Consider the following 557,654-nt stretch of genomic DNA (forward strand, 5'->3'; position numbering starts at 1 on the left):
TCTTCTTTGAGTTTTTAAAACTGCACATTTTCACAACACAATTCTCATCACATATATCCATAAATATGACGTTTTAACCAAAGTTTTTGTAAAAATTTACATTTAAAAATTAAAGTTTAGGGTTTTTTTGTGTCACAGCTGCATATATATTTATAATTTATTTATACTATTGAATAAATTTCAAGACATTAATTAAAAAAACAAAAACTAATGTATCTATATCTACATTTTTCTACGACAGTCCGAACCGACTCAAATGTCTTCATTTGAACATAAAACACAGCATCGGATCAACTGGAATTCTTGCATTCAAATATAGATAGAGATTTCCTCCACTGAGACCCCTGATGTAATCTGGAACAACAAGGCTGTCAAATGAAGACTGGCTGGGTGGAGAAATAAGATTTCATCCTTCTATTCACTTTCCTTTTTTTTCGGACGGCAGGATGAAACAAATCGAAGACTGCGAGCAAAAAGCCAAGAGAGTGATGGGCAACTACATGGAGTTTTTCTCAATGTTTGTTTTTAAATAATTCATTTTATTTACTGCACTGACAGGCCTAAAATCTAAACACACATAAGAGATATTAAGCTCACACTGGGCCAAAATGTCCTTTGATAACAAACTGACAAAAATGGTCAATGCAGATTTTTGCTGATGATTGTCTTTGTGGCCTATGCCTATGCAGTGAATTTCTATCAGTAATTTGTATTTAATAATTTCAATGCAATAGGATCTTCCAGGACTTTTTCCAGACTATCCATGAATATTGGATCAATGCCAAAAATCTCAGGTTTAAATCCCAGCTGGGTCCTTTATCCAGGCACTCCGGCTTCCTTACACATTCTAAAAACATGCTTCATTGGTGACTCCATATTCTCCCTAGGTGTGTGAGTCTGGGGCAGGCGGCTCGGGCCAGGAGTCTGGGGCAGTGGGTCGGGACAGGAGACTGGAACCGGAAGCTCAGAACAGGGTGTGTACGGCATCCCCCAGGGAGCAGGACCTGTTCTAATCTGTAATTATGCAGTAACCTGCCAATGCTTTAGTAATTGCACATACTCTCAGCGGCCACTTTATGAGGTACACCTTACTAGTACTGGGTTGGACCCCTGCATTCCAAATTGTTTTTCTTTTTTTATATAACTTCTCCTGTGCAGCTGAGCACACAGATAGGAGCTGAAGGCATTTTGTGTTGGACAGATTTTACTATTACAACAAGGGGTTCTGGATCTTCTAACACACTAAGTGTGTATTTGTAAAAACCCCTTTTGTAATTTAGGCTAATTGTCATGACTAACGTGGAAAACAGACCCAGATGCTGGAACCCGGGAGAATAAACAGGTGAGTATGATGGTAAGTCAAGAGTTTATTTTTCAGTTCTTGGTTTTGTAGACGGTTGACGGAGCTGTAACGTCCGAGGGGAACCCACGACGATGATGGAATGTATCTGCGGCCCGTGGTGTCACTGGTGAATATAACCTTAAATCGGTAGCGGCTCGTGGTGTGGTTAGAATCTGCAGAGTGTGACCAGAGGAATTCTGAGGCTTGGTTCCAGAAACGAAGATGACTAAGGCGACCACTCATAGTAATGGAATCCTGAGGACAGATGGAGAGCAAAGACTTAGGCAAGAGCTTAACAACAGTGGCTGTGAAAGAGGCGACCATACTATGCACCATAGAGGAGCAACGAACTGGCGCTGGATACTCGTCCTGGATCTCCTTATGAAGGCAGGTGGGTGATGAGGTGAATGGACGCAGCTGAATAAAGACAGGAGCCAAGCAGAGAGGGGAGGGGGAGGAGAACTGACAGAGGCACCATGACACTATCTTAATTTATAGTGATTACATTTGTCTTTTTTTTTTTTTGGCGGACCGGACAGAAAGGAAGAAGAGGAAAGGAGGGACGGATGTTGGAGACATGGGTAAGGGCACAGAAGAAAGGGGGGAAAAGGGAGTTAAGAAAATCTGGACGATGATTGCAGAGGTTGTGGTGGTACGAACATAACTGTTTGCTCCAAAAATCTTTACATACAATCATGTCAACATGTACTCAACACAACTACACTTCACACACACACATGGGGACAAACCAACACATGTAAAGAATTTCATTCTGTCACACATACGGTTTGTGCAAGGTGAGCTGACACCTGTACTCAGGCTGGTGTTTATGCTCAACTGAGGTGGATGATGGAATGCCAAAAGAGGCCCAAGACCCCTGCCGAAGCTGTAGCGGTAGCCAAGGCCCCCCCCAACACCAGCATGGTATAGCAGACAGAGGGAATCCGCCTTCCGGGCAGTCCAGCCATACACCCAGACCAGGGCTAGCAGAACTGCCCCACGGTCTCCCAGGTTGGACCCCCTTTTGTCTTCAGAACTGCCTTAATCTTTGGTGGTATAGATTCAACAAGGAACTGGAAACATTCCTCAGAGAATTTGGTCCATATTGACATGACAGCATCAAATTCAAATTAATTTTATTTACAAAGCAACTTTCATGTCAAACAGACAGCTCAAGGTGCTTTCCATGAAAAACAAACAAGAATACAACAAAACCAATCCCAACACATGTAATTAAATAATTAAATAAGCCCCTCATAATAAAATACACAAAAACAAGCACAAGTAAAAGAGAAATGACAGAGCTAAAGAAAAGAGAACCCAGAAGGCGCCATCCGCCCTGTCCTCCTGTTGGCCGGGGTGTCAGCATCTATGCAGCACAAGCACAACTCATCCCCAGCAGCCCCCGCCCCAGAGACCCCCAACCCCGAGGCCCAATGCACCCAACATGGGCACACCAGGCCCGGCAGCCCGGAGAGCCGGAACAAGAGATGCCAGAGGACATGCATGGCCAAAATCTCTTGGAGCCCGAACATTAACACCCCAGCCAAGGGTGAGAAAACACTCGTAAACAGTCTGAAATGTAAAAGTAATAAAATAAGAAAGTTAAAATATAAATACAGGTATAATATGAAAATATTAATTAAAATAAAATAAGATAAGATAATTTAGTGCATAAAAAAGTCTAAAATATAAATTAGAATAGCATCACACAGGTGCTGCAATTTTGTCGGCTCCTCATCCATAATGCTAATCTCCCGTTCTACCACATCACAAAGGTGCTCTACTGGTTGAGATGTGGTGATCGTGGAGGCCATTTAAGTCCAGTGAACTCATTGTCATGTTCAAGAAACCAGTCTGAGATGATTCCAGCTTTGTGACATGGCGCCTTATTCTGCTGGAAGTAGCCATCAGCGGAATCGTACACTATGGTCATAAAGGGATGGATATTGTCAGCATCAATACTCAAGTAGGTTGTGGTGTGGTAACCATGCTCAGTTGATTCTAAGGGGCCCAAAGTATGCCAAGAAAATTTCCCCCAAATCATTACACCACCACCACCAGCCGGAACCGTTGATACAAGCCAACTGACCCCATCAACCGAATGTTGCAGCAAAAATCGAGACTCATCAGACCATGAAAGGTTTTCTACTCTTTCATTGTCCCATTCTGACCATCGTCTTCACCATGTATACATGCCTCAATATATTGAGTTGCTTCCATGTGATGGGCTAATTGGAAATTTGCATTAATTAGCAGTTGGACAGGTGTGCTTAATCAAGTGGCCAGTGATTGTGTATCTTCTTTTTATGGATAAGAAAAATATTAAATCTTAAAGATTTACTACCACTCTGTGGTCTCTACACCCTCATGTGAATATGTAATATTTCAATTATTATAATGACTTTTTGCTTGTGCTTTTAAGTGTTAGCGCTGTTTCATCTTTAAAAAGAAGCTATACAAAACAGAAGTCTGTGCATTTTTCTTTTCTTTTTTTTGTGAGAGAATAAGGATAAAACACTTTTTTGTTTTTTCATTATAAACTCAGCTTTATCCAAGCAACCCAGGCTTGTTAAGACTGTGTATGTCCTAAGAAAAGCAGCCATTAATGGGAGGTTTGGGCACAGAAGTTTGAGTCTTGATCTTCTGAGTTAGAAAACAGGCTACAGCAGACTTTACTTTGCCAAAAACTTTTTTATGATCTAACCATTTAGCATATATTCAGCAAACTTCTCTCAATTTTAATGGTTTGTCTCCCAGCAGCTCATTTATTGAAATCAGGCATTTAGTGTCTCATATTTCAAAGTGTCATTTTAAGGAATTATTTAGGGACACTTTACAAAAACAATTCTTCCCAGATGTTTAATGTTATTCATAATAAGAAGAGGCTGCAAAAAATCTTAGAATAGCACGTGAGACAACACTAAATTATCAAGACCAAGCTTTATATTTTTATAGTTCTTTATCCACAACAAGGCCAAATTAAATAATGTCTGAAATGCACATGACATAGAATTGAAGTAAGTTGCCTAAAACTAGAGTGGTGCTAAAGTGGGGTGGCTCTGAACTGCAAATCACACTAACAAATCACTAAACCCAAAAACATATGATGACAATTAACGAAGCAGAACAAATAATATAAAAAAAAACATGACATTTTAAAAATCAAAACACAATTCCAAAAAAATAGAGTACTTTCCAGAAATGAAAGTGAAATCTTAAAATACAATAAGAGACTGGAAAATGTAGGTACTATGGGACATCGCTGATTGGACGATGACGTTTGAGATTTTTCAAATGTATTTTCATTGATGGCACACCTATAAAACGTCTATGATGAGTACTGAGGTCTCGCTCCATGCTAAATAAATTTCGGTTGAAATGATGGAAAACGTCCTTTTCAATAGTGAGCAGTAAGTCTGTCATGTTTAAAAAAAAATAAAAATCACAATAAAAAACATATTTTAAAAGTTTTCTTTTTACTATTCAAAAATGTCAAACATTTAAATAAAGATACTTCAAAATAAGCTAGATTAAAAATAGATTTATTAGATTTATTAATTACATGTCAAGATTAATTAATCACACAAAAAAATGATTTGCAGCACTAGTCAAAAAGTGTAAACACTGGAGCTAAAGCTTATGGTGTTTAAGGGTTAAAACATCTATAAATCTACTTTGCAGATTTCGCCAATTTGAGGTTATTACTCCTGCAATTAAAGAGGGACCATTGAATACTAAATTTAACTTAAGTTACTTAAAACTGGTATCTCTTTTGGTCACAACAGCTTGCCATATTTAGGAAAAAGTTCAATTCCGATGATAAAAACTGCTCACACTCATGGTGCTGCATGACTGTCAGAAGGGGGAATGGAGAGCGTGAGAAATGAATTCTAAACTGATCAATACTCAGTAGAAGGCCTGATGCTGGTCTCAATAGGATCATGAACTAAAAAGGAATGGAATATGGACTTTTGCATATTAACTTTACTGTATAAATCCTAAATTTGTTATTATGGCATATTTTAGCTTTCATTTGAATGTTTTTTGTTTGTTTGTTGCTGTTTTCCCCCCAAAAAACTATGCCAACCCAATTTTTATTTTGGTTCATTAATTTTACTTCGCTGCTCTGTGCCTGTATGGGGTCTTTTTCATGAGGATGTAAATAATTGCATTGCCATGCTACTCTTGTGCAGTTGTGATGTATAAAATCAGATTTTACTACACATATCAAGGCATGTCACACATGCTTTGGTATTTGTGGAAATAAAGTCTGAAATATCAATAATGGCAATTAATACATTATTTTTATTTGAAAAAATGTGTATTTTTACTGTATATACTTATGATAAAACATATTATAAAAAACACTATACATGCATAAATGCTACAAAATATTTAAAATATTTAACATTTTCTACCGATCTCTAAAGCTTTGGACCATCTTTGGGCGACAGTGGCTCAGGCGGTTGAGCGGGTCGTCCAATGATCAAAGGGTTGGCGGTTCGATCCCCGCTCCCACCTGCCAAATTTCGTTGTGTCCTTGGGCAAGACACTTCACCCTCCTTGCCTCCAGTGTGGCTCCACTGGTGTGTGAATGTGCATGAATGTCCCGGTGATGGTCAGAGGGGCCATAGGCGCGAACTGGCAGCCACGCCTCTGTCAGTCTGCCCCAGGGCAGCTGTGGCTACATCAGTGGTTTACATCACCAAGTATGAATGAGGAGTGAATGAATAATGGACACAATGTAAGCGCTTTGGGTGTCTTGAAAAGCGCAGATAAATCCAATCCATTATTATTATTATTATCTTAAAACGAAAAAAATGTTTGCTTGATGATTTTACGAGAAAATAATTTGTTTTCAACCTATACGGGATTATTGGTTTGACACTATTTCCGCAGCAAAAATTGTTTTACTAATTTACTGCTTTGGTTAGGGAGGTGGACATCCCTGTTTTTGGGATGTTTCCTTTTGGTTTTACTCTCAATAGACATTTTCTTATTAACTTTTGAATGTCTTTGGATTTAAAAGTTGGTAAGTAATACCTTAAAAGTCAGCACATATGCAACAAACCTTTGGCACACACTCCCAAAGACAGTGTGAGAGTACCAGATCAGGAGAGGGTTAGAGAGTAATAGTGAGAGAAAGTCGGGTAAAGACATAGATAAGTGAAAAGGGGAAGGAGTGAGCTGGTAAGAGGTTAAGCACTCACACTTATACCTGCAGTGAAAGACTTCACCCTGCGATATTATCCATGGCCTTGCCTCCAATGCTCACGGATGCCAAGAAATCCGATTTGCCAACTTTGGGAAGCTGTGTGTGACAGCCAATTACTGGGGAGAGGAGTCCCAGTGGAGTCACCTCCTCACCTCGCAACTCAAACATCTGCCTGTCAGACAGTCAAGGGAGGCAGGTAGACAGAACAGCATAGACAGGCTGGCAAGCCCATGTGGTCAAAAACTCATTCCACTGTTGACTATCTGAGTTGTTCACTGTCAAGTGTCGAAAGTAGAATCATCAATCATCATCCTTCAGTTACTGTAGCTATACCGTAAAATAAACCAGATAATTGACACAGAAGAACAACCTGCATGCCACTTATTATAAAAACACATTTTGTCAAAATTTCTAAACAAATATTTTAGTAGAACAGAGTATTGTGTCATTTGCAGTGTAGGGGTCACAATTTGTTGCTAAAATTAATAAAAGTAGTGTCATTTAAACTCCCAACATCTTTTATCAGTTTCAGATTTTAGCAAATTGACAATTTTCATATTTATCTACCTCTGCTTTCTATGGAGTTTTAAGAATGCCCAAATGATCAATCCAGAGTGCTTAGTAAGAGGCGGGACAGACTATTTCTGACATCGGTGGAGCACTGATTTATTTATTTTTTTCTAAAACTGCAGACACACTCCAATGAAAATCCTGTTTTGACATGTTTTTGTGGCGTTTTTCTAATGGCAGAGGACAAATGTAAAGACAATTTAGATAAAATTTGCATTTCTAAGTATTTCTTTATTCAACTTGTTGTGAATCAGGAGCAGATGCAAAAATGTAATTGAATAAAGCTTGTAGCTGTGACATAGAATCTACAATGGTAGGCCATAAGCTCCCTGCTCTGCTCCATTCTGATGCATCCACTTGTAGACAAATAGATCCATGTATGTCTTTGTTTTTCCTGTATCTGACTCTTATAACGTCCAGTTGGACTTTGCAATATTTTTGTAATCTAATTTTTAAAGTTTTTCATATAATTGTTAAAATTAAAAGCAATTTATGCACCTTTGCACTTGGACCACTTACAGGACAAGAGGGTTTCACTGTCAAAAATGTTAAGTAGAAGTTGTTCTATGGGTTAACAAGTATTAAAATTTAATTGCAATTATTTTAAATAACTATTGAATGTTTTTCCAAGGTTCACGAAATTATTACAACATTTTTTTCTCTTTTTTGGGGGGCTTACAAGCTGACATCTGGATGACGTTTTGTCAATAAGTTCACTTTAACTGAGCAATGTCTTAAAAATTATTTTTATTAAATATCTAAATCAATTGGGCCAGATAGATATTTGCTGCAAGAGCTGTCACCTAAACATTCAGACTAAATCAGGGCAAAAACCTTATTCTTGTCCATCACAAAACTGACATCCATAAATAGGGTGAAAGTACAAAAGAGAAGACTTTGTAGTTTTGATAGTTGTTCTTCTGTTAGATATTTTCTATTGATGTTCAATAGGCACCTCATTCTTTAAAATTATTTACCGGTAGTTTGTACAAAGGTGTTTAAAAAATGTTTTGGTCTGTTGGGAAGTAAATGTCTTTGTTTTTCTCTGTAACTAAGTAATTGTTGAACAATTATAAACAATAAACAGTTAATTTAGCAAAATTATTAGAAAGGCTGAATACACCAACAGCTATAAAATATCAGTCTGAATTTGCAAGCACTGCAAGTGCTTCCAAGTCCAATAGAAATCAGATTAAAAGCTTATAAATGTATTTGATGATGTGGCCAAAGCAGAGCAATCTTAAGTTTAACTTGGAAAATTAGATCGCTTGACTTTTTTCTCACTGGTCAAGCAGTGCAACATCAGTTGGTGGAGATTAATCTCACTGCATCTTCTCGTCGCCACCTTTCTCCCCTGCCGTCCCCTTGGTAGTGTTGCAGCTCAATTTTATAGTACAAAGGACAGCCAATAAACGAATAAAATGTGGTAATTGGAAGGTGCGGTGCAATATGTACGGCTGCTCTGGCCTCCAACCTGCAGCGCATTACGACAGCAAGATAAGGACAAAAGGTGAGAAGAGGAAATTTGTGGAGAAAGTATGTCCAACCGTCTTTGCCGAGCAGTGAAATTGAAGGCAAAATAATATGAAGCGTGTCAAAATGCAATATCACCTCCCATACCCTCACGTTTGAGCCCTTTCCCCGTCTCTGTTGCTGCCCTAGAGAAGCGGCAAATTACAAGCGGAGACCTATATGTTGTGAAGAGGGAGGGCATATGAAAGCAAAATGAATATATGGCAGGGGAAGAGGCTGAGAAAGCTGGTAATAGGGATAAAAAGAGGGTAATCTCAGACTTGAGCAATAACATTTAGCTATGGAGGCGTCTGTTTGGAACACACACACATTCACAGCAATCCAATAAAGAGATTTGACCCGAAAAGTTTCACAGCCTTTTCTTCAGAGGAGAAAACTCCTTCTTTCAAACACACTTTACTGCACTGATTTCCACTGATATAGGCTGCCTAATGGTCGGTGTGTGGTTCCTTGTTTGGTACATCTTCAATAATCAACGCTAATCTTTTAAAATGTTTTACTATATATTATGATTGTTGCAGTTTATCAGTGTCACCCCTAGGGGGCAGGACTTTCTGTCACAGAGTAAGGCCAACAGATGCATCCAAATTAGTCCTGACCTTCATTGTTGAAATGAAAGAAATGTACGTTTTATGGAGTTGACCAGAGGTGGGAACAAGTTGCTGTTTTGCTCTTAAGTCTTTGTCCTTAAGTCAAACATCAAGTACCAAGTAAAAAAAATCAAGTCCCCAGTCAAGTCCAAAATCAAGACCAACAAGTTCCAATTCACCTCCAAGTCCTACCATTGAAGGTTTCAAGTCCTTTCAACAACAGTTTTGGACGTTGGGGAAACTGGCAAGTCTTTCCAAGTAAAAAGGCTAAATTGCGAGTCAAGCAATGAGTTTTAGATGTTAAACTCTAGTCCACACTTCTTCTGGAGTTGACTAGTGTAGAATGAAGTAGACCTCTTAAATTAAAACAGAAGATGCGGAATCTGAAGAACTGCTTTTAAATTCTGTAAAAGATTTGGCGATGACGCCATGGAACTCAAACTCATTGGTGACTTCTGAGGTGGTAGCTCAAGTTAAGAGAATGTCCAGGGGCGTCATTTATAAAACTTTGCGTAGGATTTGCGTCAGAAGTGGCGTACGGATGAAACATAGGACATGCGTACGCACAGAAATATTCGGATTTATAAAACCGTGCGCACGCACATCCTACGGATCTTTCCCTTAATAAATCACAATCAATTCTAAATGTAACGCAGCTTTTGCGGCCTCATGACACGCCCATAGTTGCCCATAATTGGTCCGTGAAACGCCCACAAGTTAATATTCATTGATTTAGAAACCATGGCAAACACAGAGGGGAAAAATGTAACTTTACTCATTGTGAAGTAGAAGTTATTGTTGGCGAGGTGGAAAAGAGGAGAAAAATGTTGTTTGGAGGGCACAGTGTGGGCATTACTAACTAATGCCAAAAAGGCACTTGAGTGGCAAATGGTGGCAGACGCCGTAAATGCTGTAGCCTCACAACCTCGGACTGTGGCCGAAATAAAAAAGAAATGGTCGGACATCAAAGTCGAGGCGAAAAAACGTCTAGTGTCCATCGCCAGAGTGTGTCTGCCACGGGGGGGGGGGACACCGGAGCTGACCCCTCTTGATGAGAAACTGGCGGCAATTATTGGGGAATCCCTTTTAAGTGGAGTAGTGACTGAGGCGGGGGGGGGGGGGGGGGCACCGACGCGCCAGATGCACCGGGTGACACAGGTAAGAGAAATAATTAAAATGAATTCAGTCAAGTCACATGTATGCAGGCTACACAATTACAGTTTATTGATGTAGAACAATTTTATTTTAGTTGCTGGGTGTTCCAGTGGGGCCAGCGGTTACCATGCTGCAGCTGAGCAGCCGTCTGGACCCAGCATCTCCACGGCACGTGGCTCTCAACCCTCCAGCAGTGGACGTGTCCTCACCGATGCAGTCCTTGAAATGCAGAGGGAAGTCATTAGTTCAATCAGAGAGGTGGCCAAGGAGTTGGGCGAAATCAAGACTGCCCTGACTGAAATGAACTGCACGATGAGGGAATTCTTAAATAAATAATATTTTCCACACCTTTTGTTGTTCTTTACAAGCGACACATCACTCCCAAACGCTGGCGCACAGCAGCAGCATTTGGCTCAAATGCATGGGGATGGGGTTCAGGGTCGGGGCCAACACAGCAATAACTATATTATTTATGAGGATGAATAGCACAACATGCCAATATTGAAGAACATATTTCACTTTTCTTTTTGCAAATATGTGTTCATTTGAATTTCTGTTTTGATTTTTTTTTTGTTTGTTTCACTGATGATCGATCAAACGGGTGTTCGAGTAGGCTGTTAATTGTAAGACTTGCCTTGTGAAGTCTTCATGTCATTTGTGAGAGGCAGTATTGTCATTTTCACTTTAACTTTCACGTGTTTCTTCCATCTGCCGACGGTGTCGCCATTTCTCATTTCACCTGTTTTTTGTGCGTACGCCTGGGTCAGAGCTTGCGTGAAGGACCGCACATTTTCATATATTTTCCATATGTATAACACCCCTGGGGGACCCTCGCTCCTCTTGGGCGTCGTCCTCCTGGGCGCGGGGGGGGGGGGGGGGGGCAACCCTGCCTTGCTCTCTCCTGGACTAACCGTGGCCTGAGGGGGTGGTGCCTGGAGCGTGGGTGCGGGTCTTCCCTGGGGGGCCCTGACTCATGCCTGGGCTGGGGCGGGGGGATGCTCAGGACTCCTGGGTGGTGGTGGGCTGCCTGCCTGTCTGGCGGGGCCCCTCGTTGGGCCCCCTGGGCGCGGTGGGGAGGCTGCTCTACGGGTTGGGCTGGGGTTTGCACTCTCTGCCCCCTGCTCCCCCCTGCTCTGGCGTTTGGCAAGCCCTGCCCGGGGTGGGGGATGAAGTTGCCCGGCAGACAGTCTTTCTCTGCTGTACTGTGCGGGTGTTGGGGGGCCCTGGCTGCCCCTGCTGCTGGGGTGGGGGCCTTGGTTTGGGGACAGCTGGGTTCTCTCCCTCTTTTTACATTCCACCATCCACCCCAGAAGCACAGGTCACCTAGTTTGGGTGACTCAAAGAAATGTTTCACATGTGTTAGTCTGAATGCATGAGTAGGCGTGTGTGAATGTTAGTGGTAGTATGTCCATGTAGACTTGTTTGTCTGTTATCACTTTTGGAGTCAACAGGTATGTTTGTAACGTATGAGTAAGTGTGTGTGGACAGGCCCCGCTCATTTTAGATTTTTCATGCATCTTAACCTGTCAGTTGTGATTATAAAGCCCCAGCAACTTGTTGTTTGTTGCTTTCTGACGCTTCATGATCTTACCCTCGCTACTATAATCACCCTTTTACCCCCCCCCCCCCCAATCTTTCATCCCTTTCTCTTCCTTTCTCCTTTTCTTTTCTGTCTGGTCCAACAAAAAAATATTTACAAATATAATTAACATGAATAAAGTTTAGCTAAAATAACAAAAGGGGTTTATTTAAATATACATCTGGTGTATCATAAGATTCATAACCCCCTATAGTAAAAGGCTTTCAGCTCTCATCTGTTTGCTTAGCTGTTGGCAGGACAAATTAAAAATAAATAAATACATAAAATAAATAAAATAAAAAAGCCATTGCCAACCAATAATAATAAATTTGCTGTTTTTAGTTAAAAATCTGAAAACCTGTGTTGTTTTCCAGGACTAGTACGTAGTTTCAGCAGAGCAGCAAAAGTTCATTAAAAATTCACCAGAGTTGTAAGCGAGACAATGAGCATGGAGTAAGCCCCCCTCCATATCCCATCATCCATCTTTTTACACGCTCTCCAGCTGGCTTACAGCCCCTCACACTCTAACCTAATACTACTGGTGCAACAAAAATGGCGAGCAATACAGGAACTATCCAGACGTAGAGTTTTGAGTCAGATAGCAGTTCAGACGAGAAAAACAAAGACATACATGGATCTAGTCGTCTACAGGTGGAAGCATCAGAATGGAGCGGAGCAGGGAGCGTGGGACCTGCCGAATGTAGCTTTTACACCAAGGCCACAAGCTTTTTCAAACAATTTTTTTCGTCTGCTACTGATTCACAAAAACTTGAATAAAGAAATACTCAGAGATGCAAAATGAAGCTTAATTTTCCTTTATATGTGTCATCCATTATGAGAAAAATGCTACAAGAACATGTTAAAAACACACAACATTCACCAGAGTCGGTCTTCATGGAAAACGTCTATGAGTCAACTTGCAAAAACAATGAGTGAACCTGGAGCACCACATTCAAAGGAAAGGCTATTCTGAACTGGAAATTGGTAAAGGAGCAATACGAGCTTTAATGACTGAGAGATATTAAGAGACTGTCATGCTGAGAAAGCCGCAACTATGCTTTATAATCAGCTGACAAAAGGATGTAGCAAGACACTACTCGACTTCCTTCTTCATGTGCATAATCTGCGTCTAGCCGTGCACAATCTAGTCTGAAGTATAACAAAGAGCTAATCCAGAGTTTGAGCTTTCAGTCCATCGTGACAGGTTTATCAAACGACTGCAGCAGAGCAGAACTGAGGCTGTATGTACAGTATGAAATGAGTGGAGGTGAACTGTTGCTGGAAAAGATGCAAGTTGCTCTATGTGTTGAAAGTGCAAGAGTTAAAAAAAAACAATGACCACAAACAAGGGAGTGTATCTCTATGATTGTAAGAGCAAGAAGGGGTCAAAACGCAGATCTACATCTGGCTGGTAAGAAATTTTACTGTCCTGGATTACAAACAGACATTTCATTTTTCATTTTCCAGGTCTGAAATGCATCGTTCAAAAGAAACCAAAGGTGCAGAGCAGAGCCTAAATGTGTCATGTACTCACAAATGCACCATTTGAATCCGTTTCAATAGACTTTCCCCATTTTGACAAAAGCATATTTTAGTGAGTTTTAGACAAGGTCATCAAGTTTTCCCAGGCTTTTTCCAAATTGCAGCAAATCAGGCAAAAGGGTGAAAGGGTTAATGGAACCTGTTACTAAGCCAAACAGCAATTGGCAATTGGCCACAGTAACGATGAATCCAAGCACTTCAAACTTGTTTTTTTTCTTCCACTACCTCTCCAAAAGTAGAGGCATTTAGATTTCATTTACAAGTAAAAGAGCAGTGTGTGAATCATGTGTGTGTCCGCTGTGTTGCTGTGTCTCTTGTCATAGTCTGTCTCTAGCATTCCCCTTGGTGGTTTCTAGGAGTCATACGGAAGCGCTACCGATTTTCAATTCTTCCTTGGCCCAAGATGTATCTGCTATGAGTATGGAACGAATGCTGATATTAGATATAATGCAAAAGTTGAAAAATATTCTTGGTTCACATTTATTTGTAAATCTGACTGTCTCACCAGCCACACGCCTCACCACACGGCACTGCAATGACACATTTTTATGGTCAAAAACAAATATTCTGGTTTAACCTTTAAATTTTGATCTAAGCAATTGTTACATTTTTAGGATTATTTAAATGAATTGATGAATAAAATAACAAATATTATACTGCCTTAGTTTCATTACTTTTACAGAAAAATGTGAATGGTAGTTGTATTTTATGTAAAGATGCTAGACGAACCTTATGAACTTGTCTTCACTGCCTGCCGTCTAGGAGAGCAACGATTGTGCATTAAATGGATTGATTACAGGACTGTATGGTGGTGCAGTGGTTTGCGCTCTTGCTTTGAACTGAAAGGGCTCTTGTTCAAATCCCATTCATGCTGAGTTTGCATATTCTCCCTGTACTTGCTCGGCACTTTGGTTTTTGTCTAAAAACGCGCTTCGTTGTCTAAATTATCCCTTGGTTTGCAACAGACGGTGACCTGTCCTGAGTTTACCCTGTCTTTGCCCAACAATAGCAGGGACAGGCTCTGACTCCAAAAAGCACACAACAGGTCAAGAAAATGAATGGAATGGTACAGTACACGGTTTAAGTCTTTAAATTCCATTCCTCTGCATTAGAGCTTGTCGCTACTCCCTTAAAGGACTGCTGATCCCAACCATGTATCTAAATCTATATAGTCATGCTCCGTACAAGGTATCAGATGTATTTTTTCTTGCACTCAAATGCAACTACACAAAAAAAATCCCTTCCAAACCCCTTTCTTTTGGCTGAGTTGAAAGCCTGTTACCATGGCTTCAGGGACATCAGAACGAGCATGGGGTGCCAGCAGCACATTGAGCTTCCTGCCACTGGAGTCTGAAAGAGAAGATTTATCACTACATGTAAAAAAAAATGTTTCACAAATCTAAGCAAACTCTGAAGTGGGAAAGGAAAAAAAAGATGCAGTTTTGTTGACCTGATAAGAAAACACACACACACACACACACACACACAAACCAGCAGCAAACATATTTTATCCCTGGAGAAAACTTGGGTGCAACCACAAACACAAATTTCTTTATCCCCAGCTTATCTCCAGATTCCTTTCTGTTTGCCCCAGCTTATAGTGACTTGTATTGTTGAACCATCATTCAGTATTCCAGACATACAAAAATAAAATGACACACAGTTCCCACTGCTCATATGCTCACAAATATACACACACAAACAGTCCCTCGGCTCCGTCAGGAGACGGTAAAGGTCGTACTGTGGCCTCGGGCACCAGGATCTCAGCTTAATAACTCGCCCAGGGCATCAACCTGACAACACTGTGGTCCTAAACAAACAAACATGCAATCACACAAACATAACAACACAAAGCTCAGGCTGACTGTGCGTCTGACTGTCAGCCGGTTTATGCGTCTCTGTCCTTTATTTCCCCTCAAGTCCTGAGCAGGAGATTTCTGTGCTCTCATGGGAAGAGCTGCAACCTAAAAAGGCACATTGATTGGAAATATCAAATGCTTGAGGAGTCACGCTTGTAACAGAATAGATGTTTCAAAGTTTGTTTTTGCTCTGAAGATGTGTCCTGAAGAACTGGGTTATACCTCTCAATAGGAGGGAGTGTTGCCTTTTCTTGCTTTTCTACACAGATAACCAAAGTTTTCTGCCATTGCTAAAATGTTTTCTCTTCTTATTACAAACCTACAAGCACAAGTGGGCTGTAGCCTTTATAACAACCTGAGGTTAACAAAGCATAGCTCTGAAAAAAAATGTTTTCAAGTCACCATAATGCATCTTGGGATTAAAAAAAACTAATTTTTGGGGCTACAAATCACTGTCAAGGATAAGTTGCAGATGCCAAAAAACATAATGAAGAAGAAAAAAATTGCGCTGGAGTATAAGTTTGACTTTTGGGAGTAATTTATTTAAGAAAATACGGGACCAAGAACAGATATTTTATATTGAAGAGCCTATATCAAGCCGACTGGCCGGCATGCTCTTCATCTCCACTCCCCTCCTGCACCTCCTTCGGACACAAAAATCTCATAGAAGAGTCTTGAGCGGAGTTTTTTGTGAGGAACCGGAGGAGTCACATAACTAGAAAAAAAAAAATCAGCGAATACATAAAACCGCGAACACGCGGGGAAACACTGTAAGGCTATACAGTATGTGAGAAGGTGAACTTGCACTGATACCAAAGCATACAGACCTGGTGCTTCGAAGGACAGCTTATCAGCTTCACAATCCAACTCACAATTAAACGGAAAAGAAAATAATTTATGATCCAAAATGGTCTGAAGAACAGTCCCTGCATTAAAGTTGAACTTAAATCTTCTTCAGTTTTGCCCTCTTGATATAATCAGATTTTAACCTTACTTATTGAAAAAGAAACTATGAAAAAGAAATACAAGGCGGAGAACTGCATGACTTTTCCTCGTGCGATAAAATATAAATGACACTCCACAGAATATTTTCAAATCTAGAAAGACTTTGAAGCGTTGAATGAGGGTTTTATTACACTGAACTGCTGGCATTTATGCGATTCAGTTTTTACTGTTGGAGCTGTTACTGCTCCACACCAATAATAACAGTTTATAGCTGATTGGATACAAAGTCACAAAATCTTTTACTCGTGGCTTGCAAAGCAGATTTCTGAGTGTAATTTCAAAATCCGCCTAAATGTTTGCCTATTTAAATTTACAGACCCGGATCACTGAAGTGTTTACAGATGTTCAAACTCCACCTGAGCTCTTGATTGAGCTGAACACTTCTTGTTCAAAGCACCTTTAAAGTAAATACTTTGATCATTTTTTTAAAGCATTTTAACTATTAAGGAATATGGGCGATTACAGCAAATTTTCTATCTACCTTGTTTTCAGTTCCCAATTCCCCATCTGCCGCCCTATTCAGGGATACAATTCAGCGAACCCCATTAAGGCACAAGATAGTTTCTGGCTGCTCAGACTGAACCAAATTACACTTGAATAGGGAACATTCAGATGAAAATAATGAAATTCCAGAGAAAACGGGAAACATATATTGTCCTAATGAAAGAATTTGACAAAATTGAAACCAAAAACGGCGAACCAAAATTATTATAAGGGACCAACGCTAGCCTGAGTACCCCTTCATTATTCTGAGGCTTCATCTGGTCAGAAAAATAGAACTTGAATGCGCTTGAAGGACATTTCCCTTTACAGTTATCTGCAATCTGTTGCTCCAGAGAATAAATTGTACTCAGATATATATATTTTTTTTTTGGACAAAAAATTTCAATATCTACTGAGATTTCAAACAATTAACTTTTTTCTTTTGCACTTTTGACTGACAAGAATTAGTGCCTGCCTGCATCACCCACGTCTGCCTGAACAGTCGCAAACACAGACGCTTCCTATGTTTCTTATATACAACAATACGAGGAAAAAGCCACAGGAGGGATTTTAAAAAGGGAGGAATAAAGATGACAAAGGATGCTTGTAAGGTATAAAGACTTGCACGCACAATCCCTTGACACTTTGGAAGAACCCAGTCCATACTTGCTTTCATTTCTAGTTCAAAAGTTGTCAGAAAAAAACTATGAAAAAAATAGTTGAGAAAAACTTTTCCAAAAGCCTAAGGCAAAAGATCTACTATACGTAAGCTACATTGGATGAACCTTTTAAATGAGGATAAACTCAGCAACGCAATGTTCTCTGCAATAAACGAAATATGAATTACCAATTTATCTATGGGATACATGTGATTTTATTTCCTGCATAAGAATTCAGGATAATATTAATTTAAAGATCCATTCAGAATTTTTTAAATCTACTTTAAAAGTGTTTCAAGTAGTCAAATAATTAGGATTATGCAGTTGTTGTTTTTTTCAATCTAATTAAAAAAAACTGTCATTTTTTTGGACAGTTCTAAGAGGACCTTCGGTGCAGAGCAACCCCGCACCCTTTTTCACTTCACCCACACTATCTTTTTACACGCTTTCCTGCTGTTACAGCCCCTCACACCCCCAACCTAACATTACAGGTGCAACAAAAATGGCGAGCAATGTCGGAGCAACATCCAACCGGAAAATGAAAATGTACATGGACCTATTTGTCTAAAAGTGTATGCATGAAAATGGAAATCGATGATTATAAAGCAACTTTTTAATTCAGGTAATAAGAATTGGAACAGAATGCAAGAGAAGACAAAGGATGGTAAGCTTAAAAAAATGTGCTCTAGTGATTATTTTTAAGGTAAATACATCTGTGTGTGAACAACATATATTTCTGCTTCTCCCACACATGTCAGATTTTAATGGGTCCATGGGGTTTTCCACATAAACAAAATAGAAATCTAACAGTAAAATTTACATAACCAGCAGAATTAACTTGTGTTGTGATGTAAACCAAAATGGGACGTCCACGTGCGAAGACGCCAGGTCTGGAGAGGTTAAAGACCCAGTTTGGTCATCTTTTGATCCAACACATTCTCACCCCAAGTTGTTAGATATGGATGCATGGTAGGGACCCCCCTCCACATCACATATTGACTCTTTGGCTGAGCCCAACTCATTGTTTTTTGATGTGCTGCCCGCTGCACACTCCCAACCCAACATTACCATTGAAACAAAATTGGTGAGCAATATTGTAACTATCCAGCCGTACAGTTTTGATCCAGATGCCAGATCAGACGAGTAAAACAAAGCCGTGCATGGATCTATTTTTCTACAAGGGGATCTATTAGAATGGGGCGGAGCTTATATATTACATGACATATGACACATGACAGAAACATGTTAGAAACACCAAAAACCAAGATTTTAATCGGTGTGGGCCTTTACTGAAGTTAGTGTCAAAAGAAGTTCTGGTTAATAAGCAGCACTGGCATAATCGTCTCAGAGACCCTCAGCGGTCCTTTTAAAAGAAGAGAAGATATCACTTTCTCCAGTTTATTATATACCCCACACATTGATAGAAAAACTGTGGGAAAATGTCTGAGAGGATGTCAAAGTCACTACTCTGTTTTGTTCCCTTCTCATTATATGTGAGTGACACATGAGGGATCCCATGAGTGTAAAATCACCTCTCAACCACTCTGTCTCAATAAATGTTGAGGCACTCGTCACACTCTTCCCCGGTGTCTCGGAATAAAACGAAAGGCGTTGGTGCTGGAAGGTCGATGGTTCGTGCTGAGGCCAACTGGGGTTTGTCACATTCATTCTTCTCTTGCGTTTGTTTCATCTGACACGAGAGTGCAGCAAGGAAAAGTGGTGAGGATGACACCTGTATCTGTTGTATGTGACTGGTAAGTCAACCTATTCTCCCTCCCAGGGGGACAAGACACACACAAGCTACGCTGTGATGTTGGTGCCATGATGCAGCAGCTGCCGCGGTATTTCACTCTGTAGGCAACAGCTGCCTCATGAATGAGTAACTGAGTCTGCATAAGAAATCTGATGGGCAGCACTTGGGAAAGTTGTGGGATAATCACTTTGGAGGCCCAAGTTGGAATCCAAGACCAAGTTTAGCCGAGTTTAACGCAAGGATTACAGTTTGTGTTTGGGCCCTTTATAATTGGAAAGACACCCCCCCCCCCCCCCCCCCCATACACACCAATTCAAATGTCACAGAACCAATCATAACAATTCCACTCTCACCTGTGACACTAGACTGGCGTGACATACGTTTAACCTAGGAAGGCAGAGACAAGACTTAAATACAGACAGGGCAGACAAGACATAGGTGAAAACGATCAGGGCAGATGGGGACCAAAGGAAGTAAAACTCAAGAAACAAGACAAGACAGAAAACCTTTCAAAATAAAACAGGAAACAGAACCAAACAAGACAGAACAAGAACCAAGACGAAAAACAAGACACAACAAACTCAAAACATGACAATTAAATTACTATCAATTGCTATTTACAGAGAAAGCCAACTTATTCTCTCTGATGCAAAAAGCCCATTTCGATTACTTTTTTCCTAAATGAGTCTTGTACAACCCTGCAACGGACTGGCAAAGTCACCAGGGTGAACCCTGCCTTTCCCAGACAGTGGCTAGGATAGGCTCAAGCAGCTCCAAAGCTTTTTAAGCAGGTCTGGAAAAAGGATAGATGGAAAAAATAAATATGGCTTGGGATGACTGATAACAATGCAGTGATGCAAACTTCTAGACCACAAAATTCAACGCAAATACTCTGAAGTTGAGTTTATCTTTGTTTTTGAGGTCACCTTAAGCTCTTTCATGGAGCTTAAGGTGACCTTAAGCTCCATGAAAGGCAACAACCAAAAAATGTATTGTTGTTGTAAATATTAGTGCTCTTGAAGTAAAAACAAATGTAATTTAGCTCTTTTCTTGATCAGACTGATTAAAACTAGTATGTAAGTGCGTTCAATTCCTTCGAGACACACTTGGATGAAAACTGTGTCTTTGTGTAGCTTTTTTCTAATGACATATTTGAAGAAAATTAAGCCTAAAATTGCATTTCTACGTATTTCTTAATTTAAATTGTGGTGAATAAGGAGTGGACGAAAAAATGTAGTTGGAAAAAGCTTACAGGTGTGATGTAGAATACTCTACGGCGAGCCACAAGCTCCCTGCTCTGCTCCATGCCGATGCATCAGCTCTAGGACGACTAGATCCAAGTACGTCTTTGTTGTCCTTGTCTGGGCTACCACTGTACTGCTGGATGGCTCTGATTTTGCCTGCCATTTTAGTTGCACGGTTAATGTTAGGTTGGGGCTGTGAGGGGCTGTAAGATTGTGGATGATAGGAAGGGAGGCAGGCTTACTCTGTGCAAAAAGTCTTCTACTTACAACTCGGATGCGAACTTCTTGCAAACTGTTCTTGAAAACGACACAAGTTTTTAGATTTGGGCTAAAAACAGCGTAATTATATAACAGATCAAAAGATGGTTCGAGTGAGAATTTAAAAACAACAAAAATACCCAACACCCCACTGAAAGACCTGTTAAACATTACAGTCTCATCTTTACAGGCTTTAACAGTTAATGTTCAGAGGTGTTTAAGTAGGAATAAATATATTAACATAATTACACACACTTCGTCCAACACACATGAAAACACACACAGAACATATTCATGAGTGGCAGTTTTAAAAACCTATTTTCCTCTTGGTTAAGCAAGCAGCAACAGCACTTGACTAATGGAAAAACCCTTCTTGTGAATGAGGTCGGAGGAATTCTATCTCCCACAGAAAGGCTGTTGTGAATTCTAATAAAGATGCATTTTCATCTCTTCTGGCCTTGAATTATTATGAAAAGGTACTTTTTGGTCCTACAGCTATTCTGTACTGAATATCTGATCACAGTGTGAGATACATTATGTATGATTCTTTTTAAAGGAATCAGAGAGAGAAAAAGGTGCAACAGAAAGGATTTCAATAAATAAAATTAAGACAGCTAAATGTAGTTTTTATTGTAATAAGTCAGCATCGTCCTATACGTAGTCTCAAGATGTACTCTTTGTAAGGTAAGTCTAAAAGTTTAGTTTATTTCTGAAGTACTAAACAATTTCCAATGACTAATTTAGCTGGAGAAAAAGCTACGTCTTGATCATATCAGGGACCTCTGTCAAAGTGACAATGCATCATCTTGTCCTTTGGAGACAATCTTTTCTAACCTACATCCCTGGTGAAAGAGTGAACTTTGAAACACTTTTGTATTCCCCTTCATGTTATTTCTCTCTGTTCTATTCCTGATCTTTATCTGACAACAATTCCCAGAGACTTGGAGTCGGTAGATGTGCAAAATGTGTGTGTTCTCCATGCTTGTTGCTCGAGGCACAGCTTCTCTTAACTGGCCCCACCCATCTGTCAATATGGCTCCCATTGCAGCTGCCAGTGTCATCTCTCTGTTGTCAGTCTGGGTTTGGTCATATATGCCAGAGCCCTGCTGCTCTGCCTGCAGGTGTCAGGTGGGATTTTGTCATGACAATGTTCACATGTTAAAGCAATAGCTCCTGTACAGCAGGGCAACAAAAGTAGTCAGCCACCAATTGGGCAAGTTCTTCCATTTGAAAAGATGAGAGAGGCCTGTAATTTTCATCATAGATATACCTCAACTATAACTATGAAAGACAAAATGAGAAAAACAAAATCAGAAAATCCCAGTGTCTGATTTTTAAAGAATTTGTTTTTAAATTATGGTGGAAAATACGGATTTTGTCAATAAAAAAATTTCAGCATTTGTTGGCAATGACAGCAGTCAAACATTTTCTGTAAGTCTTCACAAGGTTTTCATAAACTGTTGCTGGCATTTTGGCCCATTCTTCCTGCAGATCTTCTCTGGAGCAGTGATGTTTTGGGGCTGTTGCTTGGCAAGACGGACTTTCAACGCCCTCCAAAGATTAACTATAGGGGTTGAGATCTGGAGACTGGCTAGGCCATTCCAGGACCTTGAAATGCTTCTTACGAAGCCACTCCTTTGTCACCCGTGTGTTTGTGTTTGGGATCGTTGTCATGCTGAAAGACCCAGCCACCTTTCATTTGCAATGCCCTTGCTGATGGAAGGAGGTTTTTTACTCAAAATCTGATGATACATGGCCCCATTTGTTCTTTCCTTTACATGGATTTCTGTACATTTAGCCTCTTGATGCCTGACAAAACTAATGTGTCTGCCTTCAAGTAGATGTTAATTTAAAATAAATTTCAGATAGTGGATTGATGCATATTTGTAACAATAGGCATCAATTAAAAAAAAAAAGGAAGAAACAAGGTATTGATCTGAATTATAAAATGATTGTGTTAATTTCATGGCTAAATGCATTAATAGGAGCAAACTTCAAGGACGCTGAAATTGTTTTAAAACCTAAATATGATTTCAAATCCGCGATCCATCCATTTTCTATACACGCTATATCCCTTTCGGGGTCACTGGATCCTGCCCAGGCTACTGTTGAGCGAAGGCGGGGTACACTCTAAACAGATCGCCAGTCAGTCGCAGGGCACACAAGCACTCCCACACACACTCACACCTACGGACACTTTAAAGTAAACAAGGATGGATGATTACAATAAAAAAAACACAGTCCAACTAACAACCAAGAGCAATTCATGTCAAAGCAGAAATCTAATATAGAAACCAGGAAATCCCAGACAATTATCAGTTGATTTGATTTAAGAAATGATTAGGTTGAGTTGAATGTTGTACATTATACAGGTAAAATCTATTGAAGATGGTCAAGACATCTCTTATTTTTCAGTAGCTTACTTATTAGCCATGCTATCTTCCTGCAGCCAGCCCCCTCCTTCCAACTCGTTTTGCCTCTCTCTATCTGTCAGTAAAGAAATAAAATCCGTTTCTCCTGCAAGCTTAGCAGAGATTATCCAATGTTCCCAGGGGAGGGTGGATTGTGTGATGAAATTCCACAGTCCAGAAGCAGTAAATGTTAAAGTGAATTTAATGTGCTTTGGGTTGAGGAAAAGCAGTGAAAACTTCACAAAATCGGAAAATGGCTATTTTCTTTGATTTCCTTCAGAAATACTATCTTAATTATTTTACTGTCACTGCTGATGTTAACTTTGTTTTAAAGCCACATTTTTTCTTCATCTCCTTCTTTACTTCCATATTTATTACAACCGGTATCCTCAAGCGCTGTAAACCATTTTTTTAAATCACAATTTTATTTATTTTATTTCAAGTAGAGTTGTGCCTTTCTGCATTGCGTTTGAATATGTGACAAATTCAAAATGTCATCCACCCACAACTGTCTGTCACCAGGCATTTCTCCTGTGATCCCTGCCCTATCCACCCCCATTTTTTTGTAACTTGAGACCAACAACCCTGAGAGAAAAGTTGTTATTTAAAAAAAAGAACAAAAAGAAACAAATGTCTTTAAAACTCATGATTTCAGTGGGACTATCAATCAAAATGGACTCAAGGAAGGACAGAAATGCTATTGGCCGCCTATTAAACACATCTTTGAAAATGTCGGAAAGAGCTGGTCTGGTGACTCGCAGCCTGCGGTAATCCAATGTGAAGTTGTTGTCGCAACCCAACACCTATAATTTACTCAACGCACACTAATAACGTAATGCTTTAAACGTTTTAAATATTCGTTACATTTTTATTACCTCCCCCCTTTTTCCATTTAATAGTTAAATTATTTTAACATTTATCTGTCGTTTATTTAATGTTCAAATCTTCAATCTTAATTGAGTTGAAAAGACAGAATGAGGCAAACGGGGCAAAACGACTGTGCTTTTATATTATATTATTATGAAAATAATTAGACAAGTTGTTTATAAAGCTCAATAGGAGTCTGTTATCCGACAGTAATAATGGCGGATGTGTTATCTTTTAAAAAAGTTTTAAAGTGTAACTTTCAATCAAATTGGGAAGTAATAAATAATGGTTTTGGTAATTACTGCTAACTAATCACTGATTCATTTTTTTTTTAAATTTCTTATTTGATCTCGCGGTTTTTAGATGACTTTTGGACCAGAAAACCGTAACTCTATCTGGTAACACTGGCAGACATGAAGTGGGGCTGTAAAAAGAAGAACAGGCAAAGAGAAAATAAGAAAAAACAGGAAAAGGAACAGAATCAAAGGAACTCAGAAAGAAAGCCAAGACTGAGAAAAGGTACAGAAAAGGAGAGGAAAGGCAAAGGGAGGGGCAAAAAATGGTCATTTTGAAAAGATTTCTCTATTTTTTTATTGATGTCAGTCTATATAGACTGTTTTGTTATTTCACTCAGTATTTTTGTTTCTTTTGCTTCTTTATTAAAACCTGAAAATGTAAAGAAATGACAGAAGATTGTCATTTTTTTCCTTTGAGACAGTGAGTGGCCAACAAAGATCATGCATTCAAATAATTTAATGTAAGTTAAAATGATGTATATAATATAACACACTTTTTTAAAATATTTGGTAACACTTTATATTAAGATTCCTTAACAAGCTCTGTTAACACATTAACAAGCATTATAAATGAATTTATAGGGTGTTAGTAAGACATTTATTAGTACAATAAGTCTAATAAGGTTTATTAAATTACTTAGTTAACACATTTACAAGCATTATTATTAGGATGTTTTTAAGATGCTAATGATGCATTTACTGATATTATAGGTGCCTAACAAATGTGTCAGTGTTAATAAGCTTAATAAGATTTATTAACAACCTTTGTTAACAAATTAAGAAGTATTATTATTGTTTGGGGTTCTAGTAAGATATTTGTTAGCATTATAGACGCCTGACACAAGCCTAAGTGTTCATAAGCTTAATAAGTTTTATTAACTAACTTAACAAATTATTGGGCTTTATTAATGTGTCAGATGCTAGTAAGATATTTATTAGCATTATAGATGTCTTGCAAATACCTGAAAGTGTTAATAAGATTTATTAACATCTAAAGTCAGACCATTGTCTTCTAAATCCATATTACTAAACTGCTTATAAGCTTTACAAATGTATTAATTAACTTTGTTAATAGTCTATTAATTGTTTTGCAGCACCTCATCTAAAGTGTGGACGTTTTTTAGCACAAACAACCATAAAGCATAAAGATTGTAAAAAGAACTTTATGACATTAAAACAGACTAAAAATACACAAATCGTTCTGTAAAAGATATATAATAACTTAATTCAGACAAATAATTAAAAAAAAAAAAACATATATACTAGTGTTGGATGACTAGCATCATAGCTAATAAGGATAAAGTATTAGCATCTATCCTGAGTGAAACATTCATTGCAAATCCCATCACCAGGAGACAATTCTCTGCATTCCATGCCAACTGCATTCAACCACTGTTGCCTTGCTTCAAAGTCCACAAGAAAGTTGCACAAACCAGTCATTTTTGAAGACCGAAAGCAAAAAACCTACAGGAGCCATGCTAAAGCTAACACGCTAACCTGCCCAGGTTAACTAATGTCACCATTGGCTAATGAATCTGTCAATCAAACTCATCAGCAAAACAGGCGTGCTCACTTTCAGCCAATTGAATGGCCTTTTAGACTTTGCTTTCACACAGGTGACGAAAAAAGCCCCGCCCATCTTTGATTCTGTACCGGTCGGTCGTTAGCGTGTTAGCTTTAGCATGGCTCCTGTGGGTTTATTGTCTTCGTTCTTCAAAAATGACTGGCTTGTGCAACTTTCTTGTGGACTTTGAAGCAACGCAACAGTGGTTGAATGCAGTTGGCATTGAATGCAGAGAACTGTCTCCTGGTGATGGGATTTGCAATGAATGTTTTACTCAGGATAGATGCTAATACTTATCCTTATATTAGCTATGATGCTAGTCATCAAACGCCAGTATATATGTTTTTAACAAAAAAAAATCATTTGTCTGAATTAAGTTATTATATATCTTTTACAGAACGATTTGTGTATGTTTAGTCTGTTTTAATGTCATAAAGTTCTTTTTACAATCTTTATGCTTTGTGGTTGTTTGTGCTAAAAAACATCCACACTTTAGATGGGGTGCTGCAAAACAATTAATAAACTATTAACAAAGTTAATTAATACATTTGTAAAGCTTATAAGCAGTTTAGTAATATGGATTTAGAAGACAATGGTCTGACTTTAGATGTTAATAAATCTTATTAACACTTTCAGGTATTTGCAAGACATCTATAATGCTAATAAATATCTTACAAGCATCTGACACATTAATAAAGCCTATTAATTTGTTAAGTTAGTCAATAAAACTTATTAAGCTTATGAACACTTAGGCTTGTGTGAGACATCTATAATGCTAATAAATATCTTACTAGAACCCCAAACAATAATAATACTTCTTAATTTGTTAACAAAGGTTGTTAATAAATCTTCTTAAGCTTATTAACACTGACACATTTGTTAGGCACCTATAATATCAGTAAATGTATCATTAGCATCTTAAAAACATCCTAACAATAATGCTTGTAAATGTGTTAACTAAGTAATTTAATAAACCTTATTAGACTTATTGTACTAATAAATGTCTTACTAAGACCCTATAAATTCATTTATAATGCTTGTTAATGTGTTAACAAAGCTTGTTAAGGAATCTTAATATAAAGTGTTACCATTTTTGAATGTGATTTCAGCTTTCATAAGTTGATCAAAACATTTAGAATCTTTACAGCGATTAAGTCTACTAGTGGACCAATGAAGAAGTTATTCAATGTTTCAACCAATTAAAGTTTTTTTTTTTTTTTTTTAATGATTAATATAGCTTTCTTTTTATTTTTTGCCTATAGGGCTCCCAAACTGCTAAGTCTGCCATTGATTGTGAAATTATTAAGAGGAAAGGAAAAACTAAATCTCAAAAACAGACAACCTGTAACACTTTTGACAAATGTATGAGATTTATTACCAACATCTCACATTTTCGTCTTAGTATGAAAATAGTAAATATACCCACCTCCTTGAAAGCACGGTAAAATATTGACCGTCACATTTACCGTGATTTTACTCTTTTGGAGCCACCTAAGAATTACCCCCTGTCTCCAATAGACAGACAATTTGTCAAGATAATTTGATAGGATGTTTAGGTAAGGGAAAAGAGCTGCAGGTGCAATTCCTGCTCAAAATGAGATGCATTTAGGATTAGAAATGCCACGCTCTATATCAGTGATAGTAAATGAAAAGATGACAATGCAAATTGATTCAAACAAATGAAAAACAAATTAGCATTTCCTCTAGTTTTGTTTTACAGAAAAAAAAGAAAAAACATTATTTTCCCAAAACTGTGATAGACAACATAGAGTGATTCTGATATTACACAAGGACATCAGTTGAATAAAATGAGCTGCATTCAAAGGACATGTGCGAGATTTCCATTGAATTGGTGACTTAGGGAAAACTTTCTTTAAAAGTTGAAATTGCATAAAATTCATATTCATGAGGGACTGTGTCAAGGTAGTGCGCAGGAAAAACATAGCATCAGCTCCCCAGTGGCAGCTGGAGTAGGCTTTTGCTGACAATGCTTGACTAAAACACACACTCTGTCTTGTCATATGATTATGTGGGCCTCAGGTGACAGTTGTTGTCTCCTAACAAGCTTGAAATAACATGTTTTTTTATGTTTTAACAGTATCCACAGGAATCCTCTATACCATTAACTAAGTAGGGAGGATAATAATAATAATAATAATAATAATAATAATAATAATAATAATAATGGATTGGATTTATCTGCGCTTTTCAAGACACCCAAAGCGCTTACATTGTGTCCATTATTCATTCACTCCTCATTCATACTTGGTGATGGTAAGCTACGGTTGTAGCCACAGCTGCCCTGGGGCAGACTGACAGAGGCGTGGCTGCCAGTTCGCGCCTACGGCCCCTCTGACCATCACCGGGAGCATTCATGCACATTCACACACCAGTGGAGCCACACTGGAGTAAAGAGCAAAGAAAGACTACTAGAGTTAGGAATTTATTCAATCTGTCTAAAAATCCTATCTGTAGTATTCCTGAAGCTCATCTCCAAATTCTTTGTGGTAGTTTGCTATTTGCTGAATTTCAAATTCAAGTATGTTGGTTGACTCCTTGTTTTGTTTTTTTAAGTGTTAATCTTAAACATTGTTGTGCACAAAAGTAATATAAACGACGTTACAACAGTTTACTGTTTTAACCATTTTGGAACTAAAGGGCACTGATCATTGGCATATAATAAAGACGACATTGTACGGTTTTAGAGCTTCAGTGATGCCCTCATAGACATGTCACTTGTGCCAAGTGCCCAAAAATATGTCGGAGTTATTTTTTTTAAGCACTTCTACGTTTTCTTATTCCATTGCCTCTCATTGGGGACGTTTGTGTAATTTTCAATTCAAAAGAAGCCCAGTCAAAAATTGCCAGGGACACTTTCAGGAAGCTCAGGATGTCTTCTGCACCTTCTACATTTACATGAATATTTACATTAGTTAAAACACTCACGTAAAATGTTGACCCATTGTCTTGACTTATCAAGTGTCTCCCCTTCCCTGACACAAGAGGTTTTAGGGAATCCTCCCCCTTATTGTCGTCGGGTCTCTTCTATTTGGTTCCTTGTAAACTATTCCAGCTGACAAGTGATAAGACAATCAATGCATTTGACAAATCTGTCAGTATTTTGTAGTCAAAGTGTAAGAAATAACCACAGCTCTTGTTACATAGGACAGAGAGCTTACTTAGTTTACTGATCAGCAGTGGGGAGTGAATGTAAATAAACATTTTGCTCTTCCTTCACATGCGATTTGCATGGCAGGGGCGTCCAGTTTCAATGTTACGTCACTGTAAGGACGCGTTGAGAGGTCCTGTGACAGGTTTTGAGCTCCGGACGCAGTGCGGCGGTCTAGTGGCAGTGTGTTTGCGACGTTGTGGCACTGTATGATGCAACACAACCCAATGTTTCCAGAGTTTTAATATCTAAACTTTGGTAAGGAATTTGCATTGTGTCATTCAATAAGGACCTCTGTTCTGACCTGTCCCATGACTAAAGTCCAAAACCAACTTGGGGAGAAGCTGATTGTGCCTTTTGTCTGAACTTTTAGATATACTTTTTATTTGTATCGAGACAATAACAAAAAAGTCTTGTGATACCTGAATCACATAAAAGTGATAAAAAAGGTTTTATTGAGTATTATCTATAATAAAAGCATGCTGCACTAAACAATCTTTAGTTTTCTGATTATATACTCCCGACTTAAAAGATGGAGCCTAAAAAATAGTTGGACATCCTCCTAATTATCTGGGATGGACAGCAAGATGAAAAATGCTGCACAATCTAAAACACAGAGAGATATATGTCTTAAATGTCACTGTGTCCTGTATGTCTTTACCAAATAATTATTTTTTACAGAAATATCGAATTGCATGTTTCATCCATCCAAAAAAATAATAGCAAGTTTTTTATTTCCAGAAATTTCCCCGAATTAAATGTGTTCCTCTTTTTTTTCTTGCCACTTATTCGTTGTTCTTCAAGGGCATGCACATTATTATTTTATTGCTCCCTAAAAGTAAAATAGAAGATAAAAACCATTGTTTATAAAGTGAAAGTAAAACATTTGTTTACGATCTGACAGAAAAAATGATAAGACAAAAGAAATCTGACAATAGCATCACTTAACTTCAGAAACTCCTTTAGTTCAATGGTCTAAAAATGATTTCAGCTTTCCACGTGGGTCCACCAAACTTTTATTTCAGTAAAGCAAAGGGAAAAATCTTCCCAGAAATAACCTTAACTCTCAGCTTTGCAATGTGGCAAACATCAAGGCAGTGGCTGATGAATGATCCTATATTAAAACTACTCCAAACAAGAGGTGCTTAAGCAGCCAAATGGCAATTTCCCTCCAAACATGCAGATTTATGCAGAGAGCTACTCCAGAACCTCAACTGCTCTTTACATGTAAACTTATGTAAGACCTTTAATGTGTTGTTATTGAATTTTAGCATTTATATATAAGTGAAACCACATCTTCAAAGGCACAAAATAACAGAAAGGCCTATGTTCTTAAAAAAAAAAAAAAGCAGCAACTTTATGCAATATACTCTTTGCAGGATAGTTTAAGTCACATAGTTAGGTCACATTAACATGTCAGATTCTTCCTCAAGTTCTTTTGTTTTCTTTTCATTACTGAAACACCAGCCATGAGGAAAAACCATGAAAATGCAAATCTGACTTAACATCAATAAAGATTGTCTGACAGGATTTAACCAATAAAAAAGGAGAAACAAATCTGGCAACGCAACAAGTAAAACATTTGCAAAATGTAAGATGGATGCTCAAAATTTGTGGACAAAAATAATTACTTATAAGGTCTCTTCTGATCGACCAGACTCCCTCTGACCCCAGTTCTGTAGAGTTGATGTCTGGATGTCCTGAAGATTAATGTTCTCAGCCTCCTTTCTGTCTGCTGGGGGGAATTTTGAACACCTGTGCCCAAGTGTGTTGTGTGGTAGAACTTTTTATCTTCTCTTCTAAACTCAGTGGCAAGATTTTAACATCAAATAAACAGTCACCAAGACACACGTCTGCATGACTAACCTTTTTTATTATTAACGCATTTGGAGCTTTACTGCACCATATTCTGTATGAGAGTGCAGTTTGAAACACGAAAGGGTTTAAAAAAATAAACAAACATCCATCAAAACTTTTCAAACATTATATTTCTATAACCTCTGTTATGAAAAAAAGAAATAAAATAAACTAGGATTTTAAGTTTTTACTTAGAGATAGGTTGATATAAATACATAAAGAAAATGCTGTTAAATGTTGCAAACATATGGCAACTGGACTGAGTGGGTGTGACATCGCCCTTAAAAAATGTATTGCTTCCAGCTCCAACCAAATGATGTCACTTCAGTTGACATTTCTTTACGATACAGACGCCGCCATGTTGGAGCCAGACGACGTCAGTGAACGCTGACTGGTTCGAGTTGGTCTGAGTCATAGTTTCTGTAGCAAACACACTCTCCAATCAGGAGTGAGCTTGTTGGAAGTCCACACCCCTAACTTTTGAAAACGGGCTTGGGAGAATCTGTCAAATGTATCAAATGTGGGGGTCAAAAGGCACTGCATTCTTTCTTTTTTTTTTTTTTGAGGCATTTGATGGGTCAGTTTATAACTTGACTAACTTGCGCACACAAAATTTTTTTTTTTTTAAACGTTTGAAAAAGGTAGCAGAGCAGAAATGGTTATTCTGACAAATAGATTGAGTAATAGCTGTTCATGTCAGGATCTAGGGGCTTTTTGGTCTTCATGGCTTGCCATACCTACTCAGCCTCCTGACTCCACTGATTGATCATTCTGAGCAGATGGATCCTGGTGAACCAGTATTTAAGCTCCATGCCTTCACTTACACTCTGCAGTTTGTTGTGTTCTCTACCCTTGAGCAATTCATGTCAAGTTCATTGGTTTTTGCCTGCTTAGGATGTCGAGTTGAGTTTTGTTGAGTTGAGTTGAGTTGAGTCTGCCCCTTGTTGGTTTACCTGTCTATTTTACTATCTCGAGTTCTTAAAAACCTTTATCAAGCACTGCATTTGACCCAATCAAGTAAAAGTATAAATATTTCAAATTAAAAGATCGATGGAGGCCATCTTCATGATATGTAAATTGTTCAGTAAAATCTCCTTTTCCTCACTGTGACCTATGCAAAAAAGAATATAAAACACAGATCACTGAGTCTACACTTTGTGATAATATGCCTGACTTAACCTTATTAAACTGACTCAGCCAAGGGATAAGAAACTGGTGAGAATCCAACCTTTAAACTGGCACTTTGATGTTTTATTGATATGCTACAAGCAATGATATACTGTCAGAGTGTGGGAGGCTCTGAAACACACTGATCTGAATTGCTATGCAAAGTCATAGTGGACCATGTTTAGCTTCTTAAGTACTTCACACTCCATTGGCCCCTGTCTGGCCTCAGAAAATTGTAAGGACTTAGCTTTCTTCCCTGCCAATGGCTTTCTTAAAAGCCAGGCTGTGATTTAGTTCATCTGTCACTCCAGACCTAATGGGATATTATTCATGCAGCAAGAAAGGGTCAAGGGCAATAAAAGTTGCAAGGCTTTCAACGCTACTGTGCGGAAAACGGGTTATGTGGTCAACGCAGAGAAATGTGTTCGCATTGGGGGTTTGTGGCACTAAATTGAAATGCTTTAATTTCAGCGGAAGTGGAAGTTGATCAGATCAGCAGCTTTAAACCAGCTGAGATTTTAATATCTCAAAAATGTTCCATCAGTTATCTTCATTTTTAATGTCACAAATCAATCAATCAAATCAAGTCAAGTCTTTGATTTGATTGATTTGGGAAAATGGGAAAACAACCAAACTAAACAGTGTAATCACAGTGTGAATAAAGTTAATGCAAGTAAATGCTTTTCAAAAAGTGCAAAAAATCACCAATATGTCACACATTTCGGCAATACTCATAGATTTTACATATTTACTGGCAATAGTAACCAAACAGACTTCTTTTCCAATTTCTTGTAAAACAGTTTTGTTTTTGCTCTAGAACTTAAATAATAATAAAAAAGAACATTTTTTGTGCTTTAGGAGCCATTAAGAAAAATGTTAGAAGGAATATGGTCTTTCATGTTCTTCTATCCCTCCCTTTTATGTGATCAGAGGAAGGAAACACTGTATTCTCTTTCTTCACTACTCTCAAAATAATAATTAGTATATGCTAATTGTTAACCCTCTTTGTAAGGATGGATGCCTTTTTTGTAGTTTAGTTTTCTTGGTTTTGTCATTGAGGTCATAATTTGTGTTCAGGTTAAATATGGCAGGATGGTTTTCTGTTCCTTTTTGTGTTCACACTGGGTTTTCCTTCAATAAACTACAAGATAATTTCCATAAAGTCTACTTAAGAGTTTTGTTTTCATTTTCTCAATGGCAGATGCTCGGGTTTTTACTCTTTTACAATTCCTTAGTCATCATTTGATTCATTCAAGACTTGAATGAATATTTTATCTACACTTTCTTTGTCATGTAGATGGGCTCCATCTATATTCCAGACTATTTGCATGAGTCTTGTTTTGGTTCCTACAAACCACTATTCCTTACACTGATAAAGTAACACTGGTAAGATACATTTTTATGTTTTCCATATCTTTGCGTTTACCTGTTAACTAATCTTTGATTAAACTGGCAATTTTTTGTTTACATTGAATTACTTTTAAAACAATGAAACATTTAAGATGTGCAATTTTCCTCATCTGTCTTTCTTTATTCAATTTTGAGTTTTCTTTTCTTTTTTTTGTACGAAATTAATAATTATGGCTCTGTTTTATGTTGAGTTCACCTGGAACATGGTATAGGCATAGTTACTTTAAAAAAAAAACAGATTCCGCAACATGGAAACTTTAGCCATGTTAGAATATTCATAATACCTGTAACTCCAAACCTTGTTTCTAACATAAAAAAACTGACTGCTAGCAAAAAAACGAAAGTTACAGAGACTACGCTAACTCCCAACTTTGTTAGAAACATAACAAAGACAGTCCGACACCGCTACACAACAGCCGCGTTAAAATATTCACAATTACACCCAGAATTAATCCATATAAAAAGCGCTCTCTATAGCACACTGTAGTTTTTCGAAGAAAAAAAAAGTTTTTTTTTTAAGTGGGCATCATAGAGCGGAAAATACCGTACTTTTTTTTTTTTTTTTTACGTACTTTAAATGACTGAAGAGTATTTCTGCAGGAGTAGGGAGGGAAAAGCAGCTGCTCCACTATCTGATAGGGAAACAAAACCATCTGAGGTTGTCTTCCTCCTCACACACACACACACACTCACACACGCACACACATATGCACACACACCACATGCTACATCTGCAAGTCAACAAAGCTTTTCCAGGTAAATCTCTTCCCACCTGTCTGTGTTTGTTTGCACAGACACAACAGTAGATCCAACTTCTAAACAGTAAAACAATGAGAGACGGATGTGATTTCCTGAAATCTTAACCTTATTAGAAAATATACAGGAGGAGCAAATAAAGAACAGTTTGCATTTCTAATTAACTCTCTAAACAAGATGAATATTAATAGTGGCCAACTGGTATGCATGATTAAATCAACTGTCGAACAAAGACGATTAAAGAAGCATATTGATTGATTCCAGTGGTTCAAATCTTTCAAAATAATCTCAAATTGAAAAAGTCTATCAGTCAGTGATTTCTTAACTGTGACCTACCTCAGAGTCAGTTGACCATGAAGATGTTCTCTGGAAAATTGTTTCATATTTTTGTGATTTCAATTTCACCAAATGGAATCCCTCAGAGTAGAGCCAGGATTCCTGGTAAAACTCCTTAACTGGGTTTGTTTTCAATTAAAATTGTCTTTACCCCATGGTTACTGTCAGTGCATCTGGATGAAGTCTACAGTTTTAAAGTTTTGCAATGAAAATCACGTGTATGGGTGCCTGTTTTTGGCGAGATCCATCATTTAAAGGAGCCATTCTCATGTGCAGCTCAGACTGGCAGATAATGAATGAGTCCTCATTAAAATCCTGAACAGCTGCATGGAATAGGGGAAAGAGTTTTGACAGCTCATTGTATATGCAAGACAGAAGTTGGTGCAAGATGCTCCAAATAAAGACAAAATAACCTTACTCGTTTAATAGTTTCTCAGAAATTCTTAGCAATAACGAGTTTTGAAAAAAGACAATGACAATGAGTGTTCAATGCAAATCCACAATTTTGAGCTTGGATTCCAAGTTTTTTATTTTTGTCATTTAGAAATCTATTTGGTGATTATTCTCTTTAAAAAGCTGAAGAAAAGATTTGAAGAAATAGTTTAACTCTGTAACTTTAGCGTTTCACCTCCTGTATTTAAATTCTTTCAAATACCGTAACTCTTCAACCATTTATCCAATTATTCAAGAAAAGCAACTGTGCGCTGATATGCAACACTTTACAGCAGTGAAGCGCCTACACAATCCACGTAACGACGCAAAGCCGATTTTTTTTTTTTTTCAATTGTCATTGAGACAATAATTATAGATCAGGTTCCCTGGTTTTCTTTTTTCCCTCTCGTGTTAATGTGGGACAGCAAGCTTTTAATCTCAGTCAGAGAGAGATGGAAACATCGCCGAAGCCGCCGTCATAAGGGAGCAGAAGTAGAGACTCTCTAGCATGATCTCATGAACCCAAAGATGGAAACATGATTACCATGCAGAACTCTTCAAAATAAATAAACCTGATTTCTCAATATTTGTCATGTCTTCCATGCATTGTAATTGAGATAAACACAGACACCGCTCCATGTAGCGATCAGGCTAAAAACATTAGCTGATAACTCTTCCCACATGCGCCCTGGTGCGTTCACGGAGCTCCAGTACATAGAAGATTAGCAGAACTCTAACGGCCCCCCAGCCTAACTTAGTTTGCTACTATATTTTCGTGAGAAAATAAAAACCACTGAACAGACCCTTATACTGCCGAAATTCTGCGAAATTTTTATGCTCCAATTTACAACCAAAACCGCCCAATCTGGCAACACTGTTTGCTGGTAGGGCTAACAACGCAGTAAAAGGGTGAGCACTGACGTCATTGCCTTGCCTACCTCCAGGAAATGCTGTCTGGAATTGAATTTTGCTACACTTTTTGCAGGGTGGATGTGAAAAGGTAAATACCTTTCCCTCTTTGCATTTTCGCTTTAATTACATCACAGAATAAGCTGTGTTGAAGTACAAAATGAAAAAGCATTTTGAAGGATTAACTTTATTTTATTTTTGAGTCAATTGATCCAGTTACTTTGTGAAAATGAAAAAAAAAAAACACTTCTGTTAATCCGTTTTAATTGTCACATGAGATATTTCTGATTGAATTTTGCTACACATTTACCAGAGAACTTTTTGAAAATGAAATGTCAAATATCATTTTCTTTATCATTTTAATTAAGTACCAGAATGTTGCAGAAGAAAAAGACAAAGCTGTTTGGCGGATTGCTTTATCATATACATTTTGAGTCAACAAATGCAGCTTCATTTTGAAATGAAAAAGCATATCTGGTATTGACTTTTATTTTAATTATTCTACAGAAATTCTTCCACACAACAAGGACATGTACAAAAGTCATCTTTCTAAATCTAATTACTACACTGTATTAATTACTTCAAATGAAGTGAATTCCAAGACTGTATTCTCTTTGTTAAAGCACATAACCGAACCTCCTGACTCTTTGCCACCTCATTTTCATTCAGATACTTTTGCCTTCATGTCCTTCTTCAGTGATGAAATCCGGAAGATTCACCAGCAGCTTGGTTCAAATCCCCTCCCCAGCACTCTTGCTGGCTCTCCTCCACCTGCATCTGTCCTTTCCAGATTCCAACAGTCTCTGAAATTTCAAACATTATCCATGAGTCCAAGCCACCTGTCAGTTTGACCTCTCCCGCAGCTCTTGTCAATGCAAACCTTTGATCCGACTCATCTATGCCATTATTCACTCTTATTTCTGTTACCGTTGGTCATGAAAGACCCAGGAGCAGGAAGACTCGAACACGTCAGTCAGGTTACACAGATTTACTCAAGACAAGTGGCCAAACAAATAACCCAGAACAGAAGACTCTCCAACACAAAACACAGAAAGGACAGAACTTAAATAGTAAGCTAGATAATTGCAGGCAGCTGTGATCAATCAGGGAGAAACCACAGCGAACTTGCCAAAAACATAACCAAAAACAACACTAGAGGGCATCCATAACATGAACCCCCTCACAAAGTCGGCTCCTAGACGGACGACTAGGTTGGTCAGGGTGGTTTCGGTGAAAGCGTTTGATCAGATCTTGATCCAGAATATGACGTTCCAGAACCCATCGTCGATCTGCGGGACCTTATCCCTCCCAATCCTGGACACCACGACCAACCCCTCCTGGAGGCAAGAAGATGGCTGATGGTATAGACCTGACCTCCATCCACACAACGGGGTGCAGGAGGGAACGGAACAGTGGCGTGGAGGGGACTGTCTTTCAACAGGTTCAGCTTGGACACATGGAAGACTGGGTGGATCCGCAAGCTGCTTGGGAGGTCCAGCTTGACAGCAACGGGGTTGATAATCCGGGTGATGGGGAATGGCCCAATGTACCGGGTTGCATCTTCCTAGCGCCCCCTTTCAGTGGCACATCGGAGGAAGAAAGCCACACTCTATCCCCCACCTTGTAATCTGAAGCAGCGGATCTGCGACGGTTTGCCACTGCAGTAAATCGTTCCTGGTTTTGCAGAAGTTGTTGTCGGTATCTGCTCCACGTACGTCGACAATGCCTTACAAAAGCAGCTGGACCAGAGGTAGAAGCTGACTGTTCCTGGTGAGGAAAAAGAGGAGGCTGATAGCCGTAAGCAGCTTGAAAGGGAGAATAACCAGAAGAATTTTGGAGGGTGTTGTGAGAATAATCGGCCCAGGGCATCTGAGAAGACCAAGTGCTCGGGTTTGTGGCACACATGGTTCAGAGGGTTGTCTGCAAATTCTGGTTGAAATGATGTTTGGCAACTTCCGCAGAGGCACCGCGTGAACCAGTTTAGAGAACCTGTCTATGATGGTTAAGATGACAGTGTTACCTTTAGAGTTGGGCAATGAAGTCCGTAGCGATATGGGACCAAGGTCTGGAGGGCACAGGTAGAGGTTGCAGGAAACCGGCGGGTGGTTTTCTGGGTACCTTGATACTGGCACATACAGGACATGAAGACACGAAAGTTCTGATGTCCAAGGACACTGTGGGCCACCAAACCAGCTGGGCTTCCAGGAACGCAGTCATTGTCACTCCAGGATGACAGGCCAACCGAGAGGAGTGACCCCACTTGAGAACTGCAGGGCGAAGAGAGGGAGGAACATACAGGCAGTTAACAGGGCATCCAGCAGGAATAACAGCCACATAAGGAACTAAAGATTTGATCCTGCGCTCCAAGGCCCATCAAAAAGCTCCAAGCACCACTTAGGGAGGAATAATCGTGGTGGTTGCCGTAGAACCCTCAGACTCCTCCTTTGCTGAAACTGGCGTGAAAGAGCATCAGGCTTGATATTTTTACTGCCCGGCCGGTAGGAAAGAGAGAAATTAAACCTGTCGAATAACAGGGCCCATCTGGCCTGGCCATCATAACAGCCGTAAAGAAATCCCTCTCATAAACCTCTAACTCAGGGGTGGGCAAGCAAATTTCTAAAAGTGTTTTGTTAATCCACCTTATAAGAGAAAGAAATACCATGGAATGTAAAGAAAACGTTCTTTAGTTTGGATTGAAAGAAAAAAATATATATGTTTAGAAGCACTGTATTTTGGAGCTTTATTTAAAAAACCTGTCGATGTCCCAAAGAAAAAATAGTAAACTTTGAGAAATGCTTCGTTCAGGTGATGTTGGGTTATTTGGGAATTTGAGTGTCTGACTTATTAAACACCCCATGAATGAAGAATATATTTGTGCACCAACGCAAAGGTCAATGTATTTATGGTGCACCAACTATAGGGAGAAACTAAAATTACAGGAAAAAGAAAACAATTAAAAAGCATTATCTATATAATTTATTCCAGTTTGGCAGGCTAGGTTAAACATCTTAATGGGCCACATTTGGCTTCACGCCGTCGTTTGCCCACCTTGCTCTAACTTCTATAACTTATTTCCTATTTCAATTCTACCCTTTATTTCCAAAATTCTAAAAATAAATACAGTTTTAGCTCAACTATTCCCATTTGTCTTTAAACAAACTCCAGTATGGTTTTCGTTCCATCCACAGCGCTAAAGCTACACTGGTAAAAATCACAAACAACCTCCTCATGGCAGCTGAAATTGGATTCCTTGCTATTCTCACTGTCCTTGGCCCCTCTGTAAGCCTTTGAGACTAAATGTCACACTTTTGGTCTGATCATGTCTTCGTTAGTAAAAATCATACTTGATTAGACTGGTTTAGATTGTACTTCACAATTCAATTAGTTGAAATCTTCTAAATCTCACTCTTCAGCTGTAACCTCAGGTGTTCCCAGGGCTCAGTCCTGGACCCTTTCTATTTATTATCTTTCTACCTCCTCTCTGCAATATTTTTGGTAACTATAACATGCACAAACCCATCTCCAATCTTCATCCGCCTTTGCCATTGACTATTTGGCCAGAGGCAAGTCCTTGTTTCACCTAGATTATTTTTCAGTTAAACAATAATAAAACTTAGATTCTTGTTCTTGGCTCAAAATTAACACTATCCAAAATCAATAACTTTTCCTGTTCTCTCTATTCCTTTCTCGGTTTCTACCTTTAATTATTTTAAAAGTCTTGGGGTTATTTTTGACCGTAAACTATTCTGATTTTTCAGTCTCACATCAAAAACTATGCCTAATCTTCAATAGTAATCTCGCTTGTTGATTCTTTAAGCTATGGACACACCGGACACGTGACACAAAAGCCAATGGTATTTATACTGACAAGCAGGGAGCGGCTTCTTCTTCTTTTTCTACTGTTTACTAGTGCATGTCCTCCATCTGCAGTTGGAAGAGACTTGGTACAAACTGTCAAAGCGGTGCAAATCTTGCTCCAGGCTTTTTCTGTTATAGGTCTATTCTGATATGTGAAAAACATCCATTGATTACCACCAAATCCGAGTCCCTGATTTGTCCAAGTTTCACCTGGTTTAACTTGTAATGGCTGCGCATTTTGTACTCAGAACCCCAAAATAGTCATAAAAAACTTGCGTAGCTACGCTTAAATTCAGGAGTTTTGAACAAGGAAGCCTTAAAAACGCATTGACGCACGTTTACATAGACCAGGCCTTGAGATCTACCGCTCGGACTGTTTTCCAAATGTCCACGCCCTGCTGGTTGCTGTTTAGCTCAACCAGATGTCTCCAGATTTTGACTGAATGAACACACCTGGTCCAAGTGATCAGCAGCAATCAATCCAGGAAGAGCTGTAAAACAGGAAGGTTGGAAGATCTCGAGGAGCAGGAATGAGCAAGCCTGACATAGATGTTTCATTGGAAGTGGCCACTTAAATGCATATTACTGAGGCCATTGTGAATGTAGCTTATGCTCTACACTACTACAGTCTTTGTCTACAGTCTTGTCACCTCTTATTTACATACTGCAATTTGTTTCTTTATGGTCTCCCTCACCAATGCCTCCATAAACTTCAGTTTATGCCACATGGACATACTTTCATCAAAATAGAGATATATAACAAAATATCAAAATATATATAAGAAATATAATTATGTGCCAAACATTTATTTCAAAATTATAAAGGGTGCTTAAAATAATATGGATACTGTTTATATTTTTTAGAGTAATATTTTTTTTTTAGAGTAATTATTTCTAAGAATCTAGCCACAGGGGTTGCAAGCCAGTAACTTCTGTGCCGGTCCCAAGCCCGGATAAATAGAGAGGGTTGCGTCAGGAAGGGCATCCGGCGTAAAAATTGCCAAATAACCATGCGAATCATCCACAATAGTTTAGACATACCGGATCGGTCGAGGCCCGGGTTAACAACGACCGCCACCGATGCTGTTAACCTACAGGGTGTCGGTGGAAATTTGACTACTGTTGGTCGAAGAAAGAGGGGAGGCAGAAGGGTCCGTTGCCAGAGAGAGAAGGGAAAAGGCAGGAACATAGGTTTGAGAATAGGGACTCTTAACGTTGGCACAATGACAGGGAAAGGCAGAGAGCTGGCAGACATGATGGAGAGAAGGAAGGTAGATGTACTGTGTGTGCAGGAGACAAGGTGGAAGGGCAGCAAGGCACGTAGTATTGGAGGAGGATACAAACTTTTCTATCATGGTGTTGATAGGAAGAGAAACGGGGTAGGAGTGATTCTGAAGGGGGAGTTTGTAAACAGTGTTCTAGAGGTGAAAAGAGTCTCAGACAGGATGATGAGCCTAAAGTTAGAAATTGAAGGGGTGATGGTGAATGTAGTCAGTGGGTATGCGCCACAGGTTGGCTGTGAGTTAGAAGTGAAGGAGAGATTCTGGAGTGAGTTGGATGAGGTCATAGAGAGTTTTCCCAGAGGAGAGAGAGTTGTTATTGGAGCAGACTTTAATGGGCATGTTGGTGAGGGCAACAGAGGTGATGAGGAGGTGATGGGCAGGTTTGGTGTGAAGGAAAGGAATCTGGAGGGACAGATGGTGGTGGACTTTGCGAAGAGGATGGAAATGGCGGTAGTCAACACTTACTTCCAGAAGAGAGAGGAACATAGAGTGACATACAGAAGTGGAGGTAGGAGTACTCAGGTGGACTACATCCTATGTAGACGAGGTCATTTGAGAGAGGTTAATGACTGCAAAGTGGTGGTAGGAGAGAGTGTTGCCAGACAGCACCGCATGGTGGTGTGTAAGATGACTCTGGAGGTCAGGAAGAAGAAGATAGGGAAAACAGAAAAGAAGACCAAGTGGTGGAAGCTACAGAATGAAGAAACTTGTGAGGAATTTAGGCAGAAGTTGAGGCAGGTCCTGGGTGGTCAGGATGAACTTCCAGATGACTGGGAAACTACAGCAGAGATTATCAGGGAAACAGGTAGGAAGGTGCTAGGTGTGTCATCTGGAAAGAGGAAAGACGGTAAAGAGACTTGGTGGTGGAATGAGGAAGTACAGGAATGCGTCCAGAGGAAGAGGTTGGCTAAAAGGAAGTGGGATGTAGAAAGGACTGAGGAAGGTAGACAGGAGTACAAGGAAGTGCAGCGTAGAGTGAAGAGAGAGGTGGCAAAGGCCAAACAGAAAGCTTACGATGAGCTTTATGACAGGTTAGACACAAAGGAAGGAGAGAAGGACTTGTACAGGCTAGCCAGACAGAGAGACAGAGATGGGAAGGACGTGCAACAGATAAGGGCGATTAAGGACAGAGATGGAAAGGTGCTAACAACCCAAGAGAGTGTACAGAAAAGATGGAAGGAGTATTTTGAGGAGCTGATGAACGAGGAAAATGACAGGGAAAGAAGGGAGGAAGATGTGGTTGTTGTGGAGCAGGAAGTAGCAGAGATTGGAAAGGATGAGGTTAGGAAGGCTCTGAAAAGGATGAAGAGCGGAAAGGCCGTTGGTCCTGATGACGTACCTGTGGAGGTATGGAAGTGCTTAGGAGAGACAGCAGTGGAATTTCTAACAAGGTTGTTCAATAGGATTTTAGAGAGTGAGAAGATGCCTGAGGAATGGAGGAGAAGCGTTCTGGTCCCGATCTTTAAGAACAAGGGTGACACGCAGAACTGCAGCAACTATAGAGGAATAAAGTTGATGAGCCACACAATGAAGCTGTGGGAAAGAGTAGTGGAAGCCAGGCTTAGGAAGAAGGTGGAGATTTGTGAGCAGCAGTATGGTTTCATGCCCCGTAAGAGCACCACTGATGCCATTTTTGCTTTGAGAATGTTGATGGAAAAGTACAGAGATGGTCAGAAGGAGCTGCATTGTGTGTTCGTAGATTTAGAGAAGGCGTATGACAGGGTGCCGAGGGAGGAGCTGTGGTACTGTATGAGGTCGTCTGGAGTGGCAGAGAAGTATGTCAGAGTAGTTCAGGACATGTATGAGAGAAGTATGACGGTGGTGAGATGTGCTGTAGGTCAGACAGAGGAGTTCAAGGTGGAGGTGGGACTACACCAAGGATCAGCTTTGAGTCCTTTTTTGTTTGCTATGCTGATGGACAGGCTGACAGACGAGGTAAGACAGGAATCTCCCTGGACAATGATGTTTGCGGATGACATTGTAATTTGCAGTGAGAGTAGAGAGCAGGTGGAGGAACAGCTAGAGAGGTGGAGGTTTGCTCTGGAAAGAAGAGGTATGAAGGTCAGTCGTAGTAAGACAGAATACATGTGTCTGAACGACAGGGATCAAGGTAGAAGCGTTAGGTTACAGGGGACTGAGGTGAAGAAGGTGCAGGAGTTTAAGTACTTGGGGTCAACAGTTCAGTGTGATGGGGATTGTGGAAAAGAGGTGAAGAGGCGAGTGCAGGCAGGTTGGAGCGGTTGGAGGAAAGTGTCAGGAGTGTTGTGTGACAGAAGAGTGCCAGCAAGACTCAAAGGAAAGGTGTACAAGACAGTGGTGAGACCAGCTCTGCTCTATGGGTTAGAGACGGTAGCAGTGAGACAGAGACAAGAGGCTGAGATGGAGGTAGCGGAGATGAAGATGTTGAGGTTCTCCTTAGGAGTGACCAGGTTAGACAGGATAAGGAACGAGTACATCAGAGGGACGGCTCACGTTGCCTGTGTTAGCGACAAAGTCAGAGAAGCCAGACTGAGATGGTTTGGACATGTTCAGAGGAGGGATAGTGGATATATTGGTAGAAGGATGTTGGAGATGGAGCTGCCTGGCCGGAGGGCAAGAGGACGGCCAAAGAGGAGATATATGGATGTCTTAACAGAGGACATGAAGTTGGCTAACGTTAGGGTAGAAGATGTTCATGATAGAGTGAGGTGGAAAAGGATGATTCGCTGTGGCGACCCCTGATGGGAAAAGCCGAAAGAGAAAGAAGAGAGTAATTATTTCTAAGACTGATCATTCTTGACCACATGTGTCAAACTCAAGGCCCCCTGGGGCCACATGTGGCCCGCCATGTCATTTTATGTGGCCCGCGAGAGCATAAAAGCTTTTAATTTCTTAAAATTGTCAGGTTAGGGGGACTGGTGAGCAGGAAGGACCTAGAATGCAGAGACGGGAGCACAAGGTTCCAGGGCAAGGGGTTTATTAAACAAAAAGCATTGCAGAGCAGGAAAACAAAACTAAAACTCAATGTGGGCGTAAACATGGAAACATGGCAGAAGACAGTCAGGGAAGAGACGTTAAAGATGTTACATGAGAGACATTAATGACGTTAATGGACCAGCACAAGAGGAAGGCAGAGATGAGACTTAAATACAGACAGGGCAGACAAGACACAGGTGAACATGATCAGGACAGATTGGGACAAAGGAAGTCAAACTCAAAAACATGACAAAACAGGAAACCTTTCAAAATAAAACAGGAAACAGAACTCAACCATGACAGAACAAGACAGAAACCAAAAACCAATACAAAGAAACCCAAACCATGACAAAAATAAAATGTTTCGTTAGTTGATTACATATTATTTACATGTAGCTCCTGTTGTAATTATTCAATGTTTGCAGCTCTTATGTGTGTGGGCAGGCAAATTGTTGTCATCAAACCACCAGTTGGATGCAAGGCTGCGTGCAGCCTTTTTTTGTAAAATGTTACACGTGTAATACAAGTTCTTTCTAGCTCAGTTTTATGTTATTTTGCTTTATTCAGTTTGATCCTTCATTAATGGAGTTATGGGGGTTTTAATAAGCTGACAAAATTTAAAAGGATTTACGCTAAAGTAACAAGCAAACATGTTTTCTATGCAACTGTAATTGTCACTATAAAAAGTCACAATAGATAAATGATGAGTTTTTTAACATTAAGGAGTAGTTAGATTTATTTTTCATTACATTTAGTTACATGTATAAGTTGTATCTTGCCCTTTGAGGACAGCCACTTTGCTAATGTGGCCCTCGGTAAAAATGAGTTTGACCGCCTGTTCTAGACACTGTTTTTACATTTTGGCATGTATTGATGTTCACCGATGTTGCTTATACCAAATTTAAAGACCTTATAAAGAATATGTTTTCATTTAAATCTTGTTTTAATATATAATAGCAAAAAATTGATAACAGAGTGTACTTTCTTTTTCACACATTTGTGTTAGCAAGCATGTCTAATAACAGTACTTCTCTGGGTCTTGCCAAAAAAAAACATAATATACAAGTGTGCTCACCTACACACTTCTAAAAACTGTAATGGGTACAAGCCTGAAAAGAAGTGAAAAGTAGCCTTCTTGAGGGCTGTAATTTAATGCTGGTGAGGGACAGAAGGTGAATAAACGTTAAATAGGGCATCCATGCCTCTTTTGAAAAACTGATGTTGCTCTTGTTTGATTCTTTCTTTTTTTAATTAGCTAAGAGACGTGTCACACAGCCACTGGGTGCATTTTACGCTTTTTCTACATATGAAATTTTGGTCGTTCGTGATTAATGCATGATATACGTAGAGTAATTCACAAGTGTTTCTTGCGTTTGTCATTTGTCGATGTGTGCAGACGTCCGTCAAGGGTTTCAGCCGAGTAAAAATTACGTGAATTTGGTTTTAAGCTTTTGATCGGTTGAGAGTAACGCAGTCTATGTGTGTTTTATGTAGTTTATATGTTATTATTAAGGAAGTCTTGCACAGTTGTGCGTGATTTTTGCTAGATGCATACGCAAACTTGTGGCTTTCCACAACAGTTCCACGTATGTCTAACACTTTTCCTGCACGGACCACCGATGTGTAACTTTAATACCGCGTATACGGCGCACATATCACATTAGAATTATGTAATTGACACACTAATCACTATTTAATTGCATTTAAAAATCACCGTAGTCAAGCAGAATTCAAATTCTATGATGATTTGTGTTCTTTGCGTGGTATATTCGTACTTGTTCCGTTGTTTTAACGTGGTTCATTCTTAGTACATCTGTGAACATTTCACGTACAGTCGACAACTTTTCTCACTTTTTCCACGTATATTCATGTATGACCAATTTTCATCTGTGCAATATGCACAAAATGTATGTAGTGGTTGCATGCCATGGCCTTAGGTTTGGTTGCACAGGTATCACCTGATCACACATGCAATCCCCGGCACAGATTATAACATCTGCTTGGGAATGGGACCCATGTGTTAAGGTAGAGTGACCCTCATTCCCCCTTAACAAGATGATTCAATCTAGCATGAAACCAGCTGTTTTAACAGTAAGGACTACTCAAGATTTCCTCCTTAAGTCAGCCTGTATGATATCTCTCAGATAATCATGCAACCTCTCCTACACTTGTGCTGTTTTCAAAAGCTCTTCCTCATTGTGTTTAGATGTGTACACGAGTGGGCAAGCACTTGTAAAGCAGCTCTCAGTTCAGGAAATAACTATGCAGGGGTTTAACCCAGGCACATTATTATTCCCTGGCTCTAGCTAGAGGGCAAAATGTTACAGTTGCCCTCCGGGACAAGTAGAGGGAACCATGTGAAAACTATCTTCTATTCCTATCGGTACTGTCTCAGTATTGTGTTGTGGTTTATATAAGCATTTCTGGATGTTTGCTGAGGAGAGAATAAATAGATTTGTTTTAATTGATAAAAAAAGTGTAATCATTTCATTGTACAATTTTTAGAGAAACATTTTCTAATATTGCATTCATTTAAACAGAATTGTTAACATTAGCATATGACTCATACTATTATAGGTATAATGATAAAATGCATGTTGCAAAATGTCTTTTTGTTTCTGCTGCAGGGGAAAGTCAAGAAAACTCAGTTATTTATTTATCTATTTTTTGGCTAACTAGGATGCTGGGAAAGGTTTTTTATTGCACAAGTGGGATGTTGTTATATAACATTGAATAGATTAACGAAGAGACGGTCTGCTGCTGAAACTTGAACATCTGCAATCTGCCCATGTTCACTTTAGAATGCAGGGCACAGTAGACAGAAAAAAGCTCCTGACAATCAGACAACAAGATTTTTTGTGCAGTTCAAACCAACTAAATACAAAAATTACACAACAACAGGCAACACATCAAGTTCCCATTTGAGGACGATTTGATAACAGAAACTAACTGGAACCAGTTTTCTATACAGCCACTAGATGGCTTGTTGCACAAACAATAAAGAAATAGCCCAATTTCATGGCAGAAACAGCATTCTTAAAATTCTGAAAAGTTTTACATGTGGGTCAGCTGGCCCTCAGATCACACATTCCTAATGTTTGATTGATAGAAACTACCAAGCCTGCTTTCATGTGATAAGGGGTGTGGACTTCCAACAAGCTCACTCCTGATTGGCAAGAGGGCCTGCCATAAAAAACGTTGACTCAGACCAATCACTGCTAACCAATGAACTTTGGCTCCAACATGGCGGCATCCGTATAGCAAAAAAAAGTGGCAATGGAATTGATTCAATGACGCTGGAGCAAGAACTAATTCAAATTTAAATGGGTGATGTCACACACACTCAGTCCATTTCTCATGAACAGTCAATGCTTTTTCCACTGACTTATAAATCGGTTTGTCCACATTCTGGCCTGTGCACCCTCTGTTGATTTTTGGTTTATTCAAGGCTTCTCCTATGTCAGTTGTGGAGTTTTGATTAATATGCTTTATTAAAATGCTTGCATCCCACATGCTTATACCAAATGATCTCAAAGGCCAAATTAGATAGCTAAATGGTCTGTTTTTGTTTCCATTTGTTGCATTCTCTTGTTAAAATTAGGACACCGAAACAAAAATGTAATTTTCCACTTTTTTGTCCTTTTGGTTCCTGACACACTAAGTCTACAGTCTTTGTCCTTGGGAAAGAGTATCTCTGCATTTTTACAGTGCATTCCCATTCCTTTAGAGAAATATTGACTTAAACAAAAGCTTAGGACTGAGAGGATTTTATCCAAGAAGTGCCATTCCTCTGCTTAAAGAACAGCTTAGGAGTGTAAGTAGAAAAGGGCTGAGATGGAGTTTAAAGGGTGTATTTCAAGGAGATGTTTGTTTTCTCCATTTTGAAATGTAAGGCAGTATAGCGGCGCATTACAACTCGCTGAGCCCCTTGGTGGGTTACATTCTGTAGTAAGAAAGTCGAGGATCTTCGCATTGTCGAGGCTCTGCTTATTGTCGGAGGGAATCTGCAAGGTTGTTCAGCTTCAAAGAACTTTTCAACAATGTATTAATAAATTAGCAGGTAAACAAGCAAACATTGATCTCAGAGTGTATTCTATTCCTTTATAAATAAAGGGAATAGCACGTTTGTGCCAAAACAAAAGAATCCCACACAAGAGTTCAAGTGTGCAAAAGTAGCACCCACCACTTAAACCTGGAAGTCCTCATGGTGGATTTGAGACTTGGGGTATTTGCAGCGTAATTCAAGAGTCAAATTTTTTATATTAAAAGTTTATTTTACCACTTAATGAATGGCAACAAGTTAATCTTCTTAAATTAAATATTTTAAAGACTAAGATTCACAGGTTTTAATGTTAAATTATTGTTTCATATAAAAATCAAGTTTTCGGAATATTTTTCCCTCAACATTTCCTCATATTTTTTTTTTTTTTTATGTTTGCAGCAAGAGAGGTTGGGTTGGGACCAGAGCACTTAATATTAACCCTGTAGGGCTCACCACCACAATCAGACTTTTATAACAGGATATCAAGCTGCTATATATATATATATATATATATATATATATATATATATATATATATATATATATATATTATATGTTATATCAAATTCAGAAACAAACTTAAATCCACATCCTCATCGACTTTTTGGTCTTGATGAAAAGTCATTTGAAGAACTTCTGAGAAACTGAATTCTAAAGGGGGCAAACATTCAAGCACCACTGTCTCTCACAGACCTCTTTGTACAGGAAAAAGTAAAAACTCAGCAAGGAGATGTTTTGCTTTTGTTTTCTTCTTCTTCAGTATTCATGTGAAACTCATGCAGTTTTAACCATCCCATGTAAATCTTTGACTTAAACATTTGCAGGCCAAGGCCACCGGTTTTTGCTTGCTCAAATCTTTACAGTGACCTACCAAAGGATTTACATGGAAATAAATAGAAGCTTAAGGTTGATAAAACTGACATACATCTAGAAATTGATAAGGAGTGATTGGCAAGAGCGGAACCAGTGATTGATTGGCGATACAAATGTAACTGAAGGCTGTGACAGCTTGCTGGTGAAGAGGGGATGGTGGGGTGAATGTATACTGGTGGAGGGAATGAGCAGAGGAACAGCAAGTCACTGGAGAAAATGTCAGAAATACAGCACAACTCTGGCTTGTTGCTCATCTCCCCATTGAACCATTTATACAGACTCAAACTCTTCTCCCCCCACTTATTTGATGCGTATTTCTCTGCTCCAGCTCCTCCCCTCTTTGTGGCGCTGACCGGCTACAGTGGTCCAGCTTTTCCTTTGCGGCTAGAAATAGACAGCGGCCTCCCATTTGTAATCAATAGAAACCCTCTTATCAATTAGCAAATCCAAAGAAAGCCCAGAGAAAGCAAAAGAGTGCTCAAACACAAACAGGGATTGAAGCAGTCATTGTTTCCTATCAGTGGGATTTCATGTTCACCACTCTGACCATTTTCTCATTAGGTGCTTGCGAGATGCTTTATGTACAGTTGTTATGGTTCCTTATTTACTGTAATCTTACATTTGCACCCAAAATTGTCTAAAAAGTTGCCATGTGAAATAACATTTATTTTCAGAAGTAAAATTCATGCATAATGGCCGAAATATGAATTTTGAATTACCACCCAAGTTGGCCAGCACATTAAAAAATCTGTTTGGATTCATGTTTGTTATGCTATTTAGAAAAAATACATTTTTTATGAATGTCACATTAATTTTGCCACACCTTAAACCTTCTGACAATAAACCAAACCGTGGTCACATACTGGCAACATTAGAGTCATAATCAAGGACATAGTGTCATCACTTTGACACCTCTATCTTCAAAATCGACTTTTTTTCATTAAACTTTTCAGTTGCCGCTGTTAACATAAGTGATATAGGGGGTGGCATTCTCGTGTTGTGTACGCTTGTCAACTTTGCGTGCAGATGGCAGAGGAGGAGCATGAAAAGTACAACACCAAAACAAGAGGGCATAAAAATGACGTAAACATTTGCTTGACATGTGGCAAGTAGTGTCACGGTGCCTCCGTCAGCTGCCTCCCCCTCCCTGCTCCCTGATTGGAACCAGCTGCACCTCATCACCTCATCACCGGAAGACCTTCATAAGTTGTTCCATCCCAACATTCTACGCCAGTCCGTTACAATCTCTCCGGTGCCTACGCCTGGTCTCAAATTAAGTCTCGTTTTTGCCAAGTCACGTCACGCACTTACCTTGCCTTGTTCTACGCCTTCAGGTCTGTTCCTCCTCCACGGGTACCGCTGGTTCCTCCATGCCTCAAGCCGCTCAAGCCACGGAGTCCTCCTCGCTGCGCTCGGGATCGCTCGCCACTGCGCATCCTCGCGCTCACTGACGTCCCGGAGCAGATCAACAGACGCTCTTCCGGATTCTCCACTGGAGTTTTCATGCCAGACTCTCTTGCTTCCAAGCTCTACGCTTATTTCTTGGATATGTAATAGTGATTAAATTTACAACCAAGTTCCTGAGTCTGAGTTTACTTCCGGGTTTCAGCAACTGGGTCTGTTACGTCATTGACACCATGACAAGTAGCCCTCTAACTTTTACTTGCTTGTAATTGGCGAATGGCGAGCTTCAACTTCAGACTCTGCTTATATAGCGCTTTTCTACCTTGCTTCAAGGTCCAAAGCGCTTTGCGGTCACAGTCCCATTCCACCACGCGCACGCACACACACATTTATACACCAATGACACCTCTGCTCTTTTACACTGGTGCCAACCTCAACCTCCAGGAGCATTGTGGAGTTCAGTGTCTTGCACAAGCACACAACAACACATGGGAAGGCAAGACAGGAACCGAGCCTGCGATTCTTCGATCAAGGATCAACAGCTCTACCTCTGCCCCACAGCCATCCTGATATATGAAAAAGAAGTATGTTCTTATTGAAATATGCAGCACAGAACCTATTTTCATACACCTTTTTGCAAAAAAATTGTGAAAAGCTGGATTCCTGTTGGCATGAGTGTGTGGTTTTTCTTTGATTTTTTTTTTTTCATAGTGTGTGCACCTCTGAATGTATTTCTGTCAGAATACTTCTCCATCCCAGTAAACCTCTGTAATTACATCCCAACAGAAGGAGGAATTAACGCCAGTTTCATCTATTGGAATGATGAATACGACAATACACAGTTAAACAGACTTCATATCGGCTGACAAACACACATAAATCTCTGTCCGTGACTGTGCTGCTCTGAAAGCTGTGTAATTAAACACTGTAATATGAGAAAGAGAATTAATCTGTAGTCTATGAATGTGCCATCAGGATCCGGCTGATGGCAGGGTATGTTAGAGAGTAGATGATTTATCTGACAATCCTGGTGACATAAAAGCTGGAAGGACTCAGGCAACGGTATGTAGAAACAGAGTTCTTAAATGACTGCACCTTTTATTTATTTATATTTTTTTTTTATTAGGGATGCTTGTCTTAATGATCGAGCCACATAATTCATAAAGTACACGAGTACAGACAAAAGTCAAAGACACAAATGTGAACGGGGGGCAAAACAGGGTTTTTATATTCTAAGATCTAAATCTGATGCTTGTTTTGGATTCACATCATCCTTTTTTTTTTAGAAAATAATTTTGTGACACAGTTTTGGCTTCTTTAACTAATGTGGAAACAAATGTATAACAGTCCAAATAATCTATAAATACACAAACCTAAAAATAATATATGCCTTGTGATGTAAAAAGGTAATAAATAAAATGGTTTCTAACAGCAATTGATGATGAAAAGACAAGTTTGCATTTTTAACTTATGCAATTTTCATTAGTGTACACTTTCAAAGATCTTAATAACTTCATAATTTGTCTTTGTGCTGAACTGCAAAATTCATTTAGGCACAAGCCTCCGCTCTAAAAGATAAAAAGGAAAAGAGCAAAAAAATGGCTAACATTAAAAAACTGGTTAAAAAAAAACACAAGGACAACATAAAAATAAAAACTGTAAAACAGTAAGAAAATACAAAAACTCAAACACAGATATGACATGGGTTGCGCTGAGTTGTCCGTGAGACGCAAGTATGGCACCCCCTGTGGGAATTGTCAAGTTCTCAATCGATTAAAGTAGACGGCAGTTCACACACCTTTGATGTGTCACTATTGTTAGGAACTGCAACTGCTTTGATAAAAATTAAGGGTTAGTTAAACAAACCGTTGGAACCAAACGACCCATTAAGGTGTGCGAATGGTACTGTTGCAGACTGAACTTGAGCAGGTTAGCTGCTACTAAATGTTCTATGTTCCAGAGCTACACTGAACGCACCAGGCAGAAACATTGAACTGCCCTGAAGTCTGTAATTTAGCTCTGTTGTCCTGATTTGGACTATAGAGTTAGGTATTGCCTGAATGCAAACAATGGGCAGAGACTGGTACTTGTTTTGGAGAATAAAGACTTTTTATGCTGTTCTATTGCTGTGTGTTTGTGTACAGTACAGTAATAAGTGTACAGTAACCATAAAATTAACCCGGCACTACTGGAGCTTTAGCTCCAGTGTTGATACCCTTACGGTTTTGTTACTCTTCAGCCGTTTGCGCAATTAACTTGAGCTAGTTTCACTAATTTCAATTAATTTCAGTTAATTCTAGTGTGGAGTAAAGCAGCCTTGCACTCATGTGCAACACTTTATAGTAGGGAAATACTTGCGTAAATCGACTGATCCTGTGTTGGCGCGATCATGCTACACGTTAGAAAAGTTTTGCAAAGCCGACAGACAAAGCTGCTTTTTTCCACGTCAGAAAACTACTGATTTACATTGATCGCGTTAAAATTCAAATAGTTACAATAGGTCAAAGAGGGTGTTTTTTATGTAGATTTCAATGGTTTACTGCCAGCAAAAAAAAAAACAAGTTCCTTTAAAAAGAATAATGTTAAAATTGCAAAAGCAATGATGTTAACTAAGCACATGTCAAACCATTTTCTCCGAACTCAAAAGTTGGGAGAGGATGGTTTGACATGTAGATAGTTTGTTCAGTCCTTCCAAGTCCCTCCTCTTCATTTCCTCTGAAGTTATGAATGCATGTGTGTGTTTCCCCGTTTGTGTGCACAATTTTCTTCCAGCAGTCCTAAGACCTTTGGGAGCCAATTAGAGTGTAATGGTGGAAATGACAAAAGAGACCCAGCTTGGTCCAGCCCACCAATTCACCCTGCCTCCCCTTTTCCCCAAACAGCTTGATGGCCAAAAGAGGTTTAATAAGAGAGGTGTCCTGTGCTCTCATCTCTTATCCGACAGACAGGAAGCCCTGTGGTCACAGAGTTTCGGTTTAGATGAGGTCACTGCCCCTGTTGGCTCAGCTGGAAGGAAAGAGTGGAATAAATGGACAAGAGACTAGAGAGCTAGGGAACCTGCTACTGAACCAAAGGTTTGCATCCACCTTATAAAATGATTTATGACAGAATCCTGGAGGAGACTGCAGATGAAAATGAATCCCGAACAGTCAGAAAACACACTTATCTTTCATGCAAAGAAGGAAAAATGTTCAATTGCTTTCAATCAAGTTTGGAATCAAGTTTTGACAATGTTCCTCAGCAGTGTTGGGTTCATTATTGTCGGAATCTGTAGGCTACTGTTGACAAAGCTTTGAGTTGTCATTTTTGTGTGGGATTGGCCAGAAACAAGACTTTAAATCAGACATTGTTTTTTCCATCCACGCGTTCTCACACTGAATTGGACTCCTTCATTGACTTAAATGTTGTCCTTTTTGCCCTCTGAGGGATGCACGCTGACATAAGATGAATAAACACAACAGGAAGAGAAGAAAAAGAAGGGACTGTCTTTCTGTTACAACATAAGTGTAGAATTAGTACATTGTGTATAGGTGCAGGACTAAAGCAAACAAAAATAGTAAAAAAAAAAACAATTAAAATAATACCTCAGCATTTGTAACCAACAAAAGGATAATGACGTATTTAAACATGTTAACACTAAATTAGTCTGCAAATATTAGAGTTACAGAAATTATGTCTATTCAAAACTGTTAACTACCTTAATTTTGAACAAGCACAGTGATGGACTGGCAACCCATCCAGGGTCTACCCTACCTTTGTCCAACAGTGACTGAGATAGGCTCCAGCAATCCTGTGACCCATCATTGTTTGAACTACCGTAACTCTTCAAACAGTCACGCAATTAACATAATTCAAGAGGATTCTGAAATGGAGAGAAGCAGCTTTGCACTGATGTGCAACACTTTACAGTAGTGAAGTGCTCACAGAATCAATGTAAAAGAGCTGGTTCTGTCGTGGAGAAGAGCATCTTTGCGCCGTTAGCAGGATGTCCAGGCCTGTAGAAGGTTATAGACAGGAGGGACAGCATCTTAAAAGGGATTGCAGGGTCCAGTGCAGATGAGGGTGGTTGTTCCCAGGTCTTTTTCTGCACCTAGTTGCCTGGATCAGCTGCGCTGGCTCTGGGCTGTGGGGTGCTGGGATTTCTGCCTTTGCTGGAGCACTCGATGGGGCCAAGGTACGATCTAAGAAGCACACATTTGTTCAACCCACCTGCTTATTTAGGTTTGCACAATTTGGACATGGGTAAGGTTTTTTACACCCCTCTCCCAGAATATTGGTAATGTAAAACTTGTGTGTACTTGCCTGTGTGCATAAATTAATATCAGTTGGTGCACCTTGTGAGATAAGTCTTCTATGTATAAATACAATTAGAAACCTGTAAATAGTTGTGTGTATGGTATTTTTTGGTGTCTATTCAATTCAATTCCATTTTATTTATGTATCCCAAGATTACAACAATAGTCATTTCAATGGGCTTCAAACCGGTAGTTTGTGTTATTAACATGAATCATGAAGAAAATAGTCATAGAATTCAATAGGTATTGGCTAAATTAAACTAAAAAGGCCAAAATAAAGTGGGCATCCCTGCCCTTGGAGCCTCCTTCTCGGTCAGGAAAAACTCCTAAAAAACCAGATTCCGGAAAAAAAAGAAGAAACCTCAAGGATGACCACATGAAGGAGGGATCCACCCCCAGGAGGGACAGGCGATGTACCAGAAGAATTAACTTATCCAACTCTACAACTACATGTTTCAATAGTCAAGCTGATGGGCTTCATCAAGATGGGTGGGGGAACGGCTGGGGGCGCGTCATGCAAGTCATGCAAAACTCCTATGTTACGACTCTGTATTATTGACTGCCCCCCCACCCCTCTATCTCCCCCATCTTAACCCATTATCCCCCATCAATAACATCACACTCTCCTCTACTCTTCTTTTTTTTCTGTCCGGTCCAACAAGGAATCAGATAAACACAATTATTATAAATAAAGTTTAGCCTCAAATACAAAAGGGGTTTATTCAAATATACACATTGCTTGTCTAAAGATTCATAAACCCCTATTGTAATAGGAAAATCTGTCCAAAATCTGTCCAAGTGGCCTTCAGCTCGGATCTGCTGGCTCAGCTGTTGGACAGGACAAGTTTTAAAAAAATAAATACATAAAATAACAAAAGGGATTGCAGGTGTGTCTTGCAATTTCCTTGAGGCTTTTGCGGCCCTCTTAATAATTGTCATGAAAATGGAACCTATCATTGCCGTGTTTGTAGTAAGTGAATCATGAAGAATGCAAATGCAAATGCTTTCATCCCATACGGGATGTTCAGGTGATACGCAAGTACCCACAGGATGAGCCACACAAACTACACTCTGATTGTCTAATTTCCTCATTTAAACAGGCTCCCTTCACAGTGCACAGGGTTTAGTTCAGGTGAAAAAATAAAAATCTGAATAACATGCTTGCGTCTCATCTACTCCACCCTTTCTTACTCTTGCATGTTGTTTAATCGTTTCTAATGACCTGTCGCCTGCAACATGCCTGTAGAAAAAAAAAGTGCATGAACATTTTACCCCCTCAGGCTTTACAAAGCGGTCTACAACCTTGATTTTTCATACAGGCATCTGTTAAGATTTGCACATTTTTCGCCAAGAGACAGCCTGTATCCACCCATAAGGGCAGTTGTGACTAGGACATTACTATTCAAGGGTGGAACCCACAATCTTCTTCATCCACAGGGACACAGACACAGAGAGGAGATTCATACCTGCTTGGCTAATCCCAATCCATGTTTTTCTGACATCAGAGGTTCAGATGCGTTTCTGAAACAAAGCTGACAAGATCATGTTTATAGCATGTTTCAACCTATCGAATGTGGAACCGTGAAAACATCAACGATGGATCAAAATCAAAAGAAGCAGCATATAAATACTTCTGTTTTTGCTACTTTCCAAAAGGATGTGCAGAGTCTCTCAATGTATGCAGCCTCTGTTTTGGTATTGAGTTGCAGCCACCTTTCAGACGCTCGTTTCTTCCTCCATTTTCATTTTTGTAAGTCTGTTGTAACGTCTGGAATTCAGGTCTGCATTCCCCTGAAACATGGCTTCACATCTCTTCGCATTCTAACTGCTGCGGGCGCCGCAAGCCTCTCTCTTCCCCGGCTGCCTTTCTGGCAGCGGAGACAGCTGGGAAACATCTAAAACTTTCTCTGTCACTGTGTAAATCACAGCAGGTTCTGTCTGTGTCACCCTGAGCCTGCTCAACTTGGATTTCCTTTTGTTTCTTTCAGGTTGTCTTACAAAGCTCAAACCCTTCACTAAGGGGCTTTCCGTTCGTCTCATACGATGCGCTTCTGCAATTGACTCACATGAAGCTTTTACATCTATAGAAGCTGAGAGTTTGAATGCATAGGAAGACATGCAAGAGCCAATCATCTTAACTCAAAGCATAAAATCCGTCTAATTGAAAGATTTGGAAATCTAATTGGGGTAGTTTGTGCAATAAAGGGTCTAAGGGTCAGCTAGATGACTGGCTTTTCGTAAAAGGCCAACATTTTGTTTAGAGAGAAGCTGTCTCAGGGGAAATTAAATGAATGCACAACAAGAACAGCAATAGCAGCTATGAAGTCAAAGTGTCATTTTTTCTTGTTTCAGTCATGATTCTGGGGTTTTTGCACAGAGAGAATTGAAGGCACCTGTCCCCCAACTGATGCCTAAGTCTATATGACAGCTTTCCACTGGACAAATTTCACACAGAACAGCTTCAAACAGACATTTCCCTCGTCTTGCTGACAGTCACCAGCCAACTTACTGTCTCTGTGACAGCGCCGCCTTTCACACAGGAGAATGTGACAGGTTTTTTTAGGCATGCTTGCAGCGCGGCTTTGCTGTTTCTCTGTTGGCCTTTTGCTGAGGCAATATTTGGACAATAGTTTGGAGGAAGTTGCCAGAAAATGTTGATTTTCTGAAACAAGGAGCAGCAAAAACTTACTTTGCATCTTCATCTTGCTGTTGTTGGATAAATAAAGCATGGATACTGTTTTGGGAATGGTTATGTTGCTAAATCATTTAATGCTGTCCTATAGAATACTATAGATTATGCAATATGGTCCCCTGCTTACAGAGATTCATTATTAAAACTACAAATTTGTTTGCCTTTAAACAAGTGCTGAGGGCTGACTGGTCTCTGTATGACCAGAGCAGGAGCTTAGTTTGCACACCCGGCAGTGAGTTTCCGGTGCATGTTGGACTCCGGCAGGGCTGCCCTTTAGAGACTGTGAGAGGCTCGATCACTTGGAGAGAATTCAGAGTAGAGTTGCTGCTCCTTCACATCGAGAGGAGCCAGTTGAGGTGGCTTGGGTATTTGGTCCAGATTACTTTTGGACGCCTCTCTGGGGAGGTGTTCCTGGCATGTCCCACTGGACGACACGCTGGAGAGACTACGTCTCTTGGTTGGTCTGGGACCGTCTCGGGGTCCCCCAAGAACATCTTTGCTTGGACTGCTGCCCCGCTGACCCAGTCCCCGGATGAGTGGAACAAGATGGTGCTGGATAGTGCCATCATGCCATAATTTCTTTGCACAATTAATTAACCGTGACCTATAATTAATAAATCTATTTTTATATTCCGGTGATATGCAAGTGGCTCACACAAAATTATAAGATCGTAGAGAACTCATTGACCACATTTCTTTATACAGCCATGTTGCAGGTGACAAATTACAGTGAACAACCAGTGTGTTCAAGCAACCACCTTTAATAAAACGTCTATGTAAGTCCACATAAATGCACATCCCAGGCTATTGCGTTCAAACTGTTGCGTTCACGCCTGTGGACATTTTTAAGACTATTCAGGCTTTGAGTACAAAACATGAAGTCATAGATTGCAAGTTGAAATTCAAACCAGTTGAACTTTCATCAATCAGGAAACCAGATTTATAGACTTATAAATGTGCGTCCATTTTAATTCATGGAAGAGCCAACCGTTTGAAAATTGATTATGAAGTAGAAATTGATAATTGTGGTTTATGGCTCACCAATGTACCCCGAAACCAAGTCTTTCATATTTTGGAATAGAGCTACAAAAGAAAAAGCCTGGAGCAAGATTCGCACAGCTTCTACTGTACATTCAAGCCTCTTCCAACTGTAGATGGTGGACATGTGCTAGTTTCAAATAGCAAGTTTGCATTCTTGACGCTGGCACATTGTAGGGATTTTTTTTTCTCTCAGCCCCCTCAAACTCTATGCACTGCGCAAGTGGATGTTAGTGCTGTTCAAGTGATAAATGTGCGCTCCACCCTTGAGGCCTTACTGTCAGAATTTAGGAAATTAGACAGTAAGTCAGTAAGGGCCAGTTCTCCCAACTTACTAACAACTAAAGGTGGCGTAAGGGCACTGTACCACAGCATCAACCATGCGTTATAAGTCTGTGTAACTTATATTATCTTCATGAATACTTCCTAAAACACTTACCACATTGACAAGTATCTGTTCCATTTTCATGACATAAGTTAAGGTGACCCCATGAGGGAACTGCAAGAAACACCAGCATCTTTTTAAGACGCGGTTGTTCTTGTCTAATACTCTCCATGGGCCTGGACAACCCGAAAGCTCACAGCGCCCATATGGGGTGACTAAAGCATAAATTGGGAATTACCTTATTCCATCCTTCTTACTTGACATACCTTTCTTTATTTTATCAAAAACATACTCAAAAAGCTGGTGGAGATTTAAGAGCCTCGGCTTTTGTTATGTGCTTCCCAAACTATTCCTATTATCTGAAGGTCAGGGCCTGGCTTTGCCTGCTAGCTGCAATATTTATCAATCAAATGGACCTGAGGAAAACAGAGAAAAGTGGGGTGGCACAGCAAAGAGCACTTACCCTGGATAAACAGGCGCGCAGCACCATGGATCACTGCACTGCTAAGCCCATCACTTGAGGAGGGACTGGAGGGAGACAAAGAGAGGAGAAACTCTGGACAGAGTTTACACTGGAGTGTTGGCGTGTGCACTGATTAAAAAAAAAAAAAACGAGCACGCGCGTGTGACCTAGAGTTAGGCTTTGGGGAGAAAAACAAGTCTGGTCAAATGTCATCAGCATGCCAGCTTATGGTGGCTTGAAAGGGCTTAGAGTTGTGATATTTATCCTGTGGGCTTTGGCAGGGAAGTGAACTGGGAGAGAAAATATCTGTAATTTCATGGTGTCTTCAGGGGAAATTTGATTTCAGATGGCTGACAGTCTGATAAATAGGAACTACTGCCTCCAATCCATTCCTTAAGGTGTAAAAGCGGACAAGACCTCTGACGTCCAAGTGGGTAGAAGTACACCTGCCCAAGTGTAAAAATGAAGCGTTTATCTTCTGTATTATTGAAAAAGAAAATTCAATATGCATGACTAAGCTTGTTTTGCCATTTAATGGCACTAGAACAGACTTTCACTGGTTTCGGTAGTGCTCAACTCATTTTAATTATCCCTGAAGAGCTTTTTACAACCAAAATAAGGTCAATATTTATTTATTTATTTATTTGAAAGTCTTTTAGTCGTGCTTTTTTTTTTTTTTTTCCGTTTCTTTGAGGGGCCTTGCTTGTCTGGACTTTCTCAGCTCTCAGGATTAAAGCTAACATCCAGACAATCTCCCCATGCATTTTTAATGATGATATCATAGCCTATTAATTCAATAAAGGCATCTGAAATTCAATATGGTGTCTAAACAATTAGATTTCTCTGCCCATCATTTCTTGCTATTTATTCTTAATGTGATTCTTCGCACAGACTGCGAAAAAAGATCAGGACAAGGCAAAGCAGTTAAAAGGATATGAAAGGAGGAGGATGAGAAAGTCCCCGTTTGATACGCCTCAATACTTCATTAACAAGGGGTCATTGCAGTAAATACATTAATAGCTAAGGACGGATAAAAGCTTCTGTTATTTCCTTTATGGCTGCATGTCTGCAGCTTTTGTGCAGGTTCTGCGTCACGCACGACTTTTTTTACTCTGCAAAATCCGTGATGACAAAAAGAGGTTAAATGTCTCTGAAGTCCCTGGCACGACTCCGGTTAGATGAGACATCTTCAAAACGGTAAATTCTGGGAGATATTAGTGTGGTCTTAAAGCAGAGGTAAAGTGTGGATGTGAGGCAGAAAGAGGGAGGATGTAACAGCTCTAAGGTGGAAACAGCTGACTGCGGTGCCTATAACAACAGCTCTATTTTGTTCATCTGCCAACAGCTCCAAATGCTGCTGATGCTTATGAGGAGTCAAGCCTTTGGCTGTCAGACTGTATCTGTGTGAGCACTAGTGGAAAAGACAGGCTTTTAGCATGCCTTAATGGTCTTTTCCATACTGTTTTATGCCATCCTCTTCGTGCAGCAGCAATGGCTGGGAAGCAAGAGGAGGTACAAATCAGATAAATGGTATTCATAACCACTACATGCCAGGTATTGTAAAAATAATGGATTTTCCCTTACATTTCCTTAAACCTTTCTTCATCCATTTGAATTCTTTTGAACCTTTAATGCAATTAGCCTAATTCCAGCAGATTCTGAAGCGTAGAAATGTCGCCTTGCACTTATTTGCAACGGTTCATTGTTTGTCATGTTGCAAAACTAAACAATATGCTCTATGTCCCACAAAGTTTTTGTATTTATTCTCAAGCATGAAAAACACTCAAATAAAAAGGTCATGTGCTTTATTGATACATAAGGTTTCTTTTTTTTTGTTTTTTTTTTTTTTAACTTGTCCTGTCCAACAGCTGGGCAGTCAGATGAGAGCTGAGGGCCTCTTGTGTTGGACATATTTTACTTTAACAAGAGGGGTTATTAATCTTCAGACAAACCAAAGGTATGTCTGAATAAACCCCTTTTGTAATTGAGGCCAAACTTTATTAATTTCAAACATGTCTGAAAATCTTTGGTGTTGGACCGGACGGAAAAGGAAAGAGGGAAAGAAGAGAGAGGGACGTTAGAGAGAGGGGGGGTAGGGGGTGATAATAGGAGGGGAAGGGGGATAAGACCATGAAGCAGCATAAAGCAACAAGTTTACTGGTTGTTAATCATTATGGTAAGGTTTAAATGTAAAAAAAAAAAAAAAAAAAGGGCGGAGCCTGTCTACACACACACTCAAATGTTATAAACACACCTGTTAGTTGCGAAAATGTCCACCTGTCGACATGTACACAAAACAGATAGTGTTCACACGCATACTTATGCCTTAAAACCAACTAGTGTGAAATATTTCAGTCATTCAGTCTGTTGAGCTAACACCTGTGCTCAGGTGAGTGTTTATGTTCTTCTAAAATGGATGGTGGAACGTGAAAAGAAGGAGGGAGAGTGCCCAGCCATCCCCACCCCAAGACCCCCACCGCACCAGCAGCGGCAGCCGGAATCCCCCCAACGCCACACGGGAACCGGCAGGGAACAACCGCCGCCCGGGCGACCAAGCCCGACACCCAGGCCCGGGCCAGCAGGGCCGCCGCAAGGCCCCCAGAGCCAGAGAGCAGGGAGGCACGGAGGGAAAGAGGACGCCGCCCCAGCCCAACCAGAAGAGCAGCCCCCCCGCCGCGCCGGGAGAACCCAACGCAGGGCCCCACCGGAGAAGGACGCCCACAGCCCCAGACGAGCACCCCACCACCACCCAGGAGTTCCGGGCATCCCCCCGCCCCAACCCCAGGTACGAGCCAGGACCCCCCAAGGGAGACCCACTCCGCACTCCAGGCAGCCATCCGCCCGGCCGACGGTTGGTCCAGGGAGGAGCGAGGCAGGGGCCCGCCGCCCCCGCCCAGGAGGGGGGAACCCCGGGGAAAAAAGAGGGCCCACAAGGGGTGTTGTAAATATGGCCCGACCAGGCTCGGCCACAGTTGGAAATTTGGCGGGGCCCAGCACTCAGGAGCAAGGACCAGAACCCACCCCCCAGGGACACGAACACCCCCGGCTCAGATGTAATGTGAACCCCCCCACCGCGCGGAGAGAGCACCGCCGGGCCCAGGAAGCCGGCACCCCGGGGACACAGCCGCCGTTGCAAAGGGGCCCGTACCCCCCACCAGGGAAGAGGCAGGGGACAGATGGTCCTAGGTCCCACCTTCCTTGCAAAATGTGTGTGCGTGTATGTGTGTTTGAGAGAGTGTGTGTGTGCATGTGTGTGTGTTTATGTTGGGATGTATATATTGAGGGGGGAGGGGTGTGTGTACTAAGGGGGGTGCGGTTAAAATTGGCGGGTAGGGCACTAAGGGGACATCTCCTGATTACTCACAGTGACGTCCCCTCACCCTCCCCACCAAGGGGCCCTAAATGTCTAAGGTGCGGTTAAAATTGGCGGGTAGGGTGCTAGGAGGACATCCGCTGCTTGCTGGCAGTGATGTCCAAGCACCCCCCCTACCAAGGGCCCTACATGTCTAAGGTGCAAATAAAACCGAAAGAGGGGGGCCCACTCCATACGGCAACCACAGGAGGGGGGCCACTGCCTAGTAAACCCCCCCCCCCAAGGGATACATAAGGTTTCTTAATTCTGTCTGACAAAAGTGAGGAACCAGATAATGATAAATCATGTAATAAAATGGTTACGGTGGAACAGGGATGGGATTATATAAGTTCGGTTCCTTCCACTCCCTTTCAAGCAATATTTAATTTCTTGTTTAATTATCCTAAGTTTGATAGGTCATTGTATGAATGTATAACTGATGATTGTAATGTTTTTTGTGTATTATTCTTATTTGATTGCTCGAAATAAACCATTTCATATAAAAAATCCACTCAAAAATCAAATGTTACACCAATACACCAATTTTTATTTTTATTTTAAGAAATTAAATGGTACAGTTTGCTCCAAATTAATGGGTCCATTTTATAATGGAAACGCTTAAAATACCAGACCGAACGGTGAAACAAGGCTTCAGAAAGCCAGAATCAAATATTCTTGTGATGGGGGAACATGAATAACCTTGTGAAGTATTATGTCTTGATATTAAAACAACACAAATTCATACCAACAGCTAAGTGTTTTCAAAAATCCTGTGATTTTTGTGTTTGTGTATCATGACTAAATGAAATATAAACTTTTTCAGTTTAAAAGGCTTAAGCTAGGATCCTGTTTTCATTCTACGGAACAAACCAAGCATTTCAAAGGTTTAACAGACACACACGTGTCTCTCCCTGTATTATCATCAGCTGCATTCAGTCCAAAGATATCATTTTCCTCACAGTGCACCGCGGGTCAATCACTCGCCAAGACCGCAAAGGCAGAGTGTGAATTTGCAAAGTCACTCACTCATAGGCACACATTAAAAGGCTTTGATGTAAGCCATCCCTGTAATGATCAGGGCTTAGCTCATCTCATTTCCTTGATTGAAGCTGTACGGCCACATAAATAATTCATTCTCATGTATATTGCAGTGTTTTGAATCATGTTTCTGGGATTCGGTTTGATCAATCAATTCTGAACACATGTACACCTTTGCCAGGCTGTCTGTCCTGAGTTCTGTTTTAGTCATCTTTCTGTGACACAGGTTCTCTCTTAAAGACCTCGTAATAAACTGCTGGTAGGGGACGATAACAACACAAGTTATTTATGAAATGGTTTGTGCATGTAGCCTGGAGATCTTTTGCAAAACCGCATTCAGCTTAAGGCTTTAAGCAACAGACTTACATTGATTTTTACCGCAAAACAATCCAACAAGGTGACATTCAACGTTTTCTTCCAGTCACAAAGCCGGGAAAGCAATTAACCAATTACAGTTTGACCGTAACAGCTGGTTGTCGATATTTGTTGAGAAAATAAAGGTTTGACTCTTTTTTTGCGATGCAAAGGTTATAGTTGCATGTTTCCAACGGGAGGGAAGCAAGAACTCCAATGTTTGTTTTGTTAAAATAAAATAAGCAATTATAAGACATAAATACCACAGCAACAAATGTTACATATGTTTTTCCTGCATCCATTTAATTAGCTATGAAAAAAAAAAACATTTATTAAAGAGAAACAGCAACTATAAGGAAATACAATGTTTGTTCAACATTTATTTATATATTTTTAGAAATTGTTATGATAATTTGCTTATCTTTAGATTTCAGAATTATGCCTGTAGTGTTGTATTTTACAAAAATGATTCAAAAAATATTCACACATTTGCGTCAGAAACGATAATTTTAACACTTTAATGTGTTTAGACATTTTTGGCGCAATAAAAACATTGACTATATAGAACAAATTATGGAAAGATAAATACTTAACGAGGTTAAAGAGGTCTAGATGTTTACTATTACCTTATCTAATTTAAAGTCCTACTCCAACCATATTTTGTCAAAGCGTTCCCAGTGGTCTTTTAATCATGATAAGCCTACGTCATTTTTAGGCAACATCAGAAAAACCTGTGTCATTTTGTAGGACTCTTGGAAATTTGGCTCTCAACAGAGGGCGGGACCCTTGGCACTGGAGTAACCCTGAGATGATCAAACTTTATTTCTGTGGCATTTTCCAACTTTTATATTTCTATCAGAGTGGGACTTTGTTGTTTTTTGTGTATCTTGTTTCTGTAACAGAGTGGGACTTCTGTGTTCTTGTGCATCTTTGTGTGTCTGTTTGTCTGTGATTATTTTCAGGTGTGGTGCATGAAGGTGTGTCTTCCATTTGGACCTCCAGCCTGTGAGAAGGGAGCTTGGCTGCAACCGGTCTCCACTGCAGCTTGGCCCTACCCTCCACTTGTTTTAGTTTGTGTTGCACTTTGTAGTTTTTTAATTTTGTGATTTTTTTGGTTTTCTGTGCAGGCCCACTCTGTGTAGTCTTTTTGTATGTAGTTATGTTTTAAGTGAACTGGCTTTAGTACTCATCTTCTCCTATTTATGTTAGTCCAGACAGGTTAGAGTTTCTTTGTTTTCCCTTTTCTTTTGGTTCAGTAAGAAAAGAGATTTCAGAGGTGGGGTTTTGTTTGTTATTTTGGCCTTGGTTCACCCTGAAGTCTTTTTTGCTTCACTTTTAGCTATTTGTTTGTGTTATTTATTAATTCGTAAATAAATTTGTCTGATTTTAATGGAGACAATTCTTTGGTCTTTTGTTATGTTTAAACGGGCAAAAACATTTACTTTTTATGTTATGCCCCTCTAGGTATCCCTGGACCTAAAAAGGGGCGTAACAATCTGACCTATCAAGCAAAAAATGATCAATCCATCATTCCAGTCCAGTGTATGGAAACACTTAAAGTTTAGTAAAGACGTGACCATCCAGTGTGGTAGAATGTTCTAATAATGTTCCCTATGCATTATTTTGATGTGGAAAAACTACAATAGTGAAAAATGTGAATGGATTTGCCATGAATTCTTGTGTACTTGTTTGACATATGCCATTATCTTGCAAAATAATCACAAGGAATCTGAAAAACCTCACCTGCACTGTTCAGTACCCAGGTATTTATCTCTGAGTCACTCTGGTTTAATTTTTGACTAAAGATGTCCTGGATCCATTTTAGGTCAGTAAATCGGATCGTTCAAAATGAACCAATAAAGACAACGAATCGTATCGGCAACCACAAATTATAATATTCAATTTTATTTGTGTAGCCCAAATTCACAACAACAGTCATCTCAATGGGCTTCGTACCTGTGATTTGTAAGGTAAACATACAATCAAAAAGGATCATAGATACATAGAATTCAATAGGATAATACTAAACTTTAACTAGACAGACTAAACTAAACTGGGCATCTGCACCCTTAGACCCTCCTTCGCGGTAAGGAAAAACTCCTAAAAAAAACAACAACAACAAAGGATTCCGGAAAAAACGAAGAAACCTCAGGGGGGTCCACATGAAGGAGGGATCCTCCCCCAGAACGGACAGGCGATGTGCCAGAACTCATGGAGAAGAATTAACTTATCTAACCCTACAACTACATATTTAAAGTCCAGCAAATGATTTTGATGCAGATGAATTTGGGGGACGGCTGGGGGTGCGAGACGAGCCGGACGCAGGATCCACAGCCATCTGTAGGAGCAGTAGTAGAGGCAGAGCCAGAGACGAGGTATGAGGTCAGGTACAGGAGCACGGATGAGCCAACTGGAATCTGCCAAACAGAGGCATGGAGAATTAAATGATGAATAATGATCAAGAATAGCGGAGAGAAGGAGAGGATGAGAAAAGAGGACAAAACCCCAGTACACCATAGTTTCCCCAGCTTCAAACTTCTAGCAGCCTACTAACAACTGTATTGTTATTGTTAAGTTCAATTTAAACAAATTAAAAGTAAGGTAAATATTCTCTGAACACTAGCTAGTCTGACAATAAGCCTGTCCAAAGAGGAATGTTTGAAGTCTAACTTTGAATGTAGAAACTGTGTCGGCCTCTCTTACATGAGCTGGGAGCTTATTCCATAAAACAGGGACTTGATGACTAAACGCTCTACCTCCAACTGTGCTTTTTATAAATTTTGGAATCCACAAGCAGTCCTGCATTTTGCAAACGAAGTGCTCTGTCTGGTTGGTAAACCACCATGAGGTCTTTAACATAGGACGGGGCCGTACCATGTAAGTGGGTTTTGAACTTGATTCTAGAATCAACTGGGAGCCAATGAAGTGAAACTAACACAGGAGTGATGTGATCTCTTCTGCTAGTTCCTGCTAACAATGTAGCTGCTGCGTTCTGAACAACCTGAAGACTTCTTAAGGAACTCTTAGGACACGCTGCTAACAAAGAATTTCAGTAATCCAGCCTCGATGATATGAGTCGAATCATTGTTAAAATGAATCATTACACCCCTACATTTTAATCTTGTTTTTGTTTCCTTGTGAGAAATGAAGGTTTTTCTATATTTCATTAGGATCTTTCATCTTGTCTTATATTTTTATAATCAATTTTATTTCTGTCATCACTGACATAAATAGCAACATTTTTGCTGATTTTCGTATTCACGTCACCGACAACAGAACTAAACTTCTGAATTATTTTATAATAGAAAGCTAATAAGCATTAGTAGTCATATACTGCAATTAGCCTTTAACAGGTTGTTTACGTTTATTTAGAAGAAAAAAAAAAGCCTATTTGTGCTCAGACTTTTTCTTTAAGGGTGTGTGGCAGTAGACAGCTCTGCTTGAGTAGTAGGGTGGAGGGAGTGTGTGGTGGGGGCAGAGTGGTCATTCTGTCACCACAGATGGGCAGGAAAAATCCCCGGGGGTGACTGACAGTCCACAGGCCAGTGTCATTTGTATCCTCCGTGTGGATTTATGTTATGCGAGTGCAACATTTGTGGGGGGGTTTTCCCAGCATCTCTATGAATGTGAATTCACGCCACATGGCAGGAGGCTGATAGGCGCAGCCCACCCCCCAGTTGTGCAACAAACACCGCCCGTTTCCGCTCCAAACCATCAGATCAGCTGCACTTCGACACCAACTTACCCACACACACAATCTGGCCTTGCTTCTGGCATCATATGAACTAATGTTCCTTTTTTGTGTGACATAGGTGACAGTAGCTGCTCTTCTTTGGAGCTTAAACATTCAGTCAGTAGCAGAAATAATACAGTGAGCAAAGTTAAATATTAATGGCAGATCTTGTGGAGATAAAAGCAACGGGGGCTCTAATCCTGACACAGGCAAAACAAATGCATTCCCTCCTATAATTAGTCACCCGCAGATTTTTGTTCTCTCCGTATTTAAAAGAACAAAATAAATCTCCAATATTCTGATTTCCCTGATTTGCATGTTGTCATCTCTCAGCCAGCTTTTCAGAGCAACATACAGCATCTGCCAGCTCACTGTGCATGCCTGTTTGTAGACTTTCCAAATGCAGTAGTTAGAATTATCGTCAATTGGGTGCCTGAGCCAGTGAATTCAAAAAAAATAAAAAAAGGTAAAATGTATGCACGCTGACATCCTCAGGAATCCCTAAACAGACTGGCAGATTCAAAGAGTCATGAAAACATATAAAAAAAAGACTCTTCACATCCACGGAAATACACATTTACAGGGCAATTACAGCGGCCTCCCACCAACTGCAAGATACAGAACACGGAATCAGAAAACTGGTTAACACCGGAGGCCTTTTTTCAATCCAAAAAGAGCGACATGTCTGGCACATTCAGAGCTGTGTGTTTGTGTGTGTGTGTGTGTGTAGGCGGTAAGTCAAGGTGACCTGCTCTTTCAAAAGTTAGAAATGCCCACAGTTTTAAAGTTGCCATCATGGAATGAATGCCACACTAGAAAAGGGTCACTCTTTTGTTTTCTTTTATAAATTTTATTAATTTATTCAATATTTGAAGGACCTTCGTGGGTTTTCCTGAGCGCCAACTCATGTGACGACATGCTGACGGTCCGAGCTGGTAAAAGGTGTCAAAAATGAGAGAAGCTTTTACCTTCTTTAGTGGAGAATCTGCCTTTAAATTGCCGCTCCAATCATCTTTTGATCTATTTAAAGTGTTCCCACTGGTCTTTTTATCATGATTATGTTTTTCTTAAGCAAAATCCAGCCTGTGATGTTTCTAGAACATAGCTTCTGCAGAGTGGCAGTGGTTTAGTTGCCTGCTCTTGATTCCCACCATCCATATGTTTACACTCTCCCCCGCTAGCTTACAGCCCCTCACACCCCCAACCTAACATTACAGGTGCAACAAAAATGGTGAACAATATTGGAGCTTTCCAGTCAAAACTATACAGTTTTGAGCCAGATGTCAGCTGACATGAAGATGTACATGAATCTATTTGTCTGCAAGTGGATTCATCTAAATACAGCGGAGCAGGAAGCTTGTGGCCCGCCATAGGAGTTTCTACATCACAGCTACAAGCTTTTTCAAATGGCATTTTTTGTTTGCGCCTCATTTATAGCAATTTTAATAAAGAAATACGCAGAAATGCAAATTTAAGCTTAATTTTCTTTATATATGTCTTCCATCATGAAAAAAAGCCACAAGAGCATGTTAAAAAACATTATCGAAGTGGGTTTTCAAATGATGCTGTGACTTGTTAACCCGTTCATGCTAACAGATGCAGATCGAACCGCTTCTGTGCAAAATGCACTCAAAATACTACCGGATTATAAAAAAAAAAAAAAGTTTGTTAGGGTTATGTAATTACCATTTGCTTACACACTTTAATTACCTTAATATGATTGTCTCAGTTCTACCTTTCAGTAGAAAACAATGACCTGAAAAGTTCTGATTATACAAGAATATGATGTTCCTGTACTGCTTGATTGAATGACCCACTTTTATGTTATCAACCCTGGCCACCAATAAAACCAGACTGGATACACTGAGTAGGCAGAACTCCTCTGTGACAGTTGGCGCTGTCACAGACAAATTCTCCTTCTGCAGAAGTCTAGCAAAAGTCCTCATCTCCTGTGTGGTTCTTCTCTTTATTAAGGAAAAAGTCAGAACCCTGACAAAGTTATTGATAATTGGACACAAATTCAGGGGTAAAGGGGTTGACTCTTTAACAATATAGCTTTAGCTCCAGCGTTTCTACGCACATTAGTTCTTCCTCCGCTTGTGCAGTCAACACAATTTCAGTGGATTCTGAAAAACAGCCTGGTGCTGATATGCAACACAGTAGAAAAGTGTTTATGCAATATAAATTAGCTGGTTATGTAGTAGTAGTAGCCATGCATCCTTTACATTAGCCGATATGAAACGTCACTTTTCTCTCTGTCAGAATTAGCTGATTTACGTCGATCGCGTAAACAGTCATAGATTTACGATATTTCATAAAACCTGTGCTACATACATGTCCCTGGCGACATCCCTGGTGTTAAAGGATCAAGAAATTCTTCAAAACGGAACTTAAAAATCTTTTATAAAAAGCTTTGCCCCCATGCACACACACATGCCCCCCAATTTTTGAGTCAATATTAGTTAAATAAGATCTGGAAATTATCAATTGAAACTTCTTTAAGTATTTCTCAAATAAAAATAAATTAATTTAAATGTAATAAAAATTGTCTTATTTGCCACTCTTCCAAAGTCTTCTGCCCTTCCCTCTAAATAAAATGCTCTTGCTCCACCGCTGACTGTATATTGTAGACTAATTTATTATATTGAAATTTGTTTCATATGTTAACTATGCACATATCCTACTTTCCAAAGACAAATACTGAAAAAGTCAAAGCTATGCAGAAAATAAACAGCTTTATTATTATTATCATTTACCATGAAGCACTGACTCAGCAGCCATCAATAAGTTGGGACTAAAACCAAACAATCAAAGCTTCTGTATGTTTACGCTGTATCCTGAGTCTACATGAAATGACTCGTAAGTAGGTTGTTGAGACAAACGGGCAGCCGAAGGAAAGTAGATTCCACCGTTCCAGCGTTCTTTTCTTTGTTTTCCTCCTCTCTCTTAAAGACTGACAGCGGAGCTCTCCTGCCATCTCTCCGCCTTTCTTCCTCGGATCCCAGAGGAACACAGGAGTCACCAAAGCCCCCAGGGAGCATTTCTCATGACTTTGCAAACACTCTGTTTTGATGTGTCTGTTCTTTTTTTTTATTTTTATTTTTTTTTTGATGACAAAGTACGTTTCAGTGATCAAGGGCAGTTCAAAAGGAGGACAGTAAAGGTGAGCAGATAACCACACACACACACAAACACACACACACTTTGAGTCGCTTGCCAGCGCACCTGTGCGTTTGAAAGGCAAAACATCATAAAGCTTCTCTCTTTTTCATGCTGCAGCTATGAGGTGACGCACCATTGTTTTCCCACTGTGTTCCCTTGTGCATTCTGATTCCTGCCAGAGTAAAGATGGGCCTATTGAAGTGCTCTGTGAGAGAGGTCATTGGATTCTGAGCAGGTCAATGCTCTTCTGCATAAGGCTTTCTTTTCGTCCTTCACACAAGAAAACTTTTGATACATACATATTTTATATGCAGTGTGTATAGCTCTATACTTTATTGATTCATGGAGAAAATGTATATGTATATGTACTTTTTTCAGGAAAAGCTCTGTCTAGCTCTTTTTTTTCAGCTTTCCCACGGAGTCCTAACGTTGTGGTATTTTTTGAACATAAAGAATTTTCTGGAATCCAAGGCGATACCTAAAAGCCATGATTTTTTTCCAAAAACTACATTGATCCAGACCGCCTTATATATGGATTACTTCTGGCTATGTTTACTGATGTTGGAGCGATTTGGAGACGTACACAGTGCTCTGTCAAAATGGCAGTTGGCCATTTATGTGGTCAACGTGAATCAGCTTATTCTGAAGCAGAGAAATGTGGCTTTACACATCAACTTTTGCAGCACTTAATTAATAACGTAAGGTGCTGGATGATGATACAAAAGCTGCTTCGCTCTGCAACTGAATCAGCTGATATGTGTTGGTTGGGTAAGCACTTAACCACTGTAGTGAAAATCCACTTGCTGCTACATGGAGTCTGGGTCTTTGCAATATTTTTTCCCAACAACTGGATGTTTTTTATTTATTGTTTTGCGTGTGTGTGGTGTGTGTCTGAGCGGGTATATTTGTGTGTTCGTTTATCAGAAGTGTGAATAAGCACATGTATGAGATCATGTCCATCGGTGTAAACATATTGACCTGTCAGTGGGATGTTGGGTTCAGTGCGCCGTGTTGCCAACGGTCCTCTGTTCCAAATTAATCACATGTGATGAGATGATTAATGTGGTTTATGTCCCGCCATAAGCATACTGCGCTCATCCATCTGTCCACTTCTCTATTGCTGTGCTCCTCATCGAAGGCTAGATGTTGTATACACCAACACAGCATAAAAAACCGCAGCTAAACTCTTTTAAACATAATGTATGGGAGTTTGTTTGTGTTTGTTATTTTGATTTTACAGAAGGTTCTAAGCAGGAAGTCAAGACGTTTTTAGTTTTGGTTCTATAATGAACAAAATTTACATCTATGTCAAAAATAACTTCAACTGTTATATTGAATGTAGTTTATGTTGTTGTAGCTTAACTTGTGTACCACGGAGTACAGTCTTAGTAAAAAGGACGTGGGGAACATCCCATCCTCATACAAACCCATTCATCCATCCTTCTATTTTCCCGGGTCTCATGGGGAACAACTTCAGCAAAGATCCCCAGACTTCCACCTGGTCACTTCCTCCAGCTTCTCTAAGGGGTCCCAAGGTGTTTCCAGGCCAATTGAGATACTTGCGGCTGGTTAAACCTGGTCTGTCTGCGGTCCAGCTGCGGTCCTTCTCCATGAATTGACACAAAATAGAACGTTCATTAATCAGTCGGAATGTTAACATTGCCTCCGTCAAATCTGCGACCAACGTCCGTTCCTCTACACCGCAACCTAAGCTTTACGCAGGAGTTCTATTTCTAGTCTTACGAAGCGTCAATGTCGCTGCAAAAAGCTGGAGGAACGGGAAAAAGTTTTGGGTTTCAAAATAAAAACTTCCGTTGTACTTTCAGAGTAAAACTTAAAATTTCATTCATATATTTAAGTTAACATGATCCCGCAATAACGCACGTTAACACTACATATAACACTAGCGTCCATTTTTGCCATGGGCGACAAAAGCGTTCAATTTTGGCAGTAAAAAATGATAACATTATTAATGACTTAAAACATGCATTTTACAAGGTCTCAGTGAGGAAGGAGGGGCCATGGGTATGGCGTTTCATATCTGCCTTAAAGTGAAAGGGCGTAAAGACAACTGAGTGGGCGTATTTAGGAACTGAGTGAGGAACCTTACAACCGCGCAAGGCGCAATTCTAACCGAGCGACCCCGCATTTTACAGCTGCACGGCTGCAATCCTCCTTTGCGCCCTCACCAGGATTTGCGCTCACTGTTAAGGGGGCATTTTTGTCACTTGGGGGGCAGTGTTCAGGGGTGTGTTTGTCACGTGGAAACCTTTCTGGTTGATCAGATTGGCCAAAATTTGCTGCTCAATTTTGGCGAGGCAGCGGGGCCCGCCACCTAAATGGTAGTAGAAGTTTACCTCTGAGTTGTGGGTGGGACTGTCGGCGTGGAGTAACCCTACCCCCTCTGCTACTCCCTGTTGCTGAGCTTGTGGTCCGCCCAGTGAATTTTCGTCGTCTGTTTTTCAAACTGCTTTTTCGTCTACAGCTGATTCTACGTAATGTGACCAAAGAAATACTCAGAAGTGCAATTTTTAGCCTAAATGTCCTAATATATGTCCTCCATGATCAGAAAAATGCCACAAGTAAATGTTAAAAACATTTTTTTCATCAAAGTGGGTCTTTATTAATTTTAATCTGTTGGTTCAGCTTTTACATAAAAGGGGGATAAACAGAGTTGTAGCAACTATTGAGACATAAAGTTAATCATCCACCTCATGCAGCACAAGCAGTAAGTAGTGCAAACTAGACAGAGAGGAGAAAAGAAGACAAAGAAAGCCATGGTAGTGAATTTGGAAGAGAGGAGGAGTTTAGAGTAGTAAAGGAAATGAGTGAGGACAGCGTGACAGCAGGGAGGTGTGCAGGTGGAACGACCAAGGACTTGAAGTGAAGGTTGGCTTCTCTCAAGGATCAACTCCAAGTTTATTGCAGCGGCGATGGACAGGATGAAGGATGAGAGCGAGCAGGATTGGATCTTTACGTCTGCAGACAACATTGAGCTGTAGTGGAACTGACCAAAGGCCGAGATGTTGACACTGTGGTTGGGTGGTGACAAAGAAGGATCAGGGATAAGAACATTAGAGTGACAGTTCAAGTAGGACAATTTGGAGACAAGGTGAGAGTCAAGACTTATAGTCGTGTTGTAAAACAAAAGCCTGGAGGGTAAGAAACGATAAGTATGGTGATATGCTTAGCTCAGCCAAGAACAGACTGAAAATGTTTTTATATTTGTAGTCAATTTAAGGTTATGTTGTAAACTTTTGTCCTGCAAAAGATTATCTAACAGAATAAGATATAATTTGGTTTTCCATAACCTGTTAACATTCAAGAATTACAAGAGCTTGCAGAAAAGGGGAAAAAAAAACACTTCTACCTTTGCAGTCAGTGTTGTTCGCTGTGATGTCACGTGATCATTTCTACGTTGTAGTAAAATAAACCTATGTAAACCTCAGTCCAAATGGTATTTTCCAATATTGATTATAATCGATGTATTTTCTTTTGAAATGATTTTATAATGGTATAGTTCTATCCGTTTAACAATCAGTCTGGTTGGATCGTAGGAATAGAAGTTGCTTCATCAATGAAGTCAATTATTCGTTACACCCCTAGTGAATTTGTTGGTTTTTTAAAGAAGATTTCACTCTGCCAAGAACACCCATAAATGTTTTTTCGTAACCTCTTTTCGTTTGTTCATAGTTGCTGAATTCCCTAAAGAAACAACAAGGGGGTCAAACCCCGACCGCGTCACATCAAAATATAAATCCTACCTGCTCACATTCATTTCTGCAAAACTGCAAAATTTGAATTTATTTAGCATTTTCTCTAAATTAAACACATTAGTTCTAAAAAACGAAACTTTATACACAATACATAAAATATTAAAAGAACTTCTCTCTTTTTAATGATTCCAGTTTTTTACACTATCTTAAAGTTTACAAACACTGCATTCATATTTGGTTGAACAGCACTTAATAAATTTTACTCGTGTCAAACAAAAACTCACGGTTTTCTCTTGGTCACACTCCGGATTTTGACTCTTATTTTGACATGACCAATACCGAGCAGTTTAGCTCTTCGTGCTCGATTTACCTCTTCCGTGAACATCAACACAATTTTTCTTACTAGCAACTTTTTTTTTCGGGGGGGGGGGATTTACAGAAAACTTCTGGCCCACATCATGATGCTGCCGCCCCCATGCTTCGTTGTTTAAATGGGCTCCAATTTGCCTCTGTTCTTTAAATAAAACCATGAATATTATACAAATTCTGTAAAACAAAAAAAAGTAAAAAAAAACAGCAGTAATGTGTTGTGTCTTTAAAGTTCCTTGGTCAACAAAATGTATCCAGAAAAAGTTACGTTTCAAATTAGTAATTTTCAGTTTCATTCATATATCATTAATTGAAAACATGACTTTTTGTCGGTGATGAAATTTTTTTTTAAATTATTCCTCAGAAATCTGAGCTAGCAGCTATTTTATCTGAAAATAAATGTTAAAAGTCGTTTTAAAGGAAATTTGATTCTTAGATTTGACTAATTGAAGTTGAATTTTCTAAGTGAGCATTTGATTACCCTTTTTTTTTTTTTTAAATGTAGCCTCGTTCTCACAGATATTTTTCTTTACCGCTGACTTTCTCAGTGAGGTTGAAAGTATCAATCATCAAGGCTGAGCCAAAATTACAGATCAAAATGAAATGAACAGTTGGAACATAAGAGCCCCACGTTTATGTGAAGCGTATATGTCGTCAGGAAGACGGATGCATTAAAGAAGTAGCTGATTGCTCTGGCTGTGCGCGAGGTACTGACAACTGAAATCTCAGATGGTTCTGTGAGAACCATCCGTGGTCGTTCCATCCGCACACCACCCCGTGTCATGCTGTTCAGGGAAATCACCCGCAGATGACTGCTGTTCTTGCTTTTATTCTTGCATGAATTTCTCATTAGAAGGATCATGGCAAATTAACTGCGCTCCAAAGCCCAGAATAACTTTGTGTAAAGACAGGTGGTAGATTATATGGAGAGTGAGGAACCCTTCTGAAGACAGAAAAACTCAATATGTGGTAATTCTGGAGAATCCAACAGACATTTGTGGAGCCCAGCGCCTCACACTGGCTTTTCAGAACAACTGGTTAAACAGTGATGGGATTCTCTTACTGGTTTCACACAGTTTTTTATTTTTATTTTTTACTGTTCGGATCAAACTCCTCAGTTCTAATACTTCTCTTGCTATGGGTATGGAAGGGATGGATGCACCAGACACACTCTAGGAATATCCAGATCCAATCACGTGATCGCAAAAACAAGGCCTGATCATGTAGTTTCAGACTCGATTGATATTGGCTATTTAATTTATTATCATTATTATGAACAGCACTTCTTATTTCAAGCTTATTATTACTGGAAAATACTCTATTAGAATTCTGTCCATCATTAACGGATCCCATTTTATTTCCGTAAAACACAGCAGAATACAGCACTGGTTTACTGCGACTCCTGGGCTCAATAATTATTTTATAAACGTTTGTAGACCTATAGAGGCACTTGCTGTCAGTTTTAAAGACTTACAATAGCATTTCAAAAGAAAAAATTTTTTTTATTTTTTTTTTAAATTAAACAAATGGCTGCCAAGGGACCGTCCACAAAGTGCAAACTCAGGGAAAACTTGGTCCCAAAAAAACAACCAAAACTAATGAACGGTTACATTGCTAGTCATGATTACGCGACAATGATTTTGCAAGGGTTACAGAATAAAAAAAGGTGAATAAAATAAAAATCAGGGAAAAAAGGGATCTGCTTATTTTGAATTTTTTTTTCTACTGTGTTACAAAAGCATTGGATCATGACTCATTGTCACCAGTGTGAATGGGAAAAACCGGATTGGGACATCCCTAACAGAATCGCAACTCCATTCCAAAGACTCATTCTCTTGTGTTGCAGACAACCAAAACGTTTGCACCATTGACCTTTGCACCATGTGTTTTAAGTTTGCACATCATTGTTATGTAAATCTTATGTATGTGTGCGTGATTTTTGTAGTTGCATTTGCAAATTTGTGGCTTTTCACGACTTGTACAACTTTGATATCTTGTATACTCACGAATCACTAATTAATTACATACAAACAGCTCAACAATCAAACACGGTTCATATACACTGATTTATTCATTGCGTGATTTATTCGTACTTCTTCTGTAGTTTTAACGTGGTTCATTCGTCATAGATCTGTGAAAATTTCACCTGAAAGACCACTAATTTTTTTCCCCACTTTTTCCATGTATATTCACGTATGACCAACTTTCATCCGTGCAATATGCTCAGATTGCATGTAGCAGCTGTGTGACACGGCCTCAAAGCACATTCTGCATGTACATGCAGAACTTCCTCACTTTTCAGATACGCAGACACCATCGAGATTAATATGTAACGGTCTCAATATCAGAAAAATGACTCTGTGTGGAACCCGAGACAAAGCAATTAAAAGTGTCTGGTATCAGGGGGCTGGAGGATACTTTTCTGACCCTTTATTATTTTTTTGCTATTGTCAAAGTACATATATTAAAATGCCTACTTCTGATGTAATTAACTTTTCTATAAGCGCGCCGGCCTCAGAGGCAGTCGGTGCCACTTTCCGAAGCCGCGTTTCTCATTCAGCTCGCGCCGTTTCCAATGAATCACTAATGATGTGGTCAAAATTCAGATGCAGGGGGATGCAGGGGGACTTAATCGGCATGCTGATGCTTACAAAACTCTAATGTTGTAAAAAATGAAATAAATTAAAGCATGTTTAAATGCTTAGCTGCTGCCATTTTCTGCTTTAAAAAACCACGTCTGATCACACAATATTATCCGGGATGGCTTTATGTTATTTATGCTTTTATGCAAATCCTCCAGCTTTATTTATTCTCATCCCTCTTAATGTGACATGATTAACATTATGAAGTAGATGAAAGAAATAAATTCTTTTTTTTTTAAAGCAGCATAAACATTGGGCATTAGATGCACGTTCAAAAACGCGCATTTAAGAACACGCATTTGGCCCATGGTGTTCACACTGGTCAAGCAGGGAGGGGCTTCTTCTACTTTTTCTATTGTTTACTAGAGCTTTTTGGAAGTTGGAAGAGAATGGTGAAATGTTGATATGTATAAAAGACTTGATGTCATATAAATCTGTCTGGAATCAATTTCTGGCCGGAATTAATTTCTCCTCCGTCATCAATTTTCAAATGGTTGGCGGTTCTGTTAGTTAAAAGTGACAGCATCCGTGTGTCACTAACAAATCCGAGTTCAATTGGTTAAAGTACGACCTTTCTGCACATGTTCAATGGCCATGTGATGCGTTCGTAGATCGTGAAAACGATTGTAAAAAGTCGAGTAGCTACGCTTGAATGCGAGAGTTTGTATAAAAGGGTATTGTGTATTGGCATGGGCGAGGATTTAGGAAGCAGCACCATAGGTTAATCTGCAGAGATGCTGAGATCCGCGCTTCACATTTTTATGGATTCACCACAACTTTACGTGTTTACTGTAAACATGCGTGCTGCTCATTGGCACTTCAGCGCAGACACCGATTCCTTATCCGCTTAGCAAAATTCATTAAAATAAAATGAACTTTGATTTGTGAACTCCTGTGAATCAACTGCTTCACTCACCTTGTTCTCCATTGTGTTCAGGTCTTCTCTTACCCAACAGCTTCTACCCACTTGAGCTGTAATCACCCATCCAAGGATGCTCCCATCTGCTGCTTTTTACCTCCTCTGACCTAAAATCACACATTTCTCAGGAAATAAAAAAATGACTTAGCTACAGTAAAGTCATTCAACCTTCATTTGAGATTGAAATGCTGTTTTTTCTTTTCATCCAGCCACAAAAGTCTGCTTTGAGGTGAAATCAGAGACAAGGTTGGGCCTTCTCTCTCAACAGCTTCTCTTAATTAGCAGCATTAGTCTCATCCTTGCCCTGCTCTTTCATAATACCCAAGGACCGTGCTTTTTTGCTGCTTTATCTAATTCTCCTGAGTTATTCAGCCTGACTCACCTGACCCGTCTCCTGTACCTGCTGTGAGACGGATTTTCGGTTTGCTTCTCCTGGCTGCCGTCAGGTACCTTCTCTGCTTCTCTGATCAGAGTTGACTTTCTGGTGTTTGGAAAAGGTTTCCTTTCTGTGATTGGATTCCACATGTTAGGGATTGTGGGCAATAGTGGATAAAAATGAGTTTTTAATTTATAAACTATTACAAATTTACCACTAGTGTTTGTGTCAAACACTAGAGTTTCTAAAATATAAACATTAATTTATTTATTGGACATTTTTCTGGATAAATAGGAATTTTCTGTCTCAGATCACAAACTCCAGTGAAATATCACCTGAGAAGTTGGAGTCACATATAAAAGACACGACCAGCGACAAGCAACATAACCGCGGAGGATCCTTTCCAAAGGTGAATTCGATTGTGAGTCAAAGGGAAGGAGAGCAGCCAGGACGCAGAACACACAAAAGTGAGGCACCTGCACTCTGCTCCTCCTGACATTTACACATCTGAGCCAAAAGGAACCACAGAGACGAGTTCCAGCCAGGATGAAAACCTTAAAACGAAGAGTTGATCTCTCCGCGGATCATATTTTAACTGTCTGACACAACGGCTTTTCGTGGAGTCAGTCATGTCAGCATTTATTATTTTCACACACTAGACCAGATAATTACTGCGAGGCCTCGGAAAAAAGCTTTTTAACTTGCCGATGGTGTGAGGCTCAGAGACACAAAAAAAAAAAAAACACATTTCCCTTATTCTCTTACAGTTTAAGCCTTAGTTACAATTGCCTTTACGGGTAGATACAGGTGTTAGCAGGGGAAAAATTAGCAAACCTTTATGGGGGACACAGGTGGCCTGTATGAAAAATCAAGATCATAGAGCACTTGGCGAGCCTGTACAGCAAAAATGTCCATGCACATTTTTCTATGTTTATGATGTGGGCAACAAGTTGTAGTCAATAAGTATACAACAGGTAGGCAACAGTAGGCAAGATGCAGGTACATCCTATGGAAGTTTCATTTTTTTTTAACCCACCAAACCCTGAAGACTGCCCACTCATGTGATAAATGTGCCCTCTTTGTACGCAGTTGACTGTTAGTACTGAGGAAATTAGACAATCAGAGCGTAGTTGGTGTGGCCATCCTACAGGGAGTCCTTCAGGCACTTACAAATTACCTGCACACTCCATGGGTGCATCATTTGGGCGTGGTCAGTAAGGGGCCAGTGCACGCACCTCGACTAGAATGTGGCATAAGAGCGGTGTGCAACGGCATCACAAGGTCATAATCCGTATGCATCATCTGTACGTCATGAGTGCAAGCAACTTACGTTTTGTCCCCACATACACGACGATCATACGTCAATTGTCATGATGTCCATATGAGCCACAAGAGGAACCGAAAGACACACTTGTGCTTCTTTAAGATGCAGCTGCCCTCGTCTACAGCCCTCCACAGACCCGGACGACCCAAAAAACCTGCAGTACCCGTGCGAGTCAATCCTGTGAGGGTCTATGTGACTAAAGCTTTAACCCTTTAGCACCAGAGCTTTTAGTACCTGTGTTGACCTTTGTTTAACTACCGTAAATCTTTAAACATTTATGCAATTAACGTAATTCCAGTGGGTTCTGAAGCGAAGAAAAGCAGCTCTACTATTGTCAAGTTCTTACAAAATCGTCTGATTCCGACTCTATATGATCCGTATCACAATACATGTCATGATATGATGCATATCCCAGTACAGTACATCCCAAGACAGGACCAGTGACAATATTACTTTTTGTTTTGTTTTTAAGGTTATGACTTCGAAAAAACTTTATTCTCAATATTTATACACTTTTCACATGTGTAAAATGGTCAAATACATTGTATTTAATGATCAGAGCATTAAGTACTACAGCTGTATCTCATATAGTTGCTTTTACCCAAACAAATTCATGGTGCTTTTCTATTGGTAAATTAAACATTTGTTTAATACTCAGCATTGCTTGACTTTCACAACAAAATAGTTTCCAGTATGTGAAAAAAATAATAATAATGAATGTGCCTTTTCCAATAAGGTTCTATGCTGTCGTTCACCTTTCTGCACATCCCGTCGGCACAGCTTTTACTGATTCGCCCCAGTGGTTTTGCAGTGACTTTTACGCCGGATGCCCTTCCTGGCAACCCTTTATTTTATCCGGGCTGGGGACCGGCACAGCGAGACCCAGCCTTGTGCAAATAAAGTGCTGTTTGTTTCCAACACTGCCAAATGTTGCCAAACCGGTACTTTTAAAACAGTTCAGGTGCTTGAACAGGTGCTTAATAAAAATTAAAAACGGGCTAAACTTTTCTAGAAACATTTTATTGTGATGAAGTAGAATGACAGAGTGAAGGAGAGCGCTTGATTCAAGCTAAGATGTTTTATTTCCTTCATCGTCTGTACCACACCACTGCATCTCCGATTACACACCCGCAGAAGTGAATGAGGATTTCACAGCTCATCGCCTCAATTAATGTCTTTTTTTCAGAGCATTGTACCTGTATGTCACTCTTATTTATCAGGTCGCTGAATTTGAGTCTTTTGCTGTGAGATACAGCAGAACCTTCACTCGCTTCACCTTCAGCTTTGACTGAATCTATACGCATCGTCACGGCCTGACTCGCTACTACATGAGCTCCCACAAAGCACCAAAATCCCTATTTTAACTGGTACCCGTAGCAACTTGGCACAGAGTTTTGGTTCAGTACCCATGCCAAGGTAAAACTAGGTTTTACATGTCTCTTTGAGCTCTGCAACAACAAAACCCATGAGTTAAATGAGTAAACATCTAACACAAGAGGGTTTTGGCAAGATCTTGTGTGCTGCTACGTAGCGGTAAGTAAGACGCTAAACTATATCTTTGCTTATAAATGATCAATTAAATATTGTCTTGGCAGAATTTTCAAATCGATACAAGTATCGCCAAATTAAATATAGTGATATTTCACTGTGTCGATTTCTTTTTTCCATTACCCCTACTTCCACAAGCTTTAAAGTAGACACTCCACTGCCTGCTCTCCTTCTTGTGCATCACAGCACCACCGATTAAATGGGCTTCTTTGTGTTGGGATTTGCGAAGGTGCTGGTGAGGAGAAGTTATTGTGTTCCCTTTGACATTTCCTCTGCGCTCTCAAAAGCATCCGCCGCCTGTTTGTGTTTGTGTTCGCTTTGTCAGTCTAAACACAATCCATATGTTCGGCTATTGATGTCCTCAAGTCATCATATTTTTCCTTTTGTCACTTTTATCCCTAATCACATGTCTTCCTCCTCTTTTATACGGTTGGCGATCGGACCATTGTTGTTGGAATCCTGTTTGTATTTTCAGCATAATTAGGTGAAACGCTGCTGTCTAGACAGGACTGACACATCGATTGTTAGCGATCCTTTTTACCAGACGACTTTACAGAATTTGACAAGTGAAGAAAAGCTCCTTAAGGAAAAAAACACAGGTATAGAGTCTGGAAATTATTAAAGAGAGTGTTAATAATGGCTTAGCTGTTTGTTGCAGAATCATTAGGAGGATGAGACATCTTCAGATGTGTTTTCTTAATTTTTATGTTCTCTCATTTTGTATAAACATTTTATTTTTACAAAAAATATTTAGTTGGAAAATGTTTTTGGACCATATCCAAATAAACCTATATAACCCCTAATTCATTGAGATATCCAAAGTATCAAAGGTATAAAAACTAAACACTGAGCTTGCATACATGTATGCAAGCTCATACATTGTTGCAGTGCAGTTTCTTTTTGTCAGTGCTGTTCACTTTTATTTTTTTCACTTTGAGTGCTTGTTGCCTTTATGGAGCTCGCTAAACACAAAGCAGAAAGGAGTAACAAAACCTCATCATGTTTGAAGCCCGAGGCGCAGTCTGAGCCACTGGGTGGTGCAGCACTGATAGTAAGCCATTAGCTGCCAAAAGAAAGACCTCGGTGATCCAACATATTTATCACTAAAGCAAAAAAAAAAAGACTTTTTATAAATTTTCAGGAACATCAGGGGTGAGTTAGAGACCTATTTGTCAGTCATCTTCTTTTACTTTATTGTTTCCCTTTTTGCTTATAGTAAAAATAAGTAGCAATAACCAAAAGTAGTGCATGAATAATAATAAACATGGTAAAGTGAGAGGATGTCCTGACCGCAGCAGCAGCAATAGAACAATAGGGACAAAGCAAATTCACCAGTTATTTTATATTTGATTGGGTTGACAGATAAGAACTGCAATAGGATGGAGAACGTGGTTTAAAAATAATTCTTCTGGTAAACCAGAATATTTGTAATACCAGTATTATCTGAGCTTGTGAGGAGCGGTTAGCTAAAGGGAGAGCGTGTAAACAAAGGCATGATGGGAAATCAGTGAAGGCTTCACACACGGATATAACTCCTGCCGCTCTGCAGAAACTATGTCTGTTAAAACGAAACAGGTTTTAATTTAGCCTAAAAATGGCATCATCAAAAGTAAAGAGCACTGGTGAAGATTTTGACACTGCTTTTTCTATATTTTTTCTCCTAGCACACAAATTTGAACACACTTAAATTCAAACTTTTAGACCTATCAAATGCTTTCCAGGTTTTACTATAGAGATAAATATTACTGTAATTTCCAAGCTATTGAGCGCACCTGATTACAAGCCACACTCATTACATTTTCAAAGGATAAACCACTTTGTACATTCACAATCCACATTTATCAATGAGCCCCCCTTCCCCACATGTCCGTCAACATAGCAGGCAGCCAATTTGCTGTTGATGACTCCAGACAGTCACAGAGAGGGAGAAACTCATGGTATTTAAACTTATTTGAACATACCAACAAACAGCCGAACACCATTGAGCTCACTTCTGCTCACAGTCCCCTCACTCATGGTGAGTAACTTTGCACCCACAATTCACTACTTCCCATGAGCCTTAGGGGCTGAAGGCGGGGCTAACCCCCAGGTCCCCACATTGTGTTGTAGATTGAGGGTATGTGCTGAAACCGCGCGCGTGTGTAAGAAGGAGCAGGTAGCGGAATGAGGGGAGAGCTCGAGTGCAGCGAAAGAGAGAGTAACAGCAAGAGCAGCGAAAGTGTGTTGGGGGTGTGTGTTAATGTTTTTTATACAGAGTGAAAGAGAACTGTAATAAAAAAAGGTTTCCCCCAGAAGAAGATGAATGATTCTTTATTAACCCACTCTGGAGGCTCTGAGGGACCGAACGGGGAAGTGAACAACCAAAGGAAGATCTGCCTTTGGCGGAGAGGAAAGAAAGAAAAAAGCAATCGCAGGAAAAGTTCAACACATGATATATTTACAAAGGAAGACGGTGCACAGAAAGAGTTTTCAAAGTTTTAATAATATACCTGAGCTTTTGTTTCCAAATAGTGCCTGTGACACGGCAGCAATATGATAGGAACAGGGCTGGTTAAAAAAACATACCCGTAAAAGTCACTGAGAGCAGCAGTAACTTATAGGTTCGCGCAACTCTGTGCGGCACCCGCCTCTGCGCAGAGGCAAGGGCTCCGCAGCGGGTGCGTGGAAGTTTTCTTCCACTACAGTGACACACCGTAACACCGTTAACAGGGCTGGTTTAAAAGCCATGGACATAAAAGTCACTGAGAGCTTTCCTCTTCTTCCACCTCTGCACTGAAACCATGGAAGTCTTCCTCCTCAGTGTTGGATTGGAATAGCGTCAGACATTCTTCGCCACACACTCTCTCTGTCTCTCCTTCGTTGTCATCAGTGTCACTCAGGCAAATTCACTCCTGAGCTTGCGCTGTCTTCTCAGTCAGCAGACTGGCTTTTCCAAACCCTTTGGTGATGGTGGATTTATTCACACTGCTTTTAAGGATTGCTTTTAACTTGAAAGCTGCGTCATATTGTAGTGGCGGTTACGTGCAAGTTGCAAATGAGATTATGCATTCAACTTCTGTCATTGCCTCCTCCTCTGTAAGGCAGGTAAGAGTTAAACTGATGAATGGGAAATGAAAACTTCTTAGTGCAGTTAGTTGGTTGATTAACGGCTAAGATGACTGACAATTTGAACCATCTGCTTGACATCTTGCACTTACCGTGTCTCACGCTTACCTTTTCTGCACACGAGCGCCCCTAGCGGCCGTTAGAAAAAAATGCATAAATTGGCCGCATCAATGAATAAGCCGCAGTGTTGAAAGTGTGAGACAAAAGTAACGGTTTATAATCCGGAAATTACGGTACTAAAGAATTTCTTTATCTATTTATTGAGACACAATGAAGTCTGTTTTTAAATACCAAAAACTGAGAAAAGACATAAGACTCAGTAAAACACAGAGACATGTTGCTTTACTGTAATTTTAACTTTATTCAACAAAACAATTTAGCAAAAATAAATAAATAACTACTCCTAAATGTTACAGATGATATGTGCACAATTCACATCAGTGATTGTGATTTTTTTTTCTTTTAAAAAGGGTGAAATATTATGGCACAAATCACTAAAGAATTTCATATAAACCACACAATAATCACACACGCTTCATGTTCTACGGTGATTTATGTGTTCTTTGCTTGGTTTATATGTACTTCTTCCATGGTTGTAACGTGGTTCATTCATGATACATCTGTGAAAATTTCACATAAAGATCACAACTTGGCTGATTTTTTTTACGTATATTCACATATGACCAGTTTTCATTCCTGCAATGTGTGCAAAGTGAACGTAGTGGCTCTGTGAGACACGTGAAAGCGAAACATATTTTCTTTTTCCTTGCACAAAAATGACAAAGCTTTATTATCTAACATACTCATAACTGGTTTATTCTAGTCACCATCTATGCAATTTGAGTTAGTGTTACATCTATAATCCTGAAGTACATCTATGAAGTTTTTTTATGTTTTTGCGGAAAAGTATAGTTTTTAGCAGTAAAAATGGTCTTTTTAGAGAATTGTGATGTGGATTTTCGCTTTGTTTAGTCTACAACTGATCCAATTTTATATTGTGTCTGTGAACATAACCAGAGCACCAGGCGCCCTCAATAATATGCCATCCTTGTTCTTTATAATTTCTAATAGGAAGCAAACAGAGCATACTAAATAATTTTACTTCTCATTACATTTTGCTATTGATGCAATCTTGGTTTTGAAGCAGCCTTTGTTAAAATTAACCAAGTTGTAATGAGAAGCTTATACATGTAAGAAATTTGGTTTAATTCTGCTACAAATTCTATTTCTGCTCAAATATTGCTTCTACATTTCAAAGCTTAACCAGACACAGGAGTAGTCTTCCTCCACAGCCAAACTGCAGTTGAATTTCTTTTATCCGCCAAAGATTCTTGTCTTTTTGAATCCTTTAATTTAAAGTTCCTGAAAGTATTTTTTTTTTTCCTACAAGAAGAAATCATTAAGTTTTTCATTTGATCCATTTGAACCTGAACCAATAGGGGACAGACCAAATGGTTTCTTGAATGTCATTTAAAATGTCATCTCGCAGCACAAGAAACACTCCACATCTACAGTAATTAGATGAATATTTAACAAGCATGTTATCTGCTCCTGACAGCCAAAAACATCCAAAAAGAAAAGACCAGCTCTCTGACTTTCTGTGCACAAAAGCCAATGCAAGCATTGTTTCAATGTTCATCTTATAGCTCTGCGTTTTGTCTGTCACAAATATCACGCTTCCCTTGGCAAAACACATAATTATTAATGTAGGCGTTAAATGCCATCTCCCACTGTGTTGTCATTTTATTTCTGAATAAATTTCTAAATTAAATACATTACTAAACTCATCCTGTTTACACAAGATTTTACTTTGTAAACTTAAGGATTGGCAGTCCAAAAACATGCTTGTTAGGTTGATCAAGGGTTCTGCAACCTATAATGCTAAAGGACATTTGGTCCAGTTTCTAACAAGGGCCGCAAAGTCCCACCTCACCAATTAAAAAGCACACATAATTTATGTTTTTGTGGCCATTGAGGCATTTATTGATACAATGTAGCCTATAAATAATTACAACTATTGAAATATAACAGTTTTATTAAATTATTTTGACAGCAACATAAACAAGTTTCTTTCAAAATAAATTATATGATGTATCAAATAAGATCCTGATAGTGTAGCCACGAGGGGGCCCAAAAATTATACATTCAAACTTTTCCTCTGAACAGCAACTAGACAAAAGGTAAGAATATGAGATTAAACCTATTCTAATAATAAACTAAAAAAAACTTCTAACAATAGATTGGATCTTTTACCAACATTTGTTTGTTTATCTGACGTGTGTATTTTGGAGGAATGGTGAAGCTCTTAACGCCTCTTGATTTAGTGATATGTCAGCACTGGTCATATAAAACGAAACTTGCATTTTTCTAAAGTAAGATCCCCTCAGTTTAAAAATCTAAAAATAAATGACAAATCTTATCTAACAAATCATTAGTTTATTCAAATATTTAGCTTTTATCTTGAAAGCCAAAAATGGGCCATATTGTGGCTCCAGGTTGCTCTGAAGTCAGACCCCTGCATTAAGCCACAGTCACGTGCAACCATACAGAAGTTGTCCCATGGGTGCTGCAGGTTTTTGGGTTCTCCAGGCTTGTTGAGGGTCGTAGAGAGGAGTGGATCTCGAAGGGAATGCAGGTGTGTCTTGCAGTTCTCAGGTCAAAATGACCCGACCCTTACATTATGACGTACCGGTGATGCTGTTATGTGGTGCCCTCACACCACACGAGTACTGGCTCCTTACTGACCGCACGCAAATGCCACATTCTGAACATAATTTGCAAGTGGCTGTAGGATGGCCACAAAAACTACACTCTGACCATCAAATTTCCTCATTTCAAGCAGTCAGGTTGTGTCCAAAGCGCACACACTTATCACGTGAACAGCCCTCACAAGCCCCTTGTGCACACTGCAAAAAAAAGGAAAATCCATTGAACGTGGTGCGTCTAACCTATTTCATCGTTGCCCATCGTTGCATCCTTGCATGTTCTTTTTTTCAACCTTTATTTTACCAGGAGGATCAGTTGAGAGCAAATTTTCATTAACAACGATGACCTGGTTGTATACGTGTTCACTACGACCTGTAGCACACCCATAGAAAGAAATATGTACTCTATCACCTAGCGGTCTACAATCTTGGCATTTTGTGCAGCCCACCAGTGTGCCCTTTACAGCAGCGCTCCCCAACCCCCGGACCGCGGCCGCAGAGAAAGAATAAATAACTTGCATTACTTCCATTTTATTTATTTCGGAATCTGAAAGATGTTTTACTTTAAAACAATTGCCCGATTCTCTGTTCCATCCATCTATGTCACTCTAGATGCAGGCCAAGGCGCTCTTCTCGGTCACGTATAGTTTACCGCTAAAACAAAACCCAGGATCTAGCAAAATGAGTAAAAAACAATCGTCTTTGGAAAGTTTCTTTGCCAAGGGGAAAATGCCTAGCCAGGAGACAGAAGAGAAGCCTTCCACTTCCAAAAAAAGAAAGCTGCATTTAATAGTCAGTACTTCTTTTTTTGCACCATGAGTGTGGAAAGGGGAGAGGATGATGACACCTGTGCGATGTACAATGGTGCGCGTATCAAAGCAAAAGCTAAGGTTACGTCTTATCACAACCCTGTTCCTCCTTCATTGTAGCGTAGTGACAATAATCATCCGCCTACAAGTAGAAGACAGGTCCGTGAAAACTTTGTGTGACGTCATACCGGTCCGTGGCATTAAAAAGCTTGGGGGCCACTGCTTTACAGGATTGCCCTTTTTTTCACCCTCAGACAGCCCACATCCACCTGCAGGGGCAGTTGTGACTAAACCTTTAGGAGTGTATCTGTTTGTTTGTGTCTTGCTTACCCTGGGATGGGCTTCTGTGACCTTGCACATGGTAAAAGAAAGGACTGGAAATGGACAGCTTGAAAGGAGGTCCAAAATCATTTAGTCTATTTATTTACGAGTGTAAACCATGAAAAAAAAAAAAAAATTTGAGGCAGACCTTCTCCAAGGACATTCTCTGCTCCTCCAATGTTTTGCATACCCCATGTTGAGTAACTGGCACCAGTGTTAGGAGCTCTCAGCCCAGGGTGGCAGCTGCATGTGACAGCCATCAGCTTGTCTTATTCACAGAAAAACACATATGCAAAAGCACAACACACGTGCACACCGCAGGATCAGTCAGGCACACGAACGGTTTTGATCTTGATTCCACTCAAATAATTGCAGCTCAAGGTGATATGATCAAAAGCCTTTTTTTTTAGCTACAAAAAATGTGTATGATTCATCTTATCATGCATGAATTTCTAGAGCTTTTATTCTGAAAGCCGTGTTTAAGATGAGGTCATTAGAACACTATATTGCAGAAGAATAGATTAAACCTGACTTACATGTCAAATAAAGACAAAAGAAAAATAATAACTTCTTCCTGTTCATTTCTGAGCTTTTTCTCTAACCCCAGTCACGGATGGAGGGCAAAAGCGTCGCCCCTGGAATTGGCGTTAATTGCTTCAAAGAGGAAAGTAATTATCTCAGGTAATTATTACTCTGGGTAGAGTAAAAAAACTCGACAAGCCTTCTCTGTCGGTTCCCCACGGAGAAAAGTAAAGAGAATCCTGCCTTTAACATGCTCTAATTGGAGGGGCTGAGCCCTCAGGGCTGTAAGCTCTCATGGCTGAAGGGTTTGTGGCACTGAGGCAGTCCCATGCAGGTTTGCACAGTCATCCTTTTGCATGCACCAGACTAACTTCCATTCAACACGACCTTGGTCTGACCTCTGCCAACCTCCCATGCTAAACCTAACCAGCACTCTTAGAATTGTGTTCCTCTTAATGGGGTCTTCTTGTCCAGACGAGGCCGCTGATTATGTCAGGAAAAAGTCTTAATGAGGTAACTAAAAGAAACACTAATGCACGCTCAAAAACAACACTTCTTTTTTTCAATTTTCCACAAATGAATAACTGCAACACATTTGGTTCCTTCACAGACTCACTCTGATCATCTTTTTATCTTTTTTAAAAGCGTTCTCAGTGGTCTTTTATGCATGACAATGCCCTTTTTAGGCAAAAAAAAAGACAAAAAAACTGTTGGTTTCTAAGACATAGGTTCTGCAGATCGGGAGCAGTTCATTAGAAATTTGCCTCCGAGTTAAGGGCTAGATAATTGGCTTCGGAGCTACCGTTCCCTTCCATTTGCTGTGAGCTCTTTGTTTACATGCTCTCCTGCTAGCTTCAAACCCCTCAAACCCCTGATCTAAACATTATCGCTGGAACAAAAAATGACGTATATAAGGCGCACTTAAAAGGTTTACTTTTTTTTTTAAACAACTGCGTCTTTAAATCTGAAGCGCCCATTACATACATTATTTCTGGTTTACTCATGTAGAAGTGATTCTGAAACGCACTGTAAAAATGTTACTAGCAATGTTTGAGTGTCACGGAAATATGCTAACGCAACTAATGTGAGGCAATGTTGGACTGTGTTGTTTTTTTTTACAAGTTACTAACAAGGTTGGGAGTTGGTGTAGTCACAGTAATGTTTGTTTGAGCTGTATTTGTCTGTTTTTTGTGCGAGTTGCAAACAAGCCTGTGTTGTTTTGTGAATATGCTAAAGGGGCCAACGTGTGTCAGCGTAGGACTTGTTCTTTTTTTTAACGTGTTACTAACAAGATTGGAAGTTAGCGTAGTCACAGTAACATTTGTTTTAGCCGTATCAGTCTGTTTTTTCGCAAACAAGTTCGGCAGTGGGGCTGAAAGTAAGCCGTACGGTCCTGGTACTGGTACTGGTACCGGTATAAGATCTGGCAGAGGTACGCCATACCAAATCTGAATTTAAATTGTTCTGATCCAGAGCTCAGCCTATGAATCCTCCCTGAGATTATTCCCAGGATTTAAAGAGTATATTCCAGGCTGGAATAACGTTTAAAAAAAAAAAATTTTTAATGAACTGATCCAAAAGATTCCCTAAAAAGAGCCATGAATCCCATCACTAAAATAAAGCAAAATCTGAGAATAATTTTAAATTAAAGCAAAATAGAATTTTCTCCAGAAAAGGGCAGATCAATACTAACAGAAGAACCCAGATCAGCTCCTCCAAGCTTAGACAGAGTCAACCTTTACTGTAAATGAAGGTCTTTTTGTTGTTGTTGTTGTTGTTGTTGTTTATTTTGTTTTACACATTTTAATTTGTATTTTTTTATGGTTGTAGTGTTTTGTGTTGCATCACCTCAAATTTGTTTTAAAAGAAAAAAACTAACATTTTACCTACCAGTGGTTAAAAGCTGAATTGTAGTACATCTGGATTTTGTTTTTGTTAATATGAACGTTTTATCTTTATAAGAGAATATACATATACATATTATTTGATTTGTTGTCTAGGGTCACTCAGTTTATTCACAGTAAAGTAGGCATATTTTTGTTGAAGGTTGCTTTGTTCGCAACGTGACAAGCAAAACAAGAAATGCTTCCTACAGTTTTCTGAACACTATTGTGATTGATAGTTCAAAATTAAACCTAATGCTTAAGTAAACGTGAAACATGCAGCAGAAAAATGAATGTATCTCTGAAAAAGTCCTTGAAAAAAGAACAATGCTGGAAGATTGCTTAGGAGGAAGATTTGAAGTGAGAATGAAGATGTACAAGCCGACATTAGTAGAAAAGAAAATGAGAAAGGAGGTGCATTTTCAGCATTTATCAAGCTCTTTAGTACGATAATCAACTAAAATATTTTTTTCCATAAAGCTCCGTCAACATTTTTATTTACAGTCAAGATTTACTTGATTTAACAAAGACTCAATTTATACCATAATTTATGGTTGCTGATCCAATTCTTAGTTCTTTGTTCATTTTGAACGATCTGATTCACTGACCTTACATTGATCCAGAGCATCTTTGGCCATGAATTCAAGTACCATGTAAGTACCCTGAAAGTACCCAGTAGTTACACATTAAGTACCATGTAAATAACACTTAAGTACACTGTAAGTACTGTACTGTAAAAGAAAGCGTTACCCAGAAGTTTTCCAGATTCCTTGTGTTTCTTGCAAGATCATCAAGTGTAACTTAAATGTGTGTACAAATAAATAAACAAGACTGAATGGCTAATCCATTCACATTTTAGTCTCCTAAAGTTCAGCCCACTTCTGTTTTCCACATAAATATAATCCAAAGGGAGCATTATTAGAACATTCTAACACACCGTATGGTCACACAATTTTGCTAAATATAAAGTGTTTCCACACATCTGACTGTTATCCAATTCAATTAAATTTTATTTTATTTATATAGCCCCAAAATCACAACAACAGTCGTCTCAGTGGGCGTCGTACCGGTAATTGTAAAGTAAACATAAATTCATAAGGATCATGAATACATGTTATGAATGCTTGATCATTTGCTGCCTTCAAGTGACAGACTTATCTTTTTGTCTTTCAGTATGCACCTAAATAGTTTGGTGTGCCTTATATATGATATAAGTTCATAAATATCATCGATAGTGTGCTTTACAGCCTGATCTGATACGCACTGTAATGCGGAAAATACAATTCTCAGAAATGCAAATTTGAGCCTATTTTATCAATAAATGTCCTGAATATTCCCAAAGATGTTCAAACACCAAAAACACAACTTTCATCGGAATGTGCAGCCACAAACCCCAATGCATTTTTTGGTCCTATAGTTCTTGCAGACAGTGGCCTCAACCGTCGGGCAAACAATGCCGCTCTAAGTAGTTGAGTGAAAGCGGAGGGAAAAGCAGGGATGTCTTTGGAGATGTGCCCCCTCCCCCGGTACCTGCTGTGCAGCAAACACGCCATTCAAGCACCAGGTGGTCAGCTCCCCGCCAAGACTTCACATCTGTAAACACACACTCGCACATGCAAAGTTAAACATAGTGAGCGACAAGTTAAGAGTTTGCGACCAAGAAGAAAAATATACAGTCTAGACATCCTGATGCTTTTGTCTGCCTGACCTCATTTTTGTCAAAGAAAAAGAAAAAACAGCGACCTGGTAATTTTTTGTATCTGACAAGCCCATCCAGAAAAGTGATTGTCCTTTTTTTTCTTCTCTTCGTACCACATCCAAAACAAAATCTGTCAAATCTATGGACTGAGAATCTTCACAGACCTTTTTTCCCCCCTTATTTTTAGAAGCTTTGATCAACTCAAATTTAAAAATGAAAATGAGTCAAATTAACAAAATAAAAGCCACAAAGAGATTTAAGGGAAGCCTAAAAGCGGCTTCCTGTTTGATAGCTTCTGATCGAGAAATGCGAAGACAGCTGCGATTTAAATGACCCATTCAGCCGCAGTCTGTGGGTGGTTGAAAATACTGGTGTAAACACGACAGAAATGCTGTGAAAAATGTCAGAATGTTCTTCTTTTTTTCTTTCTTTTAATCCATGCTGGGGTATTCGGTTTCTTCTTAATCCCACTGGAATCCATACAATCAAGAATACAAGAGAATTAATCACTTCACACTTATTTCACCGTGCCGTTCTTTGTTGAGATTTTTTTTTTCTTTGGCTTATTAGTTTATTCCATTCCCATGGGGAATTTTGGAAGGTTTGTCTTTAAGTAAATCTTTTGAATGTGGGACTGTTTTGCATCATTTGTGAAAGCACCATTAACTCATCTGCCCGTGTTGCTAAGAAACGTTGGAGACAGAAGCTTCTAAAACTTGAGATTTGTCTTTTTTTTGGGGAGGTAAAATATCAGTAATTGCTCTGGGGTTGTGCAAAAAAAACAGTTTTTGCAGCAGCGTCAGGGCTAAAAACCGCATTTGGTCTCTAATTGTGTTTGTAACAGAGGAGCCACACGCTCATCCTGGCAAAAGCATAAGGGCGCTCCTTGAGGTATGGAAAGAATGTTATTTGAGAAAGGCTGCCTAAAAAGCTGACACGTAAATAAAGAGGGTCCCTAAGGGAAAATTACCTAAAAATGCTGAAAAACTAAAAAATATTCTCACTTACCGTTAAATTTTCCTAAAGATCCACTCCAATCATCTTTGAATCTATTTTAAAAGCGTTCTCATTTGTCATTTCATTAAAATTTTGCTGTTTTTTTTTCCCAAAATAAAAAAATCTGTCTCATTTCTAGGAGATAGTTTCAACACAGTGGCAATGGTTGATTAGAAATTTGCATCTAAGTTGTGGGCCCACCGCCCCTTCCCTTTATTCACAATAATGCATCTGAATGAAATGGAGCAGGGATGCTGTGTCCCGCCCAGTGTATTTTCTACAACCCAAATAAGCTCTTTTTCAAATTGCATTTTTTCGTCTCCTCCTAATTTCCAAAGATTTAAATAAAGAAATACTCGGAAATGCAATATTAAGATTAATTGTCTTCATACACGTCTTCATAAATGCCACAAGAACATGTTACATAAACCAAAAACTTGATTGTCATCAGAGTGGGTCTTTAAAAAAGTTTGTTTGGAAGAAAAAAATTGGATGTGTTGAGCATAACAATGTTTCCTGAGTCATGTCCTCACGTGACCTCCCCGCCACCGCCTCCCTGCATCTTAGACTTATTTTCATGCTCTGATACACCTGATTCAGCTAATCCGCTCCTAGAAGACCATGAGTGAATTGAATCAGATGTAGTGAGGCTGGGGGGAAAAAAAGTGGGGGATTTAACTCAGAACACAACAGTACTGCAGACACCAAGATCCGACGGGGGCAAAAAGATGAGAGGAAGAGCATTTGGTTTACCAAGACAAGCAAAACAGTTACAATATTGATACAACAAAATTCAAAAAAAAAAAATAAGAACTTGGGTTTCCTGTTTTAAAGCTATTTGTAAAACTGTGTGGGTACATTGGGACTTGGTCAATTCTCCATAGTTTGTGTTCATTCTGTTTTTAATTGTTTATTTTCTCAGTTTCTATGAAATATCTCTGCACACTGAGTGTTGCCATTTTTCGCAACAAAAGTTTGTTACAGTTCTTTGGAATTTACCTTTGAGATGTGGGCGTGACTGTTTGTTGGAGCAACCCCGCCCCCCTTTCCGATCCTGAGAGCTCTCTGTTTACATGTTCTCCTGCTAGAATTAAAGTGGGTCTTTAGGAGTGAAGCAGAAATTTCCACCATTATAACACAAAGTTAAAGAAAATCCCACTGTGGATGAACCGATCCATCCAGCAACTGGATGAACTTATATTTTTATACTTTTCTTTTTTTAATTCATTAATCAGAGCAATGACCATAACCTACATTTTAAATAGGGCGATTCATTCCATCATTGAGAGAAACAGAGAGAGCCATTTGTCCAATTCAAGCCCACAAATGACTGGGATAAAAATAAAGCAATCTATATTCTGAGCTGATTAACTTTTTTAACTAGCCTACTTCATGGAGCCGGCTGTTGAAAGTTACAGTCTGCGGTGCAAATGTCTCACAGAGTACCTGCCACCTCATTATCACCTTTAAACATGCATCCGAGCCAAATGTTCTGACTGCCCTTCATGATATGTTGATGCATCTTCCCATCAGATGCACTCCAGCTCGCAATATAATAAAAATGCAAGTTGCTTTTCAAAACAAAATCACAGCTGTCTTTACATACACTGATGAACTTAGAAATTAGTTAACGAATTTTAGGTTATTACAACAGTTTTCTGGCATCCTTCTTTAATAAGTGTCATGATTTATTCATTTATCACCAATTTAGGAGGCGTTTGTGCCTAAGGGCTAATTTTCCCTTTCAAATCAGTTTTTGAAATAAGCTTCTATTTTTTTAGGGGAAATCTGTCTCTGCTTCCTGTTACATCTTGTTAGCTTGTAGGTGTAATTATTTCAGTGGAGGAGACGGAGGAGTGCGTGATTGCTGTCACAGGACAAGCAAGCCCGACAGCCGATGCTGGTTTAGTCATGCTGAAAATGTCTGGGGTCATAAAAGGAGCACTTACCCATTTGGTGTATTTTTTTGGTCAAAGTAAAGTAAACAAATTATAAAGTTTTGAAAAAAATCATTGTCATGGTTTTATTCAGACTGGACAAATCTGGTTTCCTGAAAGTGAACCAGATTTCGTTTCCCCCAATAATCCAGAATATATTTTCAGTCTGAAGACACCCAAGAGAACCCTGGTCCAGGATCAGGAACTGCTATCGGACCCATCTTTCTAGGTGGTCTCGGTTCGTTCCTAACCGGACGGACTCCGGTTTGCTCTGAGATTCCTCAGTCTGAATAGCCTCTGTGATTGGAGCGGAACAACTTGACCAAAATGGCCACTGTAGCCAGGGATTACGGGATGTAAACAAAGTAGAAAATCATTTTAACTTGATTGATACTGTTATACCGACAATCTATATGTCATAAACACATAGAAGAATAACCTCTTAGCCGTCGTCTCCTCAGTAAACGTTGAAACAGATGTTCCAAATTGGTCAGCAAAATATGAAGTTTATCCAGGCAAGGATCGCAAAGCATAAGACTTCCATTATTCTTTCTCTCATTGCTTTGCTCCACCCTCGTAATTCCTGGTTAATGACTGAAGAGACCTTTAGTCACGTGCTTTTGATTACAAGCTTTGGTTCGAATCAGAAATGTCCTGAATACAGTGGGTGGGACAGGCTCCAGCAACCTCTTGACGTAAAGCAGTTGTGGAAGATACGGTAGATAAATGGATGGATTGATGGGCCTACCCTCCAAGCCCTGGTCTAATTTTAAGTCATCAGAGGATTCACATCGATACGGTGGGAGACCCAAGTGAGACTTTGTTTTAAGTAATAGATCAAAGTCTCTGCCTCTGCACTGTTCTGCTAAGTTTTTGAGAAAAATGCCATCTATGGTGTTTTTTTCTACAACTGTACAGTTCCTGTTCATTTGTTTTTGTTTTAAAAAAAACAGTGTGCATACAGGGCGGATTCCTTTCATGACCATTACTCTGCGTCAAAACCGACGTCGTTGCATACTGCTGAGGCAAATCACATTATACACAAAACGGTATGTAGATGAGGCGCCGTTGCGTGCCTAAGGTGGTTAAGTACTGGATGACTAACATAATTACAAAGCGGCGCTCTTCCTCCGCTTAAGGACCAACACGCACACACACAGATACACACACTGATGGGTAAAAATAAACCAGGAAGCCTCCTCACCACGTTGTCGTGATGGCACTTGGATATATACATTCTCTTTTCAACGTTTCTAGAGTAGAGGAGGCTTATTAAAGGTACTGCTTTAAGCTTTCATTTGACAAACCCATTAAACACCTCAAGTGGGTGTCTCATGTGTTTTTACTTCAGCTCCTACTTTTGCTTTTGCTTCAGGGTTTCATACAGATGCTCCCATGGTGCTTCTCTTTCTTAGAGGAGTGATTCAGAATTATCGTGATCTATCCTAGAAGTTTTTTTTAATCATCTCTCTTTGTGAGCCATGACTAATCTTTTAGATTTAAGCGTTTTTGAGGGTAAAAACAGAATCAAAAACATTTTCCATATAAAAATTACAAATGTTATCTGAAGAAAAATTGGTTAAAGTTCAATAAAAGCATCATTTACCAGCATACAGGTTTAGGAGATGCATCAATAGCTCCGTACACACTGGGCATGTGTTAAAGAACCCGCTGAAAGTACGTTTCTATGCGGTCTTCACACATCTCACACTACCCAATACTAGCACAGGTACTCACAGTCGGAATAGGTTTGCTGCAAAATGTCGAAGCTGCGCAAATCTTGCGAATCTGGCTTTTTTTTTTCTCAGCTCCATTCTGATTTATGAAAGACTTGGTGTCAAATAATTCTGTCCAAATTATTACCAAGCGCGATTGTTGATTTCTCCTTCATGATCAATTTCCTACCGGTTGTCACTTCTGTGTTTTGAAAAAGGACACTACCCAAATGTCACAACCAAATCCGAGTCCCTGTTTGTTCAAAGTTCAACTGGTTTAACTGTCGATGGGCCTTCAAAGGCCACGCTTTGTTTGTACATAGCCCAAAAACTGTATACTGGTATAGGGACGTGTGAACGCTAGAGTTTTGAATGCTGAAAACACACAGACATGTTTTTAAAGTAGCCACTTGAACGCCTGTTTCTGAGTCTGATGTGAACACATCATAAGCAGAACTCCCAGGCTAATTTTGCTAATCATGCAAAACTAAGGATACTATTATCCCTTATGCTGTCTTCAATATGGCTTTGGCCAAGCAAATTCAAGTGGGTGCTTCCAATGAAACGTTTATGTAAACGCACATATATGTCATCTTATGTTCACTCTGCGCTGTGCAAGTTTTTAAGTCGATTTTGACTCGACATACTAAATGCATGGTCATGGAAGGTGCGTTGAAAGTTAAACAAAGTGAAATGTGACTAATCAGGGGCTCTGATTTAGTGATGACGTATGGATGGCGTCTTTTAATTCGTTTGAACTTAGGAAGATACAAGTGTTTTAGCTTTTTTTTTTGTTTGTTTTTTTAATGTTCTCTGTTAATTTTTGCTAAATGCTGTTTCACTTTTCGAAGTGCCACGTTCGAACGTTTCACGTTCGAAGGGCCAACCTTTTGAAAACTGATCAAAGAGGAGGGAGGAATAATTGCGGTTTGTGTCTCGCCGGAATTCAATGACACTAAGTCTTTCATACATTGGAATAGAGCTGTGAAAGAAAAAATCTGGAACATCATGTGCGAGATTTGCACCGCTTTGACATTTCACACCGAGAATCTTCCAACTGTTGATGGCAGACAAGCGCTCACATCAGGTAGCAACAGTCTAGTGTAAACACTATGCGTTCAAAAACCCATGTTCAGTGTGTTCTTGAATGCACCACACATGCCCGGTGTGTACGTAGCATAATGCAAAAAGCCGACCAACTCAAAATGTATTTTATTGACAACATAGCAAGCTTTTCCAGCTTTTATAATTTTTTTTAAGAAAACATGAATAAACAGAAAAGCACTTTAAATAGTTTATCAAAACTGTTTACTTCATTTCTAATTGTTAAACAAATGTAATTACTAAAATAAATTGCCAGCTCTAAATTGAAAAAATATTATATTAAGTTTTTCTATCAAAAAAGAGAAAACACAATTTTTGTCGTTTTTTTTTTGCCTTTTTTATTTTCTCTTCTTTAAATGAGGCTCAGGCAACACAAACAAGTCAAATGAAGACATCTTTTTTAAAACATAAATGCCTGTTTGAGTGCAGGAAAAAGATGGAGCCCAGTTTTTTTCTACCTCTAATTTATTCCCAAATCTTACTCTAGGTGGGTTTTTTATTAACATTTTTTAACAACTTCAACTTTCTCTTTTCAATTCAAACCTCTCAAGCGTTCATGGCCGCTCCTAGCTTTTGTTGGACCTTATCATCTGGGGATTTTCATTTTTGATTGCATCGGCAACAGTCCGAGTAAAGCCATTCAAGTCCGGTCATAATTATGCAGCACAGTCTGGTGGGAAAAATAAGTATAATTGACTGCGTAAAAACTAAATTAGAACCAATGCATTAATAAAACAAGCAGTCTTTTGTGGCATCGCCGCAAAGGTTTAACAAAGAATAATGAAGTTGGGTGATATGCAAATTTGACTGTGTCAAACTAACCACTCCACTTTTCTTGGGGAAATTCTCAGGTCAATAATTATGAAGCAACTTTTTATTATCAGGTAATAGGAATTGGATTAGAATACAAGAGAAGACATCAGATTGCAGCCTTGAAAAATGTGCGCTAAAGATTATAGGCAGAAAATATGTGAAGAAAAGCAGGAAACAATGTGTCTGTTGCAAACACCAGTCAGAATCATACTTCACATTCTTTACTTGCAAGACAGAAAGTACGATCATTTTTCTTGAAACAAGGGTTTTTTTACTTTAAGATTCAGTTTTTGCAATGAAACGTTATGCTATTATTCCATAACAATTAGTTATGATTAATGTTTTAAATCTTATTTCATAATTTATTTATTTTTTAAATACTAATTGAATGTTAATGTTGATTAATGTATGTACGGTCACTGCACCTTAACTAGTTGGCTCTTTTTTATTGTACATGAAAATAGTGATAATAAATTATTCTATTCTATTTTTTCAAGCATAGGTTTTCTCTTCTGATCATTTCAGACGAGTCTGAAGGGTGAAAGATGTGACCAAAAAGCTCTTATAACTGCATATTAGGCCACCATTTGCCCCGTTCTGGAACACGGCTGCATCGTTTGGTCTTCAGGCTCCCAGCTCACTATGAAAATGCTAAGAGAAGGCTTAACGCAAATTCTTCGTGTGACTGGCTGGTCGAACCAGAGGCACACATCCAGTTTTGACTTCAGCTTCATCTTCAGATTATCGAGATCTCTTAAACATTTTTAGCGTCCCAAAGTCTCTCTTTTTTTTTGAAGGAACATAATGACCAGCAAAATTGACTCCTCATTCCTGTTAGGCTGCTTTGGACTCCATGTGCCACAGCGAAACACACCACAAACTGTTTTATTTCATGTTCCATTTGCTCATGTTTGAACAGGGGAATTTGGCACATTTAGCCAAATTTGTGTTTCAGCAGATGCTAATATCTCTTCCTGTCCTCACTTCGACATTTTTTACTGCTGACTACTACGCTTTTAAATAGTGTTTTTTAACATCAAAGGTTTGTAAAAATTTGAAATTATGAAGTTCTCCATTTTTTTGTTTTATATTTAAATTAAAAACTGTGATTTAAGTGATTTTAGCCTGAATTTGTCAATAGGCTTTGGCCTCTTGAAGAAAATCTATGAATAAATAAAGAAAGAAAGGAAACTATTCTATTCCATTCTTCTCTTCTTTTTTTTCTGTATGTATTGAAGTATATTATTTTACTCATGTCAAACTCAGGTCAAAGTCCGATGCAACGTTTCTAAACATGATAGCATTGCATTTTTTTCATTTTCCAATTCCCCAATGCTACATGAATATTTATTTAAAGTATTAGAATTGACAAACGTATTAAATCAAAACTGATTTATAAAAAGAATGCATTGTCCAAAGCACACATTTTCCTTATGACTCACTTTTTCTTCCAAACAGAATGACTGAAAAGTGTTTGTTATTTATGTTTATTTTGATTTAATGTGCTTTACAATTTATACAGTGACAGCCAAAGTTTCTCAGCTAATTTTTAGTTATAATTTTTCTAATGTCTATAATTACATGTTTCAAATTAAATGAAACTTTATTTGTATAGTGCTTTTCCAACTATTTTTTCTCAAAGTGCTTTACATAAAAACGTAATCCAATTTTAAAAGCCAAAATTAAGACAACCCATGCTGTGCCCACCACCCTACACACACATACGCACACACAACATAGTAATGCATAAAGTGGTTCACTAATAAGATGTTAAGTAGAAATCTGGCTTTGTGCTTAAGTGAGGAACGATATTTGTATCGTGTGGGGACCAAAAGAAATGACAAAGGGCTGTTTCTGAAAATACGGATTACACAGAAAGATTTGAGAGGAATGGAGATGATCTCTACAGAGTGTTGTCAAGACAAAACGTAGCAGTTTGAAGTAAAAAGGAAAAAGAATGAAACCGTCGTTTTCGGCGTAAAAACCTTCACTGGATAAATCTGCAGAACGAAGTCGCTGAAATCACTCTGTAACATGTCTAATGATCTCAAATAAGTGCATATTAACATTTCATTAAATACAAAATAAAAAGAACAAGTGATTACATTTTTTTTTAAAGATCTCAATCACCAATCCAAATGGGGCCGATGTGTTCAGGAGCGTCTGTCGAAGCACGCCGTATCACGTTTAGTCAAATGTCGAGTAGGCTTTACTGCTCTTCAGCAGGCCCAGTTTCCTTTGGCTTGAGATGATACATGGAAAGAATGACTGTACTTTCTTGTGCAGGCTTAGCGCACCTCTCCTGAGCATGCTTGTCAATTGCACCAAGGCAGCTTAACTCTGAACAATCCAAGCATGTCTGAGGAAGTGCAACACAATGCAGTCTGCCCTGCACAAAACAACAGCTGGAAACTGGCACACGTGCACATAGCGTAGCTACAAAAACACAATCCTTTTTTTGAAAAAATGTCCGCTTTTTTGTGTGGAGGTAGAAAATTGTGAGAGATATGACGCGGGTACACAGGATTTCAATGAAATCTTGCAAACAATTGAATAAAAAAACCTCATTGACATGTGATTCCCGGGGGCGAGGTTGTTGGTTAGGGTTGGTGTGGATTGGGGGATTGGGATATATTTCACCAATAACCTGAAATAATCAATTATAATGAACATATATGTGCCATATGGACATGCTCATGTGAGGTCACTTTTATTGATTCTTTCATAGTATATATATTTTTGGAGATATGAATGCTGATGTCTCAGACCAGTGGTTCTCAAACTTTTTCTCTTGTTCACCCCTCCTTCCACGAAAAAACTGTGAAAAAATAAGCCAAATATGTTCATCTTGAATACATATCCAAGTCATAAACATTCCTGCTGCTAGAGACAAGAAAAAAAATCAAATAAAGGATCATTCACCTTGGAAGAAAAATAACATTGAACTTTTGTGCAAAAAGAAACACAAAGTTGTGTTTATGGCTGCAATGTGCTGTCTTTGTGCTACACATCTTTTCGAAGTAAGGTTGCAGGTTTTTTACTGCAACTCTCAAGTCATGCTCAATATTGAGCGTAGCTCTGTTTAAATAAATCTCTCAGCCAGTCGCATTGAGAGCTGATGTCTGGGAAATGTTTGAGAAAGAATCCTCGCAGGGAAGACATGTTCAACGTGAATGGTCCATTATACAAAGTATAATTAAATTGAATACTGGATCATTCAAAACTTGCTGATACTTAATTCTTTATATTACACCTACACCATGTTAAAATGTGTGGATCAGATATATGACAGTGGCTGAATAAGATGCTTTTCCTTTTCCTTTCCCAAATCCAGCCTCAAGGTTTTCCAATCAACCTGCCAGTAAAGGTCCTCATTGGCTAAACACACCTGATCCAGGTAATCAGCAGCAAATAAGGTGGGATTTATGGAAAACCAGCAGGACACTGGGCCTCGAGGCCTGGATTTGGGCACCTCTGCCTTAAACGCAAGTCAATATTTTTGCTCCTTTAACTAACATTGCTGTGAACTATTAAATCACTTAACACATCATAATTCTTATAAGCTTTCACCTAAAAAAAAAATTGCGAAACTTTTCTGTGGATTTCATCAAAATAAGAAATCCCAGAAAAATTGATTTTTCTGTCAATTCTTGGATATAGTGGACTTAACAGGGTTAAAGTATCTGCAAATTTTGATCCACGATATGTTAATAGTTGTAAAAAGAAGAGACTCTAGTAGTTGGAGTGACAGCAAAAGGCCATTCAGGCAACAATTGGAAATCTGAGCAAGAATCCCCAGAAAACAGACTGCAGAGCCACTTGGGAGCTGAATGTGTTACCTTGAGGTGTGTCCAAGTAATTTGATTTTGATGGAGCTGTTGTAGCACCTCTAACAAGCTGCGATCACACACAGGTGTGTGAGGCGATGAGCTGCCAGCCGAGATTCTCCTGACGTTTCTTTCTATTAGTGCGTGGGTTCTTCTTCGTTTGTGTTCGACGTCCTTGAACGTCAGGGGCATCGGGAATTTGTTAAAGTGTGACACAGTTCTGTTTAACCTCATGGATACGTTTTTAACTGCTCGTTGAGGCAGATGTTGTTTAACAGCAATTATATTAGAAATGTTGAAAGAAAAAAACATTTCAGGCTTTTTTTTTTTGTGGAAAACATCTGATCTTAAGTCGCACAGTAGTGAAGACTTTGGTTAACTACCTCATTATAAAGTCTAATGGGACATAGAACAGTGTCTAACATGAATCGATGGAAATTTGTTCTCATGTTTCCTGAACACTATCATAACATAACTTAAATATCTATATTATTATACAGACATTTGAGTTTGACGTAGCAGTGAATGACCTGTCAGAAGGTCTTTAAATCACTGAGAAAAGCTGAATGCTACCTGAGGAGGTCAAATAGATCTTTTTCTGCACTTTTCTTAATGAATGTTACAAATGTCGACAGTTTGTCAACTGGCTTTAGTCAAAGATTGAGAGTCGCGCCTGTCACTGCATTTGTGCCTGTTTTGGATGAATCTCTGTGACATTTTCTTCATTTTGTTTTTTGTTTTCTGTGGTTTGTCTCTCGATCACAGCCTCCAGTCATTAGTCTGATCATTTCCTATCTGTTCCTCCCAAATTCAAACCATTGACTGTATATGAGAACTGGACTGAGCCTTACCCCTCATGTTCCAAACAGGAAGTACCTGCTAGTTCCAAGAAGCCAAAATCCCATAGACTTCTATAGAGAAATAAACAGCTATTACTCATTCATTCTATTTGTCAGAATAATCATTCTAGCTCTAATTCATTTTTTCACATCGTCTTGCTGATCCTATATTTTTTTTCTCATGATATTTCTTCTTTATTCCAAGTAATTCAGTTAAAAACTTTCCAATCACAAGTCTCTGTAAAAGCATTTGGTGCCTGCTGACCCCCACCTCAATGTTTGATTGACAGAGTCTCTTGAGCCCACTTTCAGGGTGGACTTCCAACATGCTCACTCCTGATTTGCGACAGTAGTTGCCATAGAAACATTGACTCAGACTGACTTGGACCAAACCCTGTCATCTGGTACAAAATGCCAGCGTCCACATTGTGGAAAAAGGGCGGCTGAATTGGTTTCTACAATTCCAAAATCCAGCACCCTGGAAAATTCCCAAAAGTCTGCAAAAACACTAGTGTGCATCGATGCTCACTAGATTGGCAAATGTGGACCGCATGAGTATTTTGTGCACAAAATACTCATTTGTGTGCACAAAATACTAATATGTGTGCATAAAATGTTCATTTGTGCACACAAGAAGCAGCCAGTAGTATTAGGGCTACTATTGTGCCTTCTTCCTTGTGTTTGCTGAAATTTACCTCAATATTCTCACCGTAAGTAAACAGAATACTAGACTTAAGTTAGCAAAGCACACTGGAGGTGGAGGTAAGGCATTTTCTGTGGGTGACTTCACACATGCTCAGTCCAGTTGCTCTTGTACTGTCAATGACCCAAACAGAAGACTAAAGCCGCGTTCAAACTGCAATCTGCGTTGAAAACATCCGGAGAAAGATTTCCATCGCTTATAAATTTTGCACCAAGCCTCATCCAAAAGTGAAAGTACTGTAAATAATTTTTAAAAAAAGTAGAAGAAGCCCCTCCCTGCTTGTCCAGTGTGAACACTAAAGGCTAAATGCACATTTAAGAAACTTGTTTTAGCCCATTTTTGAATGTGCGTCAAATGGCCGGTGTGTGCGTAGCTTTAAAGATTCTTTCAGTGTGAACAGCATACAGAAAGAAGGGTGGACAGAGTCAACAGGAAGAACAAAAAATAAAGAATACTTCAATTTAAGTGAAGGATGAGATCATTGTAATGCAACAAAGGAAAGTGGACAAAGAGAGTAACAACAGGTGCAGAGCGATAAATCGGCGTTGGTCAGTCCTAATAATGAGGTGCTTAAGATGAGAGCACTCGATAAGGAAGTGCATATAATGGAATGACTTTTAAGGAATATAAGGAAAGATCAATGGACAACACTATTACTTAAATTCCCTATTATCCTATGAGAACCTCTTCTTCATTCGCTTCTGTCGCTCCTCCTTTGTCCTTATAGATGCCAGACTTTCACGTGGTTTCCCCTCCATCTTCCGTCTTGCCATCTGACTTTTTCCTATCAGCTGCAGTGTTTTGCCGGACAGGGTCTTATGGCCGCTTGTATCTGTGTTACAGTAACTGCCCGTCCTCTGATAACAGCAATCACCTCAACACATCTTTTTAGGGAGCCACTAAGAATATGGCAGTTTACACAACACACACTCCTGATCTGTGCACTTTTTAAGGTCTGTGGTTCATCCCTTTGTATTATGGTATTATTGCACCCCTTTCCCTCTTTTAATCTTGTTTCTTCTCTCCATCCAGAGTAGGAATCTTTTTGAAAGGTGGATCTCCATCATCTGAATCAGACACAATGCTGTAAAATGCAGCATCTGATTGTAAGATTTCTCAAATCATCATGCCTCTAACATTAAAGAAAATCACTTTTTTACCACACGTCCTCATTTTTTGCGTGCCTACAGACATTGGTTGTGCGTAGTAGGTGCAGGTGTGCATTGATAGCACAGGGAGGGGCTGTAAATGCGGAAAACCGGACGGTGAAGGACACGCATCTGCAACCAGAAACCATAAAATGCAGCCATCATCTGGACTTTTGTCATAAACCTCAGTTTATACGCAATGTTTGGGCCAAGACATTCTCACTTTAATCTTTTTTCAAAAGTAGTACAGTGATAAAAATAAAAAAAAAATAAAAATTGAAGGATCAACCAAGGGCATCACTCAGAATGCAAAGTTTGCCAGAGTCAGAGGTGTTGCCCGATTCTGTTTTTCTGCCATGACACTGCAATGTATTCATTAAAAGGAAGTGTTACTAAAACCACAAAAGACAAATCACAAGTGTGCATTACTTTTTTTAACTGCTCAGAGAGGTATAAATATGAAATTAAATAAGAAAATTAATCCAACTGGGTGGGGCGGGCTGGGGCGCTGCGTGGTCCTCTGGGCTTGGGTGTGGGGGTGCGTGGTGGGGGGGTGGGGGGTGGTCTGGCTTGGCTTGGGGGGGTGGTCCCTTTGCCTGTGCTGGGGGGGGTTGGCGGGGGGCCCTGCTCGGGTGGGGGGGGCCCAGCGGCGCCGGATGGGCTGCCCATCTGCACCTGGGGCTGGGATCGGCCCTTCCCTGGCTCTGGGACGGGACGGGACAACCCTCTCGGGGCCCCCGGTCGCTCTGGGTGTCACCCGCTTCGGCTGCGGGGTCTGGGGTGGGGTGGGGTGGGGGGCTTGTCGGCCCTGTCCTGTGGGGGGGCGTTCTGGGGGGGAGGGGGGGCCCATTATTAGTACGGGTCGGGGGGGCTAGCGGGTCGGGGTCTCCGCTGAGGCAATCAGTGGTTGCCTCGGCCGGTTGGCCTCCTCGGTCCCGTCGAGGCCTGACCAGAGCTCTTCTAGGGCCGGCGTCTGGGGGTGGGGGCCTGGGCTTGCTCCGGGGGGGGGCGACGCTTTCTGGCTCCTCTCTCTCTGTGTGGGGTGGGTGGTGCCGGGCCTGGGGTGTCGGCGCCTCCGGGGGTGGGCCCCTGGGCTGGGTGGCCCTGGCCCCTTTGCTGGGGGTGGGCTGGGGGACGGCTGTTTGACCACCGGGGGACAGTCTACCAGCTGTCCCCAACTTACCCCCTTCCTTATATAACCTCATATTAGGGTGAGGGGGTGGGGGGTCTAGCCTGCGATGCGCCTTGGGGGGGGGCTACTTGGGAGTGGCCCCCCTCCTATGGTTGCCGTATGGAATGGGCCCCCCCTCTTTCGGTTTTATTTGCACCTTAGACATGTAGGGTCCTTGGTAGGGGGGGTGCTTGGACATCACTGCAAGCAAGCAGCAGATGTCCTCCTGGCACCCTACCCGCCAATTTTAACCGCACCTTAGACATTTAGGGCCCCTTGGTGTGGAGGGTGAGGGGACATCACTGTGAGTAATCAGGAGATGTCCCCTTAGTGCCCTACTCGCCAATTTTAACTGCACCCCCCCTTAGTACACACACCCCTCCCCCTTCAATATATACATTCAAACATAAACACACACACATGCACACAAACACCCTCTCAAACACCCATACACGCACACACATTTTACAAGGAAGGTGGGACCTGGGTCCATCTGTCCCCTACCCCTTCCCTGGTGGGGGGTGCGGGCCCCTTGGCGATGGCGGCCGTGTCCCTTGGGTGCCGGCTCCCTGGGCCCGGCGGTGCTCTCTCCGCACGGTGGGGGGGTTCATATTACACCTGAGCCGGGGGTGTTCGTGTCCCTGGGGGGTGGGTCCTGGTCCTTGCCCCTGGGCGCTGGGCCCCGCCAAACTTCCAACATGGCCGAGCCTGGTCGGGCCATATTTATAACATCCCTTGTGGGCCGCCCTTTTTTCCCCGGGGTTCCCCCCTCCTGGGCGGGGGCGGCGGGCCCCTGCCTTGCTCCTACCTGGACCAACCGTGGGCCGGGTGGGTGGCTGCCTGGAGTGCGGAGCGGGTCTCCCTTGGGGGGTCCTGGCTCGTACCTGGGGTCGGGGCGGGGGGATGCCCGGAACTCCTGGGTGGTGGTGGGGTGCTCGTCTGGGGCTGTGGGCGTCCCTCTCCGGTGGGGCCCTGCGTTGGGCTCTTCCGGCGCGGCGGGGGGGCTGCTCTCCTGGCTGGGCTGGGGCGGCGCTCTCTTTCCCCCTGCGCCTCCCTGCTCTCTGGCTCTGGGGGCCTCGCGGCGGTCCGGCTGGCCCTGGCCTGGGTGGCGGTCTTTGTCGCCCGGGGGGCGTTTGTTCCCTGCCTGTTCCCGTGTGGCGTTGGGGGAATTCCGGCTGCCGCTGCTGCTGCGGCGGGGTTATGGGTGTGGGGGTGGCTGGGCGCTCCTCCTCCTTCTTTTCACATTCCACCATCCATTTTAGAAGAACATAAACACTCACCTGAGCACAGGTGTTAGCTCACCTTTGCACTAATAGTTTGCATGATTGAATGAATGAAAGATTTCACACTAGTTGGTTTAAAGGCATAGGTATGCGTTCGTGAACACTATCTGTTTTGTGTGCATGTTGACATGTGGACATTTTTGCGGCTAGCAGGTGTTGATAATATTTGAGTGTGTGTGAACAGGCCCCGCCCTTTTTGTACTACATTTGAACCGTACCGTAACGATAAACAACCAGTAAACCTGTGTGCTCTATGCTGCTTCATGGTCTTACCCCCCTTCCCCTCCTATTATCACCCTTCTACCCCCCCCTCTCTCTAACGTCCCTCTCTCTTCTTCCCCTCTTTCCTTTTCCGTCCGGTCCAACACCAAAGATTTTCAAACATGATTGAAATTAATAAAGTTTGGCCTCAATTACAAAAGGGGTTTATTCAGACATACCTTTGGTTTGTCTGAAGATGAATAACCCCTCTTGTTAAAATAAAATATGTCCAACACAAGAGGCCCTCAGCTCTCATCTGTTTGCCTAGCTGTTGGACAGGACAAGTTAAAAAAAAAAAAAAAAAAAAAAAAGAAAATTAATCCAACATTATTAATAATTTAAGGGAGCTTTGTGTAAGGTACTACATTTCCTTTAAGGCATGAAAGCACAGCAAAAACCTCAAAAACACTAACTCCTGACATCTCTTTGGACACTAAGGTTGTGCCTGAATTCTCACACTGTTCACTTCTTAGTGCACTGTATAGGACATTTACCATTTTGTCGGGATGTCTAAATTTACAATTCCAAAATCCAACACCCTGGAAAATTCCCAAAGGTCTGCAAAAACACTAGTGTGCATCGACGCTCACTAGATTGGCAAATGTAGACCACAATGCACTGCTTTTCACTGGGAAAAATGAATTTAAAATTTTCAATAAAATATGCACAAAATGCTCATTTGTGTGCACAAAATGCTCATTTGTGTGCATAATTTGTGCACACAAGAAGCAGCCAGTAATATTAAATGTGTCTGTATTTGGGCTACCACTTTGCCTTCTTCCTTGTATTTGCCGAGATACACCTCAACATTCTCACCGTAAGTAAACAGAATACTAGACTCATGTTAGCAAAGCCCGCTTTTCTATATTCAGCTATGCTGACTTGGTGTAGTTTCATACGTGAGTCATCAGTATTAAGCTTCAGGGGCATCAAAACGTCAGCTTTTACTAAAGGCTAAGGTCAGACCATTGTGTTTGAAAAGTGATGATAACCTATTTGATTATTAGCTTTTCTAAAAGAGGGTAAAAAAAATCTATCAAAAGTAAAATGAGGTCATTATTTTTCGAGAATATTCCATCTCTGCTAGCAGTTTGACATTCACATTTATATGCATTGGTAAAATCGGATTCATAGACGATTGAAGGGCAGCCTCAGGCAATCATGCGAGATGTTTAAACATTGCCAAGGACCTGCAAAAAAAACATCCCTGCAGCATTGCAAAAAGTTAAAGCCATGTCTACAACAGCTTATCCCAAATTCAGCTCAGGAGTTTGGCTTTCACCAAACCAGTTCTTGATGAAATGTTCATCCATAGAAACGCTACCTTTTTGGATCAACTGATGTTTTTCACACAAATGGATAATTAGGTCATTCATGGTTAACTAAACACAATGGGGCATTGCTGTCTGACCTGCAAGCTAGTTACTCCCTGTTGTTAAGAGATTTAGAAGGATTTGAATTAAGGAAAAAGGGAACGTTTCAAAAACAGCTTATTTGGTTAATGGTGGAGCACAGTCTTTCATGGAGTCAATACCAAAATATCTTCATTGAAAAACATGTTGCTTTTATGACAAAAAAAATTGAAAAAGTAAATACTAGGATGCTCTGTAATGGACCGATGAACCATCCTGGGTGTACCCCCCCTCCACCCGACAGGGGGGTCACAGCAACCCTGTAACCCCAGGTCTAAGCTGGTTTGGAAAAGAGAAGGGTGTAAATACAGAGGGTGTAATAAGTAAAGTGACTGAAAAATTTAGATTCATCCATTTGTCTCTAAAAAATACTAAACTGTTCCTCCAAAATACAAATTTGTGCACACATTTTACGAATCTGTGCTGACAAATTATTATTAGTCTATACAAAATGCTGGTTTGTGTGCACATTTTGCTAATTCGTGGCCACAAAAACCTAATTTGAATTCCTGAAATACTCATTTGTTTACAAAATACCAATCCTGCCCGCAAAATATTAATTCTTGCCCACAAAATGTAAATGTAAATGCAAGTAAAATGCTAATTTGTGTACAAAAAATACTAATTCCTGCTCACAACATACACATACAATGGGGATTTAGGCCAGATCAAACTGGTAAAATGCAATTTAGAGCAAGAAGCAGAAAATCAGACTGAAAATTCACAAGCAGGACAGGAACAAATCAGGAGGTATAAATCCAGACACCAAAAAAGTTGCAAGGGTTAAATGTAAGTATGGCTAAAAAAATAAACATACCGGAGGAAAGATCACAGAAAAAGACCCTGCATTAGGACAACATACTTTGATAATGAAAACATGTAAGTTTAAGTCCTGAAGAGGAAGTATTTCAAATTAGAAATCTTTAAGAGACTGGTCCCACACCTTTTTCAATCCCTGTCAGATGATTTTTTCATGGACCGGCCTGAACGAGGCTGAAGAAACTTTCCAAATACGTTTGTGTTTTTGTAAACTTTGCTAGCTCAAGGGCTTTGGTTTAGCAGTCGGCGCAGCCTCTTTAAAAAAGTAGCAGACAGATTTTCAACATGTGACCAAGCCACTTGACAAGAATGAGTTGGAAAAATCCAGTAGTTTTTCAAAATAAAACTTCTTTCAGAATCGTATTGAAAAAATGTAGGCTGAGTTTTCTCCTTCTCTGTGGCCTGGTGCCAAGTGTCCCATGGACTGGTACCGGGCCACAAGACCACTGCTTTAGTAAATGACAATACCAATAAACAAATCATTGACCTGTAATCTTTTCAATTTTCTTTTCTTTAAATAAATAAAAAATTAGCTGACGTGACAAATAACTTAAAACATAGACACAAAGCAAATATTAAAAATGTCGGTAATTTTTAGTCCTACTCTTATTTATTTCAAATTATCAAAGTATCTCCTATAAATCTAACACTCCTCAACACTCATTTTCCTAATACTGACAGTAAAAATTGGGTGTGGATAAAAACTTTTTTTAAGTCTGACTCAACACAAGTGTTCTAAAACAGGCAATCTGCTTTTTACGTTTGACATTTTACATCTTAACTGTTTAAATCCTTCAAGTCAAATTTGGATAGTTCTGGAAATTTGGGGCATCTTCCCTTAGATCCCTGGGAGGTCAATCAAGAACCTCCCATGAAAACTTCAGAGCATGAACCCATAAGTCATGTTTTACGTTAAAACTCATTTGAAGGATTTAATATGACCAGAAATGCTGAAGCCACGTTCACACCGCCCTCAGCAATGCCCATTCAAGCAACCACTTTCAATAAAAAGTCTACCTGAACGCGCAAATATGTCTGTTTCAGGCCTCCATATTCCAAACTCTCACTCCCATGCGTTGCTATTTTGAGACCATTTTTGAACCATTGAACATTAAAAATGAAAACAGTTGAATTTTGACCAATCAGAGACTAGGATTTGGTGGTGCAGGTTGGCGTCCCTTTTCTGTCACGGAAGTGCCAACCATTTGAAAATTGATCATGGAGGAGAAATTATTAATTGCGGATTGTGCCCGGTTGGATTTATATGAAATCAAGCTTCTCATTTATCAGAAAAGAGTGGAGAAAGAAAAAGCCTTCAGCAAGATTTGCCAGATTTTCACCGCTTCGTTAGTATCGGGTAGCTATAGTCCAGTATTGACACCATAAGATAAACACACATTCACATTCAAGCACCCGCTTTGAGCAGGTTCACACATGCCCAGTATTGTATCACACATTTTTCCTGTCCTCTGGCTATAAGAACATGATCGTTTGAGTGATGGATCAGAACAGGAAAGGGTTCAACAAAAACCAAAAAGTTTGTTTTTAAGTAAAGCGCATAAAACAAACTCCACCCGCGCCCCCATGATTTCACCACCTTCTACGACGGGATCTCCAGACCAGCTGCATCTCCATCTGGTAGAACAGCTGAGGCGTCTTGGACTGGGAGTCCCTGCAGCGTTTGCTGAGGAAAGCTGCAAAGATCATGGGGATCTCACACATCATATGATCCACCAGCTTGAACAGGAACTTCCCCCCTCCACCCTGATGGGCTGTTTACCCTGCTGCCCTCTGGCAGGAGGCATGTCAACATGCACCACATATCCGCAATAGTTAGTAACAGCTTCTTAGAGTCATGCAAACGCTGACTCATACCTAAACATACCCTTTTGACATCATGCTTGTAGATATATCTTCACTTATTTATCACAAATTCTTTTTGCTTTACACCTATTTGTGTGTCAAGAGGGGTCTGGAAGTGTGTTTATTGTGGGACTCTTCCAGACAATCCCCAAATACTTGATGTTAGGAAGTGTGATAAGATTACTGGCAGTTCTCCTCAAAGGAGCGTCCTTTGAAACAACAGCTTTGATTCCAGATAGCCATCACTCTCTCTTGATTTTTTTTTCTCTAAACACTTCTACTCTTTGTCTCGCTGTCATACGCACATGTGCAAAAGCTGTGGCCCACTGGGATGTTTTTCTTTCGGCCCAAGGACCAAAGGGCTGCAAAGCTGTGAACGGTTTGGTTATGCTCTCCTGTGCTCTCGCTCATGCCGCGAGGGGAATTAATGACATCTCTGTGACCCAGTGATGAAAAAAGAGAAATCACAAAAGGATTTTAAGAGTGTCAGAGAGCAATAAGGAGGAAAATATTGTAAGACCTAATTCGGACATGTGATGCACGTTCAACACAATAACCTGGCTGCAGACAACAAGATGGCCATCAGACATCGGAAATCTGGAAACAGAAGTGTACACCCCCTCCCATTCTGTCGAAAAATACTAATTTTCTATTTGCATGGCTTTGAACTGTGGTGTGCCCCAGGCATCAATCCTGGGACCCTTTTTGTTCAACCTCTACGATACTCAGATCTATGTGTCACTGACAGCAGGTGAATATGGGCCAGTGGATCCACTCAGTTATGGCATCCAACAGATCAGTGCTTGGATGCAAAATAACTTTTTCCAGCCAAACTCAGACAAGACTGAAGACATCGTCTTTGGTCCACAGAAACAGAGAAATTGTCAGCAGTCTCTAAAAGCTTCAAATCAAGTCAGAAGCCAAGGGGTAATCATGGACTCAGAACTGAACTTTAACAGCCATATCAAGTCGGTAACATTTTACCATCTAAAAAACAGTGCCAAAGCCAGACCTGGAGATACTAATCCATGCATTTGTCTCCAGAAGGTTAGATTACTGTAACGGCCTGCTCACTAACCTCCCCAAACGAGCTGTAAAACAGCTTCAGTACGTCCAGAACGCTGCTGCTTGAGTCCTGACTAGAACCAGACTAGAACCAGTGTCTATGTGTTTCTCTCCATAATCAATTTTTAAATGCTTGACACTTCTGTGAATTGAAAAGGACACCATCCATACATCACTTACCAAATCGGAGTCTCGCATTTTGTAAGGTTGGTAAGACTGGACTAAGTTCAACTGGTCTAACTTTCAACGCCCATTCAACATCCACACGTTTTGTACGTAGAGTCCGAAAATGGTCGTAAAATCTTGCATAGCTTTGCATGATCGGGCAAGTTTTGATCGCGCACATGGACTTTACATAGACTTAATTGGAAGTGGTCCCTTGAATGCACATTGACGAGGACAGTGTAAACGTAGCATTAGACTTGACATTAGGCTTTTTCACATCAGAGAAGACAGTATCCCAATGCAAAGTAACCTGAGAGCAAACACAATGGGCATACAGCAGAAGAAGAATGAGGCGCTGCTGACTCAGACTGGTGATATTGCAGAAACATGTCTTTTCATTCCAGCTTTTCCCCCAAAGACCAAAGAAAGGCGTTGAAGTTTGACACCTAATCCCCTTCTCTCTCACCTACTCCCATTCATGTTCAGACACATACATACACAGACGCATGTGTTTTTCAGTCACACACATACGCTAGTATCACAATACAAGATATCAAGATGAGGGGGAAAAATGCTTGGCAGGAACTGTCAGTTTAAAGTTTTTATTTCTTTAAATCTTTGAGGTTTTTTTTTTTAAATCAGCACATTGTTTGTCCTTTACTTCCAGAAATAGAAGGATTTGTTTTACTAATTTCACGGAAACTGCAAATTCACATGATTCCGGTGGTACTTCTGCTCAGCAAAAAAATGTACCAATGCACAAATAATAGTCCTTGAAATGTCACAGTCAAATGGCAAGATGACTGTATGCATGCAGACTGTAGGGCTCCAGTTAACAGGGTAAAATCACCTGTGTGTGTCAGAAAATATTTGTGTGCCAGTCTCAGTTCAGCGGCAACAATGAATTAGTTTGGAGTCAGATCAAAAACCCCAAAAAAAAACTTTAAAAAAGCATAATAGATCTCGAATGACTATCTTGCAATGTTAATTAGTAATGTATGTAAAGAAGCCAATCAATGCATCAAGTTGGATAGAAGCCTGGAAAAAAGGGTAAGAAGTGACCAAACAGGGAGTTGTAAGCATGCTGAAAGTCATCCTATTGGCTCATGAATGTAACCAAGTTTACCTCCCACCCTGCACTCATATGTGCTGACAATTAACAGTGGAGGTGGGACATGAACTGCCTCAACGCGTTCCCTTCATCAGTGTTTTATCTCGCTTCTCCATTTGTTGTGGTGGGGAGTCTCTGTCCATAAAAGGGTGTTGACAGTGTGACAGTGGACAGGTCCAACTCAGGTTACATGTACTCAGTGTACGTGTTTTCTCATCTTTGGGGTTCCTACATGACTCCATTCAGGAAAGCTATTGGTAGATGATGGGGATTCCACGATCCTCTGATTAAAACCGAACCGCTATGTTACACCTACGAAGTGGCAGGATGGCTTTGTTGGCTGTGTGTAGAACTGGTGCATGGGAAACCAGGGTTCCATGCCTAAGGGGCGCAATGAGCTTCATCTGTGGCGACCCTCAAATACTAAACGGTGAACAACTGTGGCACACTTGTGAGGCAAATTGTGGGAGAAGTGAATCGTTGTATCACCAGTATGTCATCAAATACCTGTTGTGTTAAACTAAGGAATTATTATTTATTGTTTTATGAAATTACACTAGGCTAAGTACAAGCAAAATGAAAAAAAAAAATTCTTCATTGTCACTTGCCTAAAATGAAAAAAAAAAAGCTCAAATGTTCAATTTTTATTGTGTCATATATTGAACTGAAACAAAACTGGGATACAAATTTTGAGGTTTGAACCAAATCGTGGTGAAAGAGAATCGTTGCATCCCTACTAGATAGGGATACAGTTGTTCACCTTATGGTACATCCCACCAGGGGTCACCGCAGCAAATCAACTTTCACCAATCCGCAGAGGTGGTTTGGTAGATTTTTACGCCGCATGTCCTTCCTGACACAACCCTGTATTTTATCTGGGCTAGGGAGCGGCACAGGGAAACCCAGACCTTGGGCCCCACTGTAGATACACAATCGGGCAGTAGCGTGAAGGGTCTTGCCCAAGGACCCACCCCGGGTGGAAAATCTGCTCAATCATCACGCTTTAGAAATAGACTGATCAAAGCATGTGGATTTTAAATGTTGCAACTCTTCACACCACAGTTCCTCAAACTCTCTCAAACTTCACAGCAGACGTACACTTTCCCCTGATTTAGAACATTGACATACATGGACATGGACATGACTGTTTATTTCTGATTAATTTCAAACTGCCTCAGTTGGCTGTTCTGCATGCTCTGCTGCATGCGGCGTCATGATCAATCATGTGTGCCGCCACGCCCGGCACTGACACTGGCTACACAATAAAAAATATCTGTAACAAAGCCGATAGCAGTCAGGCCAGGTGTGTAGGTTATGCAATGTCATGGGGGTACCTGGATCTGCACCATTTAGAGATGAAAAAAGATTATTTTTTTTCCATCCTCTGATGTGCTGATCATTATGAATAATATGCTGTCTGGGTTTTATTCAAGGGTTTGAATTTTGGTGGTCTTTTGTGATCTCGTCACTCACATAATTAATCCACCTGCATGTATTGCTGGCTGGCACAAAATTACAGTACTTTTTTCCCTAGAAAAAACATTTGTAAGATCCCATTATGAGTAGATAAATGGAAATCTGGAATTGAATTTACTTATTGGTCCTGATCAGTTAAAACAACTTTGATCATGAATTCAATCAAATTGCTGAATTTATAAAAACATAAATCTTCCAGTATATATATCCAGTGTGGTGGAAAGTCTAATTATCAAATCACCAAAAAAAAGAAAGAAAAAAACCCACAACATTTAATAAGTATCATTTGCTACCATGCCGGGTTTTTGTGCCAATTCTAAACTAAAAAAGCAGACTGATCCCGCTAAACCAACCTTACCGTGACTACACTAACTCCCAACTTTGTTAGCAACATGTCAAAAACCAAAGTCCGACACCGCTATATGTTAGCTGTGACGGCATATTGACAATAACAACCAACCAAACATTTTGACAGAGCAGCAGGTACCTCTCAAAATCTCTTCAAAGTCAGTAACCAACCTGAATTAATCCATTAATTAATCCATAATCCAAGAAGGCGGCGTTCAGGTGTGCCATATAGTGCAGAAAGTCTGGTAGTTAAAATACTTAAAACACAGTGATGGGATCCAAGTCGGAAATCTCATTTAAGTTGAAATGCAAGGAGCTGACTTGATTTATTTTTTTCTGTTTGTGCTTTTGCCAGCTTCCTGCATTCATGAGGGGGCAGATAGTAATTTATTACTATTGTTCCTAGTTTGTACAGTCTACCTTTTGAAGGTTTGACTCAGACTTGATGCTTGCAAAATGTGACTTTTGAGCATCTCTGTCAGCGAGCTGCAGGAAAATCTTGGATTAAGCAGAAAATCGGAAAATCTTGAAAAGACGTCAAATAAGAACAATAACTGAGAACTTGCAGCATCTTTTTTCTGCACCTTCAACATTTTTCTAGATCACAGAATTGACCTGGGGTCATCTTAAGTATTAAAGGCTCAAAATCGCAGACTTTGGATTTATGACAGCTTTGGTTGGCCTTTTATGTTTTGTCAGTGCTTCTTCATAAAGTGGAACAAATAGATGTTGTTTCAAATGAACTGATGTTCAGATATTTCAGATATTTGAGGTTCTGTAAGTAAGACTTTATGGAAGTGCATCAAGCAGAACTAATTCAGGAAAAATGCTTCTCATCATTGGAAAAATAAAACATTTTCTGACAAAACCCCCATAATTGCAAAGGATTATGTCAGGAAAGTCATTAATCAAGCAAAGATTCTCACAAATAATTGCCTGTAATATTCATACGCCATTACATTTTACAATGAATGTAATAAAAAGGGTGGGGGAGGGGGTGATCCATAAGCCAGAAGTGACAAAATTCTTCATATGCTTTGTTTTTATGGCATTGATGACAATGAGCCGGGCAAATGAAGTCAGGAACAAATCTGTCACACTAAAGTGATGAAAAAGGCTAAATTCTGCGGAAGAACTTTCGCTGCTAAATCAACAACGTGTTATTAAACGGTGTCATTAGAGCAGCTTTTGTTGGATATGATGAGTTTTGGAACGCAGCAGGGCAGAGATCACTGGTGTATTTACTGTAATGAGACGAGGAAACCCACACAGACAAAGCACTGACATCTTTGGGCGGCAGCTCATGCGGACTGTTTAAGTGCACGCTGGTTGTGACGAGGTGGTGGGACCCGGTTTGGGCACCTCGGTGGGCAGCCTGAATGCTCTGTAGGACGGCCAGTTTGGTGTGGACCAGCTGGCTTTAGTTCACACAGATGGTCTGGGATTGATCCAGTAAGCGTTCCAATCGTTACCAATAGAACAGATTTAATGAATAAGCAAACAGAAGGAAAGATCAAGGTTAAGAAAAAGTGTAAATTAAGCAGAATGCGTTGGTATTATCAGATATCTGTGTAGGTAAAAATGAATCACAAAGGGTGTGAGGATCAAATCTGTCAGCTGTGAGATGTCCAGATTCCTATTAATTCAAAATAAATTAACAATAATTAATAATAACAGAAATATACTCATTCTCAAAAAAAAAATCAATGAATAATTATAAGTAAAACATACTGAAGGCTTACATTTTTGATATCTGGGAAGGTTCTCAGTGATCCAGGTCTCTTTATTATTGCATGACGAGTCTGTTTTTAAGAACTTTTGGACTTTGAAGGTTGATATTTCGCTGCTCATTTAAGTAGCTTCTTCAGTTCTACCTGCTGTTGGGGAATCCTGGGTATTTATGTGCTGACTACTTCAGAGGTGTGGCCAAAATTTAAAATAGATAAGCAAAACTCCTTCTAGATCACTCTTTTTCAAATATGTTTTTTTAGACCATGATTCGGCTACCGGCGTCTCCGGAGCCGCTTGCGGCTCTTTCATCCCTGTGCTGCGGCTCTCTGTGGTTTAGTAAAATAACTATCATGTTCCAAGACTGTGAGCAGGTCTGAACCAGGAGCGGGTTGGAACCAGGGAGTTGCTCGTCCCCTGGAGCGGCTCCCCTGTGCTGACGACTCGGTCGGCAAGCAGTAAACAGGAAAGTTCCTGAAAATCATTTTAAAAAACAAGACAAAAAACTATCGGGCTGATTATTAGGTTTTTTGTTTTTTTAATCTAGATATAGACATTTCCTAGGTAAAGTTCTTTGTGACTATTGACCTGCGTCACCACCACGACTCCTGCTGGCGTGTAATCCCAACAATGTTCCGTGTCAATGTTTGTTGACAAAAATCTATTGGAGAAGCGGAATAACTGCTCATTAACTAACACATATTTTCTATGTCTGTGGCCTCTTGGGAAACAGTTCTCATTGGAACCCATTAAATGACAGAGGATATAAAAAAAAAAAATGAACATCTCTTCAGGAACTTTAAAATGATGCCATTCACTGGAAACACCAGGTTTTCCAAAGGGTGTTGCGGCTCCCTGTGTTTTTCATTTCAGAGATAAACTGATCCAAATGGCTCTTCGAGTGGTAAAGGTTTCCGACCCCTGGTCTAGACTATTTATGGTACATGAGAACTGGACTGAGTGACCCAGCTGCAGACCTAACAGGTTTGGGGCCCCTGTGAACCATAACATGGGACCCTCTGCAGCCGTTGTATTCATTATTTTATTTTTAAATTCTTCCCTGTAGGGTAAAACGTAGAATAACTTCCCACGTCAATGTCAATAATGTCAATGTTTTGATCAGAATTTAAAAACTAAAATCACATTTAATAATTAAAAAAATGTGTTTTAAATTGTGAACATTAGTTTTACTTGGAAAAACGTTACATTTACTACATGCACTAATTTGTTAATCCTGTCTTGTCTTTAATTTGTCAGGCTTTACTAAAGAGGACAAAAGAAACAGAGTTTTTAATTCTGTTCTGGGTTTTTTTCCATTTTATCTGTCTTCCAGCACTTTCGGAAGTTTAGCAACACATTTCTGGCTTTCTCTTTGCATTTTCCTCTTTTCACGGCCCCTTGGATCAATCTGCTTCAATTGACCACTTTTTGAAAAATTGCTTTGAATCATCATTTAATATCTGCCGGTGTTGCCAGATAGAATCATGATTTTCCAGCCTAAAAATCATCTAAAAACTATCAGACCTAACAAGAAACCACCCAAAGTATTCATCAGTGATGAAAAAGCAGTGATTACCCATCCATCGTTCATAAATTCCTTTATTACATAAAATAATTGACTCCTATTGAACTTTATTAACAATCACTGATGTTAAATCAAATATTAATAACAACGAAAAAAAGAGAAGTAAAAAAAAGTACAAATAATTAAACAATAAAGGAGTTCTAGTTGAACTTATTAGCCTTTCATGAACTAAAGTGGAAATTGATATTTTTCATGAAATTAGTTGAGGTAAAATAAAAGCAAATGTCCCTTGGAAACATAATAAAGAGAAGTTTGATTTTTGAAAACCTCTAACATTAACATTATAACCTATAACATTTTCACATGTTTTGCAGTTTACCACAGGTTTTTTACACTTTTGCAGCTGTATTTATTTATTTAATATTTAATATTTATTTATTTATTTAATACGAATCTCATTTTTGATAATAATTTTCATAATAGTTTTAATAATAATTTGTAATAATTTAATATAAATGTCATTTTTGTCCTTTTTTGATGTTATATTATATAGATTATTTCTGAATGTCGTTTTTGCTGCCACAGATGAAATTTCCCCGTTGTGGGATTAATAAAGTCATCTATCTATCTATCTGTCTGTCTGTCTGTCTGTCTGTCTGTCTGTCTGTCTGTCTGTCTGTCTGTCTGTCTGTCTGTCTGTCTGTCTGTCTGTCTGTCTGTCTGTCTGTCTGTCTGTCTGTCTGTCTGTCTGTCTGTCTATCTATCTATCTATCTATCTATCTATCTATCTTATAACAAAGACAAAGGGATGTTGTTTGTGCAAGTTTTTTTTCATTAAGATTTTGCAAGTAGAGTAATGAGTAGTGAATTACTTTTTTTAAATGGATCATGAGTAATGTAATTTCATTACAATTGCATGTAGGAACTTAGGTAAAGTAATCAATTACTCTTTCAAAGTAATTTACACAACACTGCATAGCCACACTTGAATCAGTAGTCAGATGTGCATACTGGCTCCATACTGATCGCATGCGGGTTGTGCAGGTAATGTACGCACAAAAACAATGCTTAGATTAGCAAATATCCTAAATTCTAACAGTCAGGCTGTGTGTAAGGAGCACACTCTCATCGCTTGAACAGCACAAATGGGCGCATTGCACAAGATTTGAGGATATTGAAAAAAGGAACAATTCGTACGACACGCCTATGTGTCACTTACTTCACCCTTACTTACGCTTTGCATCAATCTGTCGCCCAAAGCGTGCCCATTACAAAAACAAACTAACATGTGGTTTTTTTATACGGGCTCATCAAATGGTCTACAATCTTAACATTTTGCATAGGCTACCTGCCCCATGCAGGTTTCCCTTTTTTTTCACCAGAAGACATCTTTGTCCACCCGTAAGGGTAGGTTATCACAGACATAGACTACATAGCACACATCAAAAACTCAAACGTTTGTTGCAATTTTTACATCATATTTTTTGTTTGAACTATTTTTCCTCCCATCTTGCAAAAACATCAATGTGGACTTCCTCAACGCCTGTTGAAACACATTACAGCATTTAACATTTGCATGTTCCAGATGAAATAATCTCATGGAATTGGTTTTAATTCAGCAAAATGGAGTCATGACCTAATGACCATGGATAAATGTGGGTCCCAGGATAAAACCAGCAGAGAACCTCAGTTCCTGTCCTGGGGTTACGTTTTGATTGTTTTCTTTTTCAATTTTGCCTTTTACAATCAGTCAATCATGAAAAACTGTCAAATATCCATCCATCCATCCATTTACTTAATTCGGTATATTTGAGGTCATGGGGTCACTGGAGCCTGTCCTGGATACTGTTGGGGTGAGGGCAGGGTACAAGTCCTGTAAGTTATGTTAAAACCAAACTCTGAAATGTACAGTTTAACAAAAGAAACAATTGTAAACAGAGGGACTGCATTCACAATCTTACTGTGATGCAAACAAGCCCAATATTCTCAATAATATACTGGTAGAAAGAACAACAAGAACTTTTCTGGTATCAATTTATTTAGGCGTCACTTTTCATCCAAATGTCGAAAGAATCTGAATTTGTCCTGCGTAGCCTCTCTCTCATGTTGTTTTGTGTCTCAATTTACTGGGAACACATAATCAAAATGGCAACTGGAGCCATGAGGCTTGTTAGTGCATCATTTATGTCCTAATCCCTCCAGAGAGTTCAGAATAAAGTTCACAGATGCAAACTCCAGACAGAATTTCTGTACTCAAATCAGCCAACTGTCAGCTGCACGACTCCAACAGAAAACTTAGGAAGAACTTTTTCCAATGGAGAATGCTGTTAAAAATGGGGGCTTAACATGATAAAATGCTCTACATCTTACCCCAAACATTAAACTATAGAAGGATAATACTGATGAGCGTGGGAGTAATTATGAAAAGAACCAATAGAATTCCTCCATGGGCTTTTCTTCAGTGAAGAAAAGTTCTGAATTACTGATCCAGGGAACATACCAAAATATCAAAATATCCAGTCTACTGTCCCCAATCCCATGCCAAAGTCTCTCATCATTTTCAAAGTAAAAGTCTTCCCAGAATCCAAACAGAGGTACAAGTAGGGGCCTGGTCCCACACTGGATCTCCAGGGCAGAAACGCAGCTCCAGTGCAGGTTCAGACATGCCAGAGATACAGATACAGACATTTATAGAGACTCTTTGGTGGAGCAAGAAAGAGCTGCTGGGTTCAGTCTGTTTAACCCTTCTACACCTGAGCTTTAGCTCCAGTGGTGACATCCTTTTGATCACCGTAACCCTTCAATTGTTATGTAATTAACATCATTCCGGCGGATTCTGTTGCAGAGAAAAGCAGCCTTAAACTGATATGCAACACTTTCCAGTCGTGAAGTGATTATGTAATCAACATAAATCATCTGATTCTGTTACAGAGAAAAGCGGCTTTAACACTTTACGTTAGGAATGTGTTACATGTTGAGGAAAAGCTGCCATTCTCCGTGTCAGAATCAGCTGCTTCACCTTGATCGAATAAACAATGGAAGAGTGACAGTAGGTCAAAGGGTGTGCCTTATTTAGGTGTCACTGGCAACATCTTTGGTGTACATTCATCTTTTCATTCATTCATCGTCTTCCATTTATTCCCTTTCGTTGTCACGGGGCTGCTGGAGCCTATCCCGGCCACTTGTGGGCAAAGACAGGGGACACCCTGGAGTGTTAGTTGTTTTTTTCATAGTTTGACTAGATTCATACTCAGGAGCGACTTCTTTGATTGTTTTTTTTTAAATGTATAGGCTCATATATTCACTATTTTCCCACTAACAACCTTTTGCCCTTTAGCAGTTGTTTCCCAATTACAACCAGTAGAGAGCACTGCAGGCGTGTTTGCTACTGACAGCAGCACAGAAGAAGACATGCCATTCTAAACAAACAAGGAGGTTGATCATTTTCCTCCTATGAAATATAAAATGTTTTTTTTATTTTATTTGTATCAATACATTATTGTTCTTGTTTTTATTTTTTCCTTCCTTGGACTAACATAGGGACAGTGGGTCATCCAAACCGCCAAAGAACAGCTAAAGGCGCCATCACTACAAAAGGTAATGATCAAGACTAAATGTTCTCTTGAACCAGATCTGGAATTGTACTTAACAACCCTTTTTAAGACAAATAAACTTGATTTTTTTTTAACTCCATCCGTGTCTTCCATGTCTTGTAAATGAGATCTATAGCAAACGTTTCTTTGTACTGATGAGGCTAAAAACTTGACGGTAGTTTCTTTCACACGCAACAGAAGCTCCTAGTCAATGAACACATTTTTGGACAAAGCATTGAGCATTGAACTTGATGTGCGACAAAAGATGAAGCGGATGAAAATTTGAATTGTGTCATAAAAGAGGCATTAGTTCAGTGTGAATGCAGCAATAGACTGGGCATGGCGGATTTCTACACAAACACTGCAATTTTCCTACTAAAAGTGCGACTTTACTTTATTCTTTATAATGCATTTTTTTGGCCCCTGCGACTTATAATCCGGTCCGACTTGTTTTTTCCGGAAAACACTGTCCTTGAAAGCAGCTTCATAGGAAGGGGCAAAACTAGGAGAAAATTGTCTAATTTCATTGAAAGTTAAACAAAGTCATCTTTGACCAATCAGACACTTTAATTTGGTAGTGACGTTTGGGTGGCATCCTTATTGATTCATGGAATTGCCAAACGTTGGAAAATTGATCATGGAGGATAAATTAATATTTGCAGTTTGTGCCCGCCTGGAATTATATGACACCAAGTCTTTCATATATAGAGGTGTGAAAGAAAAAACCTTGGAAGTTCCTAGTAACAGTCCTTCCTAGTAACAGTATTAGTGCATGTGTTAGAATGTGGTAGCGACAGTCCAGTGTGAACACGGTATGCTAAAAAAAACCACGTTCAATGCATTCTTGAATGCACCACACGTGCCCGCTGCATTAAACTGCAGCGTTTCCTTTGCTTTGACAGGAGCCTGATAAAGGTTCACATCATGACTTTTAGTTTCTCGCTCTCCCTTTGTAAATGTCACCGTTGCCAGATCACGGCGCCGCCATTCCACCCCTGAACACCCAAACGGAATTGAGGGGAGCCAAGAGGAACCGGAACAATTTGGCCTGATAGCACACCCTCTGCTCAACACTGCTAAGCGAGCACCGTGAACTCAATTTTGTGAGCCTTCTCCTACCTAGAGGCTGAAGCTGCTGATTGAGAGAGAGTGTCTGGATGTGTGTATGTGATCCAGCTCACAAGTGAAGCTTTCCAAAGTCTGTGTAAGATGTGCTCCGTTAGGTTTTTGTTCTGGGCTCAGTGAATGTTCACGTCTTTGGCTTTCTGCATCACGTGGAGGTCTATGGCCCCTAACTCGGCTGTGGACAGTCACACTCCTAATATGAAAAAATGAAAGATGATGGAGCGTATCACTGGGTATGTGTCTGTGTCTGTTTCTTACATAAAAGATGGAAAATTAAAGCACTAAGAGACTCTTTTCAGCACTTGATCTTTGCTTTCCACCCACTGATTTAGCATCACTGGCACTGTGTAGCTGGATATGGCCATCAAACGCTAAAATGTAACCTAAATGGACTGGCTATTAATTTATCCCCCCCTGCCAAGAGACAGCTGGTATATTCTGCATCTATCTTCAACTAGAATTGTGTTGGATCTGACTGAAGCAGATATTGTATTGCAAAAAAAAAAGAAATTGTCTGAAAAGACACACAGGCAGGCACAAAAAAACACACACATGCACACAAAGGGAACCATGGAGGCAAGCAGAATGCAGAGGATATAGAATAGTATGCTCTCCATGCTGTCTCATCGTCAGACTTTGACCTTCACTGCATGTTCCCTCTAAATACAGAAAAAGCCGGTCTTGCTGACAGAAAAGAAACAAAATGGTGCAAATGGTTTGACTCATTTGAAATGTATTCAAATGATAATATTGAGATGCACTGCAGAGCACTTTAGTCTTCTGCACACAGCTACTATGCGATATGATACTATGAGGTACAGACGTTCAGGTGCATAAGCTACAACCACTGACAGTATGTTTTCTTGTTTTGCTGCTCGTCTCTGGATCAGAATGTACATTTATCTGTCAAACATGTTCAATACTTTTCTGTATTTTGTGTTTTGATCGAAGATGTTCTGCTGACAGAAATGCTATTTTAGTGACCCTTTGCGTTTCGGACATGCTACTGGAAATGAATCACCCAAAGTAAAGTAGCACAAGGCAAAAGAAGACAATATTGTGGAACAGAAGGGACAAAATGAAACGTTTTTGTGAAAACACGTCTAGCAGACAGCTGTCTCATGAATCTTTGAGGTTTTTGCTTGTTCAAAACAAGTTGAAAATCTTCTTAACCCTTTACCATCAGTGTTTACTTTCTTTCAACTAAACTCTTCAACTTTTAACACAATGTGGTTGAGTGGATTCTGGAGAAAAGCAGTCTTGCACTGACATGCAACCTACCGCAGTAGTAGTTTGCTTACGCAATCCACCTAAAGCAGCTGATTCTGTTGTGAAGAAAAGCAGTTTTTGAAGAAAATGTTGATTTCGCTTTACCAGATGAGGGAAACTTCGGCGGGAACCAGCTACTGGATGGTTTGATTCGTTTTTCGCCCCTATACCCAGGTCGATGTGATTTGCACATCAGGACCGCCGCGGAGTTTCCTACGGTATCGCCCTGCCCAGGCATATAGCTCGCCATCTTTTGGGTCCTATCGCACGCTCTCAGGCTCCATCTCCCTGACGGGACGGGCGAGAAAGTAAAATAGATAAGAAAAAGCCACATTTTCTCCTCGTCAGAAACAGCTGATTCACGTTGATGGGGTTTCGATACTCAAATCAATACGCCCACCCCTCCAAAAAAAGACACATTTATGACACTATGTTAGTATTATTTTTATATCTCCAATCATATTTAAACATCAAATCAGTTTGAGGCGACTGGTTGTTTTCCATCTTCGTAGCTAACATTGGTTTCATTTTGTTCATAACTGAGTTTTTATCTAATTTCCTTTCAGCTAAAACCTTTTCCAAATGACTTTCAGCTTTTGAAAAGAGAGAATATTCTCTCACATTCTACATTTTTTTCCTATTTCACATTAAAACTTTGATGAACAAAGGAGAAATCAGCTGCATTGTGAGTTGTCAGTAGATAATTGTGCACAAAGGAACAGGAGTGCACACGGTTCAAGGTAATGGTTAACTGTTGATTATGGTGGCAGTGTGAAAGCAGGTAAGAGCTGCAGCCTTTATGGCTTTAATGATGATGGCGATGTTCCTGTTAACAGGCTGCGGTCAACCATTCGCCAAAGCAAGGCATTAGTGGATTTATTTAGATTAAAGAAAAAAAAGTGAAGAAATAGATGAAAAAATAGAGTAATTATAACTTATTAGTGGTACATCTATTTTATAAATTCTCTAAAGGCACTACATGTAAACTTTTTTTGAAAACATGTTTTTCCTTCGTAACCCATGTGCTTTAACATTGGGAGTTGGGTCATCTAGACCCACTAGACAGTGCTCTGAACCTTTTTTCTTCAATGATTTGTGAACCTCACTGGTGTCCATGGATTACATGAAATCTTTCCACCTTTATCCACCTTTGTCATGGTAGGGAGAACACCACGTCAGTGTAAGGGTGGGGTCATCTAAGATAGCACAAGGGTTAAATGGGGAAAAAAATGCTTAAATCTAAATTAAAACAATATTTATATTGAGTTTATTTAAAATACGTTTCATTCTTTACAATGCAACTATTTCATGCAAAATACATTTAATCAAATGCAAATTTTAGATTAAAGTATTTGTGTTAAAGCCAGAGATACCAGGGGTTTTGCTTATTACCAATGCAGCCTCCACCATATATCCCAAACAATTATCTTAACATATTTTGAACCTTCCTCCTGTGTTAGCTTTCTGTTGGTATGCCTTGTGTAAATGGCTCAGTTTGACCCTCATATTAAATTAGCCATAGAATATAATTAAATTATTATCCATCATCTAATTTTTTTTCCAGCTTTTGGTAATCTTATTTGGCTTCCCTATCCATAAAAAATACATTTGTTTCAATGCTTTTGGTCTGCATCTTTTAGCCTTTTCTTTCAGCCTACCCTTTAAATAAATATTTTTTTAAAAAGTAACATATATTTAATAAATAAATAATAATAATAAATGTTGTCTAGACAACAGCCTTTCATCGTGTTATTGTCCTTCGGTGAAAGTTCAGTAAGCTTACTGAACTTTCACCGAAGGACAATAACACAAACCTCTTTAATAATTGTGTTTAATTTAAGTATTTTCTTGAAATAATACATCCACGGTGTCATGGCTTTGCCTTAGTTTTTCCTTCGTTTTGTTTCTGTCATTGTTGTGTTCTGTTTCCTGTTTTATTTTGGAAGGTTTCCTGTTTTGTCATGCTTTTGAGTTTTACTTCCTTTGTCCCAATCTCTCCTGATCCTTTTCACTTGTGTTGTGTCAGTCCTGTTTTGTATCAAGTCTTGTCTCTTCCTTTCTCTTGTGCTGGTCCATACCGTCTTTTCCCTGTCTGTCGTCTGCCCTGTTTGCCTGTTTTACAACAGTATGTTTAGTTTTGTTTCCCAGGGGGGTATTCAGGGGCCTGTTTCAGAAAGGAGGTTCAACCAACTCTGAGGTTAAACTTGAACTCTGAGTTGGTCAATCGAGAGATTAACAACTCTGAGTTTTCTGTTTCAGAGAAGCTGATCGGAGTTAGATCAATCAATTCTGAGTGGACTGATTCGGAGGTAAGCGTCCCCACCGCGACTATAAGAAGCCATTATCAATGGAGCGCAGATATCACGAGTCACCATGGCAACCGTGGAAAAAAGGAGGTCTGCGTATTTTTCGCCAGCTGAACTTGACGTGCTGCTGCAGAGTTACAGTGAATATGAGCACATATTCCGGAAGACAAGCAACACCGCTGCATCTGCAAAACAGAGACAGTTAGCGTGGGAAAACATAGCTGCTCAAGTTAATGCGTAAGTTTGCATTTAAATCATTGTCATAAAATATTGGCTGTAATAACTTTTTAAATAGCGTAAGGTGTGAAATAAAAATGGTGATATTTAGGTGTACTTTTGAAGTGTTATTCCTGGTGTAATTGCATGAAATGCTGCATAGTGTACAGAACCAATCGGGGGGGGGGAATGCATTTAACGTCGGTAATGTTTAGAGGACTTTTTTGTTAACCTTCCCCTCTTGGTCAGTTTAATATTAATACATGCAATTGTGTTTTTAAAAGTGAACTTTTGTCTATCCTTGTATTGATCAAATGGTATAGGTTTATATGGGATTAAGAAAGTAAGCAGTACTAGCAAATTGTGTTTCCTAAAAGTAATTGTTACATTAATCTAATCCAATGTCCCTGATTTCATTTTCATGTAGATGCAATCCTGCAGGAATTAAAAGAACATGGCAGCAGCTAAAAATGAAGTTTAAAAACCTAATTCAATCAGGTCAAATTTGAGCATGTCATGGATGTAGGCTTTGTTGACAATATTTGACATATGAAACATCTACATAAAAATACATATCTAATGTTGTTTTCATTGTATATATGTAATTGACTGCAACGAAAAACGGTAACGCTCAAACAAAAACGTATGGGGAAATGACAAAAAATCGAGTCTAGGTCTCAAAATCCTCGCACGACGTAAATGTAATTCTCTACGAATTAATGCAGCCTCCTCGTCTATTGGGTCCTCCAAAAAAGCACAAGCCATTCTTGTCACTTGTCTCTGTGTGACGGAAATTTGGGCAATGAAGGTTAAAGCAAAAAATACCGTTTCGTCTTTAAAAAGGGGAGGGGACCGGCAGAAACCTTGAGTTTAGGGAATAAAACCTGCTCCCGACCAGGTTAGGTTCACAGCGTAAGTAACCATGGACACTGACTCCGAGTATAAGTTACCTCTCTTTCAGAAACAGGTTTGACTTACTCTGCTTACTCTGGTTTAACAAACCTCCCATTCTGAAACGGAAAACCCAGGGTTTCCCTGATTTCAGGGTTAATGCACTCAGAGTTTACACTTTACACACCTTCTTTCTGAAACAGGCCCCAGGTTATGTTAGTTACCACGGTAAGTTTGAGGCTAAGGAAGTTGATAACCTCAGCTTTTTTTTCCAAAAACAGAGGTATGTTTCAGGATATGCTTAGTTCCCATAACAACTCATGCTCTGAACAAAACCTGGTCCGGAGCAGGTTTAGTTGAAGGTTAGTTTGTTTTCAGAGAGGTGAAGCAGCATGGCGTTTCCATTTGAAGATGATTTAGTGGATGAAGAGGCTCAGATAATACTTTTTCCACCGTGAGAGGGTGATAAGTATGGATGTTGTAAAGAAACTTTTTTACATTAATCTAATTTAATTATTTGCGTCACTTAAGATAAAGAATTATTATGAGTTTAGCCAACTTAAAAATAACACTTAGTTATCAGACATTTATTTTACTTTTATTCAAATTGAGAGAGGATGATGAGTTTATTTAGCACCACTATTGTGATAACATGGTGTTAGAACTGAAGTTACAGTCAGAGTCATGACACAAAGTATACATGGTAAATCTGCACTTTATAAATTATTTTATTTTTATAAAAATGAGAAAATATGCACCCTCTAACTTAGACATATTAGAGTTCAAGAAGTACAATAAATTAATATGGAAAAACATTTAATTGAATTGGAGTAATATGACATTTAGTTAATAAATATGTAAATCTGAGTTGTTTAAACAATTATTGAGTTGGATAGACATAAGAAGTTAGGTTAAATAAATTTAACTCAATTACTTTTTACCAATTGAATCAATTCATTTAAGTTGTATAAGCTGTGTGTGTGTATATATATATATATATATATATATATATATATATATATATATATATATATATATATATATATATATATATATATATATATATATGTGTATGTATGTATGTATGTATGTATGTATGTATGTATGTATGTATGTATGTATGTGTGTGTGTATCATTATTTAATTGGAAATAAGATCAGAAACTCGTGCGTTTACTTTGTCCGTTCTTTTTCTCTAAGCAGAAACTCTTTCTTTTGCTGATGTAGCCGTATTACTTTTTTGATGGCCGTTTAATTTTCATACACCGTAACTATCATCGCCGTAATAATCTCCATCTCACTGAATTATGGCGCTCTCTTTTTTTATTTTATTTGAATTTTTCTCCACACGTTTCCATGGTGACTCCGGAAATCGGCAATCCATTGACAATGGATCCATTGAGAATGTATTTATGTACTTGAATTAACCCAGGGTTACCAAGTCGAGCGTGATTACACTTACTCATATAGTCAGGGTAGTTTAAACCTGCCTTCTGGAATACCCCCTAGGAACCTACACTGTCATCTGGCTCCAACATGGCGACATTCATATTGCTGAAAAATGGGGACTGAATTGGCTTCATTTCGCCTGAGCCAGAGGTAAGACATTTTCCGTTAGTGACACCACACCACTGGGTGAGATAACAATAAGAAACATGAGAAACAGCTTCTCAAGATACATTCTCTGCTTGTTATTAGTGTGTTCAGGTGCATATGGGTCCACAGCACAACTGCATCAAAAGCAGATCCATCAAGAATGTTGTGAAAAACATCTCCTAGTTCTGCACTGGCAGGTAAAGGTGAACATAAGAAGTGACATTGTTGGTCAAACATTATTTCTGCCCTCCTATGCATCCCAGGGTGTTCCTCATCAGTGTCTTTCCACATGTCAACACAGACTTTTTTCATGGAAGGTTTGTCATTATGAATCAAATATTTTAGTCACTAAGGCAAGAATACTGTAGTTCAAAATATGGACACGCCCAGATTGGTTTGTTTGTTTCGATTAGTTCTGCGCAGGTAAACGCAGGACATGATCGAGAGAGGAGCTGATTTGTCAGTGACTTACACTTAGAATTTTAGTTTTGAAATTTATCATCCTAAAATCAGGTGGAAACTGACTTTGACAAGACGAGCGCTATGATTTCATTAGGAACATTTCATAATCTGGCAAAAATAAAGTATATATTTTTCATTTTGTTGGGATAAAGACCTTACAGCACTATAACATTCTTTTTTAATTTTTTTACCGTTATGCTTTTAAAACTAAAAACACAAGAGGAAGGTTAAAAAAAGATAACAAATAAACATCCCATGTGTTTGTTTTTAACCTAAATGTTAGAATATATATGATTCATCAGGGGCATCTGCAGTTTTTTATTCGTCTCTGAATCAACGTGGAGCCGTTCCATTCTCATTAACAAAAAGGGCAGTCCCTGCCATCTTAGTGTGCAGACTTTGCTTTGTGCAGAGTGAGGGCTACTGAAACAATTGTTGTGCCACTCATCACCGCTCTGCTGCCGAGATTTGGTTCTGGTTGAAGTTGGTTGGCAGTCGTCCTTGGTGGTGTGGCAGCCTGCAACAGCTCTGGTTGTGGTTGAACGGCGTTGCCAAAAGCTGAAGGAAAGGTCACTGATGCAGCCAAACACAGAGGGAGAACTAGACTCAGGTTTCTGCAGCAGGAGCCAGCCGTGTACTTGACTTTTTTTTGGGAGGCTTTGAATTTTCTCCATGCACTTCCTTTTTGGCAGGACTGCAGCAAAAACATTCCAGCTTGCTCTCTGCTGGGCCGGCTCTGATGTCGCAGGGTTTGCTTCCGTAGACGTGGCACAGCGTTAGAGTTGACATGTGTTCCTAGCCGAACGGTACATGAACAAACGCAGCCTTGGCACAGACAATGAAGGCCGTGTCACACAGCCGCTACGTACATTTTGCGCATTTTCCACGTATGAATTTTGGTCTTGCGTGATAATCGTTATACATAAATATTTCTCGCCATTCGTTGATGTGCGCAGAAGTCTGTCGAGGGATTTAAGTGAATTCCGTTTAGAGCTAAATTTTTGGTCAGTTGAAAAGTACGCAGTTTACTCGTGTTTTACGTTGTTTGTTACGTAAATTGTGATTTTTGCAAGATGCATACGAAAAGTTGTGGCTTTCCACAACCATTCCACGCATGTCTAATGGACTTTTAACACATGTACCACCAATCTTTAACTTTTATATCGCAAATATGCCTCCACATGTCACATTAAAACTATGTAATTGACTCACAAATCACTAAACAGTGTAATAATTACACGCGGTTCATGTTCTATGTTGATTTACGTGTCGTTTGCTTGGTTTGTTTGAACTTCTTTTGTGGATTTAATGTGGTGCATTCGTGAAACATCTGTGAAGATTTCACGTAAAGACCACAATTTTTCTCCCCTTTTCCACGTATAATCACGTATGACCAATTATCCTACATTTAGTATCACAAAATGTTCGTGTTGGCTGTGTGACACGGCCTAAAGATGGTTCTCCTCCGTCCTTGCGTCGCTGTGATTTTACACTAATCAGGTCGTCCTTTCATGCGTTCAATTTGATCCCAGATTGCTGGTAAACTTTGCAACTAAGTGAGTGAAAGCCAGCAGCAGGAAAATGAAAAATAGATGGCAAGGAAGAGCTGCAGAGAAGAAGGGGCTTCAAAAAAAAAAAAAGGGCTGCTGGTGCACAATTCATGTGGGCAGTTTGGATTTTGAGCGGAAAAAGTTCTTGCACTTGTTTTGAGTCGGATCTGCCTGAGGGGATTGTGTATTTTGCTCTGACTGGCCGACCTGCTATGATCAGGCCATTTACATTAGGAGGCTAACATCTCAGATGTTTCAAAAAAGCGCTCTTTGCCGTTCTGTCTTCTTACCAGAAGTTAACCGCATGTGTGGGTGTGTGTAGGTGTGAAACCGACTTCTTCTCAGGCTAACAGAATGGTTTTGTTACAAACACAGGTACTAGCCTGGGAGCACTGCTGAGGCACAGAGCTCCCTTTTTTTATTGAGTGTAAAGTACAGCATGCAGTGATGGTATCTCTAAAGCTCAATATCCTATCATCACCAGCTCATACAAATCTGCACCTATCCACTCTCTGTCATACTGTTAGCGCATCGCCTGCCTTGATTAAACGGGGCTGCTCTGTCCTCACACTGAGAGCTCCCGCTCTGTTCAAGTCTGCACAAATTCCTGCATGTTCCTGATGCGCTCCATTCTGGTTAAACGATTCACTTTCTGTCAAACAAGTGAGCCGGTCCACTCAAATTCTAGCCATCTGGGCAATTTGGGGATCAAGGGGAGCCAGCCCAATTATGGTTGGACAAAGGTGGACAGGTCACCATTGGTACATTGTATGGAAAACAAGTATTTTATATATATATTTTTTTTTCTGTAGTATTTTTGTCCACATTAACATGTTTAAAAAAGATGTTTTGTATCAACTTTAACATATTTTCCTCCATCTTCACCACTAAGTTTGTGTTTCACTTTTGGTTTTGCGACTTGTTTAAGGCATCATTTTTCAAAGTAGGGCATTCAGTTGAAGACACAAAAACCAGCTGACAAAAGGCGGCTTCAGAACCAAAAGGTCAGGTGATTTATGTTGTGCCCCGCCTTGTTCCATCTAAGCCGATGTGCCGAGTCCTCAGCTTGGCAACATGTATCAGCCCATATTAGGGGGACCGCTGAACAATGGTCTCAGCCAGGAGCAGGTGGTGGTTACTTGCAACTCTGAGAGGAGGCTGTGCATTAATGGCTGTAGAGCACATATGTGTGTGTGTGAGGGAGAGGCTGGTCTGTCTGCCATCTGGAGCTCTGAGACAATCCCAGGTGAAGCGGAAACTTGAATGTGCTCTTCCCGTCACTTCGCTGACTAGCCTCTCTCCTGGATCCAAACCCTTTCTGGCTTTTTTTTTTTTTTTTAAGAAAAGCAGCTTTCCATGCCTCCGGTGATGCCCCACACCAATTCTGAGAGTGTGAAACGATCTATTTCAAGGTGTTCTCCACAAGACTGCATCCCCTCTTAAAGTGGATTGACCCAAAACGAGATCAGCGAGCCAAAGCGACTCTAATTTATATATAGCACATCCTCAACAAACTGATTCCCATCTTTAACAGTGAATAAAGCCATTATGCGTTGAGGATGCGAGTGACTCCGGAGAGGCAGGAGACTTGAAAGCAGCTTTCAGACCGAACCAAAGGCAATCAAGCCCACGCTCTACTATAACTTCATTTTTGTATTAAACTTTATTTGTCAGACGTGGGCTCTGATCCTTAAATGGAGTGGAGACAGTTTTAACAATGATTACTGATGACGAACAATATTCCCTTTGTGCTGTCTGGAGGGCGTGATTGAGACGGTGTTTAAAGCTAATTTTATAAATTATGCATAAGATGAACTTAGAGTTGACTTACAATCAAGCTAAAGACATGGCCTTACAGCTTTTGTGTACACAAATTGTTGCATAAAGTGTTTTTCAGGCACATTGTCTTTGCAGAGCTTTTGATATGTCTTTTAAAATTAGGTTTATTATATTAGTTATTCATTTATGTGTACATTTATAAGCAAATTTAATGAAGCATGTTGCCCTTTCAACTTTTGTACATTGATTTGCAAATGCAAAGTTGGTCATGATACATAATACAACCAACGTTCACACACTCATACTTATGCATTTAGACTAACACGTGAAACATTTCATTCAGTCATGCAAACTACTTGTGCAAAGGTGAGCTAGCACCTGTGCTCGACTGAGTGTTCATGTTCTTCTGAGGTGGATGACAGAATGTAAAAAAAAAAAAAAAAAAAATTTAAAAAAGTGCCTCGTCATTCCCACCCCAAGACTTGGCAGCGGCAGCCAAGACCCCCCCTCAACACCCGCCCTGTGGCAGAGGGAAAACTGACCGCCGAGCAGTAGCATCGGCCACCCGGGCCATGGCCTGCAGGACCGCCACAGGGGACCCTAATGCCAGAGAGAGGACAAAGTTCAAACTCCAGCCCAACCAGGAGAGCAGCCCCCTGCTCTCTTGGTTGGGCTGGAGCTTGCTCTCCTGGGGCACCCCCAGCCCCATATGAACACCCCACCACTCCACCCAGGAGTTCTGAGCATCTCCCCAACCTAAGCCACGAGCCAGGACCCCTCAAAGGAGACCCGCTCCACGCTCCAGGCAGCCAACCACCAAGCCCACGGTTGGTCCAGGAGAGAGCAAAAGGGGCCGGCCACCCGTGCCCAGGAGGAAGTCGCCTAAGTGCGGTGGGTGCTCACCCATAGTTGGAATTTTGGAGAAGGCGCTCGAGGGCAAGGACCATAACCCCCACCACAGGGACACGGACACCCCCAAACTCAGATGTGATGTGATCCCTGGCTCATGGTGTTGCCAGAGAACTCAGGGATCCCTCTCTCTGCGTGAAGAGAGGGCAGCCAGGCCCAGAAAACCAGCACCCAAGGGACACGGCCGCCATTGGCCAAGGCCCGGTACATCGCCCCACCAAGGATGGGGTAGGGGACAGTAGAAGTTCAGAGGTCCCTCCTTCCTTGTGTAATGTATGTGTGTTTGTGAGCATGTGTGTGTGCGTGTATGTATGTTGGAGTGTATCTTTGTGGGGTAAAGGGTGTGTGTACTAAGGGGTGCAGTTAAAATTGGCGGGTAGTGCACTGAGAGTACATCTTCTGCTTGCTAGCCGTGATGTCCAAGCACCCCACCACCACCACCACCACCACCACCACGGGTCTAACCATTGTCGCTTTTGTTTCCACACTCCAACGTTAAAAGCAATGCAGTATTTAACAAACTGTATTTGTCTCACAAAAATAAACAGAATTCTACGGAGAGGGGGCAGGGAGATTATTTCTCAATGTATCTTCGTCATAATATCACTTCTAAAACCGAACAACAGAAGTTTTATTGGTCTTTGTTAGGTATGGGTCTTTGTTGCTGACCCTTAAAAAAAACAGCAATAGGTAGAGTTCTGTTGTGTTGTTATTTGCTCGTACCAGCATGTGTATACATCACTTCAGTTCGTTTATCCATCCTTGTAAATGGTGTGTGCTTCTCAGAAGTCACCGGCTATTTGTTTGTTTGTAGATTTCAGATTCATGAATTTTACTCTGCTTCAGGCTGTAAGTCACCTTTAGAGGGTGATTTTTTGTTCTTTTTTATTCGTTTTGGTGCTTTTATAAACTGTGTCCTTTCCTGACCTTTTCCTTTTTTGTGCACTTCACTGAATGCAAGTCTTTGACCACAAGTTTGTTCAGTAAAAAATGTTTTGTTTTTTTAAGTTTCCTTGACATAAATGTTCACTGAATTTTGTAAAGCCTTAATCAAAGGCACTCCTTTTGTTGTATCTCTGGGTCAGGGATGTCAGAATCCACACCTCAAGGACCAGCTTTCTGCTGTTTTTTAAGAAATCCTGTCCTATCTGGGGTGTATTCCAGAAAGAAGGTTATGTTAGCTCCCACGGTAAGTTTGAGGCTAAAGAATTGTACAACCACCACTTTCGGTTCCAAAAACAGAGGTATGTTTCAGGATATGCTTAGTTCCCCTGGCAACTCATGCTCTGAACATAACCTGGTCTGGAGCAGGTTTAGATGAAGATTAGTTTGTTTTCAGAGAGGGGAAGCAGCATGCCGTGTCCATTTGAAGATGATTTAGTGGATGAAGAAGCTCAGATAATACTTTTTCCACCATGAGAGGGTGATAAGACCACATATGGATGTTGGAAAGATAAACCTTTTTAATTTGATCTAACTTAATTATTTGCTTTAGTTAAGATAAATCAATTCTTTTTAGTTAAGTCAGCTTAAAAATAACACTTAGTTATCAGACAGTTATTTTACTTTCATTTAAATTAAATTAATTAAGTAGGTGTAACTTTGGTGCTGCTGTTAGATCGGCACTGCAAGGAATTGTGGGATACCATTCCTCAACTCAACTCAACTCAACTTTATTTATAAAGCACTTTAAACAGAACAAGGTTCACCAAAGTGCTGAACAATACAAAAATTAATAAAAGCACATAAAAATATAAAGCATAAAACACATAAAATAGGTCCCAGACAGGCAAATTCCCTTTGCCTGTCTGGACGGATTTGGGTTTAAGTGTGGAATTTTGACCAAATGTGTTTAGTTGTTTAGCTGTTTTACTGTGTATTGCCCAGTTACTTGTCCTGTTATATTTAATTTTTTCTGCACCATGAGTGAGAGGGAGGGAGAGGATGATGAGTTTATTTTCACACCCCTACTGTGTAGTGGTGTAAAGATAAACTCAGAGATATGGTATATGGTTACATGATTCAAATATGTTTTGTTTAATTCATTTTATTGTTATAAAAATGAGTATATCTGCAGGCTCAATTTAAACATATGAGAGTTCAAGAATTACAATAAATTAAGATGAAAAAACATTAATTGAATTGGAGTAATAAGACATTTAGTTAGATAAATATGTAAAGTTAAATTGTAAAAAACGTATTGAGTTTGATAGACATAAGAAATTAGGTTGAATAAATTTAACTCAATTACTTGTTACCAATAGAATTAATTTAGGTTGGATAAGTTACATATATATGCGTCACAAAGAAAATAAGGTCAGAAACTCGTACGTTTACTTTGTCTGTTCTTTTTCTCCAAGCAGAAACTCTTTCTTTTGCTGATGCAGCCTGGTTACTTTTTTGATGGACGTATAATCTTCATTTGCCGTCATTAAAATCTCCGTTTAAACATGCTTTCTGGAATACCCCCCTGGTGCTGATTACCTGGATCAGGTGTGTTTAGCCAGTAGGGGGCTTCAATGGCAGGTAAGTTTGAAAACATGTAGGACACCGGCCCTCGAGACCTGGATGAATGGATAGATGAATAATAGAATGATGGACGGTAGATGGATGAATAAATGATAGATGGGTGAGGAATGGATGGCTGGACAATGGATGATGCGGGGATAAAAGATGGATGAAAGATGAATGACGGATGGATAACTGGATAAAAGATGGATGGATAGATGTATGGATGGATGGATGGCTGGGTGGATGGAGTCTAATATAATAATGATGCTGTACTGCAAAGCACTATGTTTGAGGGAAGTCCTCCAAATTCTGTCAAGCTTCTCAACATAAAGACGACTAACCAAGTGAAAGCCTGACGGAAGTCAGTCACAGAAGCAAGCCTTTCTGAATGTGTTCATTCCACTTATCCGTGTCCCCCCTCCCCATCCATGCATTCATTGTGGATCATGCTCTCTCTCTCACTCTCTATTTCAGCTCTAGCAGTTTTTTCAAAAGGACTCTTGACTGCTTTTCACCCTCATACCCTGCACCCATGAAAACGCTTTGCCCCACCACCACCCCCCTCACCTCTCCACCCCTCTGATTGTCCTCAGAACAGACAATCTTCACAGCCAAGGCAGTTGTCAGCCTTAATACTTCACAGACCCGCAACCGGAATCGTCACTGTTGCAGCAGAAGAAAGCATTGAAACCTTCAGTTTATGGCGTGGCTCTGGCAGAAGGACAGCTTGGTGTCTGCACGCTCCTTCTCACTTTTGAACCTGACCCTGTGCTTTTTGTACACTGTAAAAAAAATAAAAATGAAAAACTTTTGTTCAGCAGGATGAGCAGAAAACTGATTTGAAAAGTTTTAGCTTCTTTCTTTGTATTTGGTGCTGGTGTCAAACAAACAAATCAGCAAGAGATGTTCAAAAATAAATAAGAAAAGCCTAAAACGGACATTGTTTTTGGCTGATAGGCACTCAAACAAAGAAACTTGTCAGACTTTTGAATTCAATTGGTGTATAAATTGTTATTTTAAAGCTGAGGTTGTGTCAAGGTGCAGCACCAAAAGTCATGGTGTCCAAGAGCAAGTTCTAGTAAATGACCAGGGGGAAAATGTGTGTAAAAGTGTTGGTTACAGCAGTGTTTTTCAACCAGTGTACCGTGGCACACTAGTGTGCCGTGGGAGATGGTCAAGTGTGCCGTGAGAAATTGCTCTCATTAACTGATCTAAAAACATTTACCATCTCAAGGATATCAGCTCTTTGTTCATCCAAACATCCAAACAGGCCCTAATAAAACACTGAGGAGTTAGGAATATAAAAGATCATAAAATTATTTTTTCTTTGTGTTTATTTGATTCTATTAAAGACGTTTTGATAAGAACAACGGTACCGCGAGTTAGCTGCAACTAAAGCTCTTTGCGGAAAAGTCCCGCCCCTTTAACTGTCTCCACCAATCATTCTTGTAGGATTAATCACATGTCATCAGTCTGACCAATCAGAAGTGGTTCAAGTCTTAACTTCCTTGTTCAGATTGTGCTCATAAAGTCCCTCAGTTCCAACAAAAATACCAGCTAAATCTCGTCTTTAGCGGTGTAGCTTTCCACAGAATCCGGTATCAGATCGTGGAAAAAGTGAACAAAACAATGAAGCTCAGAGACCCTGGTCTTTCTGCCCTTTTGCGGCAGTTTTCACACTACATCTCCCATGATACATTGGGTTAAAGTGACAGCGCTTCAGCGTACAATGAGTCATCCTTGTTAAACGTCTTGAAACCACAACGAACACACAGTTTGTAAATTTTCTAACTTAACTTTTATGTCATCTTTTAGAAAAAAAAAGCTGCAACTTCCTGCTTTTTCTGCCACAATTATCACAAAAATGCACGTGAGATTGCGGGGGGGGGGGCTGTAGATCAATACAGACTATGATTTTCTGCTTTTTCTTTTTTTTTTTTTAGATGCTGGTGTGCCGCGGGATTTTTGTCAAGGTTAAAGTGTGCCGTGGCTCAAAAAAGGTTGAAAAACACTGGGTCACAGCAACAGTAATAGTGGAAGCTTAGCGTGAAGATTTTTATTTTTTTTGTTGAAAGAGTTAGCTTTTTATATCTTGAAAAATCGGTTCTGAAGACTTATGTTCTGCAGATGATCAGTACATCATTTCTGACAAAACATCAGTTTCCTTCAAAAACGTGAAATACATAGTTTTATGGGATCACAGTAGCGATTTCCTGCACCACATTTTTATATTACTCCATTTATGATTAAAAACTGTGTAAATTTACTGATTTGTTTTGTTGTGTTTTTCTAAACTTCTGATAAAGATATTTTTAATAGTTTGTGCTAAAATGTATCTGGTGACATTGAGCATTGTTTGGACTGATACAGATTTTATTCTACATACTAGAATAAATATGAATTAATGTGCAAATGCTAGAAAGATGAAAAAACTTAAGGATGAAGCTATATTCATATTGCCCTCAGATTCGGGCTTTTGTGTTCAGAACTCTTACGTTCACGCGGCGCTACACACCATTTTCCAGCTCTACTGACTAAATGTGCAGCCGTTGAACATGTACTGCATATTAAACCAAGTTAAACTTGAACCAATCAGGAACTTGGACTTGGTAGGCACATGTGGATGACGTTCCTTGCAATTCACAGAAGTGCCAACCATTTGAAAAGTTATCAAGGAGGAGAAACTTATAACGCCTGGAGAAAGATTCAAAAGGTTTGTATGTTGCTCCAAAAGTCTTCCAACTGTAGGTGGTGGACATGTGCTAGTAAGCAGTAGAAATAGAAAAAAGGAAGAAGAAGCCCCTCCCTCCTTGTCCAGTGTGAATCCTGTGTGCTAAGATTGCTATAAGGTTCTTGAACCCGAGTCACAGACCTGGTCTGTCCATAGATTGAGAGGAGAAAGACGGGCAGTGTGAGGATCCAGAACTTTTTGACTTTGGATTATTTTAAATCCAATTTATTATTTAGCACTAATAGTAACGAAATGTCTGTGTGTGGTAGATCATTTCTTTGGTTATAAAACTGCTGTATATCTCACACTATTCGGAAGGCTAATTTGTTTCTCTATTAAATAGTGTTTGTGAAGAACATGTGTTTGTTGGATGAGCAGTGGAGCTGTGAGCATGAAAAATGTGCCAAATCTTTTCAATGCCAAATAGTTTTTTGCTAAAATGTTCAACTCTATTTTTTTATATGATGGTATATTGATTCGATAAATAAAAAAATTCAATCTAACAAAAGGGAGCTTTTTCTCGTTTTCTGTGCTTTTTAAATATTTTTTGTCCTGTCTAAAAACGAAAAAAATATCTCGATGTTGTGACAAGCACTTAGAAAACAAAACAAACACGGATTTTGTGTCTAAACCCACAGCTTGTGATATTCACACTGAACAAGCAAGGAGGGGTTTCTTCTAGTTGTGCATGTTGGAAGAGGCTTGGTGTGAAATATCAAAGCGGTGCAAATCTCCTGAATCTTTCTCCAGGCTTTTTCTTCCACAGCTCTATCATATCCTATAAAAAAATTTGGTGTCATATAATTCCGGCCAGCCACAAACTGCAATTATTCATTTCCCCTTCATGATCTATTTTCAAATAGTTACTACTTCTGTGAAGGAAAAGGAATGTGTCACAGCCAAATCTGAGTCCCTGATTAGTTGAAGCTCAATTTGCAATTTGCGTTCCATGGCTTTTTGTAAGTAGAGCCTGAAAACGGCCATAGAAACTTGTGTAGTGGTGCGTCAACGCAGAAGCCCAAAACACGCTTTTAGATTGAACTTACATTGCTGAGGGCGTTGTGAACGTAGCTTGATTCTTTATCATTACTTTATTTTTTTGTATTTTGAGTGCTTGCACATTGATTCATATACTTTTGTAAACTTGTATCAGTACAAAACCATGTTCAATAACAATCCAATACACTAGTTTTTCGCACAAACTGGGGAAAAAAAAATGTCATAAACCCGAAAACTAAAGTAGCTCTAATACACGGAAAAAAATTGTACGGGAAAAAAGTGGTAGAATACCACAAAATACCAAAAGAAAACAAAAAATCTGTTCAGAAAACACCAAAAAAGAAGAATAAGCACAGAAAGCGTATTAAAAAAGAATTGCATGAAAAACACACAAAAATTGGTATGAAAAACACAAACAAATTAGTATTTAAGAACAAGGAAAAAAAGTATAAAAAACATTTTAAAAAAGTACAAAAACACCAAATTTTTAAACCAAATTCAATAATCTTTCATAATTTTGTGCATATTTATAAAAAGAAATGGTGAAACTGACATTTTTTACAGTGTCCAATCCGTTGCCCCCCTTCTCCTGTTCTCCCTCTCCATGTTCTCCTAATCTCAGCTGTGATTGGTTCATCTTTGGTGTCAGTCAGGAAGCATTGGGCGGGACTCAAACAATCCACTCGTGCTCGCGGAACGGCTGTCTGTGCGCCACAGCAGAGCAGTATCAGGGCAGGCAGTGGCACAGGAACGTTGATCCGGTTTCTCCTCCTCGGACGGCTGGCCTGAGTCTCCCAGAGGTGCGCGGTGGCTCTCCCAGAGTTTTCCCCGAGCAGTGTGCGCCACGCGCGCGGAGCCTTCCTGTAGCAGCCCACGACTTCTCGCTTCTGTGGAGCAAATCTATCTCCATCCTTCCAGCAGCAGGATCGCCCCTAAAACCGCTGAAGTCGTCAGAGAACCACCTGGATAGCTAAGGAAGCCGGTCCGGTTCGAGGTCCTGCTGGGAGGAGAAGAGGAGCAGAGAAGGAAGCAAAACAGAGAAAAAGGCAGCATGAATCGGATGAGTCGGTTGATTCTCACCCTCTACACCATCCATGGGATTCTTCTGAAAGGTAGGCAAATCTGAGTCCCCCCCCCCCCCCCCCCCCCCCAACCCCCTAGTCGAGCAGTGTGTGGAGTGTGCTTACGTGCGCTCTGCGCGCGCGGAGGGGCGCACGTTCCAGGACGCAGGAGGGACGGGACTTCTCTCCTTCTGTCTGTTTTGTTTTCTTTCCCAGATGCGCCTCTGCGCGCATCCTTTCACCTGTTATACCTGCACGCGCGGCACGGATGCTGGAGCAACTGAACTAGCCTTTCCAGTTGCACTCCTATTCCACAGCACGTGCAGAGTGCTTGCTCAGACGTTATTATGGCGAATGCAAACAGACACACCTCGCAGGCAAATCCCTGAACTCGTGGCTGCGTTTGACTGCGCACCTGCGTGATGCCCTGGAGGAGCGCTTTTACGCACCGATCTGCGGTTTTCGGTTGAAGCTTTTAGCCATTTCCCTCCCCCCCACCCCCCAGGATTAAACATGCGCCTTTTTGTTTTTTTCATTTGCTGATAACTCAGCCCATTAGCTACAGACAACAACCCCCAAGGAGTCTCTTTGGCACTAAACTTTCCATTTTCTTTCTGGAATAATAAAAAAATAAAAATAAAAAATCCGTCATGTATTTTGGATTAACTGTAATCCGTGTTGGCTCAAGTGCTAAAGCAGTGAGAATGATAAATCCTGGTTATTTGTAATTTAAAGCCAGAGGGAACGAGGAGGAAACAATTAGGCTATGAAATACAATAAAATTGTGTTTTGATCTTCCAATCATAGTGGAGCGTCGCCTATATCTGTGGAAGTAAAACATAATCTGGAATAAATAGCTGAACAGTCGTGGAAGTATGTTGTTAGGGTCATGCTGGGCATTTGACCACTTTAAGCCACTTTACTCCATCAAATGACACTAAGATGTTCCATATTTAAGTCCCACGTTTACCAACAGAAAAGACAAAAGAGCATCTTGACTCTGAACAACTGTTTTCCATACGAGGGGGAGAAGCAGCTCCGGATGAGAGATCATTTGTTCTTGATTGCCTTGATCATTTTCTGTTGTAGCCCCTTTGAAGTGTGCTCACAAATGAGACAGAGAACAGCACTTCCTTAATAAGCATGCATGATTAAGGCATTCTTGATTTAATGAATTGGTGTGTAATGAGGTATCTTAGGGTGGATCTGACAGCTTCCACAGCAGCGTTTTTACTGATGTTCAGAGGTCTTCTGCTTTCTTTATTCCTCCTTTATGATCGAACACTCTCGCAAAAAATGTTAGAGGCCAAAGCAAAGGCGCCGTGCTGAAGTCACAGTCACACCTCCAGCTCCCTGAAGAGGATAACACCAGGTTTCCTGATTTGAGGAGCCACCTCTTGGCGGAAGACTAAAAAGTTTGGCGGCTCAGCTGCCTCGTCATAGAAACTTGTGTGGCGACGTGTGAACCCAAGAGTTTTGAACACAGAAGCCGTTCGTATGGAAAACACAAAAACAATAATCCCGAAAAATATTAGCATGAAAGACTCAAAAAACATCAGTACAGAAATCGCACAAATAAATTAGCATGAAAAAAATCAGCACAAAAAAGGAAACAAAAGCCTAATTTGAAAAACACAAAAAAAAATCATGAAAAAAAACCCCAAAAATAGTACAAAAATACACAAAGATGGAGCAAAAAACAAAATAAATTACTACGAAAACCCCTCAAAAAATAACTACAGAAAGAAAAAGAAAAAATTTGAACCAAAACATTAAAATAAATTAATTTAAAAAACAAAAAAATTCATACAAAAAAAACAGGGGGAGAAATGGTACAAAAACACACAAAAATAGACAACTACACAAAATAAAAGCCTGTGAAAAACACAAAAATTATTAGCACCAAAACAATTAACCCGAAAAACATGAAAACAGTTTGTGAGGAGCTCTATTGCGTCGTGGATGATGGAGAGAAGGTGCGCTTCATCCTCGCTCTGTGCAAGGGACAGCTGTTTTGGGCTCCACTGGCCCGGCGCCCAGCCGGCACGGGGAGATCCTGAGAATTTTCTGCATCCCGTATAGCGGGAGTGATGGAGGTCGTTGTTTACCAACAGCCCGAGCTGTTAACATATTATCCAGCGTGCCTCCTGTGCCCATGCCGTAGCCAGAGAAAACATTCTGTTATGCAAATGGGCCTCTTACGTAAGAGCTGAGCGAGGCAGACGGAGGGGAGATGTTCTAGAACAGTAGAGTTAATGCTAGAGTAGTAATGTGGGGGAGCACAGGTGTGGGGAATGAGCAGCCGCCACAGCTGGAGCTGTTGATGGTATGGGACGCTTTCGTCTTTTTCCTACTTTGATCGTGGTCCCCTAAATCCAAACTCCCTCTGAGAGGGCTGTGTTTATCCCCGCAGAGAGACTAAGCCGCTGAAGTCTGACCCCTCCGTCCCTCTGTACTTCCGTCCATTCCTCCCTCTCTCTTCATCCTCCCATCCTGGTGTGAGGCTTTGTACAGCAGCAGCGTGGGAAAGCATCTGATAATAGGCAGCCTTCTGTGTGATTTGCGAAGCTGCTGATTACACGCAAGAAAACAAGATGTTCCTTCTTTTCTTGCTTACTTGCACTTTCCGGCGTGTCTGCTCGCTTTCACACGAGTCGCTCCTTACCCCCTATACCCATGACACCCGACGTCACTGCTTAGAACTCCCAATAGAGCACCGCTGGCTCGATTTGTATCCCAAGACGCTCTAGTGCGCACAAAGCTTCACCGTGTCGGCTTTCGTTGGAGCGTGTCTGCAGAAACAGTCACAGCTATCTTCAACCTGCTCTCACTGTTTGGCACATCGGTGCACCACTGCGTTCTGGCAGGTGTGGTGGCAAGCTTGCGACATAGGGGTAACATAAAGAGAAGAGAAGCATTTTGCGCCTTCGTACACATGTTGATGCAGATGGCGACGGGCGTGGAGACGTGGAGGTGCCAAAACGGGAATGCAGATGTCCTTTTGCGAGCAGAGCATCTGTTTACCAAAGCAGCACGTGGAAATTTCACAGCCCTCTATTAGCCTGTAGAATAATCAACACATGCCCACGCCGGAATGACTCACCGCCTATCCAGCACCTTTTTATGGTTGACATAAACATGAGGATTTCACCAGGAGAATACTACTTAAACACACAGCACATTAGTACAACAAAATGCCTCCAATGTGTTAGTCACATGCACCCGTACGGTTTGTGGGTTGGCTCAAGGGTTGTGGAGAGTAGCAGCTGAATCCTAAAGGTAGCACAGGTGTGTCTTGTGGTTGTGTACGAACCTCTTGAGGTTCGTACAGCCACCTTAGGGGACGTCTTGGAAATCGAACGGGCCATTATCGTGACGTATCGTAGGGCTAATGTCAATTCGCAGTGCACAGGGTTTGCAGGATTGACAAAATATAAAATCCATGCAACGTGCCTCCTTCACCCATACTTACGTACTCATGTATTAAGTATTCACTACGACCTGTTGCCTACGGCATGCCCGTAGAAAAAATGTGCATGATCATTTTCTTCAACGACTTTAATATTTCATGTAGATCTGTATACCTAACCATAATTGCCCGCAGACACCCAGTATCCACCCGTAGGGGCAGTTGTGACTAAGGCCTATCTGAATCTGCTAAATCTTTGGTTTTAACAACTGAATGTGCTGCATAGTTTTGTGCATAAAAGCCCCCTCCCGCCTTTACACTCACTGATAAACCTGCTTAGAACATGACCCTACAGCTGCTGAGGCCTCGTTTGGAACTGAAAGCTTATCTTCTTGTGTGGGAAAACACAGTTCAGCTGAAAGCAGTTTATTAATTAACTGCAAACTGGACTGCAGGGCTCTCACTGATCTACTGAAGGTTTGGGAGGCATCTTGCATTTGATGCTCATTTAGATCTAGTCACATATATTTAATGGTATCTCAGTTGCAGGATAATGAAGGTCCTGGTTAAAAAAAAACATGTTTCTTCTTATAAAATGGGTCAGTTGTTGGTGTAGATGCACTAAGCGACTTTAAAACGAGCTTTAACCCTTTTAACCCTGCTGTAACTCTTCAACTGTTTATGGAATTACTGTGGCTCAAATAGTTTCTGAAGCAGAGAAGAAGAGCTTTGCGTTGCTATGCCACACTTTACGTTAGTAATTCTTCATATATCGAAAGTGTTCAAAGTGTTACATAACGGCAAAAAACTGATGAGAAAAGTCGCTTTTCTCCGCGTCAGAAACCGCTGATTCACCATGATCGCGGAAACGATTGGCGCCAGCTAACTGTACCCAATCAGGGGCTCGGAAGCTCACCAAACACATGGCGTAGCTGGTTTATTTGGTGAACCCAAATAAACCAGCGTTTGTCTCTAAAAATAAAGATAAACATCAAGGCCACTCTCCTACATGATGGAACTCCGCCGCTGCGATTGGAGGGATGCTAGCAATGAACCAAAATATTACCGTTTGTGCCAGATTATCACCACTTTGACATAGCGGACATACGCTAGTACACAGCAAAAAAGAAGAAGAAGCTCCTCCCTGCTTGTCTAGAGTAAACACCATGGGGTACGTAGCTGAAGAGTTCTGGTATGTCAAAGAGTGTGTGTTATTTAGGTGATGCCAGACGCCAGGGACATCTCTGGTTTTAAAGACCCACTCCGATCATCTTTTGATGTATTGTAAAAGCATTCCCAGTGGTCCTTGAATAATGATTATGACGTTTTAGCCAAAACCAAAAAACCTTTTGAATTTCTAGGACATCGTTTCTGCAGAGCGGCAGGAGTTCATTAGAAATTCACCTCTGAGTTGTGGGCGAGGATAGTAGCGCAGAGCAACCCCACCCCCCTTTCCCTTCCCTGTGTACTCAGAAATGAAATTTTAAGCTTAATTTTCTTTATCTATGTCTTCCATCATCAGAAAAATGCTAAAAGAACATGTTAAAAACACCAAAAACACCATTTTCATCGGAGTTGGTATTTAAAGGGTTAAAAACTACCCTTTCCTAGGTATACAGTTTTGTTTCCTACATTTCCTACAAATAAACCTGCAAGAAAAATCAATTTAGTCATGGTCCTACCAGTTCGAAACAGGCTCTTTTCATTCATTTTTAACCCTCAGATTACCAGCAGGTTGCTTTGCATCCCAGGAGAGCATGCTTGAAATTTTTGGATGTTTCCAAAATGCATAGAAGTTGTTTAGATGTTACTCCTCGCGGTGAATGCTTGTAGCAAGAACACAGCAAACATTTTCCTCTGATGACTCTTCAATCAGGGCCAATTTGTACATGCAGCTTATCACAGTAGAACAGTGCGCCGCCACACCAGAGTCAGCTAAAAGCTTCTTATGCCTCCTAATCTTGAAGCTTTCTTGGATTTCCAGACTCAAACTTAATATTTACTGTACAATTAGTCCAGAAATACAGCAATAGAGATGTCGTCATTTCACTTTTTGGTTTTTGTGCTTTTGTTTGACAATTTGCTATATCAGAACGTGTAAAAAAGGAGACAACTCCTATACAACATATGATGAGTGAACTTGTGCTTCTTCCCCTTTGTGAGTACCATCAAAGTGGGGCAGTAATGCAATGACCTTAATGTGAACCACACATGTCAACATGTTTTATTTACTGTGTCAAACATTTGCTGACCCAAATTCCTGGCTCAGTTTTGGTTCTGCATAATGTATGGCCAAAGCAGCTCGTTAATGCAACATTCACTGTCGTCATTTACTCTCCGTGCCGCAGTCAAAAAGGCGCTGGACGCAAACATGGAGGAGCAGCTGAGTGGTTTCAGTAGACAATAATAGCCCATGAACTCTCACTGCTCATTACGAACGCTCTGCCACTTTTTCTTAGTCAGAAAACCTCCCAGACTGCAGCACGAACATCGTCAGTTGATTAAGAGTCTTGTTCATGCGGTACTCTACATCGTTGGAGTTACACACACTGGCGAATGTTATTGTGTTATGTAATGTAGTACAATCGACTGTTATTTGCAGTCTTTCCTCTTTCTTGGTTTGTGGTAAATTTGGAAGTCATCTCGTCAAATATTTGTTGTTTCTTTTGTCATTGTCCTTTGATTTCTATAAAATGACTATACACGAGTGTACAGTACTGTAAGCGCGTTCAAAAGCCCACCTTCAGGTCCTTCTTGAATGCGCGACACATGCCTGGTGTTTTTTACGTAGCATGACTTTTTTTTTTTTTTTCAGAGTTCTCCATAGTTTCATAGGCTCCACAGTTGGTTGGAAATAAGATCTCCAAATCTTGGGCTTTTCTAAAACTCAGAAAACAAGCGGGACAAACAGGTCTATGAAGGCGTGATCTATCATTCAAAAGACCCCACCCATGAATCTATATGAATTAACTTTTTTCTATTAATACGCAGATCAATCATTTTACATGAGTAACTGGTGAATTAAACTTGTGTAACTTGAGTTTTTAATAGAGCATCATTCTGGAAATCAAGTGGTTGCCTCTCGGTTGCATAGCTATTAGCTATGTTTAAAGTGTGGTACTGCCCACACTTGGTGGGCTTTGGTAATGAATCTATATTACTGAAAGTTTTGACACATACACACATATTGAAATGATTCATCAGATGCATTTTGTTCCAACCATAACAGTTATCTTTGATCAACTTTTGACCAGATAGCAACAGCTTTGCTTATGTTCTTTATGGTGTGAGCATGTACGTGCGCATGCATGCATATTTGATGTCTGTATTAGCCTTGGAATTCCAAAGGATTACAGAGTGGCTAATCTGAAGCTCCAGTCTTTGACTAGCCATGTGTCACTAATCTCAAACGCTCGTAAAGAAAGAGACAAACACAGGCAAGGTCTGGATTGAAATACTTTAAAACTGCATACAGTAATCTTGTACATAAACTAAGAAACTAATGCTTTTTGGGAAGAAAGGAAAATGTACTTATATTTCCAAATGGAAAAATTAAAATTCATTTTCTTTTACGTACACCCCTACACAATCTGCATTTAAAAAAGCATAGTCTTATTTGATGCACTTTCAAACGAACTAAATGTTCTCTTAAGAACCTTGCTTTGAACAGCTCTCTTTATGTCATGTACTTTTTCATCGTATTGTCATAGTTTTTTTTTCGTTTCATAGAATTTTTGAAGGCTAGAGTCTGGAAACTCAGCTCTGCCTAGTCAAACAAGGTAAAGACATAAGCAGCAGCCATGTACTTCTTCTATTTCCAGGCTGCTATCGACAGATGGTTTTATTTGATGGTCTTTTTTGATCTCATGTTGTGGGGTTTTTTTGCTGCTTCAAGTTGCCTTAGAAATCAAGTTCTACAATTCCTGCTTTATTTCAAAAACAGTATTTTTTAACTCATTGTCGGAGTGGAGTCAGAGATATGTCTTTCGGTAAGTCAGACTTTATTAACTGCATTCACAGTAATTCTAGAACTTGTTTGTAACACGCTACCAATTAGCCTTTTTCGCTTTTTTACAATATCTGTATCTCCCAACCTTGTTTACAACACTTAACCCTTGTGCTATCTTGTGGGGTCAAAATGACCCCACCCTTACATTGACATGTTCTCCCTACCATGACAAAGGTGGATAAAGGTGGAGAGGATTTCATGTAATCCATGGAGACCAGTGAAGATCACACATCATTGAAGAAGAAAGGTTCAGCGCACTGTTTTGTGGGGTCTAGATGACCCCACTCCCAATCGGTCGCTTTTCAAGTGCCTTGGATAGCACAAGGGTTTGAAAAACAAGCTTATACCACTAAATCACTACACTAACTCCTAACACGTAAAAAAAAAAAAAAAAAAAAAAAAAAAAACCGCATAACTTATATTAGCATATAGTTAGCATATTCACAATACCTCGAATACCTATCTTGTCTGCAACATGTTAAGAAAAAGACTAATACCATTAAGACAAATGTTAATGTGACTATGCTAACTCCCAATCTTGCTATCAACTTGTAAAAAAACAAAACAAAGTCCAACACGCTTAGACGTTAGCCACATTATTGGACCCACAATACCTGTACCTCCCAACCTAGTTTGCGACACGTAAAATAACAGACTGTTACCACTAAAACAAATGTTGCTGCAACTATGCTAACACCCAATCCTGTTAGTAACATAAAAAGAAAAAACAGTGTCCAACACTTTATGTTTGACGGGTTAGCGTATTTACATTAACAACCAACAGAACATTTAGTCATTTTGTGTACCTCTCAAAATCGCTTCAACATCAGTAAACACAACGAGAATTAATTCATATCTACCGTAAATTCCGGACACAAGCCGTGTCAGAGTACAAGCCGCGCATGTGTTAGGCGACATTGTCATCCTGACAGATCACGTCCTGAATCCCAGAGTAAGTGTGATTCATTAGCACACTGTGGGTGGAGTCAGCTTTGCCTCAGGCTCATGTATTTGAGCATGTCAACATCTGTCAAACAGCACGGACCTCTATTCTGTTCACAAGTTCCTCAGTTATGGTGTTTTTATTTCATTTTTTTTTTTTTTACTTATTGACAATCTAGGTATCATACATACAATTACAAACAGTAACCATATAATCAACATTACATCCCTCAGTTATGATGAGGAAATTTACATCCGCGATTCCCCATTTCCCATGAGTATTAGGGGCTAAAGGCGGGGCCAACGCCCGGCTCGCCATACTGTTGTACGTGTTTAAGAATGAGCAAGTATCAGCAGTGCATGGAGGGGTGAACGGGAAAAGCTCTCCTTCCGCTTGTGTCGCGGCAGCGTTATGGGAGTAACAGGGCTGGTTAAAAATACACACCGGTAAAATACAGCAGCGGCGACTGAAAAGCGCGCGCCTCAGCGCGATACGCATGCCTCAGCGCGGCGTGTGCGTCAGAAGTCAGAAGCCTCTGCGCTCCGCGCTCGCCCCGCGCGCTTCTTGTCTCCCCTTCCTATCTACTCCGACAGCTCTGGCCAGGGCGGCTCCAAGAAGGAGCACTTCGTCCCCATTGCGCCGGTGGACGGAGCAAATCGTGTCTGTGCAGAGCAATCGGACTTAATACTGTACGTTTTGTGTATGAGGGGCGGATGCGTTGTTACGTGTGGGAGCCATCAGACTGCCATCGGCCCCGCAGCTCTATAAGAGCAGCAGGAGAAGATTTCTCCAGCTCACACGGAGGCTGTGAGCTGGAAGCAAAATTCCACTCAGTCCTTAGAAACCGTAAAAAGGATCACGTCGATTTGTGTTTCCAGTCGTGTCCCGACAAAATAAAGGCTGATGTTATTCCCACATATTTACGTGCAGCCAGCCGAGTCACTATGACTCAGAGGTAAATTCACTCCTGAGCATGCGCTGTTCTCTCCGTCACGCAGCTAACCGGCTTTTCCAAACCCGATGGTGATGGTGGATTTTTTTACGCTGCTTTTAACGATTGCTTTTAACTTGAAAGCTGCATCGTACCGTAATGGCGATCACGTGCACGTTGGGTCTAATGGCACCAAAGGATTCTGGGATGCGGCCGGGCATGCGTGTTTCGTTTTGTTGAACCATGACTGAAGTGTCTAAGACCTGAAGTCAAGTCCACGCTGTTTGGCTGCTAAGAGGTGTGTAGAAAAATAAAAGCCTTGTGCTTGGTGTTAGATAGAGAATTCAAACCATTCACTGAGATCGAAAGTATGTACATGCCAATTAAATCCATAAATTAGCCGCGTCACTGAATAAGCCGCAGGGCTGTAAGCGCAGGAAAAAAGTAGCGGCTTATAGGCCGGAAATTACGGTAATGCGGTCCAGATGATAAGGCACACGGTCATTTTTAGAAAAAAAAAACAAAAAAAAAAAATTTTTAAGTGCGCCTTGTAGTACCAAAAAAAACAGTACATGCTTTAATGTACATGATTTTTAATGTCAGGAAATTCCGATACTGATTTAGCACTTAACTGTTTAACACCTGCACTTAAAATGTAACAATACACAGTTATAGTTAGGGCAGGAAATTACACTAATTGAAAAGTTGGATTTATTGCAGCCGCAAATACACGCTATGCACTTGGTTTTAGCATAAAGGCCTCAGAAGTAAGGCTAAAGCTAATTGAAAAAAGTAATTCCCTAAAGACACATGTTCATGTTAATTGACTGCGTGTGCATGCCAGCGTTTGTGTGAGTCCTTAAGTGTGTGTGTCTTTTTTTTTGTTCTTCCCACCGCCGGAAGTCACTTTCTAGTCATTTTTCTAATCATCAGCTGGAGGCTTCCAGCTTTATACATCTTAATTTAGTCTTTGAAAGTCATTAGACACTCTTTTTGCATCAACTCTAATAAAATACATCTGATTTGTTAACTGGATGCTGCTGGAATCATCTGATGCGTTCCTAAATTCTGTTTAATGCAGCTTTCGTTGCTGAGTTCTTCTTGTACCTTAGTAATAAGTCATTAGGCCGGTGTGCGCCGTGCGATTTGTTATGTCGAGTGTACAACGGTTGCTGCCTGTGTGAAACCTGAGATCACAATACATCCCAGGGCTGTAAAGAGAGGGATCGCAATTGAGAAGCACGGTGTGAAATTTCATCCGGTTGAAAAAGACTTTACACCTTGAGCCCCGAATACCTGTTAGGAGCAAAAGCAAGAGCGTTGCTGAAATGACAAGGTCTCTCCTTGCACTCGGTGTACTTTCGTGTCAATCTGTGCAAATACAGAGGCCGCTTTATTTATGCATTTATGCGCATACAGTGTGTCAACGATAATGGTCTTACCGTTTAAGCCTCTTAACTCTCCTTATCGCTGAGCTCTCACCAGGTTTCAACTTTTATAACAGTATGATTAAGTTGGGGAGAGAACTTATTTTGGCTCCAAGTTTGGGATGTGGATAGAAATGGCTCCAGGCGTGTTGTAGAGGGGAGGGAAAATGAAGTCAAGTGAGACAATTTATAACAGTTAAAAACCAAATGAACTGAGACCCTTGGCTTGGGTGAACGAGCGGCAGCATACATAATGCGCCTTAGGGATTTCTTCTTCTGTGCAAGGGTGTGCGTCTGCGTGTGGCCAATTTTTGGAAACACATCGCGCGCACACACAGATACACATTTCCCCTTCACCATCTGTCTCTTTTGCCACACTGCAAATCCATTATATGCTACACCACATTATTCCCCCCATGCTAAGTGGCACACACCCCTAAGCTTTACTTCCACCATGCGACTCGGTGGAACGGTGACAATTTGCCACCGCGTACACATCTTTGTCACAGACGCCGTGGCGTGTTTCCAGCTGGATTTGAATGCGCATTTCCATACTCCATTAAAATCGTTTTTTTTTTTTGTAAGTTAGTGTTTGGTATTGTCGCTCTTGTGTTCTACAAGCCTATCTGAGAGGATATTAGAGTCGCAAGATATTTTCATCACATCTAATCGGCGCTAGACTCTTAATCTTAATCTCGCCTCACACTCCCAATTATTAATTTTTGTTGTTGCATTCTGGATGAAAGATTTTAACACAAGAAGGTACACACGAATCTGGCCTAGGCTCGGCTCAGTGGTTTTATAGCAAACTCATTTCCAGTTCTAATCAAAAAAGATTCCCCAGCTCGAAATGTCCTGCTGAGAAAACAAAGAAGTTATTATGTTTTTAAATGCTCTCCAATTACTGCTAATTTCAGTGACTATCTTGGAGCCATTTGTTTTTTTAGTCACTTTGCTCCAGCTGTGTAAAACGTGTTTTACAAAAATCACCTTGGACAAGTGTGAGACCCACAGCAGATGCTTTATTTTGAAAAGCAGAGTGGTCTACGTACTCATTACTTTTTATTTGTTCTAATTAAATACAGTAAACGTTGTCTGACTTTTCTAAGCCTTTATCATTAATTCGCTATAAGTACGTGGTTACCATGGCAATAGGGGTATGGTATTGACAAAAAGGGACCCTTAACCCTGGAGCTGTAGCTCCAGTGTTTATATTCTTCCGAGTACTGTACATCTTCAACCGTTTACACAAAATAATTTCAGTTGATTCTGAAGCAGAGAAATGGAGCCTTGCACTGAAAGCAACTGATTCTGACACAGAGAAAAGCAGGTTTGTGCCGTTATGTAACAATTTACGTTAGAATCAGCTGATTGACGTTGATCGCATCAATGGTTGAGGAGTTATGGTATGTCAAAGAGTGTGTGTTATATAGGCGTCGACAGTGACATCTCCGGTGTATTTTTGAAACTTTTGCATTTTTTCCTATACATTTTTTTTTGAAAAAACCTTTGACATTAATGCAAGACAACTTAAATACATCATTGTTGCTTGGCAGCAATCTCTCTGTATTGCTTCCTTTGACGTTAATGACCAAATGAGAAGCTCAGTTTGGCTCTATGGAGTTAAGGTTGAACGCCTTAGTCAAAAGAATCTTTCACGAACCTAACTTTTCTGGTTGAAAGTTTTCCGAAATCTAAGTGAGTTTAAGACCTTGTGACGGTGTGCGGCCGTCAGCTGGTGGCTGCGCTCGCACACACAAACACACACGTGCATGGACGTGCAAATGCAGACACGCAAATCCGCCATTTGTTTACTGAAACGTACCTTTCTCTCTATTGCTATACCTCTGCAAGTGCCCCTGGACGATTTTCCTCTTTTTTTGTTTTTTTCTTTTCTTTTTTCGACATGTCCTGTCCAACAACTGAGCAAACAGATGAGAGCTGAAGGCATTTTGAGTTGGACAGGTTTTACTATTACAATAAGGGGTTATGTATCTTTGGATAACCAGGGTGTATATTTGTATAAACCCCCTTTTTAAAAATTTTTTATTTATTACATTTTATGTTTTAATTATACATTTTCTTTCTTTCGTTTTTTTTTTTCTTTTACAGAGGGAAAAGGGAGGGGAAAAAGGTGAAAAGGGGGGTAGAAGTTAAAAGGTAGGGGATACAAGTGCCAAGTTGCTAAATTGAGTCTGTTATGATTTTAAGCTTCATAACATTTATCTGCTGGAAAGACAGTAGTAGGGACAAGCTTAGGGCTAGATATCCCTCCACCAGTAGAGCGATCCACGTCGCACATGTGGGGGGAGGAGAAACACATTTTTTTACTTGTTTCACGATGAGCGACAACTTAACATCTCTCCGTTTAGAAGAGTAGCGGAAAAATGTGGAAATCTAATTCCGTCCTGCATTAGTGACACAATAACAGTTAAAATGTGTAACTTTCCCCAACGTCAGCTGCTGCACTAAGCACAAATGGGCTTGTTATGAACACTACAATTAAGTATCGCTGACATGTCTGACTTCTCCAGTTTTGGAGCAGTTGTGGTCAATGAAGACCACAAAAGTGGAAGGCCTGCAAAGTGCAATTTTCCAAAAACAGAGTGGTTCAAAAGTCAATTTTTAAAAGCAGACGGTGATGGGAAAATGAACGAGCAGTTGGCTTGTCCACAGGAACTTCGGGGGAATGCAGTGTTTTATCAGACAACATGAAGTTGAAGAACAGCAGCTGGTGTTGCAGAGACTCAGTTAAAAGCTTACATCAGCCGTAAACGTGTGAGTCGGTTTGGAAAAGTTTATTGGTTTTGTTGAGAAAAGCATAAGCCATAAGTTGGAAGAAATCTGGCTGGTATTTCTGTCCTTCCCCTCCATTCTTTTTGCTTCACGAATTCTAAAGCAATTCCTGAAGTTTGATCGTCCTGCCGCGTCTATTGGGATGATTTGTATTCTGGAATTGTTTTAACTTTGTATGTCCACTTAGAGTGCAGTCTAAAAATGCTGCTCAATGGTGTTCTAGGTGTATTATAATATATACACCATTTAATTCACAAATGCACCATTTAGTCTTGATCATAGCTGGTTTAAGTAACCCTTGTGCTATCCTAGGCACTTTAACATTGGGAGTTGGGTCATCTAGACCCACTAGACAGTGCTCTGAACCTTTTTTCTTCAATGATTTGTGATCTTCACTGGTGTCCATGGATTACATGAAATCTTTACACCTTTATCCACCTTTGTCATGGTAGGAATAACATGTCAATGTAAGGGTGGGGTCATCTAAGACAGCACAAGGGTTAAATATCCATTCATTTTTTAAATTTTGTTTTAAAATAACTTTGTTGAAATCAGCTTTTTCCATAGCTAATGTTTTAAACTAAAAACGGGAGCAATTTTTTTACTAGAACAGAAAGATAAATTTTTTGATGAAAAATTAACCTTAAGCAAATTTTTGCAAAAAACCTCACAAGAACTACTTAAAAAAATGTCAAAGTATTTTGATACAGCAGGTAAGGACTGGTTTGACAAAAAATAATGTTTTTTTTATTTTTTTTATTTGATTCAAGTGTTTAATTTCTTAAAACTATTTGGAGGTTGTAAAATTGTTGAGTCTTACAAAATAGTAGCAGTCCTTTTTTTATTTTATTTTTTTGGCAAATCTGGCCATCCTTTAAATTATAAGTCAAAATTGTTTAGTCCCATCAAAGCATCTTAGAGTTTATCAGAAAAATGAGCAGTTTCTATTAATCACAGACATGATCAAATGTGTGTTTTAATGGGGATTGCCTGAAAAAACTTCAATGAATTCAATGTTTCAACGTTAGAAACTTTTCCTTTCTCAAAATAAAATTGTGTTGATTTGTTGACTTAGATGTCAAATCTACTATATATGAAAAATTTCACTAATCTGCAATAGAGAGAATAATGCACCGAATGCGCTACTGTGACCAGAAGTAAATACATCTTAATGGTAAAGTGTTGGCGATGCTTCTCTTTTTCAAGGTAAAACTGTAAAATGTTTTTCATGGCTAACAAAATGAAACTGAAGTTCTGTTTATTTGGATGGATGGATGGATGGATGGATGGATGGATGGATGGATGGATGGGAAAAACATTTTCAGTATTTGTTGTGACCCTGCGACAGACTGGCGACCTGTCCAGGATGTCCCCTGCCTTCGCCCACAAGTGGCTGGGATAGGCTCCAGCAGCCCCATGACCCCCAAAAGGGAATAAACGGAAGAAGATGAATGAGTAAATGAATGTTGTAAAAGGATACAGAGATACAGTGATGTCTATGTATTGTTTACTGATGAGTTTAACCAGGAAGTTGACAGAAAAACTTTAAAGACTTTGACATTGTTTAAAGTGACAAATATCCTCTCTGTCTTTAAAAATCTTTGTGTTTCTATCTGTCTGTTAAAAATTGTGGTTTGATCTATGAATTGTTGATTTTGAATAATAATAATAATCGTTGATTAGTGAATCAAATCGCCTCCTAAGTAATGATCCACAGCCCTTGAGCGATCAGCCATAAATGCTCTAGAAGATTTGTTCTTCATCATGTGTGTCTCTAGTAAAAAGATGGTGAATATGAAAAGGAGAAAGTATTCAAGCATCTATTTCACTTTCGCCAGTTTCTTACCTTCCACTATGAATTCACACCACATTTCCGAAGCAGTTTGCCAACATGCAAATGCTGCCGCATGTGTATCCAGTTCAAATGGACCAGCTAATGCTAATCTCTGCTAATCCTTTGAGAAGGCCCCTCAGAGCAAGGCGATCATGCCACTCCGAGCTGAGATGGATTGTGGGAGAGAGGAGGCAAAGAAATCCTGAATGGAGACATAAGTACGGCAAATATTAAATCATGACAGTTGGTGCTCGCACAATCCCCTCGCCGGCAAACACCGCCTCCCTTCACAATCGGACACATGCAGATGCATTGTTGCTGCAAAAATACACCTGACATTTCAGGGGAAACCGCTGTTACAGCCGGATAAAAAACGGCAGCCGCGGCGTTCAGGAGTAAATACCCATCCCAAGTCTTCGCCTTGATGCGCAGGTCACCTCTAAACCCGACCTTCTTGAAAAAATGACTCTATAACCAAAGAGAAGCTCTTTCATCCACCAGATCACAGACGAGGCTGTGTGAGAGGAGGAGACATTCACTTTCTGTCCAACTGCAGTCATTTTTATAGTCACAGTCACCGCTATTGATTTTGTACATTTGCCCACTGACAGAGAAATGAGCCGTCTATCATTCTCATTTAACCGTGAGAGACAGAATTATCTCAAAAAGAAAGATGTGTAGATATATAAAACCATACTTAAAGTGCTACTTCTTGAGCTACTCTGATTTTATCTAATTTAAGTTGTCTCATTTGGTGGTGTTTGGACGGTCTCATTGAAATAAAAAGCACTGGAAGCAGAAAGGAGGGTCATGACTCGATGGTCAATGGCTCTTTCCATCCTTTTCTTGTTCTGTACCCATAGCATGACCGTTTCAAAGCCGTGTTTGCCAGTGGGAAAGGTGTTTTAGTGGGCATCGGTATGGAAACGGGCCAACAGGAGTTGGTGAGTGTATATGACAAGTGGAGTGAGTGGCTCCTCCCCGAACGCGTTCCAAGACCCCAAAATCCCATAAAGTTGTCAGAATAATCATTTTTGCTCTGATAACTTTTTTCATATGGTTTTGCCAAAACTAATTTTTTAATGATATTTGTTCTTTATTGCAAGTTATTCAAGTTATAACCTGACCAACTGGATGCCACAATAAAAGTATGTGATCTCACATTAAACACTTGATTGACAGATGTCTTAGCCTACTTCCAAGTGGAAGGGATGTGGCCTCCCAACAAGCTCACTCCTCACTGGCAAGAGTGGTTGCCATAGAAATGTTGACTCAACCTGACTCAGACCGATCACTACTTACTGACGTCATCTGGTTCCAACATGGCAATATATGCATGGTGAGAAAATGACGACAGAATTGACTTTATGCTGCTGGAACTGAAAGTACGTCATTTTCTATGGAGGAACTCACACTCACTCTGTCTAGTTGTCAAGTACGATTCAATTCAAAGGTTCCATCTCCTCTTGAGTTGCCAAAAATTCATCCATCCATCTTCACAACCCGCTGAATCGCTTTCAGGGTCATGGGCTTGCTGGAGCCAACCCAGCTACTGTTGTTACAAAGGGAGTTGTGACCCGGAACACACTTACATGCACACCTAGGGACGATTTAGAGTCACCAATTAAACCATGAAGCATGTTTTTAGGTTGTTAGAGGAACAGGAAGTGCAGCCATGGCTTTTCACATTAAGATGCCACAAATAGCTAACGCAGCTATCAGATTTACCTTCACGTTTCCTCCCATTCCCGTTTAGTGTGGACGCAGCAACATCGCTCTGGGATCACATTGCACAGAGCAGCAAAAAAAAGAAGAAAAAAAAGGTTCAACCACCAGTGTAATAGTGAGAAAGTCTCTGTCAGCAGTTGGTTTCTGTCATTCGTCCACTATGAATATGTGGAAACATGCAAATATAAACTGACATTCAAATCCTATATTTCTTTTGATAAATTCCTCATATTTGCCTCATGCTAATATGCCCCAAATATTTGTATAATTTAGCGGCCTATTTTTTTTTTTTTTGCTTTTGTGCACTAAAGATGCGCCTCCGATTTTATTGGGTTTGTTTTGTCTACTGAGAGATGTTGGCTGAAGGTACAAGTGTGTCCCCTCCCACAGAAAAAGTGACATTTCCGAGAATGATGGTTTCCTCAGTTTGAGGAGATGCTAAAATCACTGACATTAAGCAGTATTGTGAAGAACAGCAAGAGACCATTTCAGACAGCATTATCCCAATGTCGTTCTTTTGAACCAATACAGCAGGAAATATCAGACACTATTGCTCAATTAACGTGAAGAAAGTAGACATTAACTTGCCAATTTGCACCAAATTAGGGCTTTTTAAAATTTGACGCTCAACCAAACTAAATTAGGACTTACTGTATGCTGCTTGTGCTGCTTTTATCCCTTTCCAGCTCGAATTTGCAAGAATTAGCAGCATGCGCTTGTTTTTGTGACATTCACTACTTGTCATTCAGTGAAGACCATCTAGATAAGAGGTAGAAGACAGAAAGAAAAGAAGCTGAAGCAGACGAAGATAGCAGAAAACAGGGGGAAAAAGTGATGGTCTGTGTTGGAGATGGGCAAGTGGATGTTGTTCCTCTGACGTTTCCTAGCATCTGCTATGAAATGTTGCAGGTCTCTGCTTTTATCACTGGTACAGCAAAACACCATCCAGTGGTGTACACAATAAAAAGGGAGTGATGATGAAGAGGGTGGATTCCATGCATGGGTTTTAATTGACAAGGAGAGATAAATGAGGAAGGGTTATTGACACACTGTATTTCTCTTTAAAGACCCACTTCTATGAAAGTAGTGTTTTTAACATGTTCTTGTGGCATTCTTCTCATGATGGAGGACATATATTAGGAAAATTAAGCTTCAAATTACATTTCGCTGTATTTCTTTACTAAAAATCACTGTGAATCAGGAGCATACAGAAAAATGCAGTCTGGTGATCTGGTCATTTTTGCAGTCGCAGAAAACAATGCAGGTTTTTGGATTTTGGCTAAACATGGCATATAAACATCGCTTTTAAAATAGATCAAAAAGATGATCAAAGTTGGTCTCTAAACAAACGGAAGCAAGCTAAATGTGTTTATTCAGAAAATCCGTTTTTTTTTTTTGAGATTAAGTCATAATCCTCGGTTGTTGTTTTTTCCACACAGGAAGAAAAAGTAAGACGAGATGTTCAACAATAATCAACGTTTTGATAGTTTTAATTCCAGCTTTTTCTCTTTGGCCTCTCTAAACGACAGCATACACCAACATCAACAGCTTTTCATACTAAAAGTCTTCTTTTCATAATGTAGCAAAAACAACACACAGCTTGTGAAGTGCTCTGTTTTCTAAAAGGATGTCCTTCTAAGATAAATGACAAAGGAAAGACATTATGAAAAGAATTCACTTTATAACTGGAAATAGTGTTTATTTATTTCCTATTTTTGCAATGTGACAAATGGTCCATTTCCTGTTCCTGGTCAGTTGATTGGTGCAGTTAGATTTTTCACGAAAAATTTAGTACCTATTGAATTCTTTTTGGTAGAAATAAAGTTTTGCTTGTTGTTTTTTTAAACATTTTTTTCTCCAAATAATAGCAACAGTAAATTTTGACTCTAGTATAAACTTTTTTTTTTAAATTGCTTAATGACAATAAAATGATTTTCTTGCAACCTTTTAACTGAACAAGGGTGGAACTTGCATCTTTTAATCTGAAGTACATTCTGTATTTGTGACATATGTTCAAAAGCTACTTCCTCCTGAATGGAATGGCTTGATGATGGAACGATGGTGGAACCACAGACATACCACTGGACAGATAATCTGTGACATCATCGATTGGGCTCTGCACTGGAAAAATGAAGCTTAGTTTGAGTTGGGGACACTAATCTTTACTAACCTCAACAACGGAAAGTAGGTGGGATACGTGGTCCCGCCCAAGTGTCAGAGTATCTTTGGGCAAGACACTGAACCCCACTTTATGTAGAATGTGACATTTACCAAGGAAAGGTTTGAAGCTTTATTTGGTTCACCTATTGGTCAAGCCAATCAAAATGATGGCCCTAAATATAAACAAATTTGGGAACACAATAAAAACAGAGTCTGCTTTTAAGAGGTAGGGGTATGGACTTCCAAAAAGCTTTTTGGCAAAAGTGGTGGTCATAGAATGTCGACTTAATCTGACTTTGACCAATCACTGCTTTCTCACATTATCTGGTTCCATCATGGAGACACCCAAATGGCGACTGAATTGACTTTATTTCATTGGAATCAGAAGTAAACTATTTTCTAGGTGTGATGTCACACTCACTCTGTCCAGTTCTCTTGTACTAGCAGTATACATGGTAAAAAAAATCGTGAAAACACAATAATTGTTGGTGTAAAAGTAAAAGTAAAAAGCAAACCATTCCCTGCCTCTAGTGGTCTTTTAAGGGAACTGCAACATTTGAGACCTAGTTTGTGTCAAATGCAGAATAGAAAGTGGGGACTTGTATGGAACTGCAGTAAGCTACTCTAAAATAAAACCCAAAAACAATTTTTCCCATGAAAATGTTAAAACATCTGATAAAAACATGTTATTTTATGCATCAGAGGGTTGAAATAATTTACGGTTACAAATAGAAATGCGGTCTTCTGCCTCAGAGATGCAACAAACGATTAATGCATTTTATAAACTGATACCCCATCTTGTAAGGAGATCGGTTCAAATCATAAAATGAAGTTTTTCTTTCTAAACCTTGTTCTGTTGGTTAAAATACCTAAAAAATATATTCTGTTCTACATGCTCTTCAGTCTCCTCCCAGCATTCGCCTTGTTTTTTTCCTCCTTCACCTCCATCTCCTTCCTATGTGGATGCTTCATTTCTTCCTTTTGCTGCAGACACCTCATTCTCTAGTGTCACCCTGGTCTTTCATCCCAGCAGGGTGCTTCTCTCATAATAACACCCAAATTGGCAGACAAGCACCCCTGTGAGACACCATTCATTGCACTTGCTTAGATATGAAAAGTCTCTTAACAAGCTCCACTGAGTTTTGCGCCGCTTCAGTGAAAACTGCACACTCCGTCCTGTGACCAAGCCTTGATCTTGGAGGCTCTTGTGTTGACTTTCTTCGAGTTTTCCTGGTGTAGCCCCGAGAGCTTTACAGCTGGTCAGTCTGGAGTTACATTGCAGAAATATGTGGAGAATCTGGACTGCAGACTGCTTTGCTGTGTTTGCTCGGTTGCATCCTGATCTGTGTTTTCAGAGTTGGATATTTTTGTAATAACTTTTGATGGACACAGTCCAACTTTACTCTGCGATGAGTGCATTAGGGTCAAGTTATTTGACAGTAACTTTATGATAAAGTGAGAGATTATTAATTATTAATTTACTTGACTAATTCAGTCTATGCATTTTCTTTTAAAAATGAAAAAAAAATCGGCTCAAAATCATGTTTTAAACGTGTTTTTAACAAATTGTAAAAATTGGAAATATTAAAAGAATATCTAATATAAATAGGATGCCAAAAATAGTTTTCTGAAAGCCGTAGTCACATAATACCCAAATGTGGGGTTGACCAGCACAGGCGCTGCAGGTTTTTTGGTTGTCCGGGCCCGGAGTGACAGGAGCAACCACATCTTAAGTACAAACGTGTCCTTCAGTTCCCTTAAGGCAGTACTTCTCAATTATTTTTTGCCAGGCCCCCCAGGAAAAAGAAAATGTTCTTGAACTCTGAACACAGGACTAGCAGAAAAAGTGAATTTAATGTGTTTTAATGTGTTTATTGTAGTTCCAATCACGCACCATGTGCAGAACTTTAAAAAGAAAAAAAAAAAAGAAAAAAACAACTTCACCCTTACTTACTCGTATGTGTTAATTGTTCGCTATGACCTGACCTACGATCAAATGTGCATGAACATTATTACTTCAAGAGATCATCAAGCAGTCTACAGCTCATATGCACCCATAGCTGCAGTTGTGACTAAAGCACATTTATGGTAGTACCCCTTATACAGTTACTTTTAATCTGCTTTTTTACATATATATACAAAAGAGTTTGACAAAACTGTTCTAAAGCAAAGTAATAATCAGCTCTGAGCTCCTCCATACCCTAAAAGAAGATGAAATCATCAGAACTGGTGTTCTACATCCTCAGAACAATGATTTAAGCCATGAGAGCAGCGTCTCTGAAAATATATGAAGGGCTTGCTTTATTGACCATGACATATCATTTCCTCTCTTCAGAGATTGCACCCAGGCTGGAGTGATGAAACTATTTCACTAGCAGCCTTCTGTTCTTTTTGTTTCATTCTACTCAATACGTCTTGAGTCGACTTTTCTTGTCTGGAACTCTGAGAGCAGTGAGACTTAATACCAGATCGGTTTAACCACATAAAGGTCACGAGCAAAATACAGTTCATGTATGCTATTTATAATACACTTGCTAATTATTTCTGCTTTAAAGTCTTTCCATTTTACTTGTCAGTTAACCTAATATTTTTACCCACAATAACTGCATAATATCTGTAGTTAATCCAATAATAATCCCAAATTATTTCCAAATGTTTAGCTATTAATTAAAGCTTGTTTTGAATTTTTTTCTTCGCATTCCAAGATAAGAGAGAAGGAAACATGTTGCCTTTCACTAAACAGAAGATAAAGTTCAGAAGTTTATCAGCAGCTGTAGTGCTGGTGGAGGATTGTACACCCTGACTGGGAGGTCATGGGTTCAAGTTCACGGTTGGATCATACCAAAGCCGTGCAAGTTTAAACACTCACTAAACTAGAATTAACTCTGATTTTGGTAGTACACTATCTATTTATCCATCCATCTGTCTTCGTCTGCTCACTCAGGATCAGGTCATGGCGGCAGCAATCTTAGTAAAGATGCCCAGACTTCCCTCTCCCTGGAGGTCGTGGCTCGATGAAGCTAAAAGGACAACATCATCTGCAAAGAGGAGAGACAAAATCCTATGGTCCCCTAACTAGACCCCTCCGGGCCCTGGCTGCGCCTAGAAATTCTGTCCATAAAGACAATGAACCCTCTGGGCATTACTCATGTCTTTTAAACAATCCTATACACAGTTAAATACAGGGGTACAAATACGTTTAGTTATTATATTCCATATTTTCTTGCATGTCTAGTTTTACATATTAAATTTTATTTGTCCAGGAACAACAGTGCAGTTTCCGTCCTGGTCGTGGAACAGTGGACCAGCTCTACACCCTCTTTAGGGTGCTGGAGGGTTCTTGGGAGTTTGCTCATCCAATCCATATGTGCTTTGTGGATTTGGAGAAGGCATTCAACTGCGTCCCCCCGTGGTAACCAGTGGGGGGTGCTCTGGGAGTATGGAGGGAGCCTTACTGAGGGCTGTCCGTTCTCTGTATGACCGGAGCAAGAGCTTGGTTCGCATAGCCGGCAGTAAGTCACACTTGTTCCCGGTGCATGTTGGACTCCGGCAGGGCTGCCCTTTATCACCGGTTCTGTTCATAGTTTTTATGGACAGAATTTCTAGGCGCAGCCAGGGGCCGGAGGGGATCTGGTTTGGGGACCACAGGATTTCCTCTCTGCTTTTTGCAGATGATGTTGTCCTGTTGGCTTCATCGAGCCAGGACCTCCAGCATGCATTGGGGCGGTTTGCAGCAGAGTGTGAAGCAGCTAGGATAAGGGTCAGCACAGCTAAATCTGAGGCCATGGTTCTCAACCGGAGAAAGATAGTTTGCCATCTCTCAGTGAGGGGAGTGTCCCTACCACAGGTGGAGAAATTTAAACATATTGGGGTCTTGTTCATGAGACAGGGAAGACCGGAGCGTGAGATTGACAGGCAGATCGGAGCAGCGTCCGTAGTTATGCGGTCGCTGTATTGGTCTGTTGTGGTGAAGAGAGAGCTGAGCCAAAAAGCGAGGCTCTCAATTTACCGGTGGATCTTTGTTTCAATACTCACCTATGGTCATGAGCTTTGGGTCATGACCGAAAAAACGAGGTCCTGAATACAAGCGGCTGAAATGAGCTTCCTCCACTGCCACTTGCTGGATCAATGGAATAATATCTTATCAGTAAATAAGCTTTCAACAGAATGACTGTAAGTATAATTTCATGCATTATGAAATTATACTAATGGGGGAAAAATAAATGCTGCATTATGATTATTGGAGGATGTGAATCTTCAACTAGATGGGGTTAAATGACGACATGTCATTGACTGGGGATCAAAATTAAATGCAAACAAAATAGAATAAATGATTTTTAGGGGCTTCAAAGGACATTCCTTTTTTATTTATTTATTTTTTCCTTTTTTATTTATTTATTTTTTTCTCCAAATTCTGCTTGGAATGGGCTAAAAGACGTTAATGTGAAGAGCAAGGCTTTTACCAGCCAAAATCAGACTTAGCATTGGTGAGATGAAGCAGAATAAGTTCAGTTCACGCAGGCCTCACTGGCATCCAAAAACACATGACCCAAAGGATGTGTTGCCAACAGACTGATGCCATACTCCACAGGACGCCTCTCATGCCCTGTTTCCACGGCCGTATGGGTCAGAGCTGCTCTGGCGGCAGGAAGAAAACCTACTTAGTAGCAGACAGGAAGTTCTTAACTTTGATTTAGTTTCAGATATTTAATAAAAAAAATGACTCTTACTATGCAAGTAATGACCTAAAGAATGAGATTTAAAACACAAATGATGGAAATGACTTTCCTTATGTGAGATGGATGTGCTGACAGCTATTTTTACTGCTCTGTTTTCTTGTGGTTCTTTTTTTGGAATGATTTTTGAGTAAATCTTCTCTTTTGCATACAAACCTGATCGATTGGCGTCTCGTCATCGCAACTTCTAGTGGATACGTTTTGACATAAATAGAGTGCAGGCTTTTTTTTTTTTAATCTCCCATTTCAGGATCATTAGAACAAAGTAGGTAGAGAGACAGAGGTCTGGGAATCTTTCCTTCCTCCTCTTCCCATAAATGACAAAGTAGACGAATAGAGGGTTGAATAGATTTTTCTTTACTGGCTAAAGACACATTTTTAAGCTAAAATATAAAGAAGTCCCTTTCACATAAAGGATAAACAGCCATTAAAAGCTTCAACAGATGAGAATTGTATACATTTTTGGTGATTGTTTATAGTTAAAAAGATTCCTGACAAGTATGCAATTGATTTAACCCTTAAACACCAGAGATTTGGATCCAGTGGTGACATTCTTTTGACTACTGTGATTCTACGTTCAGACCGGGCATGCGATGCGTGTTCAAGAACGGGCTAAACTTAAGCCCCTGGTGTTCAAATTGGATTGTTGCTACCCGATACCATAGAGCATGTCAGCCACTTACAGTTGGGTGCGAAAATGTCAAAGCGGTGCAAATCTCACAAATTTTCCATAGCGCAATCTGAACGTGAACATTTTGAACTCGAAATTCCGAAAATGTGCGTTTACGTGCATGTACATAAACACGTGGTTGCCAAGGGCGGTGTGAACATAGCTTTCAACCGTTGACACAATTAGGGTAATACCAGCAGATTCTTAAGCAGAGAAATGGAGCCCTGAACTGATATAAAACACTTAGTAGAGTTCATTTTTTCGTGGAGAAAAGCGGCCGTTGCATATCGGCTTTTTTCCCAAGCAGAATTGTCTAATTCACTTTGATCACATATATATGGTAGAAAAGTTATTGTATGTCAAAGAACCTGTGTTATTTAAGTGTTGCCAGTGACATCTGGAGTGTTATGGGGTTAAAGTTCAATTCCGATTTTCTTTTAATCTAATTTTAAAGCGTTCAAAAAAGCTTGTCGCTCTGTAGGTCATAGTTTCTGCAGAGCGACAGGAGTTCATTAAAGGTTCGCCTCTCAGTTGTGAGTGGGACCGTTGGGATGGAGCCACTCCGCCCCCTCTTGCCCTCCCCTTTACATAGCGGAGACGGGAGGTTGTGGCCCACCCAGCGTTTTTTTGCTATGTCACAAATATTCTCTTTCATTTTTTTACATCTGCTCCTGATGTACAACGCTTTCAATAAATAAATAAAAACACGATTTTCATCAGAGTGGGTCTTTAAAATGCTAATTACTTAAAGAATGTAAAATTCCTAAAATATAAAATGTAAATTTTAAATGTTTACACTTTTTTATATCTTAAAACTTTAAACATTTTACATTTTTAAAAAGTTTTTATAAATAATAATATTTTCTTTTTAATCTAATTTTTCAAACTTTTTTAAATATACATTTTCTTAGCTGGTACGTTTTGTGCGTCTGTTTTTTCTCATCCGGCGTCCTGAAGGAAAACACGACTTGTTTATGGTCTTTGTAGCGACGAATAAATGAAATCACATTTCCCATCAGTCAGTGGGCTAATTGAGGCTAGGCTAGCTCTTCCATTAGTTGTTTGCTCACATCTGCTTTGTGGGGAGCCAGACGGATCAATGGTCGGTCGGGAGCGGGGACTTGGGCGCGCTCGCTCACACACACGCACACGTCCGCATCCGCAGATTAGTCCACAGCCTTAAGTTTATTACTTGCAGGTGCTTCAATTTGCCGTCATTATCTCTTCTTCCATACACTAATTCACCTTATTTCAACTAACCTCTCTTTAATGCGTGCTTGCGGTTGAAGGAGGAAAGTAATTTGGCCGCTGCGTCAGGTGCGGGAGTGGACGCCGATACTGTCAGGCTTGCTTTCGCCTCCCCGAATGTTTGTGTAGGAGTACAAGGGAGCTAAGCTGCTCTTCCTCCTTCCTTTGTGGTGGGAGAAAGAATCTGGCTGTTCCCACAGTCTTGGCAACGTCTGCCTCCCCGATTCCTTTTCTCAGCGATTCTGTTGTCCTGCCAACGGAGAGTGAAAGCGCAGAAGTGTATTATGGACTGGTCATGCATAAGTAAACGAGGGGCCCTTTCAGCCGTTTCTTCGGCCCCCGCGGAGGCCCGGTTATTCTGCGGTGACCTTTAGTAGCCCTCTTCTCGTTTGAGTTATGATATATATTTTTTTCCCTGCGCCCCACCCCCACACACAAGATCTCACCCCAGCATTGATTAGAAGCGTACTTTTGCCGTAATGCGCACACCCACGTTATCCCTTCAGCATCTTGCCTCTCGTACCACTTCCCACCCCCACCACCTACTACGCCTCAGCAAATAATCCATCTGCAGCAGGTTGTAAACAGGTTGCCTGTGAGCTTCCCTCACTGAAAAACAAATCAAGCCAAAACAGCAAAACTGACTGTTGGGAGAAATCAAACTCCCCCGTTTGAATTCGTCAGCATTATGTTGGGACGTCAGTCAAATCTGTGTTGATCAAGCAGAGCAGGAGATGAGCAAGCCCGTATGTCAGGCCGTCATTTGGATTGCTTTGATTCTGCCGTCGTCCAGCGCCTGCTGGCAAAGGCGTTCAAAAGCTGGAGAGTGTTTGGTTTGCGACGCGTCACGCCTGTGCCAGTAGAGACGACTGTCAATGGCTGAGGCGTACGCTGCCAGCAACATTCATCCGTTTCAACTTACAAGAAATATTGTCTCCCTTTGGGCTTAATTGAATATTCAAATGTGGAGCCTGGAAATTCAATATTTTTGTTTTTCTTTTTTGGTCAAGGAAAAATGTATTTTTTGGGATGCTCCTTAGATTTCTTTTAGAAAACCAGTCAAACATTTTCAGCCTCTCAGAGAAGTAGTCAGATGTAGAAGATTTGATTTGATTTGATAAATCAAACCTGTTTGCCCGAAATAACCAACTGTAATAGTTTCGTTCATTGAAAAAGGCCCTATAGCTTTTCAGACAGGAATCTACTGGAACCAATCTAAAGCGAACCGCAAATCACTAGCGTTATTTCATTTTAATTCACTTATCTAGACTTTAGACCTTTAAAAAGCATATACCCATTTAAAGATTGTGACCATTTTTTTTTTTTTTTGCATTTAGATGAAAAATATTTCCTCTCCTTCTCCCATCAAACCCCGAAATGATTCACCAATATCCAATCTTTTTGAAACCTGCTACCTATTAGCAGCTGTCTCCCCTCATTAGCGATGGGCCATTGACGACGTGCCCTAACTTTGTAAGTGATTTCAAACCTCCACACGTGGTGTCAGCTGCTGATCTTAGTCCATGTTAATGTGTCCGCCTCATGCAGGTCAGATGTAATGACTGTCGCTCGGCCTCAGACAGCCACCCTCAACCAAGGTCAAGCAGAGCCCATTTGGTCTGTGAAGGTGTAGCTGCTGATGCTGCGTTTTGTGTGGCCCACTTACCCCCATTGCCTTGGAGTTTTTTGTTGTTGTTGTTTTTGATGTGAGGGGGTATTACACTGGTACATGTGCTCCTCATGAGTAAACACGGTTTTGACTTGCTGCAGGTGCATTTGCGCTGTGGAACCTGATATTGTTTTTCTTTCTTTGAGTCCCATTAGCATGTGCATTTCAAATTGACTTGTACCCAGTGGCACATTGTAGTGTAAAATTGAAGAGGTTAAAAAAAAAAATTTACTAAAATTTACTATTTTTGCTTCATGCGTCTGTTGCCAATCAATGAAAGCCAACAAAATAGCACAAACACACACACAGGCCGCCCCCTTTTCTAACTGCTTCAAGTAGTGTATTTTCCGCACTCTAAGGCGCCGTCCCAAATCATAAAGGACGTCTACAGTCCTTTATGATTCGTGTTAACTCTGGCTTTGTTTACTGATGTTGAAGCGATTTTGAAAGGCACTGTGTCAAAATATCCGTCTGTTTTTTATACGATTTGCAAACACGTTTGGATGTTATCGTAAATACGCTAACGTGGCTAACGTGTAGCTGCGTTAAACTGTTTTTTTGTAAGTGTTACTAGCATAGTTAGGAGTTAGCTTAGTCACAGTAATGGATTTTTTAGCTGGATCAAACAAACACGATTGTGTAGAACAATTCCAGTCATGGCCCAGGATTGTGCACCAAAGTCACTTTAATTATCTTCAAAGTTTACAACTTCTAATATATCTTCAGTCAAAAGTACAATGTTTATGTTCTAGGCCTGCGCAATCAAATTAAAAATGTTTCGATTTGGATATCAAGCCGTGCAATAAGTTTATCACAAAAGGCGGCGAAAATTGCAGTAAATGGTTAGCTTAATGGTGCTAAAACAATCTTATGGCAGCTTGAAGTATTTGATAAATCCTTTTATGCATTTGACCAACGGATGGACCCGGATAGAGCCCATTTATGTTAGATATTCACCTTCTATGCAGACAAGGGTCATTTGGAGGATAACTTAAGTCATGTTGACTCTGATTCTGCTGCAGTGAAATGGAATTGATGTTTTATGGTTGTTTTGCTATTTGTTCATGTATCGCAAGTGATATCGTCATTGCAATATTGATCACTAATACCACATATCGTGCAGCGCTATTATGTACTAATAACTTAACTTCATAGTAAGAGTAAGAGTACACAAATCTTTTTGCGGATATAGTTTTGTTGTGTGAATTAAATATTTTTGTAGTAATACATAATTAGAACTGATAAGACGTTTTATTGTGAAAACAAAAAGCAGCGACGATCGTGTTTCATGCCCTAATGTAACCGTGTTATGGGGGGAGCGTGGCTGGCTTAACCACGGCTGAGCAAACAGCGGCCCTGGCCTGGTCCGTGGAGAGGGCTGGGATCCCTTTGGGCGGGAACCGCCAACCCAGCAGCAGGCGCCTTGGCAGGACAGCTGGGTCAGATGGGGCGTTTTGGACCCGCTTCTGATCAAGGACACACGCGGGCCGTCCTGGGTCTCAATAAACACTCCTGCTGGCCGGAACGGCATTAGTAAACGGTGGTCCTCCGCCGGGGACCTGGGCATGTTCCATCGGCAGTTCTGCATGTCAATCAAGTGACATATTATACAGTGAGCCTTCACCCACGAGTGGCCAGGATAGGCTCCGGCAGCCCCGTGACCCCGAAAGGGAATAAACGGTAAAGATGAATGAATGAATGAAAGGGATGAGGATTCGCTGACAGATTAAAAAAAAACAACATTTTTTATTGTTTTGTCTATTAATATTTGACGGGCCGCGATCTCCCGCCACATCCTTTATCAACGTCATTATCGCCCCTGGTATAGCGTGTTGCAAATAAAGTCTGACATGCAAACTTATCTGCAACTCTTTTGTCTCACTTAATGCACCTCATAGTTTAGTGCGCCTGATAAATTACATACAGTAAGTTCAACCATTTATTGACGGTGCGCCTTATAACTTAATACAAAATGAATGGGCTCCCCTTAGGAAAATGATGCTAACTGAATGGTATGACGGTTTGAGCGGTTGTGGAAGAGGTGGAATCCTCAAGGCTGTTAGTTTGTTGTTTTTCTCAGCCTCACAGCATGCAGCCTGCCAGAGCTGAAATAGCTCTGCAGGTTCGGCTTTGGCCCCCTGACAGGCTGATGAAGCGAGCGCTGTCTGTCAGGGGCCAGGCCCATTAAATGATCAGACACTACCTTCCCTTGACGCCAATCTGGCTGAGAGGCCTCGACTCCCTCCTGGAAACTGGCCCAGAGGTGTGTGTGTGTGTGTCTCCGTTTTGTGTGCATACATGTAGAAGTAACGCATGCTGCAGCATGTCTTCGCCAGCTTTTGGAAATGTTTTACTGTCCAGATATCCCTTTGCTATTTTCCTAATTATTCAAGGCACTGTTATCCTGTACCTCTCGTTCTTGTCAGACAGAATAGACACTCCACTAATGCTCTGCTGCAGTGTGTGGGCCTTTTTCCCCCGTAGGATCTCATCCTATAGCAGTGGCCCAGAAGATAAATGTATTCCTATAGGAGCCCGACAGGGCCACTTCAAGCAGGCATAATTGCGCAAAATTGTTTTGATGCTGGGAAACGATGAGAAGCAATCCATTTAAACCCAAAAATACTTTAATGTGCTCCGGCTGTTTACCATTTTCCCATGCAGATGCTGTTTGTTGTGAATTGATAAGGAGACAAACACAAGGTTTGCACCATATTGAATAGAGGGATGAAGCGTTCAAGGCCCTGAAAGAATTCTAAATGTGTTGCTTACCCTTCTAAAAGAACAAACCGGAGCTCCGCTGAAGGTTTTACCACTCTGTGGACTAAGTAAAACTGTGATCGGTTGTGACACAATTAGGACAGCACTCATTGGACGCAGAATGGGTCTTGAAAGGGTGAAATGCTTTGTAAACAAAGAGAGGAGGGATAATTAATAGAGGCAATGCTGAAATTGGACTAAAGCATCAGAGATCCCAGTAATCACAGTCTGCCAGAACTTTCAGAATAAAACCAGAAGGAAAACACAATGCAGGGGATTTGTGGGTGGGTCTTTATCCTTGAGTTAATGTGACAGGCTTTGTGGACTAGCAGCCATTTTTCATCTCATTACACAATAACTTCAGCCAAACTCATTCAGGTTTTTGGGGTACTGGATTTGCATGGTACCACAAAAAACCACCACGGGAGCTTTTTTGAGCGTTTCAACAGTCTCCTAAACCGAATCATGTTCTCGGATCCACGGGAATCTTGCCAAGATTTCTATCAATTTTGCTTTTTGAGAATATTCTTAAGAAAAACATGCACACCTTAGCATAACTTGAATCAAAAACGTATATATACAGTATGCAGAAATTTAAACTCGACATAGGATTGACGAGTATTTCTTCAAAAACGCTGTTTAAAAAAAGAAAATATCATATAAAATATAATATACAATATCTATTGTAGAAATAGGTACTCAGCTAAAACAAAGCTAAAATAATAACTGTCCTTAATAGAAATATTTGAAAATGGTCTTTGAGACAAATTGGAAAAAAACATTTGAATCCTAGTATACAGGCTAATGGCACTTAATTTTTGAAATGCGATTGTTTTAATGTGGACTATGATGACGTAATAATGGTTACATTGAAAGATAGTAATGATATTAAAAGGATATATTTTAAATATAAGCCTCCAGGTACATTATATTATATTAATTTATGAATGTGTTAGGGGTGGGAATAAATACATTTTTATTTTACCCCCACTGCCTATTTGAGCTGATGTTAATTAAACTTCTGATAAAGGTTTAAGTTTGCCTAAAAAACACAATCATTGTCATTTTTTACTGGCCAAAGATTAAAACTTCCTTAATGGAAATTGTGTATTTTGCTTGGTTTTTCATCAAAAAGTTTTTTTTATTTTTTTATTCAATGTTACAGATTCCATATTTTTGTGGTTGGAAGCCAAAAGGGGCGTGTTTCAGATCGCCACTTCAGCTATATACATAGCAGGAAAACGTAGGCACATATTTAATGCACAATAAGCCGAAACATCAAAGGGGTTCTTTTGTTTAAGGCTTATATAGGCGCGAAAAGGAAACTCATCATTCAAATATCACATAACTTAAAGGCTGTATTGCTTATGGTGGAATCCTCCTTATCACGTATGAGGATGTGTGGTGTCATTTTCGCACAACAATGCAAACTTGTTTAAAGTCTTCTCAAAGCAAGTATTAATCATGGAGAACTATACACTGAAGTGATTCAATTGCTCCTCATCTCTTCATTGGTCTAATTAGCAGCTTTATGGCATTAGGCACATTGTTTGTTTTCATTTTGTTCGGCTCTTTTGGTGGCTCAAGTGTCCTTGCACAATAGCTTGACAGCTATGGTGTAATCTCAGCAAGAATGCCTGAGATTGAGAGATAAATGAAAACATATCCATTTAATTTAACGCTTGCAAAAAAAAAAAAAAAAAAAAAAAGAAGTCCCTTTTATGCATTTGGGTTGATTCCCATGCATTAAAGTATCATAAATCAAGTGAAGTATTAATTGTTTTCAGCATCTCGCCCAAGTCTACACATTACCATTTTAATGGCATTGCTTTCCTATTAATCTGCTTACCACACAGCCGCGGGTTCAACTTATAAAACTATCAAAGAAGTTCTTTGATTAAAGTAAAAAAGGAAAAGAAAAACAAGGCCATAAAGAGGGAATGAAAAGTAATTAAAAAACCAGTGGAATGAAAAAAATAGAGCTAATAAAGCAAAAATAACAGTAAAAGAAAGGGGAAAAAGTGCAAACGCAGACGTCTTGAATTAGACATGCCACAAATAAATAAATATTCTTTACAGCTCAGAAAGCCATACCCACTTTAATTGGGAACTTGATGGGTTCCCCAGAGTCTAATCAGATAAATAACCTTAGGCTACCATCAGCGTCCCACCATCTGCATTAAGGAGTTTATGAAACGATTTCTAAATAATTTTAAATGTGGTTTAAAACTTTCAGATTTCAAGCTTTTTTATTTAATTCTCTCTGCAGTCTGGAATGTAGATGAGCCCCCTCCCTCCCTTCCATTAGGGGGGATACTAGAAGGCTGTCTTTTACTAAAATATGAGCTGATTAACCTTGGTCCTCAGGTTTAATAAATTTGTGAAATTCATTCGCTTGAGGCCCATGAGAAAGTGCTGCATGTATCTTTAAAAGTGAAGGCCAAGCGAGACCCATTAGCTTCTTGGCCGCAACTCTTCTTAAATTTGAAGCTTTAATTTTAAACGCTTAATATATTAGTTTTGTGTGAGGTGAAAAAAAAAGGAAAGTGCTTTCCATTATTTGAACAATATGCACTCATCCTATTTGTGTTCCCAAAGAAATAAGATATTTTCTGCTTGTGTGCTATGGCCTTAAGCTCTCCTGTTATGTTATCTTGGTGCTGAATTCTGATTCTTTGGTTTCTTTATGGAAGACATACTGCCGATTAGGCCTGCACAATCTATATCTATATCGCAAAAGTTGGCATAATTAGCGATGAATGGTAACCTTAAAAATATTCTTATGGCAGCTTGAATTATTTAACTAATCAGGTGGACCCCTTTACATGGTTGACCAATCGGATTGACTCTTTTGATGTTAGATACCTGGCTCCTATGTAGACGAGGGTCATTCGGAGTATTTTGTAAGTTATGTTGACTTTTATTTAAATTAAACTGTTTCAGTGAAATGGAAATGATGTGTTTAGTTGTTTTGCTATTTGTTCGCAATATTGATCACTACTATCGCAAACCACCAGTTTTGCCGATGTTTGATAAGAATTGGATGCACGGACAATACAACGCTGGACGCGCCATTGTGTCCTTGTGGCTTCGTCTCATTTTTTCCCATCGTGTTGGGATGAATGGTCCACAGTCATTTGTGTATGGCATGCCAAAGGAACATCCATGAACAACCTGCACCAAAAGTTAGACTTGCATTGAATCGCAATGACCTTGGATGTTTTGTCCTTCGATTTTGTCTAGCATAGGCTGCGCGATAGTGTATTGGTTAGCACTCTCACCTCACAGAGAGAAGCCCTGGTTTAAATCCAGGCTGGATCCTCTTTGTGTATGTGTGGGTTTTCTCCCGGGCACTCCGGCTTCCTCCCACAGCCTCCAACAAAAAAAAAACTACATAGGGAACATGGTGACTAAATTGCGTGAATGTTAATATTTATTAGTTTCCTTTAATAAGTTTATTTAAAGCTTGCATATGAACTCCTTTTTGCTGAATCACATTATCTGATGATGTTTTTTGAGAATGTTTTCCTGTTTTTCCACAAACTGGTTAGTTACTCTTCATTGAATTATTTATTCTTTTTTTCTGTAAGCAAGGAATGACTTATCCTGGATTTCGGACTGAAGGGGTCATATAACATGAAACTGTAGATTTTTAAGAATAATTTCTAGGTCTTAGATACATCCACCACAGAACCATATACAGACATATTCCCTATGTTTTAGATTGATTTTTTTTAACACAACTGCAAATTAACAATATTAATTCACACATTAAATAATTAAAGATTGGGTTGAAATTGGCCCTGCGACAGACTGGAGACCTGCTTATGGTGAACCCCACCTTCACCAAACAGTAGCTGGGATAGACTCCAGCAACCCTATGAACCCGAAATGGACTTCTGAAAATGGATAGATGAATAGAAAAGTTGCTGTCAATAAAATACATCTTATTTTTAAGCAGTGGTGGTTAAAGCAAACTAATAATAGTATATTTCATAAAGAAGAATTCAAAGCTGACACAAGTGCTGATAATGTACAAAGAAAATGATATACCAGACTACAAAGCATTCCTACTTCCTGTTTGTCTTGACTTTAAACATATTAGCTTCTACACATAAACAGTTAAACATTTCTATGCATAAATCCTATTTACTAAATGTACACCCACCACCCATACCACCTACGTTTTGCTTCATCACTCTTTTAACTTTTCATTTGCTTCAGCAGAATGAGGATTCTTCAGGAGAAAAATATCCCTGCATCCCACACTCGCTGTCCAAAAAAGACGCCCCATTGTCTCATCTTTGCGTCGAGAGGACTCTTTCATGTAATCCTTAGGCGGCTACAATCCAGAAAACCATCGTTGTCGGCCATTGTTTTGATCCAGGAAAAATGGATAGCATCCGTTCATTACCATAAAAAGCAAAGCCCACGCACACAAACGTGGACGTCTTCCCTTCGTGTGTCATTGTTTGTTGCGCGCTCCTCTTTCTTACTGCTGTAGATGTCGTTACAGTGTGAATGTGTTGTCTTTTTGTTGCTTGAAAAGAATAAAAGTGCTTTGATGTATGGAGATAGGACTTTATTTTGACAGTGCTGGAGAAGAAGAGAATCTCTACATAGTTTTTTTCTTTCTTCCTTTTATTGTCAATTTTAACTAAAAAAGGACTCGGCTTATTGTTGTCTTTAATCCGAAAATTTCCATTTCAAAAGCTCAGCTAAGTGCCTGTGATGGATGCAAAAGCAGCCATTACTTGTAGTTTGGTACTTCAAGCAACACAGGACCTGTATGTCATTGGATACCTCTGCAGTCAAGGGACAAATCCTCATGTTGTGTGGCTTATTGGACTTTTTTAACTGCAGATAACTAGAGTGTACACTTCCAGGTCTCTTTTGTTTCTTGATGCATGGTTTGGGGTGGGGAGCGTTTCCTTGGCGACCTGTTGAGGCTCAATAAGGCGTGCTGTGTTTTTGCTCGAGCGTGCAGTGCTGTTCAAATAAGGTGTGCTTTGAAACCATTGCATAGCATTTGAATGGCATCCGGCTTGCCTTATGCCGGAGGTGGGGCGCGGGCGAAGCTGAACATGCAGAGCAAAGTCACTACTACTCAACCCAAATGTGTCCATCAGAAAACACAGCGGGACAGCACCCTCCTTGCCAATGACTTTGATGCATAGTAGCTATGACATTAGGGGGAACTGATAATGTGTTTTTCACAAGTGCATATATGACATAGACATGTCTCCTCAAACGTTTTATTCAACTTGTTCTCCAGACATCATACAGCCTGTCATTGCTTCATGGATCGCCTCTCATTTTAGTGCTTTTTCATTCCTTTTTTTTTTTTAGAAACTGATTTGAAACAAGGTACACAAGTTGATAAACAATCATGTAACTTGAAAAATAGACTTGAAAACTATCTAATGTCCATTCTGTAACCCAAACCCTTCAACACTGCAGCTAAAGTTGGTATTCTTTGGACTTCTGCAACTCTTCAACCATTTAGTTATGAACTTATATGCAACATTTTACATCAGAAAAGTGCTTTTGGAAGCTGGTTATCTTCGCAAAAAACTATTCTAACTTAAAGTGTTGTATTTTAAGATGCACGGTAGAGCAATAGTTAGTGCCTTTGCCTCACAGTGAGAAGGCTCTGATTTGAATCCCAGCTAGGACCTTTCTGTGTGAATGCGTGGGTTTAGTACCAGGTTTGGTACCGGGTCAGTGGGTTTAGTACAAGGTCAGTGGCCTTCTGGTTAAGTGTCCACCCTGAGTTATGGTATGTCAAGGAGCATGAGTTACTTGTGTGTCACCAGCGATATCTCAGGTATTAAAGGGTTAAACAGTTTCTTAAGTCGGTAAATTTCCTGAACCACATGGACATATTATGAATCCTTTCCAGTATAACTGAGTCACATTTAAAAGTGCCGTGTCAGGATAAATAGACATTTTTCCACAAACACGACGAGGAGCAAGACTCCTGATTCCCCAATCTGGTTCTGTACTCAGAAATGAATAGTTTACACATCTGCATACACTAGGGGGCGGTGTACATTCCTTTTGTTTGGTTTTCCTTCTGCCAATAAATCGAAAGAAGATGGACTGGCTTCTGCTTACACTTCCTACATGACCTTTGCATAAAAACACAAGCAGTCGTAGAGCTAATCAGAGCTGCCCAACTCGAGTCTTCAAGATCTACCACCCTGCCTGTTTTCCAACCCCCCACCACCAGCTACTGATTAGCTGACTCAGACGTTTCCACATCCTGACTGACTGAGCACACCTGATCCATGTAATTGGCAGCAAACAGTGAAGTGAAGCTGGAAAAGCGGTGGGGCTGTAGATCTCCCAGACCAGCATTGGGTAGCCCTGAGCTGAATTCATGTTATATTTACCTCTTCGATCTGTGTTGTAGATCACAAAATGTTTCCTGAACTTTGTGTGCGCTGCGTCACATTCCAGGTTGTTTTACGTGAGCTCTCACCCAAAAGGAAATGCTGCAGATTGATCTTTTAGCTTTAGAAAACCTAAAGCTATAAGTGGTGTAGATGAGGTGCAGACCAACTCTGCACCACACCTTCAATCTGTTGGTTAAGCACTAACAGTGGTATTTTTAAATACAAAAGGGCGTTCGGATAGCTCTTTTAAACACAGTTGTAAATATGATTGACAGATAGTATGAAAAAAAAGGAACCATTTGCAAGTGAAAATGACAAAACATCCTAATTGGCTCAGACTTGCAAAAAGAGGAAAAAGGTGTTTAGTATTCAGAGCTTCAGTGATGCTGTTTGTGTCACAGTGTGTCAGTTTTGTTGAATTTCATTACACACTCATTAATTGGATTTAATTGTAAGTTTTATCAAGACGAAGTACACAAGTTAACATAAAAAAGTGACTTTTTCAGGCGTTACTCTGAAAATTGGTCGAATTATGAGCAAACATTTTGAGCAAAAGGCAGTAAACGTGGTGGGAGGGACTTGTTTTTCTAAAAACAATAAAGAATCCCCTCTCAGTAGTGACAGAAGGGAACCGTATGATAGCATCACCAGTACGTGATGAGTACGAATAACTCCCATTAGCCTTACAGATACTTTGAGATACACTTAACACACATACAACAAAATCAGTTCAAGAATTCTTTCCTGTTTTATTTGGTCGTCTTTACCTGCTGGAGTTGTCAACGCTTTCTGCGGGAGACAAAAAATGGGCAAACCTGTTACGAGGGAAGGTTGAAGCACCCAGGCGCAGAGAGGAGGAGGCTCCAGGTGTAACAGGATCTTTAATAACTTAAACAAACTAAAAAGCAAAAACCACTGCAATGCAGGAAATCCGAAACTCGAAACTTAAAACACTAGAATCTCCATAAACAGCAAACTTGAAAACTCGCAATACTCATGAAGGGTAACAGCAAAACTACAAATTATGGACCAGCACAGGAGGAAAGGAATGACAAGACTTAAATACATGCAGACAAACGAGACACAGGTGGAAACACTCAGGACAGATGGGGACCCAAAGTAAAACTCACTACAACAACGAAACAGGAACCCCTACAAAATAAAACAGGAAGTTACCTCAAAGCAAAACATCACAGAACAAAAAACAACTAGAACACAAAAACAAAGAACCTAAAACTGTGACAAAACCTGTACGGGGTACGCAGGTTGCCCACACAACATTTTAAGGTTGTGGACCGTTTGGTGAGCCCATAAAGCGAAAATGTTCATGCATATTTTACTACGGGCTTGTTTCGGATGAAAGGTTGTAGCGAAGACTTAACATGTTAGGGTGGAAGGGTAAAGTAGTGGAGACGCAGGCATGCCATACAGATTTGACATTTTTTCAACTTCAAACCCTGTGCGTTGTTCGGTCGTTAGTGCCATAGAGTGATAAGTGTGGGTCGTGGCTAGCTTGCCTGACTGTTAGAAATGAGAAAATTGGACAATCAGAGTGTAGTTTGTGTGGGGATCCTACAAGAGTCCTGCAGCATTTACGCATCACCTGCATATCCAATTTGTGCAGCATTTGCATACAGTCAGTAAGGAGCCAGTACACACACCTTACTAATGACTAGAGTGTGGCATAAGAGCCCGGTACCACAGCAACACATGTATGTGAAACTTCCACTTGTCTTATGGACCTTAATATACACTCACCACGCGCATGACAATCGTTCAATATGTTTTTTATGTGGCCATACAAGCCTCAAGGTGAAGTGCAAGACACACCTGCACTCTCTTTAAGATTCGACCCTCCATGGGCCCGGGCAACCCAAAAACCCACAGCACCCGTACGGGTCAACGGGTGAAACAGGTTAAGGCCTTTCTAATCCAGTTGCAAACAGATAGCATAGATAGAAGCCACTCTTTATCTTTTTCATTCACCTTTTGACCCATCCCTTCAGGGGTCTCCGCAGCTAACCAGTTTTTACGCCGGATGCCCTTCGTGACCACCTGTATTTTATACAGTCTGGGGACTAGCGCAGGGGAACTAGGAGTCCCTCTTGATACAGATTCCAAATCCCAGGCCTTGTTCAGAGGTGGGCCCTGTTTTCTTGCGCAAATGCAAATGTGTGGTAGACCGCTTAGAAGAACCCTCCACTCACCTGCTGTGACTCCACAAGCTGCTTCCTCTTTCCGAATGCTCCTTTCTCGCTTGTCTGATTTTCAGAGAGAAATATTAGCCTAAAAGCGATTCCAAAACTCGCTAAATGTATAATTCACAGAAAAGACTCTGCCCGTGTTTGATTAATTTCCGTGGCAAGAGTGAACTGCTGTGAGCAGCAAATCTCTTGATCTGTCCCGTCAGTCTTGGGAGTTAATTTTTATTTTTTTAAAACAGACCTTGTCTCTGATGTTTACTGCTGAGCAACTTCAGAGGAACAAATTCACCCTTTTTTTCTTTTGTCATGATTGTGCTCTGCCCTATTATTATGTATCAGTAGAGTGGAAAAACTGTATGTGAAGACATTCTGATGATGTTTTCTTTAATGTTGTGTGAAATAAACCTGGCTGACTGAGACGCTGTGGGAACCCTAATTTTTTTTCCATGCGCCAAAAAAACGGCAAAACTAAATTTGAACACCTTTAAGGTTTAGTTGTGAATTTTAGGACGTGCAAATCTGTGAATGTGATTAAAATGTAATTTTATCCCAGCCAGCTCCAAAAAAATTGAAACAAAGTGACTGGTTAACTTGACGTCGGGGTAATAAACCTCTTTTAAATGCTAAATGGCGTTTAGCATATTTTTACCACTGTAGGGCCCACCAGATTACAACACAAATAGATGGTGTTCCAATTTTTTGTCAGATTTAGTGCACAGAACTATAAGACGCACTAACCCTTGTGCTATTTTGTGGGGTCAAAATGACCCACCCTTACATTGACTTGTTCTCCCTACCATGACAAAGGTGGATAAAGGTGGAAAGATTTCATGTAATCCATGATTCCACCAGTGAAGATCACAAATCATTGAAGAAAAAATGTTCAACGCACTGTCTAGTGGGTCTAATTGACCCGACTCCCAACGTTAAAGTGCCTTGGATAGCACAAGCGTTAAACGACAACAGTGTCAGTCATCCAGACTTTATTAACTGCATTCACAGTAACTGTAGAACTTGTTTTTGACGCTACATGTTAGCCATGTTAGCATATCCACAATACACGTAACTCCCATTCATATTTACAACACATAAAAAAACAGATTAATTCCCATAAAACAATCGTTTCTGTGACGACGCTAACTCCCAAACTACTGACCAACACTTACAAAAAAAACACAAGTTACATGTTAGCTGTGTTACCGTTTTTACAAAACACCCAAACTTGTTGTTAAAAAACAGATTGATATCGCTAAAACGAATGTTACTGTAACTACGCTATCTCCTAGTCTATTGACTAACACGTAGGAAAAAAACACAATCCACTACATGTTAGCCACGTTGGCATATTCACAACAGCACTTAACCTTGTTTGACAATCATAAAAAACTAGACTGATATTGCTATAAAAAATGTTAAGGTGTCTGCGCTAACTCCTAGTATAGTTAGTAACATGTACAAAAAAAAAGAACACAATCCGACACCACTACATGCTAGCTGCGTTACCAAACACCCAAACTTGTTTGCTAATCATAAAAAAAAAACATTTTGACAGCATGTCGTCAAATTCGATTTTTGGAAACAAAATGAGGCTATAACTTGTGGCCTGTAGTGAGGAAAGAAATGGTACTTATGTAGCACTTTTCTACTTTGATTAATGCCCATGGCTGCTTAACAGTCATAGTCCCATTCACCCTTCCACACAGTGATGGGGGCTTTGCTGCCTAACTCTGGCACCAACCTCAACCACCAAAAGCAATGTGGGGTTCTTGCCCAATGACACTTTGAGACAAGGGCGGGCAAGGGTGGAATGGAACCAAGGATCTTTCGATCGAAGGTATATAAAATTATACCCTTTATAGTTTTAACTTGAGGTTCTGGAAACTGTCCAGATCTTTGAGAACCTTAGGGGGCTGAGTCTCTATCAGGAGGGAGCCTGTATAGAGTGGATAAATGTCTGCTGCTCCCAGGGGTTTGAGTGCAGTTTCTCTCATCAATGGGATGTTGACAGAGGAATCACACTTTGAGCTATAACTGGAGTCATACTTATTTTCCCATGGCCACCATGCAGATCATCAGCATCTGCAGCCTCCTCATTCTCCCACTTTTTCCTGCTCACCTTGCTGTTTCATTCCTTTCCAAACTCATTTCTTTTCTGCACGCTGGAGCCTCGCAGATTGTCTTTATGCAACGGTTTTCGTTTTGAAGCTTCCTCTTTGTTTCCTGTGGCTGAAAGTTGTTTCCCTGAACGTGCCACAGGGGGAAAAAAACAACAGCAGGCAGCGCTTTCCTGTTGCTTCCTCGGGTTCTGCTCATCTGTGCCATCCTTATCTTTTTTTTCCCCTTTCCTTTGTCCTATCACCTCATTTTATTTTTTGACATTGAGCAAATGCCCGCTGTGAAGGCTTATAGATTTCACACAGACCTAACCTATGCTGCGCTTCTTAGAACAATAGGGCAGAGTTCATGGACCAATTTTTACCCATATTGGATGACATGCTTATACAGTGGTCATTTTTGGACGGCCTAACCCGATATTAGGTCAAATTTGCACTCAGCTGAAGGTAAGTTAGGTTTATATAGAGGTTGAATCATTTGGTCTTTATTTTAGATATTGATGTCATCCGTGTCTTTGACTGGAACTGCTCTACAGTAAATTGCCAAAACCAGTTGGATTAGAAGCGAAGCTCCTCCAGATAAAAGGCTCCACTAAGGTGCCACCCAAAGGTGACTGGAGGAACAGGGGGATGTCCCGCCTTCTTTTCTAACTCCCAAACATTCATTCCCATTGTTCGCATCTAGTGCTAGATATAAGGTTCCTGTTCCTTTTGAAGATTCTTTTGTTGGCTTTGTTATTTTTCTGATGAATGACCAATGGAGATTCTTCTGCAACTTTAGAATTGGGGCTTAAAAAATGTCTGTTTTACTGATTAAACTGTAAATGTCTTTTTTTTTTAATAAAATAAAATAAGGATCGCAGTTGTGATTGTGTTGCTATAAAGTGCAAATAAAGTTGCACTCTGTCCAGTTTTTTTTGGAGTTATTCCGATAAATACATTGTAATTACTGAATGAAAACATATTAATTAACAAAATTTTCAAAGCTAAATTGGGGCAAACCCCCCCCCGATAATTTCTTATTTTGGTCAGTTTGTCCGTTCTGTTTTATAGCATCTCAGCAGACATATCTCTGCATTTTAGAGCTGCCACATGTCTGCTCTGCTGCTGCTCAGTGTTTGTTGGAGCTCTCCCTCGTTTCCCCAATGGAAAGCGTAACCCCCCCTCCACCACCACCACCAATTTTCTTTTCTTTGCACTTGCACAAATGTGGCTGTTGGATATTGGAATCTGTGACTGTGCAATAGTTACAGTGATTCAGTTTTGCTCTTCCAAATGGATGTATTGCTTTCTTGCTGCAGGCTGGAAAACAGTTTGTCGCTGCCGCAAATCAAGAGGGAGGAACTGTCTGATCTGAACTTTCAGATCTGACTGTCAATCGAAGAGCGCAATATAACCCACTTACCTGTCTGCCGTTGAGGTGTACGCTCAAATGCTGCAAAGGGGACAACTTGTACCGCTTTTACCGTTTCAGCCCCGCTTGGATGTGTTACCGAGGAAGGCTTTAACGCCACATGCCACGGCGCATATTGTGACAGTGTATTTTTCTCCGCCTACAGCTTTGATTTGCTGAGTGAAAAGATAATTATTTTACTTTGTTTGTGTGTGCCTAAAATTCATTATCAGAGGGAGAGGCAGACAGGTAAATGACAGGCAATTGCTTTTCAGAGTCAACACCATTCTTCCTCCAAATATCACAGAGGAGATGTGAGGAAGCAAGAGAGCAAGCCGGGCAGAGAAGGGAAGGCAGAGACGGAGTGGGATGAATGAGAAGGAAGGGCTAATTTCCATAATGAAAAGGTAATAATTTGTGCTGTTAGTGTTAGTTTCAGCCGAGAGTCTGTGGCATGCCAGCTCTTTGCTTGAGGTCATTGTGCCGGGGCTGCCATGCATACTAATTCATTAACACCCCCACCCCTCTCTGAAGAATGTCACCTTCCTTGCTTTCGCTCTCATATCTCCAATTTCATCAACACTTAAGCCACGTTCACATTGAGCATGTAAACACATTCAACAAAAAGCGCAACCAGATACTGGCGCATGTCCGCCGCCTACAGTTGGAAGAGACTTGGTGCGAAATGTCGAAGACGTGTAAATCTTGCTCCAGTTTTTTTTCTTTCACAGCTCTATTCCGATACATGAACGACTTGATGTGATAGAATTCTGGATCAGGCACAACCTATAATTATATCAATTTTCAAACGGTTGGTAATTCCGTGAATTAAAGATACACCATTTATTCATCAGTACCAAATCTGAGTCTCTGATTGCCTAAACCAGTTTGACCTGGTCTAGGCTCATTTTCACCGCTTCCTTTAATGGCAACATGTTTTGTACGTAGAGTCCGTAAACGGCCGTCAAAACTTGCGTAGTGTTGCATGAATGCAATAGTTTTGAACATAGCAGCCTGAAACGCGTATATGTGTGCATTTACATAAACCTTTCATTGAAAGTGGTCGCTTAAACGTGTGTTGCCGAGGGCGGTGTGAACGTAGCTTAAGGTGAACCAGCTTTCAACCTTTTGTACGTAGAGCCCAAAAAAGTCGTAAAAACGTTGGTAGGGACACATGAACATGAGAGTTTTGAACATGGCAGCCCGAAAATATGCGCTTTTACACAAACCCTTCATCAAATATAGGCACTTGAATGTGCGTCGCAGAGGGCGGTGTTGTGAACGTAGATTAAGTTAAACTTGCTTCCAACTCTTTGCGCTTTTAGTCGAAAAAAATCATAGAAAAGTGCGCAGCGACACACGTACACGAGAGTTTTGAACGCAGGAAGCCCGAAATGCCCCCATGTGCGCGTTGACGTAAACCTTTCACTAAACCTGGTCACCACATGCTTTGGCGAGGCCGGCGTGAACGTAGCCTCATTTGAACCAGCTTTCAACCTTTTGTATGCAGAGCCTGAAAACGTTTGTAGCTTCGTGTGAAGTGTTTTGAACGCAGCAGAAACACGCATGAACACGGGTAGAGTTACATAGAGTCTTCATTTAAAGTGTTTGCTCGAATGCGTGTCGCCGATGTCGGTTTGGACGTGGCTTCACACTCATCAGGCTCGGCTTCATCTTTTCCTTTTATTTCCCCCAAATTCCCGGTCGTAACAAACTCACAAAGGGTACACATGTCCTTTTGGAACTTCACCAAGGCTTTGGGAATGTATTTTTATGGCCCTTGTCATTTTCTTTTTTTCCTCTCGTTCTCTTCCTTGTATTAAAACGTCAATAGAAAAATCCTCCTCTCTCATTGCACACACACACAGAATTCCCCTCAGCCAAGCCACATGAATGATTTAGGAGCGTGCACATTGACTATCTGCCACCTGCCGTAGGCTCCGCTCAGACCCACCTAGCGGCTCCTGGCCCTGCATGTTAATGCCGGCCGAACGGGGACTTGCATGCTAACGCGGGACCCTACAGTGTTTGACAGATTGACGAGAAGGAGACAGCATCCACCTCGGTGAAAGCGGGACATGGAGTTATCTGTCTCCGTCTGCTTTTCGCCTTTTGGGCTCGTGTGTTTTTAGCTGCAGCTTCTCAGTAAATGCAAAGCTGCATCCACCCGAATGGTTGGCAATGCAAAGAAAAAAAAGCTTTAATATATCTATTTTTGTTGAGCTCAGGGAGGCTTTGTCCTTTTTAACAGCAATGCATCATTTTAACAAATGCTTTTGGGGAGGAAAGATTGCTGCTGTTGCTATGTGACTAATGGAAAGACGTTTTAAGTGCACTTCCCTTTTGCTTGCAAGACGGTTGACTGTTTTTTTTCTCTCCCGGAGCCCCTTGTGTTGGATAAAACCCTCATCGCTGTTGGGATTGTGCAGTGTTCCTGCTATTACCAGTTAAAGTTCTTTGTGTTGGGTTTCACGCTGCAGCCTTTAATCACCGAGAAACGCATGGATGGAGAGAAGAGAAAGAAGCTTTTTCTTACACATAGCAGAAAGTTGAACTGTTTGAGTTATGTGTTCAAATAAAACTTTAATGTAGGATAATAGTTTCACTTGTGTGCTTTGTAGATTCTATTATACTGGGAATGCGTTTCCATGCCGACGCTGCGTCTGGCATGAAGTCTTAGATGGCGAAAGGAAGGTAATTGAAATTCATTCTGTGTTTGTGATCACTTTCCCCCCCACCCCTATTAATTTTTGTTTCCAACTCAAAAACATGTGCTTTGGGGAATTCTAATGCATGCCTTTGCACTCCGTTTTTGGAAACCGGGCCAGTGGCGGAGCAAGAACGTTTTATATGGGAGAGGGGGCTGAAGGCTTTGGAAAAGGGGGGCAAATGAGAACAGCAGAGTGGACGGACCCTTTCAAAAGAAAGGATGAAAAATACCTTTTTATCATCGTTATTTATGTTGAAACAGCAGTTGCTTCAAGCTCAGGTGCAATTCCTAATGCTTAAAGATGTTTGTATTGATGATTTCTTGATCTTAAACCCCCTTTCCCCCCCTGTAGCTCTGCCCCTGGACCGAGCACATTGTGGGCTCTTGGGATGCAATGATTCACCACGATGCGGTTCAAACCTGGATTTTTGGGTCACAGATTTGTTTCAGTTTGATATATGTATTGGGTAATACAAAACGACAAAAACAAAATATTCGAACATTTTTCTGATAAATGAGAAACAATAAAAAAAAACTTTCAGTTGACTTATACTAAGCCTGGTGTCATGTAATAAAATAATACATACTAAATCCTTCTTATTCATTGTGCTATCCTATGGGGTCCAGATGACCCGATCCTTACATTGATGTGTTCTCCCTACCATGACAAAGGTGGATAAAGGTGAAGATGATTTCATGTAATCCATGGACACCAGTGAAGATCACAAATCATTGAAGAAAAAAGGTTCAGAGCACTGTCTAGTGGGTCTAGATGACCCAACTCCCAATGTTAAAGTGCCTAGGATAGCACAAGGGTTAAACAACTTTCAACGTAAACATACTGGTAAGCAGTATGATTACAGTGATTAGCCATGATTTGGTTTAACGGTACAACATATGGTTTGGTATGAAACAGAAAAGTATGGCCTCCTGAGTGGGTTTAGTCGACGTTCTTTTTTTTGTAATTTATCTGTATTTATCATTTATTATGGTCTCATTATTTTGAATTTTGCATCACATATCCTAAAATGTCACAGCACAGCAACCTAAGTGCACGTTTTTCAGCAAATCCGGCAGATGGCTGCACAGTGGCATTTGTACAGGGTTCCGGCGGGGTCGTAAAAAGTCTCAAGTATTGAATTTATGAATTGGGAAATTATACCTTAAAAAAGCCTTAATAAAAGTCTTGAATCTTGATATCTGACCCATAAAAAATGTGCAGTCTAAAACTTCTGTTTAACATTTCTTTGTCGAGAAATTTAAATTTTCAACCATGATTATTTTTAGGGATATAATTGTTTTTGCCCGACACGGATATTTCTCCTGACCAATGACCAATCCTCAATAAAAATGTGTGGTCTTGTGTCAAACATTTGATTGACAGATTTCATGTAGCCTGCTTTTTCAGGTGGTAGGGGAGTAGACTTCCAACAAATTCACTCCTGATTGGTGGGAGGGGTTGCCATGGAAATGCTGTCGGGCTCCAACTTGGTGGCGTCCACATTACGAAAAACTGGCAACTTTTTTGATGAAATTTCGTTGACTCAGAAATAAATAGGTCATTTTCTCAGTCAGTCCAGACCTCATAAACAGTCATTAACCATTGTGCTATCTTGTGGGGTCAAAATGACCCCACCCTCACATTGACGTGTTATTCCTACCATGACAAAAGTGGATAAAGGCAAAGAGGATTTCTTGTAATCCATGGACACCAGTGAAAATCACAAATCATTAAAGAAAAAAGGTTCAGAGCACTGTCTAGTGGGGTCTAGATGACCCCACCACCAATGTTAAAGTGCCTAGGATAGCACAAGGGATAACATCTTACAAAGGGATTTATCGCATAAATGCTCATCCACCATAAATAGAAATATGGTTTGTTTAAATAATCAAATCATTGCAACCCCACAGGTTCCAAAATGTCTTCAGTCTGGGTGGAAGCTAACTCTCCCTGCTGTAGATGAGTTGGGCTTTGTGCGTGACAGTGTAGGGGATTAACCCAATGGGGTTGCGTGTATTTTTGCCCTTATCCTGCCTTCATCTCCCACTGGCCATGCGGAGGGTGAAGGGCTGGGAATGCACTCTGTGGGCGGGTGACATGCTCTGCACAACTTGGGGGAGATTTTATAGAGTGTGGCAACTGGCACAAATGAGTCAGGGGGAGGCAGCTCCCCCTTTTCTCCTCTTACCCCTCTCCCTTATGTGCTTTGTCAGGGTAAGTCACCAGGACAAGAGAAGCTACGGTCGGAGCAGTTAGGAGTTGTATTGGAAGTTGCGGTTTTATTGCGTGTTTGTTTAATCATCGTCCACTGCCGCTGAGCAACAAGCACACACTCCAGTGTGCCCACCCCCCCCTCCAGCTGATCAACTACTCCGTACTTCCAGTAGCTAACGGGAGCGAGAAATGCACTGTGTCAGTGATGGCGTGTCCCCCATATCTTAAAGCAGAAAAGGCATGACTGCTAATTCAAGGCCTGACGCAAAACACATCTCCCTCAAATGAATCTGACATCTACTATTGTGTTTGACAAGTCCGCGAGAGTGCAGCGTGCGAGACCATAACATTTTGTGATGGAGTGTACATGACATATAAACTCTGCAAATGACAAATGACTGCAGCAAATACCAGCCATCTGTTTTCAGTTGGATCTGAATCTTTAAATGGTATGTTTGCAGATGGAAATACTCAGCTAATGGACTTATTGGTTTGCCATTTCATGTATATATCTACTTTTTTACATAAGTAAAATATTGCAAAGAGAATATTAATACAAATGCTCTCGAACGCAGCTTATTTGCTGCTAAAAATTCTTATATTTGAAACCAGTGAGCTACAAATTCAACCGTGATAACACCTTTAAGTCCCCTTATGACATTTTATTTAATAAGAACGTTCCAGATGATGTTTTAATTATGATTATGAACCAAAACCCCACAACCTAAAAATCTTAAAGCCACATTTCATGTTTATCTGGAGCCACTGTTTCCAAAATCTCCTCTACAGGGGAGTGGCCATTGCTGAGCAGAGTAGCCCCGCCCCTGATCCGCCCTTTCTGCAAACCGCGTCTTGCATGAGTGAAGAGTTTGAACTTAGTGGAGCACAAATGACGCTAACTGACAGTCTCTATGCTCAAAAGTTTATCTTTAGTGACATATTTAAGGTTCCATAGGGACACATTTTGAACAATGTGTGGAATGACCGAACAAATGTGTTTATTAAACCCCCTGCTGTTTTCATAAAATTACACACAAACATAACTTTGATGAGCCCATGAAAAATACTTTGAACTACATTATAATTGAGGTGACATTGCGGCAGCGAACAGCACTGGCTGTGGCTCAGGACTGATTTGATGCTAGCACCTGCAGGTTGTTAAATTCACTTGCACATTATATAACATTTCCCAAACACTTGCGTCCAGTGCTGAACTTATTTTCTTGGCCGCACGAAACCAGAGGAAAGGTTAAGTTTAGGATTACGGGTTCCGGGTAACCCTTGTGCTATCTTAAGCACTTTAACGTTGGGAGTTGGGTCATCTAGACCCACTAGACAGTGCTCTGAACCTTCTTTCTTCAATGATTTGTGATCTTCACTGGTGTCCATGGATTACATGAAATCTTTCCAACTTTATCCACCTTTGTCATGGTAGAGAGAACACGTCAATGTAAGGGTGGGGTCATCTAAGACAGCTCAAGGGTTAAGACAAAATGTGGTTGGCTCAGCAGAGGCTGCCAGTTTTAATGTTCAAAGTACAGACGCGATCTGAGGTGCAGCGGCGTGATTGGAGCAACAGGTGTGGCGCAAAGGTCTGGCAGCAGGACGATTTCACACAGCGCAGGACGGCTACTGTTGGGCAAAGGTGGGTACATCCTGGACAGTCTGTCGCAGGGCCGATGGAGCTGGAGCCATCACAATGCCAGCTCCCGGGAGGCGAGCTGGCGGGACAGGGAGCCGGCCTGCTGAAAGCATTAACAAGAACCCGCGTTTAGCGTGTTCTTAAACGTGCTGTGGCACGTTTAAGAACACGCTGAACGCGGGTTCTTGAACATGCCCACATAGCGAAAGAGTCACCAATTTACCAATGAAGCATGGTTTGGGATTGTCGGAGAAAACCTACAGATGCAAAAGGGGAACATGCAAACACAGAAAGGTCCCTGCCTGGATTTGGACCAGGACCTTGTTGCTGTGAGGCTGTGGCGCTAACCACTACACCACCATGCATCAGCACCAATAAATCTGCAATCTGCAGACGAGAAAACCGAAAAAGTGGCACCAACGGAAGACCCTGCTAAAATGTGCTGTTAGCAAAGATACAGTAAAAGAGCCCAAATGTTTTTTTACCGGCTTGTGGTTTCTGTAGCAACAGCTGCAGGCATATGCAAATAAACGGCACAATTAAACCGCTTTGATTATTTTTGCATGATTCTGCTGCACTAAGAACACAGTAGTGAATGATCCACTAGACGATCAAGTTTCCATTTTTCCAATCGCATGTTAATGTTTTTTTCTCATCCTGACAAAAATAAATAAATAATAACCGTGCCATGAAAATAAGAGTGAATCTTCGTCGGTTTGTGTGGAGTGGGCCGCCTTCTTTTAAAAAAAAAAAAAAAGAAAGACTTTCAGCGTTTTCTTGTTGGGTAGTGAGGCCTGCATAAATATTCATCTTCTAACATAAGTGGAGGAGACAGAGGTTGTCTGAAAGTATGCATCACCCACTCTCCTTGCCTATCTACTTCCCTCTTGTCCTCTCCTCACCTCTGGGCTTTTTTTGCATTCAGAGAAATGTAAGTTTTATTTGTCGGATGGACAAATAACAATTTTTCTTGGGATTTTGCGGAATTTGACATTCCATAAAGTCTATGTCAAAAAAGAGACGAACGGCACAACTGTTATAGTTGTTGGTCACATCTCCTTACAGACACACTTCAGTGGAAATTGTGTTTTTAACATATTGTGGATTTTTTTCTATTTTAATAAAGGACATAAATAAAGACAGTTTAGCTTTAAGTTGCACTTCTGACAATTTTTTTTTAATTCAAATCCTTGTGAATCAGGAGCAGCAGAAAGAATGGCGTTTGAAAGAAGAGCGTATTTGTGATGCAGACGAAACCTCCCTCGGGGAGGGGAAGTGGGGGCGGGGTTTCTCCACTGCAATGTCCCCGCCCACAACTCAAAGGCGAATTTCTAACGAACTACTGCCGCTTTGCAGAAACTATGTCCTAGCAAACAACACCGATTTCAAGGGATTTTGGCTAAAAAGACTTAAACCATAATAAAAATTAAAACCCTGGGAACACTTTGAAAATCCAAGAAGTGAGTCTCAAAAACTGAATATTCTCTCTCATATTACTAGCCGACTGGGTCATTATACCAGCAAAATCCCAGAGCACTGCGACTTAACACCCCCCCCCCCCCTCTCTCCCCCCCCACCGCCCAACCTCTAGAATATTCAGTCACAGCATGTGCTGATCTGTTTCATCATTGATTTCACAAGTTGCTTGTGTGGAGCGAATACACAGACGCTGACAATTCCCTTTTGACAATTTAAAACTCAGTGCATACATCCTCGCAGAAGTCACAGCAGCATGTTAAGCTATGGTTACAAATTAATAGCTGGCAGCAGTGTGAAAGCAGAGCGGGGGACTCGTGTCGGACATGGGGATTTAAAAATAAAAAAAAATCCTGCATATCCTCTGCAGAAGTGGATGTGTTGGCAGCTTTGAGGCTGAAAGCTGTATTTTAATTTTTTGATAGAAAAATGGCAAAAGTGAATATTGGTAAGGCACATTTCTTGCGCTGTGCATCTTAGATTTAAACACATAGGCTCGGTGTGACGCCTATTTGTGGACAGACAGACGGGGCACTGGGAGGACAGCAGACACGGCCCCTCCCCGGGGGCCGAGGCGAGGCGCAGACACACAGGAGGCTGGCTGACAGATGGGGCGCACAGAGAATCTGCAGCTCATCTGACCTCCGTGTTTCACTTTCCTGCACTTCATGTTTTCTCAAGACGTTTTTATATGCCAGTACTGGTGACTTTAAGAAAATATCGATGTTTTTGTTTGTTTTTACATGAAAAATTAAAAAAAACTCTATGAGATCTAAGTGCACTTTCTCACAGGACTTTATTTTTTAATTTAAATAGTGAATTTCTATTTTGAAAAGACAGAACTCTGGTGTAAACCACACGAAGAACTGGTCTCCATGAAAGCAAGGAGACTGGTTTACTTGCAAGTGAACCCTGGTGCAAAAACTAGAAGAGTGATAGAGACTAACTGGTTTCAGAGTGCAATGACAGAACATGAGAATTGGACTGAGTGACCCTTCCCCCTTTGTGTTCCAAATGGGACAGAAAGCTGGTCCCAAAAAGCCAAAACTCCTTAGACTTCTATATAGAAATAAATAAAACAGATTTTACTCATTGGATTTGCCAAGATAACCATTCTTCCTTTGGTAATTTGTTTTAACATGTTCTTTCTTATCCTTTTTTTTATTATTATTATTAAATGTCATTGTGGTCCAAGTTATTCAACTGATAAACTCACCAATCAGGTGCCTCAACAGAAAGTAGATGCTTGATTGACAGATTCTCCCGATCCTGCTTTTTGGTGTAGACTTCTTACAAGCTCTCTCCCGATTGGAAAGAGTGGTTGTCATAGAAACGTTGTCTTAGACCGACTTAGACCAATCACTGCTTATTGATGCCTTGTGGCTCCATTATTTAAAAAAAAAATAAAAAAAAAGGATGTTATTTGATAAGGGGTGATGTCACACTCACTTCTCAGTTCTCATATTTAACCAATGGGCTTAATCTCCTCCAAACTAACAAATCTTGTAATCATAACATTTCCGGATCATGCATCACATCCAGGTTACCCAGGTACTTTAACCCCCTTTAAGACTGAAGTGTGAAATCAAATCTTTTCTCGTCTATTGTAATGTGTTAACACCCCGTTGTGATGAAAGTCATAAACCTTCTGTTTTTATGCCTTTCTTTTCTGCTTTTGAACCTGTGATGAGTAAAAATATTCCTTTTTATTTCCCATATTTACAGGAGGACATGGTAAATAACAAAGCTCCAGGCAACAGTCTCTTCACATGAAAGTTTAATTCCTTTAGCCTCTCTTGCACGGATGTCAATAGTGCAAGAATAGGGTTTTTATTCCTACGGCACCTTTGTTGTTGTTTTTGTAAACAACTGTAATGCAGAAGAAAAGCTTTTTTTTTACCGTAAATGCCTCGTCTTTAACCCCATAGACCTTGAGAAACAAACCTAAAAAAAGCCAGCCTTCTATGTGTGATGGTTGCATCTCAGCGCGTCAGTAAGATATTTGACTTTTTGGGGGGGGTGACATTTCATCAGCTTCTCTTGACTTCAGGTGTGCTTGCAGCGCTCTCCAGCCTCAGACTTCTCCCCTCGTCTGCAGCACAGACGCTCAAAAGAGATGCGCCTTTGATTGGAGCAGATGTGACATGTTTGTCAAATGACCTACTTCTGTCTCTATTATGAATTAAAATTGTATGAGGGAGACTGGGGCAAGTGATGAATGTTACATGGGGTGGCTGATGGGGTGGGGGGCGGTGGTGCTGAGTGAGTGAAAGATAATGAAAAATAAAAATAAAAAGGTTAGGCAGATAAACGGGATTGTGGATATTTTGTGCGTAGGTACGGTGGCCCTGAAGTCCAAATCATATCAACAAATCACTCAATGGAAAAACATATTAATGTTCACAACGACAATTGAAAAAGCAAAACAAGCGATAGTAAACGTTTCATTTAAGAAAGGAAAAGAAATTTTGAGATCAAAATGAAATGTTAAGGAAGAAAAAAAAGAAACCAGGAAGGGCAGGTATTATGGGATGTCACTGATTGGATGATGTTCACTGAAAAAAAAGATCTGTTGGATTGACATAAAAAAATCATGGACATCGGTTGCGCGCAAAAAAATCATGTTGAACCAATATAATTATTGCACATAATAAAATCATGTTCTACCGTAATGAATGCTTCTTTGTTTCTGCACCTAATAATTTTACAGAAACAAACAAGATTTTATTATGTCATTTACCATAATTTTTTCAAAAATTTAAAAGACAATAAAAATTTAGCAAAACTATTATTTTGAAATTACCTACATAGTTCATTTTAATTTATAAATTATTTTAATAAAATTTAAATTGAAAAATAAAATTGCAATTGCAGATTATTATTTAAAGCAAATACTTTCTTGTGCATTATTACAGTCCAATGAACATATGACACTGAACACAAATTTCAGATTTAACTTTTTTATTATCTAAACTTGAAAAATATGTTTACAGTGTAGCAAAAAGTACAAATCAATATAAATTGGGCTTGCTATTTTTATTAAACAGAAGATAACAGAGCCAAAGCAGACAGCTGGAATCTCTTCTTAGGAAAAACTTTTTAAAGGTCATTTTTATTAAAAGAGTCGGCTCTTTAAGCCTGAAACCTTATACACAACTTTGCCCTACAACTCTATTACAGTTTTTCTTTGAATTACCTCAAAGGTGTTTCTGAGATGAGGATGGTAATCAGATTTGTGCTGTAAATAAGGTCAAAAAAGCCTTGGCAACTGCCACTCTTGACACTTGGTGGGTCGACCACCACAGCCTGGGAGATGTGGACCACGAGAATGTCCTCTTCCTCACCACTGCCAGTTCCCACCGTGGTGTCCTCGATTGCCTCCTGGATTGCTGCATGGTCTTCATTCTAAAGAACACAGAAAATATTTGTGTGCACAGTTTACATTTGAAGTTTAGTTAAAACGTCTAGATTACACAACTCACCTGTACTTTGAATAAACCCCTGAACTTGCTTATATTGGCGAGAAGGTCAGCAGTCTTAAATACAAAGAGACAACAAATTTTAAATTCACATGAAAACTTCAGAAAAATACAATTCTTACCCTTGGCTCATCAATAAATGTTATAGTTACTGGGTTAACAAAATCATTATATCCTTAGTGTCATGTTAACAGAGGTAGTAGGATAACTGATCAATCATCAATTTCATTATTTATTATGTATGTATCTTTCTGCATAAAAGTTGTGTGTAAAGAGTAGGGCTGGCAATCTTGATTACCTCAGGATTCGATGACAATCCAGGAGACAATAATTCCAATAATATATAGTAAATGCATGGTGACCCACCTAACTCAGTGAAGACTGGAGCATGGACCCCAGCATGATCAGGGAGGAGCAGTTGGAAGTGTTGTGTGATGAGCTCTGTAAATTAATCAGGAAATAAATATAGTGACACTTCCACAGCTTTGTTGTATAATTTTACTAACTAAACATGCATTGGTTTGAAATCAATAGCTGCAAAAATATTCTGAAGAAATTAGACCAGAAAGAACATTTGACACCCCCCTCCCACCACAGGATTCAAACCACGCTTAATGAGAACCCGCGAATTTTGAGATGGAAACTGCAAAACTAAACTAGCAGATCGGGAGTAGCTAATCCCCCCACCCATAAAGGATTCCCATATGTGACGGTGTGGCCCCGTCAGATGCCGAGGGGGGGCCACACCGGGTTTTATTGTTTGTATTTTGTATGCTATGATTACCACCTGTGGTGCCGCCTGGCTGGGATTGAGAGCAACGCCCCGTGGGCGTGGCATCCCACTTAAAGGTGAGCACTGCAGGTGGCGAAAAGAGAGGAGTGACAGTGTGTGCTGTATGCTGCGTGGCCCTGCGTGTAGCATCAGTGTCGGCAATAAAGAACAGATCCTCCTCACCTTGGCTCCTCTGCATCCTTTCTCGGCGGGACCCCGTCACACCATATTAATTTATCAAATAGGGGGAATCTGTGAAGTAGTATTACAGACATTATTATAACCAAGGCTGTAAACTTTTTACTACACATTATACACTTGTTCCAAAAGGACATAAATATTTTCACTCCATTTTAAACTCTCAAAGCTAAAATCTCCATAGAAAAATATGTTCAGCATCATAGAATGAAAACAAAGCTCTGATTGAAACCAAAGATCTATGTAAACTGGACAAACCGAACGCATTCTGTGCACGAGACGCGCACGGAGAATGATTGACAGCTGACTGAGACAGAAGTGCGGTGCTGTTTGCTGGTCAAATAATGCCGTCCTTAAGCTAGCTCATGGTGGAACGGTATGGAAAAACGAAATAATGATAGTAATGATAGCTTCTCACATTTTCCTTCAATTTCGGTCTCAACGCAGAATTTAGCAAAAAGAAATCCACTTAGTGACGATGAACCCCCATGGCAAAGGTTTTCGCCTGTGGGAAAAAAATAAACCGCCGTGCCCGCGAGCGCCCACTGCCCCTTTGTCGAAAGCGAATTCCTACGGCATAACTACTCGCCACTCTTCCCCGCACATCGTTTGAAATCACCGTGTTTACCGCTGAATCTGTCTTCGACGTGAAAGAATTTACCGCGCTCACCTCCCCCTACCTGCCGTCAGAGGGCTGCGGCCGCCAGCGACAAAAGTGGCGCGCAGAGCCTTAACTTTGATAACTACGACAAAAGTGGGTTACAAAGCTCTTCCCCGTGAAAAAATAACAGTAATGATAAATGAACGCCGTTCATTTCCTTAAATCAATTTGTTAGATTAAATTAATTTACCTTTTTTAAGCTCCTCCGGCCAGCAGGTGCTTGCAGCTTCTCTAAAATGGCTGACTGCAATGTTTCTCCTCCTGGAATGCTTCTTCACCGATGGGGTTTACTTATCCAAAATTAAGGGGCAAAGGATCAAGCATAACTATTTCATGTTTTGTCAACATGATTTAAATATATAAAAGTAACACAGCAAGAAATTATGTGTGATTTTCAAGATTATATTATGTTTCGAAGGTAAACATAATTTGTTCATATTAAACAAACATGTTTAGTATTTGTAAATTGAACAACCCCACTTTTCCCGTTTTTTCAGTGTTGTTTGAGTTTTGAAGAACAAGGAAAACGGAAATGTTTTGCAAAAGTGAGGTGATTGCTCAATTCAGCAATCACCTCACTTTTGCAGTGGGTGTGGCCAGAAAACCCACTCCAATGAAAATGTGGTTTTTTTGTTGTTGTCTTTTTTAACATGTTCTTGTAGCATTTTTATCATAATTTAAAAAAGAATTTAAGATTAAGATTAAAAGAAATTTTAAGCTTAAATTTCTTCATTTATTTGTCCTCCATCATCAGAAAAATATCCCAAGAACATGTTTAAAAGTTTTTATCAGTGATATGTTGATGTGACTTGCACTTCAGAGCCAGCATATATATAAGTAATCGAACTAGTTGTTGGATCAGGGGCGTAACTAAGGGGGGCCAGCAACCCTTTAAACCCCCCCCCCCCCCATCCCATTTTTGAGTGAATATTAGAAACATTCAATACAAGCTTTTTGAAGTATTGCAGACATGACAAAAGCAACAGTTTAAAATGAAATCTTGAGCCCCTCAAATTCTTTGCTACGCCCCTGTAATGTATGTGATTGCTGTTGGGACCCTCTAAGCAACCAAAATCCTTTGACTTATATTTGGAAAAACACATTCTCAATAATAAAACAGATCATATTAAATGCTCTACCTTTGCCACCGGGTTGTATCAAAAATAAAAAATAAACCCCCCAAAAACGGGCGTTCATCTTTAAAAGAACCCAAACAGGCAAAGTGACCCGCCCAACCACCCGTCAAGCCTGAGCGCTAATGGCTCTTTAATTGGCTGAGTGTTTGCTGGGAGGTAGCTGTTGACAAATGTTATCTGGACCTTCTCTCTGCAGGAGGTGAGAGCGGGGCTCTAATGGCGTGTGAAGCCCTGAACCGGGGACCTGTGGTAGCGACGCAGCCTGCTGATCCGGCCCCCTTTAGCTGCTGAATTAGTCAGCGTGAGAAGAAAGTTGGAGTGAAGGAAGAGTCATCCCTTTGTAGCATAATACGCTAGCATCAGCAGACTGCATGTCCACTGCTTTGTGGTTCCAGTATTTTTGCCCCTGTGGGTAAACTTGGCGTTATAGCGGCTTTGATAGATAGCAGCGTCTTCACTCAGGAAAAGTTGTTTTGTCTGCCTTGGCTTTAATCCTCGTTTCTCTCTCTTGGTGACTCATTTTTTTCACCTGTATCCCTTCTTTTTTTTTATTCCCCCTACTCTTCCTTCCTCCCCTCTCTCCATCTTTTCTCCTCCCCCCAGCTCAGTGAGGCACAACTGCGTGTCGTGAGAGATCATATCCTCTTGACCTTGCTCCAGGAGTTCTGATGTATTTCATCTCCCATCGATTTTCTATCCTTTGTCTTTTTTTTTCTTTTTTATCACCCACTCCCTCCCTTCCTTTGTCATTTTTATTCCCCCTTCCACCAAAAAATTTTCATCTCTCATCCAGTACAAAAATACTAACACAATTTCTATTAATTAAGAAAAAAGTAAATAAGAAAAGAATAAGGGTAAAAAGCATGATTGTAAAAAAAAAAAAAAAAAAATAAGGACAAGACGAGATTGTGTTTTCCATCAGAGTGAACTTTGTGAAAATGTCCACAAACAAACAAAAACACAAAAAAACAGGTATTGCCAGAGCAGCGAAGATGAGAACAGAGGGCAAAAGAGAAATCAATATGTTCATGTTGTGGTGTGTTTGTGTGCACGGAAAGCCAAACGCAAAAGGTCTGCTTCCCTGGACGCCAGCAGAGATTTACCGCCACGTTTAGGGAAGGCAACCTTTGACCCCTACAGCTCCATTCACGGTTTGCGGCAAATGCTATATGTCCCATTAGCATGTGTGTTGTTGCCGTTGTATGTTACAAAAGTGAAGATTCAGGGTTATTGAGACCCCATCGCGTTGCAAACAGGAAGTACCCACTGGTTCCAAAAAAAAACCAAATCACACTAACTACTATTTAAAGTAAACAATTATTACTCAGGCATTCTATTTGTCAGAATAGCCATTTTTGCTCCGCTACCTTTTATTTTTTTTTACATGTTCTTGCTAATCCTATTTTTTTGTGATCTTTTTTTTATTAGTTATTGAAATTATAAATTGACCAATCAGATGAATCGAAAAAATACGTTTGAAACTTTTGATCAAAAGATTTAATATAGACTGCCTTCAAGTGGTAGGGGTGTGGCCTTCCAACAAGCCCACTCCTGATTGGCCAGAGCGGTTGCCATAAAAACATGGACTCAGACCACCTTTGACCAACCACTGTGGTGTCTGCATCACAAGAATATGGAACTGAAATGACTTAATTTGGTTCCAGCCAGAAGTAAACCATTTTGTTTGGGTGATGTCACACACGCTCAGTCCAGGTCTAATATAAAGTCCATGGTAAAAAAAACAAACACAATCTAGACACAAAGAGCAAAAGTTGAATAACAAACAACAGTGTCGATTTGTTGGCTTCATAAAAACAAAACAATGAAACATCTTCCTTTATCTTTCCCACCAAAATAAAATGTATCTTGTTCACTTTCTGATAAACTAAATGTGACAAGTGTAAAAGTGTGTTATCTTTAGAGTCCTGCAAACGTATTCGACTGTCTAGGTGTCATGCTCTCTTCACTTTTCTGCTTGCATTATGTCTGTTTTTTCCTGAAATGGATCACCAAGCTAATAAAATCCTAATTCTTTTGTTGTTCACACAATTTTTCTTCACTCAACTGTTTCTTCCAACAGTTTCCTAAACTTTTACAGCACCTTTTATGCGCCAATAACTTTTTAGCGCCACACAAATTTTATTTAAACCAACTCCGTCGAACTGTTTTGGTCTAAAAGTCTAAAAGTCTTTAACAAAGGTTATCAATCAGATGTTTAGTTCTACATTCTGGCAACCAAAAACACACATTAACAGTGTTACAACAGATTTTCTCAGTAGGTTAAGGTTCCAGTGTCTTCTAATCAAACGATTAAACGGAGAAACAATGCAACTTTAGAGAAATGTGAGCTTCTATTCAAATAAAAATGACATGGTTCACACAGACCTGTGCCTTAAAGGAGAATGAGAGTGCTTTACAGAAGAAGAAAAAACTCTCAAGAAACGTGTTGCAATTTATTTTTTTAATTTCAGAAAAAAATAAAGTATTTATTAGTTAAAACCTCAAACTAAATGTTAAAAATGTGTATTTTTTAAAAGGAAAATGCTTGCTAATCCTAATGAATTTTTACCTATTAATTTTTTGACAGGAAGTAGTAGTAAATGCTGGTTGACCCTGGATATCAAAGTTATGGAGCAAAACTGGAAATTAATGTAAATAAAAAATGTATGCTAAACAAATATGAATGTGTCAGAAAACTCAAAGCTTTGTGCTTTGAAGCTGCTGCAAAACTCTAAAACTTTGGACTTCAAAATGCAAATTTAGCAGGAAACGGTAGATTTGGGCTTAACTCCTCATAAGCATTGATATCATATCTGATACACACATTTCTGAGACCCCTATCTCATTAGCATGATCCAAACTTAAAAACAAACCGAATCAAACTTGCTCCATGTTTTCTGCTTTGTAGTTTATCATCAGTCCACTAGGGGCAGTAGAAGGGCTTTTCCTGCTCATTTCAAAATGTCTGCCTCGGTGAAATCTCAAAAACACTTTTGGCAGGAAAAAGTTTAGCTAATTTTCAAAACTTTATGAGAGAACTCATCCATTGTTATCATTTTTATGAAAAATAACTCCTTTCTGTATTCTAAAAATGTAAAATTTGTTGATCAAAAATTATTTATAAAACAGTTACACCATGTTATACAATGGGTGTATCCAATTTACAGGGTTTATTTTATGGTATTACCTTATAAAATTGTCAATTTTTCTCCCCAAAATAACAACGTTAAAAAAAAAAATACACGCATTTTTTATTTTAGTTTGCGCTAATCTTTGATGTTGCTTCAATCCTCTCTGTTGGATCACTTTTGAACATCTGAAGTCCAACCCATCCTTGTGGTTAGGGTGAGCTGAGGACACAGTACCTTGCCTGACCTTAGACGTTTACCTGGTTGAGTGAAAGAAAGACCCTGACTTTACGGTTCCCCCGTGGAGAAAAGAAATGATGGTGAAGTGCAGGCCATGACAGTCTATTCCCTGAGAAGTCATGGTTTTTTTTGACAGTCGACTCTGGCAGCTTCAACCAAAACGCATTATTTTCCCGAGGGGTAGGGATCAAATATTCACCAACCCATAGAACATGTTTTCATGTTTTAAGGTGTGAAAATCACTTCCCGAATAAAATCATAGAACACCAAATTTTTGTGTCAATGAAATCAAAAGCTGGAAGAATTAAAGGTAACAGTCCTTTAAAAACAATTCCTTTACGTTTCTACTATTGCATATTAGCTTGATTTTTGTCCTACCTTGTGACTCCATAAGTAGGGTTTTTTTATGCAAAAATTTTATGAGACCATATAGTAGATATGTGCACTGGCAGGGGTCATTCATGACCCGCAGGGGTGACAGCAGTGCATGTGATTTTCGTCATGCCAGACACACATCATCCTGTAGGCGAGGTGATGGGGCTCAAGATGGGGTCCAAGCTATTTATATGAATGGATGTGGCTAAAGTTGGTCTGTTTTAAACCAAGAGGGTTTAGCAGACAGGAAGTCTTCTCTAACAGATTGTGCTTGGTTTTCAAAGTAAAGTATCACCTGAGAGCCCTGAAATGTCACTGGAAACGCACACTCTTTGAGCTACCGCCTTTGACCATTTTTGCAATCACTATGGCTATTGCATACTGACATTAGGTGTCGCATATGCCTGGTTTATTCTTAATAGCAAATTCTAATTGCTTGGGTCATATTGGTCCAAAGGCCGTTGGAAGGTATATCCTTTCAGGCGTTACCACAGCGACAACTTTCTCTGACTAGCATGGGTGGTTTGGAAGGGCCGGATGTCCCTCCTTCTACTACCCTGTGTTTTGTACGGGCTGGGGACTGGCACGGGGAGATCCAGACTTTGCCCCTCTTGTGGCTACATAGTTTGGCAGTAATGTGTAGGGTATTGCCCAAGGACCCCCACTAGTTAAGCTCATTGCACACTCTTGGAATTGAACCCTGATTTCTGTGTACACTTAACCAACTGAGCTATGCAGCCACTGCATATCGCGCCATTTAACCTTTACTTATTTTGAGTGATTAGAGTTCATGATGGCGGAGCAAACACGATCCAAGAAAGAGAAAATTGTGTCTTTTTCAACACTGCTGACAGTGCAAACTTAATTGAAGAATTTAAGAAATATATGCATATGTATTTCTTGCTTCTGCTTAGTAGACGAACTTCCTTTGCCTCATCCTGTACCTGCGCTTTCACCAATGTAGCAAATGTATCGGGAAGTTTTCATCCACGTTGAAAATACCAAAGCATTGAAATGCTGGAGACCATCAGGTCTGGCTTGAAAACTATAAACGCAGCTCAGAAGTTCATCACAGTTTTCGTGGACAGTCGCAAGCGAAACCGACCAACCTTGGCATGAACTAGAACACCCGATTGCGGCAGGGACCTGATAGGATTGATGTGATAGCGGATTACTATGAAGCATAAACTGGGCATGACGGCGCAAAGCTACTTTTTTCAGCGACAGAATCAGCTGATTGACGCGGATTCCGTAAGCACTTCACTAGTGTACCAGGCTGCTTTTCTCGACTTCAGAATCAGATGGAATTATGTTAACCAGCTATGATAGCTGAAAGAATGTCTTTGGAGGTTGGAACCTGATTCACCCTAAGGACTAAAACACAAAATTTGGTGTTTGTGGCGACAATATGTAGATTATTAATGCAAGAAATATAAAAATGTGTGTCCTCATCTGGCTATATACTGGTCCATGTTGCAGAGTTAAACAATTCTGACCACCGTTTTTTCTGCCCTTTCCTAGGTGAGTAACAAGGCCGCAGCTGCACGCATGCATCATCTTCATGGGACCTGCAGGTTTGGTCGAAACAGTTTGCCCCGCCCACACACCTACCCACTCTCCTCTTTACTTCCTCAAACTCCTTTTGAAAACTCACTGTCATATTTGAGCACATATACACTTAACTTCCCTGAGTAATGGCTGATTAAAGTTGCTGCCGTCTCCATAGATATCCATTAGCCGTGTACTGGCTTTGCTCAAGATTTAGAGTGCTGTCCATGGTGCTGAAAACAAATCTATTTCTGCCAATACATTTGCGCTCAGTTGTGTAATAGGTCTATTTTGCGTGCAGGAATCTATGGAAGTGTGTGGTTGTGTTTACCTGTCCGTCCTGATGTGTTTGTGTGTGTGTGTGTGTGTTAGCAAGTGTGTTTGTGTGACTCCATTATCTTTGCGTCTGAACAGTTTTCCCGTCCCATGCATCATCCACCCCCGTCTGTCTCCATGTCAGGCCTGATAACAGCTCCTATTGCCCACAGAGATGACTAATCAATAACACACAACCATGGGAACAAGAGCCCGCTGTCCACACACGCACAAAGCGAAATTATTGGCACGCTGTCCGCAAACATTGCATTGGAAGCTGGAAGCTGACAAAGAATCTGTTGTTGGCGATATCGAGGGCTTCCACATCATACCCCCGCCTTTGCATTCGCTGTCAACACTAGTAACTCCTAGCCACGCTGTACCTTCAAATGCAGGAATCTCCCTCACACACCGACCCGTTAACCCCAGATAAACCATTCAAAATACATTTGATAAACACTTTTCGGAGACACTATTCATTAACGTGAATAAAACATTCCTTAAATACCCATTGTAAATAACTTGCTCCATGTTATCTGCTCTGTAGTTTATCATCATTCCACTAGGAGCAGCAGAAGGGCTTTTCCCGCTCATTTCAAAATGCCTGCCTCCATTTACCTTCAAAAACCTTTTGGTGGGAAAAAGTTTAGCTAGTTTTGAAAACGTAATGGTGAGAAAAACTCATCCATTGTTATCCACCTTTAAATGATGAATTGTTGTAGTGTAAGAATCTTAAATTAGTAGATAATTAGTTCTTTAATACAGTTACACAATGTGAAAAATTTGTGGATCAGATTTAAGACAGTGGGTAAATAAATTGTGTTTTTCCTGAACTTTAAAGGCAATAGTTTGTATCTTTAGCTAACATTGTTTGAGCAAATCACCCAACAGATCAGAATTGATACTATCTATATCTCATCGTTCTTTTGAGGATTTCATCAAAGGGTTAACAGAACATCTTGGATTCCAATAAATTCTTTGATTACAGAGCCCTTAAAGGGTCATAGAAGTAAAGAAAGAATGTTGTATTGGCTTCTTGTGCGCACAAGAAAGGGAACACATGCCACGTGATCAAAGCAGGTGTATTCCCTGCACCGAAACAAACTACATGACTTCAGAACTGGTTTTAGATGAGGTTCAGACATGAAGTAATGGTGACGCTGGGCAAGCAAAGCTGCAATGTAAAATAAATCTCAAAGAGCTCTTGTAATTGTGACGGGGTGTGTTCCGGGGACCTTGAACTTCTCGCCGATATAATTGCAGACAGGCAACAGGTGTGCACCTGGTATCTGTCATCTATCAGAGGGAGAGCACCAGAACGAGAAACGAGACCAGGCCGGGAAGGGGGTTACCTGGGAGAGGAGAAAGTCAGGAATGACCCGTCCCCCCGAAGAGAATGAGCCACAGTACTAGTGGCGATGGTGGGCGTAACAAGCTCGTTTTTGATTGAGCGGAGAAGAGCAGAGAACGCGGGGGCCGCACCGCTGGAGGAGAAAGAGACACGCTGCCAGGGCTCAAAGCCAGCAAGGGAAGCGGGATGGACAACAAACAGAGGGGTGTGGACCCAATGCCCCCTCTTTGAGTCTATGGTCATTTTAAATTGTCAAAGGACTCTTCGTGTTTAGTAAAACCTCAGACGAATTGACAAAGCCTTTTGGATAAGAGGTGAAACGTCTTCAACTTTTAAAACCAAGTCCAGATGACGACCTTTAAACCTACTACTATGATGGAATCAACCTGGATGAATGAAAGTCTTCATAGACATCCTCTGACTCAATTCATGATGGATTTTAAGACTTTCTTTGTTGCAAATTGTAAACAAATGGTCCTTTCTTTAAATCCCCACCATCTCACATAATGTCATTTTCAGCTAACCGACTCTGAAAAAGTCTCCTCGTGCACAAATGACTACCAGATACCTTCTCACTTGCGTGTCCCTTTTGGTTCTCTGTGTTTGATATAGTAGGCTTTACAGGGTTAAAAGACCTTCAGTCAGTCACGCTTTATCAGACTGAAGTCATCACTTTGCTGCGCAGGAGATTTTTTTTGTTCGCTCCCCACAAAGCGCCGCCACTTTCTTCTCCCTTTGCATCATTACATCAGCGTCCTGGGCGCTCTTATCTGTGCATGTTCTGCACTTTAATTCTCACCGAGTACAAGGCCTGTCAACTTCTGTGGAAGCTAAATCAGCGCCGCAGCTGAGTGAATCTGCTTACTGATTTCACTTGATTTAATGCCCCTCACCTTCAATCAGTATCACCGTCAGCCTCGGCGGAATAGCGGAGGACAGATGACAATAAATGCATAAAATCCTTTCGGAGGCTCTGATAAAGCACTTCTCCCACCTTCTCTTGTTGCCGTCAGTTCTCCCCCTTCCACCTTTCAGGGAGTTGTAATTCCCACAGACAGACTGGACTGCAGAAAACCTTGTCTGCTGCCCTGACTCCCCCACCCCGAGGTGCCATTCTGACCCAATAACTCCCTCATTCCTCTACCGCGCTTCACTCACTCGTCTCTCGGCTCTCCCTTTCGTCCTCCCTGTCACTTTCCCCCTACTCTCCCTCCAGCGGCCAGAATGCCGTAATTGTGTTTTTTTTTTATTCGAGTCAATTAAAAGTGCAGGCCCAGTCTGAGACAAAACAAGTGTGCAGAGCTGCTTTTGTCCTCCGGCGAACTCATTTTTTATTCACTTCACTCTTTATATCGCTTAGTAGCTAAGAAAGCACGGGCTGTGTACTTTCATTTCATATGTGTCATTAAACTGTTTTGACATTGTTTACAATGTAATTTATCTTTCTGTATGGAGCTCCGCTGCCCCTCCCCCCCAAAAAAGAAATCCTATTTAAATGGTAATTCAAACTTCCATTAAGTGGGGACTTTTGTGAATGCCGTACAGAAGTTGCTCTATTCCTTCTTTCTTGCCTCGGTAACCATCTGAGGCGTCGTTGTTTACTCCCCCAAAAAGCCAAGTATTGATCAAACTGAAATGCCATGGATGCTGTCCGCAGTCTGCGCCGCCTTCCCGTCCGCTGGAGTGACGGGCGATACAGTTCGTGGGGGATCGGGCGGGAGTGTCACGGTGGGTAATGCTTGATGTCACAGACGGAGGTTATGGAGAAATCTCCTGCTTATGTCATTAGAGGGAAGGTTCTTCAAGGTTTCCTCCACTTCATAAATTGAAATGCAGGTGTTGTGCATGCTCAAAAAAAAAGAAGTTTCTCCAGCCCTCATTTCCTGAATTGCGATTCAGTTTGCGCGCTGATACGGTGGAAGCGAAGGTGACGATTTTCAAATGCAAATGAGAAATGAAAGGTAAGATTTGCCGCTTTCATTAAAGCGCAGCTCTGAGATTTATGGTGCCTGTGGGGCTAATTTTCTTTAAATGCTTTAATCAGCAGACTGTTTGGTAAGACGCATTTTCAAAATGGTAGCTCTGCGGCACGGGCGGATGCGCACACAAACATCACATCCGATCTGCTTGAACGGATAAACGTTACCGTGGCGGTCTTGTTTTAACAGCAGGTCTTTCTGCCTCATAATCCCTGCTGTGAATCAAAGTGCATCAAAACACAAGTATATTTATTCCTAACAGCAATAAACAGCTGCATTCACAACTGTAAGAAGATTTCCTGACATTCAAGATTCTCAAACCCTGTAATCGCCAACGACGTTTGACCTTTAAGATCAGTGGTGGGAACTGAGCGAAGTTTGTCATGTCACCACCTTTAGGTCACTGGCTGGAAGATGTGAATGGGCTATGAAAAGTGAGCTTTATATGGACAGCTACGGGATTAGAGGAGTTCCACCGCTCCTCTAACCCTTGTGCGATCTTGTGGGGTTCAGATGACCCGATCCTTACATTGATGTGTTCTCCGTACCATGACAAAGGTGGATAAAGGTGAAGAGGATTTCATGTAATCCATAGACACCAGTGAAGATCACAAATCATTGAAGAGAAAAGGTTCAGAGCACTGTCTAGTGGGTCTAGATGACCCCACTTCCAGCTGGGAGTGGGGTTATCTGGACCCCACAAGACAGCACCAGGGCTAAATCACCAGGAGTCATCTACACTGGTTTGATCGTCTGACTTCAGAGCTTTCATGTACAGTATTTCCCTTCTGTCCCGTCACAGTTCCTGCACGCGATGAGGAGATGACACGTCCTGGCCGGTGTGTAAAACTCTGGATCATTTTTCAGGATCAAAAAGTGTTTTTCTTTTTTAAATAGGAAGGTCTGCGTCTTATTGCTGAGGTTGCAGCTCAGATGACCCGAATAAAGAGAATCCGGAGTGGCAGTTGACCCAATTTTGACTGACTTATCTGATTGTATCTATGTATCAAGATCAATGATTCACAGCTCAAACCACAGTTCATACTATTTAGTATTTTATGTTTGAATACTTTCATTTGTGTCTTTTTACTGGATGGATAAAAACTAAAATATGTATATCAGGGGTTGACATAGCCCAGAAATTTGCACTGGCCCACAGGGCCAGTAGTTTTTGAAACTTACTGGCCCTGCCTGAAAGTTACTGGCCCGACACCGCGCATAGCGGGACCCGCCGCTCCGCAGGTGCTTGCAACTTTAGGGGGGTCTGGGGGCATGCCCCCCCGGAAACTTTTAATATGGTACAATTTGGTGCATTCTGGTGACATCACTTATTTCTACACTTTTCAATGACTGAAAATAGACCATATCAAACTTAAATCTGCTCTAGTCTGTTTCAGATGTTTTGAAGAGAGCACTGCAGTGTAGTAGGTAACACTAGTTCAGAAGTTTTCATGGTGCTTCTAACGGCAAATATCGCAATAAATCATAAACCTTAAATGTGTTAAAACAATCTAATGGCAGCTTGAACCATTTAACGAATCAAATAAATCCCCCAATGCATTTGACCAATCGGATGGACGCCTTCACATTGTTGACCAATCAGATGGAGCCCTGTTATGTTAGATGTTTGTAACCTATGTCAACGTGGGTCATTTGGAGTATAATTTTTAAACTGGGAATGGTTATTTGGTTATTTTGCTGTTTGTTTATATACCGCAAATTATATCGTTATCGCAATTTTAATCTCTGATATCGCATATCGCGAGTTTTCCTCATATTGTGCAGGTCTCACTGAGATCATTCAGCTAACTAGAAATACTTACTGCTTACAGTGTTGTAAAGAAAAACTAAATTAAGTAGTTTAACATTCTACTGCATTTGAGTCTGAGATTCAGGTATTTGGAGTTGCCTTTGATTCTTTGACATTCAGCTTAAAGCTTAGTGCATACAGTTTCATCTTCAATGCATTCATTAAATATCTTGCTGTCCATACTACTAATTATACCCACTACTCCATCCAACATATTCCTATCTATTCCTGCCATGTCTTCCACATCTCTGACATGCTTCAGTCTCTCTTCAGTGACGGTGTCGGATTTATAATCAAATGTAATAATAACCCACTGGCTTGTGCCTTCGTTGTTGCTGTTTAACATTGTTTTGTATTGAATTGTTACATTCAATAAAGTTTGAAAAAAAAAAGTAGTGAGCGCGTGCCGCGTGGTGCTCGGCAGTGAAAGCCGAGCGCGCGCAGGCGGGAGAGAAGGAGAAGTGATCAAAGGTTTCCCATAGAAACCCTTGAAGTCTGAACACAGGACTAGCAGAAAAACTACATTATGAAGACGAGGTAAATCTACACGTTTTCGCAAAATTTACTTTATTGAAAAAGGTGAAGAATATATAAACCGTTAGATATTTTAGTGGCCCGAGCGGACAAGTGAAAAGTAAAGTCTTGTGGTCCGCACTGCTCGAAAAACAGGACCGGGCCAGCGGACAAATGGCTATGTCGAGCCCTGTATATAATCACCATCATTTATTTAATTGAATTGAATATAATTTTATTTATATAGACCAATATTACAGCAATAGTTGTCTTAATAGGCTTCATACCAGTAATTGTATGAGAACATGAAATCAGTCACACAATTCAGTAAGTAATTGCTAAACTAAACTAATCTAAACTAAACTGGGCCTCCCTGCCCTGAGACTCTTCTTCTCAGTACGGAAAAACTCCTATAAAAAAAGTAGATTCCGAAAAATAGAAGAAACCTCAGGGATGTCCACATGAAGGACGGATCAGACAGGCGATGTACTAGAACTCAACGAAAATAATTGGCTTATCTAAATCTACAACTACATGTTTAAATAGTTTACTATTTTTAATATATTAAAGCTTTGAAATTTTTTGGTTTTAACCCTTTTGCTATCCTAGGCACTTTAACATTGGGAGTTGGGTCATCTAGACCCACTAGACAGTGCTCTGAACCTTTTTTCTCCAATGATTTGTGATCTTCACTGGTGTCCACGGATTACATGAAATCTTTCCAGCTTTATCCACCTTTGTCATGGTAGGGAGGACACGTCAATGGAAGGGTGGGGTCATCTAAGATAGCACAAGGGTTGAAGAAATTTTAGAAACTTTAAATGTTACGTTATTCTGTCGTTCTGTTTTCACTCAGGTATGTTGGCAAATCTCGTATAATTATGTTTTCCTCTTCTAAATTTTAGTCTTTATACAACTAAATGAGTTGGTTTATGAATAATATTTTAAAAGGAAGTAAAAGTGCATACATCTAAATTCTACATCAATCCTTGTGTGTCTGAATATCCTCATTGAAAATGAAGCGGTTAGAGGTTGTCTGACACCTGTGTGCGGCGTTATGTTGCATTCAAGACCCCAAGGTCAGACTGCATTCATTCCCTGCAAGTACAGTCTGTAAATCTGCATGAATAAAACATCAAAGTCTGCCTTCACTTGTCAGATGCATTGACAACCCATCATTTGGTTCTGATGTACATTCTCATGGTAATGGTTTGGGATGGGGGCGTGCCATTGTTTTCAAAAAGCAAATGAGCTTTTGATGTGAAAGTCCAAAACTGCTCGTGTCACTGGAGGCTTTTAGTGTACTGTACCTTCTGTTCCATGCTCAGTACAATTACATTCAGTTTGATGGCTCAAAGAAAGGACTACACGCATGAGATCTATTGCCTTTGACATTAAAACCAAACGGAGTTCTAACACAGTCGACAAACATCTGTTAAAACGCATCTTTTACAGTCCGACAAAATACTTTCAGAGCTTTAAAAAGTAACAATTTTTGGGCTAAATGTCCATTTAGCAGATTTTGACATTCATTGGCTAGAGTAAAAATATATTATTTGCTTCAATTTGTCCAAAAATTTGAGACAATTCTTGAAAGAATTCCTTTTCTTTTTTTTTTACGAGCGTACTTTATTGGCTGATGTCTAATTCACACACAGTTAACATCTTTAAATTTGCTTACATCTGTGGTCTGATACGTTTTTGCGATGTTTGAACCCTTATCACCGGCGAATAGCAAACGCTCCTTGACATGATGTACCTCTTCAACAGTTCATGTGATCAATGTGAATCAGCTGATACGGATGTGGAGAAAAGAGGCTTTTTATATCCATTTTCCTAACGTAAAGTGTTGCATAAGGGTGCAAAACTGCTTTCGTCTATGACCGAATTAATGGATTTTGATTGCGTGAACTGTCGCTGCAAATGGCTAACACGTACCACATCACTATTGTAAAGTGTTGCATAACTCCATGACTTAGGGGGTGGGGGGGCCTGGTCGTCGTTGCTCCTTGCCCTTCTGCCGTGAGCTGGGGTGGGGGTCGGGGCCTCCGGTGCCTGGCGGGGGGTGGTGGGGGCTCTGTTGGTCGGGGGGTCGGGTCCGGCGCCCGGGTGGGGCGGGCTGGGGTGCTGCGTTGTCCTCTGGGCTTGGGTGTGGGGGTGCGTGGTGGGGGGGTGGGGTGGTGGTCTGGCTTGGCTTGGGGGGGTGGTCCCTTTGCCTGTGCTGGGAGGGTTGGCGGGGGGCCTTGCTCGGGGGGGGGCCAGCGGCGCCGGATGGGCTGTCCATCTACACCTGGGGCTGGGATCGGCCCTTCCCTGGCTCTGGGGCGGGACGGGACGGCCCTCTTGGGGCCCCCGGTCGCTCTGGGTGTCATCCGCTTCGGCTGCGGGGTCTGGGGTGGGGTGGGGGGGGGGGTGTTGTCGGCCCTGTCCTTTGGGGGGGCATTCTGGGGGAGGGGGGGGGGCACTATTGGTACAGGGCAGGGGGGGTTGACGGGTCGGGGTCTCCGCTGAGGCCATCGGCGGTTTCCCCGGCCGGTTGGCTGCCTCGGTCCCGTCGAGGCCTGACCAGGGCTCTTCTAGGGCCGGCGTTTGGGGGTGGGGGCCTGGGCTTGCTCCGGGGGGGGCGACGCTTTCTGGCTCCTCTCTCTCTCTGTGTGGGGTGGGTGGTGCTGGGCCTGGGGTGTCGGCGCCTCCGGGGGTGGGGCCCCTGGGCTGGGTGGCACTGGCCCCTTTGCTGGGGGGGGGGGGGGCTGGGGGGCTGGGGGACAGCTGTTTGACCACCGGGGGACAGTCTACCAGCTGTCCCCAACTTACCCCCTTCCTCATATAACCTCATATTAGGGTGAGGGGGTGGGGGGTCTAGCCTGCGATGCGCCTTGGGGGGGGGGCTACTTGGCAGTGGCCCCCCTCCTATGGTTGCCGTATGGAGTGGGCCCCCCCTCTTTCGGTTTTATTTGCACCTTAGACATGTAGGGTCCTTGGTAGGGGGGGTGCTTGGACATCACTGCCAGCAAGCAGCAGATGTCCTCCTGGCACCCTACCCGCCAATTTTAACCGCACCTTAGACATTTAGGGCCCCTTGGTGGGGAGGGTGAGGGGACATCACTGTGAGTAATCAGGAGATGTCCCCTTAGTGCCCTACTCGCCAATTTTAACTGCACCCCCCTTAGTACACACACCCTTCCCCCTTCAATATATACATTCCAACATAAACACACACACATGCACACACACACCCTTTCAAACACACATACACGCACACACATTTTGCAAGGAAGGTGGGACCTGGGTCCATCTGTCCCCTACCCCATCCCTGGTGGGGGGTGCGGGCCCCTTGGCCATGGCGGCCGTGTCCCTTGGGTGCTGGCTCCCTGGGCCCGACGGTGCTCTCTCCGCACGGTGGGGGGGCTCATATTACACCTGAGCCGGGGGTGTTCGTGTCCCTGGTGGGTGGGTCCTGGTCCTTGCCCCTGAGCGCTGGGCCCCACCAAACTTCCAACATGGCCGAGCCTGGTCGTGCCATATTTATAACACCCCTTGTGGGCCCTCTTTTTTCCCCGGGGTTCCCCCCTCCTGGGCGGGGGCGGCGGGCCCCTGCCTTGCTCCTCCCTGGACCAACCGTGGGCCGGGCGGATGGCTGCCTGGAGTGCGGAGCGGGTCTCCCTTGGGGGGTCCTGGCTCGTACCTGGGGTAGGGGCGGGGGGATGCCCGGAACTCCTGGGTGGTGGTGGGGTGCTCGTCTGGGGCTGTGGGCGTCCTTCTCCGGTGGGGCCCTGCGTTGGGCGCTCCCGGCGCGGCGGGGGGGCTGCTCTCCTGTTTGGGCTGGGGCGGCGCTCTCTTTCCCTCCGTGCCTCCCTGCTCTCTGGCTCTGGGGGCCTTGCGGCGGTCCTGCTGGCCCTGGCCTGGGTGGCGGGCTTGGTCGCCCGGGCGGCGGTTGTTCCCTGCCGTTTCCCGTGTGGTTTCGGGGGGATTTCGGCTGTCGCTGCTGCTGCGGTGGGGGTCTTGGGGTGGGGATGGCTGGGCACTCTCCCTCCTTCTTTTCACGTTCCACCATTCATTTTAGAAGAAGGTAAACACTCACCTGAGCACAGGTGTTAGCTCACCTTTGCACTAACAGTTTGCATGATTGAATGACTGAAATATTTCACACTAGTTGGTTTTAAGGCATAAGTATGCGTGTGAACACTATCTGTTTTGTGTACATGTCGACAGGTGGACATTTTTGCAGCTAGCAGGTGTGTTTATAACATTTGAGTGTGTGTGTGGATAGGCCCCGCCCTTTTTGTACTACATTTGAACCTTACCATAATGATTAACAACCAGTAAACTTGTTGCTTTATGCTGCTTAATGGTCTTACCCCCCTTCCCCTCCTATTATCACCCTCCTACCCCCCCCCCCTCTCTAACGTCCCTCTCTCTTCTTCCCCTCTTTCCTTTTCCGTCCGGTCCAACACCAAAGATTTTCAAACATGATTGAAATTAATAAAGTTTGGCCTCAATTACAAAAGGGGTTTATTCAGACATACCTTTGGTTTGTCTGAAGATTAATAACCCCTCTTGTTAAAGTAAAATATGTCCAACACAAGAGGCCCTCAGCTATCATCTGTCTGCCTAGCTGTTGGACAGGACAAGTTAAAACAAAAAAAAAAAAAAGTGTTGCATCCCCGCGCATACATTTTCGAACAGCATCTTTTTTAACCCTTGTGCTATCTTGTGGGGTCAAAATGACCCCACTCTTACATTGACGTGTTATTCCTACTATGACAAAGGTGGATAAAGGTGAAGAGGATTTAATGTAATCCATGGACACCAGTGAGGATCACAAATCATTGAAGAAAAAAGGTTTAGCGCCCTGTCTAGTGGGGTCCAGATGACCCCACTCCCAACGTTAAAGTGCCTTGGACGTAAAAGGGGTTAATCAAAATTGACTCCCTGATTGGCCAAAGTTTTAAGTGTTTTGACTTAGAAAGCATGCTCAGTGGCCGTAAAATTTGTGCGTAGAGTCCAAAAAAGGTCAAAGAAACTTGTGTAGTGACACATGAATGCGAGAGTTTTGAACACGGAGTCCCATTTCCACGTATTTTTACATAGACCTATTTATTGAAAGTGGTCGTTTGAACGCACGGTGTCAAAGGCGATGTGTTTTACCGTAGTCGAAATGATGTCAACACTGGAGCTAAAGCTTCTGTGTTAAAGGGTTGAAGTGATTCTGTTGACATCTACATTGTGCTTGGTGATGTTCTTTCTTTACATTTTTGAAATCTGCTTCCATCTTCCATCAGATCTTTCTTCTTCAGATGCCCTTTTTCTATTTAAAAACCTCTGTTTCCGTGGTTATGGAGGTCAGCAAGTCACACAGACCTGCATAAAACCCTCAACCTTTGTGCTCTTTGAACTCAACACTTCTGAGATGGCGAGCTGAAAACCTTCATCACACTTTTTAGTCCATTTGGGAAACTTGAGCGCCGAAAGAGCTGTCGTCTTCTTCTCATCCCTGAAAGTGGCGTTTGTTTTTCCTTTCGGTGTGCACAGCACAAGCTGTTCTGTACACTAAAGACCAGATACATGTCCTAATTTGTTTCCCATTTATATCAGGCTTTGCTTTTGGAAAAAAAAGCTACATCGGAAATGTGACTTTTATCAAATATTTACCAGGTAGCAGCAGCAGTAAAAAGAATCAGTCCAGAAAACGTCTGCTTTTATCACAAGTCATTCGAATCTGTTCATATATATATTTTATACATTACTGTAAAGGCAAGGATTTACTTGGATGAAATATAAAGTTCTTCTGTTGATGTGTTTGTGTTTTGGTGAGTTTTTAATAGCGTTGAGAGATGCTTTCCTTAAATATAAATGCTGCTTTTACAGCATTACAGCAAATTACATCCTGCCTTAAAGCTTTAATAAAAAAAGAAAAAAAGTAATGATGGTACAACTTATTTGCTGGAGTGCCTTATTGTGAACTAGTGCTGGTTGAGCATACTGGTGTTAAAACGATTTTGAGAGGTAAGTGGTGCTCTTTCAAAATATTTGGTCAGATTTTATTGTGAATAGGAGAACACGGCCAACACATAAGTGTCAGACTGTGCGGTCATTGTTTTTTTACGTGTTACTGACAAGGTTGAAAGTTAGCGAAGTCACAGTAACATTTGTTCTAGCAAGATTTGCTTGTGTCAAACAGCATCTTTGTTAACCCTTGTGCTATCTTAGATGACCCCACCCTTACATTGATAGTGTTCTCCCTACCATGACAAAGGTGGATAAAGATGGAAAGATTTCATGTAATCCATGGACACCAGTGAAGATTACAAATCATTGAAGAATAAAGGTTCAGGGCACTGTCTTGAGGGGTCATCTGGACCCCACAAGATAGCACAAGGGTAGTGGTATCATTTTTGGTTTTACTTGTTGCAAACAACCTTGGGGGTTAGAGGTTTTGCAAATACACTAACCCTAGGCTAATACTTAAAACGTGGCTAACATGTAGCGAATTACAAACCAGTTCTAGTGTTACTGTGGAAACGGTTAATAAGGGTTGACTGAGTAACAGATTTGGGAGTTACAGTTATTGTGAATATGCTAGTGCGGCTAACATGTAGCTGTGTTGGACATTATTCTTTTATGTGCTACTTAGAACATTGGGAGCTAGCGTAGTCATAGGCTATGTCCGATTTCCCACCCTACTCCCTAGCTACTAAAAAAACTACATAATGCGGGACTATGTCGTGCCGTGGATTTTAAAAGCAATTTGGACACTAAGCTCACTACTTTTTTTTTTTTTAACGGCGAATATGACGTCATCAATTTCAGGAAGTGAACATCTCATTGACATGAGTGTTTTACGACAATCATTTATAAATCCACTGATGATGAAAAGCTTGATATTTGATTAAAAAATACATTTAAATACATTTTCTGTGCAAAAATTGTTCAAACGCAATGCAATGTGGTCTATATTTGCCAATCTAGTGAGCATCAATGCATACTGGTTTTTTGCAGAGACTTCTGGGAAATTTCTAGGGCACTCAATTTTGGAATTGTAGATTCGGACAACACTACAAAATGGCAAACGAAATATATAATGATTAGTGAAAGATTTTGGACACAACCTTAGAGTTACAGGTAATAAAGTCTGACTGACAGATTTATCTTTGACTCTTAATTCATGCTTAAAGTGCCTTATATTCGGTGTGTCTTATATATGAAATAAATTCAAAAATAGACCATTTATTGATAGTGTGCCATTCAATCTGGTGTGCCCTGTAATGCAGAAAAAATGTTAGCTGGCTTGCTAACTTAGAATTAATTTGCCATTTAACAATGGCACACGATTACACCTTTCCTTGCTCTTAAGGATTTCAAATGAGAGGTAAACAAATTTTAAATGTAATGTATGTCAGCTGATTGATGCAGTGCTGTACCCGTGCAGTTAAAGTGGAAAATGGCATTAAGAGAGGGAGAAAAAAAAAGGTCTGAAGGGAAGCGAAACCCTTCTCATATGTACTTCTAGGTCATTTAATCTAATAACGCATAGAAGAAATCACTATGAATGTCTTCTACTGTAGCCTGTGATTGGTTACAGGGTAATTTTAGACACCTTTAAAAGGTATTCATGATCACAATAATAAGATCCTAAAGAATACTGTGATGTGATAATAACACATTTTTGCTGTTTGTGTTTTGTCTGAAAGAGCCGACAACGCTCTCTGCCTTCAGAGTAGTAATGTTATGAGTCCTGGAGACTGACAGTCTGCGGAAAAAAAAAAAACAACACCTCTGCTGCTGAAGATAATCTATATGTTCTACAGCCGTTATTAGATTTGCCTTTTGTCTGTTAGATTTAAGTCAGTGACTTCCTGTTTCTCATGGGGCATCATTGGATTTAACTGGGTTGAGGTGTTGCAGACTAGAAGCCTCAAAGAAAGCCGTCTGGTTTGCCATTAACTGGATGAGAACCTCCCCCCTCAAGGACAGGAAGTACCTGCTGCCTCCTAGTAGCCAAAATCATTGCTTGAGAAATAAACAGCCATAACTGAGTTATTATATTTGACAGAATAGCCTTCTTGCTCTGCCACACATGCTCTGTAGTGTAAGAGATACAAGTTATAAAGTAGCCAATCAGATGCCTCAATAAAGGTATGTTGTCTCACAGCGAAGGTTTGATTGACCATTTTGCCCAAGTCTGCTTTTAAGTAGTAGCGGTGTGGCCTTAAAACAAGCTAACTCCTGATCGAGAGTGGTTGCCAAAGAAACGTTGACTCAGACTAAATCAGAGCAATCTTTGTTTACTGACGTCACCTGGCTCGTATATGGCGGCGTCCTTATCGAAAAAAAGGCGACTTAATTGACTTCCTTTGGTTGGAATTGGAGTGAAGTCATTTTCTATTAGTGATGTCACACTCACTGAGTCCAGTTCTCTTATACAGCCAATGCTTGCACGGTACATTTTCGCTTTAGATACATTTCAAGTGAAAGGATATAACTGTTGTTCTTCAAAGTATACATTAAAGCAGTGCTATGTGTGTATGACTGACAGTGATGTAGAAGCTTTGTTTTTAGGCCGCACAGTTTGAACAAACCGCTAAATAAAGATGTGTGGTACGGCACTGTAACGGCCACAACGGTTTCATCACTTAAAGTGCTGCACTAAGAATACACCAGAGGGTGAAGTATGAAGTGCAGGTGGTGCGACGCCCTCAAGTATGCAGATTACTTAAATGAGAATTGGCTGAGCGCTCACAAGGACAAGAGGCTGCGTCCAAAATAAAGCTTACTAGGTGCTGGATCATTTTGAAGTCTTAACGCTAATGAAAATCAGAGCATTATAGCAGGAGTAGCTTAATTAGTACACCTAACCAGATATCAGCTGTAGCTCATGTGAAGACCCATAAGTCCTTCTTCAAAATAAAAGCTCTACTTTGTGGCAGAAATTCAAAAATATACCTTTGAATATTCAGCCATACATGCCTCAATATCCTTCAGTAGATTGACTGATATTTCAGACCTCTCCAATGAAATGAGGCCCTTTCAGCCGAGAAACATAAGTTTAATCGAGGCTCAAAACGTTTGGTTTTGAAAATTATTCTTTAATTATAGAAAATTTCCCATTAATTTTCTTAAAGTATTCATTTTGGTATGGATCTATGGCCACTTTAAAAAGGTTTCACGCAGTCAAAAGCAGCCCACTAAAGTTCTAGTGAGTCTAAATCCTGCATTATATTATAAATATAATGAATATATTGTCAAGTTACATTATCTTAAATTTGAAAAATATGTCCAAAGTTTTATTTTTAACAAATACTATACAGAATCAAATGTTTCAGGATGTACAATAGCTTTACGATGCTTTTAAAAGACTCACTACAATTAAAATATTATTTTTGGTGTTCTTAACATGTTCTTGTGGCTTTTTTGATGATGGAGGATTGATATAAGGAAAATTAAGGTAGAAATTGAGTATTTCTTTATTTAAACTGTCGTAAATAGAAAGCAGATGGAAAAAATGGCTTTGAAAACAAGCGTAATTTGCTGGGGAGGCCACTTAAAGCCCTGCAATGGTGAGGATTAGCGTTAGCATATTCCCAACCTAACTCCCAACTCCCAACCTGTTAAATCTCAAAAACAGATTTACACGCTACTTTGACAATGATAACCCCCAAGGTTTTTAGTTACACGTAAAAATTGGATTTTTAAGTAATTTGGACACCATGCTCACTACTATTTTTTTTTTAAATGGCGGATATGATGTCATGGATTTCACGAAGTTAAAATCTCATTGATATGAGCGTTCTGCAACAATCATTTATGAATCCAGTGATGATGAAGATAAAAACATTGATGTTTTAAGGAAAAAAAATACATTTAGATACATTTTTTTTGGGCAAAAAATGTTCAGATGCAATGCATTATGGTCTATATTTGTCAATCTAGTGAGCATCGATGCGCACTTGGAAAAATGGCGAACGCGAGTGAGTAGTGAAGGAATTCGGACACAACCATAGACTGACACCTAAACACGATAGCCACATTAGCCACATTAGCGTAATCACAATAACACCCAATCCTGTTTGCAACACTTAAAAACAACCGACTGATACCACTAAAACAAATGTTACTGTGACTATGCTAACTCCAACCTTGTAATAACACGTAAAAATACATAGTCTGACACCTCAACCCCTTAGCCACGTTAGCCGCGTTAACGTAATCACAATAACATCGATTCTTGTTTACAACACATAAAAACCATACTGATAACCGCTAAAAAAAACGTCGCTGTGACTACGCTTACTGCTAACCGTGTTATAACACGTTAAAAAACACAGTTCAACACCGCTACACGTTAGCCGCGTCAATCTAATTATAATTACAGTCAACCTTGTTTGCAGACTCTGAATTATAAGGCGCACTGTCATTTTTTGAACAAAATGAAGGCTTTTGAGTGTGCCTTATTGTGCGGAAAATAGGGTAATTATAATCAAGAGACCACCGACAACACCTTTAAAGTAGTTTAAAAATGATTGAAGATTAACTTTTTAAAAGAAAAACACCCTTTGGATCTCTGTTTCCTTAACTTGCACGTTAGGTTTCAGTCTTGGAGGGACGCAGACACACACACCTTTGTCAACTCACCATGGCAGGATGCAATAATACTGATGACAGGAAGTGATGACAGAAGACATGTTTCACAGCAGGAAATGTCTTTGGTGAAACATGTTTCTTTTGTACTCATCAATTCTTTAGCAAGTGGCTGTCACCTCGCTCCTCTGAGTACATCAACACATTCCCCACCTTTTGCTCTGCGTGCATTCTACCTCTGTCTTGCTTTCTCACTTTGACACTTGTAAACACACACAAACATGCAAAAATAATAAGATTCTTCCACCTGGTAAAGACGTTACACAGACCTGTATGATTTGCTCATAGGCATGGATTTGAAATTGACAGATACTATTCATTTTGCACACATTTTGATGCCAAACCTGCAAGAAAAACCCAGACAATGTCTGTTCAAGGTTTATTTCAAATGTTTTCTTCAATGGAGGCTAGATAATTCCTATGTTCAACTTAAAAAAAAAAATACATGCACACAGTCCAGTCCACACATCTCCAGGCTGTGACAGCTCTTTAACAGTGAAAGAGACCGTCATAGTCAAACAATGGAAGCAGCCAAAATACAACATCACCTGTAGTCCCAGAGACTGAAATATGACTACTGCACAGCCTGAAAAAAACACCTTCTATCTGTTTTATGGACTGTACTAACACAATGACGGCTCCACTGTTGTTTACGATTCACACCGAAAGAGATAACATCATAAAAAATAAAAAAAAATCTGCAAATGCAAAGTGTGACAGACGCTTTTATTATCTCAACAGGTCAGGATTTAAATCAGATAATCCAACCATAATAAAAACAAAAAAACGTCTTTCTTTAGTACGTTTTGGCAATTTGGGACACATTTACCAAAATAATTTTTTTCATCCCAATCTGAATGAATTAGTAGATGTTTTTAATAGAAATGTCAATAGCTTTACCACTTAAAATCCAATAAAAGTTATAACACAGTACCTATTTTAATATCTGCATTGAAATCAAGGCTTGAAATCTGGGTTGTTTTTTATTTATTTATTTATTTTTCGAACAGGCATGGCAGACTTTAAATGTATTTCTAAAAAAGGGAGCAGAGTTTCCAGATTGTCATGCTGCAGCCGCCCGATAAGCAAGCAGCATGCAGTTTGTTCACAGACAGTAAAAAAAAATCTACTATTCTATGTTGATTTTTCTATCTGGACGTCTGTGTAGCTCATGCCGGCTTGATTGCGCCGCTGATTCATATCGGTGGAAGTTATAACATTGGCATTGCCTGTTGATAAGACTTTGCCATATGCCATGTGTGGGAGGTTACAATACCAAGTAAAGAAAGCATCCAAAACAACCAAAAATTAAATTAAATGTGTTATCATATTTGGGGTTTCAATGTTTATTTTTTATTCTATTCTTTCACCTTTGTGCAGTTTCTGTACAACTCTAAGAAAAATGGCTATTGGTACACCAAGAAGTTGCTAGATGATGTCACTGCCTAATTATCACTTAATTTGTATAAAGTTAATCAGGAAAGAAAAAATCTGGGAAAATCTGTCAAATAAATTATGTCAACCAAGCTTTGGACAGGCATAGCTGTACTGCTCTACAACTCAAAGCAGTAAAACATTAACACTTTTGCTATAACTCACCCAAAACTTCTTTTTTTCCAAGTAGTATCCACGCTGATCACAGAAAATTGGGTCATCTTCTTTTTGACCGTGTGCGTATCAAGTGCAGTAATTTATTTAGGTGGTTTGTATAGAAGAGGACATCGCCTCTTCTATAGAGCCCTATTTTGAAATCCCGTTCTTTTAAATTTAGTGCATCAGTTTAGTGCAGCTGACTGATGCACTTACTGTGAAGACTGGTGCATAACAGATAAATGGACAATGTTGGTGCATAACAAAAAATGGATGATGTTGGAACATGACAAAAAATGGACGATGCTGGTCAATGTCGAAACAAATGGAAGATGTTGGAACATGGTGAAAAATGGATGATGTTGGTGAATGACCAAAAATGGACGCTGCTGGTCAATGTAAAAAATGGACAATGTTGGTGAATGACAAAAAATGTACGATGTTGGTGAATGACAGAAAATGGACAATGTTGGTGAATGAAGAAAAATGGACGATGTTAGAACATGACGAAAAATGGACGATGTTGATGAATGACGAAACAAATGGACGATGATGGTGAATGTCGAAAAATTGGACGATGTTGGTGAATGACGAAAAATAGACGATGTTGGTGAATGACGAAAAATAGATGATGTTGGTGAATGACGAAAAATGGACGATGCTGGTCAATGTCGAAACAAATGGAAGATGTTGGAACATGGTGAAAAATGGATGATGTTGGTGAATGACCAAAAATGGACGCTGCTGGTCAATGTAAAAAAATGGACAAGGTTGGTGAATGACAAAAAATGTACGATGTTGGTGAATGACAAAAAATGGACAATGTTGGTGAATGAAGAAAAATGGACGATGTTAGAACATGACGAAAAATGGACGATGTTGATGAATGACGAAACAAATGGACGATGTTGGTGTATGTCGAAAAATTGGACGATGTTGGTGAATGACGAAAAATAGACGATGTTGGTGAATGACGAAAAATGGACGATTTTGGAACATGACGAAAAATTGACGATGCTGGTCAATGTAGAAAAAATGAACGATGTTGGTGAATGACGCAAAATGGACAATGTTGCTGCATGACGGATAAAAGATAATGCCGGTCAATGTTGCAAAAATGGAAGATGCTGGCGAAGGCCGAAAAATTTGACAATCTTAGAACATGACGGAAAATGGACGATGTTGGTGAAAGTCGCAAAAATGGACGATGTTGGTGAATGACGAAAAATGGACGACGTGGGTTAATGTCGAAACAAATGGACGATGTTGGTGAATGACAAAAAATGGACGATGTGGGTTAATGTCGAAACAAATGGACGATGTTGGTGAATGACAAAAAATGGCGGATTTTGGAACATGACGAAAAATGGACGATGTTGGAACATGTAGAAAAATGGATGATTTCTGAACATGTAGAAAAATGGACGATGCTGGTCAATGTTGAAAAAATGGACAATGCTGGTGAATGACGAAAAATTGGACAATCTTGGAACATGACGAAAAATGGACGATGTTGGTGAAAGTCGCAAAAATGGACGATGTTGGTGAATGACGAAAAATGGACGATGCTGGTCAATGTCGAAACAAATGGAAGATGTTGGAACATGGTGAAAAATGGATGATGTTGGTGAATGACCAAAAATGGACGCTGCTGGTCAATGTAAAAAAATGGACAATGTTGGTGAATGACAAAAAATGTACGATGTTGGTGAATGACAAAAAATGGACAATGTTGGTGAATGAAGAAAAATGGACGATGTTAGAACATGACGAAAAATGGACGATGTTGATGAATGACGAAACAAATGGACGATGTTGGTGTATGTCGAAAAATTGGACGATGTTGGTGAATGACGAAAAATAGACGATGTTGGTGAATGACGAAAAATGGACGATTTTGGAACATGACGAAAAATTGACGATGCTGGTCAATGTAGAAAAAATGAACGATGTTGGTGAATGACGCAAAATGGACAATGTTGCTGCATGACGGATAAAAGATAATGCCGGTCAATGTTGCAAAAATGGAAGATGCTGGCGAAGGCCGAAAAATTTGACAATCTTAGAACATGACGGAAAATGGACGATGTTGGTGAAAGTCGCAAAAATGGACGATGTTGGTGAATGACGAAAAATGGACGACGTGGGTTAATGTCGAAACAAATGGACGATGTTGGTGAATGACAAAAAATGGACGATGTGGGTTAATGTCGAAACAAATGGACGATGTTGGTGAATGACAAAAAATGGCGGATTTTGGAACATGACGAAAAATGGACGATGTTGGAACATGTAGAAAAATGGATGATTTCTGAACATGTAGAAAAATGGACGATGCTGGTCAATGTTGAAAAAATGGACAATGCTGGTGAATGACGAAAAATTGGACAATCTTGGAACATGACGAAAAATGGACGATGTTGGTGAAAGTCGCAAAAATGGACGATGTTGGTGAATGACGAAAAATGGACGACGTGGGTTAATGTCGAAACAAATGGACGATGTTGGTGAATGACAAAAAATGGACGATGTGGGTTAATGTCGAAACAAATGGACGATGTTGGTGAATGACAAAAAATGGCGGATTTTGGAACATGACGAAAAATGGACGATGTTGGAACATGTAGAAAAATGGATGATTTCTGAACATGTAGAAAAATGGACGATGCTGGTCAATGTTGAAAAAATGGACAATGCTGGTGAATGACGAAAAATTGGACAATCTTGGAACATGACGAAAAATGGACGATGTTGGTGAAAGTCGCAAAAATGGACGATGTTGGTGAATGACGAAAAATGGACGATCTGGGTTAATGTTGAAACAAATGGACGATGTTGGTGAATGACGAAAAATGGACGATGTGGGTTAATGTCGAAACAAATGGACGATGTTGGTGAATGACGAAAACTGGCCGATTTTGGAACATGACGAAAAACGGACGATGTTGGAACATGTAGAAAAATGGACGATTTCTGAACATGTATAAAAATGGACGATGGTGGTCAATGTTGAAAAAATGGACAATGCTGGTGAATGACGAAAAATTGGACGATGTTGGTGGATGACAAAAAATGGACGATGTTTGAACATGACGAAAAATGGACGATGTTGATGAATGGCGAAAAATGGAGGATGCTGGTGGATGACACCATTAGGCAGGTCTTATAAGCAAAGACGTGGGCTGAACCATCTGCAAGAATGAGATGTACATTTGCTAAAGAAAAAAACGATGTGTTTGGAATTCCAAAAACTCTTGATAATACAGATGAGTCTATAGTTTTCATTTAACCTCAAAAGCATGCTGGAGATGTAAATAACATAATTACTGTGGAGAACCTGTTAAACATGTTCTCATTAATGATGATGTTAGTCCTGTAGCAGAGGCACTTTCATTTTTTCTTTTGGAGGGGTGGGTGTGTCTGAGGTGGGGTGTAATTATTGCTTTATTATCTCTATTACTATCTAGAAAATTCTACAAATTTCCTCACCCTCTCGGTCTCTGTGTGAGTCTGCGTCCCCCGCTGAGCTGAAGAGAGTGGAGCTGCTCAGCTGAATATACGAGTGAATTAACAGCTCTGCAGCCTGGCAGGTGTCTCATTAGAAATATATTGCAGCTGTTATTAGTAACCCGACGTTCCCTAAATGTCAATCCCAGCCTACCTGCACGAGTCTGAGGCACCGAAATCCAGAGGGGGCTTTAGTGTGTTTTTGCTTTTGAGCGAGGGGGATTCAAATAATTATAGACTTTGTTAATTCTGCTTTTGGACTGTAAAGGAACCTACTGCTTTTCAAATGTAAGCTTTGTTTGTGGTATGAAGTGCTCTTTTTAACCCTTGTGCTATCTTGTGGGGTCCAGATGACCCTACCCTTACATTGACGTGTTCTCCCTACCATGACAAAGGTGGATAAAGGTGAAGAGGATTTCATGTAATCCATGGACACCAGTGAAGATCACAAATCATAGAAGAAAAAAGCTTCAGCGCACTGTCTAGTGGGTCTAGATGACCCAACTCCCAACTTGACGTGCCTTGGATAGCACAAGGGATAAAGGTCTTTGTATATAGAGAAACCTTTTCGATTTTACTTTTTTCAAGTCAGAAAATCATAATACATGTCAACTATGTTCATTTAAAGTTAATATAAAAGACTTCTAGTTAAAACTAACCTTTAAATCCTAAAATTGGGATAACTTGATCCCTATTGTACTGGTAGTTTCTTGTATTTTTGTTAATTGCTGAAATTGTAAGTGTCCCATTTGTGAATTTTGTTGGTCAGGACTACTGTGAATCGGTCAAGGGGAGAAAGAACATAAACAAATCATTTGGATGAAACACAATGGCTTTTGTACACTGGTTTTCCATTCACTTCTGCCACCTGGACTCATTTGTTGTAGTGGTATCTCAACTGCAATTTGTTCCTGCTGTGAATTTTTGTGTGTGGTGTGTCTGTTATGTGAAATACATATTTACTGCTGCCCAAAAAAAAAAGGGGGAAGAAATGAAGACAGATCACTGTTCAAGAGGGGGAATATTAGTAAAAACCCTCACCATAGTGGGGAAATATGCAATTTTTTAACCCTTTAACTCCAAAGCTGTCACTAATGACAGGAAATGACACACGCTGTTCTAACTACCGTAACTCTTTAGCTACGTTCACACCGCTCTCAGCAACGCCTGTTCAAGTGGCCACTTCCTACAAAAAGTCTATGTAAACATTTGTAAATCCCTGTTTTGGGCTTTAGTGTTTAAAGGATTTGCGTTCACTCGTAGCTACACACATTTTTAAGACCGTTTTTGGGCTTTACGGACAAAATCCATTGAACGCGTGTTGAAAGTTAGGCCAGCTTAGACTTACACCTCTCGAATTTTGTAGTGATGTTTGGATGGCGTCCCCTTTAATTCACAGAAGTGCCAACCATCTGAAAATTGATTATGGAGGAGAAATAAATAATTGCGATTTGTGCCCGCCTGGAATTCTACGAAACCAAGTCTTTCATATATCAGAAGAGACCTGGGAAAGAAAAGGCCTGAAGCAAGATTTGTGAGATTTGCACCGCCACAACATTTTGCACCAAGCGTCTTCCAGCTGTAGGCGGCGACATGAGCCATCAAAGAGTAGAAAAAGAAGAAGAAGAAGCCCCTCCCTGCTTGTTCACTGTGAACACCATGGACTAAGAAAACGATCTAGAGCATTCTTGAATGCACGTCACATGCTGTCCGTAGCTTTACGCTATGCATGTTATGTAAGTGACATTTTTTGTGTCTAAGGTTTACGTAAAAAGATATACAGGAGTGACAGAACATATGCCTTCCCACAAAATACCTTTAAATCTAAGAGTTTTATGGAGTGTCTCATCGTTGCAAAAAAAGATCAGATTTTCCTTGTTTTCATTATCGACCAGACAGTGAAGACGTTTGTGCTAAAGATCCAGTTGAATTTCAGTGAATGTGATGCTTCCTAGTCAAATGTCTGAGCTTTGTTTCTATCTGTCGAAAAGACAAAAAACCGAACCTCTCAGCAGATCAAACCCGTGTCCTCCTGCTAAACTCTCAATAATTCTCTTAACTAATTCTCACCATATGTTGACTCCTCTTTTCTGCTGTGGTTGAACTTCTCGCCATGATGTCTGCAATAGGAGCTGCCGCGTTACAGACCGCAGTCAGACGGCTCCAATGAGGGAACGATCACAGCAGACGGGCTCTCGCATGAATGCGTTTTATATCCTGTGATGCATAAAAGTGTCGGAACGCTCCGAAGGAAGGTGTTGGATTTTTCATAAGGGCCGTTTTCTCTCTCTGACTGCGGGAGCTTTTATCAGGCATTGATGTTCTAAGTCCTGGTGATTTGGGTTATTGAAATGGATGTTATGTGCTCTTTCATTTAGAAAATATATTAATTTACTCTTTACACTGGTGCTTCTGGAGCCAATACTGATAGTTTTTAAAGGGAACTGACAGTATAAATATTTTTTTAATCTCTCTTTTACTCTTTTGAGTAATTTTATCATTCCCCTTTACTTGATGAAAATAGTGGACTTCAGCAAATCTACCGGATGTTGGTTTGGAGGGATGCTCAGGTGTTTCCACTTTTAAAATTGACTGAACACACAAGATCCAGGTATTTAACAGAAAGCCAACCAGGTAGAACATCAAAAGAGGAAGTCGTGGGCTATGTCCCGATTCCCGTATTACTCCCTTAACCCCTAAAAGACTATTTTAGTCGGCTAATATGACCGTCACCCATTTGCTGTAGAAAAAACCTCAAACATCTGTGTTGTAATGTAATGACGAAAACTTGGATGAAAAATAATTTAAATGCATGTTTTTCAAATGACAAATTGATCAGACACAATGTGTTGTGGTCTGTAATCGTCAACCTAGTGAGCATCAATACACACTAGTATTCAGACATCTGGGACACTTCTAGGGTCTGGATTTCAGATTTGTAGATAAAGACACCTAGAAAAAATAAGAACACTAAAGCCTCATTTCCACTGCGTGGTCTGGTCTGGTTTAGAATGGTCCAGGTAATTTAGGTGAGCGTTTCCACTTAAAGCGCATGCAGGTTAAAGCTTTCAACAACAATTTTGGTACTTCGTATATACAAAGCATTTAATGTTGTTTGAGAGAAGAGGAGCACAGCTGCTTTCTTGGCGCTTTTATTTTTATTTTTTTGGTCTTACTGACCTTCAGCCAATCAAAGGGGTTTCAGCAATAGATCCGCCCTAACCGGCCCATTCAATTTGTCTATGGACCTAAAACCAACGCTCAAAATATCAGACCAGACCATAAAGGATGCATGCCCTTTGGCGTGTGGTAAAACTTTGACGCGAATACTGCAATCGCGATCATGGACATAGATCTAGTTTTCTGCAAATGGGTGCATGCATGCATGAGAATGAAACAGAGCAAGGAGCTTGTGGCCCACATTTTGTATTTTCTACATCACAATTACAAACTTTTTCAAACTGCATTTTTTTTCCTCTGCTCCTGCTCTTTTTTTATATATGTCCTCCATTACCAGAAAAAAGCCACAAGAACATGTTAAAAACAGCAAAAACATCTTTTTTTTATCGTAGTGGGTCTTTAACCAAACAACCGCAGCAGTTTCTGCACAACAGACCTCAATCATGAGTTTCTCCATTTTATTTCTATTTTATTTTATTTTGCGTGTTTAAAGCCACCTCCACCAAGACTATAGACCCTTACTTGTTACTTGAAACTATTCTCCGCGGAGGACCACTTCACCTTACACCTGTGGAGATTTGAAGGCAGACTCAGCATTGTGAAGCAAACCAAAAGGAGAGCAGGTGCAAACTCTCCAGCATGAGTATTGTGGTGAGAATGTATGAGCCCTTGTGGAAAGAATGACAAAGGAGGACTTAGCTTGCAGGTTTTTCTTTTTTGTCTCATTCATCATTTACTTGCACACTTTGCTCTTGCTCTCTTCCCAGCTTGTATGCCTTTTTCTCTCTCTCTCCGGAATCATTTTAGAGATTTCCAAATGGTCGCAAAGCAACTTGGAGGTCGCGCTCAGACAAAAACACTTAAAAGTATTTTGGTCCTTCTTGAGTGTGTGAGACACTGAGTGTGTTTGACAGCAGCGGCGGAGTACTGGGCTGTCTGGGGCTTCTGTCCTGTCTGGAGTTTTTATCATGCAGTTTTTATGAAAAGCACTGGCGGTTAGAACGGGGTCACGCTTTGAGCGGTTGGCTGATGTTTGAAAAGTTCTTACTTTAAAAAGAAGAGAAGAAAACCACATTTCTGAGGTTCTTTTATGGACATACTTAGTCACAAAGACTCGTACACGCTCAGAGAGGCCATAGGTTTTGGTTCAGCGTGTGTTTCGATGAAGAAAGCGTCGTCCAACGTTCACACCAACCTCGGAAACATGCCTTCAAGTGTCCATTTCCAGCGGCAAGTCTATGTAAACATGCGTAAATATACATTTCTAAAGTTTTGAGCACCTGTGTTGACATGTAGCTACACAAGTTTCCTCAACCATTTTTACACTGCCCTCGGTATTGTATGTTCAAGCGGCCACTTCCAATAAAAAGTGGATGTAAACGCACGTAAATATGCATTTCGAGAGTTTCAAAACTTTTATGTTGAAAAATAGCTACACACATTTCTACAACTGTTTTCACATCGCCCTTGGTAATCCATGTTCAAACAGCCACTTCCAATGAAAACGCATGTAAATATGCATTTTGAGATTTTCTCTCACATTCACATGGAGCTACACAAGTTTCTGCAACTGCGACCGTTGAACGTGGACTGAAAGTTGAACTTTGACCGATCGGGGACTCGGATTTGGTGGTTACGTACGTGTGACGTCTATTTCCATTTATGGAAATGGAAACCCTTAAAAAATTGATGATAGGGGAGAAATTAATATTTGCAGTTTGTGTCTGGCCAAAATTATATGACACTAAGTCTTTCATATGTGGGAAGAAATCTGTGAAGTGGTGATGGGATTTATGGCTCTTCTTGGGGAGCCGAATCTTTTGGATCAGTTCATTTCAAAGAGCCGTTTAAAAGACTGGCTCTTTTGGTCTGTTAATTCCTTTTTACGAAGCCAGTCTGGAGTTTATTTAGTTAATCCTAGAAATAATATCAGGGAGGATTGGGATGAGATCTGGATCCCAATCATAGAAATTAAGAATCAGTAGAAGAAGAAGCCCCTCCCTGCTTGTCCAGTGTGAACATTATTGGTTAACCGCATTTAGCGCTTGCCTAAATGTGCGTCACGAGTGTGGCTCCACACGCAAGGTATAGCGTGTTTTTCATGCAGGAGCAGCAGGAGGAAGAGCTGTGACTGACTGCTTTTTGCTCACTATCAAAGAACCCTTGAACACTTTTGCTATTAAAAGTTACCCCATTTCCAAGATCACCAGGACTCCTTTGCCCCCACTGCAGAGCGTCCACAAACGCAGGGTTGAGGAGAGCTGCCTCCTTCATCAAGGACTCCAACCACCCGCAACGAGGTCTGTTCACTCTCCTCCCCTCGGGACGGAGGTGCAGGAGCGTGAAGTGCAGGACTACCAGACTCAGGAACTCTTTCTTTCCCTCTGCCATCAGACTCCTTAACAGCTGACAGGAGTCTGGAACAACAAACTGCACCTTTGCACATCCTCATTGTTTATTATTGCTGTTCTTGCACATTTAGAATTTGCACGACATTTTTTTGTATAGTTATACTTTTATTATGTTATGTGTGAATTTTCAGTTTCCTGTATAAATCCTACTCCTATCTTTATTCATTCATTGATTCATTGATTCATTGATTCCTTCCTTCCTTCCTTGCTTCCTTCAGTCAATCATCTTCTTCAGTTTATTCCCTTTCGGGGTCACGGGGCTGCCGGAGCCTATCCCAGCCACTTGTGGGCGAAGGCAGAAGAGTGTCCACAATCACACACCCATTCACACTCACATTCACACCTAGGGACAATTTAGAGTAACCAGTTAACAGCATGTTTTTGGACGGTGGGAGGAAGCCGGAGTCCCCCGGAGAAAACCCACTCATGCACGGGGAGAACATGCATGAGTGGCCCCTGCTTCAGGTCCCCAGCCAGGACTTGAACCAGGGGCCTTCCTGCTGTGAGGCAAGAGCGCTAACCACTGCACCACCGTGCAGCCATTTATTTATTTATTTGTTTGTTTGTTTGTTTGTCTTTATTTTGTTTTATTTAATTTAACCTTGGCATTCAGAGCAGACAGCAAAGGAAGAATTTCATTATACAGGGAAACCCGGTTCTTACTGTGCATATGACAATAAACCCTTTAAATTAAGTATTTGTCATAAAAAATAGATAAAAATATGACAACACATGATAAATTAAAGCGGTTTTCTTTTATTTTTTTAACTGTGGTATGTGTAACAAAATGAAAAAGGGAAAGATGGGAAGTTCCCAAAGTCATGCTCAAAAATTACAGAAAAATTAGGAACTTGAGAACAAAAAATCCATAAAAAAGAATAAAATGATACTAGACACGTGGTCTTTGGTCCACCCATTCCTGGGACATGTGAGACGTCCCTGGTGAAGGCACAAACTCCTTAACACGCGACATATTAAAATCCATGTAAACTGTTTTGCTCGGGTAAAAATCCCCCAGCGATAGTGCTCCAGGGTTAAAGACAGATCAGGCAGGACCTAATGTGTTTACCGGCGAAAAGTAACCATCGTTTTAGCCGACTGAAGATCGCTTGCTCACTGAGGTGAGTTTGTCTCTGTAATGTAAGGTTTTATCTCAATGACCCGAGCTAATGTGAAAGCTCCTGGTTGGAACAAAAGCAGCTCCGAGGTTCTCTAAGGCCGTCTTTGTGCCCCATTAGCTCAGCAATCATCTGATTGTGGCAGATGAGCTTCCACGTTACTTTAAACTTCAGACCAGGCCTCATTACCCCTCCGCTTTCACTTCCTGCCCTTGTCTACCTTTGTTTCCAGGTGCACCTTCACGCCGGACATTTATTTAAAAAAATAAAAAACCATCGCTGAGTAAATTTCGGTGAAAGAATTAGTTTTGTAATAATTTGCACCATCGGTTATGACTAGATGCAAATGCTGTGGAGTCCATTGAGGAAATGAGGAACAAAACCTTCATCAGAAGATGGAGCTGCCAGCGGCTGACATTAAACCACACTGCGTTCTACTAGATGCTGGGATCCCATCCGCCCACGAGTCTTTTGAAACACACTTGCAAATCTGCAAACGCCCATCTTCTCCTCTCAGATGAAACACACTCTCCGCCCCCTCTGTAATCTCGCTCAGTCACTCAGCAAGAAAAGGGGAGCAGAAACATCTGGATCTTCCTTTGATAAAGATTGTAGTCCTGGGGTTGGATCTGTGGAGGATCCACAAAGCTTTAGATGAGAGGGCGGCAGGAGGGGGATTGAACCAACAAGCAATACAACAGCTGTTTGGCTTGCATCTGTAAATTATGACGGGAGTATTAGGACCATTTTAAAAATAAAAATAAAACAAAGGATATGAGAATAAAGTCAAAGCTTTGTGAAATAATGCTGTAAAACTATGAGGAAAAAAGTGTATGTTTTTTTCCCCTTGTAAATTCACAAATTCTTTGTCATAATTTACTTATATTTTACGATTTTTCTCTTGTCAAATTTAATTTTTAATTAATTATTTTTTGTTGGACTTTATTCTCTTAAATTACCATGTTTTTCCTCATATTTTTATGACTTTTATAATCCTAAAATTGTGACTTCTTTTTTAAGACTTCATTCTCAAAAAATTAAGACTCTTTTCACATAATTTTATGACTTTATCCTTACGTGTGTTTGTGTGTGTGTTTGTGTGTGTGTGTAATCCAATATTCACTTTTCCCTTTCAAGCAACAAATCAAACCTAACATGAGTTTATTTGATAACCATCAGATTGAATGGCTCTCAGGTGACGTTGTGTGTGTACAGTTTGCATTCCAGCAAAAATGTATATTTATGATGATGATTAATTACACTGTCAACATCTTTTTTTTTCACATTTTTTGCTTTATATATTAATTTATGTCTGAAAATGGGTTTAGTATATCTGAGCACTCTACTTTTTTAATTGCAGTATTTAAAAAAATAATAGTAATCATTCTTGGAATAAAAAAAATTAATTTCAAAGTATTGTTTTGCATTTCATTTTTTAAACCTAAACAGTGTTGAGAGTTATTATCAATAAGGTTATCTGCCTTGATGCTCTCTCCAAAGATTGCTTTTTGCTGATCTAAGAGATGCACATGAACACCAACACAGTTCACTGTTAAAACTTCCCATCGATCCCTCTGACCAATCGCCTGCATCTTGGGTCCTGTAGGCTTTTTGGGTGGTGTAGTCATACTACATTACCTGAATGTTCTGCTTCACCAAATGCCCCATTTATAGCATACAACAACTCATAAAAAAAGAGCTGGGACTGGTCCATAGTATGATTGTTGCATCACATTATCTGGTTTTTATTTTAAAAAATTTTTAAAGCAATGCCGTTCTTAAAATAGTTTTTCATTTTTGTATGTGTTTTCTCTTTCCTCTCTCCACAGGTGAGTTTGTGACGAAATCTTTTCTTTGATGCACAACAGAGCTGTGAGTGATGAGGCACGTATGCTGTTTTTTGTGAGATATTTTTTTATTTTCTATTTTTTACTTTAAAGAGCACATATTTGCATCTCATCTGTTTACTGTGCCTTGAAAACTGCTAAAATTGCAAAGCACTTCCAATATAAAATGGTCTCTAGGTCAGTCCAAAGATGGCCAGACAGTTTCAGGAAGCCTTCTACCTTTAGGGGGTTTTCTCTTCAGGAACTCTCTACTAGGGACTGTGTTCCCACTAGGGGACTTAGTGGGAATCCCCATCCAACTCCTAAAACACCCAGGTGTTCCCAACCGAGCCAAAAAGATATGAAGTCTCCACCAGAACCTCGACTCTGCCCTACGGCAGAAATAGAAGAGTTCAATTTGGATGTTTGAGCATGGGTCAACCAGGGAAAAGCACTATGCAATACATTCCAGCAAACAATTTGACATCTCAGCAGCAAATAAACCTTTGAAAAGCCTCTGAGACACACCATGCATTTTTCTTACATTCTGAGTTTTCTGCCCCAAAGCCAGTCATAAGCAGTAAACTCTTTTCATTTAGGCTTCCTGCACATGGAGGGAAACCTCCTTCCACAATTCTGTGGAAGGAGGCTTAAGCCAAAAACACCCAAGACCTTTCTTTCCATAACATCAACTTTGTCTTCTTCCATTTTTTAAATAGGCAGTACTTAATTTGAAAGTTGGGTATCTAAAAAAAACTTTAGGGAACTTGCAATTGTTTGAGCGTCTGGATTAAGTAAGAAAAAAGAGAAGTGAGAAAAAATTACTTTAGGCTTTGTTTACATCCCTCTTGGTAATGCGCTGTCAATCCCTTTCAATGAAAAGTCCATGTAAATGCACGAAAATGTGTTTTTTTGGGCTTACATGCTCAAAACTCATGTAACGCACGTTTCTACGACTCTACATACAAAATGTACTGCCATTGAACGTGCATAGAAAATTAAACTGGGTCAAACGTTGATCATTTAGAGACTTGAATTTGGTGGTGGCGTAGGGATGGTGTCCCTTTTTATTGACGGAAGAACAAACCGTTTGAAAATTGATCATGGAGGAGATTTGAATAATTGCAGTCTGTGTCCGGCCGCAATCTTTCATATACCGGGGGAAAAAAAATCCATGAAAGTAAAAGCCTTGAACAAGATCTGCACCAAGCCTCTTCCAACTGTAGATGGTTAAGATATTTGAACTTGCATGGCCCAATATTCTCTGTGCGCTGGAAATTTGTCGATGCTTATATCATCGACTTGACTTAACATGGATACTGGCCGTCCATGCCATACCATTCGCTTTCAGTGTGATCGTAGCTTAACAGTTATTTTAAGATTTCAAGGTAAAGTTTCATCATTTTATTGTCTTACTGTCTCATTTTTAACCTTCAGCTTCATGTAAAACTCATTATATTTCCATTTCAAACAGTGATAGCGACACAAGTGCATCACCGCATGCTTATATTAGTCATATCTGTCATTTTACTACCAAAGGCCATGGATGATACTTAAGGGATGTTTTGATGCTCTTAACAAGGACTAATGAACCATTTATTCATCTTAAGGACTATTGAAGCATCCATCCACTCAGATAGAATCACTCATATAGGAGAAGAAAAGACTCCAGTGACGATGACAGAATATCCAAATGTTCTTTTTTTTTTTTCGCAATGACATGACGCTTTATCGCAGAGCCGCAATGCAGGATGGTCAAAGCAGGCTTGCCCTTCACATTGCATTATAAAATGAAGCTCACAATCCCGCCTGGAGAACTGCCTTCTTCTTGTGTCGTGTCCTGCCAGCTGTCATAATATTTCACTGGTGAATTAAAGCATTTAGCCAGCAGTGCCCCTGTGAAATTCTCAATAACATAGGTTAAGTTGAGGAACAAGTGGAAACTAAAAGAACTCCAAAGCCACCCAAGAATTGTTCTGCGCAAAGAAAATCAAAAGACAACAGAGTCGAGGCCAAACCAGAGCATATTTTCAGTAAGTTCTATGGAGTATCTACTATCTACCGATAGTGATATACTCTTTTATTTATACCTGTAAAAAAAATAGATTGACAAACTATAATTGTAAAATTTGTCACTTATGTACATGCTTGTACAAGTACAAGTAGAGACATGGTTTCTATGATCCTGTCTTTACCTTCTTTGTGAAGGTTTATTCATCAAGAATAGATTACCTTAATGCCCTCCTTTTTGGTGTAAAGAAAACCACTCTTAGTCCAGATCTCAGCTGCACGCCTTTCAACAAGAACCAGGAAGAGGGAGCACATTTCACCAATCTTAAAATCTCTACACTGGCTCCCTGTCAGCTTTAAGATTGATTTGAAGATTCTCTTAATAGTTTATTCAATTGTTCATGGTCTTGGTCCTTCTTTTACCCCACACTTGCTTTTAGCTTATGAACCTCCCATCTTGCGGACCTGCTTAAGGTCCCGAGGGTCAGGACAAAAATCCACAGTGGGGCCTCGTTTAGATGCTGTGGACATTGTCTGTGGAACAGCCTGCCTGAGGATGATGAGGGCCTCATCTACTGTTGAGGTTTTTAAAAAGAAACTAAAGACATATCTATTTAATTCAGTTTTTAATTAGATCTCGTATGTGGGATCTAAATTTTACGCTTGTAGTTTATATGATATTTGATAACATATTTATTTGTTTAAGGCATTTTCATCAAGTCGTACGTATTACGTCTTAATTCTTTATAATTTATATTCTAGTTTCTTTATGCAAGTTAATGCACTTTTTTGTGCATTAGCTTTTTTTAACTTATATTTTCATATTTTAGCTTTTTATTATATTTGACCTTTTCTACTCATTACCTCTACATTTTAGATCATATACGAGTGTCTTCACACCCTTTGGCTGGGGTGTTTGTGTTCAGGCTCCCAGAGTTTTGTCCCTGTTTGTCCTCTGGCGTCTCTTTTTGCGGGTCCTGCGAGCTGCCCGGCCTGGTGTGCCCATGTCGGGCACATTGGACCCGGGGGTTGGGGGACTGTGGGGCGGGAGGTGCTGGGGATGAGTTGTGCTCGTGCTGCTTAGATGCTGACACCCCACCCAACACGAGGGCAGGGCTGACAGCGCCTTCTGGGTTCTCTCTTTTTTAGCTTTTTAGAATCATTCCTCTTTTGTGTGTTTTATAATTTTATTGCATGTGTGGGGATTGGTGTTTTTGTGTTCTTGTTTGTTTTTATGTACAGCACTTTGAGCTGTTCTTTTTACATGAAAGGTGCTATAAAAGTCAAATTAATTCGATTCAGATTCGGTCTTGGTTTTCGGCATTTGGATCGTCCATTATGACAGTTACGCCCACCAAATGACTTATAGAACACAGTTACGAAACCAGGTGTCCAAATAAAGTTAAATGCAGATTTATTGATGATCTCGGTGGGAAACACTCAACAGGGGGTTCGTAAAGGGGGTTAAGGAGAGAGAAGAAATGAGTCTAATAATCCAAAACCCTAATCCATTGTCAAATTTAAATCCAGAGATCCACTCTGTAGAATCCATAAGGGAGAGGAAGAAACAGATGAAGTGGGTAGAAAGGAAGAAAGAAGGGCCAAAGGCAGAGGTCAAATAGGGTTCGGTATCAGAGGTTCAAGTAGAGATGATCAGAAGAGTTGATTCAGAGCACTTAATCTGGCAGAGTAGCTGAGAGACAGACAGAAGAAAAAGGAAACAGCAATGCATTTAATAGTTGAGGTAAAACTAAACATTGGGAGTGGTAAAAGGGGAAGTCCTGAGGTCCAGATAGGATCTGGGACAGGAAGTAGTGCCAAAATCACTACCTCCGTCAGTCAAGATGTGTAAAATTCACAAAGAATCTTCAGTCCCCAAGAATCCTCAGTCAAAGGGACTGACAATTGGTGACCTCAAGGTGTCACTTTGACAGTGAAACATTGAGGCGTTGCAGTCGCTACAACGTTGTTGTTTTTCTTGCAAATACAGTAAGTAGACCTGTGAGTCTACTCAATATTCGCTTGCTTAAATGACGAGACAAGAAGTTTAAGGAAGAAAAAGAATCCAGGATAGACCTGTAGGGCAGGTCGATCTAGACTCCTCTTCCCCTGTCACCCTGGAGGTTAGACAGATGGACGACTCAGTGGACAATCTACCAGAGCATGTCTGTTGAGCGGCTATGTGGCACCAGCCTGTAATTTAACATGCCACTCAGGTTAAAAGTCTTCAGAGCAGGACTCCACTGTCTATTATAGAAAAGCAGTTTGTTCAGTGTCCTGTCTGCAGGTGACACCAGCTCACCATCGTGCTGAGTGTCACACACCATGCCGGCTCTGCCAAGCGGCTTCCATCAAGTCAGAATGACAGTATCAGGCTGAAACTAAACAGATTTGATTTGTGCGAGATAAAGACCGCCATATTTGTGTGTCTCTTGACCTGCAGTTGTGCCTTTAGATCCCATTACTCCCAATGGAGCCCCTCGCAGGCACATCTGTAAGATCTGGATTACTGAAACTTAGAGGAATTGGTGTAAAATGTAATAATAAAGTAGTACACACTTTGCTTCAAAGTACTTATGCAAAAATGATTAGACCACATCATAAACTGATGTCTAATATTCGGATGGAAATTCCTTCATTTGACAGAACCTTGTTTGAAAATCTAATTAGTACGTCGTTTTAATATCCATCCAATTTCCGTTTTGGACTTTATCACATCAGATTTTTCTGTCTCTAATAAACCTGCTTTTATTTTGACATCTAATTTTTTTCCTTTTTTTTTTTTTTTTTGCCTAATCACACATGAGTGTAGACTAGAGCAAAAAATGTCTGAATTAGATCTGCTCATGTTTTTGGGGCTTTTTTTCCGAGCATAACAGCCATTTTAAAAGAGAATGCGCTCCGGCAGATTAATGCATTATCATCCTTGTTCTCTGCTGCTGTTTGTTACAGTCTGATAACAAAACAAATGCATAACAGCCCCGTAAAACCAGAGAGATAAAAACAGCAGAAAGAAAAACAATTATAAATCAACACACAAGCGTATCAATGGGGAAACTGTTCGTATTTAGCATGCAGTAGTACAAACACGGCATTGACAAGCCCATTATATCAAGAGTTGGTTGTTGTAGACCCAGAAAATAGTAAATTGGGCTTATGAGGAACTTCAGAAGAATGCATTTTTAAGGCATTGAAGACACATCAGAGCTTAAACATGAACAAACTACAAACAAAAGAAGAAACACCAACCAGGATGAACCAAAAACCAGATAGGCTGTAGGCCAACCTGGATATGGACGGTCTCAGTGTAGTGTGGCAAAAGGTTGTTAGTGTTCTTTTGGTGTATTATTTTAAATATAGCTTAAATTTGTGTATATGTGAGAAAATCAGGGAAGCAATCAGTCAGATAACAGCTTTTAGAAAACAAACATCAAATGAGTTTATCTATGGCAAAAGGATAATGGGTTATAATGTCCGATGCAGTGAGGTTAGAAGGATTTCCTGCAGCGGTTGGTGTGACAGCGAAGCTGTTTTAGCCTCCTAGAAAGTTGCTCAGGATCGAGAGGATGCTTGGTAGATACGAGTTTGTTCAAAGTCCTCCTCTCCATCACAGCTTCGAAGGTTTTCATTTTGCCCCCGATTACAGAGCCAGGCTGTCCAATCAGTTTCTTCTGTCGCTTTGTGCCAAGTTTTTGATTGGCAGGTGGGTGGACCAATGTGCGTACTCAGAAAACCCTCCGTTTGTTCTATTCCACTTAATTGTCCTGGTTTTGGAATCCTTAAGCTGGGTGAAGTAAACTCTAGTCAAAATGAGTTTGGGCTTCACTTGTGTAGTTGTAGCTGTAGCTGGTGGAGCTGTGGTTCAAAGGTTGAGCAGTTGACCTCTGATCAGAAAATCACAGGTTTGTTTCCCGCCTTACCTGTCCATGTGTCAGAGTCTTGGGTAAAAAACCGGACCCCACATTGATCCTGGTGGTTACAGGTCGGCCCATGGATATATCAGAGAATATCGTCCAGTGTATATACTTTAAGTTAACCCTTTAACCTGAAGCTTTAGCTCCAAAGTTAACATTCAACTACTGTAACTCTCCAACTTTTGACTCGATTAAAGTAATTCCACCTGATTCTGAAGCAGAGAAAAGTGGCTTTGGGTTCAAATGCTACACTCAACAGTAGGGAAGTGTTTACACCATCGACGTTAATCAGCTGATTCTGTCACTGAGAAAAGCGCCTTTTGGTCATCATGCAATACTTTAGTAATGTGTTGCATAGCCCATAGTAAAAGCCACTCTTCTCCACGTCAGAATCAAACGATTCAACGGTTGAGGAGTTAAAGTTGGTCAAAAAACCTGTTCTAGATGTCCCCACCAAGTTCTCTGATCTTAAAGCGTTACTACTAAAAGCGTGAAAACACTTAAGTTAAAACAGAAGTCAAAATGTGTTACAATCCCCTAACTTTTGGGTTAACTGGAACCTTTCTAGTATTTCTTTCTAAATCCAGCTATAGCTATCCCATTACTTTTCACATGGGTCAAGGTACACGATGGTTACAGATGGCCCTTTTTATAATGTACAGTTTAAAAACTGAGAACTTTTTGGGTGTTTTTTCATTTTTTGTGTGTTTGTTTTCTTGGCTACATTTTTGAGTATTTGCTCTGTTTTCAGTTTCTTTCACTTTGATCCAAATCTTACTGCCAGTCATGTGCTATTGTGTCAATTAGAGAAACCTAGAAGCAGCAATGCCCTTAGTCTTTTGCTCCATCCAAACACAGTCACCATGAACTGGCACTGGATCATACACACATGCTCTGACACACACAAACACACACACAGTTGGGCTAACAGTGTCCTGTGGTAAAACTTTTAAGCAACCAGTTTTTGATCATCCAATAAGGCCCGGCTACAGAAATAGCAAGCATATAAAACACTCAGAAAGAAGTGAAACTTTTGCCCCCATCTCTGTTTGCTTTGATTGAGTCACATAACAGGCAAACCCACCGTCAGTAACAAGGCTGCGGTGCAGTTAGCTCAGTTCCAAAACACGCATCTGGTCTGCATTAAAAAAGTCTTTACTCATCTGGGACAAATGTCTGCTTCTGCAGTGGAGACCACCCTCATGTTTTCTCTTCCTTTAAGTGGTTAACTGGAGACTTTAAATGCTAGTTTGACTCATGATAAAGTAAAAAAAGGAAAGATATGTAATAATAAAATATGTTAAAACTTAAAATGAAATTAGGTTGAGTCTGTTGTTTTTGTTTTACATGTTCTTTTCTAGAGGTGGTAGATTCTGATATTAGTTTGGGATAGCGCATTCCATTCTGACAGACCAGTGCACAACAAATTCTTTTTAAAAGTAAATTAAAGACTCCAGAACGGAGTTGTACTTTTCTTCGTTTCTTTACAAACCGCAGATATAATCACACAAACAAAGACCCCAGCTCAAAAAAAGCTGTCAGATCTCATCACATTCTCTGCCAGTTCCCCTTCCTTCCTTTCAAGTGTGATGTGTCACATTTTGGGGGTGTAAACAACCTCTACTCTGGCTGGCGACCGGCGTAGCCTTCCCTTTTTGCTGAAGCTGTCACACCGCTTTAGATGCTGCTTTAGATTGTGAACACAATCACACGCGGGAAGACATTTCCCGAGCCCACACAGCCCCCTTTGGTGGTTGGAAAAGCCTAAGCCATGTGGAACACTTGGCACATAGGCTTCACTAAAGCAACAGGACAGATCGGACCAGAATGAAGGCAAACTTTAAGTCACCAGTTGCTCTAAAAATAAAATAAATCTATATCGCTAAAAAAAAAAAAGATGCAGAAATTCCCCTTGGTTTTAGAAAGATTCCGTATTTTCAGCTCCGGAGCACACCAGACTGTAAGGCGCACTGTCAACGACTGGTCAATTTCCAAACATATTTCATATATGGCACACTGACCAATAAGGCGCATCAAATAGGACTAAAAAGTCAGAAATAAGACCATCACTCACACAGAACTTCTTATCTGCATTCACAGTAACTCTAGAAGTTTGAGACATGCTATAGGTTAGCCACGTTACAAGCATTAGCAGGGTTAGCATCTTCACAATAGCTGTAACTTACAACCTTGTTTGCAACATTTAAAGAAGACTGACACCTCTTAAAGAAACGCAACTGTGACTACGGTAACTCCCAATCTCATTAATAACATATATTTTAAAAAAACAGTCAGATACTTCTACACGTGAGCCATGTTAGCATGTTCACAACACTGACCTTGTCTGCAACATGTCCGAAACAGACTGATATCGCTAAAACAAACGTTACTCTGACTATGCTGACTCCTAACCTTGTTAGTAACATGTAAAAAAAAGAACACAGTCCAATTCTCCCACACATTAGCTACGTTAACTTATTAAAAATAACACAGAACCTTGTTCGCTACACGTAAAAAATAAACTGATTCCGCAAAAAAAGAAATTTCTCTGACTATGCTAACTTCCAACTTTATTAATAAAATGTTAAAAAAACAAAACATTGTCAGATACGGCTACACGTTAGCTACGTTAGCATATTCACAATAACTTTCAACCTTGTTTGCTTCACATAAAGAAACTAGACTGATACAGTCAAAAAAGAAGTTACTGTGACTACGCTAGCCCCCGATCTTGTTAATAATATTAAAAAAGAAACATATAAAGTACACCTTACAGTGCAGAAGATTACAAATTTTCAACAGATCAGTTGTGAATTTTTGTGGAACAATCCTAAAAACTATCTAAATTAAGACACTGCAATGCTTTCAAAAATTATGTAATTATTAAAAGCAGATTTCTTCTTCCTGTGACTTGTGCCCTTCAATCACCTGTGCTGGAATCTTTGAGCTTATAGAGAGAAGACTGTGTGTTTACCTTGACAACTGGGAATATGTCTGTGTCGATGCCTTGGACGAAAAAAAAAAAAATGTATTTGGTGGTTTCATTATTGTCTTTCTAAGGTTAACCTCCGGCTTTGAAAGACAGCCAGCTATCGGCGAGTTTATAAAGCTTTAGCTGAACATTTTCTGCTCTAACAGCCGATGCAAACCTACGCACTGTCAGTTTCTGGGTGCACTATAGAGCAAAGATTTCCAGTCATGGCATGTGGTAGGATGGTGCAGCAGCTGAAGTGATTGTCATCTTTCTTAAATGTCAAAGATTTGAACCCTGCAGCAATCAGTGACACATATACAGCGACTCTACACTACCCTGTCCACTAAGCACATCCCGAATCTGTTCCCTTTTTCAGTTTGATACATATTACTTAGACCTTAAGGCATGTGATGCTGGTGTCATGTGATGTACGTCATGCAGGTTTTGTTTGTTTGCCAGCACAGACTCTTGCACATCTTTAGATTTCTAAAATATAATGTTGTTGTTTTTTTATTTGTTTTCTGTTTTTAATTATTGTTGGGATATTAAATGTGTTTGTGTCAACTAATTTGTCGATTTGCACTTCAGGCCACCATAGAAATGAGCTATTAGAAATTTAAAGAAATTAAAACAATTCTTAAATCATTTCAAAACTCATACAAATTGTGCTTGGACTCACCGTAGTCATGCTACAAATTGCCTCCCCTCTTGACCTGTGTTGTCATTGCAACCATAAAATGACTCTACACGCAGTTTAGCGTCTAGGCTTTTACAATCAGACACAATAAAGCCTTTTACATTAGCTCCCAACGCGCTACTAGATCATAAACAAAAGAGGCGTTTATTTATTTCCACTGCAGTTCAAATGGATGATGAAGTGACTAAATTGCAAACAGATGCTTTTATCCTCACAACAATCTCCTTTTTGTAACAGCTCTGAATGGCCCCATATTTGAAATGTATATTGACGAGAAGAGGGGAACACATGGGTGTAGCCCGTTTCTAGGCTTCTGTCTCCAAGATGAGTGGCTGGAGATAAAAGTACAGCCTTTTGGGTGAATGTGAAAGGAGTCGGAATGAGTGGGTGGAAACTGTGGTTTGGGATCTTGGCTCTGGTCCCTCTTAAATATAGGCTTGAGAAACACCACAGACTCTTTATTAGATCATACTGGGGATGGCTGGCAGAGGAGCACACCGACCAGAGAAACACATGAAATACTGCTGATCGTCTGGCATTATCTTCCTCTCTCAAACACACAGAGAGTGTTCAGAGTCGCTATAGAACTCCTGGATAACATCTAACACCATCAAGAACGATGGGAATTGGCTTGGAGCTTTGCAGGAGATGCATAACACCACCTGACTTTACATGTGCTATCTGTCTCAGCTGTGTAATTCCAGCCTGGCGTGTCATTATTTCAAAAATCCTTGTGTGTTCCGAGTCATTTATTTTCTTTTATTTATTTTCTCAAACTTTATGTTTCCAGCAAACTTACTAAGAAAGTTAACCCTGTTCAATAAAATGGGTTATAAAAATATAGATATATAAATATTAAGTCAATGTTAAGATAAAGAGAACCCGAGACAAAAACAGGCACAAACATTGGTTTCTATGGGTTCTAAAAATAGTTTCACATAATTCTGGATCACATGGAGAAGAGTATTGTAAAGCACTAAGTCCTTTTTGTGCTTTCTCTGATTTATTCAGTCTTTTTCCCTAATCTTCTAACATCTGTGTTCTCCTATACAGCGTTTTTTTGTCAATATATTTAAAAAAAAAACATTTGTATACCAGGGAGCGTAGGAGCATGGAACACCAATGGGATAGACACATTTTTATAATTTTTTTATTTAAAGACCTTAGCTAAAAATAAAAGCTTTAGCTCATAATGTAGACTGGATTAATTAAAATATGTCTTACAAGACCATATTTTCCGTTTTCCTAAGCAACAGGTAAATCAGGATAAGTGTGATCTACCTGTGTTGCCATTTACAGTTGGTAAAATCAGCACTTTAATGCTGCTAAATTAAGGTTTAGTCAGAATTTCTCACTATAGAGAAACATCAAAAGCTTTTTTCTAGCCCTGGACAGATTCCAAGAAGACTGTGCCAGGGTATGTCGGTTTAGTCAGCATGGGATGCCATTTTTCCCACATGGATTACCCATTAATCCCAATGAGAATCTTTGTTGAATCCTGGAATAGATTTTAATGCGGCAGACCTTTCAGTGCTCATTTCTTGTTCTCGGACGCAAATTGAAAACAACTCTGCAGAACAAATGATGACGTAAGTCTCTCTTAAAGACCCACTCTGATCATCTTTTGATATATTTTTAAACCAGTGGTCTTTTATTTATGATTATGCCATATTTAGGCAAGATATAAAAAGCAAAGTTGTTTTCTGGGACATAGTTTCTGTAGAGTCCTAGTAATTTATCAGAAATTCACTTGTGAGTTGTGGGCAGGACTGTTCAGGTGGAGCAACCAATAGTCCTCTCCCTGAGAGCTCTCTGTTTACATGCACTCCTGTTAGTTTACACCTCCAACCTAATATTAGAGCTATCCAGATGTATAGTTTTGAGCCAGATGAGGAAAACAAAGACGAACGTGGATCTAGTCGTCAACAAGTGGATGCATCAGAATGGGGCGGAGCTTGAGGCCCACCCATTGTATTTTCTACATCACAAGTACAATCTTATTCTGGGCTCAGGTGGTTGGTGTTATGCAACTTATGTCTGGGGTTGCGGGGCATAATATAAATAAGAAGGAGATGACCCCGAATGCCAAAAACTATGCCAACAAATTCACCAAATTTAATAAAGCTGCCAAGCCCAATGTCTGTACAAATAATAAAAGGGTTTATTGTCCCAAATGTAAATATGACAAAAGAAAAAAAATGTAGCTTCTACCTTCAGGGTGCACCCAAGCCAAAATAATAAACAAAACAGAACTAACTCAAATGTCAAATGCTCTGTCTGACCTTAAGTAAAACAAAAGAAAAAGAACTAACAGAGTCTGTCCTGTCTTCCTAAACCTTAACCAAAACAGGAGAAAACAGTCACAAATCAAATGGCAGTTCACCCCGACTGTTTACAACAAAAACATATCCCGATAAAAGTTGCACAAAGATCCACAAAAAACAACACTCTGATAGAAATAAAATACACAAAACACAGAACAAAAAGAAAGAACCAAATACGGCCACAGCTGTAACATCCCCCTACCCAAGATAAAACTTCTATCCCAAAGAAGTATTAATCCTAAGTGGAGCATCTACAGAAAATGGTCAAAACTAGCGTGCCACACAAGACTCAAGACGCGCCACACAAACTCAGGACCCCATGAGGCACGCGCCCATCAAGGCATGCGCCCATCAACTCAGGACGCACGCCCCTCTAGGTGTGCGCCCATCCAGATTAGTCTAACAAGACTAACTACTCAAAATGAACGAAACAAAACTAATGTGTTTCACCAAACAGAGCTTAGCATAAGTTTGGTTAGCAGTTTCTTTTTCCATCTACAAATTGTTGCAAAGTGCTTCAATTCAATTCAATTCAATCAAATGTCCAATGTTACTACGGTACTTACATTGACAGCTTCCCACGTATGAATGAATGATGGATAGACATTGTAAGCGCTTTCAGCGTTTGGAAAAGCGCAGAAAATCCAATCCATTATTACTATGCGTGAATCGAAAGGGACGCAGTTCATTCGTTACTACGAAATCCGAATCCCTGATTGGTCAAAGTTCAACCTGGTTTAACCTTTAACATGCGTTTAGAACCTGAAACAAGTTTTAAAAACGCGGACCTACACGTCAATATGAGAGTTTTGAACGCAGAAGTCCGAAACTTGCATTTACGTTTGTTGACGCGAACTTTTAATCGAATCAGAGGGCGGCATAAACTTGGCTTCATACTTTTGCTGACGGCTGGAGTTCAGATAATTGGTTCATGTGCTCAAGCATTTACCTGGCAGTACTGCAAGTTGGGAAAAAAAGATGTTTTTCATTATTTACATTGTATTTCATAGATTTTTTTAATGCATTTGAATGCTTCAAGTTGTTGGTTGAGAGGATTAAAAGTTCTGTTTGGGTTGATCTTATCTTTTTGGAATTGTTCGCTGGGGCTGCTACCGCTTTCTGCCCCTTCAGAGGCAATGTTGCCCCTCACCAAAAGTGGCTGAAAGAATAATTCTATTAGTGAGTTATATTTGGATTCATTTGGAAACAAAGTAATGCTTTTTGAACCTTGAGGGTGACCCTCTAATTGGGTGTGTGTTTGGCCCCGCCCCCTTTTCCCATCACTTGTAATGCAGCCTTTTCTAGCCTCTTTTTTTAATTTATTTTTTCCCTCCTTGCTTGACAACAAAAGGCGTCGATTCATTTTGTTCTAAGGCAGCTGGATAACATGTGCCCGTCAAAATAAAAGCATTACCTGCTCATTTATTTTCTTGCACTCCAATGAACCCCGCGCACACCCCCGGGCCACATGCAGGATGAGCTTTTTTTTTTTCCGCGCTCAGTTTAAAGCAGAGCGTAGGTAGCCATGGCGTTCGATGTCGTGGGAGGGACAGCAAAGGAACAATCGAGGCGAGGAAAAATGAGGAGAAGGAAACATGTTGTGTGTTATTTTTTTCATGTCAACCACAGGGAGAGGAAAAAAGGCTTTTGTTCAGAGTCAGACGGGAGCGAAACAGCAAATAAGGACTGAATGTTAAAGTTGAAAACTGTTTTTTTAACAAAAAAAGAATAACGGTTTTTAGGATTTTTAGTAAGTTCAAGACCCACTTTGATGAAAGGTGTGTTTTTAACATGTTTTTGTAGAATTTTTATCATGATGGAGAAGAAAATGAAGCTTAAAATTCCATTTCTGCACATTCCTTTATTCAAACCGTTGTGAATCAGGCGCAGCTGTCGTTTGAAAAAGAGCGCATTTGTGACTTAAAATACTGGCCACAAGTTTCTTCCTCAAAGCTCCCAGCAATGGGGAGGGGAAGGGGGGCGGGGTTGCTCCACGCCATCATCCAGCCTGCAACTCAGAGGCAAATTCCTAATAAGGTACTGCCACGTCTAAGAAAATGACAAAAAGACTGCAACTGTAATTAAAACAACACTGAGAACTATTTAAAACAGATGAAAGGATGATCGGATTTGGACTTTAAAGCTATAACCAAAGAAAAATATTTTTTTTATTTTTTTTAACCATACAGTTTATGTTTGCTGACACTGACATAAGGATTCAGAATTAAACACACATTCGTCTTTTTTGGGCTGTTTCTTGTTTTCTTGAACTCCAGCACAGATGGTCACCGCGTTAGAAGTCAAGGCAAATGAGCGTGTTTTTTTATGGGGGTGACAGCTGCAGTTTGATCAGTTTATTTCAGCCTGCAAACATTTTTGTCCCTTTAAATCATGGTAAATCACAGCAAACTCACACAAAGCAACAAATTAGTATTGTCTTTTAAATTCCTTAAAGCATGTTGTGTTTTTTGTTTGTTTTTCCGGCTGCATTTTTTTCTTTTTTTTTTCTGTGCTTTTCGGCCTTAGTGTGCACTGGTCCTTGTAATTACTTGAGCGTTTTCCACACATTTCCTCTCTTCCAGGCTACAAACACACTCTTAAGTGAGACATGTAAGAAGAAAGGGAAAAAACCAAAAGCCTTGTCTTGGGAATGCTGACCCACATGGCGTTCCGTATCCGCAACCTTCAGCTTTGTTTTTATATAAAAGGGTAGCTTGGATAATCTAGTTAACCCCCCTGGAGGTCAGTGAAAGCAAAAACACAACAAGTCTACCTGTATACACGATATAAAAAAGTTCCCTCAAACGAACAAGTATTTTGTGCGCACGAATTAACATTTTGTGGCCGCAAATTAGCATTTTATTAGCAGTTTGTGAACAGAAGTTGGCATTCTGTGACCATAAGATTGTTTTTTGAGGACACATTAGTATTTGGGTATCAAGTCCTACTACTAATTTGTGGCCAGAAAAAGCTCATTTGTGTTCTCAAAAAACAAATACTAAATGCTACCTTGTGCACACTTAATAGTCATTTGTGTCTAGAAAATACCATTTTGTGTGCACAAAATCCTAATTTGTGCTAACGAAATACTTATTTGTGGTCGCAAATACAACTTTTTGCACACAAAGTGTTAATTTGTGCACACGAAACACTACCTTGTGCCTTCTAAATAATAGCTTGTGTCCAGAAAATACAACTTGTGTGCACAAAATATGCATTTGTGTTCACAAAATACAATTACAAAATGCTACTTTGTGCACACTAAATAGTCATTTGTATCAAGAATAATACCAATACCAATTTTTGTGCACAAAATCCGATTTTGGGCCAACGAAATACTTATTTGGGATCACAAAATACAAGTTTTTGCACAAAAAGTGTTAATTTGTGCCTACGAATTACCTATTTGCCTGTCAGAAATTCTACTTTTTTTACACAAAATAAGAATTTTTGTGCAAAAAATACATATTTGCATACGAAATGCTAGTTTTTGACTACAAATTCTTAATTTCAGGGAACAATTTTTATTTTTTATTTTTTGTATGTCATGTCCAGAGCTCCGTACAACTCTATAGATGTTTATTAGAAAAAAAATGCCTTCAGAGCAGAGGGAATCGATTTAAATTTACTGTTCAGTCACTGGTGGATGCTATTTACATGCATTGTTCTTCTCTCTTCCGCGCCCCCCCTCGTTCCTCTCATCTCCTCTCCTCTGTTTTCTCTTGTGTTTGTGATGGATCGGCTGCTCTATCATATGAGTAATACTAATATAGGCCTGTTTGCATGCACCGGCTCAAGGCCTTGGAAATTGAATTTGTCAGAGCCTCTTTTGTGATTCACTCTCTGCCTTTTCCCCTCTCCTCTGTGAACGCGTAGACTTAAACTGACCAGACTGGACAGCAGCTGTAAGGGTTTTAACTGCTTTTTGCATCTAAACCACTACTTCTGGATAAAATATCCAGTTTAATGCAGTTGAAATTTTTTTTTTAGTGCTGTTGTCTAAGCTGGTAAAGTCTGATTATCAGCTGTTAGTTTTTGTTTAATTTTTCGGCCAATCGTAATTGCATATTCTGTTGCTAACCCTCTTAGTTTCCCCTTCTGACAGAGAGTCGGCGGCTGGCGCTATGTTTGGGTTGCCCAGTTTATTACAGTTGCAAGAAAAAGTATGTGAACCCCATGGGATGATTGCATTTCTGCAGGAATTAAACAGAAAATGTTCAAATGTTTATCCAGGTCATAACAAACTTCATAGATTTTTGTGTGTTTATTGAATAAAATATGTAAAAAAAAAAAAAGAAATCAGTCAAATCAGTGCAGGGTGGAAAACGTAAGTGAACCTTCAGCAAAATTGCTGGTTGACACCCCTTTGGCAGCAATAACCTCAACCTAACGTTTCTTTTAGTTCCAAACGGTTATGGGGAGTTTTGGTCCATCCGTCTTTAAAAAACTGCTTCATTTGAGCAATTTTTGTGGGATTCCTTGTGTGAATCTCTCTTTTAGGTTATGCCACGGCTTCTTGGTTGGGTTGAGGTCCGGACTCTGTCTAGGAGACACAGGTCTACGTCTATGTTGTTGACCTACCGTACTTCTATGTTTTGGGTTGTTGTTCTGTTGTGTCACCCATCCTCTTTTCAGCTTTAGTTAGTGGATCGATGGTCTAAAACTAATTTTTCCATTGATGAAGGCAATCCGTCCAGACTCAGGGGTAAAAAAGCAGTCCCAAACCATGATGCTCCCACCACCACATTTTACATTCAGAATGAGGTTCTAATTTGAAATGTGGTGTGCGTTTCGTTTTTTTTTTTTTTTTTACACATAGATAGAGTTGTGTGTTCTTTCCAAATGTGCTACAACATTTAGTTTCAGTGGTTAACCATAACCTCTATGGTGTCCTCCCATGAACCCCATCCTTGTTTTGTGTTTTATGAAAATGTTAACACGTCGTAGAGATTTCTGACAGTCCTTAGCAGACACTCTTCTTCACCTCATTGAGCATTCCTCACTGTGTAGGACGGCCAAATTTAATCTGGTGGTAACTAATTACTCCTATAAATAGTGTTTTCTAACTGGTCTGGTAACCCTTGATGGTGCCGGTTCCTCCTATTTGTTGAAGTTATCGTTCTTTACTAAAGGTGAATGTGATAAGGACGAGTTTTCAGTTTTCTTCTCCTGTTTTTCCTTCTCCTTCCCCCTCCCTGACCTGCTAGTTTTCCCGCTGCGCTCCAACCTGACTGATTTGACTGATTTGGAGTAAACACATTTGTTAATTTCAACTGTTGTTTTGTCCCCGTCGTGCGAGTGAGTGCTCAGGACCGGGGGCCGCGTTGGGACGTGTGCTTTGCCACGGCGTGGGGTGTGATCCCGCATACACTTGCTGCATTTACCCCATCAGCCTGCTGCTGGGGTTAAAAGTGGTCATCAACTTGTACCAGTTTGCAAGATGAGTCCTGCCTATGCGCAGTAACACATCGCCAATGGGAAAATGCAAAACCAAAGAAAGTCTCTGTAGACATTTACAGAAACTCTGCTGCCAGCTGTGCGGGAGTATTGTCACCAAACCTACATTTTGTACACCTGCATGGGCAGTTTACAAACACTACTGTCGAGGAGTATAGTCTGTGATTGTTTTCAATTCCCTCACTACATAGTGCACTATATAGGGTGTTCGGGGTGTTTCGGGCTATGTCTGAATTCCCTCCCTACTCCCTGTTAAACGATATAGTGCGGGACTATCTTGTGCGCTGAATTTTAAAAGCAATTAGGACTCCAGGCTCACTACTTCTTTTTTTTTTTATTGGAAATATGATGTCACCCATATTCCAAAGTAAAAATCAAATAAATATAGGCATTTTCCGAAGACTGTGTGTGACCCATTGTGTTCTGATGAGGGAAAACGTGGAGGAATTATAGAAGATTACCTAAAATAAGTTTTTTCACACAAAAAATTGTTCAGACACAATGCATTGTGGTCTAAATCAATCTAGGAATCAGGACACAACCTAAAATTCCAAAAATTCAAAAATCCAGTGCCCCAGAAATTTCCCAGAAGTCTTTGTGAAAACTATTGTGCAAAGATGCTCACTAGATTAGCAAATATAGGTCACAATGCATTGATGGGTTTGTTTCGGAAAAAAAGAAAAGTTTTTAAATGTATTTTGTGTAAATCATCCAAGAATACAAATGTAGCCACAAGGAGGGCCTAAGCCAGGGTCTCCCTGTGCTGGTCCCCAGCCCGGATAAATACAGAGGGTTGTGTCAGGAAAAAAGTCTTTGTCAAACCAAATATGGGAATCAAATTTATGATATCCGTAACGGGTTGGTTTAGGACCGGGTTGACAACGTCCGCCATCGGTGCTGTTCACCAAAATTGGACTACTGTTAGTCGAAGAAGGAGAAAGGCGTGTATTTAGGAATAAAAGAGAAGAGGGCAGAAGACAGGGTCAGATGAGAGGAAGCATATTCACTGCGGCGACCCCTGAAGGGAAAAGCTGAAAGAAAATTAAGAACACTGTCTAGTCTTCGTGTAATGTTCATATTTATCAGATTTGTACTTTGGCAAATAGTCTTTTAGGGGTTGTAGGGAGTAGTGAGGGAATTCAGACATGGCCTGAGTCTCCTCTTTAGTTATTACAGCATCATAACTCCTAAATTAATGGTTCTCTACATGTCAGGGATTTTTTTTCTACCATCCTCCTGCTATATTCACTCCAGTCCCATCAACACATTCTTTCCAGACATTTCCTCTAATGTGTTTTCTCACCTTTTCATTTTTTTCACAACCTCATCTGTCAGGTTTTTTTTTTTTTTCCTCTTACCCTTTCCGTGTGACCATGTCGCCATTTCTCTCGTCTTCTGAAGTCAGCCATTAGAAATCGTTAAGGTTTTGTTCCTTCCATGGGGAATGGGGAAGTCACACTGATCTGTGCTCTTGAGAAACGCCCAAACGACACACACTAAAGTTCGGGAATGCAGTCCACTAATGATTGAATCTCAGCTGGTGCGTGTAGCTTTACGACAGGGGTGTCAGAACCCAGGTCTCCTTGTGGACGTCTGCACTGAACACTCTGTCCCATGTATCCATGGAATCGCGATGTGTGCGCAGAGCTGCGTGTGGGACGCCAAAAGAGATCTATCAAAATGACACTTAAAGGCTTGTAGATCTGTGAGTTACTCAGCCAAAGTGAAGTGGAAGTCCCTCGGCTCGGGCCTGGCACTCACACATCTATTTTAATTTTCCTGCTCACTGTCAGTCTTGCCTGACTAACATGTGATCAATATAGGCAGGCATCCATGTAATTATGATAGATTGGATTTCTCTTAGCATGAAACAAATGATTTGAGATGGGAGGGTGACATGTTTAGTTGGACAAAAAGTCTTTTCTCATTAGTTTTTTTTGTTTTTTTCTTGCAGTTTAACATGTGACATGTCTACAGCCCTAAAGTCCCACTCCAGTCCTTCCAAGTGGTCTTTTAATTATGATTATGCTGTTTTGGGCCAAAATCCTGTGTGGATCCTTTTCTGAAGACCATGTCCCACAGCTGCTATGGACATTTCCGTGATACATGTGTCACACACGTCATTCATAAGTGTTTTCTTGCGTTTGTCATTCATCGCTCTGCCGACGAGGCTTTTGGCTGACGGGTCTTTTCATGAATTCGGTTCTGATCTGTTCACAATTTTTGGTTGGTTGAGAGTTACGTAGTTTACACGTATTTTACGTAGTTTATACACAATAATTACATAAATCTTACGCAATTGCGCGTTGACTTTTGTGAGATGACTACACAAATTTGTGGCTTTCCACGACTGTTCCATGTATGTCTAACGGACTAACACGCATGTACCAACGATGTATAACTTTTATATAATGTATAGCACATATCAAGTAAAATTACCGAAGTTACATACGAATTGCTAATAAATTGCTTATAAACAGCGCAATAATCACGCACGGTTCATGTTCTATGATGCTGTTCTTTGCGTGGTTTATTCGTACTTCTTCCGTGGTTTTAATGTGGTTCATTCATAGCGGCTGGGTAGCTCGGTTGGTAAGGTGAGAGGCTACCATGTAGGAATCGTGGGGCAATTACCATATCAATGGCAAGCAATTAACATCACCCAGTGGGGGCCCTTGGGAAAGACCCTGAACGCTACTGCCTCCCGAGCGCGGTTCGGCGGCAGCCAGGGGATGGTTCAAATGCGGAGAAGAATTTCCCCATTGTGGGATAAAGAAAGTCTCAATTATTATTTTTATTATTATTATTATTTGTGATAAATCTACGAAAATTTTACTTAAAGACCACAACTTTCTCACTTTTTCCATTTATGTTCACGTACGACCAATTTTTTTATCTGTGTAATATCCGCAAAATCAATGTAGTGGCTGTGCGACATGGCCTTGAGTTGGGAAGGAGCAACCCCGCCCCCAATTCCCTTCACCTAGTTTATGTCTACATAAAACGATTTTTTTCGAACAGCATTTTTTTTTTAATAAAGAAATACTCTGAAATTTTCAGCAATTTTCCGCTTAATTTTTTTTCCTCTGTCAGAAAATATTTAAAGAACATGTTAAGGACACGGAAAACACCTTTTCATGGAAGTTTCATCCCTGCTCAGGTTTTGAGCCCTAACATTAAGAAACCCACTTTCTGCCTTCTACTTTTAGCCTTTTTCGATTATTCCCGGTTATTCTTTAGCTCCACTACTTATAGCAATGATATCGATTTGTTTGGCTCCCTATAGTAAGATGTACATTTCAGTGGCACCACGCCAGGAGCCCGCCTCACATTTAGATTGGAGGGGGTCAGATTTAGACTTTTGGTGATCTGCACGTCTGGCTCTCCACCAGTCATGCTGCTTTTGATTGGACTCTTCTTTCCAGTGAATTGCTTCATTGAGAGCTTCCAGTCTGCTCAGGTCGCTTGCAATTTTCTTCTATTGTGAGACGCATCTGTCTGTAAAACCCTCTTTGTAAAGCCCCTTTGAGATCCCCCCTTTCCTCTCAGCGGGGCCATAATTTGCACGTGGCGCACTTACAAACGTCGCGGAAGAGTTTGTAACAGGTTAATTGCGAAATGATTGAGACATGCACAACCAGTGGGTAAACATGCAGAATTTGAATGTTTGCTAATAGGAAGATAATCTGTCATTTTGCTCCAATCTGTCTTTCAGGTTGTAATGTTGAATTTCAGATTATGAAATGAATATTGTCTCTGTAGGAAAAGGCCTCTCATTTCTGCACTCTTTACATAAATGGATTCATAAATGCATTTTATGCAACTTTATTTAAAAGTAATCACTGACAATACCGTAGAAACAAAAAGAAGCTGTTCAGCTAATTATTTACATCAGTGTGTGCATTTTTCTACCTCAACGTAGCTGCTTTTTACATTTTGTCTTCATTTTTTTGCCGGTTTGAAAAAAACTAAAAGCAACATTTTAAGGAAACATCACTTGAGAACTCCAGCCAAGTATTTGCCAATCATCACAGTCGTGGCAGTAAAACATGCAGATTACTTCCTGGGTCTGAATGGACTCCAGCAGGGATTTTTTGGGGCGGATGGTTCTGTTTTTTCCTGTGTGGATCAGGAAAAACGAGTCGCGTTCGTTAAGGTGGTGAAAAACAAACAACAAAATTTAAATGTCAATCACCAGTGCAGCTAAAAACAGGGGTATTTTAACCGTTTTTTTTTGTCTTTCTTTAATTATTATTATTATTTTTTTACGATTACAGTTTTTGATTCGTTCATCGAAATATTTTAATAACTGAAAGGTGCACACTAAAATAAAGGTGGGTTGTTTTGAACCCAACTCTGAGGTTAAAAAAGGACTTCTTTTTTTTAATGGCTCTTTTAACTCGTGAAAGAAATCAGGAAAAAAACATGAATAATGTTCAAATGAAACCATTGTAACCTAAAACATCAGTATTGCTCCAAAAAGTAATCCAAAAAAATGAATAATCAAGGTAATAGGTTGAAGAAATAATCCAAGCTAAGTAAACCAAAGGGGTTATATAAATTCGCTTCCTCTCACTTCTTTAAACGCCTTTTGACAAATTTATATTTTATAGTCTCATCTGTTGCGTTTTGTATATAACAGAGTAAATATATCTATTTAGGATTAAGAGCAACCTTTAAATTATTTACTAGTGTGTGTGGATGTATGTAAATGGCCTTACCAATTAATAGCATGAATAATTATCCTAAGTTTGAAAAAAGATTTGCAGAGCTGTATATTTATGTTGTTTATCACCTTGAAGGAGACGTCTAAATGCTTAAAAAAAGAAAATGAACAGTGCTTTTTTTGATCCATACATTTAGTGTTGCCATGGACACTAAAACCTCCCGCATACCTACCGTCATACGTGCTGACTTTGAAATGCATTCTGCTTTTGCAAAGCCTTCCGGAGGCGATGCAGTGACTCCATCGCACACGCTTCTCTGCTCCCACAGATTTCACTCGTGCTATACAGTTTTCCACTCTCGGCCCTGTGCATCGTCCTCTGGCCTTCTATGTTCAGGATTTAGAGTCTTTATCACGTGCTTTACATGATAATCCAGAAAGTTGTCTGTAGAGAGGGTCTACAAACTGGAGGTTTAAAGAAATTATTTAGATGATTGAAAAAGAACTAAGCTGAGATGATGTGTCAGCCATTAGATCATCTTTGAAGTACAGGGTACTGATACATATCAAAAAGTTGATCCAGTACTGAGAGTAACGGCAAGATAGGTTCAAAACTACAGATGCGAACAACATTATGTTGGTAAACACAGTATGAAATCAATTGGGAACTAAATAATCGGTTTCTGGCTCTCTTCTGTCTGCCTTTTATGGACCTTATTTTCTGCACTATAAGGCAAACTTAAAAGCCTTATTGTCTTTCAAAAAACTGCAGTGAGCCTATAGGGGATATAGATAATATAATATAGATTATAATAGACTAACATAGATTAATTCTGGTTGTGTTAACAGATGTCAAAGTGACTTTGAGAGGTACATGTTACTCTGTCAAAATGCTTGTTTTCTTTTTAAAAGTTGCAAACAAGGTTGGGTGTTATAGTGAAGAGGCTAATGTGGCTAACGTTTAGCAGTGTCGGACTGTGTTTTTTTATGTTACCAACAAGACTGGGAGTTAGCATTGTCGGAGTAAAATTTGTTTTATCTGTCAGTCCGTTTTTTTTTACGTGTTGCAAAGAAGGTTAGGGGTTTTATGTATTGTTAATTTGCTAACGCAGCATTCGCTTCTAGTGTAGCTAACATGTTTGACGTAGTCAACATAGCTAACACTTTTAATGTGACTGAGGTTGTGTTCAAATTCCTTCACTACTCACTATATAGTGCACTATATAGTACATTTACCATTTCATAGTGCTGTCCGAATCTACATTTCCAAAATGAAGTTCCCTACAAATTTCCCAGAAGTCTCTGCGAAAAACCAGTGTGCCTCAATGCTCACTAAATTGGTCAGTATAGACCACAACCCATTGCGTTTTAACAGTTTTTGCCCAAAGAACTGTCTTTAAATGTATTTTTTTTAATAAACCTCCAATGTTTTTATCTTCAAAAGACAGTTGATTTATAAAGGATTGTTGCAAAGTGCTCATGTCAATCAGATTTTAACTTCGTGAAATCGATGGCGTCACATTTGCCGTTTAAAAAAAAAAAGTAGTGAGCTTGGTGTCAAAATTGCTTTTAAAATCCAGGGCACTACATAGTCCCGCACTAAATAGTTTTTTTTATCAGTTAGGGGTTAGGGTAAGAATTTTAACATAGCCTAAGGCTTTAACGTGGCTAACGTTTTTAACATGGCTAACGCTTTTAACGTGGCTAACATTTTTAATATGGCTAATGCCTCTAACTCAGCTAATGCTTTTAACGCAACTATTGCTACTAAACGTGTCACAAACAAATCTTGAATTACTGTGAACACAGTTAGTAAAGTCTGTCTGACTGATGGGTTTATCTCTGACTCTTTTGTCTCTTTTGTCTAAATGTTTACCCAGAAAAACAAACACTTTTAAAAAGGTTTTTGGCTTGAAACTGTTATGGTAAAGACCTACTTTGAGGAAAACTGTGTTTTGGGTGTTTTTAATATTTTCTTGTGGCATTTTTCTGATGATGGGGGACGTATATTAAGAAATGTAAGCTCAAAATGTCATTTTTTGACATTTTTTATTCAAATTGTTGTGAATTAGGAGCAGACCAAAAGAAAGCAGTTTAAAAAGAGTGTATTTGTGACATAGAAAATACGCTGGGCGGGCCACAAGCCCCCTGTTCCAAGCCCTCAGTAACAGGGAGAGGAAAGGGGGGCGGGGTTGCTCTTCGCCAAAAACCCTGACCAGACTCAAGTGGATTTTTATTGAACGACTTCCACTCTGCAGAAACCATGTCATAGGAAACAACAACTACTTAATATAATTAGAAGACCACTGGGAACGCTGTTTAAAAGATGAATGGAGGAATCGTGATTTTGTTTCTTATAATATTAAGTGCAATTAAAACACATTTTTCAATTATATTTTTAAATGCCAAATGCATTATATATGTCTAGATTTAACCCATTTAGGTATAATAATTGGACTGTATCGTATCGCCACAAAGTTAATTGAATCTCTTGTGTATCAATGGGTTACACATGAATCGAGATGTGTGTTAAATCATGTGAGAGGAAAAGATGCACAATCTTAATTTTGGAAGTTTTACCATTGGATTTCTGCTTTTGTGGCGCCAGATTGAGTCAGTTATGTGTGCTTAAATCTTCAAAAGCAGAATTTGCTGTTAAACTCATTTGTTCTGTCAATTACCTGCCGAGCCCAAAGCTTTGTTTGCCTCGGGGCTGGAGTGCGCCGGGGCTCCAGGTTTTTTTTAAAGAACTTTAATACAGTTTTGTGTTTTTATTGTTCGCTTTAGTCTGACACAGAGCTCGCTGTGCACGTTAGTCTGCCCAAATCTGTCTGTTGGCAAAGCCCGGGCCACGCCCTGTCAACCCCTGACGGGGTGGATTATTGAAAGGGGAGGGTTGTTTTTTTTTTGGGGTGGGGGCTTACCACTCACGAGTAAATCATATCAGCACGTTTCACATCAGCTCAAACAGCAGATGACTGTCAGACAAGAGAGCAACAAAAAGGAGCATGAAAAATGGATCAGTCCAGATGTGGGCTCGTCTCTCTGCTGCTTCCATTTGCTTTTTACAATGTTGATGTTGAGACTTTGTCACCTCCCAACTGGGATCATATTTCCTCTCTGGTTCAAATATCGTAAAGCTGCGACCTGTTTTCATGTCAATCCCTCTCATGAGTGCTCGTTTTAATTGGAATGGAGCCCGGCTGCTTGCGTATATCGGACAACCCTGTCGCATTTCATCAATGGTACAGAGGTGAAACCATGGGGGGGGGGGAATCGCTACAATTACAACCTTCCATTTTTTGTTTTTTTGTTTTTCTTTGAGTCAGCAAGTCATTTCTCTGAATGATGTCCCAAGTACATTATAAAAAAAAAGCAGAAATGGCAGGGTGAGACGCTGCCAGCCAAATCATAGTTATTAATATCAATTTATTCGCAAGCACTTGTCTTTCCGACTGTTTCTGCATAATCAAGCTGTCATCAGGCAGAAATATTGAGATATGGAGAACCAGGGTGGAGGTTGGGGAAGGAAAGCGAGATAAACATAGTTTAAGCCTCAGGAAAAAGAAATGTCTTTTTTTTTTCTTTTTTAATTGCAGAGTGACTGAATGCTGAGTCTGTCGGGATTTTGGCGAGCATCTTTGCTGAGCGTGAATATTTTTACACTAGAGTGCATTTAACCGAGGACCGACTTTTGTTCTCCTTCACTGATGAAAAGACCTTTTCTCGCATTTTTGTGCATTTGAATGAAAGAGAATGATATTATTTAGCTCACTTTTACCATTAATTGCTGCGTAATTATTATTAATTTTATGTTTTATTTAAAATTTTCAATTTAAACTTTCCGTATTTTCCGCACTAATTACGGTGCAGTGGATGATGAGCACCATCGTCGTTGGTCGTTTTCTGAAATTAGGTCATATATGAAGCACTGAACGTTAAGGCGCATTAAGAGAGACAAAGATAAGTCCATCAGTCAGACTTTATTTTTATTCAAACAGTAAAAAGGTTCATGTACCGTTAAAAAGCTAAATTGGAAAATTCGGAACCAAAACAGAGCAAAAAGAGTCCAAAAAAAGTTTTATATCTATTGGTAAACTTCCCGCTGCTGTCAGAGGTGCTGAATAATTTTTCATAATCCCTGATTATCAAAGCTCTAAATGAGAGGGATCAGTGTGTTAATTGATTGAAGAGCTGTTAATTTACATGATAATGTGGCGGAAAAAATACAACCCCGAGTGACAGATGACGGATGATGATAGGCAACTTAATTGGGGAGTAATTACTAACGTTTGACTGGATGCTCTGGTGAAACTGAGGTTGTGGGGGTTGTGGGGTTGTAGAAGTATTGTTATGATTTCAAGTCTTTGCCTCCTGGTTTAAACCGGGATGAGATTTAATCCCACGTTTTTGGCAGTTTGTTGCAGATATTTTTGTCAAACATCCTTGTTAACGTTTGCGTGGGAATACCTACTATAGAACTACTATATGATGCAGATTGAACTATAAACGATTAGTTTACTTTTATTGTTTACAACAAAATACAAATATTTAGATCAACCTGTGTGCAGTTTTGAATGTCTACCTGCCTGCATTGTATCTGAATCTATTGTAGGAAGAATATAGGAATTCATTAAGGAACAGTTTTTCTCCACTTTAATGGTCTTAATGATTTTTATGTTTTGTTTATTGCAGTTATTTACTTAATAAAAGCCATTAAATAGCTCATTCATACCTAACATACTCATGATTGTGAATAAATCATTTTAATGAATGACATTTTTTTTTTTGGTTAGATCTCATTTTCCCTTTGTTTTTTACACTTTAAGAAAATCTTCTCTTTCTTTGAGTTGATAATGGATTTGTAGTAATTGAATATGTTTGAATTTTCCACTTTCACTTTAAAGAAACACGATCATAATTTAATTAGAAATTACACTGAAAATTATTATTTTTTAAATACATGTTCTTTTTTTCAATTTGAAGATTAATGGGTAAACATTTTTTAATAACTTTAATTTTAAAATTACCCCCATATATATATATTTATATATATATATATATATATGTGTGTGTGTGTGTAAATATATGTAACTTTTCAAATATCCAATCTTGGTTGTTTTTTTGGCAAATTTATCAGAGCAGTGTTATGAACATTATTATCGCATATTTTTTAATCAATTACTGTTTAATAACAAGGTTATTAATAAGGTTACATACAAATGGACTTAAACAAACTGGATAAAATACAGTTGCATTCAAATTCATCCATCCTCTCATCGCCGTTTGTTTAAAATCATTTTTGAGAAATTTAAAAAAAATCTCAACTGTAGGTTTTTTTTGTTCCTCAAAAATCTCAAAAACAGATCCTGCTAGGTCAGAATTGGAAACCTTTTAGGTGAAAGTGTGACCAAAGAATTTGCTTTTTTTTTATTTCTCACATGCGTCTAATGTCCACCATTCCTTGTTTTGGAGTTCTTTTAACAAAACAAAGCTTTATCTCAGCAATAAAGACTGTAAACCTACTTTGGTGGACAGAAACCAAATGATGAGCTAGTAAACGAGCGCATATATTGGCTTTTAACGGAGGATTTGGTGGAGTTTGCTAATAAATCTCTGGTAATCTCAAGTGAACATCCCTGTTTAATCAGAGAGTAGGATAGATTCACCACATTCAGCTCCACCTTGGACTCCCTGGAACAGAGCAGCACAGCCGTAACTGTCTGAAGCTCTGGCCAAGAAAGAATTGATTATTTGGTACTTAAGATGCGGCTTTTGGGCCACTGGAATAATTAGAATGGACGGAACCAAAGTGGACCCGCCTCAATAGTGTCAATCTCCCTTTTGTCAAATTGTTAGTTTGTAAGCAGTTAGTTTGACTTGACCCTTATATTGTCTTTGGGTCAACTTGACCCATTTTTAAGTGTGGAAACGGGTCCATTTAAACAACATAAGGGTTCATTTTTAATGATCATCAAACTGGAGCAGGAGCTTTATGGGGTTTTTTTGGAATTCCCTCATCTTTATCACTCAAAGACAAACATAAATGAAGGTTTTTCATTTTTTATGACGATGGGATTTGTTCAAATTGAGTGCCAGACTTGACATTTTGTGTCAAATTTGACTTTTTTGTGTGTTTTGTGGTTCCAATTAACCTCTGGAAAACACGCTTCCCGCTAACCTTGAGCCAATAAAGGGCTGAAGGTGGTGGCGGTGGCGGCGGTGGAGGGGGGTGGGGGCAGCTGCAAATAGGAGTATTAATCATGAGACCACCTCACCAACACTTCCTACTCCTATCAGCCTCAGCACACACACTCAGACATGGAAATCCCTGGCAGACAGAACCAATCATTCTCACACAGGCAATGGGATCCTTGATGAGCGGCATCAATAGTAATCATAGAATTTGCCACGATGGGGATGGATTTTTATGCCTTTTTGCCCTCATTATGGGTCAGTCTGATAGCTTTGCTGAGCCAGTATTTACCGTTCATCAAGGTTTTCTTGTTTTTCCCTTAATTGTGATTGTGTGTGGGGGAGGGGTTTTATTTTTTGTGTTTATTCGATTTTTTTTTTTTTTTTTTTTTTTTTTAAACTAACAATTCCACCCGGCGGATCAAAACAACACTAAGAGTGGCCATGTTTTTAATATTTCAATGGTAGCTTAATGTCAACTAAAGTTGAATCTTTTTGAACCAAGCGGGCCGTCTTCCTGTCCACAGGCCGTTCCTTTGATCCAAAAAGGTTCTGAAGCCTTATCGGGGGAGGGGAGGTTATAAAAAGATAAATAAATAAAATTCTGTAACTGATGTCTTCATTCCTGGGATGGGAACGTTGCTCTAAAATTGGGTGGTAGTCAAGATTGAAGGAAATAAAAAAAATAATTAAGTATAAAACCCCAGCATCTTTTTTTAAAAGCAGTCGGCTTTGTCATCTCTATTGAGCTCTGTAAAACAAGCAGTCATGCTGGATAAATGAACATGGACTTCCTGCCAAAGAAACCATTTAGAGAAAAGATGAAATGTTGTATCGTGACCCGTCGTTGCTCTGATCTCTTCGGTGATGTGCATTTTTTTTTTCCGTTCCCGCATCTTGTTGAATCCTTGACGCCAGACGATGAGTGCAGGACTATTTAGTGCCCTGGATCTTAAAAGCAACTAGGACACCATGCTAACGGCGTTGATGGCTTACAGTTAAATACATTATTTTCGCAAAACGTGTTTTAACGCATTGCGGTCTATAATTGCTAATCTAGAGAGCATTGATGCACACCGAGACTTCTGGGAATAGCAAACGCATGTACTGCGCTATGTATTAAGTAGTGAAGGAATTTGGACACAAGCTTAGTCACAACTGCTCTTAGGGGTGGGTACCGGCTATCTGTGGGCAAAAAAATGGGCAAACCTGCATGAGGTGTGCATGTGGCTCACATGAAATCTCAAGATCGTGGACCATTTTAGTAAGCCTATAGAGCAAAAGTATTCATGGAAGAATGGTCTTGGCGGCAGGTCGTAGAAGATACTTGTACAACATTTCAGCCTAGGTACAGGGGAAGTAGGTGAAACACATATAGATTTCTCATTTTCTTTAACCCTCCCAGGGCCTGTTAATGCTGATCACGCTCCTCGCAAATATTTTTCATGACAGCAGAGGTAAACTGATTTGTTCTCCTTGTACGGTTTGTGTTGGACAAGCGAAAGTCAAGGATTGACAACAACCTGTTACTGCTGTCCATGCTCCTTGTACACTGTTCGCATGCAACCTGACTGTTAAAAATGAGGATATTAGACAGGCAGAGCATAGCTTGTGTGTGTGTGTTTGTGTGTGTGTGTGTGTGTGTGTGTGTGTGTCTTACAGTTACAGAATGTACACACCCTGTACTTGTGGGATTAGCATGCGGTCAGTAAGCGGTACCGTAATGACGGCGAACAAGTACCGTCCTATAGCGTCACCTACACTTACAGACACTCCACGATGCGAGTCCCACACACGACTATTGTATGTTCCATCTTCATGACGTCCCTTAAGGTAGCCCTTTGACCCTCAAAGGAACTCCAAGACGCACCTTCGCTCCCATCAAGATGTTACACCCTCCAGGGGGGACCGACAACCCAAAAACCCACAGCACCAAATGGGTCAGCCCCCCAGTCTGAGTACATGCGACTACAGCTTAAAGTACATCCATTGCACTTCCTCTTTTGCTACAAACTGTTGATATGTTTGCTTTCATCTGCTCAGTTTGAAGCTCCTGGTCTCTCTACAAGTGGTCGAGTGCTTGTACCTGTACCACGCTGAGCTCATGCTCTGCACATGCTCTGTTCGCTATATTCCACTCCGGCCTCATCGGTGGTCTTTTAATTGTTAGTGGACATATTTTTAGACTTTTGTTAGCTGCGGGTCCTGCTGAGAGAGAGAGGGCCTCTGGATGAGGAAAAATTATGCGCCCTGCACTACTCCTCTGTGATTATGTATATTTTTATGCATTTATGAATTTCTTTGCTCCATGCCCCCCTCTTTTTTTTCTCTGAATACGATTCACACTAAGCAATGGATGCACGCTGCAAATACAAAACTGCAGTGTTGTCAGCTTTTGTTGTTATCTGGATTTCCACTGCGGCTACACGGGTGAGCGATTACATCAGGAATTCCCAAATAAAACAAAAAAAAAAGGAAAAACACCCAAACAGAATTTGTTATTCTCTGTATGACTTATCGCTAACTTCTTTTTTTTTTTTTTGTCTATTGCATACTTAAGTTTGGAGAAAGAGAAACAATAACCACTCATATGGAAAGAGCAGATCAAGATCCCTGATCTGCTCTTTCCAACATCAAGCTTAAAGGAATAATAAAGGCAAACGGAAAGAGTAGAGAGGAAATAAAGTGTTTGTTAGGGCTGGTTCTTATGAAGCGCCTCGCTGTTGTTTCCAAGGGAACAGCTCGTCTGCGTGAGGAGCTTGTTTTATCCTCGGAATTCTCTGGCATTACTTTTGGCTATGGGCAGAAATTGGCAGGGATCTAACAGGATAACATCTAATCTCTTCAATTAGATCCACCAGGGGACTTCCCTATATGTGTGTTTGTGCATTAACTTGTATGTTTGTATCCTTATCAGTGCACTTGTGCGTAAGTCTGTCCTCACGTGTGCAAAGAGAAGGATTTATGGCAGGCAAGGCTTGTCTTTCCCATCCATATGCATCATTCACTAACTGCAGTGCGCCACGGCAGCAAACACAAATTCGTTTTGTGGGTTTTATGGGGAAAGGACTCTTTACCAAATGGCTCCTTCTCCATCCAATATGTCAGCCTTTTGATGTCCTTTCTTCACACTCTTCAGTGGTTATCTAAGTACATACTCAATACTTTTTCCCTTAGCATATACATAGCGTAATTATCTATGCTCAGCGCTCCCTTGGAGTGCCACACTTCAGCCGATTTTCTCTTATATTCTTCTCTATCCTCTTCAGATCTGTCCTCAGGGCAGGAAATGCTTCCATCTCTCCACTGTAATTCTCCTTTTTCTCGTCTCCCACCCTTTTACTTTTTTGTTAAATTTTTTTTGTTGGCATCAAACAATTGCATTTTTCCCTACATTATCTTTATTAAAGTTGAGGCGCAGCGTCAAGTTGTCATTTCATACTTTACTGTAAAATGATTGAAAGTCGGAAGTTGTTTTTCTGGCTGTTTTACAATTAATTACATCATGTTTGCATCACTTAATGTTAATGATGAACCGTCATATTCTCTCTGCACAGGGATTTAAAAAAAAAAAAAGAGGAGTTGGATTACAAGATGTTGTCTGATCACTTATGCAATCACTTTTAACGATAACGGATGCAAGAACGGTCTAAGATCAAAACTGATTTACAGGCATTGAGTCAGAAACCCAGTGTTCTTTTAAAATAACTTAATTTGCTGATTCGATTTGTTTTCAAACAGTTGATGTGCACACAAATAATGAATTTTCATGTACACAATGCCATAAGATTTCAAATTATAATTTTATTAATATATCAATTCAAATGTCAAACTCTTCCTTCAAAACCAATTTTATTGGTTGGAAAACAAACAGTTTTGATATAAAAATCATATACTTGTTTCTTTATAAATAACCACAAAAACATTTTGCCTGAAAATGTTGAAGAAATTGGTAAAATAGAATGTTATCAATAATCAATTGTGGTAATTCGTCAAAATCAATATTGAGTTTTATTGATCAAATTTAAGTCTGAAGGATTCTAAACCCCAGCCCCCTTAAGGCCAACCAAAAAGTACCAAATGTTGCAGTTTCACCAGAAACCACTGAAGGCAGATTTCATAAGGAAGCAATTTCCCACTAAATTCTGTCACCTAAAGTTATTGCACCTGTTTCAGGTTTTTTTTTATCATCTTTGCTTTTTTAAATCATTTTTAAGTTGCATCTTCAATGAATGGTCTATTTTCAAAAATATATCCTATATACAAAAACAATAAAGGGGAATTGAAGTCATGTCGATAGAGAGTTTTATGTTTGATTTGACTTTCTTACTTTTGAAACTCAAGGAAATCTGCTGCAGCAGAAGCATGTTATTTGACACCGGATGGATTTTATTTTGAAAAAAGCAGTGAGTGTTGCTGTCCAAAGTAAAAGAAGTTAAAATGATCATTGTTGTTTATCTTGTTGCATACAATTCAGGGGTCATCACAGTAAATCAAGTCTCGCTTTTCAAACGGGTGGTTTGGCAGAGATGCCGGATGCCTTTCCTGAAACAATTCTGTATTTTATCCGGGCTAGGGACCGGCACATGGGGACCCAGACTTGGGTCGCCTTATTTATTTATTCAGCACATGAATAGTATCATGACATAAGACAAAATAATATTACAGAAGATAAACTGGAAAATTACTTTGAGTAGAACAGTAAAGTGTGCAAGGAGGTGGAAGGAGCCATGAGGGCTCATGTAGAGACCACCCTCGAATACACAAAATGCAATTTTCCCCTTTTTTTTTTTTCTGTTGTGACATGATTTTGTATAACTACGCAATGGTGTGTAATTTTTGTAGGAGCATATATGCAAATTTGTGGCTTTCCACAACCTTTCCACATGTGTCCATGTATGTCTAACTGACTTTTGACGCAAGAACCACCAATGTATGACTTTTATATGACGGCACACATATCACGTTAAAATTACGTACAAATCAGTATTAAATTGCATATTAAAAGCGCAGTGATTAAGCGCGGTTCATTTGTTATGCTGATTTACGTGCTCTTTGTGTGTTTTATTTGTACTTCTTCCTTGGGTTTCAATCATGATACATCTGTGAAGAATTCACATAAAGATCACAACTTTTCTCACTTTTTCCACATATATTGACTTATGATCACTCCTTCATCTATGGTATATGCACAAAGTGTTTGTGGTGACCGTGTGACACGGCCCTTTCTAGCTCATACCTCTGTCGTTTATCTCAGTCTGCATTTACTTAAGTCTTTCAAAATATTCCAAGGTTCTATGGAAGGTTTTACTAAGCCTTAGCTATAAGTTACTTTTGTTTTTATGCCACATATTGTTGTCTATGCATTGATGCTTTCTGCATGGTGTCCATAATGAGACGGTATCATGTTGTGCGCCTGGAGAAAGGGGGTCCTTTGTGTTTCAGAAAGGCACTTTGATACGTGGGCGAGCTGGGAATTAAAGTGCTGACCTTATGGTTGAATGCCGACCACTTAGCAGACAGCAGCATCGTTAACGCGGCTGAAGACCAGGTTGGAACGCGTCGCATACGTTCTACGCTAAATGGAAATAAACTGTTGGTTGTCTGTTTAAAGAACTACCCATCCTCATCTTCACAAAGCGGAATATGTGGCCGGCTTTCCTCGGATCCAGTTATTTTGGCCTTGTAAGGAATTGCTTCCCTCACTCCAGTTAAGCTGTTCGATTCGGCTAATCTGAGCTCGCCTGTCTAACTGCTGGGCCTTAATCCATTGACTTTCTTTATTCTGCCTTCAATCTCCTTATTCCACGTACTGATCTCCTTACCAGCATTTTACTCTTCTTTACTTTTCCTTTTTGCTTCTCAGGCTCACATGGAAACAATTATGTTTTGTTTTATTTCAGGAATGAACTCATATTCCTTAAAGATTCATCTGCACAGCTAGAGAGAAACACAGGCACAAAAGAATGAGAAGACTGCAATTCAATAAAAAGTTTTTTGTCTTTTGATGAAGAAAAAAACTGGAGTTATAGTAAACAACGGCAGCTGGGATATTAAAGGTATTAAAGGTGTCCTTTGGGTCAGGGGGCTGCAGCAGGGACTTCATGGTGGTGCTTTGGAGCTGTAGAACATATTGTTTTTTTCCGCCTGTGTGTGTTTCTGTAAGTCTAACGGTGAAATCAGGTGTGAGGACATCTACTGTGTGTGTGTGTGTTTGTGCATGCTGGGCTGTAAAGCAGCTGTCTGAGACAATGACTCTGACGAAGATGGATGAGATGCCTGCACCGGGCGCCATCGACCAGACGGGGTACACTCCGCCTTAAAGCCAGGAAGCACAGCGACTCATTACGCCTCGCTGTTTCGGTTTTTCATTGTGCCGCCTCGTACGTGTACCTGCAAGTCGCTCCAAGTAACTCTGAAGTGCCACTTCTGGTACATTTGTAGAAGGGGAAAAAAAGGCAAATGGAAACAAGCGACATGGAAATGAGTAGCTAAATCAGAAAATCTGAAAGCTTTGGCGTTGTTTGACACAGGACCACACTCTCGTTGACATAAACCCTGTGTGTTTATGTAAATGTACACACACCTGAAATACTGCATTTATGCCAGATGCCACTGAGCAACGACCTAAATGCAGGTTTTTCAGCAAATTCGGCAGGTGGCAGTGCGCCGGCATTTGTCATGGGGAGGCCAATGGCTCCTGATGTGGACGACTGCCATCCGGGGACATCTACGCATCGTCCAATCAGAGCTGCTGCTGGCCGCCGATCCGGCTGCCAGCGTCCTGAGGGCGGGCACTGGATTTGGTCATGGTGTCATCCCCACCCGACAGACACCTGCCGTCTATATTTGTGACCACGCCAACCATTTTCACTAACAAAACCTAAACCGTGCATCAGTGATATCCAAAGGAAGTGTTGAAATTATTATGGGATGGCCACGGGTCCTACACCTTGGTGGCCATTTTGTGACAAAAATCAGAAAATTGGTGATTTTTGCATTTCTGAACAACATGGAAATAAAACTTCATGTAATTTCACACACATAGTGCCAGCTTGAGTCTACAACCAAAGCCAAAGTTTGGTGGACCTTTGACCTCGGCCCCCATCTTGAAATTTCCAAAATAAAGAACCTTTACCCTACAAATTTAAACTCGAATTCTGATTTATAGCCTCCAAACTGCTCGAGCATCATTGGGAAGCTACTTGGCAAAAACCTTGATATTAGTGCCGTTCTTTTACTGCTCGCACATTTATTTTTTGGAATATTGTGAAAATTTGATAGAAAAATCGTTGCCTTAAGCTGAACAAAATTATATGACATACGATGTGAACATATTAGAAATGTGGGCGTGGTTAACAAAAAAACATCCGTTGCCAAGGAAATCCAAAAGTTTACTTTTGCAAATTCTTCTAAAAGTTACCAGACATGTTCGTCATCCCCTGGTGACCAAAAAATGGTTGCTATGGAGATGAAACCAACAGAAAAGCCAGCATTTTGGAGATAAAAAGGGTTATTTTCATAAATTTGTGACATGCAGCCCTGATTGTGCTGTCAGAAGCAAAAGAAGGGAGTGAAGGGCCTGAAGCAGCCACGCAGCTGGTGATGGTGGAAATGGGGGGCGGGGTCAAGTTGTGCCTGCAGGCCATACAGTGCCACTTGCAGCTTTAATTTTTTTTTTTTTATGAAGTCAGTTGTAGAGTAAAATATGATGACTTGTTTGGTATTTGTTTCCTTTTCGGAAGAGACATGGAAATGTTGGCAGACTGGTAAATGACTAAAAGGCATCATGATATAACAAAAGTGACCCTAAAAAGCTTAAAGTCGTCCCCAACGCTCAACAGAAAGAGTTAGAAAATGTGACTCATTGGCAACACTCACTTGACCACAAAGGCTTAGACGGGAGGGAAGACCTTAAAACACTACCAGGGTGGACGTTGAGACACTCCATTTTGTCAGGTCTTGGAGGTGCAGGTTGAATAGCTTTCCACAGAGAGTTTCTGTTCAGCAACATGTGTTTGTGTTCTGAGAGTGACCGCTCAAAGCACAGAAAAGTACAACTGTGAAAAAAAGAAATGCTACTATCAGAGTTGATTGAGCTCATGTTTCTGAACTGCTGCTGTCGGCAGGAACACGACTAAAGAAAACAATTCCTCAGGTTGAAACTACTGACGGTGAGTCTTTAAAAGCGGCAAGTTGTTATTCCAAGAAATGTATTTCTTTTTATAATTTGTTGTTTTTGCTCAGTTTGCAATAAGCTGTCCAAGCGTCAATCTGTCACTGTGTCACAAGAACAGGCAGACGGCTGGATCCAAATGCAGCAGGTTTATTATCTTAGCTAAAAGTCCAAAAAGCTAAATCAAGGTCAGGCAGGCAGGGGTTAAAAATAGGTTGAGAGTATCGGAGAAGAAACGGGGTAGTCAGGATCCAGGCGAGAGTCAGGGCAGGCGGCAAGAAAACAAAGTCAGAAATGGGGTCAGGAGACAGAAGATCAGTTCCAGATACAACACTCGGTAATGAACGCAGAGTAGCACAAACGATACCTAGCACTGAGTGAGGCTCAGTACCATGCTTAAGCATGCTGGGATTGATTGAGTGAATGAGAGTCAGGTGTGCGGCATGCAGGAAGTGTACGCTGGGGTTGCTGGGAGTTGTAGTGTTGATAGAACCCTGGGGATGGCTCCCGCCGGTGACCTGAGGGGAAGACAGAGTTCTGACATCTGACACACTATTGCTCTGAAATCCTCAGTAGATCCTCACTGGCCAGGACGTCATGTCACTCGATAGTTTAGTTTGCTGGTTCAAGTCCCACTACTAAACCAGGCTGGGATAATTATTTGACAGACACTCAAATGTGTCCATTCACTCTGCATTCATACTTGCTGATGGTAAACTACCGAGTTACGTTAATTGCGTAAACGGTCAAAGCGTTACTGTAGACAAAAGGACAGCAACGCTGGAGCTAAAGCTTAAAGGTTTAAGCCTGTTCAGTTTTGACTGTTCTTTATTTCATCAACAAAAGGATCTGCTGACATCTTTTCTGCCCAAAAGAGCCATCCTTTCTTCTGCTGGCCGGGTCATGGGAGGTCCAAAGCAGCTCTGGCATTTCTGAGAACACAGCTAGGGTCTCTGAAGAGAGTCTAGCCTACAGTTAAAGTTTGCTCTTCAGTGGACTCCGTGCAGATTAGCCGTTAGCTTAGATCCCAATTTCAGAAATCCTCGTCTCCCAACTGATTGAGCCGTGAGCTGCGGGGGAAACCGTCATGGCAACAACTTCCTAATCGTCGTCTTCATCTAGTCCATCTGCTTTTGTTGGTTGTTTTTTAATTCCCTTTGTTTGGTTGTTATTGTATAGCTATAAAGAGCTTGTTTTCATCATATTCACTCCCATATTGTGTGTTTTTGTTTGTGTGTTGCGCCTCCACCGCCTGCAAACCCGTTAGATCCTTTTTTATTGTTGCCTTTCTCCTCTCTTTCACTCAGCAGCTGTTGTGAGGCAAGGCCGCCTCGCAGTGCCTGCTGTCTATTTACTCTCATTCAGGGGATTCACTTGAGAGGCCACAACTCAAATAAATTCGCTCAACAGGCTTCGCTCAGGAGGGACCTCTCACTCGCTTGCTCATTCTCTAGCTGCCTCACAGACTCCCTTGGCATCAATCTGCTTCCAACTCTGTTCTTTCTGTCTTTTTCTGTCTTTGTTCTTTTTTCTTTTTTTACATTGTTGTTTTCCTCTCTGTCCCTTTTTCCCAACTTAGCTGATCGTTAATGGCTTCAATCTGTTTCCCCGTCAACTGGATTTCCCCGTAAACATCTTTGTCCTCCGGGCTTACGAAGCGGTCTACGACGTAACCATTTTGACCTGGTCAATCAACCCAAAAACAGCTTTGTTCGGGAATCACATGTTAGCATGCCAATGTATGGGAGTGGGGGGTTATGGGGGGCGATTTTGCAACAAAACGTTTGATTAAATCTTAGTAGCATCTGCCCTTAAGGATGGATACAAGTTGTCTGTGGGCGAAAATGGGCAAACCCGTACGTGAAATGCTGGTTGGCTAGACAAAATGGGTAAATTGTAGAACACTTGGTAAGCTCGTAGAACAGAAATGTTTGCGCAAACTGTATTTTACTGCCATTGTACGAGCAACAGGTCACAATGAACACTTATACAACACACAAGGGTAAGTAAAGGTGAAGTACGAAGCAAGCATGTCGTATCAAGTTTTCATTTCTGCGGACTAGGGTAAATGTCCGTTAAGTGCTGTTCACGCAGAGTGGGCGCTACTTGCATTCTGCCTTGCTGTTGGAGATAAGTAAATTAAAAAAATCATAGCATAGTTAGGCATCCTACGGGCACTTACATATCACATCTACACGCCATGTATGCGGCATACATGCAAGTTTAGAAAGGAGCCAGTACTCACACTGTTCTAACAATTAGGGTATGACGAAACGGCACTGTACGACAGCATTCCCCACACGTCATGAGTGCATGCAACTTCGCCTCAAGAATACTTAAGCACACACACACAACAGTGGTACATTCCATTTTTATGACGTCCCTTAACCCTTGTGCTATCTTATGGGGTCCAGATGACCCCCCTCCCAATGTTAAAGTGCCTTAGATAGCACAAGGGTTAAGAAGGCCATTCAAGCCTCAAGCGAACTGCAAGACACACCTGGACTCCCTTTAAGATGTGGCCGCTCCTGTCTCTGACTCTCCATGGTCAACCTGTTCAATCCCTGTACGGGCTTTAGATGTCGATTAGATGACATATAAAGAGGTCAAATCTGTTACAACACGCGTGGTTTGAATTTGTTGTTACTCCTTCAAAGCCTTTCGACCATCGATTATTCAGTACGCTGTTCTAGAGCCCGATGTGTTCCAGTGGCGACCGGCGTATTCAAAGAGGCACGTGAGGTTTTAGGCACGTATAACACACGTGCACACAAGTTACTCCCCAATACACACACCAACACACACAGACTGTTGTTTCTCCTCAACAGAAGGAGCATGAATAAATCAGGAGTGCAGAGACTCAGAGAGGCATGGGAGACGAGAGGGAAGTGCTGGTGGATCTCTTTGCAACAGTGGTAGTGTATTCGTGCCACAATCCCTGTGTCTGGATTTATAGGATTAGCTCTCTATGGACTCTGCCAGAGTGCGCTATGAGAATACACTCCGTTTTTATGCTAACCTGTCTATACAAACACCAAAACACACAATCACATGCTTAAAGTTTTACTCACCAGGGCAGAGTCACTAACTGAAGACCTTCAAGCAGTTAAACAGAGGCTTTTTTTTAAATGTCAACATGGCACACCGGATTATAATATGCACTGTCAACGGATGGTCTATTTTCAAACTTTTTTATATATACGGTGCATTACGTGAGAAACGACTTTATTACCAATGTTCACAGTAACCCTAGCACTTGTTTATAACACAGTACAAGTTGGCAACATTAAAAGTGTGAGCAGCATTAGAAGCACTTAGAAGCGTTTGCCGCGTTAGTGTGTTCACTGTACCTGTAGCTCCCAAGCTTGTTTGCAACACATAAAAAAAAAAAAAAAAACTTATACCGCTAAAAACAAACATGATGGTGAGTGAGCATATAGTCAAGAAACACAGTCTGACACCGCTACACGTTAGCTGCGTTAGTGAATTTCAGGGGTTCCCAAAGTGCAGCCCGGTGGCCAATGGAGGCCCAAGGGAAGATTTTTTATGGCCCTCAAAAAAAGAGTGCCAGAGCAGGTTTTTTTGAAGAAAAACATTGTGTTGGCAAGGAGAAAAGGCGCTTTCAAGCTAAGTGGACTAACGGTTACTTTGTTGTACCTCAAGACCTGGATAAAGTCATGTGCCTTATTTCCAAGCTGCTAAATGCAATGCTCAAAGATATCAATATAAATTGTTACAATGATAAAAATCATAAAAACTAAAACAAATTTACCGGTGAGGGGCACAAAAATAAACTCCAACAACTACAATGAGGCTATGCTGCACCGCAGATAATGTTTACAAAAATGGCTAAATCCAGTGAAGCTGAGACAAGCTAGCTACGTTGTGGCTTTAGAAATGGCCTGGTGTGGCAAGCCCTAAAGGATGTATACTGAAAGTAGCTGTTTTGTCCAGCACAGAAGAAAATGTTTGAAGAAATAAGTCTGTCAAATGATACAATTACTAGACAAGTGGAAGATCTGGGCAGCAACCTCCGACCTCAACTGGGAAAAGATCTGGAGGCCTGGCTACGTGTACAAATGACACTTGGTCATTAAAGTTTTTAAAAACAACTTTTTCTGTTTATCAATTTTTTTTCACCAAAATTCTCCCCCAGTCTAATGTAGAGTTCTTAACTTGGCCCTCCACTACCAAAACTTTATGAACCCCTGGTGTATTTACAATAACATCCAACCTTGTTTGCAACTGGCAAAAAAAAAGATATTCACTTATAATGGAATAAGAATTCAATAGGATGTGGTCTGGTCTCAAAATATGCAAATATAATTAATATAATATATATATAATATAAATAAATGCGTTTAAGCCATGGATACAGTAGAGGTTTATACAAATATACTCCAAGTACAACCCCCTAATATAGTCTCATCTTTCCAGTACAAGAGGCTTTCAGCTCTTATCTTTTTGCTTAACTGCTGGCCAGGACAAGTTTATAAATAAATTAAAAAAAAGAGTACCTAATGAAAAATCAATAACTCAGCACTCTATTACTCTTGGATTGAATTTTTAATTTTAGATATTACACATATATGAGTTTGAATGGGTGTTCTCTTCATGCTTCACAATTTTCCGTGTTTCTTTGCCGTCTTGGTGAAACAGTTCTAAATTCTGAAGACTCTGCTGACTGAACCTCTGACCCTGAAAAACACCCACTGAACAGAAATGAATGCTGCCATTATGTTGGTTCAGGCTCCATGAACACACAGAATGTGAATAAAGGCAGTGCCCTCTCGCTGCTTTTAATATTTGTGTCTCTGGAACGACCTCAATTCTCCGAAGGACTGAAAGACTAGTTCTCATTCTTTCAAAATAAAATGTCCTTCTTAGGAGAGATAAAGACACAGAAAGAAAACCTGGTTGATGATTCAAAAAAAGGTTTAAAATCTGTAAAGAAGAAAAAAGGTCACATTTTTACACTTGGATAGACAACTTAATTCACTTTGAACGGGTGGAAGAAAAACAAAAAAATACACATCATCATTGCGTTTGCTTTTACAAAACACTACCAGAAAAAAATTATGGTTGCAACCAATACTCATTGGAGAACAATGATGTATAAAACAATTTTTGAAAATGAGAAGCTAGTGCTTTGTTTCATTGGAAAAAAAGTTTTAAAAAAAAGGTAAAAGGACAGTTTTTTTAATAATAATAAAATTTCCAAAAGGAACTAGTAGAATTAGTCTTGGTAAGATTTTTTAAATATGTTTATGTCTTTAACTCTTTAAAGTAGGAATATTCAGGAGTTTCTCCCCAAAAATGTCCTGTTTTAAGCATTTCAACAGTCTATCCTTATTTCTAAACCATAATTATCTTAAAGAAAGACTAAATTCTCACACAACTTTTCCGTTTCCTCATATGAGGCATGGCTGTTTGTTGAAATAAGACCGCTCAGCATTCACAAAAAAAACTTCTGTTTTCAAGTTCAAATGACTCAATAAGATATTCTAGATTTATAAAAGTTCCTTTTTTACCTGAAAAGGTACTTGTAAGTTAGTTTCGTTTTCACAGTATAGTGTAATCGGATCTTTAAAGACCTATTCCGATCATCTGTTGTTGCTGAGAGCTCTCTGTTTACATGCTTTCCCACTAGCTCACCTAGCATTAGCCAGATGCCAGCTCAGACGAGTGGAAGTATCAGAATGGAGCAAAGCATGGAGCTTGTAGCCTACCCAGCATAGTTATTACTATTACGTAACAAATAAGATTTTTTTCCAACAAATTTTTTTGTCTGCTCCTGATTCACAACGAATGGAAAAGAGAAATACTCACAAATGTTATTTTAGGTTTAGTTTGCTTTATGTATGTCCTCCATCATAAGAAAAACACCACAATAACATGTTGAAAACACCATTTCCTTATCGAAGTTTGTCTTTCTGTTCTTGCACAATACACAATGTTTATTAGGAAGCGCCTCCACGACCCCGTTTAACAGTATTTATCTGCAAAACATCTTTTAGCTTTTTTTTTTGTTGTGTTTTGAGATTTTTGCAGGGCGCTGTTTTATTTTGAATGAAAATGTCACTATTTACTTCACCTGTGCGCTTTGGTTTGATAAATAGTCCATCTGCAGACGTACTGTTGCTGAGCATTCAAACACAATGCACTGTGGTTTATATTCACATGCTGTTTTTTTGCAAAGACCTTCTACTACACTGGATTTTGGAATTAGTGATTCAAAATAGCGAACGTACTATACAGTGCACCATGTAGTGAAAAGTGAAGGGATTCGGACACAACCCTAGTCTTACGTTGCTGCACGTTATCTGTGTTTGCGTTTGCACCAGAATTCATCCATATATAAAGCGCTCTGGATTATGGGGCGGACTGTCGTTTTATGGAACAAATAACGGGTAATGTGTAAAAATATATTCACAACAGCTTCTTTTTTTAAACAAAAGTTTTTCTCCAGGTGTGAAAGAGACTCTTAAATGCACCAAAAGGAGGGTAAGACTCCATTTACAGAAATCTTGGTGACGCTCCTTCATAAGAAATTGTTTTACTAGCTTTAGGAAAATAAGTGTCTGCAAAGTGTGAGATTAGATAAAACACAAAAGACAAGCTGTACTGTACCCCGGCAGTGCGGGCAGTTCGGCTCGACTAGAGTAGCAGTGGGAATCCCATGAAAGCTTAATGTGCAGCTTATTTAAAAGGAAGTGCATTAGGGGGAGGGGGGGGGGGTCCCCATCGGTCCTCTCTCCCAGCATCCCTTTTCTGCTTGCAGCTCCAATGAATTTCCTGTCAAGCCCAGTGACCCGAGTTCCTTCACCTCTGTCAAACAAGTGGAACCCAACCACCAATGGCGGTGCATGTGTTCCATTAGAGATTTCTTTCCATAGGTTAGGATGCAGGGAGTACACTACCAGTGCTGAGTAATTTTGGACAAAAAAAGACAGTGGCAGATCTGCTTGAAGTTCTGGAGACTTTGACTCTTCAGTCTTGTCAAGAGTCTTTAAGGTCTCCCCTGATTGTCTTCTGATCTACTTTAAGCCTTTTTAATTACATTCATTCATTCATTCATCTTCCAATCTGTTTACTCCCTTTCGGGGTCACAGGGCTGCCGGAGCCTATCCCTGCCACTTGTGGGCGAAGGCAGGGGACATCCTGGACATGTCCCACCATGCACACTCACATTCACTCCTATGAAGCATGTTTCTGGACGGTGGGAGGAAGCTGGGGTCCCTGGAGAAAACCCACACATGCACAGGGAGAACATGCGAACGTGACACAGAAAGGTCCCCCAATACTGTTCTGGTTCAGGTCTTCCAGCCGGGACTTGAACCAGGGGCATTCTTGCTGTGAGGAAGGGGTGCTAACCACTGCGCCACCATGCAGCCTTTGATTTTTTTTTTTTATTACAATTATGCCATTTTTAGCCAAAGAGGAGGGAAGAAACTGTGTCTAGGAGATAGTTTTTGCAGAGCGGCTCTCGTCCAGTGGAAATTCGCTTCTGAGTTGTGGGTGAGACCAACCTACCTCCCTTAACATGTAGCGTGTTTCAATAAAAGTTCTAGAATTACTGGGAAAACAGTTAATAAAGTCTGATTGACAGGCCTATCTATATGTCTCTCTTATTGTGCCTTATAGTTCGGTGCGCCTTATTATTGCTCAAATAGACGGTTCATTGACGGTTCCCTAATAAGGCAGAACATACGATACTCAGAAATGCATTTTCAATCTTAATTTTTTCTTTGTCTCTGTCCTCCATCATGAACATGTTAAAAACACAATTTTCATTAGTTTGGGTCTTAAAGTTTCTTTTTTATCCACCCTTGTGGTAAAAAATGACCACATTTGGTGGATTTCTTCTGAATACATTTTGATAATGCATTCCTAACTTGCTGGGTTTTGCAGCCTGTCGTGCCGTCCAAAGGAACAAACAATCAGTTTGATTGTGCGAAATAGTAGGAGCTCCGGCGAAAAAATCCGATAAAATAAAAACAGTGAGAGGTCTCATGTCATTATCGCATTATGACAAGTCTGTGCAGACATTTGTGAGACGTTTCCTTTGGCTGAGACAGAGGAATTTACTTTGAATTTATTAACACCCACAGTGGTGCAACAGTCAGGTAGAAACACATAAAAAAAGCAGGTTTGTGTTTGGATTTTTTATGTTTTTTTTCTCCTCTTCTTGTTGTGCAGTTCGGTGTTTTGCAGAATGCCCCAGCCTTTTTTTTTTTTTCCGATGTTCATTTAACCGTCATCCTTTTGGTGCTGCTCCACTGAACAGTGCAGACCAGAGAGGTGACGGTTGCTTGTTTTTCTCAGCTTCCCTTAAACCTGAACGCTACATTTACCTTTTCTATTTGAGCAACTTGCATTAGTTCATATATTTGTGGATGTTTCCAACCTTTCTTTTTTCTTTTTAACTTTAGGATCCCTAGATGTGACATTAAAAAAGAGAAACGAAAGAATTTGTGACCACAAATTAGTAATTTTTGTGCACAAATAAGCAATTTCGGTGCAAATAAGCATTCTGTGCATACCATTTAGCATTTTGTGTGCTTACAAATTAGCTTTTTATGCACACAAATTGAAATTTTATACATACAAATTAACATTTTGTGTATACAAATTAACATTTTGTGTATAAAAATTAACAATTCACGCATCCAAATTGACATTTTACGCATACAAATTAGCAATTTGTGGAAACAAATATTTTGTGAGCACAGATTAGCATTTTGTGCATAAATGAGCATTCTGTACATTCAAATTAGCATTTTGTAGGCACAAATTAATATTTTGTGGAAACATAAATATTTTGTGGCCACTATTTACTTATTATCTTATGGGTACAAATTGGCCAGAAATTCTTTTTTTGTGAGCACAAAGTAGCATATCTTTTACATAAATTAGTACTTTGTGGCCACAAAATTACTAGTAGGAACTGATGATACTAAGATATTAATTCACACCAACAAATACAAATTTTTTTTTAACAAAATGTTAATAAAATGTTAATTTGTATGCACAAAATGTTGATTTGTGCGGAAAAAAATGCTATTTTATTTACACATTTTGGTGGTTTTTTTGGGCTTAAATTACTATTAGGAACTGATAATACTCAAATACTAATTTTTATGCATTACATACTAATTGTTGACCACACAATTCTCATCTATGCAGTCAAATGAGCATTTCCTGGTTTCAAATGAGCTAATAAAAATGCCCATGAAATACAAAAAATCTACGTATTGTTCCCACGAAATACTAATTTGTGGCCACATAATATTATTTTAAAGAACCAATTTTTTTATGTCATGTTCAGGGCTCTGTAAAAAATAAAAGTTCTATATTATAAAAAAATTATAGCTTGGATGTAACGTTTGGTAGAAAATGCCCTCTAATATGAGCTTTAAAAAGGAAACTTTTTAATTCTGAGGGCCATGGTTAGGGGTTAGGGGTTAGTTTGCACAAGTAATAAACTTGCAAAAAACAAAATAAGCAAATATTTTTAGGATTCATCAATGTCTTGTGAATTCTATGGACCTTTTTTTCTCCATCCAGCCTTAATTCCATAAAAAAATGTTAATTTATTGCTCAAAAATTTACTTAACTTACAAGTTTTTCTGCCTTTTTCCCAAAACTGCTTCTAAGTAGTCAACCTCCTATCAGTTTTTGGAGGACTCATCACCTTTTTAAGTCCATTTTTTTTCCTTTTACTGTTTTTGCTAAAAAACAAGACAAAAAATAGAAAATAAAAATAAAGCAGCTGAAATTCAAAAGTTGTGTACATGTACAGAAGAAAATACAATCAGAATGCTATTTGTTGATGATTTCTACTCACAGGCTTCTATTTTTTTACATTCTTGTTGGTAACGCCAACATCTGTCTTCGATGTTTGCTCTAGAGGTGTCCTCTTAAAGCCAACACAGGCTCTGTTCATGCCACAGATTGCCGCCCTTCTTCCCATTTTTACTCTAGTAGTGGAAAACTAACTGCACTTGTAAAAACACACCCAAAAGTCGTTTTTTTTTTTTCTTTTTAATATGCTTTTACAGCAAATCTGTCTTGGTGGAACACCGACAGTCTGTTTTAATGGTGACAAAGACCCAGAATTAGTGGTTTCTTTTCAGCCTCTCTGTCTCACATGTTCTGTGTAAGCCTCACACTCATCCCTTCCCTCATTCTGCATCACAGTCTCCCAATTACTCCGAGTCAGCGTGGTTCAGAACTGAACAAAGGCTAATTTGAGGCATGTCACTAGCTAATTTGTGACATGTGGGTAGCTCTTTGAAATATCATATGTAGACTGTTGAAGCAGCTCTCCACTTTAATCTCATTAGCAATTTCATGTTGGATTCACTGTTTATCGGCTCCACAGTGGAGGGCATTTATGGAGAAGTCATGGATCCCTCTCTGCTTTTGTAAGCAGTTTACATGGGTTTTTAATACTACTATTACTTTTTTGTTATAGCAGCGATTTCTGTAACCCAACGTGAAAGAAAAAGATCCTGCATGATACAAAGAACAGAAGATGATCGTTGTCCTGCTGTTTTCTTCAAACATTTACCTTGCCTCAAGCAGTTTTCAGACACCTAACATAGACACAGAATTTATCCTTTTTTTCACTATTTGGATACTGATTGTTAAACTTTAACATTTAACCCTAATATTGGGTTTGGGTCAAAATGACCCATTTTCATTTTCAGAGCTACTTATAACAGAAGATATGTTTTTTCTCTCACAATTTTGGTACTGATGGTTAAACTTTAACAATTAACCCTTATATTGTGTTTGGGTCAAAATGACCCATTTTCATTTTCAGAGCTACTCATAACAGAAGTTGTTTTTTCTCTCACAATTATGATATTGATGGTTGAACTTTAACAATTACCCCTTTTATTGGGTTTGGGTCAAAATGACCCATTTTGATTTTCAGAGCTACTTATAACAGAAGATATATTTTTTTCTCTCACAATTTTGATACTGATGGTTAAACTTTAATTAACCCCTTATATTGGGTTTGGGTCAAAATGACCCATTTTCATTTTCTGAGCTACTCATAACAGAAGATATATTTTTTCTCTTACAATTTTGATACTGATGGTTAAACTTTAACAATTAACTTTTATTTTGGGTTTGGGTCAAAATGACCCTTTTTCATTTAATACAATCAGTACAATCTTCAGTTTACTTTCACTCTCTGGTGAATCAGGTTTGTTGTTTACATCTTCAATTTAGTGACGTCCGTGTTGTTTGCTTGCACAAACCAACACCCAGAGCTGAAGTCTTTGGTCCTAGCACAGTTCAGGTAAGCCATAACACCTTTAAAAAAAGACTGTCGGGTTATACTAGTGTGGGCCGAACTTTCCAGTCTGGATACTCCCCAACCTTACTAATCAAGTCCAAAAAATAAACCAATATGAAGTCTTGTTGGTGGCTTTATTGCCTAAATATGTTTCGCAGAAAAAAAGCTGGGTGTTTTTGAGCATTTATCTCAAAGGAAAGAGTGATTATTTTCCTCAGCTCAGTAGGCTCAATAATTAGAGTGTGGCTGAAAAGGGCAAAAGCACAGAGGCATCAAAACAAATACCTTGATGTGGCCATGAAAAACATCCTTTTTTTTTCACTGATCCAAACAATAAATGACCTTGGCGCCTCCATTCTGGTGACCATGATGTATCAACCCAAGGGACATAAGTCTAGATAAGTTCACAATAGTGTTTGGATTTTTTTTAATTTTTAATTTCCACTCACTATTTTTGTATAACCAGAACACACAATCCCCGAACATCTTCAACAGTGGATGTATAATGGAGACAAATGAAGACATCAAAGATTTCTTAATGTAAAATGGTAATAAACGTGCTAGGATATAGGTAATTTAGTGTCATTTTCAGCTGGTGTTTCTTTTTTTGTCCATATCTGGAACCTAAGGGCACATTATAAATGTCAATTGTAAGGACCTGCCTAGAGAAAGAACATTAAAGAAAGTCAACCCCCCCCCCTTCCCCTTGGCTCCTGTTTCCACTTTAAAAGCATTTAGGATGTTCTTTTTTGGAGTTTTAATTTGAAAAATAGAAAAAGTTTCAACGAAATTTAAAAAGCACTACATTAATATACTGTTACTGACAACTGAATACACTTTATGGATCATCAGATATTTAGATTTCAATTTTAAAACATAATGTGTGCATTTTTTCTTCTTGCGGACTCAGTGAAGCGTTTCCATCTTGTTTTTGACTGAGAAAGTAACAAACAAAACACCGCATCAGTCTATCTGAATGAAAGGGTTCGAACAGTCGGATCACAGACGCTTACATGGGGATTTAACACAGACGCAGGTTGAAAGAAGCAAAATCATTATCAGGTGTCTCAGTAAAAGGTCACTTACACAGTGGATAATCCTTCAGAAGGAGTATTCTTTGCCTCTTGGGTGTTCTTTCCTCCACCTGCTGACTTTAGCTTCTCACAGTGAGCTGCAGAGAGTCTGTCTCTCCAGCCATTCAAAGCCCTCTTAAAAGCCACAGATGGTTTTATCTGTCTGTGTATCGCTTCATCAAAATACAGATGACCACTTTTGATAGAAGGAAGGACAATCGTTAAAAAGGAAAATGGTAAGTCTCTTTTTTATGACGAAATAGTTTTGAAGCTTTGATTTTGTTGTGCAATAATAAATCTACCACTTAAATCAAAAAGGATGTTCTTATTTTATTAGTTATCTTTTTCTTTGTGGATGACTGTGCGGTTTAGCTTAGTTACATTTATTTGGAAAATATCAACATGTCTGGATTTTAAAGCATCTAATTAAAGGGCCAGTACATGTAAAACACTGTATACAGTCAGGACCATACATATTTGGACAGAGACACATTCTTTCTAATTTAGTTTCTGTACATTACCACAGTGTATTTTAAAGAAAACAACTCAGATGCCATTGAAGTGCAGACTTTCAGCTTTTATTCCATGGGTTGAACAAAAAGATTGCATAAAAATGTGATAAACTAAAGCAGTTTTTAAACACAATCCCTTCATTTCATGGGCTCCTAAGTAGGTGGACAAATGAAATAACTGAAAACAAAATGGTCATCACTAATATCTGGTTGAAAACCCTTTGTTGGCAATGACAGCCTGAAGTCTTGAACTCATGGACATCACCAGATGCTGGGTTTTCTCCTTCTGAATGCTCTGCCAGGCCTTTACTGCAGCAGCTTTCAGTTGCTGTTTGTTTGTGGGCCTTTCTGTCTGAAGTTTAGTCTTCAACAAGTGAAATGCTGCTCAGTTGGGTTAAGATCGGGTGACTGACTTGGCCATTCAAGAATATTCCACTTCTTTGCTTTAATAAACTCCTGAGTTGCTTTGGCTGTATGTTTTTGATGGTTGTTCTATCTGTATTATGAAACGCCGCCCAATCAGTTTGGCTGCATTCACCTGGATCTGTGCAGACAGTTTGTGTCTGAACACCTCAGAATTCATTCATTCATTCAATGTTTTTGTTCAACCCATGGAATAAAAGCTGAAAGTCTGCACTTCAATGGCACCTGAGTTGGTTTTTTTAAAATTCACTGTGGTAATGTACAGAAACTAAATTAGAAAAAATGTTTATGGTCCTAACTGTATACAGTGTTGTGCATCAGTGCAAGCCTGCTTCAGAATCCGATGCAATTACCGTAATTTCCGGACTACAAGCCGCTACTTTTTTCCTGCGCTTACAGCCTTGCGGCTTATTCAGTGACGCGGCTAATTTATGGATTTAATTGGCGGCCGCCATGTACGTATTTTAGAACTCAGTGAATAGTTTGAATTCTCTAACACCAAGCACGAGCAGGGCTCCAGACTGCGACCAATTGCTCGCATTTTGCGACCAAAATTTGAGAGTGTGCGACAAAATTTTACATCCAGTCGCACATGTGCGACCAGTAAATTTGCCTCCCCCACCCTCCGTATTTTTTTATACATTAAATGTGGAAGGGGCACGTCAATGATCAATGAAATAATCTGAGACGCGAGCGCATACGCACGCAGGCAGACACACAAACTCGCGCACATACTCATGAAACGCGAGCACACACTCTCGCGCGATGCCCGTCTGTGAGGCGGCCACTGCGTGTGAGAAGAATAAGTCACTGTAAGTGGCTAAAATATGTGGAGGGGGCGGGGCCTAGAGATATTCGCGCGCGCGTAAACATCTGTGGGAAGGAAACGGAGACAAATATAGTCACAACCTGATATGTGCGTCTGAACTATGGGTAAGCGAACTATTGATTCGTTCTTCCGACCTGCGGCTAGTGTACCAGTGCCAGAGTGTACAGCAGGGGTCTCAAACTCGCGGCCCGCAGGCTATTTGCGGCCCCAAAGATGATATTTTGCGGCCCCCGCCTTAAATGAAAATTTAATGTTACTGCAGCCCGCCAGTTATAATGAATGACACTTTTTCATTGTCGTGCACGGAGATGACCAACCAATCACAGTGGGGTAAATGACTCTTGGGGGCGGGACAATGACAGGGCTTGAAAGCAGGACACCTGACAGCCCCCTCCCTCCCCGGACCACATTAAGTAGTTCCTTACTTTCCTTTCTAGAACGTATCTATTCGCTCGTAATTTTCTAAATACATGCAGTCCGTGCTGAACTTTTCTCTGGGTCACACAGACCCGGAGGAAGGTTAAGTTTTGGTTACGGTTACGGCGGCGCATCAAACGGTTTATGCACGGTTGTTACGGCAGCACACCGCTCCCGCGGGAGTCGGGTCAGCTGAGGAGAATAAATGTCCCCCACGTACGTGCGTGACAGCTAACGGGGCTTGAAAACGGGGCTACGTGGGGAAAATGCAACGATAGACGTGTTTGAGATGAACCGGCACCTCGCCTGGATCGTTGGGGAGACCAGGCCGGGGGGGGGGGGCGCTGTGGGATAAAGGCGAATCTGCAGCAAGACTAAAGGACAACAGGAAGTTGGAGTTGTCCTAAACATTCAATTTAGTTTTAATATTCCTCTCCCCCTTAGTGTGATCTGTGTTATTATATATTTATTTTACGATTATTTTAATGTTCTGTGATGTATGTAGCCTTTTTTAATGAATTGGTATTTTAAATTATTTTAATTAATCACTCAACTACAAAAACCATCAGGACACGTGTCCCATAATGCATTGTTTTGTAGTCTGTAGGGCAGCTTTCAGTCAGTTCAGTTTCCAGCTGTGTCCGGGTAGGTTTGCCCCTTGCTCCCACCCCTTTCTCGCAATATTTTTGTGATGATTGACAGTTAATGTTGGAGCAAAAATAAAAATATATGTCACACACCAGATGATCTGCGCAGCGTTGAGTCCACCTGGGTGATCTCAAACACGCTTATTGTGCATCTTGGCTGCACCTATTTGGTGTCACAAAGATAAATTTCCATCCGTTTTCTATACTATTTGTACTGTCATGACAGCGATGCTGCTGTCAGTTTACCTGTTGTTGCATTTTCAAAAGTGAAGAATAAAATGTGACACTGAATTAGAAACAGCACATTCTAATTTCTGCATCTATTATTAAAGTATTTATTAGTTATACAGTGGAAATTAGTAGATTTGGTCAGCATGTTGATTTACGGTATGTGCCCCTAAAATTTTCAGTTAGGGGCCACTGTGCTCCTAGTGAAAAAAGTTAGTCTGGAGCCCTGACGAGGCATTTTTATTCAACACACCTCTTAGCAGCCAAACAGCATGGACTTGACTTCAGGTCTTAGACACTTCAGTCATGGTTCAACAAAACGAAACACGCATGCCCGGCCGCATCCCAGAATCCTTTGGGGCCATTAGACCCAACGTGCATGTGATCGCCGCTACATTATGTTGAAGCTTTCAAGTTAAAAGCAATCGTTAAAAGCAGCGTAAAAAAGTCCACCGTCACCAACGGGTTTGGAAAAGCCGGTTTGCTGCGTGACGGAGAGAACAGCGCATGGAGTGAATGTACACTCCATTTACGGTTTCTAAGGAAACCGTAAAAGCGGAATTTTGCTTTGAAAAACTCACAGCCTCCGTGTGAGCTGGAGACATCTTCTCCTGCTGATTGAGCTGCGGGGCCGATGGCAGTCTGATGGCTCCCACACGTAACAACGCACCCGCCCCTCATACACAAAACGTACAGTATTAAGTCCGATTGCTCTGCACAGAAACGATTTGCTCCATCCACCGGCGCAACGGGGACGAAGTGCTCCTCCTTGAAGCTGCCCTGGCCAGAGGTGTCGGAGTAGATAGGAAGGGGAGACAAGGAGCGCGCGGGGCGGGAGCGGAGCGCGGAGGCGTCCGCGGAGTGCAGAGGCTTCTGAATTCTGACGCACGCGCCGCACTGAGGCACGCGTATCGCGCTGAGGCGCGCGCTTTTCAGTCGCCGCTGCTTTATTTTACCGTTGTGTTTTCTAACCAGTCCTGTTACTCCCATAACGCTGCTGCGACACAAGCGGAAGGAGAGCTTTTCCCGTTCACCCCTCCATGCACTGCTGATATTTGCTAATTCTTAAACACGTACAACAGAATGGCGAGCCGGGCGTTGGCCCCGCCTTTAGCCCCTAATACTCATGGGAAATGGGGAATCGCGGATGTAAATTTCCTCATCATAACTGAGGGATGTAATGTTGATTATATGGTTACTGTTTGTAATTTTATGTATGATACCTAGATTGTCAATAAGTAAAAAAAAAAAATGAAATAAAAACACCATAACTGAGGAACTTGTGAACAGAATAGAGCTCCATGCTGTTTGTCAGATGTCGATACACTCAAATACGTGACCCAGAGGCAAAATTGGCCCCCTCCACAATGTGCTAATGAATTGCACTCACTCTGGGATGCTGGGCGTGATCTGTCAGGATGACAATATCGGCTAACACATGCGCGGCTTGTACTCTGACGCGGCTTGTGTATGTATAAAAGCAGTCAAACACGTGAATATGGGTGGGTGCGGCTTGTAATCGGGTGCGCTTTGTAGTCCGGAAATTACGGTACATTAATTGCGCCAACGATTGAAGAGTTACGGTAGTTAAAAGAATGTCAACACTGGAGCTACAGCTTTGGTGTTAAAGAGTTCAGTTTAACCACAGAGGGAGAAAAGCATAGCAGGGTGACTTTAACTGCTATTTTGCATCGGTGAGATCTAACTTCCTTTTGTGGTTACTTTTTGAACTGAAGTTTTTGCTCTAGTTTAGACAAACTACGAACAGGAAGTTCAATTGTTCCCCCTTTTTGTTGAGCCACCTGTCTGACTAAGAGCACAAAGCATTCAACAGTACTGCACAGTCAGCATGCTTACTTTTACAGAAGAAAACAAAAGTAATTTGACAGTCATTACGTAGTTAGCATCGGAGTTGTCTGTTTCACTTTGGCTAACCCTCTTGATGACAGCTCTCCAGCTATATGACACACGTCGTCTGGTCGCCGTAGTCATTAAACGTCCTCCTGCTGCTGGTGAAGTATTGACCAACAAGCTGCTCGCCTTGGATGAGCTGGTAGTGATGTTGGTTGTGGCGTTTCTGGAAAGGCTAAAAAAACCTTGGGGGACTGTAGATGCAACAAAATAGCAAAGCTGTGAGTAAAGGCACATTACTGCGGTAGAAGAAATAGTTTCTAAAGGGATGAGAAGGAAATGGGATCAGGTAATGCTTGTTCAGTTGTCCTGTTGCTTTCTCAATCTTACTTGGGCTTGAACTGAGCCTCAATGTGAAAACAGGAGGGGGGGGGGGGCTTTTTGTGTACCATGTTGGGCTCTTCTTTGTTCTTTCATTAAATTCCTGCGGAGGAACTCTTCAGAAGCTGCATACAACCCCGCGCTATCTCAAACCGCTTGTCACATCAACGCGGCCACATGCCTGTGAGAGCAGCGAGAGTCTCCTTCTATGCTTCGCGCTCGCACATCGAGGGCGGCTGGTGGAAAACAAAAGAGCAGAGGAGGCTTCCTATTGCACTTCAAAAACAACACTTATTGGGGCTTGACAGGAGGGAGCTGTTCAAGGAGCTGCTGTGGATCTTGCCGGGATTTATTGAGAGATTGCAAAAATGTCACTATAAACAGACTCCTCCCACCAGTTCTCGCTGACACCATCCGTTGTTTTGGCTTCTGGATTGACTCCTGTTGTCTCACAAATGAGCAACTAACTTAAAAGTAGATTGTTTGCTTTTCTCATTGTTGACACTTAAGTATTAATATTCTTTGTTAATAAGGTTGTATTCAGACTGGACACATTTGGTTCACTTAAAGTGAACCAGAGTTTTTTCCCCCCAATAATCCTGAACACATGTTCAGTCTGAATACATCAGGTGGACCCTAGTCCCGGACCAGGAAGCGCTCTCTGTTTTCCTGACAATCTACCGGTATATGTCGTAGACACTTAATTAATAAAGAAAAATTAATATATAAAAAATATAGTAATGTTTTCAGATTGTTTTAAAAACTAAATTTTTTGTAGAAGCGTTTTAATTTGAAAAGTACGTTTTTCAGAAACCAGAAGCTTAACGCAAACTTCAGCACCGTTCGGACCGATCCGTGAAAATATCGTCTGATGTTAAACCGGTCAGTGGTCTGAAAAAGGTTGAGGACCATTGCTGACAAGGACTGCAAAAGGACGTCCATTATTCTTTTTCTAGTTACTTTTTTCCCGCCCTCATAATTCCTGGCCAATGACTGAAGAGAACTTTAGTCTACAAGCTTTGGTTCTAAACAGAAATGTCCAGTTGAAAGGCAGCCTGAATACAAACTAAACAACACAAGGTTTAGGACTTAATCCGGACCAAATTAAGCAGACTCGTCCAGACCAACAGACTTTTCCAGCCTTAATACACCTTAGTGTAGATTTAAATTATTAGCATTACCTGAGAGAGTATTTTAATACAAAGACACGCTGGTGTTTTAAGTCTATAATACCATACAGTATATCTTACAATATTAGCAGCGCCATTTAATCTTAAAATTATTTGGACGGCTCAACATTTAAAACTAGGGTCACATCCGGCATCATTCTTGAACGTCGTCTACTTCTTTTTCAACTGTTTACTAGCACATGTTCGCCACCTACAGTTGGAAGAGGCTTAGTGCAAAATGTCAAAGCGGTACAAATCTTGTGAATCTTACCAAAATCGACCTTGTTTAACTTTCAACAAGCCTTCAATAGCTGTGGGTTTTGTATGTAGAGTCCAAAATCAGTAATAGAATCTAGTGTAGTTACGTCTGAACCAAGAGTTTTGAACACAGTAGCACAAAACAGGCATTTACGTACATTTACAAAGACCTTTCATTGAGAGTGGCCACTTGAACATGCATGACCGAGGGCGGTATGATTGTAACTTCAGAGCTGCAGAACACAGGAGTTTATGCAAAACAAGGTCCTTTTATTTAAATGTGTCCATCCTCAGAAAGTTTGGCATTAAGATTCCGAGCTATGCTGATGATACACCGCTTTACAGCACGTCGGCTTTTTAACAGAGTTTAAGCAAAAAATAATTGACAGATTTCACTAGTTTGTTGTTTAGATTTTCTCTTTTTTAAAGGTGTTGCCTTAACAACTCCATGAGAATCCATACAATTGTGATCAGATCTTTTTATGTCTCTAAATTTCGTTAAAATCATCAGTTCTCTTTTGTTTTCCACTTTCTTTATCTAGTGTTCTGGCACAGATTGAAGAGGGAAAAAGCGACTGTAGGAATGTGCATGTGCATGAATGAGTGTGCATTCCTCTCACTTCTATGCTCCAAATAAAATTTCTCTGGAGTAGCGCTTACCTGCTGGGATAAATACAGGTCGTGCGCTGGAATAATGTAGTGCGTTTAGCCTGCTCACACTTTCTTGGCGTTAGCCATGTCAGTCAGCAACCTCCTGTGGACGTTTTCGTGCAACCTGATCATCGCAATCGCTTCTTCCTCCCGGATCAAAGAAGATGAAAGAGATCGAGGAAAAATGAATTCTGACATGCAGAGGAAAATAAAAACAGAGTGTAAAGATTTGATTATTTCAATAATATAGTTTATTTATTACCAAAGAGAATTTCATTTCCATGTTTTAGTTTTTCGTTTTGCTGTAAATAGAATTAGATGGCTGCTATATAGCAGCCATTACCGTCATCATTGGTGGAGATGGGAAGTAATGATGCTGTGTTTGATGCTGGCATGCTGGAGCACGTGAATCATCGGATTAATTGACTTATTCAGACCATTAACCATTTGGAGTAATTAACAGATGTAATGTTCAAAGCTATAGCCTCATCCATAACAAAAGGAAATCACTGTCAGGTTTTATTTTTTTCTTCATCATCTCACAAACTGACAAATGGCAAATGAAAACACGGCTCAGCTGTACAACCTGTACAGAGTTACATTGTTTATCTTGTCTTACTATTCATTAGAATCTTATGAAAAAATTTACAGATTTTCTATTTAATATTCAATTTAGTCAATAGTGACAGCCTAATTGTAAATAAATGTAGCTGTACTGTATCCTAGTGTTTAATACTTTTGTGTTGTGTTGAAGAGTTTACAATTACACAACTTTACAATAGACAGTCAGATGTTGCAGGTGAACTTGTCTCAAAGTGTCATCAGTTGACTTGTTTCAAGATATAGAACTACCGGTAGAGTTTGTGACAGAGCCAGGAGTGGAGCCCCGCCAGTGACAGACCACAATCATGACCAGTATCTAAGGACCTCTGACCTTAGACTGACCTCAAATGCCACACAGCTGCTGGCCCATTCAGCAGATGGGAGGGGTACTAGGGTTTTCAGACCAACCATTCACAACCGACTCCACCGCTTTGACTTGAATGCCAGACAACTGTTGCAGCTGACTCCACTGACACCAAAACATCGCCGTGAACGTTTGCAGAGACCATGTGACCTGGACAATGCTACAATCGTCTACCGACCTGTCCACTGTTGAGCGCAAGGTCACCTTGCACAGAAATGAGTGTTGCTGGAGAAGGTGAGGTGAGCGATACGCTGAGGTCAACTTGGTCTTCAGGGTTCAGTTTGGTGAAGAAGATGGAACAGTCAGGACAGGCATCGCCAGTCAGCGCAAAAACAATTTGGTTCTTACATAGGAGACATCATAGAACCCACCATCATCCCCAAATTCCACCAACTTTCTGTTCATGGATGATAAAGCTCCACCACACGGAGCCACAGCTGGACTTCAGAAAGTCGGAGTGTATACATGTTATATATATGATCCCTGACCTGAACCCCACTTAGCCCGTCTTGGACTATCTAAAGCAGAGACTGGATGATCGTACCCCACACCTTAGTGGCCTGGCAGACCTGCATGATGGGAAGAGGCTAGTGAGGACCACTGACGTAGGGCAAACAGTAGAAATACCCGTTATTGACGTGGTCAGTTGTTGTTATTTGGGGCTATCGTTATTATTGTCTTCATAATGGGGGTTAAAAAATATCAGACTAATGATAATGATTTTTCTTCTCAATCATTATCAGCCATAACTTTAAATCAAATTCAGACCAAATAAGAAAAGCACTCATAAAAAATAACAATATCCCTAACTCATTGTGAGTGATGTATAAGTATGCAGGCTGTTGTGTTCACACGTGCCTTTTCTGACTTGCATATAAAATGGCTTATTTCAGCTTTTGTTTGCTCAGCACAATTGTCTTTATGAAAATCGCCGCTTTAAAATGTCCTCTTGCTTTAGCTCTTTTTTCCTTAGAACTATGTTTTTACCATGAATCCTAAGAACTCTTTTATTGTTTTTTTTATTGTTCCTATGCAGGTTCTGGTGTCTCAAATGACATTTTATAAATCAAAGGATGGAAAATTGATTTAACAAAACAAACCGTAGAAATCCTGAACTTTTTACATTTCTTAGATGAAGTCTCATCTTTAAATTATGAAATCTGCTTCCCATCTGTCTTTCTAAAAATAACACCTTGTTAGCAGCTCTTTACGTTTAAGCTCTCACCTAAATAACGACAAAATGACTACACAATAAAAATAAACAACCATTTCTGATACACATCTAAGGCTTATGTTCTCTAATAAATGCAGGCAGGAGTGAAACATCTGGCTCCTGTAACATATTTCCCTCTTAGGTGGCTAACAGATGTTTGCCAGATGATTTCTAATTACAAAACTATAGATTACATTTAAGTATTGATGAGCAAACAGATGGTTTTAGTAAACACGATGGGCGTTCTAGTTAACCAACGCCATTTTCTCACTAATTTAGTGGCTTTAGAAGCAACACTTCCTGCTCCACATTTTGTTTTTTTTCGTCATGGCGTTTTCAGTTTTGTCTACATTTGATTGTAGATTTGGGTTTGGGTGAGAATTCTTTCCTTTTTTTTGGGGGGTGAGAACTTTTTACTGCACGGCTTACCTGCCTCTGCTCGTGCTCTCACGCATCAACGGTTCAGCATCTTCTTCCAACCTATTTCATCCACACCAAGTCCAGAGCTAAATTGAAGACGGATCTCAAAGAAAACCAGGGACTTATTATTCTTCGTGCTCATGAGCAGCACTTATTAAATCAGTTCTTCAGCGCAAAGCTGAGATCAGCATTTCACTTTTAGCTTCTGCTGACTTCTGAGGCTCTGTGGCTTTTTGTGTTTCCTTTGCAGATTAGGGGAGTTATTAAACCTTTTACATAATATTAATTGAAGTTTGCCATGAAACCTGCTTCAGGTTTTCTGATTGTCAAGAAACTGTGATGCAACATTTGTTTTCTATTTTATTGTGTTATGTAGAAAAATATATTATAGTGTCAGATTTATGTGTTTTCTATGGACATTTGTGTTATATATCTCCACTGTAAGGGTGCAGTTACTGTCCAGTGACCCTTTTAACCCTTGTGCTATCCTAGGCATTTTAATGTTGGGAGTTGGGTCATCTAGACCCACTAGACAGAGCTCTGAACCTTTTTTCTTCAATGATTTGTGATCTTCACTGGTGTCCATGGATTACATGAAATCTTTCCACCTTTATCCGCCTTTGTCATGGTAGGGAGAACACGTCAATGTAAGGGTGGGGTCATCTAAGATAGCACAAGGGTTAATACGGGAGACGTCGACAAAAACACTTAAGCTTTGGTCACATCCAGTTTGGTCTACGACCTTGAGATTTCCTGAGGCTCACTTCAGAATTCGGTAATTGTGCATTAATTGCATGAACAGTTACGGTAGGTCACAAAACGTCAAAACCCAAACTAAAAGTCCACCTTTCAATTAAGACTTTTTGCTTTGTATTATTTATATATTGATGAAGAGTTAAATGCCAAACAGAGTTTATGTCTAAGTGTTGATTTACAGGCTTTGGCTGTGATCAGGAACAAAGTTGTGTTTCTGTCTCGTCTGTCCTCCAGCAGGTCATCCACCTGAAAACCCTTAATGGCATCTTGGGTGTTTTTTTTTTGTTTTGTTTTTCTGTTTGTTTGTTTGTTCTCCCCAATGACCGTCTCTCTGTCAATCCCACCTCCCCTGCGACGGTTTAATGTGCACAAACTCTAGCGGGTGAGTTCACAGCGACGGGAAAGGTTCTCATCAAAGCCTTGGTGGTTTGCGGTTTCTTAGACTTCTCAGCACCAACGTCCGGCTCCGTTTCCGTCAAGCCCTGCTGGTCTTTAATTGGTTCAGCTGATGATGGCTTTTACCTCGACGGACCGTGCTTGACACAAACGCGGCCAGATTTTGACTTCCGTCAGTTTGCTAACCACACGCTGTGTTTCTCCCACTGAGGAAGAGGAGCCCACAAATGAAAACTGCTATGTTCAAGTCGTATATGTAAAGATTTCTAAGTAGGATTAGTTTTTTTCCCAAACAGTTTATGTGACAATTAGGACTCCATCTTTATTGATTTTTTTTTTTTCACTTTATAAATGCTTGTTTTCATGCAAGCGCCCTCCACGTACGTGAGACAGCACACTCAGAGAACTTTCATTAATCCTCTTATCCTTCCTTAGAGGGAGGGGGGTACAGTTGAGTGTAAACAAAGAAGAGGAGGGCAAAGGAAAGGAGAGGCAGAGTGGATTATAGTCAATCTCCTTTTTGAATCCAAAAGAGATCACCAAGTCATTTACACAACATCATTTGTTTATTCTGGAATAAAACAAAAAGACAAAATAGATAAGATTTTTTTTATTTTATTTATTTGTTCCTTTCATGAAAATTGATGTTCAAATGTTTACATGTTTGTCTTACATATTGAACATTTTCATGATTGGAAGGGAGCAGAATTGAAGAACACAATTCTTATAATTATCTGCTCCCTTTTAAACATTACATTTACATTTCTCACACCATCACCTGTACTCAGATTTCACAATGTACAGTTCCACTAAACAGTAAATACATTCCATTCATTTAATACATACATTCCAAAAATTGCATTCAACAGTCAAGTTTGTACAAACTAATTTGTTTAGCTTTATACATGCGTTTAAATTTAATAATATTTTGACAACTTCTTAACTGATTCTCCTGGGAATTCCACATCTTTACCCCTGCTATAGACAAACACTTTTGCTTTAATGTTGTTCGAGCAATCTGTTGTTTGAAATCAAATTTTCTCCTGTGATTTTCTTCTCCTGTGGTAAACATAAAAAGCTTTTGTAGGTCTTCTGGTAAATCTCTGTTTCTGGCTTTAAACATAACTAATAAGGTCTGCAATTCAATTCAATTTTTAAGTTTTAATAAGCCTGACTTAATAAAAAGTTCATTTGTGTGATCTCTAAAATTAGCTTTGTGAATAATTCGAATAGCTCTAGTCTGTAGTAGAATTAAGGGCATTATATTAGTTTCATATGTATTTCCCCACACTTCAATACAAAATGTAAAATAAGGTAAAACCAAAGAGCAATATAACATATGCATAATATGACATGGTAAAACATATTTAGATTTGTTCAGAACAAAAATGCTCTTGGCTACTTTATTTTTTACATAAAATATATGAGATTTCGATGTTAATTTGTCGTCCAACATAACCCCTAAAAATTTAAATTCAGACACCTGTTCTATTTTTATGTTGTCAATGGACAAAGTCACTTCTGTTCTGTTTTTATTACCAAATACCATAGACTTTGTTTTTGTTAGATTCAAAGATAGTTTATTGTAATCAAACCACATTTTGAGTTTTATCATTTCCATTTCAATACTTTTAGCTAAGGTTTTCAGATTATCCCCAGAACAGAAAAAAATAGTATCATCAGCAAATAAAACAAACTGTAACAACTTAGAAATATCACAAATATCATTTATATATAAAATAAAAAGTTTAGGTCCTACAATTGAGCCTTGTGGGAGTCCACAAATAATATTCATAAGATCAGACTTCTTACCTCCAAACTGCACATATTGTTGTCTGTTTTTTAAATAACTGGTGATCCAGTTCAGGGCGATTCCTCTAACCCCATATGCATATAATTTAGAAATCAAGATAGAATGATCTATGGTGTCAAAAGCCTTCTTTAAATCCATGAAAACTCCTTTTGTGTATTTCTTTTTGTCAATTGCTGTTGAAATTTCTTCAACTGTTTTCATTATAGCCAAACCAGTGGACCTATTAGAACGAAACCCAAACTGATTCTCACTTAACAATTTATTTTTTTCAATAAAGCTGTCTAGTTTGTTAACAAACAACTTTTCTAAAACTTTAGAAAATTGAGAAAGTAATGATACTGGTCTGTAATTATTAAAAGTATGTCTGTCTCCATTTTTAAAAAAAGGAATGACTTTAGCTATTTTCATCTTCTCAGGAAAAATTCCTAATTTAAGTGAAAGATTAAAGATATGATGTAGTGGTTTTACAACACAATCTATGGTCATTTTTATTAATTTCATGTCAATCCCGTCACTGTCCTTTGAGGTCTTGTTTTTTAGTTTGTATACTGTAGTCAAAATGTCATTTTCAGTCACATCAGATAAATACATAGATTGGGAAATCCAATTTTTATTTTTAATAATATCTTTTGATTGTATATTGCATGTAATATTTTCTGCTAAATTTGGTCCTATATTTACAAAAAATGAATTAAATTCATTTGCCATGTCCTCTTGCTTTTTGATTACCACATTGTCTTTAAGGAAGAAGTGAGGTAGTTCTATTGATCCTGACTTATTTCCTATGACCTTATTCAGAATATTCCACGTAGCCTTTAAGTTATGTTTATTTTCATACAGAATCCTATGATAATATTTCTTTTCAGCTTGTCTCAATACATTTGTTAACTTGTTTTTGTAAACCTTATAACGTTTTTCAGCTGCTGCTGTTCTTAAGTTTAAAAATTCCTTTTAGAGTTTGTTTTTCTTTTTACAAGCATTCTGTAGGCCCTTTGTTATCCAGGGTTTTCTTTTATTTTTAGATTTAGGTATACTTAGAACTTCTGGACAGTGTCTATTGTAAAGATCTAAATAACATTTCAGAAAAGCCTCATATGCACCATTTACATCATTTGTATAAATTTCATTCCAGTCTTGATTTATGAGATTATTTCTGAAAGCGTTCAGAGTTTCATCATTCCTTATTCTTTTGTATATTTGGTGGATTTCTGCTGACTTTTTTTGCAACCTGAAGTCAAATATAGCAAAGACAGGCAAGTGATGGCTTATGTCATAGAGTGTCAGAGTTTCCAAAATATTGGTAAAAATGTTGTCTATTAAAGTTGCACTAGTTGTTGTTATTCTGCTAGGCTTTGTAATCAAAGGATACAGTCCTTTACTGTATAATGAATCAAAAAAATCAGATGTTTGTAAATGTGAATCTAGCTTTATGAGATCTATATTGAAGTCTCCACAAATTATTATTTGTGTATAATGGTTTAGATTACTTAACATGTCTTCTAAATTTTCCTTAAAAGTTTCAATTTTTGATCCTGGTTTCCTATATACACATCCAACAGTCATATTTTTGTTTTTTTGTAACTCTATTTCCACAGCAACACTTTCCATTAAATCATCAATAGTAGATGTCATGCATTTTACCGGTTTCCATTTTAAACCGTTGTCAATATAAAGGGCAACTCCCCCTCCAATCCTATTTGTTCTGCTATTGAAATACAAATCATAACCTTAAACTTTCAAATTATTTTCCTTCCCTTTAATTATCCAAGTCTCTGACAGAGCAATTACTTTAAATTTTCCTTTAAATGTTTCCAAAAAAGATTTAATTTTATCAAAATTTCTTGGTAGACTTCTACTATTCAAATGAATAACAGAAAATTTTCCCTCAGTTTTAACTTCACTGAGTTGTTCCTCGCAGTAATATCTGCAGGTATCCTTCAACTTATTAAACACATGAGTCTCTAATTTTTATTTTTATTATTTTTTGCTTTGGTACTAGTCTGTGTCACCTGCATATTGTTTTTTCTGGTGGTGATGCTGTCCGTTAGACCTGCACAAGAAATCTGAATTATTTTGTTATCACGATATAAAGCAGTGCAATACACATATTGCAAATGATGGCAAACAATTGCAATAAAAGGTTACCTTAAAATTGCTAAAACAATATTATGGCATTTGTAGAATCAAATAAAAACATTTATGCATTTGAGCAAACCGATGGAGCCCCTTTTATGTTAGATGTTCCCCTCCTATGTAGACAAGGGTCATTTGGAGGATCATTTTTAAACTGTTGCAGTGAAATGGTTGTTTTGCTATTTTTTCATGTACCGCAAGTTATATCGTCATAGCAATATTGATCACTAATATCACAAATCGCGAGTTTTCCTCATATTGTGCAGCCCTACTGTCTGTCATGGCTATAAATGTCGGTCATTCCATTGGAGTCAAACATCTGTAAATGCTTTGTTGATATACCATAGTCTCCACACTATAAGGTGCACTCATAAGCTTAATAATTTTTATATATATTTTTTTTAAAAAGCCTTATAATCCAGAGCTCTTTTTATACCGATTAAGTCTAGTTGTGTTTACTGATGTTGAAGCAATTTTTTACGGTACACAGCACTCTTTCATAATATTTGGTTGGCTATTATTGTTGATACGCTAATGTGGCTAACATTTGGCTATGCTGGGCTGGGATTTTTTTATGCATTTCTAACAAGGTTGGTAGTTAGCATAGTCTCAGTAAAGTTTGTTCTAGTGGTATAAGTCTGTTTTTTACATGTTTCAAACAAAGTTGGGAGTTACACTTATTGTGAACAGGCTAACGCCACAGGCTAACGTGGGCGGCCGTGGTGCAGCGGTAGGGCAGTCGACCCATGATCATAAGATTGCAGGTTCCATTCCCGCCTTGCACGCCCATGTGTCGAAGTGTCCTTGGGCAAGAGACACTGAACCCCACCTTGGGAGGTTGGCGCCAGTGTTCGGCAGCGGAGCCACCGCCAGAGTGTGAATGTGTGTGTGAATGGGTGAATGGGTCTGTGACTGTAAAGCGCTTTGGGCCTTCGTAAGAAGGTAGAAAGCGCTATATATATATATATATATATATATATACATATATACATACATATATATATATATATATATATATATATATATATATATATATATATATATATATATATATATATATATATATATATATATATATATATATATATATATATATACGCCATTTACCATTTACCATTACACGTTAACTTATTCATATATTTTTTTTATTCTTTTTTTTTATGTGCTACTAACAAAGTTGGGAGTTAATTAGTAAGCATAGTCACAATAATATTTGCTTTAGCGTTATCAGTCTGATTTTTTTTATGTGTTGCAAACAATTATGGGTGTCACGGTAATTGTGAATACGCTAACGTAGCGTTGTCGGACTGTGTTTTTTTTTTTTTTTCGTTGTTAACAAAGTTGAGAGTTAGCACAGTCACAGTAGCGTTTGTTCTAGTGGTATCGGTCTGCTTTTTATGTGTTGCTAACAAATTTAAGAGAATTGTGGATATGCTGACGCTGCTAATGTTTTAACGTGTAGCATGTACAAAGTTACTGTGAACGCAGTTAATAAAGTGTAACTGACTGACAGACTAATCCCTGACTCTCTTGTCTCGCTTATTGCGTTTTATAGTTTGTTGCACTTAATATATTTAATTTTTGAAAATAGATGATTCACTGATGATGCAGCTTATTATACGATACGCCTTAAAGTGCAGAAAATACTGTACCAGAATTTAAACATGTTCTAAGGAATTCTACCAAGAAATGGGCTGCATTAATAGGTTATATTTCAGGTTTTTATGAATATTTAGTTGTATATCTTTGTTGTCAGTATCCATTGACTGTATATGAGAACTGTGCCAAGTGAGTGTGATGTTACCCATAGAAAATGGCTTACCTCCAGCTCCAACGAAGTGAAGTCAATTCAGTCGACATTTTTGCTGTTGGAAACACACGACGTCAGTGAGCTGTGATTGGTCCAAACTGGTCTACATTTCTAAGGCGACCACTCTCGCCAATCAGGAGTGAGCTTGTTGGAAGACCACACCCTACCTCTTGAAAGTGGACCACAGGGAATCTGTCAATCATACATTTTGAATGTTTTACGTTAGACTACATACTTTTATTGAGGAATCTCAATTGGTTAGTTTATAATATAAAAAAAGGTAGCAGAACAAGAATGGTTATTCTGCCTCATAGAATGACTCTTACAAACTACAGTTTTGTTTTATCTGGAGGACAAATCTCAGGTTGGAACAGCCTGTTCTGTCATGCAGAATCCCCTGACAGCAGGTGCTAGATTGTTTCCATTTTTCAGAAGATATCACTAATATATGTGTAAATTTGAAACAGCTACCAATGTTCTTCATTTTACAACCCGAGCTGTTAAAAAAAAAAAATCAAACCGTTACTACCATTATCCTCCTCCTGCTTCTTTATGATCACCCCAAACGCCTCCCGGGAATATGTCCAGCTGTGGAAGCAGCTCGCGCTGGCTTCTTTGCTGTAGTCTGATGCGTATGTAAAAGGGCAGCTGCGGATGGTGTTTGATGAGCTACGACGGAGTTTTACGACGGAGGGCCACGGTGAGGAAAAAAAATTCTGGCCAACATGACGAGATTATAGTCGTCATGTCGACTTTAATCTCGTCATGACGAGAAAAAACTCGACACGAAGTTTCGAGAAAAAACTCGTCCTGTCGAGATAAAAGTCGAAATAAAGTTTCGAGATTAAAGCCGCAATGTTGCGAGAGAGAAGTGAAGCTGAGTCTTTCAGGAATATTCAGTGTTATGGCTAACGTTAGTGAGCTAGTGGCTTTGTATTTAAGAGTTTACGACAGAGTTTTATGGCCACCAAAAAAATAAATTTTATTAGGAGATAAAAACTCGTAAATTTACGGGAAAAAAGTCATAGATTAACAAGGAGAAAACCCCGAAGTTGTCTGTTTATCGGAGCATCACTTGAAGATGAAATATGTGGAGCCTTTTGTGAAGCTTTATTTCCGGATTATAGGTTTAAAACAAAGAGATTCTGAACCTTTTGGCAACTCAAAATCAGATTATTTTCCGTGTAGTAGTCTTTCCGGGGTTCGGTGTCGGTAAAGCGGACTTTCATATGTAAAATAAGGAGCTCAGAGACACGTTTGGGTGTAGAGGATCGCTGCAGCCTTTATTCTCCTTTTCATTCACATAACCTGAAGTTCATCTGTCACATTACGTCATGAATCTGTCATCCGATCACCAATGCGGAAGTAAACAGTGTTTTTTTTTTTTCAAACTTTATTGAATGTAAAAAAATCAATACAAAACAATGTTACATACGCCCCCTCCTGCAGATGAAGCGACCCGTTTGATCATTAAAAAACAAAGATGAATGAAAATAGTCTGTTATATTAGCATTACAACGTTGAAAAAGGCAAAAAGTGCTTCTCCTCCTCAGACGGAAGCATCACACAAACATAGAGATCTTGTCTTTGGTGGAGGAAGAAAGGATTCAAGCAAACAGCTGCAGGGACAACCGATGACGGCTTCATCGGGCTGCAGTGATCCTGCAAACCAACCATCAATAAATAAAACTTAATAACTTGTAAATCAAACAAATGAGCTTCCAGACATCTGGGACGTTATCAATTAACATTCAGCTCACCTGTTCAACAAAGTTTAGTCGGTCTGCTCTGCTGCTGCGCGGCGTTCACCTGCTGCTCTGCGTGCTGCTCACTTCCACAATTTATCTCGTAAATTTATGAGTTTTTTTCGCTCGCGCGCAACATTGCGACTTTAATCTCGAAACTTTGTTTCGACTTTAATCTCGACAAGACGAGTTTTTTCTCGAAACTTTGTGTCGAGTTTTTTCTCGTCATGACGAGATTAAAGTCGACATGACAACTTTAATCTCGCCACGTTGGCCAGAATTATTTTTCCTCACCGTGGCCCTAAAACTCCGTCGTAGATGAGCAGAGATAACATTACCAGAAATAGATCCCACGGCATGGCAGAGGATATGCTAGAGGCTTTCAGAAGAAATGATGCTGTGTCCTTATTTAGATTAAAAGTTTCATAATTTTGCACTTTTTTTTTTAGAAATCTGTTCCTGCACTAATTGTGTTTCTCCTTTTTCTCCTTTTTCCGCCCCACATCGATGCTGACCTGTTTCCTGACCTCTGTTATTTCCTGAACAGGTAAGACCCCAGTTCCCTATGCACTAAACGCCCTGATTTGTTGAAAAATTCTTTTCTGTATCCATGTGGACGTTTTAAAGACTGGAACCTTAAGGCCGTGTCACGCAGCTTCTATATGCATTACGCACATATTGCACGGTTGAAAATTGTTCATACGTGAATAAAAGTGGTAAAAGTGAGAAAAATGTTGATCTTTACATGAAATTTTCCCAAATGTATCACAAATGATTCACATTCAAACCATGGAAGAAGTACGAATGAACCACGCAAAGAAAACGTAAATCAATGTACAACGTGAACCGTGTGTGATTTTTGCGCTGTTTATATGCAAGTCATTAGAGATTTGTGCATCATTTTAATGTAATTTTAACGCGATATGTGTTGTATAAGCAATATAAAAGTTATACATCAGAGGTACAATAGTGAAAGGTCCGTCAGACGTGCTTGGAACGGTCGCCGAAAGCCACAAATTTGCGAATACATCTTGCAAAACTCACCGACGTTCGCGAAAAGGATTTACATAATAGTTGTGTATAAACTACGTAAAATACTTGTAAACTGTATCATTCTTAACCGTCCAAAAATTTTGAACAGCTCAAAACTGAATTCATGAAAAGATCCGTTGCCTGAAACCTTCAACAGACATCTGCCCGCATTGATGAATGACCAACGCAAGAAACACGTATGAATTTCGTATATCATGCACACATGCGAAATGCGCAAAATGTATGTAGTGGCTGTGGGATATGGGCTTTACATTTGTGATTAGATGAGTGATAAACGTTTTTCACCCATCCATCTTCCTTGCTGTCATTTTTAGCAACAAACACATAACTGTACACAGTGATCCCTCACTTTTTTGCAGTTCACCTTTTACAGTGCTGAGTTGTGTCTGAATTAATTCACCACTCATTATATAGGGAGTTCGCCATTTTGTAGTGTTGTCCAAATGTACAATTCCAAAATCCAGTGCCCTAGAAATATCCCAGAAGTGTCTGCGAAAAACCAATGTGCATCAATGCTCACTAGATTGGCGACTATAAACCACAATGTACTGTGTCTGAACAATTTTTGTCAAAAAAAGTATTTTTTTAATAAATAGTCAACATTTTTATCTTTAGAAGACAATAAAGGGTTGTTGCAAAACGCTTATATCAATGAGATGTTAGCTTCGTGAAATCGATGTCATGTCCGCTGTTTAAGAAAGAAAAAAAGTAGTGAGCATGGTGTCTGAATTGCTTTTAAAATCCAGGGCACTACAAAGTCCCACGTTATGTAGTTTTCTAGTAGTTAGGGATTAGGGTGGGAATTCAGACGGAGCCTTGAACTTTGACATTTGTATAATTTTGCATGCCACTGTATGTTTGTTTGTTTTTATGTTTTTTATTACTGACTGCCTATTGTGTTTATTGACCGTCGACCATTGTCAATCTTCTCTATGCCATGTCCCCTGTGCAGAATATGTTCAGTTTGCCAAACTGCCATATATCGTCAATTGCGATCAGATCTTTGGTTTCTTTGTGTAATACTGGATTTATTTTTCTATGAAGGTTGAAACTTTGAGAGTTTAAACAAGAGAGAAAAGTGTGAAATCATGTCTGTCTCATTAAAGTGTATAACGTTTGGAGTGAGTAGGTTTACAACATTAAAGCATCTGTAATAATTATGAAAAATAAAGACGACTGCTTCACTGGCTTTATCTATCGCAGGCTATTTTATAACCTAAATTATGCCATACACAAGGGACCACTGTATATCTTAGAATATGAAAAATAAATAGCTACTCTATTACCAAATGCAATTTTTTTATAATAGCTCCACAAGCAGTTGGACGATCCAATCATTGTCCATCTAACAGTTTCCAGTGGTCCAAATTCAGGTTCCACATTTTTACCTGCAACCCTGGGGTTGGGGAGCTAAGTAAATGTCAAACAAGTGTGCAGCCTGGAGCTACAGGTTGCTCGCTGCAGTCCAACCACCTGCCACCTTAATGTTTTATTTGGTAATTTGTCGATATAAGTGGGCTAAATGGTAAATTCTGCACCCTATGTTATATCGCAGCTGTGAACGGATGCCTGTTGGAAAAGAGAGGAGAGCATTTTGCCGGCCGAAAAGCTGAGTTTCTTTTTGGTGATTATCTATAACAAGCAAGTGGATTGGTAGACTACTCAACAGAAAAGGACCTGTTCTTAAACGGATGGTGATGTTTGTCCAAAACTAGAAACAGGAAACTCAAAAAAATACAAGAAAAGGGGAAAAAATACTGTATGTTGTGATTTGGGCCGTGTTATATCTTAACCAATCCTGATTCCAGTAAAAAGTATAAAACAATGATATGTCTGCATTTAATGTGATGTTTTTCTGTTTTTGTGCTTGGATACTTCTCAATAATTGGGAAACAAGCTTTGAGGGATCAATTCACACACCAATCCCTCTTCTAAGAAATACACTCAGTACTCACTTCAGTTTTCGTAGACCGTAATGCAGCTCTCTATAGATTCATCCCCCAAGATCTGATAAGCAAATGAGATCAGCAGGGTGTAAACTGACTTGCCTGTAATTGTCTGCTGGACTGGCGACATACTTGTAGAATGGGGGACCAGCACGCCATCCAGGTTCTGTCTTGGTGAGAACATGGCTCATGGGAATGTCTGCCTATCCCAAACTTTCACTTTGCTCATCCATCACTGCATACCAATGTACAGAACTCACAGAACTAAAGGAAGGCACAGGTCACTAAGGAAACACTGGGTGCTTCTTCCAAAACAGGTCAGTCCGTTGAGTGCACTGAAATTGGAAATAAATGCCGCTGTAGGGATCATTTGGGCCCGACGCCACCAATCCCTGGAAATTAGGACATTTGGGTTCCTTCCCACTAGGATAGTCAGTGGAGGCTGTTTAATTTTCACACTTTTATTTGGTTTGGTTTGGTTTCAAAGATGGCACCTAAAACCTACAGTACCCATCGGGCATTTGACGCCCGTCCAAAACTCAGAAATCGTGTGGTGTTCACACTGGACAAGCAGGGAGGGGCTTCTTCATTTCCCTTTTCTACTGTTTACTAGCACGTGTTTGCCAGCTACAGTTGGAGGAGGCTTTGTGCGAAGTCCTGCCCCAGACTTTTTCTTTCACAGCTCTATTCCAGTCAGTGGGAGTTCTGAGCCGCCCCCTTTAATCTTGCGTCCCGGGTAATTGCCCGTATGGCCCATGCCTAAAACCTCTACTGACTCCAGTATATGAAAGATTTGGTGTCATAGAATTCCAGCCGGACAAAATTAGCCACAATTATTAGTTTCCCCTTTATGATCAATTTTCAAACAATTGACACTTCCAGGAATTAAAGGGGATGCCATCCATATGTCACTATCAAATCCAAGTGCCTGGTTGATCAAAGGTCAACCCGGTTTAACTTTCAACATGCACTCCATAGCGGCAAATTTTGTACACAAAGGGGTAGCTTGAGGGTGACAGTCTGAAATCGGCCAATCATCAGACGATTTGGGGGACCTTGGAGATCTTCCTCTCACTGCTGCCTTTCTGCCACCCACTCTCACTGGACTGCCTCTGCGCAACCTTCAAATGTGCCCAGGGGCTTTTGCCCCATGTCAAAAAATTGTTTGTTCGCTGTAAGATTTTAACTTTTTCTTAAAACCTCTGCAACCGCATCCTACGGATTTCAAATCCACCGTGCAACCACCTGCCATTTTTGCCGAAAAACTTGGATTTCGATCGCATTTTGGCATATGTGACCTAGGTTTCAACAAAAATTTCTCAGCAATGGGGATGGGGAGTGGGGTTGCTCCATGGCAACGGTCCCACGCACAACAACATTTCTAATGAACTACTGCCTATTTGCAGAAACCATGTCGTAGATAAAGACACAAGTTTTTGATTTTTGGTTAAAACCACTAAAATCATAATTAAAATGTAAAATATCTTAAAAGATGACTAATTTAAACTAGAAAAGAGAACAAATGATTGTCAAAGGCTTCTGTGAGAAACCTAAATGACTAAGAGTCCAAGCACATGCGATTAAAACAAAGACCGATCTATCCATACCATTGTAATGCATCTGAAAATGAATGCAGCAGTTGAAACCTCCTTTAAACAGTCATTTCCAACAATGGAGGCTTGCAGCAGAGTCACAACCACAAACAGTTAGGAGTGAGAGGTTAGTCGAGAGCTTTCAGGGGTCAGGCCATTGTTGGTGGCTGCAGTAAATATCCGTAATGGTCTATAATAAACAGAGAGCCCATAAGGCCTGTGCTATTGTCAGCAGAAAGCCAGGCACTACATCATTCTAATGGTATCCCAAATGGACAATGTCTGCCACTGTAAGCACCCAAAGTGAGAACAGCCGGCCCCCTTTATCTTTTTGACTACTCAAGGCGTAGGGGGTAAATAAGGCTTGTGGCGTTCCTCAAGATTTTAAAATCAACCCCTATAAATTTCTGCCAATCGAACGAAAGCTAATGTCAGTCTTTTGCTGCCATTTGAACTTTTTTGTTTGTTTGGGGGCGGATGGGAACATCGAGTGACAATGTTCGATCAGCAGTAAGTCCAGAAGCCTTCTTCAGTTCCCATTAATGTCAGCAGGAGATTCCACTTCTGAAGTTTATTAGTGTGTTTGCTTTTTTAAGGTTAGGGACCACTGAAGCACAATCTGTTAGCCACAGTACTCAACCATGGCTTCAATAGAATAGCATGGGAGTTGAGTACATTGGTAGACTTAAACATATACTCTAAATTGGACCTTTATAGACCCATTCCAATCATCTTTTGGTGTGTTTTCAAAGCATTTCCAGTGGTCTTTTAATTATGATTATGCTGTTTTTAGGGTTAGGGTTAGGGCAAAATCAAAAAACTTGTCATTTTCTATGGTTTCTGGAGAGCAGGAAGAGTTTGTTGGAAATTTGCGTCTGAGTTGTGGGCCCCTTCCTCCTTGCTGAGAGCTCTTTGTTTACACTCTCTCCATACAATAAACATTGTGAGCAATAATGGAGCCTTTCCAGCCGCACACTTTTGAGCCAGATGTCAGCTCAGACGAGGAAAACAAAGACGTTGGTGTGGATGCATCGGATTGGGTGGAGCAGGAAGCTTGCAGCCCCGCCCAGTGTATTTTCAATGTAACAATTTGAAAAAAGACATATTCAGAAATGCAGCTTTGAGCTTAATTTTCTTTGTATGTACTTTCCAGCATTAGTAAAAGGCTACAAGAACACATTAAAAACACCAAAAACATGGTTTTCATTAGAGTGGGTCTTTAAGGAATTTAGCCTTTGTACTTTATTTTGACAAAAAGCTGTATAATTTACTAAATTTGAGCATAATGTAGGGGATACTCACAAGATTAGGGGACGTTTAAAAAGAGTGATTTCAAAGCACTAAATAAAAAATGCAAACCAATGAGATCATTTTCACTTTGAATTGTCCCAACGTTGGAAACCAGGATTTGAACGCGATGAGCTTCCTCTACTGCTTAACTGTGTAGCCACAAGGGGGGCCGAGTCTGAGTTCCCCTGTGGGGGTCCCCAGCCTGGATAAGAGGCAGGGTTTTGTCAGGAAGGACATCCAGCGTAGCAATTTCTGTCAAACCAGCTGTGTAAACCAGTGAAAGCTGATTTGCTTTGCAGCGACCCCTGAAGGGTAATGCCGAAAGGGCATCATTTTCCCAATATTAATAGACACTCTCACACAATTGTGACTCATGTTTTGGTGTGTAGTTGCTAAAACAGCCAAGCCAACAAATAGTAAACCATTTAAAAGAATAATTTGAGGAAAAAAAGTGTCTTATTTAAATTTTTGTCAGTTTTAAATAGAACAGGGAAACTTGTCAAGTTATCGTTAGACTAGAACGACAAACAGCTTTTATGTTGTGAAGTAATCTATTTATAATTATAGTATTTGAGCAGTTGATTGCAATGATCTCAAAGCATCTAGTTTTGTTTGTATCCATTCACACTAATTTATAATATGTGTGTTATTGTTTTTTTTTTAAATAGAGCTTTGTAAATTCTGTCAAAAAATTTTTTGTTAATAACTGATAAAAAAATGTTAAAGCCCCATTAATTACCTAAACAGCACCATTTAAAATGACTGATATTGAAAATTTTTAAATTGATATAAACAGTGTTAAGTTCCTGCACAAGTCAAGTCCTAATGGATACAGCTTTACATAATAAATAAATAAAAATGTAAATACCTTAAATTGTGTTTATAGCAAATTAGTGTGAAATGTTACATATAGGGTTTGAGTTTCATTTTGGGAACATTGTCACCCCGAGAATGGCATATTTGAATGTATACAGCTTTTAGCACATGGTAGATGCCATTTAACTCACTATCTAACTATCAGCTGCCAACATTGGGTCCCTCATTACCCATCAGCCCATTTGCCAGATGCCTCATCATAACCTATTTCCCCTGGCAGCCTCTGTCAATCAAAACGCCTGGAAGAAGCTGGAAAGTCAACTAATGTGTAGAAGCATGTTTGTCTACATGTCAGGTCACCTTATAGTGTGTGTTTTTGTGAAAGATGCATGGGGGGATAGGGGTGGGGGGGGGCGCACGTGACTGCAGATGTGGAGTAAATTGCATCTGGGTCAGTGGAATGCAGAAAGAATAATAAGTGAATCAGTAATTAACTCTTGTCCTTCCATAGTGCCTCGCCATTTAGACAAGGGCAAAACCACAAGCAGACTTACAATTACCTGCAAATGACATGTTCTTTAAAGGCTCCATTGAGATACTGCACTTAAAGAAACAAGTGTGACCTTAACTTCTAAAAACAAGAACCCTCTGGCTGCCTTTTAAAGTTTTTGCCAACTAATGATGTTTCAATTAGTCGATTAGTATTGGCATCTGTTTGTGCTTCCGTTTTTTTTTACTTTTAATTGTAAAACCAGGTGTTTTTCTGTTTATTAAATCAAAGCAGGGAAAGTATGCAGTAGAATGGATCTTTGTCATGATGGCCTTTATTTATAAGGGGGATAAATAAAAAATTGAATCAAGCACCAAGCATTTAAAGCTCGGCATAAAAAGAAACTTAATTAATATAAAGAAGAACAAAAACATACAAAAAAAAAGCAAAATTAGAAGAATAAAAAATAAACAAATAAAAAAGTAAATATAGTTTCCTAAATATATCCTAAACATGATTATGCTTACACGATAAATTTTTGTTTTTTTTTCGTAACTGACTTTCTTTTTTTCTTTTTTTTCCCCGCAAACTTGTAGTAGCATGTTTGCTAGCAGTAGCGCTAACATGCTATGCTTTCGTGAAAAATCTCAGGAAAAATAATTTTAGGGTTTGATTATGATTAAAAAAACTGCATACGTTTATTTTATTGATTACACTGACTAATCTTTAAATATAGAAAAGTTGCTTTAGAAGCATTAGTGGAGCTAGCATAGCTAATACTAGCCGCTATAATACTGCCTTCATTTTAATATTAATTATAGGTTGTTTGAGCGAAAGCTATCTAAAGAAAATAGGAGCAAGTCAATAATGATTTTCTTTTTAGAATAAATTTTTTCACCATGACTACTGCGATTCTTTTTCTTTTCATTTTTCTATTTCCCTTTGTGGTGCCATCTTCGTTAGGATTAGCATGATATAGGCCCTTTAAAAATAGAATAGTTCCTGTAGAGATGGCGTAGCTAGTCAAGCTAGCATAGCTAATGCTAGCTGCTGCGATGTCGCCCTAGTATAATAATATTACCTGTGTTTCCATCGACTTTGATATTGCGCAAATTGGATTTGCGATAATAAATTTGCCCAATGGAAACACTACAATTTTGATTATTGAAAATAAGTCTGTGCGCTTGGAGGAGGTGGGTTTTGAGGCATATTGAAATTTACATATATTGCTAAACTGCACTGGAAACCCTTCCTGAATTAAAAGAGTCACGTGACCAACAACCGGATGGCAATGCTCCAATTTGTAGGAACTGGCTGCAGAATTAGTGCCACAAGAGGTCCCAAAGCTTTACACAGGCCATCAAAAATTGAGCCTATCTGCTGGAAATCAAAGTGTTGTTTACCTTTTTTTGCCATATTTTTGAAGGACTTATCGTGTGAGTTAGTTTGTATTTATTTACATTTATGATTTTATGAAACAGTAACATTTCTAGAATTTCGATACTTTAGCCCACGTGTGTAAAGGAAACACAGCTACTAATTCTAGTCGCTATAGTGTTGCCCTAGGTATAATATTTATAGAGTTAATTTGAGATAAAACTATCTAAAGTAAGTAAAAGTAATATAATGATTGTTTAGAATAAAATGGAATAAAACGTTATTGATTCAACAAAAGGGAATTTCCCCTTGTATTTTATTATGGCCCTAAAGTGCAAATCACAACACATAAACATAATAAAGATCACAACAACAATGAAAAAAGCAAAACAAATAAAAAACATCAACATTAAATTTCGGAAATCAAAGCAAAATTCCAAAAAATGAACTGTTTTAGAAAACAAATGTAGATTTATTTCCAGAAATCAAAATTAAACGTTAAAAAATGAAACACGATACGACGATTGTCCATTATTTTAACTTGAAGTTATTTGGCATGAAGCGACACTGGATGTGATCCGTACTAATCATAAAAATTTTCATGGTATGCAGACATTAGACAGCATTTAAAAAAACTCAAACGCCATCATCCATTTATCAATGATAGTACCTTGTAAATTAGATAAAATAAGAACCACTGCAGAAGATTTAAACGTAAAGAGGTTTATGTTGATTTTTCTCAGATCTGATGTGTTGATTGAAAGGTGAAGTGTGTGGGTAGTCATGCATTCACATCGCTGGGAAATGTCAAAGTAGGTGATGGTGAGGTACAGGCAAATTAACAGCTGATAAGACATGTAGGAGTGAGAAATGGAGGAGGAAGGGCGGAAAGAGAAAGTTTTCTCAATGCCAGATGGAGGAGCAGTTGGCACCGTTCTTATTACTGTGGGGATGGATTTTCTTCTGTGGTGCCAACACACACATGCATGCAATCGCATAAACACACACACATGCAGAGCGACATGCTGTCACTCCGCACCACCTGCCCAGCACCTGGTCATCAAAGACCAAAGAGGGCTCTCATCTTTAGAGAAGGAAGAAGAAATTAGGGCAAAAGAAAAGGAGAGGAAGAGTATGAATTGGCACGTTTCTCATACTTATTTCTTTTCTAAATAAATGTCTCATACTTTTCTCTCTAGTCCAGTACTTTACTTAACCGGACTATCATCTACATCGCGTTTTTCTCTTTTGTGTGCGTGATTACACGGTTCTACCCTTCGCGGTTCGAAAAAGCGAGGTGTGTTGTGCATGTGAGAAAATTAAATGTGACACAGATGGGAGGAGTAGCCTCCCCCTTTGATCCAATTGGTGCAACAGAAGGACAGACTCTGATCAACACATGTCTGACAAAACTGTTGGACACCATCAAAGGTAGCTTTGTGGTTCCACTGGACGCAAGCCAGGGTGTGAAGCCATAGGGTGAGCTGGGCATGCTCTCACTGACCGAATGAGGCCTTGGAAAGAGATAGTTGTACTTGTTTAGGAGGACAGGAAAATGTGTTTGCGACCAAATGTGTGAGTATTATCCAATGTGGCAATACAATGCTCTTAGTGTAATGTGTCAGCTAGCCCCGTTTAGCTGCAAGGTGGCAGTGTAAATCAAAGCCAATCATAATCCACTAAGCCTCATCGTGTGGTGGACGTGTCACTCTTAATTGAGAGTGTTCAGCGTTGCTTGAAATTGCCAAATATCAACATTTATCTATCGATCAACAACTTTCTGCTTTTCCATCTTTTTATAGCGTAGGTAGAACCCTTTGCTTACAGGAATTCACGGCCTGTGTTGACTCCTTTGATATTTATTGGATTAAAGGTGAACAGAAATGACTTATATCTTATACCACATTCATTATTTACCATGTCCTTTGTCTCCGAATGACTTCAACGAAAGCCAACTGAGCCGAACCAGGAATTAGTACAAGGACCGTAGAGACAAGGCAGCTGGAGGCTCGGTCTGTTGCGTGTAGGACTGGTGCATGGAAAACTAGGGTTCATTTACCAAAGACTCAATGAGCTTCATCCAATGTGGGTTGTGGTCCTTAGCCAAGACCCTTTTTGCTAGTGCCTAACTGTGTAGCCACAATGGGGCCCAAATCTGGGTCCTCCTGTGCTGGTCCCCAGCCAGGATAAAATACAGGGTTGTGTCAGAAAGGCCATCCGGTGATAAAATCTCTGCCATAACTACCTGTGCAAATCAACGAAAGCTGATTTGCTGGGGTGACCCCTGTAGGGATATGCCAAAAGGTGAACAACAACAACAACAAGGACTGTAGAGACAGGCACCGGAAGGAAACCAGTGGGAAGTCTTGATTAGGAGGCTTCAGGGGTCCCACGCTAAAAGGTTATTGGGTGTAAGAGATATTTTTGCTACACTTTGATGTTCAGAAAATTTTTAGCTAAAATCTCCCAGTGTGCTCCACCTGATGTTATGTTAACATCAGGAATGCATTGTCATTTAAACTTGGACTAATAGCTCCACTAATGTGGTGAATTAATCCACACAGGAATTTATTAACACATATTATGCAAACCAGACGGCAGGGAAGCAGTTTCTCAATGAATTACTTCACTGACATTTTATTATTGCTGCTTTGATTGTGATGTACTGTAGAGTGTTTCTAAAAAAATGGACTTGAATCATAGGAGCTTTTATTTCCTTTGCAGTTACTGGGAAGATGGAGACTTTATGGAGGAAAATGTTTGCTCGGGTCATGAATGCTAAAGATCACTGACCCAGAGCTTTCATGTGCTGGTCCCAAGTCTGGAAAAATGCTGACATTAGAAAGGGTGTTCGATGTAAAAAGCAAAGACAACAAAAATACCAAAACAAATAAAAACTATTATCTGACAATCCCAAAACGGAACAAAGAATGGGACACCAAAAAAACTTCTTGTGACCTCTGAATCCGTCTTCACGGCATGAGTGCATTTACATCTAACCCTTTTTAAAATCCCTCGGTTGGGGAATTTGGTGGTAACCGTGACCTTGTGTTTCATCTGGGGCAGCTGTGGTGCAGAGGTAGAGTTGTCGACCTCTGATCAGAGGATTACAGGTACAGTTCTCACCTTACCCCAAGTGTCAAAGGGTCCTTGGGCAAAACACAACATTGGTCCGGGTGGTCACGGGAATGGTACGCTGTGTGCGATTGTGTGCTTGGGTAAACAGGAACTTTGATGTGCTTTGAACCTTAACCTTTGACATTTTTTTTCGACTACCGTAACTCTTAAACCGTTGATGCAAATAACATAAACGTACGGCATTGCGCTGATATGCAACACTTTACAGTAGTGAAGTGATTATGCAATCCACGTAAATCCGCTGATTCTGTCGTAGAGAAAAGCGGATTCGCTGTTTTGCAACACATTACAAGTGTTGCATAACAGCGCAAAGCCACTTTTGTCTGCCAAAGAATCACCAGATTCACGGTGATCACATAAATGGTCAAAGATTTACGGCATGTTAGAGTGGAGCGCGTGATATCTTGGTCTAGCTAACAACTTCTCCAATGTTAAAGGGATGACCAAGGTAGAAATTTTGGTTTATAAGAACACAGCATTTACCATGATGGCTGCTATATGTCTACTTTAACGTATTTTGCTACTCTTCCATTGGCCGTTTCGACTTGACTTGCTGTTGGTTCTTGCTTCTTCTTACATGACACTTCAGTACCAGCTCAATGTGTGTCTCGTCAAAAGTCGGCAAAACCCAAACATCTTATTGTCTCCCACTGGTTCAGACGAGGCAGAACCCTGATGCTGAGTTAGCGCTAATGCCGTAAATGCGACAGTGGCTCAGGCGGTTGAGCGGGTCTTCCAATGATCGAAGGGTTGGCGGTTCGATCTCCGCTCCCACCAGCCAAATGTCGTTGTGTCCTTGGACAAGATACTTCACCCTCCTTGCCTCCAGTGTGGCTCCACAGGTGTGTGAATGTGTATGAATGTCCCGGTGATGGTCAGAGGGGCCATAGGCGCGAAATGGCAGCCACGCCTCTGTCAGTCTGCCCCAGGGCAGCTGTGGCTACATCAGTAGTAACCACCACCAAGTATGAATGACGGGTGAATGAATAATGGACACAATGTAAGCGCTTTGAGTGTCTGGAAAAGCGCAGAAAAATCCAATCCATTATTATTATTATTAAATGTCCCCAACACGCTCCGACTTATCTACAGCTTCGAATTCCCTCCTTTCACTACAGGTGTCCAACTTCCTTCCTGTCTTTACTGGTTTATTTCTGTGCCCTCCCCACCCCCCACACATACACACACTCCTGGTCAGGTTGAGGCAGCCCTTCAGCTCTATTTGCATCTCTTTTTGTCTCTCCTTGTCATGTACTCCGCTGGGCTCTGTACAGGCATCCTAAATGCAATTATAGTCCACAGCTGAATGGAGAAGAAGAGTCTGCAGGGATTTCCCAGAAGCAGGAAATGGTCAGGAGGATAGCAGCGAGAGGGGAATGGCAAATCCCTAATTCAATTGCGCCGGATCCGGGCAACAAGCCCCCCGGCGGCTCTTACAGTGGAATCAGTGGAATCAAACAATGCTGCTAAAACAGCAAGAGAGATTTTAATAAACACTTGGGGGGGGGGGGGGGGGGGGGGGGGACACAAAACAAAAGTTCTGAGTCACACACTTCCACAATTGCATCTAATTTTTGCTTCTCTAAGGTTTCCTTAAACTATTAGCTTTGTCTTATTATTATTATCAACAACCACTTTTCTCAGATTTGTAGCAGTCTTGAATGCCTTTAAACTTTGCCATTTCCCCTGATGTGAGGAGCAATCAATCCCTACATGATGTGTCAACCTTGTTGACCACCGCCGCAGACTTTATAGGTTACACCTGATTGCTGTTGAGCAGCTCAGGCAACACGCTCATGTAAAATCCTAAGGGCGGCACTTAATGTAAGGAGAAAATCAATTTGTAACAACACTAAATCTTTTAATTCACACCACGGGTGTCCTTTGGAGAGCAAAGGGGGAAAAGCCACTCAGCAGGCAGACATGCGTAAAGGGACGGGGAGGTTTTTCTGAAAGCTTTTTGCTCTGTAAGATTAAACCCACTGTGAGACTTTGAAGGGGAAAAAAAAATCATTTTGACTTTCATTCTTCTGCTACTATTTTCTGCCAAAACTCTGCTAATGCGGCAATAATCCAACCATCTGCTAAGGTGGCAACATGTGGGGACTGCAGGCTTTCATGAGGATAAAACTAGAAATCGTCAGTGAGCTCATGAAATATTTACACTCTACTGAAACCACATTGGCATTCCAAAAAAAAACTTTTTTGTGTCGTTCACCTGAATGCACCCTAACCCTTAACCCTTTACCCATGCCATCCTGGTCAGAGGTGCAAGTGACCAATTCACTTTTTTCAAAATGGGGATTTTTCGGTTAATTTTATCTCCATAGCAACCATTTTTTTTTTGTTCGCATGAGAGTGACGGATAGGTCTATGTAATTTTTGGAAGCATTGGCAAAATTACATTTTTGGGATCTCCTTTTTAAGCAGAGTGTATTTTTTGTTTTTTTTATTTTAGATTTTTTTTATTAATCACGTTCACAATCCATCCACCCATGCTTTTTGCGATCCCTCTAAAACCCTTTCAGGGTCATGGGCTTGCTGGTGCCTATCCTAGCTACTGTTGGGGTGTGTTACCCCCCCAACAGATCACCAGAACCGTTGACTGTTTATGAGATCCGGACTGAGTGAGTGTGATGTCATCCATAGACTTGCTTCCAGCTCCAAAGAAAATGAGATCAAATTAGTCGCGATTTCTTTTCTGTGATATCGACGTCGCCATGTTGGAATCAGATGACGTCAGTAAGTTGTGATTGGTCCGTGTCAATTTTTTTTTTTTTATCGCAACCACTCTTCACCAATCAGGAGGGAGCTAGTTCGAAGTCGACTCGAAAACAGGCTATATACAAAATCTGCCAAACGCTCACAACTTTCCACGGTAATAATAAGCCCTAGATCCAGTCAACACAGCGGCAGTTATCAACACCACAGATACAGAGACACTCAACCACACCTAATTTGGAAAACTCTTTGTAAAGGACGATATTACTTCTTCAGTATGTGTTTTAAGCCCCCATTGTAATCTCCTCCAACTCCTTTTTCATGCTCCTTCCATGTCCCCTTCTTCTCAAATGTACTTCCCTCTGCTGCTGTAAAGCTTGCGTGAATAGCAGTATTAGGCCCTATAACCTTACTGATAATTGGAACAAAGTGAGGGATCGATGCAATGGTCTCACACACACACACACACACACACACACAGACTAGTATAAACAACCACATATCCATTTACAGTGAAGCGGAACCCCACAATCGATACAGCTCAGAGGAAGGATTTTCTTCAGGGTGCACAGTGGATGCCGGCACCGAGCGTTTGTGTTGCTGTCAGCAAAATTAACAATTTAGCAAAATTGTATGCTCTCATGTGGACATCAATGTTTAAATCCTCTGCCCAGCCCTTACCAGTCTGCCGACTTTGAGACATATCCAATAAACTGCCCGAAACAGGAAAACCGTCCGTTAGTAACGCAAAAAAAAATTCTCCCTGAAAGCCACGGATCCCATTTCCCATTTCTGTTTAAATATATTAGTTAACCTTAAAAAAAAAGGGTTTGCTATCTGTGCACATATTATTAGATATTAAAGTACAATCTTCCTCTGTCTGCTGCAGCGGCTCACGCCCAATTCTGATCAGACTCTTGACTCCGTAGCTTCAGACACTTTTGGCAAAACCGCTAATATTAGATGCGCCTTGTTACCATTTGACAGCTGTTAAAAAAAAAATAATAAAAGTCCTGACGGGTTCTTTATGCTTCAGTCTCGGTTTTAGGGGCTTTTATAGCCTGCGGGGCTAAGAAACAGTAAAAAAAAGCGTTTATTTTCCTCTTAAAATCAAATTGAACGGTAAGACAGCTAGAGAGCGACTTTAACCGTCTTTGATTGTTTTGAAAGTTTCCACCAGCCTGAGTCAGACAGGAATGCTTTCTTGAGTTGTTTTATTTCTTTCTTTCGTTGTCTGCGTGTGCTGGAATGCGTGGATGCACATGAACGGGAAAAGATCTTGTGTTTTTATGGATCCTCTCCTGGGGGAGGAGAGAGCAGCCAGCTGAGACTAATAGGCAGGTCTAAAGAGGAAGTGTGATGATGGGTCTAAATGGTGGAAGGATGCTGATGAAAATAGGGGGGGGGGGTTACTACCTCCTGTTAAAATAGGAAGACGTACGATCATGGCCTCTAGGTGTGTCCTCCTTTTATGACATCAGTGCTGTAAATGTCACAGCAGACACCGTCCTCCACAAATCAGGTTTTTATCCAAGTCTCGCAAAGATCTTCTGTCTCACCCACAAACTTAAGGGGAAAGCAGCTTTTTTTTAAATTTGAGTTTAAATTTAGTCTTCTTCAAATATTTAAAAAAACAACAACAGCAAAGCATCTACTTTGATTAAGGCAAGTATTGTTTTTTAATCACTTGATAAAAAATCCTTTGAGGGATAAAGAACTAAATCTGTAGCTGTGTGCTTTTGCTTTGTTGAATATTTTTACACAAGACAAGTGAAATGAAAGCCCCAAGCGCCCCCCTTAACCCCCTTTTTACATGCCCTCACTCTCACCCCCTTACCCCTGTTATCCTAGTCAGAGGTGCAAGTGACCTATTCCTGTTTTTTAAAATGGCAACTTTTCAGTTGATTTTATCTCCATAGCAACCATTTCATTTTTTGTTTGCCTGTGGGTAATGATTAGGTCATTCTTAGAAGAATTGGCAGAAGTGATTTTTTTGAATTTCCTTGGCAACAGAGGTTTTTCGTTAACCACGACCACATTCCTTACACATTCAGATTTCATGTGATACCATTTCATTCAGATTGATCCATGAATTAATGACCGTTTTTTGGGCTCTATGTTAAAAAACGCGTGGCTGTTGAACGTGCGTTGAAAGTTAAACCAGGTCGAACTTGGACCAATCAGGGACTCGGATGTCGGTAGTGACATGGATGGCCTTGTGAACTGTTTGAAAATTGATCATGAAGGAGAAATTAACGGTTGTCGTACCTTTTCAAATAAATTTTTCACATACATTTGTTTTTTCTCGAATTCTTTTGGTTGTCGAGTTCTTGAATGCACGTCACGCACACGGTGTGTACATAGCTTTAGATTAAAAATGGAATTAAGCTGCTTTATTTCTAGGCTTTAGTAGTGAGGGTCATTTTTGAGTATTTTGTATGTTGAAACATGGATGGATGGATGGATGGATGGATGGATGGATGGATGGATGGATGGATGGATGTTATTATTAAACTTAGTGGTTCTCTTCATCTAGACTAGAGCATCTCCACCAACACAAAGTTCTCTAAAAGATTGCATGAAAAAACCATCCCATAATACCCAGAAAGTTTCCAAAACTCTTAACCCCCTTTTTTATTATTATTTTTGTATCTTTAATCTTTTTAATGGGTTTTCACCCTTTTTTTCATGAAACATAAAATGATGACACAGAGCATTTCTTAATGTACTCGTCTGTTAAGACTCCCATAAAAGCAGCAGCAGCTGTGCTCACAAGTCTCATTCAAACTCTAACATGTAAACTCTCTCTCATCATCTTTGAGTAAAAGGATGTAAAGCATTTTTATGAGGTGTTTTTGAATTTACAAGTGTTGTTTTATCACTGCTGTTTTATATGGGAAGGTACTTTCATCCATTTCATTTTAATAAGCTTTGAAAACCTGCACTCGGTCTGTCTTTACGCTCACTACATCAGTGATGAATGGGAAACAGCAAAAAGACTGTTGTTCTTATAGAAACACAACCGTCTCACCATTACATTTATTCATAAACATTCTCTTTTAACGGCATAACTTTTATCTTTTTTTGTAATGATTCTAATAAGATGAGTGCTGCAAAAGATACAGTTGTTGCATAATGTTGCATAAAAATACAATAAGCCTTTGATTACCAATTTTTTCTGAGTAAAAGTCACTTTTTTTGTCGTTGTTGGGCCGGGGAAGCGAGTTAGATGTATTTTTAAAAAAATATATAGCAAAATCCACTAGAGGGCACTGTAGAGGTGTGTATCAGTATTTTCTACTGACAGCAACGTAGAAGAAGAGGATGAAGAATTTAACAGATTTAAAGTGATTTAGGCTGTGTCCAAATTCCTTCACTACTAAAACTTTCCCAGAAGTCTCTGCTAAAAACCAGTGTGCATCAATGATCACTAGATAGGCGAATATAGGCCATAATGCATTGCGTCAGAAAATTTTTTGCTAAAAAAACGTATTTAAATGTATTTTCTTGATAAACCATCTATCTTTTTATCTCCAGAAGACGGTAGATTCATAAATGCTCTTCACAAAATGCTCATATTGATTTATGAATTCAATGATGTCATATTCGCTGTTTGAAAAATAAATAAGTGAGCATGGTGTCCGAATTGCTTTGAAAATCCAGGGCGCTACATAGTCCCGCACTATGTAGAGTTTAGTTGTTAGCATGTTTTTTACGCTATATAATTGTTCATACCCTGAATTATTCCGTTAATATGATGTACCTATCAAGAGGAAATGTCTCTTCTATTTCCTGTATTTTATTAAATTAATATTTCCCTAAAAGTGCGACTTATGTATGACTTTTTTATTTAGCATGTTTTGCTGCTGTGACACATGTATGGTATATGTTTTTTTTGTTTGTTTTTTTGTTTTTATATGAAGCCCGTAACCTGACGGGTAAAAAGAAAAGAAAAAAAATAATTTGTTCCCATGAAATAGTAATTCGTTCCCCTTAAAATAATAATTAGTTTGAACGAATTATTACTTTGTTCCCTTGCTTTTTTCGTGCAGATTGAAAATTGAAATTCTTAGTTATGAGGGTAGCCGTTAATCAAAATTACGAGGTACCTGAACAATAATACAATGGAAACTGTGATTCAAGTGCGACAGGAAAAGATCTTATCGAGTGAAACAATACAGGTACAGTACGGTTCAGTCAATGTGTCCATTTTCTAAAGGAAACGCTCAAATACTGAACCACTCAGTGGAAACGAGGCAATTGTGACCTTTTGATCAGCCAACGTAAATGCCTCCGGTTACATATTTACTGTAAATAAGATAACTTCTTTGAAGAAATAATATAAATAAAATGGATTTTGCGACTGCATCTATATAAAAGAGTTGTCTACACATTTTACAAAGTGAAACTTGATAACATTTGCCTAATTGAACAACCAACAATTTACGGTTCATGCGGGAAAAAAAGTAATCTTTTAGGATCTTCTTTGTTTTAAATATTTCTTTGTTCAAACAAATAACTATTTTGGGGGAATTGTTTGATTATTACGTGGGAACTAATTACTTTTTCACAAAATCCTTATTTGTTACATCAAAAAAGCAAAATAGCGAGTGAGTGCTGTATCTGCTGTTTTATTAACAGACAATCATCACAAGAATAAAAATATCAGACATCGTGTTTAATGTTCCGAATTGTGAACATTTTAAATACCCTGAGTACTTTGACGTTACACAAATAAAAGTAAAAATTCAAACTTTTAGGATACAGGGTTGCAAATTTACGAGAAAGAAAGTCATAACCGTTAAGTTACGAGATTTTAAGTTGCAAATTTACGAGAAAAAATCTTGTAAATATACAAGATTTTTTTCTCGTAAATTTACGTTCTGATCATATTCCTGTAAATGCGGACACAGACGTTTAAATATTGTTTAGTGTTGAGTCACTACAGGAGACGTTGTCCTCCTTTTGAGCAGTTACTCCTCATCCAATCAGACATCTCAGACCTCCTGGTGTCTCAACACTTAACTGCAGGGTCTGCATGTCTGATAAAGCTTTGCTGATCTTATCGCCTCCATTACTTCCGTCATGATGAACCACTTTCAAGCCTTTATTTGCTGGTGTGCCTGTATAGGCTGTAGCACAACTGAATCACATGCTTTTGAATGAATGGCTTGGTGAGTTAAATAACACTTAAATAGCACCCAATAGAATTGAAATCATTAAATCAATAACAATGCCAAATTAATTGATTTGTTGCATTTGTTGAAACTGATTTTGTTTTGGTTTAAAATGTAAGATTGACTTGTGATTTGTCATATTGAACCCTATGTTGCAAAATGCATTTTCTAATAGGAAGCCTGAATAGGAAATCAGATGGTCAATTGAGAATGAAATAACATTTTGAAATATGGGTAAAAAAACTTCTATACATTACAGAAAGTCTGTTTTTTAAATTGTTTCTAGCTTGGAAAAAGGCTAGGTTGGGCAATTTTTTGTCATAAATTTGGTGATTACAAATTTCGTGTCCAATTCATAGGTCAAAGGTCATCACCGTAGTGATCTTTTCTTTTTTTATATAGTTAAGTTGGTTTGACACTTGGACTCCATGTTTATTTTTGTTTTTTAACAAAGCAGAGCACACATTTGAGATCACTGTGATGTCGTTGCTTGTTGATCTTTTTTACTAGACTGGATGACTTTAGACATTTTGATGTTTTTGCACATGCTCAGGGGATCAAACTTGGGGCGAAAAACTGGAAGAAGAAAAAAAAGAAAGAAAAATTATAAGAAAACGACGATTCGCACGTAATTGGGGGAGGGTTAGGGTAACGCTTTGGGTGAAGGTAGCAATTATGGTCACGGTTAGGGTTCAGGGTTACAGGGCTAAAATACGGGCAGGCACTGCAGCAATGTTTGCCACACAAAATACGTGTGGCAAACATGAATTTGCATCAGTTTTTGTGCTTGGCCACACGTAAATATGTTTAAAAAACATCGTCCAACGATAACTCTTGTAAAAAAGGTAGAGTTGGTTTTTAGTGTACAGAGGGTGTGTGGTTTTGTTTGTGACTGTTGGTCCTTCACCCCGTGTGTGTTTATTCGTGAAATTTTTGGCCATAACTAGGCGAGACATATCTTAATTTCGTACGGTTTGCTTCCTCGCTAACGTGGACTAAACTACGTGGGAAAATAGGGTTCCATTAGAGCAGCTGCTGGTTTGTGGGGTGGCACTAAAACAAACACAAGCTAAAGAGAAATAGAAAAAAAACTGAAAGTAAAACAACCTGGCTGTGTGCAAATATCAACTAATGAAAGAATATTCTGTGAAGAAAAAAACCATTTCAATAAAAAGAATATAAACACATCAAGCTGCTATGAGGGCAGCCGTTAATCAAAATTACGAGGAACCCGAATAATAATATAATGGAAACCGTAAATTCAAGCGGGACAGGAAAATATATTTTTAGACGGCGTTCATTTCATTTTACGATGAAAGACAGGGATTGCCTAGGAGGCCCTTTGGGGGGGGAAGGGGGGTGACAGGCATTGGAGATCTTACGATGGAGGAAGCTGCACTAATAGACGAGAAGAAAATAAAAGCCGTAAAACAGCTCGGAAGTTAATGTATTAAAAAGCGCCATTGAGGGAGAGCCATTAAGTCAAGCGTCAGACCGACGATTGGTTTAGTGTCAGCTTTGCGAGATGAGGTGAAACACACAGAATAGTTTATAGCGTGTTGTCACAGTGATTAAGATAATGCTGCTGCTCATTTTCAGGTGACTTAAAACACAGCAAACACGCAGCCAAACATAAGAACGCATATTAGGTCTTCTCTTGCTGTAAAGTGTGATGTAAAGCATCTGAAGTGACTTTTATTTTGAAGAAAATAAAGGTGACGGTTTTGTAATAACATGATGTAAATGGATCCAAATAACACAATCATAATGTTGAAGGTAAGCACTTTTGTTTAGAGACTTCCTGGGTGACTGGCGCTCTTTAATACACATTTGCCACAAGGTGTTCACACTGGACCATAGCTACTTAATACTAGCCCATGTCTGGCACCTACAGTTGGAAGAGGCTTTTTACGAAATGTTGAAGCGGTGAAAATCCCGTGATTCTCGCCCTTTCACAGCTCTGTTCCACGGGCTGCACGGTGGCGCAGTGGTTAGCGCTCTTGCCTCACAGCAAGAAGACCCTCGGTTCAAGTCCTGGCTGGGGGACCTGGACCAGATCATCTAGGGGGAGACCTTTCAGTGTGGAGTTAGCATGTTCTCCCCGTGTATATGTGGGTTTTCTCCGGGGTCTACGGCTTCATCCCACCGTCCAAATGAAACTTCCAATTCATGTAATTAAGTAAAACAGGTTTTATTTTTAACTAGATTTTTGTGATCTTTGCTACCAACAAACACATTTTTAATTTTCTATTTTATAATTAAAAAAACATAACAAAAATAATTTTAATTTTTCTTTTTTATGGACACTTAAACCCAAAAGTCCACACATAAATGGCAGATAACATAAATATATTTTTCTTAGATCTGACATGAAACATTGAAGCAAAACCCTAAAGTCTGGCAGAGAATTTTTGAGGGAATTCAAAAACAAAAACTCCTTAATCCCTCCTGATTGCCATCCAAGCTGTAGAAGATCAAATACACTGCAGAATCCCAATGATTCTTCCAATTTTGGGCATTGTGGTATTAAACTATCCAGATTCACTGTATTTTTATATATAAAATATTAATATAAAACATTATTTTATCCAAATGGAAAAATTCATACAAGTTGTTATTATGCCATTTCTTTTATATCTATGGTAAAAGTTTGTTTTGTTCCACTGAAAAGTGTGTTTCAAAGGTCACGGTGCCCTCAGCAAGAAGTCTTCCAGCCAGACCAACAACGTTTATTTGTCTTTAGATAATTGAAAGATTTTGAAGATGACCTCACCATCAGCCGCTACCAGTAGGAAAGCAAACAGACTTCTCCCTCTTTTATTTTACTCTATTAACTTTTATCATCTTTTCAAAAGAAAATCCATTACATTTTAAGTAAGTGACTTTAATTTCTAAATTTTAACAATGAAAGTGTATATGAATTTTGACCCATTCAAAAATGATTAAAATGTCTCAGTTCCTTTTGTATCTGTTTTATTTTGTTTCATACATCCCTAAGTGACTCTCTGCCAAGTATACACTGTTGGAAAAATATAATCTGTCGCTTTGAGATTACTTTCCTTTGTTGCATGTCCAATAAAGTCGAGAAGAAGAAAACCACGGGATTCGTCCGGATTAAAGATTAACAAATTTATTCCCTAACAATATTTCTAAAAACATAGTAAAAACAGAGTAAAATAAAAACAGATCGATCTGGGTGTCCAAAATCAAGGCCTGCAATACGCAAGAGGTTACATTCCGAATTCACATGCAGCTTGTCTGGAGACACAGGAAAATTCCTTGAGTTCAGACTTTTAAGCATGTGGGCAGAACATCCTCCCCCGGGAGCAAATGGCCGCCGAATCTCCGCCTCTGGTCGCTAGAGATTGGCTGACAGAGGAGCCCGCCTTCTTCCTTCAGCCCATCCTTAGAATCACAGCATCTGGTCTCTGGGGGCGAACCTCACAGATAGACACGGTACGGAATCCCCATGGGTGGCAGGAACTGTCACCGCAGGAAGTCGATCCTAGAGCTTTGTTCTTCACACGGGAGCAGATGCCTGTGGCGGTTCCCAGGGATTGAGATGATTGATTCATGATCCAAGTCAGACCTACAACCAAATGGCCTCAGAAGATCAAAGACCATTTTCTCCTGAAGGGGGTTGGAGGTTGGAGCTGCATTCCTGAAACCTCTTTACATATGCAATTATCAGGAAGTCCCTTTTAATTGAAATGACTGAAACCCACACACAGTAAACCAGAAAGAAAACCTTCAAAGAAATAAAGATAAGATAAAAACCTAGGAGAAATAAGAACCACAAAAAATAAATTCCTTCAGTTTCCCTCTCTTGACCTCACGAAGTGAGGTCACACAAAAAATAAAAACACATCATCACATCATGCAATCAAAACAGCTGTGGTCTTTCGCCCTCACAATCTTTATCAGAACCAATGTGCCCTTCTAAGGTGTGAATGATTTGTTCATAAGTGTAGGAGCGAAAACCTGTCAGAGCTTGCATTAACCATCTTTAAGAAACGTTCAGTTGGACAGGGAAAATTCTCGCTACGGTCCTGTGCCCCATCAGCGACCATCCCTAAGGATACTTATGCTTCACTAGATATTTGGCACATTGGCATTTACAAAGAACAAGACAAAAAATAGTAAATAAAGAAAATGCACAAATAAAAATTCAAATTATTCTAAAAAGTAAAAGATAAAGACAATAAAAATAGCACTTCCTGTAAGGAAAAGGAACACCTGGAATTAAGGGGGGAATTGAGAAATGTTAAAGCAGAACAAAATCACACAGACGATGAAAAGAAAAAAGAAAATTGTCAAACATAACAGTAAGCAATTTTATAAAATGTAACAAAGTCCAAAAAAGGTCATTCCGGGCCTCGAACACTCGTGTCCTCCTTCTGCATGTCCCACAAGCTCTGGCAAGCTTGGACCTGGCCTCCTATGGACTTCTCAATAAGCCTGTTATTAGAGATGTGACACATAGTGATACAACAGAACGGCTGCAAAAGGACTTTGGTGTCCACTGCTGTGGTACTGTTCTGCCAAGATGATTCTGCTGTGGGTCTAAGTTTTTGTTAGTGTTAGGGTCAGGAAATTAAAAAATAAAAAACAATAAAACACAAAAGACAATGAGACAAGAATCAATTTACGCATGCGCAGTAAGAGAAAATATGATGGAAAAGGTCCACCACATTTCTCTTCTCAAAGGTCTGCTTCCCCTCGTGCTGTTTTATGAAGAACACAAGTGGGGAAAATACAAATTCAAGAAAAAGAAAAAAGTTTATTTTGGGCTGTTGCCTAATGACCCAGTCGTAGAACCTACTCATCCTTGCTGTGGATGAGAGAAAATCAGATGAACAGACACACAAAGCTTTAAAATTTTAAAAATGGTCAATCTGTGTTACTATTTAAACATTCTTTCTAAATGGTCAATCTCTTTCTAGACAAATACATTTAAACGATAATGATAAAATAATGTCCTTCTTTTAATCATTAAGACCTCTTTTGTCTACCTCCCTCTCTTGGCCTGGGGTTAAACCCCAGGACACAAACACAAAACGAATTAAATGTAAAGCAAAATCATGAAAACAATAAACTGTTTGGTGCATCGATAAGGTGAACAGACGTCCTGTCCACGCTCCTGTAAAAGGCAAGGTCACAAGAAGAAATAATACAACTGCAACAGAAGATCTTTCATTAATTGCAGGCAGATGTCATCCACCTGTATTAGCAAAACACAAACCTCTTATAGCATAATGTTCTGTCAGAGAGACTTTAAACAGTGATCAAAAATGCAAGAAGGATTTTATGAACCCCTCTGTACTATAATGCGAACAATGGTCTGCTATTTTTATGTAATGATTCCATTAAAAGAAAACGTGTGCTAAAGCAATAGCAACAAACAACACACCTTGTGAGGTTAAAGGTGACAGCATGCAATATGGATCAGGGACGGATAGGTTTTATAACAATGGTAACGTCATCAACTTAAATTAACATTAGCTTAAATTATATGCCATACGATCCATCAGCTTTTAAAACCGCTTTCCTAAAGTAAACTATGAAGAATACGAATATTCAATGACACTATAGTTCTACAGCCCAGACTGAGTTTCCTTCCTCCCTTCATCTGCATCAGTCACTCAGCTGCACTGAGATCTAAAAACCTGTGCTCCTGCAGTTACCTGAATCACCACCGGGGGGACGATGAAGAATGAACCAACATCAACTGAACCTGTGGACCATGAAGCATCAGAGAGCGTTTTAACATCACCTCTGCATCTTCATGAGCCGTCTCCTCTCTGCTCAGTTGTTGAACGGCAAAATTAACCTGTACATTTTATTTGAGGGAGGAAAGTGAACACCTGAAAAACACAACTCAACCAATGTGTTGTTAATGTCCTGCTTAGTCTAATCCTATGTGAGATACAGCTGTGTCTGACAGCTAGTATCATTGCATTTGTGAGTGTATGAATGCACAATAAGCCGCTCGCCCTCAGGGTTAATATATGTCGGTGTAGTTCAAATGCCATGTGTGGTCTTCTACCTGCTGAAATAATTCTTACTGTTAATCATGCTCTCTGTCGCAATGGAGTGTACAGGTCAGACCATTCGGAGGCTTCAAACACAGGAGTCCAGGCTTCAAACCTGAAATTAACTAAACCACCTGGCGTTTCAGGGCCCTTTACATGTCTGCAGTGGGGGTCGGCTGTGGTGTCCGGCATGGCATCCAGTCTGCTGTCTCCTGTTTTGACAAGACTGTCCCATCCCAACAGAGTCACAGGCGTGTTTGGTGAATGCACGCATGAATGTTCCACCATCTGGTCAAAAGTCAGTCGGATGGTCTTTTGCAGGTTTTGGGGAGTCATTTGTTCATTTGTCAGAGCAGGTAGAGTGTCCAGTAGACTCATCAGTGGTTACCTTTGAGCTTGGAAAAGACAATGGCTCCTGCATCAAGTGGTGTTGTCCGACTTGCCCTGTGGTCCTCGCCACGGTGGAGGAGGGCTTGGAGTGGTCATGGGTACTGTTCATTTTTCCTCCAGACCCTCTGCCTCTTGGTCTGTACATTCTGCTGTTGGGCACCTCGTTGTGGGCTGTCAGGGTTCAGAGCGCCATAGATGCCATTTCCAACTGCTGCTGGGGTCCCCTGGGTGGCCTGCTTCTCCCAGGATTTTTCCACCTGTCATCCTGTTTCGGTCTCCGAATGGCTGAGCATGACACGTCATTACTGCTGTTTCTGAGGGCATCAAAAGTCAAAATTCATGTTAGTTTCCTTTTCTTTTTTAAAACACCTTTTATCCTGTGTGAATTATTTCAGTAAGGTAAAGAATTGTTTTTCTTCAGCTGCTCAACCTCCCCCCCTCTCCTGTCCTGTTTCTTCAAATGTGCTCTGGGGGTCAGTCACTGCTGACTCGGCCCCCTCCTGTGAAGGTAAAGAGCTGCGGAGGATGGTAAACTTATGCGCCTTTGTCACTCACCCACGTAGCAGAGGGGGGTTTTCTGCCTAAAGTTTTATGAGATCTCGGGGGGGGGGGCTGCTCTTCTGCTTGGAAAGAGATTTAGAATGTATTAGTCATGTTCAGTCTTCACCGTCTCCAACACCGTCAGTTGATCAGTAATGAAAACCAGCAAAGGGGAAAATCCCTAAAATTGTCTTTGTCCGAAATGACGGACCTGGGGCAAAATCTTTGAAAAATATATTGTCTTACATGGATTCTGGCAGCTTTTCATTCACTCTTAATCAAGAAACAAAGACAAATTGTTCTTACTTACCATTAAGGACTTGCTGCCCTACAAAAAGAATTTGGAGAAGTACTAAAAGCAACAAAATCCCACAATTTAAGCTTTTCCTTATTTAACCAAAAACACAATTCACACTCTAAAACACAGACAATCAATACAAAGACATTAACTTTTAACCGTTTTTGCAAAAGACATAAAACAAGTAAGGTACCTTACACAAATAAAAATAAACCATTTCACTGAAATGAATCGTTCATAACTAGCGTTTTAACATTCATGTTCCCTCTTCTCCTGTTCTACCATACCCTGCACTTTCATACCACACTTTTCCATGCCCACAGACCCTCCATTTTACTTACAATGCCTTTTAATTTCTCCTTCTTGTCACCTTACATTTCTTGTCTCTACATTGCAACATCCTTCCAAATCCTCAAAAACCATGTTTCCCTTTCCTTTACCTCGTCCTTTTCCCCATTCTGAAAACAATTTTCAAATACTATTGATTACGATTCAAACAAACAAAACCGCCACTCATTCGCTTCTCATTCAAACAGCAGTGCACAAGTCAAGATCAAAACAAACAGAAAAACGAACTTAAACAAATTAAAAATGTCAATAATACTTCTTTAAACAAAGCTGAACTTAATCGCGGTTATTAGGACATACAAACAAATTAGAGACATGTATTCACAATAAGAAAACCGAAATAATTACAAAATTATTTTACCCCAAATATATTAGACCCTGCAACCATGCACGCTGATCGCCGTTGCAGCAGAGGCTCCCGTCGGAGGCGCTGTGCAACATAAAAACCTTTTTCGGCGAACCGAAAACCCACTGAAATTTGTTTTTCAACGCTGTTTTACAACCGAGGTCATGATTAAGCCCAATAAGACAATCCCCGCGATGATTGTACCGCAAACTAGGTCCCAAATTCTCCAGATTTGTTTGTGAAAGTTCAGCGCCGGTCCGCCATGTTGGTCGCTAGGAACGCCGACTCGCTAACCACGTGGTACGAACAAAGCAAATCACAGCCACCGTCGCCATTTTGGCTAGGACTCCGTCACGCTTACCACGTGGTACAGACAAAACCAATCACAGTCGTCTACACATTCGAAAACAAGTAAAACGTCCCGTCATTGGTCCGTTCGATGTAAACATGATGAACAAGATGGCTGCGTCCATGGAGCAGACAATACACAGGGAAATGTGGAAAATACAGTTAAAATACACAGATTTCAAACATTTTCATCCCATTCTTTCCAAAATCGCATACATTTCATTCCATTCATTCTCATTCAAGCCATTTTCACCGCTGTTGTCAAGTCAAGTCGTCAGCGTCGTCTGTCGTCAAAAGAAAATTCACCGGTTTCCTCATTTCTTCTGCCTAGTGCACCTTTCATTTTTATTGTGAATCTCTCTGTGGTTTCTCTACGCATTAAAAATAATTTGTGAAGGTTCGCTGCCTTCCTGGTTTTTCCGAAAATCCTAAAACGCGCAAAATTAGTTCCTATAGTAACACTGTTGTTTTCGTACGGGATTTCGTACAGGCTCAAACAGACGCAAAACCTCCTAAATTTTAACGTAATCCAAATATCACCCGCTCCCAATTTACTATTTATTCAATTTTGACAGGTTAAACAGACACAAAACCTGCACAATTTGCTCAGCTCTAATTAATTTTCATGAATTTCCTTAGTCCAATTTGCTGTTTCAGGAGGGTGAACCCACAAAACTTATACAGGTGCGCTATGCCGTCCACATACTTCACTTCCCCACAATTTGAGTTATTCACTAAAAGAATAACGTAAACAATATGCAGAATTTACGAACAGGTTCCTGCTTTACCTTTTGTTTGTGAGGCCTCGAGGGAAGTCAAGCACGTGGGGGGAGCGTCACCGACTTTTCGCCGAAAGTCCCAGAAATCTCATAATAAACCACTATCGGTCCTCTTACCCGCGTTGCGCTTCCGCGTTTCTTCCCCACTTATCACGTCGGGGTCACCAATTAATGTTGGAAAAATATAATCTGTCGCTTTGAGATTACTTTCCTTTGTTGCATGTCCAATAAAGTCGAGAAGAAGAAAACCACGGGATTCGTCCGGATTAAAGATTAACAAATTTATTCCCTAACAATATTTCTAAAAACATAGTAAAAACAGAGTAAAATAAAAACAGATCGATCTGGGTGTCCAAAATCAAGGCCTGCAATACGCAAGAGGTTACATTCCGAATTCACATGCAGCTTGTCTGGAGACACAGGAAAATTCCTTGAGTTCAGACTTTTAAGCATGTGGGCAGAACATCCTCCCCCGGGAGCAAATGGCCGCCGAATCTCCGCCTCTGGTCGCTAGAGATTGGCTGACAGAGGAGCCCGCCTTCTTCCTTCAGCCCATCCTTAGAATCACAGCATCTGGTCTCTGGGGGCGAACCTCACAGATAGACACGGTACGGAATCCCCATGGGTGGCAGGAACTGTCACCGCAGGAAGTCGATCCTAGAGCTTTGTTCTTCACACGGGAGCAGATGCCTGTGGCGGTTCCCAGGGATTGAGATGATTGATTCATGATCCAAGTCAGACCTACAACCAAATGGCCTCAGAAGATCAAAGACCATTTTCTCCTGAAGGGGGTTGGAGGTTGGAGCTGCATTCCTGAAACCTCTTTACATATGCAATTATCAGGAAGTCCCTTTTAATTGAAATGACTGAAACCCACACACAGTAAACCAGAAAGAAAACCTTCAAAGAAATAAAGATAAGATAAAAACCTAGGAGAAATAAGAACCACAAAAAATAAATTCCTTCAGTTTCCCTCTCTTGACCTCACGAAGTGAGGTCACACAAAAAATAAAAACACATCATCACATCATGCAATCAAAACAGCTGTGGTCTTTCGCCCTCACAATCTTTATCAGAACCAATGTGCCCTTCTAAGGTGTGAATGATTTGTTCATAAGTGTAGGAGCGAAAACCTGTCAGAGCTTGCATTAACCATCTTTAAGAAACGTTCAGTTGGACAGGGAAAATTCTCGCTACGGTCCTGTGCCCCATCAGCGACCATCCCTAAGGATACTTATGCTTCACTAGATATTTGGCACATTGGCATTTACAAAGAACAAGACAAAAAATAGTAAATAAAGAAAATGCACAAATAAAAATTCAAATTATTCTAAAAAGTAAAAGATAAAGACAATAAAAATAGCACTTCCTGTAAGGAAAAGGAACACCTGGAATTAAGGGGGGAATTGAGAAATGTTAAAGCAGAACAAAATCACACAGACGATGAAAAGAAAAAAGAAAATTGTCAAACATAACAGTAAGCAATTTTATAAAATGTAACAAAGTCCAAAAAAGGTCATTCCGGGCCTCGAACACTCGTGTCCTCCTTCTGCATGTCCCACAAGCTCTGGCAAGCTTGGACCTGGCCTCCTATGGACTTCTCAATAAGCCTGTTATTAGAGATGTGACACATAGTGATACAACAGAACGGCTGCAAAAGGACTTTGGTGTCCACTGCTGTGGTACTGTTCTGCCAAGATGATTCTGCTGTGGGTCTAAGTTTTTGTTAGTGTTAGGGTCAGGAAATTAAAAAATAAAAAACAATAAAACACAAAAGACAATGAGACAAGAATCAATTTACGCATGCGCAGTAAGAGAAAATATGATGGAAAAGGTCCACCACATTTCTCTTCTCAAAGGTCTGCTTCCCCTCGTGCTGTTTTATGAAGAACACAAGTGGGGAAAATACAAATTCAAGAAAAAGAAAAAAGTTTATTTTGGGCTGTTGCCTAATGACCCAGTCGTAGAACCTACTCATCCTTGCTGTGGATGAGAGAAAATCAGATGAACAGACACACAAAGCTTTAAAATTTTAAAAATGGTCAATCTGTGTTACTATTTAAACATTCTTTCTAAATGGTCAATCTCTTTCTAGACAAATACATTTAAACGATAATGATAAAATAATGTCCTTCTTTTAATCATTAAGACCTCTTTTGTCTACCTCCCTCTCTTGGCCTGGGGTTAAACCCCAGGACACAAACACAAAACGAATTAAATGTAAAGCAAAATCATGAAAACAATAAACTGTTTGGTGCATCGATAAGGTGAACAGACGTCCTGTCCACGCTCCTGTAAAAGGCAAGGTCACAAGAAGAAATAATACAACTGCAACAGAAGATCTTTCATTAATTGCAGGCAGATGTCATCCACCTGTATTAGCAAAACACAAACCTCTTATAGCATAATGTTCTGTCAGAGAGACTTTAAACAGTGATCAAAAATGCAAGAAGGATTTTATGAACCCCTCTGTACTATAATGCGAACAATGGTCTGCTATTTTTATGTAATGATTCCATTAAAAGAAAACGTGTGCTAAAGCAATAGCAACAAACAACACACCTTGTGAGGTTAAAGGTGACAGCATGCAATATGGATCAGGGACGGATAGGTTTTATAACAATGGTAACGTCATCAACTTAAATTAACATTAGCTTAAATTATATGCCATACGATCCATCAGCTTTTAAAACCGCTTTCCTAAAGTAAACTATGAAGAATACGAATATTCAATGACACTATAGTTCTACAGCCCAGACTGAGTTTCCTTCCTCCCTTCATCTGCATCAGTCACTCAGCTGCACTGAGATCTAAAAACCTGTGCTCCTGCAGTTACCTGAATCACCACCGGGGGGACGATGAAGAATGAACCAACATCAACTGAACCTGTGGACCATGAAGCATCAGAGAGCGTTTTAACATCACCTCTGCATCTTCATGAGCCGTCTCCTCTCTGCTCAGTTGTTGAACGGCAAAATTAACCTGTACATTTTATTTGAGGGAGGAAAGTGAACACCTGAAAAACACAACTCAACCAATGTGTTGTTAATGTCCTGCTTAGTCTAATCCTATGTGAGATACAGCTGTGTCTGACAGCTAGTATCATTGCATTTGTGAGTGTATGAATGCACAATAAGCCGCTCGCCCTCAGGGTTAATATATGTCGGTGTAGTTCAAATGCCATGTGTGGTCTTCTACCTGCTGAAATAATTCTTACTGTTAATCATGCTCTCTGTCGCAATGGAGTGTACAGGTCAGACCATTCGGAGGCTTCAAACACAGGAGTCCAGGCTTCAAACCTGAAATTAACTAAACCACCTGGCGTTTCAGGGCCCTTTACATGTCTGCAGTGGGGGTCGGCTGTGGTGTCCGGCATGGCATCCAGTCTACTGTCTCCTGTTTTGACAAGACTGTCCCATCCCAACAGAGTCACAGGCGTGTTTGGTGAATGCACGCATGAATGTTCCACCATCTGGTCAAAAGTCAGTCGGATGGTCTTTTGCAGGTTTTGGGGAGTCATTTGTTCATTTGTCAGAGCAGGTAGAGTGTCCAGTAGACTCATCAGTGGTTACCTTTGAGCTTGGAAAAGACAATGGCTCCTGCATCAAGTGGTGTTGTCCGACTTGCCCTGTGGTCCTCGCCACGGTGGAGGAGGGCTTGGAGTGGTCATGGGTACTGTTCATTTTTCCTCCAGACCCTCTGCCTCTTGGTCTGTACATTCTGCTGTTGGGCACCTCGTTGTGGGCTGTCAGGGTTCAGAGCGCCATAGATGCCATTTCCAACTGCTGCTGGGGTCCCCTGGGTGGCCTGCTTCTCCCAGGATTTTTCCACCTGTCATCCTGTTTCGGTCTCCGAATGGCTGAGCATGACACGTCATTACTGCTGTTTCTGAGGGCATCAAAAGTCAAAATTCATGTTAGTTTCCTTTTCTTTTTTAAAACACCTTTTATCCTGTGTGAATTATTTCAGTAAGGTAAAGAATTGTTTTTCTTCAGCTGCTCAACCTCCCCCCCTCTCCTGTCCTGTTTCTTCAAATGTGCTCTGGGGGTCAGTCACTGCTGACTCGGCCCCCTCCTGTGAAGGTAAAGAGCTGCGGAGGATGGTAAACTTATGCGCCTTTGTCACTCACCCACGTAGCAGAGGGGGGTTTTCTGCCTAAAGTTTTATGAGATCTCGGGGGGGGGGGGCTGCTCTTCTGCTTGGAAAGAGATTTAGAATGTATTAGTCATGTTCAGTCTTCACCGTCTCCAACACCGTCAGTTGATCAGTAATGAAAACCAGCAAAGGGGAAAATCCCTAAAATTGTCTTTGTCCGAAATGACGGACCTGGGGCAAAATCTTTGAAAAATATATTGTCTTACATGGATTCTGGCAGCTTTTCATTCACTCTTAATCAAGAAACAAAGACAAATTGTTCTTACTTACCATTAAGGACTTGCTGCCCTACAAAAAGAATTTGGAGAAGTACTAAAAGCAACAAAATCCCACAATTTAAGCTTTTCCTTATTTAACCAAAAACACAATTCACACTCTAAAACACAGACAATCAATACAAAGACATTAACTTTTAACCGTTTTTGCAAAAGACATAAAACAAGTAAGGTACCTTACACAAATAAAAATAAACCATTTCACTGAAATGAATCGTTCATAACTAGCGTTTTAACATTCATGTTCCCTCTTCTCCTGTTCTACCATACCCTGCACTTTCATACCACACTTTTCCATGCCCACAGACCCTCCATTTTACTTACAATGCCTTTTAATTTCTCCTTCTTGTCACCTTACATTTCTTGTCTCTACATTGCAACATCCTTCCAAATCCTCAAAAACCATGTTTCCCTTTCCTTTACCTCGTCCTTTTCCCCATTCTGAAAACAATTTTCAAATACTATTGATTACGATTCAAACAAACAAAACCGCCACTCATTCGCTTCTCATTCAAACAGCAGTGCACAAGTCAAGATCAAAACAAACAGAAAAACGAACTTAAACAAATTAAAAATGTCAATAATACTTCTTTAAACAAAGCTGAACTTAATCGCGGTTATTAGGACATACAAACAAATTAGAGACATGTATTCACAATAAGAAAACCGAAATAATTACAAAATTATTTTACCCCAAATGTATTAGACCCTGCAACCATGCACGCTGATCGCCGTTGCAGCAGAGGCTCCCGTCGGAGGCGCTGTGCAACATAAAAACCTTTTTCGGCGAACCGAAAACCCACTGAAATTTGTTTTTCAACGCTGTTTTACAACCGAGGTCATGATTAAGCCCAATAAGACAATCCCCGCGATGATTGTACCGCAAACTAGGTCCCAAATTCTCCAGATTTGTTTGTGAAAGTTCAGCGCCGGTCCGCCATGTTGGTCGCTAGGAACGCCGACTCGCTAACCACGTGGTACGAACAAAGCAAATCACAGCCACCGTCGCCATTTTGGCTAGGACTCCGTCACGCTTACCACGTGGTACAGACAAAACCAATCACAGTCGTCTACACATTCGAAAACAAGTAAAACGTCCCGTCATTGGTCCGTTCGATGTAAACATGATGAACAAGATGGCTGCGTCCATGGAGCAGACAATACACAGGGAAATGTGGAAAATACAGTTAAAATACACAGATTTCAAACATTTTCATCCCATTCTTTCCAAAATCGCATACATTTCATTCCATTCATTCTCATTCAAGCCATTTTCACCGCTGTTGTCAAGTCAAGTCGTCAGCGTCGTCTGTCGTCAAAAGAAAATTCACCGGTTTCCTCATTTCTTCTGCCTAGTGCACCTTTCATTTTTATTGTGAATCTCTCTGTGGTTTCTCTACGCATTAAAAATAATTTGTGAAGGTTCGCTGCCTTCCTGGTTTTTCCGAAAATCCTAAAACGCGCAAAATTAGTTCCTATAGTAACACTGTTGTTTTCGTACGGGATTTCGTACAGGCTCAAACAGACGCAAAACCTCCTAAATTTTAACGTAATCCAAATATCACCCGCTCCCAATTTACTATTTATTCAATTTTGACAGGTTAAACAGACACAAAACCTGCACAATTTGCTCAGCTCTAATTAATTTTCATGAATTTCCTTAGTCCAATTTGCTGTTTCAGGAGGGTGAACCCACAAAACTTATACAGGTGCGCTATGCCGTCCACATACTTCACTTCCCCACAATTTGAGTTATTCACTAAAAGAATAACGTAAACAATATGCAGAATTTACGAACAGGTTCCTGCTTTACCTTTTGTTTGTGAGGCCTCGAGGGAAGTCAAGCACGTGGGGGGAGCGTCACCGACTTTTCGCCGAAAGTCCCAGAAATCTCATAATAAACCACTATCGGTCCTCTTACCCGCGTTGCGCTTCCGCGTTTCTTCCCCACTTATCACGTCGGGGTCACCAATTAATGTTGGAAAAATATAATCTGTCGCTTTGAGATTACTTTCCTTTGTTGCATGTCCAATAAAGTCGAGAAGAAGAAAACCACGGGATTCGTCCGGATTAAAGATTAACAAATTTATTCCCTAACAATATTTCTAAAAACATAGTAAAAACAGAGTAAAATAAAAACAGATCGATCTGGGTGTCCAAAATCAAGGCCTGCAATACGCAAGAGGTTACATTCCGAATTCACATGCAGCTTGTCTGGAGACACAGGAAAATTCCTTGAGTTCAGACTTTTAAGCATGTGGGCAGAACATCCTCCCCCGGGAGCAAATGGCCGCCGAATCTCCGCCTCTGGTCGCTAGAGATTGGCTGACAGAGGAGCCCGCCTTCTTCCTTCAGCCCATCCTTAGAATCACAGCATCTGGTCTCTGGGGGCGAACCTCACAGATAGACACGGTACGGAATCCCCATGGGTGGCAGGAACTGTCACCGCAGGAAGTCGATCCTAGAGCTTTGTTCTTCACACGGGAGCAGATGCCTGTGGCGGTTCCCAGGGATTGAGATGATTGATTCATGATCCAAGTCAGACCTACAACCAAATGGCCTCAGAAGATCAAAGACCATTTTCTCCTGAAGGGGGTTGGAGGTTGGAGCTGCATTCCTGAAACCTCTTTACATATGCAATTATCAGGAAGTCCCTTTTAATTGAAATGACTGAAACCCACACACAGTAAACCAGAAAGAAAACCTTCAAAGAAATAAAGATAAGATAAAAACCTAGGAGAAATAAGAACCACAAAAAATAAATTCCTTCAACACTGATTTGAAGGTCGCACAGCCACTATGTACATTTTGCGCATTTTCCATGTATGAAATTTCGTTTTTTCATGATATACGTAATCCATAAGTCTTTTTTTTTTTGCATTTGTCATATCTGGATATGCACACATGTCCATCCAGCTAACAGGTCTCTACGTGAATTCCGTGTGGATCTGGTTAACATTTTTGGTCAATTGAGAATCTTGGCGCACATATCAGGGTCAAATTACAGGACCATAAATATTTGGACAGATTTTCTGTGTGGTTACAACAACTTTTTACTCATAATTAAAAGGTGAATGTGCACAAAGATGTGTAAAAAAAATGTAAATAATTGAAAAAACTTCCCTTAACCCAGGACTGTCCAAACCTTTTGCAATGACGGCCAAATTTGTTGAAGTAATGTGCCACCCAATTGGCCTGACCTTAGTTGCACTCTTATGATAACAATATTGCAAAATGGACTACTCGATGAAAACATCCATCACATTAAATCTGGGTCCATATGAAATGTTGCATATTATACACTATTAAATGCTCACTGTAAACTTCTAAATTCAAATCATGAAGTTCAAACAACTGTGGTTTGGATCCCAGAAAAAACGTTTTCTTTTCATTTGGCCCTTTAAGGTTCTGAAGGTCAAGTAGCCCCAATTGTTGCAACAGCTTGGAACATAATTTACCCAATCACAATCAAGAAGTAGTAGTTATTACAAAGTGTAAGTGATGTGATACAGTATATGTATATAAGTATATAAGTGTGTATATACACATATATCTATATATATATATATATATATATATGTGTGTGTGTGTATATATATATGTATATATCTATATCTATATCTATATCTATATATATATATATATATATATATATATATATATATATATATATATATATATATATATATATATATATATATATATATATATATATATATATACATACATATATATATACATATATATATACACACATATATATATACATATATATATACATATATATATACACACATATATATATAGATATATATATATCTATATATATACACACATATATATATATAGATATATATATATCTATATATATACACACATATATATATAGATATATATAGATATTTTTTTTCTTTTTTTTTTTTTGTGTGTGTGGAAAACACAGTGCAAACAAAATCAGTGCAGTGTTTTTCCAACAACAAGCCCTGGGTCACTCCTGAGCTGAAGACCATCCTAAATGAGAAGAAGAGGGCTTTTCTCTCTGGGGACAAGGAGGAGCTACGCAGAGTACAGAGGGACCTGAAATATAAGATCAGGAAGTGCAAGGACTGCTACAGGAAGAAGCTGGAGCAGCGCCTGGAACAGAACAACATCCGTGATGTGTGGAGGGGTCTAAAACACATCTCAGGACATGCTGAGGCTGGAATTGGTCGCCAGGTCACAGGTGACCAAGCCTGGGCAAATGAACTGAACCTGTTCTTTAACAGATTTGATTCTGCCCAGCCCCCAGTCTCCACCCACTCGGCCCCCTCTTCACACCTTTCCAGTTCAGGCGTCTCCTCCCAGCTGCAGCTGTTACCACCTCGGCACCAAACAGTCCACTCTCCCCTTCTTCCAACAGAAGCAAAGGGACCCCCCCAACGACTCACAGCACCAGACCAGCCACCGCCCACCCATCCTCCAACCCCCCTCTGCCTCACCCTGAATCAGGTTAGGATGGAGTTAAGGAGAACAAAGGCCAGGAAGGCAACAGGCCCTGACAACATCACCTCCAGGCTCCTCAGGGAGTGTGCAGACCAGCTCTGTGTGGTGATGCTGTTCATATTTAATATGAGCCTCAGACTGGAGAAGGTACCAGTCCTCTGGAGGACTTCCTGCCTGGTTCCGGTTCCAAAGGTACCTCGTCCTACGGAACCGAACCACTTCAGACCTGTCGCCTTGACTTCCCACCTGATGAAGGCTATGGAGAGGATCATCCTCAGCCATCTCCGCACTCAGGTGAGCTCAGCACTGGACCCGCTGCAGTTTGCATATCGACCAGGCATTGGGGTGGATGACGCCATCATCTACCTGCAGCATCGGGCCCTGTCTCACCTGGAGGCCCCTGGGAGCACTGTGAGAGTCATGTTTTTTGATTTCTCCAGTGCTTTCAACACAATTCAGCCATCACTGCTGAGGAGGAAGCTGGAGGTTGCAGGTGTGGACCAACATCTGGTTGCTTGGACCATCAACTACCTCACAGACAGGCCACAGTTTGTGAGGCTGCGTGACTGTGTGTCTGATGTGGTGGTCTGCAGCACGGGGGCACCTCAAGGGACTGTGCTCTCCCCATTCCTGTTTACCCTGTACACATCAGACTTCACCTACAACTCCCACCACTGTCATCTGCAGAAGTTCTCAGATGACAGTGCCATTGTGGGCTGTGTATCAGGGGGGGGGTGAGCAGGAGTACAGGGGGGTCATCACTGACTTTGTTAGCTGGTGTGAAGTTAACCACCTGCTGCTTAACACCAGCAAGACAAAGGAGCTGATACTGGACTTCAAGAGGTCCTCACCATCACAGTCACTGGTGAACATCCAGGGTTCAGACATTGAGGTCGTGGACACATTTAAATATCTGGGTGTTCACCTGAACAACAGACTGGACTGGTCCAACAACACGGATGCTCTGTACAGGAGGGGTCAGAGTCGCCTTCACCTGCTGAGGAGACTGAGGTCCTTTGGCGTGTGCAGACAGCTGCTGAGGACCTTTTACGACACTGTGGTGGCCTCAGTGGTCCTTTATGGAGTTGTGTGCTGGCGGGGGGCAGTGCAGGCAGAGACTTGAAGAGGCTTAACAAACTGGTTAGGAGGGCCGGCTCTGTCCTGGGCTGCACACTTGAGTCCATCGAGGAGGTGGCGGACAGGAGGATGTTGGCTAAGCTGACATCCATCATGGATAACCCCTCCCACCCCCTGCACAAAACTGTAGAGGCGCTGACCAGCTCCTTCAGCACAAGACTGTTGCACCCTCAGTGTAAGAAGGAGCTCTACCGCAGGTCATTCCTCCCCACAGCCATCAGACTGTACAACACCATGTCAAAGTGACACTCCACGGTCCCAGGGGTGTTTTTCTGTTTAGTTTAGTCATTGATTCATTTACTTTTGTTGTAGTTGTTGTTTTTCAATTTTAAATTGTTTTTTGTTCCTGAACAGTTGTTTGTTTTTGTTCTTGGTGTGAACTTCATTAGTTATTTCTGTATTTTGAAAAAATTTGTAATGTTTTTTTACAGTTTACATGTTTTGCAGACCGCATGTTTTTTACACTTTTGCAGCTGTATTTATTTAATATTTATTTCTTTATTTAATAAGAATCTCATTTTTGATAATAATTTTTCATAATAATTTTAGTAATATTTTTAATTATCTAATATAAATGTAATTTGTGATGTCCTTTATTGATGTTATATTATATAGATTATTTCTGAATGTCGTGTTGCTGCCACAGATAAATGAAATTTCCCCATTGTGGGATTAATAAAGTCATCTATCTATCTATCTATCTATATAGATATATAGATATATATATATATATATACACACATACTATATATATCGGCGCACATATCGCATTCAAAATAGGTATTTGATGCACAAATCATGAATTGCATATAAGAAGTACAATATCACACACGGTTCATCTTCAAAGTTGATTTACGTGTTCTCTGCCTGGTTTATTTGTACATCCAACATGGTAAAGTAGAGAAAATGTCACGTGAAGACCACAGCTTTCTCACTTTTTTCACATATAGTCATGTATGACCAATTTTCATCCATGAACTACGCTGTGTGACACGACTTTGAAATGGTTCTTTTTCCTTCATTAAGTACTGTTTATGTGAATATTTTTTGTAAAATGTTTGTTCCTTAGCATTCTATTAATGGCGTTTTTCTTTTAATATTGACTTAATTTGTTTTCACTTTAATATAAATATTTGTTTATGTATTCAAAGTCCTCTCAAATGACAGATTGAACCACCAAATGCCGTACATATGAAGCTGTGCTTCCTTTTTAATCAGCTAATCAGTGGATCTAAAATGAGTTTTCTCTTAACTGTACTGGAGTTTTTCATAAGAAAAAAGTTGCATCTTCTGATGCATTTATGGTGATGAGTTTATTCTCTTGTAATATGGTGTGGCAGGTTTGCCACTGTTTTGACTGATTCTTCACACTGGAAAGGTGTGAAGCTTCATTTAAGTCTGGAGCCCAGATGGAGCTTTTGCTGGAGGCTTGAAAACAGTGAAGATAAACTTTCTCACATCTGCAGACTAATCCAAATGTGTCTCCTTAATGAATCTGCTGCTTCCACAATCTCTTTTCCATTAGCAGGAAAACAACTGCAAATGATATTTATTTCTACATTCTCCTGCTTGAGTGACCTAATCCTCTTGAGTTTTCAAGTTGTTTTCTTCCTAATGCGTACATTTCCAATTGTGGTAAGAGGTTCATAGAGATTTGTCATAAACTGAGGTAATGTCAAATCTGCCTCATATTAATATCAGACATCATTTCCATATTCTAAAAATGGTGGTTTCAACTTTTGGGGTTGAATTTTATCATCGATTTTAACCACCTTTGTTGAGGCTTTGCCTTAAAAAAATCTCAATCTCTCAACGTTTTTTTCTCTACCCATCAGTCAGTCTTTTGTTACAACCACAATTACAGTTGGGCATTTTTGCAGGTGAATAATGTAAGGTCACGTTGGCGACCTGCTCAAAATGTAAAAATCATGTACATTTTATTCTACGGGCATGGTCGTAGCGAACACTTTAACAACACGTAAGAGTAAGTAAAGGTGAAGTGTTTGAGACGTCGTGACACTTGTCATTTTTCAACCACTCAGAAACCTGTACACTGCACAACTGCCCCAATAGTGCTGTTCAGTAATGCATCACCTGCAGAATTTGTGTGCGGTCAGTAAGGGACCAACACTCGCTAATGACTAGAGTGTGGCATTATGGCACCATACTAGAGCATCACCTGTACGTCATAAGTGTGTGTAACTTTCATTGTCCTTACAAACACGTCACGATTCATTTACCACATGCCTCACAATGGTACGTTGTTTTATTCATGATGTCCCTAATGCTACATACATACCTGGCATGTGATGCACATTCAAGAATGAGCTTACAGTTATTCTTGAATGCGCTTTTTAGCATATGGTGTTCACACTGGACTGTCGCTACGCAATACTAGCGCAGGCACTCACAGTTGGAAACTCAAGAATCCTGCTCCAGGCTTTTTCTTTCACAGCTCTATTCTGATATACAAAAGACTTGGGGTCAAATAATTCAGTTTGAGTACAAACCGCAATTATTAATTTCTCCGTGCTCAATTTTCCAAGAGTTGGTACTTCCGTGTTTTGAAAAGGGTGCTAACTATACCTCAATACCAAATCTGCATCCCTGGTCAAAGTTCAACTTTTGACGCACGTTCAATAGCCGTAGGTTTTGTACGTGGAACCCGAAAACTGAATTGAAAACATGTGTAGTAACAAATGAAAGAGATTTCTGAACGCCCGTCTACATAGACTATTCATTGGACGTGGTTGATTGACAGCCTGTTTCCAAGCCCGGAGCAAACGTAGCATTAGGTCGCAGTAGCAACAAGGGAACTGCAAGACAAATCGGCACTCCCTTAAAAATATCTACAACCCTCCATGGACCCGGACAACCGGAAAACCCACAGCACCCATATTGATGCATGTGACTAAACCATAGGGGATCTAAAATCTCCAACTTATTTCTATTTTTTATAAGTCATTCAACTGAGTCTAATCTCCCGAGGTCCCACACTGTTTTTTCTATTGCTACAGTTGACATCCAAGCCCCTGGACTGCCCAAAGGCCCTCAGGGACCATATTTGTAGTGTGCAGTTGATGCTGTTTTATGATCTCATCTTGACCACTATGTTGTTTGTAGGAATCAGTCAAAGGGTCCCATCTGGCCTGCAGCTGTTTGGAAGTGCTGCAGCTCGACTCCTCACTGGTGCAGAGAAGACAGAATACTCGTCCGATCTAATAGCCACTCTCTACAGGTTACAACTGCAGAAATAATTTAAAACACTTTTTTTTCTCTGTTAATTCTTGATGCCCTTTAAAGATTAGACAAAATTTAGATTTTCAAATAATAAGAGTAAAATTCTCTTATGAAACCTACAAATGCATTTCCAGATTTGCTGCATTTTGAAGCACTTTCCTAACACACTCTGACTTGAATAGACCCGCCCGGGCCCGATTTGCCCAAGTTGACAGGTGTGATTGTACCAACTGAATATTTTCCTCTGGGGATGAAGACATCTTCTTTCATTTAGCCTCAATGGATTGCTCCTCTTGAGCATTTTATATGCAGTGGCCTTTTACCTGACTTACCAGCTGACAATCACTGGTTTGCGCCCATCTGTGAGAGCATGGCTGTGCGTCAGCAAACTGACATTTGAATGGTCTCTTCACTCACTGCGTGGTGTTGACGTGTCAACACCTTTGTCTGGCCCTGACAGAGAGTCAGCCGTGATGGATATGACATTGGAGCTCCTTGACATTATTGCTCCCATTGAAAGGTCTGCAGGAGTCCTCATACGGGACCCAGAGTGGCTGCGACTCTGTTTCACAAGCGCACATGTGCACGCGCACGCAAAGTGACTATAGAGGCACAAAGCCAAATAGCAAAGTCCTTCAATGATCCATCAAGTGTTTGAGCAGCCATTGTGTCCTGATCATTAACCAGGAAACGAGAGCATCTTTGAGATGGTAATGTTGGTGTGCTCATTTCGTACATGGCCAAGACAAAATGCCAACTGCTAATCACCCATGTGTGTTGGAAGACAAGAGAGGCAACGACGGGAGAGGGGACCATTAAGGCTTTTCAAAAGTCCATTCAGGAATTTCTCTTCATTTTTTGTTGGGATCACGATCCAGCTCCACTCTGCATTTGGGTTTTGTTTAGAGTTATGTGGAACACTGTCATTGTGCATCATTTGTACAAACTTCTGCCTCAGCTGGTGCTTTGAGGAACGTTAAAATGTAAGCGCATTGAAGATGTTCATTTGTTAAGATTTGTGCTGCTGTAACCAAATTTTTTCAAAGAAAAAATAAATCAGTCTGATTATTAATTATTAACTCAATAACAAAGAAAGATTTTAATGGTAGTTACTTTGGTTCAGTCGTATTTTGTGGTTTTAATATGCTTGAAACCTAAATTAATTTTTATTTTTTTTATTATTTGTAGATTCTCTGTTGGCTTTGTGTTTGCCTGTTGTATAAGACTTTAAGTCTGCTTCCTGGTGCAGATTCTAGTTTCCGTCATGCTGTATGTCCCTAATTAGCAGCGTACCATTATATCCAGGACTCCACTTAATTTAGCGTAACATTAAATGGGAAAAAACATTAAATAAAATATTGTTTTATATAATTGGAAATAAAGTCAGGCATGAATGGGTAACACTATAGACTTTATATGAGAACTGGACCCCTACCCCCTCTTGTGCCAGAAGTAATCGCTGGTTCCAAAACGCCAAAATTCCATAGATTTCCATTGAGAAATAAACAGCTATTTCTGTCATACTATTAGTCAGAATAACTATAACTTGCTCTGCTACATCTCTTTAACATGTTCTTGCTAATCCTAATTTTTTTCATGTTTAATTTTTTTGCTCTAGCGCAAGTTATTCAAATTATCAGATGCCTCAACTCAAGTAAGTAGGTGGCCTTGCGTCAAAAGCGAAAACGTTTGATTGACGGATTCTCTTGAGCCCACTTTCCGTGGAAGGGGTGTGGCCTTCTAACATGCTCACTGCTGATTGGAGAGAGTGGTTGCTTTAGAAATGTGGACTAAGACGGACATGGAACAATCACAGGTGACTGAGGATATCTGGTTCCAACATGGCAATGATAGCTTCACCCCACATGCGCCGTGACAGTCCAACTTTGAGTGGAACGCTCACCTTAATTCCCTGGACCATTCTACACCAGACAGGGCCATACCGGACTGTAGCGTACCGTATCAGACCACTAAGTAAAAAAAAAGGCTTTAGACTGAAAAAAGGCCCAGAGTAAAAAAACAAAAAAAAACAGGCATAGTCTAACAGTGACTTTATGGACCTGAAATTGACTTTGTGGTATGTCAGAATTCCCGGAAATACAATTTTATTGTTTTAAATCAACGACTACTCTACTACGTAACAGAATTGATTGTTCTAATGTTAATAATATAATTATCATTTCTGTTACTGGATTGACGAAGCAGTTTTTATGAACCGCTTACCAAACATGCTAGGCTAAAGGCTCCCCGCACAAGCTAATCGCATCTGACTAGTTTACAACAAAACAGAGCTTTCCTCCTAAACTAAAAAATATAGATGCATTTGTGACATTATGACTGAATTAGTCGATGAAATCGATAAATAAACAATTAAACATTTAACACGATTAGCCAATAAAAGATTTTTAAAAAGCTAGTAGCCCTGCTAAGCTAGCTACCCTCATGACAAATGGAGCAAAACAATGACAAAATGCCTTCAAAGTGTGGGGTAAAGTAAGGAATTAGTTAATGAGTTTATAAACACTATTTATGCATAAAGATATGATTCTGACTAAATTTAATCATTTGCAGGAGTTCAGTGTCCCATAGCTACAGCCAAACGTGCCTGGAGTTTTGTGCAGTGTGGTGCTCTGGGATGTGTGCACGCACTGTGTGGTACCTCTGTGATGTTGGGGGTGGACAGTTAACAGATGGTGTCCTATCAGGATAATAATATTCAATTATCTGTGTCCAATTTACACCTTTACAATGAACGACAAAGAAAAGGAGAGTGGGAACAAGTGAAAGCTTGGATCAACAAGAAAGGTGGTAGGGAGTGTAAAAGTAACAGAAATATTGATTTAAAAAATCTTTTCCTTTTTCTTATAATTGGCTGTGTGTGTTCTTTTATTATTTATTTTTTTCGTCCTACAAGGGCTAAATGACAGCTTAGTCTTTTTTTTTTTTGCACTCCCCTGTCCCCTAATGTGCTTACATGACTCTTGTGGATTCTTGCCCGTGGACAGCAATAATAGGAGCATGTTGAGGTCAGTTTTAATTTTATTTTGATAAAACAAAACAAACAAAAAAAAGCGGGGGGAAAGCACAATTATATTTACTTATGTAGGTAATTTGCCCTTAAAAATAAATTAGTTCCAGCTCAATTTGTTCCGAGTACCTCAAATGAGTTCAGATTTGTCTGTTGTAATTGAAGATGTTTCTTTATTTTCTGTAAATATAATCTAAGATGTAAAAATTTTTTCTTAGCCATAGGCAAAAGATAGTGGATGACTAAAGGTGCGCCATTAACTGAACTTAATGAGTATAATCAGTAAGCTATTTCTAATAAGGTCACATTTGCCTAATTAATTTTAATAAATTGGACTACTTAAAGAATAATCTAGATTTTGCCCCCAAACAAAATAAGAACCAGGCAAAAGAACACACCTTACACACTTCCAAATTGTCCACAGTCAAATGAGTTATGTAAGGTGGCCCTGAAGTGCAAACCAACAAATCACTTTATGCAAAACAATTTTAAAGATCACAACAGATAAAAAAAGAAAAGGAAAACACCATTAAATTTTAGAAAACAAAGCAAAATTTCAAACAACCAAAAAGTAAAAAGCAAAAACAAAAACATTTCGGAAAGCAGAGAACATAATAAAATGTTAAAAAACGAAACACAACAAGAAACTGGAAAAGGTAGGTACTATGGGACATCAGTGTTTGGATGATATGTTTGTCCATCATTTTAACTGAAAGTAATTTGACATATTTGCGAAACTGGATATCATCATCAAATCAGCAATGTCCCATAGTACCTCCCTTTACTGGTTTCTTATAGTATTTTGTACTCCTTGTGTTTTCCCTCCTAACTAATTGCATCCTGATAAAATACTAGCTTAAGGCTGGCTGATCTCCCTTTTTTCTTAGGTACATGAGGAAGCGCTACATTATCCTCAATACTGAAAGAAACCAATAAAATTGGTTTGATTGTTTGGTCGAAATGTCTCCGTGGTTAAGCAGCTAAAAGAAAAGCCGCAGCACAGATCCAAGATTCACTGGAGAGATTGTTTGAGGATATATAACACGTGTAACCCTCAGAAATTCCCTCTACTTTTGTGGCTTCAAGGGACGAACTGAGGTGTACTAATGCCCCTTTTTATTACAAAACTTTTCAGAGCTGCATTTAAATGTCTATATAAATATGCTGATGATACACTCAATGCAACTTCAGTGAGAAAAGTGAGAAAAATGTTTTTTTTAAATCACTCTTTTATACATTAAATAAATTACGTAATTTCTCTCTATAGGACATAAAAGTTTGAAGGTACATGGCAGTAGTGGAGTGATGTCACTTGGTTGGCTCAGTACCATCAGTGTTACATGATGTGAAGAAGGTGACTGAGGAGATGGGTTATCTGTAAGTCCAAGCAGTTATAACATGGATGAATAGACACATTTTAAGTATTCTTCTCTCCAGGATCATATACCAAATGGGTGGGTAATTGCAATTGAAGACCTTTGTGCAAAACCCTGAAACTTAAATGCCAAACTCTTGTTTTTATTTTGTCTCTGTCCTTTTTGCTTTCTTTTATTTTTCATTTTTTGCATCTTGATGAATCAATTCACATAACCCACTTAAGCTTTCTTGACTTTTTCTTAGAAACACTTCATAAATAATGGAAGGTGCCGCAGTGTAATGAATCGTGTTATGCATACAGTACATAAACCATAAGAACATTCAAGGTCAGACCTATCCTCCCACCTCTGCCCTCATCGCTCCTTTGTTTTCTCCCACACTCAGGGGGCAAAGCATGGTAAACTATTGTTATTGCACATTGTGCAATGCAGAGTATCCATAGGTTTTGCCTTTGAAATATACTAATATTTGTTCCAGTAATAAGCCGCTTTTAATAAGCTGCGATCACTCTGGTGCCACTTTTGTGTACAGAGCACTTGGCTTGCTTGCAGGAGTAGACTCCTTCACCGATTCTTGTACTGTAAAACTGAAACTTTATGCATTGTGCTGTAAGCCCAGATTTTACATTATAGCATCGCTTATGCTACAGTGTCTTGCGACCCCAGAGTCCCCAATGTATTGATCCTATTCAAAGACCAAACATAGACTATGAAACCATATGAAGGGCTAATGGGAGGAGAAAACCTCATCACCTAGCGGACTGGTGAATATAGTAGCTGTACTCGGGCGCGATTGGTGACAGAGTACTTTACCCCAAGCCAGAGATGGTAATTTGTCTAACTCTTTGCCACATTTTCAATATTATGTAGTGAGTTGGACCTACAGGGATGGGCAACTCCAGACTTCGAGGGCTTCTTGCATGTTTTTCAACTTACCCTGCTCTGACATGTTCTAATTGGCTGGACATATGAATCAGTCATGAGTAGGGCTTGGATACCTGGAAATCATGCTCAAATACCAGCCCTAAAGGCATGGGATGGGCAACATTCCTGCCCTAAGAGGTACCTAAAAGCTTAGTCCCATGCACCCATACGGAAACCTCTTGTACAGGTGCTGCAAGTTTTTAGGTTGTCTGGAATCATAGAGGTTCATAGAGAGCCGTTGCATCTTTTAGGAAGCTTAGGTGTGTCCTCGTGAAATCCCTTCAAGAGGCTTTATGAAAATGGTACGTAAAATTATTGATAGGGTGGCAAGTGTATCGTATATTATATATATTGAATATTTTATGCAAAAAGTAGAGGTATCGAATCTCAGAAGTGTGGTATCGCCCATCACTTCTGTATTCTGAACTTGACCTAACTTTGTCATTTATTTTATTTTTTCAATTCATTAAGTTTAATTTTTTTCAGAGTCACTGCCCTTTAGCGATAGCGACCTTATGTCTTAGAGAATCCTGATAGGACTGATTTCATGATTCCACTCTTCACACACAATTGCACGGTCACACTTACACGTGTTGGTGCAATAGAGCCAACAGAGTTTTGCTTGAATTCACTGATTATTAAAACACACACACACAAAAGCGCACAAGAAAATCTAACACTCATGACAAAAAAAAAAACACACACATAACCCAACAGGAACAGACGTTTTGTCTCTCTAGTTAAAAGTCCATTCTCCTCCCCACGTGCTTGAAAGCTGCAGAAATCATAATGCCCTGAAAAGAATTGGATATAAAGTTGATGGTTTGAAAATGCGGAGTAACAGCCTGGCTTTGACTAGAGCTGCAACAATCCCAGGGAGCTTGCGTTGTTTGATGCCAAATGGTCCCTTGAGGGCGAGGCTCAGCGGCCAGCTCCCCACCGAGACCCAGCGAACACTTTTGCCAATTTACCGTCATTCAACCCCCCCCCCCCCCCCTTTTTTTTGTAAGGCAACCCGCCACAAACATGCTTTTGTTCGCTGACCTTTGAATAATTCATCTGGAGCAAAATGCTACGACACATTTTTGATCAAAGTCTCACTATCGAGGGGGAGGAGGCTGTGTGTTCCTCTCCTCCGAGGATAAAAGCTTCGCCCCTCAACATGATCTCTTAACGGGACTGATCAAGTCACAAAAGAGAAAGTCCACTGGAAATATCGCTATGGTCGAATTAAAGGGAGCCCCTGAAGCTGAGTGAAAAATTATTACCACACACAGTTTCTTGACCTCTGCGAGAAGTACAACTACAAAAACAAGAAAAGACGCTTGCTTTGTCTGAAAGTTAAGGCTTTGAAGGCTCCTGTCCCCTTAACCTGATAAATGACCGAAGATTGCAGGTTGATGACTGAACGTGTGCATCTGCTCCAAAGCCGCGTCTGCAGAAAGACATTTGTTATCCTCCAGCCATCAATCACAACATAACCTCAATTTCTAAACTCTTCATTTAAGGAAGAGGTAACAAAAAGCTTCTGCAGAATTATAGGCTATGCACAGACTCTCCATCATCGATGGGCTATACCGGCTTGACAGAACGGGGCATGTGTGTGATTGCAAGCGTGTGTATCCATTCTGATTCGTACACCGTCCGGTCGAACAGCAGTTTGTGTCCGACTCATCTTTTATGCTTTCAATGCCTCTCAGTTGTTATGTGCAAATTGAAAAGTGCCCAGCGGGTCCCGGAGGAATTTCTGAAAGATCTAAAAAGGCAAACGTTTATGGGGTGTTTTTGTGGGACCGTGTATGCACATTCTTTCACTGCCGTTGTTGAAATATAGCTTTTGTGTTTGTTTTCTCTGCGCATTTTGCTTCTTTTATTGGCCAATCAATCTGTCCGTCTATGTCTTATTTAGCATTATTTGGCTTCTGTAACATAAGTGCTTTACAGGGGCCCATGGGGTTGCGAAGGGGCTGTAAGCTAGCTAAGGGGTGTGTAAACAGAGAGCTCTCACTTATGGGTGATGGGAACATGGGGCAGGGTTTAGAAACAGATATCTAATGAACTACTGCCATTCTGTAGAAACTATGGCCTTCTCATCCTCAGTCGAATAAGCTGCTTTCCGCTAGGGGTGGGCGATGAATGTATGTTAGCGATTTATTTCAATTTGCTGTTAAAGAAGATTTATTTTTGGGTTGATTGGGATTTTTTCCCAGCCATAATGAGGGTGCAAAACAAGTCAGCCACAAAAGCAAGTCATCATCTCAACGGGGAATTCTGGTTTCTGCCTGATATTTATAGTCAGGAAAGGTAAAAATAGGGAAGGGTGAGACAATTCTTGTTGTAGTTTTGTATTACATTGTGAAATTTGTTAAAGTGCGTTTTGTCAGTTAGATCAGCTTATAATAAACAACTTTCACATTCAGGGCTTCATCTTTTCCTTATAAATAATCCAGAAATGAATGCACAAAATACAACTCTTGTCTTTTTTTCTTTGCTTTGAAGATAATAGGTTTTCTTCCCAAAAAAGAAAATTGCTTCGAAATAGTTAAATATTAAAGAAAGAACTTTTTGTTTGTCCTATCCAGGGTGTTAATCTATCGACCTTATCTATGATAAAACCGTGCTCCAGCTAATTTTTCTCTTTTACATTGATCAAGATTAAAAACTGCTTTTCTCCACGTTAGTATCAGCTGATTGACGGTGATTGCGTCATAGATTGACGTTATGTCATTTGATATTTAGGTGTGGCCGGAAACATGTCTGGCATCAAAGGGTTAAAATATATAGAAATTTACCAAAAAGTTGTAAAATCTACAATCTAAGATATCTAGTTTAACGTAAAACAACAGATGGAACAACCAGTAAACGTGTTCAAGAGAACGAAAAATGAAACGATTAGGATAAACACAGACATTTTAAAAATAGAAATCTTCTTCCTTTCTTTTCTAGAAAATTCCCTCCCTCCTTGTTTTCTCCCTTAAAAATCAATGGATTCACCAGATGTTATGTGGGGTGCAATGTTTTGCCTAAAGACATGTTCCAGGAGCCAGGAGTCAAACTACCAACATGCCAATTGGCAGCCAACTTCCCTACTTCCTGAACAGCAGCTGCCTCACTAATGAAGGCTTGACTAAAAAAAAATGGCTGCCCACTGCAGTCTCCAACAAGTTTAATGAAAATTCTTTAGCCAAAAACGGACAACGATTTCTGTATCAGAATGGCCTTGCATTTGAATTTTCATAGGCCTGAAAGCTTTACGTCATGTACGTTAAATACTAACCCCTAAAAATTAAAATCATGTGAAAAAAACTCATCCTATCTTTTTTAAACTCTTATTCTTAAATATCCACTCTGATGAGAACAGTGTTTATGGTGTTTTAACATGTTCTTGTGGCGTTTTTCTAATGATGGAGGAAATCCATTCAGATCAGAGAGCTTCAGCAATGGGGGACGGGAACAGGATGGGGGGTTGTTCCACACCGGTAATCTTGAAAAACGACACAGGTTTTTTTGATTTGGCAAAAAAAAAGCATAATCATAATTATAAGACTACTGGGAATGCTTTGAAATAAATCAAAAGATGATCAGAGAGGGTCGTTAAGAAAAACCTGGATTATCATCCCCAATAATTTTGATGTTCTTCCTCAATAAAATGTTAGATTCAACCTTTAGCGCATCTCAACATCTATAAACTTCTAAAAATGTTTGTTTACCAATTTTTTGATGAGATTTCTTATTTTTGGAAAGCAGTTCAATCCCTTGTGACTGGAAAAAAGGTCATGGGGGCACCAAATTAAGCGACAAAAGTAATATTTGTTATAGGCTGTTGCCATAGTTAATCCCAGCTACTGTCTGAAAAGGATTTATTGAAAGAGCGTTAATTCCTGTCTGAGTCATGAATCCTAAAATAAAGGCTTTTTTGTTATTGAGTATTGTGATGTGAACAAATAAAAAAGCCTAAAATTGTCTTGAGGGTCTCTCATATAGACTGTATATATTAAAAAAAACGCCCCTCTCACCCTCTGCGGGTGGTTTCTCCTCCAAGCTCGGGTCCTCTACCAGAGGCCTGGGAGCTTGAGGGTCCTGCGCAGTATCTTAGCTGTTCCTAGCACTGCGCTTTTCTGGACTGAGAGGTCTGAGGTCTTTCCAGGTATCTGTTGTAGCCACTCCTCCAGCTTGGGGGTTACTGCCCCAAGTGCTCCAATTACCACAGGCACCACTGTCACCTTCACTTTCCATGCTTTCTCCAATTCTTCCCTGAGTCCCTGGTATTTCTCCAGTTTCTCATGTTCCTTCTTCCTGATGTTCCCATCGCTTGGCACTGCCACATCCACCACAACGGATCTCCTCTGTTCTTTATCCACCACTACAATGTCTGGTTGGTTCGCCATTACCCTCCTATCAGTCTGGATCTGGAAGTCCCACAGGATCTTTGCCCTCTCATTCTCTACAACCTTCGGAGGTGTTTCCCATTTTGACCTTGGGGTTTCCAGTTCATATTCTGCACACATGTTCCTGTATATTATTCCAGCCACTTGATTGTGGCGCTCCATGTATGCTTTCCCTGCCAGCATCTTACACCCTGCAGTTATGTGCTGGATTGTTTCAGGCGCTTCTTTGCACAGCCTACACCTTGGGTCTTGTCTGGTGTGGTAGATCTGAGCCCCTATCGCTCTGGTGCTCAGGGCTTGTTCCTGGGCTGCCAGGATGAGCGCTTCGGTGCTGTCCTGTAGGCCAGCCCTTTCTAGCCATTGGTAGGACTTCTTGATATCAGCCACTTCAGTTATGGTCCGGTGGTACATCCCATGTAGGGGTTTGTCCTCCCATGAGGATCTGTCCTCCAGCACTGTATCCTCTGTTCTCCATTGCCTGAGACATTCACTGAGCACACTGTCAGTTGGGGCCTTGAGCTTGATGTACTCATGGATCTTGGATGTTTCATTCTGGATAGTGGCTTCTACGCTCACTAGTCCTCGGCCTCCTTCCTTGCGGCTAGCATACAGTCTCAGGGTGCTGGATTTGGGATGGAACCCTCCATGCATGTTGAGGAGCTTTCGTGTTTTAACATCCGTGGTCTGTATCTCTTCCTTTGGCCATCTTATTATTCCTGCAGGGTATCTGATAACGGGCAGTGCGTAGCTGTTTATTGCCCGGGTCTTATTTTTGCCATTGAGCTGGCTTCTCAGGACTTGCCTTACTCGTTGGAGGTATTTAGCTGTTGCAGCTTTCCTTGTTGCCTGCTCCAGGTTGCCATTTGCCTGTGGGATTCCAAGGTACTTGTAACTGTCCTCGATGTCTGCTATTGTTCCTTCTGGGAGTGAGACCCCTCCTGTGTGGACTACCTTGCCTCTCTTTGTCACCATCCGGCTGCATTTCTCGAGCCTGAATGACATCCCAATGTCAGTACTGTAGATCCTGGTGGTGTGGAGTCAATGTCACGCTCGCTCTTAGCATATAGCTTGATGTCATCCATGTAGAGGAGGTGACTGATGTTGGCCCCATTTCTGAGTCGGTATCCATAGCCAGTCTTGGTGATTATTTGACTGAGGGGGTTCATACCTATGCAGAACAGCAGTGGGGACAGAGCATCACCTTGGTATATCCCACATTTGATGGACACTTGTGCAAGTGGCTTCCCATTGGCTTCAAGGGTGGTTTTCCACAGCTTCATTGAGTTTCCTATGAAGGCTCTTAGAGTCCTGTTGATGTTGTACAGCTCCAAGCATTCAGTGATCCATGTGTGTGGCATTGAGTCATAAGCCTTCTTGTAATCAATCCAGGCTGTGCACAGGTTGGTGTGTCGTGACTTGCAGTCTTGAGCATAGGTAGATGTGTGTGTGTGTATATATGTAAAGATTTGGATGTTAGTTTGGTTTGACATTAGTCACATGAAGGGAGCTCATCTCTCCCTGAGACATAGCCAACACACGGCGCTAAAATGGCCACAGCGAAGCCCCGCACTCGCATTACAGCTTTTCACATGTTGGTACATGTGCTGTTCTGACTTAACGAAACTGGAGAGCCCGCCGTACGAAAAAGAGATCAGGTTATTTTCAGCCACGAAAACAAGTCAGCATGTGGATGGGGCATCCAGGTGGCTGCCTGATAATTATCGTCAGGAAAGTTAAAAATAGGAGAAGAGTGTGTGTTTGTGAGATGATTCCTGTTTTAGTTTCTATTAAAATCATAAACTTTGTTAAAATATGTACTGTCAGTTACATCAGCTGATACTAAACAACTTTCACATACAAGGATTCGTCTTTTCCTTATAATTAATACAGAAATTAATGCAAGGATGCACAAAATACAACGCTTGTCTATTTTTTTCTTTGCTTTGAAGAAAAAAGGTTTTCTTAAAAAAAAAAAAAGAACTGCTTTGAAATAGTTAAATATGAAAGAAAAAAAACTTTTTTTCCAATCCAGGGTGTAAATCTTTGATGTTTTCAGTCATAAAAGCGGGCTCCAGCTTATTTTTTCTTGTATATTTCCCTTGCTAATTAACTAGATTAAAAACTCGGTGGGGGGAAATGTTTATGGCGTGTAGTCGTTTGGAGTTTCTGTGCACACAAACGCTGTCTTGTGGGGTCTAGGAGGAGGAGGAAGTGATTTGTGGCAGCGTGGGTGAAGGTTCTGTGACTGAAACCAGCCGGCTCTCTACTCATACAGCACCCACCGTGGGGCTGTGCAGTGTGTGCGCTGCCGTCCCTCGTCAGTATGTGCCGCTGTAAACAAGCGGCCTGCTCATGTTGTTTTTGTGTTAGCCGTGCATGCTATGACCTTTCTTATAGAGCGGCTGTGAAGTCAAGTGACAGAGGAGCTGGAAAATGAAATGTCCTGACATTAAAACCACCAGGCTGCTGTCACTGAACTCTTCTCCTAATACACTAACTACAGACTGGACTCTGATTTTTCCCTGGAATAACTTTGTCAAAACCTCAGTCTGTTTCCTTTACAAGTCCAAATATGTGTGAATATGCTAATGCGGCTCGGCTAACATGTAGCGGCGTTGGACTGTGTTTTTTTTTTTACATGTTACACACAAGGTTGGGAGTTGACCTTATCACTTAATGGATGTTTTAGCGGTATCTGTCTGGTTATTTTTTTGTTTTTGTTTTTGCCTGTTTCCAACTAGCTTGGAAGTTAGCTTAGTCACTTAACGTTTGATTTTGCAATATCAGTCATATCTGGTTTTTTGGTGTGTAACTAACTAGGTTGAAGTTAGCGTAGTTACTTAATGTTTGTTTTAGCAGTATCTGTTTGTTTTATTACTAAATACTGTAGATTAGGAGTGATATAGTCACCTAACGTTTGTATTAGCGGTATCAGTCTGGTTTTTTTGAGTGTTTCTAACTAGGTTGGAAGTTAGCATAGTCACTTAACGTTTGTTTTAGCGCTATCAGTCTGTTTTTTTTTCTTTTTTCGTTTTACTAACTAGGTTGTAAGTTAATGTAGTCATTGTGTTACCTTCTTGCAATACACAGAGAGAAGAAGGATTATCATAAAATACAATAAGAAAAGGGTTAATCAGTTGAATAACTGGTATTGATAGCAGGCTAGGGCACACATGCTTGTATGAGTATACATTAGTCCCTTGCTACATTGCAGTTCACCTTTTGCGGTCTGGCTGTTTTAAGGATAGTTTTAGCACAATATTGCATGCTTTTTTTGTGCTTTTTTTTCACAGCACATTGTGTTCTGCATCCTGATTGGCTGTTGACCTTATCAAGCAATCTCTATGCCCTGTATGCTTTACAGTATGCCTTCCGTTTGCCACATATACTTCAATCTTTGATCCTGGGCAGATCTTTGTTTACATTCTATGATACTGGATTTTTCTGTAAAGGTTTATATAAATTTCATATACACAATGTATATATATATATATATATATATATATATATATATATATATATATATATATATATATATATATATATATATATATATATATATATATATATATATAATTTGTAATATATATATAAAGTGTGTATGATATATTTAAAGTATTTTGGTACTCTGAGGGTTTAAGGCTTAAATCCTGACTGAGGGAGTAGAGCTACCAGTAACTGGTAGAGGAACTGTTTCTCCTGACACTTTTTTTTGTTTCCCTTAGAACTTCTTCCACTGTGTGAATTACTATAAGTCCTGCCAGGAAAAAGCATGCTAGAAAAAGAGCTGTTATTCTCAGGGTCAGCCATGTGCTTGACCTGCACCAACATACACATAAAACCCTTGAGTCTTGGCAATCCATCAGCTCCAGAGCCCTAATACGTTCACTGTGTCTTTAGCTGGAGGCCGTTACCTGTCAGAATAAATTGTCGATCCCTTGACTCATTATCCTTGTGCATTGCCTCTGGACCAGGCCCACACAGTCACTGAAACAGCAGGCGGTTGTGGCAAAGACCTGAAATAGGGTCTTGGTGTTTCTGTAGACCTAAGAAACAGAGTGTGATGTATGGTCCTAACAGGGGAGGTCACTGCTCTGCATTTACCTTGTGAAACAGGGTCGTTGCTTACCTGCCAAAACAAATCCCTTACATAACTAATAAGGGACATGCAACGTCCATGCTTGAGCAGATCGATGCACTGGCAGGCAACACACGGCAGACTGAAGAAGAGTGGAATTCGTGAAATCAGCTTCTTTTTTTCAGCAATTCCTTATCTTTGTATTGACTATTTGACCAAAAGAAAGAAAAACAATCACAAGTGTTGGAACACCTTTGAGTATTTTTCAGATTGTGAGGCTGTCTACAGGTATAGCCTCACTCACAACTGCCCTTACGGGTGGATACAGGCTGTCTGTGTGCGAAAAATGGGCAAATGTGTACAGGTGGCTCGCACGAAATATCAAAGTCGTAGACCGTAGAGCTTGTAGATCCAAAATGTTCATGCCCATTTTTCTATAGGCGTGAGCAGGCAACAGGTCATAGGAAACACATACAACATGCAAAAGTAAGTAAGGGTGGAGTAGGGGATCAAAGGGCGTGATACATGAATTTTCAACCCCTCCAACTCTGCGCACTACGTAAGGAGCCTATTGGTGCTGTTCATTTGTGATCGATAAAGCCTTAGTCTCATGCACCCCTATGGGGCTTTGACCTCTTGATGGGTTTTTGGGTTGGTTCGTGTCTAACCTTGGACGGTCGTAAACAGGTGCTGCTACACCTTAAAGGGAGCACAGGTGTGTCTTCGCTTGAGACACGTGTGGCCACATTAAGGGACGTCAGGAAAATGGAACCTACCATTGTTGTCCATGTGGTAGGTATGCTGTAAGGACTTTTTAAGGAGCGACATTTATGACGTACGGGTGATGCTGTTGTACCCTTGCCATTGCACCACACCCATGTCCTTAGTGCACTGGTTCCTTACTGACTGCTCATACATGCAGCACGCATGGAGTGTGCACGTGAACTTGATACGTAATTGCATGTGTGGCGCCCATTGGATGCCCACGCAAATTGCACTCTGATGGTCTAAATTCCTAATTTCTAACAACTCAGGCTACAAGCACGGAGTGCACACTTATCACTTGAGCACCTTGCATAGTGCCAACGTTTGGTAATAAACGCCTGCATCTAACCTACTTCACTCTTACTTACCCTTACCTTTTGTATAAGTGTTCTCTATGACCTGCCGGCCACAGGATGCCAGCAGAAGGAATAAAAAAATGTGTGAGAGCCTTACCAAGGGGGTCTACGATCCCAAAATTTTGTGCAGGCCACCTGGATGCCCCGTACATGTCAACCCCCGTTTTTCGCCCGCACAAAGCCCATATTCAACCATTAAGGCAGTTGTGACTAAGGAATAAGAAGCTAATGACTTTGGTGCGGCATAAGGGTACCGTACAACAGCATCACCTGTACGTCATAAGAGCATTTAATCACAGTAACAGATACTACACAGAACACTGGTAAGTTCCGTTTTCATTAGGGGCCTTAAGGTGAGTCTCAAGATATGCACCTGTCTTGGACCCTCCACATCCCTTGACAACCAAACATCTTGTTCCAGGTCAACCTCCTGTATGACTGCATGTGATTAAAGCTTAAGCTCTTGGCTTTATGAGTCCAAATCCAATATGTTTGGATGAAATTACAATATGATGCGTAAAAATAAAAGTACGGCTTTTATCAGGCTGAATGCTGGCAGATTAAGTTTCTCTAATTCAGTCTTCATATGATGGTTTTGCATCTTCTTTGTTATCTAGAGATCTGAATTTGGTTTCTGTTTGACCAAATGACATGTGAAGAGATCTGTCTGGAACTTTTATATTTTTTTGTTCTTTTTTCATTTCTATGATTATTGGCAAATCAAAAGTCCCACATGTGAAGAGCTGGCCACGATTCATTCCTTAGACCTCTTTTCACGGCGGTCTATCTGAGCAAAGGGATGCCTCCGTATCCTGCAGAGTCAAAAGGTGACGAAGAATTTGTGACGCTTCTGCTCACCGCGGCAGAATATTTGGTCGATTTTCAAACACCTCGGGCGCGGCAGACGCACGGCGAAACAGCTGCTGCCGTACCAAAGATAAGCTAAACTCTCCATCACGTCATGTGACAGCTCTAAGAGGCGCGCTGCACGCATCGATCTCCATAGGCTTTTCACTGCCTGTCAGAGTCTGAATGGATCTGCAAAGCAGAAAATGGCAGCCTGAGGGGGCAGGGAATGAGGGGAAAAAAAGAGGGAAATTTAGATAAGAAGAGTTAATAAGGAGAGAAGAAATATTGTGAAACCAGGTGCTGAGATGAACTCCTGTGAAGTTGCAGGAAAGGAAAATTGAGGAGAAAACAGGACGGATGCTGCACTGACATACACACACTTCCTCCCAAGAGACTCATCCCTTAAGGGAAAACTGTGATCACTGCTATGTACGCTTGTTTGTGAGTGTGTGCAGAGGGGGGGCCACAGTAGGTGGTGTCTGTATGAACTATCACACAGTTTATTTATGACGGCTCCCCCACTGATGGAGAACAGCATGCTTGCAGCTCAGCGCTTCTCAGTGCTCTTTAAAGCCTGTATGGACTCCTTTGTAATTAGCTTTTTGATGGGGATTTAACCAATCCTCTACATTTTTCCCCTCCCTGTTCTTCTTTCATAATAATTAATATTACTAGGTAATCATGTCATAGAGCTGTAAGGAAAAAGCCCTTTTTTCCATATAATCTGTATTTTTAGGGCACATTGGGGGATTTCTGTGGCCACAAATGGTAAAAAAATTACATCTTTCTTTGGTTATGTTTACTTTCACAGTGCAATGTTGAGGTAGGACCAAACCAACATGACATCACACCACTTGTTTGATTTTTGAGGGGGGAGATGCTGGCAGAAATTGGCGACACTGATGGAAATAAGGGCCCTCTGCTTGCACACCATTTGTTCTGAACCCTGCAGAAAATCCCCCGCTGGATGTCCCTGGCTGGACCCAAAGGACTCCTTCTTTATTTGTTTTCAGCCACAGTTACTGTGCAAGCTTTCACTCAAACGGGGGCTGGGTTTAATCTATCATTTGCGTTTGTTGTCATTTTTTCTATCCATCTAAAGGTTTTTGGCCTATGTTTGACTTTTTATGGATCCTAGGGGTAAAAGGCTGTGGGCCACAACCATTGACTGTATGCGACAACTGGACTGAATGACCCCTCCCCCTTGCATTCCAAACAGGAAGTACTTGCTGGCTGCAAGATTCCAAATTAGACTTTTAAAGAGAAAATAAATCATATTTGTCAGAATGTTTTTGCTAATCCTCTTTTTTAATATTGTTTTCTGTAGTGCAAGGTAGTCAAGTTATAAACCGACCAATCAGATGCCTTAATAAAGGTATGTGGTGCCTGCTGGTCTCCACATCCAATGTTTGAAACATTTGGTTGACAGATTTTATGTAGCCCGCTTTCAACTAGTAGGGGTGTGGACTTATTCCTGGTTGGTGAGAGTGGTTACCGTAGAAACGCGCCATGGGAGGAAGGAATGAGCTTTGTCCTGTGTGGGTGCTTATGCATGACCCTTAGCGGTCTGGGTCCCCCTGGGCCAGTCCCCAGCCCGGATAAAGGGCAGTGTTGTGTCTGTCAAACCAAACATGCAAATCCGTGCAAGCAGATTTGCTGTGAAGGGATATGCCGAAAAGTGAACGACAAAAACTGATTAGAGACATCTAGTGGCTAACTGAAGCCACAACAAGATCACAACTGATTTGTGGCATATTTTTAAAGCTATGCCAACAATGCAGCTCTAAAAAGACAACTTCATAAAAAACGGCTTCCTTCCGGGTCCGATGAGATGAAGTCAATTCAGTCGCCATGTATCCACAGTATGGAAACTGCCATGTTGAAGCCAGAAGTTGGAAGTTACCAGTGAGTCAGTCTGAGTCAAAATTTCTATGGCAACCACCCTGGCCAATCAGGAGTTTGTTTGTTGGAAGTCCACACCACTATCCCTTGAAATCGTTTTGTGTACGACCACATACTTATATCAAGGCATCTTATTGGTAAGTTTATAACTTGAATAACTTTCAATAAAGAATAAAGGAAATGTTAAAAAAGGTATCTGGGCAATAATGGTTTTCTGACGCAGAATGGCTAGCTGTTTATTTCTCTATAGAAGTCTTTAGGATTTTGGCTTTTTGGAGCCAGCAGGTACTTCCTATTAGGAATTGGAGGGGGGAGGGGTCACTCAGTCCAGTTTATTTGGATTTTTTTTGCTTTTTGTAATCTATACAGTGTTATTTGTGTCTGATTCACTGCCGAGCCCGGCTCGATCCATCTGCACACAATCTTCGCAGACATTAGGTGAACTAATCACGAAAAAATGAATAAATAAGTGTAGGCGCAGTGTGATTCTCACAGACTCTTAAAGATGTTTCGTGAGCACAAAACAATGTGGAAAGAGGGGTCCCGAGAGTGTCAGTTTGAAATGTGACACCGTGGGCTAAAGTAATCCTAAATAGCCAATTCAGATCTCATTTGGAAGCTGTTTTCTTATTTATCCTCGGCGCGCTCTGGCCAATCGGCGGCGAGCGTCTGGAGCATGTGAGAGGTGGGCATTGTGTAATCGATTGGGAATACTCTGCCTCAGCGCATGGCGAAATGAGGGAACGAGAGAGAGGAATGAAAAGTGTTTTATGCAATTTCAGCTCGACTTACTCAACTGTTGTACCGGTTGCCTAGTAACTGTGATACTCTTCCATACAAGTGCACAGACTCTAGTGTATAAGACTCCCACCATTTTTCCCCTTTTCTTTTTTTGCTTTTCTCCTTGTCTTCTGTCTGCCTCCTCAAAGCAAAAAACTCAGGTGCTGCGAGTTTTAGTGACGAAAAGCTAGCACTCTCACCTTCGACTCGTTCGGATCAACAGAACCTCAGTGGTTGCCGGGAAGATCACACTCTGCCAACAGGAATGAGAGGCAGCATTGGAGCAAAGTCTGACAGGCAAGCGGAGGGACTTTTTCCCCTAAACCGTTCTGGTCTGGTGTGAAAAGCAGCGCCTGCAGAAAAGGTTCCCCTATTTCTCCACTGCGTCCTCTCCTTCTCTACCTGTGACAAGTCAAAAAAAAAAAAAACGCACAAAAAAACTCTTAAGCGTCAATCAAACACAATCCATCTCAGATGATTACATTTTCTGCTTGTTCGCTAATCACCTGTCCATTGTTGTGTGTCATCAGGGATGCCTAAGACTAGATATTTATGGAAACGATGAGGAACAATTTACCACAAATCGCTGGATGAAAACATCAGTTTTTGTTTGTTTCTTTGTTTGTTTTCTCTCTGTGACTCCCCCCCTCCCTCATTTTGTGAACTAACAAATGAGAACCCTCTCTATCAGATTAAAAAAAAATGGCTATCAGGATATAATGGTTCTAACTAGAGCTTAAAACTTAAAAAACTTAAACTTAAACTTAAAACTTGTGCTATGTGACTGCTTAATATCGGCATGACGATATGACTAGCGATACGACAGGCCAACAAATAGCAAAACAAAAAACATCATTTCAGTTTCACTGTTAGAGTTGTGTAATTAAAAGTCGACATAACTTCATTTACACTGCAGATGACTCAGGTCTACATAGGGGGAGGAGTTCTAACATAAAAGGGCTGTGTTGGATTGGTCGACAGCATGGAGGGGTCTGTCTGATTGGTCAAATGCGTAAAGGACTGTAGTTGATTTTAAAAACATCGAGCTGCTGTTAGATTGTTTTAGCGTGAGTGGAAAGATGTAGGGTAACCATTTATTGCACGTTATGGCGTAGAGCAGGGCTGCTCATCATTCATTACGTCGATCGCGATCGACGTAATGAATGATGAGGACATGAGGGTAGATAGATAAGATAAAAAAAAAAATTTTACTTCTTAAAAATCCACCAGCCAATCAAAATCCTCACCAAGAAGTACGGGACTTGATTGACATGCAGAACGGCCAATCGAACATCCTTTGAAACATACGTCACGGCACATGCGTGTTTATATTAACTGAGCGCAAATTCTGTTTGTCATCAGAAAGTCGCTTTCTGTCCCGCGGCAGAAAACCACTCCGGACAACCGGAGTGTTTATTGAAGCCGCCCTGCGTGTGTCCTCCTGCTGTCGCCTCTGCAGTTCTCGCCCGATAAATACAAGCTCATTAAGGAAGCTGTTTTTTATGTGGCACGCGCTTTAGAAATGCCACACTCCCCACATTGCATGGTTTACAGCAGAGCATGACATACGATGGTCGCTGCTTTCTGTCTTTATAAAAATAGGCCTCATCGTTAGGACAAAAGTCTCTTTGTGTAATCTTACTGTGTAGTTTTTAATCATCAGTACATAAACGACTCAAAAGTAGCTCACATGCCAAAAAAGTGTGAGCACCCCTGGCATAGAGGCTGAAATGTACCGTTATTATCAAGTACTTCTTGTTGTGTTGTGTGGGGGAGAGCCCTGCGGTTGTTGTTACAATGTGATTTAACTCTGACAATTGGCAAATAAATTGATTGATTGACTGGTTGGTTGGCTGATTGATTCACTGACTGAGGGATGGATGGACGAACTGACAGATTGACAGTTGGTTGGTTGATCGCGACAATACATTTTCATTTTACTATGCGGACCCTGTTCCAACACATAATCATTCATTCATTCATTCATTCATTCATTCATTCATTCATTCATCTTCTATTGAACCCTTTTTGTCCCTTCCACGGTCACGGGGCTGCTGGAGCCTATCCCAGCCACTAGTTGGCGAAGGCAGGGGACATCCTGGACAGGTCCCCAGTCTGTCACAGGACCACAAATCACATAAACAATATGGGAGAAACCCACATAGTGCTCCGGTGGAATTAAACCCCCACTTTTCCCTTTTTGATTAACGTTCAGTTGCTGTTTTTATTGTAAATTCTTCATTAAGAAATGTATTTATTTTCAAAGGAGAATGTACCCTATTGGCCCCGATAATTGCTGTGCAACCTGAATTGAGATAGTTTTTGTTCTCCACGGCTGTTTTTCCGGCTCACTGGAGGCATTCCAGTAGATCCATCAGTTTGGCAAAGCAGAGGAGTGCTTCCCCATGGGACGTGCATGCAGACACAAAGGCCCACGCGTGCACTCAGAAGGCGTCCTGTCTGTTTATTTGACTGTCCTGTTGAATTGTGCTGAAAAAAAAAGCATCTCAAAGCTGGCGCTCCTGGGTTGGTCCCCGCTGCCACGGAGGCCTTTGTTTTTCCACAGGGGGGGTTATGGGCTTTCATGGGTTAGCGGCACAGCCAGACTGCTGTCGCGTTTTGAAAATGCTGTCTGTTTGTGCTGAAGCCGAACTTTTTCTACCTCTCAGAGTCGACCGATCCGCTGCAGCGCCCCGACTAAAATGCGAACGAGCTGTTCTGTCCTGCAGCCCTTTAACAGCATGCTCTCTGTTTTCTCTTCTTTTTCCCCACTGTTGTCCGGCATCTTCCTCGCTTGCTGTCCGTCCGCCTCTTCCTCTGTACTTTGGCGAACGCAGTGATGGCTTCAAAAGGCCGAGTTCAAGGTGAGTTGTGGCTTCTGCTGCTTCTCTCTCCAACTCACTTAAACCCTTCGACATCACTGACATAAATAACACACGCTCTGTGACCTACCCTAACTCTTGAATGGTTTACTCCATTATCGTGAATCAGCTGATCCAACGCAGAGAAAAGCCACTTTTCATTTCGACTTTGCACAGATATGCGAAACATTACATAACGGTGCAAAGCCGATATTCTCTGCGATAGATTCCGATGGAACTACGTTAACTGTCAATACTGGAGCTAAAACTCTGGCGCAAAAGAGTAAAGGCAGGCATGTCCAAAGTCCGGCCCTTGGGCCAACTGGGCCCTGTTTTCAAATTTCTGTCGTCCCGCAGGTTCTTGTCATAAAATCCTAAATTTTACAGCACTTTCTGTAGATCTCCAGCTGGACTTAATTCAGGTGATGCACTCAATGATTTCAACTGATGGACGGTGATGGGGTATTCCAACTCATTAATTGACAGTTTAGCTATTAGCATTAGCTTGTCAGATGAATCTAAACATATTTGTTTTTTATACACAAAACAAAAACTACAATTGAACAATAAATGTAACCAACACTCAGATCTGATCACCTTCTAGCTCAGGGGTCGGGAACCTTTTTGGCCAAGAGAGCCATAAACGCCACATATTTTGAAATGTCATTTCGAAAGAGCCATTCAATAATGTAGCGTCCCTGTCCCACACTGAGGCACAGAGACTTAACCTCTTTAAGTTCTTTATTCTGGTTACTGTAGACCGCAACAAACGCCGTACAATTAGTTCAGCAACTCCTGAATCTCTCCCGCCGAGACGAGAGAGAGCGCTTCTACCAACTTTATATTCCCCTGCTCCAGCCCTCCCATTTCCCTTATTCGGCCCAATGCTGAACCCCATTGGTCCAAATTACCTAACAACAGGCTGAGCGACAGAACTGAGGGCCAATCAGATCTCTGCTTGATGCGTTTAATGAACTCCAGAACTTATAACGCGGCCCAACAGCCATCCAACTCAGTCCGCGACAATATGTTTAAAACTAAATATACAAATGAATGTGTGCATTTGATGTAATTTCAACATTTTTAAAGTACAATAAGTCTGTGGATTCTTTTTAATAACATCGTTATGCTGTTGCTAATAAATGATGAGTATTTCTCGTGGTAGTTTTGCTGATGGTCTAGTCTGGTTGATACGAGGTGAGTTTCTGCTTCATGCAGGCGTTGAGACTTTAAACGTGGTCTTAGGTTTGTATGAATGTTTTGTAGATGTGAGACAGACTGCTCACATGCAGACGCGGAGCCAAACACACACTGACACGCTGCAGTGAGTGACAGGCAGTGGGTTTTACGTTATTACAATCCCTGCGCGTTTCACCTGCTGCCGGTCCCCTCACTCCCACCCTCTGCTTTCTTCCTCACACATCCCGTCCCCACTACTGTGCGCTCTTTCTCAGAGACGGGAGCGCGCAGTTTTAGCCACGGCAATTCACAGGTTTCCGGGTGGTACAAACTCTGTGAAATAATAGATAATTGTAAACTTATACCAGTGCTGGCGCAGATTTCTCTCTCTAAGCACCGCTACTATTGCGCGCCTCTGGCATCGCATCGCGCCCGAGAAGGACTGGTCTAATGAAAAAAAAAAAAAGTATAATTAAAGATTTGTCTGCGAGCCACATGTGACCATCAAGAGAGCCATATATGGCTCGCGAGCCATAGGTTCCCGACCCCTGTTCTAGCTAGATGCTGGGTATTAAACAATTATCAATCTGTTTCTCAGCCATTACCAAACTCTCTGGCCTGTGTCCAAATTCCCACACTAACCCTTAACTACTAAAAAACTAAATAGTGCTTGACTATCTAGTGCCCTGGATTTTAAAAGCACTTCGGACACCCTGCTCACTGCTTTTTTATCTTTTTTTTTCCAAAAAGGCAAATATGACGTTATCGAATTCACGAAGTGAAAATCTCCTTGATATGAGCGTTTTTGCAACTATTTATGAATCCACTGTCTTCTGAAGATGAAAACTTTGGTGTTTTATTAAAAAATACATTTAAATACTTTTTTTTTTGTGTGCCAAAATTGTTCAGACGCAATACATTGTGGTCTATATTTGCTGATCCAGTGAGCATCAATGCACTTGTTTTTTGCAGAGACTTCTGGGAAATTTCTAGGGTACTCGTTTGGAATTGTAGATTCGGACAACACTACAACTACTAAAAATTATGTAGTAAGTAGTGAGGGAATTTGGACATGGCGCTCTGTTTCAGCTAAATTGACGCATGGAACAACAGGAAGTACGGGGCGACTTCACAATAAGAGTCTAAATAAACAAAAAAACTCATTACAAGCAGTAACGCTGTTTTAAAAAATGTTCTTTTACAACTCAAACTTAACCTTTTGTGAAACTAAAGGCAACTTCAATAAATCAAAAGAAATGTGACAATACTGAATAAGCAAGTAAACTGGGTCACTTGCACTTTGTAATAACTACTACTTCTTGATTGTGATTGGGTAAATTATGTTCCAAGCTGTTGCAACAATTGGGGCTACGTGACCTTCAGAACCTTAAAGGGTCAAATGAGAAGAAAAGGTTTTTTCTGGGATCCAAACCACAGTTGTTTGAACTTCATGATTTGAATTTAGAAGTTTACAGTGAGCATTTAATAGTGTATAATATGCACCATTTCATATGGACCCATATTTAATGTGATGGATGAAAGGTTTTTTCTTCCAGACAGACTTTTACTTCATTTCATTTCTGCCTTTGGATCAGAAATTTGAATAAAAATGTATTTAGATATATTTCCGTTCTATGTCATTTCAATAATGTTTTCATTTTGCAATATTGTTATTATAAGAGTTCAACTAAGGTCAGGCCAATTGGGTGGCACATTTTTACCTCACCAAATCTGGCCGTCATTGCAAAAGGTTTGGACAGTCCTGGGTTACGGGAAGTTTTTTCAATTATTTACATTTTTTTACTTATTTTTGTGCACACTCAACTTTTAATTATGAGTCAAAAGTGTTTGTAAATACACAGAAAATCAAGCAAAATCTGCTTTGAGTTTAAGCCGTTTAGCATTTTTGCACAACTGAAGCTGACATTTTTCTTTCATTTAGAGCATAATGATGGCATCAGGCTAAAAGTCCTATGCTGTAACACTCCATTGAATGTATTAGATAACCGTCAAGTCTCAATCAATTTTATGAAATAATATCAAAGGTTTGGCTGAATGAAGTGTCACTTTTGGCCTTGGTGGAGTGATTCGTGAGCGCCGCCGAAGCATTCCTCATCAAACAAATGTTTTTTCTCTTTTCTTTGAAAACTGCGACCTATCAACTCCATGAAAATCCGTCTGGAGTTCAGTGAATAGAAAGAAGCAGACAAAGGTGGAGAAATCTGTGAAAAGTTCTGCATTTGCTCAGACAAGCCTTCCTAAAGAGACGTTGGAACAAAAAACAGCTCTACAGTCTGCAAGGATGAGGTTTTTTTTTTTCTAATGACCAATTATTTATACAAATAGTTTGAATATTAAACTCTTAGGGGTTTGATTTTTTCTAATATGTATCAGAATAGAAATTTACGATTAAACTCCCTAAAATTCTTAAGAGGTAAAGAAAAAACTATGTCTCTTTAGTTTTTACACTTCCTGCCTTTTATTAATATTCTAAAGGATCTATCTGTCCATATTTGTCTGATTAAAAATGCAGTTTTCTTCTAGTCAAAAACCATTATATGCTTTGTGTTCAAAGTTTCCTGTGTAGCCGCAACATGCCGCTCATCTCAGAGCACCGTCGCCTCCTTGCAGCTTTCTTCCACCACCTCATCAGTAGCAACACTAGTTACAACGTCAACATATGTTTGTTTTTTTCTTCCCTACACTTCGCTACATAACCATTCCTCATTTTCCCGCTGTGCCTAAATGTGTACGGTAATTCATTTCCCTCCTTCCTTCCTGATCTGCATCCAGCTGCATGTCTGACTGCAGCATCTCCTTCAGTGCGGGGCCTCTCCCCCCATTCCCACCCCTCTCTGTCCGACTGTGGCACCATGGAGGCTTCTTTGCACTGTTAGCAGGAGAGCATAGTCTTAACGTTTGCTTTGTTTTTTGCTGCATTTTGATTAAAATTTTCTTTTTTTTATGTGTGTGTGTGTGGAAAATTTGACGTGATACCCTTGCTTACCGAAATACAGATTAGGAAAAGTTAGCATTATGGTGCATTTGCACAAGAATCACATGTAAATGCTTAATTTCTGCGTTTCATTTCTTAGATTTGAAATATAGATTTGAAACATTTTCTAAAAGAGTAAACATTGTAATGTAATTATTGTTTTTTTATAAAACGTACCGACATGTTTCGATGGAATACCTTCCGCCTTCGTCAGGGTCGTCATCAGGTGGTGATGGTTGTGACTGAGGTGGAGTCACCTGTCAAACTTTGACAAGTTAATCCCCCCCTTGATGTCCGTTTTTTGATGGAGGATGTTGCTCCAGGTGTGGGAGAGCAGGAAGGCCCCCTCATCCCTGTTCATGGAAGTGTGGGCTCGCTTTCTTATCTCCACCGCCTCCATGATCCATCTGCGGTGTCTGTTGTCTTCAGTGCGGAGGACTTTGGCCTTTTCCAAGTCCATGATGTGGTTTAAAAGACAAAAAGAAAAAGGTTTTTAGCTTAAGAAGACCAAAATCCAACCTCAAATCAAGTTTAATTTGTAGAGTGTGCCACCGCACTGATAATATATTACCTTTGGCACACTTAAGAACAATTTTTTTTTAAATAAATACTTATTTTCCTGAGTTTGGAAGTAAAACGACTCGATCTCTAAGGCACCGCCTTTCGCTCCTTGTGGGTACCGCCCATTTCATGACGTTAACCTAGAGCCGGCCTCAGCAGTCTCACCAATGAAAACAAACAACATCCAACCTCTTGCAAAGAAATAGCGCATAGAAAAAGAGAAATTTGTGTATATATATATATATATTTTTTTTTTTTTTCTTTTCCACAGCCAATGGGGATATAAAGTACTGAGGGACAAGATACTCTTTCAAGTGGACAGTAGACACTGTTATTTGTCTTGTCAGACAAGTTACCACATGTTCTTTTTTTAGATAGATTGAAGCATCATGAGCCTGGAGATCTGGTGTCAGTCCTGGCATTGTGAGCAGTGACTCGGGCACAGACAAAACGCTGCAGTAAAGTCAATTTGACAAGAGCCAGAGGATAAAAGCTGCACTTAAAATAAAATAATAAAATAAAATAAAAACATGCTCTTTTTGCCCATTGCTTCCTGCTGCGTACCTCCCACTGGGAGGGTGGCAGGCAATCTCTCCTTACATGGCCGTTCATGTCATACTTTATAGGCTTATTGATCTTATCTGAGACCAATGTATCATTAGCATGATCAGAACTTTCCTTAAAAACATAATGTGTATCGTTTGGTCTATTCTTTATGCCCTGTATTTCATTATCAGTCCACTAGGGAGAGTAAAAGTACTTTTCCTGCTAATTTCAAAATGGCTGCCTCCATGAAATTTCACTTTTGTTGCAAAACGTTTAGCTAGTTTTTTACTACTTTATTTTATTTTTTGATAATGACAAAAAAAATGCAAAATGTGTTGATATATGATTTTTTGATGTTATATATACACTATGTTAAACATGTGTGGATCAAATTTGAGACAGTGGCTAAATAAGGTTTTCTTTTCTTAACGCTTATTTTTGCATCTTAAGCTAACATTGTTGTGTACAAAAGCTTATCGTATCATAATTTAGACCATCTACCGTATTTTCTGCACTATGGAACGTACCAGAATATAAAGCGCATCATTAGTGAATGGTTTATTTTTTAAATGTTGTCATATACTGTATATGGTGCGCTAAAGTATAAGGTGCATTAATAGAGACAAAAGAGTTGGAAATAAGTCTGTAAGTGAGTTAGACCTTATTAAATGCAACAAAAGCAGAATTATACCACTAAAATAGAAGCTACTGTGACTACGCTAACAATGAAACCTTTTTAGTGACACTTGAGATTAAAACACAGTCCAACAACGCTACATGTTAGCCACGTTAGCATATTCACAATAATACCTAACTTGCAAAACAGAATTTTTTAACTGTGACTAGGCTAACTCCCAAAGTTGTAGGTAATAAGTAAAAATACTACTGTCCCACACCACTACACGTTAGCCATGTTAGCATATTTACAAAAAAAACAACCTTGTTTGCTAGTCTATCAGAACCTAAACATGTTACAAACACTGACTTTTTTTTTTTAAAGGAAATGAACTGAAGCAGAACTGAAGCTGTTTTGTGAAGCACCTTGAATTACCTTGTGTACGAATTGTGCTATACAAATAAACTTGCCTTGCCTAGTCTTGAAAAAAAACAACAGACTGATGTTTTGACTGAACACAGTGAACCTCTCAAAATCGCTTTGACATCAGTAAACACAACCATCATGAATCCATCTTTATGGTTCTCCGGACAATAAAGCGCAGTTATTTTAAGGCTTTTAAATGTGACTTATAGTTCGGAAAGTTCTGTATATCTCTTAAAGAAAAAAAGATATTTCAACATTTCTTGCAGATTTGTCAAATAGTTTTGAAACATCTTAATTCCCAAAGAGAGAGCATTTTCAGATAATTCTTTGATATAGTGGGCTTTACAGACCTAACAGAAGACTACCATGGCGCATTACCAAATCAGACACTGTGGTGTTGATGTGGGACTCTTTGGGGAGGTTTGACGGCGCTGGCGGCAGCTATTAGTCTGATTTCCCCTCACCTTTTGCCTGCAATCATCCTTTTTCTTCCTCTCCACGTTAAAGCATCAAAACACAAGCTCCTTCAAGTGATTAAAAGATGAGTAAATAAAACAGTTTTCAACAAGTGGGAAAAAGGAAAAACACAATAAAGCAGATTTGCATAACCATGAGCTTTTAGGAGCTACGCATTGCAAAATGTTAATTACCCAGAAATTGTGTGGTTGCTGATGAGATTGCTTGAATTTATAATGTAAGGAAATGTCAGGTCTTTTTTAAAGGCAGCCTTGTCATGCAGTCAAGTGTTGAACAGCACACATGCAGCAAAAAAAGGGGGGGGGCTGTTCAACACACCAGTTTTTTTTTTACTCTCAGCATCCTTTTCAAAGGCTTTTTTATTTCATTTTTCTTGACTTTAAAAAATTCCCAACTCCTCTTCCTGGTCAAAAGACACTTTTCCAACATTGTTCCGTTTTCATTTTTTTTTTCTTTTTTCCGTTTAGTCGTCTTCTCCATTCTGCTTTTTTTCTTTTCTCTTTTGTCAAATGTACTTCTCTACCAAGCTCACCTTCGCTTTCAGCTTCTTCTTTTTTTGCCAGAAAGGACTGTATGAAGTATTTATGAAGGCCAGGTTTACCTCTGTAATAAAACCCTGAGATGTCTGACCTTGGCCCTGAGAGGATAGCGAGATCCCCTCAGCCATTCTGGGCTGAAAAAGCCTAAGCTTAGATGGCTTACACTCAGAACGAATGGAGGTTTATATCTCTGCCCTTTAAATTGATGTGCCTGAATCACAGACAGGAATACTTGGCAAATTATGTGTCTGGAAGCAAGTCTGGTCACCAATTTGTAATAAGTGTGTTTTTTTTTTATCTATAAATCCTGAAATATAGAATTGGTTTCAAGAAGAGCAAAGACCCACGAAAGCTACGCTTGAAGCTGTTTAAAAAAAACAAAAAAAACAACCATGAAAGGATGTTTGTCTACTCTGTACGCAAACCAAGGTGCTTTGAATTTGGATGGAATAATAGTTAAAAATAATAACTAAAGCACCACAGTGATGGGTTTTGGGTAAAATCCAAAGATATGTATGCAAATGTAATTAACATAAAATAGTTTAGCTTCGAATACAGGAGGGGTTTATCCAAATATACTCCTACTGTGTCCAAAGATTTAGAACGCCCTATTGTAACAGTAAAATCTGTCCAACACAAGAGCATTCAGCTCTTATCTGTTTGCTCAGCTGCTGGACAGAACAATTAAAAAAAAAATCCTCTTCATTTGACCACAATGGATGAGATGCACACCCAGCTTATGATGGAATGCACCGGCAACCGCTCGGTCTAATTACTGCATGTAAATGACAGCAGCACTGCAATACCCTACATACTCCGCTTTCTGAGGATTATTTTCCTATTTTCAAATCAGAAATGTCTGTCCTGGGGTGGTTGGATGCTGGAATACAAAGGCCCCTCCACCCCCTGCAGGGACTGAATTCCATTTGTATACAGCAGGTGTGGGATCAGTGAGAAAGCGCCTGATTTAGTGGTCACACACACAAAATATCCACGAAAATGGACATTTATCCATTTTACTCTCTCATAAGAGTCGACCACAAGTGATCAAAATGTAACAAAAAAAAAAATATATATATATATATATATATATATATATATATATATATGTGTGTGTGTGTGTGTGTGTGTGTGTGTGTGTGTGTGTGTGTGTGTGTAGATGCCACGGTGTAGATATAGTTGTATCAACGTAAAACCATTGCTCATTCCTGGGACCAGTGGTAACAATAAAATAAAAAATCAAATTCAAAATCTTTAAATCTGCTGTTAAATTTGGAACAAAGAGTTCTATAAAAAATGATAGATAGATAGATAGATAGATAGATAGATAGATAGATAGATAGATAGATAGATAGATAGATAGATAGATAGATAGATAGATAGATAGATAGATAGATAGATAGATAGATAGATAGATAGATAGATAGATAGATAGATATGCAAATTTAATGTAATATTTTGCCATTTTTGTTAACAAAATCTCGTAAAAGTCGTTTTTTTATGTTATGGGATAGCGTATATATGGGACTGCATACATACCAATATTTAGGGGTTATATTTTTTGTATTTTCTTCACATTACAACCTTCCAGTTTTCATGAAATCACATGTATGTTTGATTAATGCTCAGTAAAAATCCATGTCAACCTGTCACGGCTCCATATTTTCCAATTTACACGTCTTGTGTGACATTTTAAAGACAAAAGTCACACACGACTCAACCGTTTTTTCTTTTTTTTCTTTCTTGGAGTTTTAAGCAGCGAGGTATTCTTACCATACTTTTAACAGCCTTTTTCTCCCTGGAACATGCAATGTAATTTCCTTGTGAAAAGGTCATATCAAAAATAACACTGTTCACAAAGAATGTTCTTGAGAAAAATGGAGTTTTTGTAAAAATGTGTTGGGGTGGAAGCGAAGAGTCACACGAGGCAAAGAAAGGACAGCAAAGTTGACTTTTCCAGTTGTCCTCTATATTTATTATCTTTCATTTAAAAAGAAAAAAACGTGCTTTTCTTGAAAGTATTTTCATTTATTTTTATTTTTATCTATGATCAGTATTCTCCTGATACCTTAAGCCATTGCAAAATTCTGAAGAGCTGAAGAGTTTGCTTGCTCAAGGACTCTTTGACAGGATACATGTCTGGTTGATAAATTCACACCAGATCTTGAGATGATCAGACTCTCGACCTTGTACCGACTCTCCAATTACAGAGGCCGTGGCGCTGCCAAACACTCACAAAAATCAGTCAGTCTGAAAAGCTCGAGTACCCAGCTGCGTAGCCACCTGTGTAACCTTATAGACACTAACTGGTGCTGCCAAAGCTGTCATGTTCCATGTAGTTCCCTCCATCTCATTCATGCACTTCCTGGTGGGATGTTTTTTTTTTTTTTACTTTTTTTAACATGGAGCCATTTGAAGTCGCATGTGAGAATTTCTGAGAAAAGACTTCTAACAAACAAGTTTTTAAAGAGAAAATGTATGTTGAAAATTATTATAAGCATACAATTTTTAAAGAAAGATGGCTGATTTGATCCTTTTTCTGTTTGCTTTTTCAAAAAAAGTCATCATAATGTAAATCTACTTAATACATTTGAAAGTGAAGTCATTTATTTTATGTTTGTACTTAAATGCCATAATGGAAGGGCAAAAAAGATACAATTTTGGGCATAAACACATTTCATAGTGCTGCCTAGCACCTTGGTTCCTAATACTTTCATTGACCATACTGTACAAGGCTGAAGTTGGCATCTTGCATCATTTTTAACCCTCCAGTTTCTTTTAACTTTCCACGGGAAAGTTAATCATCATCTGTCAAAAATATGCAGAATCCGATGATATATTTATGGGAAATAATGAAAGTCATATATTTTTTTCTCTGTAGCTAGATTCTCATTGTCTCTTCTTGATCCCAAACGTGCAGAGACTGGTCTCCGGGAGCCTCCTGCTTAAGTTCACTTCCTTTTTAAAAAAAACTGTCAGTTTTTGTAAAATGTTTAGGTTCTGTGGGTCATTTGGCTCTGTAGCTAACCTCCGGTCCTTAGCCTGGAGGTTAGGGCCCTAATGTTTGACCCCCTGAAATCTGGTGTGATATGTTCGTGTTATCGCAGTGTTGTGATTTCAGGCGTGATCAAGTGAACTCTGTTGCTAATCTTGCATGATTGCTACATAGATCGGAGCTGGGTAAGGCTTGTTCAAAATGGCACAAACCACATTGTACTCAACAAGACAAAAAACCCTTAATTCATATATTTACCTCAGGGTGAACAGTTATTGTAATGAAAATTTGAGTTGAGGGTACCAGGAAAGTCTGAAGAGGAATAATTGTTTCATGCCAAGTGTTAGTTTGGCTGTTCTTGATTATGAGCAACTGTAGTTTATCCTAAAAACTAGAAATCAGTCAATCTACCAAACTAGATCCTAAAGGGTTGTATATTATTAGGGGTGTAAAAACACTACATTCAATAAAAGTACAATGAAACTGGTATAAACTAATATACAGTTGAGCTATTCGCGGTAAAAAAGTAGAAACTTTTGATTCAATCTCTCCTTCGGCCCAAGAATCAGACACAAGGAGATATTATCAACAAATGTCCCATCTTCTTGGTCTAAACTCTACAAACAATAGAAGATATACTTTGTGAAAAATCACCTCTGGACTACCAAAACGAACAGGAGCAAAGAATTGTGTTTTCTAGACTTTTATTTGGGCAAACCAAAGCCAATTTCAACATCCCTACATCTCTATGTGAGGCCCGTCTTTTTCTGCCTAAAACTGTGTCCTCTACTTTCATGGGCTGTTGTGAGAGAAAATCAGGCCAAATGTTTGCTGAAGTGTAAAGATGTACAACCGGGCTGGATGTGTGTTTCCATCAACATGAAAATGCTTCTATCTATGTCCTTGTGCTGACTTTATCACCATACCCACCCACACAGCTCCCTCTGCCTTTGATCCAAGGCGCCAAAAATCATTCTACATCTTTATTCAGTCAAATTGTCCAATGCTTCTGTGTTGGTAATGTTGTTATAAACAACATGACTAAAAGCCATTTTTTAGGTTTAGGCTACATTTTCATAAATTATCTTGATCAATAGTTGTGTCTAACTGACTTAAACTGAGTAAATGAAACTGATTAAATCTGTGGATTGTCTTTATCCCTTCTGTAATCATGTATTCTTAGCCATACTTTATTGCTCCACGGCTCGCTTGAGCTTCACTTCGGGTATAAAGGTCAGCGGCTCCCAGTGTCTGTGTGTCTGTCTGCTTACATTTCTCTCTTGTTTCCCTGCGTCCTGAATGCCTAAATAAGAACTGCTTGTAAACTCGGCTGCTCTTCTTGAAAGGTCATGAGAAAGTGCAGACAGTAAACATTCAGGATACTCTCATATTCTTATCAGAATTATTTGTTCAATTGCTGTGCAGGGAAGGCCAAGTGCCTTTTGAACAAAAGGTACTTGGTTTCTCTCTATTGCTTTACTGAGCAGAAAAATGTAGTTTTGAGAAAACTACAAGTGATTTAGCAGAAGCAGCCATAGTTCATTTTTAAGGGCCTTAAGCTATAATGTTTAGCACAAACAAAAACTAACAATTGAAAGTCTATATTATGTTACAGTCGCATCATAACATGCCTTAGTTTTTTAAAATAACAATGTACTGTACGTGTTTGTGAGGAAAATCCAAAGCTGATAATCTTGTTAGCTTAGCGCGAACCTTGTGAACAGTTTGGCGGAAAATGTTTTTCTCTTGTGTAGCTAAAATTTTTCCATTTTACAATAAGCAAAGGTCTCAGTATACATTAAGCTTTACATTAAGTATATAGTATATGTAAAGCACATGTGCAGAACAGCAGCCTAGCTAAGCTAATGCGCGTGTACGCAGTAGCCTAGCTAAGATAATTTACATAAATGGTGCAGTAACCTAGCTAAACTAATCAACTCAATGTATTTATAAAAATGTCTTCTCATGCTTTGTACAGCTCAAGGAAAAACACACACAAAAAACATAGAAATTCAAATAAAAACCCTACCCACCCTTTACCCTTCCCCATCACCTCTATTAACACATACATTAACACACCCATGACCCTAAAGACAATGCATAACTCCTACAACAGAAAATTACAAAAGAAACTTAAGGCTGGGCTCTGCTGTGGGGAAACAGTAAATTGGGAATCGATTCATAGGAACCAGTTCAGCAACAAGAACATTGTAACAGTGTCCATCCACACCGGAACAACAGCAGGATCCACCTGCCCCTGAGGCTGCTATACCAGATCCCTGTCACCACGGCAAGGATGGAAACCACGACAAAAACACCAGATCAAGCCAGCAACCCCTGGCACAAAGGATAACCACATGAAATGTGTGTGAATAGTGCATTAACATAGCTAGGCTAATGCAAGTGAACGGTGCATTAGCCTAGCAAAGCGTATGCACACGAAGGGTGAAGTAGTCCAGCTAATTTAAGGCACATGTACGGTGTAGTAGCCTAGAATAAACAAGACATTCATCAAGTTAGCCCAAGTAGTCTATTTAGGCTGACTTGATAAATGTCTTTGTTCCTGTGTAATAGGCTATCCAGGCTAATGCACCATTTCCATGTATGTGGCTAGCTTAAGGAATGGTGTAATTAATAGATTTTACCAAAGATTTGTCAGTGAAACTTTTTCATCCCATTCAATTAAATTGTCAGTTGCTAAACTCCTGCAAAGACCAATTTACTTTTAAATAAAAGTGGATGCAGAACATATTTTTATTTTAGTTTGTTTGTTGGTTTATCCAAACTTTAAACTTGACTAATTCAAACCAGATTTGACCTGGTCCCAGATGAAATCATTGTTAAGTTGTCTCAACCTTTGATTGGTGTAAAAGGTTAAGACAAATAAATCCGACCCCACCCTTAGCCAGAGACCTATTAGCTAAAAAAAAAGGTGGGGGGGGGGCATCAAGACGAATAGACAAGCAAGCCTTAGAAGACACAGAGAATATGAAAAATAGTGACACGAATGTGGAAATGCCACCCTTCAGGAATCAACCAAAGGAAGGAATGTGAAAGGGAGGGAAAAAAGAGGCAAGAAAGGGAACTGAAAGGGAAAGATATGAACTAGAAAATCCAGCGCAAGAAGCTGAAAGTAGGAGAAAGAGTTGAGTTAAAGTTAGCAAAGAACCTTAATTTAGACATGGAAATCAGGAGAGAACAGCTGCCTTCTTTCCCCAGGAGATACATTTAAATCAGGTCTGGGTGGCCAGAGGGGAAAATGGAAGGACCTACTCCACTGGCCAATTAGGCGCACTGAACACTGCACTGCTCTAATATAACCATCATTGTGGTCCCTTCAGTCCTTTTTGTCCCAGAGGACACGTATTGCCAGACACAGATGCAGGACTTAGACAGAGGGATCCCGGGACTTTTTCGGCACCCTCACAGAGGAGAGGAATGAAAATGCTACGTCCTTTGACCTTCAACATACAAAACAAACTACTGACCAGGAATACCTGACCCTCGAGACCCACCGCCCCTCTCCGCTCTGGTTTCTCCTGATTTGTGGACTCAGGTGCCTCCTCACTCAGACTGACTGAACTTACCTGGTTCAGGATCCGTATTTTCTGCACTAAGGCACACCCAAAGCCTTCATTTTCTTTCCAAAAAATGACCTGACGGCCTTATGTATGGATTCATTCTGGTTGTGCTTACTACAAACCCGCCTAATGTTTTGTGGTGTTGGACTATTTTTTTTCTTGTGTTACAAACAACATTGGGAGTTAAAGTAGTCCCAGTAACATTTGTTTTAGTGGTATCAGTCTGTTTTTTGCGTGTCGTAAACAATTATTGACAGGAATCGGCCAAAGGAAGGAATGTGAGAGGTTAGAAAGTTAGACAGTCTAAAACAGTACAACTGTTTTAGACAACTGTTTTAGACTGTAATTCTTTTTGTACTTGTAACTAACAATGCAGGGAGTTAGCTTAGTCACAATAATGTTTGTTCTAGCTGGATCAGTCTGTTTTTTCACGTGTTGCTAACAATGTTGGGAGTCACAGATATTGTGAACGTTCTAACGTGGCTAACGTGTCGCGTGTTGCAAACAAGTTCCAGAATGACTGTGAGCGCAGTAAAAGTCTGACTAACTGACGGACTTATCTATGACTCTTTTGTCTTGATTAATTCACCTTATAGTTTAGTACGCCTTAGATATATGACTATTCATTGACGGTGCAATTTATAATCCGATACGAAAAGAAAGCTGGAATGCAAGGCAGGGTGGCAGATGTTGAGGCACAGGGTTAGGCTGGCAGGCCTTTAACCCTTGTGCTATCCTAGGCACCTTAACATTGGGAGTTGGGTCATTTAGACCCAAGACAGTGCGCTGAACCTTTTTTCTTTAATGATTTGTTATCTTCACTGGTGTCCATGGATTACATGAAATCTTTCCAGCTTTATCCACCTTTGTCATGGTAGGGAGAACACGTCAATGTAAGGGTGGGGTCATCTAAGATAGCACAAGGGTTACAGGTTAAACATCATTTGTTAATAATATAATGAATAAAAAGACTATGCTTTCCTTCTACCCTTTCAAAACCACAACTTGGGTATTTACAGACTTTGTATGAAGCTGAATTCTCTGCTTGAAGTTGATCCCGTTCACACTCACAGGTTCACCTTCACACCTGGGAGCTGCCCAAACATCTTTGTGGTCACAGAGCAATGCTCAGGATCATCAAAGTGGGGTTAATGAGCATGGGGCAAACCCTGCTGGGCCCTCCCCCCACCCCCACCTGCTGGGATTCAATCTGGAGGGAAAGGATAGTAGAGTTTGTATACCTTAAACGCAAGAGCGAAAAAAACTGCAGTTTTTTTTAGTCATTTATTTTACCTACAGCCTCAAAAATACAAGAGATGGTTAGAATACATATATAATTTATTTAAACGTATAAAAAAACTCACTCATTAAAATAGTGTTTTTGGTGTTTTTAAAATGTTCTTGTGGCATTTTTCTGGTGATGAGGGACATATATAAAGACAATTAGGCTTAAGATAGCATTTTTGAGTATATATTAATTGGAATTGGTGTGAATCAGGAGTGGACAAAAAGATACTGGCGGTAATGTTAGGTTGGGGTTGTGAGGAGCTGTAACTTAGCAGGAGCGAGTATAAACAGATGGGTGACGGGAAGTGAGGGCAGGCATACTCCACGTCAGCAGTATTACCCAAAATTCAGAAGTGAATTTGGAATGAGCTACTGCCGTTCTGTAGAAACTTTGTGATAGAAAGTGACATAAAATAAAAACAGCAAATTCATAATTAACCCTTGTGCTATCTTAGATGACCCCACCCTTACTTTGACGTGTTCTCCCTACCATGACAAAGGTGGATAAAGGTGGAAAGATTTCATGTAATCCATGGACACCAGTGAAGATCACAAATCATTGAAGAAAAAAGGTTCAGCGCACTGTCTAGTGGGTCTAGATGACCCCACTCCCAATGTTAAAGTGCCTAGGATAGAACAAGGGATAAAAGAGCACTGGGAACACTTTGAAATAGATGAAACGATGACAAATTCAAATGAAATTAGAAACTAAATATTAAAGAATTGTAAATTAAAGTTAGTAAAGAACAAAACTAAGTCAGCCAAGTGGTTTCATTGATGTTAGCCAACCATACTTACTTTTTTTCTGCAACTTTTTTATTAGTCAAGAGCTATTAAGTTCAATAGAATTAACAATGTACAGTATAGTGGAACCAGTATGATACAAGACATCTGTCGCTTTTAAAGTCTGGTGTTGCAGTAGCAGCATTGAGATCCAGGGTCAAAGCAGTTTTTGAAAAAGCTTTAAAAAAAAAAAGAAAAAAGCCAGGATTTCAAATGTTATCAACAACCCAGCAGGAAGGGTTTTTGAGGCCCCAGCAGTGACTACTCCTCGGCGGACATAATGCGAGAAAGCTAACCGCAGCTCATCCAATGCAAACACACTGCTCAGTATTTCCACCACACTCAAACAACTGTCAGTGCTGTAGACGGCAAAATGCAAACATGAACATGTTTCTTCCTCTGAGACAGCATAATGTCATAGAGCCACTAGAAAACCAAACCCTGTTGTTTTTTTAATTGGGTTTTTAATGAGAAAAATGAATTTTAGCTAATTTTTCTTAAATTTTCCACCTATTTTGTCCATTTCAACTCACCCAGTCTTTCCCTTTATGCTATTTTGTAATTTTACCAATAAAAATATCAGCTATTTCATCTTTTATGCTGTTATTTTTGAAGTTTTAGCAATTTGCTTAACCTGTTACCTCCACAACACAGCAAATGTCATTGAGCTGTACTTCCTGTAGGGCACCCTGACACCATGCAGTTAAAATACCCTCTATTTTACATCCACTAACTCCTTAAGAAGGTGAAAGGCTGATTGAAAAAAACAAAAAAAAAAGGCTTTATGTGTCAGGCATACATTAAAACGTCACTGAAGACAGTGCTGAGAAGGAAATATCCATTATCTGCAACTGGTGATCTGGCAAACAAACAGGAAATGCTGTGGCTTTGAGTATCCTGTTGTTGTGAGTTTGATTGACATGGATCTTGTCTCGCCTGATGTATCTGGTTGGTCAAATGTCTGAAAGGCTGTATTTAATTCATTAAATACTCCAAGGCTTATACGCCATTTACGTTTGACGCGTTTACGGCAGTTTCCGCCAAATTGAGCAAAATCGCACAGGCTATTATTGCAGTGACGGTACATTTTTGTTTATTGTGCAGGCCTACTGCTCGCTCACAATTACTTTCAACTCCCAGCATCTGTCTTGTATGTTCATCTGCTGTCATCATGTATGCAGATTACTAGACTGTGGCAATAAAAGACATTATGTTATGCTTTACAACAGTAGAAACACATTCAAAACACCTATTAGGTCTTCCGTGTCTTTGGTGGATAAGGAAAGCAGCTTTTGGGTATATTTTTTTTTTTCCGTCAACAGATAAGCATATGTTTCCAGCTTCAGTGACATTTCACAGCGACACTTTCTCGGCAGTGAAATTGCACTCCGCCAAAAATCTCACTCACCGCCTGCATCTGGAATGGCAGTTAACTATTAACTCCCTTTGAGGCCGGGCACAAAAGAGCTACAACGCAGCACATTGTGCTGCATGTCGCCCCCATTGCTTGAGCGAGGAGGGGAAGGGAGGAAAAAGAGAAAAAGTAAGTGATTTAAAAGGGAAGAAGCAATAAAGTGAGCAAAGGCAGGCGCGGGAGAACGGTAAATCATTGACAGATCATGCTTCATGCAAAACTTCCATGAATAAAACATCTTTTCTGGCCTCCCTTTTTGCTGGAAATCTATTTTTCCTTCCATTTTCTCCTTCCTCCCTCCCTATCTTTCACACGCATGATTAACCTTGGGAGGCCTTAATCAACACTGGAAATGACCCGTGCTCCTTGACTCACCTCCCCTCTCCTCTCCCTCCTTCACCTCCTGTTCCCGCCGCTCCACCCTTCCTTCCTGCACCACATGTCTTGTCGATGGGAGCTTCACCCCCCCTCACCCTAACCCCCGGCTGAGTCCAAACTTAAACGCCGTCTGAGGGCGTTTTACCTGTAATTATCGGCATGCTGCTCTGAATCCCCAAAATCCTGTCTAGTACTGTTTGAAGTGACGTCAAAATCCATTATTCTTTGCCATCTTTTAGCGTGTGAGTTGTATCTTTTCTGTGCGATGCCTCAGGTTTTTCAGATGCCGTGTGAGATGTAAGGAGATGAGTCATCTCTCCAGCTTAAGCCTTCCCAGTCTTTAAAATCTCCTCTCTGGGGGTTAAGAGAGGAGGAGGGGGGATTTGTGGTTATTATTGTTATTCCCCCGTCGTGCTCCCTGCCTTGTGTCTCAAGCACGCCTCCAGATTCAGGCTGCTGGGGGGAGCTGTCCAGGGTCCTGAAAGCTGGAGGGGAAGGCGGTTTTCTAGTGGTGCTGTCCGCGGTGCTGAAAACCCGTGTACGCTCAACGTCACCGCGCGTGTAAACCTCACTTTAGTGGTCTGCTTTGACTGGTCTGATGCAAAACACACATCAGCATCCACACACAGAAGTCAGCAGAGAGCAGTTTTAATTGGTCTTACCCGTCTATCTTAGGTTTCTATACCCTTGGCTGAATGCCTCCTGTGTTTTGAGTGTGAGGGTCTAATTTAGCACACAGTCGTCGCTGGCAAACCTCCATGAACGTTTGTGTTGTAATTAGTGCTAAGCTTTTTCTCCCTAGACACAGACTATTCTTCTTTTCCTGTCATGAAATGTCAGTGGAAGAAGGTTTTGTTTTAAGAAGGTTTTTTTTTTTTTTTACACGATTATCTCCAAAACAGGGGTATTCCATTAAAATACTTTGATTTAAACAGCAGTTCTGTCCTCACGGATCTATGTTGTCGTCCTGCTGCAGGTGCCAGCGGTCAGTACCCTCTGGTTCAGAATGTGACCGTCACACAGGGCGGGACGGCGAACCTGACCTGCCGTGTGGAGTACAATGACAACACCTCCCTCCAGTGGTCAAACCCGGCACAGCAAACCCTCTTCTTTGGGGACAAGAAAGGTGAGTAGGAGATTGTCAAACAGCAGCCTCCACAGGACAGACACCGTCTTTTAGAGTGTTTCCTGTGTTACAGCAGCTTTGCGGTGGCTGGGGGATTGGAGAGCTGCCTTAGGGGTATTAAAAAAAAAACACCTCATGTTGCTCTGTCAGTTTTTTTTTGTAGTGTCATAGTGTCTGTTTCTCGATTCACAGCAACAGTATTCACTGAAAAACACATCCATTTTTAGCACACTTTTAAAAGAATCCTCCTTATCATTTCCTCCACTGAGGGATTGTGTGGGCCTTTATTATGTTTGCCTTTACACCCACACGCCTGCAAAAAAAAAAAAAAACATGTGACACATTCACACAGTAATATGAAGCTCTTTAGGGTAAGTGCCAATCTGACCAGCTCTGTTTCTGAGCTGATTTGATATTTTTCCGGCAGTGACAGAAGAGTTCTTATTTTTTTCAGTAGCTAGCTTTACCATTAAAATATGATACAGATTTTCCCATAACTATCAAAGTGGAAGCAATGAAATTACACGCCAACTGCAGCCTCGTCCGATATTGAAGGTGCAATGAATAAAAAAACTGGTATTTTCTAAATGCAATAATGAAAGTGAATAAACCCGTATGAGGAACTTTATTAGCAGCATCATTGTAGCTCTCTGAATATTCTGCATTATGGTTATAGTGTGTGGAAACAACTGTCACTTTCATTTGGAGTAAAAACTCTTGATTCTTGTCTTTCTTTTATTTTGAAGTTGAATTGACGGCTTTAGTTTAGCCGTCGTTGCAGCCGAAAGTAGTGGATGTATTTTCAAGTGACTGAGCGACTTGACGTGCATCAAAAATGAGTCGGATTGGGTGAAGACAATCCAGCAGTTTTTCAAAATAAAACGTCGGAAACAGATGGTAAATAAAGTGGGGGGGGGGGGGGGGCAGTTTTTGTTTTTCTCTGCTGTCCAACTGTCCCAAGGACTGGTCCCCGTCTGCAGCCCAGGGTTGGGGAAAACGACTTTAAAGCATAAAAAAATACCTCCCACTTCCCGCTAGCTGTCTTTTGATTGGCTTTTTGTTTAAATGCGCACAAGAAGAGGGTTAGCTAACTGATAAAGTCAAACGTTATTTATAAAGCACTTTTCCGACATTTGTAACTCAAAGTGATTTTCGTATTAAAAACATTTTCAACTTAAAAACTAAAAGAAAAAGAAAAAAATTCAAGGACCCTGGCCACCCCCCTCCCCCCCAACCCACACAACATACTGAAACAAAATAATATATGAAATAGATGCCAAATAGAAATCTGACTTGATGGTTTAATGATTCAAAGACTGATAGTAATTAATGTGGAACAACAGAAGCGTTCAAAATAAAACAAGTGAAAGCAGCTTTTTACTGCTCAGCTATGTTTGTTAAGAAAGGAACAGACAAAAACACTGCAAACACGAAGGAATATAGGGGGAAAAAAAGGGTTTTGTTCAGAAACTTCATGGAATTTTATACTTTATGTCTAAAGTAAATTAGAAAAGTCGATTCATTCACTATTTTTCCAGCAGAATCATTGCCATATACAATATACCTTACATGAATGATCAGGTTTGTCGCAAGCGCTGGTTAATGCTACATATTTAAGTTTTTTTTGTCTTTAAAGAATCAAACATTAAACATTTATAATTGTATTTAGGGTTCGAAAAATAAACTGCATCCACTGCTGACCAGTATAAATATCCTTTGGAAGCAAAAAAAAAAAAACTCAGCATGCTACCCCGTGCACCTCTCCCACAAAACCATGGCATACTTTGAATTTAACCTTAAAAGTAGGATATTTAGTCCCAAAAAAACATCTTTGCTCTCCTGTGTCCCATTATCTGCGCATCTCTGTATTTGAGTGTACAGTAAGAAAATGGTTTATGCACATCATTTTGCTGAGAGAAAGCAGCACTAGAAAAGATCTATTGAACTTCAATGGTGGTCTCTGCAGGTTATTCCATATCACTCCGGGGGCTGACCTTGGGGGTCTGCTTCCTGGCATTTCCAGTGCAGCGCTCTTGGATGGTAAATGGAAAAAGCCACCAAAGACTCTTGTATTATCAGAAAAGCAAAGGGGTACTTTTGAGGCCCCTGAACTGTGATGCTTCTGTGGATCATTTTTTTCTTGTGTGTGGATGTGGGTGTGTGTGTAGGTGTGTGTGCACACGTGCTTTGGGAATTGTTTTGCTGATCATAGCAAGTTGAGATGCACATGCTGATGGGAACTATGAGATGCTGAGCGTTTTTGAAGTGCCACTGGCAGTGTGAGAGCAAAGACGTGTCTCAGCTGCAAAAGTCTTTCATCACAGTAGGTTTTAGATTCATTTTCTTTGCTTTCTGTTTAGAAAAAATGAAAGGGGCCGGGCCATTTTACACCAAAAATAAGTCTCAGTCTCACAGAGTTTCTGTCTTTTATTCCAATTCATCCAGTTACATAACAGTACAACAGTTACTAGTAAATGGTTTTTTGTTTTGTTTTTTAAAAATGTCACTTAAAAAGATAAAAGGTGATTATGGATTGCATTTTTGTTTGTTGTAATTGTGTTTCTCGTGCTCATTTCTTTAAAAACTACTGAAGCAAAGAGCCTCAAACATGTCCTCTCGAAAACTAGAAGATGAGCTGCAATTAAAAGTGGAAAACCCAAAATGTCGTCGTGTCATCAGAAAGGATCCAAGTCTGTTTAGTCTTTGTGCTCGTCATGATATCATGACCAGTCTGTTTTGTTCTTCCTTCTTACTTTATCTATGAATGTTACAGAGCAAAGCATTGGGGAAATCTGAAATATTGACCAATATGAACTGTTTTTTTGTTTTTGTGTGAGAGCCAATCCCCGACAGCAACATTGGGCTCAAAGCAGCAAAGTCCGTGGGTCACCAGGTAGCTCATTTTGTGGGTGTGGTCAACTTTACGGCACGCAGTTTGTCTTTCAAAATTTTCTTTTAAGGATCCTTGATGTATTTTTTTGTAAATTTATTTCTGACTGTTCAATATAATTTTTTTTACGATTGTTTTTTTAGATATATTTAAATGATTTTTGAGATATATTTGTTGTTTTTCAAGATATTTTTTAAATGATTTTCAAAATCATTGTTTTTCTAACTTTCTATGGAACATTTTTTCATTTGTAACATTTTTTCAAGTTGGTTCACTAGAGGAGAAAGAGTAATGTGAAGTTTATAATGAGTGTTTGTGATGGTGTTGAGATTATTTATGGGAGTTGCTGGGAAATTGCTGATGTTTGCCTGGGATGTTTGTCTGGGATGGACTTCAGTGACGGTCCCCGCCTCCTGCCTCTGCAGTTTCACATGCTTTAAAATCAAACCCCAAAGTTAGAGGCGGAGCCAATATTTTGAGATACTCTGTCTGTAACTCATTTTCTGCATCACCACAAACAAAAAATAACATTTCATACTGGTCAATATGTCATACTTCTCCAACGTTTGTGAATAAAGGAAGTAGGAAGAACAAAATAGGCTGGAAATCGTAAAGCGGAGCTTTGTTTTTGTAATTCCCTGTCATCTTATCATTTTTATGAGCAGATGAGGTCAGTGGGCCAGCCTGTTTGTAGTTCATTGCTTTTGTAGATTTTAAAAAATTTGTACAAAAATGTTGAACGAATACAATGAGCGAGATACTTTTTTTTATCAAATAGTTTTTTTATTTTAATTTTCAGATGTAATCGACCCTGCAATTTCACATTTAAGACGTTTAGTGTGTCCAAAGAAAGCTACCTTATCTCCAACCCACTGAAAGGTGGAGTGTGTTGCTTTTTTATGTCATCTCTCTCTCTCTCTCTCTCTCTCTCTCTCTCTCTCTCTCTCTCTCTCTCTCTCTCTCTGTCTCTCTCTCTCTCTCTCTCTCTCTCTCTCTATATATATATATATATATATACATATATATATATATATATTTTTTTTTTTTTTGAATATCAAATAAATCATTGAATCAAAAGCAGCCACTTTTGTCATTTTCATCCTTCACTGCTGAGAAATTTAAGCTGGGCTTTGCCAGAAAGCGAGGGATGAGCATTGGGAAAAGGGATACTGTCATTTCTAAGATTCAAAAGAGGCGACTATCTTCTAACAAATTGCTCTTTTTGGTTTTGAGTAATTTAGGACTTGATAATAGCTTTATTTCCAAAAATGTGCCAAGACTCATAATTAGAATTTCCTCATTTTCACCTTCACTAGAAAGAGCCTGTGTATGTGTAATTACTTCCCAGGCTAAATTTGCAGACCTATTTAGTAGACTCGCCACATTAGAGCAAAGGTACGTTCTATAAATTCTCCTTTATAATGCGGAGAATGCAATTTGCTGCCCCTAATTTCATGCCGATTGTTGTCGCACCACCAACGACTGTGTTTGCAGTATGAGGCGTGTCTTTTTGCTTTAGCTTCAGTCCACTCGCTTTCACTATGGAGGTGTCACAGCTCACCTAGGAAAATCCCCACAGCACATATTTGGTGTCAATGAGTGTATTAAAGCTTTGTTCGGGACGAGCTGAAGCAGCTGAGGGCAGGTGTCGGGTAAAAAAGGCTTGTTTGCACAAATCCTTGGAAAGAGATCACTAATTAGTGGCCTGACATTTAGATGTAGCTCCTTTTTGACAACTTGCTTCTCAGCTTTTATGCTATTTATTTACTCCTTGGCCAAAAAGCAGCAACATGTTTTTATTGATTTAATGTTTTTAAGTATGTATGAAACATGCAGACAAATGAAGAATCACAGCAATATACCAAGGATAAAAAAAGGATGTAAAATAGTTTCATTATCTTTGTCAACTTTTGTTACTTAGTGAGGTCTGACATTCAGAGCCCATTTCATACAAATTGAATTTAAAACAAAATAAATAAATAGACAATAGCCACAAATAAGTTAAAAAATCAGAAACAAAACACTAATTTGTGACCACAAAATAGTTCATTAATATAAACGTTATACTGATTTGTGACCGCGAAATAGTTAAAATATACGAACAAAATATTCATTTGTGACGTCGAAATAGTTAAAATTTATTAAGGAAATACTAATTTGCGACCATGAAATAGTTCAAACGTACAAAAATTACTCAATTGTGGCCACAAAACTGTTAAAAAGAATGAACAAAATACTCATTTGTGACGTTGAAATAGTTAAAATATACAAACGAAACACTACACTAAGTAAATTTTATAAACATAGTACTAATTTCTGACAAAAGAATGCTTTAATCATACAAATCAAATACTAACTTTTTCCCCCAAAACAGTTAACTCTCATGAACAAAATACTATTTCGTGGCCACTAAATACTACAAACGGCATACTTATTTGTGGCTACAAAATAGTTAACTTGTTTAACCCTTTTGCTATCTCAGATGACCCCACCCTTACATTGACATGTTCTCCCTACCATGACAAAGGTGGATAAAGGTGGAAAGATTTCATGTAATCCATGGACACCAGTGAAGTTCACAAATCATTGAAGAACAAAGGTTCAGAGCACTGTCTAGTGGGTCTATATGACCCAACTCCCAATGTTAAAGTGCCTAGGATAGCACAAGGGTTAAACAAAATACACATTTGTTTCCACAAAATAGTTTCATCGGGCTAACGAAATACTACTTCATGGCCACAAAATAGTTATGTTGTATTAACAAAATGCTAATTTGGGATGACAATACTGGTCAATTGTGCAAACAAATCACTAGTTTGTGGCCACAAAATAGTTCAAATGTGGGAAAGAAATACTTGTTTTTGTAAGTCATATGTGGTGACGGTGTAAGTTACATGTATAGTTTTATAAGTAGCATTTATTTGATTTAGTTTACGAAAAGTACTTCAAAACTACCACATGGAGGAGGCGCTCACCGTTCAAACCTCAACATGACTTTTTTTTTTAAGGGAAACATGAGATTTATTTATTTGAAGGAGGAACAACTTGATATTAAAATGAGCATTTATCCCTCTTTCATTCTACTGTTAGACTGTAATAGTTTAATCACCATCAGGCGGGGGACTGAAGCGTGACCTATAAAATGTGTCAGAGCTATTTTCTTGAAACAGACCTGAAGGCTGAAACGTTGAGGTAAAAATAGAGGTAATTGCATATGGATCGGCAAAGTCTAGCACCCTAAACCTGCTTTCACTGATTACCACCTCATTATAATGCTCCGAGTGCTACACGTTCCTAATAATTGTATTACATTAATGGTGGAAAAGTGGATACAAAGGATTAATCCTCATTTGTCTGACAGGTGAAATTGTCTTCAGCTTGGATTTTATAATTAGGAAAACCTATTAGTAAAATGCAATCCTCCGAGGAATTTCAAATTCAAATTTTAAAACTTTATTTTTTGACAGTTTAGTTTTAATGTCGTAACAACAACAATTGTACAGGCAGATGTATGTATTTTTTTTAAATTATGAACACATTTATGTTATTTATTTATATTTTCCTAAACTTAGTTCTGCTTGTTGTATTTATATAAAAATATTTAGCTTTTTACCAGATCATGAAGTTCAGGTTCAGGAAGGTCATCCAGAGCAGACACATTTAGTTTCCCCCCAAAAAAATGTGGAATAAATGAGTCATTTTAATGAATGAGTCAGTTTAATTCCATTAAACTTTTATCTTATTGAAAAAACATCCATTCAGTTTTTGAGATTGACGTTTTTCTTAAAAAGAAACAATAGTTATTTTTATTAAATAAAAGATTTGCCTTATTTTTTTTCGTAAATCAAGCCTTTTATTATTTTACTTTACTTTACTTTATTTATTTATTTTTAACTTTTGGGTTAAATGAAAAAGTCACAATAAAATTTTTTTTTATTCATTATTCATTTTTTTTAAAACATGTTCTTAAATTATTAAAAAAAAAATTAAAAAATCCTTAAATTGCAGATTTGAATGCAACAAAGTCTACATGTTAACTTTAACTGTGTGTTAAAAAAAAAACGTTGCTTTTTCCCCTCCATTTTCTAAAATCTATGTTATAAAAATGTCTAAAAATGTCCACCGCTCCCTGCTTGTTGGCATCTCTTGCCTGTATTGCGCCATCTGTGAATGACTGAACCCGTTTAGGCATTAAAATGAGCGTTATGGGTGAACAACTAAGGGGCCAACTGCTCATTTTAAGGCCCCCGAGCAGCTCAATATGAAACTATTCAGGTTCTCAGATGTCAAATATTCAGCTCTCTGAATCAATTTTCTGCCTGTTTATGGGTGTGTGAGCAGGCATATTTTTTGGTGTGTACAAATGTCCACGTGCACATGCGTGTGTGCATGTGGAATGCCAAGCGTCCTGCCGGTGCAGTGTGCAACTCTGATGCTTTCAGAGCACCAGAGCATTTAGTGGGATAGATTTTCCAAAGTTTTGAGCAGTAAACAGCAAACAAGATGACTATTTTCTTTTTTAACACACAGACAGAAAGGGTAAACTTTTGAAGTAATCTTTTTCCTCTTTTCTCTGTCTCTTGGAGAACTCCGTGTAAGAAATATCCTTTCATATCAGTCCTGAAGATTGGTAAGGTGTTCTCCGGAAAAGGAAAATAAAAAGACCTTGCCTGTAAATCTCCAGAGATTTCTAACAAGTCCCCTATCTTCAAGACAAGGACCATAAAACATGGGAGGAAAGAGAAAGAAAAAAGGAGGGAGAATGGAAGAGAAGTAGAATACAGGTCTTGGTGGAAAAAAGGTGCAAAATTAAGGAGGCACTGCATGAGAGCTCCTAGAAAAATTCTTCAACACTAAATGATGCAAAAACCTCCTCTTTTTCCTTCTGTTAACTGGAGGGGATTCTTTCTAGCTTCTTTGTGTTCATGTTAATGTTTTGTTCTGTCTTTTGATTGCCGTATTTTCCATATTACACATTTAAAATATAACTGTTTTAAAAAACAACAATGCGTTGTATTAATGATCTGGTGTGCCTTAAATATAGAATTGTTCTGGTAATGTTTACTGATGTTGAAAATATTTTTAGAGGCACGCAGCGCTCTGTCTAAATGTCGGTCGTTTTTTTTGTACAAGTTGCAATCAAGGTTGGGTGTTATTGTAATTATGCTAACGTGCCTAGCGTGTAGCGGTGTGGGACTGTGTTTTTTATTTTTCGTGAACAAGATAGCGTTAGCGTAGTCATATTAACAATTGTTTTCCTGGTCTCCGGCGCTTTTTTAAGAGTTACAAACATTGTTGGAAGTTCCGGGGTATGTCAATACGCTAACGCGGCTAACGTGTAGCGGTGTGGACTGTCGCTGTGTCCGAATTCCTTCACTACTTACTAAATAGTGCACTATTTCTGCGAAAAAACCAGTGTGCATCGATTCTCACTAGATTGGTGAATATAGACCACAATGCTTTGCGTCTGAGCAATTTTGGCAAAATTCTTTTTTATTTAAATGTATTTTTTAAAACAAAATATCAATGTTTTTATCTTTAGAAGACAGTGGACTTATTAATGATTGTCGCAAAACGCTCATATAAATTAGATTTTATCTTCGTGAAAATCGTTGACGTCATATTTGCCCTTTGAAAAAAAAAAAAGTAGTGAGCATGGTGTTTGAATTACTTTTAAAAGCCAGGGAACTACATAGTCCTGCACTATATAGTTTTTTAGTAGTTAGGCGTTGGAGTGGGAATTCGGACATAGCCTGTGTTTTTCTTTTCCTGATACCATCAAGTTTGGGAGATAGCGTAGTCATAGTAACATCAGTCTTACCGTATCGGTCTGTTTTTTACGTGTTGCAAACAAGGTTGGAAGTCACAGGTATAGTCAATAAGCTAACGTGTAGCGGTGTTGGACTGTGTTTTTTTATTTATCGTGATACAAGCAAGCGTTAGCGTAGTCATAGTAACAATTGTTTTCGCGGTATTGTCACAAACAAGTATTAGAATTACTATGAACGCAGTTAATAAAGAGTTAAGAAAGTTGGAATAATAAAGTTTGACTAAAGAGTTGATAAAGTCTGACTGACTGACGAACATACTGACTTTGGTCTTGTTAAATGCGCCCTATAGTTTGGTGAGCCTTATTTATTAGATAAATTCAAAAGTAAACCATTCATTCATGCACCATGATTCAGTGTGCCGTTAAAGTTAGACATTAAATAATTCAAAATAATCTATCTTTGTTTGTATTCACTTTGTAAAACAAAGATCTGCAGATGCACTAGTGTTTGCAAAATCAGAACAATATGGCCGCCAAAGAAATGGCAGCTCTGTTTTTGTCATTTTGGGACAGAAAGGTGACATCTTCAAAGAAAAACAGCGAATCGTGTTCTAACCCTATTTCTCTTTCATATTAAAGGCTTCCGTCTGGGAGCAGACGAGGATTTTTCTCTCCTTTGAATGGAAGTTCAGAAGAATAGAGTTGAGTTTTTTTTTTTTTTTAAAAAAGGCATCTGTTCTGGGGATGGGTCTGTATTTAAATGAGGATAGGGCTAAAAAAAAAGTCCACATTTACCCACAGAAGCTTCTCAAAGTCATTGTGAAGGATAAGATATAGTGGGTGCCCAGAAAAATATGTTCCTCCTTATGGACCGGGGCAGCTGTTCTGCTACTTTTTTAGCTGCAGGGGGAAAATGTATTCCTCTGCAAAATACAATAGAGTTGATGGGCGAGAGCTGTCTCCTCACTGACCTGCCTCTCACAAGGACTTAATGAAGTAGGGCTGGTGACGGTGTCCCACTGAACTCAGCATGGCAGATGGAGACTGAGAGAAAATCATTTCTGTCACTGGGAGAGAAAAAAAAAGAAAAAGAATCTCCACAAGCCATTTACCGTAGTGGAGTATGGCCCATTTTACATTCCACAAAGCCCAGCTTTGCCTCAGAAAGGCATGAGGGGCAATAGAGGTGGAGGGACGGTGTCGATACGGAATATACATGAAGCTATTCAGCAAGCGTCGAATTCTGTTTGCTTTGCTGTGGCGCTATCACTCCCTCACACGCACACACACATATTTAAGTTCCCAGATGGGTTGTTGACATGGAAAGGAGAACAGCCACATCGAGACACAGACAGCCGAATGTATATTGTGAAAATTTGCACTTTTCTCATTATAAAACTGTGTCAGTTGAATGAGCAAACACCTGCCACGGTTCTGTACTAATACAAACTGTCCCTGGATACATGAAAGGACAGGGAGGGGAAGGACGGACGGCGGAAAGCCAAGAGGAAGAAGAAGAAAAAAAGAGAGCACTGAGAAGACGGAGGAGAGGAAATAAAGGGGTGAAATGAAATCTACAAACACGGCGGGCCAAAAGGGGGAAGGATTGTGGCCGTTTGGTTTGACCTTAAAGCTGCAGGAGCGGAGGATCCAACGCTGAATAGGACGATACAGGCTGCCTGTGCTCAAAGATGCCGTTTGGTTTGTACACAGACGAGCAGAAGGATTGGCGGTTGTCGACGCCTAGATTTGAGCACCAGCAGGGGGCGCTCACAGAAGATTTTGACTTCTAGCCTCGTGTTCATTAAGAGAAAACATCTGACCTCAAATTTCAAAATGTGCAGAAATTCAAGACAAATGTACAAAGTTGATTTTTTTTTTTCAACCACGATGTCCTTTAATACTAGGGGTGTAGGAAAAACATCGATTCGGTAAAAAAAAACATTTTTGCATCGAGTGATTTGTTGATGTGATTTGCACTTCAGGGCCACCATACTTTAAGTCTTTGCTGAAAAAACTAATAAACAGACCATTCAGAATCAAAACTCAAACTATTTTTTTTATAAAATAGCTTAGTTATTTTGACTTAATGACCTAAACCAACAGCTTTTTCAATTTATGGAGAAATGATGCCTTTTTTTAACATAAGAATCTGTCAGACAGTTTAGCTCTTTTAGTTGTGGCTTATGAAAACTTCAGAAATTGGATTTTCCATAATGCAGATCTTCCAGGTAATGCTACTACAATTTTACCAAGTTTGTCCAATCTGTATCATGTTTGTTTCACTGTGTTTCACCTCCACACCTGGGCTGTCTTCGGTGAAAGCTAAATAGCACACGCTCTTAAAACTACCGTAACTCTTTGGCTATTTGAGCAAATAACAAAATTCCATCGGATTTAGAGAAGGAAAAAACAGTTTTGCGTCAAAATCTAACGCTTGACAGAAGTAATATATTGCATAATGGTGCACAGCCACTTTCCTCTGCGCCCGAATCAGCCGATTAACGTATGTTCCGTAATATGTTGCATATCAGTGCAGCGCTGCCTTTCTCTGCTTCAATTGTAGTTATGTAGATTAGAGTATTTCAAATGTTACGTTGTGGTAATCCAAAGAGCATCAAGGGTTATTGTTAAAAAGCACTAGATTTGCATTGTTCCTTCTTCTGCTCTTTTCCATGAATTTAAGCTCACCACTGCCCCCTCTGGTAAAGGTTGGAAATGCAGTTATGCTAGGACATCCAATTACCCCAGGCTGCAGTGTGTAGAGTAGACTGAGGCCTGGCTCAATGTGGGCGGGTTAAACGCACTGCGCTCCGCCCACTGTATGTGATTCTTCTTCGCCACCGCAATTGGTATTTTTTTTCTCGCATTTTATAATGCAGATTCTGGAGTGTATTCTGGGATGATTAAATTAAGGCTCACCTTTACTTTTTATTTTTTATTTTTAGGAAACTAATAGTTGTTTTTTTTCAAAGAAAAAGTACACCCTTTTTTAAGAGTTTTGCTGTTGTCTTTTTTTGTTGTCATGTATGGGTGAAGGGAAGGCAGCAAAACTGGGATGTGTTGGTCGCAAACGAAATGGCTCCTATCTCATATAAATAAATCTCATATTGGGAGGGGGAGGGGGAGGGCAATAAATATATTTTCATTATTTGCTGCCAACGACCTGTATAGGAATAATTTACACACACTAATTGCATTTCAAAGAGTAATGTAATGCAGACTTGTCATTGTCAGTAATTGTGTATTTAGTTCATTTGCTTTCAGAGTTTCATTCAGTTTTTAGTCCGACTATCAGGCGCTGTAAATGTCAAAAATGAAAGCTGCTCTAAAGGAATAAAAGTCATCCTTTTGTGCAGCTAAACTCAGCTGGTTCTCTTTTAACCCCCCCCTCCTTAGATTTAAAGAGAAAATATCACCCCCTCCCCCCCCATCTCTTCTGTCCATTTCTGCTGTGGAACAGAGGGCCTGGTGGCTTTGGTGTCACGCTCCTTTACACAGTGTTCTGTGATTGGTCTTGGCTGTGCCGGGGGAAGCTTCGGCGCGGGCGGCTCGCTGAGCCAACATTCATCAGCACTTGTAATTATTTGGAAAATGTCGCCGCTTCCGCAGAGCTTCTGAAGCCAGCCTCCCATGCTCTGGCAGACTAACAATTGTCACGTCTCGAGGTGGAACGTGTCGGGGGCCGCTAAGAAAATGCCACTTAAATGTCCCCCCACCCTCGCACACGTGCGCGCCGCCAACTCCATGTTCTTAACATGCAATGACACACGCAGAGGGTTGCCGGCCCTTTGCTGAAGGTAGAAGGACTTGTTGGGTTCTTTTGGACAGTGCTCAGTTGTCTGTTTCCTGCCAGTGAAGTTATTTTTAGAAGTGGCTGAAGCAAAATGGATCATTTTTTTAATAAAAAGTTTTGTAGAAAGAGGGAATGATAGTGATAAAATAATATCTAGTGCTGCAATAATTGAGACAAAAATTATTTCTATTACCTCAAATGTATTAATATTTTTGTCACACAATCACACACACATGCTCACACATGTACACCTAGGGACACTTTAATTACCTATGAAGCATGTTTTTGGATTCTGGGAGGAAGCCGGAGAAAATGCACGTGCACGGGGAGAACGTGCACACAGAAGCATCCCAGCCGGGATTTGAACCAGGGCCTTCTCGCTGTGAGGCTAACCGCTGTTCCACCGTGCAGCCCTTTAGCCTAATCCAAAAAAGAGATAAATAAAGTGAAACCATCCAGTTCCAGGATGTGTCACATGCTGCTTGTCAGAGGAGTTGTTCAGTGAGGCGGGTTGGCGGGTGAGGAGGATGGAGGCGGGGCTTCATTGCAATGTTTAGTGAGCCAGTAAATGTGTTTTTTGACATTTCCCTGCTTGTAGTTTCTGGCCCAGCAAAAAATTGGGCAAAGAGCCGGGTCGGAGCGCCGCAGCTTCCGGAGTCCCACGTGTTCTCAGAGGAGAGTGAGGCTCACGCTGACCCCATCTTTATGGTGCTTGGAACACACATACCTGTGCATGCCCAAAAGCACAACGGCAGGATTCGTCATTGCCCAAACTGCCAGATCGTTTGACTGAAAGGGATTTGGTGGTCTCGCACTGATAACTGTATTTTACCCATGAGCACATGGGAGCAGAGAATCACCTAAAACAGCCTCTCACACCGCCTCCATGCCAGATAATCTGAAGAACCAGGAGGGAAAAAACACCAACGTGATGAGAGCTGAGAGCGAGCAGCTGTCCTTCAGCCAAACTGATTACCACTGTGTTAGCGGTTAACGATGGCGTTTAGCCTGGAAGCGGCAAACCAAAGCCGTCTGTCCCTTGGGAAGCCCGACGACATGAAAGGGTGCGTTCCGGCAGCATTTCTGCGCCAGCGGAGGCCTCGCCAGTGACGCAGCTCGAGCGGCAGACTGCACCTGCCACGGCGAGGAACTCAGCGATGTCTGACAGTGACAAAGGTTCGCTTTGCAGAGTCACCCAACCCCCGCTGGAGCTCAGTTGGAGCTTCACTTACACCAACCCTGCTGATTGTATGTGCACAAATCTGTCATTTAGTTCAAAAACGCCTGAGTCTCCAAATAAATAAACAGCCCCCCTTCAAGTGGAAAAGTAAGAAGAGAAAATATGTTAGAAAACAAATTATGTAGCAATAAAACATTCATAATGGAATGAGAAGAATTATTCATGGCATCATATAATTTCCCCTCATTAAACAAAAAGATTCACTAATTTAAAAAAAATCACATTTCTCTGTAAAACACAGCAGTCATCTGCATATTAGATTACAAAAACTGAAACATTATTTTTTTGTTTTCTAGAACAATTCTCTACTAATAAATGTATACAATCAGACTAGGAACTATTTTCATCGCCTATATTTTTACCTTCTCATCCTCCAAAAAAGTGATGTCAATAAAACAGAATTAGGTTTAGATTTCTGTGCTTTTATTTTGGTAATTTCCCGCGAGTGTTATCTGCTTATTACAAATTCGCCAGCATAGCTCCAGCCAAATGAAAGATATCCTTGACGCGTTCATCTTGAGCAGAGTTGGCTGTGGCTTTTGGTGGGACGAAGAATGAGGTCGACTCAGAGCTCTGGCTTTAAACGAGACTTTAACGAGACTAAATCAGTATTTTCAACACCAAAACCATCACAAACTTGAATTTAGAGCTACTTAAACCCAACATTAAAAGAAAATATGTTGATTTCATGTTAGAAATAAAAAACCCAAAGCCTTTGGTCACATTTATTCCCCATACCACTCTACCACCACCTCCAACCAGCCCAATTTAAACAGTAAAACTATGGTTCTTCATTTGCATTTCTGTGATGTTTTTAGCAGCTAGAACCAAAACAATGACATGAATCTGTTTTTTTTAACACTCCACATTTCTATTCTTTTTTTTATTCATAGCGCCACATTTTGTCCTTTCATAATCGAGATTTCACTGGATTGTTAAAAATGTGTTTCACTCAAAGCGTGATGTCAAGTTTAAAGACCGCCGAGTCGCTTTCAGCTCAGCATCTCATCTCTGCAGATCTATTTAAACTCCAGCATCTTGCCAAATTCTCATTAGGCCTCTCTGTCTGCGCCTTTTATTGCCGTATTGATTTCTTTCTCTTTATGTCCTCTGGCAGATTACATTGTCATATAAATTAATGTCTGCAGCCATAAGAAGGAAGCAAAAACTGAAGGAGTAACGTGGACGGAAGGTTTAGCTGGAAATGATTTTCCAAATGTACATTTTTATGTTTGTCCATTAAAAAATACCCAAATTAATTATATTTTTATCGGGTTTTTCTCCAAGCAATATTTTTATTGAAATGTAAGAACATATCATGTGTTTCTTCCAAAAAAGTAGTAACATTTGGCTAAGACGGTCAGACGGATAAGGAACAGTGAGAACATTGTTGATTTCTTTTTCCGCGTTTTGTGTGGTTTCCGTCTGCAGCTTTGAGAGACAACAGGATTGAACTTGTGCGCGCGTCTTCGTCAGAGCTGACCATCAGCATCAGTGACGTCTCGCTGTCCGACGAGGGCATGTACACCTGCTCCCTGTTCACCATGCCCGTCAGAACAGCCAAAGCCTACCTGACCGTTCTGGGTAAGTGCAGAAGTTCATTCATGACTCAGCTTTTTTTTTTGTTAAGTCATTTATTCTTTTGTTTAGCACCCATGGACTGTATATGACAACTGTACAGGAAGTACACGCTGGTTCCTAGAAGCCAAAATCTGTCATTATATTGATCAAAATAATCATTCTTGCTCTGATGCCTTTTTAATTTTAACATGTTGTTGAAAATCCTGCTCTGACCAATCAGATGCCTCAATAAAAGTATGTCGCTCATTTGAAATATTTGACTTACAGATTCTCTGCGCCTGCTTTCAGGTGGTAGGGGTGGGGCCTTCCAGCAAGCCCTCTCCTGATTGGCGAGACTGGTTGCCATAGCAATGTTGAGTCAGACTAAAGCTGTGAATGTAGAAATGTGTCCATATGGATGAGCTTGTAGATTTGATGTGAGAACGTGTAAAGTGGAGTGTGAGAACCACAAATCTGCATCTGCATTCCCATTTTGTATGTGTTCATTTAGAGTTACAACCTCAAATCGCCGACTGCAACTGCACTCGGACTCATGACACATTCCTTACGAGACATTTGTGTCAAAACTGATCTGTTTCCGATAATGGACCAGGGGGGTCAACCTATCAGAGTGCAGAACTCAGAGACAGAAAAACAATCGTTTTTACTTTTAAATGCATTTGTAGTTCACTCTCTGTGTTAATACACAACGATTGAGAGACTTGCTGTCACATTTGGACGTTTGTCAGAAGAGTTATTGAGGCCGGAAGTCTGAATTTGGGAGTGTCTCTCATAACTTTACCAAATCTTCTGAGTCCTGCACTCTGATTGGTTGACACCCCCTCCCCCCTTTGTTCCATTAATGGACACAGATTGGTTTTCGCGAGGCAAGGCAAGGCAAGGCAAGGCAAGTTTATTTGTATAGCACAATTCGTACACAAAGTAATTCAAGGTGCTTCACAAAACAGAAAAATGCATTAAAATCACAATACATCATAGAAATAATCAACGTAAAATTTACTTTAAAAGAAAAGGAAAAAAATTTGAAAATTGATTTAAAAATAAAGGAAGGAAAGGAAAGAAAAGTGCAGATAGAACCTTTCAGTCATATACACGGATAAACAGAAATGTTTTAGCGAGGAATGTGTCAAAGGTCCGTGCGCAGTTGTAGCGCGCTGTGATTCGCCACAGCAGATTTGCCCTGCACAAACATTGTCTCATTTTCTGCTAGTCTGCTTATTATAATTCCAATTAGTTGTTTTTTTTTTCTCTGTCTAATGTTAATAGATGTGTTAGAGCACTCTAGGACCATTAGCTTGAGTCTCTGTGTTAACAAGCGCTGGGAAAATGAGAGACATTAAAGGCTAGCACTCAGGGAAGATACGGAGAAAATGATTGCGCAATACTAAACAATAGTTAATGGTCCACACGAGGCAAACGGAGACACGGCTTCAATAATCGTAGCAAACGATCGGGGACGGCTTTATCTGACAGCAGGGGCTGGAAATGAACACGATTAATAATCATTTGGAAAATAAACATTTAGGCCTTCCCGCTCAAATTATTTGCTGCACAAATAAAAGCCAGCTTGTAAATATTACAGCAAACAAAGAGGAAAAAAAAGATTTGTGGAGCTAATATGGCTCTGCACAATGAGCTAAATTTATTATCAGGAATTTTTATTGCATTTGTATCAAAGAATAACAGGAATTTTTCAGACATTGAAAAAATATTTTGCTAAGATTTTTTACAAAATTCTACAACATGAGGGTTGAGTGAAGGTGGGGCATCCCTTGTACAGGTCCCTAGTCTGTTGCAGCCATCAAATCTCAAATTGACACAATGTGTAAAATAAACAAGTAATAAAGCATACGCTGACCAATCACACAATCAGAAACTATTTTTACTGCAGTTTTATTTTTTTTTACCTTCAGCAATGTTTAGCTACCCTTTACTGAACTGATGGGCTGTATGGGGTGTTCCCTGCCTTCGCCCAATAGTAGCTGGGATAGGCTCCAGCAACTCAATTATCCCCAAAAGGGATTTAATGGGTTTAGTGCATGGATGGATTTATGGTTTTTAGCCATCTCAATTCCTGTTTTAACTCATTGGTCTCAGGTAAGTCACAGGACAAGGAACCATGAGAAAAATAGCACAAATAAGCCTTCGGTCAAGGTTAAGAAACAAAGACATTATCGTCATTTTGCAATCTTGAATAAATATAACAGTGATCTCTTGAAATTAACTGACTTAGCTTGGTTTATAGGCTAACACATGACTCGGCTCCAGTAGCACTTCTGAGCGCGGAACCACAGCATATAAAACAATTACCAACACAGGAAGCTTTAACTGAATATTTCAAACAACAGCACCTGCCTACATTAAATCTGCACATGTTGTGTTGTAGCATATGCTACTCTAGACTATTCATGTTTAACGCTGTTTTCTTACATCTCCACTTACTGTGAATGTTGGTGCCGTCCCATTCATTTTAACATCAAGACTAGAGGACTTCAGATAAATAATAGCCTTCTTAACTAATTCTGTATTCTTATCCACGTTTTATTATGTAATTTAGTCCAATCCAATCTATATATTCATCAATTTTCTGAAACCAGTTTCCCTTTGACGGTCACAAAGATACTGGAGCCCATCCCTGCCAATGTCGGGGGTAGCCAATCCTAATCTAAAAAAATCTAATCTAATCCAATCCAATCCAATCCAGACATTCATCAATTTTCTGAAACTAGCGTTGAATATACAGTCACGAGGATACTGGAGCCTATCCCTGCCAATGTCGGGGGTAGTCATTCCTAATCTAATCTAATCTAATCTAGTGAAATTTTGTTTAATCTGGTCCAATCTTAAGAAAATGTGATCAAATCTAAAAGGTTTAAAATTTTCCATCCATTGAAGTTTAATAATTTCTTCAGCTGCAGTTGAAAACAGTAAACCAGATTATTAATCACAAAATTAACACTCATACGTATCCTGACACCTGCTTCATCTTTTAGCCACGCCCACTGCCAAAAATCTAATCAATCTAATAAAAAATGAAAAAAATAAAACTCTCAATTCAGACAATGACAAAGGGAAAAAAAGAGGTAGAAGCTTTGCAGCCTTGTGACGACTCAACACAAACACGTTCTTGATCTGCTGTTATTCAGCCAGCGCAGGAAAAAATGATACAATGGAGCCTCTACACACACTTCATTTTGTATATGATGGACGGCTTAGTTGTGCCTCTCTATACTCTGCCCAGAACCAATCTGCAAAAAAAAACGGGATTTGAATAATGCAGAAAACAAGAGCCTCTTTAACCCTGAAAACGACTGCAGCAGGTAGTGAGGCAGACGCGGAAACAGGAAGTCAATGGCATTGACTGACGGACCTTTCAGTCACTCAGCCCCCCCAGGGCAGGCAGACTCACTGCTCGGCGACAATAAAGGGCAGACGCAAGTGGCTTAAAACAGTCATTAGAGTGAAGGCCGGTCATTTTCATTTCCTGGCTCGTGGGCCTTTTGCTTTAACAAATGTACACCCGCGCAGACAAAGGTGGATTTCTTTCTCTTGCCCTCTGTGCTTTGATTGACGCCATTTCAGCTTTTTATTTTGGTTGTTGTCATGGCAATTACAGGAAGGCTGTTCCAGCCAAGGTTTGTAAATTACCTGGAATTGCGTGAAACTCACAGTAGATAAAGGGCTGTTACATTTTTCATGGAGTTGAAGCAGAGGGAGATTTAGGCAGGAAAAGGACAATTGGAACAGTCTAAACGCACATATTCAACCAATATGAGAAATGTTGGGGGGGGGGGGGGTCCTACTTGCTGCGATTACTTTCTCCATTATGTGCCTGAGTAAAGCTCTGCTCTTTGTTGTGAATTATTTCCATCCAATCATGTAGGAGTGCCAGAAAAGCCAGAGATCAACGGCCTGAAAAAGCCCGCCGTGGAGGGGGACTACATCACACTGACCTGCATCACTCAGGGCAGCAAGCCCGCTGCCGACCTGCGCTGGTTTAGGAACGAGAAGGAGGTCAAAGGTGAGTCACACTGGGGTCTGCATTCACACGGATTACAGCTTTGGATGCACAGTGGGTGAAAAAAACATTGCAGAATCTCAGTAAGTCAGAAAAGGAGTAACGCTAAATCACGTAGTCGGAAGAATTTTAATTGTGCGTTTGTGTTTCTTTCAGTTATACAGAGGAAATTTAGAAACCTAAATACAATTAAATAGAAAAACTCCCATGTTTTTCTTTAACTATTTGTTACCATAAAATATTTTCTACAAGCCATATTGGCAAAACAAAAATCTATTTTCCAAACCTGCCAAATCCCTTTCAGGTTCTATATAATAAGTAGCCAGGTGTTGCTTATCTTAAATGCTCAACAGGCTGTATGAAGCAAAAATGCTGGATAGACTCATGAATCGATCTTCATGGAGTTGTGAGGCTTCATGGAGTTGTGAAGCTTTGTGGAGTCGTGAGGCTTCAAAGACTCGTGAGGCTTCATGGAGTTGTGAGGCTTTATTGAGTCATGAGGCTTCAAAGAGTCGAGAGGCTTCATGGAGTTGTGAGGCTTTGAGTCATGAGGCTTCAAAGAGTTGTGAGGCTTTATGGAGTCATGAGGCTTCAAAGAGTTGAGAGGCTTCATGGAGTTGTGAGGCTTTATTGAGTCATGAGGCTTCAAAGAGTCGTGAGGCTTCATGGAGTTGTGAGACTTAATTGAGTCATGAGGCTTCAAAGAGTTTTGAGGCTTTATGGAGTCATGAGGCTTCAAAGAGTCGAGAGGCTTCATGGAGTTGTGAGACTTAATTGAGTCATGAGGCTTCAAAGAGTCGTGAGGCTTCATGGAGTTTTGAGGCTTTGAGTCATGAGGCTTCAAAGAGTTGAGAGGCTTCATGGAGTTGTGAGGCTTTATTGAGTCATGAGGCTTCAAAGGGTCGTGAGGCTTTATGGAGTTGTGAGACTTAATTGAGTCATGAGGCTTCAAAGAGTCGTGAGGCTTCATGGAGTCGTGAGGCTTTATTGAGTCAAAAAGCTTAAAAAAATCGTAAGGCTTCAAAGCGTCAGTAAGCCTCACGGAGTTGTGAAGCTTTGTGGAGTCGTGAGGCTTCAAAGAGTCGTGAGACTTCATGGAGTCGTGAGGCTTTATTGAGTCATAAGGCTTCAAAGTGTCATTAAGCCTCATGGAGTTGTGAAGCTTTGTGGAGTCGTGAGGCTTTGTGGAATCATGAGGCCTTACATCTGGATTGATTTTCCCCAAAAATTCTGTTGCCTCATGACTATTTTTGAAAAATTAGTTTTACGTATTTTATTTAATAATTTTTTCATTTCATTCCTGTGTTTCTGTGCTCATTAGCGTCAGGAGGAGACGTACAGTAGCTGCCAGTTGAAACAAATGAAATCCTCTCGCTTTCCTGAAGTGTTTCAAAGTTCCGCCTTAAACTGTATAATGTTCTCTTCTAATTAAAGTAATCCTTTAACTGCTAAAGCCTTTTCAGTCTTTCCACTCTTCTTTTCCCAGAAACAAACACACTCCGATCTTATAGTGGAGTAATTATCAGAACGAAGCATTTCGATTGGTTTCACTGCTGCCTCCACTAATGACTGTGACTGTCTTTGCCGCCACAGACGACAAAACCTTCTCTTTGTCAACCCGCCTGAACTGTTGTGTTGTATTTTTTTTCATTTGTTGTGATATAAAGTTAGTTGTTAGGGCTTGAAGTAAAGACAGTTTTTAAAGGATGTGCTATAGTTTAAGTCAGATGCTGTGATTCACTCCTAAATCTTGCCAAACAGTTAAATTAGGCTTTCTCCGTTTTTAAAACCTGACTTAATTTAGACCGATAAAGTTTTTCATCTTTGTGGTGAATATATTTACCCTCCAAGTAGTTTACCTTATCACTGTGAAATAAACAGAGTTGCAACAACTCCTCTGTTAAACCAATGGTTACATTTAAATAGTTTTAGGATTGACTTGTCTCTGTTATTTCTGTGTTACGTAACAAGTTTTTCCTTAATACTTTAACTGAAAAGAACACCATTATCTCTACTTCTTGTGATGGTCAAAGTTGGTTGTAGCCATTGACTGTATATAAGAACTGGACAGAATGAGTGTGACATCACCCTTAAAAAATGACTTGGCTCCAACCAAATAAAGTCAATTCAGTCGCCATTTTTCTGGGATAAGCACGCCACCGTGTTGGAACAAGCCAACATCAGTAAGCAGTTTGGGTCCCAGTCAGTCCAAGTCAACATTTCTATGGCAAAGCCTAAGTAAACGCGCAATTCGGGGTTCAGCTTTCAAAGCTCGCGCATTCATGCGTAGCTGTGCACATTTTTCAAAACTGTTTTTGGGATCTACATACAGAATGCCCGGCCATTGAACAGGTGTTCAAAGTTAAACCAAATTGAACTTTGAACTTGGGTTTCAGATTTGGTAGTGATGGATTGATGTCCCCCAGTTTTAATTCACGGAAGTGCCAACTGTTTGAAAGTGATCACTGAGGAGAAATTAATCGTTTGCGCCTGAAATTATATGACATCAAGTGTATCACATATCGGAATAGAGCTGTGAAAGGAATAGTTTGGAGCAAGATTGACGAGATTTGCCCCACTTCAACATGTCATAACCAAGCGTCTTCCAAGCTTAAGTGACAGATGCCCTTCCCTGTTCATCCAGTGTGAACACCGGGGGCTACACGTGCGTTTGAGAATGGACGGTTTGTATGCTATGTACACGCGTTACATGTCCGGTGTGAAGTTAGCTTTAGAGTTTACCTACAGAAGGAGAGTTACAGGTGTGACTAATGGTTGGTGTGAAAGAAGCCTCACAAGCCTCACACTCAGTCAATGTCAGGCAAACAAGTGCAAATGTGTCCACTTTATAAATCTACCTGTGAAGAAACTGGATTCTCTAGAAAGGACTGTATTAAATTTTAGTTCGTAACCCCGTCAGTTTCTTACACACAGAAATAATGAATAATGACTCAGAGACAGTAACTTAGCTTTTGTGGAGGTTTTACTTCGCACAAACACGAAGGGGACAGACATGAACATGGTACATTCAAAGTCCGAACCAACGAGCTCAGGGATGGGCTTTGGTATAAAAACCCTGCATTTGCATATTCAGAAGATCGTCCGATGGGCCTCGTGTGAAAATAACGCCCACAGGTTACTGCTGGAGGGAAGCTCCAAGGCTAAAGTGAAGATAAGTCTGAGGCCTGCTCAGCAGAAAACATGCACAGAAAAGAGGGAGTATGGGAAGAAACTGTTAGAACAATAGTTTGGCTGTGCTTTCTTCAAATGTAATATAATTTTGAGATGACAATACATGCTCAGTGAATTAAGTTTAAACCATTAGTGTAATAAAAGTTAAAGGCAGTTTCTAACTATTCTTCACATACCCCCCTGTTTGTCATATTAAAATTATACATGGATAGTCAGCAGAACTCCTGTCATCATCAACCATACACCATTTCACGAAGATTTTCAGTATAGGCAGCATATCGGCTCTGCATCGAAAACAAAAATGTAGAGGTACATGTAAATACAAAAGAAAACATAAAATCAACGTGAATAAATGAGCATATCAGAGGTGGTAGGTGATACATGAGTGTTGATGCGAAAACCTCCAGGGCTAAACTTATACCGTCTGTGTGAAACATTCAGTGAGCAGTCAGGGAGGGCAAAACTCATCAACGGCTCTGTGCCCCTCAGCAGCCATCACTAGGGATACACATGCATCACCAGTCCAGACCTCGGCACAAAATTATTAATTAAAGTTACATAGAACAAGAAACATAATAAGAAATAAAGAAAATAAACAAATTGAAATCGAACAAAAGAAAAACAATAAAATAAATCTGTAAAGACCAGTTTCAACCACGAGCGGATGCGAATTAGGTTAAGTGTTGGCATAATGCTGATAGAGTTGGCCTGACAGCGATAATTCATTTGACACATGGAATCCAACAGGTGACGAAAAGAAAAAAAGAAAAACAACACACAGAGGACCGGAGTGACTAGTTTTATCAGTACACTCCACCAGAAGTAAACCAATAAAGTGGGGACCCAGACCAGTAGGCGTCAGTCATCTGAGAAGAAATTTGTGATTTAAGGGCCTTGACCTCGCTGATGATGTGAATGAGATCTCCAGAAGAAGAGGGAATAAAAGTACAAGATGAAACCACGAGGAACAGCTGGACCCATGTTAGCTGGTTCGAAGCTCACTGTAGCTGGAAGAGAGCAGCGCTAGAGGAAACACACCAGGGAGCTCCCCTCGCCATGAGTGGTGTCACACTGGGGCGGCTTCGTAGTTGGACTTCAACCAGGGATGTGTCTCAAAATGTCAGTCTCATAGGCTCTCAGCAATTTACAGTGGCTTACGTGAATCCAGAAGGGTCGTACAGCAATTCGTACTGCAGTTGGCATGGTGAGGAGAACCTTGAAGGGTCCTGTCCACCTGGGTGTGACCAATCAGTCCGTTAAATGGTCTTCAGGGTAAAGCAGGTCACCGACAGAGGCCTTCTGGTCAGGATGCAGAGTCTGTGGGGAGGAGAGAGCTGGAGGCAGACTCAATGCGTTCCTTTGTTCTCACAGCTTTCTTCAAACAATCATGTAAATCATCAATGATGTCAGTAGAGCCAGGCATGAGAGTAGAAAAAAAATCAGGAAAAAAATAAAATAAATAAAAATTAAAAAAAAAAATAATAATAATTGTGAAAAAACACATTGAAACTGAAACAGACAAGAACTGCGTCTCATTTCAACAGCACCATGAGCGTTAGGTCGTAAATAAATAAATCATACACGGACACAGTAAAACGGTAAAAACAGGCACGTTGACTAATGGGAAAGTTTGAACGGAAGGGAGTAGAGCACACTGCATGTGATTCTGGAGAATTCGCACAAGAGAATCACAGGTGACATTGTTTCAACTATCAGCCGCACAAGCAGCTGCAGCTTACAGCGAGTGAGTAAAGGTGGGGGGCTGATCAGATAAGGTGGTGAGGTCCAGGGAGAGAAATAATTTTTGCTAGAAACAGAAACTAAATGTCCCAAAAAATTTAACCTGTGCTTGGGCCAGCTGGAGTTTAGTTTTACCGCACTTATTGCCCTGAGAGTTGAAACTTAGAAAGATTAGCAGACATGTCCATTAAAAATAATGTAAGGCGAGTTAGTGAACCAGAGACCCTCAGGAATGCTTTTAAGGGGTCAATCCTGATTTACAAGCAGAAATGCAGGGACCTGATTAGTGGGGTCAGAAGGCTGCAATCAAACTTTTTATGAGCAGGGGAGAGTGAACTAAAAAAAAGGGAAGGCTGCACCAGCCATCCGAGTCTGATCATGTTTATACAAGAGGGAGGTCTGTCCTGCACAAACTGATCCACATCTGCTTTGTAAGAAATGATACTTTCTATTGCTTTTTCTGAACATCTACCCTAGTCCATGTCCTAAACACCAAAATACACAGTAAAACACGTCCTATCATTATTCGGAGAGCAGAGAAAGCTGTTACACCTGCTTACAACGGAGAAATCACCCCTCCTTTCTGCGAGTTCTCATCAGCCTGTCTGCAGGCTCGGGCACGCGCACTCTGATCTGAGAAGCTGCTCCCCCTCCTTCTACTCTGTCCTGCACTCTGAGGCTGCTTAACTTTCTATGAAATCCATAATCTTTAACCCATTTATCCAAATACTTGATTAATGTCTGATCCTTACTTTCCACATACTTCCAAACTTTATGAAAAGTTTTCTGGACCTGATCAATGTGCTTTCTTACTATCTTTGTTAGATTTTACGAATGAGTCCCACCCATCTTTTTGAGGTTTTTGATCGACGATCAGCCACAAACGCTCTCAGGAAATCATCGACCACGTCAAGCTTCTACAAAGCTAGTCTTTGCGGACGTGGCTGTCCTGAGAACCAGCTTCTCATTTTCAATCACAAACCAGAGTTCCCACCCAAGTAACCCGTTTTATGGATTCTCCAGCACTGAATCTAATCAGCAGAAAAAGCTTGGAGAATCAGAAAAGAAAACCTAATTATTTGTCAACTGAGTCGCTATTTCGTTTTAGAACGAGGCATTAATCAAAGCGAGCACACACCACAGAAGCCGTCGCAGAAAGCACAGTCAGACACAGACAGAGACATAAAAAAACGTTACACACACATGAATTCCCCGGAGCTCCGTTTATTCCCAAATGCCGTGCACGACGCGCCTTAACCGAATCTGTCCCTAAGCCGTCCACACAGCCGACAGCACGTTTCAACCGATTCTGTCCCTACGTCGGGACACACAGCTTCCGACGGTTTTCAACCTAATCTATCCCTACGTCGGGGACACACAGCTTCCGACGGGTTTCAACCTAATCTATCCCTACGTCGGGGACACACAGCTTCCGACGGGTTTCAACCTAATCTATCCCTACGTCGGGGACACACAGCTTCCGACGGGTTTCAACCTAATCTATCCCTACGTCGGGGACACACAGCTTCCGACGGGTTTCAACCGAATCTATCCCTACGTCGGGGACACACAGCTTCCGACGGGTTTCAACCGAATCTATCCCTACGTCGGGGACACACAGCTTCCGACGGGTTTCAACCTAATCTATCCCTACGTCGGGGACACACAGCTTCCGACGGGTTTCAACCGAATCTATCCCTACGTCGGGGACACACAGCTTCCGACGGGTTTCAACCGAATCTATCCCTACGTCGGGGACACACAGCTTCCGACGGGTTTCAACCTAATCTATCCCTACGTCGGGGACACACAGCTTCCGACGGGTTTCAACCTAATCTATCCCTACGTCGGGGACACACAGCTTCCGACGGGTTTCAACCTAATCTATCCCTACGTCGGGGACACACAGCTTCCGACGGGTTTCTCTTACGCTACACAAGGAGGACACATGCACCCGCAGCAGGCTGACTGCAGGCGCTCCTGTGGTCAGCGTGCACGCGCAGCACTGTGACTGCACACGGCTCTCTCTGTTCTTCCCCAAGAGATGAGGCACCCACACACAAGACACAGACACAGTCAACATAAAACCCTAACAAGTAAAGAGAGGACAGACTTTCTGTGTGGCGTACTCACTTCAAGCAATGAACGTCGCTATTTGATGAGGGTCCGACGTCACCGGGGGCACCACCGGACCCAAGGGCGAGGGCCGCCGATCCTGAAGGCGGATTGGTCAATGCTGAGGCTGTGATCTCAGACCGCTAGCGGTTTTCAGGCAACCCCCCCCAGGGGTTCCAGCGATGTCCAGGGCGCGCGCCATCCGGCTCGAAGGACCAAATGTGAAGAAACTGGATTCTCTAGAAAGGACTGTATTAAATTTTAGTTCGTAACCCCGTCAGTTTCTTACACACAGAAATAATGAATAATGACTCAGAGACAGTAACTTAGCTTTTGTGGAGGTTTTACTTCGCACAAACACGAAGGGGACAGACATGAACATGGTACATTCAAAGTCCGAACCAACGAGCTCAGGGATGGGCTTTGGTATAAAAACCCTGCATTTGCATATTCAGAAGATCGTCCGATGGGCCTCGTGTGAAAATAACGCCCACAGGTTACTGCTGGAGGGAAGCTCCAAGGCTAAAGTGAAGATAAGTCTGAGGCCTGCTCAGCAGAAAACATGCACAGAAAAGAGGGAGTATGGGAAGAAACTGTTAGAACAATAGTTTGGCTGTGCTTTCTTCAAATGTAATATAATTTTGAGATGACAATACATGCTCAGTGAATTAAGTTTAAACCATTAGTGTAATAAAAGTTAAAGGCAGTTTCTAACTATTCTTCACACTACCCCTGACTTCTCTAAAGCAAATCATGAAAATTTCCCCCCAGAGAAGAAAACTTCATGGGTAATGCAAATATCACGTTGAACGATAGCTGTCAGATCCACTTCTGCTCTCGGTAGGATTTTGGATATGGGTGGTGTTTGGCCGTCCCCAGATTCAATCCTCTCTTCCGCTGCCTCCACCTTTTGTATCCGGGCTTAAGTCCAGACAGCTCAGCCTTTAGTCAGACATTAATTTCCAGCTTCCGGATAAGCGAGGAGATAAGACCAGATCAATGATGTCCCTCCACGCGGGTCGGAACTCACATCAGTGTTATCTTGGATTTTAATTACTGGCTCATTTAAATGGGATCTGTGTTGCTGGAGCTTGTTGGGGTTTGCAGAGAACGGCTCCTTGGCTCAGACACTCTCACAAGTTGGTTCTATCGAGCCAAAGGTTTCACAGAATGTTCTCTTAAAACACTCCAGGAACATTTCCATCAACATGTTTTTGATTGTATTGCACTTTTGGTAAATTTTTTACCTCGTTGAAAAGAGAATCCCAGTTAATTTAATGATAGCACATCTTTATTTACAAAGACAATTAGCCGCTTCCTGGATTTGCATAATTTGTTTCGAACAACTTGTTCTTCAGGAAAAAAAATAAAAAGAGTGATTGACACCCACATTTCCACATAATCTTCTCTCTTGGCTACTCCACTAATGCATATCTGCCATTAATTTTCTAGCGCTTATTGGTTTTTTATGTCAAAGTCAGTCCAACGTCAAGGATGTGAATGTAGCTGCTTGGCGTGCAAAAACGAAGCGGTGTCAGCAGTAAACTGTGTGGTCATTCCCGAACAGAACAGACGCTAACATACAGTAGGCATTGGAGAACGCGGGCGGGTGTGGAGCGCTCCAAGTGTTCATCATTCTGACGGGATCAGTGTGTGTTAAGTGTGAAATGTCATCTGATGGTGGGGCAGCCATGCTGGGAATAGATGACATATTGGTGTGGGATCTGGGGGAACGGAGGAGATTATATTACCAGCAAGTCCACTGGAGCAGCCCCCGTCACCCATCCCCATGAAGTGAACAGACACCCCATGCTAAGCGCCTGTGTGTCTTTGTTGCGCGTCTGCCTGAACGGAGCAGACGGCGCAGACCAGCCCGAGTATGAGGCCATAACCCGTGTGCGACGGAATGCGATATTCTTATTTGTCAGCCCCCCTGTCCTCCGAGATTCCCCTATTGTCCCCGCTCGGTGATCATATTTCTGTCTCAGTTACACACACTAACCCAGGGAGAACTTCTCCAATATCGCCACGCTCAGGAGTTGTTTACACACCGCTGAACCAGGGAGGAGCTGTGCGGCTACCGCCCAGATGAAATGAATATTTGTTGAAAATGAGGGACGCTGGCATTACAATACGCTTTGACCTAAACTGTGGAGGTTATTGCTTCATTATAGTTAGGATGGGAAAATTTTACCATAAAAAGAAAATCATAATAACAGAACGGAAAACACTAATAGACTTAATATAAGCACCTTTCACTATTGTAAACATATTTAGCTTCATGAAACATGGGCAGAATTGAATGTGTGTATAGGATAGTATATTAGCACAACATATGAAGAATTTTTCCGATAACTGTAGTATAGGGAACATGCTAACAAGTCAACTAAGCTCTTTATATAACTTTAAACATCCTCTGTGTCACTTTTAAACAACTCTGCCAAATATGCAGCTTCTTCTTCTTTGTTGCTGTCAGAAATAAATATACGCATACTGAAAGTGCCATCTAGTGGCTGTTAGTGGGAAATAACAGACACATGAGCCTATTTATTTTTCTGAAATCATGCACGTAAGTTGCACCTGAGTAAAGGTTACAACCTCGGCCAAACGATGCAAAAACATGTACTCCAAAAAATACGGTTAGTTTTAGAATCACATGTGCGAGTCACTTAGGCTAACAGTTCTTCAGTTTGTTTCAACGCCAGCATTACTTTTTGATGCCCTCCAAAAAAACACGTCTAAGCCGCTTTGTTTCTTCTTCTGTTGTTTTTTTCCTGATTCTTCAGCTCATCCATGCCCCCGCTGGTAAAGGATGGAAATGCAGCTCTTTAACCCGGTAAAACTGAAGATCTTGCCAGCGACTCCTACATAACCCCCGCTCTCTGACGTAACTTCACTCTTTAACTGTTTAAGCAGCTAACCTAATTCCAGAAGATTCTGTCCGCGACAGAATCAATCGGTTTACGTTGATTGCATAATCTATTCACCACTGTAAAGTAAAATGTCATATTAGCACAAAGTTGCTTTTCTTAGCTATAAAATCCACTGGAATCACAATAATTGTGTAAACTACTAAAGAGTGACAATCGTAAGAACTCCAGTATAATAGTGTTAAAGTCTTTTTAAAGTTGTGCTGAACATCAGACAGGGATCACTGTCACAGAGAGTGAATAAGATCAGAATGAAGGACAGATTATGGTTTTGGAGGCGAACAACAGGATCCGAATGTCGATGACATTCCCGACATCGGTGCACACACAAAAAAAGAAAAAAAATTAGAAACCAAGACAGAAGATTTTAGGTCCAGATGCCGTGGCTCAACTTCAAGACGTCTCCTGGACAAATGAGAACCTACATACAAAAAATTAGAACCAAGGTTTTGAAATTCAAAGAAGTTTTCTAGTTAAAAGTAAAAGACCTTTTCTGCCACTTTACCCATGTTTAATACCTCGCTCTGCTCACATTTAAAAAAAAAGAGTCTGCGTTGGGATACATTTATACGGCCTGCCCCCCTCCCCCAGGGAAGAAGCAGATCAATGACCATTAAAGATGTAATTTCAAGATGGCTCCTGCAAGTCACAGTGGCATGAATAAAAGATGCTCAAGTCACACTCCCAAAAATACATATTTAACCTTTCTATCCTGTTACACACGCATCACAAAAAAAGAAAAAGAAAAGCATGCATGCCACATACATCAATACAGAAACCTAAGATTGTATTTTGGGATTCGGACAGTATCACTGTTGGTGCATAATGTATGAGTTACATTTTTGTCCAAACCACAAGTTGGTCTGAATATAGAGCGCGCCGAATGGAGTAACTGCTGCATCATCTCCTCTGTGTTTGATTAATCACAGTCATAGGCAGGTGCATCCAAGTTATGCTTAGCCTCTGGCGGTGCGGAACGGTGCCGCTTTGCCTTCAGCACAAAAGCTGGGGGTAAGTAGAGTTCAACGGCCCGGCACCTGTGCCCATTAACAGCAACATTGCAGAGGTCGGCCACCTGTCCGTGTTTAAACACCGAAGAGCGCTGAGCCCGAGTATTCATCTCATTTCAGAGCGGAAAGTTGCTTTGAATCCTAACAGTTTCACTCAGAGGGGAAGTAAGGACTAAGTTCCAGCAAGCACCGATAAAAAAAAGTCCTCAGAAAGACTGCAGTACGGTCAAATTAAGCACAAGTTCCAGTGAACGGCTGTAAATTTGCTGCAGACTTACATTATTATTTAAAGTTTTAATATACCGCCACATCAAACATTTATACATTCCTTGCATTTAAGCAAGACATAAAAAGATCTTATAACCAGTATCGAATCATTAATACTGTGTGTACATGTTTTTGTATACTTGACCACAAATGGACATCTAACAAACCTTTGCTGTCGGATTTTACCTTTTGACCAATTCTAATCAGTGATGTAAAACTAAGGTCTGAGACACACACTTTGTCCGTTTGTGTGTTTGTGTGTGTGCATGAGTGGATGTATATGTTTTATTATACTTGTGAGGACCTCAAATAGATATCTCACTACACTTTGCTGTGGAATTTTACCTCTTGACCGCCAATTACCATTTTTGTATCCAAGACCTAAAACTAAGGTCTGAGACACACACACTTTGTCCGTGTGTGTGCATGTGTACATGTTCTTATATACTTGTGAGGACCACCAATAGATATTTAACAAAACTTTGCTGTAGGATTTTACCTTTTGACTGCCGATAACCAGTTCTAAAACTAATTTCTAATACACACACACCGTGTCCATGTGTGTACATGTCTTTATCTTTTCCTATACTTGGGAGGACCACAAATAGACATCTGACAGAACTTTGTTGTAAGATTCTACCTTTTGTCAGTCTATGACCATTTGTAATTGAAGCCTAAAAACTTCAGATAATTAAAAAATGATATTTACCTTATGTGTACCAATAAAAATATATGTCATGTTTGGTCCCTTTAAGTATGTAAATACATGAACAGATACACACATATATGCACTTTTATCTAGCTACCCACATTGGGAAATTGTATTGACTTCAATCAATTTTATGAATTTAATGTTTATTTAGTCCCACCGTTTTAACTTCATGAAAAATATACATTTTACTTCTGATGAACCAGTCAAATATGCTTTAAAGGTCGACTGTGCTTATGAGGGATAGTAAATGTGAATGTGTTCGATCCCTTTAAGTAAATCTTTCTGTAAATAATCACCTCCGGGAAGCGTAGCCCCAACCCAAAGAGCCTAAACTCCAGATGATAGAGTTTAAAATGATAACAAGCAGAAAAAAATGTCTCTCTTTTAGCACAAACAAGGCCAAAGCTTTTATTCGTTGACTTTTATTTTATTACATTTTTCACGGTTTTCGATTTAAACACTGTCAATCTTTAAGTTATTTAAATCCCACTGAATGTTCTTTTCCTTTTTAGGTCGTAATTCATGTTTAGAACATTTTTGATTGTGTTTTTTTTGATTATTTTTGTTAGTCTCAAGCAGTAATTACTGCAAAATACCTTAACATTGCCTTATATAAAATGATAAATCAAGGTCCAAGCTTTGCTAAAAAGTCAAAATTAGCTCCCTTGTGTTGCTGCTCTGGTTTAAATATTGCACTGTATTGAACTATTTGCACTTATTGCACAACAGTTGTGTTATTATGCCCTAATGAGGTTACACACAACTAAACCTCCTTTAAACAGGTCTTACAGCTTTTTTTTTTTAAAACAAATGACTGATATATTAAGGTCATAACAAGAGCCACCGACTGTGGCTTTTTTATTGCAGTTTAAGACAAACTTTAATTCAATAAAGGAGGTAAACAAATCCATCAGGAAGAAGAAAAACAGACTTTAAAGGATTTTTTATGTGCAGAAGTTAAGAATATAGTCAAATTTGGGGGGGGGGGGGGGGGGGGGGGATTGAATGTTGTTGACATGTTATTTTTCATGAATAAAAAAATAATCCGTTGTGTAGCTAATTATGAAATAAGTGATGAAAGATCAATATAAGACTTTGCATGTATGTTATGGTCTTTGGAGGCTAACCTCAGGAAATACAGGATTTCATATTTACCCTACAAAGAGTGTGAGAACTCTTTGTAGGCTAATATCAGGCTCCAGTGGAATCACTCCATGTCCTTCTAGAAACCTGGTGTGTAATGTCCCCAAAAGATTTCATTTGAGTTCATATCATCGTTGCAGATCTCATCAAAAAAAACTGTTTAATAAAAAGTAGCAGGACTCTCTTTATGAAAAAAAAAGAACATTTCTAACCATCCAATAGATGACTAGAAACCCCTGGTCATCTCGGACTGCTAAAGAAATGTGTCATCTGTTCCCTCATGAACAGCTTCTCCATTAACGGAGGCTGGGAATGAAGACAGCAACCTCCACAGCTTAATTAATAACTCTTTGGGCGCTACGCTTGGGAAGCAATGTGTGACTTAATCAAAGAAGCGCACATTCCTAATTATTCATTGACCAACAATTTGATACTGTGGGAAAACTTAAGGACTTAACTGGTAAAGTGGAACATTATCTACAGTGGTTCTCCCTTCTGATTGGGGAGGAAGGATCGGCCTGTATCATTTGGGAAGTACTCTACTGGAAAACGGCTATGAACACATCAGGCGTGTTCAAGAACCTGCTTTTGGCCCGTCCAATCTGGACTTCTTGCCCGTCACACTTTATACAACACTACCAAATCTGAGTCCCTGATTGGTCAAAGTTCAGTCTAGTTTAACTCGCAACGGGCGTTTTATGGCTGCACGTTTTATGTAGAGCCAAAAAAACTGTCTTAAAAATGAGCGTAGCTACACGTGAGCGTTAGCATGAAACTCTCATTTACAGGCGTTTCATAGACTTTTAATAGGAAGTGTGTTACGGGGAGCGGATGAGGGAGTACCCAGGCGCAGAGAGGAGAGGAGGCAGAAGTTCCAGGTGGAGAAGGAATTTAATAACTTAAACTAAGGAAACCAAAAACCACTGCTAAAGCAGGCAAACCACAACTCGAAACTCGAAACACTTATCACGCAAAACTGGGGAAGAGGAGGATATGGACCAGCACAGGAGGAAGGGAAAGCCAAGACTTAAATACATACAAGGGAACAAGACACAGGTGGAAACACTCAGGACTGATGGGGAAAGGTATAACTAGAGACAACAACAAAACAGGAAATGCTACAAAATAAAAACAGGAAGTAACTCAAAACATTCATTCATTCATGCCAGAACAAAAAGGAAACAAACCACAAGGGCAAAGAAAAAGAAACCGTAACAAAGTGGCCGCTTGAACGCGTGATGTGAACGTAACAGTAAAACTGATTCACCACAAGAGACCTTCAGCTCTTATCTGTTTGCTCAACTTCTGCACTGGACAAGTTAAAAAAACAAACAAAAAAGTTCCCACACTGGAACTGCACCCAAATAAAATGACCAACTCAGACATTTATGCTAGCCATAGCTGTTGAGGAGTTAAAGTGAAGTGAAAAAGGGGACAAAGATTTGAAGGCTTTTACTCTTCTGTGCCTATGAGCCGTCAAAAGCAGGGTGAGGCAGCAAAAAAACAAAAAATGTTTGAAAATCCGTTTAGCACTTCCTTTCACCCTGCAAAATATTTGCTCCTCTTTGTCCCATTGGTTGGATGTTGCTCACTCTGCAAAACTGTCAGTCATAAAACTCTTGGGGGTGGGTTCTTAGCGTCAGGGGGTAGAAGTGGACAGACAGTGTTGGAAGACATGATGGAAACCGTTGAGTCAACAGAAGAGGACACACATTTCCATAAGGAACACGTTTGAATTTAGCGCGTTATCTCCAGAGCTGCACTGAAGCCGTCATCCGATTAGGGACCGTCTTTTTTGTAGTGCTGCATTTCTGAACACCAGTCTGGCTCATTTATGTCGGCTGAAGATCCGACTCAGAGACGGAAGATGTTCAAAGCTGCTTGTTGGAGAAACCCGGGAATAAACGACATGGAAATGCTTCCATGAGTGTGTAGTCTGGAGGATGATGGTCATTTATAATACATAACGCAGAAATAGCTTCCAAAGCTTCTCTTTTGGAGAACATTTGTTTGTTAAAAGGGATTTTTGACCTAAAAATGTCTGTTCCATTATGTAACTGAGTTTCTCAGACCCATTTGGAGTAACACATAAACATTACTCTGGAGTATTTTAGTGGCGTCCCTGCCGATAATGTGCTGTAATCATCTGAAACTCTCGTCCAAAGGTGCTAAAGAGGTGAACGCAGAAGGGAAGACGTTCAAAGTGCAGAGTTCCCTGCAGCTCCATGTGGACAGGAACGACGACGGCGTGGCGTACACCTGCAGAGTGGACCACGTGGCGTTAGCGCTGGCACCGCAGCAGGCCACCGAAGTACTGGAGGTCCAGTGTGAGTTTACACACCCAAACACAACATCTGTGAAGAGACACGGAAGAAAGTAGACAGAGGCTGTAACACTTTTAACACCTGAGCTTAAGCTCCAGGGTTGACGATCCTTGAATTATTATAACTCTTCGACCATTTACGTAACTAATGGAAGTCCAACGGATTCCGTAGCTGTGGCGATATGCAGCGTGTTACGGTAGTAAAGTACAATTTAGATGTTGCATATCTACGCTTTTCTCAGCTTCAGAATCCCTTGGAATTAGTTTAAAGCGCTGATGGGCTGCACGGTGGCGCAGTGGTTAGAGCTCTTGCCTCACAGCAAGAAGGCCCCCGGTTCAAGGGGGCCCCGGCTGGGGGACATGAAAAACACAACATCAATGGGGGACCTTTCTGTGTGGAGTTTGCATGTTCTCCCCGTGCATGCGTGGGTTTTCTCCGGGATCTCCGGCTTCCTCCCACCATCCAAAAACATGCTACATAGGTTGATTGGCAACTCTAAATTGTCCATAGGTGTGGGTGTGAGAGTGAATGGATGTGTGATTGAGGATATTCCACCCTGCGACAGACTGGCGACCAGTCCAGGGTACCCCTTGCCTACGCCCAAGTGGCCGGGATAGGCTCCGGCAACCCCGTGACCCCGAAAGGGATAAAACGGTTAAGAAAATGAATGAATGAATGAATGAATAAAGCGCTGATGAGCAACACTTAACAGTAGTAAAGTGTTTACACAATCAACGTAAACCGACTGATTCTGACGTGAAAAAAAGTGGCTTTGCGCCGATATGCAACACTTAATTGTTGTAAAAATTACGTAAATGGAATGAAGGCTTGAAGAGTTACTGAAGATTGAAAGGCTGATGAGCAACACTTTAGAGTAGTTAATATTTTACGCAATCAACGTGAACTGACTGAAAAGTGGCTTAGCGTTGATACGCAAAAAGCCACAGTTGTAAAGAATTGCGTTAATTGGGTGAATGGTTGAATAGTCCTGGAAGTTCGAAGAGCGTGTGTTACGTGTCACCAGCGACATTTCATGTTTTAAGGGGTTAACCCTTTAACGCCAGAACATTAGCTCCAGTGTTGATGTGTTACCCTTCAACAGCAATTAACGTCATTCCACCGGATTCTGAAGTGGAGAAAAGCAGCTTTGTGCCGATGTGCAGCACTTTAATGTAGTGAAGTGTTAACGCAATCAACGAAAAAGCAACTGATTCTAATGTGGAGAAACAGCTCTGTGCCGATATGCAACGCTTTACGGTAGTAAGGTAATTTAGTTGGAATTATGTTAATTGTGTAAACGGTCGAGGGCCACAGTAGTTTGAAATAGCGTGTGCTATTTGTTGCTGCCAGTGACACCTCTGATAATGAAAGGGTTCATTGGAGCCTCATGGATATTTAGTGTGAGCAAAAAATACAAATTTGTCCATCGTTCTCTTACCTGGACTCTCAACCCCCTCAGATGCCCCTCGTGTGGAGATCATTCACTCCCTTGAAGTCCCTCAAGAGGGCCAGTATTTAAAGTTGGAGTGTGTATCCAAAGGAAACCCATCGTAAGTCAACTGAAGTCTAAACTGACGACTCCATCCTCAGTTTACCATGGTTTGGTTATCGCTCATGAACTGTTCAACTCCAGGCCAGATCCAGTGATGTGGACGAAAGACGGAGTTGAACTTCCAGACCTGGACAGGATGATCGTTGACGGAAGAGAGCTCACCTTCACTTCGCTCAACAAGACGGACAATGGCACCTACCGCTGTGAAGCCAGCAACCACCTGGGCAGGAGCAGCGCTGAGTACGTGCTCTATGTCTACGGTGAGTTCAGAGGAGTGGCTGTTTGGAGGATTCATATCATTTTTTTTACCTTTGCAGCGCGTTCAAAGGGATCAAAAGGCTGATTTAAAAAAAAAACTTGTGCTACGTACACACTGGGCACGTGTGGCGCATTCGAGAACAGACTGAACGTTGGTGTTCACACTACTCACTACTTGATACCAGCGTTTGTAGTCACAGTTGAAAAAATTTCGCCTCATCGGTTTTACAGCTCTATTACGAGATATGAAAGACTTAGAATTCTGTAGGGCGGCATATAATGAACTATTGCCGCTCTACAGAAAGGATGTCCTAGAAAACGCAAATATTAATTTCTCTTTCATGATCAATTTTCAAATGCTTGGTACCTCCGTGTTTTGAAAAAGGACACTAGCCAAACATCACTACCAAAGCCAAGTCCCTGATTGCTCAAAGTTCAACTGGTTGAACTTTAGTCGAGCATTTTGTACGTACAGCCTCAAACAGACGCTTTAACACAAGAGTTTTGAATGCAAAAACCCAAAACGTGCATATACGTGTGTTTACATAGACTTTTCATGTGAACGTAGCATGAGATCCCAGAAATGTATCATCGTCATCACACTACAGCAAAAACCAACGCCTCCAAATCTGCATATTGCATCAGCCAAAGACTGATAAGAGCAATCATCTCTCCCAGGAAAGATACTGCCCTTAGGTGACACAGCTGCCACCAACGCTTATCCTTAAATAAACCTGCGCCCCAGAACCCACATACATAGCATAAAGAGGGAAACATATGAGAGAGGCAAAAATGTACTGCTGCTCTGTTAGGAATATCAGGAGAAGTAATTTTCCTAGTAACGCCAAAGGAGGTGAAGTATAAAGGAACTCACTGTCAGGGAAAACAGATCGCTCCTTCTCCCTTCCGTTCCTCCTCTCAAGTAATAATGCTTTCCTAAAAGAGGAGGGCTTAAACCTTTAATGGCCTCCTGCTTTACCAACTGTAGACTCTTGGCTCAGATGGGCACTTCAAAATAAAACCTAATTGATTCGATCAATACAATCATATTTATGTGTTCACCTTGAGGAGAGATTCAGCTGTTCTTTTAGCTGAAAAACAAACCCTTATGAAAAGCAGGTTTAAGCTGCCTTCAGGTACTGTGCTCAAACTTGGAAAACACATAAATCTTGCATGTTCTCGCTAACAAACAGTAATGAAGGCTGCAGAAAGATACTTGTTGGGAAAATGCAGTAAAAATACAATTTTCACCAGAAATCAAATAAACTGCAGCAGTTCTGATACACTAAAGGGAAAATAGCCAAGCAAACTGAACATTTTTTCATTTGAAATGATTAAACAATTCTTTATGGTATGGCGGCACATCTTTGAATGTTCCCCATTGTGTGTAATTTAAGTTATTACCAATGTATTTCATACACACACAAACGTAAATAACACAAATCTAATTGTTTTTGTCACGTCATTAAAGACCCACTCCGATGAAAATTGTGTAGTTGGTTATTTTAACATGTTATTGTAGCATTTTCTTTTAAAATGGAGGACATATATAAGTAAAATTAGTTTTAAAATTCCATTTTGGAGAATTTCTTTGTTGAAATTATTGTGAATCAGCAGCAGATGACAAAGTACCATTAAAGTAGACTATATTTGTGACATGAAATAGTCAGGATAGGATAGATCCAATATTGCTTGCTATTTTTATTGCAATAGCAATGTTAGGTGTGAGGGGCTGTAAGCTAGCAAAAGAGCTAGTAAACAGAGAGCTCTTAATAACATGGAGAGGAAGGGGGGGGGCAAGGTAGCTCCGCGCTAACAGTCTTACCCACAACTTAGAGGCATATTTCTAATGAACTATTGCCGCTCTACTGAAATTATGTCCTAGAAAAGAATATTTTTGCGATTTTGGCTAAAAAGGGCATAATGAGAATTAAAAGACCACCGAGAATAGATCAAAAGATGATCGGAGAGGGTCTTTAAACGACAAAAGATTATTCGAGAAGTTGTTAATGAAATGTAAATGACAATTGTCATGGAAATATAGCGTAATAGCCTCTAAATACATAGAATTGATATAACAGGTGACTTGATCTATAGCTTGTAGTCTTTAGTTTCAAATTAAAGTGGCAGTTGTGATCTAAGTAGAAAGAAAACTTAACATTGTTTTTGGTGACTACTAAATCACATGTTTTCTGACTCATAATGTTTACAGTTCAGTGCAAATACTGTACAGATTTTCTCTAAAAAAGTAAACATTTGAGTGAAAATCTTTCTGATCTAAGCTGACAGTAAATATTATATACTTCATATAATATAAATATTATACACTTCATATAATATTTACATCTTTCATCCTGAAATATAAATGCTGTCTATACCCTTCATCGTGACATGTAGCTTTTACAGGCAGAGTTCACGCGCAGGTAAGCAAAGAAATGAAGAAAAGAAACAGAGTGGGATGTCCTAGCTACTGTCAGAACAAATGATCCCATGATTTTGCACTTATTCACCCTCTTTATACACCATTTCCTCCATTTCACTGATTAAATCATTTCCTTTTAACTAACTAACTAGTAATTGTAGAGCTGTTTTAATTAGTGTACCTTTCACACATTCCATTATATTCCTTACAAATATTTTAAATGCCAGCTAAAGCTAACAGCGGAATTAACCACTGCACAAAATGATGGCGGGATATTAAATTGGCAAATTCTGCCTGGAAAAAAAAAAGGCTCTTGGGTGTAGGAGGGTCAAAGAGTCCTATTCAGATTCACGCCGTGTTCGCCTGAAATGGCACTGAGTCTGTTTCTCCCCTTCATTAGTGATTAGCACACCTTTTAGCCTTTTACAACTGCCTCCATAATTCTTAAAAAATACCTTTTTAATGGTTCCGCTCGAACGGGGAGACGTTTTCTCTCGCCCTCATTTCCTACAGACATGCAGTTTGCTCCCTTATGAGTCACGCTGAAATGTCATGAAGACACAGAGGACGGTTGGCTGAGAAATACTACCAAAGCCAATTAAAAGCCTTTAGCTCGCCATAAAATGCAGAATGACACAAACATTAAAGCCAATGCTGTAATGTAACCTCATTAAGTTGGTCACACATTGTTTCAGTCCTTGTTTTTCATTCTTTCCCTCTAACGTTTAACAATGAAAACACTTCCCTGCCGTAAAAGACTTCAGCGATTAAGTCTGAATTTTTCTCAAACTCAACAATTTTACTTGCGAACAGGAAGAATAGTTTAACCACGTCTACATACATCTGGCTGAGTTGAATGTTCAGTAAATTTAGATATATATGAAATAGATGAAGGTAATCTCATCTTCTTTTGTCCAAAAATTTAGCCTTAACTTATCTTTAAAAAAAAAAAGAAAATGTGTTCAGACGTCCCCACTTATTTCTCAGTGTCACAGAACTAAAAATATGTTGTACTGATTTACATTTCTTTAATTGTTAAATATATTAAATTAGGGTAAAAGGTTATTTCAAGTCCAATGAACCCTCGTTTATTGCAGGAGTTATGTTCTAAAAATAAGCATGTGATAGATGACAGCTGTGAAGCAGGATTATACACTTTTTACACGTATTATTAGACAAACATTAACATTCCATTACTTTTCTTTCCAGTTTAAACTTTGAAAATATAAATCTTTGTTGAAAAATAAGTCCAGTTTTATTAAATGTCAACAAAGATCTACTCGTGATTGAAGGTTAATGTAGATTTGGCAGTCTGATTGATCATGTGTGTGTATATATATATATATATATATATATATATATATATATATATATATATATATATATATATATATATATATATATATATATATATATACCTTAGTAATCAGTGTGACGTTTAATGTTAGTTAGCTAGACTTGTAAGCAAGCGTTGGATAGTTACCAAAAAAAAAAAAAGTTCCGTTATTTTATGTAATTTTTAAATTAGTATGAAACAAAGTAAGAGCAAACATTATTTCTAGTGGCAACAATTTATTTTATTTTATTTTTCTAAGTGCAATGAATGACCTCCCTAATTTTTTCTAATTGTTTATGTCTGCCACCATTTGGCTACCTTTAAAGATAGTTAAAACCAAAAAAAATGTGTAGGCCAATTTTTTTTAAAACAAAGATTATATTATTCTAATCTTTGTGTATTTAGATTTAAGAAGAAATTTCATCAATTAAAATATATGTATCATTTACTTGTGATGAAACGAGCTGGAGACGGAGCTTCAATGTTGTCAAAGAAACTGAACTGTCAATAAAGTTTTTGAATTTTCAATGCTGGCAAAAAAGGCAGAATTTCTTTCTGCTGCTTACTTTACTTTAATTGAATTTAAATCGATTTGTTATTTTTGGTTCAGTTTTCACCCTTCTGTGTCAATTATTTTCTTCATTTGTTATATTTATGTTTGTCTGTGCCCTCCACCAGACGTCCCCACCACCTTGCCTCCATCCACCACTCCCCTCCTACATCCTATCCCTCCAGATTCTACTGCACAGTTAAGCACCCACGCCTCAGACCCCACAGACAGCAGAGGTACAGTAACCATCAATGTAGAGCCGCGAGCCCCCTCAGCATGCTACTCCGCCTTCACTATCTTTTTCTTTTGTGTCTCCTTATTTCTTAGCCCCTATAAATCCCTCCTCAAGTACTGAGTTCAATTTTTCTTTGTACTTAGTATCTATCTGTGCATGTTTATCATCAAAAGCATTAGCATTTATTTTACAGAACATTATTCATAGTTTTCATGCTACTTTGACAACTTTTTAAAGAAGTTTTCATTTCTTTTTCTTTGGTTTTTCAATAAAACGGGAAGTTGAAGTGACCTAGGTGAAAATAAAAGCTGTACATCACAGTTAAAAAAAGAAGACTTCAAAAATGAAGATCTAAAAAATACTAAACTGAGTGGTTTTACTTTGCTGGTTCATCTTTGAGCTGAAGCTTTCCTTCATTGGACCTCACACGCTCTCCCCGGGAGAATATGGTTTTTTTTCTTGATCTGCCAGGTTTCATCAACAATCCAAAAACTTGCATGTCAGGGTAAATGGAGATCCAAAGTCATTACCAGGAGTGGGAGCTGGCTGCAGTGGTTGTTAGTTTCGCCTATTCCATGTTGCTGTGGGCGTCCGCTCAACTTCTCCACCGGAAACTTTACTGTGAATTTGTTTGGCTAGTCCAACAGGGAGGAGACCAGAAAGTCTGATGCTATGTTCAAACTTGGCTTGGAAATGTGGCCACTTCCAATGAAAAGTCTATGTAAACGCGTGTATATGCGTGTTTCGGGCTTCTGCATTCAAAAACTCTTGGGTTCATGGGTCGCTACACAAGTTTGCTCTACATTCAAAATACATGGTCATTATATGAAAGTTAAAGCAGTTCAACTTTAACCAATCAGGGACTCGGTTTCAGGGATTTGGTAGTGATGGATGGTTAATGTCCTTTTTTAATTCACAGAAGTGCCAACTGTTTTCTTAATTTTATTTATTTTTTTCCTATCTTTTTCTGTCCAACAGCGAAGCAAACAGATGAGAGCTGAAAGCCTTCTGTATTGGACATATTTTACTTTTACAACAGGGGTTATTTGTAAATAATGTATTTGTAAATATTATTTTGTTGGACCGGACGGTAAAAGAAAAGGAGGAACAGATAGGGGGGGTTAGAGGGGTGATTATAGAAGCGAGGGTAAGATCATGAAACGGCAGACAGCAACAAGTTGCTGGAGCTTTATAATCACAACTCACAGGTTAAGATGCATAAAAAATCTAAAAGGAGGGGGGGGGGGGCTTTCCACACACACACACTCAAACGTTTCAAACACACCTGTTGGCTCCAAAAGTGTTCACTCACAAACAAGTCTACTACCACTAAGATTCACACACGCGTACTTATGCATTCAGACTAACACATGTGAAACATTTCATTCAGTCACGCAAACTCTTTGTGCAAAGGTGAGATAGCACCTGTGCTTCTGGGGTGGATGGTGGAATGTAAAAAGAGGGAGAGAACCCAGCCGTCCCCCAACCAAGGCCCCACCGCAGCAGCAGGGGCAGCCAGGGCCCCCCAACACCCGCACAGTACAGCAGATAGATATAGACCGCCTGCCGGGCATCTTCATCCGCCACCCCGGGCAGGGCCGGCGGGACAGCCACAGCGACCCCAAACGCCAGAGAGCAGAGGGGCGAAGGGGGCAGAGAGTGCAAGCCCCAGCCCGACCCGTAGAGCAGCCTCCCCACCACGCTCAGGGGGGCACCCCAAGCCCCAGACAGGCGGCCCACCACCACCCAGCATTGGGCCCAGGCCTCCCCAGCCCAGGGGCCCCATCGCCTGAAGCGCCGACCCCCCAGACCCTACACACCCCACCCCACACAAGGAGAGAGGACCGAAGAAAGCGCTGCCCCTGGGAGCAAGCCCAAGCACCGCCCCTGGGAGAACTCTGGTCAGGCCTCGATGGGACCGAGGAAGCTGACCAGCCGTGGCAACCACCGATTGCCTAAGTGGAGACCCCAACCCATCAAACCTCAAGGGCCCCATATCGATAGAGGACCAACTCGCTCCCCCAAGCAGCCACCTCCAGGACGGGAAATGGAACTAGCGTGAAAAGCTTGCAATGCATTGTGGTGCACTGCGTTGCGTTGTGTTGCTGATGGCCGGTCTTCAGAGGTGATGCAAACATTCCAATTGATTCATAAACGTTCTATTTTTTGTGTCGTGACATCGCTGTGGAAATCAGCCTTTAGATTACAGGCATCCAAAAACCACTGGATGTTGCATTTTCCGGCTTCTCCCCAACTGTTTTTCCAAGGACACGGATAGAATTGAACCTTTTGGCACACCCCAAAGGTCAAATTCCTGCTTTGCAGTCTCACCAATACCTGTTCCTGTGTCTGCTTAAAGCATTTCCACACCAAGATGCACATGAAAGCAAACAAGTGTGAAGCCCCAAAACCCAAAGGATGTTTTTGTTTTAATATTAAAGTCTTCAGCCTGCAGACAGGAAATTAAGGCTGCGGCTTCTGTGCGAAAAAGGAACTCGGCTGTCCCAGCAGAGGGTAGTTTGAAAAAGAGAACGGGGGCACGGAGAGATTCCCTAAATCAGTTTCCAAATGTGATTTTGGCACAGCTGCATGACAACAAATGGTTTAAATCAAGAGCTTTTGTTTTGGATTTTGGGGATTTTGTCATTTATGAAATCCAGTCTCGCCTTTATAGCAGCTTTTTTTTTATTTTTTACAATAAACTAATATTTAATTTATCTGGAGTCGTGAAGAAAACTACTTAGATAACTTAGAGAAGAGTTATTTTATTGTAGACCCACAACATCATCCATCAGACATGACAACATTAGCCGGATGAAGGAGAGCCGTTCCTCCAGGAAGCAGCGCTTCAGCACCAACAAATCCTACTTTCCGTCAGATTTAAGCGCTCAGATGCGTCTCAATGTGGATGCTACTGATGAGAAAAAATCTGATTTTTTTTCAAATAATCATTTTGTGCCAAAGGCCTTTAGCTCCTTTCATCGCAATATATTTCACCAAATAAAAGACACAATCAAAATCATGGCATTTTTCCTTTTACTGACACGGTGCTAATATTAATGGACGATAAAATTATGATCCATTCAATGAAAATATTTGTTGCTGCATGCCATAACATCAGTTATACAGCGCCTTGGGAAACTAGCGTTTCCTAGACTTTCAATAAAAAGTCTATTGGAACGCGTAAAAATGTGTGTTTCAGGCTACTGCGTCCATGGGTAGCTAGGCAAGTTTTTACGACCGTTAATCGGGTCTACAAAGGAAGCATGCAGCCATTGAACACACATTGCAAGTTACACCAAGTCGAGCTTTTACCAATCACTAACTCAGATGTGCTACTGAAGTTTGGATGTCGTCCAGTTTATCTTTTGGAAGCACTCACCGTTTGTTGTTGGTGTCCGGACGGAATTCTGCAAAGCCAAGTCTCATCTCAACTCAAATATGGCAGGGGTGTCAAACTCATTTTCACTGAGGGCCACATCAGCATAGTGGTTGTCTTCAAAGGGCCAGATACAACTTATACATTTAATTAAATGTAATGAAAAATAAATGTTACTACTCCCTAATGTTAAATAACTCATTTATTTATTTATCATAACTTTTTAAATTGACAGTTGCATAGAAAACATGTGTTTGCTTGTTACTCTAGCATAAATCCTTTTAAATTTTAAATTTTAAAACCCGCGATCAAACTGTCTAAGTGAATAAAAAAAATAACATAAAACTGAACTAGAAAGAATATATATTACACGTGTTTTATTTTACAAAAAAAGGCTACACGCAGCCTTCCATCCAACTGATGCTTTGATGACAACAATTTGCCTGCCTACACATAAGACCTGCAAACATTGAATAATTACAACAGGAGCTACACATAAATAATATGTAATTAACAAAAGAAAAAGAAAAATTCAAGAAATTAAAAACTTTTATGCTCTCGTGGGCCATATAAAATGACATGGCGGGCCACATTTGACCCCGGGCCTTGAGTTTGACACATGTGAATTATGGGATTAGAGCTGTGAAGGAAAAACTCTGGAGCAAGATTCACGAAATCTGTACCCCATCTACATTTTGCACCAAGCCTCTTCAGCCCGTAGGTGGTGGACGTGCGCTAGTTAACAGTAGTAAAAGAAAAAACAGAGGAAGCCCCTCCTGTCTCGTCTCAAGCTTGCGTTCAACAATGTGCATTTTTGCTACGGTCACAAATACAACTGTCACCGCCCAATGGGGAGGTATGCTAGAATCTGTCGCCGCCTGTTTTTTTAGAAAATCTCAGTCAGGTGGGGATTATGTTGGTACGAATTCAGGCGTCCACAGAGCGGTGGCAGCCGGAACGCCAGCCAGCCAGCAGCAGCTCTGAATGGACGATGTGTAAATGTCTCCGGATGGCGGCCGTCTATATTGTTTGCCCCTGGTCGATAGTGGTATATAAAAAGTGGCACACATTATAATTTTTAGGCAACATGCCTCCCATGAAACCCAGCCTTCTATCAGTCAATTATTGGACTGCTGCCTCTCTGTCTCTGGACTGGCACCATGAAACCTCCAAATGTGCCCGGGCAGCCACTCCCCTTTGTCAAAAAGTCATCTGGTTGCTGTAAAATGTTACTTTTTGCTTAAAACCCAAGCGAGCGTCCCGCAGCGTTTAAAAACGCGACTGCCGCCTCCCGATTACAAATGCCAACTCACGGCCACCTGCCGATTTGGCTGAGAAACTTGCATTTAGGTAGCCCCGTGGTGGCATTTTGGAATATGGAAGCAGTCACGTCACATGCCCAGCATGACCCCAATTCTTCCTGTTTTTGACCTACGAACTCCAGTTATTGTGCAGATACGCCAAGTATTTTTCTTTTTCAGTTGATATGACCTGGACTGATGCACAACTGCAGATGGTGATTCACTTTATTAATGAGGTACTGGCAGGTAGCAACAGTCACACTGTTCCAATAGCCCAGCCTGCCTTAATGGCTATAATAACTCTTTCACTAAGTATCACTGGTCTTCTTTCCACACTTATGCATTCTTTCATCCTCCACCACTGAGTTCTCTGGAATTTGCCAAATGTCTTTTTTTTTTCTTGGCTTGGAAATAATTGTTGACCTTGTTGGGCTGAAAAAAGGTTGAAGCGTGCACAAGAGTTTCTTTGGCGGTTGAAGTATCAGCCGTTCACCTCTCATAATCTGCTTTTGTGTGGCCAAGTGCAGCCCTTGACGCCTGTTACCACTGCGGGAGAAGGGCCCGCTGCGGTGGAGCCCACAATTATTCATGCCCGCTGTCCGCGCCTATAGAGGGGAACCAGGAAAAAAAGAAATGGGACCTATTCATCTTTTGGTGGAGTGAAAGTTTGCTTTTTCTGAGGCCCAGTAGTTGTTCCTCAAGAGGAGATAAAAGGTGCAGAAGCAAAGAGAATCAAAGTTTCCACAAAGCTGGATAGATGTTGCCCATTTTTCTCAGTTCTCATTCACATTTAATGCTGGACTAAGAGGTTACCATGGTAGCTGATCCACCATCATATACTTTATGGGTATTGTGTTTTTGTTTTTTTTTAATATTTAAGACAAAAAAACTACAGGAACAGCCACAGGGCAAACTACAGCCCACCCCCTGGGTTAATCAGCTAATTCTGTAGTGTCCCAGTAAGTGTGAGTGTGTGTGTGTGTGTGTGGGGGGGGGGGGGGGGTGATTGTGTGCCCCGCCTTTGCCAAACAGTAGCTGGGATAGGCTCCAGCAACCCTGTGACCCCCAATGGGCTTAAGTGTGTTAAGAAAATGGATGGATGGATGGATGGATGGATGGTTTTTACAGAAAATATTTAGAGCAAATTTAAAAAGACAATCTTAGTTAAAGCTGGTTTATTTCAATGTTTATAAGACTTTTCCATCAAAACTTTTAATTGTCTTTATAACAAAAGACTTTTTTTCTGTCAGAATTACAAATGACAAGCAGACAAAATAATAAAGAGCGTTTTGTTTGAAACTCTTTTTTTAAATCCAGAAGGCAAATCCTCCTTTTCACTGAAAGGAGTGTTTGGTCTCAGAAAGCGATCTTAACTCGACATTTACCTTCAACCTCACTGAGGACGAGCTCTGACCTTTTTTCAAAACTCAATCAGGGAAAGGAACAGTTTTCCTCCCTGGGAGGGATTTGGTAATTCCTTGATTTCATTGCCATCGATTTTTGTTTTAAAAGCGAAGACAGGGGTTAGCCGGTGTGATGAGCAAAGGACATATTTCCTCGGTTAGTCGCTGCGTTTAACGGCGAAATTGTTAAATATTGAACAGCACTGACCGCATTTGTTCCTTCTTTTTTTTCCCCCCGCTCTGTGAAAGCCGAGGCGCAGAGGAGGAGCGAACGGAACGCAAAGGTCCCTCCACTTATTGTTCGGCCTTTTTTATTGATGAGCCGCCACATTAACTGGCTTTGGGTGAAGAGTTATGGCAACAATTTGGAACAAAGCGTTGAGCAGAAGCAGAAATCATTACATCCTGAGGATATGAATTACGCGGAGCAGCAATTCTTTTCATTAAATCCCGGAGGCAAAGGACGCTTCTAGCTGTCCTTACGTGCAGAATGCAACTTTTTCATCTAAAAAAGACTCCAAATTGCTCTTTTTATTTGGGTTACAATGATGACATCATGCTCTAAAATGAAATGATATGGGAGGAGAGCTGCTATCTTTCTGTCTCCTTTGCTCTTTTTGGAGAACTTATAGATTTTTTCAGCAGCTTTGATAGATATTTGTGACCTAATGAATGCACATGATGAATCATCTAGCCGTGCAAATGATTCCCCGCTGACCGCCATTTCTTTATTCTGAGAGGGAATTTAAAATTTAAAAAAAAGAAGAAGAGGATTGAATATTCAGGATAGTGTCCACATGTGGGCTAATACTGAATGATTAGCTGAGGTAATTTGTTTTTGGAATCTAATTAATCCACTTTGACCCAGCAAGCTGTAACGCGCAAAGACAAACACAAACGTACCCACTCAGGGCGGCGTGTGCTCGCTCGTAATTGTCTTTTTTAGGCGCCTCTCGGTGGGCCGGCGTGTCTCTCAGGCCTCGTGTGAACTCTAAAAGCAGCTCAGTGAAGAGAAGTGGGAATCTCCAGAAAGAGAAGTTTAATTTTTGTCTCTCCGAAACAGCATTTCTGTAGGTGATTGATGCAAATTAGTGTTGTTTTTCTTTTACTTATTTTTAACATGAAGGATTTTGCGTTTGTCTTAGATTTCTTTTTAAAATTGTCATGGTTTTAAGGGTGTGTTCGGACTGGAAAAGTGCGGCGTTGGTCCAGACTGAGTCCGCTTAATTTGGGCCGAATCGAGTCCGGAACCTTGCGTTTGGTTTGAGGTCAGACTGGCTTCAGACGGACATTTCTGTTTTTGAACCAAAAGCACATGACTAAAGATCACTTCAGTCATTGGCCAGGATTTACGAGGGCGGGGCAAAGCGATGTTAGGTTGGGGGTGGGAGGGGCTGTAAGCTAACGGGTGAGAGTTTAAACAAAGTAGTTGTGGGTGTCAGGGAGTTGTGGAGCTAGCCAGTGAAGGTACCATAAGCATTTGGCCTGCAATAACCGTTCGGGGTCCTTACGACTGAGGATAACGTCACACTACGGTAGCCCCACTTGGACAAACTAGCATGGAGATCTGCTCGGGCTCTACCTATTTTCATTTCACATTTCCTTTTGTAACCTAAAGTTCTTTTCCTTCATAAGTTGTGTCTGACATTATTCTCTGTAGTGTTTATTGAGAGATTTTTTACCCACTTTGTAAAAAGATCTGTGGCTGTTAGAATCAACCTGCTGCTCCACACTAGAGAACCGTGTCTCTGAGCAGAGCAGCTGGAGTCTAGTAGCTTCGTGTTTGCAGGCAGGGAAGGTGCTTTGTTAGAGTGTGCGGTCCAGAGAAGGGTTCTGACTGCAGTCCGTTTGGCTGCAATGCACTTAATAATAATAATAAAAATAATAAAAACATGTTTAGAGGATAATCTCGCTCTGTGTCGGAGCTCTGTTTGTTTACAACGGACCGCATAATATCTTCTTTTACGCTAGTATCATGACAAATCACTATCTGATCTGTCATCGGACCAACGGACAGCCAATCACATAATGTGACGTCAGCACTAGTCGAAGGAACCCGAACGGTTGGTGCAGGCTGAATGGTTATGGTTCCTACAGCGGTTGTGGGTTCTGCTCACAACTCCGAAGCAAATTATTAATGAACATCTGCACTGTACAGAAACTATGTCCTAAAACAACATAGATTTTTGGATTTTGCCGAAAAACAGCTTCATCATTATTAAAGACCAATGGGACTGCTTTCAAAATCAATCAAAAGACAGTTGGAGTGGGACTTGAAAGATGTCGGTCCATCCCTTGTCTTCATGTGTTTTGGCCTTGATCATCTTAGGATTTGTCAAAAAAAAAAACCTGTTTGGAAATTTGTGATCCTTTACCTTTGACAATGAGTCCAGCTAAATAAAACAATAAGTACTAAATATTTCCAAAATATCACACGATAGGAGGTTTTAGGACCTCAAAACTGAAATAAAAAGTGTTGTTTCGCCCAAATTTTCAAAAATATGGTGAAGTGTGTCTCAGAGCTGGAATATAGCAGAAAAACTGCAGGTATGGAGAAAGAAGATAAAGCAGTTATAACCAACTGCAGACTCCAGTTAAGCGAGTAACCAGTGAAGTTTCATGAGTTATAGTGGTATTTACTTTGGTTGACTGGCTTCATCTATGAACAATCTGCGGCTGTTTCAGCATGAAAAAAAGAAAAGAAAAGGGCTTGAAGGCATCAGAGGAGACCCAGCTGTGGGTGAGTGGGAAGCAGGTCCGTCTGGATTGGACAATATAATCATGACGTCTAGTTTGATCCCTGAATTTACACATGGAGGACAATGAGACACGGATCTAAACTTTCGTTTGTCCAAAAACTAGAGGAAAATCATCAAGCAGAAAGTCGAGTAATCAGTTTTGATGATCTAAATCAAAGCAGCGCTAATGTTTCTTTAGCAGCAAACAAAGTTCTCCGATGAGAGGAATTTCATTTGGTTCCCAGATATCTTGTGATGTGGCTTCCTCTACTCCAAATCCCATTAATAGGATTACCGATCAAGCCGGAGCCCATCGACGGCAAAACTTTATTGAAACTCCCTGTCGCTACAGGTGTCACAGAGTTTCAATAAAGTTATGAATACAAAACTATAAAATCCCTCTCCGAGGAAAATAGTGTTTTTGGTGTTTTTAACATCTGAAGACAGATATGACTACATTTAAGCTCAAATTTGCCTTTCTGGGTATTTCTTTATTTAAAATTGTTGTGAATCAACAGTAGGCAAGAAAAAGACGGTATTTGTGGATCAAAAACCTTGTACATCTTTATTTTCCTCGTTCTGGCTGGCTCCTGGCTCAAAACTGTACGACTGGTGAGCTCCAATATTCCTTTTTTGTTGCATCTGTAATTTTAGGTTGGGAAAATGCAGGACTGGAAGCTAGCGGAAGAACCTGTAAACAGAGAGCTCTCATGGACTTGGAGAGGAATAGTCCCACCATCAACTCAGAAGCAAATTTCTAAAGAGAAAAAAAAAAAAGCCTGCCGCTCTGCAGAAACTATGTCCTACAAAACAGCATAGGATTTGGGATTTTGGTAAAAAACGGCATAAAAATAATTAAATGTCATTTATTATGACTTAAAGCAGTTTTTATTGTCTGGTGCTGTTTACAAAGACTTCCTAAACTCTTCCAACTCTTGGACCGACAGCGATAAGTTCATGAGCAGATTCAAAGACTCTCCCTTAAACACACACAAACACACACACATAAGGACCCTGCTGCTACAGGAGTCCAGGCCTCGGTCCAGCTTGTGATTTACTGATCAGTGTGACCGAAAACGTCGCTGCACAGAGATGCATCTGAACTACTGAGAGCCAAAGAGCCACAATCCAAAGGTTGCCTTAAGGGAAGGAATTTTAGTGTTAAGTTAATTTAAAGTCGAGGGTGTCGAGCGGCAGTGTGGAGGAGGCCTTTAAACCACATGCTAAAGGAGGCTGTGTGTGACGGCTTACATAAGGAAAAACAAGGACCTGGATGGAAGCAGAGATGTTTTCTTATGATACAATAAATGGTTGCTGTACTGGCTTAATAAAGTGAAATGGCCTTAATATAGCCAGAAATGTTATATAACTTTTCAATGTATTGTATATATTTGTGTAACTTCATACATAAAATAAAAAAATAGGAACATGAAGTCAAAACATGCTTTTACTAAAAAAAAAACAGTCAAAAACCTGCAAGGTTGATGGGATATTTTAAAAAAACAACAATAAAATGTATTAAGATTAGGGAATAGGGAGTTTGGGGGGAAAATTCAAAAAGTCAAAGGTCAAACTTTGGCTGTGGCATATGATTGTGAGATTATTATAAGGGACAGCGCGCCACAAAAGGAATAAAAATGCAATTTAAAAACAGACCAGAAAAAAGGTAAAGTAATCTGAAGATTAAAAAAAAAAAACCACACCACTTTATATATAATTAAATATGTGTTCCGTGTTTTGTGACGCCCTTTGACCTGTGTGTAAGGTAAGCTGTTAAACCCAAAAAACAGTCATGTTATTAGACAGAGGGTGGGTTCAAACCAGCACTTTTGCTTCTCTAAGACCTGAAAAACGGTTCAGAAAATTCCTTAACCCTTCTGAATTTTTTAAAGAAGTTGAACTCACAGAGGCCAGGTGACAAGAAGCCCGTCATGAATATTAAAGGTAGCGTTTTCTCAGCCCAGCGCTCGCATTAAATCCCACTGAAGAGAATGTATGCCTTTGTTAAAAGATAATGCAGTCAGGAGTGATAAAAAGGTAGAAGTCGCCAGCAAAATGCTTTTTTTTTGGTTCCTTTTTCTCTTCGGTTTAAGTCAGATTTTTACCTTTTTTGAATCCACCTGTTATTTTTATATTTCTGTTTCCTCATGTGTTGGATTTATTTTTTAAGACGAAACATTTATGTTTTTATTCAACTCATAGTTTTTTTCCTTGCTCTGGCTATTTTCCTTGAAGCCTCGGTATGAGGAGCGTTATCCACTTTAGGAGAGTAACTGTCTTCAGTGCAACCCTTTAATAGCAAGCATTAGTAAATTGAAGTTGATGCTGGCAGACATGAATAACTCATGGAAGTTAATAAGTGGAGGAACTAATGTCCTCTCTGCGTGATTAAACACCAGCTCCGTTCTGAACTCTCTGTTGGGACGTCTTTGTTCAAAGGAAGTTAGCTCCTGGAGAGTAATGAGCTTATCAAGGCCAGACGGTACTGGTCTGCGCCGTGAGCTGGATGGCTCTTTTTGAAACTTGTTTTGAAAGAAGGGATGAAGACACGATGGCCGTGGCTGCACTCAGACTGCTCCTTCACCACTCAGACACAGTTAGTACCGGATTTTCCACGCTGGATAGTAAGGCACACCGTCAATGAATGGTCTACTTTGAAACCTATGTCGTTAGGCGTACCGAACTATGAGGCACATTAATTGAAACTTAGGAGTCAGAGATAAGTCCGACAGTCCTTAACTGGGTTCACAGTAATTCTACAACTTCTTTTGGATGCTAAATTTAGCCACGTTAGCGTATTCACAATACCTGCAACTCCCAACCTTGTTTGCAACATGTTAAAAAAAGATTGATACCGCTAAAGCAAACATTACTGTGACCACACTAACTACCAACACTGTTAGTAACATGTAAAAAAAAACATCATTACACATTAGCTGTGGTACACGTTGGCGCCAAACTGTACTGATCGTCGGTAATCTGTTGAATCCCTAGTCAGGTGTCACGCTTGCACTTGTGTGTATCACCTCGCGGGTGCTTCATTTCCATGTGGTCAGTAAGGGGCCAGTACTCGCACCTTAATAATGACTAGAGTGTGGCGTAAATAGGACCCGTATGACAGCATCACCCGTACGTCACCTGTGGGTGCTACTTCCTCGAGCCTTATGGATACATTTACCGCATGGATGACCTTGGTAAATTCCATTTTCAACGATGTCCTTTGAGTGGCTGTGCGAGCCTCAAGGACACTGCAAGACACACCTGCACTCCCCTTAATCCTTGTGCTATCCTAGGCACTTTAGCATTGGGAGGTGGGTCATCTAGACCCACTAGACAGTGCTCTGAACCTTTTTTCTTCAATGATTTGTGAACCTCACTGGTGTCCATGGATAACATGAAATCTTTCCACCTTTATCCAACTTTATCATGGTAGGGAGAACACGTCAATGTAAGGGTGGGGTCATCTACAACCCAAAGACCCGCAGCACCCGTCCGGGTCAACACTCCTGTACGGCTGCATGAGGTTAAGGCTTGAACAAATTATTCAGTACTAGTCCTTTTGGAACAACCACGCTCACTTCCATTTCGGGACCTATCACAAAAAAAAACATTTTTTTTTTTTCTGTTTGGATGTTCTCAAATGAAGCTGCAAAAATTCCAAAAATCAGGGCTGTAAGAAACAAATAACATCTTTTTGGTTTGGTTTCTGTACCCTGAGGAAGAACACATCTCTGCTTGTTTTGGTACATCTTTGTTGCATATGGTAAACCAATCCCCTGAACTTATCCACTAAACTATTCATCACCCTGGAAATCTCGAGGTAACACCACATCTTCCAGCTATGATGCTTCATAGCCTTGAATAGAGATGTCTCAGTGGTAGTAGCTAGTATGTAGTAACTAGTCCAAATATTTTCTTTTGACTCGAGAAACTACTTTACCTTCAGTTTGCCTTCCTGTTCCTTTTTATATTTTTAAATATGTCATTTTTGGTTACATTTAAAAATAATTAAGATAGTATCTAACTCTTTTTTTTTTTTTTACTATTTTTGAGCTGATGAAATTTATTAAAAACTTGTTCCTTTCATATAAGTGGTCAAAAAAAGGAATCCGCCCTGGTCAGCGGCAAAAAACCAAGTGGATTGTCCTTGACTTTTTCCAAACATAATTCAAATGTTTTCATGAATTCCGAATCAATGTTGTGATGTTCCAGAGAGCATTCAGAGAGTTTGACTCACAGTCCGGCCTCTTGTGCATCAAAAACATGAGCTGAGAAGCAGTGGTGGAGCCTGGAGCATCCTGAGCGTCCAGCCTGGGGCGCCCTGACGGGTGGAGGTGAAAATAAATAGGCGCCGCCAGAGGCCCTCCCCTCCTTGTCTATGCTCTGCTGGGTCCTGCCGGGGGTACATATCTCCGCTTTCTGCTCCACTAACCAAGCAGAGATGCAGTACAGTGAAAGTAGTCACGCCTGTTCTCACGAGGGCCGCCGTGGCTGTGCGTCCACTGGGAAGTGGCGAGGGGCCAGCTCCCACCCGCAGTGGAGGTTTACGTGGCAAGAGAACGCCGGCTGTTGGATTGACCGTGTGGGCAGACGTAGTGAAGACAACAGCAGGATAGGAAAAGGGAACCAATGTGGAAATCTGTGTATGGTTACGTTTACGTTTGCACACGTCAGGACATTTTCCGACTATAAGGGGCACTTTTGGGTTCGTGAAATATAGGAGGAATCTAGAATATTAGCGATACATATGAACAATTATTCCAATAACAATTGCACAGAGAACAAGTCAACTAAATTCTTGAAATCACTTCAAATCACTAAATCCCTGTAATTTTTCATCATCATTTATGGATTTATGGTTGACTTATTATATGTTTAAATAAAAATAAATACATAAATAAATAATAATATATATTATATATGTATGTATGTATATATTTGTTTTCTTCAGGAAAAATTAAGCTTCTTCTGCTTCTTCATCATCCCTGTAGCTCCACCGAGGCCGACACTTCTTCATCTACAATGCTGTCAGTTGCAAACACTGATACACACACCTCCAGTGCCCTCTAGTGGTGTTTAGTGGGAAAATAACGAACACATGAGGCTATTTATTTATTTAAAAAAAAATCACATATAAGTCCCACCCCTGGCCAAACAATGCGGGGGAAAAATGACTAATTGAGATGAAAAATGACAAAAAATGTGTTTTTTGAAGACATCTGCCTGACACTATTAGTGTCACTTCAGTTTTACCCTGAGGGGCAGGTGCAGCTGTCATGTTGGAGCACACCTTGAGCTGTGGGTGAATGAAAATTTGACTAACTCTTTTCACGACTTGGAGTCATTTTGCTTTTTCTTTTAGGCTTTTCTGGCAGTGTTGTCATTTTCTTGTGTCTAATTTCTTTTTTTTATATTGTTTTTCTCAATGAAGCAAAAAATGTGCTTTTTTTCCTGTAATTTCTTATTTACCGTGTGTTGCTATGTATCCACTGCTCTGGTTTGCATGTTGGGGACTCCTCCGGCATGTAGGTGCTCCTAAATTATTCACTTTAACCGCCTCAAAGTTTCTCTTACCTTCTGTTTTTCCGTCATTTCTCAGAGAGAATGTGGGTTTGTGTGTCTTTTTGTATCAGTGTGTCTCGTTTTTCATTAGTCTGCGTGGGCTCTGCTGCTGTCAGCTGACTGAGAAATGACAGCCAGCTCAGAACAATCTTTAATCCAGGAACGATCTGGAAAAAATCCAACTCGCCCACCTTTTCTTTTTCTTCCCGGTGCCCCCACTCTGTCACCTCACTAACTGACTTTTTGATGTTGTGTGTTTGTTCTTTTCCGTCTCTCCTCCTCAGATCCCAACGCACTGGGACAGCATGGCACTGACCACGCCCTGATCGGAGGAGTGGTGGCGGTGGTGGTCTTTGTCACCTTGTGTTTAATCATTGTTCTGGGAAGGTACCTGGCCAGGCATAAAGGTAAAAACCCTAATGGGTCATTATCACAGTAAAGTGCCTTTGGTGTACTCATGGTTATCACTCATTCATGAACAAAATGGAGCAGAAACTCTGACTTCTTATCATAAGTGCACACATACCTGTAAAATAATTTGTTTCTTAAATTGTGACTCCTTTAGTTTATGCATTTTTTTTTCCTTTGGATGGATGCGATTTTGGTACGTCCCAAACGCTGTTCTGCTAACTTCAGGGTGTGGAATAAATAGTTAAAATTTGCTAAATAAAAAAAAATATGGGTATACATTTTTTTTTGTCACACCACATTATTTGATAAAATAAGTCATTTTGATCACGCAAATTTCCTTTTATAATACCATTGAACATTTTGCGCATGTTTCTGAATTTGGTGTCCACCCTGTCATTTTGGGAAAATTGCAAATTCAGTACTGTTATTTCGTAGATTCAAAGTAACAACTGTACAATGTGTGTGACATAACAGACAGGGCAAAGATCAAAGTGGGAAAAGTGCAATATCAAAGAAGAAAAACATAGGAACTAAGGACACAACATACATGAGAGTGAGCCCGCCCCCTCACGGTCCAAATAGAAAGTACCCACTAGGTCTAAGACCCCATGCCATGTCGCAGAAGCCAAAACATATATCATAAAAACTCAGACTAAAATCATTTATATGTCACAGAAATGTATTCAGCAAGAACCAAAAATGGACATTTAAACTTGAAAGGCAAAACATATTAATGCAATAGATAGCAAGACTGAAAATATACACTCTTCTCTACCATAACCGTGTTTAGGTTCTTGAAACATAGGAGGACTCTAGTATATTAGCACTACACATAGACAATTATTCTGATAACCATAAAGAACAAGCCAACAAGTCAACGAAACTCTTTATCCTTTGTGCTATCTTGTGGGGTCCAGATGACCCCACCCTTACATTGATGTGTTCTCCCTACCATGACAAAGGTGGATAATGGTGGAGAGGATTTCATGTAATCCATGGACACTAGCGGAGATCACAAATCATTGAAGAAAAAAGGTTCAGCGTACTGTTCAGTTGGGTCATCTGGATCCCACAAGATAGCACAAGGGTTAAATCATTTTAAATCCTTAAATCTGTTGAATTCTGCATCGTCTGCGGTGCATCCAGTTCGGGTCCCTTGACAAGACCCTCTGCACTGCTGCCTATCTGGGTCTCACTGTGCCTTGGAAATACAGGGTTGTGTCAGGAAGGTCTGTGTGCGACCCCTAATGAGATACGCTAGGTGATCAGCAACAAAGGGTGTAAATTCAACATAATGTCAAAAAAAAGTGTTACTCTAAGTCAGGGATGGGCAACTCCAGGCATTGAAGCCAATTCCTGCTCTGGCATGATCTAACCTGTTGGACACACCTGAGTAGGACTTGGATATCTGGAAATCATGCAGACAAACACCCTCGAGGCTTGGAGTTGCCTATCCCTACTCTAAAGCTACGTACACATCAGGCATTTGACAGAGATTCATGAACACGCGTTTAACCCATGGTGTTCACACTGGACAAAGGATGGCCATCTTTGTCTTGTCATGAAATGCCTAATTGTTGTGATTTTATGTTTTGATTAGTCTGGCAGGCTGTGACTTCTCCTGGATGCCCTCCCCTTCTCTGAGGTCTCCTGTGAGAGTCACAGCTGCACTCTTTCTTATCAAAATCCTATAATAGGTGTGGCCTTCTTGTGTTCAACCAGACAGGCAGCTTCTTGTGTTCAAACCTTTCCTGTTTATGGTTCTGTTCACTCTGGTTATTAATACATTAATTCATTTGAGGATCCTGCTCCTGGGTTTCATCGTTGGCCAATCCGTCACATTTCTACTAGCGTATGTCCCCCACCTATAGTTGGACTTCTGTAACCCCTGTGCTATCCTAGGCACTTTAACGTTGGGAGTTGGGTCATCTAGACCAGTGTTTTTCAACCTTTTTTGAACCACGGCACACTTTAACCTTGACAAAAATCCCGCGGCACACCAGCATCCCAAAAAAAAAAAAAAAAAAGCAGAAACTCATAGTCTGTTTTGATCTACAGCCCCCCCCCCCCCCCCCCCCGGCAATCTAACGTGCATTTTTGTGATAATTGTGGCAGAAAAAGCAGGAAGTTGCAGATGTTTTTCTAAAAGATGTAATAAAAGTTAAGTTACATACAAACTGTATGTTCGTTGTGTTTTCAAGACGCTGTCCCTTTAAGCCAATGCATCATGGGAGATGTAGTGTGAAAACTGCGACAAAACGGCAGAAAGACTCGCGTCTCTGAGCTTCATGGTTTTGTTCACTTGTTCCACGGTCTGATACCGGATTCTGTGGAAAGTTACACCGCTAAAGACGAGCTTTAGCTGGTGTTTTTGTCGGAACTGACTGAGTTATGAGCTAAATTGGAACAAGGAAGTGGAGACTTTAACCACTTCTGATTGGTCAGACTGATGACATGTGATTAAGCCTTCAAGAATGATTGGTGGAGTCGTGGAGACAGTAAAAGCTGCGGGACTTTTCCTTACACAGTTATAGCTGCAGCTATTTCGCGTTACTGTCATTCTTATCAAAATGTCTTTAATAGAATCAAATAAACACAAAGAAAAAAGTATTTTATGATCGTTTATATTCCTAACTACTCAGTGTTTTATCAGGACCTGTTTGGATGAACAAAGAGCTGATTTCCTGGAGATAGGAAATGTTTTTAGATCAGTTAATGAGGGCAATTTTCCACGGCACACTTGACCATCTCCCACGGCACACTAGTGTGCCGCGGCACACTGGTTGAAAAACACTGATCTAGACCCAGTAGACAGTGTGTTGAACCGTTTTCTTCAATGATTTGTGATCTTCACTGGTGTCCATGGATTCCATGAAATCTTTCCACCTTTATCCACCTTTGTCATGGTAGGGAGGACACGTCAATGTAAGGGTGGGGTCATCTAAGATAGCACAAGAGTTAAATGTCGAAGCGGTGTAGATCTCGTGATTTGGGCACAAAGGGGAAACCGTTCAGTTCTTTGCTAGTGTCCTTCGAATGGCAGATATGGAATAGCAAGAAGTCAGTAGAGTGGCATTGGTTTATAAAGTATTTATCTGAAAACCAAATGCAAACATCATCAGGCTTGTCCGGGTTTACCAAATAAACCAAATCCATACGCCTCTACCAAATCCAAGTCACTGATTCAACAGTTCGACCTGGTTTAACTGGCAACACACGTTCATTGGCCACTTGCTTTTTCTTTTGTTTTCTTTTCTGTGCAGGAACGTATTTGACAAACGAAGCCAAAGGAGCAGATGATGCGCCTGACGCCGACACAGCCATCATAAACGCTGAGGGTAACCACGCGCATGCAGAGGAAAAGAAGGAGTACTTCATTTAGACTGCAGAGCGGAGCCGTCCAACGCTCACCCTCTACTTTCTGTCCTTTAGTCTCTATATCTTCTCTTCTCTCTGGCTGTCCCCCACTTTTTTCCTCACTTCTGGACGACCCTTCTTCGAGTCAGTGAGAAGCCCGCAGACAGAGACTCTCACCATGGGTGTTTCTATAATTTCACTTTCTTATTGTGTGTTTTTGTTTGCATTATTTTGTTTTTTAAATGATGTTTTTTAAAGGTTTGCTCTTACTGTTGAAGCTCTCACTCTTGTTAAAGTTTTTTTTTTTTTTGGCAGTCTTTTCATGTAAATATTTGAAAATCTGTATATTTCATGACAGCTTTTTACATGACCCCACCCCCACCTCATCCCTGTTCATCGTTTTTTGTTTTTTTTCCCGACGAGATTCAGGCCAAGCACACACACGGAACACATCGTCATATCCCGTGTCCACACAAACACATATCACATCAACACGGTGCCTAAAAGAAACACATGGAATTTCTGTCAATGCCTTGGTTTTAGTGTCTGTCCATTGCGATGTAAATGCTTCGTAGGTCATTTCATTGCTTGGCCCACAGCTTTCGATTACGCGTTTTTTTTTTCCGTTACGTTTCGCAAGAAAAGCTGCGCTGTTGACGCCTTACACACATCTATCACGTGAATATCTTTTCGATGGTCCACCCCCCTTTTGCCCCACCCCCTCCTCTGAATAGACTTGTGATGGTGATGCGCTTGTAAGATACGAAGAAGGTTTTCTGAAAAACACAGTAGCAAGATTCTTTAGTCGGATACGTGTAAAATACGATTCTTACCGTGATCATTTGGAGTGACGTGGCGTTTGTTTAGAGCAGAGAAACTCACGTACGATAGCTACGAAAGCTTTCCACCAACTCAAACAGATGTATAAACGCGTTTTCTGGAATTTTCTGCTGTATATGTATTTCTGCGCTGTGCGCGCTTGCAGTTTAGAGACACAGCCTCTCAGCCTGCTATAGGTTTTATTTAGTATTGAAGGTACAAAAAAAAAGAAACCACCATCATTTTCTAATGTCCAAAAGCTGTATGGATTTTGACGATCTTGTTTTTTCGTGTTTTGTTTTGTTTGTCAAACTGAAATCATTTCAGGAACCCTACGAAACGCAGGAAGCAATCTGGTGTTACTCTAAAGCTACATTCAGACCGGAAATGTGACACGCATCCAAGAACACTCTTTTACCACGTTCTTGAACACGCGTAAATGTAAATTTGAGTCCCTGATTGGTCAACGTTGAACCTGGTTTAACTTTCAACGCGCTTTTGAATGGATGTGAATTTTGAACATACATTAGACCCCGAAATGGTTGTAGATGCTCGTGTAGCGAAGCATGAGAGTTTTGAAAGCCGAAGCCAGAAACGCGTATTTACACGGATTGCAGAGGGCAGTTTGAATGTAGCAGTTTGAGCAGTGCAAACATTTGGCTTCTTCTTTTTTCCGTGTACCACTGAGCAATTCGAAGGACACCTCTTCTATGAGGTGCAGGCGGCTTTCATTGGTTGATAGGTAAAAATCTACCCAGTATTTGTTAGATTTTTCTGATTTCTACACATTCCGTTTATGCAACCCCTTTTACTTTGGTCCCCGTTTTATCTGCAAGAAAGAAAGAAAGAAAAAGGTACAAGTACCAGGCCTCATTTTGAACTTAAAAACTGGAGACAAACAGAAAAGCACAACATCTGTCTAAATGAGTTACTATTTCCCTTTTGCCAACAGCTCAATTGTCTGGAGGGGTAGCTTTCATCAAATGGGTAGCGGAAAAATGACAAAGCTGATTCACTTCGGGATGTTAAAAAAAAACATTTTTAAACAAAACCATGTGTTTGTGTTTTCAAAATAAAAAGTAGGAAAAATGTCCAATCTTTTGTCCTGAGCTCCCTGCTGTATATGGTGTCTTCTAAAATGTGGTTAAAGTGTGAAAATTGATGTTAAATTCTGGACTCCTGTATTCCTTCAAATTTGTATATTAGCCACATTATTGATTCACTTTTTTCCTTTCATTTTCCATTGCATAGACTTTAAATCAAGTGTGTTTTGTTTAAATGCGAAGCATGAACATAATGTGTAAAGACTACATTTTTTATAATACACATTAGCATGTTTTTTTTTAGTTCCTTTACATGTTTTAATTTATTTGCACTGAAGTTATTAAAGACAAACCCACAATGGATGGAGGTGTGTAATAATAATTTCCCAGAATCATAACTTTTACCTCCTAAAGCCTCCGTGGTCACTGAGCTAAAGCAAGAAAACATAATCCAAAATTCATACACTCAAGTAAAATTTGGGAATCTTGGTATGAATTTGCTATTTAAAACTTTTCTTTTTTAAATACATCCCGACATCAAAAGAAAGTTCAGACCGTGTCACACAGCCACTATACATTTTGCACATTTTCCACGTATGAAGTTTCAGTCTTACATGCGTGACATTCATAAGTGTTTCTTGTGTTTGTCATTCATTGATGTGCACAGATGCCCGTCGAGGGTTTCAGCCGACGGGTCTTTACTTTAATTTGGTTGAGAATATTTAACGTAAGTTATACGCATTTATTCAGGAAATATTAAGCAATTGTGCGTGATTTTGGCGAGATGCATACGCTGATTTGTGGCTTTCCACAACCGTTCCATGTATGTCTAAGAGAATTTTCATGCATGTCCCACAGCTGAATAACTTTTATATCGCACATACGGCGCACATATGACATTATAATTAGGTCATTGAGGCACAAATTATTAATAAATTGCATACAAACAGCGCAATAATCACGCAGTTCATGTTGCACATGGATTTCCGTGTTCTTTGCGTGGTTTAGACGTACTTCTTTTGTGGTTTAATGTCATTCATTCGTGACACATCTGTGGAAATTTCACATATAGACCACAACTTTTCTCACTTTTTCCATGTGTGTTAACGTATGACCAATTTTCATCTGTGCAATATGCACAAAATGTACCTAGAGGCTGTGTGACATGGCCTTTACACTGTGAATGTTTGTTTACATGAAAGTTTAAAGGAATGTGGCTCTACAACGCTCCTGTAAAAGAGCGCCAAATACCTGCAGGCCTTGAAACAATTCACTAATCCACTTACGGAAAGCTTAGTCTTACCATGGGCAATAAAGAAAAAGGTGGACCTTGCAGTTTGGTGGCCAATTTACAACTTTATGCAAAAAGCCAGCAATTTCCTTCATGTGTCACAATTTGAGCTCTACTGGAGTTGATCACATGTTTGGGAGTCATGAAGTCCCCATGGAAGTGGGATTTAAACTCTAGTCTGTATTTTTGGATTTTTTTCTTTTGTTTATTTCCACCTTAAATGCTCCACTTTCTACGGAGCCCCTAAAGGGCCATTGATGAAAAAAACCATTTGAAGTAAAAAAAACATTTTTTGAAGTAAAAAAAACATTTTTGGAAGTAAAAAAAAACAAAAAAAAACTAACTGGTGCGCACCAGTTAGTTTCAGGTGCGCACCAGTTAGTTTCAGGTGCGCACCAGTTAGTTTCAGGTGCGCACCAGCATTTTCGTTTTTTCAGAAAGCTTACAAGGTCCATATCCTCAACTTTAGCCATTCTCAAGACAACTGTAGCTACTTGGTGCACAAGGAGCAAGCAGGCGAGCATCTGATGTCTTCTGATACTAACTAGTGTGCACCTGATTCTAACTGGTGCGCACCAGTTAGTTTTCTTTTTTTTTTTTCTATTAAAAAAAAAAAAATTTTACTCCAAAAAAAGTTTTTTTCCTCCATTTTTTTCATCAATGGCCCTTTAGGGGCTCCGCAAGTTCCTGTCTTCATAAAACTATTTTTTTCGCTTCCACTTTGAATCCTTTTTTCTGTCTCCGATGATCAGTGATGGATTATTCACGGGGATATTTTTATGGTTAACCTTTGCAGTGGATGAGTCGGTAATTCCATAGAAAAAAATTGAAATAATTATTCAGAAGATCATAGTTCATAGAAAAGAAACCCATCTTTGTTTTGGTTGTGAAATGAAATGTAAATATATAACATGGCAATGAGGGTCTTTATTTATTTTAGTGATTTTTTTATGTCCATATTTTTTAGTGTGGCTGTATTTTATTGCCATTCAACATAAAGAAAATTGTCTTTTTTTTTCAATGTTTTTAAAATTTTGTTGTTTTCCTAAGTTTTAATTCATTGTGTCTTACGTTTTAGTATGTTTGGTTAGCGCTTACTGGTTAACTCGCTTCTGGGTAATAATTCGGTAACAGACAACACAAGTTACAGGGTCTTTATTTTTCGGGCAGAAAATACAATTTTCTTGAATTGTGTGCCAATTTTCTGGGGTTTTTTTCTGAACCCTTTTTTTTTAAAGTACGTGTTGTAGCACAGGTAGCTGTGCAGGAATAGCTACAATGTTAGCTATGAAACTTAACACAATCTTGTAAACAGACAAGTGGAAACGTACAAAAACTAACCAACCAACGATTTATTTTAACCCTTTAACATTGAAGATGTCGCCGGCGACACTTAAATCACACACACTCTTTGAACTGTCACAACTCTTCTGCTGTTTACGCAACAGAAGTAATTCCAACTAATTTTGACGTGGTGACAAGCGGCTTTGCATGTAAGTCACATTTCTGACTCGGTTGTGTCAGCACGTCACCACTCTAATGCTACATTCAGACCCGGCATGTGACGCGTGTTCTCAAACGTACCAAATGCAAATTCTTAAACGTGGAGATGGGTATCGTTAAGGTTTTAACTGTACTACTACTCTTGTTGATACTGCTTATCGATCCTGTATTTTAACGATACACTTATCGATACATTTTGAGGACGAAAAATAAAAAAATACATAACAAATTAAGAACATAAAGTGTGAAAGCGGCATCTTAACCCTTGTGTTATCTTAGATGACCCAATCCTTACATTGAGGTGTTATTCCTACCATGACAAAGGTGGATAAAGGTGGAAAGATTTCATGTAATCCATGGACACCAGTGAAGATCACAAATCATTGAAGAAAAAAGGTTCAGAGCACTGTCTAGTGGGTCTAGATGACCCAACTCCCAATGTTAAAGTGCCTAGGATAGCACAAAGGTTACTCTGACGCCCGTGTTTCCATCACTATGACAGAGTTTGAAGCCAAAGCCCCTCCCCCGCACCTGCTTTTCCTCTCTACCTGTTCACCTGTTCACATCCTCTGCAGCTGAGAGTTATTATTTCCCGCGCTTCTCAGTGTGACCTACACAGAGAGCGCAAAATACAGTCATAATAGCAGCAGGTTTACACGATAGTCGGGGCGCTGTGGCGCAGATTTAGTTAATTTAACGCGCGCTCCGCGTACCCTCTGAACAACAGCCCCGCCCCCCGTGCACACAAATAGCCAGACAGACTTTTCTTCTTCATCGAGAATAGTGAATTGAATATCGTCATTAATTAACGGAAAATTGACTGACTTGGTGAGTTAAATATGGCAGATAACGTTTATATCTTGTGGGACACCAAAAAAAAGCTACTTCTCCAGTACCGATAGCAGAACCGTTGAGGTCAGATCTTAACCATACTGCGGTCTTGAAGAATTTTAGCCCCGGGGCTCGTTCAATACCGGAGCTCGGTACCCATCCCTACTTAAACGCGGTGTTCACACTGGACTGTCGATACCTGATACTAGCACATGAACTTACACTCAGAAGAGGTTTGGTGCAAATCTCCTTTTCTTTTACAGCTTTATTTCGATATATGAAAGACTAGGTTTGTGTCCGAATTCCTTCACTATTCACTACATGGTGCACTAATTGTGTGTTCGCCATTTTGTAGTGTTGTCCGAATCAACAATTCCAAAATGGAGTTCCCTAGAAAACTCCAAGAAGTCTTTGCAAAAAAAATATAGTTTTTTTGTAGTTAGGGTTTAGTGTGGGAATTTGGACACAGCCATGGTGTCGTGTAACTCCATTAATTTCTCCTTCATGATCAATTTTTACACAGTTGACACTTCAATATATCAAAGGGGAGGTCATCCATACACCACTAACAAATCCCCGATGGTCAAACTTCAACCTGGTTTAAATTTCAACCCGCGTTCAATGGCTGTGCGTTTTGTATGTAGAGCCCAAAAACAGTAGGAAAAGCGTGCGTGAACAAAAAGGTTTTGAATGCAGAAGCCCGAAACCAAGTGGAAGTGGTCGCTCGAATGTGCGTTGCTCAGGGCGATGTGACTGTAGCTCAAAGTATTGCACATCTGTTGGAATTATATTGCGTTAATAGTTGAAGAGTCACGGTAGTCTAAAGAATGTTAACACTAAAGCTAGATATCTGCTGTTAGAGGGTTAAACCACATAACACATTAGAAAATATGTCCACAAAATGAAACATGGATTAAGAATAAATGCTTTTCAGTATAACTTTCTCTAGCAGATGTGTTCATCCGGGCTCCATCCTTTTTGTGCCTCTTTTGAAGGTGACGGTTCAGTTTTGTGCTACAGAACACTCTAAATCGACAGATAAAGACGCAGAAGCTGAACAGTTGGAAAGCCACTGAACTTCTCTGAGGACCACTCATCCACTCAGCTCCTGAATTGAGATTTCCTTTTAGCCCTCACGTCACCATGCTATCGAAGTTCCCTGTGCGACTGAAACATTGGAGGACTATGTTAGCGGGAAAATAAAAACACAATTACAAGAGTATGGCAGTTTGGGTTCCTTCTTTTATTGTTGTTGTTGTTTTTGTTTACATTTCAAGTGATCTCCACAGGTTGGACGAAGACCCATCATGTCCTGTTACAGTCTTTGCTGTACAGTTTGGCTTCAGCGCTGTCTTCTTCTGCAATATTGACAAATCAATCAACTCAAACTTTACACTATCTTTATAGATGACACAGTTGTATGTTGTGATGTGCTTTTTGCTTTTTTTTATCTCTGTCTTTTTGCATCTCAGGAATATGTTTCTTTCTAAATCTTTGTTTCCCTGCTGTCTCAAACATTTGGAAGCACCCATCTCTTTGCCGGTCACCGTAGGTCGACACCGTGTATTTATTGAGTTCAGAATGTCTGAAATGTTAATAAAAGTCCTTCCGTGATTCTTTTGGTAATTCTGGCACTTCTCTGTTATTGAAATATTTAACTTTCTTAAACAAATTCTGACTTAAAATAATGAGATTCAGCACAACACACAGCAAACAATCACTAATTCCAAGACGGTTATTGTGGTGTGAAACACTTCAGAGCTCCAAAATGTCATTTTTTCTGTTTTTGCTTGTGTACACTCAACACAAATCTTTGTCTACATCAAGTGAAGGATTTTAAAGGCAATGTCACTGACGTACTTCACAAAGGGGAGGAAACACCAGGGTTAGAGGTAGATCCATGTTAGTTCAGATTCTTGATTCATATTAGGATGTACAGAGACAGCAGGATATGTGTGGAGTGTTTCTCTGGTGTTGTCTGGGGTTTATTACTCAATTTAGAGGTTTCTTTGTATCATAAGGAAATTGTTGAATAAATAGATGCCAAAACATCTGTTCTGTCATTACTTTGCTCAAGCCATAGAAGAATGTGTGCCCCTGTAATATGTGCATCACAAACGCACATGTTCCTTTTTACACGTGACTATGTTTACTAAGCAGAGCGCACACTACTATTATTCAAACTGGAGATAATCAAGCCGTTTGGGTACAGAACACCACCATTTTAGTATATAATCATTATCTCTCAGTGGGAGAACAGCAGTGCTCCTCCAGCACATTACCCAGAATGCAGTTTGGTCCAACCAAACAGCTGTGACACATTGACTGTTTGATAATTTCAAAAGAGCATATTTTCTACAAATGTTACTTTAAATTTCTTGCCATAGAGCTTAAAGCAGTTTTTTAAACCCAAATTACAAAGATCTACCTCCGCTTGAAAGGCTTATATTTCATGCAGCCGTTTCATGATGCAATTATTGTAAAAAAAATACATAGGTAAAAATTAAAATTCATACGGCAGAATATTGAATTACAATACAAGTAGGTTTTGTTTTGCTATATGTTTGTACATTAAAGGGAAAAGCTAGTTATTTGTCATAGCCATATGTATAACAAAATGCAAAAGTTTTTTAGGTCAATGTATCATTCATTACAAAAAGGAAACGATTCAAAACTAACAACTGCCGATATTCAATTGGTTAGGGAGACTTCATAGTTCAACGTCCATCTCATTCTTTATTTTCCCATACTTCTGTGGATGACGTCGACTCGACGAGGTGGCCGAGTGGTTAAGGCGATGGACTGCTAATCCATTGTGCTCTGCACGCGTGGGTTCGAATCCCATCCTCGTCGAAATTGTTTTTTCTTCCCGTTCATACTCTGCCTTACAAGAGAAAATAAACTGAGCCTGGCACTATAATAGAAGATGTAAGTTATTTTTAAAAGTAAAATGCTTTGCAGGATTTTTTTTAAATGAATCGTCTTATTGAGACATGCTTAGCAACATGACTGAAATAGAATGATTTAGCATCATTTTCTGTATTATTTTTATGTATCTGTTTACCTATACAACAAAACTTAAAGCATCTTTATTATTTAACCCTTGTGCTATCCTAGGCACTTTACCATTGGGAGTTGGGTCATCTAGACCCACTAGACAGTGCGCTAAACCTTTTTTCTTCAGTGATTTGTGATCTTCACTGGTGTCCACGGATAGTGTAAAAAGACATGGAAGCAACAGAGCCTGAAAGACAAAAGGGAGAAATCCAGGCTTTTCCATCAGTTTGGGGCATGATGACTGAAGGGGCAATTAGGTAATGGCAGTAAGATGTCATGTTAGACTGAAGAAAGCAGCTGCAATCAGCCCATCTGTCAGGAGTGAATACAGCCTGGAGAGGATGGCACTTTTGCGGCAGAGGTATGATTCCTCTGCTGATTGAAAGTGAGGGGTCAGTGAAAAACCCAATTACCCCTCAAATTGTCAAAGACGGAAATAAACCCTTTTGGTGCAAAATGTTAGTTTGCATAAATGAATTTCATTCATTTTCGAGCTGAGGTTTATGGCAAAAGGCTGGTGTTCCTCTGGGAAACTGATGATCCAACTTTTCTAAATGTTAGGAGCTTCTTTCTTAGGAAAAAGCCTTCCATTTGGAGGATGGTGGTGGGATGGCATGAAGGTTCCCACCCATCCCATCTGTGAGGGAATAAAGATTGTTTTTACTGTGTAACTCTTGTGCTATCCTAGGCACTTTAATATTGGGAGTTGGGTCATCTAGACCCAGTAGACAGTGCGCTGAACCTTTTTTCTTCAATGATTTGTGATCTTCACTGGTGTCCATGGATTACATGAAATCTTTCCACCTTTATCCACCTTTGTCATGGTAAGGAGGAGAGGACGTCAAAGTAAGGGTGGGGTCATTTAAGATAACACAAGGGTTAAGCTCTGACGTTTTTTTCTCTGTATTACTTTTGGAATGAAAGGTTAAAAAAATACAAGAAACATACCAACAGTGCTTTATGCATACCCATTGTGCTATCCTATGGGGTCCAGATGACCCGATCCTCACATTGACGTGTTCTCCCTACCATGACAAAGGTGGATAAAGGTGGAAAGATTTCATGTAATCCATGGACACCAGTGAAGATCACAAATCATTGTAGAAAAAAGGTTCAGCGCACTGTCTAGTGGGTCTAGATGACCCAACTCCCAATGTTAAAGTGCCTAGGATAGCACAAGGGTTAAAGGATAGTAGCTTTAACTTTTCTGGAATTTCCTATTCCCTTTTTCCCCTCCCTTTGATTTTTCCAAACTAAAGTGTTGGCATTCGTCCCAAAAAAAACAAAACAGTAAAAATCTAAAAAGTAAATTTCTCTTTTGTCACCAGTAGCACAACAGCAGACGAAGCTCTTTGAAAAATCAGAAATCCTGATTTGTGGCAAATACAACAAAATATTTGCCCCCCCTCTTTTGAACTTGAATTGAACAGATTTTTCATGGAATTGGATTTGACACCCACATTGTTGTGCGAGAAGAAAGGGAGCGGTCCCGATGGAGCTAATTTCCACTTTCTGATGCCGTGTGAATGAGCCGCCGTGTCCCCGTCACTCACAGAGGGCAGGATTTGTATGAAAGGTGTCGCATCCACCTCTGCACATCCAAACCCCTCCCTCCTCTCCATGGCGACGATCCACCAGCCATTCTTCCAGGCTTGTCAGTCGGAGCCGCGTCTCTTCATTTTTCTTCCCCTCAGATGCTTTTTCTGCCGAAGTGGACGAGCCTTCATCACATTTCTGTTTTGTTCCTCTCCTCTCTTCAGCTCCATGACCGTCAGCGTCTGAGGGGATCTCATTTGTTGAGTGATTGTGCTTTAACTCTAAAGGCCCGTACACACCGGGACGAATATTCGCCAGGCATTATTCGCCAGCGTTTTTCGCCATGTTTTTTGTGTTCACACCCAGGCGATTTTCGCTGACGAGCCGAGCGAACATGCAATTTCATTCCCTGACATTAGATGGCGCTTAATGTAAACAGAAATACTCCTGTACACAAGGTGGCACTGCGCAACTTTACGCTTCTTAAAGTCGCTTTTCACTCAGGAGAAGAGAGCAAGTATTTACGCGCTTGTCAGAATCATACAAAGAAAACATGAATATTTCAAGCACCTTTAGCTCCAACTCGTGCTTGGTTCGGGGATATTTTAGAATGTCCGTCATTAAGGCGCCATTCTCCATTGGTCGTATAGTTTCTGACGCGGCGCGTCAAACCAAAAAAACGAACCCGAGGCGTTTTTTAAAAAGTGACGCTTTGACGCATGGCGTTTTTTCGCGTCGGTGTGCACACTCACGTTGGTGCCCTTTGTTTAGTCACAAGGCGTTAAACGTCAGCGAATATCGCGGGCGAAATTCATCCCAGTGTGTACGTTAAAACACGTTAAAAACACGCGGTCTGACACCGCTACGTTAACTGTTTTAGTGAATTCACAGTAACACCCAACCAAACAGCGCTGTGTACTCGTCAAAACCGCTTTGACATCCCTTTGTAACCAAACTAATCCATATAAAAGGCGCTGCAGATTATGAGGAGAGATGTATTTTTTTGATGAATATTAAAGGGCCAATATCATGCTATTCTTACGCCTCTCATAGTAACAAAGTATCCATGTGCATAATAATAATAATAAATTACCTGTGGTACGCCAAAAAACATTTTTTTATTGAACACGAGTTATTTTCACAAACTATTTTCCCACCCACATGTAAGGCGACTCGATCTCTGAGGCTCCGCCTTTCGCTCATTTGGGTGCCGCCCATTTCATGACATCAACCTAGATTCTGCCTCGTTTAATTCGTGGGCCGTGACTGCGTCTCGCTCACGATTTAACCCTTGTGCTATCTTAGATGACCCCACCCTCACATTGACGTGTTCTCCCTACCATGACAAAGGTGGATAAAGGTGGAAATATTCATGTAATCCATGGACACCAGTGAAGATCACAAATCATTGTAGAAAAAAGGTTCAGAGCACTGTCTAGTGGGTCTAGATGACCCAACTCCCAATGTTAAAGTGCCTAGGATAGCACAATGGTTACACAGTAAAACCAATCTGTATTCCCTCACAGATGTTTGACACCTCCTAAAATATTCCTTCTGGCGCTGTAGAGGAAGTCTTTCTTTGTGGAAGTTCAACATCATTTCTAAACACTTTTCCCAATCTCCCCCGGAGGCGTGACAGGAAGAAGCTATCCGGCAAAAAAAGAGAAAAGAAAAGAAAAGCCTGAAAAGCTTAGAGTAGATCAAAAGTTGCAAACAGTTCAGGAAGAAGCAGAGATTTTTCCCTGAACTCAGCCTCCCCGTGCGCCTCCTCCACAAACGTGGCCCCCTCAGGTTCAGATAATGATCTATATATGGAGACGAAGCTCCAGCTTCCCTACAAGCTCCAAACGGGGTCAGGGTCACCTTTGAGCAGATGTTCTGGTCGGCTCCTCTGTTATTGAGACACGGGTCAGTATAAAGCAGATGTTACGCACGGGGGGGGTTGCATTACTCTGAGCCCTACCCCACTATGGTGGGAGTCCGGCTTAAAACTGATTGGGGTCATATTGTTGGAGTGTTGTGTCCCTTTGCTGTTCTGTCAGTCATGCGCCGCTGCTGTGGGTTGGTTAATGATCCTTTGTGGTGACCTTTAGTGACCTTTCCCTTTCAGCTGTTTTTTTTTTTTCCTTTTATAAAAACAGTCGATTCATTTTAAACCGTTTGATGTATTTGCACTGAAGCAACTTCTTGATAACTTTTTGGAGTTAAACTATTTAATTAAGATTGAATTTTAACTGTAATATTTTTCTATTTTTTACCTTTTTGGTGTTTTTGTGTGGACTGCAGCTTCTCTGTATGACCTGGATAAACCAATGAAATAGGTGAATGATTGGTGAACAGCATTTAGTTTCATTTAGTTTTTTTTTATTCAGTTTATTTCCAAATAACCTACTGGTTGAAATTTGGCATCATTTTCTTTTAATAACTTTAAAAAGTACTTTAAAATATATATACTAATATATATAATACATATATATATAATATATTAGTATATATATTATATACTAATATATATAATATATACTAATATATATACTAATAGATATATTTACTTTAAAAAGTAATATATCTTTCATTTTTACTTTTTTCTTCTTCTTTTTTTATGTTCTTTTTATTTCCTGCTGTATGAACAAACAAAGAAAAAGTCAAATGAAGCTTCAAGTAGAAGAAGAGGGTTCTTGGGTTTTCACTTGCTTTTATTAAGGCATCTGATTGGCCAGATTAAAAAATTAAAAACTTGAAGAACAAAAAAAACATAAAAAAAAGGCTTTGCAAGATGTTAAAAAGAGGTATCAGAGCAAGAATGTTTATTCTGACAAATACAGAGAGACTGGATAACAGCTGTTTATTTCTCTATAGGAGTTTATGGGATTTTGGCTCCTTAAAACCAGAGCCCAGCGTGTACTTCCTGTTTGGAACGTGAGGGGGGAGGAGTCACTCAGTCCAGTTCCTAGTCTATATAGTCAATGGGAACTCTCTAAAGCAAAAACAAACAAACAAACAAAAAATGTTAGCAACATAAAAAAAACTTTACTTATTTACTTAAACTTAAAAATTAAAAACCCAAATCAAAATGTGGGGGTGTGAAGGATCTGCCAAACAGTAACGAGCTGATTAGAAACAGCTGGTTCAGTTCATTAAAAGCAGGTGTGAACAATTAACCAGATTCAAACACTAAACACAGAAACTGAACAAAACCACGATAAAGTCAATGCAGCAAAACCACTTTGAAAAATTCCAATAAAGAGAACATAGAACATGGAATCCCACAGGTTCTGCCGCCATGTTCCTGAGTCTATGAACACCCCTACAGTCTGAGAGCAAAGTGGTTTAGTCTGAACAGAATGGTAGTGGAAGTATGAGGGGGAAAAAATAGGGATTTTGTGCCATAAAATACTTAGACGCTTCTTTAAATTCTACCATCTGCCGAGAGTTTGGCTGAACAGCTGCTCTTTAAGGCCCGTACACACCGGAACGAATATTCGCCAGGCGTTATTCGCCAGCGTTTTTCGCCACGTCTTTTGTGTTCACACCCAGGCGATTTTCGCTGACGATGAGCCGAGCGAACATGCAATTTCATTCCCTGACATTAGATGGCGCTTAATGTAAACAGAAATACTCCTGTACACAAGGTGGCGCTGCGCAACTTTACGCTTCTTAAAGTCGCTTTTCACTCAGAAGAAGAGAGCAAGTATTTACGCGCTTGTCAGAATCATACAAAGAAAACATGAATATTTCAAGCATCAGTAGCTCCAACTGGTACTTGGTAAGGGGATATTTAAGAATGTCCGTCATTATTTCTTCGCGGCAGTGTAGACGCTACTTGGCGTCTAACTTCTTCGCTGGTATGTGTGCTCAGCAAGGCAGTTTTGTGTTTGAGCGCCCCCAAGTTGTGTTTTACTGTAACTTCAGAAGCTCCAGACACGTGTGCAAAAGCGCCATTCTCATTGGTAGAATAGATTTCGACGCAACGCGTCGAAAAAAAAAAACGAACCCGAGGCGTTTTTTTTTTTTGACGCTTTGGCGCTTGGCGTTTTTTCGTCTCGGTGTGCACACTCACATTGGTGCCCTTTGTTTAGTCACGAGGCGTTAAACGTCGGCGAAAATCGCCGGCGAAATTCGTCCCGGTGTGAACAGCTGCTCTTTAGTCTGTTCGGAGATTCCTGACGGTGTTAATGCAGCCGAGGCGATGAATTTGTCTGTATATAAGCAGAGAAATGATGACTGGATCAAAACCAAACCATGGTGACACATTAATAAAAAAAATTTAAAGTATTCGTTTTAATAGAATGAATGGCTAAAGTTGAACAGAATGAAGAGATGAAGGAAAAAAATCGTAGTCTCGTGAGCAGAACTTGTTTATAGAGGCGTAATTCCCTTTCCTGCGTCGGTCGAGCCAAGAGTTTAGTCTGTGGGGAGGATTGCAAATGAAGCATTTGATCATGTTTTTCTCGCTGCTCCTTTTTAGCAGCACAGAAAAAAATAATTAATAAAAGTTGTAAATCAAAGTTCAGGACTGATTATAAAACTAAACACGCAATAAAAGTAATACTCAAACCAAAATAAAAGGTCCCAAATTGTTGCCTTTAATTTGACTAAACTCTTTAGTGTTTGCGTGTTTTTCTGTCAAACGCTGAAAGCGTGTGGCTTAGCAGAGAGCTGTTTATTAAAAAATGGGCCTGCTGCTGAGCCGAGCACCACCCTGCTGTTTCAGAATAAAAGCTATTAGCATGTAGCGCTCTGTACGATGAAAAAAAACTGCTGAAAAAAAGAAGGCAACAGAGCAATTGTTCATGTGTTGGTTGGGGGTGTTGTACAACTTGTGCAAAGCAAATGCAGCTGAGTTATGACCTTATTTGGATTAATCTGAAGGCTTTGTTGAATAGCTAGAGCTTTATTAATTCATGAAACCATCACGCTGTCAGTCTTCCTCCTGGGATGATTCATGCTTCTGTGACAGAACAGACGAGGATTCTCTTTGACAAAGAAAAAAAATAAAGGATGAATCCTCTTGATCATTTATCTCTGCTGTGTGTTAGTATAGTACGATAAATCAACTTCTATTAAACTAACACGGAGCGTCTTTGTACTAAATATGCATGGAAGGGGGCTGTCGTGTGACAATTTAATGCAATTTATTGGGGTTTTTTTTGGGAGATTTTATGGAAAATATTTGATTATTTTTCGACTAGTGTGCTAGAAGTGAATCCATCCCAGAGAAATAGCAGATAGATAAACTTCTGGAGCTTCTTTCTTAAATGCTTCTAAAGGATTTACACTACTGCAAATACAAAGACTACGACACAAACGTTACAGCAGAGAAACACCGGATTTCTTTTTTTCAGTCGTTGATCTAAAAGCTACAAAGAAACACAAGCATTAAACTTCTATTGCTCAAGTGCTTTTAACCCTTGTGCTATCCTAGGCACTTTAACATTGGGAGTTGGGTCATCTAGACCCACTAGACAGTGCTCTGAACCTTTTTTCTTCAATGATTTGTGATCTTCACTGGTATCCATGGATTACAGGAAATCCTCTTCACCTTTATCCACCTTTGTCATGGTAGGGAGAACATGTCAATGTAAGGGTGGGGTCATCTAAGATAGCACAAGGGTTAAGGAAGGAATATTCACACACACCCCCCTTTACACATATATATATATATATATATATATATATACATATATATATATATATATACATACATATATATATATATATATATATATATACATATATATATACTTAAAACATGAAATGAAACAAATAAATACAAAATGATAAATACAAAATATACAAATTTACACCCTGATTACCTGAGGACTCATAACCCCTTCTTGTAAAAGTAAAACCTGTCCAACACAAAAGGCTTTCAGTTCTCATCTGTTTGCTCAGTTGTTGGACAGAACAAGTTGAAGCAAAAAAGAAAAAAAAAGGAAGGAAGGAATAATCAGAATTTATCTTTTTTCTGTCCATTAGAACTTTTCAATCTATTTGCAACAGCGTTTCTACTATTTGTAGAAGGGTCTTTTGTTTGTTTGCAGAGTTGCTGTTTTTTGCTGCGATTGCGGGTCTTGGCCTCCGCAGTTCATTCATCCAACTGCAGCTGCAAACTAATGAAGTGTCGCTTTACTTACAGACTAAACAGAAGAATGAATGTTAGGGTTTTAGTTGTAGTTAGAGATATTGATTGTTGAAGAAACACACAAACAAATGAGCAACTTTTTCATGAAACCATCCATAGAGCAGCCAGTTTCCTCCCAGCAGTCGCTGATGAAACCGGCTTCCGTCACTCAGGCGCTTTGACTGGTTCTTTCTCAGCCCACACGTCCAATTTGGCTCAGAATCTACTGTCTGCAGGTAATCCTCTCTCTTTCCCCATCATCTGTGCATCCGACTTTACTTCATTGTCTCTCCCCCTTTTTCTCCCCCACATTTTTCTGGGTGCTTGCGGCCCGACTCAACCTCCTGAACGCCTCAGACCCACTGGCTCCAAGGCGTCTCTCGAAATAGTGCGGGAAGAAGCCAACTTTGCATAGATCAAATGCCCGTCTGACAAGACAAATGTCTACATCTTCAATTACCTTCAGAAAACCTTGGAGACGCTTCTCTGACACGGTTTGATTAATGGACAAGTAGAGATGAGCGCAGCAAGAGAGAGCTGCTGAAGTGAGAAATTCCCCGCAGAAGATCTCTTATAAACCTCTTAACTGCTGTCTTTGGCAGTCGGCTCCTGTAAGATCGGCTGTGGAGGAGGTAATGGGAGAAAAAAATGAGTCAAAAATGTAGGATTTCTGCATCTGCTTTGCCGCCAATCTAGACTAGTGAGAAGACATGGAGGTTGATGAAATAATCCAGCAGATATTGAGGACTTTTCTGAACCAAGCATCATCTGTCAGCACTAAACTCAAAGTCTTCAATTATTTAACCCTTGTGCTATCCTAGGCACTTTAACATTGGGAGTTGGGTCATCTAGACCCACTAGACAGTGCTCTGAACCTTTTTTCTTCAATGATTTGTGATCTTCACTGGTGTCCATGGATTACATGAAATCTTTCCACCTTTATCCACCTTTGCCATGGTAGAGAGAACACGTCAATGGTCATCTTGACCCCATAGGATAGCACAAGGGGTTAAATGGGGGACACACAAAAGTAGTGTGAGGAACAGTGACCAATGTAAACTTTTCTTAACCCACAAACGATCTGAAGCGTGACAAAACTTTAAAACAGCAACATCAAGTTAGCGGATGGTTCTGGGAACAGAAGGCTCTCGGCAGCAGATGTTTAGGATGAGACCCCTAGAGCACATGTGTCAAACTCAAGGCCCGGGGGCCAAATGTGGCCCTCCATGTTATTTTAGTTGGCCCGCGAGAGCATAAAAGTTTTTAATTTCTTAAATAATTTTTTTCTTTAGTTGATAACACTTATGTGTGGCTGCAGTTGTAATTATTCAATGTTTGCACACTGTTTGTGTGTATGCAGAGAAATTGTCACCAAACCATCAGTTGGATGCAAGGCATTGGATACAACATTTTTTGTAAAATGTTACACATGTAATACATGTTCTTTCCAGCTCAGTTTATGTTATTTTTCTTTATTAACTTGGACTGTTTTGATCGTGGGCTTTAATAAGTGGACAAAATGTAAAAGGACTTGTGCTAGAGTAACAAGCAAACATATGTTTTCTATGCTGCTGTAATTATCAGTTTAAAACGTTTTAAAAAATAAATAATCAGTTATTTTACATTAAGGAGGAGTTACATTTATTTTTCATTACATTTGGTTGAATGTATAAGTCATATCTGGCCCTTTGAGGACAGACACTATGCTGATGTGGCCCTCGGTGAAAATGAGTTTGACACCCCTGCACTAGAGCTTAGACGTAGGACGCGGCGGAGGTCTGAATCGCTGCCAGATGCACCGGGTGACACGCGTGGTTCCTCCGAGTGCTCCTCTGTAACGCCGGGCCCAAAAGCCAGCAGAGGTCCAAGAGGACGGCTCGAGGAAGTCGGAACCGGCTCATAAGCCACTCGTCCTCTTTTGCCAGCAAGTCTTCTTGCTGTCTAAAGATGCGTTCTCTCCAAATTCTTCCATTTGCCACATCTTCTAAGAGCGCAAGATCAGCCATTGTGCGTCATTACGCATTGTGATGGGGCATTTTATTTCCCTACATTTAATTACATCTGACAAGCTACAGATGTCGGGAATAATCGACGTGGAAATGGGAAATTGCTCAGCGCAAATGTAATTTCATGTTGCTTTGTGAATGGTTGAAAAATACGCCATACATTGTTTTATCAAAAATAAAACAAACTAAAGGCATATGCATGAATACCATAATCCCATAGCTTATGAAGAAATGTTTTAATATGAAAACAACTTTCCCCAGTGGACAATTAGTACGTCTGTCTGTCTGTATAATTGCACCTAAATCTGCTCCGCCAGACGGACACACTGACGAGAATATCAGTTTTGTACATTATTTCGTTCTGTTAACTATATTATTTATGAGGATGAATTGCACATCATGCCAATATTGCAGAACATATTTCACTTTTCTTTCTGCAAATAAGTGTTCATTTGAATTTCTGTTGTAATTTTCGTTTGATTTTTTTTTATTTGTTTCACTGCTGATCGATCAAACGGGTGTTCGTGTAGCTGTTAATTGTAAGACTTTCTTTGTGAAGTCGTCATGTTATTTCTGAGAGGCAATATCGTCATTTTCACTTTCACGTGTTTCTTCCATCTGCCGACGGCGTCGCCGTTTCTCATTTCACCCGTTTTTGTGCGTACGCCTGGGTCAGAGCTTGCGTGAAGGACCGCACATTTTCCCGTCAAGTTTGCTTTTTATAAATATCAACTACTGCGTAGAGAGTGGCGTACGCCTTCTTTTGTGCGTACGCAACGTTTATAAATGAGGCCCCAGTTCACTCAGTCCTCAGACTTTTCATGTTTGCCTAAACTGAGAATGACTTGAGGGGCTGGAAGCGAGCAGAAGAGCGTGTAAACAGATGGATGATGGGAAACGGGGGTGGGCTTACTCTGCACACAGTTTTTTCATTTTGGTGGAAAACGACATAATCATGATCAAAAGCCCACTGGGAACACTTTTAGAAGAGATGAAAAGATGATCAGTGGATCTTTAAAATAAAAAGAGCTTTTTGAGATGGAACAGCAAACGGACACAGAGCAGCGATCACCTGGATGTCCTTGTGAAAGTCCTCTGTTAGTCAAACTGCGATGCCTCCATCTTTTTTTCCCTTGTGCTTTGCTAACTCCACACAGATCTCTATCTCCTCGAGAATAAAGCCCACTTAAGCATGTCATGTTTTTTAATATCCCCAATGCTCCCTATAAATATTTATTGAACATTTGCCATTAAGATGGAGCAAAGGGACACTCTGCTCGACCAGAAGTAAACAGAGGGAACTCTGGAGCCGACGTTGTAGAAGTACACATAGGCGGTCGTGTTTCAAAGTCAAATATGTAAAAGTAGGCTTGTTCTCCAAAATTTGGAAGTAAACCCTGTTGAATGTCAAATACTGCTGATTCAGATCGGGGGAGATTTTCATCAAATTTTCATGCGCTTGGATCTTTATAGCTTCACTCTGCCCTCTGGTGCCCTTGCAGTGACTGTAGCACAACCACAGGTGGGCAGAAATCACTAAGACTTACCCAGTTTCATAAACTTATGTAACTTTTGCCAGTAGTTGCCCTCAATTTTTTTTTTTTGCCTCATCCATCCATATTCTTAACTTGCTAAATCTATTTTGGGGTCATGGGGTTGCTGGAGCCTATCCTGGCTAGTGATAGGTGAATTTGGTTTATTCACTGTACAATTTATAAAGGAAATCAAATGCTTTCATGTTGCATATCAGTTCTGATGTTCAACAACAGTTTATTGATATTTTTATGTCAGGTTTTGGATAATAAAGGACATGAGGCCACACTATTGCTCACTACTTGAATACTTTTCTCACAAGTTACTTTTTTACTCTTACTAAAGTTACAACTAGGACGACTGCACTCTACTTGACAGCTATTTTTAGATTCTCCATCTCTGGGAGTTCTTTGCTTATTAGAAATAAGTGTTTCTTCTTAATAAGTGTCTTCTGTAAACTTCTATCTATCTATTAAATTAAATTGTTTTTGTAATAAAGTTCATTGTAGTTGTTTCCAATAAAATTATTTTGTGACAAATTAATATAAAATGTTCATATATGTACTGTATTTTTTGGGGTAGAAGTCCCTTTTTTATTTACTAATTTATTTTTTGCATAGTTCGGCCGCGGATGTGAATTACATGTGATTTTAAAAAAAACGCAACAACCACTAGAGGGCACTGTAGGTGTGTGAATTCCATTTCAATTTTTAAATTTTAAAGTCAATTCAAATTCAACAAATAAGGTTAAGTTTATTTATAAGGTTCCTTGACACAACATGAAAATATCCACAGTTAAATGAAGTGCTGTACATTAAAAACGTAAAGGTTATAACAATTAGGAGTGAAAAATAGCTAAATGAGTGACAACAACGTAATGCTCAGCAAATATCATGCAAAAACCAGTTTGAAATGAGATATTTGGCAGCTATGTTTTGAGGTTTTCAGTGACTTCTCTCAATCAAACCTAAATAATGAGTTTGTTTAACCAATGGTTTAATCATCACCATTTAGCTTTAAAAACGAGTCTTATCCACAAACAGTCTTGATGAAGCCAAACATGTCCGATCTGAAGCTCCATCGCTCTTCATCTGTGATCAACATGCAAATCAGAGGCAGAAGAACGGAGCAGCTGTTGTTCACAGACGATGGATGTGAGGGAAGAACATCGGCGTTTTCATCGCCAGACCTGTTTAGACATCTTTGGAGCTTTTTATTCTTGATGGAGTGAAGTGGAGATGAAAGCAAAACAAGCAATTTCACAGAGTTTTGCTCCTGAGTGTCAGTGTGATTTCTTTCTCTGGATTCTGTTTCTCATCATGGATTTTATTATGATTTAATAATCGGTGTTATCAACAACGCCAGCCTAGTGTAACACAACATTTCTGATTATTTCTAATAATTAATTGTTATAATTCAGGAACAGACAAAATATTTGAGGGGGAAAAAAAAGACTGTATGTGATGTAGAAAATAAGGTGGGCGGGGCTAGAAGCTCCATGCTCCGCTTCAGACTGTACAGCTACAATATTGCTCACCAATTTTGATGCACTGGTAGTCTTACGTTGTTGGGGGCTGTAAGCTAGCAGGAGAGCATGTAAACAGAGAGCTCTCATGAATAGGAAGGGGAAGGGGGGGCTTGACTTTGGCAGGCAAGCCAAGTCAAGTAGGCAAATTTCCAATGAACTATTCCCGCTCAGCTTTTGTGAAAATATCCTGGAAAACAAAACATGTTTTTTAATTTTGGTTAAAAACACCATAGTCATAATAATAATAATAATAATAATAATAATAATAATAATAATAATAAAACAACCAGGAACGCTTTTGCAATACATTAAAAGATGATAAAATGAAGAATTTTAGGAAATATAAATCTTTAAACAAATTTAAAACAACCTTATTTTTAAACCTTTTTATATGTTTTGCTCCCAAAAATTAAAAATAAACCTCTGTATATACTGTACTTTTCTCACATTTTCACTTCCTTTAAACACTTAACCAAACTGAGATTTTCCTCTGTTCTCTGAGCATGTTTTAATAAGATTAAGGCTAAAGGAGGTCTGTTTTAGTTTATGTTTATCTCTGACTTTAATTGCATCATAGTTGTATTTTTATCGTTGTGTCTTTTGCTTTTGAAGTAACAATAACTTCATGACTCAAGGGAGCTTATTAGGCACAGGGCTCTCCATTCTAGCTGTTGGGGTTTAAAAATATAAGTCCTGTGTTTGAGTGATGGCTTCAGCTTTCTCAGAGGGACTCAATTAAATTTATTGTTTTGTGTTGCTGTTATTATTATTTTTTTTTTAGTATCCCCCAAACTTCACCTGAGTGTTTGGATTCAGGTACAAATAAATGATTATTCCTGTAAGCTCTATATGCACAGCGAAATTCAAATCTGCATGACAAACTATTACAACATAACAGTGTGTAAATAAACACCAAGACTACTATTTAACCCTTGTGCCATCTTAGATGAACCCACCCTTACATTGACGTGTTCTCCCTACCATGACAAAGGTGGAAAGATTTCATGTAATCCATGGACACCAGTGAAGATCACAATTTTTTGGGGAAAAAGGGTTCAGCGCACTGTCTAGTGGGTCTAGATGACCCAACTCCCAATGTTAAAGTGCCTAGGATAGCACAAGGGTTACGAGATATTTAGTCACATGGTTTTGTTTACAAGCTTTGGTTCGAAACAGAAAAATCCAGTTGACGGCAGTCTAAATACAGATCCACATGCAAAGTTCAGGACTTGATTCGAACCAAATTAGGTGGATGAAGCGACTCGTCTGAAAAATATAGTATATACTAAACTTCTGTTCAAGCAATTAATGAGTTTTAACCCAAAAGAAAAGTTTGAGTTTTTTTTTTATTCAAATCAAGCAATTTAAAGGAGATCAAAGAAGACAAATGCAAAAGTCCCATCAGGATGTTCCACATAAACCAGTGGGCATGGTTCATGGGAAGTGCTGTGATCCTGAAACAGGGTGCATTGTGCTTTCACAAAGCCAATGCTACCCCTGTGACATCATGCTAATTGGACTGTCAGCATGTTCATTATAACAGCAGTGAAATCTAGACAGTGGGGGAACGCATCCTGCTCCACTAAAATCCACCAATGGTGTTTGTTGCAAATGTGGAGCACTTCAGAAATTAATTTGCCTTGAAACTGCACAGAGAAATGACTGCAAATCGAATGGCTACAAATCAATGCTCCAAATTTCCTTGTGAGGCGCGTGTGGGGTTTTCAGCACCTCAAACTCTAGACACTTTCATTTTTTCGTGGGTGCAAAGACAAACACGATTTGTTTTCCTGCATTTGTGAAGACAAATGTGAATTGTCAATAACAGAACTTCATGGATTCAAGTTCCAAAGATGCTAAACTGCGATCTTCCAACTTTGTAATCAGAATACAGGAGTTGCTGTTGTTTTGTTTTTGATGAGATTTTCTTTGAGTTGTTATAATGCCCCAAAATATCATTGTGTGTGTGTTATTAGTAATACAAGAGGAATATTAGTGTATTCATGAGCTTTATTTATACATTTTTGAAGTCCCATTCCAATCATCTTTTAAACTATTGTAAAAAACCTTTATTGTTCCATGGGACATAGTTTCTGCAGAGCGGCCCAAATTTATCCAAAACTTGCCTCTGAGTTATAGGTGTTGCAACGCCGCCCCCCTCTCCCTCCACATTGCATAGTAGGGAGCTTGTGCCCCACCCATTCTATTTTTACATCACAATTACACTCTTTTCCAAATAGCTTTTTTTCATCTCCTCTTGATTCACTGCGATTTGAATGAAGAAAAACTCAAAAAAGAGCTTCATTTTCTTCATTCATTTCCTCCATATGAAAAAAAAAATGCTACAAAGCACGTTAAAAACAGCATTTTCATTAGAGTGGGTCTGTGGGCATCATAATATCTTCTTTTTCGGCATTGCTAAACTTTCCGGACTTTTTGGTAATAAAGTTTTGTAAGAAGGTTAAGGTTTACGTCTATGGCTAAAACACTAGCTTGCTAGCTTGGTTAGTATTGAGTGTTTTGTTGATATTTCTTTTTAATATATTTTATTCTGTAACGTTAGACTTTTTTGGACATAAATATGCTAGTGTTGTCTGTAAAGTTCATGTATCTAATTCATTTTGTTTTTGTGGTTTACTAAATTAGAGAAAACTTAGCATAGTTATCAGGAAAGGAAACATACTGGAAAACAAAATAATTTCCAGAAATCAAAATGAAATTTAAAAAAATGACACAAAATAAGAAACTGGAAATGTTGGATGATGACATTTGTTCACCTTTTACATAATCCAATCAGAGATATCCCATAATACCCACCTTTTTGTGCTATCGTATTTTGTTTAGTTTTTTAACATTTTGATTTCCAAAAATTACTTTTGTTTGCCAATTTTTTTATACACATTTTTTTCCAGGATAAAAAAAAGATAGTTAAATAAACGTAAACAGAAAATAATAAAAGTGCTCAAAAAAGGGGTTGGTGGATTCAAATCTAAGTAGTTCCATTCCTTATTCCTACTATATTTTATGCATACATTTTTACAGCATAAACACAGATTATTATTCACAAAAATTCAAAAGAAATAAAGAAAGAAAAAAGGTACCAAAAAACTTCACATTTTGTTTTAATTTCTAAAATGTATAGTTGTTTTTTATTACTTGTTTTGCTTTTTTAATTGTCATATTTGCTTTGATTTTATTGATTTGATTTGTACTTTAGGGCCACCGTACCTTAGGTTGTAGCAAAGTTTTTATTTTCCCTGTCCCCCCCCCCCCCCCCCCCCCCCTGCCCCTGCTGCTAGTGCAGGACACTGTTAATTTAGGGGATAGACGCCTACAGCAACCAGTGGGACTCCACTTTGCAAGTGTCACACATGAGACTCAAACAGCAATTCTGACTCTGTAATCTAATCACCGGCCACTGTAGTAATATCCCACACAGCGCAGGGCCCCAGGAAACTCTTGGGCATACACGCTATTAATTATGTTAATTCTGTGGCTCACTTAATTGATTACCTTGTTACTTTAGCTAGTTGATAAGGCTCCACTGCACAGAGAGATAATGTCGACACAATGTGAGCGTTACCCCACGGCCCGTTTCAGGGATCTTTCTCGTGACTCGGTCTTTGAATCAGTCAGCATTTTCTGGCTGATGAATTGATGCCAATTTATCTTTTCTTTCCTCATAATAAGGACCCGTGTTTATTAACCATTAGCTGGGCGCCAAAAACCGAGCGAGCGTGCGTGTGAGCGCCGCTGACTGCCGCTAACAGATGCATTAATAACATAAAGATAAAGGCGACACAGATACTTGAGAGGAAATTTATTTTTCACATCAGCCAATAATGGTCTCCTGTTATAGCCAATTCAACAGTGATAGATTACAAATAACTTATCTAAGACGGTAGCAAAGAACTGACTCCCTCACATGGAATAATAAGCAGCGTGCATGCGTCCCTCTGGGTAAAGGTCAGCTGAGCAGAGGCATTTATCAGTGGAATAAATTGATATCAGATTCAGGCTCAGACAGCTGTTATTGGAACACAGCTTCAGGGTGCACATCCTGCTTCTCTCTTCTCATTTCCCTCCGTCTGCTCCTGTTGTCCATTACCTTCCGTCCCCGTCTGACTTGTCCCAGTCTCCTATTCTCCCTACCCAGCTGCCTCTTTTTTTAATGGTTTTTTCCAACCTTTCTTTCTGTCAGTTCTTTGTAAAATAAATAAATTAATAAAAAAGACTCTTGCCTGTGTTTTTTTGCCGTCTTGCCAGACTACTTTAGTCTCCATCTCACTCTTATTTCCATCAACTTTGACCTCGTTAGAGTCGAAGAATAAGGTGACTGCATTTGCAGCTGTAAAAATAGCTTTTGGGGTTGGTTTTGTTTATACACCCCCCCCCCCCCTCCCAATATATCATATTGGGAGGGCGGGGGTGTATTTGAATAAACAATTTGAATAAAGAAATACTCAGAACTGCAATTTTAAGCTTAATTTTCTTCGTATATGTCCTCCTTCATCAAAAAAAAAAAAATGCTACAGACACAAGATTGTATCTTTAACTCTTGTGCTATCTTAGATGACCCCACCCTTACGTGTTCTCCCTACCATGACAAAGTTGGAAAGATTTCATGTAATCCATGGACACCAGTGAAGATCACAAATCATTGAAGAAAAAAGGTTCAGCGCACTGTCTAGTGGGTCTAGATGACCCAACTCCCAATGTTAAAGTGCCTAGGATAGCACAAGGGTTACAGAGTGTCTAGGTCTAGAATGATACTTTTTTGTGTAAATTTGTCCTAAAAATTAGGAAACTTCAGTGTAAAACCCTGCAGTTTCCTCAAATTATGCAAGTCTGTTTCTTGAAATAAGACCACTCATAAATATCAAATCTACATAACCCTTGTGCTATCCTAGGCACTTTGACATTAGGAGTTGGGTCATCTAGACCTCATAGGATAGCACAAGGGTTAAAAGTACTGAAGTAAAAAAAACACAAAAAAAGAAATACAACTGATTTTGGGGCCACCAAAAAAAAAAGATGTAAAATTACAAGATTTAAAGTCATAAATTTACAACTTTAAATCTCGAAATAAAAAAAAATATATATATTACTTTGGCTGTAAGCTGGCAATGAAAATCATTCGGGGAAAAATGTGTTTGACCAGAGATATTCCTTGAAATAAGATGTTTTCAAGATCAAATAATTAGTTAAATAGTCATTGAAGACCCACTCCTATGATGAAAATTGTGTTTTAGATGTTTTAACATGTTTTTGTCACTTTTTTCCTGAAAATATAAGATTAAAATTGCATTCCTAGTAGAAAATATGATGGGTGGGCCACAAGCTCCCTGCCCCGCCCCTTTTTACTGTATTAACAGGTAGATCCATGTGCATCAAAACTGTACGGCTGGATAGATTTCTGTAGCAACGGTACTGTTCAGCTGGAGGGGTGAAGGGCTGTAAGCTAGGGTGTATATAGAAATTACAGTCAGGAATTTGGACAGAGACACATTTTTTCTAATTTAGTTTCTGTACATTACCAAAGTGAATTATAAATAAAACAGCTCAGGTGCCATTGAAGTGCAGACTTTCAGCTTTTATTCCATGGGTTGAACAAAAAGATTGCATAAAAATGTGAAAAACTAAAGCATTTTTTCAACACAATCCCTTCATTTCATGGGCTCCTAAGTAATTGGACAATTGACTTCCATGCTATTGCATGGGCAGGTGTGGGCAATTCCCTTGTTATGTCATTATGAGTGAAGCAGATAAAAGGCCTGGAGTTGATTAGAGGACTCGTGCTTGCATTTTGAAGATTTTGCTGTGAACAGACAACATGCGGTCAAAGGAGCTCACCATGCAGGTGAAAGGAGCCATCATTAAGCTGAGAAAACAGATAAAAACCATGCCAGAAATGGCTACAGCATTAGGAGTAGCAAAATCAACAGTGTGGTACATCCTGAGAAATAAAGAAAGCACTGGTGAACTCAGCAACACAAAAAGACCTGGACGTCCACGGAAGACAACAGTGGTGGATGATCACAGAATCATTTCCATGGTGAAGAGGAACCCGTTCACAACAGCCAACCAAGTGAACAACACTCTCCAGGAGGTAGGCGTATCAATATCCAAGTCTACCATAAAAAGAGGACTGCATGAAAGTAGATCCAGAAGGTACACTGAAAGATGCAAGCCACTCATAAGCCTCAAGAATAGGAAGGCTAGATTGGACTTTGCTAAAAAGCATCTAAAAAAGCCAGCACAGTTCTGGAAAAACATTCTTTGGACAGATGAAACCAAAATCAACCTCTACCAGAATGATGGCAAGAGAAAAGTATGGAGAAGGCGTGGAGAAGCTCATGATCCAAAGCACACGACATCATCAGTAAAACACTGTGGAGGCAGTGTGATGGTCTGGGCGTGCATGGATGCTAGTGGCACTGGGACACTAGTGTGTATTGATGACGTGACACAGGACAGAAGCAGCCCAGAGAATTCTGAGGTGTTCAGAGACAAACTGTCTGCACAGATCCAGGTGAATGCAGCCAAACTGATTGGGCGGCGTTTCATAATACAGATGGACAACGACCCAAAACATACAGCCAAAGCAACTCAGGAGTTTATTAAAGCAAAGAAGTGGAATATTCTTGAATGGCCAAGTCAGTCACCCGATCTTAACCCAACTGAGCAGCATTTCACTTGTTGAAGACTAAACTATAGATAGAAAGGCCCACAAACAAACAGCAACTGGAAGCTGCTGCAGTAAAGGCCTGGCAGAGCATTCAGAAGGAGAAAACCCAGCATCTGGTGATGTCCATGAGTTCAAGACTTCAGGCTGTCATTGCCAACAAAGGGTTTTCAATCAAATATTAGTGATGACCATTTTGTTTTCAGTTATTTCATTTGTCCACCTACTTAGGAGCCCATGAAATGAAGGGATTGTGTTTAAAAAAATCTTTTAGTTTTTCACATTTTTATGCGATCTTTTTGTTCAACCCATGGAGTAAAAGCTGAAAGTCTGCACTTCAATGGCATCTGAGTTGTTTTCTTTACAATTCACTGTGGTAATGTACAGAAACTAAATTAGAAAGAATGTGTCTCTGTCCAAATATGTATAGTCCTGACTGTATATCCTAGAAAACGTTTTTTTTATTTGGGCTAAAAACGGCATAACTATAATTAAAAATAGAAAAACTTTTAAAAGAGGATCTGCAAACAAACCACCATTAAAAACCTCCTAGAACCGTCTACTTTTAAACGTTGTGTTCTTTAAACCCAAAGCTTCAGGTTCTAAAGTTTTTCTTTACGTTTCCTGAAAGAGAGAAAACTTTTTGTTTATGTCCCATTATGGCTCGCCAGAATGACGTAGCACCACCCACCTCACAGGCACACCTTGATTTTTTTCACACATCTTCTAAAAGCCAATTACCATCCTCCATCATGCTCCATGGCACCATTAAATGAGCTCATTAAAAACCTTTAGGATTACAAATCATAGTAATTGCCCATTAGGATTTACCTAATTGTTCGAATCTTCCAGGATCTGATGCTTCCTGGCTCAGTTTGTGGCTCTGCACTGAGCTTCTGGAGCTCCGTCTTGGTGGCGTTGCTGTGATGATTGATGGAGGCGAGCTGAGCAGCCGGGAACAGATTTTCATGTACCCAACAGGGCTGAAGTAGGCCGGAACAGAAGCTGCGGAACCTCACGGAGAACGTTTGCACTTCCTGCGTTAAACTGTCAAGCAGAGAGACGTTTCACGTGATTTACCAAGAGAATAAAATAACTTGATGGAGGAATTCCCACAATGCTACTGATAGTTGTCTTGAAAACCCCTCAAATGAATAATTTCTAATTGAGAAAGGTTTGGTTCTGGATATTTTGTAGTTTTTGCTTCTGGAACTTTTTGTTTTGTGCATCATTTCCTGCTCCGACTGCTGTTTTTGTTGCACGATAAGAGTTACGGACAAGTGTCCAAAGACATGCAGATGGCCTTACATTAAGGTTTGGAAACTTTGCTTTAGATGAGAGCTTAAGGACAATCCAAAGTGTAATTTTTCGAGCTTGGAAAAAACAACAACCCCACCATGATACTTCTACCTCCATGCCTAAAGACCCACTCTCATCATCTTTTGATCTATTTGCAAAGTGTTCCCAATGGTCTTCCAGGACAAAATTTATGCAGAACGGCAGGCATTCATCAATTCACCACTAAATTGTGGGCAGGGCTGTTGGTTCAGAGAAACCCCACCCCCCCTACCCATCCTCGCTGCTGAGAGTGCATGTTTTTGTCTGCTCCTGATTCACAGCCTTTTGTATAAAAAATACGATCAGAACTGTAATTTTGAGCTTTCAGCGTTAAAGTGCCTTGGGTTAACAAGGGTTAAGGGGTCCTGAAATTAGATGTTTTTGTGTGTGTGGGTGCAAGGGGGAGTTCAGATAGAGCTGATGTGTAATAACACAAGTCATGAGGTTAAGGAAGAGATTTGAAATGAAAAAATATGAGAGAACCTTCAAAAACTCGTGGACGCCAAAGGGTAGCAGCTGATTGTTTGTAGCAGCTTATTGTCTGTATTTATTATGAGGTTCATTCAACTAGGAAGTTTCTTTTTTCTTCAAAAAACGCCTAGAAAGCTATCCGGTTTCTGAAAGTATCAGACACCGGATAGCTTTGAACGGTATCTGGATTACAAAGGGGTCAATGCTTGCTGGCAGGAAATCCAACATCTACAGTTTATAAGTCTAAAGCTTTGGTTCACTTTGGTTCAAGAAGATCTTTTGATCTAAAAAAAAATACTAATAACAAAAAGGTTGCGTGTTCAGTCTTTGGTCTAACCGTTGTGCCACGATCTCTGATGTCAGACATGCTGAGGCTGCCACCCTCTGAGACAAACACGGTTGGATTCATCTTACAGTTTTCTCTGTACATCCACAGGTTTGACCCTTGACTCCCGTGGATCGAGGCACTTACTTCCCCATGCATCATTTATGAACTTTGGCTTAAAATAGACCCCTGCAGTGAAAGAGGGCATGGAGAGAGTGCTCCCTTGTAAAAAAGCCATTTTCTCTGCTATAACAGCCCCCCCCCCCTTCCCCCAGATATACACAAAACTAGCCCTAATGCAGAAGTTTGCAAAGCACCAGCCACATCCTTGTCTGGTTCTTAACACACTCAAAACGATAACTCCGTCTTCCATCCATCCACTTTGTGTTCACTTTATTCACTGCAGGAAGACGTAGTTACTGTAGATGGATTTGCTTACTGTATTATAATGCGCACAGTCAATGAATGGCAATTTTCAAACTTATGTCATATAAACAGTAAGGCCCAGCAAACTTTATGGCGCATTAAACAAAACAAAAGCGTCAAAAAAATTATCAGTCAGACTTTATTACAGCAACTCTAGAATTTGTTTGTAGCATGCTACACATTAGCCTTTTCACAATACCTGTAACTCCAAACTTTATTTATAACGTGTAAAAAAAAACGGCTGATACCGCGAAAAACCAACGTTGCAGTGACTACGCTAATTCCCAACCTTGTTAGTAACATGTAAATTAAAAAAACACAGTCTGACACTGCTACACGTTAGCGTATTAACAATGACTGTGGGCTTTCTCGATGAAAAAAATCAGACTGATACCGCTAAAACAAACTTTACTGTGACCGCCTCGTTAGCGTGGTTCCAAAAACAGCCAACCTTATTTGCAACTCGTGAAAATAAAACATTGACGGAGCACCATGAACCTTTCAAAATCCCTTCAACATTAGTAAACACAACCAGAATTGATCGTATCTAAAGCGCATTGGTTTTTGAAAATAGTTTAAAGGGCCTATATCATGCTTTTCTTAAGCTGTTCAGAGTAAACTATATTCATATATATGATCATATATTACCTTTGGCACACTAATGGATGATTTTTTAAATGAAATGTGAATTATTTCGCAGTTCATTTTCCTACAAGGAAGTAAGACCTACGTATATACCTTCAGGACTGACAGACTCTTGTGGTTGTGAAGTAATTTTGAGAAGTGTTTTTTGTTGTTTTTCTTTCCTCTTCTTCTTTTTATTTTTTTTACATTTTTTTAAGGTTCTATCAATTTGTAGGTAGATATGATGTTTGTAATCAGGGTGGGGGAAATAAGCCTTGGTTTCACCCAACACCTTTTTTGGTTAATTTTGTTCAATGTTTATGTTGACATTGTTCAGTGTCAATGCTTATTGTGATGTATCAAGTTTGTCTCTCACAAGACGACTTAATCTGTGGCACTGCCTTGCTCTCCATGTGGGTGCCGCCCATTTCATGACGTCATCCTAGAGTCTTTCTCGGCACCATGTCTGCATTTCGCCCACAAAAACGTTTGCAAAGACGGATGTGCATATAGTTCAAAGTAAAGGTAAGAGTTTTTACCAAACGCTGCTAACTCCGAGGAGAATGTGTGTGTGTGGGGGGGGGATTTGGCCTGGGGGCAGTGCTGGCAGCGCGGGCTCTTCCAGGAAGGGGCGGTTCCTCACTTTGTGATGTTACAATGTGAGAACCCATTTGTTTACATGGACCATGAGGGGCTGGTGCTCAGAGCGCAGGCTTTTAGAGGAATACTCAGAAATGCGTGAACGAATTGAAATGCCACTTTGGGTTTTTTTTTTCATTAGAGATGAACATTATGATACACTCCAGAGCTCAAAAATGTTTTTTTGCTAAATATAGACCCTTTAGGCCTTGTTAAAGGGGTCCTATGGGGTCCAGATGACCCCACCCTTACATTGACGTGTTCTCCCTACCATGATAAAGGTGGATAAAGGTGGAAAGATTTCATGTAATCCATAGACACCAGTGAAGATCACAAATCATTGAAGTGGGTCTAGATGACCCAACTCCCAATGTCAAAGTGCCTAGGATAGCACAAGGGTTAAGGCTTTAAAGTGTGCCTTATAGTGCGGAAAATACAAACATTTTTTGCTTGTTCTAATCAAATAGTTGGTATTTTCTGAGTTTTTATTAACTTAACCATAGTTTGTTTTGATTAAAGGGACTAAAAATTAGTAAAAGTGATGGAAATGTAAATAAAATCTTTGTAAAAGTTAAAATAAAATCTTTAAATTGGCGCCAAAATTGACAGTGTTGCCTCTTTCATAACAAGATAGTATATGTATAATTATTGCAAATCAAGCCACTCTGACTTCAGAAATTGCCTGTTTCTGTCTCACTCTTTTCCCTTTATTTTTCTTAAGGTTAAATAAGGTAAAGCTCACCAAATAAAAGACTTTAATCAAACAATATCCTGAAATTTAGAAGTCAGCCAGTGAACAAAATCTCTATTCCGCAGGTAATTTTATTGTGCTTTCTGACAAAAGGCTGTGATTTATCTAAGCGGGAGCCAACTGCAGAGTCTAAATATAGAATTTAATTACAGTGAGCCAAATGCAGGGCTTTTTATTTTTTTATTGCACCTCCTGTGGTCTGAGTTAAACGTCTTGTTATTCTGTATCTAAATGCCCTTGGGATTAGTTATGGAGGCACTAGTTTCTCTCAAACACTGTGGCCATTTAAATATCCCAGTAAATCAAATCTGACCACAGGGGGCGGAAACCTATTTTTTCCTACTTTTCATCACTTTCTCTCTCTCTCTCTCTCTCTCTATACATTCAGTTTATGGACAAGCCTACAGGCCTGTCTAAATTTAGCAAACGAAGGATGATAGAGATCCTCGTTGAGTGAACTTGTGGGTTAATTGCGTCTGCAGTGAGTCAGGAATCAGACTACCCAGCGGCAGCCCTGCAGAGGTGATGCCAAACGTCTGGGTTTGTCGCTCTGGTGCTGCAGCCTTTAAATCATTCCACCTTAAATACTCAGGAAGTGTGTCTGTCCTCGCTGCATCCGGTCATGCATGGATTCCTTGCAACATTCCCAATCTTCTCCAAGCAGCGCAGTTAGACAGCCATCTGTGTGGAGCATGATTGGCAGAAGAAAAGGTCTTAAAATGCAAATGTCAAAGTTTTTGCTGCTTTTAGGGCATTTAAATTCATTATTTAAAAATAAATATAAATATAAAGCTAAAGATACTTTTGATAATAGATCCATATGAGACGCTAAAACTGCAAACTATTTGATGCTTCCAAACCTCAACTTATCTTTGACACCTTTTCTAGCTTTCCTCTAAATCAGCACACATGATTGGTTTTTGTCTCATTGAGAGCTAGGATCTAGAAATAAGGAAATTATTATTGAAATGAGAGCAAATCAATTTGCTCCAAACTCTTGACAACAGAAAAGTTTAACTCAAGACCAAAAGGAACTCAATTTTTTCGGTATTGTTTGGTTTAAAGTAAAAAAAAAAACTAATTTTAAAGTTGAATACATTTAACAAGTTATACTGGCATTCATTATTATTATTTTGGAAAAAGAAATGTGCATTTATGTTCTATGAACTAATTGTAGATTTTATGAATGAATGAAGCTTCATTTCTCATACACAGTAAGGTCAACAATGCAATGAGGTCCTCGTGATGGGAAGAGATGATTTACTCGCCGAAAAACGCAGGGAACTACCCGTACACACTATAGTAGTACCTTGTAAAAAAAAAAAGGAAAACATTAATAATCATAAAATAGAATAGAACAGAATACAAGTTGCATGTAGAATTAAGTACAAAAGGGAATTAAATGTATAGAAATATTCTCATTTTGGTCCCATTTTGTTCTAAAATGGGTCCTGTCCAATTATTACACTAGTTTTCTGTCACTGTAATCATAAAAAAACTACAGTTTTGTACGTAAAAACTCAAAAATTACAACTATTTGCTCAGGACCAGCAAAAAACAAACTTGGTATTGGCCTGTATGACTTTCAATTAATAAAGTAATTTTATCTAAAAGTTAGCTTAAGTGGAACTCATTTTCTAAATTTAGATATTTTTTTTTCAGATTTCTCGTTGAATGAAATGGACTTGCAGTGATCACAGATCAGCGTTCTTTTCGGCTACCTCCTTCTGCAGTGTAAGCTGCATGTCTTCCTTGAACATTCACTGTGGCTCTGCTGCATCTGAACACAGCACACTAACCTCTGGTGTGTCGTGTCCTCCACTGCTGCAGCAACATGGCGGCAGTAAAGCTATAAAACGGCCCGATATGATGACTAATAACGTTTGATTTAAAGTGTGGCAGACAAGCCGCTTCCCTGTGCTTATAATGGCTAATGCACATAAAAAATAAAACTGGAAAGGTCTGGGGTAAGTAAAAGTAGTTTATTAGATTGAAAAGGCCAATCATAACTAACTTGATCCTGCTGAGTTAAGCAGAAATAATCTGATGGCTTTTCTCTGCAGAATCCCACCAAGCAGTTTGTCTACTAATATCTTATTACATTCAATGTAAAACTTAACGAATTTTAACTTTGCAGTAAGATTTAGTCCCACTTAAGTACTCTTTTGATCTGTTTTCAAAGCTTTCCCAGTTTTTTTAAAAAATTACAATTATGCTGTTTTTAGTCAAAATACAATTTAAAAAAAAAGCCGGTGTCGTTTTCTAGATCATAGTTTCTGCAGAGCGGCAGTACTTCATCAGAAATTCACCTCAGAGTTGCGGGCGGGACTTTTGGCATATAGCAACCCTGCCCCCCCTTCCCATCACAATGGTCAAAAGGTCTCTCTTTACATGCTAGCTTACAGCCCCTCCCACTTTTCATCAAGGTGGATCTTAATAAATACAGACTGTTTTCTTCTTATTTACCCTTTATGAATTTATGAATCCTTTTTGAATTTTTATTCGTCTTATTACAAGAAACAGACTTGATTGTTCGGGGAAGCTGAGATTTTTATGACTCGGACATCATCTTTAGGAGAAATTTAGGTTGAATGTGTAATTCAAGTCTCACTTCAGGATAATTATGGTAGAAATAAGAAAAGTCGGACTGTTTTTGTGTTTAAAATACATTTTGGGCAGAAATGTGTATAAATATAACTACTTTAAAGAGGATAAAACTGTAAAGTTAAGACCTAGATTTCAAATTTTCAGAGCAAAAGAACTAAATATGAGTGTTTAGTGTTAAAGTGAAGATTTTATTAGAACCTACTTTAAAAATCTTACCAAGTCAAATTCTACTAGTTCCACTGGAATTATTTTTTAAATATAACAAGGGAAAAACTTTTTGTATTCTATATTTGTTTCAACATTTTTAATCGAGTGTTCAGATCCCATTTTAATGTGGAAACTAAAATGAGCTGTGTGTGCTTTTTCTTTATTCTTTTTTGCAGGTGGCAGTAAACGGCAGAAAGGCAGAGAAAGGATGCAAACAAAACAAAAAACTGAGTGGGAATCATCTCACAAGAGTCGCACTAAATGCTTAATATATGCACAAAACACACACAAACAAAACAGGAGCTATTTCCAGAGCTGAGCAATTGCCCGTGGAGTAGCTGAACAGGAGCGGACCGCACCACCACGAGTGGCAAGGAATACTAATAGGCCGACAAATAGGTCAGGGGGAGCTAAATGAGAACTAACTAGGCCTGGCTAATTATGAAGTAACCAGGTTTGCACCAATCAGGCTCCAGGGCCACCGAGGCCAAAGCTCTGACTGGTTGTTGGCAGCTAATTAGCTTGTTGTGGTGTCAGTTTCATGCAAGTGGGTCAGTGGTAGAGGACAACAGGGGGATAGAGCGCATCTGAAAGCAGCTTCTCTGCACAGGAAAAAAAACAGACAGATGTCCAGAGTGACCCTGTCTGTTTTCTTTGTTTTCTTTTTTAACGCAGACCTGGGGTCACAGCTGCCAAAAATGTAAACTACTGTTTTTTGGACTCAGGAAAAAGGCAAAAAAAGTGTATTTATATTATTTAAAACAAGCTAATATGTCCTGTTGCCTATACAAGAAAGAAAAAAACTTTCTATTTCATGAAGGCAATTTGTGAACAGACATCTCTGTTCAGATCCCACCGTTATCCAACATTAGCTGGGATAGGCTCCAGCAACCCCTGTGACCCTGACAGAGATTAAGCAGGATGGTGTACGAAATATCTGCTTGAAACAAGACCACAAAAATGTACAATTAGTTTGAAACAAAACTACCTCAAAGAATCCTCAGTTTTTGTATTTTTTTAAAAATAAAAGGCTTCTTGTAACAGTTTCTGTACATAAGTTCCAATTATCAAATGAATATACAATAAGAAGATAGATAGCTCAGATAGCTCAGCTAAGATAGCTGAATAGATAGCTAAAATACTTACTATAGCTAGCTAGCTATAATAGATAGTTATATAGTTTGTTTTTTTAGGCCACTCTACGCTAGCCTGGTACTCACGCCAAGTTGGAAGCCATAGTAGATACGTTGTGATGCCGGCTCACTGGTTTACAATTACACAAACAGAGCTGGAATAAACGAAGATAAATAGCTAAGTTAGTTAAGACAGATAGCCAAGTTAACTAAGCTAAGATAGCTAGATAGTCACATGAACTGAGTTAAATAGGCTACAGTCGCTACGTTAGCTTCTTGCTACGCAGTTGGACGCCATATTGTAAAGGCCAAGATGTCGGATCACTGGTGGGTTACAATTGCACAAACAGAGCTTCTCCTTTATTAGCTTACAGTAAATTATTACTGTGAGCTAAGTAAGGAGAACTTCTAGAAAATATTTTAGGTAGATCCAAGTGAGTTTACTCTCAGAACAGTGAATGTTTATGCTCATCTTGTAACAAAGTCAATGGTAGCATTAAACCTTGCACTATTTCCATGTTTTTCCTGCAGGACCACCTATGTTTTTTGGTGATGTTGTTCATCTGTCGCATCTTCACATATATAACACATCATGTATCATAACCCCATGTGGTAACAGTAAAATATGTCCAACACGAGAGGCCTTCAGCTCTCATCTGTTGGATAGGACAAAAAAGAACTAAAAACTAAGTGTTTTATAAATAATACGAAAGTGTATTAGTCACTTCAAAACAAGAAATTACAACTAATTTATTTAAAACTACTAAAAGATGCATTAAAAGCAAATAGTTTTTCTGTAAAAAAAAAAAGTGTTATAATGGTCAAAACAAATGTAATATGATAAAATATGAACAAGATGAGTCAGGTGGCTTTTGTGCTTATACTGCCATCTCCTGGTGAGGCGCTGCATGTGTTGTGTACAGACGGCGCTCCGACGCAGGACTGTACAGCAGTGCATAACATTTGCTCTGCTGCTTAATCAAGCAGATAATGAGCAATAAGACTGGAGGCTGTTGGTGCGAGTGTTTCTGTCCAAACCCATGAGGAGGGAGGGGGGAGAGTTTCCACGCAAACATTGATGTCAGACAAACAGATCAATGACCATTAAAAGGTCAAGGGCAAGATGATGAGAGACGCCGCCTGTACGCATTGATAAATTCCGACCGTGGCGACGAATTACAAAATAAATCTAAAAGAAAAAAAGAAGAATCCAGCAGGCGGCGGCCCAAATGAAGGGGATTAATTAACTAATCAGGCTTAATCTGTCATAATTAATTCCATAGGAGCGAGTGTGATGAGAGCGAGTCTCCGTTAGCAGATAAATTATTCATCATGAAGAGGAGGTGGACCTCAGGATAAATGAGCCTGGGAGATCGGAGCAGAAGTCGCGGGCTCGGGCTAATTACAGTCTTTTCTTGGAAACAAGCGCAGGTTAGACGGCTCCACCTGCAGGGGAAGGCGGAGTAAATCAACTCAACGGTTCATGCGGCGGCTGACAACAAAAACCATTTCAGACGTGTCCAACTTTTCACCTTTTTTTAATCTTTTCTTACATTGTAGCATGATTTATGCAGGGGGAAAAAAACTCCTTTTAAACTCCTAAATATTAGGAAATATTTGCTTTGGCACCCGAAACATTTACCAGCCCGGCTTACAGAGACTGAATGGGGTCAGCAGGAGGTCACTGATGGTCTTTGCAACACGAAGCACAAGTATATTCAAATCCACTGGAGTGAGAGCGGATAGAAGAGCTGTGTTCTGCAGGATCAGCAGCTTTCATTCAGGGCCTAAAAGAAGGTTTCTCTGCAGAGCGGACAGGTGGACTTGTTGCTGGACGTGAACCACTTGTACTGTGGACAGAGAAGACATTCAGGAGGTCAGAAGGAGTTTAGTGAATTGTTGTGATGGAGGCGACGCGGCGGTGACCCTCACCAAACACGCAGAGTGGAATTTCTTCTTGCAGGTGCGGCAGGCCTTCTTAGGCAGGGAGTAGTTGGAGCCGTGGATGACGGAGAAGCAGATCATGCAGTCCTCTATTCCCTCGAAGCGCTTGTCCACGTTGTTCTTCCACAGAGCCAGGCCCTCCATGATGCTGCCGTTCTGTACAGAAAAAACAGAACGAAAGAAAGCAAAAGGTCCATCATCTTTCAAAGCAATCCCAGTGGTCTTTTCATTATGATTATGCCGTTTTTACACTCAACTGACCGAGAGCTCTCTGTCTCACTAGCTTACAGCCCCTCCCACCTTTAACCTACTATTACCATCTACCACTTTTTTCTCAAACTGCATTTTTTTTTCCGTCTGCTCCTGATGTTTACAACAATTTGAATAAAGAGATACTCAGAAATGCAATCGGAGCACCATTTACATGATCTATGAGAAAAATGCTGCAAAAACCTGATAAAAACACCATTTTCATTCTTTCTATCATTCACGTGTGCCTATGCAACAAAATTGTTACCACTTTTATACTTCACACACAAAAACAAAAGTTTGGTTTCTTTAGTTACTGTGAGTGTCTTCTCCCTACATTTAAACTTTAGTATCTATAGGATCGACTGCTTTTCATTCGTTCATTTTTAAAGGCGTTGACTAGAGAAGCTGGATTCAACCCTTTCATTCCCATAGATGTTGCCGTCGACACCTAAATAAAACACGCCCTTTGACCTGCCGCGGTCAACACGAATCCGCTGATTCTGGCGTGGAAAAAAAGCGGCTTTTTAAGCCACATTTTCCTGCTTTAGAATCTGCTAGATTTATGTCAACTGCGTACAACGGTTGAAGAGTTACGGTCGTCCAAAGAATGTCCCTGCGCAAAACCAGTGTGCATCGATGCTCACCAGCAGATATAGACCACAATGCATTGCGTCTGAACACCTTTTGCCAAAAAAATTGTCTTTAAATGTTTTTTTTAATAAAACATCAGCTTTTTCATCATCAGAGCTCAGTGGACGTTATTAATGATTGTCGCAAAACGCTCATATCAATGAGATTCCACTTCGTGAAATCGATGACGTCATTTTTGCCGTTTGGAAAAAATAAAAAGTAGTGAGCATGGTGATTGAATTGCTTTTAAAATCCAGGGCACTACATAGTCCTGCACTATATAATTTTTTAATAGTTAGGGGTCAGGGTGGGAATTCAGACAGAGCCTTGATCTCTCAACAACATCGGAGTCTTCCACTATGTAGCAATGAGGCTAGCAAAGCTCCTCCCACATGTGACTTTGTGTCCAGAGCCTCAGATTTAGGAAGTTTCTTTTAGATGAACATCTAGCAGTGCGTCTGATGTAGAAATTTTGTTTAGTGTGTTCTGAATCAGTGTTTGAATTTGGAAAAAAAAATGGGGAAAAGTGAGAGTTGCTACAGTGGTTGAAAAAAAAAAAAGTGCATTTCTTCTTTTTTTCTTTTAATAAAACTTGAAAAAGATCCAACAGCAAATGAGATCAAGTTTGTACGGGTCAAACTGAAAATGTATGAAAATGTCAGACTGTCAAATGTCTTTTTCAAACAGTTTTCACATTATTTGGAGAAAAAAACCCAGAAGTGCTTTTCGTACCTGATGCGTCAGGTAGGTGCTGAGCTGCAGCATCCAGTTCCTCCACTGCTGCACGGCCACGCCCACACGCCGCCCGCTGTCCACGGCGATGGAGCCCAGAGGGTAGTTCTGCGGCAGCTGGATCACCAACTCGATGAAGATGTCGTCAACCGAATAGGTGGCGATGACTTCTCGGGCTGCTTGGCGAGCTTTCACCTGAGAGAAACGGGATCGGTGCAAAAAACGTCACCAGCTGAATCCAGGATGGAAAACTCAATCCGGGATCACCGGGAAATGACATTTGAGGCTTTCGCTCTAATGTAACACAGGTCCTGATGTTTGTGGTCCTCGGTGCTGGAAACTTACAGTCATGCTGTCGAAGATCTGCGTGCTGCTCTGGACCGAGGAGATCTCCTGGGCTGAGAGCACCGGACTGACGTATTTGATGGTGAACCTCTCCACGGCGGTGCTCACTTTCTTCTCCTGGCTGTTCCACCACAGCCGCACCATGGCGGGCAGGTCCTGCACCGTGCTGTAGTACACGCCGCACGCCAGGTGGGGGAGCTCCCACTCAAAACCTTCCCTTTCTGTAGTCGGAGGGGAAGGACAGAGGCGGTTCAGCTTTTGAGGAAAGGGAGGGTTTGCAGGAAAACGGCGTGCAGGTTTAGCTTACGGTCAACTTGAAGCGTCATGCTTTCGGTGAAAAAGGTTTTGGCGTCCTTCGTCTCCGACCCTTGACCCGGGTACACCGGGTTCTCCGGCATCAGTTTGAAGAGATGAAGGAGGAGCTTTTTCAGGGAGCCGCTTCGTTTGAGGTACTGAGCGTAATGGGCGCGCAACTGGAGACAAACAAGAGCGGCGTTCAAACGAGAGCGCCAATAAACAAAAGCGGCGTTCAAACGAGAGCAGGGTTCAAATGAGAGCGCCGTTCGTTTAGCCCGTGGTGTTCACACCTACAGTTGGAAGAAGCTCGGTGGGAAATGTTAAAGCGGTGTAAATCTGGTGAAGGATTTTTCTTTCACAGCTCTATTCCCATATAAAAGACTTGCTGTCATAGAATTCCAGTCGGACAGAAACCACAATTATTAATATTTCCTCCATGATCAATTTTCAAACAGTTGGTATTTCCGTGAAATAAAAAGGGCATCATCCAAGTCACGTGATCAGCGACATAAGTAGATCTGCAGCGGTCAAGAAGCCTGAAAGACACTTTTCCGCGGGCGGGTTCACAGACTCTTCATTAGAAGTTAGAAGTGGTTGTTTGTCAAAGTTTAACCGGGAAAACTTTTAACGTCGTTCAATTGTGACACATTTTGGACGTTGAGCCTAAAAACGGTCGTAGATACTTGCCACGCATGAACCCAGAGTTTTAAACACAGAAGCCCGGAGTGAGCATTTCCATAGACTTTTCATGGAAAGTGGTCACCAAAACGCCTGTCGCCGCGGGCGACGTGAACGTAGCAGAACAGTCACTCACATGGGAGGGGGAGGCCTTAAAGAACGTCAGAAGCAGCTTCCACGCCAGCAGGTACCCCAGGATGCAGGAGTACTCCACACTGAGCGGCTGCACCACGGCGAACTCCCCCACCTGGACCCCCGCCAGGATGTTGTCACACAGCTCCTCGCAGGTGGACAGGACGGCCATGAGGGACGCCGGAGGGGACCTGCGGCGAGGGCGGCAGTGAGAGGACGCAAACCTGGACAGATGGGGCCGCGTTGTCGCTCACTCACAGGCACGGCTCATCTCCGTCGTCGTCGTCAGACTTGGTGGCGTCTCCGTCTCCGTCACACTCGGGCAGCTGAGGCATCACCCTGCAGCGACGACCGACAGGAACGATTGTTTAGAAAGCGTTCTGGTCATCATCAACGCCAAAGCGACAGCGTCATCCTGTTCTGTTTCAATAATCATTCAGTGTTTCCATCCGAACTGATGATGTAAGGTGTCGGATAATCCTGTGACAAGTATCCCTAAACTATCGTGTTTTGTCTTTTTTCATAGTTTGACCAGGGGTGCAATTTTTTTAAAACAAACAGTTTTTTTTTGTTATTATTTACCGAAAAAGGGGCGGGGTACGTGGATTTGAAGCGTTATAGGCGTTCGGTGTGAACGCAGCATGACACAAGGCTTGGCGGATTGGTTCAGAAACATCGCATTTCTCTCCCAAAAGTGCGACTCCCGAGTAACTTCTCTGTTTGTTTTTGGTCAAACGCAGCGCTGCAGGAGCCTTACTTGTCCAGCAGGTGGTGCACGGTGACCTGCAGAGGTCGGGCCTTGAACAGCAGCAGGGGGCACAGAGTGTTGAGGAGCGTCTGCAGACTCTCGGGCAGGTTCGTCTTTTGGTCGGCGATGAATCGAGGCGGCAGCGAGCTTTTCAGCAGCTGCTGCAGCGGGGTGTACGTCAGAGCCGATCCCACAGACTGCAGGGCGGCCGTCGGGAACGCCGGATCGTCCGGTTCAGGGAAGGCCTCTGGACGAACAGGAAAGCGGTCAGAGTGCTGCTGCTGGAGTCACCCATCCAGAGAGCTTCAAAGCTGAAGGCACCAACCGGTGATCTTGACGGCGAGAGGCAACAGCAGGCTGTAGATTCCCTCCACGAAGAAATCTGCCCACTCGGCGGAAACGTCAGGCGGTAAGCTCTGCAGCACGTCTGACGGGGCGCAGGCGAAGAACTGGCTGAGCTGCACGACGAGGGCGGCGGTCTCGCTCACAAACAGCTGCACCCAGGGGTTCCACAGGCTGCCGACGCTCTCGCTGCACGTCTGGGAACGACAAAATCAGACGTGGGAGACGCCCACCACGCCAGGTCCCTTCAGGATGTGAGACGTTACCTCCAGCCAGGCTAACAGCGAGCACAGCACAAAGTCCCACTGGCTGCCACCCAGAACTGTTGGGTGGTGACCAAGCACCCAGGACAGTAAGCGCATGGTTTCCACGGTCAGGTTCACGCTTTCGCAGGCTGTGTCCGCCAGATCACTGAGGAGAAAAACACGACAGGAAGCTTTTGAGCTCACAGCCGATAGTTTAGCCGAAATCAGAAAAGCTGGGTGGTTTTTTAGAAAAAAGTTTCATCAGAAATTCACCTCCGAGTTGTGGGCGGGACCCTCTTTCCCTCTCTGTTGCTGAGAGCTCTCTGTTTACAGAGCTTACTAGCTTACTTCCAAGCGAGACAAATAAAATGGCGAGCAATAGTGGAACTATTCAGCTTTACAGTTTGGAGCCAGATGCAAGCTCGGGCGGGAAAACCAAAGACGTACATGGATCTATGGTCAGAATGGATGTTGTGGGCGTGGCCTGCCTCTAATGTGGCGTACAGTTGTGATAATTCTCCCAAGTGTGACGACCCAGGCGGCGCCAACAGCAGAGGCCGTTTTGGAGCGTAAATGACGCCGCCGTAGCCTCTGTCACTTGTTGTCGCTCGTGTCCCCATTTGAATGGGCTCAAAGCCCCACCCCCACGCCAAACCAGGCTCAACTTCCAAAACGGAAAGTTTGAAATGAAGATTGAAAGCAAAGAGTGAGAGAAACTAAACTTTAAAGCTACGCATGCATAGCTACGCTAGTTTCTACGACCGTTATTGGGCTCTACATAAACACCTGCAGCCATTGGACGCACGCTACACGTGAAACTTTGACCAATCAGGGAGTCCGATTTGGTAGTGACATAAGGATGGCGCCTCCTTTAAGAGGTGACAACCGTTTGAAAAATGGATCACAGAGGAGAAAAAACGAATCAACTAAATTAATAATTGCAATTTCATGTGTAGCCCCTCCCTGCTTGTCCAATATGAACACCATAGAAGAATGCACGTCTAGCGTGTTCTTTTTTATTTTTTTTTCTAACTTGTCCTGTCCAACAGCTAGGCAAACAGATGACAGCTGAGGGCCTCTTGTGTTGGACATATTTTACTTTAACAAGAGGGGTTAATAATCTTCAGACAAACCAAAGGTATGTCTGAATAAACCCCTTTTGTAATTGAGGCCAAACTTTATTAATTTCAATCATGTCTGAAAATCTTTGGTGTTGGACCGGACGGAAAAGGAAAGAGGGGAAGAAGAGAGAGGGACGATAGAGAGAGGGGGGGTAGGGGGTGATAATAGGAGGGGAAGGGGGGTAAGACCATGAAGCAGCATAGAGCAGACAGGTTTACTGGTTGTTAATCATTATGGTAAGGTTCAAATGTAGTACAAAAAGGGCGGGGCCTGTCCACACACACACTCCAATGTTATAAACACACCTGCTAGCTGCAAACGTCTAGCGTGTTCTTGAACACGTGTCACATGTCCCGGTCTGTCCGTAGCTTTACAAATCAACATTTCTATTTCCATATACTAACAGTTTGAGGTTTATAGTTGTTTTTATTCTAGAATTCAGTAATTCTTTAAATTTAAAATATATACATTTTTTTAATTATTAAAATGATCTTTGAAGTTTTTCTTTGTGTTCCTTCAAGTTTAAAACTGTTTTTTTCATCCATAAAGTGCATTTTGTGATCACTTGTTCAATATCTGCACTATAAGACACCAGGGCGGGGCGTGTTGGGCGGGGCGTGTGGGGCGGGGCCTAAAACATCCACATTACCAGCTGAGCAGAAACCAGTCCTCTCTGCTGCTCCTCCACTCCATCACTGTGGCCAGCACCGCCTTCACGATGTCCTCCTCCACCGCCGCGTCTGCATGTAGGCAGCAGAGCAGCACCGCCAGACACCCGTGCACATCTGTAACACAAGTCCAGATGTGTCCGTCTGCCTGTGTCCCCTCCCCTGTGATTGTTTGGCGGTGGCGTCTCACCGTCGTTCTCTTGCCAGTTGATCAACCCCGCGGTGGCCAGCGTGATGAGGGTCTCTCTGTGCTCGTCGGTCATCGCCGTGACGATCACTTGGAGCGTGCTCAGTGTGCTTTGGGAGACTGGGAACAGACTGTTCGGAGGGCAAAGTTTCACTTTTTAGGAAACGCCTGTTTTTTTTTCTGACATCAGACCGCCGCCGCTGCTAAAAACCGCTGACCTGTCGGCACTGCCATACAACCTCCTGAGAGCCGCAACGCAACTTCCCTCTTGGCCGTTGGTGGACAGGAAGTTGTGGAGAGTCAGAGACCAAAGACCTCCGTCCTGCAGAGACCTTTGAGAAACAAGACGACGTCAGAAAATGATTTTATCGGCACATCTCCGCTCGGTCAAAGATAGGCAGGCACATCTTACTTTGAATAAAGTCTTTCCAGCAACGGTTGAACAGGAAGTCCGCTGTGGCGTCCGTCTGACAGTCCCCATTCTGTCAGGAGTGTGTGAAAGGACGACACTAGGGTGGGGCTGAACTTGAACTCTCTGCACCACTGCAGCGCGTACAGCAGCTCTGAAACTGAAGACGAACAACATGGAGTCATTTTTCCTACAGTTCCAGCTTTTATTTTGAAGGTTTCAGCAAGGTGAGATACAGGGCTTTGGGCCCAACATTGCCAGTTTCACATCCTCCATTTGCTTGTAACGGAAGAATAAAGAACTTAGATTTTTTTTAGTTTGCCTTTTTTAAGTGTTTTTTTTTAACGATGATTTTTTTATTTTTTGATCTTTTAGTTTGTTTGTTTTTTACCTTTTATATCTTTTTTACTTGGTTTTATTTTTTAAGATTTTCTTTTTACTTTATTTTTTTCCTTCTTCACTTTTTGTAGTTCATTTTTTTGAACTTTAATTTTTTTCTCTTTTCTTTCATGTCTCTGGGCTCCAAAAATAAACGGTTTATGACAAAAATACAAACTCCTTCAACTGAGGATGAAATTTGAAAGACCCACACAAACTGAGCAAAAGTTGAGCTTAAGGATTTCTTTTCCCTTTTTCTACTGTATCTTTGATAAACTTTTATTTTGTATTTCAGCCTTTAAGCCGAGTTTAAGCCGCTGTTTCAAGGTTAAAGTGTGGATTCAAAAATATCTGGACCAGACACAGAAAAATAAAAACATCCGTCGAGTACCTGCAGATGTCAGGTGCTGCAGAGGCAGAGAAGACTCCGCCTCCTTGTGGTCGGCAGACACAGCCGCCGCCGTCTGAGCCACCCTCCCTAAGAGTGCGCAGACGCAGAGGTGCGATGGCAGATAATGAAACTCCCGAAACGTCCACATGTCCCGTGTGGGTTTGTCCAAAACTCCTCTGTAGTGGCTGGAAAGCACAGCCGAGGCGATCCACTATAAAAAACAAAAACAGGATTTCCGGGATCAAACCCACGGATGACGCCTCCTCTGTGTCTGTGAAGGACCAAACCATCTCCTCACCTGGGGAGGGAGGGCCTGCCGGAGTCGCGTCCATTCCGTCTGGTTGGGCATCAGAAGGTTTAAGAAGTTGCTGAGAATGGGAAGAGCTTGGGAGCTAACAGAACCGACCGTCTCGATTAAAGTCTGGACCGCTGCAGCAAGGACCTGCAAGCTGCAAAAAAAGAAACAAAACAAAAAAACCTCCACAATTTGCAGGGGAGAAAAAAAAAAACACACACATTTGTTCTCCTAAAAACGAAAATAGGGATGAAAAGGAGATACCTTTTAACATCCAGAGAGGCAGTGAGCAGATGAGTCTTCACCCAAACAGCAGCGCTGTGCAGGAAACCGCCTTCGTCCAGCTCCAGGTCACAGTCCTGCACCAGCGACCGCACCCCCGCCACACACACTCCCTCCAGCTTTTCCACCACAGAGTCTTTCACAAAAAGAATGGGCGCCATAACCTTTTTGAATATATTTTTATTGAAGATTTTTAATCCATGATTATTATCTACTATGTAAGTGATAATGCCAGACGAGGTGTCAGTTAGTGTGCATGATCAGAAATTCACGCACGCCGGAGGACGCTTGCTTCCGCAAGGTGCGTTCATTTCTGATAATGGAAACCTCAAAGGGCATTATCCCCCGTGGTCACTCACGAAAAAGAATGTTTTAATCAATTATTGGTCCTCTAATCGTGTTATATTTTTATGTTTAAATCATTTTCACACACAAAAACAGAACGATAGTATTTGATACGCTGTGCGACGTGTTGTCATGGTAACAGCTAGAGAGCCCACACCAAGCTGGTACTTCTGCAAGGTACAGTGGTATGTTCCACACATCACAATAAAGCGTCATTTCAGAGGAAGCGTTGGCCTTTTAAGGCGGAGTTCCACTGGTCCGTCTGCGGCGCCTCTCCGTGAAAATAGAACAATGATCAATCAATCGAAATTTTCCCATCGCCTCCGTCTGCGTCTAACGTCTGCAGCGCAACGCAGGAGTTTTATTTCCAGCCCGCTGACGCGTCAATGTCATGGCAAAAAAAGCCGGAGAAACAGGAAACAGGGCCAGGTTTTCAAAATAAAAACTTACGTTGTACTTTCAAAATAAAACTTTATTTCATATTAAAGTGTATCACCCATGCAATAACGCACGTTAACACCGCGGATAGCATTGTTGTACACTTTACGCAATTGACGACAGCAATGTTTCATTTTAAAGATTGCTTAAAAAACATTCTTTATGACCCAAACAAGGAAGGAGCGGGCATGGAGCCTGGCTGGCTACGTTCTGGAAGAGCAAATAGAGCGAGACGAACTGCTGGACACGGCGGGGGGGTGGCAGGAGAAACCACTCACCCAGGTCCCAGGGGGGGGCGGGGGGGGGACTGGAGACACAACGAAGACGATGGAAGCATACTGACCGTTGTGAGACAGACTCCTCGCTCACGCAACAACAGAGGTGTGAATCTGTTTTTGTCCGGTCACAACAAAGAAATAAACTCTAAAGTCTAAAGGATTCAGTTCCTCGTGTCTCTTCTTATTATATCTTATTTTCTTATATCTGCTCTCTTGTTTCTTTTAATTGATCAAAATAGAAAAAAACTCATTGGTGGTAAAAAGTAAAGGTTGCTTTTTGTAAAGCCACTTTTTTAGTTCTATTTTGATCTTTTACTGCGTCACAATGTTATAAATGTCAATGAAAATACTTTTAAATAAGGCTTTTCACAGCAATGACTTTTTGTGGGTCATGAGTGATTATTCCCTCAAAAGTATGGCATGAGTCACTGACGGGTTCGGGCGACGCCGTGCGGTAAACTCACCAGTCAGACGCGTTTGTCTCTGGTCTTGGGCGGCGAGCTGGAAGACGGTGAGAAGCAGCTCCTCTGCAGGAAGCAGCGACAGACAACCTCGCACCGACGAGAAGAAAGAGGAGGCCACATCGCAGATGAAGGACACCAGCGGCTCGGCGTTTCCCGCGTCTGACAGACTCTTGGTCTCAGACAAAGTGGCGTGGAGCTTCTCCAGGATCTTCTCCAGGTAGACGTCCCCGATCACAGACTCTGCAGTTCAAACAGGTTGGAGCTCTAACAGCTGCTGATGACAAAAGCCTTTTTTTTCTTTTGGCGACTGAGTTCACCGTCGTCATGGTTTCGGGACAGAACCAGGCTGATGAGCGTCCAGCTGTGGCCGCCTGTGGTAGACGCTGAAGGGCGGGAGCTGCTCCCCACCCTGCAGAGCTCCTTGGTCAGCTCCAGAAGCTGCTGCCCCAGAACGGAACCTTTCAGCCAATCACGACAAGCTGAGAGAGTCTCCGAGTCTTTACAAGCCTGTGTGGAGACACGTGCACCGAGTCAAGACACTTGCTGCAGAGGAAACGCAGAGAAATGAGTGAAAAGGGAAACGTTGTTTACTCTCTGGATAAGTTGCAGGAGGACTCCACATGGTAAACCCATCTGGAAAAGAACAGCAGAAGCCCTCAAAACTTCACCATGACGACGAAGAGCAACCAAGTGACCAAAAGCACTGGTGTTACCGTGGTGATGTGGCTGAGGATGCGGGTGATCTCCTGCTGGCTGCAGCAGCGGAAGGAGCTGAAGGTCATCTCCACCAGGGGCTCGGTGTCACTGCGGTCACTCTCGGACAGCCACACCACCACCCGCTCCAGGAGAAACCGCACCGCCGGGTTGTTCTTCATCTCCTCCTCCTCGCTTTTCTGCTCACCGGATTCAGCCAAGGTCTAAAACGAAACGGTGGGAAGCAATCAGGAAACCCATTTTGGCTGATCCTTATGAAGCTTAGTGCAACAGAGTGAAGAGGAATCCATCTAGTCCAGAGGTCGGCAACCGGCGGCGCCGGACAGACTAAAGTTGAACTTCGCTCACCCTGAAGACTCTGGGCGTGTGGAAAGAGCTCAGCAGGCGGGAGAGGAAAACCAGGTGCTTCTCCGAGTTCTTCTCGCTAACATGAGTGAGGCAGATCAGCGCCAGCTGGCACACGATGTCTTCAAAGTGACCATCCTGCAGCGCCCCGGTGGCGTTCTCGTTCGTGATGCCCGGCGTCCCCTGAGCGGGCTTCTTCACGCCGTCCTCCGCGGTTGTCTCTGCTTTTCCCAACTTGGAAAAGCAGATCCGGGTGGATTTTTTCTTTTGCGTGTGTTTGGTCCTCGTCGTTTCGGGAGAACGCATCACCTGGACAAAAACGAGGGTTCAGAAACAAAGACCTATGGACGACGTTTGACGGGAGTGAAGACAAACTGACCTGGAGCAGGAAGGCCAACCCCTCCAGGCGCCGTGGATCTGCTTGCTCGTCGTCGACGTAGCGAACACACAGAAGGCCCAGGTCCTCCCAGAAATCCTCCAGAAGACTCTGAAAGTTCTCACTGGCGGCGGGAGCTTCTCCTTCGCCGCTCACAGCTGCTTTTCTTTCCCAGGAAAGCAGCATGTCGGTGAGCAGATAAAACAGAGGCCCGTTCTGAAGGGAGGCTTCGCTCAGAGCTCGTTCTATCAAAGGCAGAAGCTGCATGCGGATGAAAACAGAGACTTAGAAAGCTCCGGATTCACACACATGTTCATTACAAAAAAATTAAAAAAGGATTTGAAAGTTCTCCCACCTGCTGTGAAACAAGAACGGTTCTCATCCTGTCATGGCCGTCTGCCACTTTCAGAACGCAGAACTTTAGACACTCTACAAAGGAAGTCACTATCGCGGCGCTTTCTGATTGGCTGGTGAGAGCGCGCTCACTGGACAGACTGTCGGAAACACCGGGACAGAATACGGATTCACTTTTAGAAACCTGTCAGTGTTGTTGTGTCCCCAGTGTTGTGTGTTACCCCTGTGTGAGGGCAGCGAAGAAGCTGTTGTAGAAGTCCACGCTTGGATCGGTGACCTCTCCAGGCAACTTGCTGAGCAGCGGCATCAAGTTAGGGTGAAGCGCTTTGGCCATGCCCTTACCGCCCTCTTTCAAAACAGACCAGAGTTTCGGTAAGAAGGCCTTCCGGGCGTTCACGTGGGTCCAACAGTCCTGGAGGAAAACAAACAAGAGAGTCTGTCTTTAAACCTGGTGATAAAACTCAAAAGAAACCAAAAACTGACTTTGAAAAAGTCAATGATGATTAAGTACAAGTTCTCCTTCATGATCATGTTTACAACGGTTGCTACTTCTGTCTTTTGAAAAGGACACCATGCATTTGTTAGCACCAAATCAGAGACCGCGGTTGGTCAAAGCTCAGCTGTTTGACGATTAATTCATTGAAAGTCGCCGCTTGAACTCGAGTTTGTGGCGGCCGGAGTGAACGTAGGAGGGAATTCCTTGAAAAGGAGGAAGAAGAGTCTACCGTGGCCACTTTGTTCACAACAACCACTGGAATAGTTAGTGTTTTAATGTTCTGGTTTCCACTGTTTCCCGCCTCATCGTTCAGATTGGCCCGACATCTAAGCCCCGCCCCCATACGCCAGAAAGGGACCAAAGGTCATAACAGAAGATTTCTGATTTGAAACTGTAAGTTGAAAGTAAAAAAAGAACTTAGAAAGTGAAAATTTTTATATTTAACTTGCATTAATCCTCCTTCACTTCTTCAAAGTCTGTTTTAGGTTTATACATTTAGATTTTCTCAGCCTTCAGTTTGGAGTTTTTTGTATTTTGGTTTTCCAAACGTTTGGCCCCATAAGATGAGGTCTCTGATGCTTTTCCCGCTTGATGGAATGCTCACAGGAATCGTGGAGACAACATGAAGAACCGCCTCCCACACAGGAGGAAGCACCACCGGATCCGTGTCGTCGATGCTGAGGAGCACGGCGGGGCAGAGCCGGCCCGCCTCCGCTTGGACCAGTCCGGGCGTGAACTCGCACAGGGAACAAACCATCTCAAAAAAAGCGCCTCGAACCTGTGGGGTGACACACAGTGTTCTTAAGAGCCAGTTCGAATATAGTTTGAATGAAACTCAAGCTGAGGCCTTTAGATTTCTGTGTGACGGTTCAAACAAATCTGCAGATACACTTTTATTCAGCTGTAATCCAAGTACTCGGATGTCTGCAATCTGTTCCAGGAAAAAAGAGTGGAAAGAAGAAGCTGGGGTTGTTCTAATAAAAGGAAATGAAGCATTGTCAGAAAGAAGAAAAAGAATGTTAAAGATAAATAAATAGAGCAAATTGTAATGTAGAAAAAAAAGGTGAAAAGAGCCCCAGACGGGCTAAATACAAAATGTTTTAACTTTCATACTTCCTGTAGAAAATACAAACATATATATATATATATATAGCAAACTATCAAACATTAAATAGTAAGAACTGTGGTTTGATCTGTGAATCATTGATCTTAATTCACGAATCAAACCTAAGTAAGGATCCATGCACTTTGATGAGGACTAAAACTAAAATCAGTTCATGAACATTTAGATAACACAGCCGTACCTGGGGGGATTTGTGTTTGCCGTACTTCCAGAACTTCCCAGAACTCAGCAGAGAGGCTAGTCGACCCTCCAGGGCTGCCCTGTCGCTCGGAAGCAGGAGGGAAAGAAGTGTTCTCACTCCCAGCAGGGAACTGGTCAGCATGCGCAGATACTTGGCTTCCTTCTCCTCCGCTGTGACATTTCTAGACAGAAGCAGAGGCTGAGTCTCTGATAGATGACACCTGCAAACAGGCAGCGGTGGCGCTGAACGTACTGTGGATCGCTCAACGAGTCGGCCGTTTCGTTCAACAAAATATCCTGAAGAACCTGAAACCGAGAGGAAATTAAAGTTTGGGAGGTTCGAGCAGGGAGTTTCCTCCTTGATTAAAGTTCCATCAAAGCTCACGTTGAGGATCTCGTCTTTGCAGAAGCCGAGAGCCTCTGGCTGTTTGGAGGGCGAGAACGCTGCCTGGAACGCCTGGCATGCAGCAGAGGCTGCAGGGGTGTAGGTGTCGCATTGGGACAGAATCCAGTGACCCATCAAGCTCTTCAGGAAGGGCGCCAAGCTGCGGCGAACCTTCAGCACCAGCTGCTCAAAGGCCTGCTGGGTAGCCTCCCTGATGCGACGATCGTGATCCTGTCAGCCAGACGGTTGTTAACGCAACAAAACATGATCACAAAGGGATCAAACCAGCTCACCATTGATATCTTGCAGTAGATCCTCGGCCAGAACGGCAAAACTCCTTTAACTTCTTCTGCATCTCTTTCCTGACACATGGATCCAAAGTCCTGCACAGCCTAGAAGGAGAAAAAGCTCTGAAAACCCGCCACATGTGGACTAAAACCCCCACCGGGGGCCCTCATCCTCTTTCCTTTTTCCCCCTGCAATGTTCTCTGACACTCACTTTCAGTCTGGTGACAACATCTTTCTTGGAGAGTTTCCTCAGGACCATCCGGAAGTCCGCATCAACCAGACTGTCGATGTCCTCCGCGCCGTGAACAGCTGGCACATAACTCAGCTCAGACGTGGCCGTGGAGCCGAAGCCCACGAAGCCCGGGATCACTCCGCCCTCCCGGCTAAGAACCTCCGCAGCCCGGCCGCTGCTAGACGGCTGGGCATGGGGGAGAAACGCAGACGTCATTTGTTTATATGAAAGCCAAAAGTAAACCACGGTGGGTTGTCAGAGTTTAACGTTAAAAGGCAGCGCGGGTTTTTTGTGCTAACGACGGAGAGTTTTCATCGTAAATGTTTTTAAAGAACTTACCCGGACATTTCCTTTAGTTCGCTGTTTGTTCTTACCCCCCATGGGGACGATTTAGCCTTTTAAAACACAAAATTCAAAGAAATGATGTACTTTGGACAGCACAGGGCTACACTCGGAAGTAAGACCGGAACTAGTTTAGACGTCACTTCCTGTCTTTACTTTTCGACTCCAAAGATATTTGAATGAAAATTATTTTAAAAATATAAAAAAATAGCAAAAACATTGACATTACTATTGCTTTGATTTTTTTTGTTATTGGTTTGTATTTTTTATAAAATTGTAATAAATGCATTATTTCTGAAAATTCTGGTGTGAATATTTAAAATAAATGTGATCGCCTAAGATGTTTTTTTCTTTCAGCATTAAATTCTAAAATGATTTGTTGAAAATATGGAAACTTCATTGTAGGAGTTGAAGTTTTATTTACCATAGTGTTCAAAAACTACAAGTACTGAAAATGGCTAATGAAACCGCAAAGCTAACTTTTAATTAGCTTAAGAACAAGAATAATTCGTCTTAGTTGGTCACTAGTCTGAACAAAAAACACAATGGACCCGAGCTAAATGTGCTTTTGAAATACTTTTATTGAAATATCGCTTTAAATTAAAGAAAAAAAACAGCACAAATGTATATTTTAAAACTGAAACATCACTTCTTTTTGTATTTTATAAGATCTCTTTAAACAATTCTGTTCCTTGTTTCATACAATCATGGACTGTTATCAAGGTCTACCGTGTCTTAAGATGACTGGAAGTAAAATGCCGTATTTCTGAAACATACTGCTGGTTTATACTGCAGATTTTATATTTTTGGAGAATTTATGTGGTCAAAATGGACCATAATTATCAGTAATTTACCAGTAAAAAGATTAAATGGAGACAGTTTACCTGGATTTTGATATGAAGAACAGGAAACACTTCTTTATTGTTGAACTGCAGATTAAACAACTTTCACAAAACCTATAATGTAATTAGCTCTAAAAACACATTTTGTCATCATAAATCAAAACCCGATACTTTCATGGCACCAAAATTTATTCCTCAAACTTTTAAAACAAGGATTAGCCTGAAAATAAAAACCCCTTTTGTTCAAACACTCCCAAAAGGAGAAAATGAATCGCTTTGGGATTTGCTTCCAGCTGAAGATCCATATCAAGTTTGAATTCTATTAAAAGACTCTACTCCAATCATCCTTTGATCTACTTTTTAAGTAATCCCAGAGGTTGTTTTTGTTATGATTCTGCAGTTTATATTCAAAATCTAAAAACCTGACGTCTTCTAGCATCATCCGGAGTTCATCAGAAATTCGCCTACAAATTTTGGGTTGGACGTTTAGGCCGGGCAACTCCGCCCCCCTACGCTTCCTCATTAATGAGAGCTCTCTGTTTACAGGCCCCTCTGCTAGCTTACAGTCCCTCCCACCCTCAGAGCTTTCCAGTCGTACAGTTTTGAGCCAAATGCCAGCTTGGAAAAGAAAACAGAGAATGCATGGATCTATGAGTCTGCAAGTGGAAGCATCTGCGTCGCAAATAAGCTCTTTTATCCCGTCTGCTTCCTATTCATTTGAGTTAAGGAATACTCAGAAATGCAATTTAATGCTAATTTTTCTCATATTTTTCCCTCCATCATCAGAAAAATGCCACAAGATGTTAAAACCAGCTTTTTCATCTTTAATTCCTAAATTCAGGTGAAGAAACAAAGCAGTGTTGGAAAATATCAATCTTACTCATTGAATAATCACACTTTAGTTTGTGAAGTTCTGTAAATTGTGAGGTCATCTTTTAAAATCCTCAGCTTTCTGTAAATCCTTTGGGTCCAATACATCTCTGGAGGTTTGTCTGAAATCTGCCCGTCTTGGTGAATTTTCTGTATAAATATTCAGGGTTTTCTTGTAGCTGAACTGACTAACCAGCTGTAAACGCTGAAATCTGATTATCAAAATCTTCAAAAAATAACTCAAAGAAAGCCAGATTGCTCCACGCATTTAATGACCATCACATTTTGCTCGTCGTTCAGAACGTCAAAGATCCACAGGTCTACAGCTCCATCTTTGGCTCAGCCAGGATTTCTTTTGTTTTCTATTTGCCCAGTTTTGCATCCAATCTGTGGTCTAACTCAAGTCAAAACTAATGGAAACGGACGTTGAAGTGCTGAGAAAGCAAATAAAAATGTTTTTATGAAGAAAATCTGCTGAACCTCTTTTTTTTTACGTTTCCATGATTACTGTCATGTCTGACGTCCTTTTTTTCTTCAAATATTCCATAAAAAGGGTATTTTAAGCAACAATTTCAAGTTCTAAAAATATATGACGTATTTTTAGTCCATTTCAGACTATTTCCAGAATAAAAGCCCTGCTTATCCTTCTGTGTAGTTCCTGTCTGTAGTTGTAAAATAAAGCAGGTTTTAGGCAAACTGCTCGTTGGGATTCAGTTTTTACCCTTTTTCTAATGCAACTTGAAATTGGGAAATGTCAAAGATTTCAAGTGCTCCTGATGTGTTTTCATTTGTTTTTAACCAAACTGCGTGTTTGTATGACCTCGACACAGAATTATTATTTGCATAAAAATACTTGGATTATTCTGTATCCATTAAATCAATGGTCAACCAACAAGAAAAAAATTAAATAAAAATCAACCAAAATCCAAAGAGAAAACATTTCAAATCAAAGCTTGAATTGGAAATATTGGTCAAAACGGAATTGACGTTGGCTCAAAGCTTTTGCTCAATACTGAACTTTACTCATTAAGCACATTTAGAAAACCTTCCAATCTCCATTAGAAATATTATTTCCTAACAAAACAGGACTAAATTCCCCTTTGAATCTCATCACACAGCTACTAATAGTTTAGTCTGTGAATGAAAGTGCAGACTTGCAGCCAAGCCCATCTTCCCTTCTTACTTTTAGTCTTCCTGTTCAGCAGTTCAGTGCTGCCTAAATGTTCTAATTTCACTTCAACCCGGACAAAACTGCATGAAGGGAATCAGAAATCTCTCCAGTCACACCGTAGATCTGGATGGATGGGATGTACAGATGCAGTTCTGAATGTGTTTGTACTTAATGGTCAATTGGTTTGACTTGACATCATTTTTCCTATGTCAATCACTGCATTTGAATAGTTTATATTGACTTAAATGCATTTGTATGCCTTCTAATTTATGCTGCACTTTTGTAAGAAATGTGCCAACTATTGCCCCACAGTCAACCTTCATGACATCACAGACTTCCAGTTTGTGCGCCTTCCTAAGCTCCTCCCATTTTAAAACAAGGCTACATTACTTCTGAGAAGTTCCATCGCTTGCAGAGAAAAAAAAAAACTATGGAAGAGCAGCCAGACTGTCCGTGTTGATGGGATCCCAAAGCGCTCTGGGGGGGGGGGGGGGCTTTGGCTCAGAGGGATCCCAGCTGGAGGTCGCCTCCTGCTGGAAGCACGGCCGCGCTGGGAGGCGTGGTGAAACGAGGGTCCAGTTTGGGCACAAAGTCTTTAAAGTCTCTGGACGCCTGAGTCCCAAACACATCCAGCAGCTTTCGATTCATCAGAGCAAATCTAAGGAAACGGAGAAAAGTGTTGGGAAGTGATGTTCCTGCAGCCACAGCCTCATTTAAGACAAAACAAAGCTTGCTATACTCTGTAGAGTGCATGCATGCATACCTGCCCTTAGTTAAGCGAAGCAGGAACTTCCAGTATGAAGGCCTGAGGTTTTGAACCTCCATCACTGCCTGAAAACACAAAAATAATGAGATCCACCTTCCTGAACCAGCAGCACAAACACAAAAAGAAAAACACAAAAGAAAAACCCTGGAGAACCCATTTGGCCACTGTTAAATGCTGCTACCCGAAATGAACAAACATTTAAAAAAAAAGGTCAAATGAACTTTAAAGGGCCCATTCAATGCAAAACCAATTTTGTGAGCGTTTAAGTATATAATAATGTTCATTCTTCACTAAAAACAAAGTGGTGTTTTGATCCCTTCATGCATTTCTAAGTATTCCTCTAAAAACCTGCGCTCTGAGCATTAGCCCCTCCCAACCCACGAAAACCAGCGGGTTCTCACATTGTGATGTCACAAAGTGAGAACAGCCCCTTCCAGGAGGAGTCTGTGCTGCCAGCTCCGGACTCCCACTGTGTCCAGACCGGCTTCGGTGCAGCAGCCAGAGCCGGTTGATTCAAAAAATCATTCTTTAGTGTGCCAAAGGTAATAAACTCTGATATCTATGGCTATAGTTTACTCTGAAAGGCTTAAGAACAGCATGATACAGGCCCTTTAGATTAAACCCCAGAAGAAAATTGTTCCTGGAAACGGAAGCGTTATTTTTTAAATCAACATCTGAAATAGCCTAAAAAATGTTTTAAAGAAACTGACGCAGGAGGAAGTTGAGAGTAAAGACGTTTTTGAAACAATGAAACTCGTAGGTATGTTTTGAAACAGACCTAACTTAAAAAGTGTCTGTTTTTCTGTCCGTGTGCTGAACGTTACTCACAGCCTGGAAGCAGATGGCGGTGGAGATGCTGTAGATGATGGTGTCTGCGTGGGGGAAGTAGGGGACATGTCCCGCCTCGATGCCTTTGAAGTACATGGTCTGAAGGGGCAGAAGGAGCGTTTGCATCAGAACACCGCACATTCCTTTGCTCCAACTTATCAGGAAACCTGGTTGACGGAACTCGGAGGGTTTTACTAAACTGAGTAACGTTCAGAGCAGGAACAGAGTTCCTCCAACTCCAAACTGTGTCAATGAATACCGTAAATGCCGGGTTGTAGAGCGCACCTGATTACAAGCCGCACCCTCCCAATTTAATCAGGAATAACCACTATTTACATACACAAGCTGCACTTGTATACAAGCCACATGTTGTAGCAATCCAAGTGGCACATCACTGAGACCATAGCAGTCTCAGAGAGAGAGGATTGACCAATAGTTTAGCTTATTTATTTGAACACACCCACAACTGCCAAACAGCATGGAGCTGACTTCAGCTCACAGCTCCCTCACTTATGGTGTGAAACTTCACACCCAGATTCCCCACTTCCTATGAGTCTTAGGGGTTTAAGGCGGGGCTGACCCCTGGTTCGCCACACCGTGTTGTAGATTGAGGATGTATATGTGCTGAAACCGTGTGCGTGTTTAAGAAGGAGCAGGGAGCTGCAGCGGAACGCGAGAGCAGCTCTCCCCTCCTTCCGGCAGTAACACGGCAGCAATGTGGAAATAACAGGGCTGGATGAAAAATACCAGTAAAAGAGAGCACGGTGACTTATAAGCGCGCACGGCAGGCGCCTCTGCGCGCGCTGCCATATTGTAGTGGCGGTCATGTGCACGTTTTGTCTAAAGGCACCACAGGATTGTGGGATGCGGCTGAGCATGGGTGTTTCTTTTATTGCACCATGACTTGAGTGTCTAACAACTGAAGTGAGGTCCATGCTGTTTGAGTGTCTGTCAAAGCAATCATGCATGTTGCTGGACATAGAATCACGCAGGCAGTTTCCCCTCTGAGATTGCTGGAGCGCTCCTGGCGGCCGAGAAATAAAAGCATAAATTAACCGCATCATTAAATAAGCCACAGGGTCGAAAGTTGGTGACAAAAGTAGCGGCTTATAGCCTGGAAAATATGATAAATAAAATGAGGTTAACTGTGTGAACAGCAGAAGATTTACTGCAGTCCAGAGTGACAAAGGGTTCATGTATGTGGGAACAGGTTTCTTCTCACTTTAATCACATTTCAAATGATATTTTTCTCTGTCTGGATCCCTGATCTGATCCAATGTCAGCGTCTGCTTTGAGCGTAGAGACGCTTTTACCTCCACCAGCTTAGAGAAGAGGTACATGGAGATCGTTGTGCTTTTGTAGAAGAACATGGAGATTCCCGCCAAGAACCCTGGAGACACAAAAGGATGAAATGTGTTGCAGGAAAACATTCCAGGAGTCTGTGGAGTTTCTGTGGGGGAATTCGTCCCGTCTCACCGGCTACCAGGGCGTGCAGCTCGTCGTCGATGTTACGGATCCACCGCAGGAGGCAGCTCGCTCCCTGAACGGAAGCCACATGCACAGTTTAGTCAAAAAGAGGAGAACGTAAATGTGTCAAAGAAAGACCCACTCAGAGGAAAAGGGGGGTTGTGGCATTTTTCTGATGAAAGAGGATATATATGAACAAAATGATTCTTAAAATTGAATTTCTGCGTAATTTTTATTCAAATTTCTAATGAACTGCTGCTCTGCAGAACCTCCATCGTAGAAAAGGAGACCTTTTTATTTGGACTAAAATAGGCAGAAACATTAAGCCGGCACAATTAATCAAAAAGATATCGTGCAAAAGTCGGCGAAAATTGCTACAGTTAGCTTAAATGTGCTAAAACAATCTTATGGCCGTCTATGAAGCCCTTCATGCATTTGACCAATCGGATGGACTCATTTTGTGTTAGATGCTCGGTCATCTGGACCATCATTTAAGTTATGTTGACTGTTGCAGAGAAATGGAAACTAGGGATTACGTTGTTTTGCTACTTGTTCATGTATCGCAAGTTCTATGATCTTCGCAATATTGATCACTAATATCGCGAGTTTTCTTCATTTCCTAAAATATAATCAAAAGCCCAGCAGGAAGCTTTTACAGTCGATCAAAGATGATGGGAGAGGGTCTTTGAAGCAGAAACCAAGCAGACGGGGGTCTAAACGCACCTTGTAGATGCTGACAAAAGAGCCTAAGAAGGCTCCCAGCTGGAAGTTGTCTTTGTTGTAGAAAATGGAGGGAAGCCGTGAGGGTTTGGAGAAAATCTGTCTGAAGGCTGACGGCACTTTAATGCAACACTGGATGAGATACCCGATACTGAACATCCGGATGAATCCCTGCAGGAACAAACAAACAAACGATTGGGTTTCCTTTGGAAAAACAGCAATGGATCTATTTCAGAGAGGTGGAGAAGTCTTACTTTGACACAGTAGGAAATGCAGTTGTCATGGTGATGTTTGCAGCACGTGTGTCTTGGACCCCGTTTGCATCTGGAGACAAAAGAAAGCATGGCTGTAAGAGCTGCTGCTCCCTCCACAGACGTCTCCTTCAGACCTACATGGACTCCAGCAGCCTCCTGGTTCTGTCCAGCAGGTTCCTCCTCCTGGAGCTCTCTGCTGGCAGCGCTGCTGGTTCTACGCCAGCGGCTGCCTCCGCGGGCCTCGAACCCACGGGCTCCGTCAAAGTGGAATGAGTGGGAAGCTCCTCTTTCCCGATGATGAATCTGTCACCAGCAAATCACATTTGAATCTTCATCCACCCCCCCGATGGCTTCATTTAAGGTAACAGCAGAAAAAAATAAAATAAAACTTACTTTAACGCAGAGAAGACGAAACCTTTAAGACCATCGTTACTCCTAGAATAAAGAGAGGCAGGGGTGACATGAAATGTTGACTTAGGTCTCCATTATTTCACTGAAACCAGCTTTAAGCTGCACTTTATTCTGATGAAACATCAAACTGGATCATGTTTCCATGATTAGCCCAACAGGAACACTCAGCTTTTACAGCAGTGTCTGATTTGACCGCCATCACAACCTGATCCCTTCGCATTGCATTGATTAGAACAAACTACTTTCTGCCTGACTGGAGGTTTTCACTTGGGTGGGGGAGGGGGCGGCTTGGTTCACAAAGTACAGCTGGAGGCCCCGTTGTTAGCCTGTAGCTATGTACACACCGGAGGTGCATTCAGGAACACGCTAAAAGTGCAATTTTCCAGCATTTGGTGTTCACACTGGACAAGCAGGGACGGACTTCTTCTTCTACTGTTTACTAGCGCATGTCCGCCGCCTGTAGTTTGAACAAAATGTAGCAATAAAGCTCAAAATGTTGTTGATTTACTAACACAAATTAGATTTGACTTAAATTCCCCCATTACAAACAAAACGTGTCATTTTGCTCAGCTTTCTAATTTCATATAAGTTTATGTTGTGTTTGTCTCCCCCCTGGCGTTTTCTCTGAACACTTTCTTGTTCTTTGTTGTAGGTCACCTGTGTTCTCAAATAACATTTTTTTTTAAAGAGGCGTGGTGTAAAATGTAGAAGCGCCGCAAATCTCACAAAAACGGCTCCGTGAGTGCTAGGATGGCGGAATAGCATCGTGTGGCCTCAGTTTGAGTTTATTTAAAAACAAGCGGCTTGTCGCCGCGGTCTGGGTTCACCAGACAAGCCAGAGAGTTTGGCGAGTTTCACTGTGTCGCCACAGAATCCGAGTCCCTGGCGGCTGGAAGTTCCACCCGCTTTGACTCGTATGTTTATTCGTACGTAGAGCCCGAAAAGAGTCTATAAACTTGAGTACATGGAACGTGAAAGTGCATAACCATTTTGGCTCTCCGGGCTCGCCACGCGGCCTGTGACCTTTACATGTCCTGCAAACAGGTTTGCCGATTTTTCATCCGCAGACGGCTCGTTTGGGACGGTTTTTATGACGGTTTTGAGCAAACTCCATCAGGTGGTGGACGGTCATAAACCCCTCGGTTCTCCCCATCATTTTTCATGAAGCTCATTGTTCTCACAAATAGCTGTTCAGATTCATAATCATTAGCAATGAATCCACCTGCTATCCCCTAAATGTTTTTAGAATGAGCGAAAGGATAGGAAGGGGCTCCCGTGACGGAGACATGAAGTTATTCTGGATGAGACTGAAAACAGATGAGTGAGTGTGAGTCACAGTCGTGTCTGACCTGAAGAAAAACATGAAGAGCGACGCAGTGACGCAGAACAGCAGCACCTGAGAAAGAAACATTTCATTTCTTTCACCACAACAGCTCAGTCCGGTGAGTTCAGTGTTAAACGGAGACCTCGTGGTCAAAAATCTATCATTTCTGACCTGTTAGCGATGGCGGCAGCTAAAACCACAGACCCCCTACAGCTGGTTAACTCACGTGCATTTGATCAAGTGTTTCTAAACAACTCCACGCCCCAGTAAGCTCAGGTCTGGTTGATGACTAGACAGAATGCTGAAAAGTGCTGGTAAAGAGGCTGACCTCTCCGTGTTTGATGGGTTTGACGACACCTCGAGCCGCGGCCATGCGGAACAGCGTTTCTGTTGCCTGACAACGACAAGAGGATGTCAACCACGGCCACAGAGCAACACAAATGTGAAACTTGAGAGACATCAAAGCGTATCTTACTAGATTTGCCATGTAAATGGTCAGCAGACCTCTCCTGGGAAGGGAAGACGGCGGGTTAGACAGACTGGACGTCAGGTAAAAACAAGCGAATGAAACAGTCGCTGCACCTGCTCTTTCGCTCCAGAAGGATGGCGATGTAGGAGGCGGGGAGGGCGGCGCCAAACCCCGACCAGGGGTAGAACCCTCCAAACAGTTTTCTAAAATGACAAAGACTTTTTCGCTCAGAAATGATACTTTTTCTCCGACAAACGTGAACATCTTCACATTATTCGCTCGAACCTCAAACTTTCACAGAAGTCCAGTTTCATCAATGAAAACAAAGATCTGGGGCCTCATTTATAAAACTTTGCGTAGGATTTGCGTCAGAAGTGGCGTACGGATGAAACATAGGACGTGCGTACGCACAGAAATATTCGGATTTATAAAACCATGCGCACGCACATCCTACGCATCTTTCCCTTAATAAATCACAACCGATTCTAAATGCTGCGCAGCTTTTGCGGCTTCATGACACGCCCATAGTTGCCCATAAATGGTCCGTGAAACGCCCACAAGTTAATATTCATTGATTGCGAAACCATGGCACACACCGAGAGGAAATGAACAAAACGTAACTTCACTCAATGTGAAGTAGAAGTTATCGTTGGCGAGGTGGAAAAGAGGAGAAAAATGTTGTTTGGAGGGCACAGTGTGGGCATTACTAACTAATGCCAAAAAGGCACGTGAGTGGCAGACGGCGGCAGACGCCGTAAATGCTCCCTTAGTGGAGTGGTGACTGAGGCGCAGGGGGACACGACGCGCCACATGCACCGGCCTGACACCCCCCCAAAAGCCCGCAGAGGTCCAAGAGGACGGCTCGAGGAAGTCGGAACCGGCTCATAAGCCACTCGTCCTCTTTTGCCAGCAAGTCTTCTTGCTGTCTAAAGATGCGTTCTCTCCGAATTCTTCCATTTGCCACATCTTCTAAGAGCGCAAGATCAGCCATTGTGCGTCATTACGCATTGTGATGGGGCATTTTATTTCCCTCCATTTAATTACATCTGACAAGCTACAGATGTCGGTAATAATCGACGTGGAAATGGGAAATTGCTCAGCGCAAATGTAATTTCTTGTTGCTTTGTGAATGGTTGAAAAATACGCCATACATTGTTTTATCAAAAATAAAACAAACTAAAGGCATATGTATGAATACCATAATTCTGTAGCTTATGAAGAAATGTTTTGCTATGAAAACAACTTTCCCCAGTGGACAATTAATGCATCTCTCTCTATCTATCCATCTGTCTGTCTAATTGCACCTATATCTGCTCCGCCAGACGGACACACTGACGAGAATATCAGTTTTGTACATTATTTCGTTCTGTTAACTATATTATTTATGAGGATGAATTGCACAACATGCCAGTATTGCAGAACATATTTCACTTTTCTTTTTGCAAATAAGTCTTCATTTGAATTTCTGTTGTAATTTTCGTTTGATTTTCTTTTGTTTGTTTCACTGCTGATCGATTAAACGGGTGTTCGTGTAGGCTGTTAATTGTAAGACTTGCTTTGTGAAGTCGTCATGTTATTTCTGAGAGGCAGTATTGTCATTTTCACTTTCAGGTGTTTCTTCCATCTGCCGACGGTGTCGCCGTTTCTCATTTCACCCGTTTTTGTGCGTACGCCTGGGTCAGAGCTTGCGTGAAGGACCGCACATTTTCCCGTCAAGTTTGCTTTTTATAAATATCAACTATTGCGTAGAGAGTGGCGTACGCCTTCTTTTGTGCGTACGCAACATTTATAAATGAGGCCCCTGATCGCACTCAGTTTTAGATACATTTATCAAACGGAACGGCGTCTGTACGGGTGACATGACATGGAGAATGATTGACACCGGTCTCCAGCCAATCAGGACAAAGAACACAATGTGCTGTTAAAAAAAAAATGCGTGCAACGTTGCAATAAAATAAAGCAGCAAAACAGAGATGTTGAACCGCGCTCTCGTGAGGAAACTCTGTAAATAATTCCCACAATGCATCATTCCTAAGATGGAACTGATAGTTTCCCAGCAGGTTTTGACATAGTGAGTCCACAACAAGAAAGTGTTGATGCGATGAGTCTCTGCTAATCAGTGCAGGAAGAAGTTCTGATAGTTTTGGAACAATAAAACTGTCAATAATTACAGCAAACATCTTTTAAAAAAAACACCAAACATATCAGGTGTTAAAAAAATAAATAGAGATCTTACTAACATTGAACTTTGGCTATAGAACTGCACAAACCCAAATCCCTCTCTCACCTGAAAATACAGAAGAAAATGAGGAACAGGCCTCCATTGGCTGTGAGGAAAGAGGTGGACCACAGGATCTCTGGAAGGAGCCTTTTTATATAGTAATCTTTCTTCCGTCTCCTCAGAATGGCCGCTATCTGCAAGGAACAGTTGGAGAGCCGCCACGAGAAATGATTTACCACCTCCAAGCACCAAAAGCAAAAAAACCTTTCAGAGCTCGCTAAACGACAGTAGAGGCCGTCAAAACTGGCCAGAGAAAGCCTGGTGATGTGAAATGTTTGACTTAGCCGATCCATTGAAATGAACTACGAAACCTTTTTAAGACAAGTATTGATCAGTTAGTGACCTTGACCTAAGAGTTCAGCACAGTTACCACAGACATGAAAAGGAAACTTAGAGAAATAGTATTGAAAGAGTCAAATATAAATATATATTTATATAGATATATATATACACATCTCACAGCTATAGACATAGATAAAACATTTAAAACAACTAAAGTGACAGATCCAGCTGTTCTTAAATCACTTAAACTACACAGTGATGTTTTTTATTACTATTAACACATTTGTGATTCCTAAAATAGTTTTAAATTGAAGGTGTGCCGCTGAACACGTCATTAAAATATTAAACATTTCCTTACATTCAAATAGTGAGGAAAATGAGGTGAAATGCTTCACTTTTCCACCACAGGAGTATTTTTTAAAGGTTTATTTTCACGTCTCTTCTTATCAGTGACCTTGTGTATAAGAAAGTGTGTTATTTTGGTTATTTTTGCAGTCATTTGAAAACACACACGTTTTGCTGTTTTCTCTCTGGAAAACACCGTTTTATGGACCCGCTGCATTAATTGGGGAGTCTGGCAATTTTATAAATAAAGTTTTGTTTTGAATTTGGTGTCATGAGTGTCCGTTGAGTTTCGATAAGTTATTTGTTTGAAGAAGAAAAAAAGGGCTTTTCTTGTTGTCCACGAACCGTGCATGACTTGAACTTGGACCTTTCGGGCTAATCTAGATTAGTTCGTTTCCAAACCAGTGAGTTAGCCAAACTTGGTTAGCGCGCTAACTCCCGAGCCGCAGTGTCTCGCGCTGGGAAAGCCTTACCAGGTAAAGAGGGGCGTATATTTTGAAGGAGACGTCCAGAGCGGCGCTGGTTATGTCCACGGCGGACTGCACGCACGACGGCTCCCATGTGTGGCCAACTTCGTAGCAACTGTGAGGTATTTTACTGAGGGCGGCCATGTCTGCGAGCCTGCACAGACAGCACTGGAACCGGGGACTGTGGGAGGGAGGGAGGGAGAGCTGTGCGGCGGATACGCGCTGACGTGCGCGGTCACGAGGCGTTTACGTTGTGATGAACTCCTGCGGACTGAACCATTCTGGTCTTTTTCAGGTCAATTCATTATGTTGCCAACTCTTCTGTGAAAAATTCGTCTTAATTTATGGAGTTTGGACACAAATAATATTTTAACTAATTAATAAATATTCTTGAATCATTTTAAATAGTTTAAAAGTCTCAAAGAGGATTGAATTAACATTTTATGCCATGGAAGATCTTCATCATAACCTTCTCTTTTATGGGGTCCTAAACTCTTCATAATTAAACAAATATATATTTAATTAAATAAATGAATAAATATGACCTTGTGCAATAACACAATCAACCAATAAATCTCTCATAAATATATAAAACATCATGAAATAATTCCCGATGTTGCTGAATTATAAAACATTTTGCAAAAACATTATTCTGAAACTTGTAGAAAATGTTGCCAAAATATGTAGAAACAACCTAAACTAAACTAAAAGCAACTTTTTATATTATTTTTATATTATTAAGTACTGAAGGAAATTGCATCTTGGGGGGAGTTTATGTTTGGAATATTCCAAACTTTCATGTTCTTTTCGTTAGTTTTATTTAATAGTGAGAATCTCAGCTCTGTGATGTATTGGACATTTATTTATCCTTTTAATTTACTTATGTTTCTGAAACATTTTTTTTTATCAGAGTGGGTCTTTAAAGGCAGAACTCGCACAATGGCTTAGTGTGGAACCTGATGCATTAAAATGAGTTTACTTGTGCTGCGTACTTAACATGTTTACTCAACAATAAAAAATGTATGAAAAGCCTGAACTAGTCCGAACCTGCTTATTTGAAAAAGCCATCTTCCTTTCCCATGATTACCAGGTTGTAGTTTTGGGACTTGGCCAGCAGGTGGCACTGCCTCTCTGTGTTTGAACTGGTTCTGTTTGAAGTAAAACATTTTTTAAAACTCATAAAATCTGTTTTATATTAACCCTTGTGCTATCTTAGATGACCCCACCCTTACATTGATGTGTTCTCCCTACCATGACAAAGGTGGATAACGGTGGACAGATTTCATGTAATCCATAGACACCAGTGAGGTTCACAAATCATTGAAGAAAAAAGGTTCAGAGCACTGTCTAGTGGGTCTAGATGACCCAACTCCCAATGTTAAAGTGCCTAGGATAGCACAAGGGTTACAACATTGATTCAGAGAACAGCATATTGATGTTGGCTTCCCAAATGCTCAGAAGACCAATGATGTGAGTATGTTAGTTCCTGTTATTTCATTACAAACCTACTTCCTGGATTGTTCTTGGCATCTGGATGATTTCTAAGGGATTCAGAGTCTTTGTTCAGGAAGTGAGTGAAGCTGAAAACTTTGGATTTCATCCCAAATTCCTAAAAACAATTGCAGTATTCTGCTTTCATGACGATGAACTGAGAGTTCTGCAAATGTGGGTTAGTTAGTTGTTTTTTTTAACACTTGGCACAAACATGTACTTTTGCTAGATTATTCCTTTGTTGCAGCAATACTTCATGGGATATTTCTCTGTGATAAGTGAGCCACAGTTTGCAGATAAGAACAGATACACTGTTCAAATAGCTAGGGAGAGCTGAGAGAAAGGAAATGACATCAGAGCCGCTAATGAATGAAGCTCGTTGAAAATCCTCCAATGCTTCTACCAGGAACAATCTAAACAACACAAAATATCAGTTAGTGGGTCCTTTTTGGAAATGTACTGACGAAAATCACTTACAAATACTTAATAAAACATGCTGCTAAAATTAGTAGATCGCCATTTCTTAATAGTACTACTTAGTACTTTATGAAGTACTCTTGTACAAACTCGTCCGTTATTTTACAGTATAGTTTTTGAGTTATAGATTACTCAAATGCCATAAGATGCGTAACAGTGACATCATTTATCAGGATTTGGCTTTAAATAAAACCTAACCCTCTAGTAAGTAGATAACCATTCCTTCAAGGTACTACTCAGAACTTCATACAGTAATACCTCACACAAGTTACTTTACTGTATAGTTTTGGGGTAGTACTGAACTGTCATAAGACAAGTAACTTTGACATCACTAGCAGACTTTGGTTCTGGATAAAACAAATAAGTAGATCACAATCCTTCGCGATACTACTTAGTACTCCATGCTGTACAATCACTTAAAGTAAAGTATTTTTTCTGTATAGTTTTGTACAACTAAAGTTTCATACAATGAGTAAAATTGACTCTAACTTGGCTTTAGATCACAATTCATTCAAAGGAATTCCTAGTACTTCACACAGTACTCCCACACAAAGTATCATGTTTCTTTACTGTACATTTTTTGAGTTATTGAAGTGTCATAAGATAAGTAAGAAGGACATAACTCACTTTGACTTAAAAAAGAACAGCTTCTCAAATTAGTAGATCACCATCTCTTCACAGTAGTAGTACTACAGTTTTACCACTGAATATAACGTTATTTTATGATATAATAAGGCAGCCTTCTGAAGTTTCAAACAAATAGTAAATTTGACGTAACTAGCAGAGTTTGGCTTTAAATCAAACATGTTCCTCAAAATAGCAGTTCACCATTCCTTCATAGTACTACTTAGTACTAGAGTATAACCACACATAGTATCAAGTTACTTCACTGTATAGTTTTTGAGTAATCCATTACTGGAATTTCATAAGACAAGTAGGAGTGACATCCTTTAGCAGGATTTGGCTTTGAATCAAATCTCTTCCTCAAATCAGTAGATCAGCATTCCTGCACAGTACTATTTGGTACTTTATACAGTACTACCACTGAATATAAGCCTATTTTACTGTATAGCTTGACGTTATAAGTAAAACTGACATTACTGGCAGACTTTGTTCCTCAGATCAGCAGATCACCATTCCTTCACACTACCTACTGTATGAGTACTTCATAGTATCATATAGTACTACCTAGTACTCATACAGTACCAGACACAGTTTCAGGTTTATTTGGGAGGTAAATGCATGAAAGGTTGTTGTTTGTTTCAGGTGGTGGAAATAATGCTGACAGAACCAGATTCTAAAAAATAAATAAATAAGCAGAAACAACGGAAGCCTTTGGTTCTGGGGAAGTTTGGGGGATTTTTCCTGAGTGCGAACCTCACCTTGTTGACTTCTGGCCAACAAAAGTGGCGCATTTTTTCAAATAAACAGTATTTTCAACACTATAAACTCTAAACAAACTGGAATATATCCACTTTTAGCGCTGAATGTGGATGTAAATCCTCCCCCGCTGTGATCCATGCCCAGATCTGGCATCGCTGCCTGGAGGCGGTCTGTCGGTGTCCTCAGGCTGAGCAGCCCGTTTCTCTCCTCAGTCTGTGTGGCAGTTTCGTAAGCGCTCCGCAGCTGTAGCACCCCCGGAGGAAGAGGAGGAGGAGGAGGCTTGTCCTTCCTTCCAGCGCTCAGCCGAACATGGCACCTACGTGTGCGCTCTTCCTGAGCGCCTTGGTGCTGCTGGTTCCGGAGGGGGCGCGCGGCGTGGAGCGGGTTTACCATGTGGGGATCATCGAGGACGCGTGGGATTACGCGCCCAGCGGGAAGAACCTGCTCACCGGGGAGGCCGTGGAAAAGGACGCGTGAGTTCCTCACTGCGCACCGACACACCGCTCCGGCTTCTAATAAACTCTGCAGACCTTTAGGGGGGCTTCTAATAAACTCTGCAGACTCCTGCAGGTCTTCAGCATCTTTCGCAAACCTCGAAAGCCTCACAAGTGAAGTTCTGTTCTCACTCTTTGCGTAAAAGTTTATTTAAAAAAAAAAATCGTCCTCTCTAGAAACGTTTAGGACATTTTAACTCAACATTTATTGTCAAATAACAATTAGAACATTATTAATAGTAAAGTGACAACTTAAAGATTTGTATTTAAATTAAAGCAAGACCTCTATTATTTCATGTAACTTGAACTCCTTCACTGTTACACAATTCTGGACTTGCCTGAGTGACCTCAGCTAATCTGACACTTTCAGTTTTCACGAGGCACAAACGAAGTCTTTCACACTCTTTTATTTCCCAAAACATAAAATATTGCATTAGGTTATTCAGTAATTTCGAATTTGTCATTTAAATGTATTGTTATATTGAGCCAAAGTTCTTGTGTGAAACAAACAATATTTTACTGTTGCTCTAAGAAGTCCAACAATGAAGTTATGATTTTTATTTTTGGACGGATCTTGATTTAAGATCACTTCTTTTATTTTTATATTTGATGTATAAATGTTTTTGGTTTTATTATGAAGTATTGCTTAGTGGGGGATACTTCACTCAAAAAGGGGCTTTAAAGGAGGTAACATGCTGATTAAATCTCTGCTGGTGTGTTTACATTCCGCCTGTAGCTGTTTATTTATGCTTTATGTCTCTGTTTACTGGTTTTATATTTAAAAAAAATAATAACTGAGTTGCAAAGAAGGTAAATTTTTGCTTTAAGGAGGGGAATTTTGGTTTAAAATATTGTAACCATCACGAAATTAAGATCCGAAAATGCTCCCAGGAAACAGTTTTTTTAATTTCATTTTTTATCAGTTGGTTAAGCGTAGGACTGGTACATCAGGGTTAGATTCCCAGGATTCCCATGGGGGTGCGATGATCTTCATCCATTGTGGGTCCTTGGCTAATGTCAAACTACAGTATTGTAGCCACAAGGGGCCCCAAGTCTGGGTTTCCCTGTGCCGGTCCCCAGCCAGGATAAAACACAGGCTTGTGTCAGGAAGGACATCCGCTGTAAAAATCTCTGCCAATGTGGCGACCCCTAACGAAATAAGGAGAACAACAACATTTTTTCAATTTAATTTATGAAATCACTGGAGGTCAAAGTTGACCCACCAATAGGAGACATATGGGAGCTTTTATACTAGCTGACCAATACAAGACATCAATATAAACTAAAGACGTAAATTACTTAAGCTTGACAAAACAAAACTGAAGTTATACTTCAAAACAAGTTTAATATTTCCAAAATACAAAATAAAGAATAAAGGTCATCTTCCTCCTCCATTATCTCCAAAAGGACGTGTTCCTGCCTCTGCCCCAGCACCAGCCCTCAGAGAGAACTCAAAAGAAGAGAAATACTTTCAACAAAATGAACTGCATGAAAATGAATGTCATTCCATTCATTTTCTTATGTACTGTGTAAAACAAATACTCAACAACAAAGAGATATAACAAATGAACTCAGCCGTGGGGCAGCGGGTTCTGCCCTCACAGGTTTTAAAAAAGGACGCTACCCACAAGTCACTGCCAAATCGGAGTCCCTGATTGGTCAAAGTTCCGCTGTTTCGCCTTTTAGCAATCAAAAGTTCAACTGGTTGAACTTCCACTGCGCTATCAGTGAAGGCCAGGTTTGTATGTAGAACCTGAGAATGGACTTGAGTAGCGACATGTGAAGACGAGTATTCTGACCCTGAACAGCGTGTTCACGTGCGTTTACGTGGACTTTTCATTGAAAGTGGCCTAACCTTAACAGTTAGGATACACTTCTCCTTTTGTTAAAATCTGTTTTTTTCCTCTTTAAATATTTGCTGTACTTGTTCAGTCAAAAACGGACTGAAAAGATGACAGATCAGAGCAACACATGGTTCTCATTTTCATCTCTCCGTGAACTCTTTCTGCCTCAGACACGCTCAGGTGTTCCTGGAGAGAGGGCCGCAGAGGATTGGCAGCATTTACAAGAAGGCCATGTTTCGGGAGTACACGGACGCCTCCTACACCCGGCTGGCTCCTCGTCCTGATTGGCTGGGCTTCCTGGGGCCCATACTGCGAGCTGAGGTGGATGATGTCATCGTCGTCCACCTGAAGAACTTTGCAAGCAGGAGCTACTCCATGCACCCTCATGGTGTTTTCTACAAGAAGGACTCAGAGGGTAACGCTGCACAAAACAAGAGAATGTAGAATAAACATACACAGAAAATTCCAATCATTTATAATATTTGACACATTTTGATACATCAGAAAAAGTGGATGTGGATCTTAGGAAATCCACGGGTGGTTTGGCACCAGACGCCCTTCCTTACAAGCCTGTATTTTAGCCGGGCTGTGGACTGGCACAGGAAGAGCCCGACTTCGCCCAACAGTAGCTGGGGCCGGTTATGGCCACCCTGTGACCCAGAAAGGGTTATAGCAAGTTCATAAAATAGATGGATGTCAGAGTATAATCTAAAAAAATGATCATTTATCATGTATTTTTTGAAAATATATATAAATTCTTCCCAGTTATGTGAAGACAAAACATCATCATCAAGTCAAAGTTTGATTCCCAAGTTGATAATCAATGGATATTAGCTATTGGGTTAGGGGGGTAAATCAAAGGCATTCAATTAAACACCTTTTTTATTTAAAAGAAAACAATCGAGCAAAACGTATTAATATATATTTTCAGTGAAGACTAAGAGGCAATTTGGTATTTACGATATATGCAAATGACTGAAGCATAAATTGCATTTTCTTCTGAAATAAACATGTTTTCATGAGAAATTTCCAGAATTTATGTAAATAAAAGCCACAAACCTTATTAAAGGTCAGCAGCTATCTTCTTCATTTTTCTGAGTGATTTAGCTGTAGAGGGCATCAATAATTTGGAGGAGGATCATATCGGAAACATGCTAAACCAGGACGGTCCTCGAGATCGGCCCCCCTTCCTGTTCCTCACTTCTCTCTGCTCTGCTTTCTGCTGACTCAGGTTTTTCCTCATTCTGATTGGCTGAACACACCTGATCCAGGTAACCAGCAGATAAAAGTGCAGAGAGAATTGTTAGGCAGGTAGGGTGGTAGAACACCAGAACCGGGATTGGTCAGTCCTCTGCTATATGTTCTGAGCGGTGCTGGATTGTGTTTCAGGACATGTCCTCGAAATGCCAGCAGAGATTACAATAACCTGAGCAGAAGTGGCTTTAACCCTTGTGCTATCCTATGGGGTCCAGATGACCCGATCCTTACATTGACGTGTTATCCCTATCATAACAAAGGTGGATAAAGGTGAAGAGGATTTCCATGGACACCAGTGAAGATCACAAATCATTGAAGAAAAAAGGTTCAGCGCACTGTCTAGTGGGTCTAGATGACCCAACTGCCAATGTTAAAGTGCCTAAGATAGCACAAGGGTTAAAAACGTCAACAGATACACAAAACTGATTAAATCATCAAATTCTTTATTCCACACGTTCACCTGGAAGGAAGGAGAAGAAGACGCCCGTTTGAATCTAAAAAGATTTTTTGCAGCCGAAAACTTGATATTCAGAACATTTATGTAATTAAAATACCTGGAACTGGAAGTGCCCAAAGATCTTGAATTTTCAAATTTTTTTTAAGTCCAACCATAAAAATATAAATGAGTTGAACGCCATTTGGGTTCCTTCAGTTGACGTGTGGGTTTTCTCCAGCTGCTCAGGGATACTCCACAGTCCAAAACTATAGTGTGATAGACTGATTGGTGACACCAATGTGACCCTATAGGGGTAAGTATGTTATTGTGTGGCCAGGCTGCAGTCTGCCTTCACTCAAAGATAGCCACAATAGCCCCCAGCAGCCCCCGTCATCCTAATCATGACAGAGCAGCTAATGATAATGGAAAAAAACGAGCTCCTCAAGCAAGAGTTTTAACCTAAACCTTTAGAAAAAATAAAGCAATATGGTTCTCAATATCAATCTAGGTTATTCATATTAATCTATCCAATAAAAAGAAAATATAGTAAAAGCTTGAAAAACGGCAGAAAGTCATTTTAAAAGAGTTTTAAAGCTTTGAAAGAAATTCATGGTTTAGTCACATGATCAGTCAGGTGTGTTTGCAACCATTACAGCAGCTGAAAACTTAACAAACCATCAGTGTTAAAACATTGACTGTGTGTGAGAACTGGACTGAGGGACTCCTACCCCTAGCATTTCAAACAGGAAGTCCCTACTGGCTCCCATATACTTCTATTGATACATAAACAGCTGTTTTTCTTGCTGTGTTACATTTTTTTTAATTAACTTGTTCTTGCTATTCGTATTTTGATACATTTTTTTTTCTGTAGTGCAAGTTTCAAAAGAATGGGCCTGCTGGCTTCCTCGTCAAATGTTTGAAACCTTTAAAAGATTTCATGTAGCCCGCTTTCTAGTAGTAGGGGTGGACATGCTCACTTCTGATTGGTCAGAGTGGTAGCCATAGAAACATTGACTGATTGATTTGCACCAATCGCTTGCTTACTTGCGACTGAATTAACTTCACTTGGTTGGAGCCGGAAGTAAGTCATTTTCTTTGGGTGACGTCACTCTCACTCAGTCCAGTTCTCTTCTACAGTCAATGGATAAAACACTCGTTACACGATCCAAGAACAGCTGGACGCGTCCAGGCTCAGCTTTTCTAACAGGAAATACTGAATGTGTCCTGCAGGGGCGCTCTACCCAGACAGGACGTCAAGTATTTTAAAGCAGGACGACTCTGTTCCGCCGGGGGGTAGCTACACATATCGCTGGGAGGTCAGACAGGAGTTCGCCCCTACTGATGACGACGCCAACTGCCTGACTTGGGTCTACCACTCCCACATAGACGCCCCCAAGGACATTGCCTCAGGGCTTATCGGAGCACTTCTTACCTGCAAGAAAGGTACAGTCCCACCGCTTAATGAAATCGATAGAAAGGGTGCATTGAAAAGAAGACTTTCTTTTGTCTTGTGTCCATTTGGGACTGTAGGAACCCTAAAGGAGAGCAGGGAGCTAATGAACAGGTCTGCTCGAAACGATGTGGACCAGGATGTGTTCCTGATGTTCAGTGTGGTGGATGAAAACCTGAGCTGGTATCTAATGGACAACATTCAGAAATGTCTTGATCCAAAGGACGTCAACGAAGACGACCCAGACTTTGAGGAGTCCAATCTGATGCACGGTAGGAGACGCTACCTCGCATTCCAGAAGCATGACATCTAGTTACTTTCTCAGACTGATTTTGATCATTTCTCCAAAGAAACCACAGCTGTCTGGTAGTCATAAAGAAGTCTGTTTTTGTGTCTCTGTGTGTCTGACAGCCATTAATGGCTTTGTGTTTGGGAATCTGCCCGGGATCGAGTTGTGCCAGCACCGAGCCGTGGCCTGGCACTTGTTCGGCATGGGCAATGAGGTGGACATTCACTCCGCCTTCTTCCACGGGAACACCCTGCTGGACCGCGGCCACCGCACCGACACCCTCAGTCTTTTTCCCGCAACCTTTGCCACGGCTCAGATGGTCCCGAAAGCAGCAGGGAAGTGGCTCCTGACCTGCCAGGTTAACGACCACTTGCAGGGTAGGACACCTGACCTCTGACCCCTTTTTAAGCTGTGCTACACGAGTTGCTGACAGGGGAAAATGCCTCCCGGGGGAGGGTCAGCTGCTTTGTGTTGTCTGCCTGTGTGAGATACACAATATGCAGCACTCACCACATGAAATATACTGACATTGTATTGATCATCCCTATAATGTGTATAAATATAAGATCATAATAGTAGGTTCAAGGGCTGTCATCTGGACTTGGTTTTTAAAGTTGAAGACATTTCACCTTTTATCCAAAAGGCTTTGTCAATTCTGGTAATATAACGAAAAAATATAAATATGAATATAAGTTTAATATGTCTGGAAGATTATCTAGAGTAATAGAGCTAGAGTAATAGATCCATGTGCGTCTTTGTTTTCCTGGTCCGAGCTGGCATTTGGCTCAGTTTGCCTCGATGGATTTTTGTTGCACCGGTAATGTTACGCCATGGGGGTAAGCTAGCAGGAGAGCGTGTAAACAGAGAGCTCTCAGCAACAGAAAGGGGTGAAGTTGCTCCAGTTGCTCCACACAAAACCATCCCACCTAGAAAACAACTCTGTTTTTTTTTTAAATTTTGGCTAAAAACAGCATAATCATAACTGAAAGACCACTGGGAATGCTTCATGAATAGCTGAGAAGATGGTCTGAGTGGGTCTTTAATGTTGCCTCTCCATTTTCTGGTTGCCGAACTGAAGCCCTTGTTGTACGTCTTTTCCAGCTGGAATGCAGGCCTTTTACACGGTGCGGTCATGTGACAGTGGGGCTGTCTCCACGGCAACGAGTGGCGTGGTGAGGGATTTCTACCTGACTGCAGAGCCTGTCCTGTGGAACTATGCTCCCTCTGGAAAGGATTTGACCAAAAACGCATCTCTCACTGAAGCAGACAGGTGGGTGGATGTGTGTGTTTTTTCATGAGTCACCTTGTTAAGTCATTGTTCTGTTGCTAAAGTTGGGAGTTTTGCTCTTTTATTGCCAAATCTGGTGTTTTCATTTAGTTTTCTGTATATGTAAGAAGTCTGGTCATCTGCTTGTTGCTCATTCCTGTGGACAGTTCCGTGTTTGGAATAAAACCTTGTGGAAAACTTGCAGTGGGCTTGTTTGTGACTGTTTATGACAAAGTCATTCCGTCTGGTTTTGTTTCCCCATTTACTCCCCAGGAAAAAGCCACTCTGTCTTTGTAAACACTCGCCTTTGTTCTCCCACAATGCTTTTCATAGCGCCTCCGAGGTCTTCTTCGGGACAAGTAAAGGAAGGCTAGGAGGCACGTATAGGAAAGTGACATACAGAGAGTACACAGACAGCACCTTCACCCAACCAAAACCAAGGACACCAGAAACAGGACACCTGGGAATTTTGGGTAAATCTTGACTTTCCTCAGACATGTATACATTTTCCAAAAGTTGATTATGTCCTATTGTAACAAACATTGGATTTGGTGTCTTTTTCGCCTTCTAACTGTATCTTTTCTGTACTTCTTTGCAGGTCCAGTTCTGAGGGCAGAGCAGGGAGACATTATCAGGGTGACGTTCATGAATAAAGGTGATAGAAACTACAGCATTCAGCCTCATGGCCTTCACTATGACAAACAGTTCCAGGGAAGCAGCTATGAAGATGGTGAGGACCTCACTGCATGTTCCCCACTAAAGGGTGCACCGGATTATAAGACATACCGTCAGAAAATGGTCTGTTTTTGAATATAGGTCATATATAAGGCAAACCGTACTTTTAGATTATTTCAGTGAGACAAGACAGTCAGAGATCCAATTAATGTTAAATTTTATTGAGACATCCAAGCAAACATTTTGACAGAGCGTTATGTACCTCTTACAATCACAACATAATCTGTAAACGCAACCAGAATTAATCCAACGTGCACTGACGTCTTTTTTGATAAATAAATGAATGAAACATATATATAGTTTTAATTTGTATTTTTTTGTGTTTAAAGATTTTTTTTTGGTGATATATAATATCTTTTGTATTTAGTTTATTCATTTTCTCCCCCTCCTTTTCAAAAAAAGTATATTTCCACTTTAATTTCTACTTCTAAAAGACTCCATCTGAATTCCCTTACTTCTCCTAAAAGACTATATACTGTGGGACTGTCTAATGGCCTTTTTCTTTTGTTTTTGTTTTTTTGGCAAACATGATGTCACCCGTTTTGCGAAGTAATAACCTGATAAATATGAATAGTTTATGAATGAATCCACTGTGTTCTGATGATGAAAACTTTGATGCTTTACAAAACATAAATTCAAAAATTTTGCAATGAAAATCATTTTGTATTGCATTGTGGTCTATATTCGCCAATCTAGTTAGCATTGATACACACTTGTTTTTTGCAGAGACTTCTGGGAAATTTCCTGGACACTGAATATAGTAATTGTTCATTTAGACAGTGAACGCGCCATACAGTTCATTCAGTAAATGAGAAGGGAGGGACTTCCAACTTTGGTGAATGCTGGGCAACTCAATAGTTAATTAGAAGTTAAACGGGAAATAAAATATATTCAAACTGTAATATTTTAATTACTTATATAATAATCAATATTTTTTTGAAAAAAAAAGGAAAAAGTCTTTTAGTAACTTTTCATGATTTTCTTTTAATGCAAACCTGGAGGTGTTGACAAACCGGGTTCCCACGTTGGCCCCGGTGAAACCTTTACCTACAACTGGAAGGTTCTGGATGGCCCGTCTCCATCTGACCCCCCCTGCATACCCTACCTGTACTATTCTGCCACTGATCCCTCCAGAGACACCAACACAGGACTGGTCGGACCTCTACTGGTGTGCAAGAAAGGAGCGCTGGGGCCAAACGGAGTCCAGGTGATCATGGAAATGATCCATTTGTGTTTTCAAACATGCTGCTGGTGTTGCCTGGCTTACAAGTGTGTTTTGATTTACAGAGGGGTGTGGATAAGGAGTTCTTCCTTCTTCTCTCTGTGATGGATGAAAACCTGAGCTGGTACTTGGACAACAATATTCATCAGTTTGGCAAAAATACGGACTTCGAGGATGAAGGAGTCTTTGAAGAGAGCAACAAAATGCACGGTCAATGTCGAAAGTTACTTTGGGTCTAAATATTCCTATCAGAATTCCCTTTTTTCAGATCCTCTCCATATTTTCCTAACAAAACCATTTTTTTTAAATCCATTTAGCTGTGAACGGATACATGTATGGGAACCTTCCCGGACTGGTGATGTGTGCTGGGGACAGGGTTGTATGGTACACCTTCGGGCTGGGGACGGAGACGGACATCCACGGTGTCTACTTTGAGGGAAATACCTTTCAGAGACAGAGCACAACCCGTGACACTGTGAGCCTTTTCCCCCATACGGCGGCAGCTCTCAGCATGCTCCCAAAAACTCCTGGTTAGTCCAAATGCGTTAATATTTAATACTGTTGTTTGTTAAACGAGGCATTATCATGTGACCCGTTTTTTATTCAAAATTCTGACTTAAATTTTTCTTTTTTAAGCAAACGTAGAGGTAAGGTGTTGTAGATACAGAGGATTTAACCTTAGCCACCGTATTTTCCGGACTATAAGTCGCTCCGGAGTATAAGTCGCACCAGCCCAAAAATGCATTATAAAGTAGAAAAAAACACAGATAAGTCGCACTGGACTATAAGTCGCATTTCGACGGGAAATTTATTTGACAAAATCTGGGATCAAGAACTTATAACTTTCACAACCTCATATGACACAATCATAGCAGACTGTTTATCTCATAATTTCACAGTAATTCTTTGTCAACCCTATTTATTTATTCTATTCATGAAGCATCATTGTTCAACTGATACTCTGTTTTCATCCTGTATTTGTAGAAACAGCTGTCATTTTTATTGCATTTCTGAATCTATGAAATCATTGGAAAATAGAATATTATGTTTTTAGCCTTCAAGATCTTATTGTAAAAAAAGATTTGCTGATTCTCTGAGTCACTTAACAAACCCCTAACACTTAACATACCTCATACATCAAATTTAGCCATGAACATCAACTCTGTTCCTCACAAATGAACATAACAGGAGGGTTAACAATGTATTTATTTCAATTTATTTCAAATATAAGTCGCTGCGGAGTATAAGTCACACCCCTTGCCAAACTATGAAAAAAATGGCGACTTATAGTCCGGAAAATACTTACATGATTTAAGTTAATTAAAGTTAAGTTTTGAAAAATAGGGAAATATGGAAAACTGGGTGGATTAACGGTTACTCTTAATTAGTGCTTGTTGCGGAAATTATTATTTATACCTGAAGAAAAAGTATGGAAAACTCCCCACACTTAAAGTATTGCAGTATAACACAATAACCAGACTGCAGTTATGTAGGTTTAGTTTGAGCACTTAAACTGTTTGACCTTGACTTGTGCTGATTTTCTGCAGAGGTCATCCAAAGGTCAAATCCACACACGGCTAAAGCTTTAAATCTGTTCGGTACAGAGTGTCTTTGTGACAGTAAAAGGCCTTTAAAATGTGCATAAAGATTTTTTCAAGCTGGAAATGATGAAGTAGCTCTGAAACTGGCAAACAAAAGCTGTTCTGCTGTCATCAAATTGAGTTTGTTACATGTTTTTACTTTAAATGTATGATTTCAATGTGTTTGTAATTCATTCAAGTTTCAATTATTATAAAACCTTTTTCCTCCTCTTTACTAGTTTCAACATTTTATCAGGCACTGCTTTACCTTTACCCGCTTTCTTTTAAAGAACCACTCCAAAAATCTTCGTCAAAGACCTTCAGATATTTGCTCTGATGCCCCAATCATTATGAAAAACCTTGATCCTTGTAGAAAAAAACATATTAAAACATTCAACTGCTTAAAGTCCATCTCCCATTATCTTTTCATTTATTTTAAAATTGTACCCAGTGGTCTATTAATTATAATTATGACATTTTAGCCCAAATTGAAAAGTCTGTGTCGTTTTCCAGGACATAGTTTCTGCAGTGGTTCCGTTAAAAATTCATCTCTGAGTTTTGGGCGGGACTGCTGGCATGGAGAAACCCCGCCCCCTTCCCCTCCCTGTGGCTGAGAGCTCTCTGTTTACGCGCTCTCCTTCTAGCTTACCACCCCATCTAATATTACTGGTGCAACAAAAATGGCGAGCTTTGCCGCCGTAAAGTTTGGAGCCAGATCGAACGAGGAAAACCAAGACGTACTTTGATGTTTCGTCTGTAAGTGGATGCATCGGAATGGAGTGGAGCAGGGAGAAATGAAACTTTGAGCTTCATTTTCTTTTTTATATTTATATATATTTGTTCTCCATCCTCAGACAAATGCCATAAGAACTTGTTATAAATACAATTTTTATTGGAGTGAAGGTTTCTAAACTACGTTTTTGCCTTTTAAATGATCCAAACACCTTCTCCTAAAAATCAATTTTCACATACCAATCAATATTAGGATAAATAAAACATTTGAAATGTTGAATAAGGCTTCCTTTAGGTCTTGCATTCGTTGTGTTAAATTCCAGCTCAGAGACAAATGTTTCAGGTTAGCTTTTTAAGCTCAATCAGTTTAGGTTTATGCCTAAAAACCTTTTATGCCTGAAAATGAAGCTGTCATGTGTTAAAAACTGCTATCTTCAGTGAAGCCTTTCTACTTGTAAATTTACCCAAGATGCATTGTACCTTGTGCTGTTTCCTTTCAATGACTGACAGTCGGGGATTTTATTCTCTATTTTGACCTAAGTACGTAATGTTAATACGTAATTGTGTTAGTAACACAAGTAGAAAATGGAAGTGAAACCCTCCCACATAACTGATAACGCAAAATCCGAGGGTAGATGTGCATTTGTTTCTCATTTGTTCCTCATTTTCCTGCTTAAATGAACAAAAATGTTTGTTTTTCTATTTTCCTTTTTCTGGAAGGCGTGTTTGAGGTGAGCTGCAGAACAACTGATCACTACTCAGCAGGCATGAGGCACCGCTACAAAGTCGATGCGTGCCCAGATAAAAAAGTGAGGCACGCCAATGCGGAGCCCACCAGGGTGGTGAAGTATTTTATCAGCGCGGAGGAAATGGAGTGGGACTACTCCCCCGAGAGAGTCTGGGAGCTGGAGAAGCACAACGCCTCAGCAGAAGACAGGTGTGTCAGTGAGGTGGCTGTGGGACAATGGCTTTGGTTTGTTTTGGGATTTTGCAGCCTGTAGTTAGCAGGATAACTTATTACTGTTTGTTAACCAAAGCAAATTGGTACATGTCTCCTAGTCCAGGCAGTATATTTGTGGAGAGAGGAGTGGACCGGATTGGCTCCCGCTATAAGAAAGTGGTCTACAGAGAATACACTGATGACACCTTCAGAGTTCAAAAGAAACAGCAACCTAATCAGCAACATTTGGGCATTATGGGTAAGACTTTGCGCCCTGGATGTTGTTATGATTTCGGACAGACTGTAATTACGAACGCGTTCTCCTTTCCACCCGAGGCCCCATAATCAGAGGAGAAGTAGGAGAGCAGATTCTCATCACCTTCAAGAATAAAGCCAGTCGACCGTACTCCCTCAGCGCACACGGGGTCAGGGCAAGTGGATCCCACATTTCTGTCTCGCCTGGTAAGAAGGATGGCCTTTTTACAGAGGCGTGTCCAACTGGGGGGCTGAGGGGGGCCATGGCCACACAAATGGGCACCACAATAATCAACCATACAGAATTCAGAGCCTGATGATTCAGGGTTCATTTGAATTAGTTAATATAGCATTCATAAAATAGATTTACAGCATTTTCATAAGACAGACTAAAAGCCTTTTTTTTTCCAGAAACTAACTGCACCTTATAATCTGTAGCGCCTTATATAAAGAGTCATTCTGGTTCAGAGAAAAACGTTAGGCTATGTCCGAATACCTTCACTACTCACTACATAGAGCACTATATAGTGCGTTTACCATTTTGTAGTGCTGTCCGAATCGACAATTCCCAAATTGAGGGCTCTAGAAATTTCCCAGAAGTCTCTGCGAAAAACCAGTGTACATCGATGCTCACTAGATTGGTGAATATAGATCACAATGCATTCGGTCTGAACACTTTTTGCCCAAAAAATTGTTTTTAAATGTATTTTTTTTAATAAACCATCAACATTTTCATTTTCAGAACTCAGTGGATTTAGACATGATCCTCAGAAATCGCTCATTAGGTGCTAATGAGGCTAAAGTGAAACGGTGTTGTACTATGTTTTGTTATGTGTTACTAACAAGGCTGTAGTTTATTGTAGTTTAAGGTGTATGAGCCTGGCTTCTTACGTGTTGCAAACAGGTTTGGGACTTACAGGTATTGTGACTACGCTAATATGGCTAACATGTAGCATGTGACAAATAAGTTCCAGAACTACTGAGAATGCAGTTAATAAAGTCTGACTGACAGCTTACCTCTGACTCTTTTGGTTGACTGAGTCAGTCGTTTTTTTTTACTCCTTCCTTTAAGGTCGGGAGTTAGCGTAGTCATTGTAACATTTATTTTAGCTATGTCTATCTGTTTTTATCACGTATTACAAATGAGGTTGGAAGTTAGCGTAGCTACAGTAATGTTTGTATTAGGGATATCAGTATGTTTTTTTATGAGTTGCAAAAAAGGTTGGGTGTCATACGCTAATGCGGCTAACGTGTGCTTGATAAATCGAACCAACAAGGTTGGGAGTTAGCGTCGTCACGGTAACATTTGTTTTAGTCGTATACGTTTTCTATGTAAATGTTGTAAAAAAAGGTCGTTACAAACAAGTTCTAGAATTAGTGTGAACACAGTTGAGTAAGTGCATTTAAATGCAGTAAAATGCATTTATCTCTGACTCTTTTGTCTCGCTTAATGCACCTTATAATTTGGTGTGTCTTTTATATGACATAATATATGACAAAATCAGACCATTCATTGAGGGACATCTTATGGACTAGTGTGCCCTATGGTGCGTAAAATACGGTATACTTGGTGGGTCCTTTTTGATATCACCCATACATTTTGATTTGGGACAAAGGAAAACCAGGGTGGCACGGCCATCTTAGGAACGTTCCAAACACGAGTGACTGGGCAGGACAAAGTACACAACTTTGAGCTCTAGGGAAAAAACAGCTGATAACAAAAAAACATATAACTTTCCCCAGTTATCATGAATTGAAGAAACACTAAGGGTTTAAAATGACTTTATATTGTTAATACGTCTATTTTAAGTTAACTTTGACCTTTGAACATACCACTCAAAAGCGCAGCAACTATCAGTTTATATAGAAAAGGCATATTTTTCTTTGTGCATTTCTCATATAGGTATTACATCTCTAAAGGGACATTTGCTCTGAAAATAAGTGTTTGCAAACTTTGTGCTGAATCTGAACACAGAAGAAACTGTATTTGAGTTTAATTCTGTTATGACTGTTTGTCCAGAAAAGTCGAAACTTTGAATATTTGCATTAATATTTTATTCAACCATATTTTTTGAATTCACTAACTCCTGGCTACAGGTCACATTAGCTCTGTGGCACACCTTGTCCTCCAAGTGAAAATGTCCTGGACATTATCAAACTTTCATTTCTGGCTTTTAACATTCAACCTTTTTTCTTCCTCAGATCATGTTCTGGTGTTGACCTGGGATATTTTAGAAAGTTCTGGTCCCGGGCCTTCAGATCCTAACTGCATCACCTATGCTTACTACTCCACTGTTGACTTCATCAAGGTACCCGTTCATAGATGACCTCCAGTGCATCTCTTGTAGGTTGTGACAGCTTTTCTCGTGTTTGTGCTCAGGATCTGTACAGCGGGCTTTTGGGCCCTTTGGTTGTGTGCAGACCCCGGACTCTGAATAACGGCGAGGGCTCCGACAGGCAGAGGACAGACGTAGATCGGGAGTTTGCACTGCTCTTCATGGTGTACGATGAAAACAAGTCCTGGTACTTTGACGACAACATCAGAACATACCTGGGTGTTGACCCTGAAACTTATGAGGGAGATGAAGACTTTGAGGAGAGTAACCTGATGCACAGTGAGTCCAACAGGACACACCCACAACGCCCTTCTTAACAAGGCTGCAGATTTATCGAAGAAACAATCCTCAGTTTGGTTACTAAAAGTAGCGGTATAATTATTTTAATCATTAAATTTGAATACAATTTTAAGAATTTTGGAATTGTAGATCCGATCACCATGAAAAAAATAGTGAACATACTAAATAGTGCGCTGAGTAGTGAGGGAATCGGACACACGGACAGAGTGTGGAGCCAGGGTCGGCGAACAATCAACCCTCTGTGGTTCCGGTCGACACGGCCCAACTAGTGAGCTGTGAGTGGGTCAGATCCTGAAGTTTCTAGCGTTATCCAAACAAGAGTGCATTTGATGGAGTAAAGTAATAAAGTTGCTTAAAAAATACCTTTTTTTAATAACTTAAAAGAATTTTTGAATTGTGATAGTCTTATTTTTTGTCAGATTCGGTAAGAATAAGGAAAAAAATGCAGTTGAATGTGACTTGGGACGTAGGAAAGTTTAAATAACAGCAAAATTAATCCTTAATGATCTTTATTTATGTTGTGTTTTAGGTCAATTTAGTGTCAATTTTAGGGTCAATATTGTTTCCCACTTTTTACTTTTATTACCAAAGATGACGTTTTTAGTTTTACTTTCATTTTACTTTCTGCTTTGAAGGATTTTTCTGAGCAGGAGAAATGGATGTGGTTGAAGCCATAAGTATGCGTGTGTGAACACTATCTGTTTTGTGTACATGTTGACATTTTTGCAGCTAGCAGGTGTGTTGATAACATTTGAGTGTGTGTGGACAGGCCCCGCCCTTTGAGATTTGTACTACATTTGAACCGTACCGTAATGATAAACAACCAGTAAACTTGTTGCTTTATGCTGCTTCATGGTCTTATCCCCCCCCTATTATCACCCTCCTACCCCCCCCTCTCTTTAACATCCCTCTCTCTTCTTCCCTCCTTTCCTTTTCCGTCCGGTCCAACACCAAAGATTTTCAAACATGATTGAAATTAATAAAGTTTGGCCTCGATTACAAAAGGGGTTTATTCAGTCATACCTTTGGTTTGTCTGAAGATTAATAACCTCTGTTGTTAAAGTAAAATATGTCCAACACAAGAGGCCCTCAGTTCTCATCTTGTTGGACAAGACAAGTTAAAAAAATAAAATAAAATAAAAAGAAACGGATGTGGTTTGCAAAATAGACATCCTGTGCAAAACCAAAGTGCAAATGTCAAATCAACTTAGAGTAGAGTAGTTTTAATACGCAAACACTTGTCATCTAATATATAGAAGTAAGTCATTTTTACATTCCAGACAGACTAAATCTAAAGTCTATAGCAAATATGTACAGGCAGATTTTGTATGTCAAAACTGAACAAAATAGTTCAACTATTTAAAAACTGATAAGATGAATAAGAAAGAAAGTCTTACTTTGCAAAAACTTTGAAAATCTTTTTCACTCATTTGGTCGTGAGACTCAGGGACTCACAAGGATCTAAATTAGAAGAAAGAAAGTCAGGTGAGATTGCATCAGTTAGCTTCTGTCAATGATTTCCAATAGAGCAATAAAGATCCTAAAGGGCTGACAGCTCCATCAGTTTTAGTCATGGAGGCCCGCTCGGAAACTTTCAGATAGTATTTCAAAGTGTGGGATTTAAAATAAGTAATTAAACGTGAATGTGGCTGATAAGCTCTATGTAACTCATAGGTTCACAAAGACCTTCAGATATTTGCTCTGATGCCCCCATCATTATGAAAAACCTTGATCCTTGTAGAAAAAATACATATTAAAACATTCAACTGCTGAAAGTCCATCTTAGATCATCTTTTGATCTATTGCAAAAGTGTTCCCAGTGGTATTTTAATTGTGATTATGCTGTTTTAAGCCCAAGATTTAAAAAAAACGTCGTTTTCTAAGACAAAGTTTCTATGGAACTGCAGGAGTTCATTAGACATTCATCAGAAATGCCAGAAGAACGTGTTAAAAACAACAAAAGCACCATTTTTATTTGAGTGGATCTTTAAAAAAAGAAATACGTATTTTTTTCTTTTTTGGTAAAAAAACAACTGAAACCAAAGTCATGAAATAATTTGAAACACACGTGAAGAATTTAATGTTGTCAAATTTACAAAAATCTTCATTATTATGGATTATTATATGGATTCTTTTATAGTAATAGGTAAATGATCTTTTTTTTTAACTTTTAAACTCTTTTTTGGAAAAGGCTAGCTAGCACAATCTTTTAAGCATCTATAAACAATTTTTATGAAATTAAGTGAACTCTCTTGAACAAACATCAAATTTCATTGTTTTAAAGGGTCATGTATTGCTATTATAATTGCATAAATTACATCTGTATTTGCATACACACACACACACACACACATATATATTAAAAAAAACGACTCTCACCCTCTGTGGGTGGTTTCTCTCTACCAGAGGCCTGGGAGCTTGAGGGTCCTGCGCAGTATCTTAGCTGTTCCTAGCACTGCGCTTTTCTGGACTGAGAGGTCTGAGGTCTTTCCAGGTATCTGTTGTAGCCACTCCTCCAGCTTGGGGGTTACTGCCCCGAGTGCTCCAATTACCACAGGCACCACTGTCACCTTCACTTTCCAGACTTTCTCCAGTTCTTCTCCGAGTCCCTGGTATTTCTCCAGTTTCTCATGTTCCTTCTTCCTGATGTTCCCATCGCTTGGCACTGCCACATCCACCACAACGGCTCTCCTCTGTTCTTTATCCACCACTACAATGTCTGGTTGGTTCACCATTACCATCCTATTAGTCTGGATCTGGAAGTCCCACAGGATCTTTGCCCTCTCTCTCTTACATATATATATGTATATATATATCTAGATATATATATATCTAGATATATATATAGATATATATATCTAGATATATATATAGATATAGATATATATATATCCATATATATATATATATATATATATATATCCATATATATATATATATCCATATATATATCTATATCTATATATTTATATAGATATATATCTATACATATATGGAGAGAAGGAGTGTCTTAGGGCAGGGTCTATTTAGTATAGTTTAGACATTACCTAATGAATTCTATGACTGTAATGTTCATTAGGATTTCATGGTTATTATACAATTACCAATATGAAGCCCATTATGTTTGTGATCTTTTTGTTTTGTTTGCATCAATTAAATCCAAATTAAATTTGGATACTTAAACTTAGATTATAGTCCTAAATAGAGTAAAATCCACATTTAACTGACTTTCTCACAGTAGTCTGATTGTGTCTGCCTGTTGATGTTCTCCCTGTTGCAGGCATTAATGGCAGACTGTACGGGAACCTCCATGGACTGGTGATGACACAGGGCCAGAAAGTAGACTGGTATCTGTTGGGGATGGGCAACGAGGTGGACATGCACACCGTTCACTTCCACGCAGAGACTTTCACCTATAAGGTTGCTTTGAGCTCTTTGCAGAGAACAGAGGAAGTATGTCGGTTCAGCTGAAGTGTGTATTTGCTCATTTCCTCTTCTTGGTGGTGTGTGTCTCCTCAGACGGATCGTGTGCACCGTGCAGACGTGTTCGATCTGTTCCCCGGGACTTTCCAGACGGTGGAGATGGTTGCTGGAAACCCGGGCACGTGGTTACTTCACTGCCATGTAACTGACCACATCCATGCTGGGATGGAGGCCACGTTCACTATCGAAAGTGTGTAACAGTGTTTGGATTTTTGCCAATTGACTCATTTCTCACCCTTAACAACTGTTTTTTTGTTGTTTATCTTTTTCCCTTTCAGATAAAAGTTCAAACAGTAAGATCAGTTTTTCTCCTGGAAATTTTGCACAAAATGTTTGCCTTTTCTATCGTTCAACATCATAGAATTTTACCTTAACTTTGTCTATTTCCATTCCAGATCGATCTGCAAGAGGTACGATAAATAACTTCTAAATATTGATGCACAAAATGTAATCATTTGTATATATCACTTTGATGAAAATGGTGTTTTTAACATGTTCTTGGTGCATTTTTCTGGTAATGGAGGACAAATGCAAAAGAAATTAGGCTTAAACTGACATTTCTGAGTAATTCTGAGCAAAATAACTCTGCTCCGCTCCGCAATGGCGCAATGGGAAGTGGGGGTGGGTCTGTTCCGCACCAACAGCCCCACCCACAACTCAGAGGTGATTTTTTTAGTGACCAAAGCGACTAGGGTATTATGATTTGTGGTTTAAAAATGTCATAATTATGATGAAAACAACACTGGGAGCGCTTTGACAATAGATTAAAATTAAATCAGAAAATGCAGAAATCAGCAAAACTTTGTAAAACACACAGAAGTGAATCCTCAAAGGTTAGCATTCAGTCCAGTGCATGTTCAAAGGAGGACAGCAGGAATCTGCCTGTTGAGTAATTCAGGTGGAATAGCTTTGAAAATCTTATCTGTCTTTGCTCAGTGTGTTCAGAGTGAAGGAACAGATTAATATTTGGGTCAGACATTCCTTGTGACTTTATTGGGAAAAAAAGTCATATCCTGTGCTTTCCTCTTCCAATGGACCCTTTCTTTAACAACAATGACACTTAAAAACAGAAGTGTATCTCTTGAGGAATGTTTTCTGCCTTCCAGGTGCTGCTCCTGGACGTGAAGTCTCCCTAAAGGTGCTGCTCTTCTCACTAGGAGTTGCTTGTCTACTCGCTGGGACTCTTCTCCACTGATAAAAGACTGAAAGGACAGTAAATAACGCATGTCCTCCCCATGGATTTGTACTCTTTTCTGTAAATAGAGCTTGTTTTTCAACCAACATACACTCCTGCTTACACTTCAAGGTCCTTACATTTATCAGAAATAAAGATCTATTACAAAAAGCTTTATGCTTTAAGATAAGTTGCACTGAGGAGACTACTGACAGGTGAACTTTCATTTTTTTGTAAAGAAGTGCTTTAAAAAAATATTGGGAGTTCAAGTGTGCAATAAAAACATTTATTTAAATGGTGTTTGATTATTATTATTTTTTATGTAGCTATTATTTATCCAGATTAAAAACTACGTTCTTATTTTCAACCGTGTCCCAGCAGGCATTTTTTATGCACCGTTTATATTCTTGCACCTGCTTTCTCACTGACAGCCACAAGGTGGCGTAACTTTAATGACAACACATGATTGTTAAACGCATGCAAAAAGCTCAACTGTTTATGAAGATTTGCAATAATTACCCTTGTATTTATAATGAAGAGCAATTATAATTTCATAATTTACATATACACAATTTATATAACAGATACATGCATATACACACACATATATCTGTATACACGCATATATATATATATATATATTTATATATATACATGTGTATACAGATCAATATATATATATATACATATACATATATACCTATACATATATACTGTATATATGTATGAGTATGCACACATATATAATTAAATATATATATATTTGCGTGTACACACATACATATCAGTGTATCAGTGGCGGCTACTGGTCTGTCAGAGATGGGAAGCTCATTTTTGGCCTACATCATAAAGTTGTCTATTCATTTAAAAGTAAATTCTGCCCTACGTTCCTTTTTAAGAAAATGGTCTGTGACCCTCGTACCAACTAGGAATCTTTTCAAGTGACTTGACCAGTGTCTTCTCAATGGCCTGAGTCGCTTTAACCCTTGTGCTATCCAAGGCACTTTAACATTGGGAGTTGGGTCATTTAGACCCACTAGACAGTACTGTGAACCTTTTTTCTTCAATGATTTGTGAACCTCACTGGTGTCCATGGATTCCATGAAATCTTTCTACCTTTATCCACCTTTGTCATGGTAGGGAGAACAGGTCAAAGTAAGGGTGGGGTCATGTAAGATAGCACGTGGGTTAAACAGGAGAAGCTCCTTTCTACACCTGCAGATGTAGCTCCAATTGTTGCCACTAATGAGAACAGTTTGTAAAGCTGAGGCATTGGACTGTCCAACTCCATGTCTTTACGGAACACCAAGTAATCACACAGCTTTCCCCTGTTACCCTGCAGGTCCTGATCTGAATACAGGACTTGAAGTTCTGACCTCAGTTTTTCTGAATCAAAGTGAAGAATGAACGATCTAAAAAAAAAAATAAACTCCGTAAAACTGAAACAAGGAATGGGGTGTGTAATTGTGTGAAATGTATGATGGAAATCAAGCAATTTCGCCAAACAAAACCGTTCAAAGCAGCCCCATTGATGTCAATGGATGCTGGGCCTCGCTGTGACGCTGCTGGAATGTATGAGAAGGAAATCGAGTCAGTCGACCTGCTATATGTAACTGATTCTGAACGAACTCATCTTTGAGACGAACGTTTGAACGCATTTTTAGTCAATAAAATGTTAAAACAATAGTACATATTTGACCATTAATTTTGTGACATTATGAGGGAAGCCGAGCTTACCTTGCAGTCTTGAAGAAATCGCCACTGATACATATATGTATAAATATATATATATATATATATATATATATATATATATATATATATATATATATATACATATACATACATATATTTGTATATATTACGTGTTATTGTTGTCTCATCTGAAGAGGGGCCTTATAATGTATGAAAAAAATGTTGGTCTAGCTTAGGAAATTATTATTATTATTTTGGCTCAAGACCTGTCAAAATGTCCACCCTGTGAGTATAGTCATAGTCTTTGGAAGGCACAGTTTTTCTAATCGTTGCATTTTATACTAGTGTAAATGTCCGTAACTTTATTGTCCAAATTTTTTAGAAGAAAATATGTGTAAAAAAATGTTATACTGGAAGGAGATATTTACTTATTAAGGGTAAAATCTAATTTCAACACTTGACTTTTATTTTGTAAGGGAGTATCAATGGAATTAGGGCAAAATTTAAGTGATTTTATTAAGTAAACTCAATTCCTACAGTCAACATTTACTAACAAATCTATGCATGCCATTGAACCTATCTAATCTAAACTGAGCGTTAACAAATAAATGCATTTTCAATTCAAAATAAATATTGGAAATACATTAATTTAGGCCTCTCGTGTCCCCCTGTTGTCATGTGTCCACCCTGTTACTTTGCAAAAAGGTATACTGACATTTTAAGCTAAAGCAAGACAATGCTACTAATGTGATGAACAATCAGCTTGGACACTACATTTGCACATTTTTATCCCTTGTGCCGTCTTAGATGACCCCACCCTTACATTGACGTGTTCTCCCCACCATGACAAAGGTGGATAAAGGTAGAAAGATTTCATGTAATCCATGGACACCAGTGAAGATCACAAATCATTGAAGAACAAAGGTTCAGAGCACTGTCTAGTGGGTCTAGATGACCCCACTCCCAATGTTAAAGTGCCTAGGATAGCACAAGGGTTAACCCATATTTAAACATTTTTTAAATGTAAATAAGGCTAAAAGGGTTATGCTTTTTTGCATCCATAAAACTGCTCTAAAAACACTGAAAAAGGGTTGATATTAGTGGTTCTTACTATACTTCTTAATGATGGTTTTCCTTCCCAAAATATGGAGACATCTGGGACTAAGGGAATAGTCAGGGTGCGTTTTCAGAGGAACTTTATCAGGAGACTTTATCAGACAGTTGAATCCGGGACACAATTTATTTTAAAAACTCTAAAATGCAATATTCAAACATTTATTGACAGAAATGACAAATAAGACCAGACAACAATGTTGACAAATCTAGAATTTTTACAAATTTGTTGTATTTCTATTTCTAAAAACACAAAAACATGCTTAGTGTATTTCTTCCTAAAGAATAGTGATTATTTTTACACTGCTTTCTTTAAGTTATCATGTCAAAATGGTTTGATCCATTGATGATCTGTTTACAGACAAAAAATGGATTGTTTTATTATCAAAGTACCAATTGAAAAAAACTTTTTAAAAATATTATGTAAACCAAAAATTCAGCATCTTTTAGGATTTAATCATTTTGCTGTTGGTTTATTTTCTAAACTTTTCTAAAAAAAAAAAACAACAACTTTAAACTGTAAGAAAACTTCGGTTCGGTTTCCTTTGCAGCTCTTCAATCTTAATGTTCCTTTAAATTTCTTGTTGTGACATTAGGACTTTTCTAAACTGATCCCATCAGATAGATGATGAAGTCAGTTACCTTATCAGGTTGGCTGTTTGTTTACATTCATGGAAAGATTTGGGGCAAAAACCTCTGGGATTTAAGTTTAGAAAATAAAAATGATATAATGTTCTTGACTTTTTTTCTTTGAAATTGTGAAAATAATATTGAATTTTAGAAAAGTCTTTTAGACGTGACAAGAATCAATGAAAATGTGTTGATAGAAACAAAAGCCATACATTATAAAAGGAGCTAATCAGCTTGATAAATGTGTTGAGAGGCTGTTGATGAAACAATGGCTGCTGATTAATTAAAAGAGTTCTCCAACTTGCAATGCAAAGAAGAGATAAAAGGTTGTTTTTTCCTCACTTAAATCAGATGATTTGACCATAGTAACAAAAAACAGAGTGTTGATGCTCACTCACTCACTGATGGATCTGGTTATTGATCAAAAGCTGGAACAGACTCGGGAACATGTCGGGACAGAAAGGAAGCTTCCAACCTGAAAAACAGGATCTTGATCTTTTTACTAAAAAGACAAAACAAAAGGGCCTGAAGGAACCTTTCAATCATAAAAGACGACACGTGCCAGGGCATGCAGATCAAGATGTGCAGAAGTGTGGCCATAAAATCTGTCATAAACCAACGCAGATTGCATAAGTGAATCCTGCAGGGACATCAGAACCAGTGTGAGAAAATAAACCTGCTGCCCCAAGTCTGTGACTGAAACATGAGCGCAGTCAGTAAACAACAAGCAGTAAACAGCTGATATAACATCTGGAACTGCGTCAGCGCTCTCCTGCTCCATCAATACCTCGAATTGATTCACGGGAACTCCAATACCTGCAGAGGTGCACCCATCCTCTCCTTTTCCTGCCCATCCTTCCCTCCCTCCACACACTTTTCTATCAAACCTTCCAGTCCCGTTTGCTTCTTTTAATCTTCTCATTTCCTGTCTGTGCGAGGTTGTCAACAGCTCTTTTCTCTAAAGGCTGATCCCAGGCGAGTATAGGGTCCACAGATGTTGCCGTCTTTCTACTATCTCGGAGATAAGCCTTCAAAATTGATGGCGAAGGCCGTCAATAGGGGGCGCCATGGGAGGGTCCTGAGTGTGCCACAAGTATATAAATGTGGATTTTTTCCCCAAAAACCTGCCATCAAGAGCCAACAGCAGACTAGAGAGGTGGGAGCTGGACAGTCCTGCTTGCAGCCCTGAAAGGTGAGAGCATTTATGGACATTAAAGACTCATTTAGAACTATTTTCTATTCAAATGCATCCGTTTTCTTGGTAGATCTTTTCTTTTCTTTTAAAGGTTTTAAAACAAACAAATACGATTTGTCTTCTTTTAAGCCACTTGTTTACTGAGTCAGCAGCTAATTGCAGCTATAATTTGTTGCTTGGATGGACTCAAAAGGATGAAAGAGGGGCAATTGTTTGAGAAGGGGGGAACAAGGGAGTCCCATTTTCCAGTTCGGGCCGGTTTGTTGATGATATTTCTGTTCTTGCCATCCACAATCTGATGCAAACTCTTTGCTCTGATGGTGGAAAAATGTAATGATTTGCAGCAAAACTGTTAATAATTTACTTTTTTTTTGACGTGTTAAAGTGGTTTGAAGGAAGATTTTACATTTACCCCTTCATTTCACCCAGTTCACCTCAGTGGTTTTGATCTCACAAGAGTTTCTTGCCCCTCCTTGATTTTCCTGAAAGGGTTACAACATCACCAACTCCCCCCTCCCTGTTGCACTTCTCTCTTCACAGATAAATGATCCTTCGCCCTTCGTTCTGAGCGGCAGTCAGAGAAGGCTCTCGCCACTCTCCCAGCTTCCCCCGGCTCCTTCACCTCTGCTCTCCGCTCCTTTTTTTTGTTTGCTTGTCTTCAGTTTCCCCTCTTCAACCATGGCTCCAACCCTGGCCACCGCCTTCGCCAGACGCTGGTGGATGGCGGTCACTGCCATCATCGAGAACCTGCTCTTCTCTGCTGTGCTGCTGGGGTGGGGGTCGCTCCTCATCATGCTCAAGTCTGAGGGGTTTTACTCATACCTGTGCCACGAAGAAGGTGAGTTCACATGTCAACTTTACAACACGTGCAGCTCACAGTCTCACATTACAAGAAACGTCACGCTTCGAAGTCCAAACATAAATGCGGTCTGACCAGATCCAGTCAGGAGCTGCAGCTCAGGAATCTTTGACAGGCACAATGATAGACCGGGTATGCACATAACTCATAAAAACATACATAATTATTCTACTAGTTATGCATCCGCTGGTTAATATAAACCTTGCAATTTGCAGATCTGTGTGCCAAAAGCTCCACTAATCACTGATGACTCATAGTGAAAGTCCTGAAAAGTTGAATCACTGGACTCAACAGTCACGGGGACGCTCCTCTTCTGATCACCATCTGGAAATTCCTGATTGTGCATATTTTGTTCTGATGATATGAAGGAAAAAAAAAAAAAAAAGCTCAGCTTTTCTCTGATGTGATACGTGGGAGGGAGGAACAAAGTCATCCAGACGGAGCGTTTTTATTACCCGTGAAGTTTAAAGTGCGCAGATAAACAGGGTCAGGAAGGGACGGAACAGTGATAGTGAAGTGATGAGTGGAGGAATTTCCGTCCACCTGTGGGCACGGCTGTCAGATAAGTCTAGATTTAGGCACAGATGTTGATTTGAGTTAAATGTTGACTTAAAGCTCACTATATCAAGAAATAAACAGAAAATTCAAATTTATTTGGAATTAATTTGTTTCTTAAACCCCTCAATAAAATCCCTAAAAAGTTGCAGTATTGTGTTTTTAATGATATTAATGACATTGATACGCTGGTTAATTTATTAAGTTTTTGTTCATAAGAATGTTAGCTTAAGATGCAAAAATGTTTACCCACTGTCTCAAATTTGATCCACACACTTTTAATATGGTGTAACTGTATTATAAAGAATTAATTTAGCATTTTCTCAGTGCAGAAAGTAGCTATTTGAAAATAATGATAAAAATAGATGAGTTATTCGCACTGTAACATCTTGTAAATGTTTTGCTGCTAAAAGTGTTTGTGGAGGCAGCCATTTTGAAATAAGCAGAAAAAGCCCTTTCACTGCCCCTGGTGGACTGATGATGGACTGCAGAGCAAGAAACAGTTTTAATCATGCTAATAAGATAGGTGTCGCAAAATTGGCATGTCAAAAAATGCTACCAATGGTCATCCTTGAGGTAAAAGTCAAGACTTTTTTCTTTTTAGTAGCTGAGATACATTTTGCATTCTTTCAATACAGTTAGGAGTCATTTAAAGAATTAACTACAATAGATGAGTTATTCTTGCTATAGTTCTGAAAACTGGTAAAACTTTTCCCGCCAAAACTGTTTTTGAGATCTCACGGAAGCGGCCATTTTGAAATGAGAAGTAAAAAGGCTTTCTACTGCCTCTAGTGGAATGATTGTGCACTGCATGGCATAAAACGTGGTTTGCACAATGGGATTTTAAGAAACGTTTTGATCATGCTACATAGAAAGAAGTTCAGAAATGTGCAAAGCAAATATATTCCAAATGGTTAAATAGGGTTAATAAAAGTCAAAAATTTGTCTCACAAGATTAATTGCTTTTTTTGTCAGTAAGCTGATTTAAATTATTTCATTGTAGTGAAAGGAGGAAAATACAAAATTTGCCATCTTTAAATTCAGCAAGTAGTCATTTAAAAATTAATAACAATATAGGGGTTATTCTCACCATAAAGTAAACATGGATCGAGTTGTATTTTTAGGAAAAGTTTGGATCATGCTAATAACACAAATGGCAAAATACGGTTAATAAAAGTCAAAGATTTATCTCACAGGTTTGGTAGTTTTTTTAGTGAGCTAAAATCAGCCATTTCTTTTTATTTTTTAAAGGGAAAACACTTTTTTAGAATTTTTTTTGTACAAATTTAAAGGCTTGAAGGAGCAACTAAGCACCAAACAACAATACCTGAATGCAATAAGCATCTTTCCCTCTCTACAGGCAACTAAAATTTCAGTTTGATCTCAAATGTTGAGTTTTGAAGGGATGACTGATCATATCAGGAAGATTACAGCCCAGACCGTAATTTGGAAATCTTTGACTTCAAAATTCCCAAACCCAGGCCTTTTCTTACCTGCAAGTTCTGACTAAAACAACGATAAGGTTGAAGTTTTGACATTTTTTTGGTTCCAAACCACAGGTCACATGGTTTTTTAAGAAGTTTTTCCTACTGTGTTTGCACATTAAGTGCTGACACTTCAATATTTTTTGCTGGGCGTCTCATCACTCATGATTGCCTGCACTGGTTGCACTTTTGGTCACAGTGTGTCGATCTCGTAAGAAGATCATGTGAGGTAAAAAATGTGTGAGCAAGTAGCAGCAAGTCCCAGATTAGTTTAACTCTGTGTGTTTTTGGGGCGCTCAATAGAAGGAAGAAAAGAAAAAAAAACGTTTTTTCTGGATCAGTGTCAAAAAATGTGATTTCTGTTCAGGTTGTGTTAACTTGGAGCATCCTAACCTGCTCAACGGTCTGTCCAATCCTGCAAACACTGACTTCTGTTGCGTTTTTTTCAGGTAATAGCTCCAGCCACAATCTTTCCCAACCTCTGGCAAAGCAGACGCCTGACGAATACGAGTACTATGACAGTGAGGAAGGTGTGGTGGGTTTGGGAGACGGGGTGGAGATGAAGCCCCTGGTGCTTGCAGAAGGCAACCTGAGGATGAACGGCTGGCTGATCTGCAAAGAGCAGGACGAAATGCTGAACCTGGCTTTCACAGTGGGCTCCTTCCTGCTCTCGGCCATCACGCTGCCTCTGGGGATCGTCATGGACAAATACGGGCCTCGCAAGCTGCGTCTGCTGGGCAGGTGAGCCGAAAAAATCCTAATGCACTCTTTTGTGGTTCTTCTTCTTCTGGTTGACACGACTCTCATCTATTTTCCAGCACATGCTTCGGCTTTTCCTGCCTGCTCATGGCCTACGGAGCCTACAGGCCTGCTGGTAGGTCTGCCAAACAACCCCCCCATACCCACCCCCACCTCCCCATAAAACAAAAGATGAGACATCTGTGTTGTTTTTAGATCTCTCGGTTCTTATCTTCATCGCGCTGACTTTCAACGGCTTTGGGGGCATGTGCATGACCTTCACCTCCCTCACAGTAAGTCTGTGCAACTTTGGGTGTTTGGAGTCCTCCTGCTGCAGATGTTTGTCCAGATGTATATCCTTTATGTTTGTAGCACTTTTCCTCCCTCTAACTGTTCTGTTCTGATAGTTTCTGGCTTCCTGCCTGCTCATCCTCTCCGTCGCCTCTTGCCTGGCATTCCACCCCCCACTCCCCTCCGTCTTTCCCCTTTTGTTCTGGCCTCTAACACTGAACTCTATTAGTTCTTTTGAAAACGGTATATGAAACGTTCGCAAAGAATTCTGGTGTTAATATACGAGTCAAATTTGACCACCTGCCAGCTAGTTTCCCCAATAGTTGAGCTGCAAATGTATCTGAGTTTTCTGAGAAAATAATGGCTGGCTGTTAATCTTTACAAAATTAACAAAAAAATAAATAAATACAATTTTTTATAACTTAATCAAAAATAAACAAAAAATGCATTTTTGAATGTTAGCTTTAAGTTTAATTTGGCATTTTTACATAAAATTTAAACAATTGGCATCCAACATTTTTGATTTGATTTGATTTGATTTGAAAAGGTTTATTTCAAGCAATCACATAAGAATAATGCACAAACAATACAATCAGCAGTTATACATTCATACCAACACGTATCAGACATTAAATCAAAGATTGCTTGAAAGGGAGTGGAAGGAAGCAAACTTATATAATCCCACCCCAGTTCTTCCGTAACCATTTTATTACATGATCTATCATTATTCGGTTCATAACTTCTATCATAAAGAATTAAGAATCCTGAAGTATTCACATGACAAATGGGAATGACTTATTATATGAAAATAGACATAACTATTTTAGAAATCAACATAGCAAATGCAGCTATCTCAAATTAATGCAGGTTATATTCATTAGAAAAAATCATCACTATGATTAAAAATAACACTATATCAGAAAAAATAGACATAACACTGTTTCAAAAATCTTCATATCACTTGCAGATGAAGGATCGATCACGAAATGAACCTTTTTATGGATCCAGTCTAAGAAAATTTGATCCAAATCCTTTGGAATTGATTTATTTTAAACAATCAAACAAAAAGTACTGAAGAAGACAGCCAAAAGAGATGTATGTTTATACAAAACTCTGGATGATTAATTGTGACTTCATTGAAGAAATTAATAAATTAACAGTAAAAGATATAGCTCAATATATACGGTAGACATCTGCATGGACATGTAAATGGTGCTATAATTAGTCAAATAGACAGATTTGTTGGTATACATACAATACTTGACATATTAAGTCAATTAAATGTAAATTTTGTCAAAAATAGTTAAATTAATTGCTTATAAATGAGTGGGAGGAAGCAAATTGACATATTCCCACACCCCATTAGCCTTTACTTAACTATTTTATTACTATTTTTTTAGCTATAATATTCCAGGTAGAAATGAGCGTAGAATTGTTCTTTTCAGATTATAATAAAATGAACACACTTTAAAGAAAAAGTATCGACATGTCGGAAAAACTCAACATCTTTTTTCTCATTTCGGCCCAAGTCTTTTGGTTTTATCCTGAAGAAATTAATTTAGTTGCCCTGTAACAATAATATATATACATATATACATATACATATATACATTTTTAAAGCAAAAACATGCTTTAATTATGCTTCATAGGGTGAGGAGAACAAGGAGAACGCGGAAACTCCACACAGAAAGATCCCAGGCGGGATTTAAACCAGGTCCTTCTTGTCGTTGTAAACATGTTAAAAAAGCAAAGGATCTTATTTTACTTTCAGGGGTTGCAAGGTCGGCATCTTGACATTCATTTGGGTTTTTTTCCTTCCTGCCCCCCCAACCATTAGTTAGCCCCATACTGTCTCCCTGAGGAGTCCAGGGCTCTGCCATGGTGATGCTGCCAGAGTACCGGCACAGTAAATCAGGCAGGGCCCCCACGAATGTATTAAAAAACAAAAACTCCACAGATTTCCTTTTGGAGTTAAATTTGCTGCCTTTCATTGGTTTCAGAAGCTTTCAGCCATCGGGGTTATCATCATGTGGTCAACCATGCTCACCCAAGTCTCAGTCCACTGCCCCCTCAGCTCTCTAACAACCTAGAAAACGAGGCAGGAGAGGTTTAGTGTTTGGGTAATCATTAGTCACAACCCTCGACGATGACTCCGCGGGCCTTCAGGCGCTCGCATTCAGCCCCAAGGCAGTTGGGTAACGCTCAGCTGCCCTCCGCGACCGCAGCTGGCCCCTCGCCAGTGTCAATCATCAGGTCACCTCTACACTTCATGTCCGTCCAGCAGCTTCTAAAGCACCCTCTTGTGTGAACAGACTGACCGGCCCCTCCTGGGAAATACTGTAAACTGGGCGCTCCGTCTCACCAGCTTACATAATGAAATGTGCTTGTTGTTGTTCATTCTCTAGAAAAGGGAAACAGAGTGGGGATGCCTTTCTCTTGTTGATGTTTTTCCACCTTTTCCCTCACTACTTTCTTTTCAACAAAGCAGAACAAAAAGTATCCACATGAAATGTTACGTGGGCAGTCCCCAAGCTGTGCAGATTTCGTCTTTGATGCGCGTGACGCTCAGCTGCGTGTGTCCGATCACGCCGCTTTCATGTTGCCGGTATAAAGTCTGTTCGTTTATGCACAGCCATGCCTCTGTGACCTCTGACCCCGCTGTCAGTGGGCATCATTTTCAAAATGTGCCCACTCTGTCCTGCATTTCCAACTAATACGATGTCAATTTTAAAAGTCCTCTTGCACAATGAGAAATAGTTCTGTTGTGTAGCTATGATGTGAAATTTGGACATTTTTGGGCCTCTTTTGATTTGATTTTCTCATTTACTTTAGCTCCCTAACATGTTTGGAGACCTTCGATCAACCTTTATTGCGCTGATGATCGGGTCTTACGCCTCCTCGGCTGTAACCTTCCCCGGAGTCAAGGTAAACATGGACAACAAAGTCATAAATCACCTTCACATTTACTAAAAGTCCCAGAAAAACAACAGAACGGTGTTTTCAGTCTACGTCATTATCACATTCACATGTTAATGCTGGATGTATCAAGAATTTGTCAAATCTATACACTTTGTGCACATTTGAGAATACATATAAAATAATTTTTTCCCCCAGATATAATTTGATGTTTTTAGTTGAGCTGTTCTATTACAACAAAAAGTAAAGTTAGTGTTTGTTGTGTTCATAGGCAGCCAAATATTAACCCTGTAAAATCTACAGGATTAAAGAATTTATAGAAAATTCAATAGAAATTTACAAAAAATAAAATCTACAAAAAATGTGTCTGTGATGTCGACAGTAACAGTTATGATACGTTGCATGATATGTTTTTTTTCTTACAACAATGTTAGCTTAAGATGCAAAAATATTGACACAAATTTTTAGGAAAAAGCACCTTGTTTACACATTGTCTCGGAAAATTTGATCCACACATTTTTAACAGAGTGTAACTGAATTATAAAAAATGAATAATCAACTAATTTAGGATTCTTTCAATACGGAAATTAGTCATTTTAAAATAATGAATAACAATACCTGAGTTATTCTCACCATAATGTTTAGAAATAAATTTCCACCCAAAGTGTTTAAATTTCATGGAAGCCGCTATTTGGAAATGAGCAGGAAAAGTCCTTCTACTGCCCCTAGTGGACTGATTATGCACTACAGGGCAGAAAACATAGACCAAGTTATATACAATGGGTTCTAAGGCAAGTTTGGATCATGTTAATGAGATGGGGGTTTCAGAAATACCCAGGTACCAAATCTGATATGAATGGTTATGTAACATCATGTTTTGTTTTGATTTTTTTGCTAATAATTCTTAACGCCAGCTAAAAATTCTAAAAAGATTATACGAGAAGATAGGTTTTTAATGATCTGGTTGCATTATAAGTAAAACTTTTACTTGAAAAGCAACAATTCAGTGCAATTTAGTTTATTTCCGAAAAAGGAAGTTTACTGTTAAGCTCATTTAAAGACACTTTGGTCACAGCTATAAAAGAAAAAACACACATATTTTTTAAGTTGTATGTTCTTTTGATTCGGTTGAGCCAAGTTTCTGTTTGGGCCAAATTATTATAATTTATGTAATGCCCTTTATATGTTAGATGTGAAAAATGTCTCCTTTGAGAAGCAGTTCTTACCAAATACTTATGTATAAATGCTGAAACTAACTATAGAGTAGATTTTTAGTTTTTGTATTGTGGCTTTTTTGCTAATCTAATTACTGCAAAAATGAATCTTAAACCCTTTTTTAAAGAAAAATAGTTTTTTATCTTGCAAGAAAAATCGTTATTGAGAAACTTTTTCAATAGTAATCTTGGTTTGAGAAAACATGTCTAAGTGACTAGAACCTTTTTCCCAAAAATAAGAATTCTTGGTAAGAGCTTTTTTCTTACCCCATGGCAGATACTTTTTTGCTAATATAAAGAAAATCTGCTAATGGAGTGAGATTTTTTGACTTATTTCTAAGGGGCCTGTTTTTGGAGTATGAAGTGGGAAAACATTCTGATTTGTTTCAATACCAGGTGATCTATGACTTTGGAGTCCCGTTCATTACCATCCTGGTGGTGTGGGCCGCCTGTGCAGGACTGGTCTTCTTCAACTGCTTCTTCAACTGGCCCCTGGAACCATTCCCAGGACCAGAGGACATGGATTACACGTTAGTGTCACAGAAAGACACAAGTACATTTGGCAGGTTTAAAAAAAAATAAAAAGTAGGCTACCACATGTTCCACACTAAAAAGGCCCTTGATTAAAAAAAAGAAAAGAATTATTATCCGGAACGGTTGATGCGTGAATTAATTCTGGTCATATTTATTGATGTCGAAGTGAATTTTGAGAAGTACACGGTGCTCTGTCAAAACGTCTGTTTGTTTTTTACGAGTTCGAAACAAGGTTAGGGTTATTGTAAATATGCTAGCGCTGCTAACGTGTAGCGCTACTTACGTGAAGCGCTGCTAACGTGAAGCGCTGCTAACGTGAAGCGCTGCTAACGTGTAGCGCTGCTTACGTGAAGCACTGCTAACGTGAAGCGCTGCTAACGTGTAGCGCTGCTAACGTGAAGCGCTGCTAACGTGTAGCGCTGCTTACGTGTAGCGCTGCTTACGTGAAGCGCTGCTAACGTACAACGCTGCTTACGTGAAACGCTGCTAACATGAAGTCCTGCTTACGTGAAGTGCTACTAACGTGTAGCGCTGGTTACGGGAAGCGCTGCTTACGTGAAGCGCTATCGGACTGTAGTTTTTTTGGTGTTACAAACAAGGTTAGGAGTTAGCAGAGTCACAGTAACATTTGTTTTGGCGGTACAAGACTGTTTTTTTTTTTTTGTTTTGCAAACAAGGTTGGGAGTTACAGGTGTTGTGAATACGCTAACAAGGTTGATGTGGCTAACATGTAGCGATATCAGATAGTGTTGTTTTTTATGTGTTGTTAACAAGGTTGGAAGTTAGCATAGTCACACTAGGGCTGTGTCCAAATTCCCACCCCCAACCCCTAACTACTATATAGTGCAGGACCATGTAGTGTCCTGGGTTTTAAAAGAAATTTGAACACCATGCTGACGTCTTGAATTCACAGGGTCAAAATCTAATTGATATGAGCGTTTTTCGACGATCATTTCTGAATCCACTGTGTTCTGAAAATGAAAGCGATGATATTATATTAAAAAATACATTGAAATACAATTTTCTTTGCAAAAATTGTTCAAACGCAATGCATTGTGGTCTATATTAGCCAATCGAGTGAGCATCGATGACACTGGTTTTTCGCAGAGACTTCTGGGAAGTTTTGTAGGGCCCTCAATTTGGGAATTGTAGATTCAGACAGCACTACAAAATGGTTATCACACTATGTAGTGATTAGTGAAGGGTTTTGGACACAACCTAGCACTCCTTTTTTGTGGTATCATTCTGTTTTTTTTTTACATTACGTAAAAGAGGTTGAGAGTTATTATGCGTTCGCTAACGTGGCTAACATGTATCATGTTACAAACAAGTTCTAGAATTACTGTGAATGCAGTCAATAAAGTCTTGCTTAATGTGCCTTTTACATGACATAGACCATTCATCAACGGTGCACCCAATAATGTGGAAAATACGATTTTTTTTTTCTTTAGTGTAAAGATCAAGTTCAGCTGGCTCGGCTTTGACCACAAAATCACAGGGAAGAAGTTCTACCAGCAGGTCACCACGGTGGGTCGTCGCCTGAGTGTCAGCAGCAACGTGAAGCAGAAGGAGCTGGTGGGCAAAGATGGTCGCACTCTCTGCCTCTCCACCATGGACCTGGAAATGGATTGCAAGCCACAGGAAGAAAGTAAGAGCGACTCGAAGGGTTGCTTAGTTTTCCCTGCACGAGCTCTAAGTTGTGTCCTTTTTCTTTCTCCTCTGCAGCTCAGTCATTCGCGAGGAGCATCATGAGCCCAATTTTCCTGCTCAGCGCGCTGACCATGTGCATCACTCAGCTCCGCCTCCTGTTCTACATGGGGGCCATGAACAACGTTCTGGAGTCCCTCACTGATGGAGACCTCAACACTGGTCAGTTTGTCTCAGTCTTTGGAAACACTTCCTCCAATTAAATATGGCTTAAAGTGACCACACTTACCAGATTCAACTGACTTTTTCAGTGGAAAGGATGGAAGTGGGTAAGATGACAAAGATTCTACAAGTAGTGCACAAAAGCTGCCATTGTCTTTGCAGTTCCTCATAGTCCCAAGTCCACCTAAAATCCTTCTTTCCCCCCTGCTTTGCTCTATCTCCATCTGACTTGACCATTGTCCACAGCAATAACCTGAGTCGGCAACTGGCATGTAGCTGCAGTGTGAACAGTGGCCACCATTAGTTGTATTCATTAACTAACCTTATCCCGGAGCATCAGCAGAGAGCACACATCATCTGAGTGGCTCCACATGATGCACTTTTCATGTGTCACTGCTCTCCGAACCGTGAATTCCCCTTGTAATGGCAGCTTATTGACTTTCAAACAACCATGTTGTTGCACTCGATACCACTCTAATGCCTTCAGGTAATTATTAACTTAGAGTAAATTAACACTTTCTTTCCCCTTTTTCTTTTTATCTGTCTAACACCTACTTACCATTTTTCCACTCTAAAGGGAGAACTGAACTAGAAGAATCAATAAATGGTCTATTTTCAGACTACTGGCTGTAAGGCACATTAGGCAGGACAAAAGAGTCAGACATAAGTCCGTCAGTCAGTGAGACTTTTGAGCTTGTTTGTAACACGATTTATTAGGTTACTTTGTATCAGACACGGTTATGTTTCACATACCTGACACGACTTCTGCCATTATCAGAGTCGTCATCAGGTGCTGGTGATGTGACGTATTTAAAACCAGATGGTTGTGACTGAGGCGGAGTCACCTTTCAAACTTTGACAAGTGACTCCGCCCCCTATTGTCCGTTTCATGCTGGAGGATGTTACTCCAGGCATGGGAGAGCATGAAGGCCCCCTCATCCTGGGTCATGGAAGTGTGGGCTCGCTTTCGGATCTCCACCGCGTCCTGATGTCATCTTGCGAAAAGGAAACAAAGAAAATACTAACAAGAACAAGTCGACCACAAGCAGTTCAAGAAAACATGAAATCAGCCATAACGGACCACTGCAAACAAGGAGACCACATCATGGACTGGGAAAAGGCCAGAGTCCTCCGTACTGAAGACAACAGACACCACAGATGGATCATGGAGGCAGTGGAGATCCAAAAGCGAGCCCACACTTCCATGAACCGCGATGAGGGAGCCCTCATGCTCTCTCATACCTGGAGTAACAAAGTTTGACAAGTGACAAGTTTTTAAAGACGTCACATCACCACCACCTGATGACGCCTCTGATAAAGGCGGAAGTGCTTCCGCTGAAACATGTCAGGCATGTGAAACACTACCGTGTCTGATACAAAGTAACCTAAGAAATCATCCAATACATACAGACACTAAGAACTTTTTTGAATTGTTTGTAACACTTGTTAACCACATTGGCATATTCACAATACCTGCAACGCCTTGTTTGCAACATGCAAGAAACAGAATGTAACCGCTAAGCTAACGTTACTGTGAAAACACCAACTCCCAAACTTGTTAGTAACAAATAAAAAAACACAGTCTGACACCGCTACATGTTAGCCGTGTTTGCTAATTTACAATACCACCCAACTTTGTTTGCAACATGTAAAAAAACAGATCGATACCACTAAGACAAATCTTAGTGGTCACACTAACTCCCGACCTTGTCAGTAAAACATAAAAAACATCTTAGTTCGATACGCTACACGTTAGCCGTGTTACCAACTTTACAGAAACACACAATTTTGGTTGCAACTTGCAAAAAAAAAAAATAGACTGCCGTTTTGATGGAGTGCCATTTGTCGCTCAAAATCGCACGGGACATAAGGTACTTTTTCATTAAAAACTTGAAACCACAGTTCCGGTGACTCTTGGATCTCATTTCAGTGAGTCTCTACTCCTCCATCTTCGGCGTGCTTCAGCTGCTTTGCCTGATGACCACCCCAGTGATCGGCCAGATCATGGACTGGAAGCTGAAGAGCTGCGATGATGGAGAGGAGGACAAGGAGCCACTGAGCAAGTAAGTGGGAGACGTTCACGGAGCGCAGAGAAATGCGGCTTTGGCGTCAGTGTCCAGCAATCTGTCATGTCCTCTCCTCTCAAGGGACGAAGCAAAACCCAAACGGCGAGACAGAAAGACACAGAAGGTGACCAACGCCCTCCGAGCTTTCGTCCTCACGAACATCCTGTTGGTGGGATTTGGGATCACCTGTCTGGTGCCGAATCTTCCTCTACAGGTGAGCAACCAACCTCAACTTCCTCTTTTAAAGATCCACTCAGTGTTTTTAAACAGTTTCTGATAGCAATTTTCTGATAATGGAGGACATTCACAAGGAACATTAAGCATAAATTTGTATTTCTGCGTATTTCTTCTTTTAAATCGTCCTGATTCAGGAGCAGATTAAAAAATGCAGTGGCAGAGGCGAATTTCTACTGCTGCCGCTCTACAGAAACTATGTCTTAAAACAACTGAGATTTTTTGATTTAGTCTAAAAATAAAGAAAAATCATAATTAATAGACCACAGGTAGGGCTGGAAAAGATCAAAAATGATTGGAGGGGGGATTTTTTTGCATTTTGTTAATAGTTTGCTTAATAATTAGCTTAAGGCTATGTCACACACTACGTACACTTTGCACTTTTTTTACAAATGAAATTTCGGTCTTTCATGATACATGCGCAATATTCATTACTTATAAGTGTTTCTTGCGTTCCTCGCCGACGTCTTGGGTTATGACTGGCGGATCTTTACGTGAATTCCGTTTTTGATCAATTTTAAAAATTTTGGTTGGCTAAGAATTAGGCAGTTTATGCGTATTTTACGTCGTTTATAGGCAATTATTACGCAAATCTTGTGCAATTTTATATACATTTCAATGACTGCTCCACAAACATCTAACGGACTTTTCACGCATGTACCGTACCACCGACGTATAACTTTTATCTCGTGTATACGGCGCACATATCACGTTCAAATTAAGATATTGACGTACAAATCACTAATGAATTGCATTTAAACAGCGCAACAATCACACGATCTGCGATGATTTCTGTGTTCTTAGTGGGGTTTATTCGTACTTCTTCCGCGGTTTTAACGTGGTTCATTCTTAATACATGTGAAAATTTCATGTATAGACCACAACTTTTCTTAATTTTCCCACGTATGTTCAGGTATGACCAATTTTCATCTCTGCAATATGCACAAAATCTATGTGCTTTTAGTACATAGACTCCAAACTTTCAGCTTTAACTTAGACATTTTGTCTGTTTCCACAGATCGTGTCCTTCATCCTGCACACCGTGGTGAGAGGATTCATTCACTCGGCTGTCGGCGGCCTCTACGCTGCTGTGTAAGTGCACCTTACACAGTCTCCCTTCATTGATCTGATCGGACATTTCATTTCGGAGTTTTGATGCTTCAAACTGAGAATCTGAACTCAGCTGCTTCCTCTTTTCAGGTATCCCTCCTCGCAGTTTGGCAGTCTGACAGGAATGCAGTCTCTGGTCAGCGCTGTGTTTGCTTTGCTGCAGCAGCCCCTCTTCTTAGCCATGATGGGACCTCTGCAGGGAGACCCCTTCTGGGTACGTCTCTAAGCTCACTCAACAGCAGAAATACAAAAATAAAAAGCTAACCCTGATGTTCTCCTCCAGGTCAACATCGGACTCCTCGTCCTCAGCATGCTCGGCTTCCTGCTGCCGCTCTACCTGATCTGCTACAGACGGACTCTCGCCAAAGAGCAGCGGCAGAAAGCAGACGAGGCGAAAATTTTCATCAAAATCAACGGCTCAGACATTCCGGAGGCGTTCGTCTAAAGACGAGCAGACAGAAACAGGACGATGCTGCAGAAAAAAGTTAAAACAAACACGGACAGGCTGGAGATGAAATTGGAATTGTTTCAACGTGTAATTGGGAATTCGTCACGCTAACAGGCTCCTGTGTCAGTCACATTTAAACAAAGAGAGGAGTCGCCGAGCTCTTTCCTGGAAAACGAAAGGAAATACGAAGGGAAATGAAAGAAAAAGAGACTGTAAAGCAAGAGAAGGGGTACACCCCCCTGTTCACCGCCTTTGACCTTTCTTTAAGCCAGAAAATAAGTCGAATTCTCCACAAGCCGCCTGCTAACCGCTACAGCGTCCCGCCAATTTTCTGGATTTTTTCAGTGAACAGCGTCACCTAAATGAAGAGGAGCTCCCTGCAGATGATTAAGGGACTTTTTCACTTTTTTATTTAATCGCCGGGCTAACATCTAACACTGTAGACTCTATTAGTGAGCGGATGTTGGTATTTTCCGTTGGAACGTGAAGTTTTCTGCCAAATTGAAGTGTTTATGTTGCTTTCTTGCTTTAGCTGTGGCTATTGGAGCACCTCCCAGTAGAGAGTTCGAGGTCATTTCATGTTTCTCGGTGAAATTAGCTTTCCCTTCATGTAAAACAGACGCTTTTTGATAACTTTTGATTAAATGCATCCAGCAGCTTGCTGTCATTTAGAGGCTGTGGCTGCTTTCTGTCTACTGTTGAGAGAAATGCAGCACTTTCACCCCCTTAGCAAGCTCGTTTCAGCACTTCCCTGCACAAAGATCTGCCTTTACCTTTATTTGTGTATTTATTTTCTTTCTTCCTTCTTGGGTTTATTTAAATGTGCTCCGCAGACATTTCTTTTTGTTGGAACTGGGCTCCCTGCTCCCCTGGATACAGCTCAATTATTTTGTTTATGCCGCTCTCTGTGTTGCGGATGGATTTGTGGGACTTAATAAAAGATGTTTTGCCTTTTTCTGCGCTTGGTGTCTGATTAAAGCGCGACTGATTGGTTTGTTATGGTTCCAGACGATTTAGGAGAACAAATCTGCAGCTTTCTGTTCTTTTTAGCTTCAACCAGCAGAGGTCAGAATAAGAAATGTGTTCGAGAAAACTTCTGGGCATCAAACTTGTTCACATAAAGCAATTCAAAACTTCCCTATCACTGTTTGAAATGAGGAAAAAGTAAAAAAAAAAGTACAAAACAAGTTGCATTTAGATAGACTAAATAGTGCTATCTACTGGTTTACCAGTCTAATAAATGAGTCCATGGTGCAAAGATGGTAACTTATTCTACTAGAGCGTATCCTGTAACACCTTCAAAACAGCTTGGGTTCACTTCTTCACCAATAACTTTACTACAACAACTCGTAAAATAATAATAAACTCTTTTAAAAGGGATGAATTTTCTTTCCTGTTCCATTTCTTTCTTTTTCTGACTTTCACTTCTTTTGGGACACACAAGCCCATCCGGTGAAAACAACGAAACCTTTGGCCGAATCAGACTTCTTCCCACTACCCGTTTAGCGGAGAGTTATGGAAAAATAGTGTCTTCGAATTCCGACGTCACTCCCACTTGATGATGTCATCAGTAGTCGCCGGTGGAGCTACGTTAGAGCGGAGTTGCTCAGAAATACATAGCAACATTCATGACTTTAGAGTCATGCTAAGACAAAAAATATCGCCTCCTAACTTCTCGAGCATCACTGGAAAGCTACATTGGTAAAAAAGTTGGAAATAAAAGTTGTAGATTTTGAATGGTGTTAGCGTGGTGAGCTCGCAAAAGTGGCGTTTCCCTGTTGCTCGCACACTTTTACCAGGAGACTGTGAAGATTTAATAGATGAATCCCTGATTCAAGCTAAATGAAACAATATAAAATAAGACATGACTATATTAGGATTAAGGACTTGGTAAGCAAAAAAACCACGGTTGCTAAGGAAATCGAAAGATTTACTTTAGCCGATTTCTCTAAAAATTACATAGACATGTTCATCACCTCCAGGCAACCAAAATATCAAATGGTTGCTTTGGAGATAAAACCAACAGTAAGCCACAATTTTGAATAAAGTGTTTTTTTCATTCATTCATCGTGCGAAGCTCTGACCAGGCTGGCAGTGGAGGGCCTGAAGCAGCCGCTCAGCCAGTGACAGCATATGAATAAAGGGCAGGAGCGGGTAACGTCTGTGGCTTTCTTGAACTTTATGAAGTCTTAGCTTTAAAACAGATCTTTTTCCGCAACCCCCTGTTCCTGTTTGTGATGGCTGCCTACACTGCCGCCCCATCAGGGCAGTAGCCTCCTGCACCACACCCTACATCTATCCGTCCACTTCAATTTTTTGCATATACCTTTAGATTTCTTTTTCAAACATGACACAAATGTTTGAACATAAAATGTATTACCACGTTTACTTTATTATAATTTGTTTCATTAATTTGATGTTGTGCTTTGAGTTACCAGTGGTGAGGGAACCATTGCTGCTGCTGCTGCCATCTGCTGCTGGAACCATCAAGTCAGGCCTGACACAACAATGCATGCCAGTCAGCAGAGGCCTTATATTCAGCAGGCAGCTAATTGGACTAAACCAGTATTTTGTCTTAGTCTTTTCAAGTTTCCCCTTGTGTGTGTAGTTGGTCTGATCAGCCACTATATATGTTCCCTTGTGTTTTCAATCAGGAAGGTCAATTTAAGTAAGTTTGTTCGTCTGTTCAGTTGTCCTCTGATAAATTTAAAGCTTGAGTTAATTTTGTTACTTTGACCTCTTTTAAGAGCCCATTTTTGCCCATTTACATGTTTTGAAAATACATTTGAAAATTGTTGATAAAGTTGATTGCCGTCCTTATCTTACGCTGCTCGGTCCACCACACTGTTTATGATTTTGGTCCAAAAAGTCAGCTTTAATTTGGTGTTTGGCAGGATCCCCGAGCAGATGTTCCTGCCATGTTGTCATCACACCCGGGTTTATCACTCCAGCTCTGTCAGGGTTCTGCTATGACACCTGATACCACACTCTAGCTGATGCTTTTCACTTGACACCTCAGCAACCCGCATCACCTGACCTACAAGGAAACATCCGTCACTCTGCAATGCTGGAGTGTTTCTGCCATCTCGATTGAAAACGCACTATTTTAATTATTTGTTCACTGTGGTAAACAGTGAACAAAAACCAAAAAAAAAACAAAAGGAGCACAAGCATTTCCCAGAAGACTTCATTTCAGGGGAAATTATATTTGGACAAAGCAGCAGAGAGATAAGAATGAAACTCAAGGACAGATCTGCAGGCTGGGAAAGCTGCTCGTTGAATTGAACTTATGCTCCTGCAAAGCTATTTTCATAGATTACAGCATAACCAAGAAACTATTAATCAAAGGCTTAGTGAAGTATTAAATAATGAAATATGTATTATAGTGAAAAAAATGCAGCTTTGATAGCAGGAACTTAAACTTGAAGAATTAAACTCAAAGTATGACAAAACAAAGAAAGGAATAAAACAACAGATGACCTGCTGGGATTACCTGAAAACAAGACATTTAGGCTCAATTTATTTTCAATCAACTTTGGCTATCACTTGCAAAAAAAAAAAAAAAAGAAACTTTATACTTAAATTGTTTTTACAGCTTTGAATTGATTTATTGATTAAATTTGTTTGTGTTAAAGGTGCAATCAGTTCCATTGGGAGAATTTATATTTTCCTCTGACACATTTGCATTGTTGTTTGAAATTATTTTAACAAGATTCCTGAGATGTAGCCTTTATAGTGAAGCTTAATCTTAAAGACGAAAGGGCTTTTTTTGTTTAAAAGGTTAAATATTCAAGATTGGAAGACTAAAAAACTGTAAATAAGGGCAGAGGAAACTTTTCAGTTTAGAAAATGTTCTCAAGCTGAGGTTTACTTGAACTAGAGGAAGGAAGTAGATGATGAAAAACATGAGCCTTTAGGACAGATTCTTGCTGCAGCTCGGAGAAGATATAATATAAAGGTACTGAGAGACACTTTTAAAGCAGATGAGGCTAAATTGTAAAGAATAAACTTAAATATTTTTATATTTTGTGTCAAAAGAATGAACACATGTGATGCCGAAAACTTTTTAACAGACATTTTTTATCATGTGTTTATCTCCATTGGTGAAGGGGAGGGGTGGGAGGGGTTGGGGGGTCTTGTGTGGGTTTGGGGAAGGGGGGGGGGGGGCTCTATCATTGGAGCATTGTGCTTATTTTTATATTATTTTCAGTACAGCCGTTTGTTTTGTGTGACCTATGAAAAGTGCTTTATTATCGAAGATGGATTTGATTGGATTTCTGTCATTTTGACATTCCCTTTTTCATTTTAAAAAAATCCAATTGGTTTTAAAAAAAAAAAAAACACGTCCAAATGAAAAGCCAAAATTGTGGCATTAAAAACCAAACTGACAAGATTAGTCTGCAAGAGATCAAAGGGCTTCCAGAAAAAACCCGGAGGAGAGGATGTTAACACACACAAATGTGCTATAAATAAAGCAACCGTTATTACATAACTCCCATGCACATCCTGAAAGACCGACAGATTACTGTAATGCGCCATGGCTCATGAAGACAATCATGCAGGCGCCAAAGCTGCTCAGGAGACTTCCGGTTGTTGTTGTTGTTGTTTTTTAAATCAGCCTTGGATTTCGGAGTTAATCACAATCTGTGGAGGTTTTGTTGAAGAAAAAGCCGAAATCCTGCCGTCATCAACGCGATGGTGGATGACCGTCAGTGCGTCAGCTGCGCTCTGACGTCTCTCTTCTATGGCAAGCGATAGATATAATAAATCACCGAAACGGCGTCCAGCATTTTACCCACAGACAGTAGCTATCGCTGGACAAAGCGGGTGTGACGTCATCCGTCGAAAATGGCTTACCTGCGCTCCAGTGAAATGAAGGCAATTCAGTTGCAATTTCCCCTCGATACAGGTGCTGCTGTAGGAACCATAACCATTCAGCCTGCACCAACCGTTCCTGGTCTTCGACTAGTGCTGACGTCACATTATGTGATTGGCTGTCCGTTGGTCCGATGATGTTTCAGATAGTGATTGGTCATGATACTACCATAGAAAAAGATATTATGCGGTCCGTTGTAAACAAACAGAGCTCCGACACAGAGTGAGATTATCTTCTAAACGTGCTTTTAATATGATTATTATTAAGTGCATTGCAGCCGAACGGACTGCGGACTATAACAAAGCACCTTCCCTGCCTGCGAACACGAAGCTACTAGACTCCAGCTGCTCTGCTCAGAGAGACGGTTCTCTAGTGTGGAGCAGCAGGTTGATTCTAACAGCCACAGTGTCATGGTTTGAGTTTCTTTTGTATTGGTTTTTGGTTTTGGTTTTTTGCTTTCTGTCTTGTTCTGTCATGGTTAAGTTCTGTTTCCTGTTTTATTTTGAAAGGTTTCCTGTCTTGTCTTGTGTTGTGAGTTTTACTTCCTTTGGTCCCCATCTGCCCTGATTGTGTTCACCTGTGTCTTGTCTGCCCTGTCTGTATATAAGTTCTGTCTCTGCCTTCCTCCTGTGCTGGTCCATTAACTTCTGGTTGTGTGTTTCACGTCATTCCTGTCTAGCGTCCTCATTTCATGTCCCTCGCCACGCCACAGTGAGTTTTTGTTTTGTTTTTTGTCATCCTGCTCTGCAGCGCCTTTTGTTTGTTGGACATTAAACCCTCTAGTCCTTGAACCCGTTTGCCTCCCGTCTCTGCGCCTGGGTCCTACCGGCTCTCGAGCCTTCCCCGCACATGACACACAGATCTTTTTACAAAGTGGGTTGTGTCAAAATCTCTCTATAAACACTAAAAGAATAATGTCAGACACAACTTATGAGGGAAAAGTACTTTGGGTTACAAAAGGAAATGTGAAATGAAAATACGTAGAGCCCGAGCAGATCTCCACGCTACGTAGTTTGTCCAAGTGGTGCTACCGGAGTGTGACGTTATCATCAGTCGAAAGG

General features: G+C 40.2%; 5 protein-coding genes, 2 long non-coding RNA genes and 1 other non-coding gene across 11 annotated transcripts; 5 read left to right on the forward strand and 3 right to left on the reverse strand.

Moving 5' to 3' along the window:
* The first annotated feature begins 142,591 nt into the window (after positions 1 to 142,591).
* On the forward strand, positions 142,592 to 446,433 carry LOC101155048 (cell adhesion molecule 2). 3 transcript variants are annotated; one of them, XM_023962767.1, is made up of 11 exons: positions 142,592 to 143,186; positions 366,052 to 366,078; positions 384,829 to 384,978; positions 400,106 to 400,258; positions 404,139 to 404,276; positions 419,548 to 419,709; positions 421,166 to 421,256; positions 421,340 to 421,518; positions 425,953 to 426,060; positions 440,727 to 440,849; positions 444,117 to 446,433. In XM_023962767.1, exons 1-11 carry the CDS (start codon positions 143,126 to 143,128, stop codon positions 444,233 to 444,235), a joined length of 1,311 nt encoding a protein of 436 aa, XP_023818535.1. In that variant the 5' UTR covers positions 142,592 to 143,125; the 3' UTR covers positions 444,236 to 446,433. The 3 variants fall into 3 exon arrangements, with proteins under 3 accessions (XP_023818535.1, XP_023818536.1, XP_023818537.1); XM_023962768.1 differs by lacking the exon at positions 366,052 to 366,078; XM_023962769.1 differs by lacking the exon at positions 425,953 to 426,060 and having other exon boundaries at positions 142,595 to 143,186.
* On the reverse strand, positions 408,251 to 411,569 carry LOC111948677. The gene is made up of 2 exons (XR_002874643.1): positions 411,339 to 411,569; positions 408,251 to 408,782 (listed from the first exon to the last, which is right to left on the reverse strand). It is a non-coding gene; the product is annotated as an uncharacterized LOC111948677 (long non-coding RNA).
* A 6,035-nt stretch (positions 446,434 to 452,468) lies between the features above and the next one.
* On the forward strand, positions 452,469 to 452,550 carry trnas-gcu. The gene has a single exon. It is a non-coding gene; the product is annotated as a tRNA-Ser (tRNA).
* Positions 452,551 to 482,208: 29,658 nt separating this feature from the next.
* ltn1 (listerin E3 ubiquitin protein ligase 1) lies at positions 482,209 to 497,265 on the reverse strand. The gene is made up of 32 exons (XM_011483357.3): positions 497,122 to 497,265; positions 496,762 to 496,968; positions 496,556 to 496,654; positions 496,263 to 496,493; positions 496,131 to 496,183; positions 495,879 to 496,059; positions 495,179 to 495,352; positions 494,300 to 494,490; positions 494,080 to 494,218; positions 493,728 to 493,985; positions 493,352 to 493,657; positions 493,003 to 493,206; positions 492,881 to 492,922; positions 492,607 to 492,796; positions 492,290 to 492,529; positions 490,747 to 490,900; positions 490,486 to 490,636; positions 490,188 to 490,398; positions 489,422 to 489,578; positions 489,228 to 489,341; positions 489,013 to 489,140; positions 488,804 to 488,939; positions 487,054 to 487,198; positions 486,771 to 486,984; positions 486,455 to 486,692; positions 485,956 to 486,036; positions 485,702 to 485,888; positions 484,898 to 485,063; positions 484,591 to 484,811; positions 484,246 to 484,440; positions 482,620 to 482,787; positions 482,209 to 482,537 (listed from the first exon to the last, which is right to left on the reverse strand). The coding sequence occupies exons 1-32, from the start codon at positions 497,161 to 497,163 to the stop codon at positions 482,475 to 482,477; spliced, it is 5,286 nt and encodes a 1,761-aa protein (XP_011481659.1). The 5' UTR covers positions 497,164 to 497,265; the 3' UTR covers positions 482,209 to 482,474.
* A 422-nt stretch (positions 497,266 to 497,687) lies between these two features.
* tmem135 (transmembrane protein 135) lies at positions 497,688 to 509,836 on the reverse strand. Its single transcript, XM_023962379.1, has 15 exons — positions 509,628 to 509,836; positions 508,534 to 508,661; positions 506,360 to 506,449; positions 506,253 to 506,286; positions 506,106 to 506,171; positions 505,803 to 505,849; positions 504,436 to 504,477; positions 504,181 to 504,345; positions 504,043 to 504,112; positions 503,792 to 503,959; positions 503,078 to 503,141; positions 502,915 to 502,991; positions 501,602 to 501,700; positions 500,771 to 500,838; positions 497,688 to 500,665 (listed from the first exon to the last, which is right to left on the reverse strand). The coding sequence occupies exons 1-15, from the start codon at positions 509,763 to 509,765 to the stop codon at positions 500,509 to 500,511; spliced, it is 1,413 nt and encodes a 470-aa protein (XP_023818147.1). The 5' UTR covers positions 509,766 to 509,836; the 3' UTR covers positions 497,688 to 500,508.
* Positions 509,837 to 513,183: 3,347 nt separating this feature from the next.
* On the forward strand, positions 513,184 to 533,061 carry LOC101155535 (hephaestin-like protein 1). The gene is made up of 21 exons (XM_023962448.1): positions 513,184 to 513,445; positions 515,481 to 515,725; positions 518,234 to 518,446; positions 518,534 to 518,725; positions 518,865 to 519,119; positions 519,844 to 520,012; positions 520,343 to 520,482; positions 520,608 to 520,739; positions 521,746 to 521,951; positions 522,032 to 522,176; positions 522,284 to 522,496; positions 524,999 to 525,215; positions 525,338 to 525,477; positions 525,555 to 525,680; positions 527,676 to 527,782; positions 527,854 to 528,088; positions 531,390 to 531,529; positions 531,629 to 531,782; positions 531,871 to 531,885; positions 531,988 to 532,002; positions 532,699 to 533,061. Exons 1-21 carry the CDS (start codon positions 513,282 to 513,284, stop codon positions 532,785 to 532,787), a joined length of 3,312 nt encoding a protein of 1,103 aa, XP_023818216.1. The 5' UTR covers positions 513,184 to 513,281; the 3' UTR covers positions 532,788 to 533,061.
* Positions 533,062 to 537,333: 4,272 nt separating this feature from the next.
* LOC101173729 (large neutral amino acids transporter small subunit 4) lies at positions 537,334 to 552,673 on the forward strand. 2 transcript variants are annotated; one of them, XM_020708826.2, is made up of 15 exons: positions 537,334 to 537,396; positions 537,940 to 538,237; positions 540,747 to 541,038; positions 541,116 to 541,171; positions 541,252 to 541,328; positions 544,159 to 544,251; positions 545,853 to 545,986; positions 547,442 to 547,638; positions 547,716 to 547,859; positions 547,949 to 547,966; positions 549,790 to 549,922; positions 550,007 to 550,139; positions 551,178 to 551,251; positions 551,360 to 551,483; positions 551,553 to 552,673. In XM_020708826.2, the coding sequence occupies exons 2-15, from the start codon at positions 538,078 to 538,080 to the stop codon at positions 551,712 to 551,714; spliced, it is 1,797 nt and encodes a 598-aa protein (XP_020564485.1). In that variant the 5' UTR covers positions 537,334 to 537,396; positions 537,940 to 538,077; the 3' UTR covers positions 551,715 to 552,673. The 2 variants fall into 2 exon arrangements, with proteins under 2 accessions (XP_020564485.1, XP_011481662.1); XM_011483360.3 differs by lacking the exon at positions 547,949 to 547,966.
* Positions 538,245 to 538,643, forward strand: LOC111948626. The gene is made up of 2 exons (XR_002874580.1): positions 538,245 to 538,390; positions 538,474 to 538,643. It is a non-coding gene; the product is annotated as an uncharacterized LOC111948626 (long non-coding RNA).
* Positions 552,674 to 557,654: the final 4,981 nt, after the last annotated feature.

The sequence above is a fragment of the Oryzias latipes genome, chromosome 14 (assembly GCF_002234675.1).
Source record: "Oryzias latipes chromosome 14, ASM223467v1".
Lineage (NCBI taxonomy): Eukaryota > Metazoa > Chordata > Actinopteri > Beloniformes > Adrianichthyidae > Oryzias > Oryzias latipes.

Bases quoted from the DNA above. Each gene is read 5' to 3' on its own strand.
- LOC101155048 (XM_023962767.1), top strand. From the start codon at position 143,126: ATGAATCGGATGAGTCGGTTGATTCTCACCCTCTACACCATCCATGGG. The intron at 404,277-419,547 runs GTGAGTCACACT...TCTCGTCCAAAG, and splicing joins GAACGAGAAGGAGGTCAAAG to GTGCTAAAGAGGTGAACGCA. The intron at 421,519-425,952 runs GTGAGTTCAGAG...GCCCTCCACCAG, and splicing joins GTACGTGCTCTATGTCTACG to ACGTCCCCACCACCTTGCCT.
- ltn1 (XM_011483357.3), bottom strand. From the start codon at position 497,163: ATGGGGGGTAAGAACAAACAGCGAACTAAAGGAAATGTCCGG. The intron at 489,141-489,227 runs GTCAGCGGTTTT...CCCTCCGAACAG, and splicing joins TTGTATGGCAGTGCCGACAG to TCTGTTCCCAGTCTCCCAAA. The intron at 485,064-485,701 runs GTGAGTGACTGT...GTTTGTCTCCAG, and splicing joins TTAAGGCCTCCCCCTCCCAT to TTGCGCGCCCATTACGCTCA.
- tmem135 (XM_023962379.1), bottom strand. From the start codon at position 509,765: ATGGCCGCCCTCAGTAAAATACCTCACAGTTGCTACGAAGTTGGCCAC. The intron at 506,287-506,359 runs GTGCAGCGACTG...TTCCCTTCCCAG, and splicing joins CTTCTGGAGCGAAAGAGCAG to GAGAGGTCTGCTGACCATTT. The intron at 505,850-506,105 runs GTCAGCCTCTTT...TTTCTTTCTCAG, and splicing joins AACCCATCAAACACGGAGAG to GTGCTGCTGTTCTGCGTCAC.
- LOC101155535 (XM_023962448.1), top strand. From the start codon at position 513,282: ATGGCACCTACGTGTGCGCTCTTCCTGAGCGCCTTGGTGCTGCTGGTT. The intron at 520,740-521,745 runs GTGAGGACCTCA...GCAAACCTGGAG, and splicing joins GGGAAGCAGCTATGAAGATG to GTGTTGACAAACCGGGTTCC. The intron at 528,089-531,389 runs GTGAGTCCAACA...TCCCTGTTGCAG, and splicing joins GGAGAGTAACCTGATGCACA to GCATTAATGGCAGACTGTAC.
- LOC101173729 (XM_020708826.2), top strand. From the start codon at position 538,078: ATGGCTCCAACCCTGGCCACCGCCTTCGCCAGACGCTGGTGGATGGCG. The intron at 541,039-541,115 runs GTGAGCCGAAAA...TCTATTTTCCAG, and splicing joins AAGCTGCGTCTGCTGGGCAG to CACATGCTTCGGCTTTTCCT. The intron at 547,639-547,715 runs GTAAGAGCGACT...TCTCCTCTGCAG, and splicing joins TTGCAAGCCACAGGAAGAAA to CTCAGTCATTCGCGAGGAGC.